The 487,587-nt window shown below is 41.2% G+C and overlaps 6 protein-coding genes, 1 long non-coding RNA gene, 1 other non-coding gene and 1 pseudogene across 33 annotated transcripts; 3 read left to right on the top strand and 6 right to left on the bottom strand.

Annotated features, from left to right (window-relative positions):
• Positions 1–5,275: 5,275 nt before the first annotated feature.
• On the bottom strand, positions 5,276–149,472 carry TRIP12 (thyroid hormone receptor interactor 12). Of its 16 annotated transcripts, none has more exons than XM_059167793.1 (43): positions 149,170–149,471; positions 109,123–109,269; positions 92,505–92,630; positions 90,998–91,653; positions 90,851–90,910; positions 73,926–74,031; positions 71,011–71,147; positions 65,567–65,650; positions 64,424–64,519; positions 54,187–54,335; positions 51,330–51,365; positions 51,153–51,248; positions 50,178–50,270; positions 49,805–49,966; positions 47,709–47,777; positions 47,456–47,621; positions 44,710–44,827; positions 44,430–44,589; positions 42,464–42,617; positions 41,097–41,325; positions 40,670–40,788; positions 38,218–38,425; positions 35,344–35,444; positions 34,961–35,135; positions 33,452–33,593; positions 32,121–32,312; positions 30,715–30,866; positions 29,045–29,217; positions 28,578–28,651; positions 28,296–28,495; positions 27,373–27,500; positions 25,878–26,029; positions 25,072–25,214; positions 23,836–23,992; positions 22,179–22,277; positions 15,567–15,681; positions 15,108–15,262; positions 14,004–14,168; positions 10,712–10,876; positions 9,059–9,172; positions 7,277–7,371; positions 6,473–6,576; positions 5,276–5,816 (listed from the first exon to the last, which is right to left on the bottom strand). In XM_059167793.1, the coding sequence occupies exons 2-43, from the start codon at positions 109,218–109,220 to the stop codon at positions 5,620–5,622; spliced, it is 6,120 nt and encodes a 2,039-aa protein (XP_059023776.1). In that variant the 5' UTR covers positions 109,221–109,269; positions 149,170–149,471; the 3' UTR covers positions 5,276–5,619. The 16 variants fall into 16 exon arrangements, with proteins under 16 accessions (XP_059023776.1, XP_059023777.1, XP_059023772.1 ...); XM_059167794.1 differs by having other exon boundaries at positions 29,045–29,202; positions 44,433–44,589; XM_059167789.1 differs by having other exon boundaries at positions 29,045–29,202; positions 90,851–91,653; positions 149,170–149,472.
• An 84-nt stretch (positions 149,473–149,556) lies between these two features.
• Positions 149,557–245,807, top strand: FBXO36 (F-box protein 36). Its single transcript, XM_059167802.1, has 4 exons — positions 149,557–149,906; positions 211,410–211,518; positions 231,528–231,700; positions 243,378–245,807. Exons 1-4 carry the CDS (start codon positions 149,811–149,813, stop codon positions 243,564–243,566), a joined length of 567 nt encoding a protein of 188 aa, XP_059023785.1. The 5' UTR covers positions 149,557–149,810; the 3' UTR covers positions 243,567–245,807.
• On the bottom strand, positions 181,417–181,523 carry LOC131828302 (U6 spliceosomal RNA). The gene has a single exon (XR_009352327.1). It is a non-coding gene; the product is annotated as a U6 spliceosomal RNA (small nuclear RNA).
• An 11,812-nt stretch (positions 245,808–257,619) lies between the features above and the next one.
• Positions 257,620–287,707, bottom strand: SLC16A14 (solute carrier family 16 member 14). Of its 2 annotated transcripts, XM_059167783.1 has the most exons (6): positions 287,568–287,707; positions 280,707–280,978; positions 273,983–274,126; positions 267,317–268,291; positions 260,054–260,118; positions 257,620–257,966 (listed from the first exon to the last, which is right to left on the bottom strand). In XM_059167783.1, exons 2-6 carry the CDS (start codon positions 280,963–280,965, stop codon positions 257,910–257,912), a joined length of 1,500 nt encoding a protein of 499 aa, XP_059023766.1. In that variant the 5' UTR covers positions 280,966–280,978; positions 287,568–287,707; the 3' UTR covers positions 257,620–257,909. The 2 variants fall into 2 exon arrangements, with proteins under 2 accessions (XP_059023766.1, XP_059023765.1); XM_059167782.1 differs by having other exon boundaries at positions 257,620–260,118.
• Positions 287,708–300,237: 12,530 nt separating this feature from the next.
• Positions 300,238–317,921, bottom strand: LOC131828170 (uncharacterized). The gene is made up of 3 exons (XR_009352265.1): positions 317,673–317,921; positions 301,329–301,400; positions 300,238–300,334 (listed from the first exon to the last, which is right to left on the bottom strand). It is a non-coding gene; the product is annotated as an uncharacterized LOC131828170 (long non-coding RNA).
• A 6,730-nt stretch (positions 317,922–324,651) lies between these two features.
• Positions 324,652–342,315, top strand: LOC131827356 (delta-type opioid receptor-like). 3 transcript variants are annotated; one of them, XM_059167781.1, is made up of 3 exons: positions 324,652–325,091; positions 333,293–333,379; positions 338,488–342,315. In XM_059167781.1, exon 3 carries the CDS (start codon positions 338,511–338,513, stop codon positions 339,423–339,425), a length of 915 nt encoding a protein of 304 aa, XP_059023764.1. In that variant the 5' UTR covers positions 324,652–325,091; positions 333,293–333,379; positions 338,488–338,510; the 3' UTR covers positions 339,426–342,315. The 3 variants fall into 3 exon arrangements, with proteins under 3 accessions (XP_059023764.1, XP_059023763.1, XP_059023762.1); XM_059167780.1 differs by having other exon boundaries at positions 324,653–325,091; positions 333,293–333,426; XM_059167779.1 differs by lacking the exon at positions 333,293–333,379 and having other exon boundaries at positions 324,655–325,091; positions 338,488–342,314.
• Positions 342,316–361,598: 19,283 nt separating this feature from the next.
• SP110 (SP110 nuclear body protein) lies at positions 361,599–398,448 on the bottom strand. 8 transcript variants are annotated; one of them, XM_059167773.1, is made up of 21 exons: positions 398,240–398,448; positions 395,176–395,323; positions 393,407–393,575; positions 391,115–391,369; positions 390,707–390,748; positions 388,057–388,134; positions 385,951–386,019; positions 383,792–383,941; positions 381,569–381,652; positions 378,503–378,568; positions 376,790–376,933; positions 375,461–375,529; positions 371,426–371,524; positions 370,821–370,963; positions 369,942–369,983; positions 368,097–368,195; positions 367,520–367,635; positions 366,721–366,829; positions 366,350–366,421; positions 365,645–365,785; positions 361,599–364,554 (listed from the first exon to the last, which is right to left on the bottom strand). In XM_059167773.1, exons 2-21 carry the CDS (start codon positions 395,320–395,322, stop codon positions 364,444–364,446), a joined length of 2,205 nt encoding a protein of 734 aa, XP_059023756.1. In that variant the 5' UTR covers position 395,323; positions 398,240–398,448; the 3' UTR covers positions 361,599–364,443. The 8 variants fall into 8 exon arrangements, 5 of the variants coding, with proteins under 5 accessions (XP_059023756.1, XP_059023755.1, XP_059023757.1 ...); XM_059167772.1 differs by having other exon boundaries at positions 390,707–390,751; positions 398,240–398,446; XM_059167774.1 differs by lacking the exon at positions 366,350–366,421 and having other exon boundaries at positions 390,707–390,751; positions 398,240–398,446.
• SP140 (SP140 nuclear body protein) lies at positions 398,387–477,491 on the top strand. Its single transcript, XM_059168883.1, has 31 exons — positions 398,387–398,482; positions 400,376–400,503; positions 403,086–403,249; positions 408,175–408,555; positions 419,327–419,504; positions 420,447–420,615; positions 422,845–422,928; positions 424,399–424,482; positions 431,570–431,635; positions 432,033–432,116; positions 433,024–433,116; positions 436,709–436,774; positions 437,172–437,255; positions 438,172–438,255; positions 441,845–441,910; positions 442,308–442,391; positions 445,624–445,710; positions 446,134–446,238; positions 447,017–447,070; positions 459,568–459,633; positions 461,104–461,184; positions 464,475–464,534; positions 465,851–465,955; positions 468,163–468,305; positions 469,451–469,498; positions 472,342–472,383; positions 474,602–474,717; positions 475,406–475,511; positions 475,852–475,929; positions 476,124–476,267; positions 477,052–477,491. Exons 4-31 carry the CDS (start codon positions 408,467–408,469, stop codon positions 477,157–477,159), a joined length of 2,574 nt encoding a protein of 857 aa, XP_059024866.1. The 5' UTR covers positions 398,387–398,482; positions 400,376–400,503; positions 403,086–403,249; positions 408,175–408,466; the 3' UTR covers positions 477,160–477,491.
• LOC131827720 (large ribosomal subunit protein eL6-like) lies at positions 454,896–455,551 on the bottom strand (annotated as a pseudogene).
• Positions 477,492–487,587: the final 10,096 nt, after the last annotated feature.

The raw sequence follows: 487,587 nt of genomic DNA, 5'->3' as shown, positions 1-487,587 counted from the left end.
TAGGTCCTTGGCTCTGCAACAGCCCCTTCCCTAGAGAGTGTCTTGCCAACCCAAATGCCTAAAATGCCTTTGTTGAGAATCTCTGGAAGACGACCCAAAAAATCGTCCCCAAGATTGTGAGAATATTAACATTAAAACATGACCTTAGATGACGCAACTGATTGGACCACTGCTGAGACTGGGGTGTGAGTTCGGGGTACTGACTTTCCCTTGGAGGAGGGTTAGGACTCTTCCTGGTCCACAGCCTCGTTCTCACCAAGCCCTTCACGCAGCTCCATGCAAGGTATCATGACGCCAGGGGCCGTACACGGTTTCTGAGAGCTGTATGTTCTCTTGCACCAAGTGGTGTCAGTACTCGCTTTGGGCGTGGAGAACTGGCTGGGAGAACCAGTCTTAACAAAAGGCCACGTTCCTTCATATTAGGAAGTGAACACCCAGCCGAGTGCACGGAGCCTTCCCTCCATCACTGTTAACTGCAGACAATCGTTTCAAAGCACCACTTCCTTGCAGCAACCACCCACGGAACGGTAAACTCCATAAATGCCGAGCTATCCCTTTAGCAACCTCGACTGTTCTCAGCCCACATGTTCCTTAATATGAATCTTTTTGATAAAATAAAAATTCTTAATATAGTGTCCTAAGGAATGTTTCGATGTATAATAGCAACCTAGAGGATACTAAAATCTATTCTGGGAACCGGAATTCCCAGGGAGAGAGCAACCATCCAGGTGAGCTTGGGTCTTGAAGCCACAACAGGTACCAACACCTTACCTGTCTATTAAGGTTGTCCGGTGTCCCAAGGCAAATTCCTGGGGACCAAATACACATTTGGAGGTTCCGGGGGCCGTTCCCCTTGCAGGGCCCAGGACAGGTAACCTCTCCAGGCTCCAGCCCTGGCTTTGGTCCTCCGCCCGGGAAGTGGGAGAGGAGGGAACACAGACCAGATGGCAGGGAGGTTCCTAGCCTGGCTGAAGACGAGAAGGAAGCATGCAAAGTGTGAGAATGACACCTCCACATCCACAAATGCACTGGTCTCACGTGGAGCACTATGAAGGGACACTATGTGTTTCCTACTGGAATACTGACTCGATGATCGCGATTAAGACTTAAGGCTTCTATTTAACCTGATAACCTACCAACATCAATTCATGGAGTTACAGCAACCAAAAATGTGATGCTACCAGATGCTCCTTGTCCCCCCATCAGATTCTGTAACCCAGACAGCTCGGCATCGGTTACAAACTTCACCTACGTGCCAGTCTCGTGATGGGCTTGCCCTTGGGCGCACCTTTCATCTGTGACTGAAAGTCTTTTGACAGACCAGGAGATTCATCAAGGGCAAAATGTGGTTTTACCCTTAGGCAGGTAGACTAAAACCACAGAGAATGTAGATGTCGTGTGTGTATACAGGTGTGTTATCAGTACACAGTAGGCATAAACTTCATTCACTTGTTCTCTTGAGAATAGAAACCCCCTGTCCCCACTGGCAAATTCAGTCATCACTCTTAAAAAATACATCCTAAAATGCTACCCTAAATCAATTCTGTTTCTCGGTTTCAGTGAAATATACTGACCTGGACATTTGTCAAGAACAGGGCAGCCAGTCCTGAAAGCCTACAACTGTGATGTCATGGTGTCCCCACTAGAGGGCTCTATGGTCTGTGTACATTACCAGGAATCTCCCGATACCAAAGGTACTGCTTCCCCAAGGCCCAGGAGGATGTGATGGTGTTAACTTTCACCACCAATGAGCAAGCATTAGGGTCACATCCCTGAATGTATTTGTTTTCCTCCACGATCTGCCTCCAGAGAAGGCGAAGATTACTACTGTGATATTTACCACTACAGGAAGCTTGCCAAAAGCCACCCATACAAGCATACCACTTCTCAGAAGAACCCTCTGGTTGTCCATAATTTAATAAAACTGACCATGTAGGATAATGCTGTTTATTAAAAATATATTCAGGGAGAAGGAAGTCAGTGCATTTATCCAATTTTACATACACATCTGTAGTCTGAGGTTCCATTATTCCAACAGTTCATATAAACCACTGTTTCAGAGAAGAGAAAAAAAAGGCTTTACATAGGAGATCAGCAATTGGTTATAGGTTTGGTAAGATGAGTAGGCTTGTTGTAAAAATAAAACCACCTCTTCCATTAGTAAAGAATGTCTCCTTTATGCAGAACAAGTCTTCAGAGTTTAAGAACTTTTCTTGCAATAACTTGAAGTACTTGGAAAACAGCCAATCCTCCGTTTTCTATAAATATAAATGCTCTATTTTGTCTGGATTTTTCTTTTGAGGTAAAAGAGGAAGCATTTTCAGTGATCTGTCACTAGGTTATCCTTTGCTGGGTAGGCCAACTACGGCAACATCAAACCTAAGACTCATACAGAAGCATTTCTGAGAATTAGAAATACAGAGCATGACATTTCCAAACAACAAACGTTCTCATTACAGTAGGGAAAATGAAATGGGTCAAAAACCAAAGCCTAAGATAAAGGAAGTAAATCTTTGCTAACGGAGAAGGAACAATGGCACCCAGCATCCCACACAAGGATTTGGCTTCTGAATGCATGCTTAGGTCTTTCCCCTCCAAGTCTCCTCTCTCGTTACAACTTTCCTGGAATATCAGGGTTGTTCCCATTTCCTGAGTTTCTAAGCACTGACAGGAATTGGGAGCATAGCCTCGGCAGCTGGCGAATCAACCAGAGGGAAGACACACATAGAATTCGCTGGCTGGCTATTCCTGTGTTACATCAGAAGTCGGACCTAATTTCTGGGACTCGGATGCTGGGTCCTCTCCCTCAGTCTTATGGCCTTTCTGCACAGGACACCATACAGCTCTTAACTCCAGACCTGGAAGTGACTAGTCAGTCACAGCTGCCCCACCCTCTTTCATGCCCTGTCCCCGAGTCACGGAAACAGGTAAGAGAGGCTTGAGGAAAACTACCTTCTTTATAGAATGTTGAAGTCAAAGAAAGTTCTCGGTCACTACAAATGCAGGAACCAGAGCTCAAGCACAGGAAGAGAGAAGTCTGTGTCCTTACAATGAGTAGCTGTGTGCAAGTTTTCTGCTGGGTTGGGCTAAGGCATCTAGAACTCTCTCCATGTATGTTTCTGATTAGATGACTTAGAACTCACAATTCACTGCGGAGGGGCTGGGATGAGGGGATTATATTTAATTACCTCTTCCTTCTTAAAGTGTAATAGTTAAAAATATGTTCTCATATACAAAGTGGATCAGATCAGCTGCCTGTGTAAACGACACCACAGCAAGTTAAAGGACAACAAAGTCTCAGTCACTACTCAACCGTCTAGGTGGATAAAGCATCCTCAGCAATCAGTGCTTGTTGGTAGAATTACTAAGCAAATAAATTTAAGGCAAAACTGTAATAATAGCAAATGAAGTATACACTTTCTTCCCTACGATGCAAGATTAAGGCCTCTGCCAAGAGAGATTGCTTTAAAATGGGAAGAGTCTTCCTGCCCCTAATTAACAAGGGATCCCACACGTGAAGGAGGAACTAAAGACTACAAGCATTTAAACAGGCGAACTACTGACTTTGCAACCACCAGAGTTTGATTCAAAACCATCCGATATATTGGTTATGTGGGACATTAACGAGGCCGTGGCTGCCAAGGGCCACATTATGGATAAAATGTCAGATACAGATACTTTAGTAGGAAACATTGCTTTGTTTATACAGGTCTAAATTTTAACAACAGAACCTTTAGAAAAAATGAGGAACAAAATTCTATGTTCACACAAAAATCTTTGTGCTTAGTTTGTAAAAAGATTATCAGAATAGTTCCAACAAATTGGCTCATTCTCTAACACAAAACATCCCTTGGTCGCACCACTCGGCTCCTCGGCTGTCAATGCCAGAACTGCAGAAACACGACTCCCTTCTTGGGGGTCACGGTGGAGCTGCTCACTTGCCAGAGCCCCCCTGAGCTGCTCTGACAGCTCCACCACACTTAGGGGGGGGTCCCCAGCCAAGTTCTCGGTGAGGAGGGGGAGGCTCCATGTAAGGCCATTTAAGTGTAAAATGACAAAATCATCAAAAGAAAAACAAGCCACTAAGTTTCTCTTCATTGGAGGGATGGAAACAAAGGGGTTTCTACACCAATTAAGACAGACTTTGGAACGGTCTGAAAAACAAAAGAGAATTGATTTCTCGAAGTTCAATTTAAAAAAAAAAAAAAAAAAACAACCAACACCAAAAATGAGCTCATCTCTCATTTCCAAAAAGAATTATGAAAATTCCCTCGAATTTATGCAACAGGCTTAGGAAGGAAAGAATCTCCTCCCGTTTTCTTTCCATGTTTTATGTTCTTCAAGTTACTACTGTAAATTCTTTGAACAGCGACATCAGCCACGACGCGACTCATGGAGACGTGACGATTTGCTTGCACTGAAATACATCTACACGATGGGAAGTTATGCATACGGCACAGAACTAAAAACAAAAAGGTGAAGCAAACTTTATTTTCAGGTGAAAACAGTAACCTATGGATTGTTGTAGATCTGGGAAATGAGCATGTGAAACAACTGGACAGAGCATCGCTTACAGGTGCTTTTATTGGTGCCGAGACAAAGGCTTAACTGTCCCAAGTCAGCACGGGGGCGTGGGGGGAGTGTGGAAGGAAGAAGACTCTGAACAAGGGAGAAAAAAATTCCTTTACTCCAACAGGGGCTGAAAACTGCCAATTTTCTTGAAAATGTTATATCAATTCAAAATGCTCTGGTCTGAGGGTAATAGATCCCGGCCAGCCCGAGCTGCAGACTTTTGAACCTGCACAGAAGAAATAAGTGAGCTTTCCCGGCCTCAGCCCAGACGCTACTGTGGTCACCGGAGTCATGGTATCAACGGTCCTGTGTGTCACTGGGGAGAGGGCAGCAGTGCCCTACAGCTAGATTCAAACTAAGCTATGAGAAAAGTCTACCTGGCTACAAAGGCTGAATTATATCGACAGTTTGTTTCCGTTCAATGAGTCTTAAACCGTATCTTAATTGGGGAGAGATCATGGAACAGAAGCCCATGGCTGACGGAAACCGGACTGCTGCGAGCGCTGTAGGCGGAAGAACCGCGGGGGCCGCAGACAACACGTGACTCCGGGAGGGTAATGGGGCAGTGGCGGGCACGGACAGCTAACCTACGAGCCCACATCTGTCAAAGACATGTGAGCTTGAATTTCTATCCTTATGTACCAGAGGTGTCCTTGAAGGAGACAAAGTGCAGACTTGGCTCGATGGACACACACACCCGGAGTTAAACTGCACAGCGACATTTATTGTTTCAGCCTGGAAAAACATCCCTTTTTTTAAATTTCACACAGCAAAGCAAGTTAAAAACTTCACTCATCAAATAAATGATAATTTAAACAAGAACTTGCTAAAGAACCCTCATCACAACAACGTTTTAGGGCCTGATCACTTTTAAGTCCATGGGGCCATTAATGAATATCGACCAAGTGTCTCTTGTATGATCTGCAAGCCGTTTTTCCTACAACAAGAAGGTGTAACATGTTTCCTCGACTCAGGTGATACATTTAGAAAAGAAATCATGATTTTTTTCTTTTGCTGTAACAGGCAGACACCGCATCTCTCGCGCGATCAGGAAAGATGGAACGACTGCTGCCCTTCTCTCGCTGCGATCAACAGTTTCTCACGCATTATCTCAATGCTCGAGTAGTCCGGCAACTTAAGATAGTTCACACAAGTCATGACAGAGGGCAAGAAATCATCGGGGTTTTCTGTCGATTCGAATGTCTTCCGGACAATTGTCAAAGGTGGATTCAAACTCCGGAAGCCTGATGAAAGGGAAGGAAGAAAGACCAAGGAACCTATTAGCAAGTTTGCAGGATGCAAACGGCCAACTCAGAGGAGAACATTTTCTCAGCCAGAAGAATCAGTCTGGAATCCCGAATACACCCTCTTCCGCTATCACTACCAGGAAACGTCGCACCCCCTTGTTGCACAGGGTGAGCACACACACAGGTGTTCTTTCTTGCTTGGCAATTAAATCTACACATTTGATATATGTTTAGTTCAAGGTGACTGGCATCTGCTTTATTTACCATAATATGGAGGCAAACAGTTCCTTAGGCTTTCTGACTTTTAAAACAGAGTATCAATTCAACTCCTGTTAGGAGTGATTCACTTCTAGGAAAGTAGACTCTGCAAAGCACTCTCCTCTAAGAGTTCCTAATTCAAATGGCCTGAGGATCTGAATTACATCTGGAAAAGTAGCATTATGTGTTCATCAACAATCCTACTTCAGTGTGTTTCAGAGACCATCCTTATGAACGTCCCTGCTGGTGAAAGCTCTTATACATTGCAAAACAGGGTTAACACTTAGAAGCATTACAGCTAAGGCCCTGTAAGTCAACTACAGAATATCCTGCTGTGGTACTGAAGTCTGGCTGGCTGACACACCCGTTTACCCACCGAACAAAGGCATACCCACCTCCAACAGGCAATCTTGGGCTACCTGTCACAAACTGGAGAAATAACCTCTGCTGCTCATTATCAAAACTACTGAGAATCTCAAACAAGAACTTCACAGCCCGACTACAACAGAAATAAACAACCACAATTATTGCATCATATTAAAATACAGTTTTGAATCACCCCACAATGCAGACCCTCACAATTAGCTACATACTGTAAAAACTTAACTACCACTACCTATAAATTCACATTCCAGTACACTCTGAAATCCAACTGGTTTCTGTTGTCACAGCTGGAATTCAAATGGCAGGATTACTCTAACAAGTAAGACTTGTCAGGGACTGTACAGATGTCTCTGTTTTACTACACAGAAAAATGGGTAACGGGGTGAGACCTGTCCTCTCCCATCCCCCACCCTGTTCATATTTACAGAAATGCTTGATAAAGAATCTTCGGGTCCTAAGGTCTTAACAGAAACAAGGCCAAAATATCAGAAAGTCTCCTTTAAAATAGGTAGACAAATTTAGGGTGCCGGGATGGCTCAGTGGGTTAAGCATCTGCTTTTGGCTCAGGTCATTATCTCAGGGTCCTAGAATTGAGCCCCTCATGAGGATCCCTGCTCCGTGGGGAGTCTATTTCTCCCTATATCCCTCTCCTCACTCGTGCCCATGCTCTCTCAAATAAATAAATGTTTTTTAAAAAAAAATTTTAAATAAAATAGGTAGACAAATTTAAAAATGTTTATGATGTATACATATACACGCACACACCACCCAATTCTTGACCATCAAATGAAAATCTTGCCGACCCCACTACTTACCTGTCGTGAGTATAACCGTGATCTGGTCTGCAGCATTCCATCAGTGTCTTTGCATCCCACGTGTCTGCCTTGCTGCCGCACAAGAGCTGATCCAGCTGCGTGTTCACACAATGATAACAAATTACAAAAGACACAGCTGCATAACAGAGTGAAACTCACAGGCGTGTTTTGCGGTATACCAATAGAATACAGGTCTACACGTGCCAAAGGAAAGTTTCATTCTCAGCATCAAAACGTTCTGCCAAGAACCTCTTTTTGTCCGATGTGCTCTTCTACTGCACTTATGAAATCAGTCTCCTCTCCAGCTGTAGGAAGAAGCCCTCTGCCCCCATGCAGGGACTGGGGCCTAGAGAAACCTTTAATTGCCAACAGAACATACTTGGGACAAATCCTTGGTTTAAGTTTACTTGACTCTTCTCATGTCTTTAGCGGCTTTCCCTTGATCATCTACTTCTAACCAGCGAGAGTTCATAAATCCTATCTTCTAGAAACCCAAGGGTATACATGAAGGAAGCTAAGACACAGACTACTGAGCTGAAGAGACAAGTGGGAGAAGCAAGCTGAATGAAGGCAGCAAATGGGCAGCTTTCCCACTCTTTACTGTAAAGAGAGGCAGATGGTGGCCAGATGGTGGCTGGGGCGGCACGGGGACCAAGCTAGCCATCACAGGGGAACATTAGAAAGCAAACAAGTGCTCGTATCTGCCTGGAAAATCTAACATCAGCTTCAAATTAAACCACCTTTTCTCTGGTTAACTGCCCATCTGCAGAATGACTGCGTACTTTGAGAAAATCCAATTCAAGGCATATCAAATTTAGTGTCTACTGTTACGTCACCCACTTTCAGGGTACTTAATGCATCCTGTTCAGTAACACAGAGGTTATCGCAATTCACGGATGAGGCAGGCAGATCAGATGCAATAACCTAGGTAAGGTCAGATGGTTAAGTGGTGGGGACCGGAATTCAATTCCAGGAGCAACGCCTGCTGCTTTCAATTCCAGGTGACATTCAGTTCCTCAAAGTGCCAGGTACACCACCTGCTTCAGTGAGTGGCAAATCGGAGTGGACATAAAAACCATAATGGAGATTACAATGCTAAATCATTCAAAGAAAGCTGGATTTAGCCAGTAACAGACATGTATTCTAAAGTTACTGCTCAAATAATAAACAAAAGGGATTCCAAACTTTTGCTCCTTCCTATGCCAGCTCCTCACTAGCGAGTAGTTTTTCAGACTCTTGTACTTAAGAAGGCTGGAAAACTGCACACAGGCTCATGTCCCCCTTCTCAACAGCATCCGCAACACTCCCTTAAAACTTTAAGGACTGACTGCAATCATAAAGCAATGTCTTACCTAATCCAGGAAGTTTAGGTTAAAAAAAAAAAAAAGGTGCCCCCTCCTCTGTGTTCACCACTGTGGACCCAGGCCCCTTCCTGCCAGCCCCAGTAACCCAGACACCTGCATCCCACCCCACCCAGGGCCAGGGGACAACGAGGCTATGTGCTCACAATCACACATAGACCCCACTCTGTTAGATTATATTTAGTATTTATATAATACAAATGTTACATTTATATTCTATTATATTTTATATTTAAGGCTCTTCTTTGCTCAGGAAATGATCTTTCCCAAACCTCCCACAACTCCCATCTCCGCTTGGTTTTTCTTGTTATGGTTGTTTGCAACAACCTTTGGCTAGATGGCACAGAGACAGCCCGCTAAGGTAACTACAGGTACACATGGAGTGATGAGCGGTTCTTTCTTTGAGACATAAGGTACTCACTTCTTCCGGGTAGAAGTACTGAAGATGACTAAGTGGGAAGACGGATTCAAATCCATCTCTGAAGGAATCGAATTGCCTGGAAACGCCTTCATTTAGTGCCCAGAATATAACCAGCTGCAAAAAGAAAGGTCTTTTAGAAACCCTGACAAGATTTCATTTCTCTCTCCTATTTATTCAATACTTGGCAAAGTATAGTGAAACATCCTTCCTGATCACTTAGAAAAACAACAAAAAAAATAGGAAACAAAATACAAGTCATTCAAGTCTCTAAAATACCTCTCAGAAAACTGCATAAAAGATCACTCAGGTCAACTTCTAACTGGGAGCCTGGCCAATATGAAAATGTAAGGCGGCAACCACCACCAACAACCAAACAAAAACCCATGAGCATTTATATTTAGTGTGTTTTTAAAAATCCATTTATGTAAAAACCCGATGGCACAGAACAGTACCTTCCCGGATGAGAAACAGATGACAGTGTCCCAAAAGGATAAAATGTTATTTAGAAGTAAAGCTGATGTTTCAAGATTCGCAATTATCAACTGTTAAGTGTTTTGAATTTTTAGTGTGAAAATTTTATATCTAAATCCTGATTAAGTTCTTAGAAGCCAACCCTTCCACTTCACTTAGCAAAAGGCCAACTGTGCAAATGTAGTCCCGGGAAGTCGAAAAGTAACAGAAAGCTCCTGTTATCGGTCCAACATGATCTAGTCATCAGTGACTCTAGCTAACCCACTGGGCTCAAGAAATACAGGACATGTTCAGATAAAAATAAAAACAAAAACGAAAGCATTATTACAAATTATTTTCAGAGAACCTTTACCTGGTCATTTGCCAGTAGGCTAAAAGTTCAGCTTTCTCAAGGTAAGGAAAAAAGCAGGTAGTAAGAGCAGACAGTTCTCTGAATACTGAAGCGGGTGTCTGTCAGTCAGTCACAGAACTGTCGGGGACACTAAACAAAGTCTGAAAACCTCTGCTATCTACTCTCCTTCTCTAGCAGATGAAGAAAACCAGAGCCAACATGTTTCCAAGGTTCTATCCAAAATCCCACTGTAGGCTGCTGAAAACCCCAAGTTTGGGTGTAGTTGATACTCTATCTTGAACCCAAAACTCTTCCCACTTGAGGTCAGAAATAAACCAGAAGAAAATTTTTAAAAAAGTAGTAATAAAGATCAATGTAAGTTATCTTAAAACAGAATTTCTTTTCAATACAAAATAATTTTCCCTTAATTTAGCAAATATAATTAAGAACCATGAACTATCTCAAAGTCTTTGCTACCCCCATAAACGTACGTGTATGTTAATTCTATCAAGTTAGCCACTTTGATAGAAAGACAAAATGCAGTTAAGCGAGAACACAAGTGATAGCTCCTTTTCACCGATTTCTTTTAAATACAGAGAAGGTGATATTATTGGTATTCATGCTCGAGGACAGCAAATATGAGGTCACATGAGGATCATGAACTATCCAACATGTTCTCTCAAGCACAGACAGAAGCAAAAACCTGAAGAAATGGACTGACGCAGTGATCATGGGTGCCAAGGGTTTCACTGGGCTGGAGAGGCAGCGTCCCTCTCCTCCAGAGCAGTGTCAACAAGAAGCCCCGTGTCCCCATGCTGGCCTTTCCCCGGAAGGGCGCCGCGACTACATACTCTTAGATACTCCTCTAAGTTGTGGATGGTGACAGGTATATCCTTTCCTCCTTTCTTCAGTTCGATGTTGGGAAACCCTGGCAGAGTGAAATCCAATCCTAGATCTTCAACTGAGCAGCCATTCATAGTCAGGGTTTCTAATGCATATTGTAGACTCTCTTTGGTCTAAAAAGGGGGGATGAGAGATGTCAGGCATGGTCATTCCATTGGTTCTGTGTCTGTGTTTGTAAGACAAAAGACATGCTAATACATTTTAAGGGCTCCCTCTGCTCTTACAGGACTTCTTTTTGTGTCATCATCTACACAGGAACAAGTCTTAGATCCCAAAGAAATAAATCTCAAGCATTTCAGAATCCAACTATTTTTATTTGGGGAAAAATAAGCTCACTTAATTATTCTTTCAAAATGAGATGTCGGTCAATGTGACCACATTTCAAATCAGATTTCACAAAAAGTCATAATCGCTTCTACATGATGGTCCATTTGAGAGTGATTACAGAGCCAGACAAACTTTTCCTAAGTTCTGTATTAATCTTCATGAATCCAATTATACATATAGTTAACTGCCATTCCTTAGACAGGAAACCATAAATACAAAGAATGATTACTTGAGTAAATACAAATAGCGCACCATCTAAGGAATGTTAATTAACTTTTATTCCACCCCCACCCCCACCCACCCCCCAACCTGGAAAAGCTCAAGTCTAAGGGACACCCTGGAGATTTCTCATCCTGTGATTTCAGGACTTCAGCACTGTGACAACAGATCTGTATCCACACAATAATGCTGCGGTGAAGAAAGGTTCCAACAGAGCCCTTGAGTCATACTCTAAAGACAAATGTTAAAAGCAGTCTGTATTTTTTTTTTTTAAATTCTTACACACATTTAAGAATTACACATTTTTTTAGATTAGAAACCAACATGCAAAACGGCAACTACTACTTGAAAATGAAGGTACATGGTACAGGAGAAAGCAAAATGGCTTTCCAAATTCGAAATACCCCCAAGTATGAAATTCCCAGTGGCTGAACAGTCCAGGTGCAAGAAATTAGTCATTTAAACTAAAAAAAAAAGCTAGGAAGTTCTGATTTAAATTAGCCATTTTTAAAAAGGAAATTAAAGCCATCCAGATTAATTCAGAATGCAAAAGAGGAAAAAACACTAAGATTAAGGTATAATCTTAATCTGTCCTTCCCTGTAAAAAGCCTGTGTTTAGGTCTCTCCTCAGCTGCAGGTGAATCATTTGATGAAACCAGAAGGGAGGCCTTTCATTTTAAGTTTAAGGTATTTCTCAGAAAGACTAGATAGTAATCATCAATATCTCTCAAATGTTCTCCTCCTGGAAAGCTCTTGAAACTGCCCCCCCACCTCTCACACAGATCAAGGTGGTCACTGCTATCCTAACGGGAAGTCTCTTCTCCCACAGTTACTTAGGGAACATCTTATTTATAAAGGTCTGCATTATAACATGCTATCATTGAGAGGAATCTAGAATATATAGGGTCCCTGAGATATTTAAAAGGAATTCACTGTTCATTTCTCCAGGCTTTACATTACATTGAGAGCTAGTAAGCTTCATGTGTCTTTTAAGAATGTACACTTCCAAGTTTGCTCCACCTATAACTTCATAAACAATGAGGTGAGGGGCTCCAGAATACCACATACCACCATTCCTCATGCACTGGATGAAAACTGGTTAATACAGTACAGCAGTTTCCACGGAATGTGGTTTCTGTGCTATGCATTTTATACTTTTAAACTGACAACATCAAAAATAAAGATTAAAGATTTGTAGAACAAATCTCAAAAAAGATTGAAGAGAACGGGTGGCACGTTGCAAAGTAAAGAGAGAAAGCTGCAGAACTCGAACGCGAGTTCCAGCTCTCCTCCCACACTCTGGATCCATGGCCTTGGCCAGTGACTGAACCTATCTGCCCTGAGTGTCTCATGAGCAAAGGAAGAGTAACAGAAACACCTACGTCTCTGACACATATTATGGATTAAATGAATTAATATACATACGGCACGTGGAATAGTGCCTTTCCTTGCTTTTTGGAGGGCCACCTAAGAGGTGATTCCAAATAAGATTGCATTCATTTTTAAAATTTACAAAGTTGGGAGCGCCTGGGTGGCTCAGTGGGTTAAGCCTCTGCCTTTGGCTCAGGTCATGATCTCAGGGTCCTGGGATCGTGCCCCGCATCAGGCTCTCTGCTCAGCAGGGAGCCTGCTTCACCCTCTCTCTCTGCCCACTTGTGATCTCTGTCAAATAAATAACTTTAAAATATTTTATAAAAAATTAAAGAAAATTTATAAAGTCGATAAGCATAAAACTGATTCTAAAAAATGTTAAAACAAAATATCTTCTATGGAAAAGATGGACTTGGCCTCTTTAAAATGCTAATTGCTGTCAATAAACAAACTGTTCTTTCCAAAAATCACTAATTAATAAGGGGGATAAAATTAATTCCCTTACAAATCTCCTTCTTCCCTGATAAGGCATTTTAAAATTCCCATCTGTCGAGAGCTCTTCTCCAGTTTATCGGGAGATGTGACACTTTCCCTACAAAATCTGCTATTCTTACTTTACACAATTTATAAAATGGGAGTTGATTTAACACTGGTCCATGTTGCCTGCCCAAATATAGCTAACTGACGCTGTGCCGCTATTTTTTAAATGTGACTTTGTCTTCTTCTGCCTGATACAGAACCCACTATTAATTTCAGATTGGGTCAAATAATTTTTAATCTCTTATTAATATGTAAAGAATATACATTAATGATATAAAGCTCAAGATTACCCACTCTAATAAAGAAGCCTCAACAGATGTTACTAAGAAATAGTAGACACCTACCACCCTTTAAAACTATTTTTCTGATCTTTCTATAAACAGATGGACTGTTCCTAAATTAAGCTACCTTTCTGAAAAAACAATCTGTCCTGAGAATAGTTTTTTTGGTTTAAATGCTTACCAAAGAAATTCGGTATGATACAGTATCTGCCCAGACACATAACACCCACCTAAAATTATTAAGAGCCTTATATGTTCAAGTCAGGAGTGTTTTTCATTTACTTGTTAATCAAGCTGTTATCACCTGCTGTTTTTATTAGTCCTCTTACTCACTGTGAAATCGTTTCAGTTAATCTAATAAAAAAATTAAACTCTTCCAAAATAAAATAAGTAAAATAATGTAAAACAGTAACTGTGTCAAATAGAAACCATTTAACAAAGACCTCATCTTACAACAGTAGAAACGGATCCACTTGATCATTTCCTCATCTTCTAACCTTACCTGGGATTTATCTTGTTCAAGTCTTTTCTTCTGTCTGACAATGTCTTCTAGGTGATACACTGATCTGGCTACAACCGGGTCAATGTCAAACAAATCATGTGATGTCAGTGAAGTTTCCTGCCTCAGCATCCACTTATAAAAGGGTAAGCCAAGGGGAAGGTCCACCTGAAAGGAAGTATACAAAATATTCTAACAGTCACGCTAAGCTCCTAGAACTGCCTCAGTTCTGTAACGGACATTCTTAAGAGATCATTTATAAAGGCTGAGTAATAACTCACCCCTCCAAAAAAACCACATTTTGGAACTGTTTCTCTCATTACACACAACTGTTCCCATTTAAACCCAATTTGGGGCCCTGATATTGTGAAAAATTTAATACACCAAAGAATCCTATTTAAACAGTGACCCTAAAAAGGTTATCTTTCAATGATGGATATATATTTTCCATAAGGGCCTCCAAACTAAGAGATCGTTTACAGGAATCTTAATCTATTGGGGATGGAATAAACTAAATACTGTAGTCTGCATTACTGCACATCTGGGGGAAAAAGAGGTTATAAAAAGAAGAATCAAATAATTAAAACTGAAAAAAATGTAACTTCTAAAGTAACTGGTTAACAGCCCATTCTGTAAGCAAGACAAAACTGTCAGCTTGGAAACTTGACACTGGATGAAAGAAAATGTCTTCTATATACTGACCAAGTGTCTCAGATACTGGTCCCAAATTAGTGTTTTTAAATAGAAATCTCCATGTTAAGTCATATGCCCATTAAGCCCATGACACACTGTTTTAAAACCCAGCATGGGGGCGCCTGGGTGGCTCAGTGGGTTAAGCCGCTGCCTTCGGCTCAGGTCATGATCTCAGGGTCCTGGGATCGAGTCCTGCATCGGGCTCTCTGCTCAGCAGGGAGCCTGCTTCCCCCTCTCTCTCTCTCTCTCTCTCTCTCTGCCTGCCTCTCCATCTACTTCTGATTTCTGTCAAATAAAAAAAAAAAAAAAAAAAAAAAAAAAAAAAAAAAAACAGCATGAAGTACAGGGGATTGAGATACTCTCAGAGTACACAGACAAAGAAAAATGTAGACAAGCAAATAATCCTAAACTTACCAATCTGAAATCCATGATAGCCTTGGCCATTAACTTTCCTAAGAAGCGAAACTTCATCTTAACCTTTGCGATGTGAGCTGGCTTAGCCGTCCTACCAAAGGGAAGCGCAAACAGGCCCTGGAGGTTTTGAATATACTTGGTCCCTTCTTGGCTTCCTATGAAATGAGCAAGTCACAAAACTTTAGATGCTATTTCCAAAAACAAAACAAGACAGGACAAAACCTGATAACTAAGAACATCTAAGCAAGTCAGTATTCTCAAAATCAGGATCATGGAATAAAGTCCTCTAGAGCTAGAAGGTTCTCCCTAATTTGATAAAAGAGGAAACAAAGGCTAAAATCTGAATGACGGTCAGAGCCCATGGCCCTCTACTAGAAAGTAAATCTATTTAATGAATTATAAAGGCCCTTTTACCTCACGTTTAAAGCACAAACTGACAACCTCACACATTAATATTACCTTTTGGATTGCTAAGAGTCACTTCTTCACCTCTCCAGAGACCCAAGTCAGCTCTCTGTAGTTCCTGAGATACAAGTGCATAAAACTCCAGTGTAGGCCCGAGACCTGTACCAACCTACAAAAGAACAAAGGCAGAACAATTTCAAATTTTCAGACTTTATGCTGCCTTTTTCTTGGGCCAACCTCTTTGCAATATGGATACTAGCAGCAACTGTTTAATTCATGCACCATTTCCCCAAATGTCCTGATCAGGCTCCTTCAGCCTTGGTCCCCCAAAACAAGAACGAGCCACTATCTGTTACTGCCCAAGACCCTCACGTTCGCACTGTGTGCTGCGGGCTTCTATACTGACAAGAGTACTGCTATAGCTCTTGCACCCCTGGAGAATAAGGCTTGTGTCTGAGGATGATCTCCTTCCAGAGTCTTCTCGGGTGAGCTATTACCCTGAAACCAACTCAAATGTCGTCTCCTCAAGAGAAGCCTCCTCTTCAGCACAGGGACTCTGCTCCCTTTTCTTCAGAAATCGTTGTTCAGCGACTTCTCACATTACCTCACACTGCCACAGTTTCATTCTATGTTTGCATTTCTCCCTCAAGGGCAACTTTAATTCACCTCTATACCCTCAAGAGTACCTGGACACACAACAGCCACCGAACACTGCTTTGCTGAAGAACACAGGGCCCAGGGAAGGTCAGACCCATGTGAGCACCCCCCGGGATAACTTAGTCTCAGGGAGTACATCGGTGCTTCTCAAGCCCCCCGGCGCCCTAGAAACTCCTGAGAGCTTTATTAGTATGTTTGCATGGAGTTGGTAAGCATGTCCTGAAGATTCTCGCTTGACAAGTATGGTTAAAGCCTGGGCACTGGTATTTTAAAACCAGCCTGGATGTGACTGTACGGCTCTGAATGAAAAGCCCCGCTGCATGAGAGGCATCCTGTGTCCATGCTCATAGCCTAGTCACTCCTTCACGTTCTATAAAGGTCTGACCAGCTCGGACCATAAATTTAGATATGCAGCTTATGACAAGTTAATATAGTAGTTTATAGGCCACCTCAAATCATTATCCTGATCAAGATAACTAGAGTTCACTTAGAGATGATTTGCAGATAATGGGCATTATTTTATCATTATCACAGTTACTTTTTTCAAGTATCCAAACTAGTTTAAAGATCAGATCCAATCCACCAAGTATTTCACTCTAACTTTGCAAACAGCAACATACCAGGTTGGTTGTGGTGGCACCTTCTGGACCCACCAACACCACCCTGGCTTTTCTTTTTTTCACTCTGCACATTCCAACCCATCATTCAACACTGTAAGCCCCCCTTCAAAATATATTCTGACCTGGTCCCTTTCCTGGTCTACTGCTAGAGTCTCCTGCATGCTCTCTGCACCTGCATTCCTGGCATCTCCTCGTCTAGCCTCACAATGCCAAGAGGCCTCCCATCTCACTCAGAGCAAAAGCTCACGTTCTTCCCCGGGCTGCACTGCCTGGGTGACCCCTCCCATAGCCTGACTCCTACTCTGGCTGGTCATTCTGTGGAAGGGCCAGGAATCTGCCTCAGGGCTTTTGCTTCTCTGTTCTTTCGCTAGAAAAACCCTTCCCTAAATGGTAATGACTTGCCTGTCAAATGTCCTCTTAACCACCCTATCCCTTCCCCCATGCCAATCCACCTTTCTTTCTCTTCATCATGTGACCCATCATACGCATATGTGTAAATATGCGGGGGGCGGGGAAGTTCTGTGGTGGTAGGAATTCTGTATACTTTGTTCACCACTGAATCCTGGAGGAGAGGAGGGAAAGGAAAAAAGAGAAGCCAAGAAAAAAGAAAAACTGCAGTAACATCTGATATCCAGCAGATGGTGCTTTAGAGCCACTTAAGTTTTCTCCTTTTAGCATAATAACCCGAGGCTAAATGGAAATCACAAATCAGATCAGTTTAATTCCTTCATCCAAGGAATGGGCTGTTATTTTTAAAGGTAAAACAGACCTAAAATATCAAATTGCACTAGTATCACTGTAAACATGTCATCACAGCAAATCTGTGAGGTGTGGAAGGAGGTAGTCTAAGCTATTCTAGCAATTCACCCTGTAACCTGGCTGGCGAGCCGCCCTGCGACGATCAACCTTATCTTTTCAGGCTTTTGTTCTACTCAGCCACTCCACTAGAAAGGTAGGTACTTTGGTTTTGCTTCATCTGTTTTTAAAGGAAGGAAAAGGGGGCGCCCAGTGGGTTAGGCCTTGTCATGGTCTCAGGGTCCTGGAATCCAGCCCCACACTGGGCTCTCTGCTCAGCAGGGAGACTGCTTCCCCCCCACAGCCCCGCCCCACCGCCTGCCTCTCTGCCTGCTTGTGATCTCTCTCTCTCAAATAAATAATTTCTTAAAAAAAAAAAAAAGGGAAGAAAAAGGATAAAGCACTAGGAGTAAAAACACAGAAAAATGAATTTTGACAACTGAGTTTTTCTCTTTCAAAAGCTAACACATACCAGCACTTACAACAGGACAATGTTCTACCATTAATCATTCTAACAACATGGGATGAGAAAGGTCCATCTCTTCTGCCCCTCTTGAGGTATCACCAAGGACTTTACAGAATTGCCCAGTGTCATGGTCAGGCAGCGCTGGTGCCAGGCTCCAGAGTCCCCGCTCCTAACACTTTGCCCTCCTGGAGGTTGGTCATTTGTAGCCCCAGCCAACCCAAGCTGGCTGCCCCAGCTAGCCTCTGAGCCTAGACACTGGTTTACCAATCATCCCTATTCAAGATGGGGCCCATCTGGATTTGATACTTCGAATTCGGATTCTTCTAGAGCTACTCTGGAGTCTTCCTAATGGTCACTTCCAGACCTGTAGGGTTTAATCTGCTCTACAACCGAAGGCCCTTTGTATCTAAAAAGTCAGTACTCCTCCCAAGCCCTATTCCCCAATGATCCTCCTAGAATCTTTCCCATAATTAGTGGGTAGGACTCAGCAGTGGAGATTATTAAATTAAGACTTCTACATTAGTAACTCAGTCCTGATGACCTGTGGCGCAATCACTGTGATGCTATCGTGAACTTGTTCAAGTTCCATGTAAGAGGCAATGTGAACAGTACCACGAAGGATGCGAGAGGGAAAGAAAGACATTCCTGGCAAGAAAACAATGTACTGGGGTAAAAAAGTAAAAATTAAAGTTAAAAATAAACTCAGGAAAAGAAGTCACCTGGGGCAGAGGTCTTGCAGTTTTAAGAAGAAGAAATGCACATGTAAACATCTGAAGAACTGTATCTCTGAGTAAGAGGCATGGTCAGGTTGGCTTCAAAAGAGCGTGCCAATTTCTTATCCAGCAGCCAAGGCCTCCACTCCATCTCCCTCTGCCCCATCGCTTCTGCTACTTGCCACAAAGCCCAATCCTTTGCTCGACCCAAAGCCTTTGGTCCCCTAGTTCTGCTCTCTTCCATCAGTCGAACTCTATGAACCTGCTCACATGCTCCTAGGATGGTAGGACTTGGGTCCTTTGTACCTCTGTCCTGTGCTGCACACCACCCCCTCCCGCCACTACACCTCTGACTGCAGGAACTCTGCTGTAACCCGGATCCCTAGCACACGGTCGACTTCCTAGATCACAATGACTTCAAGTTTTACTTTTGATGACTAAATACTCTCAAATTAACTTTTCAAAAGTCTTAATGAGATGAAAAAGCCTAAGAAAAATCAAACTCATATTAAAATTCCTTGGATAACCATAGGTGAAACTGCAGATTGTTACTGGTTGTACTCTACCTCACATTTTATAGTCAAGAAAACTGATGGGCAGAGTGACTGGCTATTATAATCAGTGTAATAGAAGGTTTGGAAATTTTAGGTCTTTATGAGTTTTAGAAGTCTAAACATTCTCAAGTTTTGTCTTAAAAATATTGAGGGGAAAGAGGGAGGAAAAGTACCCTCAAGAGTTTTTCACAGAGAAAACCATTATTTGAAATCTCTTGAGGGCCGGTCCAGGCTGTTTAATATAAAAGTGCCTTAAAAGAAAGAAATGAGGGTTGCCTGGGTGGCTCAGTGGGTTAAAGCCCAGGGTCCTGGGATCAAGCCCCGCATTGGGCTCTCTGCTCAGCAGGGAGCCTGCTTCCCCCCACCCCCGTCTGCCTCTCTGCCTACTTGTGATCTCTGTCAAATAAATAAAATCTTTTAAAAGAAAGAAAGAAAGAAAGAAATGACAAAGGTTTGAAAGTAAGTAAAAATGTGTTTTTTCTCCACAGCTGCCAAGACTGTCCAACACCCCAGGTGAGCCAACTATAGCTCTGGTCCACTTCCTCTTTTTGTACCATCTGCAAGCTAACAGTGGTTTTTACAATTTTCATGGTTGCAAAATCTTGAATAATATCTTACCACATGTGAAAATTAGATGAACTTCAAATTTCATTGACAATAAAATTTTGTTGGAACATGGCCAGGCTCATTCATGTAAGTATCATCTCCGGCCACTTTCCTGTTTGTACAACAAAGGCAAAAATGCAGTGGTTGTGATGGGCCGTGTAGGGCCCGCAGCCCCTGCATGTTTTACTATCCAGCCCTTTAAGCTTCCCAAGTCTGGGTTCTGCAATAATCCTACATGATCTATTAAAAAGTTATTAGAACGAAAAATTATCAAAGTCACATAAAATAAGGTGAAGATATAAAAATCAACTATTTCTACAAACTAATAGCAACCAGAAAATAAGAAGAGTATCATTTTCAACATCATCACAAAACAAGAAATATTTGGGGAGAATTTTAACAAAATGTGCACATGAAAGACCTCTAGACTTAAGTTAATAAATGAAACTGAGAGATAAAAAGACCTAAACAAATGCAAGTCTACATGGTGTTCATAAACTCCAAGATTCAACACTAATACATGTCAATTTTCTCCCCAAACTGACCAAAATTCAATATAATCCCTATCAATATCCTGGGAGACCTTCTGTAGACACTGACATGCTGATTCTAAAATTACACGGAAATACTAGGGACTGAGTAATAACCACAACTTTGACAAAGAAAAACAAAGTTGGAGGAATCACACTATCTGACTTCAAGAATAACTATAAAGATACAGTAATCAAGACAGCTTAAAAAACAAAAAAGAACAGAAAATCCAGAAATAGATCCAAAAATTCACAATCGACTCATTTTCAAAAAGGAGGCAAGGTCATTCAATATGGGAGAAATATGCCTTCTCAAACAAATGGTGCTAGGAAAATGAAATAGCCTATCTTTAGAAAAAAGGAAAAATATCCTTAATCCCTTACTTTATGCTATATATAACTAAAAATGGATTACAGACCTAAGTATGAGAGCCAAAACTCTAAAATTTCTAGAGAAACACATGGGGGGGAAAATCTCTGAAAACCAAGGGTGAGGAGAACATTTCTTGGGATTAAAAAAAGCCCAGACCAGGGGGAAAAAAAATTGATAAACTGGATTTCAACAAAATTAGAATTGTCTGCTCTTCCAAAGACATTTCATAAAGTACTTATATCCAGAGTAACAACTTAATCATAAAACACGATGCTGGAAATGTGGATGGACACTTCTCCAGAGACCCTATATGAATGGCCAGTAAAACAAATGGGAATAAGAAATCAGAAAAATGCAAACAGAACATAGTAAGATACTACTGCAAACCCACCAAAATACCACAAATTAAAAAAACTAGACCCGAGAGTTGGCAAGCATGGGAAGCCACCGAAACTCACAAGCTCCATCATTGGTGGAAATAGGAAATGGCAAAGCTACTTGGAAAACTGTGGTGTTTCTCACCAAGTAAAAATGGATCTTACTAAGTAAGTAGCTCAGCAATTCATCCCTGAAGAATTTACCTAAGATAAAGTGTCTATCCAAAGACTTGTACCCAATGTTCACAGCAGCATCATTCACACATGTCAAAAACTGGAAACTAAACTGTGCATCACCTGGTGATGAAACATTTTCTTAAATATCTATGTAACAGTCTCTTACTATTCCTGATAAAAGGAAATATACAGATACATGCAATAATTTTAATGACTCTCAAAAGAACTGTACTAAGTAACAGAAGAGTAACACAAATGGCTACATACCTACTAGGACACTGTAAGAAAAGACAGAACTGCAAGACAGAAAAAAGACTGATGGTTGCCTGGGGGCAGGAGGCAGGGGGAGGGGCGAAGGGCAAAGTGATCTAGGAGAACAATTTGGGGTGATGGAATGTTTTCTTGATGTTGATGTGATAATGATTTCAGACTGAATACATTTGGACATGAGAATTTGTACGACTAGAATTGTACATGTTGTAAGTGTACATTTATTATACAGGTTAGATCTGTTGTTTGTTTTTTTTTTTAAAGCAGTTCAAACATTTTGAAAGGTATGCTTAAAACATCCTTTCACTTTATCAACCTAAGAATTACACAAATGTTTGCTCTTATGCAGGGAAAAAACATCTTAATCTTGGAAACTGGAGGGTTTCCGCCTTCCAAGATCATCCTACACAGAGCAAATCTCCAATTTCTAGATTAATTTCCCAATTGTCTTTTAGAATTTCAGAGGACCAACAAAGTCTTACTGAAGGCACAAATGAAGTCGAAAACCAACCACGCTGGTAAGCTCACCTCATTCTCATACTGGATCTCTAGCATGGCCCGAGAGCTACCCAGATCCTGCATCACAGACTCCGCTTGCTTCAGCAGCTCCTCTCTGTTCACAGTACGCTGAAAAACAAAGCACAAATGTGAGGAAACAATGCTTGTGTTACACTTTATTATAATAAACAGCTGGCATTTCTTGGAGTGCAAAAAAAAAAAAAAGGAACCATTAAAATACTATTTTTCATTTATCTGAGAGAAAGCCCATGAGACAGTGTGCATGCATCTGCTTGAGTGGGGCAATGGGCAGCGGGCGAGGAAGAAGGGTAGAGAATCTTAAGTGGACTCCATGCCCAGCATGGAGTGGTGTGGGGCTTGATCCCACGACCCTGAGATCATGACCCCCACCAAAACCAAGAGGCGGACGCTGAGCTGGCTGAGCCACTGGAGCGCCCCAAGACCATTTCTAGAAAAGCACATGTCAGGAAAGGCTAAGAAGCAACTGTGTTGCTATGAACGTGGACAACAAAGCTACAAGTTAAGTCTAAGTATTATCTTGAGCCCACGACACACACACGACTGAGAAAATTTCAGGTGGAGAAGAAAGGCTCTCTGTAACCTTGCCAGACACCAGTGCAAGTTAGGGCTGCAGCTATGTGGCCTCTCCCTGGGCACAGTTACAATTACATCATGGAGAGATCGGTGTGGCAGGGACAGGTGAGACAGATGAGCTGAAACCTCCTGGCCCCAACCTGCAGAGATCCTACAAGCACAACTACAAACATCTACTAACAAGATTCATGGGGACGAGACATGTCCTGCTAGATTTCCAAATCTACCAACACTGCCACTGACACAATCCTACTAATACAAATAAAGATAGAAATAGCAAGGCTTTTGCAAAACAAACAAACAAAAAGTATAAGGTAATTTTTGTTTTGCTTCTCATTCCTTCTAATTCTTTTCACGTCATTACTAGTGGCTCTCATGAGTCTTGGAGTTACAGGTTTTCAAAAGACACACGAGTAAGAATCCTCAGCAAGAAAAGAGGAAGATGAACAGAGACATCAGAAGCAAAAGGCAGTGGCGTCACAAATGGAGGATGGGGTCGCCGCTGGAATGGCTCACAGTGGAGTGGTCAGAGCTCTGAGTGTGAAGCCAAGGTGAGAAGCCCAGGAAATGGAGGTCAGCAACCAGGGGCTAACTAGGCACGAGCCAGGAATCCCATCAAGAATCCTGTTTTGGTCAGCTCTGATCAGAGTGATGTGTGAAGGGACTAAAGTGCATCTGGTTAATTCTAACTACTACACACGGATCAAGTATAAAAGGGAGGCTATAGTGTGAGTTCCTAAATTAAAAAGAAAAAGCCTTGGTGGGAGAAGACAGGACTCTTTCTCGGCACGAGAGTTATGGCAACTAAGAAAAAAGAACTGGAGAAATTACTCCAGAAATGGGAAAAAAGGACTCTTAACTGTGGGACGAAAAAGAATCACAGAGAGCCTGGTTCCAAGACTTGACAGGAAACCCTGGCTGCTCCAGAGAAGACAGACTAGCAGGTACGGCAGCGACCGTGTGACGGTTCCGCACCACAGACACTGCTCCCACGCGCCTCAGCTCCAGCATTCCCGTTACTGGCAAAAGCTCGATGCGGTCTACCTTTACATATTAGGGGGGAGAAACTTACTTTTTTCCTATCCAATCTAGGTGCAACTCTGCTATCTTGAGAATCAGACTGGTTGATTTCTGGGTTGGTATCAAGTAATCTTTGCATTGCTCGGTCCCGATCAAATGCAGTTACATAAAAAAGCATTTGCCGGGTATCGAATGGGAAGAAAAATGGGCTGTAAAAAGATGAGACACAGATTATCTGAATTAGAATCACAAACCATACAAACCACTACATTAGAAACAAATTGTTACTATGGTACAGAGGAAGAATTTTAAGAGAACCAATAAAAACGGTCTTGGCAAAACTAATTTGGAAGAATTTTCATAACTCTTGTATGAAATTTCTAAGGGATCAATAATGCATTAAAAGTACCTTTTGCTGTGAAATATGAAATTCAACTATTAAAAATCCTATACTTTAAATCAGGTCTATTCAAGATTATCTTTAATCTACCCTAAGACTTTTAGGAAGTCTGACTTGACCAGCAAAACCCTATTTTTAAAATACGATCACTGCTTCATGACACTGTCAAACCATCCCCACACCACATATACACAAATAATAATAATGGCATTACTAGCTCATGGTCTTCCTCCAGCTCTAGCACTTCTAAGTCACTCAAACCTACCAAACAGCCATGCTGATTTCCAGAGAGGATCCCTACAGGGACACAGGTCCTACTGCTGCCTCTTGATTTAGGATTTTGGAAGTTCTTGACACAGAGCTGCTAAAAACACTTCCTGTGGTGATGCCAATGTTCAATGTCTGTTCTAATATAGGTAGCCACATAAGGATGTGGCTGATGTGACTAAAATCTAATTTCTAATTTACTTTTCATTGAGCTAAATGTAAACAGATGTATGTGGCTACTGACTACTGTACTGATGGGGGGTACAGTTCTATGGTCTCTGAGAATGTTAAGTCTAGATGCAAACAGGCTCAGAAAATCAACCACTATATACCTTTGGAGTCCAACTTTACGAAGACAGAGGATTTTAAATCTCTTTAAATATCCTTGCATACTTTTCTGTGTCATATATTTAGACACATACTGTCACAAGTAGACCTTGTATTCGCCCCAGCTAGAGGACAGGCAGTGACACTAAATATTAAGCAAGCTGTGATCAAATATGATGTTACTTAAACACATTTAAGTAGGTCCAGTGAAGACTGTTTTTGTGACAAAATATATTAATACCCATGCAACAATAACACACTCCCGAGACATCATTTCAGAAATGATCATCTTACCAGGTTTTTCCGAGTTCAGTCAGCCATGCTGGGATGTTTCCTGTCATGATTACTAATGGATCCTGAAGCTGCCGATTTGCCTTTGCTGTCAACTTACTGTTAATGAATTCACTAGTTGGAATAATCTCCTTGCACATTGCGTTCTGTAAAATGTTGAAAATAAATAAATAAATAAAGTTAGTCTGCATGTAGTAAAACATTAGGGTGCTATCCACTAACTCTTTATCTTCAAAAATATATGCAGAGGGCCTGGATTTCACCTGGTTCCCAACATACGATATACAGCTCCTCACTCAAGTGTCTCAACCTAAATGACAACTTCCACAATGCAGATCTCAAATACCACAACCTCTACAAGCTGCTAGTACTGATCCGATCATTGAGGTGGCAGCTAATGTTTTGTGTGAGGCCAATTCTGTTATTCTTCTCTATTATCAACTTGGACAAATGAACTTTTGCTTAAATGTAGAATGATGGAATTTTTCTATCAGTTCTATGAATAAGTAAATAAATAAATAAATTCACAATCGTTCTTCATGTTGTAGCCTAAATTAATAAAGTTACAGCCAGGAAGAACACTCATCCAGGAATGTAGGCCAGCCACAGAAAGTGCAGGAGAAATTCCCATTGGCGAGTATGTTATATCTCACTGGGCTATGATCCCTCTACATTGAACAGAATCCTTATGGCTGTCTCTAGTACAACAAAAACTCATCAACCACTAGACAGAAAAAGCCATCAACCATGGGTAACATGTCACGCACTACACACGATGGGAAACTCCATAAGCAGGCCACATTACTCACATCGTACAAGTAATACCAGTATCGACTGATGGCATGTAAAACTCTTAAAAGAAGAATCACATCTAATGATGGGTCTTCAAAAGTTATATTTTCAGGTGGCGCGGATAAGAGGTAAACTTCTAAAGGATTTGATACCGATGGGCACACTCCATCTAGAGGGCAAAAGATCAAAGGTAAGGTTTGACCCAAGTTAGAAAGGCTGTGCCAGTGGAGCCAGTGTCCTCTTATCCCCCGAAAATAGTAAGCACAAGCTGTGAAGATCTACTGTTTGGCATCCTATCAGAGTACTGATGCTTCAACATTTTTCCCTTTATCTTACACATACATCATACCAGCTTATGAAAATTTTGCTTTCCTCCCATATCCCAATAAACTGTAAAGGAGAAAAACGGACTCATTTCCCATTTCTTCTTTTCAACAGAAGAAACAACTAACAATAAAACGGCCACAGAGAATAATAAAGACAATGTTTAAATTTAAGTTTAGTTTTATACATGGATTTTTAAATTTTTATAACCACCTTAAAATGACCATGTAAAACAGACAAATATTCCCAATTGTAAATCTGATAGAAGATTTGGCTATTTAATCTGAGGCCAAGGATAGGACAGACAGAGTTTCCAAGGGGATCTACGATTCTTAGATTTCACTGAGTAATAGCTTGGGCATGGGGCAGGGGCTCAAACTGTTGCCATTTACTTTTACCAAACAAAGGAATTAAAAATTACCACACTATTGCTATCATAAAAGAAAGGGCAATTTTTAATACCAAAAACACAGACACAAAAAAAACTCAAACCCCCCTCCCACACACACACACACAAAAAACCCCAAAAAAACCCAGAACTTAAGTTTTCTGAAAAGAAAACAAAACACTGTTATAATGCCCTTATTTCTGAGGACAAAAAAAAAAAAAAAAAAAAAAAAAAAAATCCAGTAGCTGACACCATTTTGTTTGGAACTCCTGGATAGAGATGGTCTCCAAGAAGGACCCTGAGCCAAATGTTAAAGCACAGCTACCCTCACAGAAATGGGGGGCGGGGGTGGGTGAGCATACGGAGACTGGAAGCTTGATAGCTTCCATGCTACAAAACAAAAGAGATCAACTGGGGGCGCTACTCCATTCTGCAGTCATTACACTACCTGGCAGAACTTCTCATTCCTTCTGTAATTGTTAGATTATAACAAATGACCAAAATGGAGGGCCTGCCTGACCACCATCAGTCTCTTCTTTAGTAAATGTGTTCTACTAACGAAATTTGTTTTAACCTTCATGAAAACATAAATTTGTCATGAGAACAGTAGGAGTTCTTCCCAATTTTCTTCCAAAATTTAATTTTGCAGGTACTTAATTTTTCATTTGTGGTACATTCACTTTTTCTGTATCATATCTAAGGGTTTCACTGCTAGATATAAATCATTCCTTTAAAACTTCCACAACAAGAAACCTACTGCCCCGTGGCAATTTGTTTTCCCCTCCCATGGACCAACTTACCATGCCATAACTCATCATGCTTTTTTGCATTTCTAGGTGATGTTTTTGTTGGAGCTGTTTGGGCTCTTCCTCTTTTACCACCAACACAATCTTTATTACTTTCTTCATCCTCTCTCACGGGTTTGTACCTAAATTGATTGGAGAGTATGTAAACTAAATGTCAATTTTAAAAATACAAACTCTTCTACAGGAGCTGAAGTGTGACCCAGAGACACCACAGTTACCAGAACTCTGACATCTATCCTGTTTCTCCCTACTTATGGGTTTGGAGAATTCCCCAGGCACTGTTTCAGGAAACCACCACAAAGAGTGCACTGGCCCAGGAGAGGCCACCTGAGGAACGCCAGGGTTGGTTCAGAGAACAATGGCTCTCTGTAGTTTTGTGGAGTTTTTTAAGTGGAGCCCACTATGTGGCTTGAATTCACAACCCTGAGATCAAGACCTGAGCAGAGATTGAGAGTCGGCTGCTTAACCGACTGAACCACCCAGGTGCCCTGAAGATTGGTTCTCTTTAAATCTAAGTAGAAGACATTCACAAACAATGCAGAAAGCTGCATCCAAATGCCTCTAAGGGCTCAGAGATGCCAAGCTTATTACCTAAAGGAATGTCATCTTCCAAAGAGGTTTTTGTCTTCTTTAAAGACTTGAAATGAATCTAAAAAGTTGACATATACTGTGATTATTGCCCATGAGTACGTTTTCCAGGAGACTTAAGGAAGGCAAATACAAACGTACACATGTATGCACATGCATGCATTCACGTACACACAGATAAAATATGTAAAGCGGCTTTTAATAATAAAATGTAGGACTTGGGCCCCCTCTCCTTATGTAAGCCAGTCATTACTATGAATTCCAAAACACAGGAACGACATATGGAAGTTGATGACAAAGCAAAAAAAAAAAGTCAGTTTTGGACTTGCCATATTGTATGAGTCTTTGTCCAAATGCCGGCTCTCCCCAGAGGGTTGCTCTCGTCGTCCGTGGACTCCCGCTCATCCTCGGCCTGGATACTGAACTGCCGGACTGCCTGATACACGGTCATGTTATACGGCAGCAAATGCTCTCCAATGTAGAACTGTAGCCTGTGCCTTACATTGCCGGAATTTAAGAACTGAGCGGCCTGAATGAAGCAAAGAAAACCCACTTAAGCTCCAGGCCCCGAACCGCGTGTGCATGACAACACAGTGAGAATAGCACCTTACCAGAGACTCGTCTATTTCCTCGTCAGAGCCATCATCATCACTGTCTTCATCATCTTCTCTTACTCTTCCATACCCTGAAGACCCAAGAAGGCCGTTAAACTCCTAAGCAATTGTCCGTGGCAAAGAAAAGCCCACACATACTGGTTAAATGAACATACTCTTAGAACATACTCTTAACACTGTGACCTATGAAGCAGAAGCAGCTAAGAAAATTGTCACCTACAGAGCATCATTTCTACTGCATTATGTTCCAACACGATAAATGAACTCATCACTGAAGTCAGCCATCAACCCCTCGGAAGTGTATTATACTTCCACAGTCTATGTAAAAATGAATGATTAGAACACAAGTTCCCAATGCTAGGTTTTAACAGAAGCAGCCCTAAGCAGGGAAATCGTTCCCACATCTCCTAACAGTCCCAGCCCAATGTACGCACAAACACAAAACACACATCTAGGGAAAGTACCTCTAACTACAAGGTATCTCTCGATAGCTTGTACCAAAGCCAGGGGATCGATCTTGACTGGCCCGCCTTTCCACTGCTTCACGTTTGCACAGTCTGGATGTCTTTGTAACTGGCATTTTAACTGATGTGTGTTGAAAAATTTTAAAGCCTGTGATCCTCTGTTGAGAGAAAAGCTCAAGATAATTTGTGAAAAAAAGTTATTCTATTATTTTCAAAATCAACATAATACAAACAAAAGACAATACAAACTTCATTTTCTTAAGACACAAAATAAGCACGCACTTACCAGCTATGTCAAGTCAAGCCAGCAATTCAAGTTACTTAGTGAAAGTTATTATAAAGTAAGAAATCAAAGACGGTGTGTATGCATGCATATGAAAACATTAAATTATCATTTTATCTCTATCATACCGGAAACCGATGTGAGCAGAAATCCTCACTACTGAGATTTAACTATTTCTCTAGACTAGAAATTCCTCAACCATTTGAGCCTGCTCACTTCTGCAGTATTTTGCCGCAGCCTAACGAAATTCTATGGCTTTTAAAACAAAGGAAAAAGCCCTCTTTTTTGCTTTCAAACAGTTCTAAAATTACTTTAAAAACTAACCTTTAAAATTTACTTTGCTACAGTCTTTTGAACGAAGCAGTTTGATAGCTACACCAGTCTAACCCAGTAATGATATTTAATTGCTCACTTCTGGAAAGGGCTGACAATAGTGAGACACAGACAGGCTTAAAATGCAGTTTATCTGTAAGATTCCATAAGGCATGCAAATAAAAGTATGGGAAAGAATATTCCATTAGACAGGAGATACACACACGTGCGTACACACAAACACACACACACATTTACACACATATATGTAAACATACATTTTTAAAAATACAAATCTAGGTAAAAATAAAGAACTGTAATTTTTTCAGGCACAGATGAAAATGCCCCCATATTCCGTAAAATTTTCCAGGACAGGATAATGATCAAAACTGAATACTACATTCTATAATAATATTCAAAGCCAGAAAAAAACCCTAGCCCACACGGATCCCTTCATCTGTCCAATAATGCATCGTTTTAATTCAATAAAAAATTTAAATGTTTTCAAAACACATCAGACTGTATTTTAAAACTAAACTAGTTTCTTATTTTGTAGGCTTCTAATCATAATATTCCAGAAACCTTGTAACAACCTGAAAATACCATAATGAACTTTTACAGTGAATTCTTTCTATAGCATTTCATGAGTCCAGCAAAACTACTGTATTATGGAAAAAGCAGAAGTTTTAATGAAAACAAGAAAACTTCAAAATACACTTATCTGCTGAAACCCATCAAAGGTATAACCACTTATATCACATTATTGCACAGAATGCAAATATTTTATTATCCCTATCTACAAATTCACAGACAGAAGCCGTATATATTAAAGTCTATCAATTTAAGGAACACTAAGCCTATTATAGCTCACCAACACAATCAATGGGTTATGTATTTCCAAAACATGTTAAAAACACATGGGGCGATTTTAAAGATAAAAAGTGTTTTTCTTCAGTCATTATAGTCAAATGGTCTTAGAGCAGATGAAGATGTTACCAGACCTCTTGGCACTTAACCTCAACAAAATGAAGCACAGAGTCCAATGGCAAGGGCACACCCAGGCACTGATCCTTACCTGCCTCCTGTCCCATTTCCACTGGGGAAGTCATGTACTTTCACTGGAAATTGCTCCATCTGGCTGAGGCAGTTGTTCATCTTGTGAACTAATGCCAACAAAGGTGCATTACCCACTGGTTCTACTCTTCCAATGGGCTCTTCTCCAGGAAGCTAAAGTTATAAATAAACCAACAGGTTAAGCGAGGCCTCTTGAAAATGGAACACTCCTCAACAAGAAAATTTAACGGTCAGTTTTACAGAAGAGAACCATTCCTCTATTCTCTTTTGATAGATTTGGTTGGAATGATTATTTGCATCTAAATTATTTCAAAGAGACTCTTTTTTTGTACAGGTCCACAATCCCTTATTCTTAATTCCTAAGTCCAAAAAGGCTAGAAAACACAACTTATTGGCAAAGAGATCTGACTCAGACATGAGGCCCTTTGCAGTCTTTATTTACCTGAACTGAGCAGGAATATCCATATGCTTTCCTGCAAAAATATTCAACGTTCATGGAGCGCTATTTAGAATCCACTGGGAACCAGGCAATATATACGTACCGTACTGTAGAACTTCTGAAACCCATTCAGCTGCATGGAGATTACAGACCTGTACTTAATCTTAAGCATGGTATGAAACTACATCCAGTACTGCTACACATCTAATGCATCTCAAACAAATAACAAGTCTGCATTACGAGCCCAAGTTAAAACAATACAGGAAGTACTCAAATGTTTCACCAACATACAGGAATACAGAAGTGCTCAAATGTTTCACCAACACATAGAATTACCCTTAGTCCTACTACACAGATGATCCAGAGGATGACTTCTCTCAAGCAGTTTTGCAGTAAGTAGAATGATGTTAAGTCACTAGTGTCCAAGAATGGTTACATTCTTGCTCTTACTGAGGCTGAAGGAAGTGCAGCCTCTCTGAGCCTTCTCAGAGGTTTGGTAATCCAGATTATATTAATGGTGATTGCGTACACTCCAATAAAATTGTTAATACTGTACTTTATATGCAAAATGGAAACGTATATACATCCTCTCTCATGTCTATAGCTATTTTACCATATTTCCCTATATGTATATATATTGACAACATGTTTAAAAACAAATATTGAGAATAAAATATATTCACAAGAGACTATTAATGGCTGGTTTTACCGAAACAAAGACTCAAGATACAGTGGCCATAGAAAATATAGCACGTATGCCATTAAATCACAATTATGTTACTTTACTAGTATATTTGATATATAAAAGACCAAGAAATCCAAATCTAAAACTGTATCAGAAGCCAGAGACTTGACCTCAATATCTTGACCAGCACCTAAAGGATATTACTAAGGTGAAAATACACCCATCAGTGACCAGTGATTCCTACAGGATGACAGAGAATCATCAGCATCAGGAGATAACTTACTGGTGAAGAAAAGAATACATGAAGGAATCTCTTTAATCTGATCTCTCTGCTCACAGTATCCTTTTCACTTTTAGATGTCAAATAAAGCAACAGCTGCTTCACGAATCCACTGTGTTGGATTTCAAACGATGAAACATCAGACTCTGAGACTATGCTACGGATTTCTACAAGGCACTCAGCTCCACCATCCACCTGGAAGAGTTGGGAACAGTATTTTTATAATGATATACTGACTTATCTGTACTGATTATTTATATTGACTTAAACTAAATGCACAGTGCACATTTCCCCCAAAAGGAATTGAATACATACTTGACATTTTTAAAAAAGAAGGTGGGGGGAGTGATGCATTCTTGGTAGAACCTTGGAAACTATGATCTTACACACAAAGTCAGAAATGTTAGGGTTTCATGGAAGAAAACCAGCATCCATACTACTAGCATAAAAAAGGAAAGTCTTGCATTCAGCCAATGTTGAATAAAGAAATAAAGAAATAATAATAAAAGAAATCAAGAGACTAAATAAATAAATAAATGAGACATAGAATTGAGAATACAAACTGAGGGATAAAGAGCTAGAATACCACAATGATAAGATAAAACAAGAATATAAAGTATGGCCTTAAATTAATACATTTAAAACCTGGATGAAATGGACAATTCTTGACTACTCGAAATACTCAAAGTACACTAAAAATGTAAACAGGCTAAGAATCAGATGAAATATAAAAGGCTTATTACTATCATCCAAGTACTATCAGATCCATGTGAGGGATAGTCACATTTAAGGGGTTAAGGAGGGTCCCCCATTAATTCTAATACCCACAGTTGAGATGTACCTATGGGACATTTCTCTCAAGTTTCTTTTTTTGTCAAGAAATATTAATGTGACAGATTGGGTGGCTCAATCAGCTGAGCCTCTGACTCTTGATCTGGGCTCATACCATGATCTCAGGTTCGTGAGAATGGGTTCCCTGTCGGGCTCCACGCTCAGAGCAGAGTCTACTTGAGATCTGCTGGCCCTCTGGCCCTGTCCCCCCCCAACTCATATGCATGTGCTCTCTAAATGAATCTTTTAAAAAAGGAAGGGGGATGAGAAGAGAAGAAAGTCAAAGATGAGATTCCTAGTATAGTTAATGATAAAATAATGAAGGACAAAAGTCAATGGACAAGTTACAGCTAAGTCAGTGCTAAAGGTACATGTCTGGCGAAAAAGGTGATCTAAGACAACAAAATTCATGGAAAGTCAGAGTCATCAAGGAAAGGACAGAAAGACAGAAGAGATGCTGGAAAAGATGACGAAGGACCAACACGGTGCGGCCCATGTGATACCTGGAGGTTGAGTTGTTCAGTTGCAGCACAAAGTCTCTGAAGGACATTCAGCGCAGGGTTGCTTCCATCCATGTTCTCAGAACTGAAATAACGCTCTACAAATTTATGCGCCTGTTCCTTAATCCAACCTTTAATTTTTTCTCTGCAAGAAGGAAAAAAAAAGGTATTAATTTCAGTCTCCGTGTATAGAAAGGATTTCAATTATAACTCCACATCAAAGGCAAATAGCTGCTACACTTAAAACTATTTTCCACCTATGCTTCTAAAATTCAGATGAATCAAATTGTCATTTTCTTTCTTTCCACCCACCCTTAAGATTGATCATTTATTTATTTATTTGACAGAAAGAGAAACCACAAGTAGGCAGAGGCAGGCAGAGAGAGAAGGAGAAGCAGGATCCCCATTGAGCACAGAACCTGATGCGGGGCTCGATCCCAGGACCCCGGGACCATGACCTGAGCCGAAGGCAGAGGCTTAACCCTCTGAGCCACCAAGGCGCCCCTAAGTGTCATTTTCAAAATGGGCTAAGGTATAGTAGAGAAATGCTCATGTACTTAAACTATAATTCAGATCATTACATGAAGAATATACAAAAAGTTCTGACTTCTTGGGAACTCTACCCCTAAGTGTTGGCCTGAAAGCAACTCTACATGGCTGCTTCATTAGGTACAGACATACCTGCTTTGTCCTTTATCCTGTTCCTTAGAGAACTAAACTGAAGAACTACAGGCCAGGAACCTGCACCTGTGCTATTAGCTGAGATGTGGCAATTTAAATTACAAATTCTGATGGCTTTAGATATACATTTGCTTATTTTCTTAGTAACCAAAATTGGGAAAGCAACCAAACAAATTCACCCCCGCCCCAAAGCCTATCTCTTAACCCAGTTGCATTTGATTTTTAAAAATTTCTTCTTTGCAGAGGAAGTAATTCTTGTTGGTGTTACAACCAGAGACCAAAAAACTAAATAAAAAAACTCAGAAGGGCTGAAAAAAAAATTTTTTTCAAAGCCACACACTGAAAAGATAAAAAATTTTAAAAAAACAAACAAACAAAACAAAAACAGCCAAAGACTGGTATGTGAAAAAGTTTAGCTGATACAATTCTAAATAGCTTAGAACAAACAAGCCTCCACTCTAGGGTCCTTAAGTTCCACTGTGAAGGGTAGAGGAAAGAAGGGTATCATAGAAGGGGGAGTCTGTGTGCGCGTATACAAAATATGTCAGCTTTCCCTTCCCTAGAACAAAACTAAAGAACAGGTTCCATGTTTGGTTTTGAACATATGTTAACTCCCAACCAGAAATGTTGAAATGGTTTTGAAGTGTGACTGAATTTAGGAAAAAGCCAGAGTTCAAAAACTAAGAAATCTTCTCCATTCTTGAGCAATGCCATTTCTGAGCATAAATTGAAAGGCTCTGTTTCATCTCCACGTAGTAAATGTGCTGACTGCAAGAATGTAGTGTTTCACTAATCTCAGAACAAAAGTAATACAGAATTCCCCCACTTCACCTATTATTGGATATGGTGTCCTTTGAGGCGGCCCTGGCAAGACCACTAACTCCCGCAGTTCGTGCTGGTTCAATGTTGTTGCTGTTGGACTGTGCGCTTAACCTTCCCCACGTTTTTGGGTTCAAGCTTGCCAGGAAAGACGACTTAGGTGACTGAGTAGTGGTAGGGCTTTTAGCTATAAAAAGAAGCGGTAATGAGAGTTAAGTCATCTCAGCATACTGATGAAAAACCAACCGAATTTTAACATTCCTGTTTATAATACTAGATGAATTTACTGAAACAACTGTTCAGGAAACCCAGGTGTGCTTAAAAGCTGTCAAGTACATGCCTCTCACTGCTACTATCCTTCCCTCTGTAGCCCACCACATTACCAAAGCAATTACCTTGATTGTCTACTTTGTCATCATCTCTTGGAGGTGAATACTTTGGCCTTCTTGGCCCTCGTTTTGGCAGTCGTTTTCTCTTTAGAACATCACTTAATCGACTATCACATGGGAAAACATGGGATAAGTTTAGCAATTACCACGCTTTATTATCATCGCTCATTGAAAAGCAAGCTAAAATGGCAGAAACAAGGAGTTGTGAAATATTGCCACAAAAGGGTATTCTTCATTTTATGATTACTTATTTAATGCAGACTCTGCACTAGCCGTGTTTAGAGGTCTAGAAACACAAAAAATGATTAATCCAGAAAGAGAGCTTATTTGACTACACTGAACTACTAAAAAAAGTAAAACCAAATAGAGTATCTGATTAATTCCGTGTTAAAACTCTTACTATAAAATTTTGTACACATACAGAAAAGTACAAAGAACAAATTTAGGATGCAAAGAAGCAATATTAAAAAGAACTGTGCTATCAAACTAGAAAAAGAATGTTAAATCTGATTATCATATTTCTTTCCTAAGTTAAATGACAAGAATAAGATATATACAACAGGACTCTGAGTGTTAAAGATACTTTCCTGATACTACCCAAAGTACTTTCATGGTATGTAATATAGTAACATCCTAAATGAATGCATTTATAAATAGTTTAGTGATTTTTTTTTTACTCAGAATTACCTATAAACAAATCTATTAAGTCATAGTGCGAATAACCTGTTTTGAATTAGAATACCTGAAACAGAACATACACAGACTTTGTCTTATTTTTAATACTCTTAACAACAGTAGAAGTAGTTTGAAATATCAATAGATTCTCAGAATAACAAAAGTACTTAATATGGAAAAAATGTTTGGGCTCCTGAGTGGGGCAGTAGTTGAGTGTCCGACTCTTGGTTTAGGTCATGATCTCAAGCCCTGTGTTGGGCTCCGCGCTCAGCATGCAGTCAGCTTGAGTTGGTCTCTCCCTCTCCCTCTGTTCCCCCCACCAACCCTGTGCTAGTGCACTCTCTCTCTCGAATAAATAAATAAATCTTTAAAAAAAAAAAAAAGGTTCTGGTTCAGTTGGTCTGCAACCCAAATAAAATTAGAAAAAACAAACAAACAAAAAAACCCCAGAAAAACAAAAATAAAAAAACCCTTTAAAGGACTTCTAACATCTGATATGTATATTAAGATCACAAACAAATATGTTTATGCTTCACAATCAAGACAAGTGAACTTTTTTCTTTAAAGATTTATTTATTTTAAAGAGTGAGAATTTTAAAGAATTTTAAATTTTAAAGAATGCAGGTGAGGGAGGGGTGTGGGGGGGGGGGGGGAGAAATATTCCCACAGATTCTGCATTGAGCATGGAGCCTGACATGGGGTTCGATCCTGAGCCAAAACCAAGAGTTGAATACCTGAACAAACGAGTCACCCAGGCACCCCAAGGACAAATGAACTTTCAAACACAACTAAATGATTCCCCCTTCACAAATTTACATGAACTTTTCTTTATTTGAAAGCATATTACAAAGGAATGGAACTGCTTAAAACTTTAGAAGTTTTCCCTCATTTTTTTTAGAATTTTCAACTCTAGAAACTATAATGAACTCTAATTCCTTTAAGCAGCTCAGAAATACCGCATTTGTATGAGCTACATCACATTTCACCAAGCACCTGATGTCTCAGGCACCACGCCTGCGCTAGAGAGTGAAACCCTGCAGTAACACAAGTTACTACAGCAGCCGGGACAAGAAGTCATTCTGGAGAGGAAGGGAAAAGAGAGGCAGGCAAGGCAAATCCAACTTGAAAAGAGAGAAGGTGAAGGATCCCCAGTATATTGCCCAGGCTCAATCCCGTTGGACTGGACCCCTGACATAGGTATCACCCAAACTAAGCAGCTTCCTAAAATAACAGCCACTGTGTCAGAAGTCTCAATCTGCAGCCCACGTCCCAGAATTGCCAAAATTCTTATTTAAGCTAGAGAGGACAAGTGCCACCAGGTGGCACCAAAAGGAGCTGGAATCCTGAGCGAGATAAGCTTCTTAGGACAACACCACCTTGCAGCTGACAGGATTAAATGTTTGGACCTCACTTATTAAGTACAGTATGTTTTACCCAAATCTATGTTACACCTTAAAAGGAGCAGGAAGGAGTATTACACTAACTACACTCTGAATTCCAGAACTGAATCTGTTGATCATATGCGTCATATAGCAATACTGAGTTTCTAATGTCAAAGAAACAAAAACACTTTCAGAGTGTAATTTGTTTCATCACAACAAAATGAAAACTAAAATGAGGGTCTGGTAATGTTCTCAGAAGCACAGTACAATAAAGGGGTAGCGAGGTGGAAGCAGACCTATTTTAAGAACTCCCAATTTCTTTTATTAAGAGCAAAGTTGCCCTTTGCCAATTAAAAATGAATGGGAAATCAGGTTTATTCCTGTAGAGTTCAAAGAACTCCAGTGTTTAATATTTCTAACTCACTATCTAGATGTCTTGAAGTTGGTATGTATGCAACAGTGCAGTAAATATGCCATTAAATATGAGGGTTCAAATCCTACATCTGTAAAGTAAATGTGTGACACTGTACTCATCATTGACTTCTCAATTAGTTCACTCAGAAAGTTTCCTGAGCCTCAGTTCCCTGACATGACACTGGAAATACCTAGTATCTCTTGTGGTTCCTAAGTACGAATCAACAGAGTGGCTTTCCCATAAGTGTTTGGTCTCTTCCCATGCCTGTTAAACATCGAACTAAACAGGATGGGAAAACACAAAGTGTCCTCTCTAATATTTTACCATTTTATTCCCTGTGTGAATCTCAGGTACCAGGACACAGGTAAAGGTAAAGAGCATAAAAATCAGCACAAAACTCTGACTTACCCTTGAGGGCTCAGATCTAAAGAATCATCTCTGCTGTGCTGCAAGCTCGGGGACCCCAAGTCAGCCGTGGCGTTAGTGGCGGCTGTGGCTGTTCCACTGCTGACTGACGTCGTGGACCCCAAGGATCCCGACCCATTCGTACATGCCTTTGGTGGACTTGTCAACAAAGACTCTGATTCTGCTAAGTGTTTTACTTGATGCATTACACCTATGTAGTAACAGATTTAACAGTCAGTTTTAACCAAGACCACTTCCCCACGATTACAGAATCTAAATGCTAACACTGATTCACGGGGAATGAATTAAAAGCATCCAGCAAATGAGGGTGGGGATAGGGTGGAGCATGATGACTTAGGTGCCAGGGTTTTGGACTTGACTCCATTCTGGAAAGTAGGAGGCAAATTCAACCTTAAATAAAGAGATCTAAATTCAAAATGTGATCACAGGAAATTTAACAGAGTTGCACATAAAGTTCTACTGGAAATTCAAAATACCATAATAAAAACAATGAACAACAAAAATGCAGTAGTGCTCCTGTGGCTTGATAGCCAGGAGAGAAAGACTCACTACAGTTGTAAGCTGACTTCAAATGCACAGTGAGACAAGATCACAGTAACACCACTGGTCAAAAGAGAACACCAGCAATCCAAGGATGGTGATTTTTCACTTCCTCGCAGGAGACAAGGGGAACTAAACAGCAACTTACAAGGCAGAGGTTCACATCTGGGCTAGAACCACAGGAGAATGCACATGGTGGACAGTGGTGGTGGGGAGTGGGGGTTAGTTGCCAAGAACAACTGTATGCCAAGGTATGTATGAATGTATGTTCACACATTCACTTTTTTTTTTTTTTCTGAGAAACAGTCCAGAGCTTTCCATCAGCATTCTTAAAACAAACTAACAAACAAAAACCACAAAAACACAGCAAAACACAAAATGTCTGAATGAACTCAAACTTGAGGCATTCACATTCCACAAATAATATCTATAGCAGTAACATGACAGACTGGGTGCTAGATACTAAGAATATGGCAACAGATGAGAAAAGTGGATTCAGGCAGTTATCGGGGACAAAACAAAACAATGTAAGAAATTACAAATAAAAAATAAACTGCCCTTTACAAAGTAAGTTCTGACAGAGCACACAGCAATGAGGACCCTACAGACTCTGAAAGGAAGGTGAGGTCCCCAGGAATAAATGACATTTAAGAGGAACCTAAAAGAATAGTCTATCTAGCCAGATGCAAATTAGAGAACTAATCAAAACTCCTCCATAAACTTCATACTGTATTTACTATGTAAATTTGGGGGGATGGAAATTCCAATCTGATGGCATAGTGATACTGTAAATGTAAAAAGAAAAAAAAAAATCACTGTGAGAAAAAGACATATTCTGATATACTTCCAAATCAGAAAGATGAAATAGATGTGAAAGGTAATACTAAAGCAAACAACAACTAATACAGACCATGAAAACCAAAACACAGAATGCAAATTAAAAATAATCCAAGGCTAAAAAGAACACAATCTATGTGATCAAAGAAGTATCTATTCATAAATGCACCCATCTGCTAACGACAGTTAGAGTTTGCCTTCTGTTTCATGTAAATATGTAGAGTTGGGATTTAAAAAAAACTTATTTAAACAGAACTAGTAAGAAATAGTGAAGACCTCTTTCCACTTAATACTCTGACACTAGCATGACTACAGCACTCTTGAGATGTGATGAGAAACAGAGCCAGTGTAAGGTGATGAAAGAAGGGTAATAAACCATATGCAGAAAGAACCAGGACTGCTGATAAGATGGAAGGTGAAGCTAAGAAGGATTACTTGAGGGTAAAACACCATTATTTCCTGTGTCCTCACACAAGACCAAAGTATCTTCAAAGACCAAAAGAGCCATAAAGAGATTTGTTGATGAGAAAAAACTCCTTTAATATCTTGGCATGTTTGAAAAGGATAAAACACCCAATGAGCAACACGATTTCATCTCTGTGATCTTCAAAAAGAGAATGGAAAAGTACTATGTCTCCAAGACTGACATCCATGTTCAAATTCCTCAAATTAGGAGACTAAACCCAAGGAAGTTAATAACAATCCTCTTTACTAGTGTTCTAATCTACTAATGGGATTCACTGGGAAAGCAAGTGAACCCTTGATTTTTTCAAGCATCTCTATGGGCAGGTGCACATTATCCACATGAAAAGGAACGTCAAGGATCGCTTCTGGCCCATGAACACTCAGATCACTAAAACATAACAGTGTTTAACATCCGCCCGTTAATCTCACACAACATCAGTTAAGAGATTTTACAGAAGACACGCTTAGATGTACATAAGTTACAAGCATCAAAACTTCTTATGTAAAAGATTGAAATTAAAGCTATACGGCTACTGAAATACTATTTAGACTAAAAGATTAACCATTAATTAATTATCATGAATGACATTACCTTCTCTTCTGAAGTAAACACTAAAAATATCAGGTAACTTCTGCATTAAGATTTCTGCCATCTGAAGTGCTCCAACTACTATCTTCAGGTCTTGGCTTGACAGCATGGAGGCAATGTGACTAAAAAAAGAAAGCATTCGCATATAAAACATCTGTCTGAACTTGAGAATTATTTTTGGCCATACTACTTTAATTTTGAGAACAATATATTTTCACTGTGAAAACAACTGAAATTTGTCTTAAATGCTTAATGTCTGCATTTCTCTTTCTCAAGGTGTGCATAAATATAAAGAGACAATGGAGGCCTCGAGACATTACAAATGAACTGTTTTATGCAATTTTTTTTCTACATTATTACTTGAAAGATTGCTGAGATTACTTGCAGAGACTTGAATTTCTACAACGTTTTACTATTTTCATGAACACACCTTGAAACAGCATGATTTTTCAGGACATCCTTCAGAAGTTCAGCATCCGCAAAATAAATTATCCTAAGAATTGCTCTAAGGCACTTATGTCTGACCGCAGGTCCCGCTGAGGAACTATACACTTCATAAAGAACACCAAATAATGTCTTAATAAAAGACTTAGCCAGTTCCGGATCCTCTTTCATAAGCTGTGCTCGAGCATCATCCTTCTTTAACTCTGAATATCCACCTGTTAAAAAAAAAAGTACAATTCTAAACTTACAGACCTCACAAATACAAAAAAGTAAACAATAGAGCCTTCAACTTGCTGTAATTATTTAAAGTGTTTAAAAAAAAAAAAAAGACCTTAACTTATGTAATGTAATCACCTGGCATCCACAAAGACACCAAAGGCAGCATTAAGACAAAACTGAGCCAGCTAGAAAGAACAAGGTATCAGCCCAGTGTACCTCTTGTTTTAATAGCATGTGTTCAACAAAATACCATGGGTATTTCAGTATTAGCCAGCTAAACCACTGGTAAGAAATAAAGTTCACGAAATGGACAGTAGGTATGTGACTAGAAGCTATGGAAAAACAAGATGATCTGTGGCTTTTCTCAGAGGAAACAAGGTTCAGGGGAAATAAAGTGATAAGGAAGTAAGCTCTAGACCAGGAGTAAGCAAAGTATGGTCGAAAGGCCCAATCTGGCCCAGCTCCTCTATTTTGGGGGGTGGGCGGGGGGTATCTTACTGGAGTATGACCACATACATTTCTTTCTCTTTTTTATATGGTTGTTTTGTGCTACAATGGCAGTATGCTGTACAAGCACTGTACAATCCATAAAGCTTTAAACATTTACTATCCGGCCCTTCTCAGAAGTCCACTGACCCCTACACTCTACACTAGAGGTGCAAAGCGAGAGACTGAATCCCCAAGGACAGAGACAAATGTCAGAAACCTAAACAGAAAAAACCTATTCTTCATTAGTGAAGAAGAGAATTTTGATAGGAACGTGTAACAAAAAAGGTTGTAAAGAACTAAGCAGATAGATAGGTGTGTGTGGATCTAAATGTGTAAGAGGAATAAGAGGATCAGATTTTAAAAAACAAAACAAAACAAAAAACAACAGAGGCCAATTCCAGCCGGAGCCCAGGACACTACAAAATCACAGACCAGGAAAAAAAAAATGTGGAAGGTCCCATGTCAGCAGTGCCGGCTCATGCATCAGTTAGAACATGACCAAAAAAAAAAAAAAAAAAACCAAACAAATTAATTACCACTACACAATGGTTTTAATCTTAATAAAGACACTCAGTGAAATAATGACTTATCATGAGAAATATTATTCACATGACAATACAGTACTATTAACTCAAAAGTACTTACTAGTGTTAGTATTGGCTAAGGGGTTAGGTTTTCTCTGAATGGCACGTGCTGTTCCCGTGTCCTCATTGATTTGCTGCATAGAATTAAAATCAATAGTATAAACTCGTCCCAGAGTGGACAAGCTTATCTCATCCTCACCGACCTGATGGGCTGCCTGAGAGCAAAGAGAGAGAAACCTTGAATATAAACATGGAGAAATTTATTAACTTAAGACACAGTGGGACCCTCCATAAATGCTAACTTACATATTTATTTCATCAGGTTTCAGATGGTGAAGTAAGAGTATGGAAGATTTAACAGTGTGGCCAAGACAAAACTCATTCATTTAATAAATCATTTTTAATTAAACATAATTATACACCACAGACTCTATAAGGTCCCTGGAGATATAAATACAGATCAATTCCTGATGGAAGATCCAGTCATGTAGAATCCCTGACATAAGGAAGACATCGTTTATATTAAGAAAGCTTTTAAGACATTGCTGATAGAAAAAAAATTTTTACCCGAAAAAAATCTTAGTATCTAATTCTTAAGTTAAAATAGTATATACATCATAGATTTTTAGCAGCCCACAAAATCTTCTTTAAACAAAATAATTCTACAAAATTATCCTGAGGTAAAAAGACTTTCCATTTAAATGATACTTTAAGATTGAAAGCAACACTCCTGGACCTAGGAGAGTAACCCCTAGGGTGTACATGTGTGCACAGTACATAAATACAACGACACGCTTTGATTAATACTATTTGCTTGAGATAAGACAGTCAAAAGATGTGATAGAATACTCATTCTTAGAACAGTCCAGGCTACGGAATTCTTAGGCTAAATCAAAGACAGGACTCCTTAAGCGTAAGAGAGTAAGCTAACAGGGAAAATGCAATTAACAGGACAATGCTAAAAAGAAGGTAGCTTAATGGTAGAGACCATGGCCTGCTTATATACTAAGGTGAAGAACACACGCCAAGACCCCTTACACCTCACTCCCTCCTGAAAGCTGGCTCAGAACTTAAAGTCTTAAGAACTCCTGATTTTATAACGGAAGTCAATGGTTTCAAAGTTCTTTTTCAAAATTTCATTTTTAACAACTAATGGTAGAAGACATCTTTAAAGAAGAATGCCTCTTCAATTGTGATGTTCTTAAAAAAATTCAAATATCACAGACTGAAATTAGAAAATATAGTATGACTTAAAGCTATCTCCCATATTGAAAATACCAGTAAATGATGCATGGTGTCCCAAATAATGCAGTGACCCACACTTCCTAACTGAAGCCATTTTGCTGACCTGAAAAATTTCTGAAATAATTCAATGCATACTTAATATGGAAGTTAACAGAAGTAATAAAAACCACACATAAAACCTTCATAGAAAAACACTAAATATTTTGGTGCACCTTTCCTTTTCATTATTCCTCTTATTTTGCTGAGTGCCCCAAAGAGTCACAAAGTTCTGAATACTGTGTTCATTTTTCCATATCCCATTTATGTCACTGAAATGTATCCCATTAACATGTGGACTACATATGAGGCTAGTGGGTATCAAAACTCACTTAACCATTTCGTCACCTAGACTTTTATACTAAAATTGTTTCCTTGTTTTTGTTCTATAAAATATGCTGACAAACAGCTATTTGTCTACAAATATTTGTTTATGGGAGGCATCTTCTGGGTGGGAAATAGAGGGGCTTTGAAAATGTATAGCCTGACTCCAATGTTTCCTTTTAGAAATGAGGAAACTATGGAACAAAGAACTTAAATTACTTGCTCCAAGTCAATCAGGTAGTTAGCAGCTGAAGCAGTTGACCTGAACAGAAATGAGGACCTTGTTCTCAGGAGACAAAATGAGAGAATCTTGAGTTAATTCAAAATTGAGCACATTTAAGTACACATATCCACCTCCCCACTCCATCCCTACACCCACTCGCCACCAAAATAGATATATTTAAACGGTACGATGAAACTACTACCTCAATGATCCGGCTGTCAATCCTGTTATAGGGATGCCAGAGGCCTCGGTCATCACGCCACTGCCATATTGCACCATCTGTGTTCTGCGCATTTCCCTTCTTCAGCATGGTATCAACTGCAAAAATGCCTTCTTTTGGTAAACATGGCATAAGTTCGCTGAAAACAAAGGTGCAATTATTTCATTAAGTAGCTTCCTGAACTATTAGTAAATGACAGATCTCTCAAGTAAAATACCCGCATATAAGCCTCAGTTCTTATCATCAGCCCAATCTTTACCAAATCAGAGATGTCAGTTCATACAGTTCTTGAGGACTTCGTGGAACAAGATCAATCTGTTCTTGACAACTTCCGTTAGCAGCACCGCACAGGAGAAAGTGAAGTGTTTCTGCAATGTCTGTAAAACCAGTAACAGAAACCAAAAACCCATGAAACTAGTTATATTACCTCATTTAAAAGGCAATCATTCCTATGGGGGAAAACAATCAGAATTATTTTCTTACAGTCAACTATACATGAATAAAAAGTTTAAAAACGGGTTTTTTTTTATACAGCAATATGCCATATATAGGAATTAAAAAGCCAAATGAGCTATAATGAAAACATAAAAAAAGAAATTTATGAAAATTTTCTTTCTAAAGGCTTCAGTCTGAGTCCTAGTTGGCCATTTAAACAAAATCCACACCAATTTGGGAATTTTTAAATTTTGTTTTTGGTTTTATTTGTGTGTGAAGAACACAGTGCTTTGTACAAAAGTGCAGTCAACGTACATTTTAATCCCCCATTCAAGTTTATTTGCCTTTAGTTTAAGTATACTGAAAACGGGTGGTCAACACAATGAAACAAATTATAAGCATCAAAATATTACCATACTCTGGTCAGGAAGTAATTAATTACCTTAAAGACAAACATGCCAACTTAATACAAAGGTCATTAACATATCCTCTACCCTAAGTTTCCAATGCCAGAAGACATCAATTTATAGAGGAATTTGCATGAAAACCAGCCTCCCACAAGAACACTCTTAACATGAGAAAGTTCCCATTACCCACAGATTTAGTCATTCAAATAACTAAAGGTACAGATGGCACTGGGCCTTTGAAAAATACAAACATTTCATTGAAATGTTTTGGCAATAATCACTAAATTTTGTTATGGAAGAAAGTATTCACTACTAATCTGGGCAAAAGCCTATATAGTTAAATTGCTGCCCCACATAAATTTCACTAAGAAATTTATTTTAAATTTCTTGAGAAAGTACAGTCTTGCCAACTCTCTTCAGAAATGTGAATACGTATCTTTAATTTTTTTTAAAAAAGAGATGAGAGGGTGACAACATGCTTCCTTTGTGTTACTGCTGAACAAATAAAATCTAAGTCTAGTGGCCTCCAAGTGATAAATGTACGGCAAACTTCATGGACTAATAAGCAAAAGGTGAGAACAGTCATCCTAAGGGGAAAAAAAGTCCGAAATGGTAAAGCACAACAAGTCAGTGAACAATTTCCTAAAATGTTTTAGAGAAATGTGGTGCCACACATGGTAACAAGAAATAATCTGGATTCAAACTTCAGGAGATGGTGGGCTCAGCAAAATTCAAAGGGCTCCTAGGGCATGCACCGACGCTACTCAAGACAAAGTTAAATCCTTCCCCAACTTCTCACTTTGTTCATGACACAAGCCGTATGATTCTCTGGAATGCCAAGTTTAGGAGTGATTAGTGCTTCAAGAGAATCTTTTCAATAAAACAGCTCAACAACACTACTTTCCTGCAAAATGCTGGGCCAATGTGCCAATTCACAAAAAAACGTGACTAAATATAAAAGACGTAAATAACGTAAAAAATATTTATCTGAGACAGTGATGCCAGAGGCTTCTCTGTCCCCAAACACCATCTCTTATGCTCCCACAGTAATATCCTCAGAGATGGGAATTAAAAATATGAAATTACCCACCATTAAATGCATCCTGTATAAATGGGATCAACACCCTAGAAGCAATAATCCTAACATACAGGTGTTTTCTGAAGCCCATTGTCTTCTGAGATTAACTTGCAAAATCTAAGGTTTATGAGAGAAATGCAGTAGCAACACAACAGTGCAACAAAATTGTATTGATGGATAAGGCTGAGAAGGGCCTAGAAAATACTCAAGCAGTGAAGATGAGAGAGATTCATGTGTGCAAGTAAGTTCCAAATTCCTGAGGAAGGAAAGCACTGTGGAATCAGATAAACTGCTGGGAAAACTCTAAGAGGGGCAGAAAGAAGGGGAAGCAGAGGACAGGCAACTACTCGTAACTCAGTATTCCCCTAGTGAAGCATCACTACATAATTACTATTGGAGAGAAGGCAATGAGCCTGCATTTTTAGCCCTAGAATCACCAAGGATAAATTTTTAATATACTGCAGATGTTATGCATTGTACACAGGAAGCACTACTGTACTGTCCCCACACAAATCTACTACGGATCAAGTTTTCTTTCCTTACTCTCCAGTGTCCATTTTTTTTTTTAAAGATTTTATTTCTGGGGCGCCTGGGTGGCTCAGTGGGTTAAAGCCTCTGCCTTCGGCTCAGGTCATGATCCCGGGGTCCTGGGATCGAGCCCCGCATCGGGCTCTCTGCTCTGCAACGAAGCCTGCTTCCCTTCCTCTCTCTGCCTGCCTCTCTGCCTGCTTGTGACCTCTGTCTGTCAGGTGAATAATAGGATCTTTGAAAGAAAAAAAATAAATAAAGATTTTATTTCTTTATTTGATAGAGAGAGATTGCAAGTAGACAGAGAAGCAGGCAGAGGGGTCGGGGGAAGCAGGCTGCCTGCTGAGCAGAGAGCCCGATGTGGGGCTCCATCCCAGGACCCTGAGATCATGACCTGAGCCAAAGACAGAGGCTTAACCACTGAGCCACCCAGGCACCCCCAGTGTCCATGCTTTTAACAAGTCCTTTTACTTGCCTATATTGACTGTATTTATTAATAAACACTTTTTAAGAACCCGCTTCTCCTGCCTGAAGGTGGACAACAAAGTAGCACTTACTTTGCTTCATAAGTTGAACAGCTAAAGTTGGACAGTTGGAACACATCAGAGAAAACATGCGAACCACCATTATGAACATCCCAGAACTTAAAATGGGTGGAGTCACTACCAACAGCTGTTGAACATTTGTAAGCAGATCTTTGGAGGCAACCTGCTGGAGTAAATTCTTCACAAAAAAAAGAAAAAATACTGTTATACCATGACTCAACAATTAACAATTTCATGAAAATACCACCAAAGAATAAAGGCTTACCTCCTCATGTTGGAAGTTGTCCACTAGACGTGCAAAACAAAGACAAGTGCTTTCGACTGACTTTTTGTCCTATTTTTTAATAGAAGAAATAAAGCTTAGTAATATAAAATATATCACTGTCTTACATCACTACCTAATTTTCTTCCTAACCTCAAACTGCTCAAGGCCGGTTCACTAAGATGTGAGCCTTGAAAATCCAATGTACAATGTACAATGTACAAAATCCAAGGTACAATTAATAACATCATGATTTCAAAGCATAGAGCTTCACACTGAGAGAACTTCTCTCCTCTGTGAAGATCCCAATAAATAAGAGCAAATATGCAAAAATGAAGGAACTTTTTTGCTTCTGTAATTTCAATACTTAACCACAAGTCACAACAAAGATAAATATCATTCTAAAAAAGCATTCGCAGTAGAAACGTTTAAAACATGTATACACTAAAAAGTTGGAAACAGTTCAGTATTATGTGTGTGTGAACCAGAGGTTTACCGATGATGTGAGAAAATAGGTGTCATTTTGCTATAAACACTATGAAAACAATCTAGAAACACTATTACAGAGGCCTCGTTCAGAAAACAAGAAATATCCTTATAAGAACAATTTAACTGTTTAACAAGTGTTTTGATAGTGTTTTTTTTCCTAACTGATAAATGGGTTCCAGATATAAAAACGAGACTGGCTTGCTTATACAAAATTGAGAATAATTCTGGTATCATAAAAGCCCTATATCTTAACTATCAGTACTTAAGTCTATAAAGGGTGCTACAAATAACCCACCCAACAATTTAACTTCTGATTCTCACCCTTTTTTCCAAAATACGGTATGGAAATCACACCCAACTACAGAATACATTTCTAGACCCAGTAAACACAGGTTATCTCAGCCTACCAACTTTATTTCTTTTTAATTAATTTATTTATTTGAAATAGAGAGAGAACATGCACACAAGGGCGGGGAACAGCAGAGGGAGAGGCAAACTCCCCACTGAGCAAGGAGCCGGACACAGGACCCTGAGATCATGACCCAAGGCGAAGGCAGACAATCATTACTGAGCCACCCAGGACCCAGAGTCTACTAAGTTTTTAAAATTAAGTAAGCAAACAACGAATAGCATGACTTGTATCTTGATCATCTCAGAGGCAAAACATTTCACAGTGACTTAATAATCTTTTTTGTAGCTCTCTTACATAAATCCCTATTGAACATATTCTCTATACCAAACTGTCCAGAGATGATTTTAAACACACTTTGTAAAGCTGATTTGGGAGTCCCAATTTCTAGGGGTGCCTGGGTAGCTCACTTGGTTAAGCGCCTGACTCAATTTCAGCTCAGGTCAGGATCTGAGGATGGTGAGATGGAGTCCCACATATGGCTCTGTGCTCGGCAGGGAGTCTGCCCAAGATTCTCTCTCTCCCTCTACCGCTCCCCTGGCTCAGTCATGTTCATGCTCTCTCTCTCTCTCTTTCTCTCAAAATAAAATAAATATTTTAAGAGCCTGATTTCTAAAAACCCTTTTATAGCAATTAACAACATCTTAAGACAATTTATGTTAAAATAAAATTCAAATTTCTCTACAAGGCTTAACTCACTGCCCCCCACACCAGATTTTGTAAGCCCTGCTTCTCATACTCCATCACCTTGTCTGCCAATTCCATCACCTAAATAAATGTTCCTGCTCTTCTCCAACTTCCGACAGTCACAGTCTGCAGTGTCATCTCATCTCTGATCCTAGCCCACATCCTCCAGATCTTTCCTGCAGAACCCAATGCCTTAGAGGAGAGATGATCTCCCTAAAGGAAACTGATCCTATCACACATTGAGTGAAACCACTCAATGTTTGCTGAAATAACAAACTCATCCCTTAAAATCAAAATACTAAAATGCTGTCACATTTGGGTAAATCCATCAAATTATATAAAATAACCTAGCATGGTACACGAATGGAAAACCCAGCAGGAAAAAAAAAACACATGGATCAGAGTATTTCCAATTTATACATCCAGTTGGATGATTTAAACCCTAGATAAAACTGGCATTCTAAAAAACATAGTAAAGATGTTTTATGGCACATAAAATAGGTTCATGTTTTACCTGATGGGTTAGCCTTTGGGTAAGCAGTGGGAGGGAATCTGCCACAAAATGAAATTCGTCTGGCGTGATGCTCTGGCAGCAATTGGCTGCAATTGCTAGTGCATTTCTTTGGGCATTTATACTGAAGAATTCTAGATACAGCAAGCAGTCTGCCAAACCACCCTAAAATACAGAAAACTGTTAAAGTGAAGGAAGACCCTCAGCAATTAAAAAAAAAAAAAGAAAAAGAAAAAGAAAAAGGAGTAAGAAGTCTAGCACATCACTTTGGAAACACCATGTGCACCTTACAGAGACTGCAGTCTAGTAGCCAGCACAAATGCAGATCTAAAATCCAACTTGAAATGAAATACAGTCCTTCGGTAGCAACACTTACCGCCTGCAGAATGGCTTTACTGTGTCTGCGGGATAACATCTCCAAGGCAGTCAGGGCCTGCTCTGCCACATCAATACACTGAATAACTTGCAGCTGGGAACATAAAAACAGGTAACTTAAGGCCATCACTCAAGTGCTTTTCCAGCTGCTTATCTTCTACACGAATAAACACAGTATTTTTGCTAATTCCATCAATCTATACACTGCCCCTAATTCTAACATGAAAACCACCATAGGAAAACAGTGATTTATGAGCTCAAGCTGTAACAAGTAAATATAGTTTCCTTCCAACTACCTTGTTCTCTTTAAAGACATAGAAAAATAGGTTTTACATAGGGAATAAATGAAATCCAATTAGATAACTTTCAATTTTTCTATTTATAATAAATGGGTTGTTTTATATAACAAATTTTAAAATTCAAGTTTTACCCTTATGCCATATTCAAGGTTATCAGATAATGCAAATTTTATTATGCATTAAAAAGAAAAAGGCCCTTAAAACAGACCAAAACACAACCTACCACAGACCATATGGAAAAATTTCCTTTCTCCACTGACTCACTTTATAACCTTGAGCAAGCACTTTATCTCAGCTGTAAAATGAGGGTATAAATAGCTATCAACCTCATTGGGATATTTTCTAGCAATTATGAGATTATTTTAATCAAGTGCTTTAAGTTCTTCTCTGAAAGATTTTATATTCTTGATAAATGTTCTCATTAAAAATTATTAACTGAAATGATTCCATAAATGTTTTTATTAGCATCAACTTTAAACTACTGGTGTGCTAAACACAAAGTATCTTTCTAACAGTCTGGGTAAAAAATATACTTTGAATAGATAATGAATCCTTTAAAAAGTCTTTTAAGGTGGCCTTACAATTTCGATGTACTACTTTAGAATTCAGAAATCAAGAGTCTTCAGCTTGATTCCCCTAGGCCTGGTTTCAAACAAGCAGAGCAAAAGCAGGATTACCTTTTCTAGAAAGACAGGAATTGCATCTACTACAACAGCAGATGATCGAGGAAGTGCTTCCATCATGTATGTTAAGGCTCGACAAGCATGGTTCATCTACAAATAAGATAGCACTTTTACTCAATAAGAACCCAAAATTTTATCTGGGGTGTTTAAAAAAATATACCACATACTTACAATATCGAAATTATGTTCCATCTGAAGTAATGTTATCTGTTTAAAAAAAAAGATAAGAACAAACTATTAGAAGCTATCTATATCCCTAGAAGAACTGTTTCTTCCTCTACATCAACTCAAATGGAAAGTATTAGTCAAGACCTTATTCTTATAAAAATAGTACCAAGTTAAAACCTAGCATACACAAGAAATGATTATATTGAGGATGGCAGGATGCAGATTACAGCTCTTGACTTGGAAACTGTGCTAATCATCACCTCTCACAATCCAGGTCATAAAACAAAGGCTTACAACCAACTGTTCTGGTACTTCTAGCCCCCTTTCTCTGATGCCTGTTTAACAGGCATCAGTAAATACTTAATACCTAAAGAAACAGATCATCAATGCACTGGCATTTGTTAACAACTGTACAGACAGATTCAAGACTACTATTTCAACTCCTGTGAATAGACTTCTCTACAAGCTGAGTTAAACACCATTTAACTCAGCTGTAAAGTCCTCAAACACATTACTTATCACATCAGAAACTAAGTATGCACTAATTAAAACCCAAATTAATCATCGTATTCTACAACTACATGAATGAGTCCACATGCATTTCTTTTAGTTTCCCTTGTAGACAAGACCATAAGCAGATTTTAGCCATGTTTTTCAAAGGCAGAAATTCAAAACCGCTAGGGCTATGTATATATACAATCTCTTGATGAGAGATCCAATCTCTTGAAGCAGCCAAAGCTACCAAAGAAATGTCCTATCTGGGGAAGCAATCATTCAGAGTTCAATGGGAAATTTTAAATGCACTGAATTCAAGTTACAAAGTACACTTCAAATAAATGTATTTAATAATGAACATCAGATACTCTAATGCAATATTCATTTAACAGGAGTGCCTTCTCAGCTATGAATTATGCTAGGACAAGTACATCTACATATCTGAGGTCCTGATCACTTTCTTTGTGTGTGTGTGTGTGTGTGTGTGCGTGCGCACACACACACACACACACACACACCCCATTCTGGGGTTCAATGGAACCTATAACCAGTCATTTGAAATACCCACTGTAGATCGAAAGGGGTTGTCATGTTGACAGGAAAAGTAACAAGTTCTCCAATTCTTAAGATGGAATAAACATTGTAAGACCATGTTTGAGAGGAACAGCTCTAACAGATTCCTTTTCAACAAAAATGACCAGGGTCACACAAGTGAATGGTGACAGATGGATACATATTCACAATATTCAATTCTGATGGAAGATTAATCTGGCCAGTTCATTAACAATAGTCAGTATTACTAGCAGGAGCTGTCTTACATAGGTCGATGAAGCACTTAAATCTAATCAAAGGCCAGCAAATCAAGTACGTCAGATTATGTGTCAACATTTGCAGAGATTTAATAGCATCTTTATACAACTAATAAAAACTGCATCTTACATAGTATAAGCCTAGTTCTTTGTTATTTTTTAAATAAACAAGAACAACAAAATAAGACAGTTTAATTCAGGAAACAAAACCAGCTCCTAGGGAAATGGGTAGGGTGAGTGTGAATACGGAAACAGGCAAAACGTAACACAAAAATCAATACTGCTTTCACTGAACATCCAGAAATCAACATGCCAGCCCTCATTAGAAGGGAAGTGGTAATAGTTAAGTGCCAGTTCACACTATCCAGGTCTGCCTGACAGAAAGTGAAGAAACTGGTCCATCCTTTCTCACCCTGCCAGAGCTGAGCCATCCAACAAGAACAAAAGATGGCATCACCTTGTATTTCAATGAACTTCATTCAACTGTCTCCACAATCATAATGAGATCAAACAAGACAATCTGACACATCAACCATATTTTTGTCAACTTTATTTGCTATGTAAACGAAGACTTATTGAAGACTTATTAACTTGATACTTGGTTTTTAACTTCCAATATATTCATATGCTGTATGAGTAAATTCATGATGTTTATGTTAGTCTTTTGTTTTACACTCAGACTTAAATCTTAATTTCCCATATAGCCAATCTTTTTAATCTTGAACTAAGAAAACTACCAAGCTGTTGTTTAAGACTTACTTTGTTCAGGAGCCTACATTTAGTAGTGGCAATTCCTCCTCCTCTTTTTGCCCCATTAAAAAGCTCAAGCAATTAAGATGTTTTTAAATTCTAAACATCAATTCACGACTGTACTGAAAAACATCACTAAAAGGTTTTGTTTCATTTCTTTATATTTTTACTTAACGTAAAACCTAAGCTGGAAGGATTCACGTGGTACTGTGGCTGGAATGCTCTGCCGCTGCACACAATTACAACACGAAAGCTTTGTGACCCACAAAAACCTGCCACAAGGGAGCAGCTTATTACTGCCCATGTATCACCAGTTTAAAAGAGAGAGCACGTAAGTTTAGATATCACCTAATGCAACAAACAATTTAAGGTTTAAAACCAGTCATTTTAAACCGTAAGAGACTCTCAATCTCACAAAACAAACTGAGGGTTACTGGGGGGAGGGGGGTGGGGAGAGAGTGGTGGGGTTATGGACACTGGGGAGGCTATGTGCTATGGTGAGTGCTGTGAAGTGTGTAAACCTGGCAATTCACAGACCAGTACCCCTGGGACTAAAAATACATTATATGTTTATAAAAAAAAATTAGAAATTAAAAAAATAATAAAATAAAACCAGTCATTTTAAGTATCAAGAAGTAGGAGTTTAGAAAATTACAAATTCATTATTTGCAATCACTGCCAAGATCTAGAAGTGTGAAGTAAAAGCACAAAGCCACACTCTACCATCTCTTAGTTCAAACGGTATAAATAATCATGCTTCAGCAACGTTCAGTAACTGAGATAAAATGAGGGGCAAACTCTCTTACCAAAGCTGGAACGACACTCTTGACAGGAAACCCTCCCAGCGTCTCCTCATTTCCCATAACCAATAGCTGACACATTTCAATAACTGCCTGGAGCTGCTGGCTTTCATCACTTGCTTGCAGTCCTTGCAGAAGCTGTTGGGCCTTGGAGCCTTCACAGGGAGGGGAAAAAATCATTACTTTTAAACATTTAAGGAAATTATTAGTAGGTATAAAGTGTGACTCTACGTGGCAGTGGGCTGCTTATCTTTTGATCCTAGTGAAAGGCTAGGTCTATAACTAGGGCTAAGACAGGCTGCTAATATAATTCAAAACACAAATTGACTGAATTTATCTTAACTTAGACTGATCTCGCAGTATGTATTGATTTTTGTCTTTTAATTTTTCCTTTAAAATGAAACAAGTGGATTGCCTCTTACTAGCTAAAACAAAAAGATATCCCTAAGACTAATACAAATTGTTACCTCTGACACAATGACTTTTACATATATAGACTAAGCAAAAGCCTTCTGTAGGAATAACCACCTGTTAAAAAGTGATGGCCAGCCTTCAACGAAAATGCACATACTCCTGAAGTCCTGCTCAGAATAAATGGAATCCTGGTAACAGTGAAAGGGCAAGAAAATAAAGATAAACAGAGCAATGTACCTAATAGAAGAGAGTGGAAAGAATGCAGTATTTTTTTTTAAGATTTTATTTATTTATTTGTCAGAGAGAGCAGACTCCCTGCCGACCAGGATATCTGACTGATGTGCGGCTCGATCCCAGGACCCTGAGACCATGACCTGACCCAAAGGCAAAGGCTTAATCCACCGAGTCACTCAGGCACCCCTAGAATGCAGTACTTCTAAAAACAGCAAAAGACTGGCTTATTCACCTCCTCTCATTCCCTTTGCATATGACTTCCACTTTTAAGGCCCAAATTCATTGCCCAAAGAACTGAAAAACACTAAGATTCAACTCCTACAGGGATAGGCTGTGGTCAGTGATCTAGGTAACATACTCAAAAATGAAGGCCACAAAAGTGTTTCAAATTTTCATGAACACCTACACCTTCCTATCTGAAACCATAATTAATGTTCACCAAATTATAGCTAATGCTAATTTCAAGCCCTTTCTCTTCCTACACCTTCACAGGTTCTTGTCAGCATAAGGGATTTATCCTCTCCAAGTCATTAGACAGCTTAGAAATGTCAGATGTGTAGAAACTGCCAATGAAGGCGGGATTCGTATGAAAACCAAAGTATTTTATTTCAATTAAGTTACAGTGATCTTCCTCAAAGCATAGCCTTTCATGGTGATCCTTGCAATATTTAAGACTATGGCAAACGAATTGCATATAACTATTACTGCCTACCTACCTTTACCATAATGAAGAATCTACCCAAAAACATATTGCAAGAACATCAAGTTCAGACGGCTGCCATCTTTAAAAATTTTCAAACTAAACAGGAGTTCCACTTAGAGCAGGCCTATCATTTTTGCACTGAAATGAAAGGCAAAACAAATGAAGGGAAGATAAACTCTTGAAAACAGAAGAACCCTCAGTTGCTTCTAGATCTGCTTTCAAAGGATGAAACAGTTCATATATCACACTAGCACAACCACCCAAAACAAGAAAAACTAACATATCCATTGGGTGTTTTATAAACATGAAAGCTGGCAATTCTAGGACACAGATCATATTAGCATGGTCATAAGATACCACAGAACATTAAACCAACTGAAAATGACAATAAGAAGCAAAAGCCATAATTTATGTTCTGATCAATTTTGGTTTTAGAACCATGGGAGCAAAATAAAAACAAAAACAAAAACAAAACACCACAGGAGCCCCAAAGCATCTTTGTCTATGTAGCTTATATCTAACTTGTATTTATTTACAGATGTGTCTGGCATTAAGAGAGAAAAAACTTAAATACTCATTAATTCATTACATACTAATATAAACATAGTTTTGTGAAAACCGTATTTTCAAAAACAGACAATGTCAGTGATGAGCAGCGTTATAATTTTTTTGTTGTAAACTGTTTCAATGTCAAGCTTTATTAAATAAAACAGCAGTATGACCACCGCTGCAGCTACTCTTAATCTGTGGCAACATTATTCGAGATGAAGAATGTGTGAAACTCAGGTCCAGCTCTTTCACAAGGACTACTAAAAAGACATGTACTTGTTAAAGACAGTAAAATTAGTAACTCTGTTTAGCAAGGGCATCCTTACATAAAACTGAAATTATTTTCACTAGTAGCACTTGGCACTGAAGAATATAACAGCTACTGGCGCAACCTAGAACCACTGCTTTGATTCTCTCAAAAACGTACTAACAGTTTTACATACCATAGCTTTTGCAACATCAACAAAATTCAAACAGCAATGTAGAAAAGGAAAAACCTTACCAATTATTACTAGACTTTTGACCAATGGCTTTAATATTAGCTTTAATGTCTTTAGTATTAGGGTTTCAGGAACCCCAGGCAAGCTACAGACCACAGTCTGAGAAGCACTATCACAGATCAAGGTACGCAAACATTTTTTATAAAGAGCCATAGGTATTTTGGGCTTTGCAAGCCATAGGCTCTGTTGCTTTGAACTACTCAACCCTGGCCCAAAAGCAGAACAGACAATACATAAACAAGTAAGCGTGGCTGTATTCCAATAAAACTATTAATAAACACTTCAATTTGAATTTCATTTAATTTTCACATCTCACAAAATATTACTCTTAAATTGTTTTCAGCCATTTAATGTAAAATCACTTTTAGTTCACAGGCTCTATAAAACTGAGCAGGAGGCTAAATTTGGCCCTCGGGCAGGAGTGTGCCAATTGCTGAACTGAATGGGGGAGAGAACCCAGAGCACTTCAGGGAGTCACAGGAAGATGCTGCTTTTCTTTTTCTTTTTTTAAAGATTTTATTTATTTGACAGACAGAGATCACAAGTAGGCACAGAGGCAGGCAGAGAGGAAGGGAAGCAGGCTCCCCGCCAAGCAGAGAGTCCGATGAGGGCACGATCCTAGAACCCTCGGATCATGACCTGAGCAGAAGGCAGAGGCTTTAACCCACTGGGCCACCCAGGAGCCCCAAGATGCTGTTTCTGACTGAACTGGTCCCAACGGGAGATCGGCCCAGTTCTGGAGCTGTGAAGAGGGCTGGGGCTGAATCAGAAGTTTTTGTAAGACAGAACAAAACCTTGTTAAGTCTCATGGTGCTCAGAAGACAAAGGCCCTACAGAGGGAGGAGGCCTGCCTCAAACATACACAGCCACTGGCTTCTATCCTCAAGACATCTGTGACATTTTCAAACTGCATAATGAATTAAGTCTAAGTAGACAGAGACTTTCAAGGGTCTCAATCAAAACCCTAGGGGGATCACAAGGCACAAAGAGGGATGAGCCACAGGTGAAATGAGTCACACAAAACTCATTCTAAACAAGCTGATGCCTGACCAGAACAAAATAACCAGCTCCTAGCCCTTTGTTTCAATACAGAAAAGGGGGAAACAACTTTACAATGGAAAGTGTTATCTGGAGTGGCTTCAGTTCTTTTATACAAAATGACTAGCACATAAACAACTACTAGATGTATGAAGAAGCAGGAAAATCAAGCAGAGGGGCAGCTGGGTGGTCCAGTCAGTCAAATGCCTGGGGTCAAGCCCTGCGTGACCTGAGTGCCAAGTTCAAGAGTGGAGACTCTTAACCAACTGAGCCATCCAGGCACCCCCAAAAAGCAAATCTTAAAAGAAGTCAGAGGAAAAAAAAAAGACACTGCCTTGAAAGGGCACCAGTAAGACTTTTATAATTTTTTTTAAAACGATATTTTAAATTTATTTGACAGACAGAGATCACAATCAGGAAGAGAGGCCGGTAGAGAGGGAGGGAAAAGCAGGCCCCCTGTTGAGCAGAGAGCCTGATGTGGGGCTCAATCCCAGGACCGTGGGATCACGACCTGAGCCAAAGGCAGAGGCTTTAACCCACTGAGCCACCCAGGCGCCCCACCAGTAAGACGTTGAAACAGAAGACATCACAAAGTGCTAAAATGAGAATTTTATACCTGGGAAAAGTATCCTCAAAATTAAGGCAAATCAAGGGCTTCTCAAAAGCAAAGACAAATCATTACTAGTACTCATTTACCACAGGAAAATAGAAGTTCTCTGAAGAGAAAGGAAACAACTCTGATTAGGAGAGAAACTGCAGGAAGGAATTAAGAACACTGAAAATGGGATGTGTACATGGACGAAGGAATACAGAATATGGATAATCTAAAACAACAACTAGGTCTTACTGTGTTTATAACACATGTGTAAGTAAAACAAATTAAAACAAGAGCATGGGAGAGCCTAGGTGGCTCAGTGGATTAAAGCCTCTGCCTTCGGCTCAGGTCATGGTCTCGGGGTCCTGGGATCGAGCCCCGCATCAGACTCTCTGCTCAGCAGGAAGCCTGCTTCCCTTCCTCTCTTTCTCTCTGCGTGCCTCTCTGCCTGTCATATAAATAAATAAAATCTTAAAAAAAAAAAGAAAAAGAAAAAGAAAAACCAAGAGCACAAAGAATGTCAGGAGGAATAAAGAGTGAAACTACTGTTCAGTTCTTAACACTAATTAGGATGTAATAAAGTATTAATATAAGGTAGGCTATAACAAACCAAGGACATGCATTAAAATCTCTACAGTAACCTCTAACAGACATCTACAGGGATACGGAACTAAAAAGTTAGAAGACAAAAACTGGCAAAAAGGGTGCCTCAGTGCATCAGTCAGTTAAGCACTTTCAGTTAAGCAAGTGCCTTGGACTCCCGTCCTGATCCCAGGGGATCAAGCCCCATATGTCAGGCGCCCTGCTTGATGGGGAACCTGCTTCTCCCTCAGCCACTCCCCCTGCTTATGCTGCCTCTCCCTCTTTCTGCCAAATAAGTAAGAAGAAGAAAAAAAAAGGGCGCCTGGGTGGCTCAGTGGGTTAAGCCGCTGCCTTCGGCTCAGGTCATGATCTCAGGGTCCTGGGATAGAGGTCCGCATCGGGCTCTTTGCTCAGCAGGGAGCCTGCTTCCTTTCTCTCTCTGCCTGCCTCTCTGCCTACTTGTGATCTCTCTTTCTCTCTCTCTGTCAAATAAATAAATAAATAAATAAAATCTTTAAAAAAAAAATAAAGACAATTTTTAAAAAAAAGACAAAAAAAAAATGACACCATACTGTTCGTTACACATGATGGAAGAAATGCAAAATGGTATGGCTCCAATAAGGCTGATTTACAGCAATCTACCCTAAACATAATGCAGGAAGAAATACGAAAGCAGTGTTTGACTGAAACACACCGAAGACTGGAAATACCTGAATGTCCGAGACATGATAAAAAAGCCATGCATCCCCACAGCAGAGCACTAAAGCAGCTCTACAAAAAGGAATCTAGTATCTCCTCTTTCCATGTGTAGCAGCTATAGGAAGGGGATCACCGAAATACTATTAAAGGCAACCTCAAGGGTATAAAGCTTACTCCTCCTATCTTAAAAAGGAAGTGTGTAGCAAATAATATGAATTTGTTTTTGTTTTAAGTAAATAACAGAAGGACAAGCCATAAAATTAACAAAGGCTATTTGTGTGGGAGGAGGAAACAGGGTAAAGGGAATAGCAAAAGAAGCTGACTTCCCTAAATAAACCTTATTTGTAGACCAGACTTTCTATACCATGTAAATATCCCATAAGGATAAAATTGAAAAAAAAAATTTAAAAGCAACCTCTAGAAATTAAAAGAAAATCAAGCAAATGAACCAAATCAACTTGGAGACCTGAATGAAGAGAAGGATCATTTCAAGAGACTTTAAAATACCAAAACTTGACCACAGAATGAGTCCCCAAGAACAGCCAACAACGTAAACTTGAAAAATTAAAACTCAATAATATTACTTTTGGTGTTAAGCTGGAATTCTGTATTGTAGGAGAAAGCAAATAAGTGACCATGTTACTATCCTTGGGAACTGAAACTTCCGGCTTGGGAGAAAGAAGATACAAAATAAAGGTAGATAAAAACCTCCGAGCCCTAAATTTAAATTAACACTAAAAGTGGAAACTCATGATTTTATTTTATTTATTTATTTTTAAAGATTTTATCCATTCATTTGAGAGAGAGAGAGCACAAGTAGGTAGAGTGGCAGGCAGAGGGAGAGGGAGAAGCAGGCTCTGCTAAGCAGGGAGCCTGATATGGGACTCGATCCCAGAACCCTGGGATCATGACCTGAGCCAAAGGCAGCCGCTTAACCGACTGAGCCACCCAAGTGTCCATGATTTTATTTTAAAAGATAAAATACAGAGGCGCCTGTGTGGCTCAGTGGGTTAAGCCTCTGCCTTCGGCTCAGGTCATGATCTCAGGGTCCTAGGATGGAGCCCCGCATTGGGCTCTCTGCTCGGTGAGGAGCCTGCTTCCCCCCCCCTCTCTCTCTGCCTGTAGACAGATAAATGGGGGAAAAAAAAAGAAAAGAAAAGAAAAGAAAAGTAAAGAAAAAAAAAAAGATAAAATACAATTTTTCCTAGGTTTGTTTACTACACGTACCTAGTAACAATGATCACCCCAGGGCCACTTGGGTAGCTCAGTCGGTTATCCGTCCAGACTTCTGGTTTTAACTCAGGTCGTTATATCGAGATCTCAGAATTAAGCCCCACATCACTGCCTCATCAGAGCTGGCTTCGGATTCTTTCTCCCTTACCCTCTCCTGGCTGTACACTGGTGCTCTCCCCTCCCCCTCAAATAAATAAAATCTGAAATAAATAAAAAAAAGAAGCCACCACAGTAGCAATGAGTAGACCTCTGCCCCTGACTATGAGCTCTAAATACTATCTCATATAAAAGAAACCAGGGTGTTCTCTGAGAAAATCCCTGATTTCAGGTATCTGAGGTGGAGGTTTTGAGCCTGATGTATCAGAAAGGAAGTCACAAAAAACTGCTAGGGATCATATCAGAAAGACTGAGAAGCCACCTCCCAAAAGATGCCATCATCCAATGACAGGACAATTTAATCATCAAAAAAATCAGTAAAATGTCTCCACTTGAAAGTGGTATTTAGAAACAACAACAATGGCACTTTGGAGGATGCAAAAACCAACTCTTTTCCAAACTGGTATGGAGAGAAATCTGTTTTCCTATACCGGCTATTCTTCTGTGTAACAAAATAGAAGGAAGATATTCTTAATATGTTTCTACTAAATTACCTCTTTTACTTCTATGCATAAATTCTGCTCATTAGATGTGAATTACTATCAGTTTATAATCCCTGTCACCTAGGCACTGAGTTTTGATGGCTTAAGAGACAATCAGACTTTATGTGCCTCCTAAGTATTAGAACATACTACCACTTTTGCTTAGTCTTTCCCCACCAAGGAAATAAAGAATAAAACTGGAATCCGAAAAAGCCTCTAGATCCAAACACCAGTTTATAAAGAAGCACACCTGTACTATTTGAGAGAAGGAAACTTGATGCTCATTGGACTTACTGGACAATTACTGAAGAAATTACCACTTTATTTTTCAGGTATGATAATGGTCATTGGGGGGGAGGGGTGGTCCTATGTTTTAATGAGCATTATCTTGAGCTACATTATTAAATGTGTCTAGATAATATTATATAATGCCCGGGATTCATTTCCTACAATGTGGGAGAAGGAATGTGGTAAGGGTAAAGACAAAGACTGGCCATGCAGTAGGCATTACTGAACTGGATGAGGGTGGGGGGCACTTTCTCTACTCTGGTTTTATTCTATGGCTCACATTAATTCCATATGCAATGGTCAACCCTTAATATGAATTTGATATTGATGATTTTAATACTCTTTTTTTTGTTTAAGACAGATTTTATTTATTTATTTGAGAGTGAGTGAGTAAGAGAGAGAGCATAAGCTGTGGGGAGAGACAGAGAGAGAGAAGCAGACTCCCAACTGAGCAGGGATACTGATGCAGGGCTCATTCCCAGGACCCTGGGATCATGACCTGAGCAGAAGGCAGATGCTTAGCTGACTCAGCCACTCAGGTATCCCTAATGTTAATACTCTTAAAAAGTTTTTTCAAGCTTTCTCCAAGAAATAAATGAAGTGGTAAAATATGTGAATCAAATTTCTCTCAAGGGACAGACACACACACACACACACAAACTTAAGAAATGTATTAACGGATGATTCCAACAGATATTTTGATACTGATTTAAATAAGCAAAAACTGTAAATGGATTTATGAGAGGCCTAGTACATTTGCACTCTAAACAGGCAACTAGTAAAAGTAAGGATTCCTCTTAACCATGGTACTGTCTAAAATTTAAAAATTTTTGTCCTTATAGCCACAAATTCAATGACATGCAAATGAAATTACACATAGGACTGCCTTAAAAACAATCTTGGGGTGGGGGGGGCGACCTGGGTGGTTCAGTGGGTTAAGCCACTGCCTTCAGCTCAGGTCATGATCTCAGGGTCCTGGGATCAAGCCCCGCATCGGGCTCTCTGCTCGGCAGGGAGCCTGTTTCCTCCTCCCTCTCTCTCTCTCTTTCTCTCTCTCTCTCTGCCTACTTGTGATCTCTCTCTGTCAAATAAATAAAATCTTAAAAAAAAAAAAATCTTGGGAGTGGGGAGAATGACTGAGGATATTAACTGAAACAGTAATTGCTGAGGATTAATAATTACTGATTGGTTCGTGGAGGTTATTCTACTACTATTCTCTCAACTTTTGCATGAATCTTTTTCATAAAATGTATCATGCCATTGTCCTTTTCTTAATCCTTCAATGGTTCCTGAGTTCCATTATTGGTTAAACCCATACTTGCTGCGGGCCTGCCAGGCCCTACATGACCTAGTGATTATCTACCCTTCTCAGATTTCGTCTTCTACAACTTGGCCCTTTCCAAAGGCCCCTCTTGCTTTTCCTCCAACATGACAAGCTAATTCCCACCTCTGGTGGTGCACTTCCCCTTCCCTCAGACCTGTACAGGGTTGGTTTCCTCACTTCATTTAGGTATCCACAAATTCACCCTGCCTCAGAACAGGTTACTCTAACCAGCCTAAGTATACCCCCCCCATCAGCCAACCTACATCCTCACTTTGTTTTCCTCCACTGCATTAGCACTAACTGAAATTTTTCTGCTGGAGAACAGTCTTTTTATTGCCAGGGTCACCCTCTAGCATGGAAGTTCCATGTGGTAAACAACTCTGGGTACTATCCTGTTCATGACTCAGGACAATCCCAGTACCTAATAAATGACACTAAGTAAGAATCCTCCTTTAAAGGTTCATGAGAACTTTGCAACAGGGTACGTTATCTGAGAGCTGAGTGTCATGGCAGCAAAAACTAAACCAAACCAAACCAAAAATACCAGCTGCTTCTTAAATTTCCTGTCAAATGCTAAGGCCAGAAACTTGAAAGGGACTTAAGCATAAATACACATATGTGAGCATATGTCCACACATTAAAAAACAGGAACAACAACTTGGAATATTTGATGGAAAATTATATTAGCACATATCAGTGAGGTCAGAGTCAATAAACTTCAGTTAACACTTTAGAAGTGTTGAAATTAATCATGACTAAAGTCTAAAAAGAGCCAGCTGATTCTTTGGAAACTTTATCAATGAAGTTATTATAAAAAAAAACTGCTTAAATGTAAATTCTGTTTAAGGAAGCTAAAGATAGTATTCTATACCAGAAAGAATTTAACCGGATTTGTAATTATGCAGAAGTTATTCCTGATACAAACTGCCACTTCAAGAGTCAGTGTTTTGTCTACCATATATGACAAGATCTCTGGATCATAATATGTTAATTTGATTAAATGAGTCTAGCGACTGGTAATTCTGCTGAGAAATCTTTTCTCTCTGGCTCACTCTAAATTGACTGTCTTACGGATTAAATTTTATTATGCCACACAAAAATCAAGATTCAAATCTATGCAAATCATGTAATCAGTTGCTATAATATAATCAATGTAATCATCTGAGATTCTTTACTATGCTAGAGTTAAACAAAGATTCAATCTTGCCATAACTCTGGATGATTTGCTAATGACTCAAATCTAGTAATCAAAAATAAAAGTACAGAAGAACCTAGAGTCTTCTTAAACGCAAGAATGAGCACAAACCCTATTTTTTAAACAGTTTTAAGTTCATGAGAACCTCCTTATATGAAAGCCTCCTTACAGCAATAAATAAACAGCAAAAACAGCACCCACCTAATTATTAAAGGTTTGGGGGGAGGGCAAATTTAAGAGTATTCACTTACTAGCTCCACTTCCAATTGTTCTATGGAAAAGTTGTGACATCCGGGGACCGAGAGGGCCAAAGAGATGAGGAGGAAGACCCCTGGCCTCTAACAAAGCTAAAGAAAAAAGAAAGGCATGAGGAATAGTTGAATTGTAAATGCAGTTGATATTACATAAAAATTTCAAGCAACTGATTCATCTCACACGTAATGTTACTCCCCCCTCCCTTTTTTTTAAAAGAGAAACTACATCAAACTTTTCAGGCCACTCTTAGATATGAATTAATATAAGTCACAACACCCAAGTGCTAGTTTGAAGGAATATTAAGGTTTTATGGAGATACTAAATATCAGTGCCAGAGGGGACTGTAAAAATAATCAAAGAAAAACCCAGAGTAAGTATTTACTTTTAAGAAATTATAGGTTAAGCACCCTTGTTGCTTTCCCGCTGATACTGGTCATGAGATCTTCCAAAAAAACATATGGAAAAATTATTTTTTATCAGGTCCAAAAGGTGAGAAAAAAATGTGTTCACAAGACTTCTAGTTGAAAAGAGACTGCTGTAAGTTACTTTAGGAACTTAAAAGCAATGTGAAAGTGCTTTCTAAATAATGTTTCTCAGAAGCCTCACACTGGGGATCTATCATAGAAACCAACCGTGTGAACACAATAATAATAATACATCTCCACCACCACCCATTTGTAAAGAGCATACAAATAATATAAGGCTGCTTTTTTAAAAGCACACCATTAAAATACATGGTGTTTAGGTATACACTTACATTCATTTTAAAATAGGTGACCAAGAACACAAAAGAATACAGCAAAAGCACCCCACTGGGATGCATTACCGTTAGCAGAACCAGAGGACAACATTTTAAGCTATCCCCTTTTCAAGACCTTCCTAAATCCTTACCAACTATACAAGCAACTGTAATGGAGAACATTTTAAAAACAAAAAACACATATATTATCAGATTTTGTCTAAACAGTAAAAATAGAGAGCCAGATCATCTTCCAAATCCAAATCATCACAAATAAGTTTAAGTACAGGCATTGCTAGATTATGTTTCAATGAGCTTATCTGAATTAATTTTAACAAAGAACAGAAGTCACAGGCAGCCTATGATAATGGTTCCTTGTAAGCTCATTAACTGTCTTTACCTTGTAATCGTCCCATCTCAGAATCATCGGATTCACTCTCCCCAGAGGTGGTCATGCCCACGGCCCCTGCAACAGAACTAGAGGCTTCAAAAGGGGGGGAGAAAACAAGGTGAGGGTTAGGAGAGGAGCAGTCAAACTCAATATGTCTGGTTTACCTTAAAAAATAAATAAAGAACAGAGTTTTACAGACCACCACCAACAAAGGCAGCAATTAAATGTGTCTCCCCGTTGCACACTCAGCTCTTAATGATTTCGCCCTGTAACTTCAATGAACGAAAGGATGGCTCAACTATCTTAAGAGTTCAACAAGCATAAAAATACAAGCTTTACATTCCTTCCATACATGGCTCTGACAGATTCCTCATGCCTCTGAAACTATTCCTCTTGTCCTGAAATCATGTACCAAAAGTCCATGAAGATCACACTGCCAAAACCACCATGAGGTTGAATAGATGGGGAATTAGTCACAATCAGAACAGAAAGCAAAACTGACATCGGGGGGCGACGTTCCAAGCAGACATGTGTCTTCTTCAGTTGGCCTGACTTTACTTCTCGGCTGCACTCTTGACAACAATCACTCAGACGTTTTCTCTAAGAGCACGCAGATGATACCCTTCTTATTTCCAGGGTAAAATATGGAAGATATACATTACGACCAATAGCAAAGCAGTTTAGGACAAAATAGAGGACAACTAGGATGTCAAAACCAATGCAGAAAAAAGAGTTCAGATTTAGAAGGATTCTACTACCCAAAAAGCTAAGTTGAGCAGTAAGTCAGCCTAAGCAAAGAGAGGCTGATTCTATTGTGAACCTGACCAGATGAAACGATATTCCTCTAAAACCAGCAGTTTTGCTGTTCCTCCTCTCAGTGTCCGCTGAGTCTTTAAGCATTTATTCTATACAACTAACCTGTGTATGACAACATTATCCACAATACCCTAAGCCCTGACAGAAGATCAGCCCAGAACATTTTTTATTGTTAAAAGTACATGGATAATGGATGTGAATTTACAGAGCTTTTCTGAAGAGATGTTAATATACGAGCCACAAACTGTAAATTTTCTTAATAATTTTCTTCACATCTCATTAAGTATTTTCTACGATTTCACTGGGATTTTTAAAAAATTCGCATTAAAAACATATGGCTTAAACAGGAGTCAGTTAACTATGGTCTACAGGCCAAATTCAATCCAGCACATCATTTTGTCAATAACAAAATAACATTTCTTTAAAACACAGCCAAACTCATTGTTTTACACATTTTCTGTTGCTGCTTTCCTGCTACAACCACTGAGGTGGGTTGTTAGTTCCAACAGAGCCTGCAGGAAGCCTAAAACATCAACTATTTGGCCTTTTACAGGAAAGATTAGTTCCCTGGTTTATATTCACAGGTTAGCAAGAAATACTAATATTAAAGTGTATCAGAGTTTAACAAAATCCACACTTCTGGGGAAGAAAAAAGAGTAACCTGCACTCTGGAATGCTACTTACACGCTGCATTTACGAAATGCTTACCATCTGCAAGCTGTGTCTATTTCCTTACGACCATATAGGGAGGCTGCTCAGCTTTTTCACACTCGTGAGGTTAACTGAGGCCTTGTGACTTTCAGTGTACTTAGTTGCCCAAGGTTGACTGGCTACCCTCAGAGATCAGAGATCTGAGCCCCAGTGAGTTGTACTCAAATACTGTACTCTAATGGCCCCTTAAATATATTCTTCAGTACTAAATATATTCTTCAGTACTAATTTTTCATTCTAGTACAGCTGCTTCTTCACATTAAACAGAAATCTTAACAAATACTGTTATTAAGGTTCCGATTATGACTGAATTCGTTAAAGTAACTCTTAAACTTGCTTTTAAACTCTTCCAATTATGTGCAGAGAAAATACAACGGCTTAACAAATCAAGTCACTGTTTTTTTTTTTAAGTACCCTCTGGCACCACATCTTTTTTAGGGAAACAAAGCAAGGCAAAACAAAATTTCACTTGGGAAAGTAATGCTGAGTTTTTTCAGTTTATGTATTAGAGGGTCACCATAAGGAGGGGCAAGGATATTCTGATTTTTCATGGAGGTGGAGAGCTTGTTTTGACAGAAATCAGTCACTGAACCCCTAGAAAAAAATCTTTCACCATCCCACTGATGGCGAGCAGTAATCATCTGTCTACTATAGTTCCCTGTAGTATTACAGAATTAGATAAACCAAACTAGCCTCGCCCGTGAGTGGCGGTTTGTAAAGTGATGCAGGTAAGGAAGTGTTATCAGCCAACAGGAGTCAGTGATAAAATTCTTTAGTCAGCGCCTCAAAACTCCCTGGGCAGCTTGCACAAGACCTGTCCTAACACAAATATAAACCTAAGATTATCAAGCAGAGAAAATGTGATGCCAGATTTTTAAGAGGTGTCAATCTTTTATCATGTTGTTGTTTAAACCACTACCTCCCCCACCTAGTCTTTAGCATGTCTTCAGGGTACCATGCAAGATAGTTTCTAATACACAGCTGAATTAAAACTATGGAAAAAATATTTAAATTAGAACATAAGAAATTTATCACAGAACCCCACATCTTTGTACCTTAACCAATGAGGCTCCTTACGGAGAAAGACAATAAAATATCAGAATGCTGATAAAATTCAAATTCACTGAACAGGAACCTTTTCCAGATCCCTAAAGGCAATCAGTAGCAGGACTTTTCAGGAGTATAACGAAAACATTTGAGCAAGGCCAAAATAATAACTGTTAGTAATGTAATTATGCCTTACATGGGCCCTGGTATCAGGTGATACAGACACATCTAATTTTTAGGGATTCCAAACAAAAGTAGTTAGGGAGATAAAAAACTGACAGAACTGGGGTTGCTTTCTTTTTTAAAACTCACCCTATTCGTTTCCTGTGAAATTAAGATTCTCAGCACAAAATTAGGTTTCAGAACATAGGCTATTTTTCCCTGCCATCTGACTGTTCTGCAGGTATAAGGAAGAATACTTGATTTCTCACTTTAGAGTCTCTAGTATTTATAAAACTTTACCAGCACTATGAAGAGGTACACAGTTCTGATTAAAGTCCAAAACTAGGCCCCCAACTCATGGGAAAATGTGATGAGCACTTTACTTTCAACTCCAAGAGCTAGCATCTCTCTTCTACGAAAAACGAGGGAAGTGGCTCCAAATATAAGTAGATTTCAAGGTGACCAAACAAGTACACCGTTATCAGCCAGTTTTCCTAAGTGTGAACAATACTGGCAAAGTCAGGGTGATGGGAGTAGGTCTGCCGAAGGTGGAGCAATGCTTAAACACTACATGTACGAAAAGCAGTAAGCTTATTTCAATGACTTCACTGGAATAGGTCAGGAAAATGGTATTTCCAAAAATAAATAACACTGGGGGAAAAAACAACCATAAAAACACTGAGAGATTAAATCAACCTCTTTCAATTAATAAAAACATTATTTCAAAATAAATGTTTCCAATAGAGTGTTACATCAACTCTTTAAGAGCTGTCTTTGAAAAGATGCTTGCCAAGAGATGCTCTAAGTTATTACCACCATCAGTTTATACTCCACACTAGAGGGTTTTATTTCTCTTTAAATTCCAATTGTACATATGGAAAAACAAAAGCACATCACACAGAAGAACTTCATGCCCAGTTAATAAGGAATCTGCTTCTTCCCGCAGCACTCCTTCAGTGGGCTGGCAGAGAGGATACCCATGGCACCTAGAAGGCATCCTGCTTCCAAAGCAAAACCAAGCAGTGCTGTGTGGCTCGTGTTATCTTTCCCCTGAACGTGGAAAATACTGAGATCACAGCACGACTTCCACTCTCAAAGACAAGGAACATAAGCATTTACGAGGCAGGCTTATGGACCTAATCCCCTGAAACTTTTATCCTCTTACGTAAATACACCACGGATCAAAACTTCACACAGTGCCCCTCATCCTGCCTGTCAGTGGTACCATCTGAGATTATCTCTGGGACTGTTTGGGATGCGGAAGGACAAAGCCATCAGAAAGGCGCCCCTCTTTTTCGAAAATCTGGATTTCAGAGTCCCACAGCCAGGGGCACTCCCACAACCTTAACCACTATGTGCCTCAGTTTTCCCTCATTGTTAAAGAGGAGGAGAACAGTAGTCACACCTCAGCATCTTGTTTTGAACATTAAATGAGAGTATATGTAAAGTGCTTAATACCGTGTCTGCAGCAGTGTATACTCTACAAACGCTAGCTCCAATAATCACTGTCATGGGTCCACTTTAACACACTCGGCAGCTCCATTTCTGTCCTCCACGTAGGAACTGCCCTACTTCCATAGGCAGACTTGAAATAAAACATTAAAACACTGAGAAGCATAGCCTGTGTGGCATCAAGAGCTTCGGTGATTTGTATGTGCAATGGGCTGTGGTTTCCCTCAAACTTAACCCTTCTGCTAAACTATTCTTTAAAAAAAAGTGCATGAAAAATGTCCCCTCTCACCAGAAGAGATGGTTCAAGTTCGCCATGCCACTTAACACACAAAACCAAGACAGACAGTGGTAAAACTGTTAAGCTGGACAGAACGCTGAGACAAGCAGCACAAAACATGAATAGTGGTGGGCAAACTAGAACCTTCCTGGCCAACTAGGGCATAGGCTCCACCACAGGCATGAAAGAAAACTAGCACACACGCCAATCTTAGGTGAGAACACCGTTAAAGTAAGAACATACCTACACCTAAGGCCATGTGTATCATTCTGAAAAAAGGGACTCATCACACCCAGGCTCATAGTGAAGTAATGACCTGTAACATCTTCCCATCTGTTCTTTATGTTGCAGAGAAATACTTAGGACAAGCTACATTTTAAAACCTGTTGGCGACAATTAACTTCTCGAGTATTAGCCTTCTTTTCTTCTTGGTGACAGATACATTTTTAAAGCTGAAATGAGTGGGGGAGAAGCCTTATTTTTGTTGTGCTAAAATATCAAGTAGAATAAAAGTAAGCCCATAAAAACATAAATGGCATTCTTAAAGTTCCTTTTGAGCAGAACACTTACTACTTTTTAGGGGTTACTACATTCTCCATTAAAATTTACACATGTATGAAGAAGCAATAAGCCATATCCTTACTTTCTTATTACGAACTTAAATTTTCATTGTGCAACTACTGTATATCAGCACTGATATAGAAGAACCTTCACAGAAAGTGACGTTATTTCCTAAAATCCCTCTGAACGTAGTTAGTACAAACTTGGATTTGGAAAAGAATTAAAAAAGAAAACCGAATGAATCCAACTCATCAAAAACCAGACCTATAAAGTAAAACAAAGGAGAACACGTTTATCTGATGGTAATATCAAGTATATCTCTGTCTCCTCTCTTGTCTTATAACGGGTATGCCTGCAAGGTAATTTCTCTCTCAACAAATCATTAAAATACATAAATGCATTTTAGGGCTAAGACATGCCAATCTACCTGCGGCTCCTTGGGGAGTTTCGTCTGTCCGTGCAGCTGAAGAATTCACGGTCTCCTGGCTGCTTTCAGGGTCCGCCATTTTCTCCTGTCGACGAGCTTCAGCTGCTCCTCTTTTGCCCAGGCCAGAGCCTCGCCGACTGCAACAGAAAGATGCCATCACAGGCAGCACTACCAGTGACCAGGAGTATGTCCATGCAGCACAAAGCTCCAATGCATGGAGCACAAAGACAGTTTCTTCTTTTTCCATAGAAATTGTTGCAAAAAATCATTATGGGTAACAACCAAGACTTTGTATATTTAAAATTCTTCCAAGTTACACTGCATTCACAATACATGCTTTTGTGGTGCTATGAGCTGTTGTCATCTTTACAAGGCAGAAATGATTTTTCAGCACTTCAATTAAATGGAAAAGTGACTCCTACTGAAAGAATTCAACTCACTTAAAACAGATCCCCACTTCCAGGCTAAATAGTGGATCAATATACAAGCGACGCTTGACAATGCAGGGGGAGGGGGGAAGAAGAGAAAAAGATGTGAGAAATTATCACTTAAATTCCAGATAACTTAAATAAACAAAAAAAGAACTACCCTAACAATGAACAAGAGATCCGTCCTTTAGAATAAAAAATTAAAGATTTAACATTTATAAACACATACAGATTATACTGAGGGAAGAAACTGGTTTAGGACTGAGGCACAGTGTAATATGGAAAGAATAATGATCAGTTATTTCTCACAAAGCAAATTACATTTTACTGATGATAAGCTTTTCTATTTTAATAAAGAAATCAGTAAGCAAATCAGGTAAAAACAGAAGATTTCCCCAAATTATTGTAAGTTGGTATTGCTTAAATAGCAGGCCTCCAAATTAGGAAATGAAAAAACACACTACTAAGGAAATGTTTTAGACCAAAGTCAAACTGCAGTGGAACTAGACGCTGGCCAGAAAACAATGAGGAAGCAGCAGGCATAAGTGACACATAAATGAAGGCTCTGAATTACCAGAGAGTACTAGAAGAGTCTGTTCTTCCAAGTAGTAAAAAATCCTCCCTAAATAGGGATTTGTTTAGCCAATCTTTTCTTCTACGGAAACAGCTCACTCCAGACCCAATTTACCAAGCTACAAATTAGTGGGCTTCAAATTAATTCATCTACTTAACATTCAATTTGCATAACCCATGTGACACACACTGTGCTCCACAGTTTGATATCCTCAAGGAGTATTAGTCTAAAGAGAGATGAAGACACGGCTGCAGCAGGCTGGAAAAGCACTAAAGTTAAGACAAATTGCCACTAATACAGAAAATTTTGAGATAAAGAGCATTTCTGGCAGGCGGCTAATAGCTGGTATAGAGAATAACCATGTAAACTGTAAGTAATTTCACGTATGCTAACACAGTGGTCATGAGGAGGAAGGCGGCAGGCAGCAGACAACCATGGGACACTAGATTACCTGACTTTGCATCAACTTAAAATTAATTTCAACCCCAGTGAATTTGGTTTATATCTCAGATTATCAACTCTGGGGAAGCCACATTCAAAAATCTAGCCCCAAATTTTTGGCTCTCAGGGTTCTCATAAAATTATTGCCAAGAACCCACAGAAGCAAACAGGTATACTAATCCAGATATTTTATTTTTATTTTTTTAAGATTTTTTTAAAAATTTATTTATTTGACAGAGGTCACAAGTAGCAGAAAGGCAGGCAGAGAGAACGGAGGAAGCAGGCTCCCTGCTTGAGCAAGGAGCCCGATGCGGGGCTCGATCCCAGGACCCTGGGATCATGACCTGAGCCGAAGGGAGAGGCTTTAACCCACTGAGCCACCCAGGCGCCTCTACTAACTCCAGATATTTTAAACAGCATTTTAAACAATCCAAATAGAACCAGAAAATAACTGAAAAAGTAGAGATTTAAGTGCCACGAGTCCTTTTCTTATGACCTGCAATTAGTTACTCTGTTTCCTTGTGCCACTACCGTATTTGTCACCAAGAGAGGTCATTGTGGCTCATCTTAGAGAAACAACAGAAGAGTTAAAACCTTCCAGTTCACCTGAGTTAGAGTAGGGAAAAGGCAAACTGAAACCATTTGCCCTCATCACTGTTATCTGGGCACATTTAGAACAAACTACATATAAAAGAGGAGTAAGTCCAACCCAGCTGCCAATAACTAGCTGCACAAAGGCATTTGAGCAACTGACCATGCGTGAAAAGGTGAGGAAATTATTAAGAAAAAAAAATGTTGACTAAAGATTCTCAATCAGTTAATAAAAGAATGTGAAATAACACACTGTATCATATCAAAGGTAGTTGGTTTTCTGAAAATGAGATCCAAACCAGCAACTGGGAAAATGGGAACTGAAGACATGAAAGCAGACACATGACACCCACATTCCTCTGCGAGGGGTAGGTGTTGTAATACAAAATGAAAATGAAGTACATCTCTCCCCCTGATCCATTAAACTCAAGTGATGCCAACACTCTGAGAAACTAATTAGGCAATATTAGGCAATATTACAACCATTAAAACAGGCATCCCTTTTGGTCCATTAATCACACTATTGGGAAATTTAGCTACCTCTGAAAAATAACCCCAATCTGCATTAAGATGCTCATTAGAGATTTACTGGCCAACTGGAACTCTGAAAACAATGAAATGTCCAATAGTGAAAATAATATAGCAACAGAGGAAATGGTAGAGGGTAAGAGTGTTATAAAAAAACTGCATGATTAATACTTAGCAAAAACATGTACATCAACACTGGGGAAGAATTCAATTATATTGGTAAGTTTCTTTACTACTCAATTTTCAAGTGAAAATTTCAGTAATTTTTGAAAACTCAGAAAGGTAAGGATTCTAATGAAAGCTGAATAGAAGATAACAAACTGGCTCATAAACTGGAAAAACCAATGTGTTACCTGGCACTAGCACAGGAGCCCGTGGTCTTTTGGCGTGTGCTCCGCCTCAAACTGGGGAGCTCAGCAGGTGGGGATTCACTGCGCTTCTTGGTAGATTTTCTTAAACCTATACACGTGAAATGCAAAAGTGCATTTTTTAAAAAAGAAATTATCATAAAGTAAAAATTACACAGTTCTTCAGGTCAAAAATCCATTGCATCTTCCACGGGCTCTCTAGCACTCTGCTAGATTTCTGTCGCAGTGTGCCTTTACTTACCCAATCCACCCTGGCAAGGTTAATATGGAACTCGGCGTTCCCCGTCATGATAAACTTGGCAAACCCCACCTGGGTTCAACCTTGACTCCAACTATCCCACACTGTGAAGGACAGTCGTCCTCTTCTCATACATGCCCTTTAACCATTCCTATCATCTCTACTCCTCCACTAATAAAGCCAAGACTTTTTTTTAAATTTACTATATATTTCAGGATCTTACTAAATTTAACAAATGTTCCATTTTTCGTTTTCATTCATTAGCATATTAACATTGTCTTTAAGCTGTCTCTTTTATCTAGTTTATATAAAATTCATCAAGTAGGACCATGAAAGAACAAAATGCTTTCTTTTCTTCACACCACCCCATCAACAAGGAAAACATACTTGAGGTGAAGGTTAGGAGAACGTCCAATGTACAGATAACTGAATAATTAAGGGAAAAAGCCATAAAAGCACACCTTACATGTTATTCTGGAAGCTAAAACCAGTTTCTTCATAGGGTTAACACTCTAAAAAGGTACAGCAATTAAGTCTATTACTATTTCATAAACAATGCAGAGGCCATCAACCATCATTCACCCTACCACTCGCCCAAACAATGTTACTGTACATGATAATATACTGGGTGGTGTGTTCTAGCTACACAAAGACTTCCAACAGAGAAAGGTGTCCAAGTGAAAAAGCTTATTTCCAGAACTACAGCGTCACCTTAAAAAGTGAGCATTTCCTTTTTCAGACACTAATTACACAGTAGTAACAATTCTCCGGGTCAATTGTTACCCCACACCCAGGAACTTTGTTTTTAAAGATTTTATTTCTTTGAGAGAGGACAAATGGGAGGGATGGGTTGCAGCAATGGGAAAGGGAGAAGCAGACAGACACCCTATACGATGCACAGGGAGCCCAAAGCAGGGCTTGATCTGAGGACCCTGAGATCACGACCTAAGCCAAAGGCAGACATTTAACCTACTGAGCCACCCAGGTGCTCTGTTGTCCAGAGAACTTTTAACTTTTGACCATTTTACTGCTTCAAAGCAAAATAAAAGAAATTCCTTACTCTTGATTTTGTTAAAAACACCAGTAAAGGGCATGGGTAAGCGGTGGTAAAAAAAGATTCTAGACATCTTCATGATCCTTTAGACAATAAATTTTAAACTTAAGTTCATTCAACTTGGGATGATCTCTATATCCTATATACATAATGAAAGCTGCTAAGTGAAAAACACACCGTTAAGGACTCTTTAAATACCAAACAGAAGCTTACAGTTTATAGCTTCTTTATAAGACAAAAATCTGCAGACAGGCATTACCATTCAGAAATCTGAACCACACCTTCCAGCCTTCCCCCCACCCCCGCAAAGTAAATTTTGGGAAAGGTTTATCTAGACTCCTCAAAAGGCATAAAAGGAACAAAAATGAAACTTTAAGGGGGAGAGATATCAGCCTAAGGGTTTCTTAAATTTCAATTTTGCTTTTAGATTGATTTACTACGCAGTTTATCACCAGAATTACTTAATGTGATCCCAAATCAATGCCCAATACTCCACGTGATTTTATCTTTGTCTGGACACATATACATCCTGTCACCTGAAAGATAAACATGGCATGTAGACAGATTGATTATAGGACTAGCTTAATATGTTCAACCAATTGGCATCACTATTTTTTAGTATCTGAAGAATTCTGAAGTTATTTTAAATTATGTTCCAGAAAACATTAAATTATACTTACCTATTTGAATTGTTCAACAAAGTTAGAATAGCTTTAAAAACAATTCATAGAAAAAACTGAGTGCATGTTATATTAAAACACTTGACAATGTTCTCACCTATAAAGCACTTTAAAAACCCCTGTATTGTTGTCATGAATATTAGTTTATGTGACACTCAGCTAAATGTCTTCACATATACCATGACACGGTATTGGACACTAGCAAAAATGTTTATACCTATTCAGTGACATTCAAAATAGAATAACTAAACATACTGTGGGCTCCTGCCATACTACTTATTAGGGGACAGTATACATTTTGACCAAACTTCTATCCTTTCACTACTCATATACTTTTTTATACTTCAGTATTTAACTTTCTTTACAACAATTTCATTCAAGGGGCGCCTGGGTGGCTCAGCTGGTTAAGCGAGTGCCTTTGGCTCGGATCATGATCCTTGAGTCCTGGGATCGAGTCCCATATCGGGCTCCCAGCTCCATGGGGAGTCTGCTTCTCCCTCTGACCTTCCCTTTCATGCTCTAATAAATAAATAAAATCTTTAAAAAATAAATAAATAAAACAATTTCATTCAAAGGTCATTTCCTTATGATAAAATATACTCACTTTAAATATATGAGGCTCAATATGGACTTGAACAAATATACTGACCCGTATAACCAACATCACCACAATCAAGTCAGGACCACAGCCATCACTTCGTGCCCCTCACAGTTGATCCCCTCACCCACACTTCCTGCCTCTGGAAATCACTCATCTGTCTGTCGGTCTTGCCTCTTCTAGAATTTCATATGAATGGGAGTCATACAGTGTTCTGGAGATTTCATGTTGCTGCAGAGATTCACAGTCCATTCCTTTCTAGCGTGGAGAAGTATTCCTTTGAATGGATGTGCCACAGTCTCTGTCTACTGTTGGTGTTAAAACTTAAGAGAAATATACTAAATAAATTACGGAAAAGTAGAGGGCACCTGGGTGGCACAGTCAAGTAGGAGTCCAGCTCGTTGTTTCAGCTCAGGCAGTGATCTCAGGGTCTGGAGATCGAGCCCCACATTGGGCTCTGCACTCAATGCTAGAGACTCTCCCTCTCTCCCTCCACCCCACCCCACTGTACTCTCTCTCTGGAATAATTAAGTAAATCTTAAAAAATAAACAAAAAGCAGGACCGAGGAGAACCAAAACAACAAAGTAGATTAAAAATATTTTTAACTGTCATTATAATCACGCTGCAATGTAAAATGACTAGCAGAGTATCTATCTGACACGACTCCAATTAGCTTGATAAACAAGGAGACATAAGCCCAAATATTTTGTTTCCTGAAAGGCAATCCCATGATAAAGGAGCTTCTACATGTCATGTTCTATAGTGGAAAACAGGTTTGCCTATTTGTAACACTACCTGAAGCAAGAATGGAAGATAAAACTAGCTCCCCTATCTGCTCCAAAAACTGGAACAGGGAAATACCAAACATGGTAATTACTAACTTATCAGTATTTCTAAGTCAAGTCAAACGTTGGAAGAACTCAATACATTCTTCCAAAGTCTAAAACATTTTTAGGAGATTACAAATGTCAAACTTTCTGGGAGCAAGCTCTGCCTAGAGAATGGGGTGAGGTTAACCTTCTTTTGGCCGTTCAGCTGCCGATGCCAAAACATACTGTATTCACGATTTTAGACTGGTTCTAGTTTTCAAAAGCATTTCCAGATAAAAAGTTATGATAATTCTTATTTTTCAGACATAAAACTATTAACTGACTTGCTTAAAGGTACATACCCCAGACAAACCACACAATTCTTCAGTTTATTTTAAAGCAGAACAGGGGCTACTACATTATCAATATACTTATGGCCAAAGTTTAAACTAGGCCTTACAAGTTTAATTAGAAAATGTTAAAACTTCATGTAAAAACACTGTAGTTTTGTAGAATCAGAATGTATCTCCTCCCATTCTACTGGTCAAGTAAGGGTTATTTCAATGAAAGAGGAAACAATGTAAGTAGAAACCAACAACCTCACTGAAAATGAATTAAAATTCATGTGCACGAGAACGCAGGCACATATGCGCGTCCACGCACACACAGAGGCATTAATGTAGCAAAAACTGCATTTATCATTTGTTTTTATGAGGCCACTCTGAGAAGCATCCAGAATAGCACTGGTCAGATTAATATACTAATGTCCAATGTGTAATCAAGTCAGGTATAAATGTAGACATACTTTCACCAAAGCTCTTGACATTATTTTGGTATGAAAGAATATATGCTCTTGGGGCTCCTGCGTGGCTCAGTGGGTTAAAGCCTCTGCCTTCGGCTCAGGTCATGATCCCAGGGTCCTGGGATTGAGCCCAGCATTGGGCTCTCTGCTTGGCGGCGAGCCTGATTCCCCTTCTCTCTCTGTCTGCCTCTCTGCCTACTTGTGATTTCTCTGTCAAATAAATAAATAAAAATCTTTAAAAAAAAAAAAAAAAAGAATATATGCTCTTGTTCCTATAAATATATTCTGATCATCTTTATTCCTGTGGATAAAAATGAAACTGGAAGTTAGTGCTATTCTCTTAAAAGTCTGAATTGCTTTGCTCCTCTATGGCGTATCTATGTCTTACCTTTTTTTCTTTTTCTTGAAACAAGTGTTCCTAACCCACAACTAACTTGCTCCAAGTTCAGGGATTCATCTTTTATGAAAACACTAGTTCTTTTACAAAGTTAGGACATACAAATGTGAAATAACTAAATCCGTTATGTATCCACTTGTAAGCTCGAATTTTTTTTTAACATTTAGTTTCAGCTTTTTTTCTATTCAGCATTAACAGAATTCATTGTTTTTGCACCACACCCAGCGCTCCATGCAATACGTGCCCTCCTTGATACCCTCCCCCCTTCAAAACTCTCAGGTTGTTTTTCAGAGTCCATAGTCTCTCATGGTTCACCTCCCCTTCCAATTTCCCTCAACTCCCTCCTCTCCATTTCCCCATGTCCTCCATGTTATTTGTTATGCTCCACAAAAAAGTGCAACCATATGATAATTGACTCTCTCTGCTGGATTTATTCACTCAGCATAATCTCTAAGCTCGGATTTCTAAAATACAACATCTGAAAAGAATGAACAACTGAGAGTCTTAGAAACTATTTTCTTAACTAATACAAAGATAGGTATGATTGTGGTGCTACTTATAGTGATTTTTCTTCCCTACTTCAAATTTTTAAATGTGTTACTCTTTGCATTACATTACTGTGAAATGACTCTCATTTTGTAATTTGCAGCAAGAATGAGCATTAGTAACATGATCTGCCTACCTCAGCAAAAGAGTAACCAGAGGTAGGACAATAGCAATTCTAGAAAGATACAGTTTTCACTATTAATTCCACTAAGTTACTTTAAAAGTAAGAATAAATTAATAATGCATATTCACAGCCAGGCTTTTATTCTATTTTTAATTCTTTCACGAATTAAATGAGGATGCTAATCTTTGATATGATATATCCACATAGTCCCAAATAAAAATACAGCCCTCCATGATAAAATAATTTAACTATGCTATATATAATTAAACATTCTAGTTTCTTAAAGAGTCCTTATGTTATATAGTGAAAATAAATCTAAATGTCAATTTATTGGTGAGGTTGTTTGAAAGTCAAGTGAGATGGGGAAGAGATTGACCTAACACTTTTATTCAGTGAATAATGACTGAATTCAACTATATGAATGTTTTTGTTTTCCAACTTACATATTCATTTCAAAGCTCCTTTTCAAAGCGACCTTTAAAAATGATCAAGTAGGGGCTCCTGGGTGGCTCAGTCAGTTAAGCATCTGCCTTCAGCTCAGGTCATGATCCCAGGGCCCGGGGATCAAGACCCATGTAAACAGGGGGCCCGCTTCTCCCTCTCCTCCCCTTTTATGCTCTCTTGTGCTCTCTCTCTAATAATAAAATCTTTTAAAATAAATTAACAAATAAATATCATCAAGTAGACATCTACTGTATTACTGTATAATACCCAGAAACCCTGTTCTAAACACCCTTTCTGGTTTTTTTTTTTTAATTCTTTTGAGAACTCTCTCCTACTCCTTTCTTTGTGTGATACTGATGAAGTACCATTCACAGTATATTCCCATTATAGGAGTGGGACTCAAACAGGCCAGACTCTTTCCATCATAGTCAGTTACAACCCTGCCTCCAAAAGAGTGATTTGCTCAAGGATAGGCATATGCTCCAAAGATATCAGGAACTTCCTTAAAATTTAATACATAAATGATTGGATAGCATCTTTGGGGAGGAGAGAGGAAGGTGTTGAGAGTCATAACATAGGTCTGGGACTGTCAGTGTCACCTTTTTGAGCTCCTGGACCAACTCAAACCTGAAGCTAGCCAATCCATTGGCTTTACCAGTCCTATGAACTGACCGGTATTTATGTGTGTATATGACACTTATCAGATAATACGTTATCATATAATATATATCTTATATAATATACAATTATATTAAAGCTTCTGTTTCTAAGGTAGGCGTTGACAACTGCAGCTTGTGGGCCAAATTCCAACTGGCAACTTGTTTTTGTACATCCCACTAGCTAAGAATGGTTTTTACATTTTAGGAAGTTGTTAAAAAAAGAAGAAAGAAAATGTAATAAAAACTGTATGTAGTAGAAAAACTTAAAATACTACATGGACCTTTAAAAAAAAATTGTTAATTATTGAGCTGGACTTTGAAAAGAAAAAGGAAGAACAGTATATATGGACTCACCAAGTTTCAAAAACCAGTTAAAAATTAAAAAATAAAACAACAACAACAAAAAACTTGTCCAAAACAAAATACAAACAAAATTCCTTGTGTTTTAGGAAGAAAATAAGACCTAAGCTAAACAATATCTCATTTTCAATTACTAATTTTTCTAGAACTAGTTATCTTCATTTTTTGTGACAATTTTTGCTCAACTCCCGCAGATAACAAATACTTCTCCTTTTTAAAATGATACAGTAGACAAACCAATGACTAAGGTACACCAACCAGTTACTTTAAATAACGGTATTCAAAACTGCTACAATTCATTTACATTTAAAGGTATCAGAGGATGATTAGGACTGGTTTTTGGGGGGAGTGGGGGGGAGGACTGAGTTGAAATGCAAATTCCCAATTTGTTTACAAATTTTAAAAAGCTATCAAATGGGACACCCTGGTAGCTCAGTCGGTCAGTAAGCATCTGCCTTTAGCTCAGGTAATGATTCAGTCGGTCAGTAAGCATCTGCCTTTAGCTCAGGTAATGATTCCAGAGTCCAGGGATCTGATTCCATGCTCCACGGGGAGTCTGCTCATCCCTCTCCCTCTGACCACCCCCGACCCCCGCGCTTCTGCTCTGTCCTGGTCACACTCTCTCAGTAAGTAAAATCTTTAAAATAAATAAACAGAAATAAAAGATAAAAAGCTATCAATTATCCATTTATTTACATCCTGAGTCTGTTTCAAAAGGTATTCAGCATGACTTGTTTATTCTTCATAAAAGGGAATAAATGCACCAAATAACTGAGTACTATCACACATGAAGAGTTCAATTTAGAATCATGCAATGGGGACACTTTGCCACAAGACAAAGTAGACTCAATAAAAAGAATTAATTAACAGTGGGAATATTTTCAGTAACTTAATCTTGATTCCTTCAGCCAAAACAGAATCATGAGAACCTGGTATAACTTGGGGCTGCTGTGTACCTATTTTCAGTATATACCTCCTTATTAATGCTTACTCTGCCAAAATAAATTCACAAAATGGAAAGTAACCTAGCATATAAAGAGGGATCACAGATGTTTATTTTAAAATCATTCAGTAACAAAAAAATGTGTAGGTGACAGTAAGGTAAATTCCAAATGGGATTTTTTAAGCCAAGTTTTTATTTTCTAGCCAATGCAGAGCAATTTCATGCACTGATCTGGCAATATATATTAAACACATTAGAAATGTACAAAGATATTCATCTAAGCATTACTTTCAATAATGAGATACTGGAAAAGAGCTAAATGTCCAATCATAGGGAATGGTTAAGCAAACAGCAGTATGGTAATAAAAACTGCAGGAATACAGTTTTGGCTAATAAGTATATGAACAGACCGACATTTTACATTACTAGTAGGAATGTAAATTCATATACTTCTGCAGGCAATTTCAAAATATACATCAATATTTTAAAAGAACATAACCAGAAACCTAACAAGGAGATAATGATGTAAATTACAAAGCTCTAGTCAATTAAAAAAATTCAGAACAAAGTAAATGCCCACTTATTAAGAATGAGATAAATTAGGATACGTCCATTCACAGCCATTCAAATGATAGAACTCACAGTTCTTTTGAAAGGAAAAAGGTCTAGTGTTAAGCAAATAAAGCACTTTGGTTTCTACCTAAACAGACCTAAAACAGGGATATTACCTCATCCTGTTGTCATGAGGATAAAATTTAGTGTATGTTACATGTCTAGCACAGAGTGTGGCTTACAACGGGCCCTCTACTGTTATGGAGAGCAAGCGCCAACTTTTGAAGAAATATGTGCATATACATGACAAAGTGTGTGCCTTCTAGTTAAAGACAGATAATTGGACACACATATTCATTTCTGTCCTCTCCAGAAACTCCACTAAACCAGCATTAAAAGAATCTGAGGCATAAATCCACAAAGATGAGAAGAATGGAAGAGATTACTATCACAACACAATTTTACAAGATGGGAAGCAGAAATCCCAGCGCTACAAATTCCAGAAAACTAAGATAAATTACTAATGAGAATGACACTCAGAATCCTTCAAAGTTCAGGAATTGATGGTACCAGGTACCTCTGGGATGACTCTGAAATAAAACTGAGGACTGGTTGATAGGCTGTTTATGACGCAGTCAGATCCCCAGCTCCCCTCCCCCACTTGCACAGCTGGGTATCTGTCTCACTGCTGACCCAGCAAAACACAAGACTTCTGTTCTGAACAAAGTATAAAATAAAGAAATTCTCAATTAAAGCACACAGCTATATCTAGGTGTGCCATAGCAAAATGAGAGAAGAGGAGGAGGGATCAAGTATGAACAGACAGATAAAATGACAGAGGGCCTCTTTCCTAGGCCTTTTTTCCTGCTCAACCCCCAGACTTTGGTCAGTTTGGCTTTTACCTCTGGCAGGAGTGTGAATAGATCTTCTCTGTGGAATTGCACCAAAGAAAAAGATCTAAAAATAATGACAGGTTTTGTAATGACTAGCCCAAAGAGATCACTAGAGAATGGATTTCAGTGAAATCTCCTCTATGTGCTCAGAGCTTACAAATTAAGTGTTGGTGGACCAAAAATCTGAGTATGAGAAAACCACCAGGAAATACCAAAACCTGAGGAAAATTCCCAATATGAAAATCGAAACCAATCAACCTCCCGCCCCCCAGCAAAAACCTCATGAGAACTGTGTAAGAAAACTCACCATTAAGGTCGTCAAAAAAAGAAATGTATACAAAATATAAACGAAGTAAGAACGAAACCACCTCTTGAAATTAAAAACAAGAGAGCCAACAGAAAAAAAGAAGAAAAAATCAATAGAAAGGTTGAAAGAAGTTGAACCAATCTACCAGAAAGTAGAAGAAAAAAGCAAAGCCAGAATGAAAACATCAGAACTTTCCAAGAGGACAATCATCCAAAGTAATGAAAGAGAAAAGAAACAAGCATACAGTGAACAACTGTCCTGGTCGGCTTGCTTCTAACCACGGTTTTAAGGCTGAGTCCTGAGTCTGGGTGAATGCCTCAGACCCAAGGGAAACCAGGACTGTTGGTTACCCCAACAAGAAATGAGACCAAACTCACAGCTGTGGCAATACCATGACATGTCTAAATAATGGAGGTAAAGATCTACAAGCGTCTAGAAGAACGGGTTATACATACAACAGATCAGGAATCAGAATGTCTCTAGTTAATGAAAGCTTAAAAATAAGATGACTCTTCAAAATTTTTAAGAACCCAGCACTCTATATCCAATCAAACAAGTACCAAGGTTGTGTATTTTCAGACAGTCAAAATCTGAAAATAATGAAAAGGCTTTTAAAAATCTCATAAGCGGTTTTTCTTAGAAAGCAAGTGGAAGAAGATATATTCCATCAAAACAAAACAGTGAACTGGGAAAGACAATGCGGATCTGGAAACAGAAAGCTAAACAAAAGACTGAAGAAAATGCCCAGGCTCTATAAATAAAAGCTGTGAAGCAGGCATAAATGAGCGGCCATCCAGAGGCCTTATTTCTTCAGGACTATTTAACAAAAGCCAAGTAGACAGCTTGAGAAAGAATTTAGACAGTAATAGAGTTTGGAGTAATGGATTCACAGAGAAAAACAACAAAATAATTATTTAAATCAAGAAAAACAAAAACATGTGAGCAAAGAATCCTTCCGACATGACTCTGTAAATGGCATTTATGTGTCCATACACACATTGGGTGGGCACTGATCATGCCTGGGCAAAGGGGAAGTGTATACAGTACATGCTTGGTGGGTACAGAGGTGCGGTGACTCCTTCATAAAAGGCAGGTGATAGTCAATAAACATACAAGCACACGCTCTATATACATGGAAATAAATACCAAAATAACCAGACCTGGGGAACAGCAACATGGTGGAAAAGACTGCTGTTTTTTAAAACTTATATGTAACTTTAGTAAAATGTAATTTGGCTAAATTAATTCTTATTCTGAACTGGTATACAAAAATACATACCATGATAATTTAAAATTGGCAATGGAAAATAAAAGCTTTCTTTGGGATGCTTGAATAGTTCAGTTGGTTGAGACTCGGATTTGATTTTAGCTCAGATCCATGACATCAAGCCCCACATTGGGCTCCATGCTCAGTGGGGTCTGCTTCTTTCTCTCTCTCCCCACCCCCTGCACGTGCAGTAACTAAATCTTTAAAAAATAAAAATGTGAAAACTTAAAAAAACAACAACAACAAAGCCTTCTTAACTCTTTGGCTGATGATACTTGTTTCCATTCACTGTTCTTTTTTTAATTTGGCAACTCACTTTTCTAACTTAATTTTTAAAGCCTCAAAATTATTAGGAATCAGTAATTTTTCAAACCACTTACATATTAAATTAGAGCTTTAAGCTGCTAATTATTTTCACAGCTGTCTTACAATGCAGAGAACTCTCAACACTCAATCCTTTTCCCTTTAAGCTCCTCAGCCAACACCTCATGAGGTGAAAGGTAATTTAATTATTTAGATGACCCTTTAAGACTCTACACGAAATCAAGACTTTAACTCTTAAAATTCTCTCCTGCTCAACACATCGTTATTTCTTCCCACCATGCTAGGGATGCAAAGATACAGGTCTCTGTCTTAGATTAATGATAGAGGCCTAATCTCAGCCAAAATACCTTCCCAGAATTCTGCATCTGCCTGATTCTTGTCTAGTTCTAATAATGGCCACAGGCTGCATTCAAGTCACCAGAAGAGCATGAAACTCAAGCTGGAAACAAGCTGGTAAGTACTGCTGACTAGGTTATTAATAATGTGTGCATGATGTCCACTTAAATAATGAGAAGAGACCAGATCTATAAATAGACACATCAAACTAGAAATACAGAGTTCCATAAAGGCCCCAATTTTGATCACAAACTTTCTTGTATTTCTATGTCATCCATCACCTTCTACTATTCAGATACTACATACTCTGAAAGTCATACTACTTCAAGATTAGCTTTCTTTTAAGTCAGATTAGCAAATTAGACCTTGAAGCCATATGAATTATAAGAACATTTTAAAATATATTAAAATATAAAAATATTTTCAAAACTCACTTGTATCATTATACTGCTGGACTGCTTTTACATTTACGCTATACAAATTTCTGAAAATGTCTGTTTACTTATGCTAAACACAAAGCAAGAATAATTTCTTAAATGTGTATTAAAAATTGTCACATAAAATTTTTTTTAAAAAGATTATTAAAAAAATAAAGTAAGAATTGTCACATAACACTATCCCCTCTAGAGTATTCTCAAAACTTCTATCAACTGATAGAGTGTAACCTCGGTCATAGAGCTATTTTGATCAGTTGCAGCTGGCAAGCCATAAGGCTTTAGGAAATACATCTCAAAAGTTGCGGTTTCGCTAGTTCTCCTGCCAGCTCTAATTCTTGACCAGGAACTCCTTCATCAGTCTGTTAACAGTTGCCAAAACAGCACACTGGGAAAGGTCTTCTTGTTTAAGTATCATGACTAAATGTATTCTATCATTTCCCAGAGGTTCCTTGGACTACTGCTGTCTCCCAAGATGATCACGCCAATCTGTAAAATACTATTAAGCAGAAGTTACCATAAGATTTCTCACAGCCGGGGCGCCTGGGTGGCTCAGTGTGTTAAGCCACTGCCTTCGGCTCAGGTCATGATCTCAGGGTCCTGGGGGTCCCACATCAGGCTCTCTGCTCAGCAGGGAGCCTGCATCCCTTCCTCTCTCTCTCTGCCTGCCTCTTTGCCTACTTGTGATCTCTCTGTAAAATAAATAAATAAAATCTTTAAAAAAAAAAAAAAAGATTTCTCACAGCCTTCAATGTGTTAATGTAATCCTAAATCTCCTCCAGTAGTTATCTGACTATGGGAAATGAGTTTTCATGAAGTATCATGTAAGTACCATTACTCTACAATTTGGAAACAATTTTTATCTCCCATGAAGCTTTACTGAGCAACCGTTCATCAGTGATTCTTTACCTGAGAAAACATATCATATTCTAATTAATAGGTTCACTGATTCTTAGAAGTTGAAGAAAACAGACTATCAATCAATTTGGAATGCTTTTTATCTCACGAAGTGGCCAAATCCATTTTTTGGATAACATACAGATTCTGGTTCCACGAGATACACTAATCATAAATATGCCCGTCAACCTCTACCCACTGAATCTAATCATGCCCCATGTCTTGCTGGAGGGCGGGCATTTCTTCATGCGTAAACAGCCCTTCAAATATATGACAATAGCTCTCGAGTCACTATTATATGTCAGTACATTAATTATACAGTTATTTTCACATACTTTCTTTTATTTATGCTTCCCAAAGATGAATTATTATTACTATTTTACAAGTAAGATCCAGGATTACGCTGCATGGTTTGCCCAACTTCTCAACACTATAAAGTCATAACAACTTCTGGGGCGCCTGGGTGGTTCAGCCAGTTGGGCATCTGCCATCAACTCGGGTCAAAGTCCTGGGATCAAGCCCCACCCCACATCGAGCCCTGCACTGAGCTCTCTGCTCAGAGTGGAGCCAGCTTCTCCCTCTACCTCTGCCTGCTACTCCGCCTACTTGTGATCCCTCTGTCAAATGAATAAATAAAATCTTAAAAAGAAAATAAAGTAGTTAACAACTTCAAATCAAGATCTTTCAAATCTAAAAATAGTTGTACCTTAAACTTGATCAGAGGATTTATCAATCCTTCATTCTCAAAAGGTTGCTGAACATGGTTTCTGTCTTAGCATACTCAATTTCTGCTGCTCTAAATTCTACAATGCACCTCATGTACTAACTACTATACTAAGTGTCCTCATATAATCATTTATTCTCAAATAAGCTATTATACCCATTTAGAAAGAAAAGGTTACAAACTTTCCCATAGTCGCCACTTGATACAATGGGAGAACTAGGATTCCAACTGAGGATTTTCACTTCTAGAGTAAGTTTTCTATTCCCAACATGCCATTACTTGAAACTCAAAAAAGATTCCCATAAAAATACCTTATTTTGCCCCTCCAGTCTTAAGTACAATTACCAAGTACCTTCAGCTCTTTTGTGGTATTGCTTCCTATATTAACTCCCTTTTCCCCCAGAGAAATACATTAAGTTAAGCATGCCTAAAATCCACCCCACCCTGTCTGACCTCAAGAAGCCTTCCTAGATTTAGCTCACCTGATCTACTCAATCCTATGCATCCCAGTTTCACGACTGACTTCTGGAACAAGAAGGTCTGGGTTTGACTCTTGGCTCTATAGTGCTCACTTTGGCAGCACATATACTAAAACTGGAAGGACTCCTGGCTCGATGGCTTCTTGGTTCTGTGACCTTAAGGAGGCAAACTGACCACTAACATGGAGTTTCTTTACTTGTAAGATGGAAATAATAGTACCTGCCACAAAGGGCTGATGAGGAGTAAATGACATGATCCATGTAAAGGATTTAAAAGTTATCAGGCACTTGGCAAGAATGTTACTTATAAATATTCGTTACTATGTGTTTTGAAGGGTTTTCACTTATTTGAAAATAAGCAAATACGTAGTGAATGGAATGGTATAAATCCTTGGGTTCATACAATATTCATCCCTAAACATGAATCAATACCAGTAAAGAAGGATCAAATTGAATTTCATCTCCTAATAACCCAAATATGGTGTGACAGTTCAACAGAGAAGGAGTGAAAAGTAAGCAGTGAAGAGAAGGAAGCAGTGGCTTCAAGTTACACATTGCCACCATCTTCCAACTCTGCTGTTTGTGAGGTATGTCACCTGGCAGGTTATCCCACCTCTCTGAAATAAATTTCCTTAATGACTAACAACTTAATAACACCAGTTTTTTAAAACATTAAATGGAATGCATATGTAAGATACCTGGTATTTCTCAAAAATAAATAATGTGAAATAAATGCTCATTCCCATCTCCTGTTCCAACACCTTGGACTATAATTAAGAGCTGAGAACTAGGGTAGAGGTAGTAAGAACGGAAAAGTAGTATTCGTGACCATACAACACAGATTTTGTGAATATGAGGAAGACGATACAAGTTGAGTTTTACTCCACTTGCCACCAAGTGCAATGCAGCATGAGCTTCACAGGCTGACTGGCTTTATTATGGCCTTGGGGTCACGTCAGAACTCCCGAGGAACTGCACTGGGGGGAGGTGGGAGTGCAGGTTTTTTCCTAAAAAATTATGTTAACAGACTCCAAAGAAAAGAAAACAAGTGTCTATGGAGAGTTGAGGACGTGACATTTAAGAACAACCAGCTCTTGCCCTGCCTTGGACCCTCCTGGAAATCAGAGCTTAAGGAGAGGAGCTCTGTCGACTCTGCAAGCACAGCACACAGGAAGGCAGAAAACAGAGGATGGAATCCCACCGAAGCACCTATAAACTCACCCTGGCCCGACACCTGTGGAGGCAACACAGCTACTATGTTGGGGATACACACACACACACAAATATGCTTGCATGCTTCTACTTCATTTTAAAACAGAAAGGTGTAAAAGCAGAAATAAATGAGCCCCAATAGTCAAGAAAACCTTGGCAGGTCCTACGGATGGCTGATGGTCCCTTTTTAGCTTGGCTTTTAATTTCCTTATGACTTCAAGGCACCAATCTTAATTCAGTATCTATACCTTCAAATTCAAAAGATTTTAACACAGATATAAGATATATCTAAAATATCCAACTGAACAAAATTCTACAATGTAACAGATGTTACCTTCATGATAAACCTATGGTATAGGTTAAACACAAGATTTACACAGGGTCTACTAGTATTCTTGTCAAAGTTGAGCAAATATTGAATCAAGTGGAAGTATAGATAATAGGGTTAAAGGAAACAGCTAACAACTGTCTCTGATCCAAGAGTAGGTTAGGCTAATTCACTATCAGTTAAACTTTTGACAAGAATACTACCACACTATATAAATTTTTTAATAACCAAGAAAAGATTCTGCCCCTATCAAAATCAAAATCTAAAAATGTTCTATGGGGGCAAAAAAAAAAAAGGTAAAAAGTAAAAAAGATGGACAAATATTACAAAAATCACATGCTAGAACTGTACATTAAATGCTTTATTATTCTTTGTATTTTTTAGAATTCTCAAGATAGAAAAAATAAAAGAACGGCCTTCAGCATTATAGCAATCATGCAACTGAAGAAGGCCACCAACAGCTCTAATCAATTCTAAAGACATGAACATGCCGCTTCCCTAAAAGTCTTTTGAACAAAAGAGAAAAAGGAAAGTACCTCAAGAACCCTATTGCCCATCTAGTTTCTTTGCTTGAAACGCATTATTCTGAAATGTTAGCTCTACTCCACCGTTCAAGAAAGAGGACAACATTCTTTCCCATTTATGTGGCCCAGTGTACGGAACGTAAGGGGTGTTCATCTTCAGACTAAGTTCTTTAAAGGACATTAAGTATGACATGTGAGGGATGCCTGGGTGGCTCAGTTGGTTAAGCAGCTGCCTTCAGCTCAGGTCATGATCCCAGGGTTCTGGGATTGAGTCCCACATCGGGCTCCTTGCTCGGCAGGGAGCCTGCTTCTCCCTCTGCCTGCCTCTTTGTCTGCCTGTGCTCACTCACTCTCTCTCCCTCTGTCTCTGACAAATAAATAAATAAAATCTTTAAAAAAAAAAAAAAAGGAAAGAATCGCCACACTGTTTAAAAAAAAAAAAAGTATGACATGTGAATAGATTTCATCTATACTAGGATACATTTATTTTGAAACTTTAGGTCATATTTCCATATATCATGAATGTATCATACCAACACGCCCCCCGCCCCCCTGGCAAAAAGAAAAACCCACCATTCACTTCTGATCATGGTCAAATGCAACTCATAACTGAAGTAATTCTGTTGTCTGGTTAAGGAAAAAGATCCAGCTTAAGGTCCCACTCTGACAATAGGAAATAACTTAGTAGCAGGAGCTAAAAGGGTAAAGTTACAGGCACTATAAATGGCATTCAGAAATAAGAAGGCATTCCTGACTGGTCTCATTAAAACTAAATGTAGTATCAAGTATTATGTATTGTTACAAACAGATATAGTAATAAATGGAAGACTGCCTCAAGCTGCAAAAAAGAAAAAAAAATCTGACTACTCTGAAAGCATAATCACTTTTGACAAAGCAAGAAAAATTTTCATGGGGATTTAAAAAAAAAAAAAAAAAGGAAGAAGCAGTAGAAAGAAGTTGTTGTTTCCATATACTTACTTGCTAATTTGGCCTGTAATCCAGAAGGTCCAGGTTTTGATGTCTCTGACTTAGAAGACCCTGGAAGAGACAGTTTGGTTTTAGGAAGGCTAACTTTAGGGCTGAAACGAGCAGCCCAATCGAATTTTGAAGAGCCACCAGTTTTACTCTGTTCCTTTTCCCTGCTACTTCTTCTCGGACTGGGACTGGACGCTGAACGGGAACGCCTGGCCTTGTTCTGGTCTTTTCCTTGTTTCAGTCTGGCCCCTGGTGGTACAGTAGAGGAGGCCGAGGCAACAGCAGAAGAGGAGGAGGAAGTCGAGGCAGCGGAGGAAGAATCAGTGATGGCGCTGCACCCAGCTTTGGCCGAGGCGGCGGATTTTGAAGCCAGCTTGGTGGGTTTTGCAGATCGCTCTTCGGCACCCGTTGACTCAGACACAGAACCACTCTTTATACAAGAACTCTCTGTCCTCTTTCTTTTCTGACTCCGTGAACTGCCAGTGGCCCCACTCTTTCTGGTATGAGCCTTACTTGTTGACGGCGATTGTGCAGATTTCAGTTGTTGCTCCTGGTCTAAATGTCTCTTCTTTGACTTACTATGTGGCTTACTGGTTTCAGAGGGAGATTCAGTATGCTGAAGTGCTTTTGGTTTTTTGGCAGAGCTAGGAGAATTGGTCCTGTTGTAGTCTGGACTAGCACTGCGTTTCACTCCTCGAGAATTGTCTTTCTTAGGCACCTGCCCCGTTTTTTGCCTTTCTGAAGTATTGGCTCTGTCTGGATCCTCTGGTTGTGGAACTATGACAGCAGATGACGAACTGCAGCTTCTGAGAGGTCAGATAAGAAGAGAGTTAATATCAGCCTGCCGTCATTGTACCTGTCGTATAGTACTTAGTAACTTCTCAAATCTGAGCAAATAAGTGCTTTAAAAAAAAAAAAAAACAAAAAAAAAGCAAAAGACTTCCTTATTAAGTCCAGGCTAAATAAACACAAGTTTTCAAATGGCTCAAAAGGGGGAGGGGGGTGAGGTGTCAAAAAAGCAGGTGTGACTTTGAATGATTAAATATTTGATTAGAAGATCAATATTTGATTAGATCAGAGTAATTCTTCAGCCCAAAGATTACTGACACTAACCCTCCTAATCACAAAACAAGAATTAAGATTAAAAGAAAAGGAATTTCTTAGCAGTTCAGAACTAGCTGAAACTAGAATATTGGTGCCTTGTTCACAAATACAACTTCTTTGTCAAAGCCTGAAATACGTAACCACTTATGTATGCACTGTCAAAACGAAGGTAAGAGAATTATATAGTACCATACCTTTCTAAAAGACTCCTGTCAATTAGATCTTAAGAAATCAATGACCTTTGGCTCTACCAAGAAAAAACTAAAAGCAAAACCTTAAAAAAAAAGGGAGGGGGATGGCATTTCAGATACCCATAAAGGTTTGTTAATCAAAATGGGAACCTCACAGCTCTCCAAGGGCAAAAATACATTGTCTAGAGCTTACTGCATTGACACCACTGCAAAGTAAACTATTAATCCTCAAGGTTACAATCAGGGAATAATGAAAACACGTATCACAACATCTTGCGATGACCTGCTAAATTTTAATTTATGCAATGATTCAAATGCAAATAATTCTGCCTTGAAAATGTACAAGCAATGTGAAGATTTACCTTTTAGAAAGGTGTCCCCTTGACAGTTCAGAAGTAGTATTAGACTGCACTTTGGGTGCCTTAGAATTAGATTTTCTACTCTCAGGAGGGCTATATCCCTTATGTTTTGCCTGCCCTAAATGTGACCTGTCAGCAGAAAAATCAAAACAGAAATCTATCAGGAAACTGAGATGCAAATACAGTACTGAAATGTAAATTATGTTTCATTTTTTTTTAAGTCTCCCAATTCTTTACTGTTCACCCTACCCTTTCCCCAAATATTTCCATAATTATTGTTCTACCAAATAATTTTGCCAAATGCCTGCCTTAGAACCAATACCTCAAAACCCAAGAGTGCAGGTTGTTTATTACCAACTTTCATAACTGAATAGCAATACTATAGTTACTTAAGCAATAAAGAATTTTTCAACAATTGTACTGCACACTCATATATGCTAAATGTTCGCAAATGCAAATCCAGCCTTTAGTTCTAAACACTACTTTTTAATAGATAATGTGAGTATAACAGCTTAAAAGCTTTACAGAAGACGCAGTCTGTGATCCCACAAGGATACTGATTCCCAATTTGCAGATTATAATTCAGGTTAGCACAGTAAATGCAGAGGCAGAAGGAATCAATTCTCAAACTGATTTTACACGGAAAATCATTAGAAGCACTAAACAGTAAATAAACTTACATGAAATCGATAAAATGGTATTTGCTAAAAATGCAATGCACTAATCAATAGAAAGCACACCAAAAAACCAAGTCCTTGAAAAAGAGATAAAGAATTGACCACAAAATATTCAAAACATTCAAGAGAGTCCATCACTGATATACAGTTGGGTTGTATTTGTATTAATACAAATTCTGTGCCAGCACTGTTCTAAGAGCAAGCTGGTAGGACATGAATAAACTGTTTTTCAGTTGTTAGATTTTTTTTTTAATCTCAATGATTACATTACATTTACATAAGCAATAAAAAGAGAGCATGCATTAATATATACCCAGAAAAGCTGGTGTTACATAGTCTGTGAGAGATAGTAATGTTAAAAGATGCAACTATTTTAATTCACAGCTAACATCCATCTTTCACGTAAATAAAATTAAAAGAGCATATTCTGATAAGAAGACCAAAGTTTCATTAATAACAAAGCTGTTAAAAAAAATTCTTTAAAGGCTTTCATTCTGAACATCATCTCCAAGAAACTTAGAAATAAGACCCTGAAACCTCACATGACCATTCTAATTGAATCTGTAAGGATGCCATATAGTTCTTAACATATCATAAAAGTTCCACCATTTCTTCAAAAAGATGCTTTAAGGTTTCTCATCTCTTACTTTTTTTCTTCCATTTTCCCAGAAGAGTTCATTACTAGATTCTTGAAAGAAGGTATGAAATTAGCTTCTCAACGAAAAAAAAATTTTTTGGAACTGTAGTATCATTTTCATTTTTAAGGTTTTAATATATGACAGACTAGCACTTTCTAAAGACTTACTAGTATAGTGTTCTTAGTCTTGACTGTAGTAATGAATATAAGCATTTTTCAAAATACATGTATTTTTTCGAAGTGTATCCAAGCTGAATCTTTTAAGATGTACCCACTGTGATTTAGTTTGCATCTTTCCTAGATATTCTTCCAATACAGACTGAAGTTCTGTTATAACCCATGAGTTTACTATTAAAGAGATTTAATTTCTAGAAACTGCTGTTTTTGTTACACTTTTACTAACAGATCTGAGAGTTCTATTAAAAAAAAAAAAAAAAGAAATGGAACTGAGCAAATTTTTAAGTCACCCTAATTACTTTTTAAAAGGTATAATGTTATATTTTCAAGGTATACAATTAAATATCCATAGAACAGACCCTATAAGTTATGTCATTCAGGTTCTCTTTTTTTTTTTTTTTTTTAAAGATTTTATTTATTTATTTGACAGAGAGAAATCACAAGTAGATGGAGAGGCAGGCAGAGAGAGAGAGAGAGGGAAGCAGGCTCTCTGCTGAGCAGAGAGCCCGATGCGGGACTCCATCCCGGGACTCTGAGATCATGACCTGAGCCGAAAGCAGCGGCTTAACCCACTGAGCCACCCAGGCACCCATTCAGGTTCTCTTTATTTTTATTTTAGTCAAGTCTGCAAAGGTTTCATTTTTAATTGAATCACAATTTCTACTTCATTACAAAATTTAAAATATCCCTTGCTGTAGTCCTTGGTCGTAATTTTAAAATCATTTTAAAAGAAAACTTCCTCCGGGGCGCCTAGGTGGCTCAGTGGGTTAAAGCCTCTCTGCCTTTGGCTCAGGTCATGATCACAGGGTTTTGTCATGATTCCAGGGTTTTGGGATGGAGCCCTGCATCCAGCTCTCTGCTCAGCAGCGAGCCTGCTTCCTCCTCTTTCTCTGCCTGCTTCTCTGCCTACTTGTGATCTCTGTCAAATAAATTAAAAAGATCTTTAAAAAAAAAACAAGGAAACTTCCTCTAGAGTTAGATGACTTTGTGATAACATTCCATTAAATATTCAAACGGCAGTCTTAACAAATGTTTACCATATATATATTCCTAGTTAATAACTAGAGGAACTAGAGGATGGGGGAGAAAATTCATTCTCTTTGTCAACAGAATCTCACCAACATCAGTCCAATGCTGAGAGTGATGTAGAAGGCAGCAGCCCTCCTCTTTTTACCCCCAAAAATTGTTCCTGGCTCTTCAACAGACCTAACTTTATAGCCACTTAAATGAACTCCTGGGTTTCTATTGTTCTTATACCTTCATGACCTAAAAAGGATTTATCAGATAAATACTCAAAATTTCATCACAATGGGGGCGGGGAGCTACCCAGCTTAGAAACTGAAACTCCCAAAACTAGCTTAAAACCAACAATGCCGGGGGCACCTGGGTGGCTCAGTGGGTTAAAGCCTCTGCTTTCAGCTCAGGTCATGATCCCAGGGTCCTGGGATCGAGCCCCACATAGGGCTCTCTGCTCCGTGGGGAGCCTGCTTCCTCCTCTCTCTCTGCCTTGCTTCTCTGCCTACTTGGGATCTCTCTCTGTCAAATAAATAAATAAAATCTTTAAAAACAAAAACCAAAACCAAAACCAACAATGCCCACATTCCTGACTGCACCTTTCCTAAAATTAAGTGTAACATTCCTACTGAAGACTGGTTAAAAACATTCCAAAATATTAAATAGTGATCATTACTACCCTTACACCCAGTATTTAGCAGGGTCTTAATACATTTTCTGTCAAGGGTAGTAATACTTCTGGCTTTGTGGGTAATATTAGGGTGTCACATAAACAATTATAAACAATATGTAAAATAAGGGGGGGGCACGGCTACATTCTGATCAAATTTTTATTTACAAAAATAAGCGGGAAGCTGGATCTATCCTGGGGGGTCATACACAGTTTTCTAACCCTTGGCTTATCAGAAGAGAGTAGGCAACCAGATGGTACCATAAAGAAACAATATGTGGCCTCCCAAAGCAGGGCTCTGTTTTATTATGCCCATTTATAAATTATTAATGCTTAGAATACTGTAAAGTAAATCTCCATAAAATAGTAACGCCCAATCTAGAATAGCCAATTAGAGTATCACAGGATTCAACACTCAACAAGCCTTGATGCCTTTTCGCTCATTTCACCAATTCCCTCATTTATCAGGCCTTAATGCTCAACATTAACTTTCATTAAAAAGCATAATCTAAGACCCAGTAAAATTTATAGCCACTACAATCAAATTTGCAAAAATAACACAGTCAAATTCATGACAAACTCTTTTGAAAAGCACCAGAATAAGCCCATTTAGTAAATTACAGCCCAAGGATAGGTGGAAAAGTGGGTGGGTATATATTCAGGAGGTTTATATCATCCTATGCATATTCCTGGGTGGGGAGGAACCTCTCTATCTACAAAATCACTCACTAAAAATAACCAGTCTAATGGTGAAAATATGACAGGGCACAGAGCACTCAAACCTATGTTATTTTATAATCACGTTCCTAAGAAAAACATCACCAATTTTAAAGATTAAATCTCCACTAACATTTGCACCAATAATCACAGTTGGCCCACTCTTTGGAATCTTATTTTTGTACTTTCTTGTTTTAAGTGTGAATTTTTAAAGACATCTTCTCTTAAGACCAGCTTCAGAATTAAAAATACAATTCCGGGGGATGCTTTCCTTTTTCTCATTTTCTTTCATTATAAATACAGGAATAAGTGGTTTTGAGCTTCCTTCAAGTGTTCAACAGTGCAAAGCGTAGTGGTTCTGAAAGGCACTGAGCTAGCTATTTCTTGCACTAAGTGATTTCTGTAACATTTTTAAGTTTTTTTCATAAGATCTTCATAGATTACCGAATCTTCCACGCTAATTCAAAGTCTATTCCACTTCAGCTCATGTAGTAACAGGACAGGAAAAACTGCCTGTGAATCAACACCATTTCCATGTTACATTTCCCTATTTAGCAAGTATATGTGGTCCAACTCACATTAAAGAAACCCAGGTTACAATAGAACAGACTAATCTACTCTGGGTTGTGTGGCTTTAAGACCTAAATGCTTCTTCTGACTTCTGGGCAAATCATAGTTGACTGCTCCTTCTAGATACTTCAATTTACCTTTACTACTATTTAATAAAATACTTGTAGTCCAAAAGGTTAAAAACCATCTCTAATCCAGACGCCACCTAATTAAGGATAAAATCTTTTATCAAAGAACTCATTCTTGTCTTAATGTGAAATGAGTGCCCAATTGTAAGTAACCACTTAACACTTTATGTCACAGGTATTAAATTTTGTTTGAAACTAATTTTCATGCCAGACATATTCACAGTTCAAATACATGTACATACTACCAAACACAAATGATTTGGGGCTTAAATATCCAAATTTGTGTTTTGTATGTGCATACAGATATGCGTGCATCTTTATGCTTTTTAAAATTTTTTTACATTAAACGCATTCTTATAATTCTTTCTTCTAAATTAAATGCATGTTTTAAATAAGTCACTGGTTTTTCAATAATGAGGGTGAAAAGTTCATTTAAATTACTTTAAACAAAAAACTCGGGGCACCTGGGTGGCTCAGTCGTTACATTACACGTCTGCCTTTGGCTCAGGTCATGATCCCAGAGTCCTGGGATACAGCGCCACAACGGGCTCCCTACTTTATGGGAAGCCGGCTTCTCCCTCTCCCTCTCCCTGTGCTTGAGTTCCCTCTCTCATTCGCGCACTCTCTCTCTCTCTGTGTCAAATAAATAAATTAAATCTTTAAAAGCAAAAACAAAACAAAAAACTCACTAATGTTCTCAGCAAAATGTACTGTTTTCCTATTTTCAATCACAAAACAAAAGCTGAGTAGTTTGACCAACGTTCCTATGTTTAGCTATGGCAAAATGCTAATATATTGATTATGTAATTTACCGTAAAGAACTTTTTAAATAAAGCAATGTTTTAAACATCAGTGGTTCTCCCTGTAGGGAACATTATGAAAACACGTTAGGGAACCAGGCGCTATTACCTTTTAGCAGATGTGGACTAGAGATGAAAAAAAAAATGTCATGCAATATAGAATAGACAAAATGAAAAACTGTCCCATGACCCACAGATTTCAAGAACCCTTGGTAATACATGAAAACCTTATGAAAAAACTTGAAATCTGGCCACGATATAGATAAAATAATACATTCTCATAATTTCTCAGCTTGTATTTGGTTTGCATGGTTTTTAATATACATAAATTTCTCTAGCAATCTATGGGAATCAACAAAAGATTGCATTTTTTGCAGCTTTACCAAGGGTCATGTGTCATTCGGGAAAAGTCTACAATGCAATGTTGCTTATGGCATTTGAGCATGTTGCTGTAGCTGCCACATTCAATAAATTCAAATATAAATGCAAGCGTATAAATATAGTGTCATCTTGCGTCAATGAGCCCAAGCATTTACCTACTGAAATCTTTTGGTACTGTTTTCCTTTTACTTGCTAATTCTCACCCTTATAAAAATGCTTACACATTCTATATATTTAGAAACACTTTATGTTTCTAAACTGCTTAGGCATGTATGTTGTATTTCTTAATTCATTTCAAGCTAACAAAGAGGCATCATAATAAAGATGTTTACACTCTATGATCACATTACAGGATGGGAGCATTAGATCAATAAAACAGACTTGAGAACTACTGTAACAAGCTTCTCATTTCACCAGATTTGTTAGGTATGCCAACTCAAATATATTCAAGTCATGACAAGGCATATAAATACGGGTAACACACAGTTGAGTTCCTGTCCTCAAACAGGTCAGTGCCTCATAAAACAAAGTGATCTACCAGGTGCTATAAAGTTCCCAACACAGGGAGAAATTACTACTAGCAGGAGAATCCAGGCTTTATAAACTACATGGATTTAAACCACATTCTAAGAATGAAAAGCTGAAGAAAAAGAACATTTGAGTCAAAAGCAGGTTATAGGCAAAAGCAGAAAGAGGAAAATATGAAACCCACATGGCACCTGGCCAATGATATGAATTTCCCTGAGCACAGAGCTACATTGGGAACCAGGGTTGAAAGGACAGGCTAGGGCTTAAATGCCTTGTCAAAGGATCTATATTTGTCCTTTGGTAATAGTCTGCAGTAGATTTACAGCATTACAAACAGCAAGGCAAAACCAAAAAATTCTAATGTTCAACGACCCAAGCAATACGGAAGAGGGATGAATAAACTACAGTCTGTACTTTACTGTGTAACAGAAACAAGGCAGAGGGACTGAATGTAATCAAAACTGTGGAAAAGGGCACCTGGGTGGCTCAGTGGGTTAAGCCTCTGCCTTCGGCTCAGGTCATGATCTCAGGGTCCTGGGATGGAGTCCTGCATCAGGCTCTCTGCTCAGCAGGGAGCCTGCTTCCTCCTCTCTCTCTCTCTCTGCCTGCCTCTCTGCCTACTTGCGATCTCTGTGTCAAATAAATAAATAAAATCTTTAAAAAAAAAAAAAAAAAACCTGTGGAAAAAATGGCCCCCAAGTGGAGACCAAACAGCTCAATATGCTTTCACCCCCCACATTTCACAAAGGAGTTGGGTAAGGGAATATAAACACCAACATAATCCAAAGTAAATTAATGATCAGTGGTAGATTAGTGACATAGTCTTTAGTATTTAAGAGGTACATTGGTTTTTGTAGCCTCTCTGCCTATTTGTGATCTATCTCTGTCAAATGAATAAATAAAATCTTTCAAAAAAAAAAAGATGTAGGTCCCCAGGCAGGAAAGCTAAGACTGAGCCAAGGCATTCTGACTCTCTGAACCTGAAACTCCGCAGCTATACATAGGGATTCAGGGTCAAAGGAAAAGGCCTGCATCTACAGCTATGAAATTTTTCCTATCCATTTTGGTATCTCTGCCCTGATTGTATACACATCAAATTAAATGACTTAAGGCTTTGCAAATGATATGCAAGAAAAATGAAAGAAAGTGTGTGGAAAAAGAGTCCTCCTGCTTTCTTTTGCTTTCCCTATTACCAAGAAACAGCCTTCCATGTGGGATGCTAAACTTGCTGTTTAACTATGGAAGGAGCATTTGTATATATTCCTTTTTTCATTCACGCCCATACTCTTCTAGGAAAGCATTCCGATACTGAGAAAGCACTCGTAAAACCTGGTGTGTGGAACATCAGATTCACTCAATATAGAGGGACAGAAGAATCAAAGCAAAGCCTCAGTTAAGGAAATGAAAAATCTATGGCAGCTGACACCTTATGGATTTCCAATATGCTTAGCATGTGACTTTTAAACACAATCTGATACTAGTGATTAAAGCAAGAAATCTATACTGCAAAGAAATTTACAAAACACTTAAGATATTATTTTGCTGGTCCAAGAAAAAACTTAACTATGAAGACCCTATGTGTAAGGGGCACCTGGTGACTCAGTCAGTTAAGTGCCTGCCTTTGGCTCAGGTCATGATCCTAGGGTCCTGGAATCCAATCTCACATTGGGCTCCCCGCTCGGTGGAGAGCCTGCTTCTCCATCTCCCTCTGTCCTCCCCCCACGTGTGCTCTCTACCTCACTCACTATCAAATAAATAAATAAATAAATAAAATCCTATGTGAAAAACCTCCAACTACTAGCCTCTGTTCATCCTTGGACCAAATGCAACTGTGCCACTGTTTAACACAACATTGTAAATCTTGCCTCCCAGCCCAAAGACCTGATGGGACAGACTAGCCTTCTCAGCACTACCAAAACAATGCTAGGAGCGAAAGAGTATATGCGTACATGGTTGGGAGGCTAAAACTCAGAGCACCTAACTCTAACAGTAAGATTCACCATTACTGGGACGCCTGGGTGGCTCAGTTGGTTAAGCAGCTGCCTTCGGCTCAGGTCATGATCCCAGCGTCCTGGGATCGAGTCCCACATCGGGCTCCTTGCTCAGCAGGGAGCCTGCTTCTCCCTCTGCCTCTGCCTGCCATTCTGTCTGCCTGTGTTTGCTCTCTCCCCCTCTCTCTCTCTCTGATAAATAAATAAAATCTTTAAAAAAAAAAAAAAAAAAAAAAAGATTCACCATTACTGAAAGGAGCAAGTTAACCAGCTACCTGGCTAACTCCAGTATATGTTTTTATAAACGTGGTTTCAATTTAGTCTCAAGAAACAATGAAATCATTTTCATACTACACTAACCATGTCTGCCATTAACATTCTCGTCCTCACAAAGAGAATAAATAGGGGCGCCTGGGTGGCTCAGTGGTTAAGCCGCTGCCTTTGGCTCAGGTCATGATCTCAGGGTCATGGGATCGAGTCCCGCATCGGGCTCTCTGCTCGGCGGGGAGCCTGCTTCCTCCTCTCTCTCTCTCTTTGCCTGCCTTTCTGCCTACTTGTGATTTCTCTGTCAAATAAATAAATAAAATCTTAAAAAAAAAAAAAAAAAAAAAAACAAAGAGAATAAATAAAGCTTGAACTTCCACCTGTAGAGGTCAGGATAAAAAAAGAGACAGGAGGCGGCACGCGCGCACACACACACACACACACACACAAAATATAAAAAAGGTATCCTACTGGTGAATTAAGTAGGAGATGTGAAGAAAATACACTGTATGCATGGCTATGTTGCGCCAAGTAGAATTTCGGGAAGGAAACAAACGGTCTGTTGTAGACATGGTACAAGAATAAAAAAAATGTTTCAAAGGCCTTTGACAGTTATAATGTGCAGTTTACAAATATTCTATTTCTTCTCTGACCAGAACACATGGTAGGGTGGCACTTGCCAAACTACTCGGAAATTATGTAGAGCCATACAACTTGTTCTGTCAAGGGAATGTGAGCGGAAATGAATCCCTTCTGGGGGAAGCTTTGGAGAGCCAGAGGGCAATTCCTCCATGCTTTCTTGCTGGAGCAATCTGCGTTAATCCCTGAATGTGCAGACACAGAGAAGAGCCACCAGCTGACCCAGGATGGACATGTGTTCTGGTGGCTAGATCGTTAAATAGAGTTCCTGTAGCATATTCTCACCCATCCTCTTATGTAGCCCATTTCAACCCTGTCCTATTTCAACTCTGCCTTCACTCCAATCATCTTTTCATGACCATTCCCATAAAAGATGGTCCTATTTCTGTGCCTAGAAATGCCAAGGAAGTCAACTTTCTTATTTCAAACCCACACTAATATTTGTTGAACACCTATCACTTCAGAGGAAAGCAGCAAGTGGTACAAAAATTAGAAATAAAATCCACACCCTCTAACTAATGACCACATGTCAAGTAGAGACAAATATAGCGGATATGTACCACCTGCTTTGCAACTGCTTCTTTAGCCTTCAGAACCCAAATCAATGAGGTCATCGCTAGAAATGTCTCTCACCTGACTCTAATTATTACCTACATGCCCATTTCCCCTACTGAGTTGGAACAGCTTGTCATAAAGGCTTTCTCCTCTCATTTTTATAACTACCCTCCAGCATGGATGGGGCCTACCAGCATGGTGTTCTACAAATGGATGAACAAAATCTTATACGGAGTTTGGATTACAAGTAAGTGAAGACAGGACAGGGCTCTTTAATAAAGCCAAAAGAAGCAGGGCGCCTGGGTGGCTCAGTGGGTTAAAGCATCTGCGTTCAGCTCGGGTCATGATCCCAGGGTCCTGGGATCGAGCCCCACATTGGGCTCTCTGCTCAGTCGGGAGCCTGCTTCCTCCTCTCTCTGCCTGCTTGTGATCTCTGTCTGTCAAATAAATAAAATAAAATCTTTAAAAAAAAAAAAGCCAAATGAAGCTTTATTAAAATAATACACATGCAGGGCACGTGGGCAGCTCAGTTGGTAATCTTGAGGCTGTGGGAGTGAGCCTCATGTTGGGCTCCCAGCTCAGGGCAGAGTCTACTTGTGGTTCTTCCTCCCCCGCCCCTCCTCCTGCTTGCACATGTTCTCTCTCTCTCTCTCTCTCTCTCTCAAACAAAATCTTTAAATATAATACACATATCTCCAGCTGCAAAACAGCTGAACAATCAAACATAGAGAAGACAGAAGTCAACATAGTTCTAAAGAACTAAGAACTCAAACTTGCCAGAAATTATGTATTTGCTTTTCTCTGCCTGTCCCTCTTCTTCCCTAAGGTAGGAGATGTGCCATTTGGCAACTTCAGATTCACATCTTCTCTTTGCTACCAGGAAGGAGAAAGTTTCCAATCTGAATCATGTGACCACCCCAGTCCCACCAATGAGCTGAGAACAATGGAGGACTGCATATTCTCCCAGCTTTGGCAAAAGGCTGGGCAACGGGCAGCCAAGAGCAGAGTATGATTATGTTGGTAAAGAACACCTACCATTCAAACTGCAGGGGAGAAGAACTGAGGGAGGCAATTCAACAAAAGATGGCTGCTGTTACAAGAGGGGCTCACGTCAGCTGAGTGACTTTAAAGGTCAGTTCTACTGTACAGTTGTATGAGGGAGACTCACAACACATACTAACTTACTGGTTATACTTATGTTGAAAAATGTTCTCACTCACATCTCATTCCGTAAACCTATTTTTCTAATGCTTAACTTCATTATATGGAAACGCCAATGAAATAAAACAGATTATTTTTTTTCTGTATCCAATTGACAAGGTGAAAATAACATGAACAGCATGATGAGGAAAAGCACTCTTTTTCCTGATGATGACCAGAAGTAAATGGCTGAAAAAGCTGACCATCTTGTGAAACAAGTTGACCATAAAAAACTCCCTTTGACCAAGCAATTTCACTTCCGGGAACCTATCCTTAAAAGGTACCTGAAATACAAACATTTAAGCATAAGCAACAACCTTCCCCCTGCAAACATTTAACTATCCAAAAACTAAGAAGTAATTTGGGAAAATGTTATATACAATTTTGGAAAATGTTATATATAAAATATATATAATATATAACATTTACATTACTATGATTCAGTAAGTCAAGTGGCCATTTGTAAACAATTATCAACAAAACCTGTTAGGATGCTGAGCTTTCAAAAGAAACAGGATTCAAAACTGTATTTACAGTGTAATAAGTTACATGCTAAATTGTATTTTCAAGACAGATAAAAATCAAAATGTTAACACAAACTTTATCTCTAGATATTCATGCTCTTTTTGTGCTTTTCTGTATTGCATCCAATTGAAACAGATTTTAAAGCAAAATACCAATCTATTTCCTTTCTGTGAAATTAATACTGTCTAAAAATTTTTTTTTAAAGTCCCCGCTCTAACAATGTTAAAAAAAAGTTATTACCTACAGGCCTTACAACTGAGTTCATAGTAAGTAATTTAAACTTTGCATACAAATTTTTTTAAAGGGGCTGGGAAGGTGGAGAAGACTGGATTCAAGCATTTCCTCACTCCATCAAAAATTCTGACAGAGAGGGGCAGTGGCTCAGTCAGGTTAAGCACCTTGACTCTTGATTCTGGCTCAGGTCGGGATCCCAGGGTAGTTAGAGGACTGTGTTAGGCTCCATGCTGGGAGTACAGCCTGCTGAAGATTCTCTCCCCTCCCTCAGCTCTATCGCTCCCTCTCTCAAAAACAAATCTGACAGAGAACAGAAAAAAGAACAGATCAGCTACAGCCCAAAAAACTATAGAAGGTAAAGGCAGAAATCATAGAAGAGGAAGAAATCTAGTTCATTTATGGATAGAGGAAAACAGAGCAGAGAAAATAATCAGGGGAGATTAAATATACACCAAAGATCCTAATTTCTATTAGCTGAAGATGAATGAAAACTATTCTTCGAAAAAGAAAAAGAAAGGTAAGTGACCTTGATTTGAGGGAAGGAATGGTCACAGGAAGGAAGCTATGCAAAGAAGAGAGCCTGATGAAAGTTTAAAAAAAAAAAGTGAATTTTAAAAATGAATGATTTTAAAAATCAGTAGCAGGGAAAAATGCTACTTATGTCCTCAACTGAATGAGCTAATATTCTTCCATTATACATACTTCATACCCTCCTCCAAGTCCTCTATCGTATGGATTAAGTAGTTTGTGCATTAACAACAGTTCAGCATAATGAAAAAAATCATTGACTTCAGAGTCAAGTGCTTGGAAATCAGGTCCTGACTCTACACACTAACTGTATAAAGTTGAGCAAACTACCACATTCAGAAAACAAGGACAACACATTTTCTCTCACTCGGGAGTTTCTGTGACTCTCCACTGGAAGAACATGTATAAATATTTTTTTTAACTTAAAACACACAACAGTGCACTGCTCTTGCTATGGATGCTGTTATGACCATGAGTCCAATCACTGTATCACGAGGAGTACATTTTCTTTCTTTTCTTTTTGTTTAAAGGTTTTATTTATTTGACAGAAAGGGTGCACAAGCAGGGGGAGTGGCAGGCAAAAGGAGAAGCAGGCTCCCGCAGGCTCCCCGTCAAGCAGAGGGCAGGACCGACACAGGGCTCCATCCCACACCCTGAGATCATGACCTGACCTGGAGGCAGATGCTTAACCACCCCACTATGAGTGGGGTGCTGTCATTTTCAAGATAAGGACTACTTCTGAATCAAAAGCTGACAATAACAGCATTTTACTTAGGAAAGCTAATCAAGAGGAGTCAGATAAAGAGAATGCTCCCTTTCAACTTATCCCATTCCTCTCTCTCTCTCACTCCCAAAATTACCAGAGAGGTTTCTAGAGATTAGGTCACTTCTAGTAGAGAACATTCTACAGGGCTTTCAATGTCAGCCTGGGCTTTGATAAAAAGGTCCTTCCCAGGTTCGAGATTCTTTCCTGAGTGAAGAATCAAGCTAAGAAGAGAAAATAAATTTGAACGAGTATCTCCTAATTTACATTCTTAGTCAAACTGGTAAGACTTTTTTGGCTAATATCCTAAATTTGAATGTCCTGACCATAATTATACTTATCTACATAAAAGAAAGAAAATACATATATATTTTTTTTTCAAGATTACTACAAATTATGGGATAGGCACACAGTGGAACATAAAAGATTTTAGAAGTCATGTTTTAAGCAAAGCAAATGACACAAATGATATTGAGTTTTAAGGGGGAGGATGGTAGGACTTGGTCTTCTTTAATGTGCTAATTTTGCTAGAATGTTTTTTGAATACATGCAAAAGTTGAAATAGTTTAAGAAATGAAATAGGCTACATTCCTGAAACGGAGAAAGGATTTAAGTACTAAAACCCTCGTTATACACTGCTATACATTCTTTAGCAGGTTTTCTGCCATTCCAAACATATTTTAAAATTTTATCCTTCACAACTGAACGTACAATTTTTTTTTTCAAATTGTTATCAAAGTATGGTTGGCAATGTCATATTAGTTTCAGGAGATCTAACTAACTATACATAACTCAGTGCTCACAGTAAGTGTAGTCACCATCTGTCAACATACATTACAACATTACCGACAATATTCTATAGGCTGTACTTTCCACATCTGTGACTTATTTTATTTTATTTTTTTTTTTTAAACAGACATTTATTTTATTTTATTTTAAGATTTTATTTATTTATTTGACAGAGAGAAACCACAAGCAGACGGAGAAGCAGGCAGAGAGAGAGAGCGGGAAGCAGGCTCCCCGCTGAGCAGAGAGCCCGATGCGGGACTCGATCCCAGGACCCTGAGATCATGACCTGAGCCGAAGGCAGTGGCTTAACCCACTGAGCCACCCAGGCGCCCCTGTGACTTATTTTAATACTGAAAGTTTGAACTCTTAATCCCTTCACCTACTTCACTCATCCTGCCATTCATCCCTCTCCCCTCTGGGCAACTACCAAGTTGTTCTCTGCATGAATCTGTTTCTGTTTTTAATTTGTTTGTTGTCTTTTTAGATTACACATATTAGTGAAATCATATGGTATTTGTCTTTCTGACTTAATTCGACTAGCACAAGTCCCTCTAGCTCTCTCCATGTTGTTGCAAATGGTAAGATTTCATTTTTTTTTTTAATGGCTGAGTGTTATTCCACTGCATACATATACCACATCTTCTCGATCCATCGCTAAATCTAAATCTAGATTCTCAATCTAAATCACTAAATGATGGATGGTTAGGGAGCTTCCATAACTTGGCTATTATAAACTATGCTAAAATGAATGAAGGAGTACATGTATCTTTTGGAATTAGTGTTTTTGTCTTCTTTGGGTAAATACCCAGCATAAGAATTACTGAATTGCATGGTGTTTCTATTTTTAATTTTTTGAGCATCTACATACTGTTTTCCACAGTTGCTGCACCAACCGAACATATGACTGACAGACTTAAAGCAAATTAACTATGGCAAAAGTGTGCCAATCTACAAATCAAATTACAGTTCCATCTTGATTACAACTTTATTAGTTACTTAAACTAATACATCTTTATAACATTAACCACTTCCATTTCTATTTCCCACTCGTATTTTTAAAATACGGAGTACAGTAAAATATTCAACACCAACACACAGAGGGAAGGCAATGGTGCTGAAACATCACTGTGGATTTTAGAACCAGAGTACTATATGAAGACCAAAATGTCGGTCAAGAGCAAGAGTTCAAATAGAACTTGAGTATGTACTATGTAAAACTGCAGTTGTGCAAAAGGTTCAAGTTACTTACACTTTTTTTTTTTTTTTAAAGATTTTGTTTATTTATTTGCCAGAGAGAGAGAGAGAGAGCGCGCGTGCACAGGCAGGCAGAGTGGCAGCAGAGGCAATGGGAGAAGCACGGGACTCAATCCCAGGACGATGGGATCATGACCCGAGCCGAAGGCAGCCGCTCAACCAACTGAGCCACCCAGGTGTCCCACTTACACATTTTCTTAATGTTTTTTTAAAGTAATCTCTGAGCCCAACATGGGGCTCAAACTCATGACACTGAGATCAACAGTCACATGCTCTCCTAGCTAGGCCAGCCAGGCACCCTCAAAATAGTACGAGTACTTATGAGTGAACACATGCACATACAGGCTTATATATTCACGAGTGTAAAGACAACTAAGGAAACTATGCCAGTGTTAACAGTGATAATATCTCAACTGTTAAGATGTTTTCCTTGACACTCTTCTGTGTTTTCCAAATTCTCTAAAAGAAACACGCCATATTTTCATAATGGATATTTTTTAATCAACAGATAAATAAAGTGTGGCTGCTACAAAGAAGAATCTGAATGTAACACAAGTTCAGAACAGAACTCTGTACTAAGCACCATGCTACCCAGTGTGGCACAAATTGCTGAAGTTAACTGACAGACCTATGACACGGATATCCCCCCACTGTGACGAAGAACTTGAGGTTTCCTGAAAGACAGAACAAAGCTATTTAACGGCAGAGACGGTCACTGCACTGAACGTAGTCCTCATCCAAAGTCCGTACGTTTAACTACCGAACAGCCCAACATCAGCAGGAGAGGTTGATATATTCTTCACAATTGACATTTTTTTAATATAATTTACTGGACAATATATACATGGTAATGCCCCCAGTAATGCCCCTATCAGGTAGTCATATTACAATCTTGCCATTACTAACCGCAAGCTAAACGTGGGTCGGAGAATTAGGCCTTGGCCTTGTAAGTACAGTTCAGAATAGTTCATACATAAAATGACAGTCCTTGGCTCAATGAGACAAGGAATTTTTATTCCAGAGAAATGCATCTGATTCTTCACACTACCTCCTATACAAGTATTCCAGTGAAAAACCTGCTAAATAGCAGACCGCTAAGGAAATGATGAGTAAGTGATAGCCCACAAAGTCAGACTGCCTCACCAGCCTGTCAGCGTCCATATGCTGTCAAACAAGATGGGGGAAAAACTCAAAAAGCTAGACTCAAGATCTCAAGATCTTAAAACAAATGATGCTTCCTCTCTAAAGTAAATAAAGACATGCATCATAAAGCAAAGGCACCACAAACGATCAACTGAAAGCCCAGTGAGAGCATGCGTGTAAGGTGGAGAGGGCAAACCAAACAGGACATACCTTGTTCGTGACCCTTAATTAGATTTCTGATAATGTCAATGACTGACAACTATTTTCTGAGCTTAGCATGTTTGGGAAATGATGAAAGGACTGCTCTGAATTCCAGTTCTATTTGTGTTACTTGCTCAACCACTGGTAGCGAACCATTTCAGTTTCCGTCCACATAATGAGTTTTTAAAAATGTTTTTTTAAAAACAATTACTTTTAAATTACGATCAAATACATACCTTCCTCCTATCGAGTCGTCTTGTGGTTGGGCCCCGGCAGTGTTCCTCTGTGAACGTCGCAGTGACCCCCCTGGATTGTTATTAGGCCGGTTGGACATTGGCACCTCTCTCTTGAAGGGACATACCCTTTCTAGACACTACCATTCACTGAAAAGGAAAAAACAGAGAGAGAGAGAAAAAGATCAGCTATATGTGGTACAACACAGAAGCCAAATGAAGGGCACCCAAGACGAAGGGGAAGTTTATGTAAATAATCTGTACAGCCTTCACCAATGCTAGAGTATCTTATTTGAAATCTGATTCGTATTTTGTAAGATTGTCAGGAATATACCAAATTCAGGGCATGTGGTCCAAACCCAGCACATGAAATTAACATAGATTTCACATGGAACACCCAGGAAATTCTCAAAAACAGAGCACAAGCAGAAATTCATCATTGCTTCTCCACTTCCAATGGTGGGTAGGAAAGGGCACTGCACTCAACCTCAGAATACCACAGGTCAAGTCCTGTGACAGAACAGATTTTATTAAAGGAATCTGCCTTGGTACAAACCAAAGCCTCTAGCCTCCAACTCCTCAACCACAGAATTAAAAACAACACGTGATCCTTACTTCACAGTATTGCTGTGAATAACAAAACCATCGTAAATACAAAAGAAACCTTAAAACTATGGAGAAATGAGGAAAAAGCGGCTCAAGTACAATGAACTGAGAAATGGTCCCAGAGATCCAGATTTCAACATCAGCTATGCTGGCTGTGATCTTGGACAAAACACTTATTCTCTAGATTTCATTTATCTCTTCTGTGAAATCAGTATATCACCTACCTCAAAGAGTTGTTAGAAATTGAGAGAATAATTCGTAAGTTTAACAATTCAGCTCAAAGCATGGTTCTTAATCATAAATGTGAACTTTCTATAATAAATGTAATTATTATAGAGAAAAAAATACTGATACTCAAAATCAGTTCAAATGAAGAATCACAGTTTGTATAAATCAAACCTTCACAACTTTTCTTAAGCCTCAAGTCAAACTCCAAGTAGAGTTCTTTAATTCCATTTACCAGGGAGGGAAGAGAATGAATGTGACATTACAGGAACTAGTGCTAAAGAGAATGCAAATTAATCATGACTAAATCTATTACTGGACTTTGTTTTAAGAGATTCCATGCCCTGTAACAGGAAGTGGATTTTCTTGGGAGTTATAGGTTAACCCAAATCAGTAGAAAAGGATTGTTTCTGTCACATATGCCCACATCACCAATTAATATACTAAACAAACTCTGGTGAGAAAGTTCAATTTACTAAATAAAGTGATCATCATCAATTTTAGAAAGAAAAAAAAATGGGAAATAGTATGAAGACACTGAGAAACAGAAAATTTAAATTTATATGTACCAATATGGAAAGATCTGCCCCAAGATATGTTAGAGGGTAAACAGTATAAAACTCCCAGCTGTGTGTAGTATATTTAAAAGGTCACTTATGTATCCGTATATACTGTCTATACATTGCAAACTGATAGAAGTAATCGTAAATCACTTTGTGAATACTGCCTGATGCGGAGGGCCGCCTGGAGGGTTCAGTCAGTTAAGCATCTGCCTTCAGCTCAGGTCATGATCTGGGTGCCAGGGTCTAGTGCTTGCACTGGGCTTCCTGCTCAGCTGAGAGCCTGCTTTTCCCTCCTGCCTGCCATTCCCCTGCTTATACACACACACACACACACACACACTCTTTCTCACTCTCCCTCTCTCTCTCAAATGAATAGATAGAATCTTTAAAAAACACACACACGCATACATACACAAACACACAAAAACAAAAACAAAAACAAAAACAAAAACCTACCTCCCATTAAGGAGGAGGATCTGGAATCTGAAGCCTGCGATGAAAGGAGTCATTTTTATTTACCCTTTGTAAGGCATTAGGTATGTCACTCTAGCAGAGGAGTTAGAAATGCAGACTCCGGAGTTATGAATCCTGACTCCACACAACTTGTCCCCTGTGCTTCTGTCTACCAGAAGTTTATGGGGAGGAAGAACTTACCTCCTAGAGCAGTTGGAAGAATTAAATGAGAAATCCACGCAAACCACATAACACAGTGCCTCTGGTATTGCAAAGCCTCAGTACATGTTAACTGTTACTCTTATTACTATCAACACTTACTCAAAAGAAAAGAATACTTGTGGCAAAACACCACACTGAGGGAGACTTCATCATAAAAACCACTGTCTAGGTGAGTCTTATGTTTCTGGCAATATGTTTCAAAGTGAAATTTTGCTATAAATAGCAATAGCATTTTTTAATTAAGGATGAGCTTCACAATATAACCTGGGAAGCTCTGTCAAAATACAAATGCCTCAGAGATTCCAATTCTTTGGGTGCAGAAACTGGAGATGTTTTAAAAGAGCTCTACTGGACCGCACCCGAGAACAACTGCACCCTATTACAGAATTAAATAAAAGCTGTTCTATCTCAGAGTTTACCCAAGAAGCTTCACCAATTCAGACATCATGATGCCATTTCACCTGGACCCTAAAAAGCACGGATACAGGAGAACGGTGTGATACTGCTACTTTCACTTTGAAAAGCAAAGACTATTATTAAACAAGTTTGGAAGATCTCACCTGCCTAGTTCCTACTACTAAATGCACACTGCCTGTCACCGGGTGTTAAGACATTCAAAGGAGTCTAAGTCACACTGGTTATTCTGACCTATAGTTACCAAAGTAATCTAAGTACCCCCAACATCTTCAGAGCTTGCCCACCAATACCATCATCAGCCCATGGCTGCACCTGGATAATTCTTGAGATTTAAGAGAGAAAGGGTGGCAAGAAAGACGACACTTATTACCAAAGTTAATCCTCCTTTTTTTTTTTTTTTGGAAGATTTTATTTTTAAGTAATCTCTACACCCATCATGGGACTTGAACTTACAAACACAAGATCAGGACTGCATGTTCCACGGACTGAGCCAGCAAGGTATCACTTAAGTTGATCTTTAAGAAAGGCTCTGTTTAACTTGTTTAAAACCCCAGAAAGTAAATACAAAATTAGTATACGATACAAACAGGACCCCCCCCCCCCGCCCCCGTCAGCCAGGTTACCAGTAAATCCAAAGCTGGAAGAGACCGTCCCCTGGAAGACTAAGTTCAACTCTTTACATTACAGACAAATCCTAAAAAGTTCAAGTCTCTGAATCCTGATACTAAGAAGATCTGTCCCTTCTGGAAATCACCACCACCTCAACTTCAATCAAATTTAACTCCTGTTTGGTTCCAGATCAGGGCCCAAAAGGTTTCACTGTGCCAATCATTTTTCCACCAATCATTTTTCCTTAATCATTTTTTATATGAATATTCAGTACTGTCTTAACCAATTACTTATGCCTAAATGTATTTCACTAAACTGTAAAACACATTCCAGTTATACCACTATAAAATCTATATTGCTAGAATTTGTTTTAATAACCTGAAATGCATATGAACTCAAAAGATTCCATCTTCATGTTGAAACTAGAAGATTTAAGCCCAGCTTATTATTAACCCTAACTAACAAGTCCTGAAACACAGAACTCTTCCATTGGCTTCATTTCTGTGAAAATAATCACTAAGGGGGGATGGCTCAGTGGGTTAAGCCTCTGTCTTTGGCTCAGGTCAAGATCTCAGGGTACTGGAATCGTGCCCCATATCAGGCTGCCTGCTCAGAAGGGAGCCCGCTGCCTGCTTCCCCCTCTTTCTGCCTGCCTCTCTGCCTACTTGTGATCTCTCTCTCTCTCTGTGTCAAATAAATAAAATAATCACTGAGCTTTTTTCACCAAAAACTTCTGATATTAATTCCTAAAGAAATGAAATAAAATAGATGGCATATAGGGCTTTGAACTCAATAGGAAAAGCATAGAAATACTAATGGGAATGTTCAAGACTAAAATTTGTGACTTTGTTCACAGCTAATGTCCAATCAACTTACTCACTGTTCAGGTGAAATAGCATTTGAATTTTATGTGAAGAAGTATTTAGTTCTGGGACGCCTGAATGGCTCATTCAGTGAAGCACCCGCCTTCAGCTCAGGTCATGATCCAAAGGTCCTGGGATCCAACCTACTGACACCCTCTGCCTGCCATCCCCCTCCCCTTGTACTTTCTCTGACAAATAAATAAATAAATAGGTAAGTAGTTCTTCAGGCAAACAACTGTTTCAAGAAAAACAAATGCTATTAACCTACATTTAAAAATTCATTCTTAAAATTTTATAAAAAGGATATTCTTTCAAAGAAATTTCAAATGCAGTCATTTTGGAAACTGATTTTCCTTCTAATTTTGTATTCAAAAATCACAGGAGAGAGGTTAAGGTTAGGGAAAAATCTTAAAAATTCAACCATTCATTTAGTGTAAAACTCAGAACACCGAGAGAAACAGATTGCAAAAATTAACTTTAAGATGCGGTAGTTCTTCTAATCAAATGGCCAAGTATGAAAGGAATACCATAGAGGTTAATATTTACGCAGAATTTTTATCACATGAAGGACATCTAATAGAATGGAAAGCAAATCTCCAATTTAGTAACACAGAACGGAGTTCATGAATAGCCCCCAAATGAACTAATGTGTTTATTCATGTAATCACAACCTACTACCTAAGAGGCAATACCAAAAGCCGAAAAAAAAAATCTGCATTATTTCACAGTAAAGATATTAACACTAAAAAAAACTAACAATTATATCCACACATGGTGTCTGCAGAAAAGTTTTCAGCTTCCAGAACTGACATTGAAAGTGAACTTATCCACTGTCTTCCCCAAAACCATTTCTTAGGCCCTCTATTTAGAAGTGGTCCTCCAAAGATGACTTGGTTTGGGTTCAATTCAGAAACCAGAGTTTAATAACAGTAATGAAAAACTGCCTAACACGTTACTCCTCTGTTTATTCTATTAAGCAAAGTATAAATGTGCCAATGAGCCTCAGAAACCATTTTACTAATCCCACTTCACAAATAAGGTAAGGGAAGGGTTGCAAAATTAAGTAGCCTGCATGCAACAAGATATGGCATATGGACTTTCAGGCTGCAAGTAATGGCATCCAGAACTGCAAATGTGGACAACTCCATACACCAGATCCCCCCAAAAAAGTCTAGACTTAAGAACAAGCATGGTTGAGTTAAACATCCCAGTGGTAGTATTAAACAACTCCACAATAAAATGGAATAGTAGTTACCCTTGTTTACAAAAGAAGTCATTTTTTCATAAGTAAGAATGTCAAGGACTTCAAACAAGACTATCTTTAAAACAGGAATGAATAACCTTTCAGCTTCCCTAAGAGCAAGCGGTTGAAAGTTGCTGAGAGACAGGAAACAATCCCCACCCACAAGGAGCAGAGAAGAGGAGGAAGAGCCACTGGGTAAGGGGAAAAGGGCCAAGTGACCTGAGAACTGGGTCAGTGAAGCATTTATTTCAATTCAGGGGCATCAAAACCAATCCAACGTCATAACAGAATGCTGAATGTTGTACAACATATAAAAGTAATATTTTCAAATTATTTATTTGAACACTAGAAAACAATTTAATGGAAAGATGCAGGTTTTAAAGTGAAAACTAAAATAAAAACAATTATGGATAACATTTACTCTGTGCTTACCATGTAGGAAGCTAAGTGCCTTTTCATCTAATTTCTACAACTTTATAAAAAACAGGTACTGGAAATTACCATCCTTCAGAGAAACTGTGGAACTTCAGTAAAATAAATCCTAACAGCATGAGGCCAAAAGGTAACCATGCCACATTCAAACACAGATTTGACCTGAAGTCTATGCCCTTTAGGATTATGTCCTATGGCAGAACAAACAATCATTATACATTTACCTTCTTTCAAGAGTCAAACATTACAGAACCATGACATCCCAAGACTGGAGCATATCCTAAAAATTCTAATTCTTTCACAGTCCTTTGAAAAAAAATCAGTTTAACTGACCAATACGTAAATGAATTGTCAGGAAATGCACTAAATGATCTGAGAAGCAGCATCAAAGGTGACACCGTAAAGAGAAAAGAAAAGGTGACTTAATTTTGCCCTCACCAGATTGAGGGCATTGGAGACACACACCGATGCCAACACTCGCATGTTACAACTGTAATATGCCTTGAGACTCTATTTTAAGTGCCCATCTAGCAAAAATCTCATTGTTATTTTCATAAAGTATACTATTCAGCAGGACCTGGGATTCCCCACTGACACTGTCAATACATTAATTAGCACATGATAAGAGACTCCAGAATTTCTTGGGTCTAAAAGCGCACTTCTTTCACAAGATTTTTGGATGTAACTGAGACACTTAACAGTTATCTCCGAGAAACAGGAGACAGCGTGGTGAAGGCTTTCCTTATTTCCCTTCCTGAATTCAAGCAAAATGAATAAAATCTTAAAAATTCATAAGAAAGGGGTAACTGTATGGCTCAGTCGTGAAGCGTCTGCCTTCGACTCAGGTCATGGTAAGTTTACAGTTCTGGGATCAAGCCCCGCATCAGGTTTCCTGCTCGGCAGGTAGACTGCTGCTCCCTCTCCGACACCCCCTCTCGCTGTCTCTCTCTGTCAAATAAATAAATAAAATCTTAAAAAATTTTCATAAGAAAATTCCATTTATACTGAAACTAGAGTAAAAATGGATACACCCTAAATCATGGAAAGACCATTTGCCAGATATAATAAAATCTATCCAAACCACCCCCCCAAAACAAAAACTTATACCAAAAACAGGAAGGAGGTAAAGACCACAGAGTTTTTAAAGAGAAAGGTGGAAAGAATATCTTAAGGTTTCCTATCAATGACCCTTTCCTTGAAAAAATGAAGAACCCTAGAGCAAGGGCAACAGAAGATGGAAGTACCTCCTCCTTAAGGGCCTTCCTTAAGGGCCAGTTTCACAAGCCAAAATTGCGAGAGGCGTGGCTAGTAAAAAGGAGGCAGGCACACCATTTGTATTAACAACTCCCTGATTAACCAAGACAAAAAAGAGCCTACAACTGAGAGAGAGAAGCAGGGAAGGCAAACAGCAACTCCAAAATTAAGATCATCTGGGGCAAACAATCACTAAACCACCAAGCCCAAGGTAGCACAAGCCTTGCACCAAGATAATCAGCTCTGCTCAAAGGGAGAATAACCAAAAGCAAAACTGAAAATTAACCGCAAGTCAGAGGAAGAAATTAGAACTGGCGAAATAACTGAAGGAGAGAAAAAGGAGGACATGATTAATAAAAAAAGAAATAGACGGAAAAAATACTATTGCACAATTTTAAAACAGATTATTTAAAACAAGGAAACAACCTTAAGATTTTGAGAGGGAAAATGCTCTATGCACTACAAATGGAACCACTGTCAAGATCTTGTTAAGCAAAAAAGCAGGTACAGAATACTGGGCACAGAATACATCTACATATATAATTTTGTGTAAGTAATCAATCACTGGCTTAAATATTACCTATAGAGAATACATTAAAAAAAAAAAAAAACTTTAAATCATCTACCCTTTTAGAACAGGACCCTCTCGAGACCTTTTGCAGTCAAACAAAAAATTCTGTACACAATTCCGTATGTTGTAATTTTAACTCTACAGAAGATGACACTTAGTGGGTAAAAATAACCCAAAAAAACAAACCCATGAAAACCATTTTAGCAGATTTTCTCATTTTCATTTTTTAAATCACGTGGTGTCTTTACTAAAAACTACAGAAAAAGTCAAACTGATTATTTTCAAAGGTTTCTATAGTCCAGACACATATTAAAAAAAAAAAGTTATTTCGAAATCTAAATCCAATTTCCAAGAAAATGGAACTCTTACTGCCTGAAACAGACCACACAGAATGACACACTGTAACAGCCAGAAATATCATATCGATCACTGCACTAGAAGTCTATTTTGTTTAACATGGTTCTATGATCAATTTATCACAAACAGATACAATCTGCCCAGCTACTTCTAAAACAGAAAGCACCTCACTCCCTAATACGAATCCTGTCTTAGCTCCTATAACTTGTATAATCCTTCAAAATACTAACTGCATTTAATAGAGTGTTTCCTTCTAGTTGTTAAGGTCTCAAGAATTATAGTCTAGAATCATCAAGTTTTAGCCCATGTGCCAAAGATGGCTCCATAGACCCAGTTTTAAGAGGTCTCCATCCTGCTGGCTACCATAATTAGCCAATCGGTAGGGGGGCGGGGTGGAAGGTCAGCTTATCACTAGCATTTTTAGTACATCCTCTTAAAGATGTTCTTTTCCACCTACCCAGGAATGGAGAGAGACAAAAGGGAAAGGTTAGGCACTAGTAGATAGTCTCTAAAATCTGATTCTGCTCTAAATTTTACACTCTAACCTAACATTTATTTTGGTTTTTCTTAAACAGAGTATAGTGCATAAATTCTTCCTTATAAAGACCACGATCACACAATGATAATCAAAAGAGAAGAGCTACTGACAGAGGGAGGAGGGAATAACTGGTAAAATGCCTCTCTCCACCAAGAGACAGAAAAGATGCCTGCTGATTAAGAATCACAGTTATTGAAAGTAAAATACACAGTATCCTGTAGTTTACAGCAAGGTGTTCCCTGCAGACAAAAACAACTTTATGTTTGGTAAATGACCTTCAGAGCATAGATGTTTACTTGTAATAAGGTAATTACTTTCAAAATACTTTTTTAATATATATTGTCACTGCTGCAAACTCCACCATAATAATGAAATGGAAGAGGTTAATTTCTTTAACACTGCTTGTATTAGAAAGTATACCTAGCCTTCCTTGCAACAACAAAAAATAGTTCAACACAGTGATAAAAATCATGGACTGGTACCAACCTCTCGAAGCAATATGTAACCTGCAATCAACAGTGTAGATCCTAGAGAATTTTCAGGAACAAATATTACTAAGTTTAGTTAGGCTCAAGGAAAAGAAAACTAAAAAATGTAACTCAAAGTTGGAGAGACAAGATAGACTGTAACTTTAGTACAAGATAGAACAATGCACAGTCCCAAATTTTTGTTTAAAATCATGTCACAGGAATTGTATTTAAATTTGGAAATAGTCTCAGAAAATATTTTTCAAGTTAAAAAAAAAAACCTCACATTTAGAATGTCATATACTCTACAGACCAGTGCCCCACATTCCTATAAATAGTAGCATTTTTACCAAAAATAAGTATAATGGTTGTGTCTATAATGAGCCAGAACACGTAACAAACCTACAACCAAGAATAATATTAAAGCTGTTACTCCCAAATCTAAGGTGTTTTTTTGTTTGTTTTTTTCATATAGTTTCCTGGGCCCTACCAGAATGTGGGTAAAGGGAAATCAAGCTTGTTTTTTTTTGTGTGTTTTTTTTTTTTTTTAATGCTCCTTACATGATTCTCGTATCAGCTAGGTTTCAGAACTGATAGAGGTTACACCATTTGCATGGGGGGGGGGGGGTGGCTATCATGTACCACAGAATCCTCTGCAATCTTTACAGGACTCTCCTCCATGCCATAATTAAAAACTGCCACTCATTTTAGAATCCAGCAATTCCACTTCTAGGGAATCTTCTGGGAATCTAACCTAAAGAAACACCTGCACAAGTCTGCAAGGATATATGTAATCAAGATGCTAGCTGCAGTACCATCATAGAGCGTTAAGTGGCGAGAATCCAAATGTTCTCAGCAGGGAATGGTTAAATAAGTACACTGTAGCAAGTCTATGACATGCTTTGAGGTCCTAAAAAAGAGGTGGATTTGTACATAATGCACTCCTGCAAAGGGCAGAACTTCTTTAATTCTCTCAACAAATATTTGGAAGCCTTGACAGGCATCAACAGACATAATCTTTGCCTGGATGGAGCTCACGCTCAATTGGGAAAACAAAAAATAATCAAGCTATTTGCACACTGCGGTAAGTGTCATGGAAGATGGAATAGGAGAAAAATAGGACAAAGCAGAGAATAACAGGAAGTGGGAATGAAAAAGCTACTTTAGGCTGACTCACCAGGTAATACCTCTCTGAGACTAGAGGACAAGAATGAAAGGAGAGGGTTCTATATGTATTTGTCTGTACATACATAAGGGGAAAAATATCCCAGAAAAATATACCTAAATGTCAACAGGAGAAAAGAGAGGGAAGCTTGTAAAGAGCACCTATTTCTTTAATCAGTTCGAATTCTGGCTCTACCCATAAACCATGCTACCTGGGAGAAATCTTGTTGCTTATCAAAGGCTTAGTTTCCTCATCTTTAAAATAAAGATAAGCAGATCTCATTAAATTAAGAAAATTAAAAGAAAATAAAACACTTGGAAAATACAGTAAGCAGGGGTTCCTGGGTAGCTCAAGTCAATTAAGCATCCAACTCTTGATTTCAGCACAGGTCATGATCTCAGGGTCCCTGAGATCAAGCCCTGCATTGGACTCTGCACTGAGCATGGAGCCTGCTTAAGACACACTCTCTCCCTCTCCCACCCATGTGCTCTCTTGCTCTCTCTCAAAAAAAAAAAAACAAAAAACAAAAGAACAAAAAAACAACCTGCAAGGAGGAGGAGAAGACAGCACATACATATTAAGTCTTAAAGAGACACAGCAACAAAATGCAGTATGGAAACTGAACACTGGATATTTACAAATCTTCAGGAACTATTTTTTATTGTACAGTCATGGGATTAAGCTTATGTCTTTAAAAAGAGTTCTCATCTTTCAAAGAAGCAGACTGAAATATTTACAGATCAAGTAACAACCAAAATTTGCTTCAAAATAATTGAGGCAAGGCTAAGAGTATAAGTGAAAAAAATGGCTAAGAGTTGACAGTGTAGGATCTGGGTCTTGGGTACACAGAGGTTCATGAGACGGTTTGATTTCTGTGTATGTGTGAGATCCTCCATTACGTCTCTCACAGAAAGAGTAAGGACTCAAATACATGTTATTATGATCTTGGAAGGGAAAGGAAACTTGCTTTTGTTTACAGAGTCATCACCACTTGCTTTTTAAAAAAATATGTCCAGAGGGATTTCACTTTATCAGAAATGAGAAAAAATTAAGCTTCTGGATATAGAACAAATCATCCTTGACCTAAATGTGTCAACCTACATTTCATTAATTCATCCTTTAAATCTTTGCCTCCCAACTCTTAGCACACTGTAAGATTATCAAAGACATGCCTTTGTGAGGTAAAAAAAAAAAAAAAAAAAAAAACACTGGCCCCCATCATTTGAGACATGGCCACAGTGATCCTATACATCTGCGTACATACAGTCCTGCTTCCATAGCTCCTAAGCGTAGAAGTACACCTTTCCTTATATAAGAGGCTAATGAGCACAGTCTTCTGATACTGTAAGATCCAACTGCCTAACAGTAAACTCCAGAGGATGCAGAAGCAGTTCAACACTTCACCCAATTTATGTGCGGTGGAGGTAAACAGCTATCCGTACCACTCCATTCTGGCAAAAGACAAAACACCTCCACTTCAGGCAGCCTGCACAGCAGCATCCTGCTAAATCTCAAGTACCAACTAACAGAGCCTCAAGAACAAGTAAATAACATGTAAACATGGAATACAATGAGAACAAGGTGAAACTAGCCCATGTCTACCAATGAAGAATGTTAACAAAAGCCCTTCTTTAAACTGAGCGATAGAATTTTTACATGTATGTAAATGGATACAGACAGCAATGACGGTGAGCTGAAAAAGAGAGTCTTTGGCCCACTGAAGTAGTATGGACCAGTGGTTCTCATGCTTTCTAGCCTCAACAAAATTTTCTCAGCTGAAACAAAATTAAATCAAAAAATTAAGGGGCGCCTGGGTGGCTCAGTCATTGTCTCTGCCTTCGACTCAGGTCATGGTCTCAGGGTCCTGGGATCCAGCCCCACATTGGGGGTCCCTGCTAGACAGGAAGCATACTTTTTCCCTTTCTCCCACTCCTCCAGCTGGTGTTCCCTCTCTCACTGTCTCTCTGTCCTTTAAAAAAAAATTAAAAGCCATTTTTAAATCAAAAGAATAGTCATCCCTCTTAAAATGGAACAAATACAAATTGAAAAAATGTGTAAAAACAGGCCGGTTGTACAACCCAATTCCTTTCCTGAATTCACTGTCATCTTTTTCACTTCTCACTACCTTCTCCCCAACAATTGTGAAAATTTTCAAAATACAAAACTTGATAATTATTCAATAAATACCCATAATTCCACCACTTAAGCTTTTACAAGTAGCAGGTTGTTAATTTCCTTTATCATAGATGTATCCCTATCAGATGTATCCCTAACTATTCACCTATGCATCCCTGTCTGTCTGGCCAAATATCCATCCTACTTTTGAAGTATTTTGAAGTAAGCTGCAGACATCATTATACTTTGTATATATCATTAACTACAGTGCAAATTTTGTTTCAAGTTTTCTGTTAAATTTACATACAGTGAAATACACAAATTTTATGGATAAAATTTAATGAATGTTGTTAAATGTATACAAGTAAATCCTAAATAAATTTGCACCCTAAACCCTTGTATCAAGCTAGAGTATCACCCAAAAAAGATTCTGTTCCCCTAGCCAGTCAATTCTGTATTTCTCCCAACTCTAAAGACCACCATTCTACAGATATTAATTTTACCTCTTCCACGATTTCCTATAAATTGAACCACAGAATGTGTATACTCTTTTGTAAAAAGCTTCTTTGACTCAGTGTGTCCTGAGATTCAGTCACGTGGATAAGCGAATCAGTATATACTGCTGAGTAGTATTCCACTGTGAGATCTTATCATTTTGTTTATCCTTTCCTCTGCTAAGGCACAAGGACTGTTTCCAGGTTTGGGCCATTATGAATAAAGCTGATACAAACATTCTTCCACAAGTCTTTCAATGGATATATGCTTTTGTTTCTCTTCAATAAATACTAAGAGTAGACTCCCTAGGTCATTGTGAAGATTATGATTAACTTTTTTTTTTTTGAAGATTTTATTTATTTATTTATTTGAGAAGGAGAAGGCTCACATGAGAGGGCAGAGGGTCAGAGAAATAAGCAGAGTCCCTGCTGAGCTGGAGCCCTATGTGAGGCTCGATCCTATGACTCCAGGATCATGACCTGAGCCGAAGGCAGTCACTTAACCAAGCAACCCAGGTGCTCTATGATTAACTTCTAAAGGAATCATCAGACCTTTCCCAAAGCAGCTATATTTTACACTCTCAACAGTGAGTATATAACTTCCAGTTGCTCCATGACCTCGTCAACACATGGGGTTACCGATCTTTTAAAAGTTCTCATGTATGTGTAGTGGTATCTCACTGTTGGAATTGGTATTTCCTTACTAATGATGTCCATCACTTCTTTATAAAGATTTTCCCACTTGACTCTCCAAACCCAAACTACAAGAACTCAATCTTATTTCAAATTTTAGTCTTTATCACTAAAACAAAACAAAGAAAACACCACTCTGGGCTATATATACCTTGAGAATTGAGATGGCCAGAACGGTGCCTAAGCCACCCAACTGCTAAATCACTTTGTTGCTAAGCAGAGAGGACACAGGGAGTCACCAAAGGAGAGAAAGAGAAAATAAATAAGCCTGTATCTGAAAATCTGTACATGGGTGGCCAAGATTTCTAGTCATATTCTGAAAAATCTGAAATTTCAATAATCTGAATAATCTAAGACACTTTAAGCCAGAGTTTTCCAAATCTTGTCAATTTTTTGATGCAGGGCTGTTCCATATTTAGCCTGCCTGAGAATGACCTGGAGAGCTCATTAAAATGCAGATTCTCAGTAAAATACTGGTATGGGCCTGAAATGCTGCATTTCTAACAAGCTCCCTTGCCAGCCTAAGGGCTATTCTTTGAGTAGCCAAGTCTTAGTGCACCTAAATACCTGACAGAAGCAAAGCCCATCTTCTCTATCCCAGGCTTCGGGAACCTCTGCAAACAAACTACAGACAGTGAACACCACATAAGTAAACAAGGCACTGTGAACAAGGATTTGAAAAAAAAAAAAAAAAATCATACAGATTTCAGATATGAGTTATCAGATAAACCTAAAACAAAATGCTCTCTATGTTTAAAGATACAAAGGCCAAAACTGAAAAAAACTAAAGGTAACAAAAAACTGTTCAAAGGGACAGATTTAAAAAAGAACCAGAAAGAATTTCTAATATGTGAATAAAAATAACTCAATAGACAGGTCTGGCAGCATATTAGACAAAGTTAGGCAAAGCATTAAGACATAAATTACAGAATGCAGCACAGAAGCCACAAGATTCAAAATAAAGAAGATATAATGAGGATAAAATTAAGACCTTCAAACATATGTTTAGTCACAGTTTCAGAAGTGTAAGAACAAAGACACGGTGAGGCATATCTAAATATTTATTGGCTTGGAATTTTCTGCATTGGTGAAAGATACCAACCCTTAAATTCAAGAAGCCCAAATGATTATTTAAACAAGATAAATAAAAAGACATTTACTTAGACATATCATAATGAAACCATGTAATAAACCTAAGTACCAAAGACAGAAAATCTGACAGCACAAGGGAAAGAAGGGAATTATTTTTTACAGACTATCAGCTGAACTCTCGAAAGCCAACAGCAGAAGCCAGAAGACAGTATAACTTATTTTCTTCTGCACACTAAGGATACATGCCAATCTAGAATTCTATACCAAATGAAATCATCTTCAGAAGAAGTAAGGTTCTGGGGCCCCAGGGAGGCTCAGTCAGTTAAGCACATAACTCTTGGTTTCGCCTCAGGTCATGATTTCAGGGTCGTGAATCCAGCCCCACATCCGATCCCACCCTGGGACATGGAGCCGGCTTATGATTCTCTCCCTCGGCCCTCTTTCCCCACTCTTCTCAAATACATAAAGTGTGTGGGGAGCAAGGGGAGAATTAAGCTTTTGTCAGATTAAAAACTGAGTTTTGCCACCAGCAATACAAAGAAAATGACCCTGATATAGTACCGAGATGCAAGAATAAGTAAGGGTGACAAACAGATAAATGTAAATGAACATTAATTTTATGAAATTGTACTATCCAAAGGTTATGAAAAATGATTTAAGTAAAATGACAACAGTATCTTAAAGACCAGAGGAGCTTGGTAAACTGAGTTACTATTCTTAGGTCTTCATGTTTTCTGCAAGTAAATGTACGAGTTAATTATAGACCATGTTAGATATATTCTTTTAGTTGCTGAAGTAACCAAGGACTGGAATCATCCATCTATTAAAAACAGTAAATTCAAATATGGGCAACAAATTAGAAAATAAAATGGTAAAACTCAATCTCTACCTAGATTTTCAAAACACTTCAACCAAAAGAGACAGATTTAAAACATCAGGATAGAGAAACAAAATAAGAAGTTAGACATACCATGCAAATACTGTACCAAAAAAAGCTAGTGTTGTTTATTGGCATTAAAAAACTGGGGCACGGAGCACCTGGGTGGCTCAGTGGGTTAGAGCCTCTGCCTTCAGCTCAGAGTCCTGGGATCGAGCCCCGCATCAGGCTTTCTGCTCAGTGGGGAGCCTGCTTCCCCTTCTCTCTCTCTCTGCCTGCCTCTCTGCCTACTTGTGATCTCTATCAAATAAATAAATAAAATCTTTAAAAAAAAAAAAATGGTTTCTTCAGGGTGCCTTGCTGGCTCAGTCAGGGCATGCAACTCGAACTCAGGGTCATGATGAGTTCAAGTCCCACACTGGGCATAGGGCTTATTTTTAAAAGAATTTAAAAAGTAAAAGTAAATAAATAATTTTTTTAAAATAGCTCCATCATAATCATAAAAGATTCAATTCGAGAAGACAGCAATTCCCCTTTTTAAGAAGATTTTTTTTTTTAGGGGCTCCTGAGTGGCTCAGTGGGTTGAAGCCTCTGCCTTCGGCTCGGGTCACGATCCCAGGGTCCTGGAATCAAGCCCTGCATCGGGCTCTCAGAGAACCAGCTTCCTCCTCTCTCTCCCTCTGCCTGCCTCTCTGCCTACTTGTGATTTCTGTCTGTCAAATAAATAAATAAAATCTTTAAAAAAAAGAAAAAAAAAGATTTTTTTTTTAAATTTATTCACAAGACAGAGGGAGAAAACAAGCGGGGTGTGGGGGGGAACAGAGGGAGAAGCAGAGAATCTCAAGCCGACTCCCTGTTGAGCACAGAGCCCAACCTTAGGCTATAGATCCCAACATCTGAGATCTGACCTGAGCCAGAACAAGAGTCAGATGCTCAACCAAATGAACCAGACAGCTCCAGGAAGACAGCTTTTATAACCTTGTAAGGAAAACTGAAAAATATACAAATCTAGAACTTTAAAACTCCTCTCTCAGCTACTGATGTTAACAAGACACCCAAAAAATAAAATAGTCTGGATACAGATGTGAAAAATAATATTATCAACAGACGTAACAGGGACAAATATAACATTGCAAATACACATTCTTTTCAAACACACACAGAATATTGACAGAAACTATCCATACACTGGGCCTCATAAATAAAATAAACCAACAAATTCAAGAGAAATGAAATCACACAGAGCATATTCTTTGACCATAACGAATACAACTGAACAGAAATCAATAGCAAAAATAGGACTAGAGGGGCGCATGGGTGGCTCAGTGGGTTAAGCCTCTGTCTTAGGCTCAGGTCATAATCTCAGGGTCCTGGGATCCAGCCCCGCATCAGGCTCTCTGCTCAGCCGGGAGCCTGCTTCCTCCTCTCTCTCTGCCTGCTTCTCTGCCTGCTTCTCTCCCTACTTGTGATATCAGTCTGTCAAATAAATAAATAAAATCTTAAAAAAAAAAAAAAAAAAAAGAGGACTAGAATATCCCACAGTGGGAAAGTAAGCACACTTCCACAGCAGTATCTAAATACTTTTTACCAGTCAAATGGCAATTAACTCAAAGTTCATTATCCATTGGCAAGGTTTAGATTGATTTTTCTGATTCATTACCTTGAACTTGCCCCCACTAAAGTTCATGTGTATTCAAGTATTAAAAATATATATATATATTACCTTAACTCTCTCAGTGTTTCTGCATATTACAACTCTGAAGAGCTCCACAGCATTTTGCAAATTCAGATATATCACTAAATACTACAAGGGGGTATAGGTAATAGACAACCATGTCTCACCTATTTCTATTTAATGTAGTCTCACAGGTGCTTATAGAAGCTCTAACATACTACATAACAATCCCCTGTATCCTACAAAACCCACCACAAGTTCACTAGGGTTCAGGACTTGTAAATGACCTATGCTGGACCACTCAAGAGTCCTTCCCCAAGGTACCTAGATTGGGTACCTAAACTGTTAAGTGCAGAAGTCTGGCATTATGTTTAGGACAGCTGTATTGGGAAGCAGTCTTGAGAGAGAGAGAGAGAGAAGCAGCAGACACAATAGAGACAATAGGCAAGAATATCTGAAATGTTCATTTCAGTTAATTGCTCCTGAGGCTCAGCTTCCTGATTCCATCCTTGAAAGATTTCATTAGACAAACATGGGTAGTTGATCTCAGGTAATAACTCTAAGTGTTTAAAATTTAAAGCTTAATTTTTTAAAAGATTTTATTTATTTACTTGACAGAGACAGAGAGATCACAAGTAGGCAGAGAGGCAGGCAGAGGTGGAAGCAGGCTCCCTGCCGAGCAGAGAGCCCAATGTGGGGCTCGATCTTAGGACCCCAAGATCATGACCTGAGCCAAAGGCAGAGGCTTAAACCACTGAGCCACCCAGGCGCCCCAGGCTTAATTTTTTTTAAGTCCTAGTTTGCTTTTTAAATAAAATCTTTAAAAGGGGAGGAGGAGATACGTGGGTGGCTCAGTTAAGCATCTGCCTTCAGGTCAGGTCATGATCACAGGGTCCTGGGTTGAGTCCTGCATCAGGCTCCTTGCTCAATAGGGAGCCTGCTTCTCCCTCTGCCTGCTCTGCCTACCAATCTCCTTCCTTGTGTGTGAGCGCGCACGCGCGCGCTCTCTTTCTCTCTCTCTCTGACAAATAAATAAAATCTTTATGTCCTAGTTTACTTTTAATGCCTCCAAATTCAGATGTTCTTTTAAGTCCGACTCATTCATGTTTTCTCCAATGACAAAGACAAAACTATGTAAACTTTTTGTATACTCTTGTTCTATATGAACACCTTGCTTATGTCTCTTTAATCATAACAATCCCAGAGTTGTAGCAAGAACAAATATTACTCATATTTAACAGAAGAGATTCGAAAGAAATTCATTTATGCTCAAGTACCTTAAACTGCAATCAGATTAGAACTCCAATCTCCTCTCAGACTAATTTTCCTATATGAAGCCGTTTAAAAGTATAAATTCAGGGGCACCTGTGTGGCTCAATCAGTTGAGCAGCTGACTACTGATTCTGGCTCAGGGAAAAGGGATCAAGCCCCACACTGGGCTCCACATTCAGCAGGGAGTCTGCTTGGGGTTCTTTCCCTCTATCCCACCCCAACCCGCACACATGTGCACTCTCTCTCTCAAACACTAAGATAAATACATAAATCTTTTTTTGTAAAGTATAAATTCATATGCATCAAACCCAGCTGGTAATTTTCTATTTGTAAAATACTACATATAACCCTAAGTGAAAAAAATTCAACATTAAGTGGTAACACATACAGTACCACTAAAGTAAGATGCCACTCTAAAAACCGTACCAACCAGCACTGCCGAATACACTAAAATCAGTATCAAGAAATCATAAAATTTAGAGCCTTCTTTTCCCGTCATTTATTAAAATTTAAAGGAGAAAAATATTAAGATGAAATACATCTAATGCAAGTATCAACTTGTAGTAGCAGTAAAAGAGAAAGAACTGAACGAAAGCAAAGCCACCAATTTCTGTGTAGTCATTTCTCGCCCAAAAATAATTTAAAAAGATAGCCAAAACAAACTAGAGGAGAAGTAAAAAGAAGAAGCAACGCCAAAACATTAAACAGGACAGTTGCATTTGTTCTGCAAAGTAAGAATAAACCAGAAGTGACCGAAGGGTTAGGGAAGATTCTGTTTTGTGCTGAGGTATCAGCTAGCCCAGGTCCTCTTTTACACCCTCTTTTAAAGTGAGTGAGATGAGCAGATAATGACAACATTAGAATCTCGGGTAGGGGGTGCCTGGGTGGCTCAGTGGGTTAAAGCCTCTGCCTTCGGCTCAGGTTGTGATCCCAGGGTCCTGGGATGGAGCCCCACATCGGGCTCTCTGCTCAGCAGGGAGCCTGCTTCCTCCTCTCTCTCTGCCTGCCTCTCTGCCTACTTGTGATTTCTGTCCATCAAGTAAATAAATAAAATCTTAAAAAAAAAAAATCTCGGGTAGGATGCATGCAACACTAAAGAACTCTGGGAGAAAGACCAAACTGTGGACAAATAACTACAGTAAAAACCGAGAGACTACTACTGGAAGGCACTTATTACAGAACAATCCAAGCCTTCCTTAGGGGAGGCAATAAACCACTCAGGTGTGGAAATATGAAAACACTTATCAATGAAAAGATCTGCCCAGAAGAGGGTGGTCGGCAGGAAGGCAAAAGAGGGCATTTGAGACCAGAAAGACAGCAGGCCTGGGGACTCATGAATGAATAAATGAACAGGAAATGGGTGGACAGGAAATCTAAGGAAAGTCTGAAAGCTCCTCAACAAATGAAATGACAAAACAAACTCCAAAGATGTAATTCACACCTAACTCTGCCAACCAAACTGCTTATCAAAGACAATGTAGACAGTGCTATTATGTCTTTCAAACCAAAACATTCTGTATAAACTTTTAATTTTTTAAAAGATTTTTATTACTATTACTTACTTAGTTGACAGACAGAGATCACAAGTAGGCAGAGAGGCAGGCAGAGAGAGAGAGAGGGAGAAAGAGAGAGAGAGGAGGAGGAGGAAGCAGGCTCCCCACTGAGCGAGAGAGAGCCAGATTCAAGACTGAGATCAAGACCTGAGCTGAAGGCAGAGGCTTTAACCCACTGAGCCACCCATGCGCCCCAACTGTAAAAACTTCTAAATGATAAGAAAATGAATGCAAGTTTGTAGAAGCCAATCAAAAATTCAGTTTTTACCTGTTGGACTTCTACCTTGAAATATCGAAAAGAACTGGCAAATTACTCCTTACCAGGCAGAACCAGCACTCTTGGTGAGTTTGGCTCTGAACAAATTTGGCATCTTCCAAGAAGTTTCCTATCCAGCTTTGTCCAAGTGACAGTGTTACCGCCAATAAATAAGCGTAGTTTCTAGTTAACAGGCTGTTTAAATTTAAATGCTAATAATTTTTCAAGTAGAGGGGCGGTCTGGGTGGCTCAGTGGTTTAAAGTCTCTGCCTTCAGCTCAGGTCATGATCCCAGACAGGGTCCTGGGATCGAGTCCCTCATTGAGGCCCAGATGAGGCTAGCTGCTTGGCAGGGAGCCTGCTTCCCCCTTTCTCTCTCTGCCTGCCTCTCTGCCCACTTGTGATCTGTCAAATAAAATAACAAAATCTTAAAAATAGTAATAGTAATTTTAAGGAGAAAAACTATCAAATGGGATGAACCTCCTTGGAGGATAAATCCAAGTACGAACTAGTTTCCATCTGTAGTCCCACACTACAAAATGGGCAACGCTAGTTGTTTTTTTAGATGGGTAGGATTTTAACACGAAGAGTGCACATCACATCTGAATTGTCAATTTTATTTTAAAGACTTTATTTATTTGACAGAGAAATCACAACTAGACAGAGAGAAGGCAGAGAGAGAGGAGGAAGCAGGCTCCCTCCTGAGCAGCGAGCCCAGGACCCTGAGATCATGACCTGAGCCGAAGGCAGAGGCTTAACCCACTGAGCCACCCAGGTGCCCCTGAACTGTCAATTTTAAAACTTAACTTAAAAGTTTACAAAATCCAATGAGTACAGGGTTTATTTTGGAGCAATGAAATGTTCTGAAATTAGACCGTGGCAATGGTTGCACAACTCTGTGAATATATTAAAAACACTGTAGATTTTATTTTTTTTTTTTTAAAGATTTTATTTATTTATTTGTCAGAGAGAGAGTGAGTGAGAGCGAGCACAGGTAGACAGAGTGGAAGGAAGAGTCAGAGGGAGAAGCAGGCTCCCTGTGGAGCAAGGAGCCCGATGTGGGACTCGATCCCAGGACGCTGGGATCATGACCTGAGCCAAAGGCAGCTGCTTAACCAACTGAGCCACCCAGGCGTCCCAAAACACTGTAGATTTTAAACGGGTGAATTGTAAGGCATAGGAATTATGTATCTAGACAGAGCTACCTGAAAAAGCTGTTTTGCTTTGAAAGTGTTTCCTGCCTTCTCAAGTACCGCATAAAAAGGAAAATTCTAAAGCTGTTGCTTTTAGATCTTCAACTATGTCACCAAGTAAAATGTAACACACCAGACTCTCCCCAACAGGTACTGAAAGGTACTATAAACCAAATGTTAAGAATGAAAAGACTCTTACATAGAATGGAATACATTTTTTAATGCATTTACTAAACCTGACTGATAATTCAATTTCTTCACTACTTATACGAATTCCTATTCTCTATTCTAATAAAGTAATGATGGCCTTTTCTACTTCATAGTCCTTACACTGGTTAGAAAGTCAGTTAACTTCTTGTTTCCCAACATTGTCATTAAATACAAAAATAAAATGAAAACCAGAAGTATTTACAAAGGAACTAATGACTATATTTCCTAATACCTGATATTGGATCAATTTAAATATTTATTTTTTCTAAAGCAAACAAAACAAGAATAATTATATCCAACACGGATAGTATCACTTAGCTGTTCCAAAAGAAGTTCTTCTAGGACTCAGAAAGTCCAGTGATCCAAATGAAGTACTTGTTTACTTTCTATCAAAACTTGAAGAATGGGACGCCTGGGTGGCTCAGTTGGTTGGACGACTGCCTTCGGCTCAGGTCATGATCCTGGATTCCTGGGATCGAGTCCCGCATCAGGCTCCCAGCTCCATGGGGAGTCTGCTTCTCTCTCTGACCTTCTCCTCGCTCATGCTCTCTCTCACTGTCTCTCTCTCAAATAAATAAATAAAATATTTAAAAAAAAAAAAAAAAAAAAAAAAAAAAAAAAACTTGAAGAAAACCTAAAGACTAAGTGGCAGATATTCTAGCTATGCAGACTCCTAAAATGTATTCAATCAACAGATGTTTGCAGCCCAACTGCGCAAAAAGCACTGATGTGTCTTTTAAGTCAGAAATACTGCTTTAAGGAAACTTTAAAATCAACTGTAGTTACCCACTCAACTTTTTAAACAAAAAATCCAGAACTATAGCAGGCAGTTCAAGAATTTTCATTAATCAGGTTTGGTGCAACCCACTTTAAAAAGGAAAAGAAAGAATGTCCACTTAAAGGAATGCAGGTTGCCCTGAAGCGAAAAATTTTAAAAAATTAAAAAATGAAGGTGGGGATGGGGCATGGGGTAGGACTGTACTATTAACTCCAGGGAGGTTTAATGTTCTTAGACTAGAATTCTTTACGAATTTTTTTATTCCTCATACATAAATTTAAAAAAAACAAATCTCTGCTCCTGGTTTATTAACTGCATGAGATATACCCACACATGTAAAACTCAAGGGCAGGGAACCACAAGAACACAAGTCATTTTACAGCGCTCTGACGGGAGAATGGTCTCCTCTCCTCCACTGCTCTTCAGAGCAGTGCCTTTACCTACGTTTCCTGACATTTAAACCTTTACAGTGGTCACGCTGTGTTTTTTTTTGGGGGGGGGGGGGGGGGGATGAGGAGACACCAAGGCTAAGACTTACTAGTTGGGATATGGCAGCGTCAGGTCTCACTCAGCTACTCAATTACTTAACAAAGGGGCAGCCTCTCCCCAGTGGTATTTACCTGCCACTGGTGGGGGTAGACAACAGTAATACTGGATAGTATTGGGAGGACAATTAAGCAGTCGGTAGAGAGAATTAAGCAGAGGCGGGGGGTAGGGAGTACACTACAGACAGGAGAACGTAGAATATAACATTCCCTACCTAATTTCCATCTATCCCACAATCTTCCATGCTAAAAGAATCCTGCCACATAGGAGGTACAAATCCCTTCACCCCTGAGGAAGGTGCTACTCCCTGGCCCTAAGGGATGAGTCATGATTGGGCCAAAGCCAGTATTTATCCTCAAACTGTAAGAGTAGAGGCTTGAAATCAATTTTAGACCAGGGGTTCATAATCAGGAGTTCATGAACTTAGATTGAAAAAAATAATTTCACTAACCTCTAATTGAAATTTAACATTTCCTTCTATCCTGAATAGGCAACAAACCACAGCATTATTGGCAGTACCTTTGGCTTTGCACCAAGAGAAATCACAGATATTATCCTATCACATTACAATTGTTGCGGATACCTCAAAATATCATTTACACCCATCACTGCTTTGAACAGCGGCTAGAGCATGTTATTGAAAGTGCTAATAAATGTATTACTAAATTACAACATACTAATTTAGTAGTTCATTTGATATTCTGGGGGTTTTGTCTTATACAATTATTTTAATAATTTAGAATTATTCTGAGGGGTCCACAGCTTAAGACTGTGAAAGGGTCCACACCACAGAAAAGGTTAAAAATTCTCAGACTTAAAAGGTCATAACCAGAAATTTTAGATGAAATAGAAAACAGCATGCCTAATGCTTAAATAGTGTCTGACATTTACTTCTGTTACATACACATTTCTACACATACACTGGTGAAGCAAAGTAGGGCATTTCTAATCATGGACTGAACATCAAAAGAATTTAAAAGCCAGAAGTTTAAACCTATGTTCATACCCCACCACCATTACTCTTATTTTCACGACAGGTAGGCCCTAGCTCTAGCAAATAAGAGGTATGCTGAGCATCCTTCAGGAATATTTTCGCTTTCTGAATTATAAAAAAAAAAAAAAAAAAAAAAAGGCTTGTGGGGTGCCCTGCGGGCTTAGTTGGTAGAGCACGCAACTCTTGATCTGGGGGTTAGGAATTCAAATGCCACCCTGGGCACAGAGCTTATTTTAAAAAAAAAAAAAAAAAAAAAAGGCCCCATCTTCCCCGCCTTCCTACCTCAAATGTGATGGACTCAATGACTTCAAGCCATGACAGAACTAGCTGGTCATCTTGAAGAACCACTTGCTGAGAGCAGCAGAGCAGAAACAGAGTGCAATCCTTGCTGGAACCACTGTGTACCTGAACCACGTTGTATGAGGAAAAGGAAACCCTGATCTGTTTTAGGTCCAGTTAGTCAAGTTTTCTATTATTCGCAAGCAAAATGTTCCTACCAGAAAAAGGAATTATTATGGATAAGGTAGCCAGGAAAGGCATCTTTTGAGCCAAGACCTCACCGATGAAGAGACAGATATGTAAGATCTAGAAGAGCATTTTCGGCAACAGGGGGAGCTACTAAAAGATAAAATAAGAGAGAAACTCAGAGAGGTGGGCAAGAGCCAGAACAGAGAGGAGTCCTACGGAGCATTCTAATTCTTCCACCAAATGCTAGGAGTACACACACCTCTCTCTTACACACGCAAGAACGCTTTCCAAGTTCATACAAAAGAGACAGAGACCCCTCATTTAAAAACTTGGCTTTAGGGGCACCTGGTGGCTCAGCCAATTAGGCGTCCAACTCTTGATTTCATCTTGGGCTGTGATCTCAGGGTCATGAGTCTAAGCCCTGAGATGGCTCCTCGCTGAACATGGGGCCTGCCTAGGATTCTCTCTGTCCCTCGCACCCCGCTAGCCCACATGTGCACTCTCTAAAAAAATAAAAAATAACATAATAAATTAAAATTTGGCTTTAGACACAAAGCTGTTCCTTGAAGCATTATTAACAACAGGTCTTTTTAAATCTGACAAGAATTAGAAAGGCTGAATAAATTATGATAAATATAAAGCAAACAATAAAGAATAACAAAATAGGAAAATGTTCATCATACAATAGTACTGGGAAAAACATAGTATGGGGGTGCCTGGGTAGCTCAGTGGGTTAAACCCTCGGCCTTCAGCTCAGGTCATGATCCCAGGGTCCTGGGATCCAGTCCCACATCAGGCTGCGGGGAGCCTGCTTTCTCCTTTCTCTCTGCTTGCCTCTCTGCCTACTTGTGATCTCTGTCATAAAAATAAATAAAATATTTATTTAAAAAAAAACATGGTATGGACCCATTTTTATTAAAACAAAAGCTAGAAGAAAGAACAAAAATGTCTATACTGTCAGGTAAAGAGATTTGTCAGGTAAAGAAATTATGGATCAGTTCTTAACTTTCTCTGTTTTCTTTATTCAAGTTTTAACTATCACTCAGTCTGTACTTCATAATCAGAAATAAATGCCTCAAAAATTAAAAGTTGCTCACTAAATGTAATGTGGCATCCTGGATGAGATCCTGGAACAGAAGCCAAAAGGTGAAGAAAACTAAGGAAATCCAAATAATGTATAGGGAGTAATAATGTATCAATCCTAGTTCATTAGCTGAGTCAAAAATTTACTAATGTTAAGATCTTAACAAAACGGGGGCACCTGGGTGGCTCCGTGGATTAAAGCCTCTGCCTCGGGCTCAGGTCCTGATCCCAGGGTCCTGGAATTGAGCCCAGCATCGGGCTCTCTGCTAGGCATGGAGCCTGATTCCTCCTTTCTCTCTCTCTCTCTCTCTCTGCCTTCCTCTCTGCCTACTTGTGATCTCTGTCAAATAAATAAATAAAATCCTTAAAAAAAAAAAATCTAACAAAACGGAAGCTGGGTGAGGAGTATAGGGTAACCATCTCTGCACCTTTTTTTTTTTAATTAATCCAAAACTATACTTTTTAACATTTTTTTGGCTTTTTTTAAAATGTTTAAGTCCACTTACCTAAGACTCTTCAAGTAGGCAAAAGTACAGATAGTAGTCATCACTAAGGAATGGCAGGCAAAGGCAGAGAGCATTTAGGAGAGAAAAGAGATTGCATGTTGAAAGTTAAGGGCCAAAGGTTTTGTACATGTCTGCCAGGCACACAACAGGCCCTCACTTGTTGCAGAATAAGGCTCTCACTTATTTTACTATTTTCAGATACAGGAGGTTTAAAGGATCTTTTTTTAAAGACCTTATTGATCCCCTCAACCTAAGCAGAAAGTGCTGAAAATATACTTTTTAAAGTATCTTTAAGCTACCAGAATTATCACTTTCTTAAAGCCATGGGGTACAAGCCTTCTAGCAAGTAGTTTTGCAATTCAACACCTTAAAAGCTCGGGGAAGCAAGGTGGGACACACAGAGTGCTAAACATACAGGACCACCAACCAGTAAGGAAAAGGGCAAGGCTCACTCACTATACAAAGCAAATTAAGTCTTTTTAAAAAGCAGGCCATTTCAGAGTGTCCAACTGCCAATAATGTTCACTAATGATGGCCTAGAGTCAGGCACAAAACACATTCACAATCCTCTGAAAAGTCAACATGTATAATGACTGGTAAAGACCCACATGAAAAAAAATGTTTTCACTGCACTGACCTTTATTCAGAAGATTTTACATGTATTCCTTCTTTAAAAAAAAAAAAAAAAAAGGTGTTTTTAAGCTTTTTATTGAGTAATTTTTTTTTTTTAGATTTTATTTGAGAGAGAGGGAGGGAGAGAAAGAGCACAAGCAGGGGGAGCCACAGGCAGAGAGGGAGGGAGAAGCAGGCTCACCACTTAGCAGGGAGCCCAACACCTCCATCTCAGGACTCTGGGATCATGACCTGAGCCAAAGGCAGAAAGTTAACCTCTGGAGCCACAAAAGTGCCCCTAAGAAAACTTCTAGAAGAGAAAAGATTTATCCTCTAATGATTATTTAAAAAAAAAACAAAAAACAAACTTGACCTTAGAACTAGTTAAAGGGAATATGGGATATTCTTTATACTACTATAACTATATTTTTATAAGTCTGAAGTTTTATCACTTGAACCATATCATACATTTTATTGAAACTAGTAGTAGTAGCCAAAAAGGCTATCATTAGCAATGACAGAACATTTGAACCTGGATCAAATATATATACTTTCTCAAAAAAAACTTTTCAAAACACTTAATGTGAGTCCAGATCAGGGAATATTTTTACTTTCAATCTTTAAAGTGTCATTTTAATTGTCCATTAAATTTACTAACACCTAAATTATGACATCAGAAAAACAATAAACTCACACACTGTTGACTATAATTTCATACATTTATAGCAACTGTGAAAATAAGTCATTTAAAAAGAACTATTATATGGTTCTTTTATACAGAGTAAAAGGTAAAAGCTACTATTAAACTCCTTCTAGAAGTCAACACCCTAATCAAAAACTTGTAATATAGCAACTACCATTTGATCACCTTACCGGGAACAACAAGGCACGGTGTTTAGCACTTCTCTCTCACGAAAAACTCAAAAGAATCTTATAAAGTACAATTTTTTAAAAAAGATTTTATTAATTTATTTGACAGAGATCACAAGCAGGCAGAGAGAGAGGAGAAAGCAGGCTCCCTGCAGAGCAGAGAGCCCGATGCGGGGCTGGATCCCTGGACCCTGGGATCATGACCTGAGCTGAAGGCAGAGGCTTTAACCCACTGAGCTACCCAGGCGCCCCATAAAGTACAATTTTTCTATACTTTACGCCTTAGTAACTTGCCCAAGATCAAACAACCAGGAAACCGGAACCCAAATTCATCCTGCTGATGAGTCCACCCGTACAGTCAAATGACCTCCTTCAACCCTTCTCCTTAAAGTCTACCTCTCACAGAATCCACCTTCTCAAACCTGTCTTTTTAGATAGACTATCAACAAAGGAAATGCCTTCTCTCAAAAAGAATGATTATTAACCGAAATTACCCATGGAGCACTTACCCTTTAACAGCCATTGTTTCAAAGTTTTACATAGTGACCGTTTTAATCCTCACAACAAACCTAAAATAGGTATTACTATCATTCCCGTTATACAGATGCAAAAACGAAGCCAAAATAAAGTGACTGACCCAAGGTCACAAATTTAATTGTATCAGAACCAGGGTTTAAGTTATATCCCAGTCTGCTCTTAGTCACTTATACCAAATTCCTGTATCACTTACACATTATGATGCTATCTTTTAAGACATAAGGATGTCATTTCTAAATCCTGCGAACCAAGTAAAGGCAGCAAGTAATACTCTGGGGCAGGGGTTGGCAAACTACGGCACACAGGCCAAATCTGGACCCCCACTCCTTTTTGTAAATAAAGTTTTATTAAAACAAAGGCTATGGCTGCTTTTGCTGCACAACAGCTGAGTAATTACAACAGAGACTACAGGACCCACAAAGCCAAAAATATTTGCTATTTGGCACCTTATAAAAGTTTACTGAGCCCAGTTCTGGAAGACCGTGTATAAGCCTTCCTCTAAACCATCCAAACAGACATTTTTAAATTTATAAATAAATTTATAAATAAAAACAGCAGCTACCATTCAAGTATATACTATTTACACAAGATCCGCATGACAACCCATTTTATACGAAAGAAAACTAAGCCTCAGAGGTTTAAACGACTTACCCAAGATCACATAGGGAAGATCTTGTTTAAATCAGAGTTTGTGGCTTCAAGCCCATATCCTTTGGGGTTATGAACAACCCAGAGATACTCAAAGCAAAGCAAGAATATGGTATGTTCTCCCTATGGGAAGTTTTGGGCAAAAAACTCAAGTAAATACAGAAAATAAACACAGCATCTAGAATTTATTTACTCAGTACAATTAACTCTCCTTGAACACTGAAAAATTCTACCCTCTTCTGAAGCAGACTCTTATCTACCCTCATTACACCTTCCTGTATAGAATGCCCACTCTCTTCTATTTACTAACTTACCTATCCATCCCCAGCCCACCTACCTCTCCATTTCTCACCTCTCCTCCCGTGGAGACTAACCTGTGTACCAGTGAGCCAAGGGAAGGATTCAATACAGGTTGGCTGCTGTTGCCATTATTCAAAGAACCTTTTCTTATTATTCTTAACCCATTCATCTCCCACACCACTAGCCTGGTCTACAGCACTGTTAGATTAAATCACATATTCACAGTGACAGCCACATCAGAAAGATAACAAGGATTCATATGGAATTAAATGTGATCAAGTATACATGGATGAAGACAACTATATTGAGAAATAACTGAGTAATTCTCTGTTCCTAACAACTCTGTTCCTAGTCACCTGATAAGACATCTGAATAATGTCTTAAACTCAGTTTAAGAGTTTTTATGGTTACTTTTGTTTCCAACTTTATCTCCTTCCCTAATGAGACTATAAACTCAAGGCCAAGGACATCTTACAAATCTTCCTTATCCCAAATCTTGATTTAGGACTTTTTAAGTATTCAAAAAGATCTATAATAATACATAACATTTGCTTATTATTTATATACAAATTCTACATCCACTGCTCACTTCAGACTACTTAAACTGAGCGCACAGACATCTTACAGGAGCATTTTTCTAGGTCTGAGTATTGCTAATGCATTTCAAGCAACACCTCTAAAACAAAAATGCAGCAGCTGCTGAAACCAGCCTAATTCCTTCCAGTGGACTGTGACTCTAATACCAGACCATAAAACAAGACATAATTCCAGAATGGTTTTTTAGAACCATTGTTTTACTAAGTCTCCGACTATATGTTCCTTAAGAGAACCACAGATTAAGCCATTCCTAACTTTAAAACTCTTAATATGAAAACTTCCCAAATCCTTTACTGTCATATTAAAAATTTTAATAAACTCAGCAGGCATCTTATAAATAGTTCTAAGTAACTCTAAATATAGTAAACTCTGAAAAGTTAATTGTGCATTATGAATTTTATTTTTCTTTTTTAGTAACAAGAACGAACTAACACAGGCTGAATGGAAGTAAATGTGTAAGCTGAAGGTCCAGCCGACAGAAAAGAAAATGCTGCTACTCCAGCAAACATTAAGTTTTCTGATTCCTTAGCTAATTCAACAACTTATAAATTGCATATCACTTAAAACCAGTGCCACAACGATGATCCCAAATGATAGTTAACTATCTCTTCGGTAACTCCCTTCGGAATAGTTAGTATAATGAGAAGGTACCTGGAGAATAAATGGCCTGGCCTAATATACAGGCAGCTGAAAAGTAATACTAGATGGTTCAAAGAGGCAGAAGCAGATTATCTTACAGTGCCACACCAAAGGCTGAAATTCCCCAAGTCTTACCTCACAGCAGCAACTGGAAGGGCAAACTTTTCAAAAGAGAGGGTGAAGAGTAAAATAAAAAAAGAATGAACTCTGCAATTAACAGTCTAGTTTCCTAAGAAAAGTATTTAGAGGTCAAGATGTATAAATTAACAGTTGAGAAATAATTAGGAAACTAGTCTGATCACAAAGCTAAGAAGTACTGAAATCTCAAAAATCAGCCTAATTGTTGCCATCTGCTGGGAGAGAGGCAGAAATGCTTGTGGGTCTGGGACAGAGCGGGGTAGTCTTTAAATCTAATTCCCTACTGAGACTAGGCCGCTCTCCCTAGGTGGACACAAGACAAGGAAACATGGTTTAATAAAGGAAAAATTAGGAAGCTGTACCAATGCCTTGAATAAAAGACAGTCTTGTCGGGGTGCCTGGGTAGCTCAGTTGGTTAAGCATTTGCCTTCAACTCAGGTCATGATCACAGGGTCCTGGAACGGAGTCCCACATCAGGCTCTCCACTTAGCAGGGAGCCTGCTTCTCTCCCTCTCTCTCTGTCAAATAAATAAAATCTTTAAAAAAATAAAATAAAATAAAATAAAATAAAATAAAATAAAATAAAATAAAATAAAATAAAGGACACTCATCTCTTGTAGTAGTAAAATACACAGCCTTCACAAACGTTTTTATTCCAAAGTCCACGAACCCTCACAAATTTTGTGCTATACAGCTTTAACAGGTGTTAAGTCACCTGTTAAGCCTTCCTCTAAACCATCAATCTTGCACTAACTGCTAACATCTCTGTTTCTACTTAAGGATAAAATGAATTCAAATTGCAATCAGCAAAGTCTACAAGAATACTCTAGAAAAGCTGCTGTAAGAAAACTAAATATTACTGCTACCAGACACCTAAATAAAGCATTATTCTCTGCATCTTTAGTTACCCTTCAGCCACCAGCTAACCTCATTTCCTAATTTTGAAATCCTGTTTTGTGTACTTTTATAAAAGTAACAGGGATAACAAACAATCTACCATGACATCAGCCAGAGTACTAGGCAAATATTTTACTAAGATATTTAACTTGATTAAATGGGCAATATTGGGGCACCTGGGTGACTCAGTTGGTTAAGTGTCCAACTCTTGATTTTGGGTCAGGTCATGATCCCCACATATCAGGCTCCATGTTCTGCTTGAAATTCTCATTCCCCCTCTCCCTCTGCCTGCCCCTGCCCCCGCCCCCGCTCGGGAAACAACCAACCAACAATAACAAAAAACAGGGAATATTAACCTGCACTTTTTAAAAGTATATATAAATATTGGAACGCCTGGATGGCTCAGTTGGTTAAGCAACCGACTTCAGCTCTGATCATGATCTTGGGGTTGTGGAACCAAGCCCCACTTGTGGGGAGTGGCACTCCCCACTCTTGGGGATCCAGAATCTTCCGGAGATTCTGCACTCATGAGCTCTCTCAAAATTAATAACTCAATTTTTTTTTAAGTAGGCAGGGGTGCCTGGGTGGCTCAGTGGGGTTAAGTGTCCGCCTTTTGCTCAGGTCACAATCCCAGGGTCCTGGGACTGAACCCCTCGGGGAGCCTCTTTGACCCCCACCCCACTGGTGCTCTCACTCATGGTTTCTCACAAATAATAAATAAAATCTTTTTTTAAAAATTATGTAATACTTAAGCCACAATTTACTATTCTTAAAACGTTTTGTTATTTTACTGTACTATGTGCTTAGCAGAAGTTTCCCTTATAAAGAGGGCTGATATTACTGAGGAACTCACAAAAAATTATATACTAATTTTCCAACAGTACTCTGAATTTAAAAAAACAAAAACAAAAACACCTGAATAAACAACAGATGAGTGTGTTAAGACAAAATGACTGCCAGCTTCCACTAAAGGGGAAGAACACTATGACTGAACAGAGGAGCAATGGGAGTCATTTAGACAGCTCCTGCTTATTTAACAGAAGTATTCCAACTACTAAGTACGGAAACTTAACAAGATATTTTACCTCTATTGCTTCTTTCACCCCAAAACTTACCACAGTAACCCCTTATACAGTCCTAGAAACGGAAGCCATTTCATAAAAGATAATATCTATATAAGATCTGAAAGCACTTTTTCTTTGTAGATCATTTACAAATCAAATTACTTCTGTCCACTTTTTTCATGCTGTCACGACTTATTCATGGATCAACACTAACTCAGCATGTCTATTTGTTAAAAGTAATTTCTTAATTTCATCCATTTGAAAACCTCAATCATCTCAGACTGATTTCCTATTTCACAGATGTGGACCCTATACTCCAAAGGGTCAGTTTATGGGACCATTAGACCCTCACCTCAATTACACCTTTTTAAGCTCCCCATCCTTCTCTCTACCCAAACAAATGAGGCCAGTTCAAGTCCAGAGACTTAAAGTCTCTCCATGAAGTCTTCCTCAACCTAGTCAACTTCAACCTAGGAACCTCTCTCTAAGCTTCTGAGGACCCACTGTAAAACTCAACTTTATACTTAACAATATGCAGTGTTCAATGTTGTGTTATACGGTTATAGTTTGAACTCATCTACAGTAAAGTACCACATCTCTTCAACTCAAGAAATCTCATTTTATGAATCTATTTCTCCTCAGCATTTTTCAAGAGGGTATGAAACCAGAAATGCACATGCATTAGTTGCTGAGGAAATACTTGTACAATGAAGGCACTTCCAACAGTTTATTCAGTAAAGCCAAACCTTGTGCCCTAATTTATCAGTTTCTTAATTGAGATTCTTCTATCTTCTTTTCTATATGTAGAAAACCTGCTTTACCATAGCTACAGGATACTTCTCTATGCTAAACACCATACCATATGTAGTTATCAAGTAAGTTCAACAAGTGATTTTCAACTAAATGAAACCATGGAACTCAGGACAAGAACCTTCTTCTGTATTCTTTCCAGCAGAGACCTAGGACACAGTAACTACTAGATAAATATGTAATGATAAATATGTTTTTACCTGGTAGTAAACATAATTCCCAAATGCTAAACCTAAGGTAAAAAGTTAGTAAAATAGTGTAGCGCCTTAACAATCCCTCAAAGGGGATGTTCATGAGCCTAATTCTGAAAAATTTATATTCTAGCATCCTATACTCAGCTACCAAACCCTAAGAAATGAAAATAAGCAAGCTGACAGAAACTATGGCAAATGGTGCTACTATTATTTCACAATATAGTTCCTCAATGTGTCACCAAAATAAACTGTCACCGCCATGTACAATGCCGGTCAGGAGCTTGTGCCAGCCACCATGGCGATGGAAGAAATGAGAGCTTTATCACCAAGAAGCCAAAGATCTAGTTAAGAAGAAGTAAGTGAGTAATTATGTAAGACAGATGGTGAAAGCAGTTAACTAAAACTACTAAGATGTCATGGAAGAAGTGAGGAGTAAAACTCTTACAGGAGGTTCTGGAAAAAAGTGAAGTGTGTATCTGTAGCTACAAGAGACGCAATATGCAGAAGGCTGTCGATCCAGGCCAACTCATCAAAGTCCAAGCAAGGAAGCTGAAGTTCCTGGAGTGTGTTCAGAGAGGACCAAGCAGCTCAATGGGAATGCACGCAGCCAAGGGTGCAAAAACAGACAAGATTACAACATACTGGGACACAACAGACATTACAGCACGTTCATGTATTTACTATTTACAAGGCAACTACAAGCACTAGGTATTCAGAAAAACTAAAAAAAAGGGGGTGGGGGTGGGGGGAGAGAGGCCCTCCATATGATCTCCATGAACCTGCTCTCTAAGGACACAAAGCAGCTTAAATTACAACTCAACATTGAGTGAATTTCAGACTGGCAGTTATCTGTAAAAACTCATTTTGGGTTTCCAGGGCATCACCACTATAAGGACTTCAAACTGAGTTAATTTGACCTCAAGAAGATTCAGCACAAGGTACATCTATTTATTCAAGAATGCTGCCCACGGGTGGAATGAGTAGGAGTTTGTTTTTTTTTTTAAAGATTTTATTTATTTGACAGAGAGAGATCTGAAGTAGGCAGAGAGGCAGGCAGAGAGAGAGGAGGAAGCAGGCTCTCCCCGGAGCAGAGAGCCCAATGCGGGGCTCGATCCCAGGACCCTGGGATCATGACCTGAGCCGAAGGCAGAGGCTTTAACTCACTGAGCCACCCAGGCAACCCGAGTAGGAGTTTTGAAGTCAGGGTAGAACTCATTGGTTATGACAGCCAACAAGTTGATTAAAATACACATTGAAATTCTGTAACTAAGTCTTGAAGACTTGCTGATAGACGCTTCAGCTAATAAATAATCTTCAAAATCCACATATGAGTAATAACATTTTATTTACAGAAATAAATATATCCTTTCTAAAAAAGAAACAAAGAAACTAAACAAAAATGCTGTATAAAACTCAACTGCATACTTAACAAATATGTGCATCCCATCGTATCAAAATATATTTAGGGCCTCAGTGTAGAATTTAAATGATCAACTATTATACGTAAATAAAGGATGAGTAAAGACTATGAAAAGGCTTGTCCTCATTTTTTTATACATGACAAAGTAACTCGTAGTCCTAAAATATATCCAATAGATTAAAAAGAAAACCCAAAATTTTTAGCATCAACTATGATTCAAAAAGTTTGTCAAAATAAGTAAGACGTTAAACTGTTACAAATTATTTTCACTTACAGCAGTATTTTATTCTCACAAAACTTGTTCCTTTAATAAACATTCAGATTCCTTAATGCAGGCCAGACACTGCTAGAGGGACTTAAAAAAGGGGGAAGACAGACTTCAATTAAGGAACATCAATTAAGGAACACTATCTATCCTCAAAGCCTTTCACGTCTACATATAACAGAAGTATATTCTAGGTAGAAGGATTTTAACAAATGAGGCAACGGTCAATGCTGCAATGAACCAGTGGGGAAGGGCCCTGTGTTCCAATCTACCTAGCCTAATCTCCTAAATACAGTGTCTAGCATACAAATGACAAACCTAGGTTAGATGGCAAAAACCACACTTCGGATTAGGCACTTAAAACTCACAAAGGTTCAACTATTCGCCCAAGGTCACAAAGACAGAAAAGGCAGTCAAGACAACTACCCAAGTCTTCAACCTTCAAATCAGGTGTTTGCATGAACAATGAATGCTGTTCTCTAATGAAAGGACAGAGAAGAGTGGCAAGCAGATTTTTTTTCTCCCACTCCAAGTAGAGCTGCAGAAGTTTACCAAAAGCTTCTGCGTGCTCAAGATGAAACAGGTAGGTCTGAATAATGGACAAGTTCCTTTTTCTTCTGGCCTACCCAGTTTAATGAAACTGTAACAATCACAACCAAAATCTGAAAGGCCTCAGAGTACTCTTAAGAGACTTATCTCAGTCTAGGAAACAACTTTTCTTGCCCATTACCTAAAATCAGTAAATTAGGGTATTAGAGTTAAAGAACTGTATTGTTAAAAAATCCAGGACACTGGCCAAGTTAAATTTTACTTTAAAATCAAGAGACTGGTTCAGCATCAGTATATTTATCTATTTACTGTAACAATGAGCACCTACTGTGTGTTCGAATCATGCAGCAGACCAGGTAGCGATTACAGAGAACTGCTAGAGGTTTAGGACTTCAAGAAATCAGTATGAACTATACAAAGGCACTACAAGAAAAGAGACAAATGTAAGGCTAACATTACATGTTAGGAACTACAAGCAGGATTATATAACAATCTATCGATTCTATTTATTGTATAATATCAACTTCTTTCTTACTCTTCTACCCTTTCCAGGCACTCGATGTCACAGCAGTCAGAAATACAAGAGGCTGTGATCACAAAACCAAATAGCATCCTAAGGAAATCTGTTGAGGCTAAGAAACTTTCCAAGTGGGAAGACTGGTTGCATAGTCAGCAAGACTAGGCTAACATTACTGGTTTGGAGTGGGAAGGAAAAATGGGTATTATTTTCAATTAGGCATACGTGTGCACCTTCATGCAAAACACAGTAATGATACAAAATAATCCTTGACTTCAAGAAGCCTATAATCCAGTCGAGGAAACAAAAGCAACATATGTCAACAAATTTAGCACTCTAATCCCAAAATGGAGCTTATTTAGATAACCAAGAAATAAAAAGTAAAGGTCATGGGGTATAAATTTTTGAGGAAGTGATATGAAGGGGCCAGTTGAAGTGAACAGAAATGGTTTAAATAAAGGAAAAGTGCATGTTACTGGCAGTAGAAAGAATGTGAGTGAAGAGAAAAAGCAACAAACAGGTTGCTTTTTCAACTTGAGTCTGCTGAAGTACCTCAGCAAATGGAAAAATAAAGGGGCAACTGGTGGTATCCTATTTGCTCAGAAAGATCCTCACCCACCCACTTAAAAGAGAAAAAAATAATAATTTTTTTTTAATTCCCCTAAATCCTGTAAAGAAATCAGATCAAGATTTGGCAATATTTTCTCTTTTTTTTTTTTTTTTTTTTTTTTTTTTTTAAAGATTTTATTTATTTATTTGACAGAGAGAAATTACAAGTAAGCAGAGAGGCAGGCAGAGAGAGGAGGAAGCAGGCTCCCTGCTGAGCAGAGAGCCCGATGCGGGACTCGATCCCAGGACCCTGAGATCATGACCTGAGCCGAAGGCAGCGGCTTAACCCACTGAGCCACCCAGGCGCCCGGCAATATTTTCTCTTAATGGTGGAAAGTCAATTTCTTAAGAGCCACAGACCAGAACAGGTACATGTCATCAACAATAAAATGTAAAGAAAATCTCTAAATATGATTAACGTATTTATTAGTAGGAGGTATAGTGAAAAAATATCTACCATGCTGATGCAAAAAATAATAATAAACAAGAAATTTGGCCCAAGTTCCACTACCGATTTAATAGTTTCAAAATATAAGTTGCTGTAACTTCATATCTGCAACCTACCTCACATCAAGGTCACCCCCCCATCACTACCACTGCTGAGAAGCTCTGTGTTTTCAGTGACCTCAAAACAGCTAACATAATTTTCTAAAACTAATAATGTATTATACTTATTTAGCAGCTCGTAGTTTTTCACAACCATTATATCCACTGGGTCTCAAAAATCACCCAGTGAGGTAAAACAGTGGTTACCCATCCCTATTTCACAAATAAAATAACTGGAGACCAGGGGCACCTGGGTGGCTCAGTTGGCCTTCGGTTAAGTTTCAGGTCTTGATCCTGAGGTCCTAGGACGGAACCCTGCATAAGGGCTCCCTGCTCTGCAGGGCAATCTACTTCTCCTTCTGATCCTCCCCCCTGTTCATGCTGGAGCTCTCTAATGAAAATCAAAAAACAAATACTTTAAAAAAAAAAAAAAAAAAACTGGAGACCAGATAGGTTAAGTGAATAGCTCAAGGTCACACAGCTACTAACTGGCAGTGTGTGAATTCCCAAGCCATTGTTTGTCTCTTGGCTGGAATGAGGGGCTTAAATAGAATCATAAAATCTTATCTAGATAACATAAATACAGTAATCTTAAAAGTTAGAATGGAAAGGTAAATATTCAAATTTACTTTGCTCAGTGAAAACACTGATTTTATACTGGTTTAGCATCCCCTTAATTTTTAAAAAAAATTATTTTAGCTTAGCAGCTTCTGGAACTCTAACTGCCAAATTCTAAAACTTTTAGAAAGGAAATGAAAAACTGAAACAAAAGCCTGTTCACTGACACAAACTAAACATAACCGTGAGCTAGCAGACTTACAAACCCCTCAACTCTCTAAAAACTGGGAATCCAATAGAAATGATGATAACGTTATTTGTATTCTACATTAATTATATGGCAATTCTTAAATCCTTATGGATACTGGCACATTCACAGAAAAGCAGATGTAGACAAAACCCACAAACTCCAACCATATTAATATGCTCTCTTAAGTGTAAAATAAATGAAATAAAAACTCCCCAAACAATCTCACAATGATGTTTAAAAGCCACACTAATTCATTGATGGTTCTGGCCCTGAAAATGGAGCAGGGCTGTTTCAAAAGAAATTTACTTCAAAATTTACTTCAAAATTCACACTTAATATTGATCTCTTTGCATAATGAAAATAAACCTTAATAAAACTATCTGCATGCAACTGACTCTCTAACCTGATGATGCCATTCCTCAACCTTAACCGCCCCCCCAACCTCCTCCACCCCCGAGTAAATGCGACACACAAACACACCACACACAGGCCTCACATATAGGCCTCTTGCCTTTTTCCCCAACAACTAGGACCTTTGTTCCAAGCGTCGGTTTTTTGCCCCACTCAATAGCTCTTTCAACTTTCTACCCTGTATTTTTTGTTTTGTTTTGCTTTTAGAGAGGAGATCCTCAGCCTCAACTTTCTGGGTCTTTAAAAAATGAAATGCCAGAAATATCTACAGAGAGACTGGAGAGGAATAAAAGTTGAATACAGCACTAAAGGGCCTACAAAACGGAGTAAAGCCCGGGGATCGGGTGATCTGGCAGCCCAGGCAAGATCCGGGAAAGGCCGACTAGGAAAGGAAGACAGCAGGGGAGCAGTTAGACGTCCACTCAGAACACATTCACTGCACTAAGAAACATACCCCTGAACCCCTCACACACGAACGTTTACTCAATGACACAGTCCCTCCTTCAATTAACTAACGAAAGAATTAAACTCTACCCACCGCCAGACACGACGCTTAAGCTAAACGTCCCCAAAGTACAACGGCGTTATCAAAGACGAACGTGTCTTAAGGGTTCAGGAGCAACCCCTTCCGTTCCTTCTTACCACACAAGGTCCCCCCAGCAGTTCAAATGTGTTAAGTTATTTCCTCCCGATTTGCATGTGTTTTTAAATCTTTATTAATTCTTTTCCCTGTAGCAAATTAAGGATTCCTGTTACTCTAAGGAAGGAAGCGCCACGAAGGACAGGATTTGGGATTTTTCCAGCCTTCGTTATTTGAACTCCCCTTAACTTGTTTCTGAACTAGAAACCCACTCACCATGGAGGAGGATGAAGAGAGGGTGAACTGAATGGACAAACGATATAATAGGTTTTATGTAATCCACATATAAATAAATTAATCGCCTGACTCGCTTTGAATGCTAATACGATTGGAGTGACAACTGGTCCACCTCCCTCCCAAGTCCTGGACCCCCACCCCCGATTTCCACTCTGATCTATTCAGAAGCATGCTCTGCTCCTCAGTCAAGTTTCTCGGCCTCTTTTCCAGCCCCCCTGCACGCCCGTCTCGTCGTCATCCTCACTCAATCTCAACTTCCCACGGCTAAAGAAACTGCCCAGCACAGACCCCTGTCTCCGGCCTCGCCCGCCCACAACCCTCCCCCCTTGGCAGGAAACCCCTTACTGCGGTCTAAAGTCACTCCGGCCTCTCCTTCCTCTGACCCTCGCTTCCCACAACTGTTGTCACTCGAGCTGCTCCCTAGTTTCCATTTCCGGGCCGTCCCCGGCCCTGGAGCCTCCCCTCTCCCGGTTTCCGGGCCCCCCGTCCCATTTCCGGGGAACCCTTGCCGTCTTCACACCCCCCACCTGCACTTCCGGCCCCCCACTTTCTCGCTTCCTAGACGCCCTCCAAGCTCCAAAGCCCACTTCCGGCCCCCCCGGCACTCACAGGGCTCCCCAAGACCCGCACGCCTTACCCCGGTTCCGTGAAGGGCCCTCCTCATCGCGGGGGGCCAGAGGGGGGGACCCAGCGAACCCCCCCTCCGCTCCCGCCCGGCCCCGGTCTCCCTCGAGCGCTTCGCCCGTCAACCCCCGGCCCGGTCCTTCCGCGGCCCCGCCGCTGCCGCCGGGAGCAGGCCGAGCGGGGGCCGAATCGCGGCGATGACACAACCGGGCTTCCTAGGACTTTCTGTTCCAGCTCCTCCCCACCCCCCTTGCCACCCCCCCCCAACCCCTCAGCACAACGCCCTCCCCCAAGCCTGGCCCGGCCGCTCGGAACTGAGCCCCAATTACCTAGTTGGGCCCCAAAGTCTCCGGTCCGGACTCGGTGGCGCGGCAGTAACTTCCACTCGCTCCCCCCACCCCCCCCCGGCGGCGGCGGCGGCGGCGGCGGCTCCTCGGGTCCCTTCAATTATCAGCTGAGCCGCAGCACCGCGGCCGGCGTGCGCCTCCGCCCGCGCCGCCTCCCTCCCCGCCCGTTCCAACACCCTCCGGGAACTATTTTCCCCGCCGGCTTAGACTGACGAGCTCGTCCGCGGGAAAGGCCCCGCTGCTTACTCGCGGCCCATCACATCGCCCCTCCCTCCCCCACCGCCCGGAGCGACTCTCCCAGCGGCTTGAGATCTCCTCCCGATCCCTTCGAGGGACCAGGAAGGGGAATGTGGGACTGTGCTCGGTATCCCTCCGCCGGGGTCACCCCCTCCCCTCCATGGTAGCAGGAACTAATTCCCTTTCGGGTCACCAGGGACCTGAGGTTTGAAATTTCACGGACCAGAGTTCCCTCTGACTCTTGGGAGAGAGGTCGACCACCCCAAGGCAGAAACCCCCCGCTAGTTGAAAAGCGGGGTTCGATTTAAACTAGGGCTTTGGCCCCATGACCCCAATCAAGCCCCGCCCCTTCCTGGTTGTCTTAGCGACGGCGGTGGCGTCCCAAGATGGCGTCGTGGCTGCCGGAGACTCTGTTCGAAATTGTAGGACAAGGCCCAGCGCCGAGCAAAGACTATTACCAGTTATTGGTCACCCGGTCCCAGGCAAGTGCGAGGCGCGGTTTACCCTCTCTAACACCCTGCCGCCCGGGTGGAGCGCGGAAAGCGAGCCGCGCTAGGCCGAGAGCGACTGTGGCCCGCCGGAAGCGTCCGGTCCCAGCTCCGAGCCGGGAAGATTTCCCTCGTCACCTGGGCCTCCTCGGACGGCTCCTCTGTGGCCCGCGTCTCTTTTCCCAACCCCAGCCCGGCTCGTCCCTGGCGAGCTTTCTTTGCCTTCCCACATCGCCGCCCTCTCCCTTCTTGCCACCCGGGGCTCCTACCCGCAGAGTTCCCTCCGCGCGAAGAGAAAAACAGGCGTCCCTGGCTGGCGTGCAACCTCACCTCAGCGTGGGAAGGAGAGAAAGAAAGACTCAGCCAAGTGTCCCAAGGAGGAGCCGGCAGGGGAGGGGAGAAAGGGAAGATCTCTTTTCCAGGGTAGGAGCTAATCATGGGGGATTTTTAAAATCTCATTGTGGTCTTTCCGGTACCACGACCACATCAAAACTTCTTTATCTCTAGTAGGAATTGATCGCTGAGAGCTTTCCCCTTACCTTTTTGGAGCCCCTTCTATCCCATTGAAAGTGTGCGGGGGGTGGTACAAAAATGTTTCAGCTGCTCTGCGCGTCAGCCCCACCCATAATGACATCTGCTCCACAACAATAAGACTGAGGATTATGTTATCGCTGGAGTAAAGTAACCATCAGCCTATTTTTATGACTGCTTTAGCTATTTAAGGTGGGCTTTTTGGTTGATTTATTGTGCTCATGAAATGATCAGGTTGAACTGGGCCTCCCCTCGGAACACATTTTCTGATTCCTGGCTGAGCTTAAGCCTGTCTCTGAGATAAAGCACCTTGTACTTTAACAGATGGTATTTCTATAAAATGAAATTTAGAATTTTGTATATATTTGTTTTGGTGTAGCTATTGAATATGGCATCAGTTTTCCCGTGAGCCCTTAAGTAGGCAAAGAATGCTTTTTTAATAGCTTCAAAAGCATCTTTTAAAAATAATATATGTATTTTTAAACCTGATATTTATAAATATTGCAAGTATATCTATAATAAAAGCTTGATAACCTGTCAAACTTAGATATTTAATTGAACATTTTGGCGGGGGGATTTTTACACATTTAATTGGAATTTCATAAACGCTGAAATTCTTTTTTTGTTTGGTACATTTTTAGAACCATTTTCCATTCGTCTTAAGATGTATGATCCTACAGTTTTTCACTTTCTAACATTAATGATTGAAAGCAATAACACCTTACCATATTCATACTTTGTTTTCTATTTCCATCTACCTCACCTAAGTTAAAATGTTCTGTTTACAGTTTTTTCCATAATTTGTCTCTTAAAAAAATTTTTTTTGAGGATTTCTTTTTCTTGAAAGACGTTATTACAAGTGTACTGTCATGTGTACTATCATGTCCTAAGCCTCAACGAATGAATACTTGCTTAGATTTTTATTTTAGTAAATTAACTATAGAGTGTTCTGGCCATTAGTTTTCCCCAAGAATGCTTCTGTTGTTGATGTTCAGACTTTGCTCTGTTAGTCTAACTTAGGCACACGCCTTCTTCTAACCACTGTGTTTTATGAAACGCCCCTCCCCCATCCAAGTATTCTTACAGCTTTCTCTCTCTCCTTTTTTCTTTTTTCTTTTCTTTTTTTTTTCATCTTCTTTCTTCTCTTTTCTTTCTTTCTTTCTCTCTTTCTCAGATCAAAAACTGACTTTCATTTGAGGCCCTATTCTTCATGTCAATTGCTTCTATATAAAATCATTTTCAAGCTGATTCATTTTCTTTTTTAAGCAGGCAGAATATATCCACTACAGTTCAACCAGTGCATGTTCATCTCAAATCTGATTAATTCACTCTCTTTTTAAAGTAAAATTGGTTATAAAAAATAGTAAGCCAAAAAAAACGGTCTTTTAAGTCAACTGTCTTGAAAATATGCTATTTTCTGACCACAAGACAATTTTTCTAAGGCTCAGCACAGGAAACCAAACATCCACTAAGAGGTGGTCTGACATAAATAAGTACTAAAACACTAGAATTAAAATGAGTTTTATAAGATGGACTTTTTCTGAAGTGACTTTCTAAAGTGTTTCCTCTCTCTTTCTTCCTTTATTTCCAAAAATGTTGTATATTATTCGAAACAGGCCCCAAATTTAGATGGATCTTTCTGTCCCTCTGATTCTCTTTTTTATTCTTTCTCACTGCTTTTATTTTTATTGGCTTTAAATTGAAATAACTGCACATTTCACATGGATGTGAAGGCAGATATCTCTCATTAGGGTCATACCACTGTTGGTATAGTCCAGAATATAGATGTTATACATAAATTTTTTTTTGCCTTCTTATTTATACAGTAACAGTAAATACATATTTTTATGCTTATAGAGGCATTCCCAATTAACAACTTGATACCATTATTTTTTGTTTTTTCCCTAGAGAGGCACTTACAGAATATAATTTATGGTCAATATAGTTTCTCACATTTGATCTTTATAATGATCTAAAGGCTTAGAAAAATCACTGCACTGCTTTCTAAATCAAAGATTTATGCAATTATTTTCACTCTAGTTTTAGTAGTATATATATATTTTCTTATATTGGATTCTAATTCTTTGAAAACTGCGAGATTCATAGTAAGTTAGAACTGGAAAGAACCTTGAGTATTATTTAGGCAAAGGATACTCCACACTCTGCTTCTAAGAAAATCTTAAATTGTATTCCTGAATGAAGATCCTTTCCTTAATTTAATCAGCAAGTTGGCATTTACTATGGAGATTCAAAATACAAGATTTCTGGCTTCAAAGAATTCATCTTTCATTCCACAAATCTGTATTAAGCACCTTTTATGGCCAGGTACTGTTCTGGATGCTGAGAAAACATCAGTAAACCAAACAAAATCCCTCCTCTTGTGGAGCATGTAATCTAGGTGAGAGATATACTTAGTGATTTGATTTATATAAACACTGAAATGGCTTTTCAAGAACAAAGGAAGTTCATAGCCAAGTTAATGGATAGCACAGATGATTTAAAATCTGAGTCCAGAGGGGGGAAAAAAATCACTTTAGAGTAGGAGGCTCGGGAGGGTACAATGACCAGTCTTTTACTCTTGAAACTCTGTCTTCTTCGTTCTCTTGAAGTGGAAGTATTGCTTAATTAAGATGGTCACCCCTGGTGACTTAAGTTTAATGTGACAAACGATGGAAAACTACTAGAAACAGTAACTGTATGATGAGAATTGACAGATAGTGGCCTCTTGCACCTGTGTTAGGCAGTCGTCCCAAGAGTACCAACATGTGATAGTCCGTCCAGCGAATGAAAGGAGGAAGAATGAGTAATAGATTACCTTAATTTACCTATTTTACTTAAGCCTACTAAAAACTCCAAAAAGATACCTAAAGCTAATGTCATCTGGAAAGAAAAAGAAGGAAGAAAGAAAAGAAATTCCAAAAGCTCACTCCTCGAAAATAGCAAATATTTTTGATGTGCTTTAGAGTTGTAGCTCTGACAGAAAACATGTGAGGTCGCATGGCAGCCTGTGACAGGAAACTGTCCTCTCCAAAGACTTCTGAAAAAGGAATTAGACTTAGTGGCTGATGTTTAGGCTTTGCAACAAAGAATCCGGCCGATAACTGTTTCAAACTGCACAGCAATTTTAAAGATTTTAAGATTCAAACACAGCCTAATAAAAATGTTAATACATGCGCCCTTTGACCCTGCAAGTCCATTTCTAGGATTTCATACACAAAAATGCTTTCACCTATGTACTAGGATATGTGAGCAGGAAGTTCACCAGAGTGAAATAATTGTAAAAACATACTTCCATTAGTGGAAATTTCGTTAGACTGAATCATTCATACCAACGAATACTATACATCCTTTTAACAACAATGTGATGGATCTCTTTAGTAGAACAGATCTTAAGCAAGAAGAGTAAGTTTCTGGGTTAAACATTACCATGATGATCCCTTTTTAAAAAAAGGACCACCACAAGAGTTGTATTTTGTTTTGAATAAATGTTAATGAAATTTAAATAAATGTCAGAGGAAAACAGTTGAAGCTCTTCACTCTGAGGGTTGGAATTTTGGATTGCTTTCTCTTTCTGCATTATATATATATATATAACATTATATATATATATTTTTTTTAAGATTGTATTTATTTATTTGACAGACAGAGATCACAGGTAGGCAAAGAGACTGGCAAAGAGGAAGGGAAGCAGACTCCCTGCTGAGCGGAGAGCCCAATGTGGGGCTCAATCCCAGTACCCTGGGATCATGACCTGAGCCAAAGGCAGAGGCTACCCACTGAGCCACCCAGGCGCCCCTGCATTATATATTTTTGAAAGCTCCAAGTTTTTCTACAGTGAACATTTATTTTTATAATCAGAGAAAAGCAATAAAAATTGAAAATGAAAATGTGAGCGGATAGCACTTATTCTGAGAAGTTGGCCTGCTCTGTACTTGAACTTGAATCTGTTGCACCGGTATCACCTCTGAGCCACCTCCCATCACATGATGGGCAGCATTAATAACTGTCACCAGAGACTACTGACTGGGGGGTGGGGGTGGTTCTAATTCAACAAATTCAGAGAGTGCAAATGGATTGATGATTACTTACGAGATTTTAATGTCTAGAAATTCCTGATTTTATGGGGTCTTTTGCTTTTTACTTTTTTAATGTAGGTAATACTTACTTTTGAGAAAGTACAAGATTGTCTTCTGTTGCTTTGTTGGGGGTGAGATAGTACTAAGGAGCCATTAAGGAACAGAACTTCTCAGTAAATTAAAATTATATTAACTCAGGGCGCCTGGGTGGCTCAGTGGGTTAAAGCCTCTGCCTTCAGCTCAGGTCATGATCCCAGGGTCCTGGGATTCAGCCCCTCATCTGGCTCTCTGCTCCGCAGGGAGCCTGCTTCCTCTCTCCCTGCCTGCCTCTCTGCCTACTTGTGATCTCTGTCTGTCAAATAAATAAAATCTTTTAAAAAATATATTTTAAAAAATTATATTAACTAGACACCAGGTTGCACATTTTAGAAGGCGGATGGGGTGCAGTCCAATTGAGATCATGATAGTATTTCCCCACGGGACCCAGGAACCCCTAAATCATGCTCTACTCTACCCCACATAAGGTCCACAAGAGTCACTGGCATAGAGAAGAGAAAGCAAAGGAGAGTAAAACACACATTCCTTTTTTGTTTCTGATTACTCTTTCCTTGTCCCTAAGGGACTGTCTCCCACTAATGGACTGAATGTTTCTGCAATCTGTTTCGCCCTTTGTGCCCAATGGTCACCATCCACAACCAAAATGTTTCTGCACAGAATGTCCAGAATTCAGTGGAATGTTTGCATTCGCTTATTTTCCTCTTCCCTGTTATTTACGGATGACTTCTCCTCATTTGGGGGCTGGCTCTTTGTCTCCGAAAGTCCCTCATTTTTCCCTCTGCTGTTAAATATAAGCTTTTCCCTTCTTTGCTCTTAGAGCTTTCAGCTTCAGCCCAGCCCTCCCCTGGCCCTCCTCAGGAGTGTTTTGGTTTTCCCTCCCGCTCTTAGCAGTACCCACAGTGAACACCCTTCCCTGCCCTACAGGTTCTGCCAGGTGTTTCTGCCTACTGCATTATCCTTCTATTCCTCAGATCTGACACACTTCAGAAAAATGATTCCTAACCTGTGCTATTCCAGGATGCACGCAATTCCAGCTGTGAAATTGCTTTTGATCAGAAATTTAAATTCCCTTTAATTTTTCAAAGTGACATGTGGCACTTTCCAGGAGAGAGGAATAAAAATACAAATAAGGGGTTAAAATCTTGAAAATGACAATATTCAGAGTGCTCTACCATATTATAACCCAGTTGTCAAGTGGCTCCTAAACCCTCATTTCAAAATTCCATGACAGCTTAACAGAGCTCCAATATCATCTTTTCTCAGGTAAATCATTCATTCAGTCACCTCCTCAATCTGGGCAGTTCATCTGGTCTCACCCTGCACTGACACATATTTGTCTCCTAATTATATGGGGCAGTAGAGCACTGAATTGGGAGTCACTGAGTCATGGATTCTTTTGTTCCTCCTGCTAGTCTGCAAGCTCTTGACCTGGGGCAAGGCACTTAATTTGTCTGGGCCCCAATTGTCTCATCAACATTGTAAGGTTACTACTCTAAGAGATCACAAAGGTATATTCCATTTCTAAGTGCTATTTTGTATGAAAGTAGTGTTTCACCCTGGAAAAAGTAATGGATTTTTTTTTTTTTTTAAGAAAAATTAGATTTGCATTGAAGATTCTGTGTTAGTAGCTATGTGACCTATATAAGTCTTTACCTGCCTGAGGTTCCATTTCTTCATCCATAAAATGAACAATGAGAAAATCAACTCTTGGCTATTTCACTGATAGGGGAAGAACAGATACGTATAAAAAGCACTCCAGGCCAGGGTTTCTCAAAGAGAGCTTGAATCATCAAATGAGATTGGAAAATCCTGGGTTAAACACAATCTATTTTCTTCTCTTCTCCTGCATTTGTCAGAGCCTTTAAAATCCTGCTGTCCACCATGAATCTCCCAAGAGGAGACTGTACCATGGAGCTTTTCCTGTAGACTGGTGACTGTGGGACCCTTTTTTCTCTCTGAGCATCTCCAGAGCTAAGGTTCTGGGGAATGCTAACTGGAAAATACCCAGTAGTGTGCCTGGTACAAGAGCAGCAAATACTGAAGAAAAGTTTAAATATTTACATGGTCGTCTTCCAATGCCAAATCAGCCATATTTCACCTTTTTTTTTTTTTTTAAGATTTTTTTTTTTTAGAGAGAGAAAGCATGAATAGGGGGAGGGGAAGAGGGAAGAAGCAGGCTCCCCACCAAGAAAGGACCTGCACCCCCCCATCCCGGAATCATGATCTGAGCCGAAGGCAGATGCTTAGCTGACTGAACTGCCCAGACACCCCTAAATTTCACCTTTTTTTTTTTAAGATTTTATTTATTTATCTGACAGAGAAATCACAAGCAGGCAGAGAGGCAGGCAGAGAGAGAGGAGGAAGCAGGCTCCCCGCTGAGCAGAGAGCCCGATGCGGGACTCGATCCCAGGACCCTGGGATCATGACCTGAGCTGAAGGCAGTGGCTCAACCCACTGAGCCACCCAGGCGCCCCTAAATTTCACCTTTTCATGAAAATCATTATAGGTACTCTCGAATCCTATTTTTTTAAAATTTTTTTTATTTTACACTTAGCTTGTATTTCTACAAAAATACCTGTTGGTGTTTTGATTGGGATTACAATGAATATATAGCTCAATTTTTGGTGAATTGACATCTCCACAATATCAAGGTTCCAATCCACAAATATAGTATATCCGTCTTTTAAAAAAATTTTTTTAGGTATTCCTTAATTTTGGTTATGGGTTTCTTATAATATAGAAATCTTATATATATTTTGCTAGATTTCTAGGTGTTTGACTATTTTAAGTTATCTTGCTTCTCAAAATTACATTTTCTATTTGTAGCTACTAATAAAAACTATTTTTTTAAAGATTTTTTTTTTTTAATTTATTTGAGAGAGAGACAGTGAGAGAGAGCATGAGCAAGGAGAAGGTGAGAGGGAGAAACAGACTTTCTGTGGAGCTGGGAGCCCAATGCAGGACTCGATTCCAGAACTCTGGGATCGTGACCCAAGCCAAAGGCAGCTGCTTAACCAACTGGGCCACCCAGATGCCCAAAGAACAATTGATTTTTGCTTCTAGTAAATATCCTTTTATCTGGTGATCCTACCAAGTCACTTACTAATTTTAGTGATTCATATTTTTTCAGATTTTATGACAAATTCATGTCCTCTGTGCATAGTGATATATTTCTTCCTTTCGAATCCTCATGTCTTATTTGTCCTTGCTGTATGACATTGGCTAAGACTTCCTCTAAAATGTTGAAGAAAGATGATGACACCAGGCATTCTTGTCTTGTTCCTAGACTTATGGAGAAAGCTTTCAGTTTTTTGCCAGAGTGTGATATATGCTATAGGTTTTTTCAAATCAGGTTTAAGGTGTATCCTTTTATTTCAGGTTTGTCAAAAGTTTCTATTCTAAATAGATAATGAATTTTATTTTTCAAAAAAATTTAAAAGAACCCCCTAAGGTCTTTCAGCTATATTCTAAAGTTCAAGGTTGTTGTTTTTCTCTAAATTATTATTGAGGTTATTATAAACTGAGTGCTTCCTGGCTCCAGGACCATCATACTCAGCATTCCTTAAAGAACACCCGTTATTTTCTCATGCTATCTGTGTGAATTTGGTCCCAATCACTAGAATCACTTCCTGTCATATCCCCACATCCAAATTCTCCCCCTCCTTTGAGTCTCATCTAAAATGCCTGCTTAAGGGGCACCTGGGTAGCCCAGTCAGTTAAGCATCTGACTCTTGATTTCCTTTCAGGTCATGATCTCAGGTTGTGAGATCTATCCCTGTGTTCAGCTCTGCACTGGGCACAGAACCTGCTTAAGATTGTCTCTCTCCAGGGGCACCTGGGTGGCTCAGTGGGTTAAAGCCTCTGCCTTCGGCTCAGGTCATGATCTCAGGGTCCTGGGATTGAGCCCCGCATCAGGCTCTCTGCTCGGTGGGGAGTCTGCTTCCCCTTCTTTCTCTGCCTGCCTCTCTGCCTACTTGTGATCGCTCTGTCAAATAAATAAATACATAATCTTAAAAAAAAAAAAAAAAATATATATATATATATATATATATATATATATATATATAGTCTGTCTCCAGGGCATCTGGGTGGCTCAGTGGTTAAGTGTGTACCTTCAGCTCAGGTCATGATCTCAGGGTCCTGGGATTCAGCCTCGAGTCAGTCAGGCTCACTGCTCAGCAGGAGTCTGCTTCTCTGACCCTCCCCTCTCTCATGCTCTCTCTCTCCATCTTCCCCTTCCTTCTCTCTCTCCCTTCCTTCTCTCTCTCCCTTCCTTCCCCAATCTCTCTAATAAAAATAAATAAATAAATGCCCACTTAACATTTGAAATCAGTGGGGAAATGAAGAACCATTGAGTAATTATTGTAACAACTGGCTATCAAACAGCCACAAAATAAGAAAAAAATTAACTAAGTCCCTATCTCATACTGTGCATTAAAAATATTTTATATGGATTGAAGAAGTACATGTTATGCACAAAACATACACTAGGAACGTACCATAAGAAAATAAAGGAGAATATTATTTGAGTCTGGAAGTAGAGTCTTCACAAAACTCGAATCTGGGAGCCATAAAAGAAAAGAATGGCAGATCAAGGACATTTAAAATAAAGTTTTGGGATGCCTTGGTGGCTCAGTTGGTTAAGCATCTGCCTTCAGCTCTGGTCCTGGGACTGAGTCCCATGGGGTTCCTTGCTCAGCGGAGAAACTGCTTTTCCCTCAGCCTATTGCTCCCCCTGCTTGTGAGCTCTCTCTCTCACACAAATCTTAAAAATCAATAAATATAAATAAAATGAAGTACAGTTTTGTGGGTGCCAGGTTGGCTTACTCGAGCATGTGACTCTTGATCTTACAATTGTAAATTTGAGGCCCCATGTTGGGTGTAGAGATTACTTAAGCATAAAATATTTTTTTTAATGAAAAATAAAGTTTGTTTCATGAATGATACTTAAAATTAATAAATTGCCTGGGAGAAAATGTTGGCTACAGATTTTGTAGGCAGAGGGTTAACATACTCAGTACCTAAAGATTATTATTTTTACAAATTTGACAAAATTTAACTCTCATTTATGACAAAAACTCTCAGCAAGGCAATATAGAAGAAACATACCTAGCATAATAAAGTCATATACTGTATGTATGACAAGCCTGCAGCTAACATCATAATCAATGGCGATAACTGAAAGTTTTTCTTCTAAAATCACGAATAAGACAAGGACGCCCACTCATTAGTTTTATTCAACATAGTATTGGAAATCCTAACCAGAGCAATTAAGCAAGAAAAAGAAATAAAACTATCCATATTGTAAAGGAACAAGTGAAACTATCACTCTTTGCAGATGACATATTCTAGAAAGCTAAAAATTCCATCAGAAAACGATTAGAACTAGTAAACAAATTCAGGAAGGTTATAGGATACAAAATCAATACACGAAAACCCGTTGCATTTCTGTACACTGATAATGAACTATTAGAAAAAGAATTTAAGAAAATAATTCCAGGGCGCCTGGGTGGCTCAGTGGGTTAAAGCCTCTACCTTCAGCTCAGGTCATGATCCCAGAGTCCTAGGATCGAGTCCCACATCGGGCTCTCTACTCATCGGGGAGCCTGCTTCCTCCTCTCTCTCTGCCTCCTTCTCTGCCTACTTGTGATCTCCATCTGTCAAATAAATAAAATCTTAAAAAAAAATAATAATTCCATTTATAATTATATCAAAAAGATTTAAAATACCAAGAAATAAATTTAACCAAGGAGGTGAAAGATCTGTATATTGAAAACTACATTAGTGAAAGAATTTAAAGGGGTTCCCGAGTGGCTCAATCATTAAGCATCTGCCTTCAGTTCAGGTCATGATCCCAGGTACCTGGGATCAAGCCCCACATCGGGCTTCAGGCTCCCTGCTTGGCAGGAAGCCTGCTTCTCCCTCTCCCACTCCCCCTGCTTATGTTCCCTCTCTCACTGTCTCTCGCTCTCTTTCTGTCAAATAAATAAACTCTTTTTTAAAAAAAAGAATTTGAAGAAGACACAAATAAATGGAAAGATATTCCATATTCATGGATTGGAAGAATTAATACTGTTAAAATATAGATATTACCCAAAGCAAGCCACAGATTCAGTGCAATCCCTATCAAAATTGTACAAGCATTTTTCACAGAAATAGAACAAACAGTCCTAAAATTTTTATGAATTCATAAAAGACCCTGAATGGCCAAACCAATCATGAGAAAACAAAGCTGGAAGTGTCACACTCCCTGATTTTGACGTGTATTGCAAAGCTTTAGTAATTAACTAGTGTGCTATTGCCACAAAAATAAACACATAGATCAATGGGACAAAATAGAAAGCCCAGAAATAAACCCACATATGTATGGTCATTTAATTTAAGACAAAGGAACCAAGAATATACACTGAGTAAAGGACAGTTTCTTCAGTAAATGATATTAGGAAAATTAGACAGTCACACACAGAAGAATAAAAATGGACCACTATCTTACACCATATACAAACTCAAAATGACCTAAAGATGAATGTTAAAACATGAAACCATAAAAATCCTGGAAGAAAACAGGCAGTAAGCTTCTTGACAGTAGTCTTGGTGATGATTTTTTCAATCTAAACCAACAACAGCAAAAATGTAAACAAGTGGGACCACATCAAACTTAAAAGCTTCAGCATAGCAAAAGAAGCCATCAACAAAATGAAAGAGAAATGTACTGAACGAGAGAAGACATTTACGAATGATATATCTGATAAGGGACTAATATCCACAATATATAAAGAACTCATACAACTCAATATCAAAAAACAAAAACAAATCCCATTTTTCAATGGACAAAAGATATAAATAGACATTTTTCCAAGGAAGACATACCAGTGGCCAAGAGATACAGAAAGATGCTCTACATTTAATCATCAGAGAAATGCAAATCAAAACAGCAATGAAATACCACCTCATACCTGTCTGAATGGTTAGTTTCAAAAAGATGTAACAAGTGTTGGTGAGGATGTGCAGAAAAGAAAAAAAAAAAAAAAAAGCCCTTCATGTGCTGTTGGTGGGAAGCAGTATAGAGATTCTTCAAAAAATTAAAAATAAGGGCGCCTGGGTGGCTCAGTGGGTTAAAGCCTCTGCCTTTGGCTCAGGTCATGATCCCAGGATCTTGAAATCGAGCCCCGCATCGGGCTCTCTGCCTGAGGAAAGGCTGCTTCCTCTTCTCTCTCTGACTGCCTCTCTGCCTACTTGTGATCTCTCTCTGTCAAATAAATAAATAAAATCTTTTAAAAAAATTAAAAATAAAGCTACCATATGATCTAGCAATTCGACTTCAGGGTACTTATCCAAGGAAAGAAAAAATACTAATTTAAAAGATTTATGCACCCTCATGTTCATTGCAGCATTATTTATAGTAGCCAAGATATGAAAACAACTTAAGTGTCCACCATCAGATGAATGAACAAAGATGTGGTAGTACAGGGGTTCCTGGGTGACTCAATGGTTAAGCGTGTGGCCTTGGCTCAGGTCATGATCCCAGAGCCCTGGGATCAAGCCCCATACCAAGCTCCCTGCTCAGCGGGAAGCTTGCTTCCTCCTTTCCCACTCCCCCTGCTTGTATTCCCTCTCTAGATGTGTCTGTCTCTGTCAATAAATAAATAAAATCTTTAAAAAAAAAAAAAAAGAGGTGTAGTACACACACACACACACACACAAATATTATTCAGCCATAAAAAAGAATGAAATCTTTCTTTTTGCAACAACATAGATGGACCTAGAGGGTATTATGCTAAATGAAACAAGGCAGACAAAGACAAAAGACAAATACCTTATGATCTCCATTACATGTGAAATTTAATATATGTGTATATACATATATATGTATGTGTATGTATCATGCGTGCATGCACGAATGTATATATGAAACTCATATATAGAACAGATTGGTAGTTGCCAGAACCAGGGGGTTGGGATTGGGAGAAATGGGTGATTTTTTTTTTTTTTTTTTTTTTAGTTTAAATAACTTGATTTTTTTTTTTTTAAGTAAGTAACTATGCTGGTATTCTAAGATCTTTCTAATATTTAGAATTTCTAGGGGCACCTGGGTGACTCAGTCAGTTGGGCCTCTGCCTTCAGCTCAGCTCATGATCTCTCAGGGTCCTGAGATTGAGTCTTGTGTCGGGCTCCCTGCTCAGCAGGAAGTCTGCTTTTCCCTCAGCCCCTCTCCCCTGCTCGTGCTCCCTCTCTCAAAAGTAAATAAATAAAATCTTTAAAAAGAATAAATCTTTACTGTGGATTTAAAAAGAATAAAACTTTACTATGGGGGCACCTGGGTGGCTCAGTGGGTTAAGCCTCTGCCTTCGGCTCAGGTCATGATCCCAGGTTCCTGGGATCAAGCCCCGAATTGGGCTCTCTGCTCAGCAGGGAGCCTGCTTCCCTTCCTCTCTCTCTCTCTGTCTGCTTCTCTGCCTACTTGTGATCTCTGTCAAATAAATAAATAAAATATTTTTTTAAAAATAACTTTACTATGAATTAGCATTGAAATAGATATGATTACTTTAGTTAAAATCAGTTTGTTGTTTGTTTTTTTACTAAAGGTCTCAGTGAACAATTAAAGAAGCATCTTAAAATCCAGTCAGTCAAATAGAATTTTTTCAATCCCTCTAAAGCCACCTTTTAATAACAAACCTAATCATTATAATAATAGTAAGCATTACTGAGTGCTTATAACAGGTGAGGCATTTAATCCTTGTAGTGAGCTTATAAAGGAGGTATGATTGTTATATTAGATGAGAAATTGGGATTTAGGGAGTTTAAATAAATTGCCTGGAATCTGTACATTATGGCCAAGAAGAGAATAACCTTTGGCCAGCCTTACTTAGTCACTCTGGGCTTTTTCCAAATGCTATAGCTACATTTCCATTTCTGATTTAAAAAAAGAAATAGAAAAAATTTTTCAATGAAAACAACGAATGACTCAGAATGATTCAGAGATTAATATGCAACAAATTGCTCTTGAAGTACTCCTCCCCTTCAAGTTTCCACCTAAAAAAAAAAAAAAAAAAAAAAAACATCCTTGACCCTGCGTCCCTTTGTGTCTCTCATCTTTTAATCTTTTCCTTCACAAACTACTCACTGCTCCATGACCCTTTCTTTCCTTCCTTCCTTCAGACAACTCCTACCTTCCTCTTACTCCTGGTATGTTACGCAGTAACTCTGTGATTGCCAAAACTAAAGGATACCTTAAGACAGCATACTTGACATTTCATGCTGTTGATCAGCCTTTTCTTGAAATGCTTCCCTTCCTTATAGCTCCTGGATTCTTATTTCCAAGTTCTTTTGGGTTATGGCAACTCAAGTGCTGCTTGCTTTTATACCCACATTAATGTTGATTTTTCTCAGCCTTAGTTTTTTTCAATCTATTTTTTGTTAAAAAAAAAAGGGGGGGGGAGGGAGTCATTAGGGTGGGCCTTAATCCAGTATGGTGTCCTTATAAGAAGAGATTAGGACACAGACTTGTGCAGACAGAAGAGATGTAAAGACACAGGGAGAAGATAGCCATTTACAAGCCACGGTTAAAGGATTCAGAAGAAGCCAACATACCAACACCTTGACTTCTATCTTACAGAACTTTGAGAAAAGAAATTCACATTTAAGCCATCCATTCTGTAGTACTGTGTAAGGACAACTCTAGTAGAATAATACATTTCTAAAGTTAAAGGATGACCTGGATTAAAGCTTTAAAAAAAAAAAAAAAACTTGGACAGATACATGAATACTCATGAAGAGAAAAGCCTTGTCAGACTCATCCCTTATGACCTTGAAAGGGGAGTTTGGAAGACTTGATGCAGTCTATTTTGATTTTAAAATGTTTAAAATTATATTCTATAGAAAACACCCATGTATTAAGGTATCAGATATATATACAACCATCGTATAAAGGCTCACTGGACAGAGGACCAAACTCGGAGCATGGTTATGAAAATACATGCTAACGTGGAGAATGGAGGGTTGAGGACAAAGTAACCAGTAAGCTAGGGGGAAAAAAGAAGAAATATAGCCATAAATTTGTCTTAAAACTCATTTGCTAAAATGGTGTCCGTTTTAGAGGATAAGTTCGGCATTATTAATGTAGATTCCTTACTATTGTGGACAAATGGTATGAGATTCACAGAATTTTGGTTAAGAGTGTCAAGTTGTTGGGACAGAGCAAGAACTACTAAGAGGGAATCCTTGCTGTGTAGTCTTCTTCAGTCTGGCTGATGGATATTTTAGGAGTGGTTATCAAGCAATGAGATAAGAAAGTAGCCCTGTAAGGAGTCAGGGCACCAGATGGGAGGCAGGAATAAAAGTATAGACATGAGGAACCATAAAGTTGTCTTCCAGTTATGCTTGCCACTAGCCAGTCACTGGGCCCCATTTTTGTCTCTAGATTCTAGACTAAAGAATGTAGAGTTCAGAGGCAACCGGGTGGCTCAGTCGTTAAGCGTCTGCCTTCAACTCAGGTCATGATCCCAGGTGTTGAGTTCGAGTCCCACATCAGGCTCCTTGCTCAGGGGGGAGCCTGTTTCTCCCTCTGTCTTTGCCTGCAGCTCCCCCTGCTTGTGCTCTCTCTCTCTCTCTCTCTCTCTCTCTTTCTCTGTCGAATAAATAAAATCTTTAACAAAATAAAAAGAATATAAGAGTTCAGTAGTAAAGAGAAAAATAATTAGAAAATAAGATCTTTGAGTATAGGTTGAAATAATTTCAATTATTTAACTACATAAGAGAGGCCTGGGTTATTTAATACATTTTATTAAGAATGATTTCATCATAATTGATAGTCAGCTAGTCACCATTTACACAGCAGGGGTCAACACAAGAGGAAACAAGCGCCCACTGCCATGTGTGGATTTTAGGTTAAACACAGGGAAGAACTGGCTCAGCAGGATGAAGGACTATGAAAAGATATGGAATTTACTGCTTGGGAGATCTTTTAAAATAGCCTTGGGGCCCCTGGGTGGCTCAGTGGGTTAAACCTCTGCCTTCGGCTCAGGTCCTGAATCCAGGGTCTTAGGATGGAGCCCCACATCAGGCTCTTTGCTCGGCAGGGAGCCTGCTTCCTGCTCTCTCCCTGCCTGCTTCTCTGCCTACTTGGGATCTCCGTCTGTCAAATAAATAAATAAAATCTTTAAAAATAAAGTAAAATAAAATAGCCTTGCAAGTTTCAGGTCGTCTGGGTGCATCAATTGGTGGAGCCTTTGCCTTCAGCTCAGGTCATAATCTCATTAGGTTCACTGCTCAGTGGAGAGGCTGCTTCTCCCTCTGCCTCTGCTCCTCCCACCCTATTGATATCTCTCTCTCCCCACCTCCTCCCCCTCTCCCTCAAACAAATAAGATCTTTAAAAAACAATAGTCTTACAAGTTTCAAGGCGAATTAGTAAGATAAATTGCCTCATGGAAAAGTGGGCAAAGAACACGAAGAAACAGTTACCTAAAGGGGTGCCTGAGTGGCTCTGTCGGTTAAGGGTACAACTTTTGATTCTGGCTCATGTCATGATGTCAGGGTTGTGAGATCCAGCCCCAGGTCAGGCCCCAAGCTGGGCATACAGTGTGCTTAAGATTCTCTCCCTCTGTGCCTCCCAACCACCCCCATCCCTCATGCACAGTCTCCCTGTCTAAAAAATAAATAAATAAAAACGTGAAAAGATGCTTACTCTTACTAGTGATCAAGGAAATACAATTTAAAACCACAAGATAAATATTTTTCCACAAAATTTGAAACTACCCAGGTTGGGAAGGCCCCGGAAGGGCTTCTTTCAGTGTTTACTGCACACCAAGTCCCGGACCATGCCAACAAAGCAAAGATGAGTTCCCCTCCCTCAGGAAGCATGCAGTCTAGTGGGGAGACAGATGGACTATAGCAAGGTCACATCCACCAGAGATCCGAACTGTCTAGTGAGAGCATTGGAGGGAATCCTGAGATGGCAGCATGTCAGGGAAGACTCACAAAGCCTAGATGTGAGCGGAAACCAAAACAGAAAAATTAGGTACAGTCCATTGGGCCAAAGGTGTGTGAGGGCAGAGCTCATTCCAGGGACAAGTCATAAGTATTGTACTCTTGCAAAATGTGAAGCTGAGTGCTGGCCGCACTGAGAAGCAGCCAGGGGATAGATCAGGAAGTCCCTGGTAAATCAAGCATTAAAACGATACAGCCAGGGACGCCTGGGTGGCTCAGTTGGTTAAGCAGCTGCCTTCGGCTCAGGTCGTGATCCCGGCATCCTGGGATCGAGTCCCACATCAGGCTCCTTGCTCCACGGGAAGCCTGCTTCTCCCTCTGACTCTGCCTGCCACTCTGTCTGCCTGTGCTCACTCTCGCTCTCTCTCTCTCTCTCTCTCTGACTAAATGGGTGAAATCATTAAAAAAAAAAAAACAAAAAACGATACAGCCAGGGGTACCGGCTGGCTCAGTCATTAGAGATGCGACTCTTGATCTTGGGGTCATGAATTCAGGTCCCACAGAGTTTGCTGTAAAAAATAAAATATTTAAAAAAGAAGAAAAAGTAAGAAAAAAGGACTCAATAGAACCAATCAGTGGTTTTCACATACCCTTTAGTTTTGCAAATAAATGTACCTCTGAGGTTCCACTAGCATTTTATTCAAATAAATATTTTGAATATTTTTCACTAACTTAAAACTTGGTATACAAAAGAAATACCTACAACCTCAGATGTTTTTATACACCAAATTTTAAAGCCTTAAGTTGTTCTTCCATCATCTAGGTGAACATGTTTTGATGCAGGCCAAAGATCTCCAGGCAGAGGCAGGAGAGCATCTGTCATCACTGTGAACACAGTAGAATTTCTTACAAATGTGTCATTGTTTCGGAAAGCTGAGCTCTGACCAACCCTCTTTGGGTTCATGCCTGTTACAAGGCAGGTATAATTAGAGCAGAGAGAGAGCCTGAAAAATCAGGAGAAACTCAGACCTACCATCTCAGCACAGAATCCTGGAACTGAGAGTTTACAAAAACACACTGACCACCTTGCGATAATATCATTGAGCTAGAGGGAGTTTTAACACATAGTAAGTAATTTTCAAGCTTTTTGTCTAAACTTCGTATCTGTGATACAGAGACAAGAATTTGGTAGATATACAGCACCTGGGTGGCTCAGTGGGTTAAGCCTCTGCCTTTGGCTCAGGTCATGATCTCAGGGTCCTGGGATCCAGCCCCAAATCGGGCTCTCTGCTCAGCAGGGTGCCTGCTTCCCTCTCTCTCTGCCTGCCTTTCTGCCTACTTGTGCTCTCTCTTTCTGTCAAATAAATTTTTAAAAATCTTAAAAAAAAAAAAAAAGAATTTGGTAGATACTGTTAATGATTCAACCATGAAACAGAAGTCTTACTACTCATATTCATGGATCTTCTAGATCCTCTGAAGAGTATCCTAAAAGCAGCAACATGAATTTTTAAATTTTTTTATTTCAATTCATTTATTCAACAAATGTTTGAGTACTTTCTATGTATCCAATGTTACCAGTTGCTGTGCCAAGCACTAAGATTACAGTGGGGAGCAGAACTTCATGTTCTCTGCCCTCACGGAGCTAGATGCTGATCATATAAACACATAAGCCAAACTAAGATGGGAACCAAACAAGATTTCAAACATAGGAGTGCCTGGGTGGCTCAGTGGGTTAAGTCTCTGACTTTGGCTTAGGTCATGATCCCAGGGTCCTGGGATCAAGCCCTGGACTGGGCTCTCTGCTCAGCAGGGAGCCTGCTTCCCCCCCTCTCTCTGCCTGCCTCTCTGCCTACTTATGATCTCACTCGCTCTGTCAAATAAATAAAATCTTAAAAAAAAAAAAAAAAGAAGTCAACCAAAGTAAGTGCTGTCAAGTGCCCAAGGATATGGCCTGGTCAGAGAGATCAGGGAAGGCTCTCCAGAGGAAGTAAAGCTTGATCTGCCACCTGGAAGACTGGGTGAATGGAAAGAAGGCCAGTGCAGCTCAAATGCAGAGAACATGATGGTGAAGCCATGGAGGTTTCTTAGACCATCAGGAGCGGTGTCCTGATTCTGAGAGAAGCAGACGCCATGGATATGTTTAAGAGGATGAAGTGGCTGGCATTCGATATTTCGATAATTGTGAGACACGCCTTTTATTTTTACATCTTAATATCTCCCAAATCAACATTTAATTTTTTTGTTCTTTTTGGACTATACATAAAATAATGATGCAACTTAAAGTCGATGGCATTTTAATGAGTTGATGAAATATGTTCATCGGGTTTGCATTTTTAAAAGGTCACAAGGATATAATGTAGAGAACAGATTTATGATTGCATGGATCAGGGTTTTCTTTTTATTTTATTTTATTTTTTTTTAAGATTTTATTTACTTATTTGACAGAGAGAGAGAGATCAGAGGTAGGCAGAGAGGCAGTCAGAGAGAGAGGGGGAAGCAGACTTCCCACTGAGCAAAGAGCCCGACTTGGGACTCGATCTCAGGACCCTGAGATCATGACCTGAGCCGAAGGCAGAGGCTTAACCCACTGAGCCAACCAGGTGCCCCAGGGTTTTCTTTTTATTTTATCACCAAATGCTGAAATTAGCTGATTGTGGGTGCTGAGTTACACTAATATTCATCTTTGTGTTTCACTGCCTAATTTCAGAATGCTGTTTTTATGAGAATAGTTTTTTTGTTCTTGTCAACTTCATAATACTATTAATCTAAACATTAAAAAAACTTCATAAGATACCGCTTTTGTTTATTTGATAAACATAAATTGATATAAATCTACATAAGTCATTGTAAATAACATCTGTGTAGTTTCCCTTAATAAAAGGGTTCTACTATGAAAAAGTCTGTTCTAGGTAATAGGGATGTGGCAAAGTTTCTTGCCAGGAGAATGGCATGAACGCAGCTGTGTGGACAGCATGAGAGAGAGGGAGGAAGTTTCCATGAGAATGGACGAGAGATCGGCAGTCAGACTCTTAAATGGTCTCATTTTCTTATCCAAAAAAAAAAAAAAAGAAAAAGAGATGGGACACCTGGGTGGCTCAGTTGTTAAACATCTGCCTTTAGCTAGCTCAGGTCATGATCCCAGCGTCCTGGGATGGAGTTCCACAACGGGCTCCTTGCTCAGTGGGAAGCCTGCTTCTCCCTCTCCCACTCCTCCTGCTTATGTTTCCTCTCTCACTGTGTGTCTCTCTGTCAAATAAATAAGAAAAAAAAAGAGAGAGAATACTTCCTAATTCATAGTAATGTTTTAGGGATTTTACATATACAAATTATTGGCACAATTCCCTTTCTACCTTACCTTATATTCTGGCACATTCCTTTAGTTCCAAGATGAGTTTTTGTCTTCCCTAAAACTATGAAAATGTCTCTTTGGCATTTTTTTTTTCCTTTGGTAGGGGAGAGGTTGGCATTCCACAGGAGAAAGTTATTTATGCCAAACTGCATTTCAGTGGTTGCCTCTGGCTCCTCCCTTACTCTCTTCCACATGGTCATTACTTTACTGCAGTTAACGCAGGTTCTCTCTTTTGTGAAGACAGCAGCCATTTTGGCCTTTGCAAAGGCTCCACGTAAGACACTACAGGAGCTGAGAGGTAGTTGGATGCATTTTTAGTGCTTTTATATGTTGTCTACTGGATAAATTTATTTTTTCCAATTAAACAGATTTTAAACTGCAAAATATTTTATATATTTATAAAATAAATAAAAATTATTCCTTTGATATTACCTTTCAATACTGATTTTCTTTTTACCTTTTTTTCTTTTCTGGAGGGAGGTTACTAACACCAAGACTACTGTATTACTGGCATAACTAAGAACATTTGATGAATACAGAAAGACATAGTAAACAAATCTTTATCATATACGCACTACAAAGCCATATAACTTTTGAGCAAGGATTGTATTTCTGGTAGTTAAGTCTGCTATAATGATGTCTGTCTGATTTGTGGAGAAATTGGTTGTGCACCCCAAGTAGGTATGTGTTATAGTTGAGTTGTGTCCCCCCCCCAAAAAGGATGGTGAAGACCTAACCCCCATTACCTCATATAGTGATCTTATTTAGAAATAGGATTGTTGGGCCCCTGGGTGGCTCAGTTGGTTAAGTGTCTCCTTCGGCTCAGGTCATGATCCCAGGGTCCTGGAATCCAATCCCATGTCAGCAGACTCCCTGCTCAGTCTGCTTCTCCCTCTCCCTCTGCCCATTCCCCTGCTCATGCTCATTTTTTTCCCTCTCTCTCTTAAACATCTTTTAAAAAAAAAGAAGAAGAAGAAGAATTGGGATTGTTGCAGATATTAGTTAAGATGAGGTCATGCTGGAGTAGGGTAGACACTACACTAGTACGACCAACGTCTATAAGAAGACAGCCATGTTATGACCAAAGATTATCAGTAAACCACAAGAGATAGAAGAGAAGAGGAAGGGTGCAGAGCGAGCATGGCTCTGCCATCACCATAATTTCAGACTTCCAGGCTACAGAACTTTGAGGCAAGAAATTCCTTTTTTTTTTTTTAAGATTTTATTTATTTATGTGACAGAGAGAGATCACAAGCAGGCAGAGAGGCAGGCAGAGAGAGAGGAGGAAGCAGGCTCCCCGCTGAGCAGAGAGCCCAACGCGGAGCTGGATCCCAGGACCCCAAGATCATGACCTGGCCAAAGGCAGCAGCTTAACCACTGAGCCACCCAGGTGCCCCGAGGCAAGAAATTTCTATTGTTTTAAGCCACTCAGTTTGTGGTACTTTGTTAAAACAATAGTAGGAAACTAATACAATATGTAAGGACATCTGTTGCTCACCTACTTGATTCACCTAAATATATCAAGGGAAAACATAGTTTTCTGGATATGTCAGTCATTACATACCCTGTCTCAACCCCATCTGAGGTTAAGTCACCATCCGAAATGTACAGTTCCCTAGTCCCTCCCCTTGTCAGTTAATTGGACCAAGATGGACATCTGTCTTTAGGCCAGAGAATTCATTGGCTGACCAGCAACTCTATGACTTGTAGGGCCTGGTCTGAAAAGGTGATCCTTCATTTGACAATTTGGACAAGAAAGGATATAGCCAACTAACTGCAGGGAACTGAAATAGGAAAGTAAAGAGAAGATTTAAGGTGGCCATTCTGAACCATATGGAAGCTACTGGACAAGAGGAGCAGGAAAAAACACCACAAGAAGGGACATGACCGTGGGTGGCTGTGGTGGCACAGAGGAAGGGGACCTCAGTTTGGGGGATGTGGCTGAGATGGCAGGTCAACCCATCTATGGCCAATGTTACCCTTGAGAAAAGAACTGAACTTTTAGTTGTGCTTAAAGCTGCCTAGCTTAAAGATTACACATCCCACCTCCCTGGTAGCCAGGTATGACCTTGAAGCTAAGTATTCAAGACCCCCAGGACATTTTCCATAGGGTGGGGTGGGGTGAGGTGAGGGGCCTCTCTAAGCTGGCTGCTTAGAAATAAACCTCCGGGGCAAGGAAGGGGTAGAAAGGATGATGGGAGTCAACTTACTCGCCACTCCCCACCACATCCTGGCCCAGCACAGAGCACAGCATGTAGTGCTCTCTGCCTTCCCACCATATGCCACATTCTGTCCCTTTATCTCTTTTCCTTCTTGTTTTTCTTGACCTTTCCTGAATTACATGTTGGTGAGGTCCTTGGGGTTCTTCAGCCCACTTAATGTGAGTGGGTCTTTTGTCATGAGAAGACCTGGACTTAGTGATAGTAGGAATCTTGGCAGCTCAGCTGTGCTTCAGAGACTCGAGGGCATTGCAGGTCCCAGGGGCCACAGGACTAGCCTGGTTCCACTCAGCGAAGCTCGTCGGGGCTGACCTGCTGCTCTACCACGGGACTCGGCCCCTGCATCTTCCTCCTCGGCTCTAGTCTCTGTGTCCTGCTTATGTTGCCCCTATTTGCTACTCAGTTCTGGATCTAGTTCTGTTTTCTCCAGAGAGGATCTCGTGTTTTTATTCAGCCTCTTGTCCTGGTTGAGGAGTTTTTTCCAACAGGCCTCCTCCTTGGCCACAGTCAAGCCTCTATACTACCTGTCCTTGGGTCTTATGTGAAGAGCTGATGGTTTTGCCACCAGTGTCTATCTCCCTTCTTGTGGTAATAGTGCCCTGATTTTCCTCCAGGAAATCACCCCTACCTCGTATTCATTGTATGTGAACACAGACCAAAAAGCTGAACCTGACCTTGTCAAGTAGCGTTGGTTATTGGAAAACGGGCTGACAACCCAACTGAAGCCAATTTGATGTTAAAACTGTCGAGGGGCGCCTGGGTGGCTAGTGGGTTGGGCATCTGCCTTCGGTTCAGGTCATGATCCCAGGGTCCTGGGATCGAGTCCTGCATCGGACTCTCTCTCAGCAGGGAGCCTGCTTCCCCTTCTCCCTCTGCCTGCCTCTCTGCCTACTTGTGATCTCTCTCTCTGTCAAATAAATAAATCTTTAAAAAAAAGGGGGGGGGCACCTGGGTGGCTCAGTTGGTTAAGCGACTGCCTTCAGCTCAGGTCATGATCCCAGAGTCCTGGGATCGAGTCCCCCATCAGGCTCCCAGCTCCATGGGGAGTCTGCTTCTCCCTCTGACCTCTCCTCTCATGCTCTCTCACTGTCTCTCTCTCAAATAAATTTTTTAAAAAATTATAAAAAAATAAAACCTGTTGAGAAAGGAACATTCCTTTTACCCCTGGACTCAGAGCTGTAATGACAGGAGCCTAGAGCTACCAGCAGCCATCCTGTCCTCATCGAGGAACTGCTAGCTTGTCACCACCAGGGACAACCTGCCTGCAAATGCAACCAACATAGAGGAAGAAGAAGCCAAGAGGTAGAGAGAGATCTGGTCTCTGTGGCCTCCTTTTTAGCTTCTGGGCCTATGGCTGTGTAAGCCAATCAGCTTTTCTTTTTCACCCAAACCAGGCTGACAGGGTTTTCCATCACCTAAAACTGAAAACATCCTCACTGGTCTAAGTCAGATGGTCACCCTGGCCCAATCTGCCGTGGCAGGGGTAGCAGACCAGATGTCACCTGCAGAAAAAAGTGTGCTCAAGGAATTTCAGCCCCAGAGATGGGAGATGTGGGTGAGATAGGCAGTGCGATGCCCAGCTTCTCCAAACATAAATAAGAAGGATATGCAAGGCAAGATTAAAAGTTTTGGGTTCTTGGGACGCCTGGGTGGCTCAGTTGGTTGGACGACTGCCTTCAGCTCAGGTCATGATCCCGGAGTCCTGGGATCGAGTCCCGCATCGGGCTCCCAGCTCCATGGGGAGTCTGCTTCTTCCTCTGACCTTCTCCTCGCTCATGCTCTCTCTCTCACTGTCTCTCTCTCAAATGAATAAATAAAATCTTTAAAAAAAAAAATAAAATAAAAAAAAAAAATAAAAGTTTTGGGTTCTTGGGGCACCTGGGTGGCTCAGTCGTTGAGCATCTACCTTCAGCTCAGGTTATGATCCCAGGGTCCTGGACTCAAGCCCCATATCGGGCAGGCTCTCTGCTCAGCAGGGAGCCTGCTTCCCCCTCTCTTTCCGCCTGCCTCTCTGCCTACTTGTGATCTCTGTCTGTCAAATAAATAAATAAAATCTTAAAAAGTATTGGGTTCTTAAGTTATGATGGCTATCATTATAGGACAAGAAACCAAAAATATACAACAGTAGCTTCGAAAAGCATTTGGGATGCCTGGGTGGCTCAGGTTAAGTGGCTGCCTTTGGCTCAGTTCATGATCCCAGAGTTCTGGGATCGAGTCCCACATCAGGCTCCTTGCTAAGCAGGGAACCTGCTTCTCTCTCTGCTGGCTTTGCCTGCCACTCCCCCTGCTTGTGCTCTCTCTTTCTCTCCCTGACAAATAAATACATAAAATCTTAAAAAAAGAAAGAAAGAGAGAAGGAAAAGAGAAGAAAAACACTTGAGTAAGTATGTGAAGCATTCAGGAGCCTTGGCCCACTGACAACTTTGTGGGCACACCATGGTTGTGTACTTGAACCTAGACAGACTGCTGTTGTGGACATCTCCCAAGATCTTTTTCACAAAAACTGCATGAGGCTGTGTGTGCTGAATAAAAAGGGTTGTCACAGAGTAGTATGTGTTTGTTGAATTAAATACCTCCAACCTTTCTTGAACACGACCTCTCCCACATTCTCCACAGCTAGAAACCAGCTGTGTTTGAGAAATCAAAGCAAAATCAAAACTAAAATAAAGCTAACAAAGAGATGTTTGTGTTGATGTTCTAGGCAATTCCACATTAAAACACTTGCATTTATTTAACAGTTCCATTTATAACTTTCCAGGGTTTTTTTGGTTTTGTTTTTGTTTTATTAAGTGAGGAGCCCAATGCAGAGCGTGAACTCACAACCCTGAGATAAGACCTGAGCTGAGATCAAGAGTCAGACAGACATGCCAACCCGGTGCCCCAACTTTCCAGTTGTTTTATAAATACTGATTATTATAGTATTCCGATGAGAACTGTAGTATCACTTCTTTATTTTTTTAAAATTTAAATTCAAGTTAATTAACATACAGCATAATATTGACTTCAGGAATTTAATGATCCACCACTTACATATAACTGATCACAAGTGCCCTCCTTGATGACCATCACCCATCTAGCCCATCCTCCACCCAGTTCCCTCCAGCAACCCTCAGTTTGCTCTCTGTGGTTAAGAGTAACTTATGGTTTGCCAGTATTACTCCTTTAAACATGAGGTTGTCGAGAATGAGTTGCTTACGGCAAAAAGAATTATTTTATTAGTACCTAAAAGTCCAGATTATTACTACTGTTTTCTTAAGATTTTATTTGTCAGAGAGAGAGAACAAGCAGGGGGAGAAGCAAGCAGAGGGAGAAGCAAGCTCCTTATTCAGGGCCTCGCCCACCATGAAGGACTCCATCCCAGAACCCTGGGATCACAACAAAAACTGAAGAGAGATGCTCAATGGCTTAATTGACAGAGCCACCCAGGCATCCCTATTACTACTTCAACTATAAAAGAAAAAGTGGGGCACCAGCTGTTCAGTTGGTGGGCCATGGGACGCCTGATCTCAGGGTCATAGATTCAAGCCTCACATTGGTGGTAGAGATTACTTAAAAAACTAAAAAAAGAAAAGAAAAAGAAAACACAACTTCTGAAAGAGACTAGCAAACTGGTATTTTATAAGAAAATGAAGAGTTTGGGGGCACCTGAATGGCTCAGTCAGTTAGGCGTCTGTCTTCAGCTCACTCAGGTCATGATCCCGGAGTCCTGGCATCGAGTCCCACATTGGGTTCTCTGCTCAGCAGGGAGCCTGTTAAAAAAAAAAAAAAGAAGAAGAGTTTAGTTTAGGCTTATGCAGAAAAGAAACTTGATAGGAATTTGTGAGCTATAGCTTAAACTAGGTTTAGGTAGCTAAAGATCGTTATTAGGGTTTTTTAAGAGAAAAAGAAGAAGAAAGAAATTAGGATGGACATGGTTTATTACTGTTCTATTTTAGATGAGAAATGGTGAACAACATTGACAAAGCCACACGTTGGATAGAAGGAAGGTGGGGGGAATTGGCACGGCGGTGAGGGAGGCAGTGTGGTAAAAGACTTTATAAGGAAACCATAATCAATACTGCCAATATAACATGGTAGTTAAAAACACAGATTCTATAAGCAGATTCCACCATTTACTAGCTGCTGGATTGGAGGCAAGTTACTACCCTCTACTTCAGTTTGTTCATCTAAAAATGGATCTAATAGGGACGCCTGGGTGGCTCAGTTGGTTAAGCAGCTGCCTGTGGCTCAGGTCATGATCCCAGCGTCCTGGGATCGAGCCCCACATCGGGCTCCTTGCTTGGTGGGGAGCCTGCTTCTCCCTCTGCCTCTGCCTGCCACTCTGTCTGCCTGTGCTTGCTCTCGCTTCTCTCTATGACAAATAAATAAAATCTTTAATAAATAAATAAATAAATAAATAATAAAAATTGATCTAATAATGATACCTCATAGTCTGTGAGAAATAAATGGGCAAATAAAGAGCCTAGAACAATGCCTGGCATATAGTAAGTGCTATGTGTGGTTTCTTATTACTATTATTATTAGTGAGGTTGGTTCGTTGATTGGAAGTGGAGACATTCAATACTAGAACAGTACTTGTTCCCTATTTTTAAGTCAGTTGAAGTACGCTTTTTTAAACACCCTGAAGCAAGGAACACAAAGCATCTGACAGGACCAACAAATGGATCATTACAGAACTGAAGTCTGGCACCTGGTTGGCTCAGTGGGGAGAGTGTGTGACTTAATCTCAGGGTTCATGAGTTCAAGCCCCAGATGGGGTGTGGAGTCTGCTTTACAATAAATAAGTAAAAGGGCATCTGGGTGGCCCAGTTGGTTAAGCTGCTGCTTTCGGCTCAGGTCATGATTCCAGCCAGGATCCTGGGATCGAGTCCTGCATCGGGCTCTCTGCCAGGCAGAGAGCCTGCTTCTCTCTCTCCCTCTCCCTGCCGCTCTACTTGTGCTATTTCTTTGTCAAATAAATAAAATCTTTTTGAAAAAACAAATGAATAAATAAATTAGTGGGGAAAAAAATGAAGTCATATTCTGCCCCTTGAAGTCAGATTCTGGTCCAGACTTGGTTCTTCATTTTTCTACACTCAGGCTGCTGAGTGCTCCCTCCTCATTGACATGGCCCTCCTCCCCCAGCCCCTTTATGTCCGGTTGGAAATCAAGTCTGTCCTCCCTTCTTCTCGTGTTCATCTGTCACTACCTACACGTTGCCCCCTCAGTGCCTCCCACCAGCTCTGCTGCTTCTCCCATCTGATCTCCGCACCCAGTGCCATCCTCCCACCTGCCCCCCGCTGCCAGGGGACTCTTCCTAAATACCGAGGGGGAAAATGCAGTCCATCCTCATTATTCATAGATCCCGTATTTGTGAATTTGCCTGTTCACTGAAATTTGTGTAACCCCCAAACTGATGTTCTCCTGACACTTCACTTCCGTAGTCGTTCTTGGATCCCTGAAGAGCAGAGAGGGAAACTGAGTCCACTCACTGGCATGATCCCAGCTGAGGCAGAACAGGGCAACACCTGCTTTCCTGCGTCAGCTCTCATTCTGTAAACAACCCAGTGTGCATTTCGTGGTCCATTCAGTGCCATGGTTTTCTTATTGTTGTGCTTTTTCTTGGTGATTTCGCTATTTAAATTGGCCCCAAGCTTCGTGCTGAAGGGCAGCCCAGTGTTCCTAAGTGCAAGAAGGCCGCGATGTACCTGATGCAGAATATATATGTTAGACAAGCTTCCTTCAGACGTGAGTGGTAGTGCTTTTGGCTGTGAGGTCTGTGTTAATGAGTCAATAATATATATTAAAGTGTCTTTAAGCAGAAGCACACATAAAACAAGGTTATATATTGATCAGTTGATGAAAATGTGACCAGAGGCTCATAGGAACTGTCCTTGTCTTTCCTATAGGGCAGTGATTCGCTAATTCAGCAACAGCAGTGGACTTTCTAGAACCGAAGTACTGTGCATAATAAGAATCAGCTGTCCACATACACACACAGACTTTTTGGAGTATTTGGTGCTCCGTTTCACTTATGGGATATTGACCTGTACAATCCGGCCCCATTTCCCACTCTTAACGCGTCTCCTGATCTTTGCCACAAAATTTTTTTTTCTGCCCAGAATTCATTTCAGCCGCTGCTCCTCCCCACTATTTCTATCTCCACACCTGTGAGGAATCCACTGAGGAGCAAACAGATGGATGGCCATAGGACCCGGGCCGGGCCCATCACAAACTGCTCCCCCCACCCCCACCTCCAGGACACCTGTGCATACTTGACAGACTGGCCCCATGCAATTATTCCCTGGGATTTTTCACCCTCAATTAGAAAGAGTTAGTTTCTATTTTCTTTGGGGATGCTCCAACAGGGTGATGTAGACTTGGGAGTTTCCAGATGCCAGGCTCCCCACTTGCATGAGTGACACACACTGGCGATAGAAGATCATGAGGCCAACAACAGAGAGGATCAGAAACCGAAGGAAAGGGAGAGCGTTGATAATCTGAGGCTGTCATTTTGCACCCCTGGATCCCATCGTGCCTGAGGCTGGCCACACCACTGTCTTTCCAAGTTATATAACCCGACACGACTGCTTTCTTATTTAAACTTCTCTAGATTGAAATTCTGTCTCTTGAGACTCAGGCAGTCCTGAGTAATATACCCAGACATTTTTGATCTATCTGGAATGCATTCTAGTACCCTACTCTAAATCACAGGTTTCTCCCTAATGGGGATTTCTTTTTTGTGCAAAACTGAGTGTGCGTGGATTGCCTTCTGTAAATCTTCTCTTTAAGATTTTTCAGTTCAAGTCTATTCGTCTTTTGGATACATGGTAAAAGAGGAAGCTGGGAATTGGGAAGATGTGAAAGGGAAAGAAGAAACACAGAAGGAGCAAGCTTGCAGTGCAGCCCTAGGAGGGAGAAAGGAAGCAGGGGCCGGTGACTCAGGCCTTAGAACTGCATTCCGTGGATCCTATATGATCCACGGGTGCAGCCAAATCTCAGTGCCCTGCTGTGTCTGAGGCGTGCTATGAGCTAACCCTGTGCAGTTTGTTTAGGGGCTGTCTGTCATCCTGTAGACATCATCTCGTCCCTTCTGTCCTTCAGCCTTTGCTTACACTGTTCCCCCCCCCCACGCACACACCCCAGTCACCCTTTACCCCAGTCTTTGCGTATTCATCCTGTTCTTAGGTCTATCTGCATCTCTGCCAGGAATCCCCTTAACTGGGCCTTTGTCAGGCATTAAATTTGAGGAAAGAGCTTGAGAAATAATAGGTCAAATAAGGTTACCCCCAATTTTTCCTTCTTAAACATCCAAGTGACTCTGGATAGTGGCAGCCAACAGCGTGCAGTCATAAAAGCACAAATAAATGAGTATTTGAGTAAGCAAAAAGACACTGAAGAAAATATCTCTTGACGTGGTATCAGCAACAGGGCAACATCAGTTTCTTAGGCTCCCATGGAGACTAATGGGAGAGAGAAGTAATTTCTTTTCTAGCAAACCAAGATGATGAATGGAAAGTAGCTTTGCTAATATAAGCTGTGTAGACTAAAAGTTGCAAGTGCCTAAGGTCTGTGTTCAGCTTACACATGATCCCGAATCTGGTGCTTAGTTTAATGCTGAGCACACAGTGGGAATTAAGTAAATATTAGTTGGGTTAATAAATATTAACCCTCTTAACTGCGATATTTTAGAAGGAAGTATGGAACACAAAAATGGCACAAAACAAAGAAGTAGCCACAAGGCGGAGAGTATGGTCGGGAAAGGTTTTCTGGATGTCTCTATAGGATCTGAATCTTAAAAAAAAGAGAGAGAGAAAGTAATAGATCTCAAGGAATTCTAGGCAGGAGGGATCCTCTTTAGCAAAGTCACTGCATTGTGGAACTACAAGTGATACATTGAAATGTGGGGCACAGTCGGGGTTAATGCAAGGCGATGCCGATAAAGGTCACTGGCTGGGAGACCTCATGTGCCATACCAAGAATTTTGACTATGGGGAGCCTTTAAAGGATTTTGTGGGGGAGGGGGGGAGAGTGAAAGAAAGCCATCACATTCACCTCACATTTTAGTAAGAAGCCTTTGGCTTCGATGTTGAGGGTAGCCTGGATTGGTCCAAGCATGGAGGCAGAGAGTCATGAGATTTGATCTTGATCCTCAAGAGCACACTGGAGATGAGGGGAATAACAGTTGTTATGGAAGTGAAATCAGTAGAATTTGGTCATGAAGTCAATGTTCTGATGAGAGAAAGTTAAGAGTCTACAATGACTCAGCTGGTGCTACCAAGGTAAGGAATGCAGAAAGAAGTGTTTGCAAGACAAAATGATGGGACCCATCTTTTTTTTTTTTTAGTTGATTGTTAACGTGCTAGTAGATTACCCAGATGGGTATACGCAGTCATCAACTGGCTCATTTGCTAAGTCTCTGGAGATCAGGAAGGAAAATAAAGATTTTGACTCAGCAGCATTAAAGCTCTGGATGAGATGACCTGGAGGGAGGAGAGACGTCCGCTAAGGACAGAGCTTTAACACTGAAGCACAAATCAAGGCAGAGTAACACATATATCCCCACATTTGTGTGTTCTTTGTACTTTTGTGGGGAGGGGTGGAAGGGTGGGGCCGTGTACATCACTGATACTAGTAGCATGAACTACCCAGGCTATTTGAGAATACACTAAATATTTGTCCTTGTAACTAACAAAATGCAGTGGCAGTGGGAACAGTTGGGTAACAGGTTGGTAAAGGCTTGGGACATGGCGACTATTGTGTGATATTCACAGGGGTGTGAATTGGTTCCTCCTTCCTATGACAGAAACTGTTGGTTGTCCCCAGTATCTACTTTCCCTTGTCCTCAGTAAAAGAATGCCTGACTTTTAACTGAACATAAGGGCTTCCCAGAAATAAAGACTACATTCCCAGTCTGCCCTGTAGCTAGATGTAGCCACAGGACCAAATTCTGGCCAATGGATGTCACTGGAAGTGGAGAGTGTGACTTCACACGAGAGCCATTGGGTGTTGGGCCCTTCTTGTCTCTTCCTTCTTCCTGCTGGCTGGAATGCAGATTCAATGGCTAGAATTTAAGTAGCCCCCTCATACCATACAGAAGCAGCCAAGTTCTGAAGATGATGAAGTACCAAAATGGAAGATGCCTTGTCCCCTGGGTCAAAAATTGCCTCATCTTCTACATAACCCTCTCTTGTGTCAGCCATCTTCTTGGGTGTTCTCTTGAAGTCCACTGAACCTCGTCCTTACCAATTTGCTTCCCAAAGACAGTTTAGCAATATTTAGTCAAGTAGTGTGTGTGTGTCCTTTTCTTTCTTTCTTTCTTTCTTTCTTTCTTTCTTTCTTTCTTTCTTTCTTTCTTTCTTTCTTTTTAAATATGGAACGCTTCACGAATTTGGATGTCATCCTTGCTCAGGGGCCATGCTAGTCTTCTCTGTATCGTTCCAATTTTAGTATATGTGCTGCCCAAGTGAGCACAGTGTGTGTGTCCTCAAGCCAACCACTCCACGTAGGGAATTTACCTTCAGGAGATAATTGCCCACATTTGAAATGCACGCAAACTGGATATTCAGCACAGCATTGTTTATAATGACCAAAAATAAGATGGAGCAAACTAAAAGCCCTCCAGTAGCAAATTGGTTAAATAAATCATGAATACTTCTGTATAAGGGAACACTGTGAAACCACTAGAAATGACGTTATATTTAGATATTGCATGAATAGATGTCTATGACATAGAATAAGAGTTCACAAATGAGCATGTTCACTATTATCCCATTTGTGTAAAACTGATATGTATACACACAAGCACATACACACACACACACAGATTAATCTGTAAGTGTTTGTAGAGTCTGCTTAATACCTGGAAATGAGATTTTAGATTTTGTCTTTTTTTTTTTTTAACTTACCCACTGTGCTTTGTGTTATTATTGGAACTGTTTGCAATCAGCTTTATTACTGTTATAAAAACCATAAGGGCTTTTTGATGTTTTAAAAATGTTCTCTTTAAACAATTAATATCATTAAGAAAGTAATATGGGGAGTTGTTGCCAGCAAACTGTTCAGAAAGAGGTGTGGCCATTGTTGCTAAAAGCCAAATAAATGAAAACACTCTCCAGGGAAACTGACTCAGCTTTTGGTGGGTTGTCTATAGTAGGTGGAGACATCCTAATTGGCAGATTTTTAAAGCTTTCTACTGAAAGAAAATAGTTGGATCTTAGTTGATTACCTCCTTAGTGGAGAATATATTTCAATTCTTCCATTTTACTTTTTGTAGATCTGGGGAGTTGGGGTGGGGAAAGGAAATATATTTATGGTTTCAGTGTAAACTTCATTCATTTAGGATTCCTTATTTTTATTTTTTCTTCAGAAATGTATCCACAGTAATTTTTAGTAAATCTAGGAAGATATTTTTTTATGCACACGGTATGGTTTTTTTTTTTTTAAAGATTTTATTTATTTATTTGACAGAGAGAGATCACAAGCTGGCAGAGAGGCAGGCAGAGAGAGAGGAGGAAGCAGGCTCCCTGCTGAGCAGAGAGTCCGATGTGGGGTTCGATCCCAGGACCCTGAGATCATGACCTGAGCCAAAGGCAGCGGCTTAACCCACTGAGCCACCCAGGCGTCCCCACAGTATGGTTTTTTAAAGATGAGCTCCTACCCCAGAGTAACTCTGTACAGTTTATCTCCTCACCGCAATCTCAGGTTATTTATTATATTTTATGTTTTATGTCATTTTATTTTGGGGGATGAAAAACTTATTTACAAAGAAATGCAATGCACTTATGCAATTCATAGCAGTTAAATGCGAATAAAATAGGGTAGCTCTCAAAAGAGGTAATGTTAATCTATTATAGACCTATTCACTGTAGTACCTCCCGATTTTACAATTCTAATATATCACCTCTTTTTTTGAGGGAGTGCTTGCCACTTTGACTGGAGATAGGCTGAAGTCCAGTCTGCAATAGTTTTAGCCCTTTTGTGGAGCTTAATCTTTTCCTCTTTTATGGCCATTTGAGTGACTCTGCTGGAGAATCCCGTCCTCGTTTTCTTTTTTTTTTTTTTTTTTTTTAAAGATTTTATTTATTTTATTTGACAGAGAGATCACAAGTAGGCAGAGAGGCAGGCAGAGACAGAGGGGGAAGCAGGCTCCCTGCTGAGCAGAGAGCCCGATGCGGGGCTCGATCCCAGGACTCCGAGACCATGACCTGAGCCGAAGGCAGCGGCTCAATCCACTGAGCCACCCAGGCGCCCCCCGTCCTCGTTTTCATCATGTTGATTTCCCCAGCACTTGCCCTTACTTAGCATTTCAAAAAGGAAGAAAAGCAGCAGGCAGTCGTTATTTGGTAACAACCCTCCTTCTCTACTGCTCCCTAGGCTGTAAAATCAGATGTGGCTGAATTGCTGTCTTAATTTTTAAGTTATTTAATATGCTTAAGTATGATTAAAGTACTTAATTTTACTTAACAGAAAATAGTTTGCTCATTTACAGAAAAGTGCTTTTCTGGTATTTTCGTAACTAACAATTTCTCAGTTGCTTAGATTTCCCTTGCTTGGTATCCCTAGTTTATTCCTTTTGACTTTTAAATGAAATACGTAAATGCGCAACGAGTGTACATACAAAGCTTTGTTTAAACAGAAGTAAATTAATGCAAAGTAAATCTAAATGTTTGTGAATATAAATCTATAAATAGAAAGGTTACTTGAATTTTGTATCTTCCAAAGTATAACTTTATGGAGTTTATATCCCACACATTGATGACTTCTAAAACCTAAGAAACTTATTTTTCTTTCATTTGCTTTTTTTTTTTAAGATTCTATTTATTTATTTGACAGAAAGAGACACAGTGAGAAAGGGAACACAGCAGAGGGAGTGGGAGAAGGAGAAGCAGGGAGCCCAATTTGGTGCTCAATCCCAGGACCCTGAGATCACATCCAGGCACCCCCTTACTGTCATTTTCAACAGTATCATCTCCTGGAAAAATCTCTGACCTCTCTTGATTTGATTTCTCTCTCTCTCTCTCCCTCTCTCTCTTTTTTTTTTTAGATTTTATTTATTTATTTGAGACAGAGAGCGAGGTCACAAGTAGACAGGTGGGGGCGGGGGATGCAGGACTCTGAGATCATGACCTGAGCCAAAAGCAAGACTTAACCCGCTGAGCCACCCAGGAGCTCCCCTTGATTTTCTGCCATTTTCTGACTATGTGCTGTTGGATAAGTCGGTGTGTTCATTCATTCATTAATTCATTCAGCAAGCTACTGATAGCCATTCTGTGTCTTTCACCAGAGGCTCTCTGCAGGCTACTAAAAAGTCTCCAACTAAGACTTGGAGATTGTCTTGGAGGACAGTAATAGTCACAAAAGATAAACAAATAGTTGTGGTTTGGTAGGCTATATACAGAGACAGTAGATATCATGAAGCTTGGGTGAAACTGGGAACATAGAAGCTGAGGGGATTCTGGGCCATCCTCTGCAAAGACAGGGAGACATTACAAGACAAGGAATCCTTAGAGAACTTAACCTTAGAAATCAGGGAGGATTCTGGGAAGAAGAGGGATGAAGGGAAGGAGTCAAATGCTGCAGAGTATAGTGAAATAAAGATGGGAGTGTTGCCCTTTGGTATGGAGCTGGGAGGATCCCAGTAACATTTGCAAGATGGAGTTAGTGACATAATGGGTGTGAATGGAAAAGGAGGAAGTAAAGACCAGGCAAATGGACATTTTTCCAAGAAACTTGTTTATAAAGGGAAGGGTCAGAGAAGATTCAGATTGTAGGGAAAGCATGGCCAGAGAGATTGTTAGGAAGGAGAGGTTTGAGCATGTTTAAGGCTAAGAAGAAAGAGCCAATGGAAAAGGACAAAACAAGAGGAAGGGGACCATGGTATATAATTCAAGATGAGCTTCCATGTCAGACAGACCGAAAGTAAATCTTGTGACCTTGGGCCCCTGAAGCTCACTTTTCTCTACTATAAAATGATAACCTGATACATGCATGAAATTTCTTCATTCATTCCTATAACTCACTATGATGGCAGATGCTGGACATGCAGCAAAGACAGTTGTCCTCGCTTTCTAGGCTGTTACAGACTGGTGGATATAGTTGTGAAGAACAGAAATAAATTTCAAGAGATTGTTTGAAGACTCAGTTACTATTTGGATATGGGGTAAGGGAGAAGGTTATACAGTAGACAGTGGGGTGGGGCAAGTTGTCCTGTTTGGCTCAGTCCTACGGAAGTCCTCTGATTCCATGGTTGAGGAGTCTCTCCTGCTCTCAGCAGATGTTCATGAGAACACACGTAGCCCCAGTTGCTACCTGTGTGCCCCCAGACAGCCAAGTCCATGACCATATGAGAAACGGACTTTAGCTGCTGCCATATTGCCTGAACTCCAGAAAGCAGAACAATGGAAAAACCTAGGTCCCTGATGATAAAATTGAACCACTGATCACACGTGTCTGAATCGTCCCTCTCTCTAAACTCCCATTTCAGCCTGCTCGTCAGGGTTTCTGGTTAAATGTAGCCCAAAGTATCCTAATGCATTATTAGAGGTTGATAGGAGAATAAAGTGAAATATATACAACACCTAGTGTTTCAAAAGGGTAAAGTCAATCTCTGCTAATTATTACTATTAATTATTTAATTAATTAGTACTATTTTTGATACCCAGATTCTTTGGCAAATGGGAATACCCATGAGTTGGCAAACTGTATATAGGGCAGATAGGAGATATTATAGGCATTGTGGGCCACATATGGTCTGTATTCTGTATTCTTCTTTGTGCTTTGTTTTTTCTTTTTAAAAAAATGTAGGATCCATTCTTGCCTAAGCTGTGGGCATAGCTGGATTATTGGCTGGAGTTTGCCGACCCCTCGTAAGGCCATTCACTGACACAAGAACCCGGGAGGAGGAGGCTTGGAGAAGATAATTGAATTCTGGTTTTTTTTTTTTTTTTTTTAAGATTTTATTTATTTATTTGACAGAGAGAGATCACAAGTAGGCAGAGAGGCAGGCAGAGAGAGAGAGGAGGAAGCAGGCTCCCTGCTAAGCAGAGAGCCGGATGTGGGACTCGATCCCAGGACCCTGAGATCATGACCTGAGCCGAAGGCAGCGGCTTACCCACCGAGCCACCCAGGCGCCCGAATTCTGTTTTAAATATATTAAGGCAGCATATCCAGGTAGAGATGCTTATTAAGCCAAGAGATCTGGGCTGGAGATATAAATGGTGAATCATTAACACACAGATGGTAGAAAGCCAAGGAAGTCAGGGATGGATTAGATCATCCAGGAAGACTGTGTAATCTACAAGTAAGGTAAGGAAAAAGCTAAGGAAGAACCTACAAAAAGTCCTTTTGTCCAGAATCAGAGTGAGGGTCACAGTCCTACACAGGTTAACTAAGAGCTCAATAAAAAGGAAACCAGTCTCAGTGCAGTGGTTTATGTGTCTGAGGGACTTACGCAAAGGATCTTATGAGCGCACACTGAGAGGCATCTAACCACCTGGAGCTTGGAAAGGGAGCTCAAGATGTCATGACTTCACAGTCTTGTGAGATGCCTGGGAATTAGCCATGTCTCCCAGGCAGACAGAACTTTTGCTTTTGCCTATGGAAAAGCACCGAAAAGTAGGAGACAAATACCAGGGCTGGTATGCAGTTAGAGACGCCTGGGTGGCTCAGTTGATTAAGCATCTGCCTTGGTCTCAGGTGATGATCTCAGGGTCCTCAGACCTCAGATGAGTCCTGTTTCGGGCTCCTGGCTCAGCAGGGAGCCTGCTTCTCCTTCTACCTGCCCCTCCTCCTGCTTGTGCTCTCTCTCTGACAAATAAATGAAATCTTAAAAAACAAATTTTATTTATTTATTTATTTATTTTTAAAGATTTTATTTATTTATTTGACAGAGAGAAATCACAAGTAGATGGAGAGGCAGGCAGAGAGAGAAAGAGAGGGAAGCAGGCTCCCCGCTGAGCAGAGAGCCCGATGTGGGACTCGATCCCAGAAGCCTGAGATCATGACCTGAGCTGAAGGCAGCGGCCTAACCCACTGAGCCACCCAGGCGCCCCAATCTGTGCTTTTTGATTGGAGTCTTTTTTTCTTTCTTTTTTTAAAGATTTTATTTATTTATTTGACAGAGAGAAATCACAAGTAGATGGAGAGGCAGGCAGAGAGAGAGAGAGAGAGAAGCAGGCTCCCTGCTGAGCAGAGAGCCCGATGCGGGACTCGATCCCAGGACCCTGAGATCACGACCTGAGCCGAAGGCAGCGGCTTAACCCACTGAGCCACCCAGGCGCCCTTAAAAAACAAATTTAAAAAAAAAGTGCTGGTATGTAGGTAGACCAAAAGGTAACATCAGATATAGGTTGGAGAGATAAGAAGGGCCAGATCAAGAATGTTTTATGTGCAACACCAAGGCTTTGAAACTAGTGAGGATCTCTGCACGGATTTTGCGCAGAGGATTGACACGATCATGGGGATGTCTTAGAAGCCTAGTAGGCGTCCTAACAGCAGATGTGTGAAGACTGACTTCTTGGAGAGTGCCATGGGGAGGAGGGGTGGAGAACAGAAAACCCACAGGGGCGCCTGTGTGGCTCAATGGGTTAAAGCTCTGCCTTCTGCTCCAGTCATGATCTCAGGGTCCTGGGATCGAGCCCCGAATTGGGCTCTCTGCTCAGCGGAGAGCCTGCTTCCTCCTCTCTCTCTGCCTGCCTCTCTGCCTACTTGTGATCTCTGTCAAATAAATAAATAAAAATCTTTAAAAAGAAAATCCTCTGTATCAGACCAAGGGGAAGACATTTAAGGGATTAATCAGTAATGTGCTAGGAGATGCTTTAAGACTGAGTCTGGATGGGGAGAACCCTGATTTGTGGCAGTTGCCACTTTTTTAATGTAAATATTTCTGTCATGCCCAAACTAAAGCCAGTAGTAGGAATACAGAGAGAGGGTGGATTAAGAGAAAGATTTAGGAGTTGAATTGAAAGTTGTTGACCAGTTGAATGGAAGGTGAGGAACTACAGGCTCTTTTAGATTTCTGTTTTATGAGTTGGTGACTGGTGTATCACTGAAATGGGGACAATAAAGAAATAAGCAAGCCTATATGGTCCCTCTCTCCTTGCTAGAATGTTCCATAGACGAAGGGACTTTTCATCATTTCCCTACGCTGCTGTATCCCTAGCACCCAGAATAGTGCATGGTATATTGTTGGCGCTCGAGAAGTATTTGTTGAATGAATGAATGTTTCCCCATTAAACCACTTGAGATCACCGCTGGTTTAAACCGTGTCCCTGAAGCTGTGCAGAGCCTTATACACTGAGCTGAAAAGTGGTAGGATGAGAAATTTGACCCAATGCATAGACTATACTTGGAAAAGGCTCCTCCCAAGAAGAGGAGATATCTGGAGGAAATTGTATATTACTTTGTCTCAGGAAGAAAGAATCTTAGCATGTAGCTTGAGGACTATCCCCAGGGCAGTGGATGAGAGCTGTGGGACCAAGACCTTGCATGAAAATCATGGCTCAAAGAGGGGCACCTGGGTGGCTCAGTGGGTTAAGCCTCTGCTTTCGGCTCAGGGTCATGATCTCAGGGTCCTGGGATCAAGCCCCGCATTGGGCTCTCTACTCAGCAGGGAGCCTGCTTTCTCTTCTCCCTCTCTGCTTTCTGCTCTGCCTACTGATGCTTTCTCTCTGTCAGATAAATAAATAAAATCTTTTAAAAAAAGAAAAAGAAAAAGTCAAGAGCTGAGCCAGCAGGAGAGGGAAGAGGGGGAAGGAGGTATGGAGTGTTAAATATCAAGAATTCAACCGAGTCATTTTTAAAGATCTCATAGACTTTATTAATCAATTCATTCATCAGGCCCCATCCCACCTAGCAAGTGGAGAGGAGGTCCAAGCAGCATGGAAGGATTTTATCAGCAGAAAAGTGGCAAGACAATTAGCAAAAGAAAAGAAAGGATTATTACTGGCAAGGTCACCTCCCCTTAGGGGGAGGGAGGGTGGTCTTATTTGGTGATTACCTTGAAATGCTCCTTCAACCTCATCTTCACTGGGGAGGAGGATGGAGAAGGCCCAGGTGAAAGGTCACCTCATTTGTGCCTGTGCTGACCAGAGAATGCCTGACTGGTTGAGAGCACGTATGTGGGGGAGAATAAAACTCTAATTAGGTTAAGTAGTAAGCTCTGGTTTGGTGACTTGATCTGGCCTAAGTGACTCCATTTTGGACTTGTGGTTTCTTTTTAACAGGAGGGAAGGCGGGTTCTGTCCAAGGTCAGAAGTCAGGGACTGGAACCTGAAAAATCTGGCTTGTGTAACTTGTCAAATGTGTTCAAATGATTTTTGCCAGATTCCAGTGTAGCTTAAACAGAAAGGACCATGGGATGCTTGGCCAGCTGTTAAACCTGGCTGGTAAATGAAACCTCGTCTATATGGACAAGAAAACTTGCCAAGTTTTGCACTGTGGGCATTAATGGAACTTGGGAAAGAACTCCTTTTGGGGTAGGTAGAGAACTCTTTCAGTCAAGTGTTTTTCATTTCTACTTTTTCAAGAAATGTGTTTTTTGCCCAAGAGAACATTTTATAAATCATATTAATTACTCTAACTAATATAAATATTTTTAGGGATTATTTTATTTTATTTTATTTTATTTATTTATTTTTTAAAGATTTTATTTATTTATTTGACAGACAGAGATCACAAGTAGGCAGAGAGGCAGGCAGAGAGAGAGAGGAGGAAGCAGGCTCCCTGCTGAGCAGAGAGCCTGATGCGGGACTTGATCCCAGGACCCTGAGATCATGACCTGAACCGAAGGCAGCGGCTTAACCCACTGAGCCACCCAGGCGCCCCGGGGATTATTTTATTTTAAACTGTACATTTGGAAGGTTACACTATCACACCAGACTGTAGGCCACGCAAAACCTTAAATTTGACTGAGGACTTGAATTTTCTTATCTTGTTTTCCCTTCAAGACCTGCTTTCCTCAAAGCAGCTTCATGCATTGCCTTTGGGGACTTCCCCAAGATCAGGCTTTGAGATGCAAGGCCCTGGGATTTTAAATTTCAAAAGCCCAAACTGGGTGGGGCGGGGCGCCTAAAGGTTTTGGCACAGACCACAGTTACAATGGAAGTTCTCCCGGCTGCGCCCCCCCACCCCCACCCCCGCCCCATTCTCCAGTGGAGAAAACTTCCTAGATTGCAGAGAGAAGCGGAGGGGGGCGGTCTTCAGAGAGGAGAGAAAGAGGAGTTAGTTGCTGCTGGCTCACCAGAAGAGCCCTTGCCCATTTCCTTCCACGCTGGTTTTGGAGTGAAGGTCAAAAACCCAGTGGACTCCCCAGGTAGACTGAAGTTCTAGGAACTGAGCAGACCTTTGCCCTCCTCCTCCCCACCAGTGAGAGGAATAGGGAAGGCAGATGAATAGGGGAGAGTGCTGAGAGGTTTCAAGTGCCTTCCCACCCCAGCAGGTAGCCTGAGAAGGTGCTGGCCCTACCGGCCTCTTGACAGCCTTCTGGCCACCTTGGTCATAGAGCACCTTCTTCTGTGAACCATCATTGGGGGTGGAGGTGGGGGGCAGTGGCGGGAAAAGTTGGCATAAGGGGACCAGGAGGACACTTCTATAGCCCTTAACCTGTGTCCTGCACTGAATAACCCAAGAACAGATGGCATGGAGGGCATTTCACCTGTTGCTGGCTCGCCATTAGTGGCACAGAGGTCTCACTGCTCCCCAGGAACTTGGACTCAACGTCAGCAGAAAGGAAGGAGGTACCAAAGGGACCGAGATTAGGTTTAGGAAACCCGTTCCGGTGGGGTCTGGATGGAGAGAGATGCTTTTCCCTGTTTACCCATGTGCATTTATTACCTATACAAAAATAAAATAATGTTCACTTACAGAAAAGATGTTATTTCTCACACATGCGTGTTAAGCAAGTGAGTGTCCTATTTACTATATTGGTATAATAGTATAAATTCTAAAGAAATAAAGCTGTATATTCGTTTTACAAGCCAGGATAAATAATTGTTTTATATCACTTTGAATTCATGTTCTGGCTCTACATGTAGGCTCTTCTTAAACAAGACTTACTCATTTTTTACACTACCCTATCTCCATACACAAACAGTTGGCTGGCTCACTGCTTTGCAAGTAGTAGGGACACAGTATTTATTTGATTGATCAGTCGATTGACTCAGGACATGGATTTGTGACCATCACTACAGACCTTTTGAAGATTTGATTCAAATCCTGTTGGAATTTTGACCATATATGGAGGCCTAATTGTTTTCCAGAGAGACTAGGAAACGTTTCTTTTTGCGGCAGGTTATTTGAGTAGCAGACAAGTAAGACCTTTTACGGACTGTCATGATCCAAAGAAAGTGACTCAAACTAAGTCTATAAGAATGAGTTTTCAGGAGGACATGGCAGAGGAGGACACTTTAGGCATTGGGCATGCGTGTGCAAATGCACTGTGGTATAGCCCAGACACGGCACACACAACTCGCTGGGGTGATGATGAGAAATGATACTGGACAGCGAGATAGGCTGCCGATCCTGCCCAGGCCAATTTCTCATTGCGTTTGCTAGCATCTTCCAAGTGGACAAGGCATTAGGTTCCAGACAAGATCTTCCAAGGGGCTGGCATACAGCGTGAAAACAAATGAGTGAATAGCAAAGCACTGGAAGAAAGCGTCCAAAATTGCCTTTTTGTTCTTATTCTCCCTACTGTCTGCAGTTGAGCAGGAAAGCCTGTTAGATGTCATCCTGGGGTTCCGTGATAGGCTACGGAGGCCGTCTGTCTCCAGTGAGCAACTCAGCTTTAGGGTCCGTTGCTAGAAAGGGATTTTGCTTATCACCTGCATGTTTGGAAGCGTTACATGGGGCATGCTGGGTGAGAAGCAAAGCAGTTTACTGGCTCTTCTCACCATCTGGCTTCAGAAGGGCTCAAATGACACCTGTTCCAAACACCCTGTTTAATATGGAACCCTCATCCCAGGCTCAGCACTCCTTGTCTGACTTCCCTAGTTTGTTTTTATTCACAGTATTTTTTTTTTTAAAGATTTTACTTATTTATTAGAGTGCACACATGAGAGGGAGAGCGAGACAGGGAGAGCAAGAGAAGGGGGAAAGGGAGAAGCAGACTTCCCGCTGAGCAGGGAGCTGAGGCTGGGCTCAATCCCAGGACCACCTGAGCGAAAGGCAAACACTTAACCGACTGAACTCAGGTGCCCCTCTTCACAGCAGTAACCTCACATTCTAACACACCAGGACATATATTTACTTGTTTTGTTTACTGTCCATCTCGTGCACACACACGCCCATGGAATGCAAGCTTCACGGGCATAGGGCTAGGTTTTGTTTTGTTTTTAAGATTTTATTTATTTATTTGACAGAGAGAGACACAGCGAGAGAGGGAACAGAAGCAGGGGGAGTGGGAGAGGAGGAAGCAGGCTTCCCACTGAGCAGAGAGCCCGATGTGGGGCTGGATCCCTGGACTCTGGGACCATGACCTGAGCTGAAGGCAGAACCTTAACGACTGAGCCATCCAGGTGCCCCTTGGTCAGTTTTTCTAGAACAGTAAGATGCCCTGTGTGCTCGTGGAATGGGGAGGGAGTACATGAGATGCTGTGACTTAGCCCATCAGTCATACCACCTACCAGAAGTAAGTGAAAAACCCATCCAGCGAGAAATCTTCAGGGTTTGAGGATTAACACCATTAAGTTTGTAAACACCACTACGGTTTCCCTGCATATCACGGACATGGAGAAGTTAAGGCCTTCTGCCATTCCAGTGCGACATGGTGAGTAGATGGAGATGTTTTGGGGTCAGGTAGACTCAGATTCAGATTCACTGAACAGCGAGTGAGTCAGAACCAGTTCTTCATCTGTGAAATGTCAATGATGCTAAGCTCCCAGGGTTGTTGTAAAGTTGAAATGGGGAAAAGTCTGAAGTACATGGCCCGTGGCACGTGGCAAACACTTGAAAACATCTGTTATTATTTTGTCATCATTTGGGGGTCTGTATGAATCTGCTAGGGCTGCCATAACAAGATACTACAGACTGGGTGGCTTAAAAAAAAAAAAAAATATATATATATATATATATATATATATATATATATATATATATTTTTTTTTTTTTTTTTTTTTTCTCATGGTTTTGAAGGCTAGAAGTCTAAGATCAAGGTGTTGGCAGGTTTGGTGCCTGGTAAGGCCTGGTAAGGCCTCGCTCCTGGCCTTGCAGGTGGCCACCTTCTCATGGGGGCCTCATGTGGTCTTTCCTCTGAAAATGTGTATCCCCCCTGCTTCTTCCTCTCCTCCTTAAGGAACGGGATTAGGACCCACCCTTACGACCTCATTTACCTGTTCAACCTTTACCTGTTCAAAGGCCCTGTCCCCAGGTGAGGGCTTCAGCACTGGAATTTTGGAGCAAAACAGTTCGGTCCATAACAGAAGGTGAGGAAGGTTTTGACAGAGGACCTCTAATTTTGATACATTCGGTAATTAGGTTATCTTTATTTCCCAGAAATGAAGGGTCTTAGGTAGCTGTGTTTTGACTAGCAGATAGGCACTGAGAAGTAAGGGAAGAGATCAAAGCATTCAGTAGCAGGTGTTCATTCTACAAACAAGAAGAAAGGAAATGATCCGGAAGGGGGAAACATTACATGGGCAGAGCCTGAAAGCTCCTTCCTTAGGGGTTGCCCTCCCCCTGGGGATGCGTTTGGAGGAACAGTAACACAGAATGGGTCAATCACCCCAGAGGAGAGAGAACTAGCAGTGGCTATTGAGAGAAAGCTGAGAGAGAAAGAGAGAGAAGGTGGCCATACTTCTGATAGCAGATGTTTGCCTCCTCAAGAGATAAACTCCTTTTCTCCACCACTTGGGTCTACGTTTCCTCCTTCCCCTCCAGGGAAGGAGGTACAAGCAGACTTCCTTCTAACTAGACACCCAAGAAAGCTGGGGGAAATTTTTAAAAAATAGATTTTGTACAAGCAGACTACTATTTTGTAACTGGAAGCAAAAGCAAAGACACTTTCAAGCTGTAAATAGTAATTTTATCAAGAAGGCAGGTTGCCAGCTGGAGGCACGTACGTCCCGAGGTGGGGTCCGTAAAGCGGAGCTGTGGACACCTGGGCCTCCTTCCTGCTTGGTCACTTCTGCTCTTACCTGGAAGGTTTGGGAGAAAGGATTCTAGATTATATTATTTTTTCTGGGTGTTGTTCCAGAAGATAATAGAGTACTGATTCAAAAATAATAATATTTTTTTTAAATTTATTTATTTAACAGAGATCACAAGTAGGCAAAGAGGCAGGCAGAGAGAGAGAGGGGAAAGCAGGCTCCCTGCTCAGCAGAGAGCCCGATGTGGGGCTCGATCCCAGGACCCTGGGACCATGACCTGAGCCGAAGGCAGCGGCTTAACCCACTGAGCCACCCAGGCGCCCCCAAAATAATAGTAATTTAAAGAAGCAATTGCATTTATGTTTGGAGGGGTTTTGTTTTGGTTTTGGTTTGATCTTACTGTTTATTGAGTACTTTGATTTTTTTTTTTTTAAGATTTTATTTATTTGTCAGAGAGAGAAAGAAAGAGCACAAGCAGGGGGAGCAGCAGAGGCACAGGGAGAAGTAGGCTCCCTGCTGAGCAGGACCCCAGGATCATGAACTGAGCCAAAGGCAGACCCTTCACCGACTGAGCCACCCAGGTGTTCTGAGTACTCTGAATTTCTTTTGAGATTTTCTGCATATGCATCTGACAGGCACACTTAGTGTTTTGGGGCCAGTGTGTGTGTTAGAACTGACTGGTGGAGCCTTGACTCACAGTCTCGCTACCCTTGACAAGGAGCCCACCATCTCCAGCCTGAGCAAACTGTGGCTTTCATCACATTCTTAACCAGAGTGCAAGAGCTGATCTGTGCTTCTAAACCTGGGGAACTGCATCTGTATTTTTGACCTCTTTTTTTTTTTTTTAAGATTTTATTTATTTATTTGACAGATAGAGATCACAAGTAGGCAGAAAGGCAGGCAGAAGGAGAGAGGAGGAAGCAGGCTCCCCGCTGAGCAAAGAGCCTGATGCGGGGCTCAATCCCAGGACCCTGGGATCATGACCTGAGCAGAGGCTTTAATCCACTGAGCCACCCAGGCGCCCCATTTTTGACCTCTTGTATAAACAAATCCCAGTGATAATTTGGTAGACTAGGAAAATGAAAACTTATCTGGTGCTCTGCTAAGCACATTTATATGTATCATTTCATTTTAATCCTCCCAGAAGATGGGACTGTTAGGAGTGAGCAAGTGGAGATTAGAAGACGGGCCCAAGGCCATCCTGATACTAAATTCTAGCACTGGAATGTCCCTCTGGGTCCAAAACAACTGCTTGCACCCCCTGACATTGTGCCTTCACATGGTAGGAACAGTCAGTGACATCCCCCCTACTTTAGTGTGACATATGTTTTAACCTCTTACTGCTTATATGACTTCTTTTCTCCTGGATTTTAAGGAGATCTTACCATTGTCGTCTTCTTCTTTTTTTTTTTTTTTAACAATTTATTATTTTTTTCTTTTTTGGGGGGGAGGGGCAGAGTGAAAGGGAGACAGAATTTTTTTTTTTTGCTTAAGATTTTATTTATTTATTTGACAGAGAGAGATCACAAGTACGTAGAGAGGCAGGCAGAGAGAGAGAGGAGGAAGCAGGCTCCCTGCTAAGCAGAGAGCCGGATGTGGGACTCGATCCCAGGACCCTGAGATCATGACCTGAGCCGAAGGCAGCGGCTTAACCCACTGAGCCACCCAGGCGCCCAGGGAGACAGAATCTTAAGCAGGCTCCATGCCCGGCGTGGACCCTGACACAGGGCTCAATCCCACGACTCTGAGATCATGACCTGAATGGAGGACAAGAGCTGGATGCTGAACTGACTGAGGCAGCCCAGCATCCTACCCATTTTATTTCACAATGATACTTTTTAAAAAACAGATTTCTCTTATTTATTTGATAAAGAGAGAACTCAGGTAGGCAGAGCATGAGGGAGAAGCAGACTCTCTGGTGAGCCGGGAGGCTGATGCAGGGGACTCTGGAATCGTGACCTGATGCCTAACTGACAGAGCCACCCAGCTGCCCCTCTTCTGCCAAGAGTCCTACTGTTAGTATGTGTGTTTTCTTACATATCCTCCTTTGTGCAAAATCTCATGAAAGTTTTGCTTGCAGAAGATCTTCATAATGTGATATTGTGTCTGATGTATAAACACCCAGGTCTTTAAGCACAATAAGGAGACAATTACAGTCATTGTAAATTCTGTAGGACGTCCAATTTGCTCTATTGTAGTGGAATTTTTTTCTCTAAAGAATACTGCTTGGGTGCCTGGGTGGCTCAGTGGGTTAAAGCCTCTGCCTTCAGCTCAGGTCACCTGGGATCAAGCCCTGCATTGGGCTCTCTGCTCAGCAGGGAGCCTGCTTCCTCCTCCCTCTCTGCCTGCCTCTCTGCCTACTTGTGATCTCTGTCTGTTAAGTAAATAAATAAAATATTTTTAAAAAAAAAAGTACTGCTTAAAGTTGCACTTCTGGGTCTCAAAACCGAGTTGCGGGAGCAAAACTAAAAGCTACAACTCTGTAGTGAATTATTGAGTTAAAATAGCAGCTTCTAATCAGTCAAAATCTGGAATTCTTATCCCAAGGTTTTAGCAAGAGAATAGGATGATATTAAAAGCATGTATAATTAAAAAACAAACTCTTGAACTCAGAGAACATACGGGTGGTGGCCAGAGGGGAGGAAGGTGGGGATGGGGTGGGTGAAATAGGTGAAGGATTAAGAGGTATAAACTTCCAGTATTAAAATAATGAATCACAGAGATGAAAAAGTACAGCATAGGCTACACAGTCAATAATATTGTAATAACGTGGTGTGGTGACAGATGGTAACTACATTTGGCAAGTGTTGCTTAATGTTTAAAATTGCACTATGTCGTGCACCTGAAACTAATAAAATAGTATATGTCATCTACACTGCAATAATAAATAATAAAAAAGCATGCATAATCATGCTTAGTGTGATTCTATCCCTGGTTCCTGTACCATTTTCTAAAATGAAGATGATATTTTTTATCATTCTTAAAGTAATACATTTTACATTATTACTTTTTGCATTTATTATATTCGTTTATCTAGATTTATTTTTGAATGTAGTTGGAGGTAGGGGTTTAAATTTATTTCTTTTAGATGGATGGCTTATCAAGTCAACATTTTTTTTTTTTAAGAGAGCTTGTACACACTGGCAGAGGGGTTGGAGGGGCAGATAAAGAGGGAGAGAAAATCTTTTTATTTATTTATTTGACAGACAGAGATCACAAGTAGGCAGAGAGGCAGGCAGAGAGAGAGAGGGGAAAGCAGGCTCCCTGCCGAGCAGAGAGCTCCATCCCAGAACCCTGAGCCGAAGGCAGAGGCTTTAACCCACTGAGCCACCCAGGTACCTCATGTCAACATTATTTATTAAATAAACTATCCTGGAGCGCCTGGGTGGCTCAGTAGGCATCTACTTTCGGCTGAGGTCATGATCCCAGGGTGCTGGGATCCAGCCCTACATCAGGCTCCCTAATCTGCAGGGAGCCTGCTTCTCCCTCTCCCTGCTCTCCCTGTACTGCTCCCCCTGATTGTGCTTGCTTTCTATCTGTCAAATAAATCAAATCTTTTAAGGTAAATAAATAAATAGTCATCCATCTCTTCTTCTCTGTAATTTTATTAGATTATGCTAGATTTCCCTCTATAGCTTTTGTACCACATTGAGAGTACCTGTTTCCCCATGTTCTTGCTAACAGCAGGAATTTTCAGTCTGTTGGATATTGCCAGTCTGGATAGATGAGAAATGATATCTCAAGGTGATTTTGATAGGCTTTTCTATTATTATGACTGAAATGGAGCATCTTTTCATATGTTTTTGGGCCATGTAAATGTTTTGTCCTGTGAACATTGTTTTCATGTCTTTGGCTCATTTTAAAATTAATTTGGAGTACCTGGGTAGCTCAGATGGTTGGGCATCTGCCTTCAGCTTAGGTCATGATCCTGGGGTCCTGGGATCTAGCCCTGCATCGGGCTCCTTGCCCAGCAGGAAGCCTGTTTTCCCTCTTCCACTCCCCCTGCTTGTGTTCCTGCTCTGGTCGTCTCTCTCTCTCTCAATCTCTGTCAAATAAATAAATAAATAAAATCCTTTAAAAATATTGATTTGTTGGCCTTTTCTCTGTTTCTACAAATTTTTTAGGGAGATTATCCTATTGTTGCGATCTTAACTGCAGATGTTCTTTTCAGAGTATTGTTTTTCTTTTGACTTTGTCTGATATATTTTTTAAAAAACCAGACTTATTATGAGCACCTGTCTGTCTCACTTGGAAAAACATCCTACTCTTGATCTTGGGGTTGAGAGTTTGAGCCTCACGTTGGGTGTAGAGATTATAAAAAGAAATAAATAAACTTTAAGAAAATCAGGATTCTCAAGATACACTTTCAAAATAGTAAAAATCACCCTAATATCAGCACTGTACTAAAGAGAGAGACCATTTCTGTCGACCCAAGGTTTCCCTCATGTCCCTTTGCGGTCATTGCTCTCTCCCACCCTTCATCCCTTGGGTACCACTCACCTGATTTCTGTTCGCCTTTCTGTGATGCAGGTATCAGCGGTTCCTTTGATTACTGAGTAATATTTTGTCATATGGATGTCTTTGTCTCTTTACCAGTTGATGAATATTTTGGTTGTTTTCAACCCAGAGCTGTTATGAATAAATTGCTTTAAACATTGTCATATTTCCAAGTTTTTTATGTTTATGTAGTCGAATTTATCAATCCTCTCTTTTAGGCTTTTGGATTTTGAAACATAGAAAGATAATAAAGGAATTCACCATTTTTTCCTTTTAGCTCCTGTATGGTCTCATTTTTTACTTGTAAATCTCTGATCTGTTAGAGTTTATCCTGGTGTTAGGCATAAATCAAAAATTTTTTTTCCCGAATGGCTAAGTTGTCCCCAAACACCTAAATCAATCTTTTTAATTGGATTTAGGGAACTATTTTATAATTATTTATAATTTGTAAATTAATACAAATATTTTGATTTATTAGTTATTTGTGTTTATCACTGCTATTCAATTAAAGTTAAAAATTAAAAACCTATTTTTCTTTAAAGTGTATTTATTTACAATCCTTAAACCTAAGGTGGGGCTTGAACTCAGAATCCTGAGATCAAGAGTCCTGCAAGCCAGCACTCCACTGACTGAGCCAGCCAGGCACCCCAAATCTATTTTTCTTTAAACAGTCAAATACAAACCTAGTAAATTCAATTGTAAATCATGTAATTTTGAATGACAATGCAAAACACTTAGTTTTATTATCCTTTGATGAATGGTTAATGAATTTACTAGAGTTAACAAATCATAATCCTCTAAGCTTTTAAGCACTATTTACAAACTTAATCTGATTATTTTAGAAATTATTAATTAAAGCTATGGAACTTATAAATTTAACCAATTAAATTATCTTAAATGTAAATACTATCTACAAACTTAATTAAATCGTCTTAAACGCTTTAATCTATACCACAAATTTAATGTATTTGACTTTCTCAAGCATTTCTAAAATCTGAAGAGACAAAATAACAAATCTAACAAAATCAAACCAAGTGTGTGCAAAGCTGTAATGAAACGAATGTAAAAATGTAGATCACATTTTGGGGGGCCCTGGGTGGCTCAGATGGTTAAGCCTCTGCCTTTGGCTCGGGTCATAGTCCCGGAGTCCTGGGATCAAGTCCCACATGGGGCTACCTGCTCAGCGGGGAGCCTGCTTCTCCCTCTCCCTCTGCTGCTCCCCCTGCTTGTGCTCTCTCTCTCTCTCTCTCTCACTCTGTAAACTAAATAAATAAATAAAATCTTAAAAAATATGTAGATCACATTCTTTTAAATATCTTAAAATCATTATAAATGTAACAGATACTCCCAAGTTTAAACATTGACTACCAACTCAATTATTTACATTATTCTGTGTATTTAAGTTGAGAAATATAGTATCTCAGATTCTCTATGGTGGCATTTTAAGCATCTTAAGAATACACAAAGCATGGGGCGCCTGGGTGGCTCAGTGGGTTAAAGCCTCTGCCTTTGGCTTGGGTCATGATACCAGGGTTCTGGGATCGAGCCCCACATCAAGCTCCTGCTTCCTCCTCTCTCTCTGCCTGCCTCTCTGCCTACTTGCGATCTCTATCTGTCAAAAAAAAAGAAAAAAAGAATACACAAAGCACAGCTTCTAGTTAAAGAACTATTATATAGGGATGCCTGGGTGGCTTAGTTGGCTAAGTGTCTACCTTCTGCTCAGGTCATGATCTCAGGGTCCTGGAATTGAGTCCCTCGTTAGACTCCTTGCTCAGGAGGGAGCCTGCTTCTCATTGGGCCTGCCACCACCTGCTTGTGCTCTCTCTCTCTCTGACAAATAAATACAATCTTTAAAAAAAAAAAAAAAAAAAAAAAAGAACTGTTATATATCTTCCTTCCCTCTGGCAACATCACTAAAATGACAATTACAGGTTTTTTTTTCTAAGCATAACCTGCAAAGACAAAGAGAATAGGAAAGGCAACAATTTTGCAAACTAGAAGGCAGATGATCTACTGGTAGATCAACAGCCCCAGAAAAGTTGAAATCTAAGCCAGTGGTGGGCAAGTCAGGAAGCAATCGAATTTGTGCCCCAGAAACTCAACAGGGAGGCTCAAGAATGGGTAAAAATGGGTTCTTTTTTTTTTTTTTTTAAAGATTTTATTTATTTGACAGAGAGAGATCACAAGTAGGCAGAGAGGCAGGCAGAGAGAGAGAGGAGGAAGCAGGCTCCCTGCTAAGCAGAGAGCCCGATGTGGGACTCGATCCCAGGACCCCCAGATCATGACCTGAGCCGAAGGCAGCGGCTTAACCCACTGAGCCACCCAGGCGCCCCTAAAAATGGGTTCTTTTGAAAGCAAGGATAAAGAAGGACCTGAAGACAATAGGAATGATTAAAATTCTATTTGAGATGTGTTTAGAACCACCTTCCTCATCTCCTCCCCTCCTCTACAACCATGAACAGTTTGCTTCACCCTCCAGAAGACTGGAGATTTGGTCTCTGGAGTGGTAAGGAGGGATACCATGGCCTCAAGCCCCAGGTCACTGGGACAGAGGGACTCAGTGTTAAATATGGCAAGAGATGAAAGGAAAATCCACAACCTGATTTAAGAGACTCACTCTGACTCTCCCGAGGCTCACGGGATGCTGTAGGCAGCCAGCCTTCTGCCCTCTAGGCAGAAAGCTGGAAAATTCTTCTCTGGAGAATCAGACCAGGCCAGGTGAGGAGATCAAAAGATACTCATACTGAGGATCCTCCAACCAAAGAACCCCATCAGACCACCCTATAATGAGGTCCTCCTCTGGACAAGCCCTGCTTAATGGTAGAACTGCCAATCATCTCCCTAGTGCCCCACTCCTGAATACGCATGGACAGCTAAGAGTTCTCAGGCTGGAAAGGCAAAACGAATCATTAGGGCCACCATCACCACCACCAAAATCCAGAAATATAATTTTGGAGATAATAAAGACAATGCACATGGAACAAAATATTCATCAGTAATAGCCTCGGCAGGGTAAGATGAGGTATGATAACCATGAAACAAGAACAACACGCCATTAAAAACATTTCAGAAAATTAACCAGAACTTTTAGAAAAGAAAAAACTGGACAGGAAAAATGGAAAACTCAACAGAAGGGCTGGAAGATAAAATTGAGGAACCCTTATAGAAAAACAGAAAAGAGGGAAAATAGGGAAAAAAGAAAAGAAAAGAATCTGACCAGGACGTCCAGTAGCTAGGAAAAAAAAAAAAAATCCGGAAAAAATTTATACAAAAAAATGTCCTAGACGTGAAGTAGCCCCAAATTAAAAGCTCTTACCAAGTGCCCTACATAATGAGTGATGGAAGATTCTAATCAGCAAGGTCCACAGAGACAGAAACCATATTGCTCTTTTACCAGGCACAGTTTATTTTAAAGAATTGCTAATGAATAGAGGATGGTTAACAACTTAAAAGGAGTAAAAGCGGGCAACAACCAGTACACAAATGTTTATGAAACTTTGTTCATAAGAGCTAGAAACTGAAAACAACTCAGAAGCCCAGGCATCAGAGCAGCAGCTCAGAAGAAAATCCAGAAGCTATGAGAGTGTGGGGGTGAATCAGACATGTTTACAGCATTCCCAAAGTAGAAGCCAAGAGGAGGCAAGCTCTCCATAGCCCCAAAGCCAGCTTAAGAGTTCAATACTTCAGGGGCACCTGGGTAGCTCTGTTGGCTAAGTGTCTCCCTTCCACTCAGATCATCATCTCAGGGTTCTGGGATCGAGCCCCGCATCCCTCACTTGTGTTCTCTCGCATGCAGTCTCACTCTCTGTCTCTCAAATAAATAAATAAAGTCTTCAAAAAAAAAAAAAAGAGCTTTATTTTATTGTGGTTATCATCATGTTACTGATGTCACAGAAGACAATATTCTGAATAAAAGAATGAAGGCACTCGTCCGCAGTGTGATCCACAAGACTCAGACTCTGAATCTGGGGAAGTTTCAGGAATACATTCATCTATTTATTCCACTTATATTTTCCTTTTTTAGATACATGCAAGAGCAGTATAAATGCATTATATCAGAATTAACAAAATACATATATTGTGTCAATATAATTTATAAAATTAATGAAGTAATACAAATGCTAAAAATAACAAAATACAAAATACATGTCTAGTGATGAATAAAAGAGCCTTTCAATAAATATAAAATAAGTGATTAAAAAAACATGCTGGGCATCTTGGGTGGCTCAGTCTGTTAAGCATCTGCCTTCCATTCAGGTCATGGTCTCAGGATCTTGGGATCGAGCTCTCATCAGGCTTCCTACTCAGCAGAGAACGTGCTTCTCCCTTTCCCTCTGCCATTCCCCATGCTTATGCTCTCTCCTGCTGTCAAATAAATAAATAAATAAAATCTCAAAAAAAAATTGTATGTCAGTTTTTTTGCCGGTGTTATTTCTTTCTACAACGGACATAAAATAATGCTGTGACATGACATACAATGGAGAGTGTATTAGATCTGATGAAATATGGTATTATTTCACATGAAACACATCCAAAGAAAAAGAGGTTCCCAGCACAGTGAGAGTGTTCAAACTCCTCTTCTCCACAATATACTGCTTTTGTCTCCTCTAGGGGACAGCTGTCATCTCAGCCTGGCTCCCCTCCTAGTCACAAAATGGCTACAGCAACTCCAGCAATCACATCAAAGCACAATGATCAGTGCCCAAAAAGGTGCCCTGTTTCTCCTTGTAAGTGATAAAATCTTCCCAAAGCTTCTGGAGCCTTCTCCCGGTGTCTCATTGGCCAAAATTTTATCACATGCCCATACCAATCCCTGGCAAAGGGAAAAAACTGCCAAGAATCACTGGAGCCATCATGTCCTGCCTCTTGGAGCCAGAGATGAGGTCTGCACTCTGTGCATAAGCTATGCAGAAGAGAGAGACTGCTGGACAAACCCGGCTCTACTAGGAAAGGCAGATGGGTGGCAACCGACATTGTCTGCTATCAATTCCTAATCATATTCATTGTGTTTGAAATTTACTAACTGGACTCTCCAAGGGCAACTGCATTTCTGAATTCTTGAAGAAATATTTCAATGCAGTCAGCTCTTACTATAAAATTCTTTTTATTTCATTTTCATCTTAGCCTCAGACTTATTTTATCCATTAATAATATTGGGGCGCCTGGGTGACTCAGTCGGTTAAGTGCCAGACTCTTGGTTTCACCTCAGGCCGTGATCTCAGAGTTGTGAGATCGAGCTCCATGTTGGGCTCTGCGCTGGGCATGGACCCTGCTTAAGATTCTCTCCCTCTCCCCCACCCTCTGCTCCTTCCTCCCCTTACTACTACTACTAATATTAATAATAATGTTTCTTTTATTCCTAATGTATAAAAGTTACTACTATTCCAGAGTGAAATTTTGGATAGTTGAATATCTAAGTTTTGCTGTAGTTAGACAAATTGAACCAAACACAGAAACAGAGAGGAGCACATACTTGATGTTATAAATTTGCATGGAAACCTCCATAATTGTTGTCTGATTTAAATAAGGTGAAATAAAATTATGTTCATAATTCATTTTAAAAAATAACATCTTTCTGCCCTTCGGAAAACCAGTGCTCTGTGAGCTTTTGAGTAATATCGAGAGCTAAAGTTACATGCAGGGTTTACCTTGCAGTCCTCACATCTCCATTTCTCGCTGGCCTGTTAAAAACGAAATCCTTCTTCCCCTCATAAAAGATCTGATTCCACAAACGCTCCATGACACAGTATCTCAGTTCCACTGTGTGAAATCCCCTAATTATATATGATTTCCAAAGCAGGGAGAAATTTGATCTGGTAAAAGAACAGTGGTCTGCAAGAGAAAGCAGAAACAGCCACGTGCTAACTTACAAACCTATTTCTTAGACGCTTAGAAAGATTTGGAACCCCCCCATTGAGTGTGTGGTATCTAGCAAGTCATTCCAAGCCTTCATGAGCAACTTTGTTTTTTAACTGGATGGATGAAAATTAAACTGTTGAGGAAATACAGCAAAGAACATGCAATTCTTAATGATTATTGATGATTAATAAATCAAATACCCGGTCAGAGTGAAAAGCCGAAATAAATGTCTTTTTTTTTTTTTTTAAGATTTTATTTATTTACTTGAGAGAGAGACAGTGAGAGAGAGCATGAACGAGGAGAAGGTCAGAGAGAGAAGCAGACTCCCCATGGAGCCGGGAGCCCGATGCGGGACTCGATCCCGGGACCCCAGGATCATGACCTGAGCTGAAGGCAGTCATCCAACCAACTGAGCCACCCAGGCATCCCGAAATAAATGTCTTTGAAGAATATGATCAAGAACCAAATATTGTTCGATAGTTGAGGAGGAAAGAGATACTTGGTATTTGAGGCTGAGTTGGCTATTACAGGTATGAGGGACTAGTCAGCAGGTGAACAAGAGGGGAAGGGAGAAAGAGGCAAGGACCTCCTTCTTTGCGGTGTGGTGTACCCCGTCTCTGGCATCCGGCTGGGTTCTTTGGATTTATCTCAAGTCATCCATCCACGAGTCAGTGAGGGAACATCGTCATTATGTCCATTTTGGAGATGAAACTGAGGCCGGAAAAGATGAAGACCTTTGCCTAGGGTAAAAGACAACAGGGTTTAAACCCAGACCTGTCTAATCACAGATTCTCTCTGGTTTTTGTCCCGGTGGAAGGATTTTTCAGTTAGGGGAGTGGTGGGATTAGCACAATATCAGCCTGGAGTGAGGACCGAGATGTGCATTGTCCAAATATTGTCAGATGCTGAGATGCCCAGCTGGGCCCATTTCTTTCCCAGTGACCCCTCAAGAGCTGTCTAGTGAGTTGCGTGCCCAGTGGGGGGGAGGGCCTAACATTTAGGGACCTTCGCCAGATGAACAACAAATGCCTCATCCTCTTGCCTTCATAAATGGTAAAGAAGAGGTGCCAAGGGATTAGTGAGAAACCTTTGACCTCTTTTTCAAAAGGAAACTCAATTTCCAAGTTTATTGCAAAGATTTACTGGAAATACATAAGAGGTCTAAAAAGATGGTAAATATAAATAAAAATTTTTAAGAATTCCACCAATGGTCACATGATTTCTACTAAACTACCAAATAGTGGCATGTACCTTCTAAAAAGGCTCGCTGCCCATCCTTCCTGGAGCAGGTATCAAGCAATGCACGACAACTAGACCGGCAAGGTCAGCAGATGCCTCGGCAGCAGGAGTATACACAAGATTTCTAAGCCATTAGGGTCAGTTTCCTCATTCATAAAGAGTTGCCTATGACTCACAGGCCTTTGGGAGATTCAGGAGACCTGGGGGGAGCACAGTCAAGCCCGTTTTCCAGCTAAATCTCAACAGTCCTGTGAAAACAGTGCAAACTTTTCTGCAGCTTTTCTTGCTGGAATGTTCATTAACAAAACATTCACACTTAATAAGAACAAGATGCTCGGGGTGCCTGGGTGGCTCAGTCTGTTGAACCTCTGACTTGTGATTTTAGTTCAGGTCATGATCTCAGGGTCCTGGGATGAGCTCGATCCCAGGACCCTGAGATCATGACCCGCTTCGGGCTCTCTGCTCCACGGGGAGGCTGCTTCCTCATCTCTCTCTGCCTGCCTCTTGGCCTACTTGTGATCTCTGTCTGTCAAATAAATAAATAAAATCTTTAAAAAAAATAAAAATAAAAAAGAAACAGGATTTATAGACTTTAAGATTTTCAAAATAGAGATAAATACGTAACAATAGCTATATATGAATATATGACTTGGCATAAGATGAGCTAATACCAGAATTGTTAGCAACTACTTTACAAATATTTGGGGGACACCTCTTAGCTCAGCTTTCTTCAAGCTGGATCTGCCATGTGAAACAGTTGCATTTACTGCTACACTGATTTTCCTTCCCTCTGCATATATGAATATTTTCTTTCAATATTTGGATTAGTGGTATATATTTTGATCCTTTTCATGAATGATCATTAACATTGTTCTGTGTTATTTTTTCACGTATTCTTTTATTGGCTGCACAGTATTCCATCTTCCAGGTGTGTCATAATTATTCAGTAAGTCCCAACTATCAAACCCTTAGGTCAGTTCTGATTTTTCATTGTCATAATTAACTTATGACAAACATTTTTATATCAAAATGTTACAGGAATTCTTCTTTAGTGCCCATGGTTCTGGGTCATGCTGCTTAGAAGAATGAGGTAGACCAGACAGACAAACAGTGGTGGGCAGCAAAGCAAAGTTTATTGAGCCATAGTACAAAGCTCCTGAAGAGGGAGGGGACACATGAGGATTGCCGATTTGGTGTTTAGATCTTGGGTGTTTTTTTTTTTTTTTTAAAGATTTTATTTATTTATTTTACAGAGAGAGAGAGAGAGAGAGAGAGAGAGAGAGAGAATGCACCAGCAGAGGGAGCTGCAGAGGGAGAGAGAGAGAGAGAGAGAGAGAAGCCAACTCCCCACTCAGCAGGGAGTCCAATGCCAAGCTCCATGCAAGGCTCAATCCCAGGACCCTGGTATCATGACCTCAGATGAAGGCAGATGTTTAACCAATTGACCAGCTGCTCCAAGATCTAGGGGGTTTTATGGTTTTTTTGGTTTGGGCTGTCTTAATCTGATTAACTCCATGTGCCTGTCATTCAATCAGGTTTTTGTCATCTACCTATCATGTGGGAAAGGGTGGGGCTCCTTCGGGGTGGTGTCAAATCCTTTTAAGGGTGGTAACGTCTTAGGGCAGGGGCCTTTTGTCCCTGCCTGCCTTTCTCCCAACTATCCTTCATTAAACATGTTATACACATTTCTGATAAACTCCTGAGGATAAATTCTTTTTTTTTTTTTTTTAAGATTTTATTTATTTATTTGACAGAGAGAGAGATCACAAGTAGGCAGAGAGGCAGGCAGAGAGAGAGGGGGAAGCAGGCTCCCCGTGGAGCAGAGAGCCCAATGCGGGGCTTGATCCCAGGACCCTGAGATCATGACCCAAACTGAAGGCAGAAGCTTAACCCACTGAGCCACCCAGGCACCCTGAGGATAAATTCTTAACAAGTAGAATGTTTGAGTCCAAGGGTAGGAATGAACATTAGGTTTTTGAGGAGTATTGCCAAATCAGTTTACGCCCTTCTCAATGATCATTAAGGGCTTTTATTTTTCCTTGTCCTTACCAATATTAGGCTTTATCATTTAAACAAACAAACAAAAAAACAACGAAAACACAACTTTACCAATCTGAGAGGCAATAAGTGGTAGAAAATATCTAATTTTCTCTTTTAATAAGTATAGTATACGGAGCATAATTGAGTCTTAACAAGGCTTAGTAGTGATTCTGACTGCTGTGTTGTGCTGTGTAGAACTGATCTGCCGACCCGTAGCATAAAGGTCATATTTGAAGAAAGCTTTGTGCCTCAGAACAAACCCTGTGTTTCTGAGTGGGAAGTAAGGAGGCTTGGATTCTGGTTCTAGCCAGTCATCTTTCCTTTGGCAAGTGTTATATTCTCAGTAATTTACCTTAAATACCTCAGGGGGGCCAGTAGTGTGCAAGTTAACCTGTGTGCAAGTTAATCTGAGTCTGTGCCCTGAGAATCCTCCCTGTAGAGGACAGTATTGCAAGCATTTCAAGAACTGCCTCCTACATCAGTACAGAAGGGCTAATTAATTAGTCTAATGAATATTGGGAATAATTTTTCACTGATGAAATGAGTAATGTGCAAGATAGGAGACAAGTAAGATTATAGAAGTGTTTCCCTGCCGTTTAAAAAATTTTTTACTTTATTTTATTTAAAATATTTTTTTAAAATTTTAAATTTTTAAAGATTTTAAAGTTATTTAAAATCTTTAAAAATTTTAAAAATATTAAGATTTTAAAATAATAATATTAAAATAAAAATTTTAAATAAAGATATTAAAAATGTAAAAATATTTAAAAATTTAAAAAAATATTTAAAAATATTTTTAAAATATTTAAAATTTAAAACACTTTATTTAAAATATTTTAACAATTGTGTACATCTCTCTGCCTTTTTTCAAACAATGGAAGAAATAAGCTTGGTAACAACTTTGCTGGAGTAGTGCCTCATCTAGAACTCCATTTGTTCTGGAATCCTCACTTCCCCAGGGATTTAGTTGCTTGATTTGGCCAGAAGGGTAGCTGATTATGTCACTGAAATATGGGCACACTTGCCCCAGATAGATAATTCCCTGTGAAGGCTCCCACAGTGTGCCCAAGTGCACGGTGAGGAGGGGACTCCATTTAGCTTCCAGAAATGTAGTGTGGACTCTTGTGGTACCTGCTTGGTGGTGTCTTTCCTGTGGCAGAATTCAACCCAAGACTTGCTTTCACGGTAACATACCTCCGGTGATGTGGTCGTAGAGAAAGACAATGCACCACTTCTAACACAATCTCTTGGAAACATTTTGCTCCTCTGTACGAGTTGCAGGAGATGGACTAAATTATTTCTGACCTCCCCATTAGTTCAAAAGTTCCAGATCATGTGGTATAGAGACAGCATTAGATTCGGATTGCCTGGCATCTTTCCTCAATAGAAAAGAAATATTTATCATATTTAATGTTAATTTCAATGATGTCTAATAGAAAGGGAATAAAAAAGGAAACTGAAGTTTAGAGCGATTAAATAGCAAAGTTCTGTCTCTCTCCAGAATTTGTGCTCTTTCTACTGATGTCCCTGTGTATCACAGAGATACAGTAAAAGATACTGTAATGGATGATTCTGCTAGAGACTAAATTGTGTCTTTCTAAAATTCCTATGTCCAAACCCTAATCCCCACGGTTGGGATTTGGTGATAGGGCCTTTGAACAGGTCGTTAAGGTTAAATGAGATCATAAAGGTGGGGCCCTGATCCAATATGACCGGTATCCTTATAAGAAGAGACAGACACCAGGGATTCACACGGACAGAAGAAAAGCCGTATAAGGCCCCAGCAAGAAGGTGGTCGTCTGCCAGCCCAGGAGAGAGGCTTCCGAGATGCCAAACCTGTCAACAGCTTTCCAGAACTGTGAAGCAATAAATTCTGTCATTTAAGCCCTTAGTTTTTTGTTACAGCAGTCCTAGGGACCAAGACACCCTCAGCTCTGTGGGGATGGGGTGGAAAGATGTTTAAGAGAACCATTTTGGGTCGCCTGGGTGGCTCAGTGGGGTGAGCTGCTGCCTTCGGCTCAGGTCATGATCTCAGGGTCCTGGGATCGAGTCCCGCATCGGGCTCTCTGCTCAGCAGGGAGCCTGTTTCCTCCTCTCTCTCTCTCTGCCTGCCTCTCTGCCTACTTGTGATCTCTCTGTGTCAAATAAATAAATAAAATCTTAAAAAAAAAAATGTTTTAAAGAGAACCATTTTGGTGAGGCTCCTGCTCAGGAATATCAAAAGTGTCAGGTTAAGGTATTTTCTGCAAGTTTTGTGAGACTTTAGGTGTTTGTAACTTATATATTCTATATGTAAACCTATATGAATAGTAAGCCTTTAATTAAAAGTCATACTTTCTGTTGGGCAGAATGCCAGGTAAGATGGTAGAAAGAGTCTCCACAGTCCTGAGAGTTTGGTGGTTACCTTTCGGATATCCGGGAAGGGGAGGAGGTTGGGAGAAGGACCTCAGGAGACGACAGGGCACAGGAAGACAGCTCTACAAGGAGAGGAAAGCTGGCTGAAGCCCAGGCCTGTAAGCGGGGAGAAAGAAGAGATGAGCAATGAGGTGGTCAGGCAGTTTGAAGGCTGGGGAGGAGGGGTTCTAGAACCACACCAAGAAGGGTCTAGGGACGGGGCAAAGAGCTTGTAGGGACCAGGGCAGTGGCCCGAAAAGGCATACCCAGGACCTGTGTAGACCCCAGAGAGCGATAGGTAGGTGGGGATGGGAGAGAGGAAACTATAAACAAGGGAAGGGCCCATAGCAAGTTGCACCTGCTCTACAATTCTGCCTCGGGCAGAGCCCGCTATAACCTTACATGGCGATGTTAATGTTAATGATGTTAATGAGAGAGAAAGCCAACCAGTATCTCTGCACCGTCCCCTTACCCATCTGTTCCCACATAGCCCACATCTAAGTGTGGAAAAAATCTGGTTTGTTTGTCAAGTTGGTGGAAGCTTTGTCATCTCAATAATTCCCCAGTTCCATTGTAGGTTGAAGGACGTGAGACAAATTGGATAGGCTTCAGGGGGCTCCTCATCGGGGCCAGGAGTTGACACTGCAGTGAAATCAACATAGAACTTACATGCAGTCCGTAACCATGGAAATGAGGTTTGCTCCAGATAAACCAACAGGCTCCTAGAAGTCCAACGGGCCATGAGCAGGTCCATTACCAAGAAGAGTCCTGTGTAATGACCCTTACATGCATCAGGCAAAGCATAATAATGGTGCTTTCCGTGGTGCTGGTCTTGTAGGAAAGTATCCACTCATTGTGTCTGCCCTGCAGACAGAAAGGGAGGCAGAGAGTGGAGCAATTACTTTGGAACTGGCTCCCCAAGTTAGAGAACGCCTACTCTCAGAGACCCTCAAGAGACAAATGGCCATTTTAGTCTGCATGATTTTAACATCGATTGACATGATAGATTTTTAAGATTCCTTCCAGCACTTTGATTTGTGACCCCAATCTCTAAGGAGAATGTTGACTGATGCGCAGACCTCACTTCTGATGTGATGTGACACCAGATGGCAAAGTTACAGCTGACATTGGACACGTAGCCTTAGTGGCTACTGCAGGGAATTTGCAAAATTCCACACCAAGCTGTACTTGTTGGGATTGGGTTTCGGAATCAGTTTTATTCCTATCCATCTCTATTCAATCACAGGTAGTCTTTAGATGGTGGAAGATCTCTCTGAGGAGTGAGTATCGATCAACAAAGCCTGGAGAAGCAAAAGACTCTCATGAAGAGTTCCTAGAGAATTCCCACCTTCAAGGTAAGGAAGGAAGCACGTTATGTACTTCCTGCTTAATTTCCTTTAATTAGTGACAGATTTTGTCACAGAAATAGCCAGCATATCGCCATTTGAAATACTGATATATTATTATGTACTCAAAGACTGATAATTACTAACATATCCTGAAATTTCTCTTGCGAAAAATCTTCAAGTGTTTAAGATTCCAGGTTAAAGTGTCGATTCCATTAAATCTTAAATTGCATAGATATAATTTTTTCCTACAACATTGAATTAAAATGGGTTTCCTTTAGTTAACAATAAATTGAAAGGTTATTTGAAAACACAGTCGAATTCTCAAATCCTTGGACTCTCATGCATTTTGGCAAAATTGCTGCCATTTCTTTTTTTTTTTTTTTAAAGATTTTTTATTTATTTATTTGAGAGAGAGACAGTGAGAGAGAACATGAGCGAGGAGAAGGTCAGAGGGAGAAGCAGACTCCCCATGGAGCTGGGAGCCTGATGTGGGACTCGATCCCGGGACTCCAGGATCATGACCTGAGCCGAAGGCAGTCGTCCAACCAACTGAGCCACCCAGGCGCCCTGCCATTTCTTTTTAACATCAAGGTTTGCTTCAGAAGTAGCCTTAATCAGGAAGCACGTGGTTTGCCCTCCGGTTTCCCCTGTAATTTTTGCTTTCATAATATGAAAATTTCCAATAAAAAGCTGGGGTGCCTAGGTGGCTCAGTTGGTTAAGCTTCTGCCTTCGGCTCAGGTCATGATCCCATGGTTCTAGGATCAAGTCCTGCATTTGGGTTTTTCGCTCAGCGGAGAGCCAGCCTCTCCCTCTGCTGCTGCTCCCCTGCTTAGGCTCTCTTGAGATCTCTCTCTGTCACATAAATAAATAAAATCTTTAAAAATAAAAAGCAAATGATCTTTAACAAACTCCTAGATACCTATCACTTGGCTTCTAAGATACTCAAAATGTGGCCCAAATCTCCACACTAAGCCACAGTTACCACTGGATTAGTTGGAAGCAAATCTCAGTTGTTAACATCTTTTCATGCTAAACCACTTTAGTATGTGTCTCTTTTTTTTTTTTTTTCAAATTTTATTTATTTATCAGAGAGAGAGAGGGGAAGAGAGAGAGCACAGGCAGACAGAATGGCAGGCAGAGGCAGAGAGAGAAGCAGGCTCCCCGCCGAGCAAAGAGCCCGATGTGGGACTCGATCCCAGGACGCTGGGATCATGACCTGAGCTGAAGGCAGCTGCTTTACCAACTGAGCCACCCAGGTGTCCCTAGTATGTGTCTCTTAAAAGGAGTCCCTTTAACTAACCTCCTTAATAATTATTTACCTTCAGTACAAAAATGGAAAACTAGAAGTCATTTTAGAAATTTTTATTTTATTAGGAGTTAATATCAAACTTTTATATATGCGTTCTCATTTTATCATTACAATATCCTTGTGAAATAACCAGTATTATCTTCATTTCACTAATGAAGTTAAGAATAGATATGCCTTTCCAGGGTACCACTGCTAATTACGGGCATTGCCAGGACTAAACACCAAGAGTGGAAAAATCAAGTGCATGAACCTTTTTTATTTCTTTTTAAGTTTAGAAGTTCTATTTACTTATTTTATTTATTTTCTAAAAAGATTTTCCTTCTTTATTTGAGAGAGAGAATGAGAGAGATCATGAGAGGGGAGAGGGTCAGAGAGAGAAGCAGAATTCCTGCGCAGAGACCCCGATGCGGGACTTGATCCCAGGACTCAGGGACTATGACCCGAGCCAAAGGCAGTGGCCTAACCAACTGAGCCACCCAGTCGCCCCTCAAGTACATTAATCTTATTCTTTTTTTTTTTTTTTAAGATTTTATTTATTTGACAGAGAGAAATCACAGATAGGCAGAAGCAGGCAGAGAGAGAGGAAGGGAAGCAGGCTCCCTACTGAGCAGAGAGCCTGATGCGGGGCTCAATCCCAGGACCCTGGGATCATGACCTGAGCTGAAAGCAGAGGCTTTAACCCACTGAGCCACTCAGGTGCCCCCATTAATCTTATTCTTAAAGACACATTCTGGTTGGATCTTTGATAATCAACACTCTTAAAAGACATTCTACTGCTTAAATTATAGCATGTAATAGTTGTTTTTTTAGGCAGAGAGTGGGTTTGGTTTTGTTTTGTTTCCTTAAACAGTTGAAAATCTGGATTGATTGACTTCAGTTCCTGTTGTTGCATACATCTTCTTTAGTTAACCTCCTTATAGAAAGTACTTAAAAAGAACCATGTTGGGGAAAGGCTGTCCACTTTTCATTGAATAAAAATCAGTCCAGGCACTCCTTGCTTATTTAACTGTAAAATAGACAGGTTTCTGCAGTGATGAAGTCAAATGCTATAGGGGAGCCTGACTGGCTTAGTCATTGGAGCGGATGACTCTTGGTCTTGGAGTGACTCTATTCCACGTTGGTTATAGAGATGACTTACAAATAAAATCTTAAAAATAAAGTAACCTCTATATAACACATTTCATTTTTAGGTCAGAATCCAATTTACTTTCTGAGCATAGTAGTAACTACCACAAAGCTTATGTCTAAGCAAGAAATATTCACGGACAGACCATGTGATTTTCCAATCACAAAATCTGGCAAGGGACATTGGCATTGCTTGTGTTCTGAGTACAGTCTCTTGCTTGCCCCAGATACCTCCCACACCCCTGCCCCCTGCCAGGATATAGGGGTGGGGGGGTGGGGCAACAGTGGCTTGGGGATAACACTTGTGGGGTTCCTGATCCTGGGAAAATAGGCAATAAGGTGGGACTTTTAAAATTGCAGCTGGAGGGGCCCAGTCAGTTAAGCATCAACCTTCCGTTCAGATAGTAATTTCCGAGAGTCCTGGGATCGAGCCCCACGTAGGGTTCTCTGCTCAGCCGGAGTCTGCCTCTCTCTCTCCCTCTGTGCCCTCTCTCACTCTTGCTCTCTCTCAAGTAAATAAATAAAATCTCTAAAAATAAAATAAAATAAAATAAAGCAAATAAAAATAAAATAAAATAGGATAGCAGTCTGAGAGCTGCAGTCTCAAGACTGGCTGGTGGCCTCTGGACAGGAGTAGCACTGAGGCACTGAATTAAATCACCTGGGAAGTTCAAAGGCACCTGTGTTTCACTTTTTAGACTTCTACAGCATCTGGGTCTCTGGCAGAGGAGAAAACTCCAGACAGCGATATTATTTTCCCCTTCCTCCTCCGTGGTCCTTAAGGAATCCCTCAGAAGGCATCCCTACAGCAGAAGAGGTGTGTGCTGGGCCCAGTGAGAGGCTCAGCGGTCAGTGGCCAGAATTTGAACTGTTGATGCCCCAACCCAGCTGTGTGACCACAGGCTGACCCTGACTCCCTCTGTAAGCCCACTTTCTCCTCATACCTGGGGAAAAAGAGGTTATTCCATGTGGTCGCTGTGGGCATTCAGTGATCTGACACCTGAACCATATTTAGAGCCACACACACTACATAGTCAACTCATAATCATTATTTGCTGTTTTTAAGTATTGATGTTTGACTTGGTTTGATTTTTCCCATTCGCTTCTTATCATATTCCCAAGATCCCCCCCAAGGTTTTTCTCACCTGAAGTTCCTCTCCAACTCATATGGTACACACTGACAATAGGTCTCTAGAATCTGGGTCACCCTTGGTGTCCTGGCAGAGGACTGGAACCATGTCACTCTTACTTCCTTGATCTCTCAGCAGCACTGAACTTGGAGGGGACATTTTCTTCTCCTGGCTTCCAGGAGCACCAAGCTCTTGGTTCTTTTCCTGCCTCACTGGTCCCTTCCCAGCATCCTTGTCAGCTCCTCCTCTTCTCGGCACATCTAACCGTTCGGGGCTTAGGGTTAGCTCCAGTGCCTGTTCTCTTGTCTGTCTGGGCTTAACTCCTGGGGGATTGGATCTGGGCTCCGGCTTTAAATGCCATCATACACTGACAAGTCCCAAAATGATATCTCCAGCTGGCCCATCTCCCCAGAAACTCCCCACTCAGATTTTTATCTGGCTGCTCCCTTGACATCTCCACTTGAGTTACTTCTAATGGGCTCTCAAATGTAACATGTCCAAAAATAGCTCCTGATCTTCCCTCCTGCCAAAAAAAAAAAAAAAAAAAAAAAAAAGTCCAGATCCTACAGTTAGCTTTGGTCTCTTTCTTTCTCTCACATGCTTGATGTCATCCATCAACAAAACCAGAATCTGAACAGTGGTTCACAGCCTCCAAGATGGTTCCTAAACATGCCCACCTCTCAGTGTTCACAGCCTTGTGTCATCCTCTCCCGCACTGTACTCGGTCAGCGTGTGTGACCAGTACAATCTGGCAGGACTGATGTTGTGTCACTTTGGAGGTTAGGTTATAAATGACACTACGACGTCTGACTTTTCTCTTTTCCCTCTTTCTCTCACTTGCTCTGGGGGAAGCTGGCTGCTGTGGCTCAAGGCAGTCCTGTGGAGAGGCGCGTGTGATGAGGAACTGAGGCCTTCAGTCAGCTGCCATATTCAGGAGCTTTCTTGAATCTGGACCCTAGAACCACTGTCAAGGCTTCAAATCATGCAGACCCACATAAGGTCTTGACTGAACCTCAGGAGAAAAAGACTCTGAGCCAGAACCACCCACTCCCACATTCCTGAATCTCAGAAACTGTGAGAAAATAAATGTTTGTTGTTTTAAGCTGGTAAATTTGGTAATCATTTGTTACTCAACAGTAGATAACTAATACAGAATGTTTCTCACCAATTCCAACTCTGGTCCAACCAACAACAACCTTTCAACCAGATTATTGAGTTAATCTTCTAACTGGTCTCACTTTTCCTACCCTTGCCCTACAATAGTGTGGTCTTGTCACAGTAGCCAGTATCAGCCCTTCAAGACATATATCAGGTCACATTACTTATCTGCTTGAAGACTTTCAGTGGCTTCCCATCTCACTTAGGGTAAAAATCCAAATCTTATAGTGATCTTCAGCCACTCTCCTCTCTTGTGTACTCTAAGGCACACTGGCCTCCCTGGTGCTTCTTGAATAAACCAAGCATGCTCCTACCTCAGGGCCTTTGCACTTGCTATTCCCTTTGTTAAGAATATATTTTCCCAGATGTCCCCATGATTTGCTCTTCATTCAGATGTCTGCTGAAACTACCTTAATAGAGAGTGTTTCCCTGACTACCATATAAAATAACAATCTCCTCTTCCTTAGCCTGGAAGACCGGGTCTCTCATAACACTTTTTACCACATGATATAATCTATGTTATTTGTTCATTTATTGTCGGTCTCCATCACTAGAATGTAAATTCCCTTATGGTAAAGACTTTGCTTTACTTACCAGTGGGTCTTTGGCACCTACCTAGAGCAATACATAGCTCTGTAAATAGTTGCTGTATGAATTATTTGAAAGAACTCTTAGGGAGTGGGACAAGGTAAATTCTACAACAGATCCTTCTTTTTTTTTTTTAAGATTTTATTTATTTATTTGACAGAGAGAGATCACAAGTAGGCAGAGAGGCAGGCAGAGAGAGAGAAGAGGAGGAAGCAGACTCCCTGCTGAGCAGAGGGCCCGATGTGGGACTCGATCCCAGGACCCTGAGATCATGACCTGAGCCGAAGGCAGCGGCTTAACCCACTGAGCCACCCAGGCACCCGTACAACAGATCCTTCTTAATTACAAATCTGGTCCTAACAGAGTTCAGCTTTCTCATCAATGGTTTCTTCCAGAGGGGGAAGAAAGCCCTTACACCAAGTCTGGTCACACTACCAGACTGATACTTTTAAGACAGTTTTTCAAGCCCAGGGACCACATCTTATTAATCAATCCTTTTTCAAGATCAGGTTCATGGTAGGCAGTTAGTATATGTTTGTTAAAATGAATGAAAATACATTTTCTGATGAAGGAATATTGTTTAAATAACAAAATTACTGTGCTCAAACTTTATTTTCATGGCTCTAAATTCATATAAGAACACAAGGAGTAAATTCCAGAACTTACTAGTATATTTATACTTATGGTAGTTATAAGCAGCTCTGGAGGAACACATCACATAAAACTGCATGAGTGTGCTCGGCTGCCATGAGAGTACTACAGACTGGATGACTGCAATACCGGGAATAGACCTTCTCCTAGTTCTGGAGGCTAGTTCAGGCTCAAGGTGCTGGCCAGGTTGGTTTCTTCTGAGGCCTCCCTCCTTGGCTTGCAGATGGCCACCCCACTGTGTCTTCACAGGGCCTGTCCTCTGTGTGTGTGTGCCCACTTCTGGCGTCTCTCCATGTGTCCACACATTTCCTCCTCTTTTAAGAACAACAGTCAGAATGGATTAGAGCCCATCCATATGACTCAGTTAGCCTCACCTTTCAAGGTCCTTTCTCCCGGGGGGGGCAGGGGGCCCGGGGGCCCTGGCTGACTCGGTTGGTTGAGCATGTTGACTCTTGATCTCTGGGTCATGAGTTCAAGCCTCACATTGGAGGATCCTACCTTCAAAAATAAATAAAGGTCCTTTTTCCCAGTGCAGTCATACTCCAGAGGTTCTGGGGTTTACGATTTCAGTGTATAGATTTGGGGGCGGTCAGGAGGACATAGTTCAGCCCATAGCAAAATACACACTTTTCAGGTAGGGGAATTCCTTTAATCTTGAAAACAGAGTGTATCATTGCTAAATTAGTAATTAATAATTGTAGTGGTTTCCTATTGCTCCTGTAACAAACTACCACCAGTGTAGTGGCTTAAATAATAATGATTTATTATCTTATATTTCTGGAGATCAGAAGTCTCATCCAGCAAAACTCAAAGTGTGAGTAGGACTGTCTTCCTTCTGGAGGCTCTAGGGGAGAATCTGTTTCCTTGCCCCTTCCAGCTTCTAGAGGCACCTGCATCCCTTGGCTTCTGGTTTCTTCCTCCATCCTCCAAGGCTGTGATGATGGCCTGTCCCGTCCTTCTTGTTCTAATACTGCTTCCGTGGTCACATCTCGGACTCCTCTCTGACTCCGCCCTTCTTGCCAGGCACCCTAGATTTGCATTTTTTTTAAAGATTTTATTTTTTTATTTGACAGGGAGAGAGAGACAATGAGAGAGGGAACACAAGCAGGGGGAGAGGGAGAGGAAGAAGCAGGCTTCTTGCTGAGCAGGGAGCCTGATGTGGGGCTCGATCCCAGGACCCCGTGATCATGACCTGAGCTGAAGGCAGATGCTTAATGACTGAGCCGCCCAGGTGCCCCTAGATTTGCATTTTTTAAGAGACAAAATTCATATATTTGTTTAAAAAGCCATTCATACTTACGTACACAGAAAACGATTTGCAGGCAGTCGAGTGTTGCTTAATAAAGATTATTTCCATTCAAATCTTGGCTTCAAATGCACTACCCGTGTGACCTTGGGCAAATGATTTAGTCTGTTGGTTTTTTTTCTTTTTTAAAGATTTTATTTATTTATTTGACAGAGAGAGAGATCACAAGTAGACAGAGAGGCAGGCAGAGAGAGAGAGGGAAGCAGGCTCCCCGCTAAGAGAGAGTCCGATGCAGGACTCGATTCCAGGACTCTGAGATCATGACCTGAGCCGAAGGCAGCGGCTTAACCCACCGAGCCACCCAGGCACCCTTAAGTAATCTCTATACCCAGTGGGGCTTGAACTCACCACCCTGAGATCAAGAGCAGCATGCTCCCGCATCGGAGCCAGCCAGACACCCCTAATGTAATCTCTTTGGGTATCAGTTTCCTCAACTGTTGATAATGGGAATAATAACAGCATTAGCTCATAGGGTCCTTATGAGGAGTAACTGAATGAAGGCTAAGAATTTGCCTAACACCTATAACTAGCTATTATAGTTTTTAAAATTTTTAAAGTGAAAACTCCTTCTTTCTTCCTCCAAGCTCTACTCCCCAGAGATAACTGCTATAAATAGTTTCTCTTGCATTTGAATTCTTTCTGTTTGGGATTGTGTGTGTTTGTTTACAAAAACACAATCTTGAATTCTTTAATTTTTGCACTTGTTATATGTTGTGAAATTTTTTTCTGTTAGCATGCATAAGGAAATACCTTGTCCATTTCCAAGGCTGTGTGGTGTTTCTTGGTAGAAATAGACAGTTCTTCATTGACGGGCATTTTCAGAAGCCTTTGGGCACATTCTGGGGTATATTTATCTTTGCACACTTAGGTGAGAATATTAGTAACATAGATTCCTCATCATGGAATTACTGGGACCAAAAAAATATACATTATAAATTTTGATAGAGTATTTTATTTTGAGTATTTTATTTTGTTACTGAATCTGTAGCCCAAGGCTCAGTTGACCAGCAATGGTATTTCTGTTAGCTAGTTTGAGTAGGCCTGCCATGGGATGGATGCCATGATCTCTAATTTGTTTGAGCTTTATAATTATGCTAGGTTTTTTTTTTTTTCTTAAGACTTTATTTATTTATTTGTCAGAGAGAGAGAGTACTCGCAGGAGGAGAGGCAGGCAGAGGGAGAAGCAGGCTCCCCACTGAGCAAGGAGCCCGATGTGGGACCTTATCCCAGGGCCCTGGGATCATGACCTGAGCCGAAGGCAGACATCTAGCTGACTGAGCCACCCAGGGGCCCCTAATTATGCTAGTTTTGAAAGAATTTTAAAGTGGGCAACTTATATTATTTCAGCATTTATTCATAAAATGAGACTTCATTAATATTTTGATGTCACCCTACTTTAACTTTGAGTAATCCAAAATTTGCATAAAATGCCAATTACTTCACTGTCCTCACAGACGGGGCTCCAAAAAACTGCTGTATTAATTATACTCTATCCGACAGGATACGGTTTTCTTGCACCTTTGCCATCACTAATTAGGTATTACTATTCTTTTTCATCTTTTCCAGTCAGATGGTGAAAATAGTGTCATATTTAATTAGCATTTTCCTGATAACTAGTAAGTTGAGCATCCTGTCATGTTTAATTACCATTTATATCCTTTCTCTAATTTGCCCGTTTGTATTCTTTGTCCACTTGTCTATGAAGTTTAATTTTTTTTTTTTCCTCTGAGACCTTTAAAAATCTGAAGAAACATCTATGGATTTTTTTCCCCTTAAGTTAAAGAAGTAGGAATTGCCAGAAAATTAGCTATTGGAAATATTGTTAAAATTGAGTTTAAAGCAAAAATGTGCCTGTGTAAACTCCGTTGAAAGTGCTGACTCCTGAGTTGAGGTTGAATCCAACCTAAAAATAAGTTGTTTTCCAACTTAAGTCTACTCTAAAGTTGATTGCTTTGATCTTTGAATGAGTTATAAGTGGTGGTTAAGTATTTAGGCCAATCCACAAAAATCCCTGTGATAAAACCAAATGACTTCAACAACCGTATCTTCTGAACCGACTGACAAAGTTTTTTTTATTTCTGTTCCTGCTTGTAAAAGGAAACGGGGAGTTATAGTTTAGATGCAAAGAATTGAAATTTTCTTGGACATTTAGATAATTTATGAAAAAAAAAAAAACCAGGACTGCGTGTTTGAAATGGGGGACAATAACAGAAAATTGATAATACTATCAATACTAACAATCCTGGAATATTGGCTTGAGTTCTAGGTCCTGGGGATGTTGGTACAACAGAAACAAGAGAGTGGGAAATTACTGGCTTTGCCTTATTCCAAAATCTGTGTCAGCCCCATGCCGTGGACCCATGATGCATTTTCTCTGGGTCCCTTCTTCACTTAGCCTATATCTCAGCCTTTGACCTGGAACTTTGTTTTCTTGGGCCTACCTACCACCTCTTAGCCTGCTCCCCCTCCTTCTTTCTGTCCTCAAGAATCAGCTACTCCTTGACTTCAGCCTGGATTTCTAGTTTTTGCCCATGGTGGATGGGGGCCTGTGGGTGAAGGTACAGTGGGAGAGTGTTGGAGGCAGAAGCACTTGGAGGAAGTGTGGGAGCCTGGCTCTGGGCTATAGAGCAGGGAAGGCAGATCTCAGCAACACTCTTCTTGTATTTTATCACTTTTTTTATTAACTAATTTTCTGAGATTAAAAAAAGGGAACCCACACACATAGTAATACAAAAGTTAAATCAGTTTAAAAGAGGTTTTAGAATAGAAGTAAGTCTCTCTCTGGCCCCATGTTCCCAGGTTCTGTGACAACCATCATTAACAGTTTTCTTATATATCCTTCCAGAAATGGTAAAATACATTAACACAAAATGAAGAATCTTGTACATTGTATCCTATACCTTGCTCTTTAAAAGCTTTAAAATTCGGGGCACCTAGGTGGCTCAGTCGGTTAAGTGCCTGCCTTTGGCTCAGGTCATGATTCCAGGGTCCTGGGATCAAGCCCCACACTTGGTTCCCTGCTCAGCAGGGAGCCTCCTTCTGCCTCTGCCTGCTGCTTCCCCTGCTTGTACTGTCTCTGTCTAAATAAATAAATAAGCTTTAAAAATTCAGAAATATCTTTTTAAAAATTTTCTTACATTTTTATTTAAATTATTAAAAATTTTTTTTATTGTGTTAAGTTAGTCACCATACGGTACATCATTAGTTTTTGATGTAGTGCTCCATGATTCATTGTTTGTGCAGAACACCCAGTGCTCCATGCAATACATTCCCTCCTTAATACCCATTAGCACACTCATCCATCCCCTGACACCCCTCCCTTCTAAAACCCTCCATTTGTTTCTGGAGCCCATAGTTTCTCATGGTTTGTCTGCCACTCCAAATTCTCCTGCTTCATTTTTCCCTTCTCCTAATATCCTCCATGCTATTACTTATGGTCTACAAATAAGTGAAACCATAAGATAATTGTCTCTGTTTTACTTATTTCACTCAGCATAATCTCCTCCAGTACCATTCATGTTGATGCAAAATTTGGGTATTCATCCTTTCTGATAGCTGAGTCATATTCCATTGTACATATGGACCACATCCTCATTATCCATTCATCTGCTGAAGGGCATGTTGGCTCTTTCCAGTTTGGCGATTGAGGACATTGCTGCTCTGAACATTGGGGTGCATATGGCCCTTCTTTAAAATTCAGAAATATCTTAAACCTACAAAAAAGAAGATAATATTACACCCAATACCACTAACAAAAGATGTTAACATTTGTTAACATTTGTCACATTTACTTCATTTTATACAAATTATCAAATATGTTGGTGTACTTTGCTCATAATATCCTCTTCTTTCAATGGCTGTTGTGTCTGTAGTGCTATTCTTTTTTTCCTTCCTTGATAATGTTTATTTGTGCTTTCTCCCATTTTTTCATGACCCCTTGCTAGGGGGTTTATTCATTATTAGTTTTTTTTGAAGATTTTATTTATTTATTTGTCAGAGAGAGAGAGAGAGAGAGGGCGCAAGCAGGGGGAGTGGCAGGCAGAGGGAGAAGCAGGCTCCCCACCGAATAAGGAGCCTGATGAGGGACTTGATCCCAGTACTCTGGGATCATAACCTGAACTGAAGGCAGATGCTTAACCGACTGAGCCACCCAGGTGTCCCTTAAAATGCAGTTTTAGGATTATATAAAACCTGTGTGTTTCCAAAGTCAAAATTGTAGAACAGTATACATTCAGAGGCTTCGTTTCATTCCTCTCTGCCCCACCTTTTCCTTGCCTTGCCCTAAGCTAAGCCCTTGTATTTATTACATACCCTTACAATGATTCTCTCTGCCATATAAACAAACTCATATATATATGTGTGTGTGTGTTTATATAACAATATATTTATAATAATAAAAATTAATATTTATGTGTTATATAAATATAAATATATAATATAAATATAATATTTATTTATTACATAAACATATATATGAATATATATATATATTTATAGTCCCTCACCCCTTATACAAATGGTAGCATTCTATCCATACTGTTTACAGCTTACTTTTCCACCAGTATATCCTGGAGATCACTTCATGCCTTTAAAGATCTTCTTCTTCCTCTTCCTCTTCTTCTTCCCACTCCTCCCCCTACTCCTTTTCCTCCTTATTTTTTCCACAACTGCATAGTATTTCTTTGTGTGAGTGCCCCAGAATCCCAGCGATGAAATTTGGGTTCTTTCCAATTTTGTGGCAATACAAATAATGCCAAGATGAATAACCTTGTGCATGGGTCATTTCATATTTAGTCAATATATGTTTGTGAGATTACTGGGTCAAAAGACAAATGTGTATTAAGGCATCACTTTGAATTAATTGTTGCTGGTATATAGAGAAGTGATGCTGATCATTTTTCAGTAGAATTTGTTGCCTTTCGTACGTTGATATTTAGATCACCTGCAATATGGACAGTTTGTCCTTGCTTTCTAACCCCAATGTATTTTTATGTCTTTTACTTACTTATTTTTGATCTCTAAAACAATGCTGACTAGAGTCGGTGATGAAAGTGGGCATTCTCATCATGCCTGATATGAAAGACCATAGATACAACATCATGGTTAGGAGAAGCACAGTGGAGCACACCACTTGGTTCAGTCCTTGTTCTCACCATGTGACCTTTCTCACTGCATGACTCTGGGCAAACCACTTCCCTATTTCTCATCTTTTTCTCTTTAAGAGGGGAGTAATAATGGTACCCTTCTCATAGAGTTATTGTGAGGACCAAATGACTATATGGATGGTATATATGTACTGTGTGTGTGTGTGTGTGTGTATTAGAGCTGTACCTGGCAAATATTGGATACTGTACAAATTCATGTTACTGTTATTATTATTATTATTATATAAGCAAGCTCTACACCCAATAAGTAAGCTCTACACCTAATTATTATATAAGTAAGCTCTACACTCATGACCCTGAGCCCCAGAGTCACATGCTAGTTATTGTTATTATTATTGCTACTATTACTAAGTTTCTGGTAACTAGCCTATATCAGGTAATCAAGTTAAAAAAGCTCCCTTTTATTATTAATTTTCTAAGAGTTTTTATTCATAAATAGGTGTTAAAATTATATGAAATAATTTTCCCCGGTTTTTGAGGTAATCATTTTTCCCCCATTTGTTAATATGGCAAACTATATTCAATAGTCTTCCGAAGTTATTCCATTCTTGGATTATCCCAGGACTAACTATACTGGTCACAATTTATCTATGCTTTTGATGGGTTGATAGATTCAATTTCCTAACGTATTTAGAATTTGTGCCACATATATTCCTAAGTGATTTTTCACATGCAACTTTGTTTTTACCTACCATTGTTGCTAGTTTAAGTAGCCTCATAATTTAATTGGGAAGTTTCCTTCTGTTTCTATTCTTTGGAACAAATTAGTAAAATATGGATTGTCTGTTCTCTGAGAGCTTGTAAGTTTCACTTATAAAGCAGTGAGGATCTGAAGCTTTACTTGAGGTTTGCCTTTTTTAATCTGATCAGTGGATTCAATTTATTTACTGGTTATAGTCTCTCAGGTTTTCTTTTTCTTCTTGAGTCAGAACTGATAAATTATATATTTCTGAAGGATTGTCCAATAGGACTAATTTTAAGTTAGTTAGTGTAACAATTTTTTTTCAAGATTTCATTTATTTGAGAGAGAGAGAACACAAGTGAGAGGCAGAGGGAGAAGCACATTCCCTGCCTAGTAGGGAGCCTGATGAGGGGCATGACCTGAGCTGAAGGCAGATGCTTAACCGACTGAGCCACCCAGGTGCCCCAGTGTAACAATTTTTCTAAGTCCCTGCAGAAGTTAGTTATATATATATATATATATATATATATATATATATATATATATATTCCTAATAGGACTGAGTTATGCTTTTGTCCTTTTCTTTTTATTTATTCTTGGAAGTTTATCTATTTTATTAATCTTTTTAAAAAATCAACCCTTCTGTTTCTCTGATTACCTCCACTGTTTCTTTTCTATTTTATTAATCTTTGCTCTTATCTTTCTATTTTCTTCTAATTGAGGGAGGTAACCATTTTTTTCAAATTTAGATGCATAGCTCACTAATATTTGATCTTTGTCTTTCTACAGCAATGTCCACTGAATAACTTTTAAATAGTGTTACTCAAATATTCTATAACTTCACTTCTGTGTGATGTATCAAGTATCAATACGAGGGTTATAAAATCTCCCACTGTAGTGGAGGGTTATAATTTTTTTCTTCATAATTCTATCGGTGTTTGCTCTGTATTTTGTTTGGGATATACTAGTTTATTTATTTATTTTTAAATATTTACTTGTTTATTTTAGAGAAGAGCATGCACAGGAAGGGGCAAAGTGAGGGGGGAAACTTTAACAGAACTCCTGGATGCTCTGCTGCTCTTGGAGACTGATGTGGGGCTTGATCTTCCAACCCTGAGATCAGGACCTGAGCAGGAACAAAGAGTCAGAGGCTTAGCCAACTGCGCCATCCAGGGGCCACAGGGGTATGCCAGTTTAGAAGTACTAAATCATCCAGGTGAATTTACTCCTTGGTGGTTCCTCCTTATCTCCAATCGAGAATTTTACTGTAACATATGTTTTGTCTGGTAATATAACGGTATCAGCTTTCTTTTGGTTTGAATTGGTCTATGTTATCCCATCCTATTAGTTTTGCTTCTCCATATTATTATTTTTAAGTATGTCTCGTATAAATAGGATAGCCAGAAGTGTGTGTGTGTGTGTGTGTGTGTATGCAAGTGTTATTTATCTGAGAGTTTTTTTTTTTAAAGATTTTATTTATTTACTTGACAGAGAGAGATCACAAGTAGGCAGAGAGGCAGGCAGAGAGAGAGAGGAGGAAGCAGGACCCCTGCCGAGCAGAGAACCCGACGCGGGACTCGATCCCAGGACCCTGAGATCATGACCCGAGCTGAAGGCAGTGGCCCAACCCACTGAGCCACCCAGGGACCCATATCTGAGAGTTTTTTTAACTGGCATAATTATGATGTCTAGGGGACAGAGACCATCTTAGAGTGACGCTGAGGGTGACAGCCACATCCTAAGAATGTGGAACAGAAAGATAAAAGAACCCGGAGACATTAATGACATAACGGAGCTCCTGCACCAGACTTTACTGCCCATCTCCACACACTAACTGAGGAAACAACAAACCCCTACTTGTTAAGTCACCTTAAAATGAGTTTTCTGGGGACGCCTGGGTGGCTCAGTTGGTTAAGCAGCTGCCTTCGGCTCAGGTCATGATCCCAGCATCCTGGGATCGAGTCCCACATCGGGCTCCTTGCTCAGCAGGGAGCCTGCTTCTCCCTCTGCCTCTGCCTGCCATTCTGTCTGCCTGTGCTCGCTCTCTCTCCCTCTCTCTGACAAATAATCTTAAAAATATTAAAAAATCTTAAAGAAAATGAGTTTTCTGTTTCCTTCCACTGTGAACCAATCTCCAGCTGATTATAGAGCAACTATTTGGAAGCTCTTCTTATATATCTTTTCCTTCCCTTCTCTTTCTCTTCTTTCCTTTCTCTATCCCTCCCTTCCTTCCTTTGTGTGGTATTTCTATCTGCCTCTGGAATATCAAGAACCTTAGAATATTTACATTCTCAACCTTTACCTTAAATTTTAATTGTGAAATGGCATTTTGATTTGCCTCGTTTGACAACTCTGGCAGTTTGTTATTTCAAACATGATGAATACAGATTTGCCCACGTTTACTGCCATTTCTGTCTTCATCATTGCTTCTGAAATTCTATTCCTTCCTTTTATGTAAGTTTCTTTTCTTTTATTTCTTTTTTTCTAAAGATTTTATTTATTTATTTGCCAGAGAGAGGGAGAGAGAGCACAAGCAGGGGGAGAGGCAAAGAGAAAGGGAGAAGCAGGCTCCCTGCCAAGTGGAGAGCCCGATGAGGGACTCAGTCCTCTGACCCTGGAATCATGACCTGAGACAAAGGCAGACGCTTAACTGACTGAGTCACCCAGGCGTTCCCTATGTAAATTTCTTTCTTCTTGTGGTGTATCTTTAGTTGTTCAAAATCTCATCACATAGATCAAGTCCATAGGTGGATGGGTACCTCAGGTACAAGGCCTTAAGTGCAGTTCCTCAGGGATAGCTCCTATAGATATGAAGCCTGTAAATTAGACAAGTTTTCTGTCCCTCTTCACCTGACATGTAATGGTGGGACAGGCATGAGACAACTTAATTAACATAATTAATTAACATACAGTGTATTATTAGTTTCAGAGGTAGAGTTCAGTGAGGTTATCAGTTCTTGATGAGAATTCAAGAGCTCTACTAATTCTTCATGGCTCTTGGTTTTACCTCGTGGACCCTTGGATCCATCCTGAGTCATCCTCCTTGTCCACAAAAGGTAACCCATCTTTGTGGGTTTAGTTTTCTCAGCCTACTTCCTGCCTGTAGGAGTTTGAGTGTCTGGAGTCTTTTTCCTTTTGCACTGCCTCTGACCCTTTCAGTTCAAGCTGACAAGCAGTGTTCCTACCCATAGAATTCTCTTAAAAACGTAATAGTTGTCTTTGACTTTTTTTGGGTTCACTCCATTAAGCAAAACCACACCTGCACACCTTTTTGAAACAAGCCCTTCTCTGCCTTGGTTTTCTGCTCTTGACTCCCGAGTGGCAATACCCTTCAGCTTCTTGGAAGCACTAACATTTGACTGAATGGTTCTTTTTTTTTTTTTTTTTTTTAAGATTTTATTTATTTATTTGACAGACAGAGATCACAAGTAGGCAGAGAGGCAGAGAGAGGAGGAAGCAGGCTCCCTGCTGAGCAGAGAGCCCAATGCGGGGCTCGATTCCAGGACCCTGGGATCGTGACCTGAGCCGAAGGCAGAGGCTTTAACCCACTGAGCCACCCAGGCGCCCCAACTGAATGGTTCTTAACAAAGCATTTTCCAGCCATGCACTCAGCTTCATCTTCATACCAGGTTTTCCTGAGCTTGTTCGGGATTTGATCTTTGCCTTGGAACCATTTCTTGATTTTAGCATTGTTTGCCATCTGAGGAGGCAGAGAAAATTCAAAACCAGCAGATCCCTGGCAGCTTTTTAAGAAACCTCCTTTAGCTTCTCTCTTTGCTTTCACATTTCACTTTAAGCAGCAAGAAGAAGTCAGATAGCATGTTCAACACTTGGAATTCTACGTAGCTGAATCACCTCCCCTTAAGTCTATTTCTTACTTCACATATCTCAGTAGGCAATAATGTTTCTGCCACTACATGACAAGGGTCTCCCACCTTCCAGTTTTTAATCATATTTTCTTCACTTTCCTTTAAACCCTTGCCCGTAAAACCTCCTCAGAGTCTACCAAGCTTCTACTAACCAGCCATTTAGTTATTTATTATACTATTTGTTGAAAGCTCTTCAGCCTTGCACTTAACACCCTCCTCAAACTCATTCAAATTTTCCATACGCATTCCAATTTCAAAGATACTCCCACATCCATTATAGCACCACAACACTTGGAAGTACCCAAATCCTTATTGTCTCCTGTTGTGTAACAAACTGCCCAGAAACTTAATGGCTTAAAACCATAATAAATGTTTATTAGTTCAAACGGTTTCTGTGGGTCTGGAATTTGGGAGCAGCTTCGCTCAGTCTTTGGGTCTCGTGTGGTGTTGCATGGAGCCTCAGTCTTCTGGAGGCTCTGATTCCATGATGACTCACATACGTGGCTGACGAAAAAGTGGCATTTGTAGCCAGGAAGGAAGTTTCAATTTCTTAGCCCATGGAACTCTCCAGAGGGCTGCTGAGCCCTGTTAGCATATGGTATTGGCTTCTCCCGGGGGGAGTGATCCAAGAGGCAGCAGCAAGGCAGAATCCCCACTGTCTTTTATGATAAAGACTTGGAATGTCATTTAGACGGTATCTTAGTGGTTTCATAGATCAGCCCTAACTCAGTGTGGGATGGAAACACAGAGAAATAAATCCAGGAGAAGAGATTCTGTGGAGCCATCTTGGAGGTTGATGAACACACAGTCCAACAGGAAGGTAGTGATTTTACTTTTCAAAATGGATTTTGTTTTAACTTTTTTGTTTCTTATTTCAAAAGAAGTAACTGTTGGCCACATAAAAAAATACAAGTAAACAAAAAATACTTTTCTAGATACCCCAACACCCATACACTTTGAAACCGTCACATTACATCCCTAGGTGTATACATCCTTTTATAATTTTTACATTTTAAGGACTTTACTGGTAGAGGCTTCATAAAATACATCTAAAGATGCATTGAACATGTTTTACTGGCATTTAAAAATGAACAAACATCTCCAGTTATATTAAGGGATGTTTTTATGCTAGGGCTTTTTTCTCCCTCCATTAACTAAGTATTGCCTTTTCTTCTTATTCTGCTGGTGGGCTGGGAGTTCTCCATGATACCTATCCTTTAGAGTTGAAGTTTTGACAGGGTTCTTTTTTCCTCTGGAAAGCCCTTGGACTTCAGAAGTGCTTCGAATTGGAAGCACTTGGAATTCAGAAGCCACTAAAACCCTTAATGCCTTTGGAATGCTGGACTAACCAGTTTTGGAGAGAAATCTTATATACCTGGCTCTCCTGAGTTGCACAATTAGAGCTTTGACATAAACATGGCCCTCACCCCACATCCATCCCGAAATCAGAGACCCATCAACCAGCTGAATCACAGTTCTGCTGACTTCTGCCCAGAGCCCAGTCAGGGTTCCTGACAGCACCATTCTACTTGCTCCGGACGGAACGCTCCTGGCCGAGGAAGGAAGGTGGTTCCCAAATCTTGGGTATTGCAGGAAGGAGCAAGTTAGTTCATGTAGAATAGGGAGCTCTCTTTTCTAAGAACAGGTCTCTAGAAAGGCTAGTTTTAGTGATGCTTTCAGAGTCAGAAGGGAAAAAAGGAGCTTCAAGAAACCAAGAAAGGGGCGCCTGAGTGGCTCAGTGGGTTAAGCCGCTGCCTTCGGCTCGGGTCATGATCTCAGGGTCCTGGGATCGAGTCCCGCATCGGGCTCTCTGCTCAGCGGGGAGCCTGCTTCCTCCTCTCTCTGCCTGCCTCTCTGCCTACATGTAATCTCTCTCTGTCAAATAAATAAATAAAATCTTAAAAAAAAAAAAAAAAAAAAAGAAACCAAGAAAGTTCCCAGCTTTGGGATCACTGGAATCCACATGCTTACTCCATCATCACCCTGTCTTCCTCCCTCATATGAGGAGGTACAGGGCTTCCCTTCCTTCCTTCATCCCTCTCTCCCTCCCTCCCTTTCTCTCTTCCTTTTTTCCCTCCCCCCCTTCTTTTCTTCCTTCCTTTCCCCCTTCCTTCCTTCTTGGATCTAAAAAAATTACACTGGTTACACAGATTTATTGTAGAAAGATGAGAAAATACAGATGAACAAAAAAAAAAAAAAAGAAAGAAAGAAAATGAAAGTCACCACCCAGATTTAACCACTATTAAAATTTGAATATGTATCCTTCCAAACATGGTTTCCCATTTATTAATGGGAATTAATAAATTAATTGTTGTTTTTAAGGGAACTGAGTTAAAAAAAGAAACAAAGAAACAAACGAACTTTCTTGCATTGAACATATTTAACATAGACCATTATAATTGGTTGATTCTTTGGAACTGTTTTCCAATTGGGAAATAACTGAAAAGTATAGAAAATATCAGGCAAAAGTTAACTCCGTTTTCATGAACTAGCCACTTATTTTCCTCATCGCTTCTCTATATATTTTTTCCATTATGTGAAGGTAGGGATGAAAGAAGGAAAGAGGGAAAAAGAAAGTTTGGTGGAGAAACAATGTATAACAACAAGGGAACAAAAATCAGCTAAAATTAAGAGATATTAATATGTTTCAGACCAATGTGGGGAGAAGGAGGGTCGTAGAAAACCCACATGGACCAGCATCTTTGCCCATACAGTGTGACAGTGAGGATAGAGCCGGGAGTCAGTTGCCTGGACTGGAATTTGGTGTTGATGAAGTCAAGGGGATGTGGTTCATCACTGGGTTAAAACAGTGAGTGTCCCTCAGAGGTTCCAATCTCATGGCAGGGACAGTGCTTGAAAACAAATGTCTCACAAATGCATGTCACCAGAGACAGCTTGGTGAAGGTGGGAATAATCCAACATTACTCCCTGGGGAACAATGCCTTCTAGCACAACTTACTGATAAAGATCATAGTTTTTACCTGTCTGCACATGGTAACTTTGTTGGTTTGTTGGTTTCTTTGAATTACAGTCCAAATTGCCTTAATATTTGGTGCAAGAATATTAGACTATGTCTTCAATTTATGTGAAGGTAAATTTGACTTCCTTGAACGGCTCTCAGACAATCTGCTCCTGAATATCATTTCTTATCTGGATCTTGAAGATATTGCCAGGCTTTCTCAAACGTCACGCAGATTTGCGCAGGTAACAGATACTGATTTTGTATCTATGCGGGTTTTTTCTTGTGCTTCCTCAAAGTTCATCTTCCTCCCTCCCTCCCTCTCTTATTTCCTTCCTTCCTTCCTCATAGTTTATTGTTTGCATTCATTTCAGCAAACATCCATTGAATACTTACTTGATTATGAGCACTGTTTTATGCACAGAGGTAGCAGACATGAAAAGACATTATTCCTGCCCTCAAGAAACTTATAGTCTAACAGGAGAGGCCCTAACAGATACAGATTATTACAGTATAATGTGAGCAGTTCAACAAAGGATGTATGTATGAGGTACACAAAGAGTGCAAAGTGATTTCCTCTGCCAGGCTTCACAGAAGGAGTTATTTTTTTCTGGATTTTCAAGGTAAAATAAGAGCTCACGAGGTGGTCTGGAAGACTAGAGGCATTTCAGGTCGAGGGGCATTCCAAGTCCAGGCAACAGTGCAGGCGGAGGCATGGCCACATGAAAGAAGGCATGGAGTAGTGAGTCTTCTATCTGTCTCCATTTCCTCCATTAACAGCCCTTTGCAGAATTACCTATTCACAATGTTGATGGTTTGGGGGAAATTGCTCATCATAGTGCCTTGTCCTCCTCCATGGCCCAGGCTGACGAAATAGACTCTCTCACACCATTCTGAATCCTCAGCAGAATGATGAGATCAGAAGATGCACTTGGTCGGATTTCACCCAATGACAGGGCCTTGAGGCAACCACTGTTGGTCCCTCTCCCTGGATCCTGGAAGATGCCTTCGTTCCTGCCCCTTTAGTTATTCCTAAATGCACATATCGTTCTTCCATGAAATCCTTTTTTGGCTTAAATTAATTAGAGTTGGACTTTGTTTGAAACAGAAGAAACCTAACTTGGTATTTAGTTGTAATATACTGGGGCAATGACCATTTATAAAAGAGCATGCAACATTTCCCAAGATGAATTAAATCATAATCTTTTTTTTTTTTTTTTAAGACATTTATTCATGGGGTGCCTGGGTGGCACAGTCAGTTAAGCATCTAACTCTTGGTTTTAGCTCAGGTTGTGATCTCAGGGTCATGATATTGAGTCCTGCACAGGGCTCCACTTTCAGCAAAAGTCTGCTTGCTTTTCTCTTTCTCACTCTCCCGCTCCCCTCACATGCATCAGATCCATCTCTCTCTAAAAATAAATAAATATTGGGGCTCCTGGGTGGTTCAGTTGGTTAAGCGTCTGCCTTCGGCTCAGGTCATGATGCCAGGGTCCTGGGATCGAGCCCCACATTGGGCTCCCTGCTTGCCTGGAAGCCTGCTTCTCCCTCTTCAACACTCCCTGCTTGTGTTCCCTCTCTCTCTGTCAAATAAGTAAATAGAATCTTTAAAAAAAAAAAAAAAAGTAAAAAATAAAATAAAATGCTTAAAAAAATCTTTAAGACTGTATTCACCCATTTTTATTTTATTTATATTTATTTATTTATTTATTTATTTATTTTTAGGTAGGCTCCAGACCCAATGTGGGGCTTGAATTCAGGACCCTGAGATCAGGAGTCACGTGCTCTACTGATTGAGCCAGCCAGGTGCCCCTAATTCATAATCTTATTACCTAAAAGAGCAACACTTTTTTTCACAATCATGCCGTCATATTTCTTGATATATATACATTTTAAATAATATAACCTATATTATTTCATGTATCCTCTTTGAGGATAAAAGCTTATGTTTTTACTTGGTTTTCCCCCTAAAAATGGAGAGCCAGAAGGGAGTATTATAATTAATCACTATATATTTTTTTCCATTAAAATATGTATTAAAGATTTGCTGCTGATAAGAAGCTGATTATTCCTACTTTCAATGAAAAAAGTATTTTAAATACAAGAATATACTAGTCAGGATCTATTGAAAACTTCTGCCAGGGCCTGCGCTTGTTCCCAAAATGAAATGGAAGGATTTGTCAGAGAGTGGCAGCAACCGCGGTGTCTTGTGTAATTTATTCCTGACGCAGAGCAACTGTTTTCTCCCCAAGGTGTTGCTCCCTTCCGCTCTCGATGGCTCCCTCTTAGCGTCCTGCCATTATTTCAGTGCTGTCTTGGAAATATCCTCCGTAATTTACCTGCTGTTCTAAAGGAAGCCTTTTCTGGGTTGCTGATTTCAGCTCTCGGTATCCTTGCAGAGCAGAATTTTTTGAAGATGGAGAATGGTCCAGGGCTGCTGTGCCTTTTTCTCTCCATGTAATCGTTACTTCTCATTTCTGTCTTCAGTCTGTATTTTATCTGTATACCGTTTACTTAGTTTTCACCTACATTTATCAATTACTTTGTTTTGTCTTGCTATTTGCCTCCTTGAAAAAAATTTCCATTTAGAATGAAATGAAAAGAAAAAAATTTCCATTTCAAATTTCTGCAGGCAAATTTATTAGCAAATTATTTGTGTCCAAGTTCTAACCCTTTTCCTCCGACCTTTGGGAGGGAGGTGCTCCTCTCCTCGGAGAGGCCATTGCTGCCTGCCACCTGGCTCCAAGGTCTGAGTCAAGGGACTTTAGTCTGCCACTTATCTCCTTTCTCTTTTGGGTTGTTGTTATTTTTAAAAAGCTTTTTTTTTTTTTTTTTAAAGTAGGCTCCATACCCAGTGCAGAGCCCAATGCGAGGCTTGAGCTCACGACCCTGAGATCAAGACCTGAGCTGAGATTAAGAATCAGAGCCACCTAGGTGGCCTTAAAAACCTTTTTGTTTACAAATAGTTTTATTTATTTATTTATTTATTATTATTTTTTAAAGATTTTATTTATTTATTTGACACAGAGAGATCACATGTAGGCAGACAGGCAGGCAGAGAGAGAGAGAGAGGAGGAAGCAGGCTCCCTGCTGAGCAGGGGGCCCGATGCGGGACTCGATTCCAGAACCCTGAGATCATGACCTGAGCCGAAGGCAGCGGCTTAACCCACTGAAACACCCAGGCGCCCCAAATAGTTTTATTTTTTTTTAAAGAGATTTTATTTATTTATTTGAGAGAAAGAGAGAGAGAACAAGCATGAGGGGCAGGGGAGGAGGGATGGCAGAGGCAGAGGGAGAAGCAGATTCCTCACTGAGCAGGGAGCCCAAGACAGGGCTTGATCCCAGGACTCTGGGATCATGACCTGAGCTAAAGGCAGGCGTGTAATGACTGAGCCACCCAGGCGCTCCTACAAAAAATTTTAGATTTGTAAGTGTTGCAAAGATAATACACACAGTTTGCATATACCCTTCACAGCTTTCCCTAACACTGACATCTTATATAACCAGGGATATTTATCAAAACTCAGCAATTAATACTGAGAAAATACTATTAACTAAGCCACAGACTTTATTCATATTTCATCAGTTTTTCCACTAATGTCCTTTTGCTGTTTCAGGAACCAGTCTGGCATACTATATTGCATTTAGTTCCTATTTTTATTTTTTTAATTTATTTTTTATTTTTTAAAAGATTTTATTTATTTATTTGACAGACAGAGATCACAAGTAGGCAGAGAGGCAGGCGGAGAGGCAGGGAAGCAAGCCCCTTAGTTCCTATTTTTAAATCTTTCTTTCATTTGTTTTTTCCTCTCGGAAATTTTTTCAAATCAGCCTCATCCTTAAGAATTCAAAAACTCTAGACTCAATTTGCAGCCAATCTCTTTCCTTTTCTCCTTGGGAAAACAAAACAGAACAAAACAAAACAAGTTTACAGGGTAGTTCACCCTCAGGAAACTAGCATCATCAATGGGAGTGGAATTTTATAATTCATGATGAAATGAAAACAGTAAGTAAATGAGATATGAAGGGTTTGTTATCAAACCAAGTTTATTCCATTTAAATGATGATCATCATCATCTTTCTTTTTTTTTTTTTTTTAAATAGTAGGCTCCATATTCAGTGTGGGGCTTGAACTCACGACCCTGTGACTGAGGGTTTCATGCTTTACCAAATGAACTAGTCTAAATGACCATCCTTTATTGGAGGTTAGGCCTTCCTATTTTGGGAAGAGTTAAAATGTTCCTTCTTCTTCTTCTTCTTCTTTTTTTAAGATTTTATTTATTTGAGAAGGAGTGAGCAAGTTAGAGAACGAGAGAGCCCAAGCCAGGGGAGAGGCTAAGGGAAAGGGAGAAGCAGACTCCCTGCTGAACAGGGAGCCCAATGCAGGACTCAGTTTGGGACTCCAGGATCGTGACCTGACTGAGCCTCCCAGGTGTCCCAAAATGCCCCTTCTTTTATGAAATAATGGCCGTAAAACCAGATCATTTTAACAAATTATCCAAACTTGGAAAAAATTTAAAAAGTTAGCCATCTTATTTTGGTTCTTAATTTTTGTTTTATTGGATTTCCAAAAATGTCACTGGTCTTATGACGTCCTAATTTCCCAAAGCCTCTAGTCTACTCTCAACCTCCTCATCTTCTTTTCCTCCTCTGCCATGCCTCAGAAATATAACTAAATGTCCCCAGCCTCGTTCACAGTAACCCCTTCGTTGTCACGCGTAAAGGGCCTGTTTAGGCCTTCTACTCCCTGACCCATCTTTGTTTCCAGGATTCTCTGCTGGCTTTTCTCCTCGCCATATCTCATGCACTGGGAAGGCTCTTTTGGGCTTTTGGCATTTGCTTATACTGTTCCCTTCCCTAGGAATGTCCTGCTTCCGACCCACCTCTCTTAACTCCCACTCTCTGCTCTTGCTCTCATTCTATGTTTACCCAGCAGTGGAGTCTCCATAGATGAGTTCCTGAAAGCCTGGATGTTGGGTGGTTGTATTTCTCAGGGTGAACAACAAAGAGGAATCCTCTGGGAGCTTTGTTAAGATGAGCACACCCTCGAAAGGTGAATCTCGTGTCATGGGATACGAGAAAGGCAGCCGAGGGCCAGCTCTGTGATTGACCCAAAGTCCTGCCAGGTAATCTGCCAGGAGGGAACCTGTTTTGGCCCAGGAAGCACCAGGCCTTGATCCTATCCCTTTCCAGCAAACTACAGCAGAGTAGACCCAAAAGAACTCAGAAGTTAGATGAAAGGGTAAAGCCCAGACACGGCAGGGCGATGACGGTGATTGGCATGTAAATATACTCATCTTGGTCATGACTCAGGGACAGCTGCAGAATCCCTATGACTGTGGTTCCCATGTCTGGCCAAGTAGACGAAGCACCTGGGGAGCAGGTGAAAATAGAGATGGGAAGCCCACACCCTGGTCGGTGGGCGGGTCTGAGTCGGAGCCAGCATCTGTGTGTTTGCTTGTGTTTACAGCAACCCAATTCTGAATCCAGTCCAAGAATTTGATATTAAAATGGTACAGATAAAAGGTTTCACGAGACTGTGAGAAAGGTTGGAAGTTTGGGGGTGGAGGTGGTGGGGTGTTTTCCTAGCTTCGCTGTGTACAGGTATGGGGAGGTGTTTAAATCGGATGAAGACAGATAGCTGGGTTCTGTTCCCTGGTCAGCCACTCCCCACCAGGAGTCTTGGACAGCACTTTTTTTTTTTTTTTTTTTTAAAGATTATTTATTTATTTGAGGGAGAGAGAACACAGACGAAGAGGGAGAGGGAGAAACAGACTCCTCAGCAGGGAGCCCGATGCGGGGCTTGATCCTTGGACCCCGAGATCATGACCTGAGCCGAAGGCGGACGCCCACCCTACTGAGCCACCCAGGCGCCCCACCCTTATTCTTACAGACCCTTAATTCCTCCATTTGTAAAAGGAGGGGTCTTATCTAGATAAGCCCTCGGATCCCCTTCAACTTTTAGATAGCATCATGTATGTTAGGTTCATGCACCACCACCAGGGGGAGCTAAATCCACGATTAGCTGTGCCTTGGCTCACAGTCCAAGGAACCATAGCCGGGACGCATCCCTCGTGTTTCTCAGCCTGGCATCTACCAAGCAAAGAGCCCCAGGGTTTGGACATCTTAAATGGGGGCATTATGTAGACCACTTTATAAAACAAACTGTAAGCTCCCTTTTGAGAATTCTTTTCTTTCCCTCCAAATCTCATAGTTCTTTTCAATAATTCTTCATTATATGAGGCACACTGATATCCTGAGATGTATCGTGCTGGTAAAGGGGTAGTCAGCTACCTTGGTGTTAAGAGTTCAAATCTTTTATAGGAGGATCGGAAGATCCATTAATTTTTAAATATTAAGACATTTTCTAAGAGTTTCCCTTTGTTGCTTATATTTAGAATATGTTGTGATCTGAATAGAGAAATTAGACCTTGAAGGACTGTTGAAGACGGGCTAAGATAACAGTGATTTAACCAATATCAGAATGCTTGGGGGGCTGTCAATATCAGAAGATTCAGTGTTGCTGTGTCCCGGTAACCTTTATGTGAATGTGTAATACTTTATGCTTTGATATTTATGCAGAAAGGATCTTAAGTTCTTATGCCTTCTTTTACTATTCATTTCTATTTGTAATTCCTTCTTTTCCCTTATTAGAGTACTTTTAGAGTAGCATAAAAATATAGAAAAGTATAAAAGTAAAAAGTCCTGGCTGATTTCTGCTTAAAATGGAATGTAATGGTATCCTGAAATAGATGGGACATTGACGTGTCTCCCCCTCCCTAGAAGGAAGTTAGAATGCAGGAGAGCAAGGCAGGACAGAGCCAAGGCCAGGCTCTGGGTAGTGCTAGTGAGAATGCTTGGTTGCCTGGGGCTACGGGTGGGGAGAGGAGTAAGTGTCCCCTACAAGCCAGGTGGGCTGAAATGGTGGCCCATAATAGGAGGACAGAAATCAGGGGCATCCACTGTTCCCCTTTAGATCGCTCTTGAATGCTGGGGTGGGTTCCAATCCTAATACTCAGGGCGGGGTGCGTCTTGTGAGGGACAGGTAGAAATGGCGGTAGTAACAGGCAGAGCAGGGCTGTGTCCAGGGCCGGAGCTGACAGCAGGTCCGCTGTGTGTGTGTGTGTGTGTTGGGGGAGGAGGCTGCCTGGTAATTGTTCAGGCCTTCCTCCCAGAGATAAGGGAGGCAGCTGGGCTTCCCCATGACCCAGTGTTTGGGGCATCAACCCTTCGATGTTGCACTATTCATACTAGTCTGAGCCCACAGGTTAGATGGTAAAGGCTACTGCTTTCCTCATGTCCAGCTGGCCAGAGCCGGTTGCTCAGGGGACCATATGGGACTGGAGATGCTGCCGTCTTGCGCTGTACAAACCGGCTGTCCAGAACGGAGCCGCACACACATCAAGATGCATCTACCCGCAGGCAGGATCGTAACAGTGTGCTGTCTTGAACACAGGGCCCTGCTTCCCCATCTTCAGCATTAGAAACAAGAGGCCTTCATTCTTTCACTTCTCTTTTTCCGTGTTTCTTGGGACCATATTTTTTGAACTTGTCTGGCATTAAAAACCGACTCAGAACCAAAGACGACATTATACATAAAATACCTTTTGTCTTAGAAACTGAGTTTCTTACTCTGCTTTACCCTCCAAGATGTCTCTGTTACACCCTCTTCTCTCTCCTGAAGTCCCCTGCTTCCTCACTCTTAGTTGATATTGTGGCCTCTTATTTCATGGAGGAATTGGAAGGAGTCACCAGAGAATTGCCCTGCTGTCCCTTCCCCTCATCCCTCTGTCCATCAACTCTGTAAACTTCCTGTCCCAGGTGAGAAGTTCTCCTCCTTATTACCCAAGGCCACATTTCCACCTGTGCGTTTCAGCTCCTCTGCTCAGCCACTTTGCGCATGCAGCTGTCGCTGTCACTAGTCCTACCCTCACTACTGGGTCATTTCCATCAGCACATTAAAAAAAAAAAAATGCCTTGACCTGATTCCCTATTCTGCTCTCCAAGCAAAATTCCCTCAAAAGAGTGACCATAGGGACGCCTGGGTGGCTCAGTTGGTTAAGCCACTGCCTTCGGCTCAGGTCATGATCCCAGCGTCCTGGGGTCGAGTCCCACATCAGGCTCCTTGCTCAGTGGGAGCCTGCTTCTCCATCTGCCTCTGCCTGCCACTCTGTCTTCCAAGTGCTCGCTCTCTCTCTCTTTCTCTCTGACAAATAAATAAATAAAATCTTAAAAAAAAAAAAAAGAGTGACCATAATTGCTATATCCACTTTGTCTTCTCCTGTCCCTTCCTGGACCCACTCTAGCCAGGCATTCAGTCCCCACTCTGCCATGGGAACCTCTTGTCAAGGTTACCATTTGCCCACGATATTACAAAAACACCAGTCAGTTGTAAATTCCTGTCTTTTCAGCAGCCTTGAGACACTGGATTGCTGTTCGGGCTTTCTTCCTTATTCTCAGACTCCCTTGTTGGAAACTGCTTTTCTGACTGCTTTCATGTTGGAATGAAATGCCCAGCTCTTCCCTGGGCATTTTCTCTCTCTACAGTCACACCTATGTGATAGCATCTAATCCCAGGGCTGTATTATTATTATTTTTTAAAGATTTATTTATTTGACAGAGAGAGAGAGAGATCACAAGCAGGGAGAGAGGCAGGCAGAGAGAGAGAGAGGGGAAGCAGGCTCCCTGCTGAGCAGAGAGCCCGATGCAGGGATCAACCCCAGGACCCTGAGATCATGACCTGAGCCTAAAGCAGAGGCTTAACCCACTGAGCCACCCAGGCGCCCCGAGGGCTTTAAATAGTATTTACACACTGATAATTTCCAAACATGTGTTTCCAGGCCAGGTTGTCTCCTTGAACTTCTGACTTTTTAAAATTAAATTAAATTATTTGATATATAGAGAGAGACAGCGAGAGAGGGAACATAAGCAGGGGGAGTGGGGGAGGGAGAAGCAGGCTCCCCACCTGTGCTCCTACCTGAGCAGGGAGCCCAAAGCAGGGCTTGATCCCAGGACCCTGAGATCATGACCTGAGCCAAAGGCAGATGCTTAACCATTGAGCTACCCAGGCACCCCTGAACTCCTTACTTTTAAGTCTAATTGCATGCTCAGCACTTCCACCTAGAAGGAGTATAGACATGCCAAAACCAGACCTCTGACATCTCCCCCAACCCCTGCCCCCTGCCACATACCTACAGACCAATTCTGCTTCTCCCACAGTTTTATTTTCTCAGTCACTGGCAATACCATCCACCCAGCTGCTCAAGCCAAACAGCTCATTGTTAATTCTTCTCTTTGTTCTCACCTCTCATCTAATTCATTCATAAGTCTATGAGCTCCACCTTCAAAACAGATCTACAGTCCAGCCATCTCTCACCTCCTCCCTGGCCACCACCCTGTCGCACGCCATCCTCCTGTCTTCCTGGACTTTCCAGGAAGCACACCAGAGTGGACTTGCTTTCCCCTGATGGGCAGGACAGTACACCTTCTTCATTTTGCATCTGGATCCTGTTAGTTCTCTGGCTGTGGTCTTAGACCACAGAGCTGTTGATCCTGGCGCTGTCCTATGGGCTGATGATGATGTTGATGACATTGACGATGTCATCCCGATAAGCAGGAGGTAGCCTATACCACAGATGCTCTGGCAACATATGCGCACGCCAACAGGGTAGAGATGAGCTGTGCAAAAATGGAGAGGCCTGCCATCTCAATAAATTAAACCTAAGACCCGTGCCTTAGAGTTACTTGCTACCATAAGAAAGCAGCCACAGCTCCTTGTGGACGTTTTTTAAGTTTTCAAGGTACGTATGCAATTTGAGTGTGCTTTTCCACATAGCTGAAAGCCGCCAGTCGTTAAGTGGGGCCCAGCTGCTGGTCTGGATCGTGTTGTAAGCAGCCGTGTGCCCTGTGCCTCTCACAAACCCGCAGAGTCAATGATGCTTCAAGGGTCTGCAGCCTCCATGGCGGGGGGCCTGTCTGGGTCCTTGCTGACACCTGGGCACGCCTCCAGAGGGAAAGGACAGCTAGTACCCCAGGGCCTTAGAGTCAAGACCAGAATTTGTTTTTAGGAAAGTTTCTGTTTTTTGAAAAACAACTCTTGGATTTCTCCTGGTTAAACGCTACTGTTCTGGCTAGACGGTCAACGTCTTGAAGAGAACCAGATTTGGATATTTGTGGTGATTCCTAGGGAAGGGGTATTTGGATGGACTTCTCAGCATAAGCCGGAGGATAAAGATATCTGTGTCCCATGGGACTGCTCAGCAAAAGGCACTAATGCAGAGAAGGTTTTCAGTAATTCGGTGGGTCAAATGCTCTGCTCTGTGAAAGGCAGTGCGTTTCCCCAGGCACCCTCCTGTTTGCTGGGTTCAGGAACAAAATGGCCCCTGGCAAGGATGGGTCAGTAACACCCAGACTTCATCACGGAGGAAGCAGCAGTTTGTCCTTCCCGGATCCTGGCCCCATTCTAGATACGGATCTGCCTTCCTTGCCCGCCATGGTTCTCCTGCAACATTGTGTGTAAGTTGACTGAATGCCTTCCTTTCTTTCACTGTATCCCATACGAGATTGCTTCGGATTAGTAGTAAATAATTTATGAAATAAATTGGCATACATAAATAAATAAATGTGGCCATGAACACAAAATTTCTTGCTCTTAGTGTATGTGCCATCCGTTATCAATCTTTGAAGGGCCCACCGGCTTCCTGCTTTTCTTTGCCTCCTTGTAAGAGACGTCTTTGTGGAGGTTCGGACAGCTGGGCCATGTCTGAGAGGGGATCGAGCAGAAGGGAAGTGCCCAGGCCAATGTGCTCTGACACTATTGTATTGGTTAAAGGTACCCTGGGCTTTTCATTGCTCGCCCACCATGCCTAGAGCTTTCCACTTCTGGATTTTCCAGAAATGGAACCGCTGAATGGAACTGATGAAAAGGGAAATCAGGGGGCGCCTGGCTAGCGCAGTCAGTTCAGCGACCTGCTCTTGGTTTCAGCTTTCCTGATTTCAGGGTTGAGAGTTCAAGTCCCATGTGGAGCCTACTTTAAAAAAAAAAAAAAAATAGTAGTCATAAAATAAAATGGAGGCAAGCCCAGCAGGAGTTAACAATGCTCCTGCCTGAGAAGGTACTGCAGCCCTGGGAGGAAGGTCGGTTACACCGTTGTCAGCCTCTGACAGCCTAGGTGGTTTGTTGGAAATGAACAATATAATGTTGTATATATAAATTAACTGTATAATGTTGTAAATGGGGCACCTGGATGATTCAGTTGGTTAAGCATCTGCCTTCAGCTCAGGTCATGATCTCAGGGTCCTGGGATGGAGTCCCACATCCAGCTCCTTGCTCAGTGGGGAGCCTGCTTCTCCCTCTGCCTACTGCTCCCCCTACTTGTGCTCTCTCTCTCTCTGACAAATAAATAATTAAATAAAAAAAGGCAATATCTTATATGTACTATTTATAGCTATCTTGCATTTTTATTCTTTTTTTTTTTTTTAAGATTTTTATTTATTTATTTGACAGAGATCACAAGTAGGCAGAGAGGCAGGCAGAGAGAGAGAGAGAGAGAGGAGGAAGCAGGCTCCCTGCTGAACAGAGAGCCCGATGCAGGACTCGTTCCCAGGATCCTGAGTTCATGACCTGAGCTGAAGGCAGAGGTTTAACCCACTGAGCCACCCAGGCGCCCACAGTTTTACTCTTAAATGAGATCATGACTTGGTTTATTCCATGAATCAAATATCGCTTCGTCCTTCAGGCATTCGTGCACTTGCCTTTCCTCCAAGAGGAGAGGAAGGAGATGGGAACCGTGTCTGGTGCGCCTTCGTGCCCATGTCACATCTCCTCCAGTATCTCACAGACGACAGGAATTGGAGGGATTCTGTGAGTGAGTGAGTTGTCCTTAACCTGCGTCTGACATAACCTCTGGCTCTTCCCGCCCACAGCTATGCACATCGGACAAACTGTGGGAGAAGATAGTGAAGTCCACCTGCGACATCATCACCCCGGACATGCGCGCCCTGGCCGAGGACGTGGGCTGGAGACAGATGTTCTTCACCAATAAGCTGCAGCTCCAGCGACAGCTTCGCAAGAGGAAACACAGACAAGGAAGCCAGAGAGACAGTCAATTTTAGGGACACATTTTCTTACCTGCAGCGGGGGTGGGGGTCGAGGCCTCGCGGTAGTTCCCTTTTGTGTCCAAATCTCTTCTGTTTCCTTCGACTAAGAACTCGGATTTGAATTTACAGCTTCAAGGAGCCATAGGGAAAGCCTCCTGGGTTTGCAAACACAGGCCACCCAACCTGACGAGGCAGGGCCTTGCCTGAACCACAGTCCCCCTCTAGGAGGGTCCAATTCGTGGCCCCCACAAAGGGCTGTGGGACAGAAAGCCGAGACACCTGTAAGAAAAGAGGCTTCTGCTGCACAGAAACAAACAATAAATGATTACTCGCAGGTTTTTACTACATATCTGTTTTTCTGAGGCATTTGGAAGGATTTCTGCCTGATAGAGGTGGCCCGGCGTCCCCATGGGCAACGGGGCGGGGCAGGGGCCGCAGGAGTCCGGGGGGCACAGCTGCCTCCCCAGCTCTCTTCTCCTCCATTTGAACTCAGGGCCCTGTCATGTGGCCCCTGGGTGCCAGGCTTTGTCCCTGCTTGTGGACAGCCTGGGATCTGGTCCTCCCTCTAGGAATGTGAACAGCTACGCCTTCTACCCTGGGGATTTTTAAGATCACAAGCTGTGAGTAACTGAGTGAAAACCCAAGTACCCTTTGTGATCTGTTAACCTGGAAGAGGGGGTAAAAACAGTACCATTTGAGAGGAGGAAACTCTATATCCCTGAGATGGGTAATTTGCAAATTGTTTTCTTCCTGTGCTTTCTAGAGGATGAAGAATTCCCCCACCCCAACCCCCTCTCCCATCACACTCAAAGCAGCGATTTATCTGATGACTCCTCTTATGCTACAGAAAAAGTAGCTGTCAACCTCCCATCACTTTATGAACAGTTACCATTTCTACTTTCCTGCAATTTGCACTTCAGTGCCTGGAAGAAATAATACATGACCCCCTGCATCCCAAGCAGGGGAATTTTCTGTGATGCCCTGAGCATCCACAGGTGCTGATTTCCCCACTCAAGTCCTCCTGAATGGCTCGGGGCCACGACTTTAGTGCTGGGTTCTTTTTTTCCTTTTTGCTGACCCTGTGTTCGGACCCAACCAGGTTTTAACCCCTCATCCCTTAAAACTCACCCCCTTAAAACTCACTCATAGATTTCCAGCGACATCTGTGAAAGTGAGCGCAGTCTGCTTCCTGGTAGCTGAGGAGCCTGTCAGCCTTGTTCTGGATTTAGTCCAAGCACAGAGCGAAGGTTTGACTGGTGAGAGAGCCGGGCTGCCCTCGCCTCCCAGGAGGGCCTCCGCCGGGGTGATGCAGGGGAGAGGCTGGCAGGCTGGAAGCACGCGCTCCTGCACAGGTCCTGCAGCCTTGTTTCTCCCCGAAGTCCCCGACTTCACTCAGGGCGGGAACATGGCTAGACACCACGTGTGCGCCGGGACTGTGTGTATGCGCAGTTGGTGGGCAACACGACTGCATAAATAGCCCCAGCTCCTTCGCAACATTGATGCAAATATGTCAGCGGCTGAAGCATTTCGTATGTTGTGTTTAATCAACTGAGACTGAAAGCTTATGGGCAGGCACGGCGTTCTAGAGTCAGCATGAATCAGCAGGAGCACAGACAAGGCCGTTTGAAAACACTTACTACCTATGGAAAATATAACATAACAATAGATGCTAATGGTAAATAACAATGAAAAATGAGTTACTGATACGTTGGCTATTGCTGGTAACAGTTAAAATAACACAGGTTATTAGATTATTCCCGTGATTATTAGCCCTAGTAATTTGGATGTCTTATAACCCAATTATATTTTTTGGTCAAAACAAGCAAAAAACCCAACTAACCAATGAATACCACCAACCTAAAATCCTGCAGGGGCCTGGTACTCTCAGCCCTTGAAACACTTTGCCCCTCTTCCCACTCATTTTCCATGTTAGATCCCACGTGGCAATCCCATCAGCTGGAAATAGATAGCTATGGTGTTGTCTCTCTGCCCCCACGGACAGCTTTCATGTGGACGAATTACACTGCTCTGTGCCTGACATACCATTTCACAGCGAAATGCCACAGCACTTTATAACCTTGTCCTCTCCTATCTTTTAAGTCAGAAGTGTTTCTACTTTGCTCTCATTTCCCATTGTAATAGTAAAAGCAAAATGCTGATATCTTCTGATAATTTATATGGTTAGTGTTATAAGACCACCTTCTTAAGAGCAAGTGTGAAAATTTATAAACAAACAAATAAATATATTTTACTTAATATCAAGTTCCATTATTTTTTTTTTCTTTTCTTTCTTTTTTTTTTTTTTTTCTTTTTCTGAAGAGGTTAGCATAGCAGGTGCATTCAACCCCAGTTATAGGGAATCCAAAATGTTGTGCACTGAGTCAACTCAAGGTTTTTTTTTTTAAGATTTTATTTATTTATTTGACACAGAGAGAGATCACAAGTAGGCAAAGAGGCAGGCAGAGGAAGGGGGAAGCAGGCTCTCTGCTGAGCAGAAAACCTGATGCTGGGCTCGATCCCAGGACCTGCAGCTCCTGCAGGACCTGAGCCAAAGACAGAGACTTAACCCACTGAGCCACCCAAGCGGCACTTGACTCAAGAGTTTAGACTGAGATTATGAATTTTTAAGAAGATTTTATTTATTTATTGAGAGAGAGAGAGAGAAAGCAGGGGGAGGAGAAGATGGAGAGGGACAAGCAGACTCTGTGCTAAGTGTGGAGCCCAGTGTGGGGCTTGGTTCCACGACCATGAGATCATGATCTGATCCATAATCAACAGTCAGTTGTTGACCCGACTAAGCCACCCAGGCGCCCAACACTGAGATTTTGATCGGAGTGAAGGATGGGAAGTGGGATAGGGACAACTCACTAGCTGCCACTTATCATTGTTTTCGCAGCTGCTTCTGTCCAAAACAGTCACCAGCCCTCATTAATTACCCCAGACTGACTCCCAAGATGCCAAGACTAATACAGAACAACCTTACTAAAAACATAAACATTTGCACGGCATAGTTTTTTGCTCTGAGCTTTGGTGGGATGACATCTCAGTTTGTGTTAAGATAATATACTGTGGGAGAATATCCAAGTTTTTCAACCCTGAACAGTTGGTTTCAAATGACAAAGAGTGCCTTCAATTAGATGTTAAAAATGCTACGTAGGGGCACCTGGGTGGCTCAGTGGGTTAAAGCCTCTGCCATTGGCTCAGGTCATGATCCCAGGGGCCTGGGATTGAGCCCCGCATTGGGCTCTTTGCTTGGCAGGGAGCCTGCTTCCTCTTCTCTCTCTCTGCCTATCTCTCTCCCTACTTGTGATCTCTCTCTGTCAAATAAATAAAAAAACAAAAAACAAAAAAAACCTCAATGTTGCGTAGATAAGCTACCACCACATGAAAGAAAAACATACCCCAGTAGTTAGGAACATAATGCCATGTACCGGGTCACTTTACAAAGGAAAACTGATATCTTAGCTTTACATATTTATTGTTTTGAAGTGAAATAGCAGGGGTTTGTCCTCCTAACGTGGAACCCTCAGGGCCTGGAGCCACAGAGAGCCCCCACGTTTCCTGTTTATTATGTTCCCAGATCTGTGTTCCTCCCATGTAGATCTCCATTCAGAAAAGAAATTTTCCATTGTGAAATTTGTTCTGCACATCCGGTCAGTCTTACAGCCATAGATTCATGGGCACAGATGGAGTTGGAATAAACTTAGAAAGAGTGAAGATAATAATAAGAAGAATAAGGTAACAGCTTCTATTTGTTGAGTGTCTATCAGGTGCCAAGAAACAGGAGTAACCAACTTCATTCTTACAACAACCCTTGAAGGTAAGTGATTATTTATTATTTCTGTCTCATAGATCAGACATCTCTAAGCTATGGCATAGGCCTAATTGGACCAGCCACCTGTGTCTATGGAATAATGTTTTATTGGCACACAGTCTATGTATTATCTATGGCCACCTTCACAGGACAATGGCAGTATTAGGTAATCACAATACAGACTGTATGGCCTGCAGAACTGAAGTTCTTCTCAAAGAGGACAATTTCCCCAAGATTTCATGACAAATAAGTGGTAAAGCTGAGGTTTAAATATATACTGATGGGGCGCCTGGGTGGCTCAGTGGGTTAAGCCGCTGCCTTCGGCTCAGGTCATGATCTCAGGGTCCTGGGATCGAGTCCCGCATTGGGCTCTCTGCTCAGCAGGGAGCCTGCTTCCTTCTCTCTCTCTCTGCCTGCCTCTCAGTGTACTTGTAATTTCTCTCTGTCAAATAAATAAATAAAATCTTTAAAAAAAAAAAAAATAAAAATAAATATATACTGAAAGTCTGTGTTCTTAACCACAAGTGCCACATACCACTTGTGTGTGTGTGTATATATATATATATATATATATATATATATATATATACACCACATCTTCTTTATCCATTCATCTATCAGTGGACACTTGAGCTGCTTCCATAATTTGGTTATTGTAAATAATGTTGCAATAAACATTGGGGGCCATGTATCCCTTCAAATTAGTGTTTTTGTGTTCTTTGGATAAATACCCAGTAGTGTGATTACTGGATCTTAGATTAGATCTATTTTTAAATTTTGAGGCCCCTCCATACTGTTTTCCCTTGTGGCTGCACCAGTTTGCACTCCCACCAACTATGCACCACGATGCCTTTTCCTCCACATCCTCACCAACACTTGTTCTCGTGTTGTTGATTTTAGCCATTCTGACAGTTGTGGAGTGATAGCTCATTGTAGTCTTGATTTGCATTTTTCTGGTGAGGAGTGATATTGATATATGAAGAGCATGTCTTCATGCACATAAAGACATCATGTGTCCGTTGGCCATCTGAATGTCTTTGGAGAAATGTCTGTTCATGCCATCCAACCATTTTTTCATTGGATTACCTGTTGTGTGTGTGTGTGTGTGTGTGTGTGTGTGTGTGTGTGTGTTGAGTTGTATAAATTCTTTATATATTTAGAATACCATTTAGAATATATTTGGAATACCAACCCCTTATTGGATATATTGTTGGCAAATGTCTTCTCTCATTCAGTTTAGTTTTGTTGGTTGTTTCCTTTGCTTACAGAACCTTTTTATTTTAATGTAGTCTTAATAGTTTATTTTTGCTTTTATTTCTCTTGCCTCAGAGGACATATTTAGAAAAATGTTGCTACATCTGATGTCAGAGAAATTTCTGCCTGTGCCCTCTTCCAGAACTTTTATGGTTTCAGGTCTCACATTTAGGTCTTTTTTTTTTTTTTTTCTTAAGATTTTGTTTATTTATTTGACAGAGATCACAAGTAGGCAGAGAAAGGCAGCAGAGAGAGAGAGAGAGAGAGAGAGAGAGAGAGAGAAGCAGGCTTCCTTCTGAGCAAATAGTCCGATGCGGGGCTCGATCCCAGGACCCTGAGATCATGACCCGAGCTGAAGGCAGAGGCTTAACCGACTGAGCCACCCAGGTGCCCACATTTAGGTGTCTCTAATTCATTTTGAGTTTATGTCTGTGTGTGGTGTAAGAAAGTAGTTCAGTTTTACTCTTTTGCATGTAGCTGTCCAGTTTTCCCAACACCATTTGTTGAAGAGACTGTTTTTTTTCATTTCATATTCTTGCCTCCTTTATCAAAGATAAATTGACCATATAATTGTAGGTTTATTTCTAGGCTTTCTATCCTGTTCTGTTGATCTGTGTGTCTATTTTTTGTGCCAGTACCAATCTATTTTGATTATTATAGCTTTGTGATATAATTTGAAGTCTGGAATTGTGGTACCTCTATTTTTGTTTTTCTTTTTCAAGATTGCTTTGGCTAGGGTCATCTGGGTGGCTCAGTCGATGAAGCACCTGTCTTTGGCTCGGGTCATGATCTCGGAATCCTGGGATCGAGCCCTGTGTGAGGCTCCCTGTTCAGCAGGGAGCCTGGTTCTCCGTCTGCCTCTCTGCCTGCTCGTGCACTTTCTCTCTTTTTGTCAAATAAGTAAATAAAATCTTAAAAAAAAAGATTGCTTAGGCTATTTGGGGTCTTCTGTGGTTCCATACAAATTTTAGGATTACTTGTTCTAGTTCTGTGAAAAATGCTGTTGGTATTTTGATAAGGATTGCTTTCAATCTCTAGATATCTTTGGATAGTATAGACTTTTAAAAAATATTCAATTAGCCAACATATAATACATATACAATTATCCAATATATAATACATCATTTGTTTTTGATGTAGTGTTCAATGATTCATTAGTTGCATTTAATGAGCAGTGGTTAGGGTTCATCACCACACGTGCCCTCCTTAATACCTATCACCCTATTACCTCCCTATTACCCCATCCCACCACCTCCCTTCTGTAACCTTCAGTTTGTGGCCCTGAGTTTATTTCCTGGAGTCCAGGAAATAAACTCTCTGATTTCTTTCCATTTGGTTTTCCCCCTCTTCCCCTGTGGTCCTCTGCTCTATTCCTTATGTTCCACATATGAGTGAAACCATATGACAGTTGTCCTTCTCTGAGTGGCTTATTTCACATAACATAATCCCCTCCAGTTCCATCCATGTCAGTGCAAATGGTGAGTCTTCATCCTTTCTGATCCTTGAGTTATATTCCATTGAATATATGGACCACATCTTCTTTATCCATTCATCTGTTGAACGGCATCTCAGTTCCTTCCACAGTTTGGCTATTGTGGACATTGTTGCTCTAAACTACACTGTTGCTATGAACTGGCCAGACTTATCCAAAAGAGAGAGAGAGAGAGAGGGAGAGAGAGAAGGGGAGAGAAAGGAGCCAAGTTAATAAATTCGTAAATGAAAGGGCAGAAATCACAACCAATACTAAAGAAATAGAGACAATTATTAGAACTTATTACCAATAGCTGTGTGCCAACAAACAAGCGATCTGGAAGAAATGGGTGCATTCCTGGACACTTATAAACTACCAAGACAGAAACAGGAAGAAATAAACATCTAAACAGACCAATAGCCAGCAAGGAAATCGAAACAGTGTTCAAAACCCTCCCATAAAACAAGAGTCTGGGGCCAGATGGCTTCCCAAGAGAATTCTACCAAACATACATTTATTTATTTATTTATTTATTTTTAAAGGATTTTATTTATTTATTTGACAGACAAGTAGGCAGAGAAGCAGGCAGAGAGAGAGGAGGAAGCAGGGGCTCGATCCCAGGACCCTGGGATCATGACCTGAGCTGAAAGCAGAGGCTTTAACCCATGAGCCACCCAGGTGCCCCTATTTATTTTTTTAAAAATCTTATTTATTTATTGACACGGAGAGAACACTAGCAGGGGAAGCAGCAGGCAGAGGGAGAGGGAGAAGCAGACTCCCCACTGAGCAAGGAGCCCCATGTGGGGCTTGATCCCAGGACCTTGAGCCAAAGGCAGACGCTTAACTGACTGAGCCACCCAGGCGCCCCTCTACCAAACATTTAAAAAAGTCATACCTATTCTACCCAAACTTTTCCAAAAGATAGAAAGAAAACTTCAAGACTTGTTCTATGAGGCCAGCATTACCTTGATCCCCAAACCAGACAAAGACCTTATCAAATAGTATAAACATTTTAACAATATTTGTTCTTCCAGTGCATGAGCATGGAATGCCTTTCCATTTGTGTCATCTTCAATTTCTTTCATCATTGTTTTATAATTTTCAGAGTACAGGTTTTTCAGCTCTTGGTTAAATTTATTCCTAGATATTTTATTATTTTTGGTGCAATTATAAACAAGATTGTTTCCTTAATTTCTCTCTCTGCCACTTTATTTTTGGTGTTTGGAAATGTAATGGATTTCTGTGCACTGATTTTGTTATCCTGCAACTTTACTGAATTCATTTATCAGGTCTAGTAGTTTTTTGGTGGAGTCTCTAGGGTTTTCTATATATAGTGTCATGTCATTTGCAAATAGTTAAAGTTTTACTTCTTCCTTACCAAGTTGGACGCTTTTTGTTTCTTTTTGTTGTCTGATTGCTTTGGCTAGGACTTCTGGTACTATGTTGAATAAAAGTGGTGAGAGTGGACATCCTTGTCTTATTCCTGACCTTAGGGGAAAAGCTCTCAGTTTCTCCCCATTGAGTATGACATTAGCTGTGAGTTTTTCATATATGGGCTTTATAATGTTGAGCTATGTTCCCTCTACGCCTACTTTGTTGAGGGGTTTTATCATGAATAGGTGTTGTACTTTGTCAAGTGCATTTCTTCTTCTTCTTCTTCTTCTTCTTCTTCTTCTTCTTCTTCTTTTTTATCCATTGAAATGATCATATAATTTTTATCTTTTCTCTTGTTGATGCAATGTACCACACTGACTAATTTGCAAATGTCAAACCACCCTTGCATCCCGGGAATAAATCCTTCTTGATTGTGGTGAATGATTTTTTTAACGTATTATAGGATTTGGTTTGCCAGGTTCTTGATGAATTAAATTATTGCCCCCCCATAAATAAGTATTTAAGTTCATTTAATAATAAAGAGTTAATTGTTTTTCCAAACCCTCACACACTTTTCAGGAAAACTAAGTAAGAGATTGAGTGGATGGTTGAATATGGTTCACTGGGACTTTCAGACTCAGTCCCTTCTTCTGCCACTTCCTCCACTTAGGAACCAGCCCCTCTCAAAGACTCTTATCTTTTTCTACTTCATCTGACTATGGAAAGGGCTCCCAGTGCCCGTTTGAGACCCTCAATGCAACCCTCCCTTCTTCCTTGTTGGAGGTCCATAGAGTTAATCTCTGGCACCTTTAATGCTTTTCCAGGGACCTCTGCCTTTTTCCTTTCCTGGGTGACTAATGTGCTGCTTCCTAGCCTTCCTAATTCAGCATCAGCATTCTCTCCTCACTTCGCTATTTGTGGACATTTTGACTTTGGAGACCTCCGGCCCCCGGAAGCCACACTCGCACGTGGCCAGCATGGCTGGCTCTTTCATACCATTCCCATCTGAGATTTCTGGGGGGAGGCTAGGCTCCTTTTGGAGGGAAGTCTCCTTATCCGCCCCTTGTTGCAAGCATTTGCGACTCTGCTCTCTGCTCTAACCTGGGGCTCCGCAGACCGTGTCTTCCCGCTTCCGGCAGTAGCCCTTCACTGGCTGTACTTGGCAGCCCACGCTCTCCGGTCTCTGTGATCAGCGACACCCTCGATGACACCTGACGGTCCTCCCCCTCCACCTTCAGTGCCTGCTGGGCTGGCAGACAACTTCCTCTTCCCTGCGGCAGAGCACAGAACATCTGCTCAGAACCTGCTCAGATGAGCCTTGGTGCACCACAGAATCCGGCCAAGTTCATCTGGCTTCCCGCCATCCCCTTAACAGCCCACTTATTGTCTCATCCATTTCCTGGACTCCTCACAGTGGATCTTCAAAACATGCCTCCCACTTTGCAGAAATTAAGTTATCAGCGTAAACTTCACAGCTGCTTTTCTCTCCGTCTTTAAATAAATCTCCCTGTCCTCGGCCCTGCCTTCTCTTCTTTCTACCTTCAGAGGTAGGTGATACTTTATTTCCCACGCTCTCTACCTCCCATCCGCAGGGACCATGGTCCTTCCCGTCTCCTTGTTCTCCTGCAGCTTCAGGCTCTCCTCTTTGCCCATCCGTTTTCTTTCCTTATCTGCATCCATCGCTCCTTGAAAGAAACTTCATTTCATCCTACTGTCCTTAAGTGCCATCCTGTTTCTCTCCTTGGCAGCTGCCAAAACTCTTTACTTCTTCATTCACCACCACTGCCCCTCCATCCCGACTCCCACTCTGTCCTCTGGTCTTCCTGCCTCCGTCAATCTTCTGAAGCTAATACCCTAACTGCTACCCTGTTTCTCCTTGTTAATTCATTTCCAAACACTGTTACTGTATTCATTACTTGCACCAAGCCCTGGACTCCACACTGGGGATGCTCATGGCAACAGAACCCAGCTCGACCCGCCAGCACGTTCACAGGCAGTAAATGTACAGCTTTTTTCTCCTGTAATGTCCGAGGTTCTCGAGCAGTGGGCTTGCTTCCTAGCTCTCTACACCTATCCTCCCACCCCTAAACGTCCTGCAGGTGTGCTTCTACTTACCTCCATGCTAGGTCTTCAGGCCTGTGTGGTGTGGTGCTGCCAGAGAGAGAGGCTGCTGGAGCTCATGCTCACCACCACCAAACACAGCACCACAAGAGGGCTTTTGCCAGGTGCTTCTCAGGCTCCTGCTTTGTGCCCAGTGGGAGACACTGGGCCGAGGGCTTGGGGACACCTTGAAGATGGACCAGGGCCCTGTTGTAACAGAGCTTGCCTGGTGATGGCAGTGGAGGAGTGTACCAAGGGTTGGAGGGTAATAGCTTAAAAATCCCCCCTTGTAGATTCTGATATGCTCCGCAGGGAGATGGGCGTATTCTCTGCTCCATTCTGTTCTTCTGGAACACGGGCTTCCGGTAGGAAGGACACTCGAGACCCACTGCCTGACAGCCAGCCTTGCCTCCTACTTTGCAGAGGCTGAGCTTAACAGTGTGAACTTCACAGCTTCTTTTATTAGCTTGTCTGTCAAGGTCTTGTCCCACCCTTAACCATCACTTCAGACAACTGTTGAACTTGAACTCTTCCTGGGCTTTCGTGATTCATGTTTCTGCTCATGTCCCCGTCACAGTGCCAGCCCCCTGACCAAATTGTGCCCAGCCTTCACAGCCACGTCAACCTCCAGTGATCCTCTCCTTCAGATTCCTCTAGCATAGCAGTTCTCAAAGTGTGCTGTTGGCCCTCTTAGGGCATCCCTGTTACACTTTTGGCAGTTTGTGAGGCCAAAATATTTTCATAATGATCCTAAGACGTTATTGGCCTTTTCCTCTCGTTCTTTCACAAGTGAACAGTGGAATGTTTCAGAGGATCCATAACCTGTCGTGAGGTCAGTGCTCTGATGACTAGTGGAAAGTATGCTTGTTTATTTTTGTATTTTCTAGAATGTTCTTCAGGTTTAGGCTTAGGGTATAAATACGATCAGTTTTCAGAGGCTGCCTCAATTCATTCTCAGTGCTTCTACTGTGCTCTTGCTAGCTGGCTTTGTTATACATGCTGTAATTTATGCAACCTCATTATCATGGAATAAGCCATTTTGATATCCTTAAGTTTTCCTATGTGGAAACTCAAACAAGAGGTAGGTATACTTTGTTGGCTTATTTTACAATATAACTTAAAAATATCCTTCTAGATGGTTTATACATTTTAAACTTAATATAAAAATCACGATTTTAGAATTTAATAGTCTTTTATTCTAAAACTTAAAAATTTACATATGTTTTTATTATATTAAGGATGGACCATTTGCTTTAAAAAAAGCACATTAGAGAGCTTGCTTTCCTAGCCCACAGCTGCACTGTCTAAACCTAAAGATGCTGAAAAAGAGGAAACTGAAATCTGCTAAAAAAAAAAAAAAAAAAAGCAGGAACATGAAAGAAAGAAAATCTTTCCCAAGATTTATCTCTTCCTCAGCTTTATGATGTTAAAATCCTACCTTTCTGGTGCCTCTTAAGTTGTGGCACCATTTTGAGAATAATAATGTAGAGTTTAAAGAAAAGGGAACTGAGTATTTTAAATGTAGATGTGATGAGTTCATTAAAAGCCCCCAATTGATCATTATAGCCTTTCAAGCGAGAAATGCAAAAGCCATTGAAGTACAGCTCAGGGAAGTGACTGCACCCAACTGGCGGGAGACAGACACAGGCGCCCGTTCGGCTGACGCTGCTGAATGCCTGCTGGATGGAGAGTCAGCAAAAGGAATCACAGCAGCACCACTTTCTAATGATACAGTAGCTTGTCATATTAAAGATTTAGCTGCAAACATGAAGGCTGAGTTAGTGTCTTCTCTGCAGTATTCTACTTTTGTCTCACACACGGACAAGTCAATAGAAGTGGCTAGACTCGCCGTCTTGCTTGTGCTCATCTAATATCAGCACCAGCTAATCTAAGAAATTCTTCTCTCTTAAAAAAAGATTTTTTTATTCATTAGAGAGAGAGTGAGAGAGAGAGAGAAAGTGCACAGGCAGGGGGAGGGAGAGGGAGAAGCAGACTCTCCACTGAGCAGGGAGTCCGAGGCGGGGCTCAATCCCAAGACCCTAAGATCATGACCTGATCGAAGGCAGATGCTTAACCAGCTGAGCCACCCAGGAGCCCTCCCTTGCCCCTCTGCTGCCCCACACCTCTGCATCGATCTTTTATGTGAATGCTTGGGGACAAACTGAAATGGCGCTGAAACATTCACAGTATTGAACTATTTTATTCACTCTCATGGCTGATCCCGGAGCAACTGTATGGATGTTTGCACTGATGGTGCAGAAGCATGGTGGGGGTGTCAAAGCACCTTAGCACAGGTCAAAGAAGGAACACCAAAATGTCCCGGAAGCCATTGTTATTTTTCACGGCCATGCGCTTGCAGTCAAATAATGGCCAGACTCACTTATCTTTGATGAAATCTTAAACATTATCACCTTTTCTTTATTAAGTCTTTCTTCGTGAGTCCACATCTTTTTAATATTCTGCGTGACAAAATGGGAAGTGGGCACAAAGCTAGTCGCTGCAAATCAAAGTCCAGGGTTGTCTTGGGGCAAAGAACTTCCATAACCAAGTGAAGTTCACTTGTGCCTTTTGCATGAAAAGCCGTGTTTATATTTGGCAGACACATTATTGAAAATGTGGCTGTCACTTCAAGGAAAACAACTGTAGTATTTGTTGCCAATGATAATATTTAAGCTTTCCAAAGGAAATAAGAATTTGGGATAATTTATATCAAGCTCCATGAGCTTGTCCACTTGCCAATTGATATAGCATTTACATACCATGAAGTTCACCCTTTTAGAGCATATAATTCGGTGGTTTTTATAGATTCACAAAATTATGCAACAAGTATCTAGTTCCAGGACATTTTCATCAAACCAAAAGGATACCCCATTGGCAATGGCCACTAGCAGTCACGCTTCATTCCCCCTCTCCTCCCAGCCTCTGGCAACCACCAATATGCTTTGTCTTTATACATTTGTCTATTTTGGATGTTTCGTAGAAATGGAATCACACAAAGATCGCATGATTTTTAACCACATTGTATGAAATATAAAAACATCTGGAAGATCTTTAAGACTCAGTACACCAATATTTTCCTAATGACTAAAGCGCTGTTACCAAATCATAATTGGGAGAAAGATCCATCCAAAGTGCAAGGCAGATCAATGGCCTCTAAGTGAAGACTGTTCAAAGAGTTCATTGATACTATGTCAGATTCCACATTGCAACAGAACTTCAAGAAATACAAGTGTGTTGAGTTTGGCTTGGTATAAAATAAAAAAAACCTACAATTCTCTGAAAAGACCATTAAAATACTCCTCCCCTTCCCAACTATATATTGGTATAAGGCTGAACTTTTTTTCTTGCACGACAATCAAAGCCACATATCACAGCAGATTGAATGCAGAAGTGAAGATGAGAATCCAGCTCTCTTCTATGAAGTCAGATATTAAAGAAATTCACAAAAACGTAAAATAATGCCACTATTCTTTTTTAAAAGATTTTATTTATTTATGGTTGAGAGAGACGGAGAGCACACAAGCTGGGGGACAGGGCAGAGGGAGAAGCAGACTCCCTGCTGAGCAGGGAGCCAGACAGGGGACCTGACCCCAGAACCCTGAGATCATGACCTGAGCCGATGACTGATGCTTAACTGACTAAGCCACCCAGGTGCCCTAGATGAGTCCTTAAAAAAAAAAATAGTTGCATAACTACCATATTTTATTTTATAGTTCCCCATTGTTGGACATTTAAATTGTTTCCAGTTTTTCTTTTTTAAATAACAAACAACAAATCTAAAAATCTTTGTTCATTTGTCTCTGTTTATATGTAGGGAAAAATTTTAGAAATGCAATTGCTGGATTAAAAGGTGTGTACATTTCAAATTTAATTGCTGCACTTAGCACTTCTAACAACCACCCTATGGGATCCTCTCCAGGTGGTTCTATGACCACATTTAGAGAAAAACTGTTCCAGCGGAAAGAACCACACAGATAAACATCAGTTATGTCTTAGGACTTTCCCCACTTAAAGCCAAGAAAATAGAGATTTTCCAGAAAAACACACTGACCATCTTTAAAGAGGACAAAATTTATTTCATCATATGTAAATAAAAATGACTTAGATACATGAGGAGAACACGATAAAGCACACAGGATAAATATACAACTAACCCTTAATAATATCGTCAAAGAACTGTAAAGAATAACATAGTTTAAACAGGCAGTATGCATATATTTGCTGTAATTCCTCAGAGCATTCTCTTTTATTCTGTTGTCAACATGAATACTGCAAGCAGGTTTTACTGTTTTTGTAAAATAGGAACTTCTGATTCGGTAGAAATCACTATTCCATCAATGCAGAGTCAACGAACACCTGTATAAATTGCAGATCTCACTTCGGTATAACGAAAGCCAGGGAACTAGAAAAAAAAATTCCTGTTTAAGATGCACAGCCGGCAGCATGAACATCAGAATGCATTGACTAGAGCACCATTGAAAATACTTCATTTGGTGTTGTCTGAAAATGAAAGTCATGGAAGTCATGTAGTCAGTTTTAAAACACACGTGTTTTCTCAATCTCATTATCTGAGTTTACAGTAAATATATATAGAGAGACAGCATTGTCGCAGGATTAGGGAGTACCTTTATCAAAATAGACAGCTGGATTCTTAAACAGCAGCCAAAGCTGTGATGATAACAAATAGATCATTGTGTTGAACCAAACAGAGGATGACATGCAATTTATTACCTATAACAATTTACAGGCGGTTCTTGAGTTATTAGAGGTAATATTGAGTGTGTACACTAATCATGCTTTTGTTTCTCCTTTCCATTAGCTGCCTTTTATTATTATTGGGATTTTGGTGGTCCCTTTGATTATACAAACCCTTCCCACTAGACATGAGAGCAGGAAATAATGGAGATGGAAGAAAAAGGAAGCTTGTCCCTGTAATTCCTTGTCAACAGCTCTAAAGCGTTCAGTGGAGGTTAAGTCTGAAACTGCTGGCTAAAACAAAGCTTGGGGTAACACTCTGTGATTCCAATTGTTAGGATTATTCTTGTCTCTAATTACCAAGGATAATTGAGAATGGTCTGTGCTCACTTTAGATAAATTTGACCCAAGACGTTGGCAATGATATGAAAGGATCTGTGTGTATGTGATGCGCAAATTGTGAGTAGAAATTGAAATAGTTCTAAAATGTGTGTAAACAAGTAAGGCAGCCAGAAATTTCCAAATGATTCTGGGGAAGAACATTCTGCAGTTTGGCTTAGAAAAATAGAGATCTCAGATAAAGGAAGAACATCATCTGATGTCACAGAGTACAGTTATGTTGTGTATGAAATGAGTCAAGAGACCAATTTTCAAAACCGTGTCGAGCTCAGACAAACGTATGGTCTATATGACAAGAGGCCCTGGAGAAGTGCTGTCAGTTACCACCTACTCCAGTGTTAGGTGCACAGAGGTCTAGACCAAGGGCATTCCATTTCTGACCCTCACGACTTGATAGTCTCACATTTTGGATCAGTAACACACTTCCAAGATGATTTAACTGCCAATATACAACCAGCAGTTTTGTCTCTGTTTTACTATGCAGGAGAAACTCAGAAAAAAATTGTGTAACCCCCGATTATGCTCATAAACGAAGAGGTTAATGATACAAATGAAAGTGCTTGACTCCTAGCCCTTGATTCAATGTTTGTGTGAAAAATATGACTATTTGCTAAGGAAATTATTATTATTTATCTAGGTTTTGAATTAAGATTCAGTCTATAACTAATTAGTACTAAACTAGAATTGAGGACAGATGCTTTTCTTAGAGGAGGGTTGAAAAACTATACTCCCTAGCTGCAGAATTCTTTCATAAAAATATAAACTATGTTTCTTTCATTGTACTAAATGTATCAGCTGTGAAATTGGAGCCTGCCTTTGCTTTTCCCTAGTAGATCAACAGCTCCCTGTAATAAGTTCTGAAGGCCAATCAGATTCTTGTGCTTGAAACCCATTTACCTGTAAGCTTTCCAGAAGCACTTAGAGAATTTATTTTCACTGTACAAAGAATAGATGAGTTGACAAGACTTTATTCCTTGTCTTTGTTTCAGAAGCTGTTTCTAAAAACCTTAGTCCCATTGGATGATGAGACAGAATAGATTTTGTAAGGGCTTTTCTACCAATTATTTAATAGGCCGTCTTGAAGGACGTTGTCATCTTTAAAATGTACGTCATCTTTCATCCCTTCTGACATTGTTTCTCCCCAAACGGAAAGGCAGTGCTGCTTTCAAATGAAGTCCAAGGCATTTACAAATGACAGTGCTGACTACCAGACAGGCATTTCCCAACGATGTCATGGGCTCCTCACAGCAACCATGTGTGGTAGGCATGGGTCCCCCAAAGAAATCTTACAGGAAACAGAACATGACGCTACACATGTGCACCATCCATGTATTTTTTTCTGGATTGTTCTATCATTTGAATACACGGTTGAACGAGTAGAAAGAGTATCCCTACCATGTAAAGTAGGCCACAAATATAGAAGGAAAAATCATATTTTTCTGTGATGTCATAGATCCAGCCTGCAAAACAAAAAGGAATATATTCAGTGTAACCTAGTTGGAATCCAATTATTGTGACTATAAATATTTCTATAGGAATTTATTTCTATGTCATGTCATCCCCCAAATATATCAGTTTGCCATTTTTTAGCCCAGTCTACATAAGCCAGAGTTTCGCAGTGCCTGAGAATGGCAGGCATTTTTCTCCCAAGTTGCTAGAGTACCTTACAAAGTGCTTAAGGCAGGGAAACAGGAGCTGGCTGACCCTTGGGAGGATCTGGTTGGCAGACTTCAGAGTCTCTCAGGCCGGCACAAAGCCAGCAGGGAAAAGTGAACCTAATGATTTTCTTTTTTCACAAATATAACCACAGATCTTTTCTCAAACCTTCAAAACTCATCTGAAGAAGTTTCTAGGGTATATCAAAAGAAGCTGAGTAGAAGACATTTGAACTTACATTCCCTGTGGGATACTTGAGAGTAAACATCAGTTCTAGAAAGAATAAAATTTTCTATGTTTTACAAAATTCATATTTACAGCTATGAAACTTTTAATATTTCTATATACAAAGAACTTTACATTGTCAAGGATAGAGCCTTCAGTGCTGACTGAATGATCAGGTTTTAATACTATAATCTAAAACTTTCATATAATAATCTTATTAGGCACTCTGGAAAAAATGATTATATTTCATGGATTCCAAGATATCATGAATTGCATGATGCATCATTATCTTCTGTAGCAATAAGAAAGAGATGTCCTAAAAAAAAAAAAAAAGAAAGAGATGTCCTTGTCAATGAAAATATGACTCCATGTTTTCCTGGGACTTTGTAAAATGCATTCCAATTTTAGAGATGTTAAAATGTGAAAGAAAAGCCTCAGAAACTATGAAATGTGATTAGGTTTCAGCGATTAAATCAAAGAATCAGTCACAGGTCAGAGTCCCCATGCAGCCAAACCATGTGAACTGAGAGGATTAAGCTATGCACAGGAATTTCATTTACGGTAAAAATGTAAATTTTGAACATTCACTTTTGTTCATATCAACAAGTATATTCATTAGCAAAGATACAAGGAAAATAGGAAGGATTTAAGGACCAAACGTTGCATTCCATGACCACTTTTCAAATAACATATTTTAAAAAATATCCAACAGGCAAACGAACGCATAAATGCAACTCAACCTTCCCTTAGCAAATCGCTACAGGAAAGCCACTGCTTTTTGGTCTGACTTCCTGGCAATTGTGTGTCATCTTTGTTTTATTGGGTCTCGTGCATAATTAATGTGCTGGGGTGAGTCAAAGTAGTCATAAAGAAAAACACTGGACAGCCTGAAATATTTATATATTGTAACCACTCAAATCTGTAGACTCCAGATCTCCTTTAAAAGTTAACCAACTTTGGGCGCCTGGGTGGCTCAGTGGTTAAGCTGCTGCCTTTGGCTCAGGTCATGATCTCAGGGTCCTGGGATCGAGACCCGCATCGGGCTCTCTGCTCAGCAGGGAGCCGGCTTCCTCCTCTCTATCTCTCTCTGCCTGCCTCTCTGCCTACTTGTGATTTCTCTCTGTCAAATAAATAAATAAAATCTTAAAAAAAAAAAAAAGTTAACCAACTTTTCTGAGAGTGTTGTTTGAGACACACAAACGAAGAAAACACCTGACTCCTGAGATGGAACTTTAGTAAAAGGCTCTATCAGTTTTTCCCAATCTCTGATTTGAGACAAGAAGAACAAGGGAGATGAACCATCTAATCCAAAAAGCAAAGACCCTGGCTTTTTTTTTTTTTTCCCATTCAGAACTGAATGGGAAAGGCACTGAGACACTGACGTCTGAGCAGGAACACACCTAGCTTCAGTCAGAGGCACCATGTGACCATCCCGCTCCGCTATGAATTACCAGGACGAGCTGGTCTACGGGCAGATAATGCAGCAAGGTCTGTGTCTACAAGCAGAGCGTGGGTGCAGTGTTGGTGGTATAGTGGTGAGCATAGCTGCCTTCCAAGCAGAGCGTGGGGCGGGATTATCTAGAAGCTACCATTAAAAACAATCAGTAAATACAAACGAGGTTCTCATACTCCACTCATCCCCTATGAAAGCCAATCTTGTCACTGCAACAGTTAAAACTGTTTTTATTTTTTTTTAAGATTTTATTTATTTGAGAGAGAGAGCAGAGCAAGATCGAGAGACCACAGGAGTGGGGGTGGAGGACCAGAGAGAGAGGGAGAAGCAGGCTCCCTGCTTAGCTTGATCCCAGAACCCTGGGATCATGACCTGAGCTGGAGGCAGACACTTAACCGGCTGAGCCACCCAGGTGCCCAGAATCTGTGCTTTTCTTATGATCGAGTGACAGAATAAACGATCCTATACATCACGAACACTGACAGCTGGAATGAGCAGAACTATCCATCTGCTGAACATGGATCCCAGAAATAGGACAAAGTCTTACCTGATTGGAAAATTAATTTGTACTTAGTTCAGAGTGTTTATTGACTTTTTTTGTTTGAAGTGGTTGAATATAGGTTCTGGGGGTCTGTGAAGTGGCCCTTACCTCTTTCCCCTGAAGCCCCCAGCTTAACCATGAGCACAAGTCACAAGATTTTAGAGTTTCAAACACGTTTTCTCTTGGCTCCTTGTCTGTACATACACAGTTCCCCCTTATGTAAAAACACCATCACTCTCAGCACAACCTAGCTTGCCCTTCCTCCGCTCCATCTCCCCTCTTGTCTCTGCAGACTTTAGAATATCCTAAGTATATTATACTTTATTACAGTTGTTAACTGAGTTCATTATGTTTTAAAATATTTTCTTTCCTCTAAACGTATAAATGTTTGAAAAAGGGTGTCTCAGTAACTCATGTGTCCTTTTTTCAAAAAAGGACTTGACCAAACAATTTCATAGTAAAGGATGGGGGTGGGGAATAATCCTAAATTTTATGTTAAATTAACCCCATAGGTTTCTCTAGTCTACCTTTCAGATTTATTTATTTATTTATTCTTTATTCTTAAAGATCCCATTTATTTATTTATTTATTTATTTTTTAAAGATTTTATTTATTTATTTGACAGACAGAGATCACAAGTAGGCAGAGAGGCAGGCAGAGAGAGAGAGAGAGAGGGAAGCAGGCTTCCTGCAGAGCAGGGAGCCCGATACGGGGCTCGATCCCAGGACCCTGAGATCATGACCCGAGCCGAAGGCAACAGCCCAAACCACTAAGCCACCCAGGCGCCCCCCCCCTTTTTTTTTAAAGATTTTATTTTCATTTATTTATTTGACAGAGATCACAAGTAGGCAGAGAAGCAGGCAGAGAGAGAGGAAGGGAAGCAGGCTCCCTGCTGAGCAGAGAGCCCGATGTAGGCTCGATCCCAGGACCCTGGGATCATGACCTGAGCTGAAGGCAGAGGCTTTAACCCACTGAGCCACCCAGGCGTCCCTCAGATTTATTTTTAAAAGACTCTGGATCCTGCCCTTTTTCTTTGGCGCCCATTTTAACATTTCTGCCAGTTTGAATTGATTCCATTCCTGGGTCAGAGGCAAAGCAGGTCAGGAGAGACGACTTCACTCTGTGCTTTGATCCTCAGCACGCATGGATATGTCTTCGGAGAAACGATATTTCTGACAAGCTGCCCACCTCATTCATTCATCCTTCACCACTTCTCCCTACAGATCTGATCTCGATTCCTTGGTTCAGAGCCTGGCATCCTTGGCAGCCCCGATCCAATCATCAATTCAAATCAACAGCTTCCAAGAAAAATCTGGTTCCCTATTACATCGCATTTACTTTTCCTTTGAGTCTGTCAAATGAGGAATGATGGCTGTTTTTCTTATTTATTAAATAGGTCTTCCCAGCCTTTGATGTAAAACACTGCAAATTGTTGCTAGGCTGTTACATTTTAGGCAAAGAGAGGAGGTATGTGCAGATTCTTAGTCAAATCCGGTGGCCACGTTTTGCTATATTTTACACTGGAAACATCTAGAAAAGTAGGCACTATTATTACATCTTTACAGGAGAGGAACGGAATGCCAAACAATATTATAAATGAATTATATCAAGAAGTTCATGTTGCTAAATGACACAGCTGCAATGTCTGTTTCACTATCTGATTGTATATTCTTCACTTAAATGGAACTCTGTGATTGTCTAACACGCTGGTAAATGGTGCCAGATTTCTTAATGTCAGTAGAAGCCACTTTGAAAAATGGAAAACACATTCATTTCTGAACCCATTAGAAAAGAAAAAGGTAATGTGAACAATAATTTCCCCTGTAGCAAACCCTGCAAGTAATAATTCCTAGCCCATTTTGAATTTCTAGCAAGAATGTAATGTGGTAATTTGGTCACTCATACTGTAAGTCACTTCTGAACTATAAGGCGTAAAAGGCCGGACCTGATCTCATGGCAACGTTGGCTCCTTGGTCTGGAAAGTCAATGAATTAAATGCAGCGCAGTCAGGCAATGATGCTCTTGAGCATTCTTCCAGCTCATGACTTCAGTGCAAGGAGGAGAAAGACACAAATTTCAGCAACTCTGAGGTTGCTGGCTTAAAGACACATAACACAGCACTGATCTTCAAATCCTCATGGTAGCCTCTGACACCATTCATAGACGGTTCCTCACCAGTTAATACAATGGTTTCTACCCTCCACAGTGGATGACATTCAGCTCCAGATCCACTTCTAGGGAGGAACCTTAAGCAGGCAGTACCCCTGACTGATGACGGGGGGTTTGGCGATAACTCCCTGCTTCTTATTCTTTTTTTTTTTTTTTAAGATTTTATTTATTTGACAGAGAGAGATCACAAGTAGGCAGAGAGGCAGGTAGAGAGAGAGAGAGGAAGAAGCAGGCTCCCTGCTGAGCAGAGAGCCCAAAGTGGGGCTCGATCCCAGGACCCTGGGATCATGACCTGAGCTGAAGGCAGAGGCTTTAGCCCACTGAGCCACCCAGGTGCCCCCCTGCTTCTTATTCGAATTCCCTTCTTTTCCACTCCAAAAAAGTGCACTGAAATGCTATTCAGTGAGAAGGATGTGACATGGGAATGAGATAAGGAAGCCATGATGGCCAACTTTGGTACTTTAATGAACACGGATCTTGAATTGCTTAAGCTGCACCTCACAGCTGTGTTGTGATGTTGCTACTGAAATCGGGTAGATCAGTGTAAAAATAACCCCAGACGGACCGTTAGAAGCAGAAAGTACGCCTGGATCATGAAAAGAACCATCAGTGACAGATTCCATTCCCACAGACAATATAGCTTAAGAAGAGAGTAGATGAGCCACTGGTAATGTCTGCATCCCCTTGATATTTCAGTTTAACATTTCTGGAAGGTACCATTGGTTGCCTGACCAACCCCCAATCTCCATTCTTTTCTCTTTTCCTCCCTTTAGTACAGAGGCTAGGAAGCTAATTATAGTTCCCCTTGAAGCTTGGACTAGCTGTATGATGCAGTTCTAGCCAATCAGATGAAAATGGAAGTTGGCTGCAACTTAGCCTTTCTTCCCATTTTCCTCTTTGGTATAAATGAAGATGTAGGGGCTGGAGCTTTAGCAGCCATTGTGTGGCCATGAGGCAACTAGCATGAGGAAAAGGCCAGGAAGGTCTTGGAGACACTGTCCCAAAACCATCCAGTATCTCTGAATACAGATCTTGGATTATGTGACACAATTAAATCTCTGTTTAAGCTACCATTGGTGGGATGTTGTCCTATAGCCAAATGTATCCCTGAGATAGAATTCTACACGCAATTGCTGAACAAGTTCTGACTTTACAGCTGCCAATATAATTTGCTGCACGGCTGTAGTTATTCACTCTCACCTAGAAATTCTGAGCCTGCGTCTCTGTGCACAGGCAGAGAACAGGAGCAACTTAGCCCAGGAGGGGCCCCCATAGGTGGCTACTGGGTTTCCTAAAATGCACCTTGGTTCTTAAGACTTTAGTCAGCCAGCTGTCAAGTTGTCAGCTGTGTAGACAAAAAACCATAATGTCTTGAACATCAAATTCTGCGGGGCACTTCAAAATAGATGTGTTGAAACAAGCCTTCTGCCAGTGGGGTGAACACTTATGAGAGAGCTTGTCCCGGCTGTGGTCACCTGGCAGGCTCTGGGCCTCTGGTGGGCAGAATGCCCCAACCCTCTCCAGCTGCTCATGTCCTAATCCCCGAAACCCGTGAAGGTTACGTTAGGTGGCAAAAGAGACTCTGCAGATGTGATGTGATATCACGGTTGTCCTGCAGACCCAGTGCAACCCGGGCTTCTTTGTCAATGAAAGAAGAAGGCAGAGAATCAAAATCAGAGAGAGGTCTGTGACTACTGCTGCATCACTGGCTTAGAAGAGGCTGGAAGAGGCTAGGAACCCCAGATGCAGGCAGTCTCTAGAAGCTGAAAAGGCAAAACAAAACAAAAAACAAAAAACAAAGAAAGAAAGAAGGAAAGAAATCCTTCATAGACCCTTCAGAAAGAACGCAGTTCTGTGGACACCTCGATTTTAACCCATTGTGATCTAACTTAGCCTCCTAACCCCTAGAACTATAAGATTATAAATATGTATTATTTTAAGCCGCTAAGTTTGTGGCAATGATGATAGCAGAGGCAAGAAACTCCTATGGGGCTAGATCCAGCTCATAGATGTGTTGTGTGGGACCCACACACAGTGTTTTAAAGATCTGAAACTGTCATGGTTCTCACGGTGAGCAATTCATTATGCACATGATTGTTGAACCCCTATGGTACACCTGAAACTAATGTAATGTATGTCAACTATATTCAATTAAAAATAAAATAAAATAAATTAAATTTAATTAAAAAAATCTAGAAATGGTCACCGAAGAGCCCAGAGTTCCTAGTTTTTCTTGGCTGGGGAGGGTAACAAATAGAGGATTTGGTAATAATTTTCCATGTTTCTTGGTGACAGAAATCAGCTAAAGTTGGGTAGAAGCTGCCTCCTCCTGACTGGGGCAGGGGTTCTGCACTATTCCACTGCCCACTTTACCAGCCTGGCCAACTTCCCTTGGAGATAGAGACCAAACGTTCCTGTACATTCTGCTTGAAAGAATGACCATTACCTTGCTAACATTTACAAATGAGAAGTTGGGGGACTGGAATGGAAACAAAAAAGAGCATATACAGAAATGGGAACTTCTTTCTTATTTATCTTGGACTTCAAAATATGAATGAGAACGCAGCCTCGCTCTCCACGTGTACTTATGCTCTTAAAACCTTGCGTGGTTTACCTGCGAAAGGTGGTCCCAGCAGCGCGGAGATGCCATTGGCACAGATGATGATGCCGTAGGCGTTCGCCAGGTGCTCAATCCCCACCAAGTCTTCAGTCACTACCGGCATGAGGGAGAAATAACCGCTGGAAAAGCCTATCAGCGCGCAGATGACGGCCAGGCCAGCGTACGTGTGCATCAGGGGCAGAATAAAAATACTGAGCACAAGGGTGAAGTTGGCCATCAGGAAGACATTCCAAACGCTGATGCAAGGTAAGTCGGCCACAACGCCCAGGATCACTTTGGCAAAGATATGCACTATTGCTATAATTGAAGTCAGAGGGAAAACATCATTTTGCTCCGATAAATTATACAAATTGACGATTTCCGGGAGGTGGATGAAAGGGATGACGAAGCTGCTGTAGGCAAACAGAGCCCAGAAAATAAAGGCGACGAATATCCGATTGGTAAAGAGCGAGGCCGCCCCGAAGTAGCCGGAGTACCAGTCCCGGAAGCCCTTCCGGACTCTCACGGTCAGCCGGCTGGCCGTCTTCAGAACCCCGAAGGCGCAGGTGGTCTGTCTGTGCCCCGCCTTCTCCTGGCTCGCCCGGGCCGGGGCATCACCGCCGGTCTCCTCGTTCCCGGGCCCGCCACCCTTCTCTCCCGCTCCGCCCAGCGGCCCATTGGACCTAGATCCAGGGGAGTGAGCCAGCACGACCCGCGGATCTTTCCCTCCTGGGTCGTTCGGGTCTTTCCCCGGAGAGAGGGGCCTCATGAGCGCCCCGCAGACACACAAGTTTAAGGACACGGCGCCTTGGATGAACATGGCATTCCGCCATCCGTACTCCGCGCACAGGTACTTGAGCAAAACCGTCATGAGGAAGGTGCCGAACCCTGTCCCGGTGGTGCTGAGGCCCTGGGCGAGGGCGCGTCTCTTCTGGAAGTACCTCCCCACCATGACCACCGCCGGCAGGTAGGCCATCCCGCTTCCAAAGCCTGCGCGGGTTGGATGGGAAGAAAAAGCAAAGAGCACAACATTAAATGGCCATATCCGGCATTTGCAGCATGTAGAGGTCATTTGCCATTCATTATATTTGTCCCTATGCTATTTCTTTCTTTCTTCTTCTTCTTTTTTTTAATCACACAGAAAAATAACGTTGGTAAAAAAGCAGCAGTGGGTAAGCACAGTTAGGGTCATTCACGGAAGCTTCCAGCCCATCATCTCCCTCCAGCATGGGCTCCTCCAATAATAAAATAAGCCAGCACCCTCACATCAGAATATCAGAATGAATGAACGGATGAGAAGGTAGATGAATGGAAGAATGAACGGATGTTGGGGCCCTGCTGTCCGTGCTAATTGCCTTAAGTGCCCAGGAAAGTATTTTTGTACCAGCGGATGGAAAGGAGGAATTCCGGGCAATTTGCAGAAGCCTCAGGAATGGGTTCATTTGTTCACAAATTAATAGGAAGAATAAAAGTAAGGTACCTAGAAATATACACAGTGACTGGATGTCAGAACCACCTAATGCTAATTGGCAGCTCTGATTTTCACTTGTATCTTTCTTAGAAAATTGGAACAGTTTGTAATTTCCGTTGACAAAATTAAAAGGCTCGTGGAGGAGACTGTGGGCGTTGGGGGCAGGGGACATAACAAAACTCTGTACTTTTTGCTCAATTTTGCTGTGAACCTAAAACTGCTCTAAAAAAAAGAAACCTATTTTAAAAAATGAAATGAAATAAAATAATATAAAATGCGGGCCAAGAGGTTGTGGGTTGCATTCTCAACTTCTAGATACAGACAGAGGTAAACCCTGAGACCCACTTCAGTGATCATACGGCCATATGGTTCTAATACTTAAGACTTCCTGACAACAGAATGGCAGCATGAGAGTACAAAAGAGACTTTGACCAATCTTGTTTCCCAGAGCCGAAGCCTCCTCAGTTCATTATCATTGAATAGTTTCAGAAATACTTGATTTTAAAAATAGACCGGAACGATCGTATATACAACTATAAAAGTCATTACCATTAATTGAGGACCAATATTGGGCTACTTGCTTCATAGGCTTATGTAATTGGGTTTTCACAATAACCGGAAGTTAGCTGCGGGTCTACCTTTTTTTTTTTTTTTTTTAAGTTTTATTTATTTAAGTAATCTCTACACCCAATGTGGGGCTTGAAATCACAAACCACAGATCAAGAGTTGCATGCTTTTCAGACTGAGCCAGCCAGGCATCCCTATGCCCTTCTTTTGAACCTCATGAGGAGTTAAGTTACTTTCCCAAGACCCTGCTGCAAGAAACTGGAGAATCCTGGGCGGAATTCAGACCCCACTGCCCAGCCTGTTCCTTATCCGCTGCTCACTGCCTCCCCCTCTAAACCGCTCATAGCCCTCCCCCCACCCCTGGCCCATAGGATTTTGAAGAAGGATTTTACTTCAACCTGAATTTCTAAAAGAAACCTCCAGAAGCAACCCGCCTCCTTTATTTACTTGAAAGCAGTGATATTTATAGCAACTGTCAGAAGTCAATGATCCTCAACCAGTCGTGAGGGTGGATACCCTTGTTTTGAGAACAATTAAGCTTCTAAGTGATTTCCAGTAGAGGTGGGGTCAGGTCCCCAAGCCCCTTTGCAAGCCTCAGTGAGGGTAATAATAATTACTTGCATTATGGGAGAAATAAGCATCAAGAAAACAGAACTGAACTGAACTCTGGATTAATTTTATGATGTTTATGTCCACAAAAAACCAGAATTTCTCATTTCCTAATATCTAAAGAGGCAGAGAAAAGTATTTAATAGCCCATAAAATACTCCTTCCTCCAATTGTAAAGCAAATCTCATGTACATCATTTCAAGTGCAAATATTTTAGTATAAATCTCTAATAGAAGAATTCTTTAACCAGCATAATCATTATATCTTTTTTTTTTTTTTAAAGATTTTATTTATTTATTTGACAGGCAGAGATCACAAGTAGGCAGAGAAAGAGGAGGAAGCAGACTTCCTGCCGGCCTGATGTGGGACTCAATCCCAGGACTCTGAGATCGTGACCTGAGCTGAAGGCAGAGGATTAACCCACTGAGCCACCCAGGTGCCTGCATAATTATTATATCTTAACTGATAAAATGAACAATTCCTTGATATCATGAAATATCTAGAAGGTGTTCACATTTCGAATTGTCTCATAAATGACTGTATTCTTAAAAAACCCGTCTCTTTAATCATGATCCAAATAAGGCCCACCCAGTTGCCCCTATTGAATCTTAATCCTCTGTAAATATTTTTTTTCTTGAAATTTAACTCTCTTTTTTCTTGAAATTTGTTGACAAAACTGGGTCATTTGTCTGTGAAATTTGTCATCTGGATTTTGCTGAGAGCATAAGATAAGTTTAATTTTTAAAAATCTTGCTTTGTTACTGACAATGACCAACATCCTAAATTTAATGTGGTTATGGATTTCTAAACAACAGCAGAATAAAAAGATTAATAGAAAGAGAACTGAGGTACCCAAGCCTAAAAGCAGCACTCATTCTAACTTAGTGTGAATAATGGATGCTCCCCTGTGTGAGGAAAAAAGAAATCCATGCCTCATGTTATAAGTATCTATTTCCCTGTTACACTATTCATGCCCTTGACAGAATCCCCTTCCTCATGTGGTTTTGCTGTCTGTTATGGGCACAATTATTCCATGAGCTTAAAGGACAGGCCTTGGGGATATGGGTTTTAGCCAAGTGGTCAGTCAAGGCCCCATTAATGTCTAGCCCTGGGCAGGGTGCTAGAACAAACAATTCTTCACCATAGCCCTCCCGGTCAAGTGGAGGAAAGAGGTCCAGATGGAGAGAGAAAAAAAAAAAAATCCTGTGATCTTGGGTCAGTGTGGATGGGAGAAAATATGTCTTCAGAAGACAGGGTTAAGAAAATGGAGCTCTGCTAAGGCTGAAGAAATTCAGTCCAGACTTCCTTGGCTAACTAAGTTTGCTCAAACAGACATTCTTTTCCTGCTTAATAGAAGGATGCTCCTACATAGTTTTAATTGTCTAGGTGTTAAAAAGAGAGAGAGAGAGAGAGATACAAACAAAACTGTCTCAAATGCTTTTTGGAAGGAAGAAGGATATCAATAAAGTTTTTTTTTCCCCAAATGCAAATTGTACAGTGAAATATATCTCTTAAGCACTTGCTTTTTAAAGACCTTCCCATCTTTCTTTTCTGTTAAATAGGGGCTAGATTGCCAATCAGTTTCCATATGCCTCCCTAATGACAGCTCAGGATTTTGTCTGTATAAGCTAACTGATTTAGCTGGATATTCCAGTTACATATAGTTAGATATATGTTTGTGTGGGAGGTGGATACATTTATTTTCTGAGAATTTCTTTGGGTTTTTCGGGTATAAAAAGTGGGAAGCAAGAGACTGTCTAAAGACACACTTTCCTTTCACCAGCCCTCTGATTTTTCTCCTACGTTCTTGGGTCCAGAAATATTTGTTAAATATATAAGTGAATGAATATGGAAACAAAAAAATGGGACACCTAGGTGGCTCAGTCGGTTAAGCATCTGCCTTCCACTCAGGTCATGATCCCCAGGTCCTGGGATCGAGACCCACATTGGGCTCCCTGCTCAGCGGGGAGCCTGCTTCTCCCTCTGCCTCTGCCTGCTGCTACCCCCACTTGTGCTCTCTTTCTCGCTGACAAATAAATAAATAAAATCTTAAGAAAAAAGAATAAAAAAGTAATATGGAAACAATATTCTTTTAAAAAAATTTAATTTAAAAACTTTAAAAAATTAAAAGAAGAATATGGAAACAATATTAATTGCAGGTCAATAAACAACTGCAAGAAATAAAGTTCATGTAAACAAAAGAATGTGTAAATGATGAGACTTAATCATAGGAATGTTTAAATGATGAGACTTAATCTCAAGTCCCAGTTTGTAGGATCAAGTCAGTCTGTATAATCAACCACTACCACATCCCATTCACGGGGTGCCAGGGGTCTGTGCAGGGACCCCAGTGTGGCTCTGTAGGCTCAGCAGGAGTGTTCATTTCCTCACCTTTAGTATGAAAACCCCTGTGTGGACTCTATGCATTGGAGTGCTTGGGGGAAAGTTTCTAAAACACTCACGGGAAACATCTTAAATTACTCTTGAAGAACTGTTACCAAGTCCTTCAGATCAATGGTTTCCAAACTATGCTTCAAAGGACAAAGAAGAGCTTTACGTGTAGATGTGGATCGGTGTAAATTACGGAGAACCAACTTGCCAACTTTTTGGTGAGCAGGTGTGTTCACGTCTCCTGCTATCATAAAGCATGCCCTTAAGCTCATTATAAGAATGTTACATTCTATATGACAATTACGTATTAGCTAACACTTACTGAGAACTCTATTTTGTGACAAGCATCATGCTAAGTGCTTTATACAGATGATCTTCTAATAATTTCAACAACCCTGTAAACCAAGCACTCTTAATGATCCCATTTTGCAGATAGGGAAACTCAGGTATGAGTAGGTTAAGTAATTTGCCCAAAGTCACCAGATAATAAGTGGTGGGGGTGGAGCAAGTTTTCCAAATTCTAACTTTTACCTCTTATACCAACACTTCTGCCAATGTGTCATTATTAGGACAGTAGCTCTGTACTCAAAAAGAAAGTCGGGCTGGATCTGGTTCACGGCAATCCAATTGTACAAGTAAGAAACTTCTTCTTATCTATGTGACTCCTGCTACCTGTTGATAAAGGAAATTATAGCTGGGAATGTATTTTGCAGAATGGATTTGTAAACCATGCTGCCTCGTAGCCAGTGACCTAGATTTGCTTTTTAAGAGTCTACATATATGTGAATTTTGCCGCTAGTTCATTCATTTGAATAGGGCTGAATGAGAAAATAATTATTCTATGATTCATGCTCCATTCTGTAGTTATTAAATGAGAGAATGTTATTAGTTTTCTTAATATTCAGCCCATTCATCTACCTCTGTATTATTACTTTCCTTTCCCTATTCCTCATAAGAGAAAAGACAAGCACTTGGAACCAATCATGAAAAATTTAATTAAATTCTAATAGGAAGGCCAAGTACACTTGTTAGGTTGTTTTTCCACATGTAAGGCATATTTAATATCTTATATTAAAAAGTATTTCTTGGAGTATATGGTGGGGTGGAGTGGAAGAAAAGAAGGACAAAATATGGGACGCTTGGGTGGCTCAGTGGGTTAAGTGTCTGCCTTCAGCTCAGGTCATGATCCCAGGTTCCTGGGATGGGGCCGCATCACCAGGCTCCCTGCTCGGCAGGGAGTCTGCTTCTCCCTGTCCCTCTCTACCCTCCCGCCCCATTGTGCTCTCTTGTACACTCTCCCAAATAAATACCATCTTTTTTTTTTTTTTTAAGATTTTATTTATTTTATTGACAGAGAGAAATCACAACTAGATGGAGAGGCAGGCAGAGAGAGGAGGAAGCAGGCTCCCTGCTGAGCAGAGAGCCCGATGCGGGACTCGATCCCAGGACCCTGAGATCATGACCCGAGCCGAAGGCAGCGGCTTAACCCACTGAGCCACCCAGGTGCCCCCCAAATAAATACCATCTTAAAAAAAAAAAAAAGGAAAACTATTTTAATGGCTTTCTTTCCTCCACAATTATTCATTGTCAAAATGCCCAACAAATATATTTAAAATTAAGGCTAAAAATATCAATATGCTTACCAGCTGTCACTCCAAAGGTAATAAAGAGATAATGCACGTTTGCGGCGTAGGCGCTCAGTACCCAGCCCAGCGAGTTCACCAACCCTCCGATTATTGCGGTCCGGCGACACCCACAGGTGTTAATAAACAAGCCGATGAAAGGTCCTGTCGTGGGACATTGGAAAGGGAATTGACTGATGGCGTTTTATTTTCATGCTTTCCTCCAAAATCCGCACGTTTAGACAAAGAATAAAACATTAGTAGGGCTATTAAATAAAACGAACCCCAACCCCCATTGCGTTATATGCAAATAGCTTTTAGCATGCAAAGATGGGTTTCAGTAATTTCGCTGGAGAGCACAAGGTTCTAGGTTTTCAAGAAAGGCAGACCTGAAATAAACAGACAAATGAGTTAGTTCGTTCTCTTGTCTACAGCACAGGTAGGTCTGAAAACTAGTGGTCTATGGGCTTATTCAGCCTGTGGATGTATTTTGTTTATCCAGAACATAGTTTAAAAGATGTTTTGGGGCACCTGGGTGGCTCGGTTGGTTGGGCGTCTGCCATCAGCTCAGGTCATGATCCTGGGGTCTTGGGATCGAGCCCCTGTTGGGCTCCCTGCTCAGCAGGGAACCTGTTTCTCCCTCTCCCTCTGCCTGCCACTCCCCACCACTCCTGCTCTCACTCTCTCTGAAATAAGTAAATAAAATCTTTAAAAGATGTTTTGAATCAGTTGCCAGCATTTAAAAATTAAGAGCATTCCCAAGAAATCCAATGGCAACACAGAATCCCGCAGTTTCCCACACAGCCAAGATGGGCTGGAGCAGTGCCATGGCTTTCCGATTCCCTATGCCCACACTCCTAGTTTTCTATAGTCATCACCCCTCCCTTTGGTCCTGTACTTGGCCTCCTGCCCTCACTTACATTACTTGTTATTTGAGTTATTGACTCCAGACCTAGTGGGGGTACAGCAAGGGGGTTCTCAGGACTCCCATGCTTCCAGCAAAGAACTGATAGCTTATTTTCATGAGGACACCTGGATGCAAACCGTGTTGCAAAGCACTTCTCATTGCTTCATACTGTACTTCATCCCCTGCTGACTCTCAGTCCCAGGCTGGCCCCACCAGGCTATGGATTATGACAGTGTGTGGAGACTCAGAAATACACCTTGGTCCACAGACAGTGCCAGGCTCACAGCAGTATAGTATTGTATGATGTTTTGTCCTGGCTGCTTACTTTCTTATGACACTCTGGTTTTTGTCAACCTCTTTGTTTTCTTCCTAATATTCATTCATTCATTCATTTTTATTACTAGGCTCTATGCCCAGCATGGAGCCCAGTGCGAGCTTGAACACCCCACCCTGAGATCAAAACCTGAGCTGAGATCAGGAGCCAGACGCTGAACCGACTGAACCACCCTGGCGATCCTGTGGTAACTTCTGATGTTACAGAAGTTTAATGCTTGTGTTGGGATCCATGATTCCCTGTGCAAAAAGCAATCTGTATTTTAGCAATAAAATGGGAGGCTGTAGTCAATATTCAGTAAGAGGGCACATTTTAAAAATCATCTTATTTTTGATCATTATTCCTTTTCATAGTTATGAAACCCTATATTCTGGTGGGAGTATTTCAGGTTAAAAGTTTGTTAAACTCTAAGGAGCTTCCCCTTTTAATTCAAACTGAAATCAAATCTTCCTTTAAGGTTCTACCTATTTGCATGTACATATTTGGATGCACAGTTTGCTAATAAATTTTTTTTCTTGAGCAGGCCTAATCTTAAAAATTATGAAGACAATGATTTATTAATTTAATGAACCCTGGTGCATTAGAAAATAACTTAGCAGGTAAACCTCTTAAAATAGACAGTATAGTAAATATATTTTACATAAATATACTATTATATATTATAAAATGAACACACTATATAAATAATATATAAACCAAACATATTGATATAAACATCTGAGGGAATTATTGGGGGCAACTGAAATTCAGAAACCATAAGTTGAAAGTGTGTCTTTGATTTCTTCACAAATACTTTTTAAATTCTTATTTTTTTTTTAAGATTTTATTTAGTTGACAGAGGGTGAGAGCACAAGTAGGCAGAGCGGCAGGCAGAGGGAGAGGGAGAAGCAGATTTCCCTGTTGAGCAGGGAGCCAGGTCCGGGGCTCGATCCCAAGACTATGAGATCATGACCTGAGCCAAAGGCAGCCACTTAACCAACTGAGCCACCCAGGTGCCCCCATAAATATTTTTTTAAAAAGATTTTTATTTGAGAGAGAGCGAGAGAGCGCGAGAGCATGTGCCTGGGTGGGGGGAGGGGCAGAGGGAGAGAATCTCAAGCAGATGAGTGTGGAGCCCAGATGGGGTTCGATCCCACAACCCTGACATAATGACCTGAGCCCAAAATCAAAAGTCAGATGCTTAGCCAACTGAGCCACCCAGGCACCCCACAAAGATTTTTATTTTCCTAAACCCACAGTCGCTTCACTATTGGAATCTCTGATGAGTGGATAAAAAAGAGAAAAAGGCATGACTCATCTGTCGGCTGTTAATTGGCCGTTTAAGTGATGACAGGTCACCAGATCGCAGTTCAGGAACATGATCATGTTTTCCATGTTACAGAAAGGGCCCAGAAGCAAGTTTTTCTGTGATACTGCACGTTTCTGAACACTGCATTAAGAAAGCATGTGGGGAAGAAGGAATGAGGTGGAATTTCCCCAAGTCCGAGCAGATACTCCAGTCTGGAGAAATGTTGTGCATCAAAAAGAAAGGATGAATTGCTTTACTGATAATAAGGTAAAATGATGACACTTTCTGGATTTTCAGTTCATCATCTCTCACAGGGTGGAGCCTTTGTCATTTACAACGTGCAGACAGGCAAAGTCAGCCCCAACCAGCAAAGTTAGTCGCGGAAATGCTGTGACCCCTCCATGGCTGCAAAACACGATCGGTCAAAATAAGGAAGCCGGACCCAAGCGTTCGGATTCTGCTCCATTTTTGCATCATTACGGATGCTCAGCTGGAATCTCCAAGATCAAATTAGCATTTTGCCAAAATGCAACGAACTCCCCACGCAGTCTAAGGACAAGGGGCAAGGCAGGTGAAGGGACAGTCGTCTGGCTATGATTCCCACTTCTGCAGAGCAATTCGGTGTTCTGGGATGAGACACAGACTCCCTCCTCTGCAGAAGGAATCTAATTTTGGCCCATTTCCCACATAATAGAGCTGCAGGGAACACCATGAGGAAATTCTAATTTCTTTCCTGTCCCGGTGACCTTGACATACAGTCACAGATGAAAGTACGTAGTTCATTGAACTCCTGGCCACCAGGGCTCACCCTTCCCTGTGGTAAGGAGTTCAGAGCCTCTACCTCAATGACTCTCTGCCTAGGCTGAGCACTGGAGTCACTTAGGATCTTAAAAAAAAAAGAAAAAAAAATCCTGATGCTCAAATCCCATCCCAAGAGATTTTGATTTGATGGTCGAGGTACAGCGTGAGAGGCAGGGTTTTTAAAGTTCCCCACGTGGATCTGATGTGCAGCGAGGATTGGCAACCACCACTCTAACTCTGCTTAGCAAGACAGTGACCTCTTGCAGCCTGCAGATGCCCCTAACATGGCTTCCACCAAGAATGCTTCCCATGGCTGTCACCGAGGCTGCTGTAGGGGACGACAGAGGTGATTCCATTTTGGAAACTGGCAAAGTCCGTGCTAGCAAAGAATGAAATTATCAAGTTTCTTACATGCAAGCCGCTGCCCAAGAGAGAGGGAGGGCTTTCAACTCTGCAATGTAATTCACGGAATTTTTTTTTTTTTTTTTAATTTAAAAGAGAAAACCCAAATGGGCTCACAATGATTGGAAAATGAGAACAATTTCCATTTATTTACTTCACACATATTCTCAGTTCTCATCTGACGGAGTGACGGGAGGTAGGGTGTAGTTGACACAATTCTGAGTCCAGTGGACCAGCGTTGGAGACTCTCTCATGCTCATTGGTTGTTCAACCTCAAGTAAGTTCCTTGAAGTCTGTGGACATTGCATGTTCTTCTTCTGTGAGATAGAGACGATGGACTGGTGCAGGTGGGGCTGTGGGATCAGAGGAGATCATGGACATAACGTGCACGTGGCATATGGTTAAGCAGCAAATAAAGGAGAGCTGTACTGCAGGCTTCTGACTTGGAAAGCACCCAACAGCTCTGCAGCAATCATGTATCAGACAGCTTAAGATAATGAACAGCAATTTAGGATCATGATAAGATAAAAGACCTTTTATTTATATAACTATGAGCCTTGCTGTGTTATGATTTCTAAGACCCAAGATATTTATCGAGCAGGTGCCTTTCCTGTAGAGAGGTTAGTCTACAAGCTGAAATGACACTGTCTGGGATATATGGACTCTCAAACAGAATTTTGAATATATAGTTACCTCCCAACTAAATCAAGGAGGACCATCACATTTCACCATCGCTATGAGTTAGGTGTTCTTATTTTGGGGGTCATATTCAAAATCATTTCCAAGACTTTCAGGACTGGTTCCCACTGCTTATTTTGGTAGAGCTTGTGAAACACAAAATAACATATGAAATAACCTCACTGGGTGATTTGGAAAATAATGGGACATTTCCTATCCTGTCTTTTCACTGAGTCTTCTTTTTTGTGGTGAACACATCCTTCCTGATTGAATCTGTAAGTATCTTGTTCTTCCCCTTAAAGATTTTTTAAAAAGATTTTATTTTTAAGTAATATTTACACTCAACGTGGGGCTCGAACTCATAAGCCCAAGATCAAGAATCGCATGCTCCATGGACTGAGACAGCCAGGTGCCGCTTAAAGATTTATTTTTAAAAAGGTAAAAATTGGACGCCTGGGTGGCTCAGTCGGTTAGGCGTCTGCCATTGGCTTGGGTGGTAATCCCAGAGTCCTGGAGTTTGCTCCTCCCTCTCCCCCTGCCCCTCCCCCGACTTGTACTCTTCTCTCTTGTACTCTACTCTCTCTCTCAAATAAATGAATAAAATCTTAAAAAAAAAAAGGTAAAAACCTGGATGTTAGGTATTCTAGACGCAGTTTTCCTTCACTGACTTATTGAGAAGGTTGAATCACATCCAACATAAAACTAACACATTGCCTACACTCAAGTAAACCTTCCTACTTCTTAATGATGATATTCTAGTTTTAACAAGGTCAACGTAGGGTTGAAGGAGTCAGTTCCTAAATGTTGCAGGCCAGATGATTTACTGGCAATGCCCTCCCACACGTAATGGTGCCCTTATGTAATTTTAAAACCAGATTACTATTAATTCCCTTTGATAAACACACATACTCCACACACATCTTGAGAAATAATACTTTGTCCTTGTTTTCCATCATTAGCACTACCACTGTTATTAACGTTGTTTGTCTTATCCAAAATAACATTGAATGCCAGCCAAGATCAACAAATCTTGGAATTGGATTCAAGGAGTTAATTACCAATGTGGAAATCACTGAAAAGGGAGACTCCCATCAAACACAGAGATGCCTGTCATACACAGACTCTCACAGAACCAGAAAAAGATTCGAGGCTATTTATGTTTCTAGTGTAATTTTGTGAATACTAGAAATTTAAAAAAAAGTCAACATAGGGGTGCTGGTTGGCTCAGTTGATTAAGTGTTGGATTGTTGGTTTTGGCTCAGGTCATGATTTCAGAGTCCTGAGATCCAGCTCTGAGTGGGGCTCTGTGCTCCTCATGGAGCCTGCTTAAGATTCTCTCTGTTCCCCACCGACTTGTGTGCATGCTCTCTAAAATAATAAATAAAAATAAATATAACAAATTTCGATGTAAAATTGTGGCTTTTACTTTCAAGAGATAATGTAAGGGAAAACACCCAGTATATAATAGATGCTTATTAAATATTAGTTGACAGTAAAAAGTGTTTAGTTCCCAAAAGGCAACACATAGGCCATAATAATAACAGTTATTTATGATAACTTTCTAGCTTGGCATTTCCAACTGCATGAGAATGACCTTCACGGATTGGTGTGTGGTTAGGTTTAATTAGAAAATACATTATTATTCCTTCCTGTTAGCTATATCAGTAACTTTTCTCAAAGCAGTTCAATAGATTTTTCAACAGCATATGATCAGTATTTCAAATTAAATCATAGGAAATCTGAAATAAGATCGTCACTTGCCTTTTGTGGTGTTTTCTCTAAAATTTTTATCTTTTACAAATACTTCCAAATATTAAATAAAAAGATCTATAATAATATGTAATGAATTAGAGTAGTCAAGAAAAGAGTTTGGGGTAAAAAAGAGCTTTTTAAATGATCAAATTTCAAAACATTAAATTTTTTTTTATAATATCCAAATAATAATATCACACAAAAGGACACATATTGTATGACTACACTTATATGAGGTACTTTCATAGAGACTGAAGATAGAATGGTGATGGTCAGGGGTGAAGGGAAGGTGGGAAAAGAGAGTTGCTGTTTCATGGGTGCAGAGTTTCAGTTTGGGATGATGAAAAGGTTCTGGAGACGGATGGTGGGAAAGAATGCAGTTAGTGGCAATGAACTGTATACCTAAAAAATGGCTAAAACAGTAAACGTGATCTTATATATATTGTCCCATGATAAAAAAAAAAAAACAGTACTAGATATCATTAACATCTAGTATCTAATGTTTTGACCATATAAAACCTTACAGCAGGGAATTGTCAATTTATAATAATTCAGTTTTGCAACAGGTCACATGCGAACATACCCACAATCAAGGTGATGCCCATGCTGAGGGAGCTGACCCATGCAGTCAGGCCACGGCTCTGATGGAATTCTTCGAGCCATTCCACGTTGAGGACTCCCAGGGCCATCTGGGAGCCCATGATGAGGATGTGCACAAAGAAGGAGGAAAGGACCACCATCCAAGCCCATCCACTGTCAATGTTTGGGTGGGGCTTAAGTGTCTTCTTATCTTTGGGGTCATCTTCAAAATCATATCCAATATCTTCATGACTTGTGTACATTTTCCAAGATTTTCTGAAATACACATGACAAATAATTTCCTTGAACGTCAAGCCAAAAGTAGTTTTTCTTCTTTGGACAGCTCTGCCTTCCCACCGTAACCAAACTGACCTTCAGATTCATCTTGTCATTATGCAGATTTGGGAACACTCCTGCCTTTTTACTGGCAAGTGCTTTTTTGAAGCCTGTTCCATCTCTATACTCATCCTGTATGTAACCATTACTATGCATATTTGAAAGAAATGGAAATAGACTCAGAGAAGTGAAGTGCCTTTCCCAAGTTCCCATGACCGGGAAGTATGGCTACCAGGAACCCAAGGAATTGAACCCCAGTATTCCTGACTCCAAGCCCATGCCTTGTGACCAGCATTGGGATGGATACTGACAGGTGACAACAAAGGTGTCACAGAAGGAAGACAGCTGGCTCTAAACAACCTTTCAGGGGAGCTTTGCCTTGGTAGAGCTTTTGGCAGAGTATCTGGTCCTCATTTTGTGGGTCCCAACGTTTGAGTTTTTTTGGTACAAAAGAGTGGATTCACCTTGGAATACCAACCTCTATGAACACATCTCAGGAGAGATGGTAAACTAGAAGGCCAATTATTATTATTATTATTATTAAAATGGGAGCTAGAGCTTTCTAATAATGGTGATACTCAGGTCTGATACACAAGACACAGAAAAGAGTCTTGGAGGCTGGCTGGAGCTGGAGTGGGGGCAGTGATGCCAGATCAGGCAAGGACTCTGGTTTCATTTTTATTTCTTAGGATGAGAATTAAGTATATGCAAGAGAACTGAGGATAAGGAGTAAAAGAAGGATAGACAGAGGCAGAGATAGTAATCCTGGAGGTGGTGGAACAGCAGGATTGGTCTTGATCAGGAGGAGCAAAGCAGCAGGTGGATGGAGATGATGGTGCCAAGTAGTAGGAGGAGAAGTTACACCCGATGGTCTAACTCTTGGGTCAAGTAGAAGTGAGGTCACTGGCTGAGAATGAAGAGGGTGGTGGTTGTGAAGGGCCCTCCACATTCAGGAAGAGACTGTTGGAAGAGACTGTTGCCCACGACGAGTGGAAACTATTGTTGGGTCGTTCTGAAGGTGGAGCTGAGCCCTGCAAGACAGCAGGGCAGAGCCGTGGGCGAGCAGCACCAGGGACAGAGCGCTGGAAGCCCTCAGACCCAGAAGCGCGCAATTCGAGCATCATCATCAGAGAATGTTAAGACAAGAACAAACAACTAAAAGTTGGTCTGCTTTTTATTATGATCACTATGTGCCAGCAAATCTAGACATCACTAATAAAATTCTCCTCTTCTGAAAAAAATCTTTTGCTGGCCAAAGTTCCAAACTATGATGTTTTTAATTTTCTATCTGTAAGCTTCAAACCAGCATGGTGCTATTACTTATCCTTCCATAAGCACTGTATTATCCATAGGAGCTATTTCAGAGAATTCCTGGTTCTACCGTTGACCCCCACATCCGTGTGGCCCCAGCTACACACTTGAGAGTAAGTTCCTGAGAATTACTGGAACTCTCTGTGGCCCAGTTTGGTCCGCAGTCCCCAAGGTGTCTCATGTCCCCACCTTCAGCAGCACGTTCGAGATGGATGAACGGCACAGTCACTGTAGAGATAAAGAACCAGAACTTGACTTCTTTACTTGTGTCACTCTGTACACCTACCTGGAGATTTTATTTTGTTTAACGTGTAAAATAGTGAAACAGGGTAAGATGGTGAGGTGAAAATATTTCATTTGTAAAGTGAAGTGTGCAATCAATACAAGACATGTTTTACTCAATTTGAATAATCTCTTCAAGACAGAAATCTGTTCTTTTTTTCAATTAATTATTTTAAAACAAAAGAAAAAATAAGAAAATACTGATTATTACAAACCATTACATGGTTGTTATTGAAAATCATGTCATTGCAATGGAGGAAGGAGGTCTAAAAAATAATCCCAAATACATGAGGACCCCCTCCAAAGGTGAGGCTTTTCTCAGCAGTGTTCCAGTGTGGACCGGTTGGGAGGTGGGGGTCAGAGAAGCGGACTGTGGTGGATTGCACAGTGCCCACAGCCTCTTTCTGCACACCCCCAAGCTAAGAATTGTTTTTACCTTTCTTAAAGGTTATGTGGTCCATGAAATTTAAAATACTTATTCTCTGACCCTTCCTAGGAAAAGCTGGCTGATCCCTGGACTGTGGCATTGGTTCCGGCTAAGAATTTATTGGGAAGAAATGGGCATTGGGGAACCAAGGACGTCAGTGGAAGATCAGTTTAATGGATCTGTCCGGGGGCTCATCCTGACTTTCCCTTTCTCTCATACCTTGTCCTCATTATTATTTTTATCTTTTAAGTGATTTTATGTCCTAAACACCCACCCAATTCTCAACCGCTACACTTCCTGACCTTATTGCTCTTCTCTGCCCGGGTCCTTTTCCACCTTCCTGCTCTACAGACAGTTGGGAGGGATAAAATGTTATCTTGTCATGTGACTTCTCCACACTGTCAAGATATCCTTAGGATCAAGCCCAGACTCTCTTTGCCATTGCCAGGTTCTCCATAGATTATCTGACCCCTGGTTCCTGTGCTCCAGCCCTGCTAAAGCACCTACATCTCCTTGACCTTGACACAGTGTCCTGAACTTTGGACTTCTTCTCTCTTTTGGGAACACGCTTCTCTCCTAACTTCCCGCTCCTATTCTGCTCCTCCCTCAAGATTCAGGTAAATATAGTAATGAAACCTTGACACGGTGAGAACTCCCCTCCCCTGCAATCATTTCTAATCTCCAACATTAGAGTATATGTTAAATCAATCATTCATTGCACAAGGCTGTTCGAAGACATGGAAGGAAGATGTGTATTATACATGGGCGGGTTACAAAACTGGAGGTGGGCAATAATCCTTTTGTTGTTTTTGTTAGAAATAGGTAACCATTCACGCCAAGACTGAAGTGAAACAGAAAAATTTTAAGGGAGATTATTCTTTGGATGATGGTCTTAAAGTAATTTTCCTTCTTTAATCTACCTTTTGGTAAAAAAAAAATTATAATATGTACATATTAACTTTATGATAACAAAATAAAAGTCCCTCTCTCTATCTCTTAAATGCCATTTGGATCAGCTCTTTGCATCTGGTAGATGAGTGGCTGGGTTGTAGAAAAAGAACGAGGATGATTCAAGAGCCACTTTCCTGGGGAAGTCTAGCCTGCCACTACCCTGCTTTCTCCAAGCGAGAGGACAGCCTGCCTGGGGACAGGAAGTGATGGGGTAGCCCTTGCTTTCCAGAGCCTGCAGCCCAGAAAAGAGCTGCACTGGCCCAAGGCCCAGAGGATAAACCTACAGAAGGATCAGAAGGGCTGTTCAGTGGTTGTCTTTCCTCTGCCTCTGCTACTTGTATGTAAAATTCCAAGCCACAAAGTGAAGAATTGGGGGAGCAAACGACCTATATGAATATAAAATAATATCATTTTATTTTATTTTTAAAAAGATTTTATTTATTTATTCGACAGAGAGAGATCTCAAGCAGGCAGAGAGGCAGGCAGAGAGAGAGAGAGAGAGAGAGGGAAGCAGGCCCCCTGCTGAGCAGAGAGCCCGATGTGGGACTCAATTCCAGGACCCTGAGATCATGACCTGAGCCGAAGGCAGAGACTTAACTCACTGAGCCATCCAGGCACCCTTATTTTTTATTTTTTAAAATTAAATTTTTAAAATTAGTTTCAGAAATAGAATTTAATGATTTATCAGTTGTATATAACACCCAGTGCAATTGGGTGATGGGCATTAAGAAGGGCACATGATGTAATAACATCACACATATAAAATCTGTGGGATAATGCTCAGCTCTGTTTAGACAGACAAAACAACACAACTTGGCATTTTCCTAAAGCCCACTTACATCTCTGAAAATGTGTCAAATAATAATATCACAAAGGTTATGGTTTTTCAACCCATGAGTTGAAATAGCAGGCATTTTTCCTAAGCAATGTTAAGAACTTGATATTCTCACTGAATTATTTATTCTATGGGTTGAGAGATGCAGTTGTCATTGAACGACTCTCGGCATTTCCATTATTTGTTCATAAATAAATGACATCGAATAGAATTTAATTGCCAAGTTTTATCCAAGAGGTGCGAGGGTGTATCTAGCATCCAGTAGCCAGTGCGGAGACTGGTCGAGGGCGGGGGAAGCTAAAACGAAGTTCTGTCCCATCCTCACGAGGTCCCTAAAGATACACCTGGCAGCAGAGCCATCAGCATTTCCTATCTAAATCTCTCTATAAGCAATACCCATTTGGACTAATCACAGTTAACTTACTGTCCAACCAGGTTAATTAAAACAAACAAAAGAACACAACAGAAAAATAAATTTCTACCCCCTCCACTCCCAAGTTTGCTTTTTAGCATTTACATAATTATAAGATACAAAATAACTCTTTGAGTATTATATCCTAGTCTATACTCTGTGAGACAGAGAGGGAGAGAGTACACACAAGTGAACCAGGGGTGGTCCAGAACCATCCCAGGCTCCCTGTCTTTCTCTATCACATGGCCTTCAAGCTCTCCCACCTTCTCCACATCCTGACATACATGTAAAACATCAACAGGCATGGGGTATCCTGGGGTAAATGAGGCACGGAGTGTGGGGTTTCCTCTAGGATCATCAGGTAAGATGGAACCCATTCTAGGCTGGCCTGTTGGAAGCTCAGCATATAACATTAGGGCCTTGCACTGAAGGAAGTGAAGGAAGGCAATGGGCAGATTATGGGACCAACAGTCAACCTTCCTTTGCCCCAAATGCGGGTTCATAAATGGTAGAAGAACCATCATAACGGAAGGGAAATTATGTAACCCATGAAAGCTCTGAGATGGAGGCCAGCTGCACATTTATGTGCCACTAGGTAGAGGTGAAAAAAATCTAGATCCAGCTGGAGTGTATCTGAGATTAAAACCAAATTAAATTCCCACAGCTCTCTTACCGGAGTAAGTTTTATAAGCAACTCATTCACTTTTAATTTGGCTACTATGATTATGTTAGCATGCCGCGAGTGCTTTATAAATGGCGAGCAAAGGGAGAGTGCCCAGTGAAAACAAATTACAGGTGGACAGGCTAGGACCGTAACTGGTTCTCATCAGATGCAGAGAGTGGCTGGCCGCCTGCAATTGGGCTGTGGGTTCTTTTGCCCTCTAGACCTGGTGTGCAAGGCAATCTTGGGCCTTAGGGAGCGCACTTGAGCCCAACAGGCTGAAGAGGTTAGAACCTCCATGGTTGGGGAGCGGAGCGAGTGCACAGAGGCCAGTGCAGGAGAAAAGGAAACCTCCCCTGGGTTCACGCTGTACTGGGAAGAACTGGACATATAAATGCCTTCTATGGGTCAGGGACTGTGCTGAGTGGTTTCTCTACACCGATCCTGTCCAGTTGGCATTAATGTCCCATTTCACAGGGTGCCTGGGTGGCTCAGTTGCTTAAGCAACTGCCTTCAGCTCAGGTCATGATCCTGGAGTCCCGGAATCGAGTCCCGCATCAGGCTCCCAGCTCCAGGGGGAGTCTGCTTCTCCCTCGACCCTCTCATGCTCTCTCTCTCTCTCTCAAATAAATAAATAAAATCTTTTTAAAAATGTCCCATTTCACAGACGAGGAAACTGAGGCTACAGTCGAATGTGGACAGTGAAGCTTAGAGGTCAAACTAGCAGGTGGCGGAGCCAGGTCTGAGGGATTCCAAAGCCTACTTTTATTCACCCTTTCCCCGTCTCTCTCTCTTTCTCTCTCTCTCTAACACACACACACACACACACACACACACACACGCCAGACAAGGCGAAAAAGAATCTTTCTAATTCTCAATAACAATCCTCATTTATCCTTGCTAATTAGCCTGAATCAACTTTCCAGCGGAAAGAAAACGACTTAATTGGTAAGCACGATTCAGTTTCTTAAAACCTCGCCAATGGCCTTGGCGGCGACCGGCCGGGTAATGGCCGCCCCGCGTCCCTCGCCCCGGTTGGTCTCCCTTTCCTCCCCACCGCGGGACCCGCGCGCCCTGGGCTTGCGCGCGCCCCACTCCCGGGCTCCGCGTTCGTCTCGCTTCCCCGACACCCCGACATCTCGCGCACCCGGGTCCTCCGGCGGGCTCGGAACCTGCCAGCTCCGCGGGGAAGCGGGCCGAGCGCAGTCCCGGCCGCCTGCGCGGGGAGGCTTCCGCACTCCCCGACGTCCCCTAACCGCAGCCCCCGGTCTCCCCCTCTCCGCTCCGCCACCGCCTGGTTTGAGTTACAAGCTGGATTCGAGGAGGCGGGAGCGGCGCGCGGCTGGGGTCCCGGGGGGGGGGGTGCCATGCGCTCTGCGGGACGCACTGGGTGGGGGGTCCCGGCCGCCGGGGAAAAGAGGCGCGCGTCCCCACGCTCCGCCCTGGTCCGAAGCTCCCTGCCAGCTCCGCGGTGGCCTCGCCTGCAGCCCGCTATCCCAGCGCCTCGGCGCAGCCCTGCCGGCGATCGCCCAGCAGCCTTCCCGTCCATGCCCCCGGCCTGCGCCGCGCCTGACCCAGGTCCCCAGGGAGTAGCGGCCACCCGCGCGGTCCAGGGTGCCTCCCGGGGCCGCACGGCCTCGGGATACTCACCGCCCGCGGCGCGCGGGGCTGCGGCCTCACTCGGCTCCCGGCCCGGATCCCCGAACTTGCTGTTTGCTCCGGAGCCCCCTGAGCGGTTGGGCGTGGAGAGCTTTTGCAATGTCGCCCAGCATCCTGGATGGAGATGCTGGGGGCTGCGGCTCGGCTCTCCGGCCGGCTCCGTGCGCTCTGTGCCCCGGGCCCGGGCTCCTCTGCCGCTCGCTGTCGGGCCAGGTGAGCGTTTCGTGGAGCTTCGGGCTCCAGGCCTCAGTCCGTGTGGTTTTAAAAAGGGTACGTTTGGAGGTGCCCGAACCTAACCTGGGCTTTCTTCCAATCGGTGCAATTTCAAATCTCCACGCTCGTTCATTCCTATACCGGCTAATTCTGGTTTGGCAGGAAAAAATTGCAGTCATCTCACGTGCACACTCTTGTGGCCGGTTGAAGTTTATGGCTTTGGCTGAGGCTCGCTAATGCTCTGCATATTTAGAACCGGAGGAAAGGGTTTGAAGTCTCACCCCACATCCGCGTGGGAGAAGCACCTTCCATTTCACTGAGACAGCAGGGAAGTGAGATGCAAAACCCTCACCGAAGTCTGGGACGCGAAACATGGCACTTTGTAGATGGAGGAGAAGGGCAGGGCCTGTAGGATTCTTGGCCAAAGAGGACTGAAAATCCGTAATTCTTGGTCCTAGTCTAGGTCCCACCTCTCATTGCTTCTTTTCCAATCAGTCTCTTCCCGTTGGGTCTCACACACAAATTTCATTTCACTTGTATGTACCCTGTGCCCAATAAAATTCTTTGCCCTGGAAAGTTCTCAGTACTGGTTAACGAGGCCAGTGCTGTTTCCCCTCACCTGAAGGTACTTATAGTCATTTTCTATTGCTATTGTAATAAGTTACCCTACATTTAATGGCTGAAAACACAAACTTAGTATCTTTTAGGTCTGGAGGTCAGAAGTCTGGATGGGGCTTACTGTGCAGAAATCAAGGTGTTGTGAGGGTGTGTTCCCTCTGGCGACTCCAGGGAAGAGCCACCAGATTGAGAGTGTGTCTACATTCCTTGGCTTGCGGTGAGTATTCTTGTTTTCACAGGGAGCAGCATTCCGTCATTCTATGCCTTTCTCTTTGGCTCCCATCACCTTCTGTCTCTCTCCTCCACTTTTAGGGGCCCTTGCGATTACATTGGTTTACCCAGTGGTAGTTGGATTGTTGGATAATCCAAACAATCTCCCTGTATTGAGGTCAGCTGATTAATAATCTTAATGCCACTTGGAACCTTAATTCCTCTTTTGCCATGTGACTTATTATAGTCACAGGTTCTAGGGCTTAGGATGGGGCTTTCTCTGGAGGGCCATTATTCTGTCTACCACAGATTGCCATCTACCATCCTTCCTTCTTTTTGTGTTTTGTTTTCTTTTTCTCAAAAAAGAATATTTACATGTCTTTCAGATTGCCGTTTTTAAAAATATCACTCCCTGATTAAAAAATAATTGAGAACATTGTGAGAAATGATGGCAAACTGAGGACATTTTGATGAGGCACTAGGCTTATGTGTTCCAAATGTTTGAATTTGCTGACCAGAACATGAGCAAGTGGATAGTTAGTAGTCCTTTCTGCTGTCCTCAGCTAGCACTCACTTCAAGCAGCCTTTTGATGGCAAGTCAGGATTACGGCAGTACTTCGAGTGCAGATGGTCCGTCTTGTTTGAAAAGAGGTCTGTGAGATTTTTACATTTTTTTCCCCTCAGAAACTTTGTACTTTTATTGATGTATAAGTGATGTAGTATGAACTGGAATTATTTGAATGTGCATGTTTAAATTTGATGGGTTTTAACGTAAGTCGGGAAACTGTCACCTCAATCAAACAACTCCAGAATTTTCATGTGTACCCTTTGTAATCCATGCCTCACCCTGCCCCAAATTCCCAGGCAACCTCACCTCTGCTTTCCAAGAAGCTTCTAGTCTGAACTGTGCTCAATTCACATCTGGAATGCCCAAAGAAGGTTTTCTTTTCCTTCTGTTTCCAGCTTTGTAGAGGTATATTTGACAAATAAAACTATGTCTATTTAAAGTGTACAATGCCATGACTTGATGCATAAGTACATTGTGAAGTGATCGACACACTCAAGCGTTTCCTTTGTGGGGAGAATGCTTACAATCCACTCTCTTAACAACTTTCAAGTATACAATCCAGTATTGTTAACTATAAATGCCACGCAGTACGTTATAGTCTCGGAACACAATCACTTTTAACCAAACGTTTGTGCCCTTTGACAAACACCTCCTCACTTCTACCATCTCCTGGCCCCTGGCAACCAGGCAACCAGGCAAACATTCTATCCTGTGTTTCTGTCCATTCAAACTTTTTTTTTTTTTTAAGAATCTACATTGAGTGGGATCACACAATATTTGTCTTTCTCTGTCTGGCATATTTCATTTAACGTCATGTCTTCCAGGTCTGTCTCTGTTGTCACAAATAGCAGGATGTCCTTCTTTGTTATAGCTGAATACTATCCCATCTTTATCCATTCATCCGTCAACAGATACTTAGGTTGTTTCTTAAGCTTGACTATGTGAATAACACCACTGTGAACATGGATGTGGAGACAATTTTTCACGATACTGATTTCATTTCCCACAGAAGGCTTTCCAGGAACTTACTCTCCTTCACAGGCGTCACCGCTCTCACCTGCCTAGGGGTCTCTTGCTGACACAGATCGCTGGAGAGCAGGCCCAGAGCAAAGTGTCTGACTGTGATCCAAGGGTTGGGACATCCGGGTTAAAGGACTAGAAATCCACCCTACATAAGAGTGTAAAAGACAAGCCCTAAACCCTTCTCATCTGCAGTAGAGGAACATATTGTTATGTCTTGATTTTCAGGCAAATTGCATGTTGTTCCAATAGTTGTCTTACCTTTTGTCTTACCTTTTATCAGGTAATAATAACCTTGTCCCTTAAGAAGATGAAACATTTTGAGAGTTGCCTGTGGAAGCTGTTTCTCTTTGTGTTATTTATTCATTTATTTTTTTTTTACCTCTCAGTTTTAGTCATGCATTCAACTGATTTCATTACTGGAGCTGGGTGGAACTATCTGTGCACAATCTGTGCCTTAATTTGGGGGTTTAATGGTGTGGATTAAGCATAGATTGGGATAAAATCAGCTTTTGAGGAAGTTGCTAACACAGAATATTGAAGGTTTTTTTTTTTTTTTTTAAAGATTTATTTATTTATTTATTTGAGAGAGAGAGAGAGAGGTAAAGAGAGAGAGACTTTGAATGGGGGGAGGGGCAGAGGGAAGGGCTCTTCAAGTAGACTCCCTGCTGAGCATGGCGCCCAACACAGGGCTCAGTCTCACCACCCATGGAACCATGACCTGAGCCAAAACCAGAAGTTGGATGCTTAACCAACTGAACCACCCAGGCACCCCAGATATTGAAGGTTTTTGAGGAATACCCAATGTGTTACCTTGACTGCCTCATTTGAGCAGAACCACTAGGAAGTCAGGCCAGGCATGAAGACGATGCGAAAACTCCGTCGTTGTCCCAAGGACATTGTTCTGTCTGTTACTCAGTGTAGAAGTCAGCCCCACCCACACCCCTCCAAGTTTACTGCAAGGACACTGTAATGGTCAATTCTGTGTCAACCTGACCGATAAGTGTTGGCAAGGATGTGGAGAAATTAGAACCCTCATGTTCTGTTGGTGGGAATGCAAAAGAGTGCGGCTGCTGTGGAGAAGTTTTCAGACCCTGAGAAGTTTAAACAAGGAATTGTCAAAGGTCCCTGCAATTCCCCTCCTCCGGGTATACCCTCGAGTAAGGAAAACATGAGTCCACACACAAACTTGGCCAGCAACGTTATTCGTAATAGTCAAAAGTGGAAACAACCCAGATGGTGATCACGTGATGAGTGGCTGCACGGAATGGGATAGAGCTGTGAACTGGACTGTGGTTCAGTTACAGGAAGAAATGGAGTAACAGTACATGCTACAACTCAGATGAGTCTTGGAAACCTTATGTTGAATAAAAAAGGTCAGTCACAAAAGATCACATATTGTATGATTGCTCTTAGAAGGAATGTTTAGAATAGGCACAGCTGTAGAGACAGAAAGCGGGTTGGTGGTTGCCTAGGGCAGGGATGTTGGAGAGGAAAGAGAGAGTATCTGCTAATGGATACGCTCCTTGAGGGTGATGAAGACATTCTAAAAGTGATTTTGGTGATGGTTGTGCAAAGTGGTGTGTAAACTAGAAACCATTTCCTTCCTCCCAAAACTGACTAAAGTGGACCATACATAAACCGGGGTGGAGGAAGGTCATGGAAAAGATGGGACCGTTAGTTGACCTGCGAGCTGGACTTGGGCACTCGGAGGCTCTTCCCCCCACCCCTGTCCTTGGAATGTGGGTTCCACTTGCCTTTCCCATTCCCAGAGGCTGTTCCAAGGACATATCCTGGAGACGGTGACGTCGTGTTGAGAGCACCTGCTTGGTTTGTGTGACTGATCCTCTATCCAACTTTTAAGATGTGGTGGGTGGTGCAGGGATCCATCCATTCACCTTGTGGGTGCCCAAGACAAGCCCCCCTATGTCAGTTCCCTTGCTTATTAAAGCTGCTACCTCCCAACCTGGAGTGACCTGCTTCTTTGTTGCTCCCTGCCTGCCCTCTGAGTATGGGGGTTGGTTTCAGGTTTTAACCAGGAAAGCTCCCAGCAGGCTTATGAAGCAACTGGTGAGCCAGCCAAGAGACCAGAGAAATGGGGCTTGGGAAGGGGCTGCTAGGGGGAAATCCGGAATTGGTCAGTGAGGTATGTATGGGGAGGGGTGGCCTGTGCAGTAGGTGCTCTTGGACTGCCAGATGAGTATCAGGATGCCCCAAAACCCAAGCCATCTAAGGCCCTTGTTGGAGGCCCTGTGCAGAGCACAGTGTGCCAAAGAAGGGGACAAATGACTGCCATGGGCTGGCCTCCTCTGTGGATAGTTCTGCAGGCCCCCAATGCTGAACTAGAGGCTGAGGTTTGCATTAGAAAACTAGAAGTGGGTGGCTCAGTCTGTTAAGTGTCCCAACTCTTGGTTTCAGCTCAGGTCGTGATCTCAGGGTTGTGAGATCGAGTCTTGTGTCAGGCTTGGTGCTGGGCATGGGGCCTGCTTAAGATTCTCCCTCTTTTTTTCCCCCTGACCCTCCGTCTCTAAAAAAAATCCAAGCAAACAAAGAAGAAAGTTAGAAGAGCTTAGGCTAGAGAAGGCTGTGCAAATGTCCACTATTCTGCTGGCTATGTGTGTGTGTGTGTGTGTGGGGGTCAGATAGGGCAGGAAAGCAGATGACAAGTTAGACACAGCATTGTGGCCTTCTGCAGAGCGAGGAGGGTGCCACCAGGATTCCGGTTCAGGCACTAATGACAAAGCCCGATTAGGACACTGAGAGCTGGAATCTCTGAGAACGTGATGGAAATGAAGAAGACGATGCTGTCGTGATGGACGGTCAAACAGATGAAATCCCCCAGGCCTTCTGGTCCCTAATACGAAGGAAAATTTAAAATAGCAATTACCCCCAAAACTCCTAGGAGAAAGCTCTGCATTTGTTCTCTGTCCCTTGAAGTTGTAAATCTTAGCAGGTCTTTGAAAAGTAAGTACCATGGGAGATAACCAAAACATTTCCCACTGAGATTGAAGAGAAAAGGTGAGAAGGCTTTTTAAAAAAACAGACTGCTAAAAAAATAGTAATAATAAAAATAAGTAACAATGAGACCACTGCAGACATTCCTTTGTCAATTGCATGAGGATGAAGTCCCATCAGATCTCACTGCAGCCATTTTTAAGTCTCTTGCCATTTATAGAGGATTACTGTTTTACTCTGCAGTCAAATGCTCTACCCCTGAGCTATACCCCCTACTGTTTTACTCTGATGCTTTGGCAAAAAGCGTTCCTGCAAAAGTGCTTCAGCTTCAAGGAAATTCCTGGAAAAGACTTTGACAGGTTTCTGATAACTAAGATAATTTGCCTTCATGCGGGAGGGACAGTGATGAACATTTCAGGTGCTCCCAGAAGGCTACGTACATGCTTTACAAATATGTCCTGGGATGGCTGCTGGAGACCCATCCCTGCTCCCCGCTCCCATTGGTAAGATGGGCTCATCATGTTGCTGATACAATGTTAACATACAAAGACTTGCCTCTGTTGCAGGACAGCTACAGGCTTTGCTGGAGCACCTGTAAGGCAGAGAATGGGCAGTGATCCCACAGACAAAGCAAGACCCAGGCACCCAAGTAAGGTGTGGAGCATCACGTGGTTGGGTAAGGTGCACCTTGTCCCAAAAGCTGTGATTAATAAGGTGCAAACTTATACAACCCCTAAGACTGTGAAAGAGGTGCAGGGCTTTGTAGGATTTTGGGGGGGAGTTTAGAGGGCTTTTATTCTCCACTTGGTATAGTGCCTCAGTCTCTTAGGCCACCTGGCAAAGAAAGGGCATGTATAGGACTGGAGATCAGAGCAGCAAGCCACGTTTAAGAAGGTAAAAACAAGGGGCACCTTGTTTTTGTGTTTTTGGGGGTTCAGTTAGTTAAGTGTCTGCCTTCGGTTCAGGTCATGATCCCAGGGTCCTGGGATCGAGCCCTGCATTGAGCCCCACATTGGACTCCCTGCTCAGGGGGAAGCCTGCTTCTCTCTCTCCCACTCCCCCTGCTTGTGTTTCCTCTCTTCCTGTGTCTTTCTCTGTCAAATAAATAAATAAATAAAATCATTAAAAAAAATAAAAAAGGAAAAACAAACAAAAACTAGAAAAACAAAAAATCCCTAATGAAACAGATGAAAACTCTGGGGCATCTCTCAAGCAGGGCTCCCGTTGGAGTTAGACGTGTCAGTGACTCCAGAGGTAGGGGTCAGGCACTGTGGCAGAGGCAACAAAGTGCGGGGGCTGCCCTGAGGATTTTGGTTCTAGTTCTGGAAGGAGGCAGAAACCCAAGGTACTCTCTAGAGCCGGTGGTAGTACAGAGTGCTCCTCTAGGTAAAGCCTTTCCCACAGCAGCCAGTGGTCTGAATTCAGATCGGGTCTGGCTAGTGATTACTCACGAGGCCTGGAAGGACGTTTGGGTGCATTTTTAAGAGCCTAAGGCAGCCCTTGCAGTTTTTCGTGTCCCAGATTTCGAAGCACTGACACTCCTGGCAAGGATATGAGCCTCAGTAGATACAGCAGACTGGGTGCAGAGAAAAGCAAGTGATAGTACAGTGCTGGCGAAGAGGGAGAGGACCCGAGAGTGTTGCCGTTTTTGTTGTTGTTGTTGTTGTTGTTGTTTTGTTTTGTTTTTTTAAGATAGATTTATTTATTTATTTGTCAGAGAGAGAGAGTGCACGCATACAAGCAGGGGGAGTGGTAGGCAGGGGGAGAAGCAGGCTCTCCACTGAGCAAGGAGCTGGACGTGGGCCTCGGTCCCAGGACCCTGGAATCATGACCTGAGCCAAAGGCAGAGGCTTAACCAAGTGAGCCACCCAGGTGCCTGGTGAATCTACTTCTATGTACCTGAAGTCCAAGGTAGAGTTAATTTCACAAATCTGTCCTTTCATTTAAATACTTTCCCTAGCCTTATCTTAAGCATTAATATCCATAAAATCATGGTCACGATGTGTTACCTACATACTTGTATAATGCATATCAATAGAAAAGCCTAATTATTATTATTTTTTAAAAAGATATTATTTATTTCAATCTCAAGTAGGTAGAGAAGCAGGCAGAGAGAGAGAGAGAGAGAAAGAAGCAGGTTCCCCACTGAGCAGAGAGCCCGATGTGGGGCTTGATCCCAGGACCCTGAGATCATGACCTGAGCCGAAGGCAGAGGCTTTAACCCATTGAGCCACCCAGGCGCCCTGAAAAGCCTAATAATTTTAAAGTTCATCAGCCTGTGTCTTGTTTTGTGGTTCCTGGTTCCCTTTCTCTCACAGCCCACACATAGCTGTCTGATACACAAGTTGTGAGAGAGCCCCAGGGTTTGCCTACAGGTCTGGTTCATGAGTGAGACAGCAATTTGCTTTTCCTAAGGGGTGTTAGATGCAAGGACGTGAAGAGAAATCCCAGGCATTCAGGTTGGTATTTTCTTCCTGCTGTAGGACCTCCTTACACTTCATCCCCAAGCACCAATAAAACTTCTCCTCCCCCAGGTGGTTGAAAGCTTATATTTTCCATGGATTCAAATTCAAAGACGGATCAAGGGTGAAATATAGCAAAATCAATGATACATTTCCGTCTTCACTGTAGTCTTCCAAGTGTCTTACATTATTCTTTCTGATAGAAATAATCAATATCCTCATGGAGTAACATGTGACTTCATAAGTAGAAGTTGTAAAAATGCCAGGGCTGTCACTAACTTGGAAATTAAACACTTTTCTCCTACATGTGTCTTAAAAAAAGTAATGCTCAGGTTGTGGGCATTGTATGATAATTTTGTTGGTTAATAGTGTAAATGATTTTTTAAGTCTTTAAGGAAATCAGTGATGATAGTAAACAAATCATTCAATATTTTTCTTGCAGCTATAGGTGTTTCTTCTTTTATTCAATATCTATTTTCCCAAAAAGGTGCTTGTAGGTCAAGTCTTATTTTAAATGTTCTCAGGGTGCTCACCAATGGAATGCCCAATGAATCCTTCTGAGGCTACCCGCATGCCGATATATTTATATACCAACTTCATTGTTTTACAGGTTTCTATTTAAATTTTATCACTTCCTTTAGAGCACAATACACTTGTAATTTATACTATTTTTTAAATATTTTGAGTGTCCAGAAATGGATCATTGACATTAAACATTCACGCTCTATTTAAAAGTCAACTCCATGTCATATTCTTTGAGAAGGTCACTAACGAATAAGACTAAGTCTGGGACTCCATGAACCGAGATGAGAAAGATCCAGCATTTTCTTTTGTCAGTCATGACCTCAGTCTTTATAGGAGCAAATATTTCTGATGAATCCAGTTGAAGAGATGAAATGTGAATGCTATGAACCTAAGAGGCAAGGAGTTTGGATGGGGGCAACTGAATCATTCTCTTCTTGTAGGGCAAGTGTTCGCTCCAGGAAAATGAATACAAGCTATTGTAGGACAATGTATAGTTTAAGGGAGACTCAGTTTAAGGGAGGCTCTTTAATTTTACGTAGGAGGTGGATGGTTCTCTTTTCTATGACTCTGTTTTCTATGATCACTTTTGCTGGATTTCTTATGTGTCTACCTTATAGCTTCCAGTCGCATAGGCACACCCAGGAAACCAATGAGTGAGATGTCACAGTGGGCTCCAACTCTTCAGCCTGTGGTTGCAGTGTTCTTGGACCTCTTTGCTCTGTCTTGCCCCCCGGCCTTCCTCCAATGTGTCTGTAGTTTCCAGTTTTCCTCTTCACTTTGATGGCAAGTTGAAGTTCCAGTGCTCTCTCTGGGACACCTGTGGCTCTTCCAGCCCCAGACGGTTTCTGTGACCTTGCTCACCAGGCAAGTTCCCCTCCTGACAACTATGTAGGCTCCTCTGCAGGAGATCAGTTGATTTCAATATACTGTGAAGACCAAAGGCCAGCATTAGGAAACTCCTAGGACTATCTAAACCAGTGATTATGAAAACCAAAAAGTTGTCCTCTTCCCGGATGCATAGCAGCAGAGCATGTGTGACCGAAGCCAAGAGCACACATTGCTCAGGTATTTAGGTTGTGAGTCAGTCAGACCTGAGCTGGACTCCACTCTCCCCTGTGTGTTTATGTGATCTGGGCATTAGCCGTACCGTAGGTGTGATGGCTGGACATATCAGAGGGTTATTGTGAGGATCAAGTAGACTAATGCCTGTGAAGCACATACTTGGCATGTAAGCAAGGGACTTCATTCTCACATGGTGAGAATGGTGTCATCCAACCCATTCTACCGCAGAGAGAAGATGGCCTGATGGCGGCCCTTTTGAGAGGCATCATAAATTAGAGGTTATGAGCATAACTCCTTGCCTAGGCGGCTCCGGGGGTTAAAGCCTCTGCCTTGGGCTCAGGTCATGATGTCAGGGTCCTGGGATCAAGCCCCGCATCAGGCTCTCTGCTCAGCGGGGAGCCTGCTTCCCTTCCTCTCTCTCTGCCTGCCTCTCTGCCTACTTGTGATCTCTGTCTGTCAAATAAATAAATAAAATATTAAAAAAAAAAAAAAAAGCATAACTCCTGGGGTCTCATCACCTGGATTCAAATCCCAATGCTCATTACTTTGTTCATCTCTTAGTGTTAACTCAACTTCTATACATCTTGGTGTCCTCTTCTGTAAAATGGGGAGAATGAAAAAGGAGGAGGAGGAGAAGAATATCTAGTTCTTGGGTTGTTGTGAGGTGTAAATGATTTAGAGCATATAAAGTCAAGGGACATATGCCTCCCAATGTGATGCATTGAGAGAAGGAGCATTTCTTCTGTGAGACTCTCAATAAAAAAACATACAAACTAAAGTTCATCAGGAAGAAACAGTAAACAACCCTAAACTAAGGAATGCTCCAAAAAATAACTTCTTTGTACTCTTCAAGAAGGTGAATGTCGGAGAAACTGGGTGGCTCAGTCAGTTAAGAGTCTGACTTTGGCTCAGGTCATGATCTCCAGGTCCTGGGATCCAACTCCAAGGTGAGCTCCTTACTCAGTGGGTAGTACGCTTCTTCCCCTGTCCCTGCTCCTCCTCCTGTTCATGTGCTCTCTTTCTTCACTCGCTCTCTCTCAGATAAATAAACGAAATCTTAAAAAAAAAAAACAAAACAGAAAAGGCAAGTATTATGAAAGACAGACAAAGATCCAGATTGAAGGAGAAGACAGAGACATGATAACTAATGCAATGTGGGATCCCAGATTGTTTTCACCAGTGGCAGTACTAAATCTGATTCAGGTCTGGAGGTTAGGTAACAGTGTTATAACTTTGTTAAATTTTTGAGTTTGGAAATTGTACTTCAGTTACTTGAGAGAATGCTCTTGTTTTTAGAAAATGCTCACTGAAGTATTTAGGAGTAAAGAAGAATTTTGAAAAGTATGTAAAGTCCTTAGAAAAATGCCTGGCACTTAGCAGGACATGAGTGTTCCCTGTTATTTGCTAACTGAATTTTTTCCGGTGCCGAATTCCATTCAGTATCAAACAGTGTTATTGTGGCCTTCATTAACAATGTTGCAGGAAACTGGCTAATCTCACTGCTATTTTCTTTTCCTGTTTCTCTGCCTTTGGTTTTAGATCTTATGCAGTCCCAGAAAATGCAGAAGAACTACAAGGAGTTTCCTTTGCAGACTTAACATCTCTCCATTCTTGTTGCCCTCTGTGTAGAAATTGGCTTAGGAATGGCCTCACGACCCAAATCAAGCTAATCACTCCAATCCCAGTTAAGCTTGGGTTTAACTATTGGTAAAGAGCCATTCTCTGCTGACCTCCCTAAGTTGTGGGACCCAAGCCTCAAACTGCTGGGGGGAGCTTTTGCTACCACATCGGACATGGGAAATGGCTAACAATCTAAGGTTAGACAGAACAGAACCATGAGTTGGAAATACAAAGAAATGATGCCCTTATTTGAGCATCTGAGCCCAGCTATGCTTTCAAGAATCTGTGCTTTTTGTTACGTGAACCAGGGTGTGTTCTTGAATCCGTTGGGGTTAAGATCCTTCTCTTGCCCAGATGAGGATCCAGAATGACATGGGGCCTGTGTGTCTTGTGTTACTATTGATTCCATGGCTCCCATGTGATCCTGGATGGCGGGCCCCAATGCCTTGGGTAGCTAGTACTTGGAATGCTTGCATGGGTGACATTTCTTGCTTTTGAGTGGGTCAGAGGTCCGGCTGTGTTCCTACAGGCCCTGCAGAGAATCCTCTGGTTGACTGCTCTTGTCCTACTTCTCTCTCTGGATGTCTACTTTTTCTAATTGCCGACAGCAAAACAGTTGCTGTGCGTAAACCTCTTTTCATTTGTTCCGTCCAGGACCATGGTTCATCTGCTTCCTTTTCCTTACAAAAACTCTGCTTTGGGGATTAGAAGGGTTTACTCCTGGCTTGAAATTTGTTTTGCTTCAGGGCATTTTGTTTTGTTTTTATTTATTTGTTTTAAAGATTTTTATTATATTTATTTGTCCGAGAGAGTGAGAGAGAGAGATTGAGCAAGCAGGGGGAGTGGCAGGCAGAGGGAGAGGGAGGCAGAGGGAGAAGCAGGCTTCCTGCTGAGCAAGGACCGGATGCAGGACTCAATCCAATGACCCTGGGATCAAGACCTGAGCGGAAGGCAGATGCTTATCTGATCAAGCCAACCAGGTGTCCCAGCCTCAGGGCATTTTAAATAACACTGCAGATCTGTAGTAGATACTCTCTGTTTTGTTTAAATTTAGCTGAAAACTCAGAGGCCTGTGAGGCTCCAAAAGGATGAGATTTGTAGAAGTGCTTCATGAACTTGGGGGGATGAAAAGGGAAAGAGAGTCTCAGCATGAAGGCCTGAGGTTCAGAATTTAACATCTATGATCAGGGATGGCCCAGACCAAAGTTGTCAAACAATTAAGTGTCTTTGGAGCCCAACCCTTTCCGAGTTCAGTGGCTCAGCTCTCCCCTCCCTCTGTTCCCTCCAGGTGTTTTCTTGCCCATCAATCCTCTGACACTGACTGGTCCTCTTATCATTTTCAAGTGGGTCTCTCCTCCCCCCCCCCCCCCCCCCCCGCCTGCCCGGCACCACCCCAACCCCACCACTTACCTTGACTGCTGGAAATGACATTCCTCATCCCTGGGCCAAACTGCCCACCTACTGAGTCCCCAGTGTCTTAGTGGCCATTATTCCTGGTCGCCAAGCTAGAACAGATAGGCATTTCAGAGGTTTCAGATCATGTCACCCTTCCATATGAAGTGCCCATGCCCCACTGCCTCCCCCAATCTGGCCTCAGTTTCCACCATTTATAGTCCTCTGCCCCTGCAGGCCTGGGCTCCAGCCAGATGGGACTTCCTCTCTTCCTCACACCAGTCTCTGATCGTGGCTTCACATTTTTTACTTCTGTGACCTTTGTCACACAATTCCCTTTTTTGGCATACTTTTATCCCTATCTTTTCCTGTCAGTTCTCTCCATAACTCAAGGGCACCTGGACCCTATTCTACCGCTCAGTAAGGATACTCTCTTTGATTTTTTTTTTCCTTAAGATTTTATATATTGGCAGGACAGTCGGGGGGAGGGTGGAGAGCACGAGCACACAAGCAGGGGAAGCAGGCAGAGGGAGAGGGAGAAGCAGGCTCCCGCCTGATGTGGGACTCCATCCCAGGACCCTGAGATCATAACCCAAGCCAAAGGTAGATGCTTAACTGAGTGAGCCACCCAGGCCACCTTCAGTAAGGATATCCTTGAGACCCCTTGAACTAACCCATCCCCTAGTCTATGGCTTGTCATTGCATTTGTCACATTCTAGCTTGTGGGATGGTCATTCATTTCATGTTTCAAGTTCCCCACTAGAATTTTCTCTAAGGGTCCAGGTTTGTCTTACTTCTATTTGCAGAGCAATGCAGTGAAGTGGGTATGATCATGGGCTCTGGAGCCGGGTTGCCTGGGTTTGAGGTCTGGTTCATCCACTGTATGACCTTGGGTATTATACTTAACATTTCTGGTTTCTATTTTCTGAGTAAATGGGAATAATAACAGCCCTTGCCCCATTGGATTGTGAGGATTAAATGAAATAATATATCTAGAGAAACAGAATAATGTGCTGCAGAGCATAGCTATTCCCAGGATTAGCTACCATCATCATCATCATCATCATCATCATTGTCTTACTCTCATTCATTCAACGAAACACTCACAGTGTGCAGACACTGTTCTAAGCAGTGGGTTACAGTGATGGGCCAGGTTGGGTCTCTTCCCTTGTGAGGTACCTGTTGGGAGAAGCGAGAAAAGATGCAAGCAGATGAGTGGACAAATAGATGGTCTAAATTCAGATAGTGATAAAGCAGAGAAGTGATAAGTGAAAAGATGACATGATAGAGTATTGGAGGCTATGGGATGTATTTTTGATCACTGTTAAATGGTACAACTGTAGATGTCTTGCATAGTCTCAATGTTCAGAAATGTTTGGGAAACATGAATAGATGAATAAACACTGAATTATAGTATTTCCCAGGGGCTGTGTTTATTCTCATCCATACTGGAATCTTGAGCAGCTCTTAGGATTCAATGGATTATAGGCATGACAGAAGATGGGTGGGAGAAGGATACTCTGAGACCTGTTCTCCGTCTCCCTCCTTCCCTTTCATACCCTGTGGTTCCCTGGATCTCAGGTCAAGTCTGAGTTCTGATGAAATGGTCCTTAAGTTCAGCTCTTTGGTTCTGGCTGTGTCACAGCTCCATCCAACTGGCTTAGGTCTCACCAGTTGGAAAGCAAAGGGGTAAGGTGCTGCTTTCTGAGCTGTGGAAGGAGCATGGCCAGAAAGGTACCCTTCTTATTTATTTACTCAGTCCCACAGAGCGTGGTAAGGATGTGTTCCTGAAAATCAGAACCAACTTTATGCAGAATGGATAGAACCAGCCCCCTTCCTCCACTGTGTAGCATACCTGGAAGGTTTTCTCCCCTAAAAATCACCTTCATGGAATCTTAAGAGCTTATCTTCTTAGGGCATTCATGACAGTTTTTATAACTCAGATGCCTTTGGGAGAGATCACACTTTCAATTGCAGGCAGCTGAGTTTCTCAGTTTCTAAGCAGAGAGCTGAGGGAAACAGACACAGGGCAGAGCATTTTGATATAGGAAGAATGTATCAAGAGTATGAAATGCTCTGGGAGCATTGGTGGCATCTCAGAGAGGGAACACCAGACAGAACTCCCAGGGGTGAAGGAGGTCAAGGCCAGGAAAGAGCAAGTGTATGGGTAAGGACAAGATAAAGAAGGCAAGGTTAGTCTGTGTCACATCTGGTTTAAGCCTGCTCATGCTGTGAATGCAAGGCCTGAGGCCCCTGTGTTCAGAAGCTCTGTGTGAGCCTGGTACTGACACTGAAAACAATTTTATGTCCTTTACCCTTCTGAAGTAGTTCCTCACGCAGTGGGAAAACCATATTTAATTATGAGTCCTGATGACACATTACCTATCCCAAACTGTCATCCAGTCCATTCTGGGTGTAGCAAAGCTAATTTCAGCTGGTATTCTTAGTATGGCCATACAGGGTGTTAAAATGCTGAAATATTCGAATTGCTGACATTTCTGGGGAGGATGGCAGAGTAGGAGGGCCCTAAACTTCTCTCATACCATGGATACAACTAGATAACTAGATACAGCTAGATAACTTCCAATCCAAGTAAACAACCCAGAAAACAACCCAAAGACTGGCAGAACAGACTCTCCACAGCTCAGTGTATAGAAGAGCCTGGAACAAAGAGGGTAGGAAGGATAGAGATCCAGCTGGGAGCAAAATGGATCCTTATAACAAGCACCCAGATATAGAGAACACACTGAGAGAAGACAAATCCCCTTAACATTTGGCTTTGAAAACCAGAAGGGCATACTTTCATGAATTCTCAAAATCTGTGGCGCTCAACACCCAGAACTTCAAAAATCAGCAGGCCCTGCTTTGGGGGAGATGGAAGAAGAAAGGAACCTGAGTCCTTGCTTTTAAAGGAGACAATACAACAAATAGCCCCACAGAGATACAGCATAGAAGTAGCAGTTTGAAAAACACCTGGGCGATATGGGAGGGAGAACTTGTTTACTAATCTCAGAGCATGTGCTTGGAGGGGCAGGGATCATCAGAAGACTTCTCCAGGGATGAAGGAGCTGGCTGGCAACATTTCCGTCCCCTCTGCACAGCCAAGATACATGGACAGCTGCAGGAACCAGTGTAGGGCCAACACTTGCTACCTAACTTGCTAACATGCACCCCCCACACCTTTGTTCTCCTGAAGATGTGCCCCTCCACCCAGGCTGTGGCTCCAGGTCCTCTCCCATAGCAAACCCTCACAAACTTGCTAATGCTGCAAGCCCTCCCTTCTGCATTTTCTGTGGACTTGTCATCTTTGGTAAGTCCTTGTCCGGAGCGGTCCAAAGTGGTTTCACAATCCTGGCAGTGTGCAAACAGTCCTGACAGGGGTCAGCACCATTCCAAAGTGACTCCTACCCCAGGAAGAGGGGAAGGTAACCACACACACACACCAGTCTGATTGCAGCAATGGGCTGGGGGCAGATATCTGACTGCAGGTCTGGTCTATCAGCAAAAATTTTTCAGGGTCTAACACAAGGAAAGCATCCTGCAGTTCAGTGCTACTTCATCTTTGATAAACACATGGTCTGACTCAACTCAAGCCAAAGGTAACCCCAGGCTGGCCCACTAACACCACAGGGACCAAACCTTGCCCACAATAGGCAAAGAGAGCCATTGCAAATGAATGGACTAAAGGCAAAAGCAATTCAGTCACAGCAGTAGGGTGAAAGAAACACAAAGGAGACACACCTCAAGTGCCAAGTTCTGATGAACAGATCAGAGGGCACCACAGGAACTCTTCCTCATAAAGTCACTACTCTTAATAGCCGCGGATGTAGCTGACCTTCCTAACACATGAACCAGACACAGAGATTTAGACAAAATGAAGAGAGAGAGGATATGTCCCAAACGAAAGACCAGGACAAAATCACAGCAAGAGAGTTAAATGAGAAGGAGATAAGTAATATGCCTGATAGAGGATTTAAAGTAATGATCATAAAGATACTCACTGGACTTGAGAAAAGAGTGGAAGTTTCATTGAGACCCTTAACATAGAGACAGAAAACATAGTAAAGGACCAATCAGAGATTAAGAACTCAATAACTGAAATGAAAAATATGATAGATAGAATAGATAGTAGACTAGAAGAAGCAGAAGAATGGATAAGTGACACGGAAGACAGTAAAGAAAAGCAAGCTGGGCAGGTGGAAAAAAATAATGCAAAGTGAAAACAGACTTATGGAACTCACTGACACTATCACACATAATAACATTCACATTATAGGGACCCAGAAGGAGAAGAGAGAGAAAAGGGGGTGGAAAATTTATCTGAAGAAATGATCATTGAGAACTTCCTGAATCTGGGGAAAATAACAGACATCCAGATCCAAAAGGCACAGAGAGCCCTCAACAAAATCAACCCAAGGAGGCCACACCAAGACACACAGTAGTCAAAATGGTAAAAAGTAATGACAACTGAAATAAGTCAAGGAGAGAGAGTCAATTATCATATGGTTTCACTTATTTGTGGAGCATAACAAATAACATGGGGAGATGGAGAAGAGAAGGGAGTTGAGGGAAATTGGAAGGGGAGGTGAACCATGAAAGACTATGGACTCTGAAAAACAACCTGAGGGTTTTGAAGGGGCAGGGGGTGGGAGGTTGGGGAAACAAGGTGGTGGGTATTAGGGAGGGCACGTAGTGCATGGAGCACTGGGTGTGGTGCAAAAACAATGAATACTGTTAAGCTGAAAAGAAATAAAACTAAACTAAAATATATAAAAAATAAAGTAATGGGGAAATAATCTAAGTATTTTAACATAAAAATATAATTCTACAGACCAGAATTTATAAACGGATATTCAATATCTTAAAAAAAAGTAATGACAAAGAAAGAGTTTTAAAAGCAGTGGGAGAAAAGAAGATGGTTATGTATAAGGGAAACTTCATAAGTCTATCAGGTGATTTTTCAGCAGAAACTTTACAGACAAAAGGGAGTGGCATGATTCAAAGTGTTAGGAGGAAAAAAATCTGCAGCCAAGAATACTCTATCCGGCAAGGCTATCATACAGAATAGAAGGAGAGATAAAGAGCTTCCCAGACAAACAAAAGTTAAAGGAATTCAATGCCTCTAAACCAGCCCTATAAGAAATGTTAAAGGAGACTCTGGAAAGCAAAGACCATGAACAGGAGTAAGAAAAATGAGAGGCACACAAGCAGTAAAATTCAGTGTACCTACAAAAAACAGTCAATGAATTCACAAAATAAAAGGATGTAAATTATGACACTATATACCTAAAATGTGAGGGCTGGGGGGAGAGGGATAAGAAATGGGTTCAAATTTAAGTGACCATCAACTTAATATAAACTGCTATATACATAAGATGCTATATAGAAACCTAATGGTAACCACAAATCAAAATCCAGTAATAGATATGCAAAAAATAAAGAGAAGGTCATCCAAGTATTTCACTAAAGAAAGTTAGCAAGCTGAGAGAAGATAGCAAAATAAGAAAGGAACAGAGAAGGGGTATCTGGGTGGTTTGGTTGATAAAGTGTCTACCTTCAGCTCAGGCTATGATCCCAGGGTCCTGTGATAGAGCCCCTCATCATGCACCCTGCTCTGCCCCTTCCTATCCCCAGCCCCACTTGCTCACTCTCTCTTTCAGGTAAATAGATAATTAAATAAAATCTTAAAAAAAAAAAGAGAGAGAGAGAGAAGAAAAGAGAATAGCTACAAAAATAACCATAAAATAGATATTAAAAAATGGCAACAAGTACCTACCTATTAATAATTGCTCTGAATATAAATGGACTAAACACTTCAATCAAAAGACATAGGATGACAAAGTGGATTAAAAAAACAAGACTCATCTATATGCTGTCTACAAGAGACTCATTTCAGACCTAGAGACACATGCAGATTGAAAATGAAGGGATGGAAAAGCATCTGTCATGCAAATGGATGTGAAAAGAAAGCCAGAGTAGCAATATTTATATTGGACAAAATAGACCTAAAAAAAAAAAACTGCAACAAGAAACAAAAAAGGACAGTATATAATCAAAAAGGGAACAGTCCACCAATACGATACAATGATTATAAATATTTAGCACCCAAAATGGGAGCATCAAAATACATAAAGCAGCAAAACAAAACAAAAAACCATAAAGGAAGTAATCAATAGTAATATAATAACAGTAGGATACTTTAACACCCCACTTACATTTACAGATAGATCATCCAAATGGAGAGTCAACAAGGAAACTGTGCTTTGAATAACACATTGGACTAGATGGATCTAACTAATATATTCAAAATATTCCATCCTAAAGCAACAGAATGCACATTCACACATTCTTCTCAAGGACACATGAAGCATTATCCAGAGTAGATCACATATTAAGCCATAAAACCAGTCTCAAAAAAAAAAAATCAAAGTCATAATTTTCCAACCACAATGCTATGAAACTAGAAATCAACCACAAGAAAAAAATCTGGAAAAAAAACCACACAAGTACATGGAGGTTAAATAACATGTTACTAAACAATGAATGGTCAACCAAGAAATCAAAGAAGAAATAAAAAAATACATGGATTCAAAAGAAAATGAAAACACAGTGGTCTAAAGTCTTTGGGATGCAGCAAAAGGTATTCTAAGAAGGAAGTTTATAACAATACAGGCCTATCTCAAGAAATAAGAAAAATCTCAAATAAAAACCTAACCTTATACCTAAAGGAGCTAGAAAAAGAACAAAACCCAAAACCAGTAGAAGGAAGGAAATCATAAAGATTAGAGCAGAAATAAACAAAACAGAAACTAAAAACAAAAACAAAACAAACAAAAAAAATCTCAAAACAAACAAACCAACCAACCAGTAGAACAGATAGATCAACCCAGGAGCTGATTCTTTGAAAAGATCAATGAAATTGATAAACCTTCAGACTCCTTTAAAAACAGAGAGAGAAAGAGAGCAGACTCAAACAAAATCAGGAATAACAGAGAAGTAACAATCAACACCACAGAAACACAAAGAGTAAAATGAGAATATTATGAAATATATATAACAACAAATTGGACAACCTGAAGAAATAGATAAATTCCTGGAAACTACAACCTCCCAAGACTAAATTGGGAAGAAATAGAAAATATGAACAGACTGATTATCAGCAATGAAATTGAATCAGTAATCAAAATACTCCCAAAAAACAAAAGTCCAGGACCAGATGGTCTCACAAGTGAATTCTACCAAACATCTGAAGAAGAGTTAATACCTTTTCTTCTCAAACTACCCCCAAAAAATAAAAGAGGAAAGTTTCTAAATTCATTCTGAGTCCAGCATTATCCTGAAACAAAACCAGATGAAGACACTTCAAAAAAAAGAGAACTATAGGTCATCTCTGATGAATAGAGATGCAAAAATCCTCAAAAAAATAATTAGCAAAATGGATTTAGGATCTAAATGTGAAAACTGAAAAAATAAAATTCCTAAAAGAGCATAGGGAGAAATTTCTCTGACATCGGATGTGGCAACATTTTTCTAGATCTCTCTCCTGAGGTGAGGAAAATGGAAGTAAAAATAAACTATTGTGACTACATTAAAAGAAAATCTGCAGAGCAAAGTAATCAACCAGTAAAACTAAACAACAACCTACTGAATGGGAGAAAATATTTGCCAATGACATATTCAATAAAGGGTTAGTATTCAAAATATATAAACAACTTGCACAACTCAACACCAAAAAACCCCAAATAATCCAATGAAAAGTGGGCAGAAGACATGAACAGATATTTCTCCAAAGAAGGCATTCAGATGACCAACAGACACATGAAGCAATGCTCAGTGTCCCTCATCACCAGGGAAATGCAAATTAAAACTACAATGAGAAAAAAAAAAACTACAATGAGCTATCACTTCACACCTGTCAGAATGGCTAAAATCAAAAACACAAGAAACAACAAGTGTTGGCCAAGATGTGGAGAAAAAGGAACACATGTGTACTGTTGTTGGGAATGCAAACTGGTGCAGCCACTGTAGAAAATAATATGGAGGTTCCTCAAAAAGTTAAAAAGAGAACTACCTTATGATCCAGTAATTGTGCTACTGGGTATTTACCCAAAGAATATGAAATACTAATTCAAAGGTATACATGCTCCCCATGTATTGCAGCATTATTTACAATAGCAAAATTATGAAAGCAACCTATCAACTGATGGAAGGATAAAGAATATACATATGTATATATGTATGCGTGTGTGTGTAATGGAATATAACTCAGCCATCAAAAATGACATCTTGCCATTTGCAACAACACAGATGGATCTAGAGAGCATATCACAAAGCAAAGTAAGCCAGTCAGAAATGATTTCACTCATATGTGGAATTTAAGACACAAAATAAACAAGATAAAAAAGAGAGAAACCAAAAACAGACTCTTAACTATAGAGAATAAACTGATGGCTACCAGAGGGAAGATAGTGGGGGGATGGGTGAAATAGGTGAAGGGGATTAAGAATACGCTTAACATGATTAATATTGAGTAATGTAAAGAATTGTTGAGGGTGCCTGGGTGTCTCAATGGGTTAAGCCTCTGCCTTCAGCTCAGGTCATGATCTCAGGGCCCTGGGATCAAGCCCCGCATCAGGCTCTCTGCTCAGCGGGGAGCCTATTTCCCCCCTGCCTCTCTGCCTACCTATGATCTCTCTCTGTCAAATAAGTAAATAAAATCTTAAAAAAAAAAAAGAATTGTTAAATCACTGTATTGCACACCTGAAACTGATATAACACTGTATGTTAAATGTGTGTAATTCAAATTAAATAATTTTTAAAATGTTGACACATTTCTATCATGGTTGGTAAATAGGAAAATAACTGCTTTCTGGCAAATACCCTTGCTTTACAAATATGAAATGCTTTGATACCTATGAATGCTGCACAAGTTAGCTATTATTCTGTACTATGCATTGAAACATTTAAATGTATCGGGTTAAACCATTTGCTACAAATCCACAATTTTTGTTATGTCTCAATGATGGGATAAAGTCTTCGTGCTGGGCTAGACAGGGCATAGGAGACCCCATGAGACCCCATGCTGACACACTTCACCCCACAAAAGTCCAGATGCCTGCATGCCTCAGTCTCCCATTTCCCTTTGTGAGGAGAAACAGGAAGAGGGAAGACAAAGGGAATGCCATAATAACTAAGCCCACAAGCTCTCCTCCACACCCACTCCATTCAGAACCAAGCAGAGCCTTAGTCCTGCAGAGACCCGTAGCAGTAGTTCAGAGAGCAGGTGCTAAGTGGTTTCTCCCAGATCTGGTGGCCCTGGAGTATCTGAGTGAGTGGAAGAATAAAGCCATCAGAGGAATTAACCCGAGGTAGAGGGCACTAGGACTGATTTCTCAGGGTCTGAGTGAGGACCAGGGCTTGGGTGTTGCGGGGAGTAGGCTGCATGGCAGAGCCTTGGTAACAGGTGGCAGAGCCTACAGGGTGGTAGCACCTGTAATGGCAGCAGAAAATTGGCCAGCATGACTCAAGAACTTCCTAATATATAGGGTTTTGGGGAACAAAATTCTAAAGTCTTTGAGTGATTTCAGGATGACATAAAATAATGGCTGTAGATAGAATTCATTTTTAAAAGGCAAAGGAAAAAGGTGCCTGAGTGGCTCAGTGGGTTAAGCCTCTGCCTTCAGCTCAGGTCCTGATCTGCCTTCCACTCAGCAGGGAAGCTGCTTCCCCCTCTCTCTCTGCCTGCCTCTTTGCCTACTTGTGATCTCTCGCTCTTTCTGTGTCAAATAAATAAATAAATAAAATGTTTAAAAAAACAACAACAGCAAAGGAAACAGTCAACAAAACAAAGAGGCAACCCACGGAATGGGAGAAGACATTTGCCAATGACAGTACAGACAAAAGGTTGACATCCAGGATCTATAAAGAAATTCTCAAACTCAACACACACCAAACAGATAATCATATCAAAAAATGGGCAGAAGATATGAACAGACACTTCTCCAAGGAAGACATACAAATGGCTATCGAACACATGAAAAAATGTTTATCATCACTAGCCATTAGGGAGAGTCAAATTAAAACCACATTGAGATACCACCTTACACCAGTTAGAATGGCCCAAATTAGCAAGACAGGAAACAACATGTGTTGGAGAGGATGTGGAGAAAGGGGAACCCTCTTTCACTGTTGGTAGGAATGCAAGTTGGTGCAGCCACTTTGGAGAACAGTGTGGAGATTCCTCAAGAAATTAAAAATAGAGCTTCCCTATGACCTTGCAATTGCACTACTGGGTATTTACCCCAAAGATACAGATGTAGTTAAAAGAAGGGCCATCTGTACCCCAATGTTTATAGCAGCAATGGCCATGGTTGCCAAACTGTGGGAAGAACCAAGATGCCCTTCAAGGGATGAATGGATAAGGAAGATGTGGTCCATATACACCATGGAGTATTTTGCCTCCATCAGAAAGGATGAATACCCAACTTTTGTGGCAACGTGGATGGGACTGGAAGAGATTATGCTGAGTGAAATAAGTCAAGCAGAGAGAGTCAATTATCATATGGTTTCACTTATTTGTGGAGCATAACAAATAACATGGAGGACATGGGGAGATGGAGAGGAGAAGGGAGTTGAGGGAAATTGGAAGGGGAGGTGAACCATGAGAGACTATGGACTCTGAAAAACAACCTGAGGGTTTTGAAGGGGTGGGGGGGGGTGGGAGGTTGGGGGAGCCAGGTGGTGGGTATTAAGGAGGGCACGTATTGCATGGAGCACTGGGTGTGGTGCAAAAACAATGAATACTGTTACGCTGAAAAGAAATAAAAACCAACAAACCAACCAAACAAACAAAAACAAAAGGGAAAAAAAAAAATATTAAAATTCTCTTTTTTCCTTTTACTAACCCCTTGAGGGCTTATTTTATTTCCTCTCAATGCCTTTTAGAGAACAGGATCTCCTTGTTGAACAAAGACTCCTACTCTGGGAACTGATAGGTGTTGGTTTATAACCCACTGGGTTAGCTTCACCACTGGGTTGATGAAGTAGCCTTTCCTCCACTCTTGCTGTGAACATTCATTGATGTCATTCATTTCAATATGTGGGTGGTTGAAACAAGTATCACCCCCCCCCCCTTCTTCTTGGTCTCTATCTGCTGGTGGGGGTGGAGTGGTAGGGAGATGACCATGTAGGGGTCATCTCTGATTTCCAGTCATCTACACTCGGAAGGCCAACAGGGCCACTTTTCCTCAACCCTTTCTCCTCCTCTGTGCACTGACCTCTTCTTGACCATCCCTGGGGCCCACCCATATATTTTCTCAGAGGCCTTAATTGAAAACTCATTCCAGGCTCAACAGTTTGAACAGTTAAGGGACCACTGTTGGGGGTGTTGGCATTTTGAAAGTTTTAACTTGTCAGAGAATCTGAGGCTTGGACAGGATGTTGGAGATTATCTAAGCCAAGGGTCAGCAAATTGGGCCAAATCTACTTTGACACCCAGGTTTGGAAAATTAAGTTTTATTGGAATACAAGGCCCATGCATTTATACATTTTTTTTGTGCTACAAAATGGGAACAGTGGTAAACTTGAGCAGTTGTGACAGGGAACACGTGACTCCCAAAGCCAAAGATATTGATTATTTACTCCTTTACAGAGAAAGCTTGCCAAGACCTGACCCAACTGAGCCCTGTTTACCTCCCTTACATGTGACCGATTCTTGAACATCTTCTATGACAGCTCACTTCCTAATACTCACCAGTTCCTTAATTCTAGAAAGTTCCTTCTTATGTTAAGTTGCAGTAGCTTTCTTGATTTTCCTTTTTCTACTACTTCACTAGAAAACAAAAAAGTCAGATAACCCCAAAGAGCTAATTTTTAATGGCAGAATTATAAACACCTTTACAGATAGATGAAAGTGAGAAAAAAAGGGGCTTTAGAAGTAATTATCTTTCAAACTGCACGACATAGGTATTTGCCTTTTTTCTGCCCACTTGCAAGATCTACCCTTGAAAATTTGGGGATTCAGTCTTAGAGGTTGAGTCAAATCAGTTTTTGGAGGTGGAAATAAAAACACAAGCTGCCCAGTTACATTTGAATTGCAGATAAAGAATGAACACTTTTTTAAAATGTAAGTTTGCCTCAAATATTTCATGGGATATGCATACCCCAAATAATTATTTGCTTTTTAACTGAAATTCAAATTTAACAGAGCATCTTGTGTTATTATTTAGCAAATCTGGCAACTCCATCCCCGAGTCCCATGCTTTCTCCCCTCCTGAAACTGAATTGAGTGCCTATGACCTGTATTCCCGGAGTGACTTGTACATCCATCTCCACCCACCCCTTCCTGAACTGTAAACTCTTTGAGGGCAGAGATTATGGCCAGTTCCCCACAGAATCCCCAGTGCCTTAGACAAGGTCAGACGTGTGGTAGACTTCAGTGTCTGCCAAATGATTCATGCCTAATTCCTGTTCCTTCCTCTCTCTCCACACCCTGCCCCAGGTAGGCAGCCACCCCAAGATCCAACTGAAAACCCAAGTATCTCTAACCTGAACCCCCAGATCTTGGCGTTGGAGAGGGAATACAGTAGTCCTGGTGTCAAGCTGGTGTCCCCGATGGATCTTCAGAACCAGGGGGAGCCAGGGCGGGTGGAAGGGGCGAGATGAAGAGCCAAGACCAGGAAGAGTAGGAAGGAAATAGGAAGCAGCAGGAGGTTGATCTGCATGCAATCTGCAGAAATTGTATCCCGGCCAAGGTGATTTCATTCCCTCCCTGGTGCACTTCTGTGATTGGGTGGAGCTGTTTTAGGGGACTGGCACTTGGTGGGCATGTCAAATTTTGCCTGAGGTTGGAAAAGGCAGAAATATCCCTCTGAGGCTTTTTGTCCCTCCAGGCTTTGTGGAAACACCGGAAGACCTTGTGTAGGTCTTGAATGTAGCAAATCTCTTTGGTATCCATATATATGGATATATATACACACATATATATATTATGGATATATATTATATTTATATATAATTTATCATATAAATTATATTAAAGAAATATAATTTATTTTATATATATATATATATATATATATATATATATATATTTTTTTTTTTTTTTTTTAAGTAGATGCCACACCAACTGTGGAGCCCAGCACAGGACTTGAATTTATGACCCTGAGTCATGATCCTGAGATCAAGACCTGAGGTGAGATTGAGAGTTGGACACTTAACAGACTGAGCCACCAGGAACCCTGGTATCCATATTGGAAATGAGTAAATATGTGAAAATAGATATTCATCTCTTTAGGGTTATTTTAATAAGAGCCAAGGAAAGCAAACAATACTAGCTGACCTAAGATAAAATCTAATAATTGACAGTATTTTGAAAGTTGATTTCATTACCATTATAAAGTTAGTAGAATGTGTTTCACATTTATACCTCATAGAATATGGCTGTGGGGTAAGTATTGTTTTCAAAGATTTTTGAGTGTGCATTAGATTTCTTTGTTTAAGGTATAAAAATGGATGAAGGCCCTTAGTCACATTTATACTAACGTAAAGTTATCAGGAAATCACGTGTTTTCAAAGCTTGTCAGCTGTTGGTCTTAAAACAATCAGTAAGACCAGATGAATTTAAATTTCATTAGGTCACATCATATTAATCAAATTTAAACATAACAATACTGAAGACAGTTTAAAAGAAAAAAACAAAACATAAGTTGCTTTTGCTTAGTTTGTAAAAGATCTTTTTCAGAGATTTCTCTGGATTTCTTACTGCAGCCACCCAGGTCAGACAGAGCAGAAGCAAGAGCCCTAATTTAAGAACAAGGTTCTTTTGAGAGGTTCAGACTAGGTCACTGGCGTTCAAAGAACAACGCCAAACAGAGCTTTTCTTTCTTTTTCTTTTCTAAAAATATTTTATTTATTTATTTGTCAGAGGAAGAGTGAGAGAGAAAGCACAAACTAGGGGAGCAGCAGACAGAGGGAGAAGGAAGCTCCCCACTGAGCAAGGAGCCCAATGTGGGACTCAATTCCAGGACCCTGAGATCATAACCTGAGCTGAAGGCAGAGGCTTAACAGACTGAGCCACCTAGGTGTCTCCCAACAGAACTTTTCTGACATTTCTAGACATTGCTAAAGTCTGGCAAAGAGAATAATTGATGTTCTGACCCCTGTATCTCTTTTCGATTCAGTTAAATTATGGTGTAGACCCACCATAAGAAAAGCCCCAGCCTGGGTCCCAGAGGTAATGACATACTGAAAGGCTTTGGGCTCTCAAGGAGTTGATAACTAGTTAATGGAGATTAGTGGGAGTACCCGACAGGCTCCGGGAGGTTCTTTGATTTCTTGCACTCCTCCCACAGCTCCCACTGCTCCCTATCAAATCTATCAGCAATTACCCTAAATCTACCGCTCTTTCTTCACCAACAGCATCTTGTTCCAAGACATAGACATCTTGCCTGGACATGAGCAGGGGCTGCCAATGGTCCTCTCAGTTCTATTCTGGGTCCATGGAGGAAGCTGAATAAGGTTTCCTAAAGACATCAGGTCCTATTCTTTGGAATCTGCATGTGTTACCTTATTTAGGAAAAAGGTCTTTGCAGATATGATGAAGTCAAGAATGCTGAGAGGAGAGATGATCCTGGATTATCAGGGCGGGTGCTAAATGCAGCCAAAAGTTTCCTTGCAAGAAAGAGGCAGAGGGAGCTTTTGTACATGCAGAAGAGAAGAAGGCAATGCGAAGACAGAGGCAGAGGTTGTAAGTGACACAGCCATAAGCTAAGGAATGCCAACGCCCACCAGAAGCTGCAAAGGCAGCTGATTTTTGGCCCAGCGCTACTGATTTCCTTCTTCTGGCCTCCAGAGCCATGAGAAAATAAATTACTATTTGTGATAAAAAAACAAATAGATAAAAATACATTAAAGTTTGTGCTCATTTATAATAGCAGCCTCAGGAAATTAACTTAGCCCCTTCAATCTCTTTTCTACACAGAAGTCAGACAGAACTTTTGAAGTTGCAAATCAGACCATGCCAATCTCTTGCTTAAAACCTATTCATGAATTATCATAAGATAATTATCACAATTATCACAAGTAAAATGAGTCCAAAGTCCCAGGGAGATATTTGTTGGACCACTGGGAAATCTGAATACGGACTGGATGTTAGATGATACTATGGAATTATTGCTAATTTTTTTTAATGTAGTAATGTTAATTGTGGTTATGCAGCAGAAGTTCTCTAGCATTGGGTGATGCATGCTGAAGTATTTAAGGGTGAAGTATCCTGCAAGTTACTTTCAAGCAGTTCTGAAAAAAACATATATTTTTGGAGTAGCCGGGTTGGGTGGCCCTAGCTCAGAGTGTGTCAGTCAGCTGTTGCTTGGGGCTGCGGTGGGAAGAAGGTGTTCTGAGGCTGGCAAGTTGCTGCTGGCAACTTGTTGGCTGTTCCTCTCCATGTGGGTCTCTCCGTGAGACTGTTGGAGTGTCCTTACAATATGGTGGCTAGCTTCCCTCAAAGCAAATCCAAGGACAAAGACAGAAACTGCAGTATATTTATGACCTACCCTTAGAAGTCATGAACCAACCATCACTTCTGTATTCTATTGTTCATACAAGCCAGCCCCAGGTCATTGTGGGAGAGACTTATTCATTGGTTAAGATTCATTGAGGTTAAGATCACTAGGATTCATATTGGATGTTGGCTACCAAACTGGGGGGAAAAAAAAATCAAACTTAATTAAATTCTAGCTAAACTTACTCTAGCTTATAAAGATCTGACTCTTCTCCCACATATTTTCAAATAACTCTTCTCCTTATCTGTTCTGTTGTAGGACATTGATCTTTCAGTTCCTTGAAAGTGCCAAATATATTCATGCCTCAGGGCCTTTGCACTACATGTGTCCTTTCATCAGCTGTGTTCTTTCTCCTCATTACATAGCTGAAGTTGGTCGAATCTCAGCTTAAATGTCACCTCCTCAGAGAGGTCCTGTGTTACAGATTGAATGTTTATTTCTCCCCCAAATCATATGTTGAACCTATTTTTCTAGTGTGCTGGTATTTGGAGGTGGCAGACTCCGGGAAATGATTAGGTTTTGAGAACAAAGCCCTCATGAATGGGAATAGTATCTTCATGAAAGAGACCACAGAGAGCTTCTTTATGCCTTCTGCCATGTAAGGACACAGAAAGAAGATGGCTTTCCATCCAGGAATCTGGCTCTCACCAGACAATGAATGAGCTGGATGGAACCTTGATCTTGGACTTCTCAGCTCCAGAACTGTGAGCAATAATTTTTTGTTGTTTATAAGCCCCCACAGCTTATAGATAGATAGATAGATAGATAGATAGATAGATAGTATAACAACATATACTAGCTTGAATGGACTGAGACATTCTCCCTCACCATTCATTCTGAAGTGGTTACCAAGTCCCTTGCTTTGGCTCCACCTCTTTTTAATTCTCTACTTGGCAGTTATTTGATATATTTTATATGTATTTGTTGTTGTGCTTATCATTTATGTTTCCCACTTATCATATAAATTCTGTGAACACTTTTCTGTGTTGATTATCCTTGGATCCCCAGTGCCTAAAATGCAGGCTGAAACATGTTGACACTTGGTGAAAACTTTTTGAATGGCAACCAAGGGGAGAAGTAAGTGCTCTAGCAGTAGTTTTAAAGTGTTGTGGGAGCCCAGAGGAGAGGACATTTTCCAGCCTCATAACCTTGACGTGTTGTTCAGGTAATTGCTTCCTGAGCTGTCCTATGGATGAGCCTGATGAACATCCCTTATGTGCTCTGTGACATGGTCCAATAAAACAGTCTTCTGACAGAGCCTAAAGGCTTACCAGTCTACCTGTCAACAATCATTCTTTCCTTTTTTAAACAAAATTTGAAACCGTCTAAAACCCACCTCGGCTCCCCTGCGGTCAGGCACAGCTGTATCCTTCACAGCCTCGCTGTGTGCTCATGGCCCCTCATTTCTCTTGTGCACCGCCCCTTCCTCACAGTTCATTGCCACTCACTGCCTCTGAGTGGTCAGGGATGCGGGGCAGAAGTTTCTTATGCTTTTCAGCCCACAAATACGCCTCTATTACGGGAATGTCAGCTGAATTCCTAAATTCTGATATGCCTCTGGAAGTTCTGGAGAGGAGTCCTTCTATAGTCTGCCTGTGGGTCCACATCTTATCCGTCTGACCTTACCCACGTTTTGTCCCTGAGGTATTTCCTCTTGCTCCAGCACACCAAGATGTGTAGATGCCTATTGTTTTTTTGCTAGACTCTGTAGGGAGCTCTGACAAGAGACCCTTGGGCTTAAAGTGGATCTGTGGATGACAGCATTGCATCACCCAGGAGCTTGTTGGAACTGGAGCTTCAAAGACCTCCTGCATCAGAATCTGCATTGGAACTCAATCCCCAGCCAATTCACGCAAGCATAACAGTATGAGAAGCACTGATGTAAAATTACCTTGGCGTTGTCTTCATCGGGTGCAAAGGAGCTGAGGCAGGTAGACTATCTGCCAGTCACTAGTTAGGGGCTGCTGCCGGGGGGGTGAATTCTTTCCAGGGTGACTGGTTTACCAAATGCACAGGCAGGTGAATCTGGGCCTGAGGGTGGTGCTGGCTGTTGGGAGGGAAAGCATACAACCAGGGGGAATGGAAAAGGGACCCTAGGGGGTGTGGGCAGAGTGTGGATTCTGCCCACCGCACCTTTCATGTGGGCAGATTGGATCCAATTTTATCATTCTCTGTTTTAGTCGCTGTTGCCCATAGTAACCTCCTTTTAGAGGAAGTGAAAACACTTGAAACCAAACCAAACATTCTCCCAGCTTGCATCCAGGTTGCCCGCTGAAAACAAGTGTGACCAGGTTAGAGGGGCAGGGAGAGACAGTCTTAGCCAAGCTGATTTCTTTCTCAAAAAAGTGAGTAGTTTTATTAAGAGTTTTTACAAAGCTGGTGATGTGTGGATATTTGTAGGTGTTTAATTGTGTTTTGGAAAATAGAGGATGTACATTTTTGAGGAAGTGAATGTACTTGGCTTTCCTTCCTCTTTACAGGACTCTCCCCACATTAAAAAAAAAAAAAGTTCCTGAATATATATACATATATATATATATAAATTTTTATTTTTTTTGTAGGGAGAGGATGGATTAGGATAATGTAGCTTATTTTTAATTGGATTTATTGGGGTATAATTTACACATAGTAAAAAAATTCCTATAGTTGTTTGAGGGTTTTTTCATTTTTTGTTTTGTTTTGTTTTTTGTTTTTTGTTGTTTGTTTTTGAGAGAGGGAGGGAGAGAATCTTTTTTTTTTTTTTTAAAGATTTTATTTATTTATTTATTTGACAGACAGAGATCATAAGCAGGCAGAGAGGCAGGCAGAGATAGAGAGAGGAGGAAGCAGGCTTACTGATGAGCAGAGAGCCCGATGTGGGGCTCCATCCCAGGACCCCGGGATCATCACCTGAGCCAAAGGCAGAGGCTTTAACCCACTGAGCCACCCAGAGGCCCAGCGAGAGAGAATCTTAAGCAGGCTCCATGTGCCACACAGAGCCTAATGTGGGGCTCAATCTAACAACCTGGGATCATGACCTGAGCTAAAATCAAGAGTTGGAGGCTTAACCAACAGAGCCACCCAGGCACCACTGTTCTTTGAGTTTCAACAAATGTTTACCATTGTATCATTCAGGACAGAACCATTCCATCAAAACAAAAAAGTTCCCTTCTGCCCCACTGTAGCTGTCCATCAAAACAAAAAAGTTCCCTTCTGCCCCACTGTAGCTGTCCCTTTTCCACTAACTCTTGGCAACCACTGATCTGATTTCTGTCTCTACAGTTTTGGATTTTCCAGAATAGCATGTAAAAATGAATTATGCATTTGGTATCTTTTTTTGTGTTTGGTTTCTTTCCCTTGGCATAATGCTTTTGAGGTTTACCCATATTTTGTGTCAGTGTGCATTAGTTAGCTTAACTATTTCTTTTTATTGCTGAACAGTATTCTTGGTGTAAATGTATCAAGATTTGTTTATCTATTCACCAGTTAATGGGCATTTAGAATGTTTCCACCTTTTGGCTATTTTGTATAATTCTGCTATGAACATTTGTATATGGGTTTTGTGTGAACATATGTTGTTGTTTGTCTTGGGTAAATACCTAGGAGTGGGTCGTGTGGTAACTGTATAAACTTTTTAAGAAACGGCCAAACTGTTTTCCAAAGTTGTGTGGCCACCAACACTATTCAATTCTAGAATATCTTCATCTCCTTCCAAAGAAACTCTATACCCATTAGCAGTCATACCCAGTTCCCCTGAGGCCCTGGGAACCACTCACCTACTTTATGTCTCTGAAGATTTGCCTATTCTGAACATTTCATGTAAATGGAATCATATAATATGTAGGTTTGTTTTGTTTCTGGTTTCTTTCACTTAACATAATGTAGTCATGCATGTTGTAACATGTGTCATTCATTTTCATGGCTGAATAATATTCCACCAAAAGGATAAACCTCATTTTATTTATCTTTTTATCAGTTGATGGGTATGTGTTGTTTTTGCTTTTTGGCTATTAGGCACAATGCTGCTCTGAACATTTAAAAAATTTTTTTAAATTAACTGCTCTGAACGTTTTGTACGGACATATGTTTTCCTTTTGGGGGGTATATACCTGGCATGGAAATTGCTGGGACATATGGTGATTCTATGTTTATGTTTTGAGAAACTGCCAATTGTTTTCCAAGTCAGCTATATCATTTTACACCCCACCAGCAACGTATGAGGGTTCCAATATCTCCACGTTCTCTCCAGCACTAGTTATTTTCTCTCCCTTTGATGCAAACTCTCCTAGTGGGTATGAAATGGTATTTCATTGTGGTTTTAATTTATGTTTCCCTCATGAATAGTGATGATAAGCATCTTTTCATGTCTTCTTGGCAATTTGTATGTCTTCTTTGGAGAAATGTCTATTCGAATTCTGTGCTCTTTAAAAATCTGTGTTATTATCTTTTAATTAAGTTATAAGAGTTCAAAAGCAGAAGTGTTGAGTATGGAAGAACTATACACTTTTTATTTTGTGGTTTGAACTTTTTTGTATCCTATAAAATCAATATCTGCCTAACCTAAGGTTGCAAAGATTTTTCTCCTATTTTTTTAGTTTTTTAAAAATATTTTCTTTCTTTCTTTCTTTTTAAAGATTTTATTTATTTATTTGACAGACAGAGATCACAAGTAGGCAGAGAGGCAGACAGAGAGGGCGGGGAAGCAGGCTCCCGCCGAGTAGAGAATCCGATGCGGGTCTTGATCCCAGGACCCTGAGATCATGACCTGAGCTGAAGGCAGAGGCTTAGCCTACTGAGCCATCCAGGCACCCCAAGGTTTTATTTATTTATTTGACACAGAGAGAGAGAGCTCACAAGTAGGCAGAGGGGCAGGCAGAGACAGAGAGGAAAGCAGGCTCCACCCTGAGCAGAGAGCCCAATGCGGGGCTCGATCCCAGGACTCTGAGATCATGACCTGACCTGAAGGCAGAGGCTTAACCCACTGGATCACCCAGGCGCTCTATCTTCTGTTTTTTTTACCGCCCCCCCAAAAGTTATACAGTTGTTGGCTTTATTTATTTATTTATTTCAGTTGTTGGTTTTACATTCATTTGGATCCATTCATTTGATCCATTCAAGTTGAGTTCTGTAAATGATTCAAGATACAGTTCAAGGTTCATTTTTAAAAATATATTAATATATGTATATAATTGTTTCAGCACTATTTATTGAAAAGATTCTCCATTTATTATGGAGATTTACCTTGACATCTTTTGCAATAATCCATTGATGATATACAGATATATGAGTCTTTTTTCTGAACACTCTCCTGTTCCATTGACCTCTCTATCATTGATATAGGTCTCTCCATGCAGCAATATCACAGTCTTAATTAGTGTAGTTCTTATAGTAAATCTTAAAATTTGGTAGTGTTCTTTTTTTTTTAAGTTGTTTTGTGTATTCTAGGACTTTTGTTTTTCTGTGCAAATTTTAGAATCAATTTGTTAATTCCCATTTAAAAAAAAACTACTAGGGTTTTGCACTGAATGTAGAGATCAATTTGGAGAGAACTGACAATGTAACAATATTGAGTTTTCTGATTTATGCACATATTCATGAAGAGATAATGTTTGGCAAAGCTCATTGTTTTGCCCAGTCCATGTATGTTTATCTCCCCTTGTTGACAACTAGTCTAAGTCAAAACTGTTAATTCCCCTTCTCTTGCCAAGGTTGGGTCAGGAACGGGCTTGTGACTCAGTTCTCCAAAGATGCTGGAGGGAAGCTGACCCTGAGAGCTCTGGGAAAGGTGTTTCTGTCCTAGGAAGACTCAGGAAGAGAGGCCCTTTTCTTTCCTCACACGTCGTAATATCTAGATAGGAAACCAGGAATTGTTGTGGTCATTTGTGAGGGGAATCAGAATGAGGGCAAATAGCCAACATGCAGAACACGACAAATTAAAAAGACAGAAAGACTCTGGACCTTGACGACCACAAGAAGCCACGGAAATAATTGACCTTGGAGCCTACACGACCATCTTTGTTATGTGAGAAAAAGATTTTCACGATGTCTCAAATCTGTATGAATTGGAGTTTTCTGTTATATGTAGTAGAAATCCTCTTACCCAAAATATCCATTAATATCAGCTAGAAACACATTCCTGAAAAATCACAAGCTATAGATTTTTTCACTTAAAGAATACTTTTAGTTCTTTTTCCCACTCTTTATTTAAAACTTGTATTTTACCTTTTAAATGTATGAATTCAGTATATGAAATCAGTCTCATTGTAAAGATACAAACAATACAAACCTGGTAAATGTAAAAAGTCACCGCTTTCCTCCAGCCTCCCCTTTCCCCTAAGCTAGCCCAATACCCTTCCTGGAAAGTAACCATGATTGTTAATTTGTTGTGCATCCTTCTGGATGAGCGAAAGGGACATACATAAATATATGTTAAAAACATAACATCTGAATGTTTACAGGCATAGGTGAATGAAAATTTAACATTTGCAAGGACTTTTTAAAAAATATAAGAACTTTTGCCATATGTGTGTTGAAATCTTTCTAAATACTTTTCCTCGTGTGGGAAAAACATACTGAGGTACACATTTATATCATATCTCAGAATCCAGTGAATAGTCCTGCAATAACTTTCTGGTAACCTTTAAAAAAAAAGATAAAAATATGTTATCTATAAAGAAATATACCAATGTCACTGAACACTGGTCCCTGGTGGTTATGAAGCACATGTTCACAATGGACGACACAATGCCAATCTCGGCCAATCTTGTTAGAATTACACTCTTCCGCCTGTTGTGATATTTGCTCCCTTGCCACCAATACCCTTTTCTCCCACGCATAAAGTCTAGGGCTGTGGCTTTAAGTGAAGTGACTTAAAAACACTTAAAAAAGGTGTTTAACCACATGGGAGTAATGTGACTTCATGAGTTAGAGCTGCCTGGGTTAAAAAAATAAAATCAATATTAAAAGAAAAGCTCATAATTTCCTTCCAAACTCCTATAGTACCATTCCCTGAATTAATTAACATTAACAATCATTTTCTTTATCTTTTCTTATGGCGGTGTGTGTGTGTGTGTGTGTGTGTGTGTGTAAAATGGAATCACATGATACTCTTTTAGTTAGGATACAGGTTTGGCTCTTTAATAAAATCCCAAAATAACAGTGGCTCCCACAAGAGAGAAGTTTATGGAGTGAAATGGAAAGGAACAATCCATTTAAAAGTAGTCTAGGAGGTATGGACTTTCTACACTTCAGTGACACAAGCTCCTTCCGGGTCATTAGGCTGTCATCCCCAGGTATCTTGCTTATCTACAAGATTATCCCCATTTCTTCACTCCAACCCAAGGAGGAAGTGAAATCCAGGGGAAGGCATTTCCCTTGCTAAGAGCACAGCCGGGAGGTTGCATACGTCACATCTGTTCTTATCCCACTGGCCATAATTTAATCACAAAACATACTTCATTTTAGGGAAGCTGGAGAGAAGCTACCAGGGTTGTTGGGGTTCAGACAAGCCCAGGTTGCTTCCCAAAATCTCGAGTCTCAAGCATCCCAACCTTGATTTGTTGCTGTTGCCATCAGGTCATCTTCACTAGTAAAGGCTGACCCAAGATGACTGTGAGTCCTCAGGTTAGAGAATGACACAAAAAGGGTAGTAAAAATAAAGAGAAAGACTTACTGATTTAACTAAAATTTAAAAGTTCAGAACGGTAAAAAAAAACAATACTATATCCAAGATAAAAGGCACATGGCATGCTGTGAAATGATTTGCAGTAGACAAGTGCAATTAATGATTTTGTAAAAGTATATTTATCTTAAAAAGAAAGGGTGGTTATTATATATTTTTAAGCAGGAAGTTATAAACAATGTGTGCAATATAGCCTCATCCTAATAAAAATATCTCTATGAGTCATTTAAGATGCAAGTTACAAGTAATAGAAAATTCAATTTAAACTGACTTCAACAAGCAAATGAATTTGCTCATATAAGTAGAAGCTCCAGACATAAGATAGGTTTTGGTGTTATCTCAATTTAGCAACTCTGAAAGTTCCTTAAAAACCTAATTTTTTTTTATATCTCTTTTCTGCCTTCTGAAGCATTTGCCTCTGCTGAAAGTGGGTCTGTGTTGTGTTGGCAAGCTGGCCACCAACAGCTTCCTGTTGTCCAAACACAGAGAAGGGATGAGTGTCTCTCTCTTTACCTTTTGGGGGAGCCTGGGCTTTGCTCTGATTGGACCATCTTGATCAAGTGCCTTTCTTGGTGGTCAAATGTATTGTATTGGCTTAGGTCTGGATTAGGTGCTGATCCCTGAAACAAACACCGTGGCAAGGGCCTAGGATTATCGTAATTTAGTTTAGCCAAATCAGGCTCCATAATGGAGGTAGATATGGGGTAAATCCCAAGAGATCTGCATGGATGTTCTACAATGGGATGGGGTGGAATGGATGTTGAGAAGCTCATTCTCACCACAGAAAAAAGGCTGGAAGGATGTACTGCAAAGTGCCCACAGTGCTTATATTCAAGTGGAGTTATGGGGGATTTTGATTTTTCTTAGTTATGCCTATCTGTTATTTTATGTTTTTGACAACAAACATATTACTTGAATAACTTTAAAAAGAAATGAGGCTATAAATATGAGGAGAAGTCGGTGTGTAACACTTGCAGTGTAATTAGCAGCTTGAGAGACTTAAAGCAGACATGTTGGCAAACAGGAAATATGAATTTTCAGAATGGAACCAACTGTGCCTTGCAGAAGCTTCTAACTGCAGTTCTCTTGCCTCTGTTACGAAATTGTGGTCATTTCTATAGATGTAACATGAGATTTTTGAAGGCTAGTCTGGCTCAAAACTGCCACTTCCAGTGGCTTGAATGTTTCCCTTATGCTGGGGTAGAGAAGCTTTTTAGCTTTCTCTGGAAGTGCTTTCTCTTGTCACCTTCAAACACCATGAAGTGGGTTCCAACCCCAGAAGGGGTGAAAGAGGGGAGGCCTTTGGTTCCTCCACTTCCCTCTTGGACAGAAGACGTGGAGTGTTCTTTCAGGAAGTGGTTACCACAAAAAAATCCCCGCTTTCTCTGAGGTCCTGCAGCTCTCTGCACTGGGAATCATAGGGTGACACTTGTTGCAGCCAGCCCAGAAGGAGCCCTAGATCTGAAGACTCAGGCGCCTGGGAGAATGTGAAGTGAGAGACTTCGCTTGATTCACTTCCATTAAAGCTGGGTATTGGGAGTTCTTCCCAGGATTCTCGGAGGAACTCCTGCTGGTCTTCCATATACTTTTTTCCTAGAAAAGAGAACCCATTTTTCCACGGGCATAAAAGACCTCTACTGGTAATGTAAGGTAAGGAGTTCTCATGTTTCTCAATATTATTTCTGCTTGAAATTGATTCTCCATTCTGCATTTTCAAAAACCTGATTTTATCTAATCATGCACTTCTGGAATGATCCCATTGTAATGGTAAACAGTCAATTGATATTTTGGTTTCATGATGAGAATTATACTTAAACAAAGGATGGAAATGTTCCAGTTTAAGTGGTCAAGGCACTCTGGTCTCAGTAGGAAAATACCCGTGGGAGAAGAAATGAGATCTGAAGGTTGATTTTGGATGGTTTTAAGGAGACATTCTGTGTTTCTCTTGGTAACATCATCTGTACCCCACCAGAATGGCAACCCCACTCAAAGAAGGACTTGGTTTGTCTTGTTCAGTGGGCATCCACAGCATCTAGAACAGTCAGAGGTACTCAACACATACCTAATAAATGGATAAATAGGAGGCTGGCCAGCTGGATGGATGAATGTTCCTTATTTTTTTAGAACATTGTCCCAATGAGAAGTTTTCTCTGACTCTTCTAGGAAGATTAGACTCCCTCCTCTGATTTCCATGGCACTTTGAATTAAAGCACTTAAATCATAGAATTGAAACTATTTGCTTAGACATCTATCTTTCCTAAAAGATTTTGAGCTCCACAAATGCCTTACTTCTCCATTTAACTAACTATAGACACCTCACACAACTCTATCACACAGCAGAAAAAAAAATACCATGGCTGAGTATCTCTCAGCTTGTGGGATATGCTTATTAAGTAGATCAGGATATTACATTAATTGGGGCCTCATTGTTTCTTCAATGGTGATACATTATTAACTTCTTACTATTTGCTTTTCATTGCTTCCAAGGGAACAAGCATCCTTCTATTTTCAGCTGTTATTTTAATACCTTTCTGTTGAACTGTAAGTACACTCAGTGGTTTCCATAGATTACATTTCCAGAATCAAATTATTCACTCCTGATGTTATATAAAGAGGCATCTTAATCTTACAAGCAAACCATCTCCAAGTGTTAAAATAGGATGCATAATTATTGGGAGGACCACCTAGAGATAACACACCCCTTCTTGGTTATATAAATTCTTACTGCTCTGGTCACACAAACTGAAGTCCCCTACAGGTCCCCACTCATTTTTGGCTCATCTCTTTTTATTACCAATGGTCCTCTGTCTGAAGTCTGTTCTTCCTTCAGTAAGAACACTTACCTTCTGACCAGGTCAGATTTCTTTGGGGTCCAGGTACCACTCTAACAACTCTGAAAGAGCAAATGTCCTCATGAAGCTCCAGTCCTGGATCAGCCAGAAATAATATTCAATGTTTTGTGACCAGACATTTAGGAATTCAAGACATAGACTAAGTGACAATTACACTTTTAAGATCAGGGCAGTCTGAAAATCTGAAACAAGGTAGATGCTCAGGTTAGGTAACATTGGCAATAACAATGGCAATAACCATGATGTAAGCCTGATTCTTTAGTGGACTTAGTGGGAGCCTGAGCCCATGGATGCAGATAGTTTAAGTGGCCAAGAGGTGGTGAAAAGGATGGTAAAAAAAATTATAATTTTATTGGAAGGTTATTTGAGTATGGAAACTAGTCTCACAAGATCAGAGTGACACAAATATTTATTTGTGGGGTACATACCACTGGGATGTGTACATCAACAATTGTACCCCTATCTCCCACTGGGTTTTTCATGCAAGAAAAAGAATAACTTCCCCGATCCTCTTATTGGGATACAGAGGAAAAAAAAAAAAATCACCTTTGTCTAATCCTTTAACATTTCTTGCAGGGCTGGCTTCGTGATCATAAATTCTTTTAGTTTCTGTTTGTCCTGGAAGCTCTTTATCTCTCCTTTCATTCTGCATGATTGACTTGCTGGATAAAGTATCCCTGGCTGTATATTTTTCTCATTTAACACCCTGAATATATTATGCTAGTCCTTTCTGGCCTGCCAGGTCTCTGTGGCTTCGTCTGTTTCCAGTCTTATGTTTCTACCCTTGTAGGTTAAGGACCTCTTGTCCTGAGATGCTTTTAGGATTTTCTCTTTGTCTTTGAGATTTCCAAGATTCACTATTGTATGTTGAGGTGTTGACCTATTTTTATCGTTTTTAAGGAGGGAACTCTCTGTGTCTCCTGGGCTTGAGTGCCTGTTTCCTTCCCCCAGATTGGGGAAGTTCTCTGCTATAGTTTGCTCCAATATACCTTCTGCTCCTCTCTTTCCTCTTCTTCTGGGACCCCAATTATTCTAATATTGTTTCACTTTATAGTATCTCTTATCTCTTGAATTCTCCCCTCGTGATCCAGTAGTTGTTTATCTCTCTTTTCCCCAGCTTCTTTATTCTACCATCATTTGGTCTTCTTTATCACTAATTCTCTCTTCTGCCTCAATTATCCTAGAAGTTAGAGCCTCCATTTTTTATTGCATCTCACTAATATCTTTAGATTTCAACTTGATTAGATTTTAATTTTTAATTTTTAATTTTTAATTTTTATTTTTATTTTTTTTTAAAGATTTTATTTATTTATTTGACAGACAGAGATCACAAGCAGGCAGAGAGGCAGGCAGAGAGAGAGGAGGAAGCAGGCTCCCCGCTGAGCAGAGAGCCCATTGTGGGGCTCGATCCCAGGACTCCGAGACCACGACCCGAGCCAAAGGCAGTGGCCCAACCCACTGAGCCACCCAGGCGCCCTGATTTTAATTTTTTAATTTCTCCAGAAAGGGATTATCTAGTGCCATCTATGCTTTTTCCAAGCCCAGTTTTGTATCTTTATAATCATATTCTGAACTCTAATTCCAACATCTTACTTATACCCATACTAATTATGTCCCTGGCAGACAGGATTGCCTCTTGTTCTCTTTTTTGGGGTGAGTTTTTCCATCTTGTCATTCTGTCCAGAGAAGAATAAACGAACAAGAGAACAAAATGATAAAATAATAACAATGACCCCAGAGAAATATACACTAAACAAATCAGAAGAGACCAGAAACTGAAAAGAAAAAAAGAGAGAGAGAGAATATAATCAGACAGGTAAACTAGATTCTGAGTGCATTTTGGTCTAATTGTTAGAAGAAACTAGCTTTCAAAATTGTAAAGAAGGAAAGAAAGAAAGAAAGAAAGATATATATTTCTCCCTCCCCCAATGAAGTAAGTTTCTTGAAAACAGAACCCTTATCTCATTCATCTCCACAGGCTCAGCATTTAGCACAGTGCTTGACACAAGGTGGGTACACGATACATAGTTATTGAATGAATGAATAAATGAGTGAATGTATGAATGGAGAAAATGGGATATGGACATGAATTTTAAAATTCTGATTATTCATTTTTTTGATCTTTCAAAAGTGGTTGGATGATAACACAGCTGAGGTTTTCAACATTAATATTTTTTTCACCAATATTTACAATGTAATTTCTATTGAAAAATACAAAATATAGTTATAAACAATGTTTGCCAAATAACATTAATAATAATAATATGCTTCTTATTTGGGAATAAGTCCATTAAATAAACACATAAATATAATGGTCATACTTTAAGATTAGCACAAAGATAAATAGTGACATAGCCATTTGCTCTATAAATATGATTCAAAATTCTTTGCCATTTTTAAAAGGCCAATACAAATGCTAACAAAAATAATCAAGAACTTTAATAACTTGGCATAAGTGGACTTTCCTATGGAAAAATGCTAGTCTATCCATATGGTAATAGACTCTGCTATGGTCAGAGGCTTATATCCCTGCAAAGAAACTTTGTAAATATACAGGATTCTGAAAACTGAGATAAATTAATTATATAATAGTTAAGTAAAAGTTCAAGTTAATAATCAACTATGTGCTAAGTAAAAATTTACAGAGAAGGCAAAAGTTAAGGCATTCCATGGGTTTTACATTCTATTATAAATCAGAGTTTTCAGATAAAGAGAATCGACTTTGCATGACATATATAATCAAGTATAATTTATATTACTCAAAGGTACCTACTACAGATAAGAGTACTTGACAAGCAATGTATATTATACGTGGATTTCAAAACCAAGGGGGTTCTTTTTCATCCAGTGAAACAAATAACAGCCTGTAAAAAAGGTTAATAAGAATAGCTATAATTACATTGTACCTTAATTGGGGGAATTAGAATTAAATCTGACAGAAAGTTACAGCAATCCCCAATGCTGAGTCAGAGAGAGAAAGCTAAAGAGTTTCATGGAATCTGCTGATTTCAGATTTGCGAAGAATGTACTGATAAAATATTTGGTTTATGGCTAAAGCCAGGTGGGGTCTGCTGAGGCAGAAAGCGTGTGTGCTGTTGCTTGGGATGGGTCAACTATTTTAATTGTGCAAGAAAGAAATCCACTGACTATAGTATAGAGGATTTCCTGCCAGCAAAACGCACAATTCACTATGTTGGCAACTATTGTTGACTTATAAGCTTTAATAATGTTAAAGTGATACACAGGTAAATTAATTTTTGAAAAACTTAATAAATTCAATAATGTAACATTAAAATAGTTTCAGGAATGCCTGGGTGGCTCTCTCTTGTTTCCTCTCTCTCTCTCTCCCTGACAAATAAAGAAGGAAAGAAATCTTTAAAGCAAAGCAAATCAAATAGCTTCAGCGTATTTCAAGAAGAAATGCAAAACCAAGAGACCAGAGACAAAATCCTCTCAAATTCTGGGAAATAGCATTCACAGTGAATCACATGCTTAGCAACATATAGAACATTGTTTGCTTTTTGTGGTTTATAGACATCATATTGACTTTTGGTGGCTGGAGAGATAGGGAGGAAGGGAGAAAAATACCATCTGTCTATTGACTTCTAGGTTAGTGTCAGGGGCTCTGACTGTGTAAGCTCCCTGATGTCAGAAACTTCTTGGTGTGTTTTGGATACTGATGGGTCTGCAACTCTTAGATCCACACTGGTGGGCACACATGTGCAGGGTTTATCCTGCTATCTGAAATTAAAGTGTTCCCATGAGACCTTTTTTTTTTTTTAAATTTGATTTTATTTGTTTATTTGTCAGAGAGAAAGAGAGCACAAGAAGTGGGGAACAGCAAGCAGAGGGAGAAACAGGCTCCTCCCTGAGCAAGGAGACTGGTGGGGTCTGTTGAGGCAGGATCCCAGGACCCTGGGATCATGACCTGAGCCAAAGGCTGACCCTTAACCAACTGAGCCACCGAGATGTCTCCTTTTTTTTTTTTTTCTTTTCTTTTTTTTTTTTAAAGATTTTATTATTTATTAGAGAGAGAGAGAGTGCAAACAGGCAGAGGAGAAGAGAGAGGGGGGAGAGAGAATCTCAAGCAGACCCTACAACTGAGCATGGAGCCCAATGAGGAGCTGGATCTCATGGCCCTGAGAACATGACATGAGCCAAAATCAAGATAGCTGCTTAACCAATTGAACCACCTAGGTGCCCCCCTCCCCCCATGAAAACATTTTATAAGCCAAAATGGCATAAAGCAAAGAAGCAATTACCATTTATTTATATGGAGAAATTTGTGAACATTCCCAGATCCCAATATCAACTCCCATAGACTTTTCTGATCTCATAGGACCTAGTGGCTGCACAAAATAAATTGAGGTGAGGCTCATAGGCATAGTTCAAAAGTCTGGCAGTCTAGAGCTGAGATGCTGAGCATGGTCCTGGGGAAGGACATGGGGTGAGGGGAGGGTCTCTTGCCGCTTGGGGTGCATGCTGCCTCCATCCTGGCTCCAACAACTGTGGAAGGCTATTGTGGCTTTTTTTGTCATTTTTTTAATTAGTGAAAACAGGAACCAGTATAGGTCTTTGACAAAAGCAAAGTGGTGAAACATGAACTTTCGAAAATTGGATGATACCTCGAGCTGAAATTCACCAGCGGAGTGAATACATGTCTATGTGTTGAGACCACTACTTTTGTTCATAGTTAGTCCACGCCAGTGCAGAGAGGTCCATCTAAGCAGAATTGAATGACTCTTATTTTAGGCAGTGTGCTGGTGATATAATATAAATTAATTATTTAAGCTCATATGAAGATTAATGGAAATGTTGTTTGTTGTCTATGATATCATTACAGGTAGTATTATTGTACAATGTTTTTCTGAAATCCTGGTATGGCTCTTTTGTCTATTTATATCTGCAGATACATCTAGCACAGTGAAATGTGTCATTAAATTGTGTCCTTTTTTGTTATCGTTGTTACTGTAAGGTTAGATCACACACAGTTACTATTATTTAATATAGAATGAAAAGAGCTTTGTCACTGTTCTTATGAGCTACCTTCTTTTCAATACTTTCTCCTTGAATATTTATTTGTATTCCAGGTTTGGGGATTTGTTTCACGTGGCTACCCTTGTTCATGGGCAGCCTTGTGTTTCAAAACCTCAAGTAAACATGCGCAAGTGCATTGTTTTTTAAGACGTGTGTTTTTACACATTAAGTAGCTCAGAAAAGGCAAGGTTTTTGTAAAGCAAGGTGTCAGGTCTCTGGATTAATGAATCCTATGAGTGCTTAGAAGAACACCTGTAGATAAAAATTTTGGTCAGAAAAAGAGTGGGGAAGGAAGCTGGAGAATTTCCCTCTATAAATAAAAAAGTGAGTTCAAACTCAAAAAGTTAACTGCCTGAAAAAGCACTCTGAAAGATGTGTGATTTTGCTGCCTTCAGAAATCACAGGATACACCTACAGAGCCTTTGTATCTCATCTAGTTCCCACATCACCTCTGTGAGCTGTTCTCAGATGATCAACAATCACGGCTAATATTTACTATGTGCTCTTTCTTGATATCAAGTGACTGGTGCTCGACAGACACCGGTTTCCTCCCTTCCTTCCTGCCTGCTTTGAGGAGAATAACAGAGGAGATCACCAAAGCTTCCCAGACAGGAGTGATTTTTAAAAAAATAACCAAAGAAGTAAGATCACGATTAGAGCAGAGGGGAGGACATGTTTAAAGAGAGGAGGAGGGCATGTTTATTGTAGGAGAGGAGATCTGATCATCCAGGGAGGGTTTTAAGAGCAATTCTTTGAGTAGCCACTTCTTCTCATTGGCCTTCTGCCGGCAGCCACAGAGCATTTGAAATCATTTCTGAGCTTTGTTTTCAGCTGATGGTCCTTTCCACTGGCGGTATAGTCAGATACTGGCCCAAAGCCTGGCCCACACTACTCAACAGACCATGAGCACCCAAGAAGGAAAGGCCCTCCTTCCTCTCAGAGATCTTCCTTCCTTCAGAAATTCCCAGGTGGAGGTTCTGGGGAGAGCCTGGGTGGACCCATGGGAGAGTCTGAGCCCTTCTCAGTGAGCTGGAAGCTGGTCGCTAGGAGCTGCTTTTTCCTGCTGGAACAGTCTGCTCTGGCTGCCGAAACAAAATACCACAGACAAAGTGGCTTAAACCACGGAAATGTATTTCCTCACAGTTTGGGACGCTGGGAGTCCATGATCAAGGGGTCAGCAGGGTTGGTTTTCTCTGTGGTCGCCCCTTCGCTGCCTCTTCACATGGTCTTTTCTCTGCGCATATACATCTGTAGGGTCTGTGTGTGTCCAAATCTCCCTTTCTTATAAAGATGTAAGGGCACCAGTCAGATGAAATTACAGCCCACCATAATGGCCCCATTTGAACTTAATCACCTCTTTAAAGACTCTGTCTCCAAATACAATCCCATTCTGAAGTTCTGGGGGTTAGGGTTTCGACATGTGAATTTTGGAAAGGGCATGATTCAGACCATAATACCTAAGTCTTTTTTTCTTTTTAAAGAAGAATTCAATTCACCTGCACCAGTAAGGTCTTGTTGAGAAAAAACTCAACAAACAATAGCCAAATGTCATTTCAGAAATCAGAAGAATTAGGTTGGAAGCCAGACTTCACCATTAAGCAGCAACACCCTGAGAGGAAGTTGTGGGGAGTCTGTCACAAGCTTTAGGTATCGTCCTTCCCTGATGTGGGGCACCTGGCCTCGGGGGTTTAGAGAATGACCGCTGCAGGTGGACTGCCTGGTCCAAGCTCCAGTATTACTGTCACCAGCTCATTAACCCTGAATGGCTTCCTTCCCATCTCTATATCTCATTTTTCTTTTGGGAAAAATGTGAAAAAAGATTGTGCCTCCTTATTGGGCTTGGTGTGCAGATTAAAGAAGTCAGCTAGCTCCCCCCAGAGCCATCTCATAGTGAGCAGTCAGCATGGATATCTACCGTTATATTCTGTTTGTGTCTTTACCCTCTTCCTATCTCCCTTCCAGATTCTTCCCTCACATTAGCAACCATCCAACGTTCTCTTGGTTTTCTTTGAAAGTGGGGTGTCTGTTCAGGAATGGTTGCCCTCAGAGGTAAGAGTGGGGGAGATCGCCCAGCTCAGTGACCCTGGACTCACAAGGTAGGCAGTGCCCTTCTGTGGAAGGTATCTCTCTCCCTGGACCCTGCTGTGAACTAGCATGGGGGCACAAGCTGGAGAAGAAGAATGTGCTGCCACCCATTCATTAGCTCCCTGGGGAAATGGCTCCAAGTACACATGCTATTGGAGGGCCCCTAGCACCTTCTTTTCATACCATCTGAAGACGAGCAAAGACCGATCAGATGAGCAAAACCAAGGCCACCTAGTCAGAGGTTGCGAGAGCAAGGGAGTGAACCCCAGTCACTTGCTTTTTAACAAAGTCTCTTCCTGCAGAGGAATGGGGGAGCTTAGTGTGGACATGGGAGGCTACAGGTGTGCCCTGATGGGAGCCTGGGGAAGCTGGAGGAGGGCTAATGAGAAGTGGGGTGTCTTTGTGACTGGGTGGGGGGACATATTTGACTCTCTCTGGATGGTCCTAAGTTGGAAGCAGGGACAAGAATTAGGGAAGCTTCCAATCATTAATAAAGTCCTGACTGTTTGGGGTCAGTTATTACAGAGGCTGTTGTCTGGCTACCTGGACGGTCACAAGAGACACCTGTTACTGTGGGCGGGGGCTTGGTTTCCTGGCAGGTTGCTACGGGCTGTGGATCAGCATTTAATTTTTATACATGGGTTGACCATAGGTGTTCATATATTCAGTTTCCCACCAAGGGTAGCATGTTGCCCTCAGGGGTTTGCCATAAGTCGGACTCTTTGGAACCCATTGTTTCCCTGCTTATATTAGGCGCCCATCCCACCACCGCCCCCCACCATGCTTCCAGCAGGAATTTTGTAGGGAGTGGTGGCAGCTGCTTCTGATTTCATCACAGCAGTTGTGGAACAAATGTGATTCTTAGCTCCAGGGTTTTCTTTCAGAGCTGAAGCCAAAGGAAGCTTTAGGGCTGGAGGAAAATAGGTATTTCCATTTTACAATTTCCAAAGAAAAAGACTCTAGGAATGAACCATGAGTAGAGATAAGACATATAGAAGGGGACTTCTTATATGGCTTTTGTTGCCATGAGCTCTTTTTTTTTTAAAGATTTTATTTATTCATTTTACAGAGAGAGATCACAAGTAGACTGAGAGGTAGGCAGAGAGAGAGAGAGAGAGAAGCAGGCTCCCTGCTGAGCAGAGAGCCCGATGCGGGACTCGATCCCAGGACCCTGGGATCATGACCTGAGCCGAAGGCAGCGGCTTAACCCACTGAGCCACCCAGGCGCCCGCCATGAGCTCTTGTTAGGCAAATATACCTCTGAGAAGGAATATGTATTTGAAGAATGGGAAATTCTGTCTGGCGGCATGATCCTGAATAAATAACTCATCTTTCTGAGTTCTCATAAATAAATTAAAGGCGATAAAACTTGCCTTCGTTGATTTTGCAGATTTGCAACTCTCCCGGCGATTTTATGTCCGCAAGAAGAATTCTAAGCCACTTGCTATGGTAGTAGTGTCTTCACTGTGTGCATTTGTCCTGTGCCAGGCTTCCTGCTCTGTAGAGCTCCTATCAGACCCCACTGTGCAGGCAAGGGTGGGCATCTTATGTGTCCTCTTAACCTGTCGCATGGCTGCTCCTAATTTTAATCATGCAAGGCTCCTTATTGAGTGCAAAGTGAATTTTTACTCTTGGAATGGAATGAAGGTCCCCCAAATCTGGTCCTGGACTTTGTCCTTAGTCCTCTGAATAAGCCCTCAGTCCCCCAAACTGGATCTGCTCATCTCTCCTGAAACTCCCAGGTTTTGCCCCAGCCTGGCTCTTCCCATTTTCTGTTGCTTGCAATCTGGACCTCTCCTCGTCTCTATCCACCTCACCCTGGGTCCTGCTTTCTTCGTTTTCAGCCTTGAAAGGCTAGGTTTGAGTCTCAGCTCTTCCAAGAAGTTTTCTCTCACTGACTCCATGACCCTTTCTATTCTGAACAACCCCTCAACCCTGCTGGAGACACCCAACTTTCTTGCTCATTTGGCAGGTTGAGTGAAACTACATGTTGTTTCTGGTTATTATTACCTAGTTATATAGTATTCTGTTTCTTCTGTTGGGTGAGAGGCTTCTGCATGTCAGCACCTGTGTTTTACCACCTGGTTAGCTCACCGCTTAGGATATGCATCGTGTGTTTCAATGTGCAGTGAAGATCGGTAGAGTAGAATGATGCGACGATGTGCTATATCGATCAGTCTGTTAAACATACTAGAAAGCCACAAAAACCAGTTGCCTGAAAGCGTGTATTAGATCTGGAAATAGAGGGGTTTATTATAGTTGTAGCTACAGTAATTTGGGAGAAAAGAAGCTTGTAAAAAATTTTTTCAAAGGAAGCGCAATGGGAGTCTCTGATGCTCTGTGTAGGATTACAAGTTGTAGAACACAACAAGGCCAAGCCCCACTCATTGCTTTTGGGAATGTGCTGTGAAAGAGCCAGACAGGTGTGTAGGAATGATGGGGGTGGGGGACAGGCAGGAGCAGGGAAACCCTGCTGAGCAAAAAAGAGGAATCCAACAAGGAAGCTGAAGACATGACTGAGGTTCTGGGCAGAATGGGGGATGGGAAGCAAGACCGAATAATGCAGGAGCATAGCCCATCAGCTGGGTCAAACCCAGCAACAGTGAGCTCGGGAATAAGCATTGTTGGGAGGCCCAGGCAGACAGGCAGGCTGTCACAATTGTGTAGCCTGCCAGCAGTGGCCTTCTAATTCAGGGACTCAGTGACTGGGTTTCAGGTCCGAGAGGGGACCTAGCAGGACAAGGCAGGCCCTGTCCTAGAGAGCTGGCAGTTCTATTCAAGCTCAGCCATGGAGGATAAGATGGGGACATTCTGAATCAAGGCAGGGCCAATCTTGTCTCAAGAATAAGGAAAAAGCCCAGAATCTCCTGGCCCAAGTTAAGATTTGGCTCTTGAGGATGTCAGTGAGGATGACTCTGTAGATAGAAAAGATGTGGAACGTAATCCCGCATGACTATGATGTAAGCAACCAAGGACCAGAGAAGCAAAGTGACTTTGATATCCACAATCACATTCCTAATTGGCCACAGACCTAGGCTTAAAGCCCAGTTCTTATGACTCCACCAGGCAGGGCAGAGTTCTAACTTACCAGGGTCTGTCTGCCATCTTCACTGGGGCCCTTGGTGTCTATGGTGGTGCCTTGAGGACAGTTACAGGAGTGTGCCCTGTGGATAAGCATTTTTCTGTTGATTATTGAAGGGTTCTGGTATAAGATTTTGACCAAAAATCTAAAATAAAGCGTGATGATTGAGTTTGACAATGACAATGACTATTCCCATTTCTATTCCTCTCTGGGGGCTGGAGAGAGAAGAATAAACGCATGGAGTTTGACTGCACAACAATGGCACAAAAATCCATCTAAACAGGAGAAATTCTCCACAAAGGGTGACAACACAATATGCAGGGGGAGAACAGATGCCTTGGGCAAAGAATTTCATAAGGAGTTATGGCATCTCAGATTCTTGGCAAGCTGCAGCAGCTGTCTCCATGGTGATACACTTTTTAGGAAATCCATATGATATACTGGGCCTCTTCAGGGTCCACTCTATATCCTTTCAATGCTAGTGGCTGACCTAAAGTAGTAGAGGGAAACCTATTTAAGCTAACTTAAATAATGGAGGGGTGTGTTATATTTTTAGAACCCCAGCACAGAAAATTCAGAGCATCTCAGCAGAATCAGAAATTCAGGAGCCCATGCTGTTCTCTCTCTGCCTTGCAAGGGCTTTTGGAGCCTTGCAGGGACTCTGTGGTTCCCTCTGGTTCTCTCTTACCTTTCTCGATCACTTTCTTCTACTCACCTACGAGCCAACATGACTGGCAGGCCAATCACTCAACATCACACTCAAACTCCGTTCTCTTGAGTCAGATTTTCAGTCATTCTTCAGTCAGATTTTTAAGAGGCAGACAGTGGTGGATTCAGCTCAGTGTCAGATGTGTACCCCTAGTTCCAATCAACTCTGATGAGGGAGGTGATGCAAAAGGTGATGAGGAATGAGTAAAGCCATAGTGGGAGGCAAAGGTTGGCATCTCTACAGTAGACTTTCAGAGACAGTGATCCTGAGATTTGGACGATCGCCAGGCTGCAACACACAGCCACTTACCACTGTTTCTGCTTGAGGAGATCTAGTGTGTCTACTACCATTTCAGTGGTCACAGTCCCTCAGTAATCCCAAGATCCCAGAACCTTCCTGGAGGTGCACACGTCTTCCAGCTTAACAACAGAAACAGTATTTCTACAAATGGGGTCCAGCTGACATTGAAAGCCAATGACACTGGCCAAAGAAGAACTCATAGCATGCATTTATTTGACCTTGCATTTGACATGAACATTCTTATAATGGTTGTGAGAGTGGGTTCTGGAGTTGTACTCTGAAATTCACATCCTGGCCCCTCTACCCAAAAACCATATGGCCCCAAGCAGGTTACTTAGCCTCTTTAGGTCTATTTCCCCATCTGTAAAAAGTGCATAATAAAACCACTTTGTGGAAAATAAAACATGCCCCAGAGCTGGTGAGGAATATGCTCTAAAAACAGTTTTGATCCCTAGAAAGTACTGGGTAAATGTTACCTGTAACTGCTGTCATTTTGTTAATATCCTTGTCATGTCTTATGGACCCAAATGAATTCAGGACTCTGCATCAATGGCTTCCCCATATTCCTTACAGCTCTTGCCCTAATGTCTTCCCCAGACCCTTGCATGCGTTAAGTGTTAACAAGTACTTGGGTTCATCAGCTGTGGCTCTGAGTCGAAAAAGTTCTCATAATCAAAGTTGGAAAAGGATGCACAAAGAATAAAACCTTGACCTGATTTTGAGCAATTTGCTGACTCCTGAGAGTACATCTTTCAAACTTTCCTTTTGTATGGTTGGAGTACGTGCTCCTCTCTTGAAATGAAGTGAAGAGCCCAGAAGATTTCTCCAGTTTCTTTGATTCATGTCGATGCTGTCTGAAGTTGTTGTCTTCTATACAGAAAAAGGTGTAATGTATTCCTTGCAATTTCTGCTAGATCACAGAGCTGGAAAACCACACCAGAAGCTTTAAGATTCACTCTTCCTTTTTCTTTAATCCTGCAGGAGCCAAGTTGCCCTGAAAGATCATGAACTTGTCTTCTGAGCACTGCAACATATCAGATTGGCTGAGGCTGGAAGCAACGGTGAAGGCCTCTGTGTACACTGTTGCCTTCTTCTTTGCCACATCTGTCACTATCATCATCGTCACAATAGTATCACAGAATTCGAAGCTGAAGAAAGAGGCCCGATACATCCTCCTGTGTCACCATTTGCTGTGCATCTCCTCCTACTGTGGCCTGGGGGTGGTATTCCAAGGGATGCGGGCTCTGCTGGCCAATAGTCCAGTGCTGATGTGCTGGGTGGTATTTGGGGTCCAGCTAAGTGTTGGAGAAGGGATCCTCTTCACCCTGGCCTTGATGGCTGTCAACACTTACCTGGCTATTTGCTGGCCTTTGAAATCTCTGGCCTTTGTAGATTCAGTTAAGTATAGGGTTCTTACTGGGTCTTGGATAATCATTATATTCAAGAATGTTTGCTTATTCCTCATAGAGGGTACTAGCCCTCCTCAGGGTGCTGTTTTAAAATCTGAACCCCTTTGCCCTGTGATCTTGAATGGCTCTGCTGCCAGAGCCATTGGCATGGTTTTCCTTTTCCTTCTTCTGTCCATCATTCTTGTAAGTTACTCTCTGATCTACCAAGAAGGGAAACGGGCTGGCCATTTTAATAGATCAAATATCAAAGCAAGGAAAACAGTCCTTATTCATTTAGTGCAGATGGGTTTACATGTGATACCAACCCTGATATTCATAGGTTTGGGAAAGATGTGTGGGTTGTTTTTCTTTGTTTTAAATCTGGTGCTTTTTGGAGTCTTTGCATTTGCCCAATGTCTTAACCCTCTGATCTATGGGCTCTGGAATAAAGAGCTGCAAAGCAGATTGTACCGTTGGATGTGCTGTCAGTTGTGGTGTGGTCACATGATGACCAACAGAGAGACAGTTTAACCTGAAATTCAGCCACACTGAATCAATAACTCTAGCCCTAATGGATCATCAGCTATGCTTGAGGACTTACTTTTTACTCAACCATATGAGTGAGTCAGAGTTATTCATCTGGCTTGCAAATTTTGCGGCTGTGTACATGGAATTGGCCTCTGTGAAATCACTTCATGTCTTTAATTTTAAACCCAGATCAACATTTTTAGCAGCATGTCCTACTGTGTCTTAGTAATGAGGCAGTTTTTGAGAATGCACTATTTTTTAAAAACTGAGAAACAGTCCATGGCTGATAGGAAAAGAAGAAGTTTGGCTGTTCCTTTATTATTAATTAGGAATAGGCTTGGCTACATGTAATAACAAAACAGAAACAAAATAACAATGACTTTTTTAAGGTTTGAGATTGTTCGTTTATTTCTGATGTAAAAGGAATCTGGAGGTAAACAATCCAGTCTTATACAGCAGCTTTGTAAGCAATGGGTTCATTCTCTTCTATTCTGCCATGATTACTATAATGCCTCATGACCCAAGATGGCTGTTAATGCTCCTGTCATCACATTCATAACTCTAGCCAACAGAAAGGAGGAAGGAGCAAAGGAGGGTTTATACCCTCCTTCTAAAGACTCTTTTTAGAAATTACACAAAACACTTTTTCTTATATTTAACTGACCAAAACTTAGTCCTATGGTTATGTGTGGCTTTAAGGGAGAGTGGGAATAAATTTTAGCTGGATAGTAGTGTCCCTAGCTAAAAATTGGGGTTCTTGATACTAAGAAAGGAAGGAAGAACAGTTATGAGGAGGCAAAGTTATTTCAGGGACCATTTTCCTCTCAACCAAAGAAAGTATAAAGAAAGACAATGGCTGGGTTATAATAAAAAAATATACTCTGCCTCTTTCAGTGTGGTACTTGGAGTTAACTTTTAAAAGTTCCAGAACACTTTAATTGTATTTTGTTAACAGTTCTCAAAGAAAATGGCATTAAGAAGAACATTGAATTGGTTTAAACATGGGAATTAACTCATGATTTAAATCTAAGCCATTTTGAAGCAGTAGTACAAAATAAAGTCCTTCATGGGAGTTTACATATGAGATTTCTTTAGATGAAACATCCACTTCTAAGTAAGTCAGGATTCAGTTCTAGAAACAGGAATCATTACTCTACGTACTTTAGACACATGGGTTTAATATGGGACTTAGATCCTTACAAAGACACCAGCAGGGCTGGAGCAGTGGAAATCAGGAGCTACCACTTGTTGGTGTCAAAATCCCACAGGGATCTGGTGGTCTAGCTGCTGTTTCCACCATTGCTGCCCATGCCTCAGGCCCCTCTTAATGTAGTAAATTTGCAAAAGAAGGAGCAACTGGAAGATGGCCTCCTCTTCCTTTCATCTTTCAAATCTCAAGTGATTGCCTCTAACTGGTGAATCTCATCTGGCATTAAGACCCTACAAGCAAAGAAGTCTGGGAAATATAGTTCCTAGTTTCACAGGAACAGGAAGTTATCCCAAAGTGAGGGTGAAATGAGGATTGAAAGAGCCAATCCACGGGATCCACAATTATGACACTTAGCTTTATTTACAGGTGATAACAACAACAGGAGCAAAATAGTTGCTCAACACATTCACAGCTATTAAGTTCCTGACACTATGCAGGCCATTTTATATACATAAAATCAAATCCTCACAACAGGTATATAATATAGGTATTATTATTCCTGATTTAGAAATGAGAAAAACTAAGGCTTAGAAAGGCTGTACAGGAGCTTAGGAGGACAGGAACTTCCCTTTCACATTTTCCATTTACATGACTTGGCCGAAGGTGTTCATTGAGAGCTGGACCAAATTTCATAAGAAAATTTCCCCTTTGCTTTGGGTATAGACTCCTGTCTTGTGGAACAGAGCCTCTTTTCACCCATTGTTTTGATTACACTTTCCCAGCCTTAGACCCTCACTTATTTTCAGATTCTAGTGCCTTCCATATCATGTCTAGACTCCATTTTGGCTTCAAGTCCTTCTTGCCTCTTCTCTGGGTGTTCATTGTGTCTTCTCTCTTCCTCCATCCTCAACTCTGAGATTTCAAAGCATGACCTTCTCTTTTGCAATATGAAAATCTCTCCAAGGCCAGAAAGACTGCCAGGGTTGATTACCTTTGTGTCCTGGCACTCGACACAGCGCCTGTAGATAGCAGGTGTACAAATGATGTAATGGACTCACTGGTCAGTAAGACATGCCCTTTTCACAAATTCCTTCCTCACAAAACCCAAGCTGTCTCTTTGTTTTTATTGAAATATAAAATAATCTGAGTGCCAAGAGTAGAATAAAAACTCAAAAAATTTACCCAAATTAACTCAGTTATAAGCCCTAGGTCTAAAATACACCATTTAATTTATCCTTAAAGCTTTCCTTTTTTCCCCTTTTTTGGGGGTGAGGTGTTACATTTTTTTATTGAAGCATAATTAACATACAATGTTATATTATTTTTAAATGTACAGTACATTGACTTGACAATTTTATGCATTACTCAGTGCTCACCATGATAAGTATAGTTACCATCTGTCACTATATAACAATATTAAAATATTATTGACTATATTCCTTATGCTGTACTTTTCATCTCTGTGTCTTATTTATTTTATAGATGGAAGTTTGTACCTTTTAATCCCCTTCACCTGTTTCACTCATTCCCCCTACCAATCTCCCTCTGGTTTGTTCTCTGGATTTAAGAGTCTATCATAAATGACGTCAACAATAAACTTTCTCATGATGTATAAATCCTTTGCACTCATTAGAGAACTTTAAACTTGGACAAGATGTGCAAGGAAGAGAGGAAGTGGTGGCTAAAGTCACTTGAAATTTGTTGAGGGTTCTTGTAAGGTGTTTCTTTTGTCTATAGAGCTAGGCAATGATATTGAATTTAAAGTCAGAAAGGGTAGTGCTCGCTTCGGCAGCACATATACTAAAGTCAGAAAGGGTATAGGTTTGGGGGACATGTTCAGAGAACACACACTTTGCAAATAGCTCTGAAAATACACTACTTAAGGAAAAAATGTAAATTATTTCAAGATTCCTAAGTTCTTACCAACATTGCATTTTACCACAACAGCAACCATATTACTGCGTGAAACTATTTCTAACTTATCCATAGATATATTATATAAACATATATTGGCTAACTAAGAATGGACTTAGGAAAAGTCCCTAAAAGCAAGAACAGAAAGGTGGTTCATAATGCTTGTCATAAGAAAATGTTGAAAGAATCCAGGCCATTGTTCAGAAGCTCAGGATTATAAAATCAGCCACATTAGTGAATTTTAAGCACTTTTTTCCTCCCTGAAAATATTAAGGGCTATGGTTTGAACTGCCCTGCTGATGGCCAAGCAAAGATACATAAGCAATGGAGAGAAAACCACACATTTATCCCTGATGGAAGAGGGGAGAGGATGCCAGAGTGTTCTTATGAGCCAAGAGGAATGGTGGAATGATCTGACCTTGGGGTTGTCGGAAAAGGCTTGTCTTTAAAGGCTTCTTGGCAAAGGACAGAGGTCATCAGCCAAAAGAGGCTGGAATGTACCACTGGCTCAGAGGGTGAAGATGGGATAAGGAGCACCTGGCCAGAGGCAAGGATTGCCCAAGGGCCCAGCAGGAGTAACTTTGATTGAGGATTCCACAAAGCACTGTTGAAGAGAAACAATTATTGCTGGGAGACTGTCCCACCCAGAAGATGCAAGCATCGTCCTATATCTGCCTTTGGTAAGGATGATCTCTCCTGCCCCTTATATCTTCTTTCAGCTTCTACCTCTGCTAACCCTGCAGGAGTCACAGGCCCCCTGGGGGCTTGAGGGAAGCTGACTAGAAACCTTAATTCCCCCTTGAAATGTAGCAAAACACATTCACAGGTTCCAGGGATTAGGGCATCTTTGTGGAAGTAGTTGGTGTTACTTTGCCTACCACATTTGCTAAAATGAGATTGTTTTTTGGACCTCAAAAAGACCAAAGGACTTTTTATTATTTAAGAATGACCGGGGTGCCTGGGTGGCTCAGTGGGTTAAGCCTCTGCCTTCAGCTCAAGGTCATAATCTCAGGGTCCTGGAATTGAGCCCTGAATCAGGCTTTCTGCTCGGCAGGGAGCCTGCTTCCACTTCTTTGTCTGCCTGACTTTCTGCCTACTTGTGATCTCTCTCTCTCTGTCAAATAAATAAATCTTAAAAAAAAAATGTCCAAAATGTTAATCCAAACTACAAAAAAATCCCACCTCACACCCATTTGGTTGGCTACTATCAAAAAACACAGAAAATGACAAATGTTCAAAAGGGTGTAGAGACATTGGAATCCTTGGGCACTGTTGGTGATTGTTAAATGGTGCAACCATAATAGAAGACAGATGGAAGTTTCTTCAAAACTGGACCACTGGATTGACCCAGCAATTCCAATGAATCCCATACTTTTGAAAGTAGAGTCTAGAAGAGATGTTTGCATGGTCATGGACATAGCACTATTCACAATAGCTAATAGGTGGGAGCAATCCAAATGCCCATTGATGGGTGAATGGGTAAAAAAAAGTAATCTATACATATGTTGGAATATCATTCAGCCTTCAAAAAAAAGGAAATCCCATCAAAACTACAACATGAATAAACATTGAAAACATTGTGCTAAGAGAAATAAGCCAGCCACAAAAAGACAAATGCTGTTTGATTCTACTTAATAAGACGTATCTAAAGTAGTCAAATTCATAGAAACAGAGAATAAAGTGGTGATTAGTGGGGGGGGGTGTTGCTAGGACTGGGAAGAGGGGGGGAAATGGGAGTTGTTGTTTAATGGGTGTAAACTTTGAAATGAACTTTTTTTTTCAGATGATAAAGTTCTGGAGATCTGTTTTACAGAAATATGAATATACTTGATGTTTTCAAACTGTACACTTAAAATGGCTCAGATGGTAATTTTAATGTTATGTGTTTTTTAGCAACAGGAAAAAAGAGTGATAGACATTTCTATAACATATACGCAGTATGGAAGGCTAAGTGTATGTGTGTGTAGAGAAATTTATATTTCTGTATATAAAGATTTTATTTATTTGTTTGACAGAGAGAGACACACAGTGAGAATAGGAACACAAGCAGAGGGAGTGGGAGAGGGAGAAGAAGGCTTCCCACTGAGCAGGGAGCCTGATGCGGGGCTCGATCCCAGGACGCTGGGATCATGACCTGAGCCAAAGGCATATACTTAATGACTGAGCCACCCAGGCATCCCCATTTCTGCATATATACATGTATGGTTACAGGACCATTTTTGGGCAATTGAGTCTGGCATATTTCAATGAGTTAAGCTTAGATTGAGCCTAGTGGTGTCGTTGTAACTATAGTTTATGATGCATTAATGTTTTTTAAAATTCAGAAATATTGCTCAATCATTTGTATTATTGACTGAATGTTTGTGTCTCCTTAAAATTCCTATATTTAAAACTAATCTCCAATGTGTGGTATGTGGAGGTAGGGCCTTGGCAGGTGCTTAGGTCATGAGGGTGGAGCCTTCATGAATGGGATTAGCCCTTATTAAGGAGACCCTAGGGAGCTCCCTTGCCACTTCTGTCATATGAAGGCACCACATAAAGACTGTGACCTAGAAGAGGGTGCTCACCCAACCATGCTGGCATCCTGATTTCAGATTTGCAGCCTCCAGATCTTTGAGCAGTAAATTTATGTTGTTCAGAAACCTCCCAGCCTGTGCTATCTAGTTCTAACAGCCCGAACAGAGTAAGACACCTAGCCTCGAAAGTCACACAGGACAACCTCTGCAACATTCCCTGTGTGAGCACTGAGGCAACAAGTCTAGTCACTTGCAAGGGAAGGGGAATTAGATTCCACCTTTTGGAGGTAACAATGTCAATGACTTTGTAGATATATTTACAAATGACAATGCCATGTGATTGGTTTTGCCAATGAAAACCAAAACATGTCACTTCCAGAGGAAAACACATCTTGTTTTAATTTAAGAGTGATTTAAGAGCTAAGATGTGATTTCCCACATTCTTGCCCCTTCCCAATATTGAGGTTTATGTGTTTAACTGAAGAGGTAAAGCTGAGTCATTGCATGAGGGACAGCTGTCCTAGAAAGTAGCCCTGACTTTCAGGGGACCTTACATGAGTGATAAATAAACTATTGTTTTGAGCCATTGAGAGTTTATTTTATTTATTTTATTTTGGGGGGGTTCTTTTTAAAAATTTAAGTAGAATTAATTAACATACAGTGTATTATTAGTTTCAGAGGTGGATTTCAGTGATTTATCAGTCTTATATGACACCCAGTGCTCATTATATCATGTGCCCTCCTTAATGCTCATCACCCAGTTACCGCATCCCCCCATCCAAGTTTGTTTCCACTCCAGCAACCCTCAGTTTGTTTCCTATGATCAAGAGTCTCTTATGGTTTGTCTCCCTTTCTGATTTCATCGTTTTATTTTTTCTGGGTTTCTTTAATTAACCAGAATCATGCTGTATGTATTGTTCTTTGATGTGTTTGTTAATGTTCCAGCCTAGAACACTCCTTTTATCCATTGTAGAGCCTATGGAATTAGTGTCACTATTCGGGTTGCTTCATTCTGCTGTTATAATTATGCCCACTTTTTTTATGCATAAACTTGAGTACACCGGCTGGAATTTGAGGGGAAGAGTGTCAGTTTGAGTCCTTGTCAGTCTGAGGTGAAGGTGTGTTGACTTGGCATTGAGCAGGTGGCAAGCAGTACATGCTGACTCAGGCAGGAGGGTTGCTGGACTGTGGATTTGGGATCCACAGGCCTGTGGCATTTTGTGTGATGGGGACATGGCTGGTTTTGCTCCTGGTCATGAATTCCTTTAACTTTTGTTTTCCTGGGCAACTCTATCTTTCCTCTTCCGAATGAAAGCCTTACGGTAGAGTGTTCTTGGCTGCAGATTTTTTCCCTTTTAGCACTTTGAATATATCATGCCACTCTCTTCTAGCCTGTAAAGTTTCTGCTGAAAAATGCACTGGTAGCCTATGGGGCTTCTCTTGTATGTAACTGCTTTCCTTTCTCTTGCTGCTCTTAAAATTCTCTCTTTATCATTACTTTGGGCCACTGTATTTACTTTGTGTCTTGGTGTACACCTTTTGGGGATGGTCTTGTTGGTGGCTGTCTGTGCCTCCTGGATCTGGATTTCTCTTTCATCTCCCAGATTCAGGAAATTTTCAGCTATTATTTCTTTAAATAAATCTTCTTCCCCTTTTCTCTCTCTTCTCCTTCTGGGATCCCTATTATGTGACTGTTATGCTTGACAGTGTCACTGAGTTCCTTGGGTCTATAATCATTTTGTGTACTTGTGTACATTACTCTGTCCTCCAGGTTGATGATCTGTTCTTCTGCTCCCTCTTGTTTGCTATTTATTCCAGGTGATCTATTTTTTAAATAAATTTTTTATTTTTTATTAACATATAATGTATTATTAGCCCCAGGGGTACAGGTCTGTGAATCGCCAGGTGTACACACTTCACAGCACTCACCATAGCACATACCCTCCCCAATATCCATAACCCAACCACCTTCTCCCTACTCCCTCTCCCCCCAGCAACCCTAAGTTTGTTTTGTGAGATTAAGAGTCTCTTATGGTTTGTCTCCCTCCCCGATCCCATGTTGTTTCATTTTGTCCTTCCCTACCCCCAAACCCGCCACTTTGCCTCTCAAATTCTTCATATCAGGGAGATCATATGATAATTGTCTTTCTCTGATTGACTTATTTCACTCACCATAATACCCTCTAGTTCCATCCACCCAGGTGATCTATATTTAATTTCATTTAGTGAGTTCATTATCTCTAACTGCTTCTTTTTTTAGGTCTCCTATCTCTTTGTGGTGGGTCTCATGGAGGTCCTAACTCCTTTCTCAATTCTAGTGAGTATCTTTATGAGCATTACTTTAAATTCACTCTCAGATATTACTTATCTCCATTTTGTTTTGGTCTCTTATTACGATTTTGGTCTGTTCTTTCATTTGGGACAGTTCCCTCTGTCTCCTTACTTTGCCTATTTCTGTGTCTGCTTCTACATGTTAGGAAAGTTAGCTATATCTCCCACACTTGAAAGTAGTGGCTTTATGAAGAAGAGGTCCTGTAGTACCCCACAGTGCAATGTCTTCTTTTCACCAGAAACTTGTGCTTCAGGGGTGTCTCCTATGTGTGTTGCTACAGGGGTGACCTACCATTGTGGTGAAGCTGTGTTTGCCTTCAGTGTAGCCTGCAATGGTTCTCTGCCTGTTGTGGGCAGAGTCTGGTGCCTGTGGTATTAGTGGGCCAGTCTGGGGCTGCCTTGGGCTTGAGTTGAGTAAGACCAGGTGTTTGCCAGAGATGAAGTAGCACCAAGCTGCAGGGCACTTTTCCTGTGTTGTCCCCTGAGAAACTTTTGTTGGTGGGTGGGGCCCGTAGTTAGATCAGCTGCTTTCCTCCAGCCCACTGCAGGGGCCACAGTCAGACTGATGTGTGTTTATCTTCTCCTCTCCCTGGAGCAGGACTCACTTTGGAGTGGTGTTGGCCCTTGTCTGGGCTGCTTCCACACTGCCAGGCTTGTAGCACTGTTTTGATGGGATCTTGCCAAGAGTGATTGGAGGAGGTGGGTCCACTTTGTTGTGGCCTCTTGTCTACCTCTGGCTGCAGGGAGTGTTCTGCCACTCTTCAGGTTAGGTTGCTTTCTGGGTTATTTATGCTAATGTGGGTGTTCTCCAGGGGATCACCCCACGAGGTGAGCCTGGCTCCTATTCTGTCATTTTCCTGGCAGTCTCTAAGCCACTGAGATTTTAGAGTTACTGCACCATAACCCAGTCTGTCCTGACCAATGCTCCCCAGCATCCAAATTTGCAAGATGGATTGTTTCAGGACAACCCTGGAGATTACAGCATATGATTCAAAAAGATAGACTGCATTACCAATGTTCCTGACAGTATAGAAGAAGGGTTGGCAAACTAAGTCTCACAGACCAAATCCAGCCCACAGTCTGCTATTGCATAGCCTATAAATATGAATGTTTTTTCTATTTTTAAATAGTCGGAAAAAAAAAAAACCAAAAGAAGAATATCTCATGACATGTGAAAATGATGACATTCAAATTCCTGTGTCCATAAAGATTTTTGGGACCATGCCCATTGATTTAAGTATTACCAATGGCTGTTTCTCATCACAGCAGTGTCAAGTAGGTGCATGACCCCCACAGCCCAAATTAGTTACTATCTGGTTCTTTGCAGAAAACATTCACTAACCTTGGCCAAGAAAGACAGCCTGGCAAAACACGGAATCTGATGACTTTGATTTGAAATATGGTTCAAGAAAGTTAGGAATAGATTTAAGAAACACCTTAACCAATCAATTTTCTTTGCATCTATATTTTTATTGGCTCATAGGTGATATGGGATAAAAAAGAATCTGTCTAAATAAGTTTAAAAGCTTCTTGAATAAATACACACTGCAATTCCTAAGAAATAAAAAATAATTGTGGCATAGTTTAATTTGTAACTTTTTTCCCTTCCTTACAATCTGTAGTGTCCTTGACTCAATATAATATGGTAGTGATAAAAAGTGAAAGAATTTCACTTTTCACATTTTACATTCCAACAGTCACATAATAGGGACCCCAGAAGGAGAAAAAGTGAAAAAATTTCATAATTTTCACTGCTCATTATGATAAGCAGACTGACTTAGCATCTCTTTCTTGCACTTACTCTACCTCTGGCAGTTGGCCCAGTACATATAATACAGTGGGTTGTGACTTACCTATCTAGGTAGAACATCAGGATTGGAGAGTCTTAAATCTAGGGCGTTTTCTGAATTTCACTGAGCTGTGTGGGAGACCTGGAATGGTAAAGTGAAGCAGGAATGCCCTAGGGCAGATGCTGTTCACATCTTTTTTCCCCCATCTGTTCTTACTGAGCAGTTCTCATCTCTATACAAAAGGTAACTGCTGCCAGAGATGTCTGGGATGAGTGTTCATTTGTTTTCTGAGGTCTCTGTTGTCAGCACTTCTGAGGATGGCAGCTGACATGTCCTTACTTTACAGAATTCAACCATTGTTTTCTGGTAAAATACAGGGAACCTGAAGATGTAATATGGGATAGGCTTTGTTCTTTTTTTTTTAATCGTCATCTATGATTAAAAATCATTCATCTGATGATCGTTCATCTGATGACGAACTCTTAGCTGGGATGAGAGGAAGGAAAGCAGGCAATTCATTCTAAATCATTATCCTGAGTTGTAGGGATCTTAAAGGCACAGAGCCTTCTTCTGGGTATTTTGCCTTTAAATGGGTCTTTCACTGCAGAAGACTTGGCAGAAAAACTCTAGAAAACTCATCTGTTGTCAAAAGCAAAAGTAACAAGAATGATCAAATTTAAGGAACCACGTGGGCCAAATGGAACCAAAATGGGGGCTCTGACTTCTTTTGAAGTCAGATTTATTGGGGGATAATTTACATACAATAAAATTCACCCCTTTTAGATGTAGATTCATTGAGTCCTGATGAATATGGAGAGGTTTATGACACCAATATGATCAAAACAGAAAACAGTTCCTTTATCCCAGGAAGTTCCTTCTGGCCTGCTGGCAGTCAGTTCTCTCTCATCCCCCAATCCCCAGCCCAGGGCCACTATCTATTTGTGTTTTGTTCTTCCCATTTTTCCTTCTCTAGATGGTCATCCAATTGGCATCATATAAATGAAACTATCCCATTACCATCTATTATGGACTAAATTGTGTTTTTTTTTCCCAAATTCATATATTGAAATCCTAACCCTGAGTACCTTAGAATATGACCATATTTGGAGATAGGACCTCCAATGAGATAATTAAAGTTAAATGAGGTCATATGAGTGAGCCCTAACCCAATAAGACTGGAGTCCTTATAAGAAGAGACAACAGAAATCTCTCTACACGCACACATACACACACACACATGCACACACGCACACACACACACACACACACACACAGAAGAAAGGCCATGTAAAGACACACCCAGAAGGTGGCTGTCAGCAGGCCAGGATGAGAGTTCTTCCCAGAAACCAACCTTACCCACACCTTGATCTTAGACCTCCAGTCTCCAGAATTGTGAGAAAATAAATAAATTTCTCTTGTCTAGGCCACCCAGTCTGTGATATTTTATTATGGCAACCCTGGAAAACTAACACACCAGCCTTTTGAGTCTGGCTTTCTTCAGTTAGAATATTCTTGGGGTTCATCTATGTTGTTGTGTGTATCAATACTTTATTCTTTATTGAGTAGTATCCCATTGCATGAATGTACCACAATTTGTTTACCAATTCACTGGTTGATGGACATTTAGGATATTTCTCAATTTAGTTTTTGTCCATTACAAATAATGTTGCTATGAACATGCATGCACAAGTCTTTCTGTGGGCCTGTGCTTTCATTTCAATGACTATGGGGGGGATTGCTGGATCAAATGATAAGCGTATGTTTAATCTTATAAAAACCACCAAACTCTTTTCCAGCATGGCTGTATCATTTTGTGTTCTCTTCAGCCACGCATGTGATTTTTATTTGTTCTGCATCCTTGTTGACTCTTAGTATTGTCAGTCTTTTAAATTTTAGCTGTGCTGACAGGTATGTAATGCTATTTAGCTGGGACTTTCATTTGCATTTCCCTGATGGCCAGTGATGTTGAACATCTTTTCATATGCTTAATTTGCCATTTATTTATCTCTTTGATAAAGCATCTGTTCAAATTTTTGGCCCTCCCCACTTAAAAAAATTGGGTGTTTTGTCTTCTTAATTACTGAGTTGTAAGATTTATTTGTATATTCTGGATTCAGGTCCTTCACTGGATACATGTTTTGTAAAAATTTTCTTCTGGTCTTGGTTTGGTTGGTCATTGTTATTTTCCTAAAAGTATCTTTCAAAGAACAGAAGGTTTTCATTGGGATGAAGTTCAATATATACATTTTTTCCTCTTATGATTCATGTTTTTTTTTTTTTAAAGATTTTATTTAGTTATTTGAAAGAGAGAGAGAGAGAGTGCATGAGAGGTGGAGATGGGAGAGGGAGAAGCAGATACCAGGATCCTGAGATCATGACCTGAGTCAAAAACAACTTAGCTGACTGAGCCACACAGGTGTCCCCAGTTCATGTTTTTATGTCCTACCTAAAATCTTTAGGTAGGTCTAACCCAAGATCTCTATTAATATTCTAGTATTGCTATAACAAATTACTACAAATTGAGTGGCATAATTCAACATGAACTTCTTTTTTTAAAAAAAAGATTTTATTATGCATTTGTTTGTTTATTTATTTATTTGTCAGAGGAAGAGAGAGAGGGAGAGCACAAGCAGGGGAAGCAGCAGGCAGAGGGAGAAGCAGGCTCTCTGCTGAGTAAGGAGCCTGATGTGGGACCCAGGATGCTGGGATCCCAGACCCTGGGATCATGACCTGAGCTGAAGGCAGACATTGAAGTGACTGAACCATCCAGGCTACCCAAGACAACATGAATTTCTTATCTCACATTTCTAGAGGTCAGAAGTGTGGCTTCCTTGGCTGGTTTCTCAGCTCTGGTTTTCATAAGGTCAAAACGAAGGTGTTGGTTGGCTGGGTTTGTGCTGAGAGGATCAGGAAGAATCTATTTCCTTGGAAGAATGTAAGTTCATTGAGGTTGGTGGTAGAATCCAGTTCCCTGAGGTTATAGGACCAGGGTCCCCATTTTCTTGCTGGTGTCAGCCAGGGCTGCCCTTAGCTCCTAGAGACCTCTCTCTGATACTCTCACACATGAGAATTTCTTATCTCTCATTTCTAGAGGTCAGAAGTGTGGGTTCCTTGGCTGGTTTCTCAGCTCTGGTTTTCATAAGGTCAAAACGAAGGTGTTGGTTGGCTGGGTTTGTGCTGAGAGGATCAGGAAGAATCTATTTCCTTGGAAGAATCCAAGTTCATTGAGGTTGGTGGTAGAATCCAGTTCCCTGAGGTTATAGGACCAGGGTCCCCATTTCCTTGCTGGTGTCAGCCAGGGCTGCCCTTAGCTCCTAGAGACTTCTCTTTGATACTCACACTTAAGTGCCTAACCCTCACGCCCAGTAAAAGCATGTGGAATCCTTCTCACAGTTAGAGTCTCTAATTTTCCCTTCTGCTTAGTTGGAGAAAGTTCTTTGTATTTAAGGGATCTTGTGATTAGATTAAGCCCACTTGGATATGCTCCCTATTTTAAAGTCTGTAACCTTAATTACATCTGCAAAGTCGCTCTGCCATATAACTTAGCATATTCCAGGTTCAAGGTTAGGGAATGGGCATCTTTGGGAAGTCATCCTGCTGACCACAGGGGCAAATATTTTCCCCCATATTTCTTCTAGAAGCTTTCCCATGTTACCTGTTACAATTTAATCTATGATCCATTTTAAATTAATTTTTGTATGTGGTATGAGATTATGAGTTTGAGTTCCTTTTTTTTCCTTTTTAATTTTTTTTGCATGTGGATATCCAATTGTTTTAAAAGTATTTGCTGGATAAATTAGAGTTTTTATTTCTATCATCATGAAAAATTATGATTTTTATAGTTTCAGAACAAACAGAACTATGATTCATGTTAGTTGATTACATGAACAGTTGTATCATATTTTAGGCATTTATAAAAAATATTTTTTTTCTGGGAATTTTTAGGAGTGGAGGCATATGGAAACCTATTCCCCTTCTCACTTTCTACACATACTCAGCATTCCAGATGGCCATGGAATCCATAGCTTAGTGGGCTCAGGGGTGCTAAACAATTCTGAACTAAAGGAAGCCATAAGAAGACTCCTAGCTTCCTCTTCTTGCTTCTTTAGGGTGAGGTGGGCATTTCCTGGGAATAGTTAAGAAGACTTAACGAGGAGTGGCAACAATCCATGACCAGACTGTAAAGATCAGAAATTGGAGGCAGGACTGGAAAGAGTGGGTCAATTCCGGGTGCTGCAATGTTGGGGTAGGAGATTTGGAGGTGGGGCACAGGTAAGAATGGGATCTGACTGCTTCACAGGCAAGGAATGAGCTAAAAGGTAGAATGTCAGACAGATCATAGCACATGCCACTTACAATGGGAATTTGCCCATCTCGAGGCCACGTCTCACACCTGTCTCTCTCTCAGTAGTGTTGGTATCTGAAGAGACCCATTAAGAGCCTGGGACCTCATGCCAAATATCCAGCATGGATCATAGACCAGTCTGGTCTTTGAAATCAAAGAGTAGACACAGCTCAGTAGATGGGGTGAGGAGTCTTGAATTCTTAATGCATTTCCTTCCTAAGTAGAAATCAGAGTCGCAGCAGCTAAGCTTATTAAATTTAAAGCCTCTTGTTCTTTCTTCTGAATCTGTAGGCGAAAAGCCTGAGACAAAAGTCTCTAAACTGGGGTCGGAAATGAAGGTGGTATCAGAAGGTTCCTGAGATGGCCCAATATTCTGTCTGTGGCTAGAAGAACTGGCAAGTCTCTCGATGATGAAGTGTTTTGCATGGTAGTTGAGTCTGCTCATCTGTCCCCTTCTGGGAAAGTTTTTGCAGGAGAACTCTTGGGGCAAAACTAACTTACCACAAGAAGTCTTGGCCTGGGTACTCAGGAGGGAGACCCCCACTAATGAACAAGGAAGAGGGACAAGGAGGCAAGATGCTGCTCAGGGAAGCTCTAGAATCCACTGGCCAGTTGGCTCAGGATACCTGGGAGAATAGAATCATTCATTCATTCTACAAATATTTATGAAGCACTTCTAAGCTTGACAGAGGTATACTGACAAAGTAGACAAAAAATTTTGTCGTCGAGCTTACAGCATAGTGGCAAGAGACAGACATGGATTATAATAAACAAAGGACAGCTTGTGTTGGAACATGATCAGTGGGTCCCTATAGGGAAACAAAGGAAGCAGGTAAGAGGGAGTGAGAGGGGTCAGGTGAGGGCAGGAGTGCAGGGGTAGGGGCAAGTCTGGGTAAACTTCCCCAAGAAGGAGAGATTTGAGTAAAACGCCTTAAGGATGAGAGAGCGAACCATGGGCATTTGTAGGGGAAGGAAACTTCCAGGAACAGGGAATTGTTGCTGGAAAGCCTTTGAGCAGGAGCCCCTGGTGCTCAGGGAACAAAGAAGGGGAAGAGTGAGGTGCAGAGGATCCAGCAAAAAGGGGAGAAATATTAAGGAGTTTTTACCAGGCGGGACCCGGGGCTTTCACTGTGAGGGTGGAGTCAGTGGGATCCGAGGGTTCAGGCACAGTAGGGCTGCTGTTCAGGAAATAGGGTCTGGGATGGGGTTGGGGAGCAGGTGGGATGGGGGTTGGCAAGACAGAAGTGGGGACAACAGGGAAGATACTGCAAAACCTGGGCGATGGTGGTTTTCCAGTGGAGTTGAGGACACACAGCCCATTCTGCATTTATGCCACCTAAAGGCAGAGCCAGTAAATTGTGGGCCAACTCTTTGAAGTGCTGTGGCTGTTTGCCAACTTCCTGCCTCTTGTCTGGAATGTCACTGGGGCTGGACCTTGGGCTAGATCACGAATTTCCACCCCAGGAAGCTGGGGGAGGGGTGGAGTGGGGAAGTGAGGTAGGGATGTTGCCTTGCTGTGAGTATTTCTGAGAGAGCATTCCCTCTCCTTTTAAGAAAGGTTTCCCACAATGAAAACTACATCCAGGAAAACAAGAAACAAGAGGAGGCTGGGTCTCGGGAATTCCACCCTCACAGCTTCCCTCTGTCCCCATCGTCTACTCCTCTGGGCACGTAGTCGCTCTGGGTGGGGCAGAGGTCACGTTCTCTTTGGGGATCCCCGTGCCTAACCTTAGTCAGGTAGTGGATTCTGGCCAGACTGATGGAAGCTGGTCATCTGTGCTGCGTCCAGGCTGAAGCATGGAGCGTGATGGGACCTCAGCTCCATGGACCACCGACAGGCAGGGTGGTGAGGGAGGACATGGGACAGTGCAGGAAAGGGCTAGGAATGCCCACTAATCTCAGACAATGGCAATGACTTCGCTTTATTGAGTGGCCACTGTGTGCCAGACACGCTGCATGCATGGTTGGATCAATGACACTTCTTCCCTGCTAAGGAATTAACATGAGTAACTTGGGGCTGGGCACCTTCCGTAATCTGCCTGTGAAAGAAAGTTTTATATACTCTGGGGCTAAGGGTAGGTGTTCTTCCTGCAGAAATAAAACCCAAACCAGGCTTAGTGGTTCTCAAGAAATGACTTCTGTGAAATATCTACATGAAACAGTCAAATGGAAAGAAGTTAGGTGGATGGACCATGACAGCTCGATAGGATTGGGATTCTTTCCTGGGGATCAGGAGTGGGTGTAATTCTTCAGTATGATGGGGGAGCAGAGGGTGGGCTGGGGACAGGGCACAGCTGAGACCCTGCAGACACCCTTCCCCAAAGTGGGGTGTGTGTGGCATTCCTTGGGCATTCCTGGCTGCCGTGGAGCTGAGGGGAGGAAGACCCAGTGGTTGGCTTATGGAGATCGCTGTCCTGCAGGACATGGGTCTCAGTCTGCAGCTGTTTCGGTGATTTGCAGGAAGGGGGCATTCTTGGCAATGACCTAACTTCTGGAGGAAAATATACCTCAAATTGGATGTCCTTGTAGCCTGCAGCCCACTGACAAATACTAAAGGCCGGCAGGGTATAATTTCCTTTAGGAAGCTCTCAACTGTCTTAATGTTAATGCTTTCCTAGAGGGAAAAACAACCTTAGCTTGACAATAGCTAGGCCTGGGGTATCCTGTACGTCTTCTTCAGCATCTGAAAATCCTTTCAGAAGTTTTCTTTGTCTTTACTTTCCCCAACCCCAAAGTGTATAATCGGTCATTCCTCACAATCCCAGGTTGGCAGCTCTTTCTGCCCACAGGTCCTGTTCCCGTGCTTTAATAAAGCCACCTTTTTGCACCAAAGACATCTCAAGAATTCTTTCTTGGCCTCCAGCTCTGGACCTCACCAACATTTCAAAACTACATCAAGTGCAAGGTGTATTTTAGTTTTAGGCATTTTAGGCCAGCAGCTGGAGCTTAGAGGAGACTCCTCTGACCCCTGTCCATATCATCTGCCTTTCCTGCCTTGGGTACAGTGGTTCTTCTTCGTCACCCCCACTGCACAGCTCCCCCTTAAAAGCCTGGATGGTTGGAACCTGAGGCTTGAAAGCACTAACAGGGAAGGGCGGGGTGGTACAAGGGACATGCGCCCAGCCACCTCCCCTATTTCCTGTCTCCACCTAGATGTTGGGTGACCACAGTGCCTCTTTCAGGATGTGGCTGCTTCTCTTGCCTTCTTGGGGCCTCTGTTCCTCTGCTCTGGGCCCCCTACTGCCTTCACTTCCTGCTTTTCCCTGCAGCCGTTGCAATGAAGCCTGTCTACCCCAGACCTGGCACTATTCTGGATTCCTTGTTCTTTGCAACTGCCCCTAGCCTAGACACAACAGGGGAGGGGGGTGCCTGGCAGCCACCTTAGGGTGATTTCACATTCAAGTACACTACCGGACCAATATCCAAGGAAAGCTTCAAAACGAATGTAGACATCTCAGGTCTCTCAAGATTGACTTGGGACAAAGCATCTTAAGCTGGTCTCCACTTGCCCCTCTCTTCAAGGTCCTGCACTTGTCTGCCAACCCCCAACCCCCAGCTCTGCTGCTTTTCCTCCCAGCCCTCCCCACCCCCATTCCCAGCTGCTTTCTCCTCCTGGTCTCATTTTTCCTTCTGGAAACACCTTCTTTCCTTCCTTATCATTATTTCTGAAAGCTGGTTCTATTTGAATAAATGCTTAAATAAAAAAGAACGCATGAAATGGCCAAACAAAAGAGCCTGGAAGTCAGGCTAACCACAAATGTGTGCTGTGTCACCCTGCAGGGCTTGGGAAGCTCTTGTTATTAAGTTGCAAGCTTCACCACAGTAGTTAGATTGGTTCCCTTGTCAGAAGATAAGCAGTGGATCTTGTAAAAGGGCAGTGGAGGTCAGAATTCATGGTGGCAAAAATTGTCACCTCAAAAACTTGTTAAGCTTGTAGAATGCACCACTTTCTGGGCATCAGCCTTAGAGATTGCCATCTGGGGCCAGGGACCCAGGAATTTGCATCTTAAGCTTCGTGGTGATTCTGAAGCCGTGAGCCACGGACCATGCTGGCAAGCAGTGACCCCACGTACAGCCATCTTGGAGAACCCCTCTCAGAACACCATCAGGTCAGAGATACTTTACTGGGACCAAAGGCCCCTCTAGTGGTGCAGCTTCCCCCAGAGCAGGTCCTATGGGCGTTCCTGCTAATGGGAGATTCCAGAGTCCAGATCAGAGGATGCTGGTGGCCAGCTCCAGGCTGGGCCAACCACCAGACCCCAAACTGTTTCAGTGAAAAACAGATCCCACAGCCCTCCTTCCAGCCGGCATTCCTAGTGCGCCTCCTAGTGCATCTACGTTGACCCTGAGGTTTTAAACTGGTGACAAGAAGAGAAGGGACCTTTCATCCTCAGTTACTGCAGAAGTCCTGAGTGCCTGGAACTCTCAGAGCTGGTTTGGAGCCTATTCTGGGCTAGTGGGAAGAGTTCTTCTCTGGCTCAGCTGTGCCCAAGTGTTCCAAAGAGCTCAGAACCAGGTCCAGAGAGTCCAGGGAAAACCACTCTGAGGACTCGGGGACGGGTGGTTTTGATTCCAGGCTTGGCTACACATATACATCAGGTGCGGTCCAGATACGGAAATAGCCAAGTCTGTCCTCTGGCCTCTGTCCCAGGGCAATTCTGGCTGCATTGTTATTCATAGGGGCTGAGGGGTAGCCTGACTGCGCTTGCCACACATTAGGACTAATCCTCTGCCTTGCTTTTTAGGAGGACGAGCCTCTCACAGGGGATACACCTCCCTGCAGGATACAGTAGGTACTAGAGCATTTCAGGTGTTTCCCGCTGCTGAGTGTTCACATGTGCCCGTTAGCCCCAATGCCCACCTTTGATGGGCTGCCATAAACCTCCTGCCCTGGGGGGCAGAAAGACCAGGATTTCACACCATGAGGGCACTTCCGTGGGCCCATTAATCAGTTCAGACACTAGGCATGGGGTCCACAGAGCCAGCCCCTTGGTCTGGGCCTTGACCACGGGGCATCGCTGCAGCCCTGAGTCTGAGCTCACGACCCCAGCGCCCTGGCTCCCTGTCTGCAGGGCTGCCAAGTCCAAAGGCAGGAAGCCTTAGTGTTGCCCCTGGGACATAAGGACGTGTCTGCCTCATCTCACTCCTGAGACTACAGCTTGAGAGTGCCAAACCATCCCTCCACCTTGAACACATTCTGTCCCAGGGCAATGGGACAGATGAGTTCTGGTGACAGCTGACATCTTTGACCTGCAGCTGCTCCTTCCTGCTGACACTCAGGCCTTGCGTCCAGGCTCAGGTCCCTGTCCTCACTCCCGAGTCTCCTGGCTTGAAGGCCTTGTGCTGTCTGCTGGCAAATTGGCCTCCATGTCACTTCTGGATCAACGGAGGAGAGGGGTCCCACAGGGGTGTCACCCGCTCCAAACCATCAGATGCCAATGACTACTCTTGGCCCAAGGTGTCCCCAGTGCCGAGGCATCTCAGCTCTGGTCTTATCCAACAGAAACACCTGCTGGCACACTGCCTGAAGGAACTTTCTGCTGAGAGGGTCTTTGCTGAATGGCATTCCCTTTTCTAGATAGCTCCAGAGATGCAAGTGGCCCCCTTGAGACCAGGGGAAAAATGAGTAAGACAATGGCTTCATGGATTCCTTTATCTCGTGTCACTTCACAGCAGCGTGACTTGTAAAAGGAATAGGGTCTGTGCTTTTCTTTCTCCTTCCCTTCTTTTCTTTTCCTTTCCTTTCCTTTTCTTTTTCCCAGGGACAATGGCAGAAGGGAGAGCCTGGAATCATGTAGTCCACACGCCCAATTCCAGGAGGTGAGGAACTCCATGATGCAGTAGGAGAATCTTTAGGGGGAACGAAGTAGTCAGTCTCCTCAGAGAAGGAAGGGGAGAGGCCAAGGCTCCCAGCAGGACCTACAAGGCCAGCTGGAGGCACAGCTCCCCAGCCACCTGCGGGATGGGACCTTGCTGGGTCTGGTTCTGCCAGAGTGTGGAGAGCATCTGAGAAAGGGACTCAAGCCAGATGCTGATTGCCAGTTAAGTCTACCTCCCCTGAGGACAGGTTAACTTGACCAGGAGACCATGCCTTCCCAGATCCTAAGATTGAATTTTCCAAGGTTGAATTTCTTCTCTTTTTCCCTTTTTTGTTTTGTTTTGTTTTTTAAAATAGGCTCCACATTGGGTCTGGAGCCCGATGTGGGGCTTGAACTCATGGCCCTGAGATCAAGACTTGAGCTGAGGAGATCAAGAGTCAGACACTTAACCAACTGAGGCATCCAGGTGCCCGTCCAAGGTTGAATTTCTGGTATCAGCTGGAGGAGGGTACATATTCTTATGTATAATTCCTTTAGTCACGTCCCATAGAAATGCCTTTGCCCTGCCCAGCTTCAAGGGACCACTTTAGAGTTATTTTTAACCTCCGGTGTCACAGTTTTGGGGGGTCATCTTGGGCTGCCCTAGGCTTTCTAGCAGGCCTGGCCAGTGTGGTTGGGGAGGAATGGAACAGAGCTGGACCAGGAAGGGAGAAACAGCTTGGGTGCAGAACTAGAAGGGGTTCCTGGGGGGAGGCAATTGGCCTGTGTGCAGGGGTGTCACTGACACCAGAGGGTGGGACTGGGGGTGCAAAGTCAAGGGAAGTCAAGGGAAAAGCAGGCAGGAGCTTACCTCCTGGAGGTACTGAAGGTCAGCTGAGTGGAGCAGAATAAACCAAACCCTGCTCTTATAGGTGGAAACAGTGTGAAAACCAGAGGAACAGTGGGATAACAAAAGGGAGCCAGAGGGAGAGATGGCTTCTGGGATGGGGTCTTGGTTGTCACGGCAACTAAACTGCTAGTGTTTGAAACTTTCAAAGGAATAAAAGATTCTTTCAATGTTGTTAGTTTCTTTTTCAGTTACAGAGCACGCCACAGCTGTGTTAGGAGAAAAAGAGACTCGACTCAGCTTGCTAGGGTCAGAATGGAAGAGAGGGTCACCAAAAGATGTGCAATCATTTCATACACAGCAATCTTGGCCACTGGTGAACATTGGGCCGGGCCAGGGGGTGGGGTAGGGTGGGGTGAGCCTAGAAATCGTTTATCCTGATGCACAGACAGTGAGTTGGGAGGAGGAGAGATCTGCCATCTCTAGCCACACCCTACCCCAATCTTCCCTTCCAGAACAGCATCAGGAACTGCAGTCTTTATGGCCCTGTTTGTCCCCTTCCCACATCATACAAGAAATTCTAATTCTTTACCTGCTTCTTTTAAGTCAGGACTCAAGCTGCCTGCACCCTTTCCTGGATCATAGCTGGCCAGTCCACATCGTGGTTCATGCTGCTGTGGAAACAATGGGGCACTCTCCCTCTCCACTGTCTGTTTATGAGTCTGTGACACCTGGAACCGAGACGGAGGCTCCCACACACTGCTGCCCGAGTTCCTGTTTGGGGAGAACAGTGGGGTCCCAAGGTGCCTCTCATTCTTTGTGTTAGTCGTCCGGGGTTGCCGCAACAAAACCCCCAGCTCAGGCAGCATAGACAACAGGCATTTATTTCCCACAGCTCTAGAGGTTGAAAGTTCTGGGTGTAGGTGTCTGCTGATTTCCTACAAGGGAGAGCAGGCTTGTGGCTGAGAGGGGGCCTCCTTCTTGCTGCCTCCTCACCTGCCCCTTCCTCTGTGGAAGAGAGCACACGGGCAGAGCCCCCTTGGGCGTCTTTTTTTTTTTTTTTTTTTTAAAGATTTTATTTATTTATTTGACAGAGATCACAAGTAGGCAGAGAAGCAGGCAGAGAGAGAGAGAGAGAGGAGGAAGCAGGCTCCCTGCTGAGCAGAGAGCCCGATGTGGGACTCGATCCCGGGACCCCGAGATCATGACCTGAGCCGAAGGCAGCGGCTCAACCCACTGAGCCACCCAAACGCCCTTCTTCCTCCTTTTATAGGAACACTCATCCTAGTTCACTAAGGCCTTGCACTTGTGACTTCATTTAACCATTAACCCTTTCTTACAGGCCCTATCTCCAAGTATGGTGCACGGGGTGTTAAAGCTCCAACATAGGAATTTGGGGGGGTGGACACAATTCAGTCTATAACATTCTTCCATTGACACTACATAAGAATGAAGAAATCAGGAACACAGGTCAGGACAACTTAGTAGTGGCAGTAAGTTTTTATTTATGTTTTGAGAAAAGAAAAGTGTTGTGATAAGAAAAGTTTGCTAGGTTGATAGAGAGCAATTAGCATGATTGAAATGATGAAAAAATCATTAAACAACGTGGGGGACTTAGAGGGTAGGAAAGAAATAAATGAAACAAGATGGGAACGGGAGGGAGACAAACCACAAGAGACTCTTAATCTCACAAAACAAACTGAAGGTTGCTGGGGGGAGGGGGGTCAGGAGAGGGTGGTGGGATTATGGACATTGGGGAGGGTATGTGCTATGGTGAGTGCTGTGAACTGTATGAACCTGGCAATTCACAGACTTATACCCCTGGGGCTAATAATACATCATATGTTTATAAAAAAATAAAAAATTTAAAAAATTAAAAAAAATCATTGAAAATATTGACCATAGAATTGTAATTGTTTTGAATAAGTATATTTAAATCTTAGACTGATGACCTCAGAAGAGGAGTGCTTCCCGGAACTTCTTTTTTCTTTTTTTTAAATGATAAATAGGTAAGCCAGAGAGCAGAGAGCCGCGTATGGATAATAGATGTTCTTGAAAGAGAGCCCAGAACAAAAGGATCAGAAAGATTTAATGCAGCTGCTGAAAAAATAACTGGGTATGTATATTGGAAGGGCAGAGTGCCAGGCAAGATCAATGATAAGAATATTATACCGAATCCTGTCCTGTCAAAAATATGTAAGTATAGAGAAAACAAGGAAACCCGCTATGTGTCTACACACTAACAAAGAAGCACACTTCACAGGTATAGGACGAAAATGCCCAAACACAGTGGACCAAAGTCTAAGTTGATTTTGAAGGTGAGAAGTTTTGATAAAATACATATTGTAGGGGCGCCTGGGTGGCTCAGTGGATTAAACCTCTGCCTTCGGCTCAGGTCATGATCCCAGGGTCCTGGAATTGAGCCCTGCCTCGGGGAGGGAGGGAGGGAGCCTGCTTCCCCCTTCTCCCTCTGCCTGCCTCTCTGCCTACTTGTGCTCTCTCTCTCTGTCAAATATATAAATAAAGTCTTTAAAATATATGTGTGTGTGTGTGTGTGTGTGTGTGTGTGTGTATAGTAGCCCAACAGTGAATTTATGAAAACAGAGAAGACATTCAGAGCTATGCAAAGTCTCGGAAAACATGCCACCTGTGTACTCTTCTTTTAAAATTGCTGAAAAAAAAAATTACCTAAAGATACACTGACTGAAAGAAGGAGCAGAAAAAGAAGCAAGGAGAAGTCATTGCCAAGAAGAGACCAGCGACACTGATTCACAGCATTAATGTTGCTGTTCTGAAGCTGGGGTATCGTGGTTTTAACTTCTGCTTTTCCATTCTGGTAGTTATTTGAAGTAACAAATAATTTCTATAATGTAAAAAATAACAAAATAATGATTTACATAATATAATTGAATAAAACTAAAATAATACAAAGTAAAAGTAAGCATTTAATAATGATAATAAATAGCTATATTATAAAATAGTGAATTCTTCCCTGTTTGAATTAGGAAACCAAGGGGCATAAGAGGTGATGAACACCTTGGCTTAAATATGTGGCTCACTGAAGATATTTTATTTTTGGCTCTGACATTTAGTTATTTATCTTTTAAAAGATTTATTTATTTATTTGAAAGAGAGAGCACAAGCAGGGAGAAGGGCAGGGGGGTGGAGGAATGTCAAGCAGACTTCCCACTGAGCTCAGAGCCTGCTGTGCAGGGCTGAATCCCAGGACCCTGTGATCATGACCTGAGCTGAAATCAAGAGTCAGCTGCTCAACAGACTGAGCCACCCAAGCACCCCAGACTCTGACATTTAAAAAGTAAGTTAAAAACACATTTGGAAAGCTTGCAGGTAAATATTAAAATTAAAAACTCTTACAAAGGTCTTCCAGAATAGATGGCAAAAACAAAGAAAATATAGACTAAAATCACATGAAAGTATTCCAAAGAGAAGGAATAAAATAATATGGCAGAAATAAGGCCAAGTCAAAACAACACATACATGAATGACTTCTTAGAAAACTAAAATTGGAACTGATTCAAAAAGCAAGAGAACATCTGAATCATTTAATGACCCTGAAAAAGCAAAGAACGTGGTCAATATTACCTCTTCAAAGAGCAGTAGGCTATATAATTTCATGAGTTGGTTCATTGAAAACATTATAAGCTATTCCAGAGCACATAAAAGGTAGAAAGTTTTAGGCATACTTGTGCCAAGCTGAGATAGCCCTACATCTGATTTTGACAGTACACAGAAACTTACGGACCAATCTCATTCACAAATACAAGTGCAAAATTCTAAAAAGTACTCTCTGCAATGGTATATGAAATATATAATGGTATAAATAACATATCATGTATACATAAAATATATTTATTTATATAAATTATATATCTATATAACAGAAACAAAATATAACAGAATATACATATAAAAAAGAAACAAAATAATTTCCACACAATTTAAGATTCAACTTGGTTTCTTTTTCATAGTGGTTGGACTGTAGAAATTCTGAAGCTATTATCCCTGTAGTTTAGTTGAGAAAAAGAGACTAGATAACTGTGGGAGAAGAGAGATGGAAATATTGACAAAGAAGAGGCTTATGGTTTTGGCTGGGGATTAGAGGTGTATCTTACACACACACGCACACACTTTTAGGTGTAGAAAGAATGAAACAAAAAAAAAAAAGAAGGCATGCTGATGGTATGAAGGCTCTGGCTTTGAGTCAAGAGGGTAGCCAATAGCATCCCAGACTCACTGGCTATCTAAAGGTGACCAGGGTCATGTCATCTGGGTCCTGAAGTTGGGGTGTCTTAGTCTTTCTAGAACAGGGTCAACGAGTCTGGAAGCTGTTCTCATTGGCTTTGCAAAAAATAAACACCTCTTTGAGGTTCTTTTCAAATTCTGCCTCCAAGTCCAGTCCTATCTGACCAAAGTTGGAAGCCTGAAAGGAAAAAAAAAAAAAAAAAAAAGCAAACAAACAGACGTTTAAGGATAAAGAATTAGGACTATCAAAACACTTGCATTTTTAAATTTTTTTTTTTTTAGAGCCCCACCCTGCCTATCCTGAATACTGTGCTTCCCCAGCAGCCAGGCAGAGTGCGCAGGGCACAGGGAGATGCTGATGCCACAATACTGAAATGGACAAGCCTCTGCCCAATTCCTAACTTGGACCTGACCGGTGGTCAGGACTGGAGAGCTGATTTTAATCACTGCAAAGCCTGAGCTTGGGATAAAACAGACAGAGATAAAGCATTTCTTGAAAGTCCACCCTCTGAAGGAAGGTTGAACCTTCCGTTCTCCAAGGCTGACAGTGGGCCAGGCATGGAGGGGCTCCCAGGATAGATTTTCCCTCCAGCTCCACAAGCTGACACTAGTTTAGAATTTGTGTCTTCATGAACAGGCCAATTTGTGCCATGGAGGAAGGGAAGGTGGCTGGGTGGAAATGGAAATCTTCCTTAAATACCTCCCAAGAAGTATCTGTACGAATGATAGTATAAATCAGGATAAACTCAACAGACTACAGTTAACAACCTGTTGGCTTGCAAGATAACTCAACTAGTTGTCTCTCACTGCGGGCAAAGGATGAACCCAACACCCTCTGAGGGCAATTCTGGAGGTTTGGGTCCCCTGGAAAATTTAGGAGTAAAAAAATCCAAGCATGAGCATCCTGGGAGTTTATTTCATGAAGTTGAATTCCTTTGTTCATTTCTGTATTTCTGAGGCATGGAGAACAAAGTTAACCATAAATCACCTTTCCTCCCCATTTGAACGAGGCAGGATGAGATGGGCTGTTCTCCGCACGACTATCCCCCTGTTCTAGAATTGGGGACAGATTGTTTTCAGGGAAGGATGCTTCCCTCTCCCTGTTCTGTCTGAATTCCTCTCAACCCCTGAAGTTAAGAGGCCACTTTCTTCTGTAATCCAACTCATTTTGAGCTTTCTCTAGGACCAGATTGGTAAAATTCTTGCAAAGTTCTGCTGCCCCAGAAATTAGGGAAAAGTGGAAAGGGGTGCCAAGAGACACCCTTTACCTTGTAAAATGTTTTATGGTTGCTAAAGATGAGGCGCACATCACGAACAAACCACGCCACTGTGTAAACGTTCTCACTCAGCCTTTCCTTAATCAGGTCCAACCACATGGCTTCCTTAAAGGGTTCTCCATAATCTCGAATCTAGGGACAAAGCCACCAAAAGAGTGATATTGGCACCGCCATTATTCCTGGAAGGGATCCAACAGGAATCCAGCAGAAGTGATGATATTAGCACTGGACTTGTCTATGCCAGATCTGGTCTAAGCACTGCCACTAGGTTAACATGATCCTACAACAACCCTGTGAGATTGGTACTATAATTACGCCCGTTTTCCAGACAAGGAAGCCAAAGGAGGGAGACCTTAAACAACCTACTCAGGATTTCACAGCTAAACAATGGTGGAGGCGGGACTTGAAGTCTCCATGAGAAGGGCTCTAAACCCTCTGCCGACTGTAAGAAAGACATTCTCATTTAAGAGAAAGAGAAACTGAGGTACACTTGAGGCAGAGCAAGTCCCCCAGGGCTCCCGGAACCCGGATGCAGAGGATGGGGTTTGAACAGGGGTGTCCCCCCCTCCTAGACTGTGCAACTAAACCCGCTCTCGGCCAACAGCCGGCGCCCTTAGGGGTCACACTCCTAAATTCCAGAGAGAGCTTTCCGTCAAAGAGATGCCCAGAGAACAAGAACCATGAAATGTCACTTACGTTATGTGGGGTTTCTCCAAAAAAGGAGCTTTGTGGATGACAGTAGGCCTTCAAGAGGAGGAACTCACATTTCTGTAAAATGTGAAGAGAGCTTTAAAGGGAAATGCAGCTCCGAGAGAGCGAAGCCCGGCCTGTGCCCAGACAGACAGGCACAAGAGGGCGCAGCTACACATGGCCGGCTGTCCAGCCACATTTGCGAAAGAGCCGCGGGGTGCATCGAACTCTGGACTTTGGGCGCCGAGTCGCCATCCTCGGAAGCCAGACACTGCAGGCTCCCTCAGGCACCTGTGGGCGCCCTTTCCCTCCCCCTCTACCTGTTGGACTTCTCACGTGTCTGGGGTGAGAAGGCTTGGGGTTGGCACCCAACTCACCAACCGCTCCTCAGGCTGCATCTGCCCCTCCGGGACCTCAGATACCCCGTGACACGGCTGCCTTCCTGAAGACTCCTTTATCCGGCAGAAGGTGCAAGTCCACGGGCTCCTGAGAAGGTGGGGGATGAGTGAGCAAGGGCCAGGACCCTGGAAACAGACCCTGTTCCTACAGCTGCCACCGTCCTCTTTTCAGGCACGGCCGAGGGACAACACAGCTGGGAGGTGAGGGGGACACCTCCCGGAGTGTCCAAGACCCCCCAAGCAGGACTTGAGCCCATGACCCTCCTCCCATTGAGAGTGGCACGAGGGGGCTCAGTGCACGGAAAGTGGTGTCAGGGTGCATGGTGGGCTGTGCTTCCCCGAGATGAGGTGCCCCGCATGTCATACCCACGTGTCAAAACTGGGGCTTAACCCCTGGGGACCCAGGTTTCTATCAGTCCGTTGAGCCCGTGGTAAAATGCAGGAACCAAGCCATGTTTCCTGCCTTTTCTGAAAAAGCGGGGAACATAAACAGCTGGTGTTTCCCATCCTCAATCCCCAGTGATGGGAGTCAGGGTTGTAAAACTAGGAGAGGATGCTCGCCAGGGGCAGTGGCAAGGTGGAGGCAAGGTGGCTGGGTCACAGACTTAGAAGTAGAGTCTGCCACGAAACCACATGGAACATAGACCCCATCCTCTTGCTCTGGGTCATACCTGAGCCATGATGCTCACAGGTCCTGCTCTTCTGCCTGGAGAAGAGTCACTAGAGGCAGAGCCTGGGCAGAGTCCGTGTGCAAAAGACAAGGCTGCGTCTCACTAACCTCTCTGCCTCTGCAGATGGGATGTGACAGTCCTCATGAAAGGCTCTTGGACAAGTGTCACAGCAGACCAGTGGTCCGCGTCTACAGCACACCTCACATTCCTTGGAATTTTCTCCCTAGAAGCGGAGAGAATGCAGCAGCACTGGGATCATCCCTGACACTGAGGGGCTTTGGAACATGCCATCCTTGTGTGTTGCCCAGTGGAAGTTTCCAACCTGCCTGACCATGGTGCTCTGGGAGGTGGCTAATGGGGGATGAGCGTGGCCTTTCCTATCGCAAACAGGCAAATGGCAAGAATCATCAAGCTGCCTTTGAACCACACCTTGCCAGAGCTGGAAGGGATGGAGCACGCTTTAAGCCCTTTGTATACAAAGTGTGGCCTGAGGACCAGCAACATCAGCATCCCCTGGGAGCTGGCTAGAGATGCAAATCTACTGAACTGAAATCTGTTTTCACAGGATCCCAGATGTTTGGAAGTACATGAAATTTGAGAAAACCCAGCTTTTGGCAATCTTATTTTACAAGCTTGGAAAGGGGAGATGTCTTTTTATTCTGCAGAGTCGATACAACTTACTACCTGAGCCAGACTGGCACCCAGGCTGCCTGTGCCTCTGGGTTCAGAGCTGTCCCGTCCACTGTGTGCAGGCAAGTGTGCTGGGCAGACCCAGAATGGTTCCTGATGTATGGCCAAAAAAACAGAAACATAAAGACAGAGAGCTGCTGTATAAATGGGTCATTTCGTGAGCCTTTAAAATCATTGTCTTTCTCATGGCCTTAAAATGTGATCCAGTAAATTCTACAAGCGATTTTTATTGCTGGATAAAATCTACAGGCAGGAGCCCCTGGTTCTACTCCTGACCCCGCAAGAGGGACAGTGGGGCTCCATACATAAGAACATGTTTTCTCTGTACTAAAGGTAGGAGGCAGGAAGGGGCATCTTTCTGGGTGTTGAAAAGGTGGGAAATAGACCATCAGGAGCTGGAGGAAAGGACTGAAGGAGCTGGGGATCAGTCGTATCTAAGGAGAGAAATCCTGCCACTACCCTCGACTGTCCACGACACAAGTACAAGGACCTGGCTGAGGACATAAGGGATGGAAATGTTTTGTCCATTCTCAAAACTAGGCACTCGGAGGGATGCCTGGGTGGCTCAGTCGGTTAAGCGTTTGCCTTGGGCTCAGGTCATTGTCTTGTTGTCCTGGGATCGAGCCCTGTGTTGGGCTCCCTGCTCAGTGTAACATTATGAGTGAGAAGGAACTATAATATTGGGACCATTGATTAATGCTCTGGATTTAAAATATCTTTATTGTTTTGTTTGCTCATTACAAAAGTAATAAATGGACATTTTCTACCTGTACATAAACATATAATATGGAAAACAATGTCTTATATAATCCTATGCCAAAAATAACCAATTCATTCAGATATATTTTCAATCATAGACCTACATAGTCACATAAACAAAATCGGGTTCCTTCTACTACTACTACTAGTTTAAACTTCTGAAACTTTCTTGACTTTAGAACCTTTGAGTGGTTTTCTATTGACTAAGGAGGAGTCTATGACCATGCTTTTTTTTTTTTTTTGAACACCCGTCAGTAGATGTATCCATTTGTTTTATAATAATGATGGCCATTTGTATTCTTCCCTAATTTTTGGCTATTACAAGGAGCACCCCTGTACACATTAAGATATTTCAAATCAGCATGGACAAGATATTTTATAAAATAAACAGCTTTGGGGGACTCTTTGGCTTTTTAAACTTTTAATGAATCCAGCCAAGGGTCAGGGCAGCCTCCAGGGTGACATGAGAAAGGCACCATTGCCTCTGCCTAAGGTTTAGATCAATGGGAAGTTCATGAGTGAGATTTGTATCTGGAGGGCATATTTAAGCAAGTGAAGAAGTTGAGGAGGAAGAGCACAAGACAATGATGACTGCCATTTTCACCTGGAGGGATGTTCTGCTGAGACAAAGCCCAGTTCAAACACTATTTTGTTTTGGCACTGTTGATATTGAGCATGTTGAATTGAGGAATAGTTACGTTCAATCAAGGATGGTCTTCTTGCTCTTCCACATACTGTTCTTATCTACCTCTATTTCATAATTACTTTTCAAACTAGAGCACTCTATTTCTGACAACTTTGGTCTGTATTCATCCAAATATCCAGGTCTAAAACACATGTACATCATCAGTTTCTGTCCTTTTATTTTAAGAGTTATTTGTGGCCCCATATTAAATGAACTGTGAAATTATGGTGGCACATACATGTACCAGTGTGCCAATGCTATTGTCATGAGGATGCAATGCCTAAAAGTAAAGGTGACCCAGGGCTGGGGAACTTGAGGACTCAAAGGTAAGCCTTTGGATGCAGAGTCTGCAATACGGAGACTGAAAATGTGGTAGAAATTCACCTGCTCTTTACCTCTCTCTTGACACTTCTTGGAGGACAGAGCAAAAGTCCTTTCTGAAAGAGAGAAGGGGTCAGTGATTGAGGTTATTCTAGAGCCTCTTCTTTTGTCCACATCGAAATTCCCACTTCCTAGTGAATATTTGTACTAGGACATCCTACTCAGTCTCAAACCCATGGTGTCTGAGAGAAACATTAGCTCCATCCTCCAATCAGTTCTTCTTCTGGACTTCACTTGACAAAATAAGTTTTTCCCCCATTTCTCAAGCCCAAGACCCATTAGTCCTTTCCAGTTCTTTTCTCACCCATTTTTTCCTCTCCACTTTTCCTTCTGTAGGTAAAGTCCTTATGATTCCATCCCAGTGATAATTTTTTTAGTGTTTTGGGGAGGCTTTGTGTTGGGTTCTGGGATCACAAAGACCACTAGCTTTGTTTTTTGCTCACAGAATAGATTGTGAGCCGGGGAAGTATAAACGAGGGACTGACTGACTGCTTGATAGACAGGATAGTCTGGAACGGTGTCACCCAGGGGTCCAGATAGTTGGGTATGGAGGAGGTCTTTATTGGGCAGAGGGTGCAAGGAAGGTCTCAGAGGTCTGTGTCTCTATCTGGCTTCCTCCTAGCTCACCCCACCTAATACCCCCAGTCTAAGCTTCTTAAAACTCTCCAGACCTCACCCTCACAGCTCTTTCCTCACATTTAACATTCTCTGCTGTGGGTACCACCACTCTGCATTCCTAACTTTCTCACCCACAAATTTTTCTATGAAAAATCTAGCTCTTTCTCAATCATGCTTTTGAATCCTAAAGGAAATTCCTTCACATTTCTGCTATTGGAATTCCACTTATCCTTCCAGGAATTAAACCCATCACCCATCTGTTCCCTGTTAAATACCTCCAGCAGTTCTCCTAAGGTCTTTCCTCTGCAATATATAGTCTCCTTCCATTTCTTTGTATGTGCCCGTTTTCCTTCGATTTCAAATTCTTTTGGTGTGAACCAAACCCCCTTCTCATTCCGAATGCACTTCTCTGAGGAGCCTGTAAGATAAAGATGGACTATTCCTAGATCCAATTTCATTCTCTGTGAATTCACCCTAAACCTCAAATCCCTAATTATGGTTGTTCCACCTGCCTGGGTCCAGAGAGCCTCCCTGTAGGGAGGGAGCAGTAGCAAAAGAGTCTGGATTCCTCCTCTCTCAGACTGAAGGAAGCCCTAAAACCTGCAGGAGTGGTGTGGGAGTAGGAGAGGATTTGCATTTTTTGTGACATCTACATGAGGCAAGTAGTGCCTTTGGGTCCATGGATGACTTCCTTGTGGGAGTAGAGTGGCCCAGCTGCCAGGTTTACCATGACACAGAAAACTAAAAATTCTTTCTTAGCAAGCACTTCTTTCTCAGGAACCTCGCTTGCAGGGATCATTTTCTGGGTGATTCAACACACTGGCACTTCTCTCTCTTCTAGTGGTTTTAGGGGTTCCAAAGAGAAGAATGAGAAGCTCACCTTGTTTCAGTTTCTCTTTGTATAAAATCCCTTTGGCTTCACCACAGGTCACAGGAAGCTCAGGAGAGAGAAAATCTACAGTTTCATCTTCAGGTTTTTCTGAAAGTAGAAAGGAAAGTAGAAGAGTGTAGTGTTGCTCAGTCTTCATTCTCTTTTCTTCATGGATTTTCCTTTCCCTGAATTCTGATAATAGTAATAACAATTATCATGTAAATGGCACCAGAGACAACCTCTGGTTAACTGGCAGGGGGTCTTCCATTTTAAGAGGCAGGTTAGCTAACATGGACAGAGCAGTTTCCAATAAACCAAACCATTGCCACCAACATTACATCAAACAAAATGGTTAGTAAAACATATAACGGTTTTAATTCATAAGCTAACTGGCCATCACCTAAGTTTCCTTTATTTCATAAGCATCCTGCTTATCCTTCTGTGTGAAAAAAGTTGCCTGCTTAAAATATTTTGTGGTGCACATGTGGCTAGAGAAAAGGTTTTTTCCTATAATCTTATCTCCTGATTTAAACCAAGGCAGCATGAGTGTGATGCTTAGCACTGAGTTACTATCATCAGTCTTCATTTTTTGCGTCCTTTTTCATTTTATTATTTTTCTGTTTCTTTCCCTATGAATAAAAAAGAAAACCCGCAAGAACTCTAGACTAATCTGCAAATTGCACATGGAGAGATTTGGTAACTGTGAAACCCTGAGTGGGGATGTGGGATATTGATTCAGGAGAAGAAGTTATAAAAGTTTAAAATAAATATCAACAATTCCTGCTTCTTTTTGTCCCAGCCTCTCTGTAGATGGATTCATTCCAGAGAGACTGCAAGAGCTGTCTCTGGGGGCAAGGAGAAAGCTCTTCCTATGGCTTATGTTGCTTATACAGGATGTTACTTGTGGAATAAGTCTAGGTGAACAACCAGTCCAACTTTCTCAAATACTTATTAAAAGAACCAAAGGGAGGGTCCCCTATGTGACTCAGTCAGTTAAGTCTCTGCCTTCAGCTCAGGTCATGATCCCAGGGTCCTGGGATCAAACCCTGTGTCCAGCTCTCTGCCCAGCAGGGAGCCTGCTTTTCCTTCTCACGCTGCTGCTCCACCTGCTTGTTCTAAATCTAAATCTAAATCTAAATCTAAATCTAAATCTAAATCTCTCTGTTAAATAAATAAATAAATAAATAAAGTCTTTAAAAAAAAAAAAAACCAAAAAGAAGTGTATGAAAAAGAGAGCACCATTGGAAAAAGAACAGAGCAGCATCAATGGTGAAGAAACCCATTAGTTACTTTGGAAAGATGTGAACTGGAGTCAGATAAGAAAGCAGAGATCCCTGAGGACTGAAAGGATGACTCCCCTGAATAGAATGATAGAAGATGTCCAGTCTAGGAAGGGCAGGGTCTATAGCAAGCCTGGGTAGGAATAGGGGGTAGGAAGAACTTAGTTTCAAGAGCCAGCCGGAATTCTTGCATGGAATGGCCGGCTTCACTACTTGTCTCCAGACTCTGGCTACTCAACTGATATGGCCCAGAGGATGACAGCTCAGCCTCAGGAGCCAGATTGGCTGGGCGTATAGTCTTGACTATGCAATTTACTTGCAAGTTTATGTTAAGTGCATATTATTGTCAAAGTTGAGTGAAAGATTTGTCCCTGGAGTTTCCTAATGTGGGTGACAAGGCAGAGCCACAAGCAACTTTGGACTACTGCAAATCCCAAGGGGGATTAGCAGGGCACTGGGGACCTTGTATAATTCTCTGTCTCATGGAACTAATTTCTTAATTCCCTATGGTAAATACAGGTCCCAGACATCCTTATAAGCAGATGCAGGAACAGTGGGTGGCGCTGGCAGTTCTGGGCAGCAAGCCAGGGTGCAGAGATGTGGGCACAAGCAAGACTCTGTCCTTTTCTTGGTGTAGGCAGCTTACCAAGTCAGGCAGGACCTTGGGTCCTGAGTAGCTCCAAAGCCACCACCATGTATCTAAGGAGGGACAGCTCTCTGATCTGTTCCCAATAATTTTGCATTTGGCTTATTCTTCCTCTTGCAAACAGGCTTTTAAGGATGGAACCCTGAGGAGAAGGCCTGCCTGGAGCTCTCCCACATCTATGAGATCACCATTTATAAGTGTGAGCAAATAGTGAGGAACCTGTTATGAAAAGTAAGCAATTAACAAAGAGAGTTCATGGGAATGAAAAGCATGATGGAGGAAACAAAAAGAAAGCCTAACAGAGACAAGGAAAAACAGAATGGAAAAAAAGTAATTACTGATTGGATAGATGAACATAGGGAAAAGGCAAAAGGTGAGAATCATTCATGGACAGACATAGCCTGGGGAAAGGTCTGGAGCTCCATGGTAGTAGTCATTGGAGCTCATACTGCATTGTATGAGTAAACTGAGGCTCTGATATTGGTATTCATACTTTGCAAAGAAGAACGGATAAAATATTGATCTGGCAGTTATTTAAGCATAAACCCTGTGAGGCATGAAGAAGTTGGACGTAGAGCAATGAGCAAGATTGACTGCTTACTGATCTCATTTTCCCTTCACAGAGTCAACAGTTAATTATAGTTGTGACAAGTGCCATGAAGAAAAACAACACCGGGTTCTATGAAGTCATGTCAGGGAGACTCATCCTTGCCTGCTGGGACAGAGAATGCTTACTTCAAGTTGAGGCCTGAGGGTGTGAAGCAAAGGGAAGTTGAGCAAGGGGGATTATTAGCTTTGGGGAGGGAGTGTATGAGGGGGGACACACTGAGGAAGTCATGAGCAGGAAAGGAGGACATAGCATCTAGTTTCAAAATGGCCCATCTCTGAGAAATCAGGCTAGTGGGGGCACTCAGCATGTGGGTAGGGGTTGGATTGTGGGTGTGGGTTATGTTGTGTTTCTTGACCTAGGTGCCAGCTACATGTGAGTTTTTCCTTTGTGTTAATTCCTCAAGGTGTACATTTATGGTACATGCATTTTTCTTAGGCCTATTACATGAGCGCTACTCAACATGTGATGTGTTAAGAGATAGCAGCTTGATCAAAATAGAATCAAGGCTCTCAAGGTTGTGGCATCTAGCCCTATGTTGGGCTCCACGCTGGGTGTGGACGCTGCTTGGGATTCTCTCTCTCCCTCTCCCTCTGCCCAGGTGTCCCCTGGGGAACTCATTTACTTTTGTCACACTCTCTCTCAAAAAAAAAAAAAAAAAAAAAAAAAGAAAGAAAGAAAAAAGAAAAAGAAATGGATATCAAGGCATCTCCACTGAGATGGTCTGTAAAGACAGTGTTCAGTGTCGCAGATAATTTATAAGCTCCTTCTTTTTGCAGACCTGCCACAGACTTGTCAATGGCCCCAGTCTGTGGGCCCTACCTCAAGTAGCACCTGTTCTACCTCAACAGTAAATTCAATACATTCATGGGGAAAAAAAGACCAATGTCACTGAACCATAAAGGGAAGGGAGAGTGAGAGAAGATAGTGCTGAAGAAGTGTCACAAAAGCAGAAGAAAAATGAGTGCAGGCAGAAAAAGAGGAGGGGGAAAAGGAGGAGGAAGAGAGGGGGAGAATGACCCCAAGAGGTCTCGGAGTGCAGGGGGCAGAAGCAAGCCAAGGGGCTGATCCACAGAGACCAGTCCGGCACCCCTGTCTATCACAGGAAGAGAAAGTTCAGCTCTCTGCAAATAGGAACACCATCAGGGCCTTGATTCCCTAAGAGTTTTCACCAAATTTTACAATGAAGGAAGTAGAAGTTGATGTTAGAACTTGACTCATGGGTTCAGTCATTTTCTCTTAAACATTTTGGGTCTTTGTTGGTGGATTCTGTGTTGAAGAATCCATCCCAGTGGAGAAGTTGGTGATTGGGTAGGCAACCCAAGGTATGCACTGGCTTTCACCTGGAGTGTCAGGTGTGACATTTTGTTAGAGCAGAGAAGAATGCAGGTGAGAACCTATGCAGAGGAGGACAAGGATGGGAAGGAAAGAGAAGAAGACAGGAAGACAGACAATCAGCTGCTGGCCAGGGTGCCATGCAATCTGATGGACAGTCCCTGCCTCTGGCTTACCCTTTGGAGGAATGTTTTTCTGACACTTTCTTGTTGAACTTGAATCAACATCTTTTTTCCTTTTCTTCTCTAAAAAAAAAATGAAAGAAATTAATGTCATCAATAGTTTGAAACAGATTTTTATGTTTTCTATATCAACTATTTTAATGTAATTTTTTTCTGTCTTTCTACCACTTTGGAGAAACAAGATAGATATGAATCTTGTGAAATGAACATTAAGTAATAATAAGTAAAATCTAACAAAATAAACATAAAAAATAAAAATAAAGTTTCATCTGCATTTGCTTATATATAATTGTCTCTGGCTCCTTTCATTCTACAGTGGCAGTGTACAGTAGTTGCACTGGAGACTGTATGGCCGACAAATCTTGAACCATTATCTGGCCCTTTTAGAAAAAGTTTGCCAAGTGCTGGCTTAGAACAACCCAGTTGTACTTCTCCTTCATGTTACTCATTTATCACAAGCTAGTTCCGTGTCATTGACATACATTCATCATATGCAGTTCCATGTCATTGACATACATGGATCCTGGGAACAGAGCAATCTCTCTCTAGAACACTGTTGGTCCCATGGCAGAGAAAAAGGTGATACAAAGGTTGTTAAAGCTTTGGCTTTGAAGTGACCCTCACACCTGTCCACATTTCTTTGGCCAAGTCAAGTGAATGGCCACACTGGAGTCCACAGGGCAAGGGTTTATAACCTTCTGAGATATCAGTGAGCAGTAATACAATCTATCACAAGCAAGATGCAAAAAGATTCCAAGGAAAACACGGGTGGAATATCATTCTTTGTTTTTAATCTGTCAACACAGAAAAGTTCTATTATTTCTAGTTTTGGTGGAGGTGGAGGAAAAAGAGCATCTGTACGCTGTCAATGGGAGTCTAAAATGGCAACAATACGATCATCAGTCTGTGCTAATTTTAAATATTGATTTAGCTACTTCACATCTAGAAATAAGCCATTAAGAAATACTCTTAAGAGTGTGTCCACTTTGAGGATTGGTGCCACTCCTCCCATGGAACAAGCATGAATCTGACAGAAGCCCTCAGACCCATTGGAACAGTGGTGACTCTACTAACAGAAATGTAAACAGTAGACACTGGGAAGTGGTCATGTTGAGTCCATGTGGCACAGCTGAACTGACCTGCTTGTTGAGAGCACTGCATTAACTTCTTTCCACAATCACTCTCAGTCCAGAAGCTCCTTGCTGTCTTGTCTGCTCTACTCCCTTCTACCATTTCCTTCACATAATACCCAACCCTGTGCCTGCCCCCTGAGAGGCCCTCCCACACTGAGCAATCGGATGGCAGATTCAGTCCCCAGCTTACCCTTTGGTCCAGAGGTTTGGACACATTCAGTCCTTGCCTTTGGGGCCCTTGTCATGATCTTAGAGTTCCTGGTTGAATCACCTTTCCCTTCAGTTGCTTGATCCACCGCATGGAGTTTCTCTTGGATTCCGGGCCTAGGTGAGGCTGCATGTGGGATAGCGATTTGTGAATAGTTTAAATGGGGTCCCCAGTGAACTGCCTCCTCCCCCTTTAGTGACTTCCCCTCTCATACCCCAGTCCTCAACCTTTCAGGAAATCCCTGTACCCTTGTACTTCATTTTTAATGTTATTTTCTTATAGTTATTCCTCTTCTTTTTTGTGTGTAGCTTTTTTTCTTTCCCAAACTAACAATACTTCATCTTGTTTCTCTTTCTCCCCGTCAACTCCCCCTTTTGTCTATTACACATCAACTAGAATGTAAACTTCATGAGGGCAGTGATATTTGTGATTTGCTCACTGCTGAACCCATTGGACCTGGGACATGGACCTGGCACATACCTTACACTCCATTCGCCTTTGTTGACTGAATATATAAGGGGAGCATATTTTTGAAAATATTAAACTGATGTATTTCTTATCCTTATGAATCACAATGGCCCAAGGTTCCCTAATTATTATATCAATAAGTATCTGGGAAAGGATAGATCCTGGCTAGAACTGAGATGTCACTGCTCAGTAGAGGCTGTTTTGGAGACCTCATACTAAATCTTGAAACACAGAACTTGTTGAGAGCCCAAGGGATTTCTAAGTTCCAAAAATTACCGTTATAGGCTAAGAATACAAGTTTGGAGGTCTAAATGTGAAGTTTTCCTAGAAGTCATTGGTAAAGAAGCATATGACAAAGACTAAATTTCCTCCAGCTGTGGAAGGTGATGGGGTTGAAATCAGGAAAAAGAGAGAAGGGGAAGAAGAAGGCAAGCAAGGAGATCTGAGTCCCCTCCTGGGTCAAACCCGAGACTGAGAGGCCCTAGAAACAAGCAGGAAAATTCGGAGCATGTCCAAAGCAGTGGTGTTTATGTCATGAAGCATGTTGGGAGCCGAGGGGAGATGCCCTCCCAGGGTCCTCACAGAATGGCCAGGAATCCAAGGAAATCCTTACTGATTGGCACACCTTGGATACATAGTTTTGAGTAAAAGTATGAAGGAAAAGGGAAGGAGAAATGTAGGAGAGAGAGAGAGAGTTCAGGGAGACAAGGACAGCAGAGAGATGAAGCAGAGGAACTAAAAAATGCAGTTTCACAAATTTTTTTCCCCTAAACTGCAACTAATCCAATTTTCATGCATGGAGTAGATACAAGAAAAACAAGCATGAGTCGATCCAGGTGATTTTGAATGCTCAGTAATTCTAAATCTAACTCCAGTTTGATACTGGGAGTCTGAATCCTGCCTGTCCATTAAGATTTGCTTGGTCTACTCATCCTTGCTCTGAGCCAGACTAGACAGTCCTAATCTCAAAACTGTCTGACACCTCCTATCCAGTTCCACCCTATTCCTCCTACTGATAAGAGGAAAGAAGTCTGCTGGAACCAACATGGTGTCTGGGTTCTCCTTCTTTTGTGAGGGGATGTCCTTTAATAGGGTGGTCTAGGAGGCAAGGATGGGACTGTCTGTGCTCCAGGGATACCCAGATGGCCATGTGGCTGGAGGAGGTCATACTGGTTATCCAGGTAAGCCCCTGAACAAGGGAATAGTAGCTTCATTCTTCTTGCTTACTTCTTGGGAGCTTTCTTTCCTGTCTTCTTTTTGAAGATGGAAGATTATATTTTTCTGTCCTCTTTCCTAAAACAGGAAAAAAAATCACTTATGGCTATAAATATTGATCTTCAAGCTTAAAATATCAATACTTTATAAATAAATTTATGTAAAAATACTCTTTTTTATTTGGAAATAAAAAAAGAATTGAACAAAGAAGTAATAGATATACCAAATTATCAACATTTAAAATATGCCATTTAAAAAATAAATAAAACAAAATATATAATTTTTTTCAAGTTTATAACTAGTTTTTCGAGAGTAGAAGAAAATAGATTGTTATAAGCCACATATAAGAGATTTACTTAGTTAAAACTTAAGGATAAAAATCATAAAGGTGAAAGATGAATAGATTTGAATGTTTAAAAAATAAAAAATCCCCACACTTTAAAAAACATCCTTATAATATTAAGACAAAAAATGAGGGAAATTTCAGTATATATAAAATTTGCCTACATAGATAAAATCAAAGATGTGCAGGCTCTAACCAAGTAATTGCACTTAGAAATTAATTCTGAGGAAATCAATTGGACATGTGTGCAAAGATACAAACACATACAAACATGATTTCTATTTTCATATAAAATTAGAGATAGCCTAACTGTCCGTCATATGGGCGATTATTTAAACTAAATTGCTAATTATACAATAATGTGCTGTATAACTAAAAGAAAGAAAAATAGATAACATTGATATGCAGATATGTGTATTAAGTATATAATTAAAAAGCTGTTTATAAACCCTATAGTGTGAGCTTCTATGTATATATATAGAATGAGATAATGTATGCAGATGTCTAAGGTACAGAAATAAACTAGGGGAAGCAGATATGAAATAGGAGTTTCACTTTGTGATTATTGAGAACACTGTATCACACAGACCAGGATAGTCTTATGCTACAGTACAAACAAAACCACAGTTTGGTGGCTTCATGTTCACAGTGTTATGTCTCAGTCACACAGAGTCCCTTGTGGGACTTGGAGTTTCCCCGCAGCCTTTGCGGTGGGGCTGAGACCCATGCTTCTGGCACCTCCCTCTTCCACACACTTCTGTAGTCAGGGGGAGGAGGTGCAGAGTGGCACAGTGCTCTTCTGTGTTTTGACTCAGAAGTGACCCTAGCACCAGCTTATTGGCCAGACCTGTGATCGCCGCCCTATCTCCTGCAAAGAGCTGGGAAATGCAGCATCCAGGGCTGGGAAGAGAACTGGAAATAATGGTGAGCACTTAGCATTGCTCACCACCACGGTACATGGGGCAGGGACTGCTGATTATTCAGCTTTCTCTGGTGTCACTTTTCTTTGCTCATCAAGTGGTTGGATTTTGAGCTGGATACCTGTCCTTCGAGAATAAAAATGACATTTCCCAGCCTCCTTTGCAGTCAGGTGTAGTTGGGTCACTCATAGTAAAGAAATGGTAACAGAATGTCTAAATGCAACCTACAGATGGTGTCCTCAATGGAGGGGACGCACCCTCCTAGACCTTGCCTCTTTCCTTTGGTGGGAATGTAGACCTGCTAGCTGGGCCCAGTGAGGGGATGCCACCCTCTGGGAATGGTGGTACAATAACTAAGGAGTTTGAGATTCTAGCCTACCTCCACATGGGAGTGAGAAATAAGTAAGCTCTCTTATTTCAGCCACTGGTTCTTGAGGAGAAAGGTGGTTTTTGTCCCACACAGCAAGCTAATCTCAATGGCGGCTGCATATTGCTTTTATAGTGTGGAAATTTTTTTATGTTGAAAAAAAAATAAATTACTATTTTAAAAAGCACAAATCTTTTTATGGTCTAGCATGTCTTTCATAGCCTGGAAGAGTGTTAACTACCCAAAAAAGTAACATTAGATCCACCCTAACAGAGACCGAATAGGTTCTTTACACTTAGGCTTTTCCCCAGGTGATCTTTCCAAAGATGGTTTATTTCCATTATTTTTTGGATCTAGAAAGTAATAAGATAAAGTCATTTTAAAGAGGCTTTAAACTTGTGACCACCTCATTTCAGACATTACTGAGTTGGCAAAGAGTTGACAACATTATTTAGGTCTCTTCCATTATAATGGGGTCTGAAGAAAGTTCTAGGGGACCAAGGTGTTTGTCTTATGCCACCATCCTTTATCCATGGGATCTTGGAAAAACCCACTCATCCTTGACATGTCTCAGTCTCATCTGTAAAATTTGAAATCATTATTCAACCTTTTTCAAGGTTTGTTGTACAAATAAAATGAAATTATCCATGAGAAAATTTGAAGTATTTCTATATAAGTTAGTGTAATATGGGAGAAACTGTTAAAATGATCATTTGTATTTCAAGGTGGGCAAATTTTACCCATTCTTTCTGACAATAAATAGTGGTCATTTGAGAGTTGCATTCTGTGGTTTTGTGACACAATGACCACATTGCCAACGCACAGAAAAATATTCATATTCTTTTCCCCTCTGAGGATAGTGGTAGCAAATGGCCAATGGTAGCGGTGGTGAGGGTGCACTCCCCTCACCGTTTGTCAATGCATGCCCACAGCCGTGTCAGCTGTAACCCCTCAGTTGCTTATAGGAAACACAAACACAGTTGCATTTGTGTTTATGATGAGCTGGTCTCTTCCCAACTCTCCCAGAAAGGTCAAGTGGGCAACACAGAAATCTGGGTCTTGGGAAAGATTTGTTCCATGATTTGGGAACTTCCAATAGAGTACCATGAATGTATTTAGAACACATTCAGCAGTAGTGGTACTGCTCCTAGGTAGAAAAAAGCTGACTTGGGGATTGGGGTGGGAAATCATTTTCTTTATGTATAAAGTATATGGAGAGACATATTTGTTCCTCCTCAAAATAATTATCTACCTAGCTATCTAAACATAAACAGATATATAATATATTTGTGGTATTAAAATATCATAGGTTGTGTTCATGATTAGGAAAAAATATCCTGAGGGCAGTGATAATTGAAAAAGGTTGAGAAACACTAATTTAGAGTCAAACAGTTCTAATTTGGGCTCCTGGGGACTGCATGCAGGGACTTGCAATCCCTCCTGTTTACCATGTGGGGTGCTTGGTGCTGTGCTGGGCGGCTCCTCCTGGAGGCTCTTTTCTTCATTCATTTCTGGTGAGTCATCACTGGTTTCTGAAAAAAATAAAAGACATTTCTTTCAGATCTCAGAATATCCTCTGGAAAGTCCCATAGGAGTTTCCAGAGGTCCCAGGAAAGACCTTTTGTGATGAAGGCAGGAGTTTCCAGGTCTTGCTTGTACCTCCAAAACTCTTTCTTTTTCTTTCTTTCTTTCTTTCTTTCTTTCTTTCTTTCTTTCTTTCTTTCTTTCTTTTATAAAAATATTTTATTTATTTATTTGACAGACAGAGATCACAAGTAGGCAGAGAGGCAGGCAGAGAGTGAGAGGGAAGCAGGCTCCCCGCTGAGCAGAGAGCCTGATGTGGGGCTCCATCCGAGGACCCTGAGTTCATGACCTGAGCTGAAGACAGAGGCTTTAACCCACTAAGCCACCCAGGTGCCCCTCCATAACCCTTTCTGAGAATGATTCTACTACTGGGTCTGTCTGCCTCTGTGGAGGGGGAGCAGAGCAAGGCTGGGCAGTAGCTTGTCTTCTACCAAGGGAGATATCCAGTGACGGGCAGTCATTTGAGCCCCTGGACCAGAAGCTCAAAGTGAAGTTGTGAATTCCTGGGGTGTCCCAGAAACCCTTTCAGGAGATCTTTGAGGTCAAAACTGGTCCCATACTAAGATGATCTTTGCCTTTTCGCTATGTTGACAAGTTTTCATGTGGAGCAGCAGTCATGGCAGGGAAAGCTGCTGGTACCCTAGGACAAATCAAAGCAGTGTCCCTAAACCGCATACAGTTTTCTCTGCCACAGACCATAAAAAAAAGAAGAAGAAGAAGAAAAAAGAAGCCAGTTTCATTTAAGAATGTTCCTGATGAAACAATGAAAATTATTAACTTTATTAAATTTCTACCTTTGAGTATATATCTTTTTTTTTCTTAAGGATTTTATTTGTTTATTTGAGAGAGACAGTGAGCAGGAGGGAGAGGGAAAGAGAATCAGACTCTTCGCTGAGCACAGAGTCTGATGTGGGGCTGGATCCCAAGACCGTAAGATCACAACCTGAGCTGCAACCAAGTCGAGAGTCAGATGCTTAGCTGACTGAGCCCTCCAGGCGCCCCTGTGTAGACATCTTTTTAATAGTCTATGTGGAAAACTGGGGAGTTTATCTAAAGCAGTTCGCTACATCTTGAAGCATGAATGTCAAGAGAAAAATACTCGTGTGATTGAGCTGCAAGCTTAGTGTCGAATTCAGTGAACCAATATTTTCCAAATGTTCGAGATACTGTAAAATCCTGTGTAAGCAGATATGCCATTTAAAATGCAAGATGGCACAATGCGTTGTATTGCAACAGAGTATAACAAGTTAATTTAAAAAAATTTTAAATTTTATTTTATTTAAATTCAGTTAATTAACATATAGTGTATTATTAGTTTCAGAAGGGTGTAAGAAGTTAATTGCTGTGGTTTCAGATGCTAATTCACAACTAACCTTTAAGAAACCATCCCTTCTTCCTTTTGGGTGCAATATCAAAGAATCATCTCAAGAAACTGTTTAAATACTCCACCCTTTGGAACTACAGATCCTCATGAAGCTGGATTATCTTCCTGTCCTCCCACCAAAGCAATGTTTCCCAACCGATCGAACACAGAAGCAACTACACACATCCAGCTGTCTTGAATTCAGCTAGACACGAAGAGGTTTGTAAAAATGTAAAATGGTGCCAGTCTTCTTACCAGTTTTTGCGTTTGGAAAATATATTTGTTTTTCATGAAAATATATCATTTATGTTAATAGGTAGTTGGTATATTACTGTTATGTTTAAATGAACTAACACATAAATATTTTTAAACGATCGGTTTTAATGCCTAATGAAGTACATACAGATAAATATAAACAACAGAAACAGAAGGTCTTTAGGGTACTCCGTAATTTTGATGAGTGTAAAGAAGTCTTGGGACCAAAAAGGTTGAGAGCTGCTGTCTTAGGTCACCGCTGAGGTCAGCGGTACTGTGTGGACAGAGCTGTTTCTGCACAAAATGTCCACAGGTACAACAGATCTGTGTCCCTCTTGTCACACACACCTGTCTCTGCACTTCTCCCTCCCTCTGCTGTTACCTTTACACACCCGCCTAACACTGCTTGTTCCGTGAAAGACCCTCCCACACCGACCATTCAAATGGCAGATTCTGGCACTGGCCTTACCCTCCGGTCCAGAGCTTTGGGCACTTTCAGCGCTTGCTTTTTGGGCGCTTGGCATGACATTTGACTTCCTGGGTGAATCGTCCTTCGTTTGAGTTGCCTGTTCCACCACTTGGAGCTTCTCTTGGTTTCTTTGCTGAGGCGAGGCTTTCCCTGGGCCAAATAGTGATTTGTGAATAATTTTCACCGGGGTGTCCAGGAAAGCACCTCCCCCACCCCCCCGCATGCCCCCAGCTCCCACAGATTTTGAGATCTCTGAACTCCTGTGTCTTATTTTTCTCCTGCTATTCTCTGTAAAATTACATATTTTTCTTGTGTGCACCTTTCTTTCTCCCTTAGACTTCCCATCTGCTCTCACCCCTGTATAACCTGTTGAAATTAACCAGAATCCCAGAGTAATAGAATTTCTTTCCTGGACCCTGTTGTATGACACCATATGCGGCGGCCGCATCCGAATAAAAATGGCCAAGTGGTCTGTTTTGGCTCAGGGGCAGTGTTTAAAAGTACCTCTTCAGGTTCCTGAGGGCCTAGGTATGGATCAGGAGAAATCCAATGTCCTTAGGTACCTCTGGTGGGGAGAGTGCAAAGTATTAAAGAATTGAGGGGCCCCGTGACAGTGTGAGAGTCTGGAACACAGAGGATTTGCAATGCCTGAGGTGGGGCTTGTCAAGTTTAGGGTTCTTTCCCAAGGTCCTGGATGCTTTCATTTTGCCAAGGACTTATATTTATATCTTTGAGTCTGATTTTTTATCAAGTACCAGAGTGACATACTGTGGGGAAATTAAACTCCCTTGATTTCTCAGTGCTTCTGTAAGAAGCCCTCGCCCCCAGAGACATGGAAATACATACAGAATAAAGACAGGGAACGCTTGCTTTCACTTACCTAGACACATTTGCTCTTCACATATCATGAGAAAGAGAGCTATAGCTAGTCAATTGCTGTCTGATCTAAAAGGATGATAAACTTCTCATCTCCTGTGATTGCCCAATGCCTAGAGCAGGGCTAACTTCTAGGTTAAGTCCCAAAGTTAACTTCCCAAAGTGAAATCCAAAGGGCGGGGGAGGAGTCCTCCCTCCATAGGTATTTACACATCAAAAAGGGGTGAAGCCCAGAACTTGAAGACAACTTTAGTAAAACCTGGAGACACCTGGGCTTTCTCTGCCTCTTAGAAAGAGGCATTTAAATCCAAAAGTTAAGGGTGAGAACCCAGGTTTGTTTCAATCTTAATCTCAAAGCAGCAAAAGGGGTGTTTTTGTTTGTTTGTTTGTTTGTTTTGTTTGTTTGTTTGTTTTCTTTTCCTTTCAGGAGGGCAAGAGGATGGTTGTCCTTGTCCATAAACAGAAAATCCACCATTCTCATTCTCTGTCTCTTGTCTGTGGGATATCATCTGCCCTCAGAAAGATTCCATCAGCTCTCTTCTCGTTGCTTGTGGGTCTGCATGTGGGGGGGTTAGATGCTGCAGTGTTACTCTGGATGTTGAGCTGGTTGTGAATATTAATAAGGAATTAATATTAATAAGGAATTCTCTTAGATTCAGGTGCCTGGGTTCTTTAGGCACATTCCCTAAAGAATGTGCGTATCTAATGGGGTACCATCTCAGACCCTTCACAGTTTTTGACAAAAAACTTACTGTCTTGGCACAAGGTCATAGACTGCTAACACCAACCTTGAAAGAAATGGAAAAGTCTAAAATTTCTCCTCCAATTATTTGCATCTTCTTTAAGCAACGCATGCTACCCTCCACCCGGCCATTCAAGCCAGATACTGAAAAGCAGGCCTCGTTTCTCTCTGCTCCCAGCTTCCAGTTTATCGAGGCCTTTCAACTCTACCTCCAAGCTGGTCTTGAACTGGCTGTCGTCCCCATCTCCACTGCCAGATCTGAATCCAGAGTTCTATCCACTTGTGTGACATCTGCCCCCCAAATGGGTTGCCCTGCTTCCATTCTTTTCCGTTTCCAGTTCATTCTTTACACAGCCCCAGAACCCTTCTTGTCAAACATAAAATGGGATCATGTCACTTTATTGATGAAATCTCTTCACTTTATTGATGAAATATCTTCAATGTCTCCTCATTTATTAGAATAAAATTCAATTTCCCACACCTTGACCTGCAAACATGAGGTGTCTGTGGCCTCTGACCTGCTCTTGTTCTCTCATCTTACCTTTTGGGAGGCTTTTTTTCTGGCGTCTCTTTTTTGGAGTTGACCAGATACATCTTTTTCTTTTCTTTCCTAAACAGAAAAAGTACAGATCATCTTTTCATGGCTACAAACATAAACCTGCCAACTTTACGTGTCGATAATTTTCAGCTTTCCCTTTCGGTCTTCACACCATAGTGGTGAGGAGGTACTGGGATGACCTTACTTGTTGCTGCTTCATGGAATGAGGGAGAAGAAATTCTAACACGGCAGAGGAGAGAGCGACATGAAGAGATGTAGACAATGAGTTTAGCTAACTCATTTCTAGCAGTTTGGTTGTGAGATGGAGGAGAGAACTATGGAAGCAGGTGAGGTGAGCTGAGAATCAAGAGGAAGCTCTTTTCATGAGCTATGATAAGCTTGGCAAGTGGTTGAATGCAGATCCTGTGACAGGGAGATGCTGAATTCTCAGGAAAGAGAAGGGGTCATGGACCTCATCAGGGGAGGTGGAAGGATTGCTATAGAGGGAAAGAGGGAACCGGAGAGGAGGGGACAGATTCAGTTAGAGTTTGCTGGTTGATAGCAGGAACTGAGGGGATTCCTATCTGAACCTTTCTATGAAGTAGGAGGAAAAGTAATCTGTTAAGAAAAAAGAGGAGGGTTGGCAGTTCAAAGAAAAAGCTCAGGATTGGAAAGGATCATTGCAAGAAGTGCAATTGTCAGGCAGCATGGGAGGGTCATTCATGCTGGAGTCATGAAGACACAGCCCATGTGCTCTGTCCTGCTGTGTGGCTCTCCCCAGCAGTACCTGCCTTCAGACACAGTGTGCAGAAAGCCGATAATGGGGTCCCTCCAAGACCTGCCAGAGGATACTAGGAAAAGACAGTGAGAGTCAAGGCAGATTAAGATATCAGCAAGACGTTACTGAAGTAACGGTTTCTGGGCTCTAACCTTGTATAAAGGGGCATGAAGAGGGCATGTAATGAACCAGAAAAGAGAAATGCCAGTGCACTGGTCATTCAAATGAAGTTGAAGGACAGCTCCAGAGGGAATGAATTGTAAGGAAGAAACCAGGCAGGGATACCTTCATATTAATTTCTGAAAAAGATTTTATTTATTTATTTGAGAGAGAGAGCATGCATATGTGAGCTGGGGGAGGACCAGAGAGAGAGGGACAAGTAGACTCTGCTGAGTGTAGAACCCAACATGGGCCTTGATCCCACAACCCTGAGATCATGACCTGAGCCAAAATCAAGAGTTGGAGGCTTAACTGACTAAGCCACCCAGGTGTCTCTCAAATTAATTTTTTAAGATTGGGCAGAGGAGGAGAGCTCAGAGATAGAACAATGGCTGTAGAAGCAGGAGACTTTAAGTATTAGAGGTCAAAAAAGAGAATTCTGAAATTAATCACTGGGAGGTCGAGCCAGGCTTCAATGATGGGAAGGCTGATGGGTTGCCTTTGGGTGCAGGAGCCAAGAATTGGTGCAGGAAGAAGTTGCTGGAAAAGAGCTGAAGAAGGATCTGAGGGCACTCTTATCCCTGTGTACCTTGAAGGTGTCCAGGATGGTGGCAGGACTTGAACTGATAGAAAAATTCCAAGTCAGCCTTTGGGGTGTGCTGAGGAATTGGGGGCAAGTCAAGGATGGTATTGATGACTGGGGAGGGAGTATTTCATTTGAATGGTTAAGCCTCAAAGTAGAGGATGGAGGAGGAAGGGGCTGGCTGGGACTGGTGGATAGCAAGCAGTGGACATCCTCCCTGCCTTCCACCAAGAGCGAGAGCAGTCGGTATGTGGCCTTATCTTGAGAGAATGCAGTGTCCTCTCAGGGGAACCCACTTTCAGTTAGAGGGAGGTATGACTAACCCTTCAAGGAGTTGTGGGTAAAGAAGACCTTGATGATTTCAGAGAAAGTGACTGCAATGGATACATATTTCAAAGGCCCTCAGTGCCTCCTGGCTTCCTTACAGTCTTCATGAAAGCCTTCAAGGAAGACACAGTGAATGCAGAAACATGTGTACATCATGACTACAATCATATGGTGGGATCTTCTGACAAAATAGCAGAAAAGCAGAAAGTATCTCCAAATTCACGCTCCTGATGTCTACAGGAGAAAGGCAACCCTTCCTTACCTTTCTTGTTGGGAGGTATGCTGGATGCCTCCTGGAGCTCTCTGGGGTCATTTGGTTCGGGAGAGTCATCTGTTATCACTAACAAAGGAAAAAGAATTCAGTTCAGAGCTTGGAACAGGCTGAAGGAAAAGCCCTGAGGGAACTGAGGGCAGAGCAGGAGGGTGCAGAACATGTTACCATGGGCTGGGGGTCTGCCAGCCCATGGGGCCCCCTGGCTCTGCCTTGATGTGATCAATTTGTGGTTAGAGTTGCCTGGGTGGCTATCCCTGTGAAGCAGGGAACAATTGTCACACAGAGGAAGGCTCAGTTTGACCTGTTTCAAGAGGTACCCCTTATTCAGTGGAAGAGAGGAGGAAGGGTTCTCAGCTGCTCTCATGCATGGAGTGAGGCTTCGAGCTGGGTGAGGGCTGACCTTGAGTTCTGGTGGCTTCAGTGAAGGGGATTGTCTTCGCCATAGGAAAAATACATGTTATTGCTTAGAGGTCTGTGAATGGATATTTTTGGACCTTCTCTTTGTCATGATTTACCTTGAAAAATAGTGAAGGAAGCTAAGAGTCTTGATAAGAAGTTAGCAGGAGCTAACTGTTAACTTAGTTAACTTGCTAAGAAGTTAGTAGGAGCTAACTTCTACTTGTAAGCACGTGTTAACAGCAAATAAAACCAAAGTTCTACTTTTTTTGCTGCACTGAGAAGACAGAAGGGCTGGAAGCCATTATAAATCTCAAGTAAGACTGTCACCTTCTTGTTTGCACAGTGCTATGAGATCAATCTCAGATTTTGGCAAGCAGTCATGAGACATTTAAAATAATTTGTTGCATTTAAAATTATTTTAATCCTATCAACTCTTAAAAATCAAGATGCTATAGAAATGACTGGTTTTAAAGTTGAAACTTCTCCACAGTCAGAGTGGGAACTGGGAAAAATAACCATCCACACCTGGGCCACACAGCGATTTTGTTTCCTTCACATTTGGATGGAGCAGTTTTGAAATTTACCTTATTGCAATGACCTCAGAGTGTGGGTGACTTACACAGTTCTGCTCTGACTCAGTTCCTGTCCTTTCCCCAGGGTTCCTACCACCAGCACTCATGGCAGTGAATGCTTGTGCTTAGCAGACCTCCTAGTGATGCTTGTAGCCCAGGTCTAGTGGGTACCAACTGGGCTCCTGCCTCTCATCTTCAGTGACCCCACTCTAGGTTTTCCTTTCCCAGACTTGTCTCCCTTGTCTACCCCAGGGTCTCCTGCGTGTAGAAGCTCCCGAAGGCTGGGAGCACAACCCAGAGATGGTGGTCTAGAGTGGCAAGGAGAGCTCTGTCTCAAGAAGACCTGAATGACCTCGTCTCTCGGTAGACACAGAAAGTAGGGCAAGCTAAAGTTATCTACATCAAAATTACCTGGCACGTAGCCTGGTGGGGCATCTTTTGAGCATTTTGTTATCTTTTATCTGGGGGCTCCAAGTGTTACCAGACACTGAACCGGGGAAGAAGAGGAATTTCAGGTCCTAGGACCAGCAAACAGGGATCAGAGGGAGAGTAAAAACACCAATCTTCTCCCGCCAGTATAAACGATGGGGCCCAGCAAGGGTGGGATAGAACGGGAGAGTCAATAATCAATTCCTTTCAACTAGCTGCTTACAATTTCTTTAAACTTTATTATTATTTTAAAATTTTAATTCTAATGTAGTTAACATACAGTGTTATATTAGTTTCAGGTATAGGATACAGTGATTCATTACTTCCTAATTTAATAATTGATTTCTTTCTTTGGGTAGTCTAGAAGATAGAATCTTCTGTTGTCATTGGTTTCATGATTATGTTAATCTTATATGGATGGTGGGTATTAGAGGAATGAAGGAAACATTTGGACCAAATGGGGCCCTTTATGCTCAGTGTTGGAGAATCCATGATACTATTTTCGACAGTGCCTGATAATACTCCATGGTTACATTTAATGAATCAATGTCCTTAATAATGATGGTTGGGAGAGATATGATACACAATTTTGGAAACTAAATCTTTCAGTGTTTTAGCAGATTTATCAATCAGCAGATCCTTCAACGTTTTATCGTCTTTTCTTTCTTTTTAAAAAATATTTTATTTATATATTTGACAGACAAAGACTGCAAGTAGGCAGAGAGACAGGCAGAGAGAGAGGAAGGGAAGCAGTTTCCCTGCTGAGCAGAGAGCCCAATGCGGCTCGATCCCAGGGTCCTAGGATCATGACCTGAGCTGAAGGCAGAAGCTTCAACCCACTGAGCCACCCAGGTGCCCCTATCATCTTTTCTAATAATTTCTCTAACATTTCATCTAACTCTTAGAGTCCACACCACATAAAAATGAATATGACTGGAAGGACCATGTAACCAGAAAGTGAGAAACTTAGTGAGGGTCACAGAGAGGGGTATTGTACAAGTTATGTGTCAGTTCAGACCACTGTTATTAGGTGGACATCATGGCATCAAACTGGTTGTGGAGGTATCCCTGACAAGTAGTCCTGTGCTGAGCTGGGACATCGGTCCTCCTGTTTCTTTTTCTTTGTCACACCCAGTTCTTTTTCTCTGGGCTTCTGCTACATGCCTCTGGGGTAGCAGGTGCATGTTTGCCCTCATATCCACTCTGAACTAAACTAAGTCAGCCCCAAGCAATATTACCTTGAACAGTGTTGGGGGGAGAGCCAAATGTCTCCTGTGGGTCTTCTTCATCATTTATTTTGGATGTTAAGTTGTCGTCGGGCATTGAAGAGAGGAAGAAAAATCATTACAGGGTACAGGGACAGCATATCAGGGAGGAAAGCAAATGGTAAAACAACCAGGACAGAAGCATCAATGCCCCAGGGCAGAGAGTTGGGTTATTCCAGGGGTGGGAAGCAGGTGTTTAGGCTCTAGGCTTTCCCCAGGCCCCTAACAGCGCTCATAGTCCTTCTTGGAGAAGGCTGTGTGTGGTAGGTGGGCACATGGGATGGACAAGATAACCAAAAGGTGGGACCCTGGGCTTCTAGACCCGACCACAGGTACCCTAGGCCACGGAGGCACAGGTGTCAGACAAAGTCTTTTCCTCACCTTGAATGATCCTTCCTTCCTGGATGGCTCTGGGGAGAGCCACAGCAGGGTCAGAAGGGCTGGATGGTTCGTCCACGATCTCAGCTCTATGCTGTGCTGATGAACTGGGTTCAGTGACACTGGGCGAAGGGGGCTGGTGGCTCTGGGGTGGGGGCAGGGGCAGCAGCGTCTTGAGGGAGCATCCTTCTGCTGGGTTGGCTGGAGCTTCGAGGGGGGTCAGCACAGCTCTGTTGCATCCTCCATAGGCAATGACAACTGGGATCGGTGAAGGAACACACATCAACGCCCTGGCTACTCAGAATTATTAGGGAATTTCTTTGTACAGGACTTCCAAAGAGTTGGGGGCATGGGGTGATTCATCCTCCCTCAGGTGCATAGAACCCATTCACGACCAGCATCTTCTGTTTGTGGCCCCTTTCTATTTATGTGTTTGATTTGGGCATTAGACCTCTGGTCTAATACCAAAGTCATTTCCCACATAAAGCTGAGTTTCACTTTGAACTCAGAGATTTAATTTTCTTCAGCTTTTCTTTAATTTTGGTTTCAGAATTTAGATAATTTTGTATACTATTATAATTTTAATACATGTCCCTGTTTTAATAAACACATCATACCTCCCTGTAGCAAATAAGATAAAATGTAAATTCCTTCACATGGTGCATCCTTTCTACTCTGGTTTATGCTCATTTCTGCAGAACAAGCCTCATGATCCCTGCCTCACACCCTATGTGGGCCACACCAACTTTCCACCCCATCCTAAATACTCTAGGCCCTTGGCTTTCTGTATGTGATTCCTTTAATTGCCAGGTTTCTCTTATGATTCTTCTCCATCATTTATTTCAGGAGTTAAGTTGTCTCAACCAGTGAAAAGAAAAAATAATTAAGGTGGGATTTTGGAGAGGGGCCTAGAACAAAAGCTTAGAGTTGCAGATCCAGAAAGATGCGTGAGCTTGGCTAGGTTGGGGGGAGCACTGCGGGGTGTGGTGCCTCTGGCTTTCAGACTGACTCAGCATGGCTTCTGAGAACTCAGTCCTCCTCATGCCATCCCGATGATGCCAGGAGCATGGACTCAAGTGCACCTGGGTTAACACGGAAGGGCACTTTTCTCATTTGCTACCCCTTTAGCTCAAGGAGTCATTTCTTCTTTGGGAGAGGAACCTCTTGCTGTTAATAGTGGTGAACCCACTAATAAAATGTTACAATCCAGGGTGACCTGCTGGTCCTCTTCCTGTTGTTCTCAGCTAAGTGAACCATGCACTTTAGGCCTTAAGCCTAAAGTGATCATGTCACCTCTTCCTCTTGCCCTGGCCTCCTCCTTCCCATCCCTGTCCTTGCTCTTTCTCCTGGTCTTTATCTATCCAGCTTGTTCTTGTTCCCAGTGTGCATCACGTTCTGCTTCCTTCTTCTACCCTTTCTCTGTCTTCAGCTCCCTCTCCTCTCCTCCAGGAGCACACCTGTCCTTATTTAAAAGGGGGATTGATGGGCGCCTGGGTGGCTCAGTGGGTTAAGCCGCTGCCTTCGGCTCAGGTCATGATCTCAGGGTCCTGGGATCGAGCCCCGAATCGGGCTCTCTGCTCAGCAGGGAGCCTGCTTCCTCCTCTCTCTCTGCCTTCCTCTCTGCCTACTTGTGATCTCTCTCTGTTGAATAAATAAATAAAATCTTAAAAAAAAAAAAAAAAGAAGGGGGATTGAAACCTCAGGCCCTGGTGCTAGGAACCCCCAGTGGGACAGCTGGCTCTGCTCTTAGCAGACAAGTAACTTTGGGAAACTTATTCTGAGCTTTAATTTCTTCAAATGTCAGATGGGAATAATAATGGCTTCTTCATATGTCAGATGGCGATAATAATGGGATAATAATAAAGATGATATGAGGCAATCAAATAGAGGGCTTGGGACAATGCCTGGTACAGAGTAAGTACTGAGAAAAGAAGATAATTACTGTCCATTACTATTCATTTCTCTTCCCCTCTGGCTCTCCTCATCCTTTTGCCAGACTAAGTCTCTGGAACTGCATTTCCCTAGAGACTCCCCAGTGGGGTAAACTGGACAACTTTCCCCCTACATTATAGAACAGGTAAGACAGAAATGTGTCTTCTAGAAATTCATCTTAGAGAGCTGGGGCCAGAGGCTGCTCTTTCTGGCACACCCGTGACAGAGTACGCTCCCTATCTCTCCAGAGAACCCAGCACTGTAAGTGCATAATTCCAGGGGGCTGAAAGCCAACCCAAGATTTGACCATAGCAGCTTCTGGCATGCTTTTATAGCCCAAAAGATATTCAACAAGCCTCGTACCGCTTCTGAAGCCCTTGAGAATAGTTGTCAGATTGGGATATTCACTCAGGTTAATTCGGCTGAACAACGTCTCCAGAATCGACGGACTGAAGGTCTTTTCCAGGTGGGTGAGGATGTTGTACACTACTCTGGGTACGGGGACCTGATTTCTACAGGCTTCCAAGGATTCCTTAAAAAATGGAGTTGAGGATTATTATAAATGATTATAAAACGGAATGGAAGCTCATTACACATTTATGGTTTTCTGAGTTGTAAGAATGGTATTCTGTTCCGTTAAGAAGGAATTCAGCACAAATGCATGGTTCAACTCTAACATAGAAAAGTTACACAGTTCCACATGTTTACTTTTAGAACTTCACATACATTTGGATTGTTAGTCATAGGAATAAATAAGTGTTAAAGTAAGCTTGCTTTGTGAACCTTATTTTAGGTACATTTGAAGGAAGAGAGAAATAGGGAAGGAAAAGGGGGAGTCGAGGCTGCCACTGTGTCATTAATTCTCCACGGCTCTGGGCAGAACTCTGTAGCAATGGATCAAGGAGTTGGTCACAAGGGGGCAATTCTGCAATTGCTTGTTAGCCTCTGCTCCCTCTCTTGGACTTGGGATAGCCTGACTGGGTTCTAGCCACAGGGAAGTCGTCCAGAGAACTCCTCTTCAGGAGAAGCTGGCTAAAGGGAGGAATATGGCAGGAAAATTAACAACATAACACTGAATACCTACTAGACTAGTCTTGGGTAGAAAGCAATGGATAAGATAAACATGGTGCTACCCATGCTGAGCGAGGGACACTGTCATGTGGAGAAGATAGGCATTAAATAATAAACAAATTAAAGAAATGCCCAGTTTCTATTGAGAAAATTGTTATGAAAAGAAAGCATAGGTTTCTTGGAGAAATCAATTGGATGAGTGGGTTGAGGAAGCCTCTTTGAGTAGTGACATCTGGGCTGTGATGTGAAGAAGGGTTGGAACCAACCAGGTCGAGACTGGGAGAAGATCGTTCAACCACTGATGCACTTCCCTGGGCCTGGTCCTCAGGAAGTGCATTAAGAAAATCCCCAAATTATAAAAGAATGCCCTTTTTGTCTGCATAGTCGTATCTTCCAATGCCTGTCTTGCTTCATATCTGAGTGGATTGTGCTCAACAAGCTCTTAGGAACTGGGAGGGTGCCCTTTGTGGGTTGAATGGTGTCGCTCCTCCAAAAAGACATGTCCGCCCGAACCCTATAAATGTGACCTTATTTGCAAAAAGGGTCTTTGCAGATGTAATTAAATTAGGATCTTGAGATGAGATTACCCTGGACTAGAGTGGGCTCTAAATCACAATGACCAGTGTCCTTATAAAAGGAGAGAAGGAGAAAAGACAAGGATAGGAAAAGGTCAGAGCCTGATGTGGAGATTGAAACCACGATTGTAGGTGATTTTTCTATAGGCCCAGGAACACAAAGGTTGCTGGTACCACTAGAAGGCAGGAGAGTTAGGGAACGGATGCTCCCTCAGAGCCTCGAGAAGGAACCAACCCTGCCAACACCTTGATTTTGTACTTCTGGTTTCCAAAACTGTGAGACAATACATTTCTCTTGTTTCGAGTAACCTTGGTCGAGGTCATTTGTATGGAAGGCCCTGAGACTCCATATTTCCTTGACAATGAGCCTTTTGGAATAGGTCTTTTGAGTTCCAGAAGCCCTAGGAGTTTGGGGTTTGTAACTTCAGTGATGGGGACTCCTTGGTGAGGCTGGGCTGACATGGGAAAGTAGGCAGCATGACTCACCCTGTACATTGTCTCCGTGATGAAGGATTTGTCTCGGAAGCTTTCGAGGAAGGGAAATGGCTTGTATATGGCATAAGCAGTTTCCAGCTTCTGGTATATGAAGTGCTGGAGAAGAGCCTCTTCTAAGGCCCTGGTCATGGTGAGCATCCTATGAAAGAGGCATGAGAAGAGAAGAAAGACTCTGGGAATTCGGGGAGCTGCTCTCTGCGCTCAGTAGCCATCTTCAGACGAGCATCTTGGTCCCAAAGGCAGCCCTGAGCAGTCTGCAAAGCAAAATGCCTGCCTCAAAGGCTCATGGGCATAGAAGGCAATAACAACACCCGAAGACCATGGAGATGGAAAGCGACCAAGAATATGATGCCGAAATCCCAAAGGGGCTGCTGGTAAACATAACACAGATTTCAAATAGCCAATATCTATTGAGTACTTCCTATGTGCCAAACTTTGTTCTAGCTTATTAAACTTTGCACTAGCTTATTCGAGCCTCACAAAACCCTTGCAAGATGGTTACTGTGATTGTAGCCATTATATTGTGAAGGACACTGAGACATAGAGGTGTTTACTATCTTGCCCTAAGTCATATGACTTGGAAGTAGTAGAAAGTAAACAGATTCCGACTTTTTGCTTCTAGGTTTATGGTCACAAGTTCTATCGTCCATGGCTACACTGAAAGGAGTTAAGATTGCCTGAGCAGTCACTTAAGGCAGACACTAACAAAGCCCATGAAGAGGGACCACCCGGTAATGAATAGAAAGACGAAAACCTGATAATATGTAGAAACTTTACTAACCCACCTATAATCTTTGACACAGAAGCAAGACAAACATAAACAGATGTGAAAGATGTGAAAGACATGATTAGTAAAGGCAATGTAACTGATTTATTATATGTATCAATTTCATATGTCAGAACAGACATGGCCCTTTCCCATGCTCATGTGACATTTATAAAAATTAGCTATGATAGGCCAGGAGAAAATGTTCATGTTATAATAGGTAGCAAACTTACAGATGACATTCCTGACAAATTGTCAAGAAAAGAGTACTAACAAAAAAATTCAACCACCCAGAGATTTTATTTTACAACAAAACAGAGATTCCAACTTTCCAACTTCATTTTGTGTATGATTGAAAGTTAAACTGTAAGTAATGACTGTTCCAGGGCTAATACCAGTGGAAGACAGAGCATCCCTGCTCTCTCTACTCATTCCCACTTCCTGTAAGTTTGACAGGAAAAAAGAAACATATTGTAAAAATAGGATAATCCATAACAGTCCTGAGAAAGAAAGGACACCATGGGAGATCTATAATTGTGAATAAATCCTGGAAGACTGAGAACAGGTAGAAGGGAGATCTAGAATCCCTGATACAGACAGAATCCATCCAATGGGGAAGGATACTTCAAAGATCAGCACAGAGTAAGAGAAAGCCAGAATGAACAGGTGGTAAGAAGAGGAAGTGGCTCTGGGGTTACATTTAGGATGATTAATTATACTACAGCATTCAGAACATAATATCCACTAGATTCCTTTTTCTTCGTCTGTTATGATTCTCAAGAATGGAAGCAAGGCACAGAGAGGTTAAGTAACTAGCCTAAGGTTGGTAAAGCAGAGCTTGTCTGACTAAAGCCACATTTTTTGAAAACATATGTATATATTTTTAAATATTGTATTTATTTGACGCAGACAGAGATCATAAGTAGGTAGAGAGATAGGCAGAGAGAGAGAGGGGGAAGCAGGCTCCCCACTGAGCAGAGAGCCCAATGTGGGGGCTCAGTCCCAGGAATCTGAGATCATGACCTGAGCCGAAGGCAGAGGCTTAACCTACTGAGCCATCCAGGCAACCCTAAGCCCCATTTTTTACTAGTGCATGATACTGGGTCTTGTATGCAAGTGTTCAGATTTTTATCATGTAAAGCAGTCTTAAAAACGATTTGGTGAGTGCTGTGAAGTGTGTAAACCTGGTGATTCACAGACCTGGGGATAAAAATATATGTATATAAAAAATATATGTTTATAAAAAATAAAAAAAAAAAAAAAAAAAAAAAAAAAAAAAAAAAAAAAAAAAAAAACGAATAAGCAATAGATAAACATCCACATAGAAAAAAAGCAAAAGGCATAAACAGGCAATTAAGTCAAGTGTGCAATAAATACATAAAAACATGGCAATTCACTAGTAGTTGGGACAGTACAAAAGAAGACAATGTAAAAATTTTTTATAAAGATTTTATTTATTTGTCAGAGAGAGAGAGAGAGAGAGAGAGCACACAAGCAGGGGGAGCAGCAGGCAAAGCAGGCAGAGGGAGAAGCAGGCTCCCTGCTGAGCAAGGATCCCAATGCCAGACTTGATTCCAGGACCCCAGGATCATGACCTGAGCAGAAAGCAGATGCTTAACCACTGAAACACCCAGGCATCCTGAAAACTAAATAATGTTTGCCTATTAAATTTTTCCATATAAAGAATAAAAGCAATAATCACAAATGCTCCTGGTGAAAATGTAAACAGGTCCAAATGTTCTGGAGGCTAATTTAGCCATCAGGGTCAGATGCTCTAAAGCATGTATTCTGTTGAGTTCCAAATTCCATTTCCAGGAATTTATTTCAAGGAACCAATCTTAAATGTGCTTAAGAAAAATATATAAAAAGTTCATGAAACACTAGAGAGGAAATTAAATGTTTTCTCTTTATTGTCTCTTTCCCAGCAACTACCTCTAGTCACTTGCACGATGGATAATAAGTAAGTTGCCCATTTGGGGCAGAGTGCAAATCACAGAGCACGAAGAGGAGATTAGAGAGCAAATCTTGGTTCCATCCACAACAACAGGCTAGAATTTAGGAAAAAAAGTGTTTTATATCTGCTCCCCCATTACTCCCACGTCTGTCCCCCTTTTTCAGAGTCTCTGGTTAAATCCCACTTTGCTCTCTATGTTTGGAAGACAATATTTTACAAAGAGAGAGGCTCACAGTTTGAGTAGTTGGTTCCATCCTGTAGCTGCTGCCGGGAAATCAGCTATCAGAACCCAATTACCAAACATGAAGAATAAAGCAGCCAAGACAAAAACCCACCTGGATGCTGGGTCTGTCACCTGCTCTGTCCCTTTCCCGGTCCAGGGTCTGAGCCAGGAATCACTCCTGGAAGACTTGGAGAACAGCAGGGGAATGCCAGGGGTGAAACAGGAAGTCTGTGCTTTGCCACATGCAGTGAGGGCCAGGCTTCCGGAGAAAAGAAAAGTGAAAGTATTTGGAGCAGATCGTGCAGGAAGCTGAAGACAGTGCTTGCTGCCTCCCTCCATCTCCGTCCAGACACTTGTGAGGTTCTCGGGGGCATTTGGGGGAGGTGGGGAGTGCTGCCATTTGGATCTGCCTGGGGAGGGCTGGGCAGGGGGGAGGAGGCATTAGAGTCCAGCCCCAGGGGCCATGGGAGGGAGGGAGCTGGGAATCTACCATCTGTATGCTTCCCTACCCACTTTCTATTTGTTCTCCTTCTGTAATTTTGGGGGGATGAAAATGTTTCCAAACTGAAGTATGGTGATGGTTATACAACTGAATAAATTTACTAGAAACCATCAAACTTCAAAAAACAAACAGAAACCAAAGGGGAGGGGAGGTAACTCAGAAATGCCCATAATTTGTCAGAATAAAATTATTGTCTGAGAAAGTTGAGATAAAAGGGAACCTGAATATAATCTGAAATCATGGGACGCCTGGGTGGCTCAGTGGGTTAAAGCCTCTGCTTTTGGTTCGGGTCATGATCTCAGGGTCCTGGGATTGAGCCCCTCATCGGACTTTCTGCTTGCCAGGGAGCCTGCTTCCCCATCTCTCTCTCTCTGTCTGCCTCTCTGCCTACTTGTGATCTCTGTCTGTCAAATAAATAAATAAAAATCTTTAAAATAAAAAAAAAATAATAATCTGAAATCATGTAAAGGTAGGGAGACTTCTGGGCAGGAAAGTGACCAGGGGCCAGGCAGACATTTGGGAGCAGGGGATGTGAGGAAGCCAGGTCTAAGAGCTGGGACCAGGAGAAGACTCCAGACAGCCACTTCAGGGAAGGCAGAATACTCCCTCCAAACACCCTTGAAAGATTCCTTATGTACATTGGGTCTGTGAGAACACAGAAATCTGTTTAACTTTATTTAAATCAATAATTCTCAAATGTGCTCTACCGATGAGCTTCCCTTACTTACCAGGACCCCCATGCTCCTCACAGGGGGAAAAAAATAGGAGAAATGGTTCTGGGGTCTAAGGAGGCTTGAAACCAGGGCTCACAGGCTCAAGTGAAAGCCCTTCCCTGCTTGTTTTGGAGGCACCAGCAACCCAGGCATATTCTAGAGTAACAGGCCAGGGCTGGCAGGTCAGCACTGACAGAAGCATAGGAGACTCAGGAAGCCCGTGGTAATAGAGGGACCCCCAGGACACAATGTGGTGCTCACGGCTGAGAGGGTCCTGCCGTGCTCGGTAGCATACAGCACTGGGTGGTGCAGGGGTGTGCGTAGTGAGAGGGAATCAGAGCATTTTGTACAATTGTCACAATTCATTTACCTGAAGCCCTCCGCTTACCCTAGAGAACCCCCTCATGGACATTGGACATCCCAGCCTGGAACCAAGAATCCCCTCCTTTAGACCCACCCAGAGATAGATATGGCAAAGGGGGGGGAAAAAAAAAGCAGGTGAGGAAACAATGCCAGATCAGACGGAAACGATTAAACTAGAAAAAGATGTGAATAACGATGAAAGATGTTTTTATCTAAGCCATGCATGCTTGAGAATACAGTACTAATGAGAAAAGTTGAGCTGTTTATTTCAATGATACATGCTCTGAGAATTTACTAAAATTATGCATAATTCCTTTTTAGCTCAATTTTACTGAGGCATAAAAATGCATTCATCTTAAGTGTCTGTTTAACTCGATGAGTTTTAACAATGTAATCATAATTACAATTAAAATATAAATCATTTCCTTCATTCCAGGAAGTTCCCTCATACCCTTTGCAAATAGCCTCCTCCCCAACCACAGCATCAGGCAGTCACTGATGTGCTTCCTGTTATTGAGGATTCTCTTTGCAGGTATCAAAATTTTGCAGAAATGAAAAAATACAGTATGTACATTTTGATATATGGCTTCTTGGGGTCGTCATGATGCTGTTGAGATTGAAGGTCAATATTATTCCTCCGTTGTTGAGGGTCAATATTATTCCTCTTCAGCAGATGTGCTGGCCAACTCTCGTTCATCCTGTCCGATCACCATGATGTCACCAATGTAACTGATCGGTGTGATGTTCTGTGGGATGTCCAGGTGATCCAGATCTCTTCTATTTTATGACAAAGGACAGGTGAGTTAATATAACCCCGAGACAAAACTGTAATGAGTGTGCTTATGTGTCATGCAGGAACTAAAATTCCTCCTGACCCTCCTTTCTAACCAGAATGGAAAGAACACATTGCCAAATCGGTGCCCACATACCATGGATCTGAGGTCCGTGGAATGACCTGGGCTTAGGATCTTACTGCCCAGACTGCTTATCTTTTTATCTCAGTCCTTGGCCATCCTGTAAATTCTGGGAGTTACCCAACATACATCTAAGAAGTTGATTTTCTGCCCGAGTTAGCCAGTGTCAGTTTTGATTACTCATACCCCAAATCTCCAACTGACTAAAAGTTGGTATCAGAATGAATTGTGGGCAACGAATCCTCACAGAAGTATGCTTAGTCTGAGCTTGGTTATCTTACCTGCCTAGACACAAATGGAGTGAACATCCCATTAGTGTTCAAAGATGGGAGTGGTAGATTTGGGCAAGGAGCAAGGTAGCATATTAACTTCTAGCACTGGATTGTGATTAGGACTACACAATTCTAAGTGCCAGATCTTAGCACACTTAATAAGATGGAGAGGAATTTTTCAGTTATAAAGAAAGCATTGGGGCGCCTGGGTGGCTCAGTGGTTTAAGCCTCTGCCTTCAGCTCAGGTCACGATCTCAGGGTCCTGGGATCAAGCCCCACATCGGGCTCTCTGCTCAGCGGGGAGCCTGCTTCTGCCTCTCTCTCTGCCTGCCTTCTACCTACTTGTGATCTTTCTCTGTCTATCAAATAAATAGATAAAAATCTTAAAAAAAAAAAAAAAAAAAAAAAAAAGAAAGCATTGACTGGCCTTCAGAGGTTCCCACCTACTTGGCCTAAATCTGGGTGGGGAAACAGAGGCAGGACAGAGGTCAGAATCTTCTTATCTTACGGGTCATAGGGAAGAAAAAAGAAAACAACTCTACCCTGTGTTAGGAACCAGGGACCATCTGATGGTTTTGGTCCAGGATCTGTTATCTCAGGGAGATTGGTTCTCTAGCAAACATAGAGAAAAACAAGATAGAGGGAGATACAAGCTAAAATTCCAGTCTGTTGTTATCTGGGCTAATGCAGGATACTGCAAACTAGGGCTTTCTTATAAACTCGATGGGAGTACCCCTGAGTAATGCCAAAGACCTTGTGTGTTTCTAAGCAAAAGAAGCTGGTACATTTATGTCATTGTCCAGTTGAGTGATGGCCTGGGTCTGCCTGGTGCTTAAGGGCAAGAAGAGGAGAGAATGGAGACTCCGCAGTGGGTTCTCATAGTCTGTGCCAGGCCTTGTCTGGGCCACTCAGTTCAGTTTCACAGCTCCTTTGACCCACAAAGTGAGAGAGGGAGAGAGAAAGGACGGGCAGCAGGTGGCTGCAGGCGGTCCCATGTGTGTGCAGCACCTGCTAAGCTTGTAGGCTCCACCCACTGGTAAGGATGTCCTCATCAATATTCCAGAATATGCAATCTGTCCCACCCGGATGGATGTTCACTTCTTTGGAGGAAAGAAAGAGCTGAAGTGTGCAGAAGGGTAGAAGTCTCTGGCCCTCTACACTTGACAAACAGATCTGTGCAAATTTCTAGCACAGTTATAATGAGCCGGAAGAAGCAGAATTCGGCGGAACATACTTTAGAAACATCCTGCTTTGCTTCTGGTCCCCCAGGCCTCACCTGCTTTGGCCCACTGTGCTGATAGAGGCCCTGGACTCTACAGATGCCTTGGCTCCCATTTGCCTGTCTTGGACCCATTGTCCTACCAGGATTTCTAGTCCTCCAATTTTGTTTATTTTATTTGTGCTTTGCTCCTGTTTCTTTATCTTCCATCTTTATGCTGATACAGTGTGGTTTTGTAAGTGGCTTCAAATCCTTTACAGAATGAAAGGCTGGCTATGTGTGAAAAAAATTACATACAAACATGAATGTGATGCCCTTGGTAGCTAGCATCACGTCGTCCTTTAAGGTCTAGGTAATGTCAGTACCAAACCCTTCCCCTATCCCTCGGGAAGCCTGTCACCCCGACTTCAGTGATGAGTTGAAGCTCAGTTTTTCTCATCACCCTGGATGCATCTGTAAAGTGCCCGTGAATTTAAGAAAACAGAATGGCACACCAGGCCTCTCTGCTCAAACTTGGAACTTCCCTCTGGTTGCAGGAGTCGGGAGTTCTCTCGTCTCTGGCTGCTTTCCAGCAATTTGAGGAACATCTTCCTCATCTTATAATGCTGTTCTGGTTCAGGCTGAGTACCATGCCAGGCCAGTCCACCATTTCAGAAAAGATCTGAAATGTCTGGCTTTCCTTCTTTCCTTCTCACGACCACCTGAGCAGAGAGAGGCTGGGGCAAACATGGGGTTCACTTCCTGCCCCCATATACTATGCCCCCTCACCACGAACAACCTGGATCTATTTGTGTGAAATCAACCTTTCTGTTCTCCTTCCTTTGCACAAACAGTGACCTGTCTGCCGTGGAAACCCAGCTGGCCTTGCCCCTCATCCCCACGGCTGAGAACTGCCTTAGAAATTGGGCACAGAGGGGGACGTCGTGTCGGTGCAGTCACATCACACGGTTCAGTGATTTCACTTTTACCCTTCAGGTACCACACTTGAGAGATCAATCAATTGGTAGACATTTTCCTCAGAGCTCCAGGGAGGCACAAAGGGAATAAACGTCTGCTCAAGGTTGATCCTGGGCCAGCTCCATGACCCAGTGGGGCTGGCAGTGGAAGATGGCGAGTGGAGGCAGCCAGCTCAGCCGCAGGTCAGTCCTCACCTCTTGTCCTTGATCCCTATCTCCTGTAAGGTCGGTGTCTACATTGGTTATTTCTGTCTTCCCAGACTCATTCCACAGGTATATGACAGAAAAAGATTCCACATAAATCAATAATGGGCAGATCAGATTTCTTAAATCACAGCAGATTAGCTGCTGGGGAAACTTGGGGCCACCCTGACTCATGTCACCCTTTTATTTTTTTGCAAAAGTCATGCAACTGGACTGGGTGGAACTGATCCTCCTGAGGCCTCGCTGCGGGGTTCCATGACTCCCATGCCCTACAAATCTTCTCATTGCTCCCATGTCTCCTCTCTCCCTACCCCAATCCCCCAAAGACAACTCTGCCCTGAAAAGTTTCTTTTAGAAAAAGTAACATTGAAATTGGATGCCTGTTACCAAACTTCTGGTTTCTGGGTAGCCGGGGGATAGTTCTGCTCAGAGCTCATCTAAGCAGGGCCCCTGAACACCAACAAGTTAGGGGAAGTGAAAGCAGATCCAATACTGACAAAGGCAACCAGGTAAGAAGTAAAACCGGGGTTTTACGCATTTGACTAGGGAAGGGGGGGAATTTGTCTTCTAAAAATACAAGATAAAGACATCAACACATTCTTGTTCGAAATCAAAGTAATGTAGAAGGGTATGGAAACCCCTTTAACCCAACTCCAGTGCTGGCCAGACCCCAGAATGTCACCCACCGTTGCAGAAAAGCCAGGTAGGTCCTCAGCACCCAGCACCCTTCCTCCTGGAAGCCAAGGATGCAGCCCACAGCTGCTCTTCCACCTGGTCCCGAGAGATGGGAGATGAGCACGCTTGAGTCCAGCCACTCCTTGGCCTCCAGGCAGGGAAGGAAGGCACTGAGAGGTGAGGGTGGGGTAACGCTGACCTCATAAAATGAGTTGGGGTGTGATGCCTCTTCTTCTATTTTCTGGAAGAGATTGGAGGGAACTTCTATTATTTTTTTCTTTAAATGTTCCATAGAATTCACTTGTGATACCATCTGGGTCTGGTGCTTTTCTTTTTTGGAGATTTTTTTTTTTTTTTAAGATTTTATTTATTTGTTTGTTTGTTTGAGAGAGAGAGAGCCCATGTGTGTGTGCGCACACAACCATGAGTGGGGTGGGGTTGGGGAGGAGGGCACAGGGAGAGGGAGAGAGAGAATCACAAGCAGACTTCAAGCTGAACAAGGAGTCTGGTGCTGCCTTGATCCCACACACTGAGATCATGACTTGATCCTAACTTATGAGTCAAGTGCTCAACCAACTAAGCCACCCAGACATCCCTTTTGGAGGTCTGTTAATCGTCATTCCAATTCTTTTAGTAGATATAGGTTATTCAGGTGATTGTTTCTGCTTGTGTGAACTTTGGTAGTTTTGTATGTTAAGGAATTTGTCTGTTTCATCTTCTACCAAATTCTTCGTTGTAGAGTTTTCCATGGTATTATTTCTCTGCTATCTTTTTTAACATCCATGGGATTAATAGTGATGATCCCTTTTTCATTTCTGATATTAGTAAGGTCTATCTTCCCTCTTTGTTAGCTTTTCTAGAGGTCTATCAGTTTTATTGATTTTCCCCCCAAAATCAGCTTTGACTTCATTGATATTCTCCAATGTTTTCCTCTTTTCAGTTTCATTGATTTCTACTCTAACTTTTATGATTTATTTTTTTCTGCTTGCATTAGGTCTCAGTTTCTCTTTTTCCTTTGGTTTCTACAGGTGGAAGTTTAGATTGTTCATTTAGATCTTTCTTCTTGTCTAATATGTGCATTCAGTGCTGTATATTTTCCTAAGCACTGCTTTTGCTACATCCCTTAAATTTTAATAAGCTGTGTTTTTATTTTCACTTAGCTCAAAATAGTTTATAATTTCTCTTGATATTTCCTCTTTAACCTAGAAGTGTGTTCTTTAATTCCAAGTATTTGCGGGAATTTTCCAGCTATCTGTTACTTCTACTTCTATTTTATTATGCTCCAAGAACATATTTTTAAACGACTTCTATCCTTAAAAATTTTTAGGGGTATGTGTTATAGCTCAGAATATGGCATATTTTATGGCATATGTGAGCTTGAGGGGTATGTGTATTTTGTTGTTGTTGAGTGGATTTTCTATAAATGGCAATTAGATCAGGTTGATTGATGGTGCTTTTCAGGTCAACTATATTCCTACAGATTTTCTGCTTGCTTGATCTATTAATTACTAAAATAGGGGCATTGAGGTCTCCAACAGTTGTAGAAGACTCGTCTATTTCTCCTTATAGTTCTATCAATTTTTGGATTATGTACTTTGATGCTACTTTGTTAGTTGCATGCATATGAAGGATTCCTGTGTCTTCCTGGAGAAACTGACCCCTCTATCACTATTTAATGCTCATTTTTAGCTCTGACAATTTTCCTTGTTCTGAAGCCTTCTTTGTCTAAAATTAATATAGCTACTATGGCTTTCCTTTGATTAACGCTGGCATGGTATATCTTTCTCCATCCCTTCCCTTTCATCTTATCTATGTTTTTATGTTTAAGGTGGCTTTCTTATGGACAGCATATAGTTGGGTGTTTTTTGTTTTATTTTTTCCACTCTATTGATCTTTGTCTTTTAATTGTTACATTGAGATCATTCACATATAGAGTATTTGTAGAGTACTTGGATTAATAGCTATATGTCAGCAACTGTTCTCTACTCATTATTTTTGTCTTTGTTTCTACTTTTTCTTCTTATCTTTTTCTGCCTTTTCTGGTTTTATTTGAACATTTTATGACTCCATTTTCTCTTCTCTCCTGGTATATGAATTATGTTTCTTTTAAAACATTTTTAGTGCTTTTCCTAGAGGTTGCAATATATATTTACAACTGTCATATCTGTTAGTTATTTATTTACTTATTTATTTTTACTTTGCTTAATATCATTTATTTTCTTCATATCCACGTTTTCAAATTACATTGTCCTGCTTCATGGGAGATGCAGGAATCTTAGAATGTCACCAACTTCTCCTTCCTGTCCTTATCAACATTGCTGTTGTCATTTTGCTTGTCCAAATGCTCTAATCACATAGTTGCTATTATTACTTTGAACAAACAGTATCTCTTAGATGATTTGAGAATAGGAAATCAGTGAGAACTCTATCTATATGATTACATCTATATGATATTTGCCATATTAGGAATTAAAACTGAGCACTTAAATATTTATTTGTTCATTAAAAAAATAATGTACTCATTACCTGCTAATATAAATGACATATTTTATGAAAAATAACTGTTTTCTAAAAGAAAGTAAATTAATAAGAAGATTAGCAATGCTTTATATTTTCACAGATCTCTTTAATAGTTGCCTCAGTAGAAGATAGCTAGATTCTCCTATCAGCTCTGCATTCAATCTTTTGTGATGCCACAGAACATGTATTCCCTGGTAAATTCCACTATACATGTGTGACATGACAAGAGAGAAAAAGGGTTAATAATGTCTTAATACTATTATGAAAACAGTTTTGACCCTGCTCATACCTAAAAGGGTCTTATATAACCCCAGGGGTCCCCAGACCCTACTTTGAGAATCACTATTTTATTTTTTGTTTTTACTTATTTATTTATTCCCTGAAGAATTATACCAAATATTTATATTTTTTCATTTTTAATTTAATTTTATTTTTTCACGATTTTAAAGTAATTTTTGAGGGGCGCCAGGATGGCTCAGTCAGTTGAGCTTCTGCCTTGGCTCAGGTCCTGATCTCAAGTTCCTAGGATGGAGCCCCGCATTGGGCTCCCTGCTCAGTGGTGAGTCTGTTTCTCCCTCTTCCTCTGTGATCTCTCTTTCTCTCTCTAAAATAAATAAATAAATAAACTCTTTTAAAAATTAAAAAAAAAAGATAACCTTTGAGATGTGCTTTTGTTTCCAAATAAAATTTATAGGTTTTAGACATCGCTATTTTAACTGGTTTGGGTGATGCCTTCTACTTCCCTTGTAACAAAACTTTGCTGGTATTGATTTCTTAATTCTCTTTAGTAGTACATCATCAAATAATTTTTCTAGAGAATGTGTCAGTAAGAATGGAGTAGATTATTCTATTGCAACAACGATTCTAAAATTTCAGTGGGTCAATGACCTCTGCTTCAGGGAACCCTCAACTTGGACTCTGACTCTGGCTGATGAGTGGCAGCCATATGAAATGACAGCCACTGTAACAGAGGAGAAGTGAGCATGGCTAATCAGGTGTTAGCTGGGAATTCTGCCAAAGTGATACCTATCAGTTCAAGGAGACAGGAAGATGCAGCTTACCTTTGCCCAGAAGTAAAGAAATGGCATTAAAAATTGTGTGACTGGGACATCCAGGTGGCTCAGTCAGTTAAGTGTCTGCCTTCGGCCTACATCATGATCTCAGGGTCATGGAATCGAGCCCGGTGTTGGGCTCCCTGTTCAGAGGAGAGTCTGCTTCTCCCTCTCGCCCTGCCCCTTCCCTACCCTTGTTCTCTCACTCCAATAAATAAATAAAATCTTAAAGAAAATTGTGTGACCAACATAGATGGTGCAGGAGAGAAATATTTTTTGAGCCTTTGCACAATGATTTGTTTTAATTGAAGTTTGGTTGACACACGATGTTACATTAGTTTTAGGTGTAGGTTATGCTCTGCTCAGCACAGTGTACCTTGCACAAGTATCTTGCCTTCACACATGAATAACTGAACAGAGTATATATTTTTGAGTCATTTCCTTTTACCTCTGAATCTGTAGAATTGAATAATTGTTTTAGGCATTGAGGGTTTCAAGTTTAGTTGGTTAGGTTCCCCTTTTTTTCCCCACTATGTTCTGGGAAATTTTTCTTATTTTATAACCACTTTCACTAACCTTTTTGTCATCTCTTATTTATTTATTTATTTTTTTACCAATGTCCCACGTTTATTTACATATGAAATGTGTTTAATACAGTTATGACGGATGTACACCTGACAGCAGCAAGACCTTCTGAGGAACCGAACGTCGACTACAGTTTATCATGCAAATATCTATATATACACAAACGAGTTTCTTTTCTTAAAAAAAGAAAAAAAAAGTACAAAATGTGTTCAGGGGATAAATACAAGATATAAAATGCAAACGAAAACACACACAAAAAAAACCCCAAAATGGAAAGATAGAACTCTCCCAGAGAACTATAAATGGAAGGGACAGGGGAGGAACCCTGCTGTGTTTCGAGGCCGCAGAACCACTGATATTGAAGATGCTTATTGAAACGACCGAACCGAAGCCGGGTGGCTCAGTGCTTGACCGCCCAGCCCATCACGCCCCGCTCTGCTGCTGCACTGACAGGTGTCATCTCTTTTTTAATCTTAACAACCATTTCAAATTTCCAGGCCCACTGTGTTCTTATTTTCTGATTTTTCTTCATGTCATCCTGGAAACAATATATGCTCCTATCTGTATGACAATACTTGTTTTTTGGAAACTTTCTTCTGTCCCCAGCACTATTTCTGTGTATGCTGGGGTCATTTTTATTCTTTGCTCATCTTGGTTCTACTCGTTCTTGTGGTAGGTTTGTGCAAACGCTTGTGGCCTGTTGTTTGTTCCTACTTAAGGGCAAGGGGCTGAGGTATTAGTGTGGAACTCCATTAAATGAGATGGACTTGAAAATCTGCGGTTTTGGCTTTGTGAATCTCAAATGCCTGAGGTTGAAGGCTTTTCCCATCCGAGTCATCTCTATTTTTCTTAAGCAGCCTCGAATCTCCTGCATGGATGCGCATGGGGGCGTTCAGTATTTTGCCTTTCAAGCAATCCTGCTGGTTAATGCTTGAGTCTGCCTCCCAGGCCCCACTGCCTCTCAGGGCTGGAGGATATACTGGATGGACTCCTTCCTTGCCTCTGGGGTCTTTGGCCACCAGCTACAGCAGTTAGCACCCAGACCACTTTTGTTTTTTCAGACTTTGATTTCAATTTCTCACCTAACTCCCTTCCCTTAGTTATTGTGCCTTTAATTCCTTTACTTCCATTTTAGGGAACTCTTTAGTCTGAGGGCAAAGCACTTGTCTTGGGTCAACTAGCTTTAACCAGAAGTCATTTTCTTTTTTAAAGGAATTCAGGGAAGGAATGGGTTTCATTCTGTTCTAATGCATATTTATAACGGGAAGTCCCAATGACCCTCTTAATGTGGGATAGAAAAATCATACAAGTGTTTACACCTTTTAGAATTATAGAGAGGTTTATTAAGATACTATCAGCCAGGGGAACCACCTATTAAGAACCAGAATTACAAAGCTTTTTCGGTTTAGAAATTATTTTTCTCAGGCTTGACCATAGTGTTTGAAATCCAGGGGTCTTACAGATCTCCATGTATAGAGAACACTTACATGGACAGGTTTAGATACACAACAATGAGTTATACTTTTTAATATAGACACGTCTCTATATTAGACCAGAGAAAAACATATATTATTGTGACTGTTACTTGAAATCTTATGGGAGGGCATCTCTAACCTAATTTTATGATGTAGAATGCCATTCTTACCCCTGCAGGTACAGATGGGTGTGAGAGAGCTACCTCTTGTACATTTTCCTTGAGATTTCTTCCATTTGTTGTTCACTAGGAAGATTTGCTGTACAATTGTTGTAAATACTCAACACACATCTTACTCAAGTTTCCCCAAATCCTGTAAATGGATATTATCACTACTTCTGTGTCACATCAGGCAACTGAAACTCAGAAAGCTGGCCAAGGTTAGAGCAAGTAGGAAGCACAGCCAGGATTTGTCCTCAAGTGATCTGCATCCAGGGTCTGTACTTGTCTTTGTGCAGGCTCATTGTGGAATGGGCAAATTGAACAGGCTTTTGCAAAACTTCATATTACCATACTTGTTTATGATACCACACAGTAGGGTCAAAGAACAATCTGGAATAACCAAGAATGATCTCGCTCTGTCTAATAGAGGCAAACAGATTAAGGAACATGTTAGATAGGAGAATGTGAGGAAAAGTTCTTATAGGTGATAACCAAGGTGTTCTTGAAAAAGAGTAGGATTTTTCTAGGCAGAGAATATTCAGTTTAATATTCTGCTTACAGAATACTGTGTAGCAGAATAGCATTCATTGCATGGTTTCATTTAAGTCTGTGATTTTTTAAAAAAAGATTTTATTTATTTATTTGACAGAGGGAGACACAGTGAGAGAGGGAACAGAAGCAGGGGGAGTGGGAGACAGAGAAGCAGGCTTTCTGCTGAGCAGGGAGCCTGATGTGAGGTTTGATCCCAGGACCCGGGATCATGACTTGAGCTGAAGGCAGACGCTTAACGACTCAGCCACCCAGGCGCCCCTAAGTCTGTGATTTTGAGAGAGAGAGAATATGAGTGGAGGGAGGAGCAGAAGGAGAGGGACAAGTTGACTCCACACTAGGCCTGGAGCTTGACTTGGGGCTCGACCTCACCACCCGAAGATCATGACCTGAATTGAAATCAAGAGTTGGCCGCTTAACCTACTGAGCCACCCAGGTGCCCCAACTGTCAGTGATTTTAGTTATATTATACAATGTAATCTCAAGAAACATACCAGACAGAACAGGATTAAGGGAAAGAATGCTGAGGCACAGTTTGAGATGCCTTGATGGCAGATCATGTGCGCTACATGTGTTTTTTTTTAAAATTTTTTAATAAACATATAATGTATTATTAGCCCCAGGGGTACAGGTCTGTGAATCACCAGGTTTACATACTTCACAGCGCTCACCATAGCATATACCCTCCCTAATGTCCATAACCCCAACACCCTTTCCCTCCCCTCCTCTCCCCACCACCGCCATTCTCAGTTTGTTTTGTGACATTAAGAGTCTCTTATGGTTTGTCTCCCTCCTGACCCCATATTGTTTCATTTATTCTTTTCCTACCCCCCAACCTCCCATGTTGCATCTCCACTTCCTCATATCAGGGAGATCATATGATAGTCGTCTTTCTTCTATTGACTTATTTCGCTAAGCATAATACCCTCTAGTTCCATCCATGTCCTCGCAAATGGCAAGATTTCATTTCTTTTGATGGCTGCATAGTATTCCATTGTGTTTATATACCACATCTTCTTTATCCATTCGTCTGTTGATGGACATCTAGGTTCTTTCCATAGTTTGGCTATTGTGGACATTGCTGCTATAAACATTCGGGTGCACACGCCCCTTCGGATCACTATGTTTGTATCTTTAGCGTAAATACCCAGTAGTGCAATTGCTGGGTCATAGGGTAGCTCCATTTTCAACATTTTGAGGAACCTCCAAGCTGTTTTCCAGAGTGGTGGCACCAGCTTGCATTCCCACCAACAGGATAGGAGGGTTCCCCTTTCTCTGCATCTTCGTCAGCATCTGTCATTTCCTGACTTGTTATTTTAGCCATTCTGACTGGTGTGAGGTGGTATCTCATTGTGGTTTTGATTTGTATTTCCCTGATGCTGAGTGATGTGGAGCACTTTTTCATGTGTCTGTTCACCATCTGGATGTCTTCTTTATAGAAATGTCTGTTCATATCTTCTGTCCATTTCTTGATTGGATTATTTGTTCTTTGGGTGTTGAGTTTGCTAAGTTCTTTCTAGATTTTGGACACTAGCCCTTTATCTGATGTGTCATTTGCAAATATCTTCTCCCATTCTGTCAGTTGTCTTTTGGTTTTGTTAACTGTTTCCTTTGTTATGCAAAAGCTTTTGATCTTGATGAAATCCCAATAGTTCATTTTTGCCCTTGCTTCCCTTGCCTTTGGCGATGTTCCTAGGAAGATGTTGCTGCGGCTGAGGTCGAAGAGGTTGCTGCCTGTGTTCTCCTCAAGGATTTTGATGGATTCCTTTCGCACATTGAGTTCCTTCATCCATTTTGAGTCTATTTTCGTGTGTGGTGTGAGGGAATGGTCCAATTTCATTTTTCTGCATGTGGCCGTCCAATTTTCCCAACACCATTTATTGAAGAGGCTGTCTTTTTTCCATTGGACATTCTTTTCTACTTTGTTGAAGATGAGTTGACCATAGAGTTGAGGGTCTATTTCTGGACTCTCTATTCTGTGCCATTGATCTATGTGTCTGTTTTTGTGCCAGTACCATGCTGTCTTGATGATGACAGCTTTGTAATAGAGCTTGAAGTCTGGAATTGTGATGCCACCAACTTTGGCTTTCTTTTTCAATATTCCTTTAACTGAGGTCTTTTCTGGTTCCATATAAATTTTAGGATTATTTGTTCCATTTCTTTGAAAAAATGGGTGGGATTTTGATAGGGATTGCATTAAATGTGTAGATTGCTTTAGGTAGCATAGACATTTTCTCCTTCTAATCTAGGAACATGGGACATTTTTCAATTTCTCTGTGTCTTCCTCAATTTCTTTCATGAGTACTTTATAGTTTTCTGAGTAGATATTCTTAGCCTCTTTGGTTAGGTTTATTCCTAGGTATCTTATAGTTTTGGGTGCAATTGTAAATGGGATTGACTCCTTAATTTCTCTTTCTTCTGTCTTGTAGTTGGTGTAGAGAAAGGCAACTGATTTCTGTGCATTGATTTTATATCCTGACACTTTACCAATTCCTGTACAAGATCTAGCAGTTTTGGAGTGGAGTCTTTTGGGTTTTCCCCATATAGTATCATATCATCTGCAAAGAGTGATAATTTGACTTCTTTGTCAATTTGGATGCCTTTAATTTCTTTTTGTTGTCTGATTGCTGAGGCTAGGACTTCTAGTACTATGTTGAATAGCAGTGGTGATAATGGACGTCCCTGCTGTGTTCCTGACCTTCGTGGAAAAGCTTTCAGTTTTTCTCCATTGAGAATGATATTTGCAGTGGGTTTTTCATAGATGGCTTTGATAATATTGAGGTATGTGCCCTATGTCCCTACACTTTGAAGAATTTTGATAGGAAGGGATGCTGTACTTTGTCAAATGCTTTTTCAGCATCTATTGGGATTATCATATGGTTCTTGTTCTTTCTTTTATTAATGTGTTGTATCACATTGATTGATTTGCAGATGTTGAACCAACCTTGCAACCCTGGAATAAATCCCACTTGGTCGTGGTAAATAATCCTTTTAATGTACTGTTGAATTCTATTGGCTAGTATTTTGGTGAGAATTTTCACATCTGTTTTGATAAAGGATATTGGTCTATAGCTCTCTTTTTTGATGGGATCCTTGTCTGGTTTTGGGATCAAGGTGATGCTGGTCTCATAAAATGAGTTTGGAAGTTTTCCTTCCATTTCTATTTTTTGGAATAGTTTCAGGAGAATAGGAATTAGTGCTTCTTTAAATGTTTGGTAGAATTCCCCTGGGAAGCTGTCTGGCCCTGGGCTCTTGTTTGTTTGGAGATTTTTGATGACTGTTTCAATCTCCTTACTGGTTATGGGTCTGTTCAGGTTTTCTATTTCTTCCTGGTTCAGTTGTGGTAGTTTATATTTCTCTAGGAATGCATCCATCTCTTCCAGATTGTCAAATTTGTTGGCATAGAGTTGCTCATAATATGTTCTTATAATTGTTTGTATTTCTTTGGTGTTGGTTGTGATCTCTCCTCTTTCATTCATGACTTCATTTATTCGGGTGCTTTCTCTTTTCTTTTTGATAAGTCTGGCCAGGGGTTTATCAATCTTATTAATTCTTTCAAAGAACCAGCTCCTGGTTTTGTTGATTTGTTCTATTTTTTTTTTTTTTTTTTTTTTGGTTTCTATTTCATTGATTTCTGCTCTGATCTTTATTATTTCTCTTCTCCTGCTGGGTTTAGGCTTTCTTTGCTGTTCTTTCTCCAGCTCCTTTAGGTGTAGGGTTAGGTTGTGTATTTGAGACCTTTCTTGTTTCTTGAGAAAGGCTTGTATCACTATATATTTTCCTCTCAGGACTGCCTTTGCTGTGTCCCACAGATTTTGAACCATTGTGTTTTCATTATCATTTGTTTCCATGAATTTTTTCAATTCTTCTTTAGTTTCCTGGTTGACCCATTCATTCTTTAGGAGGATGCTGTTTAGTCTCCATGTATTTGGGTTCTTTCCAAATTTCCTCTTGTGGTTGAGTTCTAGCTTCAGAGCATTGTGGTCTGAAAATATGCAGAGAATGATCCCAATCTTTTGATATCAGTTGAGACCTGATTTAGGACCCAGGATGTGATCTATTCTGGAGAATGTTCCATGTGCACTAAAGAAGAATGTATATTCTGTTGCTTTGGGATAGAATGTTCTGAAGATAACTGTGATGTCCATCTGGTCCAGTGTGTCATTTAAGGCCTTTATTTCCTTGTTGATCTTTGCTTGGATGATCTGTCATTTCAGTGAGGGGAGTGCTAAATTCCCCTACTATTATTGTATTATTGTTGATGTGTTTCTTTGATTTTGTTATTAATTGGTTTATATAGTTGGCTGTTCCCATGTTAGGGGCATAGATATTTAAAATTGTTACATCTTCTTGTTGGACAGACCCTTTGAGTATAATATAGAGTCCTTCCTCATCTCTTATTATATTCTTTGGCTTAAAATCTAATTGATATGATATAAGGATTGCCACCCTGACTTTCTTTTGATGTCCATTAGCATGGTAAATTGTTTTCCACCCCCTCACTTTAAATCTGAAGTTGTCTTCAGGTCTAAAATGAGTTTCTTGTAGGCAAAATATTGATGGGTTTTGGTTTTTTATCCATTCTGATACGCTGTGTCTTTTGATTGTGTCATATAGCCCATTTACATTCAGGGTAACTATTGAGAGGTATGAATTTAGTGCCATTATATTGTCTGTAAGGTGACTGTTACTGTATGTTGTCTCCTTTTCTGGTCTACTACTTTTAGGGTGTCTCTTTGCTTAGAGGATCCCTTTCAATATTTCCTGTAGAGCTGGTTTGGTGTTTGTGAATTCTTTCAGTTTTTGTTTCTCCTGCAAGCTTTTTATCTCTCCTTCTATTTTCAATGATGACCTAGCTGGATATAGTATTCTTGGCTGCATGTTTTTCTCATTTAGTGTTCTGAATATATCATGCCAGTTCTTTCTGGCCTGCCAGGTCTCTGTGGATAAGTCTGCTGCAAATCTAATATTTTTACCATTGTATGTTACAGACCTCTTGTCCCTGGCTGCTTTCAGGATTTTCTCTTTGTCACTAAGACTTGTAAATTTTACTATTAGATGACAGGGTGTGGACATATTCTTATTGATTTTGAAGGGGGTTCTCTGCACCTCCTGGATTTTGATGCTTGTTCCCTTTGCCATATTAGGGAAATCCTCTACAATAATTCTCTCCAGTATACCTTCTGCTCCCCTCTCTCTCTTCTTCTTCTGGAATCCCAGTTATTCTAATGTTGTTTCATCTTATGGTATCACTTATCTCTTGAATTCTCCCCTTGTGGTCCAGTAGTTGTTTGTTTCTCTTTTGCTCAGCTTCTTTATTCTCTGTCATTTGGTCTTCTATATCACTAATTCTTTCTTCTGCCTCATTTATCCTAGCAGTAAGAGCCTCCATTTTTAAATTGTACCTCATTAATAGCTTTTTTGATTTCAACTTCATTAGATTTTAGTTCTTTTATTTCTCCAGAAAGGGCTTTTATTTCTCTGGACAGGGTTTCTCTAATATCTTCCATGCCTTTTCAAGTCCAGCTAGAACCTTGAGAATTGTCATTCTGAACTCTAGATCTGACATATTGATTAGGTCCCTAGCCTTTGGTACTACCTCTTGTTTTTTTTCTTGTGGTGAGTTTTTCCGTCTTGTCATTTTGTCCAGATAAGAATATATGAAGAAGTAAATAAATACTAAAAGGATGACAAAGACCCCAGGAAAATGTGCTTTAACCAAATCAGAAGAGACCCCAAATTGTGGGGGGGTGGGGAAGCATGTAAAAAGAAGTTCAGAAAAAAAAAAAAATTAAAAAAAGAAAACAAATAAAGAAAAAATATAAAAAAGAAAAAATGTGTATATATTAGACTGGTGACTAGAACAGGGTCACCCACTTAATTTTGAGAGTATTTTGGTCTCTTAGAAGAAATTACCTCTCCAAATTTTAAAGAATGAAAAGCGTATATAAGGGTAAACACAATGAAGGGATGGAATATGACTATAAAGATGAAAAAAAATTTTTTTTAATTTCTAAAAAAGAAGTTGATAAGGTAAGTTGGTTGGGAGAATAATGAAAAAGAAGGTGGAGAAAATTTTCTCAGGCTGGAGACTAGAACAAGCCCGGTGTTAGATTTAGGGTGTATTTTGATCTATTAGAAGAAGTTGTACCCCAAATTTTTTAGAAGAAAAAACCCTATGGCTATACAAAAAATAAAGTTAGATACAATGAAGGACAAAATATGACTATAATAATGAAGGTTCAAAAAAGGTTGTTTTTTTTTAAATGAGAGGTATTGTTAAGATAAACTGGGTAAAAATGTTAAAAGAGGAAAGGGTAAAAGTTAAAAAAAATTTAGTAGAAGAAAAAAATACAATTAAAAAAATTAACTAACTTTGCAAGTCTAAATCATGGGGAGAAAGCTATGAATTCCATGCTGTGCTTTCTCCTCCTATGGAATTCCGCTCTTCTCCTAGGTAAGTGAACTTGTTCTTGGCTGGATTTCTCATTGATCTTCTGGGGGAGGGGCCTGTTGTAGTGATTCTGAAGTGTCTTAACCGCCCTTACCAGGGGCCAGGTTAAGTAATCCGCTCAGGTTCCCTTTTGGGAGCTTTTGTTCCCTGAACGCTTTTTGTAGAATTCGGGAGGACAAGAATGAAAATGGCAGCCTCCCAATCTCCAGCCCGGAGGAGATGAGAGCTCGGAGCCCCACTTCTCAGTGCACCCTCAGAGGAAAGTGCTCAATTACTCCTGTCTCCCTGGCCCCCAGCCGCGCTCTGAGCTCACCCAGCCTGTGACCAAGCATCTCTGTCTCTGGCCTGCAGCTCTGCCTAGAGTCTCCGAACCCTGCAGATCCCTGAACTCTTCCAGGGGGTGCCTCCTCGGATCTTGTAGGGACCCCACTCACAGAGCAGTGGCCTGTGCCACGGATTATGGTTCAAGGTAACCCTGAGTTGAGAGCTCACTCCTCGGCTCTGTCTCTGTAGCCGGCTTCCCTGCTCTAATACCTGTGAGTTCTATGACATTCAGAGAGCCCCGATCCTTCTGTGACCCCACGGGACTTGAGGCCACGTGTCCCTGCGTGGGCTTCACCCCGGTTTAGCCTCAGGAGCGATGTCCCTTGGTGGAGCAGACTTTCAAAGTTCTGATTTTGTGCTCTGTTACTCTGCCGTTTGCCGGGAGCTGGGCCCTTCCCCCGTGATGTATCTCCCCGTCGCTTTGGATTCACTTCTCCGCTGATCTACCTTTCAGAAAGTGGTCAATTTTGTTTCTAGAATTGTTGCTTTTTTTATCTTTGATCTCCTTTTGGATTTGTAGGTGTTCAGAATGGTTTGATAAGCTATTTAGCTGGTCTTCTGTTAGCTGATGTCGTCTCAGCCTGCTACTTCCTGCATGTGTTCTTTTAACTGCAGAAAATACTTCCTGATGTAGATGAAAACAAAATTAAGTTGGCTTTACAGCCATCATGATTGGAGTTTTGAAGTATGACAATACTTAGTGTCTACAAAGGTCTAAAGAAAAACTCTTGTGAAATTCTGGCAAGACTGTAAACTAATCAATCACTTTGAAAAAGAACTTAGCAACTTAAAAGTTTGAAGATGGTATACCCAATTACTGTACAATTAACTTCTAGGTACATAAGCTAAAGGAATTCTTGTTATGTTCACATAAGGAGATCTAAATAAGGATGTTCACAAAAATACTGCTCATAAGAACAAAAAATTGGAATAGACCTAAACATTTACCAGTAAAGGATTATTAGGTAAATGTTGTCTATATTTATGTAAAATGTTATTACACAGCAATTAAAATGCACTGATTTGACTTAAAAATATCAATATGGACACATTATAAATATAATGATACATGGAAAAAAGCAAACAAATCAGGCATACCTTGTTTAAAGAAAAAACACCTTGCTGTTCAGTGCTATGTTCTATAATATTATCTTAGTTGTTTTTGTATTTTTTTGCCTCTGAACTTCTTTTAAAAACAGTATATATGGAGTGGCTGGGTGGCTCAGTGGGTTGAAGTCTCTGCCTTTGGCTCGGGTCATGGTCCTGGAGTCCTGGGATCAAGCCCCACATTGGGCTCTCTGTTCGGCAGGGAGACTGCTTCTTCCTCTCTCTCTCTCTCTCTCTCTCTCTGCCTGCCTCTCTGCCTACTTGTGAACTCTGTCAAATAAATAAATAAAATCTTAAAAAAATAAAAGGAATCAGCTCACATGACCATGGATCCTGGCAATTCCAAAATCTGCCATGGAGCTGTCAGGCTGGAGTCCCATCAGAGCTGATGGTGTAGTTCTGGTCTGAAAGTGGTCTGTTGGTGAATTTCTTCAGTCTTTTTGTTCTATCTGGGCCTTCATGGCAAGGTCAATTTTTTTGTTCTATGTGGGCCTTCGCCTGATTGGATGAGGCCCACATTACAGATGGCATACTTACTTGAAATCTACCAATTTAAGTGTTATTCTCTTCCCCAAATCCCCTTCAAGTTGACACCTAAAATTCGCTATCACAGTATCATATCAATTTCTATAAAGATGTTAACATTTTAAAATTTAATGTTTTCTTTAGAATATTCAGGTAAAGTCTTTCTCAGTAGTTTTGATTATCTCAGGGTGAACTCTTTCACTGCTACATACAAGTCTTTCTTTTTTTTTTTTTTTTAAACTTTATTTATTTATTGGAGAGACAGAGATCACAAGTAGGCAGAGAGGCAGGCAGAGAGGAGGGTAGGGGAAGCAGGCTCCCTGCTGAGGAGAGCCTGATGCAGGGCTCAATTCTAGGACCTTGGGATCATGACCTGAGCTGAAGACAGAGGCTTAACCCACTGAGACACCCAGGCGCCCCTCACATACAAGTCTTTCTTAAGTGAAGTGTCTTCTTCTACTGCATCCTTGATTACTCTATCAGTAAACAAATTCCATTTATTCTGGTCCTTCCACAAGAACACTATTGGAAACACATTGGCTCTCCCGTGATTGTCTTTCCTGTCTAAAATCTTCCACTCACTACAGGCCTCTTGGAAACTCAATTCGTAATGTGTCTTTGTTTCTCAGGATGTTCACAGAGAACCAGAACCTAGAAGACCAAACCCCAGAGGAGCAGGCTTTCTATGAATTTATTTTTACGTTCTTCAAAGAGAATAAGGTGGAGATTGCAAGTGCAATAAATAAGCCATTTCCTCTCCTTATGGGCCTCCGAGACCGTGGCTTTATCTCTGAGCAAAAGTACGAAGTAAGTGAGACTTTTCTTATGATACCCAGCCCCACCAATGTTCTGCCAGACTGCGGGGTGCAATGAACAGGCCCAAGGGTCTTCTGTGGGTGGGGACCGCCACCATCCTGTAAGTTAAGAGGTGACAGGAGAAACAGCAACACAGAAAACATTCCTTCTTCTGTAGGAAATGTAGGGGGAAAGGCATGGTGGTGGAGATGGAGCTGGATTGGGACTGGAGATGTTACAAAGCTACAGTGCATCGTAGGTACATTTATACAATTGAGTAACAGGAACCAAAAGCAAATAAATGAACTGGGCGATGTTTCATTACAAAGCCCTCTTATATGACACATCTGAACCCGAGATGATTGAAACTCACAGGCAAGCTGGGTCACGTTAGGATAAATCCAGAGGCAAATGCTTACATTCTCAGTCAAAATCATTTCTTGCTCTTCAGAAATTTCTGGAGCCCTAGGACACAGGTGAAGGTTAATAATGGGTCTTCCTGGGGACATTGAGGACAAGCCTTCTCTTTGTCTTTATGAATTTTCTTTGCCCTTTGGCCACGTTCATTGCAGGGGAGAGTGGTCACCTGAATTCCTGGAACCCTTCAGGGCAGGTCAGTCCTGGTGGGAGGGCAGTGGTTACTGTCCCATCAACAGAATGGCCTCTCATTATCAGTCATTAGCACTCTTAAAGCATCCTAGCCAGGCTCTTGAAGCCTCCACAATCATTCGACTTTGAAGCCACCTTTATTCTTCAAAATTCCTCCCTCAATTGTGCATCAGTGTCAGAGACGTTCAAATAAGGGTCTATTTTTGTGATGGTTATTTAAGAAGTCATCCAAACATGTGCGACATTCTAACGTTTCACAAGAGAACAGGTGGTCTGGGCTACAATCTGCATCTTCTATAACCTGCAAATCCATATCTACATAATTCTCTGTTCAATATTTTTAAGAATTATGAAGAAGCTTGTAGTAATCGGGTCCCAGTGCAAAATGTGGTCTATCGTGTGCTCTGTGAACTGGAGAAGACATTTGACAAGACAGTTCTGGATGCACTGTTCAGCAACACAAACCTAAAGGCCTATCCTGACTTACTTGAGATCTGCAGAAGCTTCCAAAATGGTAATTACAGCTTTCAACAACTTTGGGGGATTCAAGTCCATTCATTTACTAATTCATTCATTCAATCTTCATTAATATTTGACAATCGTTTTATTGAGAGACTGCTCCATAGCAGGCACGGACAGTGGTGAAGAAAATGCACATGATCCATGTCCTCATGGAACTTACAGACAGTGGGGGTGACAGACCTTTAGCCAAGTAACTCCACCAATGACTGCTCAGCCAGGACCTGAATTTGGTGCTGAGAAATGTAGGATTTGAACCTCTACTTTTTTTCAGGGGGGAAGGCATGCATGATGTACTTTTGTAGGAAAGGGGAGGAAGCTTCTCTGTTACCTGTAGTCATGTTCAAATATTCAAAGGTTTTCTTTGTCTTAGAAAATGTGTCATTTGGTGCAGTTGTTGCCAACTTACTTCTCCAGACAAATAGCGGAGAAGTCACTAGAGAGGACTGGGGAGCGGCAGCTGGGAAAGGACCAGTGGGCTGGCAGAAGACTGTGGCTGAAAATACAGCCTGGGAGAGAGTGTTTGGAAGCTAATTCTGGGAAGGGAAGTTGCTGGGGATTTTTGAGGGTCTGATTCCCAGTGCCGAGAAATTTGAAGTTTACTATCTGGGAAATAAGGAGGTAATGAAGGATTTTTAAGCAGAGAAAAAGTGAAAGAAGTCAATGTATAGATTGGGATGTGCTGGCTTGCGAAAACCATACCTTGATTAAAAGAAAATCTATAATATTTCCACGTTATGGTATATCCAAGTCAAAAAGGAATAAAGGAAATCAAATACCAATCATAAATTTTAAGTCAGTTTAATATGTAGAACTACGATGGCCCAAGCTCATGGGTATAAAGGAATAGCAGTTATTGTTACTGCCCACATTTCAGAGGCTCTGATCCTCTCTGTGGTCTGTGGGGATCCCCTTCCTTGGGCACCAGCACCCACACCACATATGTTAGTTTCTGGGGCTCCCCATGCTGAGGCTTACCGCGCCCCTGTATACCCACCAGGAGGTTGCTGCTGGCGCCTCCTAGACCCTACTGTTCAAGGGAGCCATGGGTCAAGGTCCAAAGCCAAGAAGCTGGTAGGATGGTTGTTCAACCTGCAGAGAGACACATACATGCACGTGGGGCACCCCCTGTGTTCCCAAGACCTCTGTCTCACACAGCATTTATCCCCATGTCCTCCTCTGGTGTTTGCCTGGACAAGAAGTCAATGTGTCCTGGGGATTGCAGAAGCATCTCTTGTGCGAATTGAGCCTTTCTACCTTCCCCCCAACCTTACTGCCCTCACCTTTCCTTGGAGGCTGCTTCCAGGAGTTGTGCTCCTGTCGTCTTTCTTGGCTGGTGTCTTTCTCTATTTCTTGGATTTCTTTTCTCGTGTTTTGTGAGTCTTGCTTTTCCGTCTATCATTGGTTGAGTTGCCTTTGGATGCAGCTGTGAAGCAGGGTGCCCTAGGCTGCTTTCCTGAACTTTTTGTTGTCATTTCCTGGGACCCTGGTACAGCTGTGATATTCACTTTCAGTTGTGTCTTTCAAACTGTTTGTGCCTAATAGAGTGTCTTTTTGTTGCTGTTCCCTGTATCTCTCCCCACCCACCCCACCCCAGGAAAATGCTAGTTCCTCTTCACTGTGAGTTTACTTTGTCACAAGATCATCCTCCTTCCCTGATCTAAGATCCCCTTCCTCCCTCCGTTCTTTTCTCCCTCCCCCTCCCCTTCCCTCCCTTCCTTCCTTCTTTCTTTCCTCTTTTTCTTTCTCTTGTTTCTTTGCTTCTTTGTTTCTTTCCTTTAAAACCTCCATCCTTAAAAGATATTGGGGCTCTCTTTTTTTTATATAGGTCTATTTCTCTTCCAACATTACTTTTCTCCTGGTGAAATCCCTCTGCTTCTTCTATATTCCTAGTTGCATGTAGAATTCACAAAATACATTTCATACATATATATATGTATGAAATATATATATATATATATATATAAAATCTATTTTAAGTTAGCTTTCCTTGTTCATTGAACTATTTACAACTTTTCCACTGTCCATCTTCTCTTAAACCTTGTGAGATGTACAATAACATCAGTCTCTCATCCCATGAGACCTGCTGAAGCCCAGGGTTCCCCGAGAGCTGGAAGGCTCCTGCTGAATTGCTGGAGTCAGAGGTGAGCCAGGTGTGTGGTTGAGAGAGGAAGCTCCTGGTCACTGCCAGAAGTCTCTAACTGCCTTTTCTTCCTCTTCCCAGTGATTTATGACAACTTCTATCATGAAGCCATTAATGAAGAAGAGACAAAGGAAATGTTCCACTTACAAGTACCCCACCAGTTAGGTATGTGTGACTTCACAGAGACTTGTTCTCTCATCTGCTGAGAGGAAAGGCAGCAGAGATCAGGGGGCCAAGCTCCTGGGTGGAGAGTGCCCCCTGGGGAGGAGTGTAAAAGGAGATGGTGGGGGAAGGGAAAGCCAAGCCAGTGATGGCTTGTATGGGATCCTAACCAACCAACCAGGTGTGGAATTCAAAAATGTTGCCAGGCAGATAGGATCACTCAGAAGGTATAACAGGAATGCACAAGAGCAGATCTTACTGTGACCAGGAGACGCAATTTAGTGGGAATTGGGAATTTAGTGGATCTGGGAAGGGGTAAGATTTGGCACCAGGAGGCAGATCCAAAGAGAAAGCCAAGAAACTGCTGTAAATGCTTCCCATAATAAGAGAAAAGAGAGGGAGAGAGAGTAAAAATTGTGTGCAGAAGACAATATGGAAGGAGTGATGCTGTGCAGAAGAAAAAGAGGGACGCTGGGGTGGTTCAGTCCATTAAGCATCCGACTTTTGAGCTCAGCTCAGGTCTTGATCTCAGGGATGTGAGCTTCCAACTTAAAGAGCGAGAGAGAGAGAGAGAGAGAGAGAGGGAAAAAGAAAGTGTATGGGGGTAAAGAGAATAAAGGGCAATAATCACTTAACAGTGACAACAGTAGCAACACCAACCTTTCTCAAATTATAATGCTTATGGCATTAATACAGAAAATTATGATTTCTTGCTAAATTACTCTGACACAGCTATCCCTTCACAAGTACTCCTCATTACAACTCTATGATAAGGTTTTGTTAGTCCCACTTTCCAGGGGAAGAAACAGAGACATGAGGATAGTTAGTGATTTGTGCAAGGTCGCATGACCAATCTAGGCTCGAATCCTCTTCTATACACCAGTAAAGGGCAAACATGTTGAGTCCTCACTGCCTGGCTTCGCATTGGGCTCTACCTCTTGCTTACTTCAGCGACTTACTTACGTTCTGTGTTCTAGCGTGTAAATTGAAGCTACCAATATAGAAATCTATATATCTAAAATAAAGTTGTTGTGAGTGCTGTTCAAGAGTCCAATGTACACTGAGCAAAAGAAGCCAATCACAAGAGTATATGCTGTGTGACCCTATTTATGTGAGCATCAGGACAGATGAGCACATTTCCAGAAAGAAAGGACTTAATTGAAGGTGAAAAAAATCAGAAGAGTGGTCGCTTACAGTAGTTGTAAACAGACTTGAAATCAGCACATGGGAACTCTCTGGTCTGGTGGAAATGTTCCAGGTGTTGAAAATGGCCAGTAAGTGCCACAGCTGCATTGGGGACACAGTTGTTTTACATTTCAGTTAGGTGCATCACAATGGGAAAGAGGTGAGCAAGGCTTTGGTGAGCCCCAGGTGAGGTCCTTGGAGCTTGAACATCAGAGTTCAGCTTCAGCACACAGAGGTCTCTTTTCTGGTCACTGTCTGAGTCCTGCCATATTCTTGTCCCCTTTTCAGAGTCCTGTGAACACTCACTTCCCCAAATGAATAATGTCAGAGCACTGGAAGAGACATCCAGCTTACTGCCTAATGAGGGGCGAGGTAACTATCATTCAACTTACAATTCTGCATTAAATCTTTGTTTTCTTATCTTTGTGGGAGGAAAGCCTGCATTTTGTCTCTGATCCCAGGCTTCTGCTAATCCCTCTTTCTACCTGAACTTACCTACCCACAGATGTAACAGACACCATGAGAAAAACGAATCTGAGCTCCTCAGTAGAGAGAGTACTCTTTGATGGAGAATATAGAAGGAATACAAGGAAAAGGTAGCTAGGGTAACAGGACAAATCACACAAATGGATCCAATTTTCTAAAAGGAACATACATTCTTACCCTCAAGGGTGGGGAAGGGGAATGATTTTCAGTTAAATTCAGAGACCATTGAAAGGAATTTGGAGGTAGCATCCATGTGCGGTCCATGTGGGAGACTGGTCCTCTGGAGCTGGCCAGTGGGAGGCCCCTGGTACTGTAGTCTAAGCCTTGAGTGCTGGAAATGACGAGAGAGTTAATCAGGAGAATTTCAGCACATGGAGGGATAGAAGCTCAAGGTAAAGTGGGAGAAACAGTGATAGGCAGGGAGGAAGTGGGAGATGTAGCAGATAGTTTATTTAACTGAAAAATGGCTCAAGGATTAGAGATAAAAATTGAGAGAAAAACCTACAGTAAGAGCAATATGGAGTGGAAAATAAATACTAGAACATGGGGAAAGCTGGGGAAGTGCAAAGACACCTATGGAGAGAAATAGAATAGATGGAAACTAGGGGGCTGATTAATAGGGGACAAGAAGGAGAGGAACAGGTTGGGATGTTGCAGGTTTGGGGCCAGGGCAGGGGATAGAAGCACCTTTGGGCACAAGGGCTGACATTAGCTCTGAGTTTCCAGATCAAACTGTCCCTAATTATCAAAGTGGCACTTACGAAATGTCAGATTGTGATAGGCCTCTCCCCGAATATTTCATTGATTCCCCAAACCAAATCTCCATCCCAGGTCATCTTCAGAGCTCATTTATCCATGGACCTGAAGGCTAGGAATCAGATAGATAACAACACTGGAATTCTTTCAAGAGCCTTAACCTCGGCACACACCGAACTGAGAGCATTGTTCATTCTTCCTTGCTCAAACTGGATCTAACTCATTATTTTGTCAGTGATAGACTGCTGTTCACCTGTGTTTTTTTCAAGTTGGAAACCTAGCAGTTGCCCATGACTCTCTGGCCCTCAGTTACATACCTGTCACTCTTCCAACATGGTCAGTTCTCCTTCAGAATATCTCCCACCTGTCCATCTGTCCAGTGCCAGAGCCGAGTCTCTAATCCATGTATCTGTCAACTATCGTGGTTCTCAGAGGCAGGCTTCTGCCTCCCTCCCCCCTCCAAACTTATTGCCATTAAGTGCATTATTTGCCCTTCAACTGAATGGGACATTTGAAAATAAAAGTTAGGTTGTATTATTTTCCTACTTAGGAATAATAAGAAGTACTTCCTACTTCCTAATACATCAAGAATTAAATAAAAGTTTCTCTCAGTGGGGTCCAGCGTTGCCCCACAATGAGCCATCTGCCTATCTCTCCAGCTACACTATTACTTCAAAATAGAAGAAACTGAGTGGCTCAGTGGGTTAAGCCTCTAGCCTCTGCCTTCGGCTCAGGTCCTGATCTCAGGGTGCTGGGATGGAGCCCCGCATCCAGCTCTCTGCTCAGCAGGGAGCCGGTAACCCCCCGCTGCCTGCCTCTCCACCTACTTGTGATCTCTGTGTCAAATAAATAAATAAAATCTTTTTAAAAAATAGAAGAAAATTGGGGCGCCTGGATGGTTCAGTGGGTTAAAGCCTCTGCCTTCAGCTCAGGTCATGATCTCAGGGTCCTGGGATGGAGCTCTCTACTCAGCGGGGAGCCTGCTTCCTCCTCCTCTCTGCCTACCTCTCTGCCTGCTTGTGATTTCTGTCTGTCAAAGAAATAAATAAAATTTTTTAAAAATTAAAAAAAAAATTAAAAAGTAAAAAAAGAGAAGAAAATAGAAAAATAGAAGAAACTTTCTTCCCCAATGATTTTAATTGTTAGATATCTCCTTCACATCTGAGTTTTTCCATGTGCCCTGTTTAGAACTGTTTTTCTGTTCCACTGCCCTTGGCGTAACTTCCTCCATTCTAGTTAAGTCTTACTTAACACAAGCCATCTTGGGGAGGCCTGTCTTTAGAGAAAGCTAGGCAGGAACTGAGAGACAAATGGTAGGAGAGGAGGAGCAGTATCAGGGGAAAACAAGGGGGAAAGTTGCAGGAGCAGAGAACAAGAGAGAAACACACCAAGAGAAAGAGAAGCTCCAAGAGACAACAGCAGAAACTGAGGGCAGGGAGTGATTAGATTTACAGAATCGGAAAAGGGAAGAATAGAAAAAGGATGGTGTGTAAGTAAGAAGAGGAATATTTTCCCATGATGGGTGAATTATTCTCAGCCTCTAGTGAAAGCTACTGAAGCGAACATAACCTCGGGTCAGGTTGTCTTGTGGAACGGGGCATTTCAGTTTCTCGGGGTTTCTTGGTTTTTCTTATTTTCTTGCTGTGATTTTCCCTTGGTCATAAATTGAGATGTCGGTGAGATTTCCTTTTGAGATTCCTTTCTGCCGAGGATAGCGAGGACTGTTGGGGGACTAGTGATGAAGAAGAGCCTTGGAAGCCTTATGCTCCCCACCAAGGCGTGGGCCCAGCAAAGAAGTGGGGAAGCTTGCCAGTGTTCGGCTGCAGGGTGTCAGGAGGCTGAGGTTCAAGCTGGTGTTTCCTGATGCATTTTACCCTCAGCACACTCCACAGTGAAAAAATCCAGGATGTTCTGGAATCCCATGAATCACATAAATGTTCCCAAATACACACTCGGGGAAAGATTTGCTGAAGAAGGGGGATGTCTTTCATTCTTATTCATACTAAAAATTTGGATTTATACCCACAGACCCTTTAGCTTCTCCAGAGAATAAAAACTAAGCATTATCCTATTTATTGATAATGTTATTATTTTGTGCCTACTACTGGAAAAAGCCCAGAAGAAACATAGTCCTTCAGATCAACGGCTCTCCACCCTAAATTAAAATTTTTGTCAAATAGTTTTTATTATGTTACTGTGATTTTCAAAGAATTTTGGCAAATAAGATATAATTTCATCTTCACAAACTTATGCATTTAGGGAGACAAACTATTGCTTCTTCCTATTTTATAGATAAAGAAATAGGAGCACTGCAGTGTATAAGGGTCTTTTACCAGGTCAAAGTAGTTACCCAAGTTGGAAGGACTATGGTAATCATCATGTGAGGCTGACATTCAGGGTGGCCAGGATCACCAAGGCAGAGTTCACACAGGGGAACCCAGAAAGTGTTCAGGTACTTAGGCCAGTGGCTCAGGGCCCAGTGTAAGAAGGCCCTCATCCTAACAAATATATTTCAGTAGTGAGAACAAGGAAAGGCAGAAAGAGCTGGCAGGATTGGGACTTACCATGTGGGAGGCAAGAGATCTAGAAAGAAAAACTGAGCCACGAGTAGGAAAACTAACAGAGAGCAAGGAAGAGCCCCGAATAAGAAAAAGCCCAAGAGGGAAGCCCAGGGATTCATGGAGATGTCCAGTCTTTCGTGGTACAGAAGAAACAGTGTGTGGTGACAGAACAATGAGAAGGAAAGGAGGTATATGAAGGATAACAGAAGAAGAAGAGCTAGAGGGAGGCTCTGGTAGGTCTTAGGTGAGGTCCTCCTTCCCAAGGAGAATCTCACCCGAGTGCTGAACACCAGAGTTCAGCATGAGGTTCCTGAGCTCTGTTCCCTTATTGTCACGTCTGGTTGGTCATTTTTGCATTTCCCTTCAGTTTCCTGTAAGCATAAAGCTCTCCAAAGGACAGATGGAGGTGATTTTAAAGAGATGTCTGAACTGCTACCAGGCAATGGGAGAGGTTCCATTCCTCAGGCAGAAATTTAGGGGTCATCAGTGACTCATCCCCCTCCCTCAACTCACATAGCCCATCAGTCATCGAGATTAGTAGCTATAACTCAAACTTGTCTCTTGCCCATCCATTCCCCTTCATACCCGAAACAAACACTCTAGCCAGGTGTCTCTTCTCTCTGGAACCAGAGCAACAGCCTCTAGTCTCATATCTTCCTTCCAGTCATGTTGCCCTCATACACAATCTCTCCAGGTTAACTAGAGGACTCTGAAAATGCAGGTTGGTCTATTCTACTTTCCTACATTAAGTCGATAACTTCCTATTGTCAGAAGGATTAAATCCACTTTCCTCCCCATCGGTCCAGCCTCATGTCTGTCCTGCAATTACCTCACAAATTTGTATAAAACTTGTTTAGTAATTTTAATTATCTGATTACTCTTTCTCACCTGAGCTTTGGCACAGGCTTGGCCCTGTGCTTGGACAGTTTACCTGCCCATTCACTCACTAATCTGGTGAAATCATGTAGATATTAGATACCATCTCAGAGATGCCTTTTCTAATCCCCAAGATAAGAGTCAGGAAGAAGAAATAAAACCACAGCACCAGGGAAGCATGATGGGAAAAAAAGGGAGGTGGGAACAGACATGGGGAAAGAAACAAATCAAGATAAAGAGGAGTGCCAAGAGATCCCAAGAGTGAAACAGAGGTGGAAACAGAAGAGGCAGACACATGTGGGAAGGGTAAAAATGAGAAAGAGAACAAAGTGTGGAAGACAGGTGTGCAAAGTTTCTGACAGTCTCCATCAGATTACTGGGTTGTGGGAGACTTCCTTTTATCTTTGAAAAACTTTAAGACACAGGTATATAAACTGTTGTAACCCCTGTTTTGTGAATGGGAAAACAAAGCACAGAAAGGCATGCAGATTGTTTTTGCAAGGGCAAAGCAGAAAAGGCAGAGTGGGCAGCAGTGGATATGTCACTGAGGGAACAGTTGTGGGAAGCCACCTGGCAGTTAAGGTGGGGTCCTGTGGTCAGAACACGAAGAGGAAGCCCCAGGAGTCCCACACATTCCCAAAGACGTTGGGTCCAACATAAGACCTTCATTAAGAGGAAAACTAAGGTGTTAATTTTAGCTATTCTGACTGGTGTGAGGTGGTATCTCATTGTGGTTTTGATTTGTATTTCCCTGATGCTGCATGAGGTTGAGCATTTGCTCATGAGTCTGTTGGCCATTTGTGTGTCTTCTTTGGAGAAATGTCTAACTGTGTGATGGGTATTAAGGAGGGCACTTGAAGTAATGAACACTGGGTATGTATGGTAATGAATACTGGTAATGTATGCAACTGATGAATCACTACATTCTACCACTGAAACTAATAATACAGTATATGCTAATTAAATTGAATTTATTTTTTTATTTTCTTATTTTTTAAGATTTTATTTATTTATTTGACAGACAGAGATCACAAGCAGGCAGAGAGGCAGGCAGAGAGAGAGGAGGAGGCAGGCTCCCTGCTGAGCAGAGAACCCGATGTGGGGCTCGATCCCAGGACTCTGAGGAGAAGTGGGGACATAATTAGGTATACACAAGGGGAGGAAGATGGTGGATGGTCCTTAGGCAACAGGAGTGAGTCACCCTGAGGCCAGGTGAGCCCAGAGATTGACCAGATGGTTTGTGAAAGGAACAGCCCCACCTAGCAGATTCCCGAGTGTTCCATGCTTTCGCTGGGAGTTTTCTCATGATGATCTCCCCTGGTTTGTACTGAGATGACTAGGGGTTTCATTCCTTTCTGCAGAGCATGGCAATGCCTACTGGGAGACCCGTGAGGAAGAAGAGCCTCAGGAAGCTTTGAGTTCCCCACCAACATGTGGGCAAGATAAGGAAGGGATTGCCAGCCCTGGGCTGCAGGGTATCAGGCAGCTAAATTCAGAGCTGAACAGCATGGCCCTTATTGTTAGAACAGATGTATTCCCTCTTCATGTTGTGGTAGATAAATACTGGCAAAGACAGTGCCTTTTTTCCTTCACACTCTTTATGTCTATTTATAGGAAGGACTCAGTATTGTGATTTTAACCCCTGGCTACTTATTATTTTCTATAAAGAATCAAAAGTTAATTAAGTATATACCTAGTGCTTAATATTATTATTATATTGTCATAAACTTGTAGGCTTCAGATGAAATGTGGTTCTGAGATCTTCTTGTCAGAAGGAAAGATCAAGAGGTGCCTGGGTGGGTTAAGCCTCTGCCTTCAGCTCAGGTCATGATCTCAGGGTCCTGAGATCAAGTCCCACACCGGGCTCTCTGCTCGGCAGGGAGCCTGCTTCCTCCTCTCTCTCTCTCTCTCTGCTTGTCTCTCTGCCTACTTGTGATCCCTCTCTGTCAAATAAATAAAATCTTAAAAAAATTAAAAAAAAAAAAAAAGAAGGAAAGATCAAGGGCTCTTGAACCCAAATTATAGCTTTTGTCATCATGTTATTGGATTATTTTGTGCTTTTTATTTTTTTTTCAATCTCCAAAATACTTTGGCAAGTGAGGCTTTAGGACTTGGGCTAGGGAAACTGCTATTATTTCTCCTTAGAGAAAGGCATGGAAGCACAGATGAAGATTACTTGTTTTTCCCTAAGATCAAGTAGGAGGAAGAGCAGGGACCCATGCCCTGAGCATCTCATTGCAGGTAGTGGCTATGTGAAGCTAACAGAGGTCAATGTGGGTCATGTAAGAAGAGTCCCAGGGGAAACAGAACAGGGCCTAAAGCAGAAAAACTTCCACTTTACAAGTAAAGAATGCCAGTTGGAAGGGGAAGAAATCAAGAGAGACAGTGACAGAAGGGGTGGACCCTGTTTTAGGGATTAGAGAGACCTGGAAGAAGAGAGATAGGAGGAATAAGCAGGAAAGAAATGATTAAGATCACCACTGAGGAAACAAAAAGATAGAAAAGTAAAGAAATAGAAGAAGTCGGGGGAGTGGAGCCCACAAAATCAAAGATGCACAAATATTTTCCTAGTGCAGAAGTGGAAATCTCTGGAGGAAGATCTATGGGAAGGAAATGGAGAAGCAGAGAGTAGGGGAGTCAGAGGAAGAAGGGCTCAGTTGGATCTCAAGTGGGGTCCTTGGAACAGATGTCCCTTTTCCCAAAGGGCAGCTCACCTGTGTTCTGAACATCCTGGCTGAGCTCATTTCCTTATTTCCCTTCATGGTCCTGTGATCCTGAAGCTCCCCAGATGATCAGTGAAGGAGAACTAGTGGAAGTGCCCAGGCAAGTGCTATGTGACGGGGAAGGTAAGTACAATTTCAATTTCCATTTTACCAACCAAATCTTTGTTTTTCTCTCTACAAGGAGGAAAATATCCCTTCTCTTCCCTCCTCCACTGATTCCCTTCCTCTTCACTTCTTCATACAGAAGAAATGTGTAAAGCCAAGTGAAAAGGGTCAAAAAGAGAGGGAATTAGGTGTATGGTAAGGGAGGGAGATGGGTGAACCATTCTCAGCCACTGGTGATAGTGACATGAGCCATGTTAACTTCCAGGCCAGGTGAACTCAAAGGCAGGAGGGTCTGAGGTCAGAGACATTCCCACCTGGAAGCTACTTGAGCCACCTTGATTGTCAGGGTGGTTTTTTCTGCTATTGTTTCCATTGGTCGTATGCTGGATCCTCTAAGGGATTATATTCTGTTCAGCAGAAGGTAACAGTGCCTGTTTAGAAATGTGTAATGAAGAAGAACCTCAGGAAGACTTGAACTCATTACCAGAAAGTGAATCAGGTAAGGGAGGGCAAATGGCAGGATTTCCCTCTTTTTTTTTTTTTTTTAAAGATTTTATTTATTTATTTGACAGAGAGAGATCACAAGTAGGCAGAGAGGCAGGCAGAGAGAGAGAGGAGGAAGCAGGCTCCCTGCTGAGCAGAGAGCCCGATGTGGGACTCGATCCCAGGACCCTGAGATCATGACCTGAGCCGAAGGCAGCGGCTTAACCCACTGAGCCACCCAGGCGCCCCTAAATTGAATTTAAATAAAGAATTTTTAAGAAGAGAAAAAAAGAAAAACTGGGTATGGGTTTCCAAGTGTTTCAACTGTTTGACAACATTCTTAAGGGCCTGTGGACAGGAGAGTATTTTAACAGCCCCTTCTGCTCTAATAGAATGTAATCATCAGTCTTCCACCTTAGTATAAGAGAATTGTTTCTAGTATTTTTGTGGCTGGGCCTGTTTCACCTCCTAAAATAAAAGTTTTCTTGAGTTTAAAAAAAATAAGGGAAAAACTGATGTTGGTGGGGAGAGAAAGGGAAATACTGACAGAGAGCATTGGAATGGACTCAACCACTTGGGCTTGAAGACATCTAGAGTAAGAAAGTTTGACAGAGTAATGAGAGAAAATAGATACATTATCACTGAGAAGCAAAAACAAATCTAAGGCCTAAAAACAAGAGATGGGGTAGAAGCCCAGACAATGGAAGAGGTGCACGGTTAGGAAACAGATGTGTGGAGGCAGGAATGCAGGTGGGACAGTGAGAAGTGGACAGAGGAGATGTAACAAGATGGCAGAAAGCAGAACAAGACAATGTGGTTCCAAGGGGCCCCATGGAGCAGGCAGCTTGCTTTCCCAACCTGGTGGAGCATGGACATGATGAGGTCTGCTCCCATCACCCTCCATGGTCCATAATGTCCTTGTGTCTCTGCAGCGACCTATGATCCCAGAGTTTCCCCAGTGACTAATGAAGGAGAACTAGAGGAGATGCCCAGTCAGCCAGCAGAAGAGGGACAAGGTAATTCTTTTTTTTTTTTTTTTTTTTTAAGCATTAAATGTTTTGTTAAATGCTTTGTAGCTCCAGAAGTTGGGAGATTTGTTCTCCTGATAAAAGATATCTCTTAAAAGTCCACTGTCAATAGTAGACTAGTTTCTTTCTTTCTTTTTTTTTTTTAATTTTTAATTCTGATTTAAATTCCCAACTCTCTCAAGAAGCTTTTGTTTTCTGATCAGCATGGAAAAAAAAATCTTGCCTTTCTGCCATCCTACCATTCTATTCTTCATATTCACATACATACAAGTAAGACTGTGTCCATTTTCTGTCTTGTTTTTTCCAAAACCGTGAGAGAGACTAAGAATGATGGTGAACAGAGCTCCTGAGTTCTCAAGTCGGGGAGAACACAGGGAGACAGGATATAACAGAGGTAGGCTGGGGCACCAGAGCAGAAGGGCCTGGGTCATTTTATTAAATGTCCACAAAACCCCAAATAACAGCAGGTTATGGCAATTGAAGCAATGAGATCATTTTCAGCCTACTTCCATCAGTATCAGCAGTATGGACGTAAGTTTTGTGAATGAGTGATAGGTTTGCACTTTAAAAGGTACCTAGGGAGATTGTTAGCATAGAGCTGATAAGAGAAGGCTGTCTGGTATTGTGGTCCATGTGAAAAGGGAAGAACTTCTGTCAGTTTGGGAGGAAGCATCTGTGAGAACAAGGAAAATAGATAAAATAAGGGAAATTTTAAAGCATCCAGAGGGAAAGACTCAGAGAAACAGAGGTAGAAAAGGAGAAAGTGAGAGACAACCTGGAAAGGGTGTAAGTTAATGGAGAAATGAGGTATGAAGATGAAAATTAGAGAGATTATATAATAATTTGGCAAATAAACATCAAAATAATAATAATGTGAAAGAAAGCTAAAGGAGACTATGTAGAGAAAGAGTTATATAAAAATAATTTTAAAATCAATAAGGAGTGGAAACTGCTGTATAGGGGAGAAGTTGGGATCTTATAAAGCTGAAGTACAAGTCTAGACATGAGCATCTTCCAACAAAAGGAGTCTATCTTGGTAGTGAGTTTTCAGATTTAATCTCCCCACGTAGGAAGTGGTGCCCAGAACATAGTCAGAAACCAATAACCCTCTCCTTGGCTGTCTCAGTTACTCCCAGGTAATAGAATGAGTCTCAAGTGCATGCCTGCTAGGGACACCTGTCTCCCAAGGTCATCCCTCTGTGTACCTGAACGCATTTATCACAGGATCCTCTCCATTTAGATGACTTTCAGGAACTGACACTTCCAAAACTGATGCTAACACCTTCTTCTGTGAAACTAGAAACTCCTTCTCCAGAGTTTGCTTCCTTGTTAAAGGGGACATGAATATAGCATTTCCTCTTGCTCCCATTCTCTCCATTTTCTCCACTTTAGCATGATTGTTATTTGCAAGATGTCAATCAGATCATATTACTTTCTGATGTAAATCTGGTGATCTTTGTTGTCTTAGGATTAAATCAGTTGTTCTTCCTGTGGTCTTCTGTGTCTCCCACTCACCATGGTGCACCAGTTTATTGTTTCTGCCTCATCTCTCATGATAGTGTAAATATTTTCAGTGATTGCAATGTTATAATATTTCTTTTATATGTGGGCGTTAGAACAACTTTTCCTTGGGCGTGGTGGTGTTGCCTTGACCTAGTCTGTTCCTTATTCCACCTCCTGATCAGGTTATACAGTACTATTTTAGGGATACCTCTCCTAACTTAGAAGAAAGGAAGCAAGAAAAAACTGAGTGAGATAGGGAAAGGTAATAAAAACACTAAAGAGTGCCAGAGGCACAAGAGAAAAAGATACAGAAGAAAAGGAGACAGAAACACATCCAAACAAAGAGAAGCACTTGGAGACACTGACAGCCGGAGATAAGGGCAGAGACAGAAGTACTAAGCAGGGACGATGGGAAACGAGGAGAAGTGGGGACATAATTAGGTATACACAAGGGGAGGAAGATGGTGGATGGTCCTTAGGCAACAGGAGTGAGTCACCCTGAGGCCAGGTGAGCCCAGAGATTGACCAGATGGTTTGTGAAAGGAACAGCCCCACCTAGCAGATTCCCGAGTGTTCCATGCTTTCGCTGGGAGTTTTCTCATGATGATCTCCCCTGGTTTGTACTGAGATGACTAGGGGTTTCATTCCTTTCTGCAGAGCATGGCAATGCCTACTGGGAGACCCGTGAGGAAGAAGAGCCTCAGGAAGCTTTGAGTTCCCCACCAACATGTGGGCAAGATAAGGAAGGGATTGCCAGCCCTGGGCTGCAGGGTATCAGGCAGCTAAATTCAGAGCTGAACAGCATGGCCCTTATTGTTAGAACAGATGTATTCCCTCTTCATGTTGTGGTAGATAAATACTGGCAAAGACAGTGCCTTTTTTCCTTCACACTCTTTATGTCTATTTATAGGAAGGACTCAGTATTGTGATTTTAACCCCTGGCTACTTATTATTTTCTATAAAGAATCAAAAGTTAATTAAGTATATACCTAGTGCTTAATATTATTATTATATTGTCATAAACTTGTAGGCTTCAGATGAAATGTGGTTCTGAGATCTTCTTGTCAGAAGGAAAGATCAAGAGGTGCCTGGGTGGGTTAAGCCTCTGCCTTCAGCTCAGGTCATGATCTCAGGGTCCTGAGATCAAGTCCCACATCGGGCTCTCTGCTCGGCAGGGAGCCTGCTTCCTCCTCTCTCTCTCTCTCTCTCTGCTTGTCTCTCTGCCTACTTGTGATCCCTCTCTGTCAAATAAATAAAATCTTAAAAAAATTAAAAAAAAAAAAAAGAAGGAAAGATCAAGGGCTCTTGAACCCAAATTATAGCTTTTGTCATCATGTTATTGGATTATTTTGTGCTTTTTATTTTTTTTTCAATCTCCAAAATACTTTGGCAAGTGAGGCTTTAGGACTTGGGCTAGGGAAACTGCTATTATTTCTCCTTAGAGAAAGGCATGGAAGCACAGATGAAGATTACTTGTTTTTCCCTAAGATCAAGTAGGAGGAAGAGCAGGGACCCATGCCCTGAGCATCTCATTGCAGGTAGTGGCTATGTGAAGCTAACAGAGGTCAATGTGGGTCATGTAAGAAGAGTCCCAGGGGAAACAGAACAGGGCCTAAAGCAGAAAAACTTCCACTTTACAAGTAAAGAATGCCAGTTGGAAGGGGAAGAAATCAAGAGAGACAGTGACAGAAGGGGTGGACCCTGTTTTAGGGATTAGAGAGACCTGGAAGAAGAGAGATAGGAGGAATAAGCAGGAAAGAAATGATTAAGATCACCACTGAGGAAACAAAAAGATAGAAAAGTAAAGAAATAGAAGAAGTCGGGGGAGTGGAGCCCACAAAATCAAAGATGCACAAATATTTTCCTAGTGCAGAAGTGGAAATCTCTGGAGGAAGATCTATGGGAAGGAAATGGAGAAGCAGAGAGTAGGGGAGTCAGAGGAAGAAGGGCTCAGTTGGATCTCAAGTGGGGTCCTTGGAACAGATGTCCCTTTTCCCAAAGGGCAGCTCACCTGTGTTCTGAACATCCTGGCTGAGCTCATTTCCTTATTTCCCTTCATGGTCCTGTGATCCTGAAGCTCCCCAGATGATCAGTGAAGGAGAACTAGTGGAAGTGCCCAGGCAAGTGCTATGTGACGGGGAAGGTAAGTACAATTTCAATTTCCATTTTACCAACCAAATCTTTGTTTTTCTCTCTACAAGGAGGAAAATATCCCTTCTCTTCCCTCCTCCACTGATTCCCTTCCTCTTCACTTCTTCATACAGAAGAAATGTGTAAAGCCAAGTGAAAAGGGTCAAAAAGAGAGGGAATTAAGTGTATGGTAAGGGAGGGAGATGGGTGAACCATTCTCAGCCACTGGTGATAGTGACATGAGCCATGTTAACTTCCAGGCCAGGTGAACTCAAAGGCAGGAGGGTCTGAGGTCAGAGACATTCCCACCTGGAAGCTACTTGAGCCACCTTGATTGTCAGGGTGGTTTTTTCTGCTATTGTTTCCATTGGTCGTATGCTGGATCCTCTAAGGGATTATATTCTGTTCAGCAGAAGGTAACAGTGCCTGTTTAGAAATGTGTAATGAAGAAGAACCTCAGGAAGACTTGAACTCATTACCAGAAAGTGAATCAGGTAAGGGAGGGCAAATGGCAGGATTTCCCTCTTTTTTTTTTTTTTTTAAAGATTTTATTTATTTATTTGACAGAGAGAGATCACAAGTAGGCAGAGAGGCAGGCAGAGAGAGAGAGGAGGAAGCAGGCTCCCTGCTGAGCAGAGAGCCCGATGTGGGACTCGATCCCAGGACCCTGAGATCATGACCTGAGCCGAAGGCAGCGGCTTAACCCACTGAGCCACCCAGGCGCCCCTAAATTGAATTTAAATAAAGAATTTTTAAGAAGAGAAAAAAAGAAAAACTGGGTATGGGTTTCCAAGTGTTTCAACTGTTTGACAACATTCTTAAGGGCCTGTGGACAGGAGAGTATTTTAACAGCCCCTTCTGCTCTAATAGAATGTAATCATCAGTCTTCCACCTTAGTATAAGAGAATTGTTTCTAGTATTTTTGTGGCTGGGCCTGTTTCACCTCCTAAAATAAAAGTTTTCTTGAGTTTAAAAAAAATAAGGGAAAAACTGATGTTGGTGGGGAGAGAAAGGGAAATACTGACAGAGAGCATTGGAATGGACTCAACCACTTGGGCTTGAAGACATCTAGAGTAAGAAAGTTTGACAGAGTAATGAGAGAAAATAGATACATTATCACTGAGAAGCAAAAACAAATCTAAGGCCTAAAAACAAGAGATGGGGTAGAAGCCCAGACAATGGAAGAGGTGCACGGTTAGGAAACAGATGTGTGGAGGCAGGAATGCAGGTGGGACAGTGAGAAGTGGACAGAGGAGATGTAACAAGATGGCAGAAAGCAGAACAAGACAATGTGGTTCCAAGGGGCCCCATGGAGCAGGCAGCTTGCTTTCCCAACCTGGTGGAGCATGGACATGATGAGGTCTGCTCCCATCACCCTCCATGGTCCATAATGTCCTTGTGTCTCTGCAGCGACCTATGATCCCAGAGTTTCCCCAGTGACTAATGAAGGAGAACTAGAGGAGATGCCCAGTCAGCCAGCAGAAGAGGGACAAGGTAATTCTTTTTTTTTTTTTTTTTTTAAGCATTAAATGTTTTGTTAAATGCTTTGTAGCTCCAGAAGTTGGGAGATTTGTTCTCCTGATAAAAGATATCTCTTAAAAGTCCACTGTCAATAGTAGACTAGTTTCTTTCTTTCTTTTTTTTTTTTAATTTTTAATTCTGATTTAAATTCCCAACTCTCTCAAGAAGCTTTTGTTTTCTGATCAGCATGGAAAAAAAAATCTTGCCTTTCTGCCATCCTACCATTCTATTCTTCATATTCACATACATACAAGTAAGACTGTGTCCATTTTCTGTCTTGTTTTTTCCAAAACCGTGAGAGAGACTAAGAATGATGGTGAACAGAGCTCCTGAGTTCTCAAGTCGGGGAGAACACAGGGAGACAGGATATAACAGAGGTAGGCTGGGGCACCAGAGCAGAAGGGCCTGGGTCATTTTATTAAATGTCCACAAAACCCCAAATAACAGCAGGTTATGGCAATTGAAGCAATGAGATCATTTTCAGCCTACTTCCATCAGTATCAGCAGTATGGACGTAAGTTTTGTGAATGAGTGATAGGTTTGCACTTTAAAAGGTACCTAGGGAGATTGTTAGCATAGAGCTGATAAGAGAAGGCTGTCTGGTATTGTGGTCCATGTGAAAAGGGAAGAACTTCTGTCAGTTTGGGAGGAAGCATCTGTGAGAACAAGGAAAATAGATAAAATAAGGGAAATTTTAAAGCATCCAGAGGGAAAGACTCAGAGAAACAGAGGTAGAAAAGGAGAAAGTGAGAGACAACCTGGAAAGGGTGTAAGTTAATGGAGAAATGAGGTATGAAGATGAAAATTAGAGAGATTATATAATAATTTGGCAAATAAACATCAAAATAATAATAATGTGAAAGAAAGCTAAAGGAGACTATGTAGAGAAAGAGTTATATAAAAATAATTTTAAAATCAATAAGGAGTGGAAACTGCTGTATAGGGGAGAAGTTGGGATCTTATAAAGCTGAAGTACAAGTCTAGACATGAGCATCTTCCAACAAAAGGAGTCTATCTTGGTAGTGAGTTTTCAGATTTAATCTCCCCACGTAGGAAGTGGTGCCCAGAACATAGTCAGAAACCAATAACCCTCTCCTTGGCTGTCTCAGTTACTCCCAGGTAATAGAATGAGTCTCAAGTGCATGCCTGCTAGGGACACCTGTCTCCCAAGGTCATCCCTCTGTGTACCTGAACGCATTTATCACAGGATCCTCTCCATTTAGATGACTTTCAGGAACTGACACTTCCAAAACTGATGCTAACACCTTCTTCTGTGAAACTAGAAACTCCTTCTCCAGAGTTTGCTTCCTTGTTAAAGGGGACATGAATATAGCATTTCCTCTTGCTCCCATTCTCTCCATTTTCTCCACTTTAGCATGATTGTTATTTGCAAGATGTCAATCAGATCATATTACTTTCTGATGTAAATCTGGTGATCTTTGTTGTCTTAGGATTAAATCAGTTGTTCTTCCTGTGGTCTTCTGTGTCTCCCACTCACCATGGTGCACCAGTTTATTGTTTCTGCCTCATCTCTCATGATAGTGTAAATATTTTCAGTGATTGCAATGTTATAATATTTCTTTTATATGTGGGCGTTAGAACAACTTTTCCTTGGGCGTGGTGGTGTTGCCTTGACCTAGTCTGTTCCTTATTCCACCTCCTGATCAGGTTATACAGTACTATTTTAGGGATACCTCTCCTAACTTAGAAGAAAGGAAGCAAGAAAAAACTGAGTGAGATAGGGAAAGGTAATAAAAACACTAAAGAGTGCCAGAGGCACAAGAGAAAAAGATACAGAAGAAAAGGAGACAGAAACACATCCAAACAAAGAGAAGCACTTGGAGACACTGACAGCCGGAGATAAGGGCAGAGACAGAAGTACTAAGCAGGGACGATGGGAAACGAGGAGAAGTGGGGACATAATTAGGTATACACAAGGGGAGGAAGATGGTGGATGGTCCTTAGGCAACAGGAGTGAGTCACCCTGAGGCCAGGTGAGCCCAGAGATTGACCAGATGGTTTGTGAAAGGAACAGCCCCACCTAGCAGATTCCCGAGTGTTCCATGCTTTCGCTGGGAGTTTTCTCATGATGATCTCCCCTGGTTTGTACTGAGATGACTAGGGGTTTCATTCCTTTCTGCAGAGCATGGCAATGCCTACTGGGAGACCCGTGAGGAAGAAGAGCCTCAGGAAGCTTTGAGTTCCCCACCAACATGTGGGCAAGATAAGGAAGGGATTGCCAGCCCTGGGCTGCAGGGTATCAGGCAGCTAAATTCAGAGCTGAACAGCATGGCCCTTATTGTTAGAACAGATGTATTCCCTCTTCATGTTGTGGTAGATAAATACTGGCAAAGACAGTGCCTTTTTTCCTTCACACTCTTTATGTCTATTTATAGGAAGGACTCAGTATTGTGATTTTAACCCCTGGCTACTTATTATTTTCTATAAAGAATCAAAAGTTAATTAAGTATATACCTAGTGCTTAATATTATTATTATATTGTCATAAACTTGTAGGCTTCAGATGAAATGTGGTTCTGAGATCTTCTTGTCAGAAGGAAAGATCAAGAGGTGCCTGGGTGGGTTAAGCCTCTGCCTTCAGCTCAGGTCATGATCTCAGGGTCCTGAGATCAAGTCCCACATCGGGCTCTCTGCTCGGCAGGGAGCCTGCTTCCTCCTCTCTCTCTCTCTCTCTCTGCTTGTCTCTCTGCCTACTTGTGATCCCTCTCTGTCAAATAAATAAAATCTTAAAAAAATTAAAAAAAAAAAAAGAAGGAAAGATCAAGGGCTCTTGAACCCAAATTATAGCTTTTGTCATCATGTTATTGGATTATTTTGTGCTTTTTATTTTTTTTTCAATCTCCAAAATACTTTGGCAAGTGAGGCTTTAGGACTTGGGCTAGGGAAACTGCTATTATTTCTCCTTAGAGAAAGGCATGGAAGCACAGATGAAGATTACTTGTTTTTCCCTAAGATCAAGTAGGAGGAAGAGCAGGGACCCATGCCCTGAGCATCTCATTGCAGGTAGTGGCTATGTGAAGCTAACAGAGGTCAATGTGGGTCATGTAAGAAGAGTCCCAGGGGAAACAGAACAGGGCCTAAAGCAGAAAAACTTCCACTTTACAAGTAAAGAATGCCAGTTGGAAGGGGAAGAAATCAAGAGAGACAGTGACAGAAGGGGTGGACCCTGTTTTAGGGATTAGAGAGACCTGGAAGAAGAGAGATAGGAGGAATAAGCAGGAAAGAAATGATTAAGATCACCACTGAGGAAACAAAAAGATAGAAAAGTAAAGAAATAGAAGAAGTCGGGGGAGTGGAGCCCACAAAATCAAAGATGCACAAATATTTTCCTAGTGCAGAAGTGGAAATCTCTGGAGGAAGATCTATGGGAAGGAAATGGAGAAGCAGAGAGTAGGGGAGTCAGAGGAAGAAGGGCTCAGTTGGATCTCAAGTGGGGTCCTTGGAACAGATGTCCCTTTTCCCAAAGGGCAGCTCACCTGTGTTCTGAACATCCTGGCTGAGCTCATTTCCTTATTTCCCTTCATGGTCCTGTGATCCTGAAGCTCCCCAGATGATCAGTGAAGGAGAACTAGTGGAAGTGCCCGGGCAAGTGCTATGTGACGGGGAAGGTAAGTACAATTTCAATTTCCATTTTACCAACCAAATCTTTGTTTTTCTCTCTACAAGGAGGAAAATATCCCTTCTCTTCCCTCCTCCACTGATTCCCTTCCTCTTCACTTCTTCATACAGAAGAAATGTGTAAAGCCAAGTGAAAAGGGTCAAAAAGAGAGGGAATTAGGTGTATGGTAAGGGAGGGAGATGGGTGAACCATTCTCAGCCACTGGTGATAGTGACATGAGCCATGTTAACTTCCAGGCCAGGTGAACTCAAAGGCAGGAGGGTCTGAGGTCAGAGACATTCCCACCTGGAAGCTACTTGAGCCACCTTGATTGTCAGGGTGGTTTTTTCTGCTATTGTTTCCATTGGTCGTATGCTGGATCCTCTAAGGGATTATATTCTGTTCAGCAGAAGGTAACAGTGCCTGTTTAGAAATGTGTGATGAAGAAGAACCTCAGGAAGACTTGAACTCATTACCAGAAAGTGAATCAGGTAAGGGAGGGCAAATGGCAGGATTTCCCTCTTTTTTTTTTTTTTTTTTTAATTGATGAATAGTATTCCATTGTGTGTATATGTATCTACCTATCACATTTTCCTTATCCATTCTTCTGTTGATGGACATGTAGGTTGTCTATGTCTTGGCTATTGTAAACAATGCTGAAATGAACATGGGGACACCGATAGCTCCTTGACACACTTATTTTGTTTCCATCACATATATACCCAGAAGTGGAATCGCTGGATGATATGGAGGTTTTAATTTTTAGGTTTTTTTTTTTTTTGAGGAACCCCCATACTGTTCTTCATAGTGTCTATACCACATTACAATCCTACAAACAGTGCACCAAGACTTCCTTTTTCCCACATCCTTACCAGCATTGGTTATCTATCATGTTAATTATCTCTTTTACTTAACATCAACTCTGCCATATGCACAACCTAAAAATAGAGGTAACATCTCATGATATTTGCAGTCCCTGGGGTCAGGGAAGGAAATATTGAGTGGACATTGAGACTTCTGCCTACTACAATGAGACTTAAGTACATTTCTAGAAAATACCAGTCCAGTTGAGCCACTGACTTTCCCAAGTAAATAATGTAACATATTCTTATCAAATGGGACATCAAACAAAGCTGAGCATAAATGTATTAAAGAAAAGAATCTGGCTTTAGAAAAGAGTTATAGTAATTGGGTTAGGTACTACAGAGAAGTGAGTTGTACCTACTTTGTCAACTTCAAATCATGCATAGTGTAGACATACTAATGTTCAAATCAATTATAAATTGATTATGCGTAGGAGAATTTTCTAGGAATTCTAAAGTTATTCTTCCTTTATATTTAATCTGGTAGTTTCATTTTATTTTAATTAATTACTTAATTATTAATGATAGAAAATTTTATTTTTTTATTGTGTTATGTTAGTCACCATACAGTACAGCATTAGTTTTTGATGTAGTGTTCATTGTTTGTGTATAACACCCAGTGCGCCATGCAATTTGTGCCCTCCTTAATACTCATCACCAGGGTCACCCATCCCCCCTACCCTTCTCCCTTCTAAAACTCTCCATTTGTTTCCCATAGTCCATAGTCACTCATGGTTCCTCTCCCATTCTGATTTCTCCCCCTTCATTTTTCCCTTCTCCTAATGTCTTCCATGCTATCCCTTATGTTTCAGAAGTAAGTGAAACCAAGATTTTATTTAGTTATTGGAGAGAGAGAGAGAGAGAGAGCACAGGAGCAGGGGGCAGGAAAGGGAGAAGCAGACTCACCGCTGAGCCAGGAACATGACATGGGGCTTGATCCCAGGACTCTGAGATCATGACTTGAGCCAAAGGCAGTTGCTTAACCATCTGAGACATCCAGGTACCCCTTAATCTGGTAGTTTCATTTGCAAAATAGATCCTTCCTATTAAATTTATGGAGATTTTTTAAAAGAAAAGAAACTGTTAGACGATGGTCTTAAATTAGCAGTTACTGGTTGGGACATGGGAACTTTTGGTCATCTTTCTCTTATAGAAGTACTACTAAAAGCATTGTTTATTTTTGACATGTCCAGACTTCTCCTTTGAAACTCAAAGTTATCTTTGGTGAAATTTTGCCATTTATTAAGAAAAGTGCAAGACTGATTCTGAGAGTACAAAGAAGAAGTGGAGTTCTTTCAGGGGGAGACTGTAGCTTCAACCAGGACACAGCCATGGCAAGTAGCAATGAGGTCACCACATGCAGTCCTTGATGAGAATTGTGTTCTGCAAGTGAATGGAGTATTGGGTTCATCCATTGAGCAGAGACTGCAAAGGGAACGTATGATTGATAACATGATAGCAGTTGACCTCAGATTATTTGCTAAACAAAATGATTTTGTTTCTCAAATTGATGAGAGGTTTTGGAGAGGGACTCAAGGCCAAGGGTGACCAAATATTTTTGCACACACTAGCTGCTGTCTAATGGACCCACATCCATCAATAAGTTTTGCATAGGGGACTTCTCAGGTCTGTGTCTCCATCTATTTGCTTTGGATCACTTCCTTCCAGCTTTCAAGAAGCACAAGAAAATCAAGAGCAAACAAACACACATAAGAAAACCTTTTGGAAAATAGACAAAAGTTAGAGTAAATGAAACAGTAGAAGAATAAAAAATATTAACAGAATATTTGCTAAATGCTACACCTCCAAACCAAAGTGTCTAACTACTTTGTGTCTAATTGCATATATATATTTAAGTAATAAGATTAATTCAGGGGATGCCTGGGTGGCTCAGTCAGTTAAGCCACTGCCTTTGGCTCAGGTTGTGATCCCAGGATCCTGGGATCAAGTACCACATTGGGCTCCTTGCTCAGCGGAGAGCCTGCTTCCCTCTCTGCCTCTGCCTGTCACTCTGCCTGCTTGTGCTCTCTCTCTCTCTGACAAATAAATAAATAAAATCTTAAAAAAAATTAATTCAGAAATAAGAAATCAATGAAACAAGGCAGAGCTCAAGTCATTATTGAGATGGATTTATCAGTCACCCAATCTGAGTCGGGCACAAGAAACAGTGGATTGGGCCTATTGGCTCAAAGATCCCACATGGTGTTGCTAAACAAGAGTCTTCAAGATGGCTTGGTGGGAAATCCATTTTTGGAGGAATAGACCATCATGCCATAAGCAAGATGCATGGTGGAAGGAGGTCTGGTACTTAGAGAATATAGTTTCTTTTTAAAAGGAAATTGCTTTTAGATAGAGTTTTAGGAAGCTTGTAGTTCAGGAACTGCAGACTTTCAGACCTGGGGAGTGTTTATAACTAGGTTATCGTTTAGTCATAAAAACAGGCTTTCTGGAATGCGGCTCTTGCTGATGGGCTGATTTTCAGAAGTGTGAGGTTGTCACTGACTGGCTGGCTTTAAATGTGGTTAGTGATGTAAGTAGTGATGGACCAACTAGGATGAGTTTAGAACTGTTCTCATAATTACTTTTTACTATTTTCAAAGAATAGCTGTTTTTTTCCTGAAAGGATAAGATCTTTTTCCTTTATTCTTGAGGCTACAGGTAGAAAAGTAGGAATAAAAGAAAGCAGAATGAGGTATAAAAGATGGGAAAAGCATGCCTTTGGCAGCTCTAGGTTGTGATTATTGGAGCAGGTGTAGTCTTCTTTTAGCTCAGGATATCATGGTGCAACATGAAAGCACCAGAAGCTCTTCCCTGGTCACTTTCAGGATCCATGGACTGTAATTTTCTTGCTTCTCTTTAGTATCTGGAAAACTAGAAACTCTCCAAATGAATAGAGAGGAAGAATCAGAAGAGCTTAGTTCCAGACTACTACTCTGTGATGGAGAAGGTAATTATGACTTATAGAATAAGAAAAACAGAAACATCTTAATCTCACAAAACAAACTGAGGGTTGCTGGGAGGAGGGGGGTTGGGAGAAGGGGGGTGGGGTTATGGACATTGGGGAGGGTATGTGCTTTGGTGAGTGCTGTGAAGTGTGTAAACCTGGTGATTCACAGACCTGTACCCCTGGGGATAAAAATATATGTTTATAAAAAATAAAAAATAAAAAAAAAGAAAGAAAAACAGAAACAGAGCTGATAAAGAGAAAAAGACAAGGGAGGAAAAAGGGAGACTTAAAGGAAAGGCCAGAGATGGGGATGGTCAGTGGAAGATTTCAGAGGAAGAAGCAGAGAAGGGGCGATCAAGAAGGGTACAGAAAAGGGGGTACCTGAGGTAAATTAAAGTCTTCATACATCACGTTTTGGCCCAGAAGCTGAGCTACCAGCAGATGGAAATGAAAAGTGTTCCTGTGTTATGTGCTTTTCAAAAGATGTGCCAGAAGGTCCTGAAAGTAGCCAAACATGTGACATGAGGGGTAAGGCCACCGGAGAGTTATGGTATGGGAGTGGCTCTAGGGGCTGGGTAGTGACAGGTGGTCCAGTCCATTCCAGTATCCTGTTCCCTGTTTTGTTTGACCTGACCCTTTTGGGAATAGTAGAGAGGCAAGAGATGGCCCTGCCAATTACACATGAGTGTTGTAGTAGAAATACACACTTAAAGATGGCAGTATCATGTTTACTACATTAGTCTACTAATAATGAACACTTGCATTTATAAAGTGATTTCCATCCCTGTCACACCCAATCTTCTGTGGAGCCCAAGAAAGCCAAGCATACTTCTGCTAGTACATAGCAGTGTCTTTTTGTCACAACCTTAGAAAAATCTCAAAAGATAATTAGTGATGCCACTAGTGATGCCACTAGTGATGTCAAGAGGAAAGACTATCCTTAACTCAGCATATATTTTTGATGGATGCCCTCTAGCATGTTGCTGGTTTATCTAGTGATTTCCTGTAAATATTTTCACATAAGATTTTGTTTAATCTTAATACCTGGACAAATGTTCCTGAGTAAAGTGAAGTACAAAGGTATTTCACAGTGTTTTTCCAAGGACTGTTGAGAAACAAAAGAAGACCTGGGGCCCATCTTGGACTGCTACTTCTGAACTCAGTAGGTTTTTAGTCCCTTCAGAAGGGAGAGAGAAATAACCCAAACATCTTATAAATTCAAGTCTTCTGCAGTATGAGTAATCCTAAAATGTGTAACTTTTGTTTTTAAGTTCTGTTTCCTCACCCTCACCTGTCAATTCTCTAGATACTGTGGGTCTTGAAAACACCTCTTCTTCGGGAAGACTCAAGAGGAAGAGAAGTAAGAGTACATAAGATTTTACTTGCTTTTGATGTTAAAAATGAGATTTTTAATGCTAGAATTGCATTATTACTATTTACAATATTAAGTGATGATAATATGCTATCTGCCCAAAGATGTCCATATCTTAATTTCTGGAATTTGTATTATCTATTATCTTATGTGGCAAAAGAGATTTTACAGATATAATCAAGTTAGGGACCTTGGAAGAGGAGATTGTTCTGGATTATCTGAGTAGACCCAATATAATGGAATAGCTCTTCCTAGCTGTGGAGAGAGGGGGAGTGGCCATGGAAGATAGTCACACAGAGATATCATATTGTTGGCTGGAGGAGGAGGAAGATGGAAGGAAAGAACCAGGAATATGGATGACCTCTGGAATCTGGGTCAAAGATATGTATTCTACTGCACAACCTCCAGACAGGAATGAAAGCTTACTGGAATCTTTATTTTAGCCCAGAGAGACCCTTGTCAGACTTCTAATCAACATAACTGTGAGATAATAGATTTATGTTGTAAGTCACTAAATTTGTAGTCATGTTATGGCAGCAGTAGAAGAGTAATACAGACTTTGGTTATTGGAGGTGGAGTGCAATTGTAATGCATTCCTAAAAATGTAGAAATGTTTTTTGGAATTGGACAGTGGGCAAAGGGAAGAATCTTAAGTGGAATGATAGAAAATGTCTAGATTGCCTTAAGCAGTTTGTTAGAAATATGGGGCTGCAGACTCTGCTAGAGAAAGCTTGGAAGTGCAGAACATGGTAGAGAAAACCTATTTTGTCTTAGAGGATATCCAAATCATCATGAGGACTTGGTAGAAATATGGAAGTTCAAAGTGTCACTGGTGACACTTTGAAGGAGATAAGGAACATGTTTTTAGAAACTAGAGAAAGGGGAAGCCTTAGTATGCAGTGGCCAAAAGCTTAGCAAAATTCTGTCCTGCTGATAGTGTGGAAGGCCAAATTTTATGGATATATAGCTAAGGAGGTTTCTAAGCAAAGTGATAAAGGTGCCACTGGTTTCCACTTTGCTGCTTATAGCAAAATGCAAGGGGAAAGAGGTAAATTGAAGGAAGAACTGCTTAGCAAAAGGAGTCAGGATTTTTTAAAAAATTTTTATTACTTTTCAGCGAAACAGTATTCATTGTTTTTGCACCACACCCAGTGCTCCATGCAATCCGTGTCCTCTCTAATAACCCACCACCTGGTTCCCCCAACCTCCCACCCCCCCGCCCCTTCAAAACCCTCAGATTGTTTTTTTTTTTTTTTTAAAGATTTTATTTATTTATTTGACAGAGAGAGATCACAGTAGACAGAGAGGCAGGCAGAGAGAGAGAGGGAAGCAGGCTCCCTGCTGAGCAGAGAGCCCGATGCGGGACTCGATCCCAGGACCCTGAGATCATGACCTGAGCCAAAGGCAGCAGCTTAACCCACTGAGCCACCCAGGTGCCCCTCCTCAGATTGTTTTTCAGAGTCCATAGTCTCTCATGGTTCAGGATTTGATGATTTGAAAAGGTCTCAGCCTTTCCAAGCTGCAAAAGGTGCTAAAATTTGGAGCTTCACTGTCAGGAAAAGTGTGGTCTGTAGTGATAACCAAGAGTATGGCCTTACAACTTTCTGCTAATGCGCCAGAAGTAGTGAACAGTCAGTGTATTCAGTCAACGAGGAAGAGGTTCTTTGAAGGGATTAAGTATGTGACTCACAGATCCCCTCAGCCATGTCCACAGAAGTAAAACAATAGATACATGATTGTATAGGAAAGATCTGTGGAAGGGTCTGTCTAATGGAGGAGATCCCCGTGACATACATGGGAGTGCTATGATCCCTAAGGATCTTCTATCAACAGAAGCAGGGACATCCAAGTCCTAATCTCTGGAACCTGTAATTGATTACTTCACATGCTAAGAGACTTTGAGGGTGTGATTAAACTAAGGATCTTGAGATGGGGAGACTGTCCTGGATTGTGTAGGTGGCCGCAATCTAGTCACCTGGGTCCTTCAAATCCTGTAGCCTCCAGTGAGGAACAAAGCCCTGTAGATACCTTGGTTTTAGCCCTATGAGATTTGTGTCAGATTTCTGCCATTCAGAACTGTAAGATAATAAGTTTGTATTCTTTTAAGCCATGAAGCATATGGCAATTTATTACAGAAGCAATAGAGAACTAACACTTTTCATAAGACCAAAAAATGAAAAAAGGAATGTGGTTAGATCACATCTTTTAAAATAGCAATTTACATTTTTTTTCAAAATGCTCACATATTTATTTATTTACTTATTTATTAATATATGATCTTTGTTGGGTTTCTGGATGGTGCAGTTGGTTGAGCATCGGGCTCTTGGTTTTGGCTTGGGTGGTGATCTCAGGGTCATAGGATCGAACCTGGGGTCAGGCTCCACACTTAACTCGGAGTCTGTTTGGGTTTCTTTCTCCCTCTCCCTTTGCCCCTCCCCACCATGTGCATGTGTGTTCATATGCTCTCTCAAATAATAAATGAATTAATCTTTAAATATTAAAAAATAAAATATATGATCTTTGTAAACTTTAACATATATCTTTCCAGATTTTTTTCTAGGCATATATTAACACATTTAGAATTTTATCATAAATCTGAATAAATCTATTCATACAGTTAGATTTTCTTTACTTTAGAGCAGTATTTCTTGCACAAAACTTTACAAACATTTAACATTTTACCTGTAACATTTTACCTGTAAAAGTTTACCATTCATTCCTGTTTTAATTTGCATTGTTTTCATTTTTGTTGTGGTTGAACATTTTCCAGTTATTATTGGTCATTTGATTTCCTCCTAAAAATGCTTGGTGCATGTGTCTTGCTGGTGATACAATCCTGCTGGCTTTTTTTTTTTTTTAACCATGCTGAACAAGCATAGAACTAATAATATATATACTACATTTTGCTGTTATATGTTGTTATTTTGCGTTGTTTGATGTTATTCTTTTTGGTTGGTATTATCTTTTGTCTTAAGGAAGCTGGAAAATTTTATGTAGTAAAATCTGTCAGGCTTTTCTTTTATGGTTTCTAGCCTATACTTAAAATTTATGGAGATATTTCCCACCTCAAAATTTTAAAAAATATTTGTATTTGCTTTCAGAATATCAGAAGTACTTAATACTTTTTAATGTTTATACCTATATTTCACATTTTTTGTGCATGATGTGAGACACTAATTTCAAGAAATAACCCCAATGTTTTTTCTTTATGACTTGAAATGTCCTTTTTATGTACCTTTCCTTATATTCTTGGATCTGTGCCTGCACTCTGAAACACTGGTTTGTTTATTTCTACTCTGAAACACTGGTTTGTTTATTTCTAATGCATAGCAATTGGTTTAATTACAAAGCTCTCAAGTATATTTTGCTATTTCTACTCTTTATAGTTTCTTTTGCAAGGAAAAAAGTAAACAATGCAGGGAGGAACATCAGAAAAGAGATTTCAAAATTTTTCACCACTGTTGTTCAACATAGTACTAGAAACTCTAGCAACAGCAATCAGAAAACAAAAAGAAATAAAAGGTATTCAAATCGGCAAAGAAGAAGTCAAATTCTTTCTCTTCGCAGATAACATGATACTTTATATGGAAAACCCAAAAGACTCCACCCCCAAACTACTAGAACTCATCAATTCAGTAATGTGGCAGGATACAAAATCTATGTACAGAAATCAGTTGCTCTCTTATACACTAACAATGAAAATATAAAAAGAGAAATTAGAGAACCAATTCCATTTACTATAGCATCAAGGACCACAAGATACCTGGGAATAAACATAACCAAAAGGTAAAGGATCTGTACTCGAGGAACTACAGAACCCTCATGAAAGAAATTGGAGAGGGCACAAAAAGATGGAAGAACATTCTATGCTCATGGATAGGAAGAATAAACATTGTTAAAATGTCTATACTGCCTATAGCAATCTATACTTTCAGTGCCTTCCCGATCAAAATTCCATCGGTGTTTTTCAAAGAGCTGGAGCAAATAATCCTAAAATTTGTATGGAACCAGAAGAGACCCCAAATTGCTAAGGAAAAGTTGAAAAAGAAAAACAAAACTGGGGATATTATGTTGCCTGATTTCGAGTTTTACTACAAAGCTGTGATCCAAGATAACATGGTATTGGCACAAAAACAGACATAGGCCAGTGGAACAGAGTAGAGAGCCTAGATATAGACCTGCAACTCTATGGTCAAATAATCTTTGACAAAGCAGGAAAAAATATACAGTGGAAAGAAGACAGTCTCTTCAATAGATGGTGCTGGGCAAATTGGACAGCTATGTGTAGAAGAATGAAACTCGACCATTCTCTTACACCATACAGAAAGATAAACTTGAAACAGATAAAAGAACCTAATGTGAGGCAGGAATCTGTCAAAATCCTAGAGATTAGGCAATAACCTCTTTGACATCAGCCACAATAACTTCCTTCAAGATACGTCTCCAAAGGCAAAGGAAATAAGAGTTCAGTAATCCTGGCTTGCTTATTGTGATGAGTTTTAGAATCAGTCAAGATTTTCCCCCAATACCTCCCCAATTCTGTGAAAATACATTGAAATTGCAGATTAGTTTGGGTAGAATTGAAGGAGAATGAACCACACATTTTTTCCAGATCACCTTTTATGTTCTTCGAAGTTTTAGTTTTCTTTCTGTAGATCTTGCACATTTTTACTTTCCTTATGAGCTTTATTGAGATATAATTTCATACACTAGCAGTCATCTCTGTTAAGGGATGACTAGATGAGTTTTAACAAATGTGTTGTCATGTAATGCTGCAGTCATCACATGTAACATCTCCATCATCCAGTGAACCTGTATCCCTTTTCCTACCCTCTGGCTCTTGACAACAGCTGATCTGTTTTTATCACTATAGTTTTATCTTTTCTGGAATGTCATATAAATGACTTCATACAGTACACAGTTTTTCAACACGTGGTCCCCCTTTTTAAAAGATTTTATTTACTTATTTGACACAAAGAGAGAGAGAGCACAAGCAGGGGGAGTGGCAGGCAGAGGGAGAGGGAGAAGCAGGCCCCTCACAGAGTAGGGGAAGCCTGATATGAGACTCTGTCCCAAGGCTCCAGGACCATGACCTGAGTGAGCTTATGGCAGTGGCTCAACCAAATGAACCACCCAGGTGCCCCTCATGGTCCTTTCATTTAGCATAAAGCTTTTGAGACACACCCATGCTGGTATGTGCATCATTAGTCACTCCATTTTTACTGTTGAGAAGTATTTCTTTATATGGATATTCCAAGGATCTACTCACCTGTTGATAGACATTGAGTTGTTTCTAGTTTTTGGCTATTGCAAATAACACTTCTAGGAACGTGTGCATACAAATCTTTGGGTGGACATATGATCTAATTTTTCTTAGGTAAATATGTAGGAGTGATACTACTGGGTCATATGAACATAAGTACATATTCAACATTTTAAGGATCTGCCAAAGTATGTTTTATGTTGTATCTTTTTATATTCCCACCAGCAATGTAGAAAGTCCCCATTACTCCATATGTTTACTAACACTCTGTATTGCTAATCTTAATTTTAGCCATCCTCATAGGTGTGTAATGGTAATTCATAGTTTTAATTTGCATTTTCTTAATGAGTAATGGTGCTGAACCATCTTTTTATGTATTTAGTTGTCACCCATAGATCTCATTTAGTGAATTGTCTATTCAAATATTTTATCCATGTTTATTTGCGTTGTCTATTTTCTAGTTTTAAAGTTAATATATTCTGGATAGAAGTCCTTTGTTGGTTATGTACTGTATAATCTGTAGCTTCTCTGTTCATTTTCTTAGCAGTGTCAAAGAGCAAAATTTATTTTGAATTGTAACAGCATTTTTTATAATTTGCAACTTTTCAGTTCTATTTAAGAAATCTTTACTCAAGATACTATATTTTCTTCAAGAACTTTTTCTTGAAGAAAATATAGTCTTTCTTGAAGAAAATTTTCTTCAAGAACTTCAAGAATTCCCTCCCTTCCTTTCTTCCTTCCTTCTGACATTCAGATACCCAGTTGTCCCAGATCATTTGTGCATTGAATTAATAAGTTAATTACCTTGACATCCTTGTTGTAAGTCAGTTGCCCATACGTGTTTGGGTGTAACTTTGGACATTCTTTTCTATTTATCTATATGTCTATCTTTATGCCAATACTATACCATCTTAATTACTATAGCTTTATAGTAAGTGCTGCAATCTATTAGTGTAAGACCTCCCATTTTGTTTTTCTTTTTCTAATTTGTATTGGCTACTTTGGGCCCTTCACTTTGGAGCTTCTTCTGATTTTCAGTTCCAGATCATGTCATTGTCCTAGGGTGTCCTAGGGTGCCTGGGTGGCTCAGTCAGTTAAGCGTCTGCCTACAGCCTAGGTCATGATCCCAGAATCTCGAGATTGAACCCCAACCCCACACTGGGCTTCCTGCTCAGTGGGGAGTCCGCTTGTCTCTCTCCCTTTGCCCCTCCTCCAGCTCATAAACTCTCTATCTCTCAATTAAATAAATAAATAAATCTTTAAAAAAAAAATCATGTCATTGTCCAAAGTGCCTCCTGAGCTCCAGCCGTGTGTCTATGTATTAGGCCAACAGAGGGAGAAAGGGTGAAGAGCAAAATACACCTTCCCGTAGAGGTCTATCTCTTCTCTGAGAAGCTTTCCTAGAGTTCTCTTCTTCCCGCAACAATATCCTGCTTTTACTTTACTGATCAGATCTTAAGCTGGTGGCCATGGGAGCTTGAAAGGGACATTATAAACTAGGGTATTGTACAGACACATTGACATTTCTAATAATGCAGGTATTCTGTTAAATAGGAATGGAAGATGCCCATCTGGAACACAGTCTGAACAACTGACCTCATCAGTTCTTTAAAATTTGTTGAAAGTTCCTTTGCACACTAATGTATGGTCAATATTTGTAAATGACCTATGCCACTTTAAAATACTGTATATTGGGCTCTAGCTTTTCCCCATATACATCTTCTTTGTCAAGAACAACTTTGTTCTAAATCTTCTAAATTAAGCTGTATTGCGTTTGCACAAAGATGTGTTCAGTTTTCCCACATGATTGTGTATTTGCCAATTCCTCCTTATTCTGTTGTTTACTTTAAGTACTTTTAGGCAATTCATGATTGCTATGACTTGGTGGATTTTTTCAATCACACAATCTTATTCCTTATCCTTCTAAATATTCTTTTACCTTAAATTCTCTTTCTTGGAAAGCTAAAATTGTTGTTTTAACTTTTAATGTTTTATCTTTGAATTTTTAAAATTCCCTTTTCATTAAGGCCTCTTGTACAGCCGTGTTTTATGTTTCCTATAGTAACACTTAGTTTTTAAAATAATCTTCTCTGATAATCCTAATCTTTTAATAGTTCAGTTCACTTTGCATTTTTCATGGATTCCTGATATATGTGGATTTATATCTTCTATATTACTGTTGACCATTCTTTTCCTGTGTTTTTATGTTCATTCCCTGCTTTCTGATGGATTGAGATTGAATTCTATATTCCGTTCTTTTCCTCTGCTATTTTGGAAATTTGAGATGAGATTTCTGGCATCTCTTTAGCGTGCCTCAATCCTAGATGATGTCAAAGGTCTGAACATGGGGATTCACTATATATTTGGCATTTGATCACCAGGAAGCTATTGTTGTGTAATATTGTATCATTTTATTTTTTATTTTCTTTCATCACAAATGTTGAAACTATTACCATTTTTTTGCAGTTGATATTTCCTTAATTTAAATTTTTAAAAAATTTTATATGCTCACTCTTGTTTCTTTGACTTTTTAAATGATCAGTTACTTAATTAGGTTCTTTGTAAGAAATTTAATACCACCAATTTGTAAGGATAAATTCCATTTGTGAGAGAAAACACTGAGTGTGGGTAGTCTAAAGCTGCGGAACAGTTTTGGTTTTTGGCAGAATTTGTGAGACCGTAGTTTGCTGATTGCCCTTGTGCTGCTCTGTAGTCTCATATTTCTTCTACTCTCTGTCAAAGAGCTCACCTTCCTGGTGTCTGGGTTTATACAGCTTCTTCTTGAAGTAAGCTTCAGTGACGTGTTTTGGGATTATCATAATGCTGATACCAATTTTGGTGGAGACAGCAATGACAAATTTCTGATGTGTTCTACCAGAGGAACTCGACTGAGGGCGAGAGGTCTGGTCACAAGTAGCAAGCCACTGCTCATTGGTTTCAGGAAAACCACCCTCTTGTCTCTGTGATACCCAGTGAGGATGACAATGGTCCCAGGAGTGATGCTAGCTTGCGGTTTTCTCATGCTGACTGAAAGGTTTTCTGTCGTGGCTTAACAGCTTTCGAGGTACATCTTCAGTAGGATAATACCTATATATTTTGTAGGTATTTTTTACCGCCATTCTTGTTTTGTGACAGTAGCAAGAAACTTTTCCTTTACAACCCTGGATTTAGCTGTTGATTACTTTTTCTTGTATTTGGCCTTTCTGGAATGCAGAGCCAATCAGGAATACCTGCCATTTCCTCTGACAAGGATGGGGTTTCTGCAACAGTCGGCCTTCCCCTTCTTTGGTGCTTTAGCCTTGAGGTTCCCCTTCTTAACCTTGCTACAGCATCAGCCTTCTTGGCTTCCAGTTCCTTCTTCCTTGTTTCTGGTGTCTCAGCTTTGTCACCCACCATCTTCCAGGATGGGAAAGAGCTCTTTTCTTTTCTTTCTTTCTTCTTCTTGTTTTTTGGTTTGACTTTTGTTCAGCTGACTTAACTCTATTGGTTCTTTTAGTGAGTGATCTCTAAGTGGCAGACTCTCTAAGTGTTATATTTGCAAATTTGCCTTGATTGAACTTTTTTAGCAAGATTAAAAATTTCAAGTTGACATTTATTTCTCCTCAGTACAGTAAGGTGATTAATGGGCCATCTTATCAAATTATTGTGTGGTGGGTGAAAATTCTTCTTTTATTCTAAGTGTCATTGGTTGGTAAATAATCTTTCTTTTCTTTCCAAAGCTCTTTTTGCCATTATTGAATCATGGAAAGTTTAGGGACAGAGAACTTGGGAGAATTTTGTGTAAACACCAAGATACTTTATGTAGATTCATAATTAGCATTATACTATTCTTACTTTGTCATGTTTCCATCTATCTATCCATTTGTTCCTTCTCTTCACTAACTCATCTTCAATTGCAGATACCAGTACTGTATTTCCCCCCAAATACTTCAACCTGCATATCGTTAACTAGAATTCATTATTTGTTTTCAGTTCTTTTCTTTTTCTTTTAAGATAACCATTATAATGAAATGCACAAATATGAAGTGAATCATCTGATGAATTCTGATAAATGCATTCCCCCTGTATAATCCAAATCCTTATCTAGATACAAAACATGACCATCCCCCTGCAAAGAACCTTTATGTCCTTTGGTATAGACTTATCCATCACTCATAAGAGAGAGCCACTTTTCTAAGTTTTCTCAGCAGGTTGGTTTGGCTTTTATTAAAACCTTAAATAAGCGAGGTTTTGGAGCATGTTCTCATTTGCTGTAAGGTTTCTTTAACTCAGCATATTTTTCAGATTTATTCACATTGTTGGATATATCAACATTTTGTTCGTTTTCTTTGCAAAGTATCACCCAGTATATAAGTATACCAAATTTTGTATATATGTTCTCCTATTGACACATACTGCAAGTGTTTCCTGTTTTTCATTAATATGAAAAAGCTGCAGTGAACTTTAACATTCTTGTAGAAGACTTTCTGTGGCTTCATGCCTTCAGATCCCTTGTATAAATACCTAGGAATGAAATGTCTGGGATATAGGATAGGTACATTAGTTCTTCTCCCTGAAAACCCATGTTGGGGGTGAGGCAGCACAGACAGGCTGTGCTCAAGTTGAGGAATACCACACTTCAGAAACCTCGGTCTTAGGAGGAAGCTGCTGGCACACCTGCTCAAACCTTATCCTTGAAGGAAACATTATATTATTAGCTGGAGCTTGAACAAATCTCCTCTGGGGGGAGGAGGGAGTTTTCTATTTTATACAGGTCAGTAAACAAAGCTGCTCTCTGACCTAGAGTGTTACATTATCTTTGGCTTCCAAGGTTATTTGTTACTCAAACACCTTTGCCAAAAAGATATTTTGAGGCATGTGGAAATGCCATGGAAAATTGCCTTCCCACAAATATACCAAACACAGCAGATCCTGGTAAATTTACCCATGAAGACACCACTCCATCAGCCATTTTGATTAATTTGGCCAGTGTAGGCTAAGACCAAATCCACTCAATTTGTTTCCTACAGTATTTAACAAATTTTATAAAGTATAAATGATTTAGGTCTCTAATGACAACCCTAAAGTATAATTTACCATGTTTGCATAAGGGGTCAAGTGAAGTGCATTTCCACACAAGAAGTGCAATTCCAGGGGCACACATGGTGGTTCTGAAAGGGAAGCATTTATAGTTGCTGAGGTTCCCTAATGGAACATACATCAACCAGAGGAAGATGGATGGTACCTCCAACGTGGGCCTTTGGCGGGCTATGAACCTTGGAGTTCCCAGTTTCATTCATTGCATCTAGTCCCTGATTTGGGGGTGGGGTTCAGTTGGGGGGGACACTTCCTGAGGATAGTCCATCCCAATCTGTCCTTTCTATCCATGACACAAACCAAGTGGCACCAGCCTTCCCTAACTGCCCACCATCCCAAGTGACTGAGAGTAGGGGTAGGAATGATGTCTAGAGGAATCTTGCATGGGATGTGTAGATGCTGGGGCCAATCTTTGTTTTCTTGTCTGATGCAGAAAGGTAGATTCATCATGTCTGTGGTAAGAGATATGTACTGGGGTAGTTTCTCTCTGGAGGTAGGATTCAGGCAGTTCTGCAAGACAGATATCATTAATGCTTCCCCTTCCACCATACCTGTTAGGCTCTACAGGTGTCTGGATTTTTGCTCTTCCTTTTCTGCCACAAAATCTGTGTGTACTGTTTTGGTGGCTGTAACTTCATCTCCTTTCCTTACGATCTCCTATTCCCATTCTGACTTTTATCCTGAAGGTCAGATACAAGTGGGACAAGGGCATTTTCATAAAATGTAATCATATCAGAATTAAATCTGAATCCCCTAGGCTCTCTGAAGGCTCTGTCCTCCAAACTGATAGGAGAAAGAATGAGGCATCATCTCCAAGAGCAGGCAGAACAGAATCCTAAATTTTCAGAATTGTTCTAACACCACTAATCCCCCACCACTTTTATCCTGATCATGGCACAGGAAGGAACTAATCCCTTTCTGGGGACAGCTGCCTTCACTGACCAAGGAGCCTTCCAGAGGTGGGTGTCCAGGAAGAGATGAGGGACATAGAGTCAGACAATCAGAGTATTGGAAGGAGCTTTTTGATAAAGGGCACCATTGTCGGACTACTAATGGTGCAGGCCATGCTTCCGACACATATGAGTTTCTAGGGCCACAGTGGTGTGGCCAGAGTCAGCTGGTCTGTGAGCTGAAATGTGGATGATGTTGAGGCACCCCCGATAGCTCCCAGAGGAGGTCAAGGCCTGATCAGTGTCCTGGAGCAGTCAGGAACAAAGTCCCTTGTGATGTGGCTCTCCCCACTGAGAGACAAACAGGTCTATCACGACCTTGACACATAGTCATAACCCCTACACAGGCCTGGGCAGGGTCTTGGAAAGCCATGGTACCAACAGGGAAAAATCCCAGAATTCTTGCACATATCATTTTCATTTGATGAGCAAGGCTTTTTATTTATAGGCCCTTCCTGCCTTGTAAGTCCTAGAGTCTGAGTAGATCTACCTCTGAATAGAATGGGAATCTCAAGGGGGAGTCACAAGGCCTCCCTCCATGGATTGGGTATTCACTCTTGGCAGTAAAAATCTAGTAGCTGGCTATTTTTATTTCACAATGGTGACAAGATAAGATCTCTATTTACCCAGTGTCAGTGGTCTACTCACACTCCTATGTGTTCATATGCTGCACAACACATAACCTGCTATGGTTTCTTTAAGTCCTCCAGGACTAGATGGCACAGAAGTGGGAGGATTTGTGTCACAACTACAAGTACAGAGATTGTTTAAGTCTCCACTTCAAAGCTGAGAACATCTCCCAACTTCCAACATGGCATATTATCCATGACGCTATCCAGCTATGAAGAATGTGCCTCCTCATGACACATTTGACACTTGAAGAGGAAACATTGACATATGTCCCCAAAGGTGGTCATTCAGGCTAAGACACCCAAATAAACTCCTGTTTATTTTCCAATTTTAGTGTTTTTTGGTTTTGGTTTTTAATTTTCAAAGGAAGGTCGTCTCCTGTAGTCTCCCAACTCTGTGTGGAGTAAAGCATAACTCCGTAGTCAGCCTCACACAGCTGTGCTGGTATTTAAGAATTTCATCCTCTTCTTGTGGCCTTAAAAAGTACTTGAAACTACTAACATCTGTGGTTTTGAGAATTATATTTACAGCTCTGAATGATTAACGTTATTCTCTTTTGTTTGAAGGAAAAAAGAAAGGACATGCCTGGACAAGGATTAAAAGGAGATATCAGGGAAGAGTAAATCAAAAAGGTAAGCACTTCAGTGTAAGGCCTTGCTTCTTATCTCCCTGCTTGGGCCCTGACCCTTTCCTAGCGGCTGCACCACGAGGACATAAGCTAATACGCTGTAAAGAAGGAGGCCTGAAAACTTAGTGGCTTGCACAAAATGGCTTAGTGCTCAACACGGAATCACCCAGAGCTAAATAATCCCAGGAGACAGTGCCATCCTCCATATGTGGCTTCTCTGCTGGGTCAAGAAATTTGTATTAATTTGGTAAGATGTTCCAGAGAAAGCCAAATGCAAAAAACAGCCTGTATGTGTACGTGGGCATGCACCTGTGCACATGGTTAAAAACCAAAAACATATATATTTGTACAAATGTATTTTTAGATATTTGTAAATTCTTATTTATATGTAGTAGTCTATAGAGAGAGAGACACAGATATGCATATATGGAAAAATCAATAGATGGTCATCAATAAAAATATATGCAGTGGCTTATATATGGTCATTGGAATATAGGTGATATTTATGTTATTACTTGTGTTTTTAAGTGTATGTGTGTACAAGGAAAGTATTAAACATGTTCAAATTTTGAAATGAAAAGATATTGCTTAAATAGTAAAATATACAGAGACAAAAGCCTAGGGGAATATTTTTGAACAAATTAATTATGGTTCTCTCTAGAATAGTGATATCTCATATAATTTTTATGTTCTACATTTCCAGTAATAGATTATGTATTACTTCTAGTTGGACCTCTGAAAATTTTTAATTTCAGTCATGCTTTACTTCTTCTTCTTTTTTTTCTTTTTTAAAGTAGGCTCCAGGCCCAGCAAGGAGCCCAATGTGGGGCTTGAACTCATGACCCTGAGATTAAGACTTGAGCTGAGATCAAGAGTGGGACGTTTAATGAACTGAGCCACCCAGGCATCCCTCAGTAGTGCTCTAAAGCACTCCTTCCTTCTAGAAAATGAGACCTAGACTTATGTGATCATCAATTTTAGAACAGAGCCATATAATAAGATTTTGAAGTCCAATTAAAATTATTAATTTTCACCAATCTATGTATTTATGTTTTTGTCAATTTATATGACTACCCTGTTGGTGAATGTGTACAGTTTTGTTTGGGCAAAAAAAAAAAAAAATGTGGTAGCATCTATTTTAAGAATACTTATTTTCAAAATATCAAATATTTGGATTTAATTATTATATCATTCTCTTTTAGGTGTACATAGATAAACATATAGATAAATTCTAAACCACTTTGTACTTTCCAAAGTACAATAAAATCTTGTACGTAATTAAAACTCTTCCTTCCTAAAAGTAGAGTATGCTCTAGACACCTGTTTGAGATCCCTTACCATAAACAGGCTTTCTTGGCTGAGTGAATAGGAAAAGGGGCTTCAGAATTGAATCCGGTGTTTACTCACTTGCTTTTGGTCTCTCATGTCAACTGCTGTTTTGTCCAACTCTGTATCTTCCCCTGCTTATCCCCAGAAAGAAGCGACACTGCTGACCAGTTGGTCTCCAGTGAGAGAAAAGTGAAAAAACGTCTGCAAAGAAGTGCCAAGATCAGGGGTAAGATAAAGTTTGTACCACTTCCACTTGGCCCCATGGGTCAATACAAATTTAGCAAACTTAAACTGACAGCTTAAGTTATCAGTCAGTTTGAGAGCAGCAAAATCTAGAAAGCAAACCCATTTGGAGCCAGGCTTATAAATTGTTTGCATTTATATAATAGTTTTTATCTGCCCAGGACCTAAAATCTTTTCCCTGAGTTTTATCTGCTTTTTGTGGAAATTTCTTTACCTTGCATCATTGGTTTATTAACATGGCCAGACTTGGTAAATTACAGGTAGAAAATAAGTTCTTTTTTTCACTGCCCTTTCAAATCTACCTTCTGGGTGAGTTTTTCCTGACTTGGGCATGCCTGATAGATTTCCTGTTCCCATGTCACAAGAGTTAAGTCCCTCTTCAGTAGTTAAGAGTCCTTTTGGGACTATTATTAAAATTTCAATATTTTCTCCATTTCAAAGCACCTCCCCTCCTTCAGCCTGAGCAAACCTCTGTCTGGGCCACCTGCAGTGGGGATGCGGCATGGTCACATTCTTCTCACATTCTCGCTTGGCTCCACCCACACTCAACAGCTACTGGTTTGGGCCACCTCAGGATTGGAGGGGGGATGGATGAGAGAGGAGAGATAAGAAATGGAAGTGTGTCACTGGAGAGATAACACTGGGAATGCAGGGGACACAATTGCTAGCCCTTTCCTCTATGAAATTCTCTCATCAACTCCACAGTGTGGTCTGTCACCACTGCTTGACTTTTTTGCAGAGAAATGTAGCCGTTCTTCTACTGTGTGGATATGAGTAAAGAACTAGAGCTGGCATAACCTGTTCCACTGATACTTTGTACGGTCACATAGGTGACTTGGTCCCGTTGCCTTATGATCGGATTGCTTGAAACTAGGGTGAACAACACAACCTGGTTTGCCCAAGACATTACCAGTTTTGCCACTGAAAACCCTGCATCCAGGATACCCCTTAGTCCTGGGTGGACTGGGACAGTTGGTTACCCTCCTTGGCACTTAGTGAATCGTTCCCATCTACTGAGACTTTTACTAAAATTTTGGGAAAACAGGAAATAATTTAAAATTGTGTCACAATTACTATTAGAGATTAATTAATGCCAAGCCCAACAATTAAAAAAAAAAACCTTAAATTATATATTAAATGCCATGATAGAATTTATGGTGGGGGATTCCATATTATTAAATGGGTATTACAACCTGGGGACACAAAAATTAGTTAGATCCTGTCTTGCTTAGTCACTCTATTTTCAAAAGAAAACACAACGGTGCTGTATTATAAATTAGCTGGTTTTAAGCTCTAGGTTTCCTTCTATCAAAAGCTTCACAGGCTAGAATGGATTTCAGTGTGTTTCCTTTTTCTCCCTAAAAATATTAGGCCTAATGGGTTTGATGAAAGATAAGTTTAACATAGCTACCAGTCCCAGGAAAGATGTAACCAGGGAGAGGGACAGATGGAGACCAAAAAAGCTCTCTATTTATTGGGTTGTTCAAAGTTAAGATTAGAGCTTTAGTGCCAAGCCTGGCTGGGATATGGGAGGGTAAGAGTAAGATATCTGGATCTCTTCTCTTGCTACTATGAGCATAGACCTTCAGGAGAGTAATGAGAGAGCACCAGAGAGTCCATAACCACTTTACCATCTTGGGTGAAGAAGAGATGAGGAGAGTCCCTTGGAGAGCTAACTGGGTAGATGACCTTCTATTGGCTGATGATCCCACTTTCTGGAGGGAGAAACCAAGAGGGGGCAAATGATTAATCTATCTTTTGAGAACCACAGTTTCACCCTTTTAGTTATTCTCCTTAGCCCATGGCTGGTAATACCCAAGTCTTTTACTTTCTTATAGAAATTTACCAATCTTTTGTTTCCAGTGATTTTATCTTGGTTAAATAATGTTAGACAGGTTATAACTAATTTTTGTGTCCCCAGGTTGTAATGGTTAAATAACAATGAGTGATGACTTGCGAGTCTATAACTTGTCTGATGTGATAAAGTCTAATTATCAATATTCATCCATGGGGCCATTTTGGTCTTGAAGAGATGAAAACTCTCTCAGTAATTGTGTAGGATAAAGTCCAGAAAGTGGGGCTATTTACCAAGCAATTTTGGATTTAATTGAAAGAAAGATTTTTTTTTTTTTGCTTTGCTGATCTAATATGCTCATAATCTGCTTATAGTTTATAGCACTTAGGACTGAGTAGTCTGGAAAATATTTCCTTATGGGGTCTACATAATCCCACTTAGTACCACCAGATAGTGGGGCATTGAACACAGAAAGAAGAAAATGAATTTGTCTTCCTGCCTTAGAAACTAAAGCACATTTGAATGACAGCAAACAGACATGCATATCCATAGCCAAAACTTGCAAAAAGTAAGAACATTTCCTGATGCAACACCTACCAAGTCAATTCTTTTTTTTCTTAATTATTTTTATTAACATATAATGTATTATTTGCTCCAGGGGTACAGGTCTGTGAGCCACCAGGTTTATACATTTCACAGCACTCACCATAGCATATACCTTCCCTAATGTCCATAACCCAACCACCCTCTCCCTCCCTCCCTACTCCCCAGAAACCTACCAAATCAATTCTTAATAACTATTTGAAATTAAGATTTTGGAAGATTCAATTCTACCCATTCTTCTTGGTTAGTTTTCTTCTGGTAGTTTCTTAGATTCTAGTATTTTTTGTCTAAACCCAGGTAAACAAAGCCCTTGGTCACATTTATTATCGCTTTCAGCACAAACGTATAAATGACTTCATTCTAGGTGTGTGGAATGTGTCTCACGTGTAAAACCTGTCGTAGGGTTTTCCCTCACAGAACATCTGTTTATTTCCATTTCTCCACAAGAAGAAACCTGGAATGCCTTCACTTAACTTTATAGTTTTTGTCCCAATTTTCTCTGAACATTTTAGTTTCTGTAATGGCAGTAATCATCATCTTGATCTCATATGTTTGTTGGAAAGACTAAGTAAATTAGTAGATGTACAACTGACATCTATTAAGCCCTTAACACATGACTGCTTGAGGTATCAGTGGAATGCTGATTTCACTTGTTTTTTGTTTTACTAATGTGGGACTATGAAAAATAAAATATAAGGTAAACCTAAGATTAGCTATCTAATTCTTGGTATCTTAACACTAGGGATTATATGTTTTTCTTTATCCATTAGATAGGCTTTGGGGAAATTATACTTAAATGGAAATTTTGAAAAGCACTAATATATGCAATGCAACTGCATGTCTGTGATTGTTATTATATTTTTCTATTTTATCAGGGAAAAGGAGAGGCAGAATTCATAGTGAAAGGGCCCCACAGAAAAGATTCCAGTCAAGAGGTAAAGAAGAAAAGGGGAATAACTTTCAATAACTAAACAGCTAATTTCCTGTGCTTTCCTGGTTTCTGTGATTTTAGTAATAAACCCATTTCCCTAATTGCGTTATAGCTTTACTAACTATTGAAAGATGTATATAATTTGGGTCAGTTTCAAAATACATCAGCAAGAGAAACAAGATAATCCCACAAACAAGTAATTTGGTGACCAGACCATGTGGGTTCAGGGGCCAGTGTAATGACACCGTCTTCACTGAACTGATAAATTTTGAGCTGGAAATCATCTGTTGCCGTATAACCCACATTATTTAGTTGATCCTTCTTTTGCTACATAGAGAGTCACAGGTTGCACACTGCAGGTAGCCTGGAGTCATGGTCAGTAGTCTTTGCCTTTCTCTACTTCTGATTGTGTGTGCTTGGACTTGTCACTTGAGCACAGAGCAAGAGAGAAAATTAAGCCAATAATTCTCAGTCCATTGCAGTTCTGATAGTCTACCCAGCTCAACACTGGACCACAGACATTCCCTCCTCCCATCATGGTTCTAAACATCAGCTGGAAGGGCAGCATCAACTACACATCCTTCTTGAGTTAGTTACTTTGAAGACCTTTCATCCCTACTTCCACAGTCAGGTCGCCAGTCACCTCCCCTTCTGCAGTGCAGATTGTTCTAGAGTTCCTGAGCTCCTCTTTTAGCTCCTCTTTTAGTGAGGGAGAAATGAAGCAAAGCAGAGACAAGAATAAGAACAAGAGACAGAGACAAAAACCAAGGAAGGCAGACATCATCTCCATTGGGCTACCCTGTCATTCATTCCCCTCTCTCTGCTCAGTGAGTCAGATCTCAATTAGGGAGACATAAGTACAGTCTCTCACTTTGTTTCCAGCTACCTAACTGTGGTGAAATAATGTCGCGAGAGACCCCCCTTCAGAACAAGGTAGCTGTTGTGTGTTTCATATAAGAATCATATAAGAATTTATTTGAATTCTTATATTGAAATTGAAATCCAAGAATTTCATGTAAGAATTCATGGTCATGTAAGAATCAGCAAGGCTAACTAGATTGGGAATAAGGCAGTTTTATTGAAGACTTATTTCTCTATAAAAGCATTCTGGTTTGTGTGGGATTTGAAGGATAAGATGGAGGTAGACATTCTATAGTTATGTATCAAAAATATCACATGGAAGAAAGCCTTTGATGCTAGAGATTTGTAGCATAGACTTCTCTAAGCACCTCTGTATTTTACAAGAACAAAATCCACAAGGTTAGAGAGGTGCATGTGCATTTGCAAAATGAGGTGGAATGAGGAAATCTTCCCTTTCAGGGTCAAGAAGGCGCAGAGATGATAGTGTGGATTTTCACTCTCAAATACTTCCTGTCACCTGTGGTAAGGTGAAGGGGATGTTATATAAGAAGAGACTGAAACAAGGTAGGTTCCATGGTCTACTTGATTTACAGTATGGAATTACCCATGTGAATTAAACAACATTCAAGGAATTGAGGAAAGGAGGAAGGGATCCCTAAGATGACATTTTTATACTTCCAGAAATTATACATATTAAGTGATCACTCCCACAATGCCCAAAGAACCAAAGAGAAGTGAACCAGAGATAAAAGGGAAGAGGCCCTCAGCCTCAATCTTCATATCCTTCTCCCTTATGGATGATTACCACCAGGACAGGGTGCTGGATGCAGTGAGACCACAGAATTTAGAATTGGACAGCCCTCACAGTATAGCTGTGAGGAATTAATTTACATAATCCATGTAAAATACTTCAATAGCTTAACTGAGATATAATCACATATCATGAAGTTCAACTCTCAGAGTGTACAATTCAACGTTGAATTTTGCTTGCGTTTCCCCAGGATTATTCAGCCATCACCACAATCTAATCTTAGAACATATGTGTCTATCCCCCATTAAAGCAAATGCCACATCTATTTGTAGTTGGTACACATTCCCAGTTCATCCTGGTGCCCAGCCCTAAGCAGCCACTAATCTATATTCTGCTTCATAAATTGGCCTATTTTAGGTATTTCATATAAATGAAATTACATAATATGTGCCATTTTATGACGTGCTATTCACTTATCATGATGTTTTTGAGGTTCATCCATGTGTTAGCATGTATTGGTGCTCCATTTTTTCCCCAAATAATATATTTCATATGGTGTGAATAAACCATGTACATCATTCATTCATCAGTTTGGGTTGTTTCTACTCTTTGGCTATTATGGATAATGTTGCTTTGAATATTCATGTATGAGTTTTTGTGGGAACAAATGTTTTCCATTCTTTTGGTTATATACCCAGGAGTGGAACTGGTGGATCATATGCTAAATCTACATTTAACTTACTGAGAAAGCACCAAAATGTTTTCCACAGCGGCTTCACTATTTCACATTCCCACCAGCAATGTCTGAGAGCCCAAATTTTTCTACATCCTTGTCAATACTTGCTATTGTCTGACTTCTTTTTTATATTGTCTGATTTTTTAAATATGACCATCCTATTGGTTATGAAGTGGTATCTCATGATATTTTTGTTTTGCATTTCCCCAATGATTGAGAAATGCTGTTTAGCATATGGTTATCTTTTATACATAGCTTAATTTTCCACTGGGTAACATTTCAAAATTAGTTTTAATATCAGCTATCCATGATTTCAGGGAAGGGAAAAGCTCTGCTTAATAATGCCATTACACTGGATTTAAAAAAATAATAAAGGCTTCAGAATCAGGTGATACCATTCTAAGCTCAGTATCAACCTGAGGTTCTTCCTTCATATTGTCCCAAGAGCTATTGGAAACTGGTCTGTTCTCTGTCCCCAGCAAATTGAGATCCTCTCACTCTTCAGGTTCATGTGCTTTTCCTTTGTAGATGATTTTGAAATACTTTTAAAAGGTTGATTTTGATGGTAATTATAACCTTTTATTGTACAAAGTTTTAAAGAAATGTTGCCCCAAGGCAGGAAATCTCCTTTAAGGGGTCTTACAGGCTATATTTGGGCATTCCAAAGGCTGAAAATGGAAGCTAGACTCTCCTACTATAAATCTTGAGCCCAAATTTGGTGGTTCCATGTTGAGGGCCTCATGCCTAGAAGGGGTTAACCCAATAGAACAACAGTTCTTGGGAGCCTCTTCAACCGAGGACCTTCACAGGTGGCGAGCTAGAGTGCCACCGTGTCTCCCTGGTGATTGTTATGAGAACGTTGTAAGGTTTGGCTTATTGCCATTGCAGCTGCTGTCTCAAGACTAAGCTAATAAGGCTCCTGTGTTTTGTGAATATTGAGTTATGGCCTAGGTGTCCAAACCTCGAAGGTCAAGGCTGTCTGATATCTCTGCATGGCCAGCTACTCTCAGGCTAAAATCGACACTAGCACCAGATGTCCAGGAGGCGATTCCCTTACTGTGTGGTATAAATCAGAACTCTGCAAAATAAACGTTGGCACTTGCTTGACACGTTTGCCTGTGTCCCTCCTGTTCCCCACACTCCCTTTCTTCATTCTCCTATCCTTCAACCCTACTCCCTCTTGTCTCGCTGGCTGTGACAGTTCCAGATACATTATGGTGGGAGCTCATCATCTGAGTTCTGAAGACAAAGAGGACTGAAGCTTAACTTACTTTGGTCTTACAGGAGTCTTGGAGAAGTGTATACAGAGTGAGGATGGAAGATGGTTCACCCCCAAGGAATTTGAAGCCAAAGGAGGCCACGAAAAATCAAAGAACTGGAGGATGAGTGTGCGTTGTGGTGGGAGGCCCCTACGATGGCTAATGGAGGTATTCCAAGGACTGGAGTAGATGGGACTTTCCTTGTTGTACAGTCATTATTTGCTCACCAAATTTTTGTTGAGTTGTAGCTAAAAATCTGATGCCCCTGAGTTTATCTGCTGACCCAGGGAGAGATGCCCCACATTCTTAACCTCTCTATAATGTTGCACATTAATGTTATAAAAGGGCTCTGTCTGCATAGAGGCCAGAGCTTGAAGGAGGGAGAGGTCATTGTGACCCAAGTGCATGCAGAAAATTTCATGCACCGAAACAAGACTGTCTACAGCCAAACAAATGGAAAAAGGAGGCTCCAGAAAAAGAATGGCATAAAAACCAGAACCACAACAAAAGTAGCTCTGTGGGTTGGGGTAGACTAGCTGTGTATAATTAAGGGGTGATCCATCAATGGGGTTTGTTTACGAAGGATTTAATGTTAGCCTAAGGAGTTTAAACTCATAATATAGACAATGAAAAATCAGTGAGGTCTTTTGAGGCATGCAATGACATATTTAAAACAATATTTCAGACAACCTTGGGGGCTTGAAATGATTTCAGTGTCTTTCAGCCCAAAGATACCTATATGCAACTAATGTCTCCCTTCTCTGAATAGTCCCTGAACGACCTGGCCTGGTCCTCCCTTCCCTGGACTCCATGAGCCCACTACTAAGACCCTTATTATACTATTTTATACTTATCCTTCCATGCATTCTCTTTTTCTTTCAAGATACCACTAGGGTTTGTCCATCTTTATGTGTCCAAGATTGTCCAGAATGTCTGATACTCAGTACACATGGGACAAATGTGTGTTGATTGAATAGTCCTGGTGTATGGATTCAGCATGAGTGGCATTGGTGAGAATGGAAAGGAAGTGAGAGGTGTCAAAGAGATGAAGGAAAACCTCTTAAAACTTGGGAAAAAAGACAAGAGAAAGGAAAAATGTTCCAAAGATGATTTTCCAATGCTTGCAATTCTAACCACTGATTGAATTCTAGAAGTACAGCTGAGAAGAGGGAGATATTTTTTCACTTAGCCATCCTGGCTTTGATCTGGCAGTGGGACATCCAGGTAGAAATATATGGGAGGAGGCTGGAAGTGCCAGACTTACAAAATAGAAACATAGGCTAGCCACAAACTTGGATCTTTTTATCTTTCAGAAAGAACTTCTACACAATCCTCCAAGAAAATATTTCAGGAGAAGAAAGGTGATTATTAGTTACTTTTTATAAGTTCTCATCATGTAACTGATGTTATATGCACAATTATTCATAGTATTCAATTGGATAATTATAATTCGGCTTCCTCCAACCCCCGCCCCCTTTTTTGGGGGGCATGTGACTTCAGAGTTGCTACTTTGAACATTATGCTGTATAAAAGGCAAGATCTTCTTTGAATGATAAATCATTTGAGGTAGAGATGATAAGGAGTCATCAAAACAGACCTCATATATATGCTTTAACTGTAGGTGCAGATGTTGTAAGGGTGTCAAAGTTGTAAAAGCAAACATGATTATGCAATACAAAAAAATTTCATAGTAAGATAGGGTTGGAGCCCCTGGATGTCTCAGTCAGTTGAACATCTGAGTCTTGATTTCAGTTCGGGTCACGATCTCAATGTCCTGGGATTGAGCCCCATGTTAGGCTCCCCACTGAGCAAGTGGTCTGTTTGTCTCTCTCTCCCTCTGCCTCTCCCCCTGCTCATGCACTCTATCTCTGTCTCTTAAGTGAATAAATAAATATTAGGGGGGAAATGGTGATATAGGGTCATCTTCAACTCAAATACAGATTTTTTAAATCATTGTTACTATTGTCCAACTTTAATGAAATCTAATGGTGATTTCATTAAATGATTCAGACAACTCCTTTCTAGCAGATAGTCCATTCTGGGACATAGACAAAACCAAATCATTTCATGAGATCGGAAACAAAAGGCATATTTTCTTTTCTGATTCATTTCATCCCCTTTCACCTTTCATTAAAAAGTACACACAGACCTTTTTTTCTCAGGGGAAATTACTTGCCTGTCTTGAGGATGATGCTGTTGGGATAGAACTTCTTGGGAGATTGATGTATCATATGGGAGGGGCAGATCTGGAAAATTGTTTACTTTGATGCTACCCTTTTGGCTACATCGGGGCGGGGGGCTGTAGAGACCTCTTTTCTATCTGAGAAAATGGTTTCTTCCTCTATAGAAGAAGTCTATGTAGACAACAAATAAACAGGTTAAGTGTAGTGTAGATTCAGGACAAGGTGATGGATTTTCCAAGATCGAGTATGAACAAGAACTTGAGAAAGAGGGGGAGAAAAGAAGTGTCATTCTCACATACTTCAAGTAAGAATGGCCATCTAAGACATTCATAGACTTCTAAGATAGGCCATACCTAGCTGGCCAAAGAAACATCATCTCCCACTGGGAATGTGATTTTCTGATGTTCTGGATCATTTGAACTTTCAGTCCTTGGGACATTGCATCCGCTGGATTTCCTAAAGGGAAACTATTATTTGATCAATTTAGTATATTAAAGACCAGCATCTGTATCATTTCCCAGATGTCAAGAGTTACTCTGGGGGACCCGACTGGCTCATTCAGTGGAGAATGTGAGTCTTGATCTCGGGATCATGAGTTCAAGCCCCATGTTGGTCATACTGCTTACTTAAAAAATGAAATTAAAATAAACTTTAAAAAATAAGATAAAATAGTCAGATTACCCTTGTCAGCTGGCAACTTCTTATCAACAGTATCTACCCTTATCCATGGGTGCAATACTTTCCTACAACAAGCTTCAGCTGCCTTTATATTTTGCATCTCTCCACGAACTCCCCAGAAAGGAAGATCTTACAATTCATTATTATCCCTATGGGTCCTCTGTGTCTCCCAGAATCTCTTTTGCTGTTGGAGCCCCTTGGCTTTCAGAAACTTCAGTATCACTCTTGATATCACATGATAGCTTATTGGCTCCTGACAAGGGCCACTAATATCTTTTGGTGACAGTTGCAGTGTTGCAAAATAATATATTCCTCCAGTATATTGTATACTAATATTTCTTAAGAGATAGCAAGTAATCTCTTTTCCTAAGCTAAGTAATATTCACTTATTTACTCATTCAACGTATAATTATCAAGTCCATACTAAATGTCTAATGGCCATTAAAGTTGACTGAAACAATATTCCTGACCTCAAGGATTATTTCAACCTCAAATTCTAACCTGGGGAAGAGTGGGAGATTTTAGGTCACCCAGAGAGATAGGCAATGACTGGACACTTCTCAGGTCATTGTCCCATGGATCACACTTGTCTATGACTACTATGCTCTGGGCTGGAGATAAAAACCATATTACAGAGGGAAGGATGCCTGGTCATTCTATTGAATATGCAAAAGCACTGTAAGTTTAGTGAGTGATAATCAATTACCTCTGAAAAGTCTCCCAGCTGACATCTTTTTGGGAGGAGAGAGAAGGATGACCTTCTCTCTGGAAGAAAAGGAGGGAGGAGAGAGAAGGATGACCTCTTCTCTGGAAGAAAAGCTGCCACAATGGGGACCTTGGGCACATTTTATCTTTGAGGCTGTGCCCTAAGAGGACTGCAAAAGTCAGTGCAATTCTCTGGTATGTTTCCATGGATTCCAGGACTCTGGGTCCTGTGGTCACTGGGGACTGTTGATGATGAGTTCTCAACCTGATTCTCCTATTGCACCTCTTCCTGGTGGGATGATACTTTCTAAGGTAGAGAAAAATGCCTGAGGGTTCTTCAAAATAGAAGAACCAGTGGAGTTTCTTCAACTTCATCTGTGGAAATCAGGGCTGGACTCCCTGCCTGGTTTTATAAAGGTCTACCTTGGGTCAGAAATCCAGGAAATTGAATTTGCATTGGGCCAAACAGTGGTATTTTGGTACTTTTTATTCTCTAAGTAGATATATAGGTCCATACAAAAAGTATGAAATAATGGGTAGACTGTGGCTTGAATTCCTCCACAGATAGCTGTTAAATAAGGGATGGATGCAATCCTTGTATTCAATATTGTCATTCAGTGTTTCTTTCTTTTCAACAGAAAATACCAAGGACTCATGACAACATCTTGGTTGACCCTCAAGTAAGTACTACACCTGTAACCCCAGAATAATCGAGGCCTTGTTCCTCTATGTACTGTCATTGCTGTTTCCTTGAAGCATGCTCACACTCAGTTGGAATGTGTCACTGTGTGTGATGAGTGGAGAAGAGCAGATGCAGCACCCATACCAGGGAGGTGGTTCTGGAGTTGGTGTCTCTGTGTGAAAATATTTTTTCCTATTTGTTCAGGGAAAATTTCCTGTTTCCTCATTTCCCCTTGAAAGTGAGTATGGGAGGCAGAACTTTAGACCATTCGGGTCTCTAGAACCAGGGCCCAAAGTGGTAATAGCTAGAGCTGGCCAGCAGATTAGGGTTAAGGAGCAAATTTGGGAGAATAGCATTTTAAATAAGGCAATAGGGGAGGAAAGGAAAATCACAAACATCCACTCCAAGGTACAGGCAGAGCTAAGATCCACCAGAAAGAACAGGCTCGGCCAAGCTGGTGATATAATCCAGGGGGTAGACCCTATTTTGAGTCCTGCAGATAAGTGCATGCAGGGCAAGTGGTCTTTTTTGGAGGCCATGTCTCCAATCTCAAGGGAGCCATCAAGGTGCTAAGGTGGTGAGGGCTGAAACCATCACCACGTAGCCAATCACACAATCCCCACAATATGGGATCACGTGGTCCCATATGGCTACCTGCTATAACTTCTGCCAAAATTATGGGTGATTGCTCTCGCTACGCTAAATCATACTTTGATTTCCTTTCATTGCCTCAAAATAGACTTTTGAAGCAGAGTGATCTTTGTACAACTCCAGGGGGCAGCATTCACAGAGGATATCAAGCAGTAAGATTGACACAGTACACCCAACAGAGGAGGGGTATTCGGATGGGTTTGTGTACACTATACCTTCAAAGCAATCCCCCAACAATATTTAGATCTTATCCACACTGATTTTGACACTTGGCCAACTGAAGGAGTCTTCAATCATCTAAACAGCCCTCAATTCCAGTGTTGTGTGGCTTGTCTGGGATAGACATAGACCCTCACCCCTGTTCATAATCTTTCCAGGGGTAGATACTATGGTCCAGTTCAACATTGACTTATAATATCCCCATGCCTAATAACCAGGCTAAATCTCAACTTGGGTTAACTCAACACTGAATCACTTGAGGACCTTTGAAAAATAACATTGCCTGATTCCACTCTGTGAAATTCTGATTTATTCAATCTAGGCTATGTTTTGGACATTAGGATTGTTTAAAAGTCCCAAATGATTCTGATGCACAAATTACCCATTTTATGAATTTAAAAAGAACACCAATGGCTGTACCCACCCAGACCAATTGATTCAGTATCTCTGGCATTGGGACCAGGATTTTAGAATTTTATATAATCTTCCTGGATGAGTTTAGTGTGCAGCTGGACTAAGAAACAAACAGTTGTATCTGTTAAGAAGTATACAAATGACAGATTCTTAAACATTGGCTGAATTTGTTATTTCATTGTCCTTCTGGGGAGAGGGGTCATCACTTCCTAGAGACTGATGACAGTAATCTATGAGTGCCTGCACTGATGAGAAGAAAAATGCCACAGCTCCATGCCAGAACAGTCTCAGCCCCAGTGGAGGTATCTTTGAGGATCCCCTGGAACATTGAATGGGAGAATTTGGCTAGATGTTCATTGGGGTTAGCACCTCCTCATACATGGCCATTCTTAAAAACAAAAGAAATAACCAGAACCCAATTCATTCAACATAAGTATTTTCACCCCAAATCCCAAAACAAGACTCAAAATATTGTTAATGAGTGTCTTTTCATCTTTTATCACTTTCCACATGAAGGGGTTTATGCTATCTTATTAAATTCTCAAAATTTCATCTTTCCATAAGTCTGTCTTCCTTGTGGCATAGGCAAATACATTCAGCACTTTCTCTTGGGAACTTGTTTTATCTGCAAAGGAATAATAGTATTCAGATTCCTATAAAACCATCTTCTTGTTTTGCTGCTAGTCTTTCTGTGTTAGATACTCTGGTTTTATAGGGAGGACTTTCTGGCATGACACACAGGCTCCTCCTCCCAAGCGTCACTGAAGATGGTAACTTTTTCTGAAGCCTCCACCCCATGGTGCTCCTTCATACCTCAGGGAGAAGCTAGATGTGTCCAGGCAGGTTCGCACAAAGGTCTCAAATTCTAGATTCCCGTAGCGGTGGTCTGTCGGGGTCTTACCAGGGACACGGACATTTTTTTCATCTTCTAGCTGGGAAACTCCAACATATGTGAGATGTGCCGGAGAGGAGGAAAGCTGTTCTGCTGTGATACTTGTTCGAGATCTTTTCATGAATACTGTCACATCCCACCTGTGGAAATTGAGAGGTTTGTGAGATAAAGTCCCCTGGCCCTGATTAGGAATCCTTCCCCCCGCAATAGGAGGAACCTACGTGTCCGAAGCAGAGACAAAGCAGGGTTGGACATTGGGGTCCAGTAGTATGGTCCAGAGAGATGTTTAAAGACACTGGCAGGAAATAATACTGTTCTTTGCTGAGGCTGGGATGCTGAGGCTGGTGGCTGCATCCCTTGCCTTCATACTGCTACTGTCCCTTCGAGGTGTTTTCTAGCCTAGGCTCCTATTCACAAAGATGGGAACATCAACTGTTTGCATTTTGTGCTTTTTCAGAAAAGGCAGAAAATGTGGTCTGGTTCCTGCATTTTACCACAGCTCAATGGGCTGATAGAAACCTGGGTCACAAGGGGTTAAGGCCCAGTTTTGACACTTGGGTGTTACAGGCAGGGTGTCTCGTGCTCCCAGCAGCTCAGCCAAGGGAAGGAGAACACACCACTTACCCTGACACCACCCTCCATGCACTGAGTCTTCTGGTGCCACTGTAGATGGGAGGAGGGTCATGGGCTTAAGTTCTGGTTGGGGGTCTTAGAGACTCTGGGGCACCCCTTAATCTCCCAGCTGTGTCCATCAGCCATGCCTGAAAGGAGGATAGTGGTAGCCATTGGAGCAGAGTCTGTTTTCAGGGCACTGGCCCTTGTCCACTCATGCCCAACCTCTTAGGAGCCCATGGAGTTGCACCATCTGCAGGATGGAGTCTTTTGGAAGGCAGCCATGTCACAGGGAATCTGAGGCCCTGGAGAGACAGATGCAGCCTGAGGAGCAGTTGGTGAGTTGGGTGCAATCCCCAAGCCTTCTCCTTATCCTGTACATGTGAGAAGTCCAACAGGTAGAGAGGGAGGGGAAGGGCGCCCCAAAGGAGTCTATTTATCCAAGCCATGTCTCAACCATGCTGAAATCATACCAGAACTTGATTGTGGAAGAAATAACTCTGTTATTACATGTCTGTTTCCAAGAGCCAAACATGTTTGGGGAAACTTCCAGAACACTGGTGTGAGTCATGTCTCTGCCTGGGAATGTGTATGGGTTTAATGTCTCCAAAGAGCTTCCCCCCACACACCCCCCTCCCACCCAAACGGCTTTTTATTCACAGCCTTCCTCTTTCGCAGAAATGTGAGTTCCTCCTCTTGAAGATTTATTGCCATTCAGAGAGCTCATTTTTTTCGAAGATCCCATATTATTACTATGTAAGTAATAACAACCAACCACACTTCTAGGCCACTGTGATGTTCTGGGCCCTTCACACAGGCGCTGGAGAAATTTGTGATCTGAATCCCATGAGACAGCATGAGCCGCCATTATCTGTACCTTGTGTCTCTGCTGGATTTGGGGACATTGAACTATGCCAGTAACTCTTCCATTGATATTATTTTCTTACCAGATTAGAGAGGTTTCTCAAAACCTGAAGGAACCCATGTGGTTGGACAAAATCAAGAAGAAGTTGAATGAACAGGGTTATCGCCAAGTAGGGGACTTCGTGCAGGACATGCGTCTCATCTTTCAGAACCACAGGGTGTCTTACAAGGTACAGGCTCTCCCAGCCTTCATTTCATTTTTTTCCTTTGAGTCACTCTGCCCTCATAGTTGGTGCCTGGAAAATTTTACATTTCCCTCACCCTATGACAAGCCTGCACAAGGAAGTGTTCTGGAAAGGAGTGACTTTTCTAATTCAGGACGTAAGCTCACCATAGCAGGGTAAGAGTGAGTCAGAGGAGTCAGAAGCTATTTCTGTAACCAGAACCCCAGGCCCCTGAGAGCTCATTCCCTTGCTCCAGGTGTCCCCAAAGAACAGTGGAATCCTGCCTGCTTCAAACCCAAGGAGAGAATTGCTTCTTAAAGTTATGTCACCCTTCTTATCTCTCCCCAGATAAACTCACTGGAAACTCTTAGAAGTCCCAATTTCAGACTCCTTTGCATGTGAGTGGAGTGTGTAGTCTTACAGGGTCACCAGAGAGGACTAGAAGTCCTTTAGGACTAGAAGGAGATGGCTGATTGTAGTTAGACTACTAGCTCTTTGATGGTTGCAAAGAACGTAGATGACTTTTCTAAGTCTCACTAAAATAAACAACCCAAACCAAATAAGTCAAGGTCTCAGGTAAGCAGTGATTTCCCATCCCTGTCTGCTTAATGAGAAGTAATTGTGCATTTAGGAAACAACAGTTACTCTTAGCTGCATGAATTTTTAAGTGTCACCTGGTTAATGTAACTTAGGTGTTTAAGCAAGGTCTTCAAACTTCTTGATTGCAAGGTGTCTAATAACACTGACAAGGAGGATTGTTATTTTTGTCCTAAATTTTTTTTCTTTTCAGTACAATGACTTTGGCCTAATGGGACTTAGACTGGAAAAAAAATTCGAGAGGAAATTCAAGGAAGTGTTTGCTATTGAAGAAACAAATGAGAGCAGTTCACAGGCATAGTGGAGGGTGTTGGTATCCTGGAAAATTCCCTTTTGGGGCAGAAATTTCATCTCCCATCCGCTGTGAGGATTGGCTGTGGATGCCACCCTTCCCCCAAAATATCACGTTCTGCCAATGCCAGCTTCATTTGGAGTTAACACCTCTTGGACCCAGCCCCAAGGTGGGACCAATGTGTGGTGTGATTCATGCTCGTGCACCCCCCAGAAGATCAAGCTAGAGCTAGCCTCTAGCTGCGACCACATCCATGCTTGGTTTTTCCCACCATGCCATCCTTCTTCCCTCTCCTTTCTTCTCCTGAAAAACTTCTCATAATAAATCACTTACTAAAGAGACTTTATCTCAGCCTCTGCTTCCAAGGAACCCAACTTCAGGTAACTGTCCCAGCAAATGGGCCTTAAGGATGGAGTTCTGATGTTGGATCACTGCTTAGCCAGATGGTGACAAGCGGAATGTTGATAGTTCCTGGGATGTTATAACAGTGCCATTGCCCAAACTTTCACCTGTAGGAAACTGGATGAGCTCCAGGGGAAGAGGCACACCAGCTGATATGATGGCTTGATATTTACGAAAAGAGAAATAGTAACACTAAGAACCATGGGTTTTGATGGTTATTGCTAAGTGCCTCTAATATGTTGAAAAGAATAAATGACGGGCTTAAATCTGTTAATCACTACCTAAACAAAGAGATCCTCATACTTGCAGCTGGAAAGCAGACAGTATGGAGGGCCTGACCCGAATTTTAAGAACAGTAGAACTTTAGAGAAGACTGAATTCTAAGCTCAGGATGGTCTCTTATGCCAGAGGGATGGTACTAATGAAGAAGGAATGAAACCCTGGAACTCAGAAAGGGGCTCTCTAGGAAGATGTATATGAGAACTCTGAACTCCAGATCCCCCTGAACCCACTGGGCCTGTAGAAGAGAACTCCTGCCCCTACTTTGGAGACAGACCTTATCACCCCACTTCTTCCCTGAATGAGGACCCTGCAGAGTAGCCTCCACACGCCCTGACTGGGAATGTCCTGAGTACAGCTGCTAGGTGAAGAGAGGGTTTCTAGTCCAATGGTGCTATGGGACTGGCCAGTGTGTACCAGCAGGTGCCAGGGGATTGTGTCTGGGAGTGGATCCTAAAGGAAGAAAGGGGGATGTGAAACTGGAAAGAGGAGAATTCTGCTGTGCCACAGAACTTCATTAGCCTGGCAAGAGCCAAAGGTGATGGTTCTACTGTGCTCCTGGGTGGCTCTTATAGGCTTGCTGTAAGGCAGGGTACACACTAGACAAAGCAGAAGTAGAGATATTGGACCTAGTGGGACAGATTATGGAATGGGGGCGTCTAAAAACAAAGTGAAATTGGCATAGCTCTGCTTTCTGCAGTTGGAAATCCCATCCTTCAGGTAACTGTTCCTCAGGAAGCCTCAGAGATGTTGACTTAACCAGGTGACGGTGCACTGCTGGGGGGGCACCAGTATTCTTGGGATGCTCAGCAGGGGCCACTCTCTGTTGGTTGGGAAAATGTAGGCATGTTTTACAGAACTGGATTCCCTAGTAGCAATGGAAATGAGTGGACAACAAAAGCAAAGGGCAGCATTTAACTGTCAGAGCAAGATGATGTAACTTCTGGAATGGAGAGCAAGGTTGGAATGACAGCCAGGGGGCCTGGTCCATGGATGTCTCTGGAGATAGTTAATAAGACATGGTGTTCTTATAGGCAAGACAGATGGGCAGCCAACAAGGAGATTGCTTCATATATACCATCAAAAGTGATTAAAAATTGATGATCAGATAACTGAGTTCAGCTGCCCCAATGAAAAGTCAAGATCCCTTGCCCAGTTTCCAGGCCTGAGTCAATTCTTGGACCCAAAACCTGCTGATGGAAATGAGAACTGCAAATAATACATGTAGTGATTTCTTCAGATCTTCACCAAAATGGTCGATGTTCTTTTATTCTAGAACTATGGGTCAGAAAATGGAAAATACATAGATCTTTCAAAGATTGTTGAAAACAACATCTGATTTGATGCTGCTCTAGGGAGGCAAAGCCCCAACATGATCCTTGTTAGAGTGGAGTATATGGAAGTCAGGTAATATCCATGTCACAATCTTTGGAGCCACCCCAGGTTCTGAGTATATAATCAGGACACACATGAGAGTTGGATGAACTGGTCCTTTAACCTATAAAATGCCTTGTGAGATAATAATGACTGCCTTAAGAAAATCCCAGTGGAAGGCTGTGGAACTGAAATTTCCCATGGTGAAATAGTCAAAAGCAATATCATATTCCTGGGCTGGGGAATGACCGAGATTAGTGCCACCTGCAAAGACTTCAAGCCTATAGTGGTTGTATACTCATTATCCTTCCATTTGGTCTGACCTCTGTAGAAGCCACTTGGTTCATGGCTACTAGACTTGTAATCAAGGGGCACCTGGGTAGCTCACTCAGTTAAGCGTCCAACTCTTGATTTCAGCTCAGGTCATGATCTCAGGGTCATGAAATCAAGCCCCATGCTCAGCGTGGTCTGCTTAAGATTTTCTCTGTCTCTCCCTCTGCCCCTCCCAGCCTGCTTGCACGTGCTCTCTCTCTCTCTCTCTCTCAAATAAATAAATAAATAAATAAATAAATAAATAACTGTAATTAAGTTGTAGGACCGAGCTAGCTGTTGTTCTGGATGTGGTATCCTCATTAGAGCTGAGTTGCATGGCTTATGGTGTACACACTATGCAACTTTAACATGTGCTTTTTTTTTTTTTTTAAGATTTTATTTATTTATTTGACAGAGAGAGATCACAAGCAGGCAGAGAGGCAGGCAGAGAGAGAGGAGGAAGCAGGTTCCCTGCCGAGCAGAGAGCCTGATGCGGGTCCCAGGACCCTGGGATCATGACCTGAGCTGAAGGCAGAGGCTTAACCCACTGAGCCATCCAGGTGCCCCTTAACATGTGCTTTTAACGTATCTGGTAGGAAATAGGGTAAGAAGAAGTTCAGAAGTTCATGTTCACATAGACTGAACAGCAGTCCATATTTACAGTCTTGCCCTGGAACCATATGAATTTTCCTGTTCTCTGTTACAACATAGCTGGAAGGAACCTAGTCTGCCTGGTCACTAAAATATAGTACATCGGTCTGCTATAGCAATGACTGTATTAATCAGGGCTCTTCTAGGGGAACAGAACCAAGAATCTCCACGACATGCCACCTGCAAGCCAGAAGCCCAGTAAAGAAGAGGTATAATTCCAGCCCAAGTCTGAAGGCCCAAGAACCAGAGGAAGAGATCATGTAAATCCCTGTCTAAGAGAGTAGAAAATCCAAGAGAGTAATAAAGTGAATCCAAGCTCAACTAAGCTGGCAGGCAGAGAATGAATTTCCCTTTCTCCCCTTTTTGTTCTATCCAATCCCTTAATGATGTGGCTGGTGCCTGCCCACACTGGGGAGGGCAGTTGATTTTACTGAGTGCATTGATTAAAATGCTGATCTCATCCAGAAACATCCTCAATGACATATTCAGGAATAATGTTTAAACAGGGTGTCCTCTGGTCCATCAAGCTGACACATAAAATTAACCATCACTATGACAGTATGTAAATTAGATCTGAGAAGCAGGAAGTGTTGTGTTCTGAAAGCCTTGTTGAATCACACTACTTCAGATGGTGAGAGATAAGCCCTACTGAGAATTCCGGTACATGCCATATAGGTAAGTATTTAGGGGTTCAATTGTGAGGGGCATATCAGGACATCCCCTCTAAAGTTCCAAGCTATTGTACCTTGCATCTTCTACCATGAAGAAGCGCAATGCCTGTTAGTCTTCTCCGGGTAAGGAGAATAACCATGCTTGCCAATTTGATGAAAATTATTCCAGGCTTTGTAATGGGATGAGGGTGGGGTGAGTACCAGCTAGGAGGGGGCAATGGTTATACTGTCTTAATAATAAAATGTGTTCTAATCAGTATTTTTCACTTACTTGTGTATAATGGGCACTGTTACGTGTCAGTAAATATGATTCTATATCGTCCTTATCACAGCTTTTATTTTTCATTAAGCCTCAATTGCAGTTGGCTCTCATTGACTATTCTTGGTGTTGTGAACGGTTCTAAGTTGTAATGAGGGACCGCAGAGCCTCGTGTTTGAGAACACAGACTATGTTCTCAAAGCCAGCACAGGAGGTGGAATCCCAGCTCCTCATTCGGGGCCATCCAACGTCATTCGTGGCTGTGCATCCCTGGGCACATGACTTGCTCCCCCAACCCCATGCACTAATTCCATCTGTAAAATAAAGAAAGTGGTACGTAGCTCGTGGGATCATGAGTATTAATGAGTTAATATTTGCTGTGCTCCTCAGAAGTTCCTGGTCTTGAAAATAGTAAGTAAATAACTCACAAACATCCTTGTATCAGTTAGGGCTCTTTGCCAGCCAGACTAGCTCTACGGAGGTTGAACAAAAAGACACTCTTTGAACAGACACCCAGTGGCTCATGAAAGGGCAGGAAAGCTGGGCCCAGAGCCTGCAAACGGCCCCAGAGCCAGGTCAGGAAACAGAGCAGCTCCAGGAACAACTCCGCCATCTTGTCAAGGAGCCACCACAGAAGGAATGTTTTCTTTTCTTTCTTTCTTTCTTTTTTTTTTTTTTAACTCCATAGCAAACTTCTCTCAAGAGTGCAACTCCCCAAAGCAGCTGATGGGTATGGCTCGCTCAGCAGCCTGATACTGATCAGCAGTTGCTCTGCTCCTGCACGTAAAGGGGAGATGTTGTCTACCCAGAGGAAACTGGGAGCTGTTAGGAAAGTGGGGGAAGAAGTTGGATGGCCAAGGAGATGAAGTCTGACCCACCGACTCTCCGCGGCAGGCCCTGTGTCTCACGGAGGGTAGGGCAGTGCCTGGCTGCTCAGAGGGGCTGAGGTCCCCCAACCAAATGGAACAGGTTGATTGAGGTCCCACTGCCCTGTGCTGTGGAGATGAAGGTTGAGATGGTCTTCATGCTTGAAAGGAGGGTGTCTACTCCCCTCCCCTCCAGGACAGCAAAGGGCAATGAAGGACACTAAGCCTCTCACCCCATCAGTCTGGTTTACCTGGGCTCAGTTGCAGGCTGTTTGCTGAGATGTTGGGGAGCTTGGCTGTGACCTTATAGGGGGCGGTGTACCGTGGCCCTGGGAGCTGTAGGAGGACCTGGTGTTCCTGAGGTCCTGAGGCTCTTGGTAAGGACCCCTCAGCCTGAACCTCCCAAGGCAGCTCTATTGGGCTCACCCCTTGCTCTGCTGGGCTGAGAGGAGTGAGGGGGTTCTCTAGCTCTTTCTACGCAAACAAGGTGGTGAGGCTTCAGAAGGCCCGAAATCAGGGCCCAGGAACTGAATTGCATGGCTGGGTTTCCTATCAAGCTAAATACTAACTTACACACATCCAGTCGGGGACTCTTTCTTTCCTAGTTTGTGGATGGGGAGTTAGTGCAGGAGGCAAGCAGAGGGAGGGCTGTGGCCCCAATTCCTTGGAAAGACAAGGTTGCTTAAGTAAGCCTTTTGAAACAAAAACAAGATCTCTCCTTGAACAAAGAAAAAAAGTGGTCTTAGACTTCTCAGCAACAATTTATATGTCTTATCTGTATAGATCTATAAGTATTAACTCCAACTGAAATTCTAGAATAATCCACATTTCCCCCCAGGCATTTCATTTGCTCTGTCATTTTGTTTACTGAACAAGCCCCCCACCCTCCTTAAGTAAGTGAGATTTGTGTTCTCATGGGCACAGAAGAACACAACGGGCATAGTTCTGGCTGCGTCTCAGCTGACCAAAGGGTGCTTTCTGTTTGATGCATGCACTACACACTCGTGTCTCTCTCTCCCTTGGCTGGACAGAGGGCTAGGCGGCATTGGAACCACTGGCGTCTACAGAAGCATGGCTGGGTCTGGGAGGGGGAAGGACGGGCCTGCGGCTTCGGACTGAGGATGAGGAGGTCTGCTTTAGACCTGCAAGCCTGGGTTCCTCACCAACCAGCCTCTTGTGTAAAACAGCTAGAAGCTCTGGACAAAAAACCATCCCCAGAGGCCTCTGAAAAGTAAACCAAAGCAGGCCGACTTTGGAGGGAAGTCAGAACTCAAGAGGAAACAGCCAATGTAAGACGTTTACTGTTTATTATCACCTGGCCCCAGAGTCACCGGGCCAGTGTTGCATGGGGTGACAAAAACTTTGATAGAAATCCCACATTCCCTCTGGTCAGCAAAGCCAGGGAAGAAGGCCTGAGTCCCTAAGCTTTCTGGGCAGCGAGGGGGAAATGCTAGAAAAGAGAAAGTCATAGAGAGGAACACCTGGTGTCTAAGCCCTCCCCACATTGCTGGCTGATGGCCCGGGACCAAGTGAAAGCAGGCTGATCTAGTCTGAGCTGAAGATGAGGAGGCGACGGGGGGTGGGGGGGGGGGTGGTGGTGTCTGAGCCGGGTCTTGTGAGTGATCATTCCAAGTCCAGCAAGAGGTGCCGAATAGCTGCCAGTTTAGTAAATCTAGACCCAGCCTGGACACAGGAGTTGTGCCAAACAGTAATCAGATTCTTATCATAACTTCAGCAGGCCCTGCTGCTCAGACCCATGCGTCTGAGATTTTTCATCTGACCTGGAACTACTGATTCCTACTTTCCATCAAATGTAGGACTTTTCTCTCCCCCGGTCATCCTCCAGAGTTTCCCCTGAGTCCCATGTGTGGGACAGAAAGAGTCTACACTAGTTCATACCAAACATAGTGGTATTCACACCTGTATCTCCACTGGAAACAAGAGTGGGGAGTATTCAGGGGAGGGGTGGCCCTGAGCTCTGCCAGAGCTGCTGGGGAGGCAGGGAGGACCACACTCCATCCCACCATCTCCGAGGGCCCATCTACGCTTGCCTGTGTTTGGATGGGGAGGAAGATGCAGGACCCCAGCCTTGAGATCTCAGGTGCATGAACCTTAGCTACAAAACGATGTGGCCCCAGCTTCTGGCTTGTCTGGTGTCTGTGACCACTTCCCAGGGTCTCTGAGAACAGTGACAGAGCCCGTGGCAGATGCTCTCAGCATGCCCTTGGACATATCCACTCTTTGAAGTTTTTGCAAAATCTTGTGTCCCTGCGTGCGGTGGAAGTGCCCTGTAGGAGCTGGCTGATGCCTTTACTTTGTGTGTATTCAGGAAATACAAGACAGTCCCTAGATTCCTACACGATACCTTCATCTGATGGCAAGTGGTAAATCCAGGCCCAACCTGCTGAAGTTCCCTAGGGGACAAGGACCCAATTTCTTGCAGGCACAGCTCAAGCAAGCCATTATTGTTCTCACATCTTGGCCTGGGATCCAGGCTCTTGGACACATGAGAGCCCCTCACCCTGGCTTCACCCTCAGGAGGCTGAAGTTTCCCTTCTACCCTTAAATTATTCATGGGAGGGGCTGCCATAGACTATAGATGGAATGCCCAGAAGAGGCAGAGGGGTCTTCCTTCTCTAGGGAGGGGAGGGTTTCACCTATACGACAGAGCCCACTGGCCATTCTCAAAAGGAGGGAGAAGTTGCAGAAATGGCATCCGACCTCCAGGGAACTTTCCCTGTATTCCCTTAATGCCCCAGGATAATTTATGAGCCAGAGTCAAATGAGAGTGGTGAGGTTTTAAATTCAATGTCATTGTCTTGAGGAATCTTTACAACTATGCTGGTTGTGGTCTTGACCATGAACCATTGGACCAGAAGACCCGGGAGGATACCTGTTGCTGACAAACTTCACTCTAAGGTGAGACATGGGATGGCCCACAGAGCCTGGTGGAGAGCTTCAGGGGCATATCTCTGTGTTCCTGGGGCCACTTGATGACCTGGCTGGACATACATGTTCCTTGTGTACCAGTGTGCTGGATCCTCCAGGATGCCAGCCCATTTCACCAGCACAGTACTTGTACATGTGAGAAACACGGGCCCTAGGCCGGGAAAAAGCACAGGACTTGGCCCTAGCAGGGAGGGGGAAGCTCATTAGACTCTAGTTGGGATTCCCCTGGCCCAGGACTGTTAAGCTGCAGATTTGTGAAAGCAACCTCATCCTCTGCGTGGGACTTTCTCAGCCCCAGGCACGGGTGCCCTGGGAGTGTCCAAGGTCTCCCCAGCCACACCCATTTCTAGTCAGAGCTCCTGCTGGTAAAGCAGTCTCTCTCCCTCCCCTTCACCTCCAGATGATGGTCAGCAGGTGTGGAGGACCCTCCCTGTCCAGGCCAGAAGCTTGTCCATGTGTGCATCTCAAAATCATCTCAGGACCCAATCCTTAAATTGGTTAACCTTCATGTAGAAAGAAATAATGGCGCTCCTGCTAGTAATTTCGAGGGGTTAAAGAGTTACAAGAACAATTTCCGGTTTCGGTTTCTGGGAACAGGCGGAGCAGGCGACGGACGCCTGGTCTAAGGAGACTGCAATGCCTAGTGTGACCACTAGAGGGGAGTGCAGGCTTTCGGAAAGTGGCCCAGACGTATTTCTCAAGGGGCCCGGGAGTTCTCTGTCACTCCCCACAACCCACGCCCCTTAACCACTTCCTCTTCTCCCCACATGCCTCTTCCCAGCCCCCTTTCCAAGAAGTCACTCTCTTCCCTGTAGAAACCTTCACACTTCACCCCCAGCAATCCCTCTGGCCTTGTACAAACTTGGCAGCAACAGGAGTCTGCGCCTCCGCCACCAACGGTGGGGTCCCTGAGATTCTGCTTTAGTGGGAAAAGGGCCCCGCCCCCACCTCAGCCCCTCAACACAGAAATACTGCCGCCAAATACCCACAGAATCCGTTCGGGATGACTGGGTTATGACCATGCAATGGCAAGAGGGTAGGACTCTGAGCCTCTTTACCCATCCCGGGCACGAGTGGATGAGAACTGGTGGAAAGAGATGTGTACCCATGGGCTGCCCCTACCCCTCAAAGTGCTTCCCTTTCCCTCACCTGAGTTCCACACCAGCAGGCAGATCGGTATAAAACTGAATAGATGGGGTTCAAAATACCAGCTTTCTTCCTGATAAAAGCTACATTGGGACTCATGTATATAGCAAAAAGGGATCCTTCAAACTGAACCCCCAAACTGAATTTATCCACACCGCCTCAGGCTGCTCTAATCAATCAGACCCCCCAGCCTCCCACAACCCCCCTCAACGTCCTGTCCCTGTGTACTTGACCTTGGAAAAGCCAACAGAGACCTAGCCTTTCCAGGCGCCATGAGCCCTGGGAGACCCAGCAAGGAGCCAGCTCACCCCTTCTACCAGAGTCTCTGCAGAAAGGAGGGAAGGTTAGGGAGTCCAGATGAGTCCCACTGATGGATGTCCCTTTCAGGGACATTGGAGCAGGGCCTGAGTGCTCCCACTCACATCCCAGGTGCTTCTGTGATTCCACATCCACAGAAGTGCCAAGGCTGTTATGTCCTTTCCCTAGCGGCCACTGTGGCTGCTGTCACCAAGCCTTCCCACCTTTGAGTTCCTAGGGACAAACCTCTGGTCCCAAAAGGGATCTCCTGAATTGGAGACTTAGCCTTGCTATGAAAGGCTGTCCCCTGGTGGGTCCTTTGCCCCATAGTTCCTCCTCAGCATGCTTCTCCCACCTTCCAGGCCTCCAGGTCCAGCATTGGGCTACTTTAAGGACAGCGCCCTGATGTCAGTGCTCCTCACAGCAGCAGCCACCCATAGATGTCCCCACCCCTGCCGGCCACTCAGTGGCCTCTATTCCAGATGCCCTATGCAGACCCACAGAAAAGTTGGCACATATATGCCAATACCCAGTATGGTGATGGCCTTGGGTCAATGTACTGCCCAGGGACAGAGAAGGAGAGAGACAGGGGACACTGGAAAAGGCTGGTGTCATCTGTGTCCCATGGAGGCCAGAAGCAGAGGACAGATGTGCTCAACACTGCCTCAGCTTCCAGTCCTGCTACCCCTGCAAGTGAGGGAGAGTGGGAGAGAGAGAGGGAAAGCGGGAGAGAGGGAGAGAGGGAGAGAGATCCAGGTGTGTGCTGCTCCTGGTATAGACACCTGGCCCACGGGTAAAGGAGTCTTTGTCAACAACCTGGAATCCCAGCCAGACTGCCATTTACCCCTTTGGGGGGAAGACAGAATATCCATGGAAACAGGATAGAAACCTCCTTCCCCCGGCGGTTTCAAATGTAATGAAGTCTTCTCGGTCACTTCTCAGGCTTTGTGGAATGATGATTCACATCTAAAGGAGACATCGTGGACAGACAGGACTCTGAGGCAGAGGGTCCTCCTCCCCACGGGGCTCACCTGCCCATTGGCTTCCAGGTCCTGTCGGTTCCAACCTCCCTGTCCATCCAAGGGAAGCCGATGCTGCTCGGCACCCTAGTGACTGACTGCTTTTCAGGTGTCTCAGGGCTGAATTTGGGAAATACACTTTAAATCCAGGCACCTGAGATGTTAACCAACGTCATCGCCTTGGCTGTGGCCTTGAAGGTTTCTCTCTTACC

This window comes from Mustela lutreola, chromosome 3 (genome assembly GCF_030435805.1).
Source record: "Mustela lutreola isolate mMusLut2 chromosome 3, mMusLut2.pri, whole genome shotgun sequence".
Lineage (NCBI taxonomy): Eukaryota > Metazoa > Chordata > Mammalia > Carnivora > Mustelidae > Mustela > Mustela lutreola.
Note: the sequence above shows the minus strand (reverse complement) of the source record. Positions and strands in the feature narration are given on the sequence as shown.

Coding starts and splice junctions, on each gene's coding strand:
- TRIP12 (XM_059167785.1), bottom strand. CDS start 109,220: ATGTCCAACCGGCCTAATAACAATCCAGGGGGGTCACTGCGACGTTCA. Junction 15,263..15,566: donor GACTCTTAGCAATCCAAAAG/GTAATATTAATG, acceptor CTCATTTCATAG/GAAGCCAAGAAGGGACCAAG. Junction 5,817..6,472: donor CCCAAGATTGCCTGTTGGAG/GTGGGTATGCCT, acceptor CCCTTTCATCAG/GCTTCCGGAGTTTGAATCCA.
- FBXO36 (XM_059167802.1), top strand. CDS start 149,811: ATGGCGTCGTGGCTGCCGGAGACTCTGTTCGAAATTGTAGGACAAGGC. Junction 149,907..211,409: donor TATTGGTCACCCGGTCCCAG/GCAAGTGCGAGG, acceptor ATTCAATCACAG/GTAGTCTTTAGATGGTGGAA. Junction 211,519..231,527: donor AGAGAATTCCCACCTTCAAG/GTAAGGAAGGAA, acceptor TTTGAATTACAG/TCCAAATTGCCTTAATATTT.
- SLC16A14 (XM_059167782.1), bottom strand. CDS start 280,965: ATGTACACAAGTCATGAAGATATTGGATATGATTTTGAAGATGACCCC. Junction 268,292..273,982: donor TACCTTTGGAGTGACAGCTG/GTAAGCATATTG, acceptor CAACCCGCGCAG/GCTTTGGAAGCGGGATGGCC. Junction 260,119..267,316: donor GCTGGGACCACCTTTCGCAG/GTAAACCACGCA, acceptor TTTGTTTTGCAG/GCTGGATCTATGACATCACA.
- LOC131827356 (XM_059167781.1), top strand. CDS start 338,511: ATGAACTTGTCTTCTGAGCACTGCAACATATCAGATTGGCTGAGGCTG.
- SP110 (XM_059167772.1), bottom strand. CDS start 395,322: ATGCTCACCATGACCAGGGCCTTAGAAGAGGCTCTTCTCCAGCACTTC. Junction 381,653..383,791: donor CCAAAGCTCTGGACCGGAGG/GTAAGGCCAGTG, acceptor TATTTTTTTCAG/AAACCAGTGATGACTCACCA. Junction 367,636..368,096: donor TGGGTGCCAGTCTGGCTCAG/GTAGTAAGTTGT, acceptor CTCCGCTTCTAG/GGAGAAAATTCCAAGGAATG.
- SP140 (XM_059168883.1), top strand. CDS start 408,467: ATGCTTATTGAAACGACCGAACCGAAGCCGGGTGGCTCAGTGCTTGAC. Junction 432,117..433,023: donor ATTACCAGAAAGTGAATCAG/GTAAGGGAGGGC, acceptor AATGTCCTTGTG/TCTCTGCAGCGACCTATGAT. Junction 476,268..477,051: donor ACCACAGGGTGTCTTACAAG/GTACAGGCTCTC, acceptor TTTTCTTTTCAG/TACAATGACTTTGGCCTAAT.